Raw genomic sequence first — 454421 nt, 5'->3', positions numbered from 1 at the left:
GCAGGCCACCGGCATGTCTCATCCCCATGCCAGGAGAGATGGCATCTGCTGAGGTCACTGTGGCTGTGGACACCTCCTCCTCCTCCTCCTCTTCTCTTCCTCTCTTCCTCCTCCTCCTCCTCCTCTTCCTCCTCGTTCTCTTCCTCCTCTTCCTCCTCCTCCTCCTCCCCGGGGGAGAGAAGCAGGGGAAGATCCCACAGGAGGAGGAGGATGGAGCCGAAGGCTCTAGCCGTGCCGGCTGTTGCTCAGGGCTTGCAGGGAGCGGGGCAGAGGGGCCCTGGCAGCGGGTGCCGCCTTCCCCCGAGCACCGGGCACGCTGCTGCTTCGGGCTGCGCCAGACCCGGGCACCCAGCGAGGGGGGGCAGCCCCAGCCCTGCCCCATGGGCGCTGAGAAGCCCTGGGGTGCCCCTCGGGCAGGGGCGGGGGGCTGCCCCCAGCCGTGTGCCCGCTGCCTGCAGGGGTGGCAGCCCCTCGGGCGCAGGGGACCCCCTCGGCACAGCCCCCCAGCAGGGCTCTGCGGGATGGACGGGGCTGTCCCCTACCCCTGCGCAGGGGATGGTGGCTTTGGGTCCTCGCCATGGCCGCGCAGGCCTGGGCTTGTCCCTGCCCGAGCTGCTGGGGGCCCCGGTCCCGCCGGGGGGGACACGCGAGCCCATCCTTGTCCCCGCAGCCCTGAGACACAAAGGCCACCCCATCGCCTGTCCCCGTGGCTGGGGCGCGTGGCCCGGCTGCCGCGCCGTGGCTCGCCGTCAGGGCTGGGAGCAGCCGGGCTGGGGCAAAGCCCCTCTTCTGCTGGGGTTTCTGCCCGCTCGGGGCTGGGTCCTGCCCCCAGCCCAGTGGGGAGCGGAGCCGAGGCGTGCGCTGCATCCCCGTGACTCAGTTTCCCCGCCAGCAGCACGCTCCTGCCCTCCCCGCGCGGCGCGGGCGATGGTAACTGTAGCTGCTCCCATTAATCATTCACCAACTGCCGGCACGCGCGGTGCTGCGGCAGCGGGAGGACGGGGCCAGCAGCACAGGCTGGGGCGGAGGGCTGGGTTTGTGCACGTCCCCACGCAGTGTGGCCCCGCTCACCGCGTCTGCATGTGACAGACTCGGTTCTGCTGTGCCCCGGCCAAGGGGGAAACTGAGGCACGGAGGAACAACGTGCCCACGGTCACGCCAGGGTCCGCGGTGACGCTGCGCACTTGGCCAGCCCCAAAGCAGGACGGACCGCGGCTTGGGGGGGATGTGGGGGCTCAGACCTCTCCTACGCAGCCCGCGAGGCTCTTGCTGGGCTTCCCCAAGGACCAGTCCAGGCTGGGAGCGCTGGGAACGCGGAGCCGGGGGATGCTGCGGAGAGGCAGCGCCTGCGGGCCGCCCACCACCCCCGTCCTCGAAGGCCACCCATCCCGCCGCGGCCGCAGCGGGGCTGGGTGCCTCCTCGCCACCTTCCTGCCGGTCCCAGTGCCAGGGTCACCAAGAGCCCCGCTCTGTCCCCAGCTCTCCCCACATCGTCCCCAGTGCCGGGAGCAGCTGTGGGGTGAGCTGGCCGAGCAGGAGATCAGGAGAACCCCGGGGGTTCTGGGGCTGGCCGGTTCTGCCAGCCGCCCGCCCGGCCTGAAGCCCTGCTCTCTCCCCGCTCGCTCGTGAGACCCAACACCCCCCAGCTCAGGATACCGAACCTCCCCAGCACCAGCCCCCCCAGTGCCCCTTGGTGCAGCCCCCAACGCAGGGTCCCCCCACATTGCCCCCAGCGCTGGTCCCGGTGGGGCTGGGCACGGCTGCCGACACCAGTGCCCAAACCGGCTGGGCTGGGGCTCCCCTTGTGTCACGCTGGGAGTGGGGACTCGCCAAGCCAGGGCAGGGTGGTCAGGGCCAGGGGAGGCTGGTGGGGACGACGCAGAGGTGGGTGGAGGACAGCTCAGACCGTGCCAGTACGGGGAGGCTTGGAGGCTGGAAAGACCTTTCTGGGCATTTGCAAAGTGCCGCATCGCTCTGCCAGGAGGGCCAGAGCCCCTCCGGGGACGCAGGGACGGGGGGGTGAGGCGGGCAGCGAGGGAAGGCCTCCAGTAAAGGGGTTTTCCCAGCACTCCCCCAGCCCCAGTCTGGCAGCGGGACTGGGGCACTGGTGCAGTGGTGCCCGGGGAACCCAGCACGGCCCACTCCGAGAGAGCAAAAGGAGCCGAATCCTCAGCACAGCTCAGAAAGCGACCAGGGGAACATCACCTGAAGGACAACAAACACCATGAACCGGCGTCCCCCTCCGCCACGCCTGCTGGGCTAATACCGAGCGTCGGCGAGCGGGCGCAGCCTCACCGGGACGGACGCGCTGCGTGCTGCAGCGCGGGGCCGCGTGCTCCTCGTGCCGGCCCCGCTGCGGGCCCTGCGCCGCGGCACGCGACAGGCTGCCGATGCCAAGCACCCAGCAGGACCCGAAGATGCCCAGCCAGGGGAGACGGGGCCGAGCCGCCCTCGCACTGGGGACAGGGTGACCCTGCCCGCGGTGCCTGGGGCTGTCTGCGGCGGTGGGCGCACGACGCCGCAGATCCCCGCAGCAGCTCAGGACCTGCCGCCGCCTGGCACTGCGGTTGCCCCGTCGGTTTTGTCGGTGGCCCTGATGGCACGGCGGCGAGTCGAGGGAGGCGAGCAGCTCAGCGCGGGTACCGCGATGGGAAGCGACAGCGCGGCGCAGGCAGCCGCCAGCCTGTCCTCGGGGCCACCCACGAGACGGAGCCCGGCGTCAGGACGATTGCACCCGTGGGGTGACGGCTTGGCAAGAAACGCAGCCGGGGCGCGACTCGAGTTGAGGGTGAGCAGCTCCAGTGAGGGGATGGCTTCTGGGTCTCGCTGGGCTTCCCAGACGCAGCAGAACCATCCGCAGGGCCCAGCGTGCCGGCAGCAGGTGCGGGACAGGTGTCGGTGCCCAGCCGGGAGAGGTGGTGCAGGATCCGCGCCGTCCCACGCCGCCCGCGACGCTGCGGGGAGCGGAGGCAGCCGGGGCCGGGTGGGCAGGGGGTCTGCCAGCCCCCGGGCTCAGAGCGGTGCTGGGTCACTCCCCACGGGTGCTGCAGCCACCAAAGCAGCGTTTACCAGGGTGAGGGCACGGAGGGGAATGGTGCAGGGCACCCCAAATCGGGATGGAGAGCTGCGGTGCTCACCTATGGCCACCCTAAGGGAGATGGGGGTGGTGGGCACCCAGCCCCTCGCCGTGCACCCCGGGGAGAGCCCACCTGGGGACCTACAACACAGACGGCACCGGGAAGGTGTTGGGGACGCTGCACAATGCCCCGCTCCCTCCCACTCGCAGCAGGGATTAATATTTGCTCCCTCTCCTTTGCCCCGGGCTCATCGCTCCCCGGTCGCCATCCCCACCACGCGGGCAGCCATGGCGGGCGGCACGGTGCGGTTGTTGGGGAGCAGAGCGGCGGCCGCAGGGCCAGCGGAGCGGCTTCGGGGCGCCCAGAGCCAAGGGCTGGTGGCCAGAGCCCCCTCCCCTGCCTGCGGGAGAGCGGTGAGGTGGGAGCAGCACAGCCAGGCCCGGGGCACAGGGCAGGAGAGTGTCCGGCGTGGGCAGGGGGAACACCTCTCCCCCCCAACCCACTGCAGGCAGCACCTCCGCAAGCTGCTGCGAAATCCCCGGTTTCCAAGGCAACGCGGGGATCCCACAGCTGGGAGCGAGGCAGGGATGGGATGGGATGGGATGGGAGGGATGGGATGGGATGGGATGGGAGGGATGGGATGGGACGGGATGGGATGGGACGGGATGGGATGGGATGGGAGGGATGGGACGGGATGGGATGGGAGGGATGGGATGGGATGGGATGGGATGGGATGGGACGGGATGGGAGGGATGGGATGGGATGGGAGGGATGGGATGGGACGGGATGGGACGGGATGGGAGGGATGGGATGGGATGGGACGGGATGGGATGGGAGGGATGGGATGGGACGGGATGGGACGGGATGGGAGGGATGGGATGGGATGGGACGGGATGGGATGGGAGGGATGGGATGGGACGGGATGGGATGGGACGGGATGGGATGGGAGGGATGGGATGGGACGGGATGCTCGCTGCTGCCCTGCCTGCCCGCTCGCTCGCCCCTCGCAGCTCCGGTCCGGGGCGATGCTCTCATCTTCCCTGGGCACGGAGCAGCCGAGATGGCCGGTGCCAGCGCGATGGCCGAACTGGGTGCAGGGGCCTCTCCCCTCCCCCCACCTTCTCTCCTCCTCTTTCCCTCGCATCGCCTCCCTTCCCCCAGCTCCGAAACGAGGGAGAAGCCAGGCCTTGGTGCCTGCTTCAGGGGCTGGGGAGGGTGCCGGAGCCCACCCCGCAGCCCCCAACGGCTTTGGCGGCAGAAGAGGGTGAGCGTGAGGTCTGTAAAGGGGCCGAGCTGGCTTTCGGGGCCCTGCCTGTGCAGCGGGTCGTAAACCCCATGTTCCCGTCCCCCTCCTGGGGAAGGATGGCCGGTCCCCGCAGGCCGGCAGGCAATGAGGCTCGAGCTTGAGCACAGGGCATCCATCTGCTGACCCACAGCAATGTCGGAGGCATGAGGATGCGTGTTTGGGGGGTCCTCGCCCCCCTGGGTGCCCGCGAGGAGGGCTCTCAGCGCTGCCCGGCCGGCGGGACGCAGCCCCGGCGCACGGCGGGAGCTGTGCCGCAGCAGCCCGGGCGTCACGGGCAGCCCCGGTGCCGGGCAGGGCTGCCGGGCGTCGCTGCAGCCTGCCCAAGCAGTGCCACGCGCCAGCACCCTCGCTCGTCACCCCCCAAAGCCGCCAGCCCCCCAGCGACGCGTGAACCGACCTCGCTGGCGCGGGGCTGACGACTCCGACCGCGGCAGCGAGGTCAGGGTGGGAGCCCACCGCCTCGTACCCTTCCGCAGAGCCGTTTGGTGCCAACGGCACGAGAACGGGTGTTTCTCCTGCCAGCTCTGGGGAAGAGCCTGCTCTTTTCCCAGCCTGCTGGCTCCTTCCCGCCGGCAGCCGGCAGACGCCAGCACGGTCTCCGTCTGCAGCTGCCACCCAGGCCGAACCTCAGCGCAGGCACAGCCGCCGGTGCCGACACGCTCTCCAGGAGCAGGGAGAGGCAAGCCAGAACGGGGAGACCGGCATCTCTCGGGTGTCCCCTGCCACCGGCGGACACAGCGTCCTCCTCCTCCTCCCGCGTCACCTCTGTGGCGACGGGAAGCCACAGCACCGCTTCCCCTCCTCGCTCCCGCCGCGAGGCAGAGCCTGCCAGCAGGCTGGGGGTAACTGGGGGTTGTACGGGCTCACAGGCTGCTCGCTGCCCCGCACGCAGCTCCGAGCAGAGCACGCGTGCCTATGGGTAACACCTCCCGTGGTAACCAGCGACGGTGCTCCGGCTTCCCGCGGGCTGCCCGCAGCCTCAGCCGACCACGCCGCACCTCAGCCCAGCACGGTCTGCCTGAGCCCACGGCACCCACCGGGTTCACCCGCCACGGCTCTCTGGGGGTGCCAGGGGATTATCCCCCTTTGCTCAGCAACTTCCCTGCGAAGCGGCTGAAAGACGAAGGCTGGATACCCACCGTGAGCCGCCCGACGGCCAGGAACATGTCTGGCACGCCTGCCATGCTGAAGGCTTCTTTCGGAGGCAAACCCACAAGTTAAAAAGGCTCAGCCACTTGCCCTGGTATCTTTAAGCAGCAGACTGAGCCAACGCTGGATTAATTATATTATGCCATGATTGAGGCTGTTGCTAGGTTACAGCAACCGGTCCCTAAGCCCATCCTGCTGCGGGATTTCCCTGGAATCACTCATCTGCGAGCTCGGGGGCACCCCACAAGGACAGGCAAGCGCTACGGGCCCTCAAGCAGCAGGTCCCTGGGCCGCGGGGAAGCTGCGGCCAGCACCGTGCCCCCAGCCCAGCCGCCTGCCTGCCCGCTGCCCTCCCTGCAGCTCTGCCCGTCCCATCCCGCGCCAGCGCCTGCCGCAGCCCGGGCGTTTGTCCGCTCGCTGCGCAGGCCTCCTCCAAGGGCACCTGCAAGCTCCAGCATTCATCGCATGTCCTGCCAAAACCCAAGTTTCAATAATCTTTTCATATTCATGGCTGGAGGGAGGAAGCAAATTCCCACCCTGGGCCTTAGCAAGCCCGGGGAAAACTTGTGATGACCTTACGGGAGCAACAGCCACAGGGTGAAACCGAACCCCTCAAAGGGCAGGACTGCTGCTCTGCTTGCATTCGGCCCTTGCCGTAAATCCTGGGGACCGATGCGGAGCTGGTGCAGCGGTGAGCCAGCTGCTAGCTCCAAGTTCCCAGCAGGATACAGCTGTGAAAGCCGCCAGCCCCATTGCAGCGTGCCGCAGGAGAGGCACTGCACGGGAATCATGAAGTACCAGCCTTGGCGTGACCTCATCCCGACTGGCACGGCCACAGAAAGATGGACTCGAAGGGGAGCCGGTGCCAAGGACGGCTGCTAGCACAGCCGGGGGACAGCCCGGCCAGCAGCACGAGAGCAGAGCGGGATACGCGCCCCGCCGGCCCAGGGCTCGGGGCGGGAGCAGTGTTCAAACCACGGCGCTGGCAAAGGAACTAATAAGCAGAAATTGGCCAGGAGTAAATCACAGAATCACAGAATCACAGAATAGTAGGGGTTGGAAGGGACCTCTGTGGGTCATCTAGTCCAACCCCCTGCCCAAGCAGGGTCACCCAGAGCAGGCTGCACAGGACCTTGTCCAGGCGGGTCTTGAATATCTCCAGAGAAGGAGACTCCACAACCTCCCTGGGCAGCCTGTTCCAGTGCTCCGTCACCCTCAGAGGGAAGAAGTTCCTCCTCATGTTCAGACGGAACTTCCTGTGCCTCAGTTTGTGCCCATTGCCCCTTGTCCTGTCACTGGACACCACTGAAAAGAGCTTGGCCCCATCCTCCTGACACCCACCCTTCAGATATTTGTAGGCATTTATAAGGTCCCCTCGCAGCCTTCTCTTCTTCAGGCTGAACAAGCCCAGTTCCCTCAACCTCTCCTCGTAGGAGAGATGTTCCAGTCCCCTCACCATCCTTGTAGCCCTCCGCTGGACTCTCTCCAGTAGCTCTTCATCCTTCTTGAACTGGGGAGCCCAGAACTGGACACAGTACTCCAGATGAGGCCTCACCAGGGCAGTGTAGAGGGGAAGGAGAACCTCCCTTGTCCTGCTGGCCACACTCTTCTTGATGCACCCCAGGATCCCATTGGCTTTCTTGGCAGCCAGGGCACACTGCTATCAGCCGTGGTCCTTTTTGCACGGGCTGTGCCATGCACGGCTGGGGTATATGGCTCAGCAGCAGCACTAAGCAGCTTGATTCTCTTGCAGGGATGAGTTTTATGACAGCCATAAACACAGATTAACACCAGCAAGAGCTTTCGCAAGTGGGGACGGCCACCTGTGCTAAGGAGACTTGGGCCATTAGGAGAAAGACGCTGTGAACACGCTGCTTTTGCACAGGAGGAATCCACAGGGCGAGGACGTAGGAGCACAGAGCAGTCAGCTCCAGGCAGGTGAGCTGGAAGGTCTCACCAGAATCAGCTCCCGGCTGGGGAGCCACAGGGATGCCGGCACAGAAGGCACGCTGTGAAGCCTGCAGAGACCAGAACGCCAGTCTGCTCTCAGAGTATGACTTCACCCACATCTTGTCTCAGCAGCTCCATCAAGTCACTCGCCAGGAGCTGCCAAGAGCAACAGGAGCTGCGAACTGTCACGCTGGGTCGTCCCACCCCAGGAATGGGTACAGCAAAGAAAGGGCAAGTGCAGGGTCCTGCCCCTGGGGAGGAACAACCCCAGGCACCAGTACAGGCTGGGACGGACCTGCTGGAGAGCAGCTCTGCGGAGAGGGACCTGGGTGTCCTGGTGGACGACAGGGTGACCATGAGCCAGCAGCGTGCCCTGGGTACCAAGAAGGCCAATGGGATCCTGGGGTGCATGAGGAGGAGTGTGGCCAGCAGGTCAGGGAGGTTCTCCTTCCCCTCTGCTCTGCCCTGGGGAGGCCCCGTCTGCAGTGCTGTGTCCAGTTCTGGGCTCCCCAGTGCAAGAAAGATGAGGAGCTACTGGAGAGAGTCCAGCGGAGGGCTACGAGGATGAGGAGGGGACTGGAGCATCTCTCCTACGAGGAGAGGCTGAGGGAGCTGGGCTTGTTCAGCCTGAAGAAGAGAAGGCTGAGAGGGGACCTTCGAAATGCCTCGAAATATCTGCAGGGTGGGGGTCAGGGGGACGGGGCCAGACTCTTTCCAGTGGTGCCCAGCGACAGGACAAGGGGCAATGGGCACAAACTGAAGCAGAGGAAGCTCCAGCTGAACACGAGGAAGAACTTCTTCGCTCTGAGGGTGACGGAGCCCTGGCCCAGGCTGCCCAGGGAGGCTGTGGAGTCTCCTTCTCTGGAGATATTCCAGCCCCGCCTGGACACGGTGCTGTGCAGCCTGCTCTGGGTGACCCTGCTTGGGCAGGGGGTTGGGCTGGGTGACCCACAGAGGGCCCTGCCAACCCCAAACATTCTGTGTAATTCTGTGTGAAAGAACAGATCCAAAGTAACGGCTGGGCGCCCAGCTCCCATCCAGTCTCGGGTCAGCAGCACAGCCCTGGCTGTCCCAGCTGGGATGCCACGCATGCTGTCCACACAGCAGACATGCAGACTCCTGCGGATGCGGGACAAACACCTAGTCCCTCTCCTGCTGGAGGGCTGCCAGGCCAGCCCGGTGCTCGAGCCAACGGCGGCTGCTCGTCAGGCAGCTCCTGTGCCACATCCCGCAGAAGCCTGGTCCGCAGCTGAGCGAGCCTGGCAGGGAAGACACAGCAGGCAGGAACAGGAGACCTTGGAGTCGCCTCTCGTGACTTGCTACGAACGCCCTGGCTTCACACTGGCACAGTGGAAGCCAAGACGCAATCACATCGCGGCGGAGGGCCCTGGGATCTCACCCAGGCAGCGGTGCGGAGGCAGCGGAGCAGGCCGTACGGCTTTCAGGCGTGTGCCTCCCGCAGCAGCTCCCGAGGACAGGGCTCCCCGCGCTGCGCTTGGGAACCAGCAGCCAGGAATTTGCACTTCTCCCTCCTGCTGCTCTAAACCAACCGAGACCTTGTACGGCACGCAGCTCTGGCCAGTGCTACCTGCAAGAAATTGCAGCTCCTCAGCCTCAAGCTCTTGATTTTTTTTTCGGATGACTGATAAAACACAAAAGCAAATACACTGGTACCTCTAGAGATGCTCACAGGAACTATTTATATCGATGTGATTCTGCAGAAGCTTCCCCATAAAGACAGGCATGTATGCATATTTTTATATTTAGCTTACTGGAAAGGCTGGGCATGGCAGAGCCCAGCTCAGACAAGGTTCGTTTCTTCTCCCCCCTCGCTCACGCTGGATTACACCTCGTGCTGTAGCCCTAACCAGTTCAGCACTCCCTGAAAAACGGAGAAGTCTCCAAGTCTAAAATGAGCCTTTTTCCCGCTACTCCCTTCCACGGTCCCGCTTCACCCACTGCGTGGGATTTCTCCGACCTTGCTGCCAAAGCCCAAACCTGCCACACACCCTCTCGGGGCTGCAGCATGAGTAGAGCGCCCGCATCGGCTTTTCTCTTTTAAAGGATTATTTTGGAACACAATGACTCATCTTTGCCTGTTTTTGTCTCGGCTCCTTCGCGCTGACAATGAACACGAGCCGCAGGGAGTGTAAAGGCTCCTACGGCGGTCAAATCTGGCCAGGTGAAAGACAACCCAACGCCAGCATCAGTGTTTCCAGGGGACTCAGCGCCTTCACAGCCTCCTGCGAACCGAGAGCTGCCTTCACAAGGAAGCAGAGCTGAACAAAAACACCGTCTCCCTTATGCTGCAAGAACCAACAGCTCTCTCAGGACAGACCTCAGTTTTGGGGAAAGAACGCACGGCTTTTACATTCAACGATTTTTCATTTAGCCCCCTGTTCCACGAAGTGTAAGAATGCAGCAGCATGAGGCAGGGGCAGCGAGATACCCTGCCGCAAAGAGGTCCTGGAGGGATGTGCAGCTCCCAGGCCCAGGCAGACACGCTTGTGGTGGAGAAGAAGATGCGCGGAGGCAGCTGTTCAACAGAGCTTTATAGTCAGAATGGATTGTACCAGGTTTTTTCGATGCAAAATGGAACATGACCCAGAAAGCTTCACAGAACAGAAGCGCTTTCAGGAACGCAGCCAGCGGAGGCTCGAACACCTGCCTGCCTTTTCGCAAACCGGTCGCGTCCCAATCCACTTTTTCCTCCCCAGACGTGCAAAGTTTGAACCGTCCCATGCAACTTCCCTACAGCGTCACACGAAATGTAGCAATGCTCAGAGAAGCTGGCAAATGCAAATGGCAAACAGACCTGAACAATACACTGCTCATGCAGCAGAAGAACTCAGTTTGTTTTATAGGGAAACGCTTACAAGTGCATTTGGGGGGGCTGGGTGGAAGAAAAAGAAAAATGGAGCAGGTAAGTGTCTGCTGTTCAAGACAACTCTGGAGTGGACAACGGATCAAAAGCACATCTTGCTTTACAGGGATGCAGAAGGAAACCCCAGTTTGGATTTCATGGTTGACATTTTACAACAAAAAAGGGGAGAGGGCGAACAAAACCAAACCTCAAATCAACCTGCAAGCAACAGGGTAATGTAATGCACAGATCCTTGAGGGAGCTTCGCCATCTGAGCTGCGAAAGGGATACCAGAACCAAAATAGCCGGGGGTACGGAGAACTAACACGCTCCAGCAAACACAGAGCTGCTCACTGAGACACAGGCAACCGATGCTGCTGAGCAGGCACCACTCCACGGGTCTAACTTCAAAGCAAGAACGAAAAGGCTTCCCAAACTCCTGGGGCAGGAGACGGCTCTCCACTTGCGGCACGCTGGCTGCTGGGAGGCTCGGCCCAGTAAACGCAGCCGCAGCGTCGACAGAAGCTGGACCGGGAAGAACGCTGTCTGAGCTACAGTGGTCGTCCCTCTCAGTGCAGAGAGGCAGCCTGTGTTTTACAGTGTGACTGTAAAATGCCTGAGAAGCAAATGCCATGCCATGCTAGCACTTCCCTGCAGACAGTTCTGAAGCTCTGGATATCTTCATTTCCACGTGAGTCATGTCCCTGAGAGGTACCGAAGGAGGGGGTTCTAGTATATGCAAATTCAAGGGTGGGAAATGCAGAAAAGCACTGATTTTTCTCTCTCTTTTTCAAGTTAGCTTTGCACTTTGCATTGTTTTCCCAAACTGCATAGCAGCTTACGTGTAGTGTCTGAGACACTGGGGCCATGGAAATCAATGGGGCTTCATGAATTCCAACAGCAGCACCAGTGAGTGCTAATTAAGCTGCTGTGCAGAAAGGTCCCGTTCAAAGGACTCCAAAATCACACGCGCGCTCTCTCACTCCGGCCCTGCGGCTGCTGTTTTAGAGAGCTGTACCATAGCATGATCTGCTCGATTTAAAGCTCATCAACTGCTGGGTGGAGCAACGGCCAATGCAACCTTTGTCATTAAAAAAATAGGAAGGATAAAAAGTTAAAGACTCGAGACAGGCGAGCACGATGCGTTCATGCGGCATGTTTTGTTGCACTCCTCTTTACAAGACAGGAATTTCAGGTGTGCAGGAGTGGAATACAGCAGGGTCGGAGCAGGAGGCAGGTCCCCTCGGCCTCCCACACCCTGCCAGCTACCCGACAGGGCGTCTCTGGAAGGAGACAGCCTGGAAGCGGGCGTGGGAACCGTGCCCTGGACCTTCCCCTTACTCAAGTACATCTCAGCTGGATTTTCTTTGTGTAAGAAATGCACCAGAACAGCACACACAGATGTAAAGCTTCTGTTTTGCCAGCTCTGTTTTGAGAGAATATACGGCAAACAGCCAAAGCTTTACACATCTGCACCTGTCCTGGTGTGACTCGTAAGAAAAGATGGAGACAGCCTCGACAGAAGAGTCCGCCGCGCACACAGGTGGCCGGCCTACAGCTCCTCATAGTCCCCACCTCCTCGCGGCTTGCTCACGCTGGCTCCTCCTCCAAGAAAAGCCTCCAGTTCATCTATTTCGTTGTTTTTCTCCTTGCTCTTCTTCTTCTTTTTCTTTTTCTCCTCTTTGCTCTCCTCCTTCTCTTTGCTCTTCTTGTGTTTGCTCTTCTTTTTCACAGACTTCTCCTCTTCCTGCAAAATGAGAAAATTTTTGTTAGTAAATCCTCTGAGCATGCCAGTAACCCAGCATACATCGCCCTGAATCTTGGCTCTGATGGGAACCTTACTTAGGGTGAACCATCTCCTACCAAGGCTGGCTTGGAGTCAATTCCAGAAGACCCTTCTGCGAGTTTGGACAGAAGAGAAGAAAGACCATCTGGTTTATATATAGCAGTGGTCTGTCAGGCAGCTTGTGCCCAACAATGCCACAGTATTGGACAGGCAGAAATGTCAAAGACAAAGCCTCCTGCAGACTTCCCTCGCTGCCTCTGAGATTAGGCCTGCTGGGGACACCCCTCTGCCTGGAAAAAGTCACGGTGCTATCAACAGGTTCAGCCCAGCAGAGGTGCATTGCTCTATTTAATCCCGTATTTTACAAACTCACACCCTGCCTTTTCAAAATTCAACTGTTCTAAAAGCTTGCTTTTAAGCTGCAAAGTGGTTAATGGTCTGCGGAGCCTGGGAGGCCCAGATCTGGCTGTGGGATGGGAGGATGGAGGGAAGTCCACCGGGTGCACAGAGTATGCTGTAGCATGCCACCCCTCTCCTTGGCTGGTAGATAATATGGCAGGTCAGCTCTGAGCAATTAAATAGTACCTCTTTGCTTTTCTTTTTCTTCTTCTTTTTCTCCTTAGAAGGTTGTTTATCTGTTCAAACAAAAAAAACCAATGTTGTTTTTAATCAATTTAAACCATAAGAGATGCAATTCTGCCCTGCCCCGATTTCTGAGAACAAAAGGTGTGGACCCTGGAGCCATATGCAAAGTCAACCCTGACTCCTCAGGACAACCCATGACCCTGTAGAAACCAACACAGGCCCCAGCAGTCACAGCCTAAGTTAACCAGATAATATAAGTAAACTGGATGTATCTATGTTATCCTGCGTTATGAACACTGGCCTGGGTGTTCACTGTATCACAGCTACTAAGAAATAAACACAGAGACCGGCTCTACAAACCGGTCCAAAGGCCAAACTGGGGACTAGATTATTACTGCCAGAACTGAAGAAGAGCTCCTGAGAACAATTTCCCTCAGACCACTGGATATTCAAAGGCAGATGGAAACACCACCCGGCACGGTTTGTGCTTCTGAGTCGAGCTGCTGATGGAAGCACCGTTCAGGAGACGGTGTCAGCAGATGGGAGCACCCTAGCAGGCCAGCACTCGCTGCTGGAAATTACATCGCCACGAGGCCAAAGCACCAGTGCCACAGCCCCGCTCTACAGGGGTGGCTGCTTTCACGGTATCACGAGTCCCAGAGTCCATCACTGTCAAGTTTGTCCCAGGTTATTGTGGCTGATAACTTGGCTGCTAATCAGACTGCTGAACATCCACTGCCTTTGCCCAAAACCTCCCTGAACAGGAAAGTATCTAGCTGGCTGCTTCACAGGAGGGCTGACAACTGCACCGTGTTTCACGTGCAGTATTTAATTGCCAATCTTACCTACACGTTCTGCTCCTTGGTCGATCTGTAAATACAAGTCAGCCATGGAGAAGCCTAATTGCTGGTCAAGCTGCAACTAACTGACTACCAAGATATGGTTTTATATTTATCCCAGAGAGAGGAGACAGGAGGAACCCACACTGAATTATTAAAGATGCTAAACGGAAGTTAAGTTATTGACCTGGGCCTCTGCAGATCCACTTCTAGCTATTTCAAGCTGTGCTGTTCAGCAACTCCCAGCAACAAGCCGATGAAGCCATCACAGCCTGTGACACCTTGCTCACACTTTTGGAATAGCTATTCAAAGAGATCTCTCTCTGGTGTCGCTTACAGCTTTTTCTCCCCTTAAGTCTTTAACTTGTCATCTTTCGTGGTGACATTGGGGCAGATCTATAGGAAATTGCTTTGCAGTAATGCCAAGACAGCAGAAATTATTTGCACGAGTAAGATTTGTTCCCTCGGGGGATGGGGAAAAAAAGAAAAGCCTGAGGAATGCTTCAGTTGTGAGCAGAACCCCACCCTACCTTTCCCAAAAATAGAAGAGCAAATTGGCAGGGTATGTCAGAGCATTTTGCTCAGATTGATCCAAATTCTTGAGGGGGTGGACACTGCAATGCTGAGCACCCCTTCCCAGGCATGCAAGGCTAAGCAGCAAGCCTTACACAGAAGCACCTGGTGAAAGATGTGCTCCCACTTCCAGCTGGGATAGAAATAATACTCAGCTGATGCCACGGATGAGCCCCGTCCCCCCCCTCCCCATGGGGAAAAACTTCAATTTATTTATGCTGTGTTAAACCACATTAAAGACTCACACAGGGAACTGCATGAAGTTACAGGGTATTTTATTTAGTGCAAATTGGTTTGCTTACACCCTGGAACAATTTTGGAAAAAACAGATGCCTGACAAAGAAAAATCAGCCAGAGTGGAAATAATGTGTGACTTTTACCTTCCTCACTGCTCTCCTTGGGACCAGTTTCTTCCAAACCCAAACCGAAGAGATCCGAGTCATTTTTCAGTTTAAAGGAGTGGACTGTTGATTTCACAGGCTGGGGTGGCTTTGCCAACGAGGTATCGTCATCAGATATTTCGGAGAGATCTTCCCGGACTGGGAATTCATCCTAGAGACAACAAAAAGCAGACACCACAGACAAACCTTTCAACCAAAATCCGTAAGCATTTTGTATACAGAGGCGTCAGATGCCAGCAGTGGGGAGGAGCGAAGGCAGTGGTAGCTGAACTGAGCTGTTCTTGCCTGGAAATCAATGCTCTTGATCTTCTAAGCTCGATGTATTTCTTGCCTCGGTAAAATGCCTCAGCAGCACGGGTACCGGAAAGCGTGCTCTCACAACTTCACATTTGTGCTGCCAAAATCAAATTTCTGATGTAAAGGGATTAAACGAGACTTTCAACTGTGTTAGCTCAACAGCATTGGCCTCTGACTGCCCTGGAGAGGCACCTCTGTTTTGGGGAAAGTCAAATCTAACAGGCTGAAAACTCACCTCCAGACCCACCAGACAAAACCCCTTTCCTGTGTAGCTCTGTGGGGTCTCACGTACCAGATGCAGCACGCAGCAGGGCCAAGGAAGCCGGCTGTGTTTGCAGAATAACTCCCTTCACAGCGTTCAAAGGGAACGTGCTCCCAGGGCAAATCTGCCCCTTCACATTGGACTGAAAACCAGGGTGCTGCAGAGACTGGCTATCACCCCAAAATCCTCTGTCTCTGCATGATGGGAACGGAAATGAAGTTTAATGATCTTCTGGTACCTGCCAACTGATCCTCTGCAGAATTCGTTGACCACCCTTTCTTTATGTCCTCCATAACTGACCAAAGACGGCCTCGCTCTGCTGCTGACCCAGGCAATGCCCCCTCCTTGCTAACGGTGGTGGTTCTACTGCTTTGCCCGACTGGAGAACCTTGACCTCGGAAAGCATTCCCAAGTTGTGGGGCATCTCCCTGATGCTGTTGCAACGGCAAGCTCCCTCACAAATCCCATTTCTCGTCACTGCATGCTAAGAGAAGTAAACTTGCTGCAAATACTTTTGCTTTCACATTGAAGTGCCAGGAAAAGGAGGTACTGAAACTGCTAAACAGATGGAAAATTCCTTAATAAACAGCATGACACACACGCAAGGTCAAGGAAACCGGGACAACTGTCCTTTCAGCAGGATTCTGCAGTGATGCAAACACATAAAACACTCCTGAACACCAGCTAACCCAGACACCAGGAGTCCCCCTGAACAGCAACTGCCCATCCCAAATCAGTCAGCAGTTTCCAGGGATTGCTCTGCTTGGCTGCGAGTGCAGCTCACTGAAATCAGGGATATCCAGAGCCACAGCAGCAAGTTCTTACCAGGCCAGAGAAGATGCTTAGTGTCTTCTCCACCTTTAACAGACGACGGGTACAGAGGGGACTCCTGCTGCGCTGTGTGTTTGCGCAGAGAGCACCGAGCAGCTGCCCATGTGCTCAGTGTCAGAGACATTACAGCTAGCCTGGCTACACCGGAATGTCCTTCTCTGTCAGCTTTTTCTACTCCAGTAAGAAGCTTTGCCAAGCAAATTTTGTTACAGCCTTTTGATTGCTGGATTGACTGTAGGGAGCTCACTTGTTCTCTCCCTCTGCCACGCACACACTTGTACACGTTAAACTTTGGGTGAAAAACCATTAGCTTTGTATTTTCTACCTTCCACACTGCTGGACTGACGGTGCTTTGGCCTTACTGAGCTTAAACAGCACATTAAAACCCATAAGCACAAACCTTGTTGCCCTGTGGCTTCAACAGTCAGAGCATTAGTGGGTTTGTGCTCATATCAATCTCTCCAGGTTGCTTAGCACCCGCCTTGCCACGACTGCCGCTGAGACATGGGAGAGCAGATGAAAGCTCTGCTCAGGGAGATGCCTCAACACTTCAAGCTCAGCTTTGCAGCAGCGCACAGCGACTCATGCATGTTATTTACCATTTTCTTCTTCTGGCTGTCAGAATCCTCACTTTCGAAGTCTGGGTCATCCATAACAAATGAGAGCATCTGAGTAGCTATTGGTCCCTCTTGATCACTGTCAGACTCCTCAGGCTTTTCCTCTTTGACCACTTTCTGCTTGAGAGCGTGTCCTTTGCTGTGGGAAGTAGTCTTTGGGGCCTGGACCACTGCTGGGGTGGGCGCAGCAGCAGCTGGCAGGCTACTGTTGAGCTTGCTGCTGCTGTTTCTTTCAGACCCAGAACGTGGAGGTAAACTGTCAGGAGGCTTCGGGTCAGTTGCTTTGGTCAAAATTGCTTCACTCTGTGGTTTCAGAGAATTTCTGGAAGACCTGAGAAGAAAAAAACAAATTGTCAGAGCCTGTCCACACTCCCACTCTGTGAAGCAAAGCACAAGCACCAACTAATAGCTGAGCCTGCCTCAAGGGCTGCAACGCGCATCTCAGCAGGAGAGGCAGCCCAGGCTGGGGGGGTGTGTGCGGTCCAACACACACTGCTTGGAGGCTGGGGACAGCCCTTCTCCCCGAGGATGCTCACACGCCGGTGCCGGCGCCAGCGGACCACGCCTGGCCATCACCAACAAGATGCGGCATGTGGAGAACGTAACCCAGTTCATCGTTCTGCAGCACAGGGTGTGGTGAATGACTTCCACTCCCCTCACCACAAGACTCGACTCCTCTGTCCTCCTCACACCACTACAAACAGACGTTCAGGAGCTCATTGCAGCCTCTTGTCCAAACTGGAGAAAGAGGCTGGGCCCATTCCCAAGCAGACACGCACCGGTGACCACATGAGCTCGGTGCTCAAAGCCACGTTGCCTAGAAGCGGTGCAGAAAACACTGCACAAAGCAGCCACTCTTAAAGTAAATACAGCCCCAGCTCACAGCTGAGGGAACAGGCCAACAGAGACACCAAGATCTCCCAGAGGCCGCACAGAAGTCAGTGGGAGGACCGAGAAGAGGCCCCAGTTTGCCAGCACAGCCCTACACCTCAGGCTGTTCTTTGTACCTTTTTTTTTCCTGCTCTGAGCTGACGTCTTCATCAGGTATGAGTACAACCTTGGAGTCCTTCACCTCCTCCTCTTCCTCCTCCTCGCTGGAGAGGGTGATGTTCTTGCTGGGCACCCGTTCTGCTGTCAGCATGGGTCTGCTGGGGATTTTGTCATCCAGGTCCAGGTCATCTTGGAAACCTGCCACCATGGGGTTCCCCCCGGGTGCCTCTCCATCACTGCGAGACAGATAATGATCAGACACAGCACCCCCAGGATGTGCTAGGGCAGCCGTGCCTGCGCTTGGAAGCAGACTGCCGCTCGCCTGGCTTTTCCGGCCAACTTCAGGGTCGACATCGCTCAGCCCGGGGCAGCTGCGCTGCCAGGCTTGCCCCGCATGCTGCCCAGCCGCTGCCCCGTTCGGCTGGACCTGTGCCCTGCGGGTGCAGCAGTAGCACAAGCCCTGTACAGAAGGGGCCGCAGAGGGATGTGGCACACAGCGGCTGCTACCGCCCAAGCAGAAAATAAGTGGCTGGAAAAGGTGAGCCTCGGTGCTATGGAGTGGCCTGCTGCTTCAGCTCTGTCAGAACATCTCTGGTCCAACATGCAAGGATCAGCCAATTAAACCGTGGGAACTGCCTCCCTTAATCCCCACATCCTGTAATTAAACCTGATCACACACTGCCACTACTATGGGAATTCACTTGCCGCTATTAGTTTCCTGGAATTATTTCTGTTTCTCTGGTGCTCCCTGAAGCAGGCAGCTATCCAGACACCAGAACCATGCTTTAACATTCCCCAAATTAAATTAACCTAAGGACATACTTTTAGAGCTAGGAGTCTGTCAGACTCCCTGGATGTAACACAGTTTTGTGTTCAGAGGATTTCTGATAGAGAGAGTCGCGGCCGAAATTACCAGCTGAGGATTCTTGTCTGAATGCCCGCAGGACTCCACAATTTTAACGCTTGCTGAAGGATTTGCTCACGTCAGGAATACAGGTATTTCCCCAGTCTTGGCTGACAAGCCTTTGCATTACCTTTCCTCATTCTATTTGCTTTATCTGCAGCAGATATCCAGTCCCTTCTTGACAACCTACCATACACAGCGGTCACTGCCCTTTTAATGACTTGATATGGATCGTACCAACACAGCCTTCATTTTTAAGCAGTGACAATAAAAATTATTATAGCTTGGAACAGATTAGATTTTAGAGGCACAACAGGAATCACAAAACCCTAAAATCCTTAATCTGGAAGAAGGTGGCGTTCCCAGTCGCTAGCACACGGTCAGCACTGGAAGAGACAGTGTAAGATGGCGTGCTGATGGGACGGGAGATGCTGAGGCCCTAACGCAGTCCGGCTGATCGTCCTCCTCATTCTGGCTCTTCTTAAGGCTAGCTACTGGTTTACAAATTAGTTTTACAGAATTAGTACACCTGGCACCGGATAATGGCGTTGTTTGTGACATACGGGACACCACGCTTACCACAACCAGTGCAGCACAGTGCAGGCGGTCACAGTTAGTGCCTGTCTGGGTTAGAGAGCCAAGCTCGGTGCTAACGCCCAGTCCCTCCTGCTGCTTTTGGTGTGGATCCCGCTGCTTTCAGGACTCGCAGCACAGCTCCCAGCTAAGCAGAGGCAGGCTTCTGAAGAGCCCCTTCACCACTAACACTGCTGCTCTCATACCACGCCAGAAAGGAGGCAAACAGCCCATTCCACACAAAGGAGAAGAAAAGCGGTGCCCAAAACAGCCTCCAAGGCTGGAGGAATTACAAGTGAGTGATTTCTGAGGTCTGCGAAGCACTGGCAGGGTTTCCTCTTGAAATGCGCTGAAAAGAAAATGGAGCTGCATCTAGAAATGGCAGGATATTCTTCTGAAGTAGTGACACTGCATTTCTTTAACAGATCACTGCTCTATTAAGCACAGGGACTCTTCAGACATTGCTGCCACTGTCCTCCTGCTGCACACTATACAAGACTTGCAGCCTTTAAAGCACTCCCAGTCCGAACAGACCATCCACGTGTGTACACACGCCCACACAAAGTGGGTCATCTCCCTTTGCACTGCCTCCATCTATAACTTCCACACAAATTGTCGAGCGACGGCTGAAGAGCAAAGCAACGGAGTGAATATACGTCAGGAAAATCACTGCTGCAGTATAAACAAGGTCTGACAATGCAAAATTAGTATCAGCTTGTGGTCCTGAAGTTCCAGCTGGAAGGAATTCAGAGCACGCAAACCCAAGCACATTGCACCACTCTCTCCAACACCTGACGCGCTGCCAAGCCTGCGATAGCACTGAGCCAACGCGTTCGCAGGCGCAGGTACCCACCAAAACCGACTACGCTCGCCGAGGTCTGCGTCGGAGCTACTGATCAAAGAGCGCATCAGGGTTTCCTCCGTGGACACAGAACGGCTGCTGATGACAAAACAAATCCTGCTGCAACCTGAGCACGCAGTCTCCAACCTGGACCGACCGCGTTCCACCAGCCCTGCTGTGCGGCCAGCAGAATCCTCCTGCCACATCATTTTCTGGGGCGAGGAAAAGAGGAAAACCCCAAACTCTAATCAAGCAGATGAGCTGAGGGAATCACATATATGACTATATTCTAGAAGACAGGGGTCTTCTAGTGTGAACCAAACAGTGTCCTCGGCTTCCCTCCCTTGGTCTAGAGCAGCTGGGTACCACTGTATAAATAACAGATGGCATAAAAGCAAAGAACCTGTTCAAAGCCCTTCAGATGTAAGGACAAGGAAACCTAATCAATGTTTAAGATAAATGTGTAGTGGTGCTGAGAAGACAGAGCAGAAACTCACTTTCAGACACCTAGGGCCCACCACGGGCCTGGGCCAGCCTGACCCAGCAGGAGGGGAGAGGGGAGCCTGTCTGGAGCCAGATTAGCTCCTCCGGTGCAGTCACGTACGCACTGGCTCAGGGCATCAGGCTAAAGAGCAGCACATTAATTTCTGAAACAGCAAACTGGGAGACTGAACGCCTTCCTAATTAACCAGTAAGGAAACTGATTTGGGAAGTTCTCTTTATTGCAAGCTAGAGAAGTACAATGTGCCATCAAACATAACCCAGGACTCCATTAATCTCCGTAGATCTGTGCTGGGATTTAGCTGCAGCAACACCAAGAGACGTCAGTAAGTGCTGAAAGTCTCGGCAGCAGTCCGATCTTTCGGCAAGAGCAGCCTCGTTCCACAGGCACGAGCACGTTCCTCACTGCTAGCACGCTTCAGGGGAAAAAAAAGTGTGTTTTTCTAACATTACTGCTCCATGTCAGCTCTCGCTCCACTGTTCAGAGACATTATGGAGTAGGGAATGGGAGATGTTCACATGACATCACTGCAAAAAAATCAAGAATTCCCTACGTCACTAAAACGCAGAAGAAATACCAGACTTTGCAATCTCTTTCTAAAGCTCAGCAAGGAAAAGCAAAGAAGTTCTTACAAACGGAAGCAAACACACCCCTGAGTTCAGGAAGCAGTTCAGTTACACGGCATAACATCCTGCTCCCAACAAGGAGAACAAGACCTTCCCCCTCCCCTTGAGGAGTTGTCCTCTATGTCAGAGTGCAGCTGGAGCGCATGGAGGGCTGCCTGGGGATGGATGAGGAGCCTGCTGAGAGCTTATGGGTGAGGATTCAATAGAGGACAGGCAAAGCTGACACTACAGTGGGTGTCTGCTACAGGCTGTCCGACCAGGAGAAACAAGTGGGTCAGGCCCTCTGTAAAACGACAGGAGCAGCCTCATGTTCGCAGGCCCTGGTCCTCAGGGACTTCAACCACCCTCAGTCTGCTGCTGGGACAAGGCAGCAAGACATCAGCAATCCCCGAGGTTCCTGGAGTGCAGGAGTCCCTCCTCCCATGAGTGCTGAGGCAGCTGGCAGGTGTCATTACAAGGCCACTCTTGATAATATTTGCTCAGTCATGACGAACGGGAGAAGTGCCTGAAGACTTCCCTGAAGAGGAAAACAAATGCCACTCCCATCTTCGTGAAGCATGAGAAGGACCCAGAGAAGTACAGCCCAATCAGCCCCACTTCAATCCCTGAGAAAGTGATGCAGCAGCTAATCCTGCAAACTATTTCCAGCTCATGAATGACACGAAAATCATCAGCAGTCTGCATGGATTTACCAAGGGCAAGTCATGCTTGATCAACTTGATAAAAGCCTACGATGTAATAACTGGCCTGGTAGATGAGAGGAGAGCAGTGGATACCTGGACCTCAGTAAGGTCTTTGACACTGTCTTCCCGTAAGACCCCCATAGAGAAGCTGTTGATGTACAGGCTGGATGAGCAGACAGAGGTGGATGGAAAACCAGCTGACCGGCCAGGCCCAGAGGATGGTGAACAGTGGCATGAAGTCCAGCTGGAGACCAGTAACTAGTGGTGTAACCCAGGGGTCAATACAGGCCCCAGTCCTGTTCACCATCTTCAGTTATGAATTGGATGATGGGGCAGGGTGTACCCTCAGCAAGTCTGCAGATGACCCCAAACCGGGAGGAGTGACTGATGTGCCCGAGGGTCACGCTGCCACCCAGAAGGACCTGGTCAGGCTGGAGACACGGGCTGACAGGAACCTCCTGAAGTTCAACAAGGGGAAGTGCAAAGTCCTGCACCTGGGGAGGAACAACCCTATGCATCAACACATGCTGGGGGCCACCCAGCTTGGCAGAAGAGGGCCTGGGGGTCTTAGTGGATGCCAAGTTGAACCTAAGTCAGCGAGGTGCCCCTGCCGCAAAGAAAGCTAATGGTGTCCTGGGCTGCATTAGGCAAAGTATTGCCAGCAGGCTGAGGGGGGTGATCCTTCCCCTCTGCTCAGCACTGGTGAGGCCACACCTGGAATGCTGTGTCCAGTTCGGGGTGCTCCTCAGTTGGAGAGAGACATGAGTATACTGGAGAGAGTCCAATGAAGGGCAATGAAGATGATTAAGTGACTGAAGAATCTCTCACGTGATGAAAGGTTCTCTCACATGAGGGCTGGGACTGCTCAGCCCAGAGAAGAGAAGCCTTGGGGGGACCTTATCAATCAATTTAAATACCTGAAGGAGAGCGCAAAGATGTTGGAGCCAGGCTCTTTTCAGTGCTGCCCAATGACAGGACAAGAGGCAAGGGGCACAAACTGAAACACAGGTGGTTCCCTGTGAACATCATATGAACGCTTTATTCCACTGCGAGGGTGACCGAGCACTGGCACAGGTTGCCAGAGAGGTTATGGAGTCTCCATCCACGGAGATATTCAAAAGCCATCTAGACATGGTCCTGGGCGACCAGCTCGGGGTGGCCCTCGTTGAGCACAGTGGCTGGACCAGATGACCTCCAGAGGCGCCTTCCAACCTCAGCCATTCCGTGAGTCTGTGAATGTAACACTCTGCTTCCCACGTGAAACGCACCGTGCACTAAGGCGTTCTCACATGAGCTAACTGCAAGACTCTTTCTCATGGACAGCCAGGCGACTCCTCTTATTTGGGTATGAGAAATAACTCTACAAATTGTCAACACACAGCCCATTCTTCTGCCTCATCTTCAATGGCTCTTCAGTTTCAGAGCTTACACTTGGTCACAGCACACCCAGCAGAAATGCCGGCAAGCTGCATAAGGTTAACACTCACATATCTGCTTAAAAATGTTCAGGAGACTTGAAAGCATGTCTCTAGTAGGTTCTCAGACTTTGTTCCTCACTCAGATGCAAAGGGAAAACAGCTTCCAGTATTACATTTTTTAAAACCAATAAAATATCCATTAGGTTGGAGTGGTTTCACAGGAGAACTTCTGTTTTGTCAGAGATAAATTTCTGCAGCAGTAGATTTTGCTGTAACTACAACAACCTACTCACTGCAGTAGAAGCTGATTATTAGGGATGGTGCTTACAGAACTCCTATGTTGCTCCTGGGCATCATGGGGTTGTAACTGGCACCCTGAAGGAGATCAGTTATTGCAGGTGATGGTCAGAACCATATCTACATCTCCGAATTTCAGCACATCTGGCTTACTGTGGTAGACCCTTTTTGGCAAGAAACTGCAGGTAAAATTGCCAGATCACTGAGAAAACTGTGAACTACAGAAGAAACCAGAGCAATACGTGGATGCCAAGCTACACAGAAATAATGAGCATCTGAATTTGCAGGGATACGCTGCAAGGTCTTCTCCTAGGCAAACAGAGCTGTTCTAACTGCAGATGGTTCCCACTGCCATCAAAGGACAAAGCTGTGAACGAGCGTCCTCTCTGTGCTCTGTGAAAGGCCAAAGGCGTCTCTCTCTCTGCCCCCACCAGCCCATATGCACTGGAAGGCTACCAAGACTGGGGACAGCGTGCAGAAGTGCATCACATCAGCCAAGAACACGACAGCCTCACAACCAAGGAGCAGGGCTCTCGCACCACTGTTGGAGATGTTTGGCTTTTTTTTTTTTTAACACCTATTTGCTTCCAACGACTGCCGTTCTGGAGAAGAGAAGCCTTTGCTAAACATCCAACGTCCTACCCACAGCAAGAACTGCAGCTAAAGAGCTCTAAGGGTGCTCCAGGACCCAGGCCTTCAGCAAAAACCAGGAAGCTCAGGCTTGGCTCTCCTGACATTTCCTTGTTAAACGCAGAAAAATATCCCAGCTAAGCCACAGCTGTGAGCAAGACGCTTTGTAGGCGAGCATACTTCTAGCAACCACCACTTTTTTTTTCCTTTCTTTCCTTTTTTTTTTTTTTTAATAAAACATCCACGTGTTCTGCCATCGCAAGGGATGATGATTCAGGCTGACCTGCATTAGACAGGCACCGAGCCTCACACACAGCATTGATTTGAAGCTGTTGTGGTTGAATTAGAGAACACTGCATCATGACAAGGATATCAAAAGACACAGAATCCATCACATCCACAGACAAGCTGTATCAGCGTTTAATTACTCTCCTGGTTAATCCAGTGTTAATGACAAGAGGTAGCAAGCAAGGACTATTCTAAGCAGAGGGATGCTGAGCCTGTGAGTATGCTTGGGTCACCTCTTAAGTGACAGTCTGCTTTCAGACAGCTTGCTGCACATCCTCCTGTCTGAGCACCTCAGTACAGACAATCCCTTTCCCCTTTTTTAGGTTAAAAACATCAAAGCCAGGAAAACAAGAAACAGAAAAGGAAAAAAAAAAAAAAAAAGAAAATCCAGCCTACAGCATAAGCACAGCTCTGCCGTTTGGAGGACAGAATTCTACAATCACAGAATCACAGACTGGTTTGGGTTGGAAGGGACCTTTAGCGGCCACCCAGCCCAACCCCCCTGCAGTGAGCAGGGACATCTTCAGCCAGACCAGGCTGCTCAGAGCCCCATCCAACCTGGCCTGGGATGTTCCCAGGGATGGGGCATCTCCCACCTCTCTGGGCAGCCTGTGCCAGGGTTTCATCACCCTCAGCGTAAAACATTTCTTCCTCACATCCAGTCTGAAGCTCCCCTCCCTTAGTTTAAAGCCATCACCCCCTGTGCTATCACTACAGGCCCTGCTAAAAAGCCCGTCTCCACCTTTCCCACAAGCTCCCTTGAAGCCCTGGCAGCTGCTCTAGGGTCTCCCCGCAGCCTTCTCCTCCCCAGGCTGAGCAGCCCCAGCTCTCCCAGCCTTTCCTCCCAGCAGAGGGGTTCCAGCCCTCGGATCATTGCTGGGGCCTCCTCTGGCCCCGCTCCCACAGCTCCAGCTCTGTCCTGTGCTGAGGGCTCCAGAGCTGGACGCAGGGCTCCTGGGGGGGCTCAGCAGAGCGGGGCAGAGGGGCAGAACCCCCTCCCTCGCCCTGTGCCCACGCTGCTGGGGATGCAGCCCAGGGCACGGTCGGCCTGCTGGGCTGCCAGCGCACACTGCGGGGTCACGCCCAGCTTTTACCCCCCAGTTCCCCCAGTCCCTCCCCGCAGGGCTGCTCTCTGTCCCTTCACCCCCAGCCTGTCTTGTTACCGGGGTTGCCCCGACCCCGATGCAGGACCCTGCACTTGGCCTTGTTGAACCTCACGAGGTTCCCACAGCCCCAGCTCTGCAGCCCGTCCGGGTCCCTCTGGATGGCATCCCCTCCCTCAGGTGTCGGCCGCACCACTCAGCGCGGTGTCACCTGCAAACTTGCTGAGGCTGCACTCGATCTCGCTGTCTGTGTCACTGATGAAGACATTCAACAGTACTGGTCCCAGTATGGACCCCTGAGGGACACCACTCATCACTGATCTCCGTCTGGACACTGAGCCCTTGACCACTACTCTCTGGATGTGACCACCCAGCCAATTCCTCATCCACCGAACAGCCCACCCATCAAATCCATATCTCTCCAATTTAGAGAGAAAATTCTGGGAAGCAACGCCAGAAATGGACAACGAAAGTCACCCCTAAGACTTTTCTGGAATCTGCAGGCAAGCATGCAGTGACACCCCCAAGGGAGCACGACCCTCTCCATCCTTCCTTCCCAAATCCCATCGAGCCATGGAGTGTTCCCAGGTGTCCTCCAGCAAACACAAACCCCTTTATAATGCCTCAGGAATAGCAGCACCAGGCCACGAAGGAGCCTGGCCATGCTCTGGGTCTCTGCAGCAGGAAAGTCTTCATTAGGCAAAATCTAACATCCCTGCAAAGTGCACTGTGTTCCACAGGGAAAATATCTCCAATGTTTCAGCTCATTTGGCCAGAAGGGGAATCCCTTCCTGACCCAAAGCAATCCAGTGGCTTTAACACGGAGTATGAAAGCAAGACAGCAAAACCAGGAAGGTGACAACTAGTTTTCACTGGTGTTCCTCATTCCTAGGGAGCAGTGTGTATCATTAAATGGGAGACAGTGAATGCTACGACTGGCTATACCACAGCCAGAAAGGCTTAGGGGCAGCTACTTGCTCTGCAACCACCTTCTGCACAGCTGCAACAGGTCAGCCAGCCCTGACTCGCCGTTCAGACTGTATATCCAGGTATGTCCCTGTCTCACCCTCTCTCCATCCTCCTTTCCTTACCTTTCACTATCGAGGCGGTGTTTAGTTTGTGGTTTCCCTTTGTCCTTCCGCGGGGCTGGGTCTTCTAGAAAGCTGTGGTCCAGGCTGTCATCAGGAACAAAGTCCTCCACGCTCTGTACTTTTGCAGGGGCTTCAGGGTGGGGAGGAGGAGTGGCAGCAGCAGGATCTGCATTAGCAACAGGAGTTGTTAAAACACAGTGTTCACCACAAGCAAGACAGACATTTGCTTTTTACAGATCCATCCTGCCGAGAGCAGCAGCAGCCACGAAGCAGGACCTTGGCTACACAGCGAGGGGAGAGGAAGGTTACGAACAGGATACTCAGCCCAGGCCAGAATCTTGCGTGAAGGCATTCACAGACCACACACGGATGCTGTGGTTTAAAGTGCACCAGGCTGACCCAGGCTCTTCAACAGTCTAAAAAGCTCTCTCGCACGACAGCTGACTCTGCTCTACAGCGAACGCTACGACTGGCTACACCACAGCCAGATTTTACACCTGTGCTGTGTGCACCGCTTCTGTGTGATGTCCCTGTGTTACTCCCTTACCTTTTCCAGACTGTTCAGTTCACCCACTCATCTCCTCTTGCTTTTTCAACTGTAACAGTCAAACGCAGGATTTTTCATGCTGTGCTTTCAGATGCCCTGTGTAACCAAAAGCTCGAGCTACTGCAAATACAGACTCGCTTTAATATAGCTTATCTGTAGAGACACTGTTACCCATCTTCAAGGTATCAGGATGAAATCTCATTAAATTAGCATAACCAAGAAGTCTAAAGCGATTAACCTTTTCAGAATTTGCAATATTCAACCTTTTTCTTCTGCCCAGACTGCACTTCACATCTAGGCTCTTTTCTTTTGGGTGAACAAGATTTCTGTATTTTTTTCTAGATTTTGCTCTAGTAGTACAGCTTTCAGATCACTTTTGCATGCAAATAACACTATTACTAATGCCACAGAGTAGCGTTGGTGTCAGAAAAAACACAGCCAAAAGAATTACTACTGCAAGACTTCAAGGGAAAGCTTACATAGCAGCTCCCATAAAAAACAAGTATTACTTTGTGACAGTGATTTTTCGACTGCCTTCCAGTTACCTAGTCCCTAGGTACGTTCCAGTAGAGGTGCAGACCCTTGGCATGCTACATAAACCCAGTACCACCGACAGATCAGCTTTTCCTAGCTGCCTTTTGCAACCCTCCTAAAAAGCACCCTTGAGATACCAGAACTGCAGGCCACACACCTAAAACAGTTCTCAAACTAAGTGACAGGTTTAAAAAAAGAAGAAGAAAAAAAACCAAACCCCAAAGACTGTAATGCTAGTAGTAGACCACGTGTCTTTTTTCTACATATCAATATGATAAAAGTTTTTTTATTGACAAGGGGTTTCTAACATTTGCTCCTCTTCATTTGTTTGTTTCTGGGTAGGAAGAGTCACCAACAAACCAAAACGGGTGCACTGTGTCATACCTGGTAACAGATTCAGAATGCAGAACATTGTCTGCAGATCTAAAACTGAGAGATTTCAACATCTGAAACTGCAAACCGTGTTCCCAGCACCTCCTCCTTTCTTTCTGTGGGTGTCTCGAGAGTACTGTTGAGCTCTAGGGATTGACAGTTTGAGAGGGAAGGTATTTCCAAAGGGTGATTCAAACTATGTCATGCTAATGATTTTTAGGCAGTGCCAGCTCTGCAGCTCCAGTTAGCTTCGCAAACAAAGTGAATATGACAGGCAAATTAAGGTCCAGATCAGTAAAAGGGCATGCAACAAAACCCCTGATGCCTCTGCCCTGCAACTCTGTCCGGCAGGGGTTTGGACCGAACGCTGCGCTGCTCTGCTCCATTGTGTGCTGGTGCTCAGGAAGCAGTCAGGGCGGGCTGCCCTCCTCCCCAGACCATCTCCGAAGGAGCGTATTTCCCCAGAGGGGAATCCGCTGCAGAGCCTGGACTTACATGATCATTTCTGGCTGAATAACCTTTAAAACCAGCACTCCGCTGTTCTCCGTTAACACACAGGAGCCCCTTTGAGCTGCCAGACTTCTATGAGGACAGAGCTTCAAATAGCTTCTCTAATGATTTTTCTTGCTATTCAAGAGGCACATGTGGTCCTGCTAAGAAGCTGACAGTCATATTATTAGCGTCCCCTGGGCGCTCAGTGCCCTGCTCCTGAAGCCCACCAGAGCTACCACCCAGCTGGCTGGACACAGTCCCCATCCAAGCCCAGCACAGAGACAAACCACAATGACAACCAGAAGAAAAACACAGAGCGACAGCGCAGCTCTCCTTGGACACACGCTGCACACACACAGGGCCTGTGTTCTTCAGACACCTGTCTTGCTTCTTGCAAGGAAAAATGGAAGGAAAACAGAAAGGTGACGCCCTGCCCAGACACTGTACTCCAGCACCTACCTGGCTGGGGAGGAGAGGGGTCTGATGCAGGGGACGTCCCAAACAGGCGTGAAATAATGCTGCGCTTCGGCGGCGGGGCTGCAGCCGGAGGGGCTGGGGAGGCTGCGGCTGGTGGAGGTGCATGCGGCTGCTGGGCTTCGGGTGCAGGCACTGGTGAAAAAGACGGGGGTGGCTCAGGAGAGACGGTGGAGCTTGTGGAAAGCGGCTGCGGCGGCTGTGGGGTGCCAGGGCTGGAGCTGCCCGTTGATGTGGAGCTTGGAGGTACTATGGGTGACTGGGAGCCAGAGGACGGGCTTTGCCCGTTAGTTGTCAGTGGTGATGTGTGTCCTCGACTCCGGGCTTCCATCATTTCAAGGAAGCTGCAGGGAAGACAAATTGCAAATATAAAGAATGGAGAAAACATGTTCAACAGAGCACTGAGCACGACGCTGGGCTGCTTTGGCGATGTGCTGAGCTGGGAGGGTACGGGTCTGCTTTCCATGATGCTGCGACTCCTTGGGCCGCAATAAATCCTGTTCACCCACGTGAGCTAAACTCACCCGATTCGCATCGAGGTGTGGAGAATCCCAGCCTGCTTCGCACTGCAGGATGAAACCTGTATTTGCAATGCTGCTGGGAACTCCCTCGATAGACAGGCTATAACAATGTGCCAGGGCTTGAAACACAACCTTAAGTCAGTTCTTGGACATACGTCTCTAAGGGAGTAAGCGCTACAAGAGTGGCACGTTTTTAGATTCTGCAGAAGATATCAGAGTGTTCAAGAAAACTCAAAAGCTATAAAAACCTCTTCTTTCACCCAAAAATGGATTTGAGAGGAGGATCCTTGAATGTCAAAAGATAAGAGCTATGCAGAGGGCTCACTGCGGACTGACTGCAATCATCCTTCGCGCAGTGTGCAGAGACACAAGGCTGTCTCTCCCCTCGCACACCCCCCTGTGCGTGGGAGGCAGTGGAGCCCAGCAGCAGAAGCGCTGAAGCAAGTTGTGGTCCTGGCTGGATTCCTGACTAGAAGAGCATTAAAGCCTGTACTGCTACAGAGGGTGAAATGCTCTACCCTTTCCAAAAAGGAAACCAAGCCTGATCCTGCTGCAGCCCATTTGCTTAGCAGTCTTTTCACAAGCTGTATGCAAAGAAACACTCACAGAAAGACAGGCTCTGACTATGAAAGGGTCTCAAAATAAGTATCTGATACATGCAGCACATCTGAGAGATATAAAGAGGACAGCCAAAGTGAAGTATCATTCTAAAACCTAGCAAATGTCATGTCTCGCCTCTTTTTTCATTAAGCCTAATGAACCCACGCACACAGGCTCTGGCTTCAGCTGCTTCGGCAAGACAGGCTGACTCGGCTGTGCTGCAGGCAACGAGTATGTCAAAACAGAGACTCCTCTCCCACACAGAGGACAACCTCGTCCTTCAGGGACTCGAGCCAGACACCTTCACTGGAACGACTGCTAAGCAGAAAGCAAACTGCAAGGCCTAAAAGACTCTAAACCCCCTTGAGATATCACTTCCTATTTTAAGGAGCAACCTGATACACTTTCAAGGAACAAACTAACATACTTTGTGACCAGCAGTGGCTGGAGCCCTACAGAACAACATCCCCAGGAAGCTGTTCCTTGAACTGGAAAACCAGGAGACCTTCCTAACTAAGGAACTGGCTCAAGTGGACATAATGGGCAGCACTAAAAATCAGTATTAGCTGGGAGAGAAATCCTTGGTAGAGTTCCTCAAGGATTAGCCTTGAGATGCATTTCAGCACTTCAGCGAAGCGGCACAGAGACCAGTGAAAGGCTCGTGAGGTTGCAGGCTGGGAGGCAGCATCAATAGAGAAGAGGGCAGGGAGAAGATACAGAAAGAACGGGATGATCCTGCAGAACAGGAATGGGAAGAAATTCAACAGCATAAAGGAAACGGTCCTCTCCTCAAGGGCTAGGAAACAACTGTTCTTGCTCCAAGCTCACCACATCAGAATGGCTAGGAAGGACCTGCCCCGCTCATTCCAGAAGATGGGACTGAAGGCTGCAAACACAACGCTGCCTGGGAGGAGCAGAACAGGAGCCTGGCTGTCACACGGCCTGTCCCCCGAGACCGCTGTCAAGGCACCGAAATCAGTGCCACACTGTGGCAGCCTCACTGATGCTTCCACCAGGATCTGAGGCAAGGCATCTGTGCTTATCCCACCCAGCAGACTGGCTACAACAAAACCAGCTCCTGGCAGAGCTGAGATCAGAGCATGTGACAGAGCATCCATTCCAGCATCCTCCCTCTCTGGGGACGAGTAGCTGGGGTGAGCTGTGCAACAACACGTTCCACTGAAAACGCTGCACGCATTTGTCATGCACCAAAGGGAAAGCAGAAAGAAGATGAACTCTTGCACCGAGCTCCGTGGAGACTGCAGCAGGTCTGCCGGGAAGGCGCACGGTGCATCGCACACGCTGCAAGAACAGAACATTGCATTCTCAGTGCATCGCTCTCACTGCGCTGCAGGGCCGAGCAACTGCACATCGCTCCTTTCCTGAGGAGGGGGTCACCACACACGCCCTGCCACGCAGCACCCCTCATGGCAGCCCTCCCATCTGTAGCGAGGAGAAGATAAACCAGGGGTACCTGCAATTCAGCCCTTGTCCAGCAAAGCAAACGCTCTGAATCCACACAGCCACGTGAATTGCTGTGGCCCAAAAAGCCATCCACGAGACCGGCCTGCACAGGATGCGTGGCTCCACAGATCCTCGCCAGAAGCACTGAGTGCTAATTTGTGTCATCCCTCCCCTCTGGGCTTTGACTCAGGGCTCCCGGTGAGCCGAAGGCAGGATGGCTGAAAAGCTCTGCTTTGTGGTACTCATTCCTCCTCCTCCCAAGCCCTACCCAGGGTTAAAGACTCCTGCCTCCCAACTGTGAAGAGAGATTAAACCCAGCGGATCTACACGTGCCCCTGTTCATGTTTATAGCAACAGCGATGCTGGCTGGAAGGCCTGCGAGCTCGGCCACTGCGGCATCCAGCACGCAAGGTACTGACACCAGCGCTGCTCGCTCTCCTGGCTGAGCTCTCCCACTGCCTATGCAAGCACCTAAATCAGCAACGCGACACGAAAACGGAACCGAACAACCCGAGTCTCTGATCAGGACGCTGGGTCCCACCATCAGGGCAGCTGGGTGGGATCAGGTAGGACAAGATGATCGTACGCTGAAGCCTAAGGAACAAGGATCCTGCATGAAGCACGCACAGAGTACATACATAGTCATTTTAGGATACAGAATACGAAGCTCCAAGAGAACTTAAAGCTGGACCCAACAAAATGCAGGACACTCTTTACAATTCCAGGGTATTTGAAGATTTATTGTACTTTGTACTACCAAAGCTGCCCGTTTTGGAAACAACCTGCTTTGTTCCGGGCAAGCAGCCAGCTCCAGAGGGAGGGAGGGCTGTGACTGCCACCTGTTTCTCCTGCAGAAACACATGAATTCTAAGAGCTGGAGGGAAAAAATGCTACATAACTGAAGTTTAAAGAGTGTCATCCTCCCCTCCAGCTCAGCTAGTCTGGAGAGTAACACACACACACAGGCTTCTTCTCCACCTGCTCCTATGCCTCGCTCACCTACATTTACACCAAGGGCACAAGAACAAGTTATTTTTAGGAGAAAGATACAATGCTTATTTGGGGACAGCATGACACCAGCTCTTACCCCAGCGCAGCAGCAGGCAGAGCTGTGGCACGTGTGCCTCGTGTCACCTTCCTCACCAACAACCACACACGTGGGCCAAGCTCTGTGCTGCGTGCCATGACACCAGGGAAATAAGGATGGATATCGGTTTTACAGGAGCTGCATAAAACCAGCTCTGCTGAGCTTTCATACTCATATCTTCTTCCGTGAAAGAGGTGGGTGGAAAACCAGCATACATGAAAGCGTTGCCAGCAAGCTCTCAGTAATTTCCAGGGTGGAGGTGTCTCAGCATCCTCCACACTTTGAAAATACTACATAATGCATGAATGCTTTCTCTGGCTTTACACACACTCCTCAGCGGCACAAGTGTGGCTGTTTTGGGAACACACCAGGCCAAAACTGCCACGTGTCTGGTTTTTCTTATATTCTATACAATCTGGCCGCTGTGTTCCTCGTTCTATCATTTTCCCAGTCCTTCGCAAAAGGACTCACTTAAAATCTTACTGTGAAACAAACAGCTTCGTGTCCAGACTAGGTGTAGTAGACCAGGTCCTATCACCGCATAGGATGAACTCACACTGTGACCTGAGCACGCTTGTTCTGGCTGGGATTTACACACCATGCCAGTCCAGATGGGCTACCTGTCCTCACCCACGCGGGCTCCTTGCTTGCCTCTCAACCCCTCCACTTCAGACCAAGTAACAAGTCCACATCCTCAAAAGCCCTGAATAATTCACTGTCAGCTGGACCTGCTCGCAAGAGGAGACTTCCATGCAATTTTAAAGATGAACATGCTCTGCAGGAACAAAAATTCATCAGGACCTGAGGTTACTGCTGCTCTGCTCCCAGAGCAAACAAAAAAAAGCACAAAAGGACTTGTTAGCCCTACAGTTCCTAAGATTGTCAGCGCTCGTGCTCATTTACTACTGAAGACGGGAGCAGCCTGAAGCTTTTTGGCTCCTGGTTCTAACGTGCTGTGATCAATTTTTCAAATGTATTTCATGTGGCAAGAAATGTTTTGGGGTTATTTTATTAGTTGTGAAAATGAAGATTAACTGGCCATGTGACATCAATTTAACTGGGGTTACTGAGGGGTTAGATTTCCACATGTTTGTTTTGGGCTTATTAAGCGTACTGAGCCTGATTCCCCTCTAAGCCCAGGTCCCCGAGTGGGAAACCACTTGCCAAGCAGGGCTGAATCCCACCGCCCAGGCCTTGGAGAGTGCAGCCCCTCCCCAGGAGCTCCTAGGTTTGCCACTTGACACAAAACAGATGCAGCAGGAACCCCCCCCCCAACATACAGGACATGCTCCACGTTCTCCACTTCTCGAGCAAGACTGACGACGACAGGGTTAGCTGCAATTAATTCGTAATTCAGCCCCACACAAAAACCATGACCTAAAGTCCCATCTGCTACATGCTGGCTCCTGATCTGTCTGACGGCAACAGTGATTCACAGCAAGCGGAAACGATAAAGGTGGGGCAAGGGGAAGAGAAAGCAGAAGTGGTTTTACTTTCCTAACTGGTAATTCAGCCTTTAGCCAGCGTGATTCCGGGCCTGTACTTCGATATAGCTGAAGACATGGGAGAGCGGCTCGAGCAGCAGGTCCTCCTGCCAGCCAGTGCTGGTGTTACTCAGCACCACGGTCTCTGCAAAATTACAAGCTGTGATCAATGAGGAAAAAACAAACAAGCAAAAACCCAAAAACCCAATCAGTGGCTTTGTACTGAACAAAGCTGTCTAATGCAGGGACTGTGTCTTCCAAAAGAACAGCCTTCATCGGGAGAGTGCAAATGCCTGTCATGGTCCACCACCTTCCCCACCTGGCCAGCAGCACCTGGCTAGCCAGGATTTGTCCAGGATCGCCTGACAACGCAGACAACAGCCACACGGCACGGCCGGGAAGGGACCCAGAAGGACTGCCATCACGTGGCAAACCTGGGATGGGTCCTGCCGCTGCCAAAGCTGTAGCTTGGACCATACAGGATCTCAGACAATCTGAAGTTCGACTGCTTTGAATATATTTTCACAAAGTCTGACTAACAGTTTGCGTCAGAGCTCGTAAGCACAATGATTTGAAAACTCCTTTCCAATGAACAATTCCTGTGAAGGAGCTGGACTTCACCTGCTTACAAATCGAACAACCACACAGTGGTTTACAGCAGACAATTTCCTGGCGCTTCTCAAAACTGAATGTGAAAGAAGATGGGATTTCTCACAAAGAACAACTCAAGTATTCCTTTTGACTAACTTGCATTAATCCCTAGGTAAATCCACAATTTCCCAAAAACTACTTCTCCATGTGCACCATTCAGTGAGGGAACAGCCACGCTGAACATAAAAAAGTTTTCTTTGTGACAGAAGACAAGCTGGCTACTATTAAAGATGGAAAAATGGAACAAATTAAGTACAAATTCAGAACAGAGTAAAAAAAGTCGTTGCTGTTTGTTTTAAGAATTCAGGAACTCAGACAGGGCTGAAATGTATTTTTAGCAGCACTGAAGACGTAAAATCTGAGAAACCCCAGGGAAAGCGCCAGAGCAGGAGGTGTGGCAGGCAGAGAGGAGACTGAGCGCAGGGAAGGAGCTGGAAGCATCAAACGTGTCTCTTGGAGGCAGAGTCCAGCCCTGCGGCCATGGGCTGGCTGACGCCGGGCGGCTGCGGCAGCACCATGTGCCACCTTGTGTTCTCCTGCCATCCACGCCTGGAGCCATGACATTTTGTCCTCGGGTACCCAGCCGCAGCAGGAGGAAGAGCTCTCCTGCTCTGTCTGTTCTCTGATCCGAATTCAGCATCAGTCATTGTGACAGAGCAGCTACTAGATGTGCGCAGGGGTGAATGAAATAACCGAGATGTCCTGGCACTGTCACCTCGCCTTGCTCCATGGCCTGATTTTATGGCATGATTTTACTCCATGGCCTGCGGCCCCAAGCGCCTGCAGACACCTCCCCTTGCTGCACAGTTCCTGGTGACCGACAGCAGAACTCCAAGCACTGTCTCAATCAAAGCAATCAACACAAGGGCTTCACATCTGCCAAGGCTCAGCAACTCGCACTGCTCCAGTGCACGTGCTGTACACAACCAGCCAGTGTCAGAGCACAGTGCCCCAGGCGCTCATTTTGACACCCGCCAAAGCAGCGCATTGAACAGGACAAGCCCAAAATGATGGGCATCTGACAAGCATGGACGCAAGGACTTTCCCAAGCCCTAATAACGAGCGCTGCAGACCTGTCTCACAACTGCAGGCTCTGATCCCCAGCATGTACTGTCATTGTGTCCACAGATACGCTGCTCACCAGCCTAAACTGTTTACTAAGGATTGGAACCTTACTCAAACCTGAGTTCCCTCCCATATAAGTGTGGTTATTTCCTTAAGTCAGGACTTTGGCTAAAGGACTCAAGCCTGAAAAGCTCCTGCAGGGATAAAAAATGAATGTAGGAAGAGTATACTTTCCAGCTCTGGGGCTGAAGTAAGCCCTCTGCAGCCCATCTGTTTCAGAGAGGTGCCTCTGAAACAGACCCTCTTTCTGCCTGGGGTGCAAAGAAAAACCTCACAAATCCTAAAATGGCACTCTGTTTCGGTCAGTGTGATCAAAGTACTCAGACATGAGACAGCCCTGTGGTTTTGGGATCAGCGGCTCCAGCCAGGAAGCATCCAGGGATATTTTAAAGACCTTTCTATAAAGAAGTGTTATTTTCTGAAAGCAAAGAACAGTGGCCTCAGTACACAGACACAAACATGCAGCAGCTGAAGTGAAAGCAGAAGTTGGCCAGCTGCATAGCATTATTTGCTAAACCAGAATCCTAGAGAAAAGTCTTGCTTTTAATATTTTAGCAGCTCCTCTTTTGTCGGGTACCATGGTTAAGGTATTTCTCATGCCATGTCAAGCCAATTAGGCAGCCTAACAGTGCAATTAGCCACCCACAGTGCAAGCCCCTCGCTGCAGTGTGCTGTCCTGCGGCGCAGAAGGGCGGCTGCTCTGCCCGGCTGGGCAGTGGGCATCTGCAGGTGCACGCAGCCCGTCTCCTGTTCCTCCTGTGCTCACAACCTGGTTTGGAAAACAGCAGGGCACTGACATGCGGGCCAAATGTTTATCTGGCTTTGGAGTTTCTGCAGATGATGCAGGGGCTTCTATGGAGGCAACGCTGGCCACCACAGGCTGCACCAACAGCTCCTCTGAGCTTGCAAAAGGCAAGAACGTGCCTTTTGACCTGTTAGGGCGCAGTGCCCAGAGCAACGGGACCAGCCTGGCCCTAGGAATCGGGATGCTACCACATTGCAAATGACACTCCTTAGTAATCACGGTATTTCTGCAGGAGTGTGTATCCAGAAAAGGTGCTCTCTGGCAGCAGAAGCTCACCAGTATTATAAAATGGTGTATGCTGGTGTGGGTGCACTGGATGGGATGATGCAAACACCCACCGCTGGAACGAGGAGGCCTTGCCACCCCACCTCTGCCAGCGCCATACTGCTGCTGCTTCCTGTAAGCTCTGGTGTTAAGCAGATGCTTCTCGGAGCCAGCCCAACCCCGATGAACCCAGAAGCAGACATGGCAGAAAACAGTTTTCTGCTGGATTTGCGAGCTGAGCTGGCACACACGAGGGTCCAGCAAACGCTAAAGCTGGTGTAAGGGTGAGAGGTGACTAAGTAACAAGATCTTCTGGTGTTACGTTTGGAACAGCTCTGTCAACTCTTGATTCTTTTAAGTATCTTCCCATTACTGCTGCAGTATAAATAAAAATACTGCAAAACAATCTGACAGCACAGCCCACGCAGCCCAGTCCTTTGAGTACGGACATCAAGAGAATTGCTGGAGGCATGAGGAGACTAACCAGTCCCTAAGGAAAGGAATGAGGTGAACACTCTGGAAACAGTACTGCTTTGTGTGTACACGGGGTATTTCAATGCTCTCAAGGGAAAACACACCGACCAAGGTTACAGAACTTGAAACTTGGTCTGAAAAACGCTCATCAAAATGGCTGTGCATGAATATTTCATAATCATCGATTCCAACTTCCAAATAAAGCTGCCTGTATCAAATCTTTTTCAAATTCATTCTCGGGTGGCTTTTCTGGCTCACGCATCACTGCAATGAAGGATCTTGCAATGGGAACTCACAGAACACATTTGTCAGTAACACACAAATCTGAAGAGATTCCTGTCCAGTGTGCTACAGATATACTGGCTTTGCAGGGCTAAACCTGGCAAACGCTCATTTCCAGCAGCAAGCAAACAGACAGGGCACTGAACAAACGGGAGGCAGGAGGGACCAGCCACTATTTCCAACCAGAAGTGCGCTGAGGAGTCCAGAAGTATTCAAAGGGAACAAAAGATAACAATGTTGTTGCTATTACCTTCTGCCTCTCATAAGACACACAATATGCAGGAATGCATAGCTAGAAGCAGAGCAATCAGCTCGCGTGCTGAGCAGCAGAGAGATAGAAAATGCCCCTTGCAGCTTCAGAGGCTGCAACAAACTTATCCCCAATCCCTCAGCACGTGCTGCCTCCAGGTGTGCTGCTCAGCTCCACCTCCACTGCCCTCCCACAGGTCACGAACCAGACCCTTTCATACGCACCCCCAAGTGCATGCTTTATTTCAGGTGCTGCCACTTAAAGGTGACACTTCACAAGATCCAAAGAAACCCTACACGTTCCTCGTGGGACCCTTCAGTCTGGCCACATGCCACTGCTGGGGCTGCCCAACATTCCTGTGACACCTAGACTGCAACAAAACAGTTAGAAAAGATGGCTCAGTGACATACAGTTCGTAGTTTTGATCTTCTGTCTCTTGCTGCACTGACAGCTCCTCCAAAGTTGCATCAATATCCAGCTGATTCGTCTCCAGCTGCCGTAGCAACGTCTCCCTCTGAGGAAAGGAAAACAAGCCGGGTCTGAGCAGGAAGGGTCATTGCAACAGATCTCTGTGCGCTCACGAGTGCAGCGAGATCTTGTGTCACCACTCTACCCACGGCAATGAATTAAACAGCAGCTTCACTCCCTCTGCGGCGCTCAGATTAAACACAGAAGCACACACTGAAGCTGAAGCAGTAGCAAAAGTACGTTAATCCAGTCTGTGTGTAAGAAAGTAGTTTGTTCTGTGAGCTGTACTCAGCCATAAATCAATAATGTGCAATTTTCAGACACAGCTTTGCCAGCTGCATTTGGAGAACAGTATCAACTCCTGCGGAGAACGGCTGTGCCACCCTTTCATTCTGATCTTTTATTTTTCCCCCTGTGCTCAAGAAGTGCCCCTGTGAGTAGGACCCAGCTGATGCAAAACCTCACAGTAAGTTTCTTTTTACTGTCAGGGTAGATGAGTGAGCACAACCTGTCAACTCAGTGAAATTTCAGAAGTCACTGCCCCTCTGCCTCCAGCTGCTGCCCCACAGATGGGGGACAGACACTCCAGTCCACGTCAAACACGCAGTAAAGTGAGAGGGCTTCACTGATGTAACACAAGGCAGCTTAATTCAGTCTTTCCCCTTCCACATTTCCAACAGATTCCAAGCAAAAACCTCAGCTGAGGGAAGGTGCTGTCTTAAAAGGCTCAAAATCCATTGCAAATGGTGAGGAGACACTCCCCCGACAGCCTGCACGGCAGCGAGCAGAGATCAATAACCGCACCCGAGACTGCGCGGGCACGGCCAGCTCGGCGGCTCACCGGCAGCGGACGCGGCACCAGCCTCCTCACCCGGCAGAGCTCTGCCACGGCCCCGAGCGCAGGGCTGACACAGCGCCCAAGGCTGCAGGAACTCCACTCAGGATCCCCCGGCCAAGACCGGAGCTGTCTGCGAGCACCGCCCCGCTCCATGGCACAAATCCTGCCCTGGAGCCCTGCCCCTCCGCCCGGACGCAGCCGGGCACCAGCAATGGCCAGGCTCCCACCACCGGCACCCCGCGTGCCTGCTGCAGAGGCTCTGAGCAAGGGACACATGAGTCAGTCTACATGGTGAACTCTAGAGGCCAAAGTCACGATGCTCAGCGCCTGAAAGCGTCGATCCTCCCACTGCCTGCACACCGGGTGGCACAAGGAGCAGGGCCAGCTTGTGCCAAGACACGGCTGATGGCCCACAGGGCTGCACGGTGCCCACTAAAGCAGGGTCCACCGGTGCCATGCCAAGCTGCATGCCCCCCAGACAGGAGGGGACAGAAGAGAACCCCCAGGTTTCCTCCAAACTGCAAAGGTTTTTGCTTTTATAACTGCCTTGTCCTCAACGTACATTTAAGCTTTCTACTATGGCAAATATTTTTGAAGTTTGGTGTCAATAACTGTGGCGAACTATAAAATTCCATGTTTGACAACACATTTGCTTACTGCAGAAAGATTCCATCAGAGTAAAAAGCACAAAAGGAAATCTACTATATAATTTACAGAATAAAATCCCCATGGGAAGACAAACACTGGCATAAAGCAGTGGCGCTCAGTCTCCACCTTCACACCCCCTCACAGACACTGCAACTTTGGAGCTCTCAAAGCAAGAGTACAAATTACTACTCTGTCCACGGGAGTAGTCAGGGCACAGCTTGAGGCCTCCACAGAGCAGGCTGATTTATATCAAATTCCAGCATTGCTTAAACCAGGAAGCAAGGCTTAAGTAATGTTTATTTTGTATTATAAGACCAGGTGGTTCATGGCAGTTGATAACATTTAAACCTGCTAATTTACTGGAAGACACAGTCTTTCTTGAAATTAAAGGGCTTCTATGGTCATTTAAGCTAATTTCCTGCTTCCAAGGCATTTAGATTCCTCATTTTTACCTTTGTCATTGTGTTGAGAACTTGGACTGATCCATATTTCCTTTGCTAGGTAATTTTTATTCATCATATTCGTAAGCTCTTTGCAGATGGAAACCTGACTTCAATTAACATGTATACAAATAATTATGAAGTCATTAGTTAACTTGAATTCCCTTCATCATGGTATACAGACAAAAAAGTTTCAGCAAAACATGCTATACATATTTAAACTCGCTATACTAAACAGAAGTACTAATCAAGATTTTAGACTTTTAGATTTTAGAATTCAAGGTTTAAGAAATTCAAGATTTTAGAAGTAACAGATTTCATCCTTTTGTGTTATTCACACAGTGTATGCAAAAACGAGATAAATAAAGAGCAAGCTTTCTGCTGCTTTGTCCTCAGTTTCCTAAGATGAGTGAAATTAATGCTGAGCAAATTAGCTGAATAAAGACACAGAAGCGACCCTGCTTTCCAATGCCTACCTTAGGCACTTAGATAATGGCTTTTATTAAACAAGTGGTTTGCCTTTCCTCATACCATGGCAGTAAGATATATACCATAGTTGTATTTGTTTCAATTTCCACAGATTACAGTAAATTAAGAACTTAGATTTAATTAAGAGAGTTGCATTTAATTTTGTAAAAATTCATCACTAACAATGGACTTCCAAATACTTAAAAAATAAATTCTATTTTACCATGCTGGTATTAAAATATTAAAGAAACAGCTTATTTTTAGCAATGGCCCAAAAGAAGGGAATAAATCATGTGCTACAGACCAACGCTTTGGCTGAACGCCACTTTCAGGCGCTTCCTGGGAAATGGCAATCTCAGCTGTCTGCAGAATTTCGTCTCCTTCCAGCGCAGCATCCGAAGGCCTGGCTGACCTGATCACTTCTGCACATTCTGTGGGCCACCAGCCATCCCTACAGCTAAACTGCGTTCTCAGGTTTGACAGTCCTTCCCCTGGAAAGGAGCTGCTAAATAATTGAGGAGCCTGGGCTGCTGGAGGGACCGTGCTCTCTGCCGGGGGTATGAATTTCAGCCACCGCTTTCTTCATGAAAGATGCATGAATGAAAGCTGAACACAGAAATGTGCAACTTCAAACCAACGCACTGAACACCAACTCTGCTGAAGGACAGCATGGAATCCTGCACACAGCTGACCAACTCCTCTTCCCCCTGAGAGCTGCGGGAGGCTAGGCTGAGGAACACGGAGAAGCCTCAGAGGTCGACTGAGGCTGATTAACTCACACGTGCATTTAATACCTGGTAGCATTCCTCTTCTTTCACCCTGCTTTGCACCAGAGCACCGGGGAAACGACTCCCTTCAGGAGCCTGTTGCTGGCAAGTCTCTCGGAAGGTATAAGCAGAACCTCTAGGAATTCAGTCTAGCTGTGATTTTCCTACAGATTTTAACATCACGCTGCAGTGGTGGTTAATCAGGCCCAGTGGGGCCAGCCCTGGCTCCCCGTGCACTCAAAGGCAGGGCTGCCAGCGGGTCTCCAGGAGCAGCAGAACGCCCGGAGCCACTAGCAGCAGCTACCATGGAGCAGCACATAGCTCTTCTAATCAACCTGTGGCACAAATGCAAGTGGCACCGGAAAAACTAAGTGTGGTACATCTTGGCTGAAGTTTGACATCAAGTAAAGCCCCAAAGCCTGGGTGGAAGCAACCAAAAGCCTCCAAATTTGGAGTTTCACCTGCCATGGCATGGCACAGAATGGCAAGGCCAGGAATCTCCTGCACACCACAGCGAAACAAAACAAGCCATCGCCACATTGGATCCTATGCTGTGATTCTTTTCAGAACGCACAGAAAAGCATCTGCCTGCAATCCCTGCATGAGCACAGAAGGGCAGGAATTAGTTTTGGCCCTGATGTTTTAAAGGAAAGGCCAAGCAGATACGGTCTGATCACTCTCACCTTGAATGACAGGCACAGGACAACCTCCTCAGCTGCCACCTTCCGTGCTGAGGTACGAAGAACAGAGTGAACATATTTACAAACCTGATTTACATGTGTCCACCCAAATCTCCCCTTGCACAATTTGGGAACTAAACCGTAATGAGAAGCCTTTTCAGGTTTGTTTCTGCAGTGTTGAATTATTTAATTACATTACCTGAAGCCCACAGGGTTTGGGAGTCTCATTATGGGGCACCTGCCCCTGTTGGACTACTCCCCGTGCCACCCTGAGCCCACTCAGCAGGAGAACAAATGTGGGCTGGTCACTGCATTTCCCTCGCCTCTCCTAAGCAACTGTCACTGGAATCTCCAAACAACTAAAGGTTGTATCAGATTTATTTTTTCTGTTTCCCTGAAGACCAAGACTTGTCCAAGAGGTTCTCTGGCTTTGGGGCCAACTACTTTATCTAAGCATCCTAACTGCTTTCAGTCTCAGATTAATAGATCACGTTTACTTACACACAGCACATTTAAATGAAAGGTCCCATAAGACTCGCATCCTAAAGCTGCTTCCAAGCAAACCTGATACTACAAATGCTTCGGTAACTCCTGCTTATAACTATGGCTCGGAAAATCATTGCATGTACTGACTATTCACAGCATCATTATGAGCAGCTTTCAGAAACAAATCTGGCAGGAAGCCTGTTCTGATGTCTTTTATCAACACCTATTTGAGAAGGAAAGGAGATCTACAAATCTGACAAAAGTAATCTGGGAACTAATTATTCTGCATGGTTTCCACAAGACATCACTTTACCATAGGAGCCGAGATTACAAAACCAAACTTTTAACCAACCCCATGCTGGTAGATTTCAATCTTCTTCACTGAGCAGCAAGGTGGGTTTGTATTTCAGATTTCTACAACTTCCTTCTCAAAAATTTATTGTTTGACTTATTTTACTGGGTTTTTCTACATTCAGTTTTCTTCTCCTACTTTTTTCTGCTCTGCAGCCTGAGGATCTGGTAACATTTGCTAATATATCTGACCTTCTTCTGAACTGGTATTTCAGTGGGATTATTTGTATAAAAATATACACAGACATTTCAATTACTGGTGAAAGATAATCAAGATCAGATGCCTGATTTTTTCCATCCAACAGAAAACAATGATACATGATTACATGTACTCCCAAAAAGTGTATGATGTTGATCCCAAAAACCCCCGTATGAACACCCCGAAGCATCCTCTTCTGAAGGACCACAGCTGAGCATCCCACCCTTCCATGTCCATTCAGCCTTTGCCTTCCCAACCAGTCCACCCAAGAAGCCTCAATTACGACAGAAATATGAGACTTGGATCTATGTGCATAGAATCCAAGCAGATCAGTTACCATTAGGGCACAGATTTTCAGCAAACAGTTGTCTCTGAACTTTCAGTTCACGGCCAAATACCTTCTCATCTGAGTTTTAACTGAACAGAATTTAAGCTCAAAGTTTAAGAAATGTGCATATGCAACATTTTTGACTTGGTAACTACACTGCTGGATGCAATTTTCTTGCCAGTGTTATTCATCACCTCGGAGCCTTTCTCCAGAGGTAAGCATTTGCAAACACAGCAGAGAAGAGTCCTCTCGCAAGCAGAGACGTGGTTAAGTCAGAGGCACCAACGTACTAATGTAATTTTGTTAACAACTCTTATGAAAACAAACATTTACTCAGGATCCCTTAACAACAAAACAAACCTGAAATATCAAATTCACGCCCTGAAATATCAAATTCACGCCTTAGAGACACAGAAAATGATCTCTGTCCCACCCACCCAGCACACCAGGGAAATACCCTCTCTCTTACCTGCAGCTGCAAGAAGGGGATGTTGAAGAACTTGTGCAGGTACTTGAGGCCAAAGCTGTTCTTCATGGAAGACTCAGCGTAGCGAAAATACGAGGAGCCGGGAGGCCTGTCTCAACCAGATAGGGAGAGAGAAGAAAACTGTACAAAGGACACGGACTGGGTACACACAGAAGAGGCACTTGCCGAATTACACACCACAAACAGTCCTCGTCTGCAAGCCAGCCCCGCAACCGCCAAATGTGGGCTAGCAGGTCATTCTGCTAGGGACTCATAATTTTGTTTACAGACAAAATTCACACTTCTTTCCTCCTGAAGGGTGGCAGAACGCGGCTGCTGTTGTGTTGCAGTGTCTTGGGGCTGCCAGACTAAGAAATACTATGCCAGGACACGGGGCCACTGGTTTACTAAACTGGGGGTTTCACAGCTGCACAAGCTGTTCACTTCTCAGTGAAGGTTTTGTTTTAAAACCACTAACAGACCTACATTAAGTCACAAGCATTAGCAGCGGGCATCTGTTGGGGTCAATGTAGCTTGAGAGTTAGCATGACTAGGCCGCTTAAGCAAAACAGTTAGCATAACTGAACAGGCCGCTGGAAAGGACAGCTAAGAATAACAATTGAGAGAGTTCTGATAGTGCATATGATGTGGGCTAGCAAAAACAAGATGTGTTCAAGGACATGGAGGCGGTCTGTTGCTATTGGTGTTAGTGCATAGTTACCAATCATAAGGGAATATGGGGTGCGTGAACAGCGCGTGATTTACGTCTGTAGCCTATCCGAGTAGGCGTGATCGCGTGTGCAGATATGAAGAATGTATATAACCACGCAAGCAGACCAATAAATCGGAATCGGCTGTGCATTGTATCAATGTGTGACAGTCATTCCTGTCCCTGCATGGATGCTGAAACTTAGCAGGCATCAAACTCAGCTAAGTCAGATACAGAGATGAATTTGTAAAGAAATGATTACATTACAGAATCAAGCCTTGAAACTGTGTGTCTGACACAAGCACAAACAAGTAAGAGACTAGGAAAATGGAAAAATGCCTTAAAAACATAAAATCACACAAAAATGTACAATTTATTGAATCCTGAACAACAAATAATATTTTATACTTTATATCAGAGAGCCTCAGACCTCTCCATAACGGAAAATCTTGGCTGGTTGCAAGGAAGGCATTTGATTTGGCTGTGCCCAGTGAATGCTGTGTGGGGATGCTCCAAGGAAGAGCAAGGCAAACAGCTGCACTAGCTGGCTCTCTTGCAGCAGAATTCTTTGGAGAACAGTTGTGCTGCAGGGAGAGGATTCTTCCACAAGAGAAGGACTACCCAGAAAAAAGACGACTTCTTGGGAAAAGTGCTTCTGAGAGGCACATGCTGACAGGCACCCGCTGTTCCCAGGATCATAGCTAACAATCTGCCCAGAACAGGCTCCTAGATGAAAGAGCCCATCGTGTCGACTGAAGCTGCTGTATGAGACACACGGAGCTATGAAACCCCCAAAGCTAGGCACAAGGTCAGATGATGAACGTGACGTGCATCTGAAACACGGCAGCAATAGGGTGATCCCCAGCTGATGACAGGGAGCAGCCGAGGTCTGCTCCCCCGCCCGGTGACCGCGGTGCCACCTTACCTGTTCAGATTGTCGATGAGGTCCCGCACATCGCCAGGCAGGATGACCCGGTGCTCCCCCATGTCTCGGTAATTCCCAAGCACGCACACTGGAACGTGGGTCGGCACTTTAGGAAGCTCCCTCAGAATGTAGTTAAACGTCCTTCACCACAAGAGAGAGAGATACAGGCACATGAGTGGGAAACATCATTCTGTGAGCAGTTTCATCCACAAATCACAATAAAAAAAAAACAAAGGAAGAATTCTTTTTTCCAAAGTCCTTCCAAGACTGTGGCTTCTATGCCCCCCTCAGAGAAATACATTAACTGTAAATAAGTTGGTATCACTCTTTACTCAAAACCAACTTGACAAGTTCAGCGATCGACTTCCACCAGCAACCTCAAATCTCCTACAGCGATTTCCCTCAGTCCTACAGAACTGCGTGGGGTCAGCAGAAGAAAAGGATTCCGTCCCTTCAGCTGTCAATGGGCTCACTGACCCATACCAAACCTGTAAAATATAAGCTTAAACACAGAGCTCTAAAGGAACTCTTACCACCTCCTCTTTCCACCCTGGCTTCCGTATGTCTCTCACCCCTCACCCTCCTCAGCAGATGTGCAAAGTGAACAGCTCATTATTTCTGTACATTAACGCAGCCTAGGGCCTCCAAATAATCCTCACTAATACCAGCCTTCCTGGGAATTTCTCACTAGCATTCCCCTTTCCCTTGTGCTCTCGAGAGCAGGGGTATGTAACACGCCCGGCACACTTTGCACCCGCGATAGCACTAATTACGGAGCCCCAGACAGCGGCGTAGCAGACACTGCACTACACAAGCCCCCAGGGAGACTGCTTGTTTGAAACAAGCCCAGGAGAGGAGTGTATTCAAAGACATGTCAGAAGATACAGCTATTATTTTAAGGGATAGAAGCTTGTTTCAATTCAGCAGGCTGGTTATCATCTCCAGAGGCCATCTGGGAATCAAGAGGTCTAGAAGTCATTTGTGTTCCCCAAACAAGCGAGAATCACGTGGAGCATGCCGCTAAAGATGTTTTACCACTGTTTGGTGATGTCAAACATCATCACGACGCCATTGCAGTTTTTATAGACATCCAGGAACTCTGCATCCAGAGCCATTTCTGACTCTGCCTGAGGAAATAAAGGCAAAAGAAGGAGTAAATAACTTGATCCAGCTTCTGGCTTGTACAGAACATAACTGATACAGTGCTGAATAGGCAAACTTTCTACAGTGACAGGCATTATAAGAAGTATCTGTGGATTTGACATCAATTTAAGCAAGACACCTGGTAGTTCACAGCTTCCACTGCCCACAGGAGCAGGATGTGAAGCACTGACAGTCTCTGTAGAAAACATGTCTGACAGCAAATGCTACGACCCACCCCCTCCTCTCTTCCCCGTGCCCTCAAACATTGCATTGACAAGATAACTCCATATAAGTGACAGGATGGGGGACAGGGGACACAGCTCCCCTTCCACCTCTTTGCTGACCCAAATATTGACTGTACTTCTAATGCTTCTGGTGCACAAAGCCAGGATGTACTTTCTAACGAGTTCCTCCTGTGCAGGGCTGAAAGTATTTATTAGTGCCCAATTTGCTTTTCATCATTTGGACTCTGGCACGATGCAAAGTACAGTACTGGTCACAACTCAACCTCCAAGGCTCCTGCTGCAATTTGATGCCTACAGAACAACTCCGACTCTTTTCCCGGGAGTGGAAAATGCACCCATGTTTGTGAAGGAAGCAGCAGCTCTGATACCTGTTCTCACAGAGGCTTTTTTCTCATAGGAGAACATTTTTAAAGACAATTCTCCTCACCTGACCACACAGATCAAGCGGGACTGGCACCTTGCTGCAAGCGGGAACTCTTCACTGCCCTGACCCGCTCCCAGACCGAGGGCTCAGCTCTCTGCACGTCAGTGACGCTGCCTTTCCCACCAATTTGAACAAAGCGGTTATTGAGCGAGTACCAGAACACCGCCTGTGCACTGAGCCCCGAAGGGCACGGACACATGAGCAGGGGCAATAAAGCTCTTTAAGAGCTGCAGCAGAGATCATGGGATCCAGGGCCTTTAAACTGAACTTTTCCGGAGGATGGAATCATACATCTTTCGAAAGGGATGCCATGGAAGTCCACCGGCAGCCCAAATGCGGTTTGGGGAACGTGGTAGTCTGCTCTCCCACACAGCACTTTGCTCTACAGCAGAAGATCCAAAGGAGACACATTTGTGCAAGAGCCTGGAGCAGCCACTCTGTTTACTTTTACGTGCTAGGTAGCACTTCTATTGCCCTTTCCTCCTCCATATTTCAAAGGGTGTTAAAAGGTAATTGTTAGCCCAGTTTTAAGGAGCAGCCAGAGAGCATGGCATCAAGCAACATCCTCAGGTCTCCCCAGAAGCCCCTTACAAAAGGGCTTCCTGCCACTGCCCCTGTGCAGACAGGTACAAAGCTGCTGCGCAAACATCTGCGGCGCAGCCATTCCCAAAAGACAGAATGGAAAACAGCAGGAAAGTTGTGGTGAGGGCACAAACAAGGATAAAATGCACAGACAAAGGAGTGCAGAGCATCAGGGATCACACTGGCCTTCATCCGTCTGCCAGGCCAGCCTTAGAGTAGAAACAGAGAACTTACTCTCCATGGGCCAAAGGCGGACTAGAGGCCTCCTGCTAAGAGGCAGGCATCTGCATTCAAGGTGACTCACCTCCTGAGGGTCATTTTCCAGTTTCAAACCATCTCCTCGTTTTTTGCATTTTCCTTAAAAAGAAATGTAAAAAAAAGAAAAAAAAAACAAATGCATTACTCTGGGCAGAGAACTCCAGGACGGGTCTGGGCAGGACCACAGCATTTGGACTGTGACCTTCAAGGAGATCTAACCCTACTGTAAGCACAGGGAACGCGGAGGGGTGGGACAGGCATGCCTCGCTGAAGAATACCAGGTAGTCTAATTCAGAGATGAATAGGAAGAAAGTCTAGGGCAGTTTAAATCACGGTCTTCACAGTGTAAAGTCACAATGACTGAATAACACAGGGTCTGGCACACTCCCTGACCACAAAGGGAAGCTGCTTTGGCACACTTTTTGTTGCTTTACTGTTGAAGAAGCAAAAGATCATGCGGCTGTTACGACTGAGTGGCACAACTACACACGCAGCCTTCCTGAGAGATGATGCGACACGTGCCATGTCACCAACCTGAAGCAAGCAGTCCTGCAAACAAATGTCATCTCAGAGCCCATCGGGTGCTTTGGGCTGACTCGTGATCAAAAAAAAAGGTGCGGCGGCAGCCTGTGAGAATTTACCCGCCAAAAGACAGACAGAACTTATACAAGGGGAAATGCAAATAAAATCAAACACACTGTGGCGAGGTCGAGGAGAGCCAGCCTACATGTGCATGAAAGGCCAGAGCCAGAGGGTCAGGTCTGGTCACGGCAAGCAAAGGTGCAGAAAGAAAACGCTCCAGAGGCACCATGCAAAGCCACACTCCCTGGACACACACAAAACCAAGGCAGAGGGCAGGTAAAACTCTGATGAAGCTCACAAGAAGCTGCAAGAGGCACCAGGCTAAACACTTGGAGAAGACACTAAAAAACCACCACCGAGACTCGCCCCGCAGTCCCACAGCCACAATCCCATCCGGAGGAACCTCCAGCTATCTCTCCAACTCATCTGCTTCCTCTAAGGCATGTGCTAAAAATACAGCCCTTATACTTAAAGGGCAGACCCCCTGAGACTTCTCCCTTTTCTTAGAGCTTCAGTAAGCACTGGGTAAGTTCACAACCTGACATTTTAAAGTACCGCTGGCATTTGACTCAGCACCCCCAGAAAAGGAGTAGGTGTTTTCAAACTTCAGGCTCCCTGAAAATTTTTGGTGACATCAGTTACACTGTAATCATGTTTCCAAATCTCCAAGCCTGCAATCACAGCAGAGGGAGAAGACGACACCTTCTATCTGCACCTAGGATCAGCAGGGTGGCAATCAGCTAACAGGACCTTCTGGTGCAGACACACCGCACTAAGAACTGCCGGGAGTCTCAACATGTATGAGCAAGGACATCTTTTGCCTTGTGCTGAAGAAGTTTCGTGTGGAAATGCCAGGAGAAAATCTGTCCTGGCCCCCCAGGTATTGTTTAAACTCTATCTATATACAGCAGTCTCCAGAGTTTTATCAAATGATGAGCACTGCACAACAAATCACCCTGCAAGACCTGAAGTTAAGCTTTACAGATACCAAATATCTTCCAGATATTACTGGCAGCAATTAAGAACTCTCCTTCTGAATCATCTTTGTTCCATATTTCCCTAGTCTAAATAATGATGAGTTAACTAAATTATAATGGCAGAGACTTGGAACTCCTTCTCGTAACTTCTAGAAATTCCCTGTGTCACTGACAACAGAATGTGTTTGTAGCTCGGATGCACCCACAACAAAACCTCCTAAAACTCTGCAACACTGGGGACCAAAACAGCTTCCACCAACTACTCAACACGGAGCGCCTACTTGTAAAACTCACGGTTCTGTCAGATGCTTCACGTGAAACAAAGCATTTCATTCTTTTTTCATGCAGGTCAAGGATAAATAGTTACAAAATACAGAATTAATCACGAAAGTTTTAATGCTGCATGATTCAGCAGGAGATTGCAGTCCCCACAACTTGACAGTGTGTCTGGCTGGTGCTTCTGTGCATCACTGCAAAATGTTCGCTGCCCTCATGTCATCTTACTGTCGACATCTGAAGGCAGCAGAAATATTAACCCTGATCCTTCCCCATTCATGCATTGCTTCCCTGGAGGATCCAAGGACGGACTCTGATTTTTCCCAGCACAACTGAATGTGTGGGATGTCTAGGAGATGCATGCCTTCTCCCCACTTCACTTAAATTAATTTCAAGTCAGTGGCATTTGTGTGGCTTCTCTGAATGTCAAAACATCACCATTTCTGCAGTTACAGCTAAATTATGCTTGGCAGGACCTGAATTTCTAGGTATTACAAGAGAAGCCCAAGCAACCACAGATAGTCTTCAGAGCTCCTCTCGTCCCGAGCATTCAAGGTGTCTTTCTAACCTGGACATGTTTACAACCAGTGCTCCGAGCCTGCACATAAGACTCGCACGCCTCTCCCTGCTTAGGGCTTTACGTGTGTATCAGGAGGAATGAGTAATACTCTTGCACGATGCTCACCGCTGCTGTAAAGGAGGTCATCTGTAAAGGAGTAACAGAGCCGAAAAGCGCATGTGTGTACATATTCATGCACAGTGTCTATTTTTGGAATGAAAACTGCAGGATGAGCCAGATAAAGGCAAGATGTAAGTAGTGAAAAGATGCAATTTAGCCTGCAAAGGCAAGCACACAATGAAGATTGTGTTATTACAGAAACAAGATCTTGTGTTTCATGTTGCACTGATGTGTAACCTAGAAGCATCAACTAGAAAGCAAGCGTCTTCATGCTGCAATTGCTCAGCTTCTCTACCTAGAATGATAACTGCTCCTTATTTACAGGCATGATAGCAACACTGAAACCAAATCACCTTGCAGCAGTGCCCCAAAGTCTACAGAACAGTTCTCACTGAGCTCCAGCAGACTGGGCTCATGGCCAGCACCTCTGTGTACCGTCCGTTTTGCTGCAGGATAGCAAGGATTCAGCACAGCTTGCCAACAAATGCCGTCCACAGTGCGAGGGAGGTGCTTCTGCTCACCATTCAGAAATACATGCCTAGAATATTTGCATCCCTAGTGCTACCTAACTTATGACATCCGAAAATAACAGAAATATTAATTCTGATCTGTCCTCCTTCTTGCAGCACACCTCAGGGAGGGCGAGGGGTGAAGGGGCATGGAGAGGAAAGGAATCTCCAGTATGGGGGAAAGAGCTGATGCTATTTTGGGGGCCACAGAAGAAGGAATGATTTGATCCCTTCAGTTAGTGTATGGGATAAACTGCAAGAACGAAAACAGCAGAAGTGACGAGACAGGATGTCCGAACTGTTCTTAGATCACCTGCATTCAAGCAGCTTCTCTGCATTCAGGATCTGTTACAGCTTTATGACCTGCAGCAGTTACACAACTTGCTGCAAAGCCAGAAAGGAGAGTCAGGACTGTGACTTTTGCTGACAGGTATCTTTCCCATGTTCTATTAGTTCCAAGAGCGGCAAAGGAGATGGTATTTGCTACACACGCTGCACAAAATTCAATATCCTTAGCTGGAGGCAAGCTCTACTTGTTAAGATGTTAACAAATGGCATCATCACACAAATGAGCCCCGCACTCTGAGCAGGCCCAAGGAGAACACAGCGGGCTGCAGGGAAGTCCATGCTCCAGGGAGCCTGCACATTAAAAAAAAAAAAACAATCCCAACGAGTCAAGAAAAAGCTAACAGGAGCAGGGCAGTATAGTGGCTGCCATTTTCCCCTGCTTCAGCGCACTAACCAACCTCACAGGTTTCAAGCTTTCACAACAAATCTCCCCACACTCCCAAATTAACATCTGTACGCTAAACAAACGACACCAAGGCACCAGCCAGGCAGGGCCAACAGAGCTGCATTCCACAAGGAGTCCGGAGGGGAAAAGGAGAGCAGCACGCTGCTGAACTAAGGACGGGGAGGCACACTGCTGGCAAGCGCGAGGAGGAACACCGCTTAGTAAAACCACATTTAACTTCACCGCAAAAACATACACGAAGATTTTCAGGGTGCGACTTATTAAGTTTCCCCAAATCCTCCTGTGCACGTTCACACCGAGATGCAAAGAATGGCAGCGCTGCACGGCAGAGCAGAGGCCGAAGCTGCTTTACAAGACTAAAGTTGAAAGCTGCAGTTTATGGATAAGTCTTTTAGACAATCTAGCCACATCCCCACATCAAGATTTCAATACATTTTCAAACACCTTAATTTAAATAGAGGTCTCTTAATTTTCTCTAACAAGGAACAATTCTTTCAAAATGGGGAAACACTGGCAAAAAAATTTAGCCTGGAAAATAACATATGTTGAAATGCATGTTCAGAACATGTATTGGCAGTTTCAAGTCCAGCCTGATAAACGCAGCGTTCTGCCCAGCTCAAATATGCACATCAGCCAGGATCTCGTAGGCAATTAAAAAAAGGAGGATCAGGTCTTGCCAGCACTACGCTGCAGCAGCACTGGATACTTCACTACCAGAAGTCTACAGTCTAGATTAGTGTCGCTCTCACCAAAAGCATCGCGCAGAAGGATTTTTTGTCCTAAGCACATGGAAGGAAGAATGAAAATGCCATGAGATAAAATTCAGATGAAAGTTAGATATGAGCAAGCTCTTAACATTTAATTTGCACGTTTTCCTAAAGCTGTACTTATCAAGACTCTGCAATGCTATGGCAATAGGAAAAGGCTTGATTTTGTTATATCACTATGATCTGAATTTTTACACTGCATTGATTAAGTACATTTCATTACATAAAAATACACATCTGTGGTCCATAAGTAGGGATCTTAACAGTCTGAGTTCTATTTCAAAAGAATATGAAGTGGAGAGAAGAGAGTCCCTTGAGATTTCTAACACATGCTCCACTGACAGAAACGAAAGCAGCATCAGAAGAGCTGTTACCAACATCTGCACATAGCAAACCCGAGCTGTTTTGCCAAAAAAACGACAAGTCTCTAGTTGAGAAGATGACTTTGAGCAGAGAAGCTATTCACAGAAATAAATGCTGGAACCACATGATTCCCAAATTAACTGTCTATCTACTCATACCAAAGTTGCAAGGCAGCGAGAAAACAGATGTTTTGTGCAGATTCCAGCCCTGCACATGTTATCGCAGGATCTGAAAGCCAAACTGCAATCAGACTGACTTCAGCAGTGACTCTGACCTAAGTAAGGTTTTGTCTACACTGAGAAAACTGGGGTTCAAAAGAACAAAAAGACAAAGTGCCCAGGATTTTCATTTAAAGTTACTGGCTCAAGTTTAATCTAAAGGCTCCGTTATGCACCTGACCTACAGCTATCTTTAATTACCTTTTCTTTTTTACTATTTTAAATACAATTTAGCTAATAGGAAAAAACAAATTTCTCCCTTTCCCACTCCCTATTGTACTTACCTCCTTATTTTTCGGTGCTAAGGCACAGGGGGTACAGCAGAGGTAGTGCCACTGGGATGCAGTTCTGCCGAGGAATGCGTGCCAGCACAGGTTCTAGCTACGGCTGCAGGAAAGGTAGCAGCAGCCAACCCATAGAAGTTTAAGTTTTGTGGTCAAGAGCTTTGAGTGACAGAAACACACAAACAAGAAACACAACCCACAGAGCAAGAGCTGCTCGCTCGCAGAGCTGCTTTCCTGACCATACCCGCACTTTAAACCAGAAGCCTGGCTGGCACAAAACGCCTCGCAAAAGCCGAACAGCATCTGCATTTGGGGCTGTTCAGATCTACAGCTGAACCCCAACCCCTTCTAGCAACTGCTAGATTCCACTGCATCCAGGTTTGCACTGCACCCAGATTATGTCTTCATGTATGTTTTGGGCTTTTTTTAAAATTATTTTTTTAATAAAATAGAACTTTACACTGATAAACATTCGAAACTAATGAAAAATGTATTTATACATCACAACATTTTCCTTGGCTAAGCATTTAGAAAAGATTTTGGATTAAATATATTGCACTTTCTGTCCTAAGTGAATTTAACTAATTGGCTTCTCTTTCATCCTTACCTCCTGCATACATTACTCACTGCAGATAACATTTTATCATTTTAACAATAGCATTCCTTTACAAAAACAGCCCGGCAAGAACTTTTATAAACAGAACAAAGAACTCAGTAGCTGTCTAAGCATGTATAAAACTATAAAGGAGAAAAGATGAAGTTTATTATAAAGTTCAGAGAATCTGAATACGCTAAGCAGCAGGCTATTTCATCTGTCACGGAGCACATGAAACAACTGCTTCTGAATATTGGGTTTGATCTGAAATTCAGATTACAAATAATGGGCTCTAGCACAAGAGACTCCTCTCTCCTTTCCACATTTTTTCAGGAAGCAGCATCCATGCACTTGAAAAAGTAAGGACAGGCATTTTTCTAACGTAGAAGTAAGTAGGTATTTCTGAATTCCAAGTAAGTTTTTAATTAAAATTGAGAAAGAACAATGAATCTCCATTAGAAACGAAGATATAAATCTTACCTTTGTCAACTACATCCCAGACTTCAACTTTAACAATATCGTCAGTGGCTAAAAGCACAATAAGAACACAAAGTGTTAGAAGAGGGTTTCTGTAAAATGACCAACACTCAACGCTCACCACAGCGAGCCCAACCCAATGCCAACACTGTCAAAGTAGGAGATTAATGTCAAAAGAAAACTAATTCTTGAGTGAGCTAAAAGAAAACTCACATGTAACAAGAAGGCGCCCTGCGGGTGAAGGTCCAAGTTGTACACCAAAACTGTGCTGTCCGAAGAACTGCTTAAAGACTCTTACTCACATAAGTGATAGCTACATTTCCTTGATGTTTTATGTCAGCTTTGAGGCATGTTATAAATATTTTGTGTAGATTCTTTTCATAACATACAGAGGTCTCCATATTCTTTCAAAAAAAGATATAAATTTAATTTGGAGAATAAAGCCTGGTCTCTAAGCAAGGCATACAACTGAAAAAAAAGGAATATAAACATTTGAGAAAGATCAACCTTGCTAACAGCATCTTCATGTAAACATGGCAAACACTGCAGACAGTCCTGTGGCTACAGAAATCCATCCCCTCTGCAAATCTCAAGTCACATTTTGTGAAAAATAAGATATTACTAGCAATTTTGCCTCTTAACAAAGCTGCAGCTTCAGTAAATTATAAGCAGCCACATATATTTGACTTAGTAAAATCTGAAGCAAGACAACTAAAATCCTGATTACGGAGACAGCTCTGCCAGTACTGACAGCTAGCAGCTTAGCTTGCAGACGGCACGGGGCGGGGCAGCTTTGGTTAGATATTCCTGCTGAATTCAAATAAGCAGTCTGATCTGCATGAAGTCGTTCCAAGGAACAGTTGCTTTCTGGAAATGCTATAGGCTACAAAGCACAAGCTTGTACTTGGAGCAGCTCTGAGCATAAAGCAATGGAATAGGAGGATAATGGCTCAGAGTAGAAAATAATCTCATAGATGGCAGGAGAATTTAGCTAAGCATCATTGTCAAGCCAGGAAACATTTCCTCTACAGAATTCACTGTTGGCTTAACTTAAATGTTTCAAAACACTGTAAAGACAGATTATGAATAAAGGAAAACTTTGATCTTCTGCTTCTGGAGAAAGCTCCTTTTTTACAGTTCTGCATGAAGCAAAACCAGCCTCTGTTTGTCCTCACAGCAGCTCGCGCTCATCTTCCAGTTTGCCAGCAGGGCAGCGGGGCGCAGGATGAACAGGAGACTTGCCCAGGCTCAGCCGGGCCAGTGCCCCACGGGCTCCGGCAGGGCTGACAACACAGCAGGCGCAGAGCAGCCTGCAGTCCTACCACCTCTGCCCAAACCATTACGCTCCCCAAGTTCATTCTGCCCCTGAACACGTCCGCAGAACACCAAGGCAGGGACGGCTGGAGCCCAGCTGCTCCCCACCGCTCGCTCGCCTGGCACCCGGACCCACGGCCGGCATGGGCACCACAGCGTGCTCCCCTGTGAGCTGGGCTCCGCCTGGGGACCCTGCGGGTGCTGGGACACAGACCAGCTGCTGGTGGTCTGCCCCCCCCAAACCCACACCCTGCTGCCGGGACCGGCAGTGCTGGCAGCCCAGATGGACAAGGGGACAGACAGACCAACACGGGCAATCCTGGCGCCTGCGACAGCCCAGACTTTCTGCAGAAGGACAGGAGATGTTCTCCTTTCTCAGATGGCAAACTTTGCAGGGGCACAGGAGGAGTCCAGAAGGCCGCTTGTTCTTCCCAGCACCACTTTAGCACCAACATGGGGCTTCCGCAGAGCAGCTGGAACCCCATTTCAGATAAGCAAGCCCTTGGGGTGACGTGCACTGCTCTCCTAGGTGACTTGGTTACCTAGCACTGGGACTTTGCTCCCGAGCTCCAGAGATCTCCACCTCTTTACCCTACCACCAAACGCACCCTCAGCTAAGATTTGTTCTGCTGCTGAGTGATTTCCGCAGTCCTGACACCCCGTTCGGCAGCAGCACCCCCAGGCAGCCGAGGAGGTGAGGCGTTTGACCCAGACAGCCCTGCACTACACCCTTTATCTGAGGGGAAGCACAGAAGTTCACAAAGAAACTGACTGCCTGAGATCCCAGAAAACTGTTTTTCCACGTGGGTTTTTTTCCTGTTAGCACCAGTGCTCCTGCTAGCTCCCAGCCCATAAATTCTTCCTTTTCATCACCAGCTTCATTCCTGATTATCCTGAACACACAAGAGGATAATTACTTTCGTGCTGCTGTGTTGGCTTTGGTGTGACTCACACACAGCAGCATTTCACCTTAACGGCTTGGGCTTTGGAAGGCATGTCGCAGCAACAAAGAGTGCCAATTCATCCTTTTAACTCTGTAACTTGGATTAGCATAAACCATGGATCAAACCACTCAAAAGATCTGCACTCAGCTGCTATTTGGCTCAGCACTCTGTAGCCAGTAGCACACTAAGACATTGCTTTCCCAGAAGAGGGTGGAGGGGTGTGAGAAGACTCCAATTGCAAAAAAGTTCATTTAAAAATAAGAACCATTGCTTTATGGCTGGGTTCTTCACCAGGAATTCACAGGCCCTCAGACATATTTACTCTCATGCAATTGCATGGTTCACTTCATACGCTTCGGATCACAAATCCTACAGAGCAGAGCAGCTCTGCCATCCCTCACAACCCTCCGTAGAGCATTCGAAGTATTTGAACAAAAGCATTTGCCAATTTTTATTTCAGACTCTCTTTCTGAGACTGCGGAACAGAGAATAAAATTGGTGACTAGCATAATCTAAAAAAGTGTTCATTACTGTCAGCAAGGGTAACTCCTGACTTGGACACAAAAATTACCAATATCCATTAGAGAGACAATTGGCACAGAAAAGTAAGTTTGCTCATTCTGAGTAGGAAGAAATAACTCAAATTCCTCTACCTTTATTAATGCCTCCAGTATAAAATTTCTGAAGATATGACAAGGTGGTATGTTCCACATCTAAAATGTAAATCTTCTAATACCAGGCAATGTAAGAATCCTTCAATATTTGACAGCAATTTAATTAACATCTGTAAATATTTGCTGCCAAGTACCTCATAACGTTTATTCAAGGTAGCTTGAGAGCACGATCATAGGAAAAACAAACTTTATTTTTCCTCTACAGGTTAAGTCAGCCAACAGGGCAGTAATTAGATCTAAGCCAATTTCTCAGAGTCCCCACATCACCCATCTTGGATGGAAAGTTCTCATAGCAGGAAACTTATCTTACAATGTTTTCAAAAAAGGGGGTTATTTTTTAAAAAAAAATTTCTGAAGGTCAGTGGAGAACTTCCTATACTGCTGGAAATTGTTACTAAGAAAATAACACAGTGTTTTACAACGTAAAAGAAACAAATGAAAGTCACAATTTAATGTACAGCTTTCCAGATATTTAGACTAGCTCGGGAACACTTCACCCTGAGAAAAGTCCATCACCTTATGTACACGCTGCTGTCCACTCTAACCAGCAAGCTCTACAGAAACATAGAAATGTTAGAACTAAGCACTAGAAACAACAAATGCACCTGTGGTTACCAACACACAGCAAAAGCCAGCCTGATGTGTAGCTCTGCTGCCTCGGGATTGCATCCATGTTGAAAAAGCCAGAGCCTGAGCCTCAGCTCACTAAAAGAACATACAGTCCCTGAAAAACGCAGAAACACGCGAGATGACTGGATCTTTCCACAACGGAACAGTCTCCAAACACCTTTTTATAGGTATACAAGAACCTGTATACATGCATTTTGTATACTTGTACACGTATACAAAAAAAAAAATCGGCATGAATAAGCCTCTTGGAAATCAAACGCCAGACTCGCGGGCTGTATTTACAAACAGCACTTGCATTACCTACCCTGATCAGAGACGAAACTGAACTCTGGAGCTTTCACCTGATCTTGCAGAAAACCACACTTAATATTCAGTGCACTCTTTAGACTAGGATAGCTAAGAAAGAGGTCTCTCACTTCTTACTCTCATCTAAGTCTGTGTAGGCTGAAGCATTCAAGTCTGATTTTGGAGATAGTTTCCATCATCCAACCAACCCGTAAGCTCTGTGTTCACACACCACTAACCGATGCGCTGATATTCTGAGAAAGAGGAAGAGAAGTGTGGGGGAAGGATACAACACAACAAGTATCACCTATTAAACACTTTCCTTGAATTGTGGCTTCCAAAGACCTGTCCTTTAGCACTTATAACATATAGTTTCTGAGTAAAGTTACTAAAAATGTGACTGAGAAACTGGCAACAAATTATTAAAATAACAAGCATGATGAGACACCATTTCATCTCCCAAGCAGATACAGCAGAAAGAAAAAAAAGAAGCTACAGTGGAATTTCTACCCCCAAGGCACTGTCCCATGACTGTCACTCCCTCCACCCTCTGCCATCTTACTTTTGTAATTCCAGTGGATGCTGGTGACTTGGATCTCCTGAGTTGGAATATATTCCTCAATGAATTTCTTTCCCTGCAGTCGGTGCCAGAGTGTGGTTTTCCCAGTGTTCCTGTCCCCTCGGATGACAATTTTCACTGAGGAAAAGAACAAGCAGACAAATAACGTTGATTAAAAACAAATCAAAGAATGCTGTGAAAAGCGTGTTAACTTTTTGCAAGCATTATTCAGATGTAATTAGTTGTCCCATATTACACAGGCATGATGGAGGTTGTTAAAAAACATGAGCCTCAGTCATTAAAATCAGTGTTTATTCAGCTACTCACATTAGCTCAGCAGAAAGAACCAACATGAAGACTGAATCTTCAGAATTTGCACAACTTCAGCCAGCTAAGTCTCCGCTCCTTCCATCTTCCTGCCTTCTCCACCTCTACCCAGCCCTTACTCCCTCTGCCACATCCCATCCCTTTGCCAGCCTTTTATGCCAGGCTTCTCCTTCTATCACCTCCTCTATCACTCCCACCCCTCCTTAACTCCTTGACAAACTACTCCCTTCCTAGACCCCGCTGCCCTAAGTCACTGAAAGCTGAAGGAGCAGCTCTCCTCCGAGCCGATGTGGCAGGCTCCCGGGTTCAGAGGTGCCGCTCCCCTCCCACGGGGCTGCGGCGCTGAGCCCCGGCGCTCGCGAAACCATTCTTCTGGGATGGGAGCTGGGAGGCAGCTGCTGCTGACCACCACCCGAGAGCTCAGCTGTCACCGCTCCCAGCTATCCCCAGCCTTCCTGCACTGGAGGAGCATCCCCTTTTCCAGGGGAAGCAAAACAAGAGGGCGTATTGCTCTGCCGCTGCTCCAGCTCACAGCCCAGATGCTCTCAGGTGAGGAGGCAATCCCTGGCAGGGCCAAGGGCCAAGGTAGTTTACATTCACAGGGGTCGATCTTAAACTGCCCCCGACAAAATCACCAAACTACCTCTGTTAATGGCCACAGTTTGATGCAAATTAAATCAAAATTAGTCTATCTCACAGGCATTAGAAACAAGCTAAACAGAACCAAAACAAGCATGCTCCTCTGGGGACCTAAACTCACTTAAATAACAGTGAAATAAACCCAAGCGAACCGGAACCTCCGTGGGTCCTCCGCGTGTCAGAGGGACAGCCTCTGCCGCAGGAGCCAGCCCGTCGCTGGCTGTCGGTGCGGCGGCACTGACGGCGCTCGGCACAGCCATTCTCAGCCATCGCGGTCTTGGGTCAAGCCACAACGGCTCCGCTTCCACAGACCGGCCTGGCACCCGGCTGCTGGGCGCCCAGCTGAGCCACTGCCACGTGCCTGAGTGCTGGTACCCACCGCAGGGACTCACCCAAACCCTCCCAAGGAGAGGAAGCATCCAGAACATCACGAACCGTACAGAACTCGGCAAAGTACCTTCTGTAGCAGTTAACAACATGAACCTTCCAGAGTCAACCCTAGGGTTGCCTTGTTCTTTACAAAAACAGTACGTGTTGTTTTCTAAACTTTCTGTTAAATGATGGGACTTTTTTTGTTGTTGTTTAAATATCATCCTTGCTTAAAGTGGCAACCACAAGGCTATTGCGAAACATAAGCTGACTTGAACAGAATTTGTCCGCTTGTGTTTCGAACAGGAGCTATTATCCCCTAGAAAATGGGCCACTCGGAGACATCCAGTGGCAGGTTCAGGTGGCTGGCATCAGGTTGTGCATCATCATTTGGGCAGGGAAATGAGACTGAAGGCTGCCTTCTGTTGCAACTCAGGGGTTATTGCAGGCATTTCAGAGAAAGGTTTGAGGGGTAAACTTTAAGGTAAAACATACACAAAGTCTGCGGAGGAGTTTTGTCTGGTCAAGTTTTTGTGCTGCAGTTCCACTGTGCTTTTGTTCTTGTACACTGAGAGGTACTGCAGTTTATTCTTTTACATAGTTACACATTAAAATAGCAAAGGGATAATAAAGGCAAAAACGAACACAGTAATTATAGGCTTACTTCATTTGCAGGTCCCAGAGCATCCCTGCAGAGACAACAACCCACTTCCTGCCTTCCCTGCCGCCCCGCGTGTGATGCCGTTTCCTACTTACAGACGGTGAAACAACCAACGGAGCACTCCTTTGATTTTTCTGAATTAATGCAGCAAGTCCATGGCACAGGCAGAAGGAGGTTCCATTTGTCCCCTTTAAAACCCAAGCCTCTCTAAATGCTCTCACTGCCTACCCTAGAGAGCCATTTTAAAATTCATATTCCCCCATGAGGTGCGGTATGAGATACCAAAACAGTGAGTTTTAAGGGACAAAATTGACTCTTCCTTAAATAAGCTGCTCTCCAGGTACGCTTTCAGGATCCCTCCCAGACAACTTGATGGTGAGATCTCCACAGCAGGGGCAATCTTACCTCCCCAGGGACTTTTCTAGTGCCAACAGCGTTACTTGCGCAGCTACACATTGAGTTGGTCCAAGGAACTGAACTGGCTGAAAACTAACCCCAAATTACTCACTTGCAGTTTTCTTCTCCAGGCCAAGTGCCCAGCTGCCTGAGCAGCAGGAGCAGCGCACGGGAGGCACAGCTGGAGTGGCAAGGAGATCACCCCTGAGCAGCTCACGTTCAGACCAACGCAGGGTGCTTGTGGCACCACACGCTGGGTTTGAACAGCTCCAACCGCCCTTTCCAGCTTCAGTACTCTCCATGCTAGGATCTCTTTCTTCCTACATAGTGCAGGAGTTTTCACTGACTTTTCCTAAGAAAGAAGAAGTCTTTAGAAACACTTTAAATCACTTGTAGCAAAACAAAATCTGTATTTGGGCCTTTGGCTGGAGGAGGCGTACTCAGTGATGGCACCTGCAAGACAGGAAGAGCTGAGGGAGCTCCAGGGCACAGCCGGGCAGGTCCCTCACAGGCCGGCTGTGTCCGAGTGGGCAAAGACGACCAGTAATTCTGGGTGAGGTTAGTACTGCTACTGAGGGGACAGTAACCACTGCTGCCTTGTTTTGATTTGAAGTTAAACCAGTTCTTACTGCACACAGCCATAGGTCTGTAGCAAAGACTGGAGAATTCTCTGTGGGAAGGAGGGCAGGGATGGGGAATAGATCAAGATGTGAGGAAAAAGCTAAACACATCATTTTATGCATATTGTCACCGCTTCAGGAAAAACAGAGGGATTTCCTTTCTCCAGATGGGGAAATGGAGGCAGAGCAGCGAAGATACAGGCCCAGAGAGAAGGTCTCAGACCCACTCAGAACTAGAAATCCGCAATTCCCAGCTCTTCCCATATTCCCCCAGGACACTGCAGCAGCTCAGGATCTCAGACCCTGCAGCACAGACCCCCAAACCCCACTGCTAATAATCCCCATGCGGAGGGTCATAAACCTCGCCCTCATCAAGGTCTTTGGGACTGTGACTGCCAGGCTGCAACTCCGACGCTTGAAGCTGGTTCTGCTGCCAGAAGCAGCACCCCCGATCTGCAGACACCCCAAGCACGCTCCGCGGGGAGAACAGGCCAGAGCGCAGCCCAAGCGGGTTTGCCACATGCTGCACAACCACCCGCAGCAGCAAGGTGGGAAGCAGCAGGAAGACGGGAAGCCTTTCTTCTGGGAGTAGCGCTGAATGAAAATACTTAACAAAACTACCGTCAGAGCCTGGCAACTACTACTCTAAAACAACACAAAAGAAGTAACGCTACAACGCTTACCAAAAGGACACATGGTATTAAGTTTTGTCCTTTAAAGCACATTTTATGCAGAAAAGTAATAAGGGGAGGGACTGGGGGGCATTCTTGCAGCTACTGACTTTGGTGTTTCAGCACTGGTGACCGTTCGGGCCGGCCCGCAGCTCACCAGGGCAGCGGCCGGTGCTCCAGGCACACACAGCGGCGGGGCCTGCGCCTGCCCGGCGTGCGCACACTGCACGCAGCGCCACGCACGGAGCCCAGAGCAGAAGGCGTAGCGTGTTCTGGGCAACAGGATGGATCCGAGCCTTCAGCACTCGGGTGTCTTTTGCTCCTGTCACTGATCATCAGTGGGTAACTCCCAGGGAGTCCTCTTGCCAGCGTAACCCAGCCAGAACCGTTCATTTCACCCTTGTTTGCCCACCATTGCCTTACATAAACCTCCACGTTTGAGTAATCCCGTGCTGGTACTTCCTTCTGTAATTTGTCTCGTACTTGGTTTAAACAAGCACCGCTGCCAAAGGAATGAGATCCGCCTCGCTCTCTCCCCACTGAGCCTCCTCGCTCCAGCCCGCGCTGCCCTCCCTGCGCCGGCACAGCTCCCCGAATGGTGATGCAGCAGACCTGATCCGAGTTCGGCCTATCCCAAGCAGGAAAAAAAGAGCCAGTTCTCACAAAGATTGGTTCCCCATACTTGGCACCGTGATCGCCCATAAACATCTGGGCCATTACACATATGGTACAGACCCATATCATTTTCATCTCCGTACCTTCCACAGCGCTCAGGGAACTCTGGTGTTATTTGGGCCACGGTATGTAAAACATAAAAGCTGCGTGCAGCTGATGAAGAGAGCAAATAAGGAGTGTGTGTGCTGGGAAGGCAGTATGAAAACGCTTTTGTTTTGAAATAGGATGTCCCATGCAGAGGAAGTGACTGCTGTCAAGGGCTAATACCGGCCTTTGCTCTCATCATTTCATTAGAAATCTAAAACCTACCCACCTGGCAACACTCTTCCTTTTGAAAACTTCACTGAGTGGGAGAAAGACTGTCAAAACAAATCACCTTGGTTTAACTTAGAGGTACACACTATCCAGCGCTTGTAATCCTCAGCGCCATTAAAACACCACACCACCTCCAGCGTCACCTCACCTGGGGGCTGTCTGGTTACAAACCGCACCGGGCAGCTGCGCAGGCTGGCACAGCACGGCCTGTGCTGCGCCCCGCAGAGAGGCACCCAGAGCCGGGTGACACGGCCCATGTGCTGACCGTTTGCTGCCCGCTTTATCAGCGAGCCACTCACGGCGTTCTCAGCACCCTGCATGTAGGAAACAGGCTCCAGTTCACGATCAGTAACGGTCTATGAAAGCAAGGGGATGTTTCTGTAACACCAGTCAAACACAGCACCCTTTGGTTTAGGTTCAGGCACCTCCAGGGCAACGGAGGAGTTTTAAAGATCCACGTGTGTTAACAGCGGCTGCAAAACATGTGCTGCACTCCCCTGCTCAGCATCACACACCTGCTAAGAAAGGAGCAGAGGATCTGCAGCTCTGCCCTTCCGGAGCAACGGCCCTTGTAATGATACCCCTCCACAGCCCACCCTCAACCGAGACCCCCTCGCCGTGCTGGCACCCAGCCCCTCCGTCCAGCGCCACGGCCACGCCGGGCACTGCGCAGCCCTTCCGTAAGCCGGCCTGGATCTCCTACCAACATTATATAACAGCGATCCTGGGAAGAGTTACTATGGAGATGGGAAAGCTTCCCTTACGGCAGTGACAGGAAGCTGCAGCTTTATTCCAGATATGAAAGCAGTAACTAGAACACAAATCCTGATAAAACCAAACCAAACCAGCTTTCCCGTGGTTTTTGGTAACGACACAAAAAGCAGCAAAGCCACAGCTGGTAGCTCGGCTGTCGGCATTTTCAGCCTTGCTGTATTAACGGCAGGCAGGTACACGGCCACGCAGGTTTGTCGACAACGCAGTTAGTCATCACGTAACACAGAGCTGTCCCCGTCCACTGCTGTGCCAGCACTGTCCACAGCACAAAACGTTCACTCTCTGAAAAGCCGACTCCTTTCTCTTACATAATTCACAAGCTGGTGTTAGCTACCTGACCTCAGACAGGTACCAGCGGAGCGCGTGGATGGGCTCTGCTCGGCGGGCTGCGCGAAGCCTCTGCACAGATCAATAGCTTTCAGCCAGCAGATCTCCAGGTACGTGTTTAACGATGCAGTGCTCTATTCCAAGGCACATTCCATCCTCACCCCCCATCTTTCACTAGAAATTCACTTAACGATAACACTGTGCTTCTGTTCACATTCATGACTGCTTGCTAAGACAGTGATTTGCTAAATTAAGCACCACTGGCATATCTAACAGACTGTGCTATGGACAAAGGCACCAAATGCTCTCCCGAGTAATGCAGAGAGCTTCAAATAGGCCCGTTCAAAAGCACAGTCAACAGCGACGATACTAAACAAAGCAAAAAAAAGCCCCAACCCCCAAAGTGCTAACCTCTCCCTTCACCTCGTTTCAGATTAAGATCCAACACGAGCTCTATCCCTCCAACACGTGTGCCTTTACAGAAATCGTTCAGTGCCACGTTTACAAACCAGTCCCCTTTCCAACTGCCAGTCTCTTGGCCTTCTGCAGTCTGACTTCCCCGCCTGCCCGGATGCCCGCAGCCGAGCTGACCCTCGCAGCGTGCTCTGGTACCATCTCTGTTTTCAGCAGGGATGACATAACTACCGTCCCCGTCTCACAACTGCTGCTTTGGGATGTATTTCACATACTTGCAGTGCCCTCCAGAATCATTATATTAGAAACAACTTTTACTGAGCTTCAAGGGAAAAACGCAACTCTAAGCCTCAACACTGAAAGGAAAAAAATTCTGAAAATGTTCCCCGAGAAGAGAGCAAACGTATCAGTTTGCAGCAAAGACAGTCAGAACGAAATTACGTACCAAGGGCACATCAAGGCATACATCACTCACCTTTTATTAAAGCCTAGCAGGGCAGAGCTTTTCAAGAGACCTTTATCATGTAATTGCTAGAGCTTCATTATAAACACCATTATCCTCGGCTGCAGGGAAGGTCACCCACACACTCAGGGGAGTTACTCTCTCAATGCTTCAATTAACAAAAAATTGACTTACAAGGAACTCTCTCTTGCACAACAGTGAGCAGAAAGCAGGCAGCCGCGCAGGACGTCTGCTGCCCGGGGACACTGCCGCACTACAGATGCCCACGTCCCGCACAGAAAGAGAAAACTTTCCCATCCCTCACTCCTCCCACGCTCCCGCAAGCTCCAACGCTGAGCTGCAAACTCGGCTTTGGGCGAATACCAGCAGCAGCACCAGCACGCACAGCGACAGCACGTGCCTTTGGCAGCCCCGTCGGGGTCCCTGGGCACGCCGCGGGCACCAGGCGGGATGAACCGATGTGGCTGTGCCCCCCGTCTGGGGCTGGCTGTGTCCCCTGCCCGGGCTGTGCCCCCTGCCCAGGGCTGGCTGTGTCCCCTGCCCGGGCTGTGCCTCCCGCCTGGGGCTGGCTGTGCCCCCTGCCAGGGCTGTGCCCCCTGCCCGGGGCTGGCTGTGACCCCTGTCCGGGCTATATCCCCCTACCTGGGCTGTGCTCCCCTGCCTAGGGCTGGCTGTGCCCCCCTGCCCGGGGCTGTGCCCCCTTGCCCGGGGCTGTGCCCCCCTGCCCGGGCTGTGCCCCCCTGCCCGGGGCTGGCTGTGCCCCCCCTGCCCGGGGTGGGTTGTGCGCCCCCTGCCCGGGCTATGCCCCCTGACTGGGCTGTGCCCCCCGCCAGACCCCCTCCCCGGGCTCCGACTCACTGTTATACTGGACTCCCTTGGCAAACCTCCTCTGCAGAGCCTGGTTCATGGACTGCAGCCCCGCCGGGATGTGCTTCTCCCTGCCCGGCGCCTGGTCCGAGCCCACCAGCTTCTTCAGGGCCGAGAACATCTTCCCGGTCCCGCCGCCCGCGCCGGGAGAAGGGCTGCGCTGCGGGGCTCCGGGCGGGCCGGCCCCGGCTCACGGCTGGCGGGGCGATCAGCGCTGGGGCAGGGCTGGCCCGGCCATGAGGGGCCTCCCGGGCGCGGCAGAGCGGAGGCGCGCGGGCTCGGCCCGGCCCGGGGAGGGGAAGGGGCTCAGCCGGGGCCCCGCCGCGTGCCGGGCAGCGGGCGCTAACCGGGCATGGCCCGGGGCCGGGCCGGCGCGGAGGCGGGGGGAAGGGGGGCGGTGGGGCCGGTGCGGCGGCTCAGCCCCGCCGGGAGCCGCCGCTGGGGGCCGGGCGCGGGGAGCGGAGGCGGCCCGGGGCTCCCGCCGCCGCCGCCATCTTGCCTCTTCCGCCTCGCCGCCGGCGGACGGGGCGCGCGCGGCGCCGGCTACGGCGGCCGGCAGGGGCCAGGAGGGCGCGGAGCGCGGCCGGCGGCGGGGCCCGGGTGCGACCCCTGGCAGATCCTGGGATACCCTCGTGACCCTTCCGAGACCCCGCGGTCCCCTCGTGTGACCCCCGTCACCCCGTCATCCCCTCCTGGGACCCTCAGGGCCACCCCCCACTCCCCCAAGAGCCCCGCAATCCCCTCCCGTGAGCTCCGCAGCCCCCCCCACCCCGTGACTCCCGTAAACCCTGCAACCCACGCCTGGCACCGCCATAGCTGCCCCACGACCCCTGTAATCCCCTGCTGGGACCCCCACAGCCCATCTATGACCCCCATAACCCCTGTAATCCCCTCCTGGGACCCTTGTAGCCCCCCCAAACCCTGTAATCTCCTCCTGGGACCCCCATAGCCCATCTATGACCCCCATAGCACTTGTAATCCCCTCCTGGGCCCCCTGTAGCACCCCAAACCCTATAATCCCCTCTTGGGACCTCTCTAGATCCCCCAAACCCTGTAATCCTCTCCTGGGACCCCTGTAGCCCCCTAAAACCCTGTAATCCCCTCCTGGGACCCCTCTAGACCCCCCAAACCCTGTAATCCCCTCCTGGGACCCTTGTAGCACCCCAAACCCTATAATCCCCTCTTGGGACCTCTCTAGATCCCCCAAACCCTGTAATCCTCTCCTGGGACCCCTGTAGACCCCCCAAACCCTGTAATCCCCTCCTGGGAACCCTGTAGCCCACTATGATCCCCGTAACCCCTGTAATCCCCTCCTGTGACAACCCCATTTTCCCCACCACCCTCCTAACCCCGTAATTCCCTCCCTTCAGCGTCCTCTCCGACACCCCCTAATCCCTCACTGTAGCCCCCTGTGATCCCACCCCTCCTTGTGATTCCTACCCCAGCCCACGGCTGGGCCCCCCTTGCCCCTCCATGCCCTTCCTGGTGTGCCCGCGATGCGGCAGCAATTATTCACCGTTAGGGAGGAGCAGGCACCTGTCCCCCTTGCTGCCCCCCTCCCGGGTGCCCATCACCACCCCCTGGGACATGGGGGGTGAACCCCACCCAGCGGGACACCCTGAGCCCCTTGGTGCCCCGTTGGCCACCTTAGCATGGAGCAGGCAGGGGACATCTGGCTGAGGAGGGGGCAGAGACTCAGTGGGGAGCACCCAGCAGCCCCATAAAGTGGGGGGACACCGCGATGGGAAGGCCATGAGGACCCCACAGCACCCCCTGCCCCTCCTGGACCCCCCCCCCCTCCTCCCCACCAACTCAAGGATGGACACTGGACTTGTTGGTCACGTTAGAGACATTTACTGCTGAAGGCACCTCCTGTGCCGCTGCTGGCAGCTGCCGGCACCCTCCCACCAGGCCCCGGTGCTGGGTGCTGACAGCAGTTCCTCTGCCCACGTCAGTTTGACAGACGCAGAAACTCCTCGTCCTCTGCAAGTGGAGAGACACAAGGGGTGATGGACAGTCACACGGACCCCCTCCGTACCCCACGGACCGACGGTGATGGCTGACGCTTCCCACTTTGTCCCTGCCGTCAGTGATGGGGGGAAGCGGTCCAGACCCTCCACTCGTCCCCATGGTGTCCTGGGATGGCATTTCATGTCCCACCACCCGCCACGGTGGCATTAATACGCTTTATAGTGGTGATGGGGTAACAAAAGATGGGTTCTGCCCTTAGACACATTGCTCTCGTCCCATCTCCCATCTGCGGGGGCACAGCGAGCCCCCGCTCCCACCCCCGGGAGCACACCCGGGGCTGGCTGTGGTTGAAGGTCCCTGAGCTCGCCCCTCTGCACGGAGAGATCTCCCCTGCCGCGCTCCTGAAAACCTGCTTGTCCGTCCTTCTCGAGGGCTGGCTTTGTCTCCCAAGGAGGTTCAGCGTGGAAACCCCTGCACTGACTAGAGCTGGAGGGTCTGACAGGTGTTGCGTGGAGGGTACACCCCCGGCAGGGACCCCCGTTTGGTCCCTACACCCCCCCCAAATCTTTCAGCCACTCTTTCCTCACTGGCATCCTCTGCCCGGGGGCTGTCACCTGCACCGCTCCCCACTGCACCCCAGCCTGCTCGGGGCTGTTCCCCCTTTTGTCAAGGCGGACTTTGAAGTTCAGTCCTGGTCTCAGTACGTACCCTGCTGTGCGATACTGCCTGTAGATTAACGACCGTGTTCCTCAGTCTGTCAGTTCCCGACCCATCCCAGGCACAGCACAAAGCCATGCCAGACCCAGGATGGACCCATCCTGGACTCTTCCCAGACCCAGGACAGCCCTGTCCCAACGCCAGGCAGACCCAGCCCACCCAGACCCAGCCCGGAGTGGGACAGGAGATGGTGCAGGCTGCTACCCGGCACAGCGCGGTGTGGTGCGGTGCAGACAGGGTGCGGGCAGGGTGCGGGTACCTGCCAGCGTAGGAGCCCCGCAATACTCCTTGCACTCCTTCTCCGAGTAGAACTGGTTCCCATTGCCCTTGCAGCCTCCGTAGCTGAACGTGATGCACTTGCCCTGAGCCGCGTCGAAGGCCCAGCGCGTCACCGGCTTCTGGCAGGGGCCCTGGACGATGGGCAGCCTGCAGGCAGCTGCGGGGACAGGGGCTGCTCTGAGCGAGGGGGCTCAGGCCCCCCCATACCTCCCACGTGGATGCTGGACAAGTGGGGTTCAAGGCCACTCTCAGATCCCCTCTGATGCCTCAGCGAAGGCACCTCCTGTGCTCTCGACCCGCGGTCCCGCGCCCGGCTGGGACGTCTCCGGGTCGCTCTGCTCACCCTCCGTCCGGCACGCCTGCAGGCACTCCTTCTCCGAGTAGAAGTTGTTGCCGTTGCCCAGACAGCCACCGTAGAGGAAGGTTTCGCAGGCCATGGAGGAGGAGTTGTAGAAGAAGCGGGAGAGCATCCCGCTGCAGGGCCCGGGGTCCTGGCTCAGCCGGCACGAGTCTGCGGGCCAGCACCGCACCGGGGGTTACAGGCAAATGGGGATGCGGGGCAGGGGGATGCCCGACGCAGCCCCCCTCCCCTGGGACGTACCTTCCTTATTGCCGGTGTAAGGGGGCAGGGGTCCCGCGGCCGAGCCCTCCTCGGGCGGCAGGACTGCTCTCCGCGCCCTCTGCACGGGGGAGCAAGCACAGAGCTGCCGTCAGCCCCTGCCTGTGGGACCTGCTGCCCACCCCATCGCTCCCCACCACGGCGCTGAGCTCCCCCCGGACCCCCGCGATGGGCTATGTTGGGGGCAGCTCTGCTGGGTGCTGCAGCCCGTCCAGGCTCCAGCCCTCCTCGGTGCTCCCAGCACCTCTCCAGGAATTGATCGTGGGGCAACAGGCTGCGATCCCTCCACACCTCACCATCTTCCCAGCCCTGTGCTCAGCACGGGTGGGCGCCAGGATCGGGTATTTCAGGTCAAGGCAGCCGAAGTACCCCAGGCATGCCCTGTGCTGGACTGGGTTGTGTCTCTCCTCTCGCTGATGCGGGGTGGTGTGTCCTCCAGATGTGTTACCTGCTCTCAAGTCAACTGGGCTGTTTCTCCTATGAAAGTCCCATTCCCTCTTGAAAATCATTCTAAACTCAACCCCGCAAGATCGGGAGAAGCTGGGTGACTGCAGCCAAAGGATCAGCGGGGTGCTGAGCTGGGACTCCACACACTGGCTGGGGCACCTGCAGCCAGGCAAGGAGCAAGGAGACACCAGGCTCCACATAGAATCACAGGTTGGAAAAGACCTCTAAGATCATCGAGTCCAACCATCCACCCAACACCACCATGCCTACTAAACCATAACCTGAAGTGCCATGTGACAACCTTCACCCTGCGCAAAAATCAGAGCAGGAAAGCGCCGTTGCCTTCCAGTTGGAAACCAGCCCCGAGGTCCACCTGGTCCCTGGGCCCCTCACCCTGCAGCCTGCGCCTGCCTGTGCCCCCGTCCTCGCGAGCAAAGCCCTTCAATGGAGATGGAAGATCATCTCCCAGGGCAGTCAGTGGAGCTGCTGCCCAAATAACATGTCCTGCCCATGGAGCCGGGTCCCCGGACACCAGGTCTCCAGTAGGTTTGGCTTGGAGGGGATGTCCCCAGCCTTGATCCACCTCAGGAGGTCCTGGCTGGACCACTCACCTGGGAGGCAGCTACGGTCTCCTGGGGGATGCATTCACCTGGTCCAGATGACAGGAGAGAAGATCAGCAGCATGAGAGGGGTCGTGTCCTGACAAACTCATCTCACCGTGGTCCTGCACCATGCACACATAGGACCCCGGGGAAGGGGATGCCCTCCCCAGCATTCTTCCCCTCTTGCTGCTTTCCACCTCCCACTCACAGGAGCATCACCCCAGAGTCCCCACACCCACCAGCATCATGCCAGCTCCTTCTGGCCCCTGGGCTGGGCAAGGAGCTCCTCAGGTCCTGGGAGCACCCAGCCATGGGGAGCAGCCATGAGTGTCCCTGGGCGTCCTGCGCCCTCGTCCCAGCACAGCGTTGTGGGGTGATTGACTGACAGCCCAGCAAGGACCCAATGACTGGAAGCTGGTGGAAGCCTGACTGATACGTGGCCTTGCCTCCTCCCCATCCCCTCCTACCAAAAACTTTGCCTCTACTCTCTCCACCCTGATCATCCCCCCTTCTCCCCAGCCTCGCACACCAAGAAGCAGCAGCCCCAGTGGACTGGCACACCAGTGGCACAGGCAGTGGGAGAGATGCGTGTCTTGTGGTGGGTTACCTCTGTTGGCCAGAATGAAGATGGAGTCTGTGGGGATGCCCATCTCCAGAGCCAGCTGCTGGAAATCTTCAATGAGGTCCTCTCGCAGCTCCGGGCTCCTCCCTGGGCAATGGAACAGGCTGTGAGGTGGGCTGGTGTGGCCGCCCACCAACCTGCAGAGCTTGGGCAGCTGCAGGCAGGCCCAGGCCCAGCCGCCTGGTCCCAGCCAACCTCTCCTCCGTTATCGACAGCCTTGACCAAGGCCTTGGACAAAGTGGTTTTAGTACTCCTCAGTCATGAAAGACAGTATCTCCTGCCACTTCAGGGCCTGGGTTTCTTCCAGGCAGATATTGCCACCTTCATCCCAAACAACAGGCTGGCGTGGACGTTCGCTGTGTGATGTGGCTCTAAGCTGAGCCGTAAGACTCAGCCTCTGTGGTGCCAAAGACGAGCTGGTCCAAGGCACCACTTCCAAAGCCATGGCCAGGTCCCTCAAAGGCCAAAGGACCCTCGGGTGGTGTTTCTGAGCTGCGCTGGCCCACCCCAGAGCCTGCCTGCCCACCAGCGCCGTAGCCAGACGTACCGTACAGCTTCAGGGTGGTGCTTGGGCCAAAGCTGCTTTTCTTCTTCATCAGAATGACAGCGTATTCCTCATAGTTGGTGCGGAGCACATAGGACCGGATAGACACGTCCCATTCTGGGTGAGACAGAGATACAGGGGACATCATTCCTGCCCCCTAGGGAGAAACGGGGCAGTTAAGAGAGCCCCAGAGCTGGGGGCTGAAATCAGGCACCTAATTCAACAAAACAGCTGATTTTTGGGAAGCAGACTCTGATGAAACCCCAACTCCCTTTAGGTTCACCACCCTCTTCTTGGTCGAGGGGGTTGGAAACCAAGAGCTGCAGACAACTGAGATACCACCAACACTCCTGAAATGCGGCTGGTGGGATCCTGCCCCAGCTTGGGACCTGGGGGACGGGAGGGATCTACTGGAACATCCCATAGTCCCACGCCCATGCAGGGACAGCGCTGGAACAGCCTCTTTCCCCCAGCTTCACTCCACGCTTTGGCTGGAAATGACCCAAACTGTGGCGTGGCTTCCGAGCCCAGCTCTCCCGAACCCCTTCCCCAGCTGCCAGCTGTCCCCGGCGCTGGTTCCCACCGCCCAGCCACGCCGCGGCTCTCGGGGCTGAGCAGGTCGCCAGCGAGCCCAACTTACTGGGGTTGTAGTAGGTGTATTTGCCGGGGGTGCTGGTTTTCTCGTACTCTCCTGAGATGATCGTGCAGTCACCTTGCCTGGAGGGAGGAGGAAAACAATCAGCTGCTCCGAGTGACCATTCTTCCTGGTTGTCGCATGAAAAACTTGTCTGGGGCACCGAGGCCATGGCACGGGACCCCCAAAAACCCCCTGCCCAAGGCATTGGGTACTTCAGCCCAATCTAGTGACTCCTCAGGGCTCCGACAGCAGCCAGGGCAAGCAAGCCCCATGTCTTGTCCCAGCCCCTGGGAGACGCAGCACCCCCGGGAGGGGTGGCTTCGGGGGCGGCTCGAACCCCCCCCTCAGCATCCCGTACCGCAGCCTGGTGCTGGCAGTGCTGATCTGGTCGGTGCTGGGGCCGGGGCCCAGCACCAGCGTGCCCATGCTGAACTTCTCCTTGTAGTTCTTCATCCATTTGCAGGTCGTGCCGACGGCGATGTCATACCACTTCCCGTACATCTGCGGGGGGAAGAAAGGGACGTCTCTGCCATGAGCCCTCTCCACCGAGGTGGGGCACCTCCCGCTTTTCTGCAGAGCTGAAATATTCGTGGCCAAGACTGTGGGGCGAAGCATAGGGTGCCAAGGCCAGAGCTGTCGCATGATTTGGAAAGCGGATCAGCACCGAGCAGGATTTTCCTTGGGTCCTCTGACCTGGAGGCACCAGGCTGGCGTCGCCCCACATGTCCCAGGGGACCCCAGACCCAGGCACGCGTGCGGGGCCGTGCAGAGCCTGGCAGAGTCTGGGGCTGGGTGTGGACCTCCCAGGCAGCCTGCATCCCGTAAGAGCCCTGCGCTGGGGCTGCCCGCAGGCCCTGCCCACAGCTCTTAGGCTGGCACAGACATCTCATGGGATTCACCTGCCCTGGCTGCCCAGGCTCCAGCCACCCTGCCGAGGTGTGTGCCGGGGTGAGGCCATCCCGAAGGTTGGTGCCGGCAGGGTGGCACCCCTCACCAGCACCCTAGGAGTGCCACACTGCCAACGCCTGTCCCGCACAGGCTGGTGTGGGCATGGGTAATATCTCCCTCCTTTCGGAAGGAAAATGAAAAAAAGCTTTCCCCCACGCCTTCTGCCTCCCAAATTAAGAGACCGAAAGCCGCTGTTACCCGCTCAGCCTCGAAATTCTCCTGCACTTGGATATCCTCATCCTGGTCCCCGATGGGCGTCCCGCTAGCCACGGCGAAGAGGAGGAGGGAAAGCAGACCCCAAAACATCGTGGCCGGTGGCTTCGGTGTGCTGCGGAGCCCCAGCGCACCCGCGGGATCCTGGACTCTGCGCTGTCCCCACTGCGCAGCAGCGTGACCTTCAGACCGCAGCCAGCGGGGAGGGGGGGCTGCCGGGGGGGCGGGGGGCAGCTGGTGTGGCCCCAGGGCTCAGCGGTGGCGGGGATCTGCAGAGAGCTGGCGTGGGGCGCAGGAGGGGAGACGAGCATCCTCCCGCGACCCCAGGCTGAGTGCCTCACCCTCACCCGGTTCCTGCCCCACCGCTTGGCCCAGACACGGGGACACGACCTGCCCCTCTCCTTTACGCTACCTCGGGAGTCATCTTCTTGCGGAGGGCCCCGATGGTGCCCCCAGCCCCCGCAGACCAGCCCGACCCTGCAGAGAGCAGAGGACCTGGGGGGGTCCCGACGGTCACCCCAGGCTCCCTAATCCCATCCACTGTCTGTCGGGAGCAGAGCCCGCTCCCCTTCTGCACCCCCTTCCCTGGGGGTCCCTAGCCGGCAGCCAATGGCCGGGAGCCGGCTGGGTGTCACCTACCCCATGTCACCCACCCCACGGCCAAGGGCCGACCTTCCCACCGCTGTTTGCCTTCGCGGGATCATTAACTGAAACCAAACAGCCCGGGGAAGCGGCCAGCAGCGCAGGGGTCGGGACCCCTCGCGGGGCGGCCCCCGGCCCAGGTTGGCGGCGAAGGCCAGCGCCCGCAGCACGCTCGCCAGGCCCAGCCGGACTTTGGCCCCCGGCGGACCCTTTGCCCCGGCGTCGTGGGCGCTGCCCGCCCAGCGCGGTCCGGGCAGGGGCAGCCCCAGCGTCCCCTCACCCCGCGGCCTCGTGCCACGCCGGGGTGACCTGGGCGGCACGCGGGAAGGTCGGGTGCGGGGCGGAGACCCCTTCAGCGCGCCCGAGACCCCTTCAGCGCGCCCAGCCCAGCACCCCGCCTCGTGCTGCTCCCTGCGGAGGAGCCCACCCCCACCCCGGGCTGCGGACCCCGCGCCCGGCGCTGCGGGAACTCGGCACTGCCCCGGGCCCCGCCCCCCCGCCGGGCCCCGCCCCCCCCGCCGGGCCCCGCCCCCCCCGCCGGGCCCCGCCCCCCGCCGGGCCCCGCCGCCCCCGCCCGCCAGCGCTAGGGGGCAGCCGGCGGCAAGGAACGGGGCAGGCGCGGGGCTCCTGGGGGGGGGACCGCGCCGTGCCCCCGGGCCGGGCCTGCTCCCGCGGCAGCGCCCCGGGCAGCGACGGCGGCGGGACCGGCAGCGGGGGGCAGCGGGGACGGGCAGCAGTGGGCAGGGGGACCAGCAGCAGTGGGCAGCAAGGACTGAGAGCAGTGGGCAGCAGGAACAGGATCGGGCAGCAGTGGGCAGCAAGGACTGACAGCAGCAGGCATTGGAGACTGGCAGCACTCGGCATTGGGAACAGGCAGCAGTGGGCAGCGGGACCGGGCAGCAGTGAGCAGCAAGGACTGGCAGCAATGGGCATTGGAGACTGGCAGCACTGGGCAGCGGGACGCAGCCCTGGGAGCTCTGCACAGCAGGAATGGCTGCTGACTGCTGGCAGCGGGGCCGGAGCCCGGTGCTGTCCTGGGACAGCTGGCAAGGAACAGGCAGTGGTCAGTGAGGCAGGACCGGCTGCCCGTGCACTGCCCGGGCAGGAACAGGCCTTCCCATGGCACAGAAACGCCCCGTGGGGGCAAATGTGCCCAAACAGCGACAGACCCAGGTGTGAACAAGACAGGACACGCTCCTGCACATCCTTGCTGGGGACCAGTCTGCTTTACTGGGAGCGCTTGTGCCCGGTGATGGGACCTGGCAGGGGAGGGAGGAGGGTGTGTGACCTTGGTGTCGGTCGTCCTTCCATCGCTGCTGCTCGGCTCCTCTGCTCCGGGTGCTGGTGCTGGCGGTGAGCGGAGGGAGCAGTTCCCTTCTAAAGGATGGCAGCTGGGGAAGGGGCAGGCCTGGGCCACATCCAGCCCGGTCCTCTCCTCTGCTGTACCCGCACACAGCACGTGGCTGTGGCCATGGCCGCGTGGGCTCCGTCCTTGCCAGGAGAGCTGGGGAGCAGCTGTACTGGCTGCAAACGCAGCTCGTGCGTGTTGCCTGTGCTGAGAAAGGCCAGGGAAGAGGTGCAGCCTCCCCATCCCCTGCTTCTCTTCCGAAAACACACTCTCTGACCCCATTCCGGAGGCTGCGGTTGTGCCAGGATCACCGAACGGCTGCCTGCACAGGGATGGGGATGGAGAAACCCCCCAGGACGCGCAGGGCTGCGACGGAGCCTCTGCAGGGCTTGGCTCTCCGGGGAGGGGGCTGCCGGGGTCCCACACGTGGCAGCCCCGGGGAGCGGCGGCTGGGACAGGCAGCCCCGGGAGCTCCAGGAGGGACGTCCCTGAGGATGGATGGCCCCGGCAGGGACACGGGGCAGCAGCAGTGCCACGGGAGCTGTGGGACGCAAGCAGCGGCCGGTTTGCAGGAGGCTTAAAAAATGCTTTGGTGTCAGACCAGTTTGGACAGAAACCAAAGGCAGGGAGAAACCACCAGAAAATTCCTGCATAATTCTCACGTTGCCCCAGCCACGTGAGTGCAGCCATGGGGCTGGCACATGGGCAGGAGGCATGGCAGAACCTGGGGGACCACAAGGCCCTGCAAGCAGCACCCCAAGAACGGCACCCCAAGGGCCCATATCCTGGCCTGGTGCCTGGTGGCACATCAGGCAGATCCCTGCAGAGGTGAGGGCCACCAGGACTCAGTGTCCGAGAGCGGAAGAAGGAGATGAGATGCTATTTCCTCATATGGGCCTGACACAGAATGGTCGGGGTTGGCAGGGCCCTCTGGGGATCCCCCAGCCAACCCCCTGCCGAAGCAGGGTCACCCAGAGCAGGCTGCACAGCACCGCGTCCAGGCGGGGCTGGAATATCTCCAGAGAAGGAGAATCCACAGCCTCCCTGGGCAGCCTGGGCCAGGGCTCCGTCACCCTCAGAGGGAAGAAGTTCTTCCTCGGGTTCAGCTGGAGCTTCCTCTGCTTCAGTTTGTGCCCATTGCCCCTTGTCCTGTCGCTGGGCACCACTGGAAAGAGTCTGGCCCCGTCCTCCTGACCCCCACCCTGCAGATATTTCGAGGCATTTCTGAAGTCCCCTCTCAGCCTTCTCTTCTCCAGGCTGAACAAGCCCAGCTCCCTCAGCCTCTCCTCGTAGGAGAGATGCTCCAGTCCCCTCCTCATCCTCGCAGCCCTGCGCTGGACTCTCTCCAGTAGCTCCTCATCTTTCTTGAACTGGGGAGCCCAGCACTGGACACAGCACTGCAGATGGGGCCTCCCCAGGGCAGAGCAGAGGGGGAGGAGAACCTCCCTCGCCCTGCTGCCCACACTCCTCCTCATGCACCCCAGGATCCCATTGGCCTTCTTGGCACCCAGGGCACGCTGCTGGCTCATGGTCACGCTGTCGTCCCCCAGCACTCCCAGTCCCTCCCCGCAGAGCTGCTCTCCAGCAGGTCCGTCCCAGCCTGTACTGGTTCCTGGGGTTGTTCCTCCCCCGGTGCAGGACCCTGCCCTTGCCCTTGTTGAACCTCATGAGGTTGCTCTGTGCCCAACTCTCCAGCCTGTCCAGGTCTCGCTGGATGGCAGCACAGCCTGCTGGTGTATCCACCACTCCTCCCAGCTTTGTGTCATCATTGTGGCCTGTTTTACCCAGGCTTCTCACGCTGTATTTAACACCCTTCAGGTTATGTTTAGGAGTTTGGGAGTTGGGGTATTTTTAGTAGTATGCTCCATTTCTACATAGTTCTCTTTCCTGAGCTTGTTACGGGCTATACCTGGCGCTCTCAGTCCCACTGCACTGTTGAACCTAGCAGAGCTGCGATTTTCAGTACGGAGCGGCTGCCCCAGTACCTCTTCAACCCGCTCCCAAGCACTCAAGATCCAGCCCGGAAGAGCATCTTTGCTTGTGGGTTATAGATCTCACCGCTCCAAGAGGCTTCAGCTGCTGCACCCACAAATCCTATCTCTGCATCTCGTCTTGGCAAGGCTACTCTGTGTGGGGCAGGGGGGATCTCCCACCTCCACCATCTGACTTTGCACGTTCTCTAGTCTCACTTAGCATTTCCAGATGACTGACTGTTCTCATCACGTGAAATCTGAATGTTACATTTTTATTAGAAGAGCCTGGGATTTTCACCTGCAAAGATTTCCTCCCGCACTTTTTCCCACACTCTTTCATGCCACGCAATCCCCCTCCTAACCGTGCCCCTCCTCTGTCACTCCTGCACAGCTGGTGGCCAGGCCATCACCGCACCTTGGTGGTTACCCTCCTTCCCCCAGGTCTCTTTGCCCGAGGGCACGGTGCCATCGTGTGCTGCCAAGCTTTCCATCTCCCCTTGTGCTCCCAGCACTGGGGTGAAAGCATTCGCCGTTCTGTGCTGGCTCCCGGGCCAGCCATCGGGCAGCGTCAGGGCTCAGCACCCTTCCCTTCTGCTGCGTGTCCTTCTCCGAACGCCCTGAACATCCAGGGCCCGGGTTGTCCCCCCACTGTGGTTACGCTCCCATCCGAGTCTGCCCAGGCTGTGGCAGACTGTGACCCCCCAGACCTGGGGGAGGTCTCTGTTTGCATTCAGCCAGGGCTGGTTAAGTTATGGTTTTAAAATAGCTGCAGTTACGGCTTTAAGATCACATCTGCCAGGAAGGGAGCTGAGGCTGCAGCACACCGGCTGGGTTTCAGGGGGGGTGATGTGTCCAATAGCCCCTCTGCCCGGGGACAGCATGGGATGCACACGCTCTGCCGTGGGTTTCATTTCTGTGATCTACAAATTCCTCCTCCTCCTCTTCCTCCCTGCCCAGTGGGTGCTCCTTAGCTCAGGGGCTCTGCTCCTACCCCGAGGTTTTTGAGGTCCCTCATCCCAGCTGTGGCTGAGTGGAGTCTCTGGGCCTCACACTGAAGGTGAACACGCCACAAGACTTGTGGGGCTGGTCAGGAGACCTGCTGGAGGCTTGGGCCACGCTCAGCAGGCATCTCCTATGCTTCAGAGGCTGGCTGGTGTGCCAGCTACTCGCTCTGGGCTTGCCAGCCGCATGCCAGCCAGGAGGGTAGGCAGGGATGGCGGCACAGGGTGGGTGAGGTGAGGACTTGCAAGGGGGCACAAGTATCACGGACACCTCAGAGGACGCTGCCTTGCGTCCCGCGGGTCAGGAGTGCTCAGGAGCACATTGCGGGCTGAGGACGAGCTGCGGGATGAGAGCAGGCAGGACGACCAGCACGGCCAGCGCATCTCTGCTGATCTTCAGAAAGAAAAGTTGAGCGTTCGGCAAAGGGCAGAGGAAAGGGGGGCAAAGGCTGGCCCGGGGAGGGAAATGCAACCCAAATCTGGGGCAGAAATCACCCCAGGCTCACAGAAGGCCTGGGGGAGGGTGAGCAGAGATGTGCTGGGACTGGCTCCACCGGTGACCCAGGCTCTTTTATCCTGCTCCCAGAGCGTCCCTTGGCACCCACCACCTATCAGAGCTGGGTGGCAGCCATGGCCCTGCCGGGCAGACCCGCTGCGCTGCCGATCGGGGGCACATGGCCCGTGGTGGCCTGTGTCTCAAGGCTGGTGCTCAGCCACATCACTAACTGGGTCAGGAGGTTGAGGGGCTGGTAGAGCACGAGGGTTGCTGGGACAGAGCCCCGAGGTGGCACATGTACCCCTGGGACATCCCTGGGGGGGACGCAGGGCTGGACGGGACACGACGGGATGGGACAGGATGGGACAGGAGCTCCACCTTGGGTGGAATCATCCACCTGACTGTGGTGGCACTTGGAGGAGGGTCTCAGGGTGGAGATGACATGGCTGTGTGTCCATCTGGGACGTGTGTTGGCATCCTGGGGTCGGGATGGCAATGTGCCGCTGGGTGCCCGTGCTCTGAGCTGCCCGGTCACTGCGTCTCCAGCCAGAAGCACCAGCCCGGGCATCTCCATGCACGGGGACGTGGGGACGCCTGCCCACCCGCCCACACGTGTCTGTCTGCACAGGTCCTTCCCCTGCCCCGCTGCTGTCCCTGGGGCTGCCCCCTCCACCCCAAAACCCCAGGGGACCCTTCCCACGTGTGCCCGGGGGGCGATGCCACCACGTCCCCATCCTGGTGCAGCTCCCCGTCCCCGAGCCGCCCGCTGCTCCGGCTGCCCGGCCGTACAGATGGCTCCTCCGCCGCGCCGGGTCGCAGCCTCCACCCTCACGCGCGGCTGCTTTTTGTGTCCCCTCTCGCTGCGCGTCGGCCTCGCCCCGTCCCTGCCACCCCTCCGCCGCCCGAGCCCCCCGACGCAGCCCCCACCAGAGCGAGCCACACACACAAGTGAACTTTTCTGCGTTTTCCAGCAATTAAAAAGAATAAAGCAACAGTTGTCTCCAGGCAGGGCATGGATCCTGGTGACCCTGATTTTCTGTGTGGCTGGGCAGGGTGAATGGGGCTATTGAGACCCCGATGACTGGCATCTCCACTCCAGGATTGTCTCCCCTTCCAAGTCCCCCTCCCCGCGCTCTCCTCCTCCCCACCCTCCTCCCCGCTTTTAATTTCCTTCCTGGAGAGAGCTGCTCATCCCCTTCCCATTGGCCAAAGGCCTGAAAGGGAACGGAGGAGACAAGGGAAGGATTAAAGACGCTCTGCTTAGGAGCAGGCAGCCTGAATACAAGATGCACCGGCTGGGAAAGAATGGGGGCTTAGTGGGGCACCAGATCAGACCCGCCTCCGCCACATTCAGCCCGACCCGCATTCCTGCATCGCTAAGCAGGGACCTTTCTCCCCGGCCGGCCCGGCCGAGGGACGCCCCGGACCCCTGTCCCACCTGCCGCTGCAGGTAGACCTTCCCGGGATGGTCCCACCACGCTGCAGCCTGTCGGGGTGCAGCCACCCTGGGGGATGACAGCACTAGGGTGCTTGCGGGTCGCTTGGCTCAGCCCCGTGAGGATGAGGAGGCAGCTGGGACATCCCTCGGACCAGCCTGGGAGCGATGCGGAGCAATTCAGGTCTCGAGGACGTTCACAGCCATCACCCCAGCAGAGCTATGGGCCTCATCCTGCAGGGCTGGAGCTTGAGGCAGGCACCACTGCTCGGCGCTCAGAGGAAGGCTGGAGCCAGCAGCAGGGTTAGACCTGGGCTTGCACGCCTGGAGAAGGCCTGGGGCACTTCCAGCCGCAGCCTTAGCATCAGAGACGGTGGTGCCCCACCGCTCATCAGCCACGTACCCTCACAGAAGACCACCCCAAAGATCCACGGGTGTTCACTGCCCTGCTCAGCACCTCCTGCAGCCGTGCAGTTTGGGGTGCAGATGGGGCACGGTGGCTTGCATTCACCCCTCCCCCTGACCCTGTTTACCCCATACCACCAGCGTGTGCGTGGTGAAGGACTTGCCACCCTCTGGTCTTCCGGCTCCTCCGAGGGCAGGTCTGGGGCAGGGTGGATTTTGCTGCTGGGGCTGGCGCTTGGGAGGGGCTGGAGCAGAGCGAGATGGTCGAGCACAGGCTCAGGGTCACACTGGGGATGAGGGGACCCCAAGGGCAATGGGGGGCAACGGCCACCTATCGCTGACCAAAACCACGAGGGCACACGTGGGGAGTCACCCAGGAGCAGGACTGGGCTGTCGGCAGCATCGGGGTCTTTCCACGCCTCTTGATCCCTCCGCACCAGGTCGACCCTCCATGTCTTGTCTCACCTGAGGAGCAGGTAGAAGCGAGTCACCTGGTCAGGGCAGCGCGGGATCGGTGCCCGCTGTCTCTGCCCAGGGCCACCCCCCTTGCCAAGGCACAGCCAGCCCACCAAAGCTGGAGCTGCACAGCCCCCTCCACATCGTTAGGGTGTTGGGCTGGTCCTTAGTGTTTGCACACACGAGTTCCCCACGGAGGGGATGGGAACACCCCCCTTGTCTGTGAACTGGGAATCTGAGGCTGGGACTTCTGGTTGGAGCTGGTTTCCTTCACAGGACAGGGGGATATTGTTCTCGGAAACCTCTCCAGGTCCCCGCTGACCCCAGAGTGCTCTGTTTTCTGAGGGAACACGTCCCTGGTGGAGCCCAGCAGGGCCCCGAAGTGAGCAAGAGGTTTCCAGGCTGGGAAGGTGGTGGTCTGCAGTGGAGAGTGAGGACGGGGTGGGACAGCAAAGTCCTAAAGCCCCGAGGCATCAGCTGGCAAGGCAGCCCAGGGATCCCATGCTTCTAGGAGCACCCCGGGGAGCCCAGGTTCTCGCGCAGGGACACACCTCAGGGCACTCCGCACACAGCTTTGGGGCCCTGCACTCCAGGGACAGTGGTCTGACCTCCTGTGTCCCATGCAGTGGTTAATGTCATTTTAGGTTTCCTGAGGGTTGTCCCACCTCTCCCCATCTTCTGATCTAGATCTCTTGCTCGCCTGGTCCCTCATGCACCTCAAAGCTGTGCAGCACCTGCAATGGTCAGGATGGAGCCCTGGTGACCATGTGAACATGGCTGCAGGAGCCCCAGGCGGGAGATGGCCAAGCACGTGGATGTGGCCTGTCAGGGCAGCCTCGATCACTTTCCAGACTCATGATTGTGTTGATAGAGGGCAGGATTCAGGCACCAGAAGATATCCACCTTGTGCCAGCTGAGATGCCCCAGGGTGCCCAGGACATCTGTGCAAGTCTCGGAGATGGTGTGGCCTCCAGAACATGGAGCAGAGGCCAGGTAGGACGTGTGAGGACACCTGGAGCAGCAGAAGGAGCTTAGGTGTAAGTGCTGCCATCCCTCCCCTGATCCCACAGGCTGCGAAGGAGCCCAGACACCACCTCGGATGGACACCCCAGGGTCAGAGCTGAATCCCACCCTGCTGACCAACCTGCGCAGGCAGGGTCCCAGTTGAGCACCGCATGTGACCATCACAGTCTCCATGGCCCAGCTGGCATCACTCAGACAGCTTCAATCCTCACGTGCTAAAATCTGTGATTTTAAAACGTTTTCAATATTTGATATTAAAAGCCCCATTTCCTGGAGTCCTGTGACTCCAGCAGAAATTGGTACCAGAGAAGAGCACGAAATCCTTCCTGGAGGTGCGTCTCCATTTCCATCCCAGAAGGCAGAACAAGAAAATGCCCATCTATGCCTCCTCCAGAGACGTGTCACACCCCTTCAGGCATCCCACCACCCACCACCAGCCTCAACCCTTGACATGGAGCCCATCTACACATTCACCCCCACCGCTGCGTCCTCTCACTCAGGGAATGAGGTCTGAGGTCTTTGCACCAGAAAGCTACCCTGACTCTAGGGTAAAATAGGCAAAATGGGTAGGGAATAATTAATTTTGGCATACGGGGCTGGTGGGCACGTCGCAGTGGCCCTCAGCTGAGCCTGCCCCTGCAGGGCCCTCTCCCTTCTCACCCTTTGCCCAGACCAGGAGCCCTGTCCTTTGGGATTGTCTATGGGAGATCTTCGCCACCCGAAGAGCTGGGTGTCCCCATTGCCCCGTCACTGCCATGACACCCCCCAGCACCGCCAACGGGCAGGAGACACGGGGCGTCCCCCCCTCCCTGCACCCCCAGACTCTCCCATCCCGTGCGGTTCCCATCCAGCTGCCCACGCTGCCTGCGGAAACCAGGAGCTCATCCCGATGGAGGAGCCCAAGGGTCCCGGGCGGGGAAGAAAGCCGAGACACAGGCGAAAGGCAACCCCTGTCCCCGCGCGGTGGCCGGGGGCTTGCGCCCCTCTTCCGCCATGCCGGGGGGCCGGAGCCTGGCGTTTCCCAGCCCGGCGGGGATGGAGAGGGACCACGAGGTTTTCTCTTTAATGCAACGCTATGAATACTCGGGGTCTTTCTGCTCGCTGTTTAATGGATTTGAATGTGAAAAGGTGGTGGAATTGGGAAGAGGGGAAGGGAGGGGGGAGGCCGGGTCTCTTTGTTCGGGGATGCTGCTCCAGCCTCGGATTTATTTAGCATTTGGAGGGCTCTGGGGTCTTTCTCTCCTCCCCAGCCCCTGCAAAGGCTCGCTCCCTTTTCTGCCTCACGCTTATTAGCATAGCAGCTGCTCCGGGAGAGGGGCTGGGCAGGAGAAAAGGACCGAGGCGTCCGGGAAATGAATAGGAGGGGAAAAAAAATAGCTTAAAAGGCCAGGGGCTTTGAATGAGGGGGAGTCGTGAGTGGAAAAGGGGACGGGGGGCGGCTCGGAGTCGTCACCGTAGCTGTGAATGTGAGCAGGGTGAAATGCGAGGACCCGCCGGGGACGGGTGCCCCGGCTGGGCGCTGTGCCGGGGGACGAGGGCCCGATCCTGGCACTGCGGAGTGAGGCCAGCGCTGCCCCGTGCCCCCCTTGCTCACGGGGACGTGCAGGGCGGTGGGGGGGTGCTGAGCCTGCACCCCCTGCACCCCCTGCCCTGCTGCCTCGGGCCACCCTGCACCCCTCTTTCTGCATGGATTCAGGGTGTCCCAGCCCCCTGCAGCCAGGCTTGGGGTCCCCCAGCTGTGACCTCCGAACTGAAGCATCCACAGAGAGATCCCAGCAAGTGTCCCAGCAGCTGGCAGGTCCCAAAGATGCTGGGCTGCTGCAGCACCCAACTCCCCTCCGTGGGGCAGGCTGGGCATGGGATGGGGCCGCAGGAGAAGCCCCCCGGGGCACGCTGCGAGCATGCAACCAGTGCCCCCGGTTCCTCCACCCGCTCACTCCCCAGCAGAGCCCTCCAGCCACTGGATGATTGAGTGCTTTAGGCATCATTAAAGGAAATCAGGTGTCCAGGGAGCCGCCACACTGCTCCTGCCCCTGCTCTCAGAGGGACAACTGTGCTGAGACGTCCCAGCGAGAGCTCCCCGAGCGAGCAGGGTGCGCAGGCAGAGCTCTGGTCCTGGGCAGAAGACCTGGGAGAGGGCTGGGCACATTCGGAGTCCATCTGTGCAGCTGCATCGCGTGTAATAACATTGCTGTTGACCAGGCTTAGGGGAGAAGTGTTTTTTTCAGCAGGAGAAAACAAGAAACGAGGTTGCAACGCCCTCCCAGGGGTGAGCGGAGGCTGCAGAGATGCCATTTCCAGGCAGGGGCTCTCCTTGGTTGTGTGATGCATCGGGAGCCAGGAGCCTGCTCGCTGTGCCCTCGTGTTTCAGGCCTCCAACCATCAGTCCTGGGGTGCGGCTCAGGTCCTGTGCGAAGGCTCAGCCTCGCACCGCCCCACCAACGCGTCGCAGAGGCTTAGCAGAGATGAGGAGGATGGCTGCCAAGAAAGCCTGGGGCGCATGAGGAGGAGTGTGGGCAGCAGGTCGAGGGAGGTTCTCCTCCCCCTCTGCTCTGCTCTGGTGAGGCCCCATCTGCAGTGCTGTGTCCAGTGCTGGGCTCCCCAGTGCAAGAAAGATGAGGAGCTACTGGAGAGAGTCCAGCACAGGGCTACGAGGATGAGGAGGGGACTGGAGCATCTCTCCTACGAGGAGAGGCTGAGGGAGCTGGGCTTGTTCAGCCTGGAGAAGAGAAGGCTGAGAGGGGACTTCAGAAATGCCTCGAAATATCTGCAGGGTGGGGGTCAGGAGGATGGGGCCAGACTCTTTGCAGTGGTGCCCAGCGACAGGACAAGGGGCAATGGGCACAAACTGAAGCAGAGGAAGCTCCAACTGAACACGAGGAAGAACTTCTTCCCTCTGAGGGTGACGGAGCCCTGGCCCAGGCTGCCCAGGGAGGCTGTGGAGTCTCCTTCTCTGGAGATATTCCAGCCCCGCCTGGACGCGGTGCTGTGCAGCCTGCTCTGGGTGACCCTGCTTGGGCAGGGGGTTGGTCTGGGTGACCCCCAGAGGGCCCTGCCAACCCCGAACACTCTGTGATTCTGTGGATGTGTCAGTGGGAAGCCACCAGCCCATGCCCCCGGCTGGGTTTCCGTGCCCCCCCAGGCTGCCAGGGCTGCTGCCCAGACCACGCGGGGGAAGAGGGGAGGCATCTGCTGGGGACCCCCTTCCTAAAAAGCAGCAGGAGGACATATCCGGCCGGCCCAAGGTCTGCCACCTCGTGAGGGTGCTGCTGAGGGGGCTGCCCTCAGAAACTGCTCCCAGTCACAGCACGCTGGGGGGGTTCAGGCTGGACGAGGAGTTTCCAGTTAAACAGTTGTCCCCAGCCACCCCTTGGCCTGTCCTCCATCCAGCAGTCCAGCTTTGCCTCTGTCCCTTCTTCTACCCATCCCTCTCTCCAGCCCCAGCCATGCCTCTGTTCCTGCATCCTCCCCAGCCCACCCTGCCATCCCTCCATGTCCTCCACGATACCCCAACCCTCCCCAGCCCCCCCTCTACCCTTCATCCAAGCAGCCTTCCTCAAGACCCAAGCCCCGTCCGCAGTCCTTCTCCAAACTAGCCGTATCAGGACGTTGCCCTGCTCGGCCGGTTCTTTAGTGGCAGGAAGAGAAACCTGCTGACATGAAGAAGCCAAAAATTGCATTGCATCCCCAGTGCTGCGTCCCACCAGCGTGAGACCCAGAGGTGGGCACCTCTCCTTGGGAAGCCTGTGCTGGGCACCCCAAGAGATGGGTGTTCGGGGTGGCACTGGGACATGGCAGCTGAAGAGGTTCTGGGAAGAGACGATGGAGCTATGTCGTTCCCTGGGACCTCGCTGCCGCCTGCGGTCCCTGGGAGCACCCCTGGGGTGACACAGTCCCCTGAGCATGGCGGTCTGCAGAGTGGCAGCCACTTCGGGGGCATGGGGGCTTGGCACTGAACCCCCCACAACCACCTTGCAGCAGGGCATGAAGGTCATGTGCACCCCAAGAAGATCTCCAAAACGGCTCCCTGCTGCAGGAACAGGGTGGCCAGCTCCAGCACCAGCATGGGGAAGGGTCCTGGGGGCCGGGACCTTCACACCGAGTCCCAGCACCAAACACCACAGCAACTTTGGGTCAGCAGCAGAATGGGTTGAAACCATGAGCCGTGCCGACCTCCACGACACGCTCTGGACCTCTGGTGCCGCCGACCGCAGCCTGCCTGGCCACCCTGCCACCCCCTCGCACCCACCCACGCTGAGGGGCTCGCCCTGACGGCAGGGATGGAGCCCAGAGAGCATTGAGAAGGGGCAAAATACAAAGGCTGGAAAAGGGGCCAGCCTGGCCGGGCAGACCGAGCCGCCGGCTCCTCCCCGGCACCGAACAGTAGTCGATTGTGATTTTTTTTTTGAAAAAAAAGGTAACTCCTATTCGGATCCGCAGGCTGCGGCATTATCATAGTCATACAAATGCCCAACAAAGCATCTATTTAAAATGTACTGAATTTTGATTACAGCCCGTCCCCTCTCGCTCGCCCGCTCCCCGTCTTTCTTTCTCATTCATTACTTACTGCGTTAAGCTCCCTGAAATTCAAATAAAATCCCACCTCCTTCCCCCCCCCCCGCCCCCCATCCATATGCGTTGGTCGATTCAGCTCCGATGGCCGGGCTTGACGGATGAAGGGCAACAGAAGAGAAGACAAAGCTGTCAGAGCTGGCCGGGCTGTGTTGACTTCCCCTCGCCCCCACGGCCGGAGGGGAGCCCGATCCATCTGGTTTGGAGTCAGCAGCACAAACAAAAGCGAAAGACAATGGCAGGAAGCACTTGAAAGTTCAAATTCTTGCTTTGGTTTCTCTTGGAACAACAGCACCTACGTAATGCGGCTGGCGGGCAACAACGCGCGGCCAGGGACACGCAGAAATGCCAGAAGAATGTGCTTACGCCACCAAACCATCCAATATTTTTGTTTTATTGGAACAAAAATAGAAAAGTGGAAAAAAACAATCTGAGAAAAGCACAAGTCTTGGGAGTTCCTAGATTTCTTGGACGGGGTTTCTGCAGAGAGCAGAGCTGCAGAGCGGGGTGGCCGCGGGCCGTGCGGGGAGCCCGGCACCGGGGCTCAGCCCGGGGGGGGGGGTCGGGGTTTGGCTGCGCCCTCGGCGTGGGAGCCTGGGGACGCAGGGCTCTGTGCTGGGGGCTGCGATTTGAACTCACTGCCCAGTTCAAGTCCCCTGCCAAGGGGCTGCTGCCCACCTCACCCCGCTCCGTGCGCCGCGGGGAGAGAGGAGCTCTGTGCAGAAACGCTGCGTTTCCTCGGAAAAACCCGTCCCCGAGGCGGTGGCTGACCCAGCCCTGCTGGTCCAAGCCCTGGGACAAGGTGCCCAGCGAGAAGCCGCGGGTCTGAGCCCTGTGCCAACCCAAAGCCGGTGCCTGGATGCGTTTTTGCAGCATCCCAAGCCCGGGGGAGAGGATGGGTGAGCTGGACCCGCAGGCGCAACCCTGCTGCGCCCGGCCCAGGGAGCACCGTGACGGCGGGAGGTTTGGTGGGACTGACCGCTGGGTGGGTGTCACGCGGTGCCTGAGTGGGACAAACTGGTACCCCGGCAGGGGAGGGGAGTGGCGCTCACCCCGCACACACGTCCCATGGGTTTGGCCACAGTTGGCAGCCGCCGTGAGACCCTGGCGGATAAACCCGCAGGACATCGCCCGTTTGGCATCATCTTTTCTCTCCTGCTAAAAACCAGCCGCGTCACCCAGTGCCCGTCTTTTCCACGCTGGGCTGTGGCCTGGGCGGGCTGCGTGTCCCCAGGGCACCCGGCTGTGCCCATCCCAGGCACCGTCCCACGCGGGCGCTGGATGGCTCCGGGCTTGGCACGGCGGCGAGGAGGTTGGCCAACCTGGAAAGGTCGCGCCAAGCCTTTTCTCCAGGTTTCGTCCCCACAGCCATTTGCAGAGCACTGCTCCTGGGGACCCACACCCCAGAGCCAAACTGGGCACGGGCACAAATCTCCTGGGGATTCAGGCATTTCTAGAGCTGGCAAAATTATCAGCATGGAAAAAAGCCTCATCCAAAAACCCTGCACTGCTGTCAGTGAGGGATGCTTACCTCAGCCTGCCTCCAAAGCCCCGCCATGGGCACGGGGCTGCCTCTGCGCTTCCCACTTCCCGGAGCGACCGGATCCTGCCTGGAAAGCCTCCAGAGGTGCAGGGCTCAGCACGTTTTTGGGCACCATCCCGCTCCGAGCCACGCGAGAGGACAGAGGTGCCGCTGGGGATGGAGATCCTCAGCCCGTGCCAGCCCTCACCCCATGCCCGGCCGGGGGTGGCTGCAGCCACCATCAGTTTCTAGCTGGAGGCGACCCCACCATCACGGTCCAAGGGCTGGGCGAGGATCCGGCCACCTCAAACCCTTATTGGGGCCCAGAAAGGGGATAAAAAAAGCCGGGGAAGGTTTGCAGGGAGCCACGTGTGTGCTCGACTGGCCAGGCTGCAGCCCCATAGAGGTGCCCCACTGCCACGGACCCAGCCTGGGTGGTCCCAGGGCTCCCACCTCGCTCCCCCAGGGCAGGCGGCTTCTTCAGAGCCCCCTCAAACCCCACATGCCCGGTCCAGCACCAGGCTCCAGTCTGAGCCACCACTCCTCCACCAGCCTCCAAATGCTGCGATGGGGTAAACCAGGAGCCCCCCTCAACCCCGACCCCAGGAGCTTCCTCCAGCCTCGGGAAGGGGCTTGCAGGGTCTGCACCACCAGCAGCCCCCCAAAACCTACCCTGACCATCACCCTCCACAGATGCATTTAACCCCTGAAGAGCTGCAGGTCTGGACACTGAGGCAGGGACCAGAGGGTCTGGCCAGCCACCCCCCACCGTGGGAGCCACCTAGCATCACCCAAAACCACCCAGGAAAGAATAAACAAAAGCCTTTTTTTTTTTTATAAAAAGATCAATGAAAAATTTATTTATAAATTTCGCACTCTGGGGCTACACGTCTATATCATACACTCAGGAATATGCTGTACTGTACAGACTTTATCCAGTTAGAAATGATCATATAGTGACCCACATACAGCTTCAATATAAGCCTAAAAATTCTTAACATTAATTAACATAATTAAAAAAGGTATTTGCATCTAAAGAAAAATCTACAGAAAAACTCCTTTCTGGAGCAATCTGTGCATCAGCTTCAATGTCTGCTTATTTCACTGACATTATCAATATATTCTTCTTACAAAAATAATAATAATAATTAAAAAGATGACTGCCGGAAGGCGACCAGTCATGCACGAAAGAGCCTCCCCCACCTGCCTGTTTTTTTTTTTCCTTGTACTCCCCGTTTTGGCGTGAAGGGTCAGCAGCACGATGAGCCAACAAGGGGGGCGGGGGGACCCTCATTTCAATTTGAATCAATCTGCATCCCTTTTACTTCTCAGGATCAAGAGAGACGGGGGGATGTGGGGGTTGCATAGAAAATTGAAACTCTAGGGACTAGGAAGGGCAGCAGCTTTTCAGTAAAATACAAAGGGATGTAAAAATACATCAACTCACAATTTCAGAGCAAACCCCCTTCCCCGACGTACAGGTTCCCAAAATCTCAGCGTGTCTAAAGCTCCAGGAGGCTGGAAAGGAACAATACTTTTCTTAAACAACTCACCCAGCAATTCACACAGGAGATTCACAGTCTTCATAGGTATTTTATAAAAATATAAATATGGGTTACATCATGTTGTCTTTACAACACTGGACAGAGCTCCCTTTAGACTGGGTTCATAACCAAGATTTCTTTTTAAAAATCCATCTAGAACTTGGCTTTACAATACACTTTTTAATATCATGTCATAAATGTTATGACATTTCATTGTGGCAAATCCATTTAGTCAAAAAAAAAATATATAAATGTGCAACCATCTGGTAACGACGATAAAACCTCGCTAGCAAAGATCTAGTTCCCACCCCGTAGCTGTCGCACAGGAGCACCAGGGGAAGAGCTGGACACCCCCTTCCGTGCTCACAGAAAGACTCCGGCCCAGCAGTTCCTTGCGATCACAGCATGAACAGTAGACGCTTTCGACAGGGCTTTTTTTTTTTCCCCTTGTTCTTCTTTAAGTCTGGAGCTTTATAAAATCATCTCAAGTTGTTGAAGTGGAGAAAACCAAAAACAAACTGCAGGTGAAACAGTCAGAGACAAAGCAGAACATTCAGTGCAATGGGAAACAATCATGGCAGACTCAAGGGGTGTTTTTTTTTAGTTTTAAGACTGGGGAAAAAAAAAAATAAAAGCATATTTCCCAAACCATATTTTTGAAACACTCACCACCAGCTTCAAACAAAACCAGGCTCACAATCTCCACCCGCAAATATATACATACATGATAAATAGTTAAGACACAACCCAAATAAACCAGCAGGTAACTATTTTTTTTTTTTAATCGTAATGGTTTGGATGGAGGGAGCAAGAGAGGAAAGAGCGAGGAGACGGCAGTGATATGGATGGTCTTAGTGCAGACGAAGAGCAGAGGGCTGAAAGACCAGCGGGAGAAAGGAGACTTCTGAAATTTTCCGCGTTTTCCCAATGGATGTTCTTGTGCCATAGCAATAAAAAGCAGCATATGCGATTATACGTGCAGTCACTTCAAAATGCGACTTCGAGTGGCTTTCTCTTCTTCCTCCCTCTCTTTTATAAATATATATATTTTGGCATATATATAATATAAAAGGCGGGTGAATCTATACACGTCAAATGAATCGTTCTGCATTGAGAAGTGTTATCCAAGTTTCACCAAAAGAAAAAAAAAGTTCCCAAACTATTTTCAGTAGTTTTCTGGCATCTCTCTAGGCAGCAGAGAGCGCTCGCGCCCCTTCTCTGTGCAAAAGCAAATCCTCTGCCTCTAGAGTTTATTTCACTTTTTTTTTTTTAAAAAAAAGAAAAATGTCCAGGATCTGCTAATCCCCCTTTACACACAAAACCAGAAGGATTCAATGTCTTTTCCTGGGATCTCACGCGTGCTAAATGGACTCAAAGGAGCGGGTGAGGACGCAGATTTTTCTTCGGACACCCAAAAAAAGAAAACCAAGGCAGAAAACCCAACGCAAAATCAAACAAAAACAACAACAAAAAGAAGCAATCTGGGGTGAGAAAACTGTGTGTGTGTGTGTGTCATATTCCAACGGAGTCACCTCGAAAAATAAATCAGCGGTGGGAGAACACCGGGAGAAGCTTGCAGGAGGAGGAGGAAGGCTTTTCCCCGGTCTTCCTCACTGGGATGGGGCTGCAGGGAGCCCCAGCGCGTCCCGGGGGCAACGGCACCGATTGGGTACGGTGGGGGGGGTTGGGGAGCGTTGAAATGAATTCGTGTCTGAGCCAGAATACTTTCAGTCGGAGAGAGCGAGGGGGGCAGGGAGGGAGGATTAAATATTAGCGGGGAGGGGACAGGGGGGGCCTTTAAAGCATCTGACCAGATGTCAAACTGAAACCGTGAATACTGTGAGTGCAGCCGAGGTAGATGGAAAAAAAAAAACAAAACAAACAAAAAACCCAAACATATTACAGTAGGAAAACAACCCTCGGAAGGAAAAAAAAATAAACAAAAAAACAAAAAGCCAAACCAATAACACGTAAAAGCAGGCGACCGGTGGTGTGTGCTGCGTGGGGCCCCCGAACCCTCGCCAAATAAACCCCACGCTGGGTGGGAGCAGCTTTGGCGGCCGGGGGAGCAGAGCTGGGGGGGTCAGCGTGACCCCAGCCATCACCGGGTGCCGGCGGAGTATTTGGCCTTGGTGATCAGGTAGAGGACGATGTCCTGGTGGCCGCCGAAGGCCGCGATGTGCAGCGCGCTCCAGCCGTCCCGGTTGGCCAGGCGGATGTCGGCGCCGAACTTCACCAGGAGCTTGACCAGCTCCAGGTTGCCGTCGATGACGGACTGGTGCAGCGCCGTCTGCCCCTCGGGCCCGAAGGAGTTGACGTTGAACTCGCAGTTCGTCATGTTCTGCAACAGGGACTGCAGCTCCTTGGTGTTGCCGCGCCGCACCGCCTCCTGGAAGACGCGCTGGCTGGGCGGCGGCGCCGAGCACGCCGACACCTCGCTCTGGCTCATGCCGCCGCCTCACGCCCCGCCGCCCCGCATGGACGGCGACGCCTCCGCCCGCCGGGGCATGCGGCGGCTGCTGCTGCTGGGCCGGCTGCTGCCGGCGGTGCTGGTGCTGCTGGGCCTGCTGCTGCCGGCGGTGCTGGTGCCGCTGCTGCTGCTGCTGGGCCCGCTGGTGCTGGCGGCGCTGCTGCCGCTGCTCCTGGCGGCACTGCTGCCACTGCTGCTGCTGCTGCTGGCGGCACTGGCGGCGCTGCTGCCACTGCTGCTGCCACTGCTGCCGCTGGCGGCCCCGGGCCCCGCCGCCCTCCTGCCGCCACTGCCGCCGCGCCCGGGCCTCTCTGGAGCGCAGCCGGCCCCGCGCCTCGCCTTTTACCCACCCTTATATTTGCATAACAATGGCACGGCCGTGACGCGACGCAGGAGGGGCGGGGCGCCGCCGAGCGCGCGCCCATTGGAAAGGCCGCGGCGGGGAGGGGGCGGGGGCGCTGCGGGAAGCCACGCCCCCCTCGGGGGGTGAGGGCGGTGGGGGGCGCTCCCGGCTCGGCTCGGGGCTCCGTTCGGCTCCGTTCGGCTCGGCTCGGGCCGGCCGGGCCGGGCGCGGGGGCCGCGGGCAGGGGGCAGCACCGCCCAGGCGTGCGGGGCTGGGCCGGGCCCCCCCCCGCGGCTCCGCGCCCCGCAGACCCCCGCCCCAGCCCGGCCGGCAGCCGGCGGCCCCGCGGGGGTGGGGGGCACCGCGGGGGATTTCCCTGTGAAGCCCGCGGGTTCGTCTCCCCGTGGGCAAACCGGGCTGGGGGGCTTTGAGCCCCTCGGGAGCCACGCAGCGGGGCTTGCGCAAAGGCTCCGGGGGTCCACGGGTGGGGCTGGGTTTGGGGGGAGAAGCAGCCCCCCACCAGGTCCCGCCAGTCTTGGAGTGGCTTGGTTGGGTCACCCGGGGCTTTGCCCGGGGTGGGATCCGCTGCCCGGCCGATGACCAGACCCCCGGTGCGGGAGCGCTGGGCGGTGTGGACACGGGGGGCGGGTGGGAAAATGGCCCAAAAAGTACCGAAAATCGTGCCCCAACCCAAGCCCAAGCCGAGGGACCCTCCCTGCGCCCGTTTGGCCCACCGGAGAGCAAACGGCAGAGGCTGGGTGGGAAGCGGCGTCCCCGGGCCAGCGCTTGCCACCTCTGCCGGGCATTTGGTCGGCCAGAGCGGGAAGAAAGGAAGGAGCGTGTCGTAAACCGAGGTGACAGCGGCCGCACCGAGGGCAGCTGGTCGTCACCTGGCCGTGCTGGGGCGTCCGTTGGGGATGGAAGGGGAGAAATCAGCCAACTGCTGGATTCAGCCCCGATCGGTGATAGGCGCCAGCTTGGAGCCGTCCGTCACATGGCCGGGTGACGGTAGGCGCGAGCTCGGGGCACCACTGGCCCCATGGCATTTTCCCGTGGGTTTTCCCCGTAGCTGTCAGGGGAAGGCAGCAGCTGGAGCGGGCTGCGACCCTTCCGCCCTTGGTGGGTCCTGCTGCCTGGCTGGAGGGGGTTGAACCAGCCTGATCTGCGCTGTCAGCAGTTGGTGAGGCAGCTCCTGTTTCTCCTCCCGTAAGGGTCTGCTTCTCTAAGGCCATTTCTGCAGCTGGTTTTTCTCATCCCCATCTCCATTGCTGGCTCATTCCATCTCCGCACCCATCCCCATCTCCGTGCCCATCTCTGTGCCCATCTCCCCATCTCCATCCCATCCCTATCTCCATTCCTGTCCCATCCCCATCCCATCCCCATCTCTGTGCCCAGCTCACCATCTCCATCCCATCCCCATCTCCATTCCTCTCCCATCCCCATCTCTGTGCCCAGCTCACCATCTCCATCCCATCCCCATCACCACCCTCATCCCATGCCCATGCCCACCCCCATCTCCGTCCCCATCCAATCCCTGCCCATCCTATCCCCATCAGCATCCACATCCCCATCTCCTTCCCCATGCCCATTCCATCCCAGTCCCTTTCCCACCTCCATGTCCACCCCAGCCCCATCCAGCCCTGTCTGCTCTCCATGCCTCACCCCCTTTGGTTTCCCCAGGCCGGAGCTCTCCCAGTCACAGCTTTAACTCCTCGTATCGGAGCACGTCCTTCTTGCGGAAGAGCGGGGACTGGGATGTGATGGCGGGTGGGGGCTTGGGGCTGCAGGCACCCTCCTTCTGCTGTCCTGTGCTTGTGCAGCTTCTCCCAGGACCCCCCAGTGCCACTGAGGCATGGAGCCCCCGCGGTGCTGGCACATGGCACGGAGGTGGGCTCAGGGCTTGGGGCCTCAAGGTCCGCCTGGGGACAGTGAAGGGGAGCCAGCCCCTGCCCGCCCCGTCCCCCCGAGGAGCGCGCCCCGGGCTCTGCCCCCGTCACCGCAGCCATGGTGGCAGCGGGGACCCCCATGGCAATCCCTGCCCTCCTCTGCGCCGTGTCGCCGCGCGGGGCGAGCAGCGGGACGTGCTGCGGCTCGCGGGGAGCCACGGTCGTGCCCAGGGGCCCGGCACAGCCCGGCAGCGCACGCAGCCGCACCGCAGCGTTCGGTGCTGAGGCCACGGCAGCCTGTGACTGTTCCCTGGCACTAAACCCAGCAAACCCATCGCGGCGAAGCCGGTGAGGGAGAGCAGCGGGCCGTGCTGTGGTTCAGCATGGCGGCTGCCATGGCTCCGCTCCTGCCGACTCGCCCCGTCCTTTCCACTCCTAAATATCCCGGGACAGCTGATCTGGTGCGTGTTCGGGCCGTAGCCTGCGAGGTGTCGAGCCCTCTCGGTGAGCCGTGGGAGAGTGGGGATTGCTCACACCTCCCCGGTCTGGGGCTTGGCCAGCGTTACGTCCTCGCAAGCAAATCTGCGATTGCCAGTGACACTGGTGAGAAAAAGCAAGCGCCTGGGCAGGGACCCAGCCATGCAAATGTTCAGGGCTGGCAGGTGGGGGCAGGACTCGGCCCGGGACCGGCGCCAGGGAGGGAGGGAAAACAGCAGAAAAACAACCGAAAACAAAAAGGAAAATAAAAAGGTGGTTTTGAAACCCTGCGTTTCAGCTCCGGTTTGTGCCCCAGCTCTGTCACCGGAGAGGAGCCGGGTGCGGGGCACGGCTCGGGCTGGCTGGCGAGGGGCTGCGGAGGGGCTGGTGGCAGGCGCTGGAAGGCCCCTTTCCTCCCACCCGCGCTCGCTCGGCGGGCCCTGCGCAGCCAGTACTCCCACCCGTGATTTATCGGCTCTCTTCTCAGAAGAGGCGAAGCCGCGGCGAGCGCCGGCGCTTGCGGACGGCAGTGGGAGGCGGGGAGCGGGACCCGGCGCTGCGATGCCTTGAGCCAACGGTCACGCCGAGAGGCACGGACCAAATTTCCCCTCCTCAAGAGACGTGACAACCAAATTTTCCCCCGCTCATGGAAGCCTGCGGGCAGGAGGAGAAGGGACGGCTGCCGCCAGCGTCGCCGGAGGGGCTCGGAGCCATGCCGGTGCATCGGGCCGGGCACGCCGCAACCCTCTTCCCAAAAACACCAAGCAGTGCCCGTCCTCCGGGCCAGGCAGACGAGCCAGCCAGAGTCCAGCCACCCCCGGAGGCCTCCTTGAAGGGAGCCGGAGAGCCAGGGGGACGGATCCGGGGCAGGCGGCGAGGGGGCGTGCCCCCACTTAATTCATTAAAATGTGTCGGAGAGCGTGGGAAAGACGAGAGCTTTTCTTCCCAGCGCAGAGACCCAGCGAAAGGCGCGCGAGGGCTCGGCTCCCCGCGAGCCGGGAGGAAGCGCGAAGGCTTCCTCCGCCGGTGCTTTGCCTCCCGGCTTCTTGGCACAGCGGTTGCCGGAGCCACGGCGGGGAAACGCGGGGCTCGGCCAACGCCGCCTGCCCGGCCACGGGGATGCAGGCAGGGTGGGGGGCACAGGGGGGCTGCAGGTGCTGGGTGAGAATGGTCTCCTTGTGGGGATCCACCTTTGGGAGGGAGAGGAGGGGAGCCCTGCCCCGGGGGGCTGCGTTCAGCAAGGGAGCAGCGGGGAAGGGGCTGCAGGGGGGGTTCTCAGGGGAAAACCTTCCCCCATGCTGCGTGAGAGCTGCCCCGCTCACAGCGGGGGGCAAGCAGGGGCCCGGCCATGTGCCCGGCCTCACGCTCTCCCCATCCAGGCAGTGTGGGCACATCACGCACCCGAGCCCTCCGTAGCACCCAGCCAGAAGCTGAGCTTCGCCAGAGAAACCTCGTGCTCGCCCGGTGAGGACACGTGTGCAGTGCCCTGTGTCCTCTGCTCGGAGCAAGGCACCACGAGCAAAGCTCTTTTGGGCGGTTCGGGGGAGCTGTGGGGACAAGGGGAGACTGCAGGCACCCCCCATCCTCCCGGAACACCCACACCGTGGGGGCCATCACGGGAACGTGGGCTGGGGACCGCCACTGTGGATGCTGCTCCGCGCGTTCCCTCCCTCCCAGCCTGCGACGAACAGGATTTAAAACCTGAGCCAGACTCGTCGTAACCCTCCGCGTGGTCACTGTCCTCGGGGGGACGCAGGCGGGGACATCCCTGCCCGCGGGGCCGGGGCTGGAGTACCCCAGGGGCTGTGGTGATGTGCCGGGCCGCGTGGGTTGGGGCGTCACGCTGCTCCTTGGCCTTTAACTGTTCCAGCGCCCCGTCTTATCAGTCCTCATCCCGCTGGAAACGCTGCAGCTCCTCTGATGCAGCCCGCCACCTCCGTATCTGACAGCGGGAAGAAGCCGTTTGGGCGAAAGGCCACCGGTTGGGACACCCTGGGAGCTGGAGGGCTCCTGCCCGGTGCCACAGGCAGAGCGGCGCCGGTGTCCCGGTGCTGCCGGGCCACCCTGCGGCATCGCCTTGGCTGACGTCCCTGCCGCAGGCGAGCACACGTGTACCGAGCTGCCTCGGCTCGAGCCTGTGCTCTGCTGAGCTGGCACCATTACGGGTACCGGCCTGGAGCGCTGGCAAGCGCTTGTAGGGCTTCTGGTGCTGGAGAACTGGCGCACAGCGGGACCCAGTGTCCACTTTGCGGGTGATGGTGCAGCCAGCTGGAGACACAGACCCGGGTTTTGTGTGCCCTGGGCCGAGCTCCCATCTTTGGGCCATAATTACCTTGTCGTGGGCCATCAGGACGAGCTCCAGTATGGAATCCCGTGTCGGTGCAGGGCTTTGGCGTTAGGAAATGGCACCCACGACAACAGGTTTTCTGCCTCTCCCTGATGGGTGGATGTTTAAAAACTGTCCCCCGTTCCCAATGGCAGCGCCAGAAGCAAGCGCCTTCCTTCCGAGCCGCTGAGGTCCCACCAGGGAGCTCCAGTGCCGAGTCCCGTGTCGGTGCAGGGCTGCGCACCAGGACGTCACCATCTCCAGAGGCACGCGGTCCCCAGGGCCACTTGCTGGATTGTGCTGGGTGGTCGCTCTTTTGCGACGGCTGCGGGGAGGGGGGTTCGTCGCCCCACTGCTCCCAACCCACGGTTCCCCCAGAAGACGCGGTACAGCCCATTGGGACCGGCCTGGGGACCCGGGGAGCGCTCTGTGGGGACGTCGCTGGGGTCGAGGCGGGCTCGGGGGTGGCACAGCCGTCCCCCCCGTGGTGCGCCTGGCGAGCGGGTGGAGGCTCGTTTGCCTCAGAGTCATGCCCATGTGTTGGCAGGCTGATGGGAAGAGTCCGGTCCTGGGCTGTTTCCCAGGGAGCAAACATCGTCCTGATGCCAACGTCCCCCCTCACGTGGCACCGACACCCCTCTCCTCCCCTGCCCCCGGCGAGGGGCCAGCCGGGGTGACCCCGGCCCGTGGGAGCAGCGTTGCCGCGGTGTGGGGCAGCACAAGGGCCCGAGCTTGCAGCCAGCCTCGGGCTTGTCAGCCCTGGGTCCGTGCCCAGAAACACGCCGGTCAGTTTGAAAACGGCAGCCCGGCAACTGGGAGCTCGATCGGAGCATCCGGCTGGAAGAGCCGCTCCGCGTCGAGGACGGGCAGCGGTACAGCCCTCGCCCTCCTCCTCCTCCCCTGCCTTGCCTTTGGGACCTGCCAGCTCTAGTTCAAGGCACAAAGTCACGCCAGGGAGAACTGAGCTGATTTCTCCGAGCCGGTCAAATATGCGGCGAGGTTTCCGCTCCAGATTACAGGAGGAAGGAAGTTTGCTGGGAAGGGGATGGGGATAAGGTGGGGGAGAAGGGAGGGAAGCGCATTCCTGCCTGATGAGGAACAATGTTGATATATTCATTTGTAAACTAAAGCCGGCCTGAGCGCCAAACACCTTGTCCCCATCAAACTCCGAAGGATATGCGAGGAGTACACAAGGCGAGGAGAGGAACCGGCCTGGTATCCGACGCAGCGTGTGATCTCTCCGGGCTGGGAGACGGTGCTCAGCCGGTCTCCTTCAGGCTGCCGCGATAAAACAGAGATAAAGCTCTTCCCCAGCGCCGTTTATTACAGGGTCCCCCGCGATTGCGGCAACGCAGGGCAGGAGCCGAGCGCGGGGGAAGCGACCGGGGGGGTCGAAGGGCTCTTGGCGTCGGCAGCGCACCCTGAGCCTGCGTCCCTGCGAGAGCAGCGCGGGAGCTGCCCTTCCTACACACCCCAAACTGTTCCATAAAACCACACCGGGCTCATTACTGCCCTAACAAATGTTCAACATTAGTACGGCACAGGCAATGGGGGTTTTAAATTCTTTTTTTTTAAAGTAGCCAGATAGGGAACCAATATTGTAGGCTGATTAAAAAGCTGGTTTAATTCCCTTTGATCTGTATCCACCATTTAAAATGGACAATTTATTACTTTCTGGATGCTGCTCAAGGCTGGTCCGACATGGAGTTTGGTGCTGACTGTGTCTATGACCGGAGATGACCTTGCTGCACAGATCCCACCTCGGCATCACCTCCTGCGAGCAGCAGAAAGGGAGAGGTGCTGTGCTGGGTCCCAGCTGCTGCCCCCAGCCCCAGGAGCTGGATGAGACCCTCTGGGAGCCATTCCGTGCCATGCCCACACGACCTGCCGGTGTCTGCCCTGGGTGGGTCTCCTCCTAAAGCAAGTCCCACCGCGGCGAGCCTGCCCCAGCGCAGCCAACTGCCAGCAGCCCAGGCTGCAAGCCCAAGAGCTCGCTCCCACATCCACGGAGACGGCAGGGAGACCAGGTCCAAGAGGTGGCCAGGAGGTGACCCTGCTGTCCCCAGGATGGGAGGGAAGGGCCCCTTCCAGGCAGCTGTATGGCCAGGAGCTGTCCCCAGGGTGAGGGACAGGGTCAGCGCGCCCCGCTTGTCCCCCCCGCCAGCTCCCCTCCGCAGACCGACGTGAAACCACAGCTCCCACGAACCCGGTGAGCAAAGCCCGGGAACGCCGACGGGCTGGCTGGCAGCGTCGTTTGGGAGGCTCGGGGCTGCGGCTCCGACCTCCCCGCTCCCGGCTGGGGCTGGGGTGACTCAGACGTTTCTGTGACTCAGAAGCTTCCCCCCAAACGGGGTCTGGAGAGGTTCGTCTCATCGCGCGCCGAAGCACGGCTCACCGCGAGGGCCGGCAGCGGGAGGCTCTGCAGCATTCCTGCTTCGCTTCATCCCCAGGGTGTGCCCTCCCGGAGCGAGCCCCGAAGCGGCAGGACGCTGACACGCGGAGGAGTCTGCGTGGAGCCCAGGGGGCTTGGGGTCCTCAGCCTCCAGCGCTGGCAGTCCCACGCTCACCGGCTGTGGTGGCCCCACCAGTACCCTCCACCAGTGACTGATGTAGAGGGGCTGCTGGCAAAGCATGAGCCTCGTCCTCCCTCTGCTCAAGGGACACCCTTTAGGGTCCCCACGCGCTGCTCCAGGGGGGTTGGGGTCTGGCTGCCCGCACGGACATGGCAAGGCACGAGCCAGGAGCATTCCCGGAGGAGGAGGCTCGTGCGCTGGAGGAGCCGACGGCTGTTCTGCGGCGCATCCAGGGTGCTGGCACCAGAGGCGGGTGAAGGTGGGGACGTGCCGCTTCCAGGGATTGAACAGGTCATCTGGTCACACCGGGACAAAACCCGCAGAGCCACAGCACCAGCCCAAGGCTGAGAGCGGCAGGACGTCCTCGGGGGCCTGACACAGCACCCTGCAGCCACAGGGCAGCGGATGCCCCAGGCGGGTGCTGTGGGTCCGTCAGCAGGGATCCCGTGTGCCCCTCGCCACAGGTCCCCTGCCACCCAGCCTGGAGACCTGAGGGCTGAAGGGGGAAAACTGTCCTGGCAGCCTCGTGCAGCCTTCCTGGAGGGAGGGGTGGAGGGATGAGGGGACAGAGGGATGGAGAGCTTCAGAGCTGGTGGCACCAATCGATGAGAAGACTCACGCTACGGTCATAGAATCATAGAATCATAGATTGGAAAAGACCTTGCAGATCATCAAGTCCAACCGCCAACCCAACACCGTCATGCCTACTAAACCATGTCCTGAAGTGCCACATCGACACTTTTATTGAACCCCTCCAGGGATGGGGACTCAACCACGTCCCTCAGCAGTCTATTCCAATGCCTGACCACTCTTTCAGTAAAAACATTTTTCCTGATACCCAACCTAAACCTCCCCTGAGACAACTTGAGGCCATTTCCTCTCATCCTGTCACTGGTTACTTGGGAGAAGAGACCAGCACCCACCTCCCTTCACCCTCCTGTCAGGGAGCTGTAGAGAGCAAGAAGGTCCCCCCTCAGCCTCCTCTCCTCCAGACTGAACAGCCCCAGCTCCCTCAGCCGCTCCTCAGCAGACTTGTTCTCCAGACCCCCTCACCAGCCTCGTTGCTCTTCTCTGTCCACACTGCCAGGACTGCAGCTGGCACGCTGGAGGCATCTCCGCGCGAGCGTGCCCGTGTCCCAGCCAGGCCACTGTCCTGTCACAGCAGCAGAGGGGACGCGGGCCGGAGGGACCTCAGCGGCTCGGAAGGAAGGCGCTTGCTTCTGGCGCTGCCATTGGGAACGGGGGACAGTTTTTAAACATCCACCCATCAGGGAGAGGCAGAAAACCTGTTGTCGTGGGTGCCATTTCCTAACGCCAAAGCCCTGCACCGACACGGGATTCCATACTGGAGCTCGTCCTGATGGCCCACGACAAGGTAATTATGGCCCAAAGATGGGAGCTCGGCCCACGGCACACAAAACCCAATCTGTATCTCCAGCTGGCTGCACCATCACCCACAAAGTGGACACTGGGTCCCTCTGCGTGCCAGTTCTCCAGCACCAGGTGCCCTACGAGCAGCTGCCGGGCCAGGGAGGTTTAACGATGCCAGGTTAGCAGAACACGGCTTCTCCTCCGCTGTCACCGCCCGGCCCCAAACCGTTGCACCAGAACCACGACAAAAATGACCTGGGGGTAAAAGCAAAGAAGAAATTCCCATTTTAGCTAAAGAGGGAACAAAGAAAAATACCTTAACACCTAGAGAGAGCGCAGGGCTGGAAAACCAGGACATGACACACAGTTCCTTCAGGTTACATGCAAATAATACAGACAACTGAGGAGGAAAACAGGAAGAATCGATGGAAAAATGATGGCCACCAAGGGTGAGATCAGCAGGAGGCATTTTAATCCCATTAGGAGAAATAATCCCCACGGCTGGAGGTGCCAATGCACGTGCAGGAAGGTGTGCCAGGCCCCGGGAGCCTCCAGCCAAGTGGCAAAATCCCTTTTTCTCCTGCCCATCTCTTGAGGAAGCAGCCATCTCCAGGGCAAAGCGAGAGAGGCAGCAAAGGAGGTGATGAAGATGTCAGGGAGGGAAGTTTTTGCCCAAACAAACCATTTTTGGGTGGTGGGCTCCCTGGTGCCCTGCACCCACTGGCCTGGAAGGGCGAATGGCCACCAGCCCCTCGGGAAGCTGAGGAAGAGAGGAGAGGAAAGGAGAGGAGAGGAGAGGAGAGGAGAGGCAGTGGTGCAGCGATTCCCCAGGGAAATGCCCGCAGACCCAGTGTCCCCATGTAGCCAAAGCCTTGGCAGCAGGAGACATGGTCCCAAGTCCTCCGTGCGTAGGGGCTGCACTGTGCTGGGGCACCATCAGCGAGGCTTCGCTTTGCGACCCTCAAAACCAGGCTGGGATGAGAGAAAAAGTGGATTTAGGGCCAACCTGCAGCAGCCAGCGTCAAAATACCAACTGCTGCTGCAGCCTGTCTGTTGCTCTGCAAGGAGAGCAGGGCCCGGGGCAGGGTCTCGCTGGTGCGTGACCACTCTCCGGCAGTGGTGATGTCGACAGTGATGCTCAGCCAGGGAGGAGGCTTCCTCTCCAAGCTCTGCCAAGTCAAACGCAGGGAAGGAGGGAAAATAACCCCCCAACGGGCCCTGGGATGCAGAGATGCTGGTAGCTGCTTCTGGCTGGAGCCAGACTCACACCCCAGCACATTCTGATGGGAAGGGCCAGGCTCAGCACCCGTGCCCTGCCAAAATGGGTCCTCACCTTCAGGCACACGCAGGGCCCATCGTGTGTGCTGCCATGGTGACAGTCCCTGCCATCGTGCTGCTGCCAGTGGCCAACTCGACTTTGTTCATCTCTGGTGGAGGAGGTGCTGTTACTTCACGCTTCCACTTGAAACAAACGGGGCTCCATGGCAGCAGGCGAGGGGTGGTGAGTGGCCCTGGCTGGAGGGAGATGGGGACAGAGGGGTGGGCACAGGGTGGGCACAGGGGTCCTTTGCCATCTTCTGATGGAAATGTGTTGGAGCGGGGTCAGAGGAGGCCATGAAGATGATCCGAGGGCTGGAGCACCTCTCCTCCGAGGACAGGCTGAGGGAGCTGGGGCTGTTCAGCCTGGAGAAGAGAAGGCTCCGGGGTGACCTTAGAGCAGCTGCCAGTGCCTGAAGGGGCCGACAGGAAGGATGGAGAGGGGCTTTGCACAAGGGGGTGTAGTGATAGGACGAGGGGGAACGGCTGTAAACTAAAAGAGGGCAGATTTAGGTTAGATATTAGGGAGAAACTCTTCCCCATGAGGGTGGTGGAGCCCTGGCCCAGGTTGCCCAGAGAAGCTGTGGCTGCCCCCTCCCTGGCAGTGTCCAAGGCCAGGTTGGATGGAGCTCTGAGCAACCTGGTCTGGTGGGAGATGTCCCTGCTCATGGCAGGGGGTTGGAACCAGGTGAGCTTTAAGGTCCCTTCCAACCCAACCCATTCTATGATTCTATGATTCTACGAAATCAGGACAAAATGCCACACTGTGACCATGCAAAGTATCACCAGGGGGTTGTGCCCATGGCCAGGGCTTGGCAGAGACCGCTGGAGAGAGAAGAGGCACAGTGCAGGGACAGTCACCTTTTAGGGTCACTTGTACTAATGCCCAGGCAGGAGCCTATGGAAAGAGGGATGTTTAAAGTGGAAAAAGGGGTTTTTTTGCCAAAGGGGTGAGCTGGGGGGTCAGATGTCCCTGGGCGGGAAGGAGCCCCTGGCAGCGCACAGCCGGGAGCTCACGGGGAGGGAAAGCGAGCCTCGCGCTGCTGGGCAGGCATTTCACTGGCCTGTAAATGTCACACTTGAGCCCGGAGCGCCTCGGGTCCCCTCAGCTGTAACACCACGGGCTAGCGGGGAACGGGGATCAGAGGAGGCGTTCGTCACACACTCCTCAGAGGCAGGGTGCTGCGGCTGAAGCCCGTCCCTGGGCCGGGAGGCAGCGGACGGCAGCGCCCGGAGCTGCAGGGCCGACGTGGCCAGGCTCCCCTCCTCCGGATGGTGGCTGTTCCCTGCCTGTGACCCTGCCGATGGCGATGGTGGGACCACACACTTCAGAGCCACTGCTGTGTGCACCCCGCAGAACCTCAGGCATGGGGCAGCTTGGTGGGCCCCCTGGGGGGAGGCAGGCAGGGGAGTGCTGCTGACCCCCCAGCTTTGGCATCAATGGGACCCCCCCTCCGACCAGTGCAGCTCCGCCGGGGCATCCCCGGCTCCAGCACGGGGTGATGCGGGTGCCATCGGGCACCGCGCTGCACCCAGAGGTTTCCCTGTGGCCGCCCAGCAGTGCTCAGCACCCCCGGGCCCCCACGCCTGCGCCCACCCATCACCTCCGAGGAACGCTGCTGGCAGAGCAGGACCAGGGTGAGAGGGGACGCTGGGGACAGGTCGTGGCGTGACATGTGTCCCATGGGCTTGGGGAGCGCTCTGGGCACCCCAGGTGCTCCCTCCCCCCTGGGCTCCGGTTGGGGACGCAGCTCCTGGCTCCCCAACACAAGCGACCCGGCAGAGGGGCACTGGGGTGAGGGTGCTGGGGTCTGATGGGTGCCACCGGTTGGCACTGCCTGGGTGACATTTTGGGAGAGCTCTGCCACCCTCTCGCCATGCCCAGCGTGCAGGGAGGCAGAAATGAAGCAAAGGGTCCATTCCCCGGCCATTTCTGGTTTAATGATCTCATGGAGGCCACGTATTTTTGGGGCTGTCGTGATCCATCAGTGCAAACATGACAGACCCCTCCATGGCGGGCCCTGAAACGAGAGCCCCCTGCTTCCAGCCTCACACCGCAACCCCACGGCCCAAAACCTGCTGAGGTTCACCGGGGGGTGCGTCCCCACGGTCCCCGTCCCGCTGCCGAGCTCCCCGCACGCCCCTCAGCTCAGCTTGTAGACGCTCCGCTCGTCCCCGGCGGCGACAAGAACATCCTGAAACTGGGAGACGACGCGTCCAAAATGGGACCCTTCCCAAAACACCTTCCCGCAGCGGGTGCAGCAGTAGAAGTCGGTGAGCTCGGCTTTGTCCAGCACCCCGGGGGGGATGGCAGCGAGCTGCAGGACCGTGCCCCCCGCCAGTGCCACGGCCGCCCCGCGCTGCTCCGGCTCCTCGGCGTGCCGGGCGTAGCTGGGCTGGGCTGCGTCGCAGGCTGGCACGGCGGCATCGCAGCTCTGGCTGGGCTTCTCCTCACACCTCACCAGGCAGCCTGCGCGGAGAGGAGACAGCAGATAAACCATCAGCCACTGGTGTGATGAGCAGGGTCTGTGCTCAGCCACCTGAATGACGCTTGTGAGGGGCTCGTCATCCCTGCAGCGAGTCCAGGCTCTGCCCTGCATCCCAGAGAGGAGCATCCTGCTCACACAGCAGCGTGCCCTGGGTACCAGGAAGGCCAACGGGATCCTGGGGTGCATGAGGAGGAGTGTGGGCAGCAGGTCGAGGGAGGTTCTCCTCCCCCTCTACTCTGCCCTGGGGAGGCCCCATCTGCAGTGCTGTGTCCAGTGCTGGGCTCCCCAGTGCAATAAAGATGAGGAGCTACTGGAGAGAGTCCAGTGCAGGGCTACGAGGATGAGGAGGGGACTGGAACATCTCTCCTACGAGGAGAGGCTGAGGGAGCTGGGCTTGTTCAGCCTGGAGAAGAGAAGGCTGAGAGGGGACCTTCGAAATGCCCATAAATATCTGCAGGGTGGGGGTCAGGAGGACGGGGCCAGACTCTTTCCAGTGATGCCCAGTGACAGGACAAGGGGCAACGGGCACAAATTGAAGCAGAGGAAGCTCCAGCTGAACCCGAGGAAGAACTTCTTCCCTCTGAGGGTGACGGAGCCCTGGCCCAGGCTGCCCAGGGAGGCTGTGGAGTCTCCTTCTCTGGAGATATTCCAGCCCCGCCTGGATGTGGTGCTGTGCAGCCTGCTCTGGGTGACCCTGCTTGGGCAGGGGGTTGGGCTGGGGGATCCCCAGAGGGCCCTGCCAACCCCGAACATTCTGTGATTCTGTGATCCCGTGAATCTGGGAGAACGTGGCCACCGGCATCCACCAACTGCCTGCCCTGAGCTTGGCACCTGTGCAGCCTCCTGCTCCCCAGCAGCTGCCCGGCTCCTCCCGCAGCTCCTCCACCGTGTCCTGCTGCTGCCCGGGCAGCAGCGGGGTCTGCCGTGGTCCTGGGAGCTATTCCAGTCTGGGTGACTGCACCAGTGCTTCTGCCGTACTGGGCACAATGGTTTTGCCTCCTGTCACAGGTCAGGAAAGGCTGCTCTACGGGACGGGCTGTGCCCCACCCCTCCAGCTATACTACAGGGCAAGCAAACAGCCAAGGAAGCCCTTACTGCTTCTTTAATTAAAAAAACCCACCATTAATAGCTGTCTGCACTGGTCATGACACCCACAGCTCTCGCAGCCTGCCCGAGGACGCCGGGCGCTGGGGTGTGCGTGACAACCCCCTCCCGCCACACAGCCTGGGCACGGGGCACGGTGGGGTGCGACGTGGAGCCGTGTCCCACCAGCCGTCCCCGCATGGCCGAGCCATGGCCGCGCCGGGCGGGCGGATGGCTGCCATCGCCAACGGCGTGCCACAAACCCCACGGCCGGGGCATGGCAGGTCGGGGGGTCCGGGCGGCGGAAGCTGAGGGTTGAGCTGTGTCCCCTCTGTCAGGACACCTGGCTGCAGTTATTGCTGCGGGATGACGCATTTTTGGTGGGGGGACAGACGAACTTGTCCTGCCCAGGCATCAATTAAGGCTACAAAAAGCATCCTGCGCCGCTCCAGCCGCACCTCTGGGGCATCCAGCCTGCCCCTTCCGAGGACCAGCCGGAGCCTGGTCGGGAGCCCGCTGTGACGGAGCCGGACACCCGCATTCCCTGCATCCCAGTGCTGTCAGGACCTGGGACGTGCTGGTGATTATTGCGGGAGAAAGCAAAGCTGAGGACAGCCCTGGAATGGCCACCCCATCCCAGCAGAGCCGCCCCACAGCTGCCCAGCAGGGCCTGGACCCACCAGCACAGCAGCAGAAAGAGCCACAGCCTGGGAGAGGTGCGGGAGGCTCAGCTCACGCCAGCCCCTGGTGCAGTGGGGCTCCCCAGAGCCCCCCAGGACCTTCCACACCTCCCCAGAGGAGATGACCAGCCACGGGCACCCCCCATTCCCAGCAAACAGCCACGCTCAGGGTCAGGACTGCCATGGAGATGTTCTCGGGGCGGTTTGCAGTCCAGCCCTGGACCACCACGCAGCCCAGCAGCGGCGCAGGTCCGGGGGCCGCTGCCCCAACACGAGGGGAAGGAGCCCCAAGCCCAGTCCCAGCCACTGACCAGGAGCTGGGCTCGCCATCGCTGTGCCCTGGGCAAGCGCCCCGCAGCCTGGATGCGCCTCTCCTGCAGCCTCTGTGTCTGCGTGGGACACCTAAATCTGTTCCTGGAGAAAAAACAGCCACCTCAGTTTCCCATTTTCTCCAGTTTTTGGCATGTGGTGAAGCACCCGGGCTGCTCTCAGGAGATCCCTGCACTGGCCGGAGCGGGGCCACGGAGGAAGAGCCCCATTCCCGGGGGTTGCTCCGGGACAGAGCCCGTCAGCGGGTGGCAGATCTCCGTGGCGGGAGATCCCGTCCCTGCCTCCCTCTGCCCTGCACGCGGGCACGGGGCGCCTGCAGCTTGGGCGTGCAGGGACCGGGCGCTGAGAAGGCCGAGCTGCGGGCTGCACCTCCGAGCAGACGAAGCGCAGACTCCCCGCATAACCCTGGGCCGTCACTTGTTTTTCTTCAGTTTATAACACACGAACACAAATTTGCCTTTCTTTCCTTGTTCTCTGCGTCGTGCCCGCTCTCGAGCACCTGACCTCGGCATCTGCCTCCAGGACCCTGATGGGAGGGACCTGCACCTTGGCTTGGACCTTGAGATCCAACCGCAATCACAAGGACACCCAAGCTGCGCCAACGCCTTTCCTCACCGTGGAGCCCCCCCAAAATTCCCCAGCCCAACCGCACAGCACCCCAGCCCCGCCAGCGCCGGGACACTGCCACGCTCCATCAGCTGCCGTGCTGCAGGTGGGCAAAGCCAAGGGCAGACCCCCTGCTTCCCTGCCCGGGGGGGTGGCGAAACCCCCAGCTCCCCCAGACACCCCGCTCCCACCCCCATGGGCTCGTGAGAAAAAGGCAGGCGGGGAGGAAAAGTTCATCCCCTAAAAGCCAGGGGAGAGAAAGGCCGTGATGCTCACCCAGCGGTTTTGCCTTTCGCCCGCACCAGCCCCCTCCTAATTGTGGCTCTTCAAAGGGCTGAAAACGCTACATCACTTCAAAGTGACCATTTTTGAATGGGAGCTTGTAAAACCCCTTCTCCCCCTCCCACCAAATTCCTTCCAGGGCTTTTGAAGATGCCTGCGCTCCCCTCGCTGCGGTGGCGAAAGGGCCACCGGGCGCCAGGCTCAGGGTGCCAGCCGGGTGCGCCGGGAAAAGGTCAGATCCCCCCGAAAAAAAGGGTTTTCCTGGAGGAAAGGGGGGATTTTTTGAAGAAGTGGGGTTTTTTTCGTTCTCCCCCTTGAGACAGGCAGAGCCCTCCCTGGCAGAGCGGCTGCCGCAGCCCGGCTCGCCCGGATGCCGCGCACCACGGAGCCGGAGCCGGAGGCACGTGTGGGGTGCCGGGGGCCACGGGGAGCCCAGCGCAGCCTTCCAGCGTGCCGGGGGGTTTCAGATCTCCGGCCTCCGGAGCTCTGTGATGGGTCGCACCAAAGGCTGCGTTCCCACCGCAGCTCTGCGGAGGAGAAATGAAAGCGATCCCTTACCGAATCAATTCGAAACACCTCTTGGGAACTAATAATCCCATTATAAAACATCTTGAAAATAAAAGGCCCTTTTGCTCACCTCTCCCCCTCTTGCCCGGGTCACCCGGGGGATGACGGAGCCTGATGTGGGGCTGAGCCCCGCAGCACCCTGGGGCTGAGCACCCACCCGTGTCAGTGCCGTGCTGCTCCACGGCAGCGGGGATCGTCCCCGTCCCCCAGTGCCATCCCCAACCCGGCCGCCCTGCTCAGCGCAGAGCCATCTCCCCCCGCCCTCCCCAGGAGCTGCCGCCATACCCTGCCCACCGCATCGCCGGCTCCTGCCCACCCCTGCTCGCCGTGGGAGCTGATATCCCACGGGAACAGCACGCACCGCTGCTGCTCCCACCCATGGGCACGTCTCACCCCCCCGCGAGCGCTGCCGTGCGCGGGGCAAAGGGGATGCTGCAGGACCTCAGTTCTGCTCATTTCTGCATTGGGTTCCTCCCCGGGCTGAGCAAGGCCACCCTCCGTGGTGGGATCCCACCTCTGCAGCGCAGGAGACGTCCTTGTCACCCAGCAGCAGCCCTGCTTTGTGCCCAAGCCACCACCGCGCTCCCCGGAGCTCGGCTGGCCCCACGCTCAGCGAGGTGGGGTGCAGCAGGAGCCCCGCCAGACCAGGAGGGACCCCCCTCCGCCAGCCCCCGGCACCGAGACGGTGGGGCAGACCCACGGCAAAGCCCCATCTCACCCCCTGGGGCACTGCAGGGGTCCTGGTGCCCAAAAACCAGGGGGCTTTTGCGTGCCCCACCGTGAGGTCCTGTGTGTGGATGCTGGGACTGAGCCCCGCGGGAGGGACAGGGGGCACGGCACGGGCTGCCTACGGGGGCAGGGGGACATGCACCCTCCCCTGCCCACCCAGAGGCCCTCAGCGGTGCGGAGGTCATACTGAAAGGCCACCGTGATGGTGACACCGGTGACCTGTACTCCCAACAGCCTATTCTGTCGGCTGCAAGGCAGCAGCCCCGGGTCAGCGTTACTGGGACCCCCCACCGCGGGACGGGGGGCACGGGAGGGCCTGGGAAGCCAGGACAGAGCAGGATCAGGGCAATTCTCATTTGAACCCATGGCCATTCCCTTTCCCAGACCACACAGCCCTGACTTGGCTGGGAGCCACCCGTCCCCGCGCGCCTGAGCCCCGGGCACCCTCGGGGTTTCGGTGTCGGGGCGCTACGGGGTAACCCAAGCTCCCCGGGGGAGCCGGGTACCTCTGCACAAAATCCTGCCCCCCAGGCCCCATTTCTGGGCCCGGTCCCTCTGTGTCACCCCGGCTAAGACCAAGGCCTCGGGCGAGGAGCCGGGTGCGCGTCCCGGCTGGCTCCCGGCCGAGCGGCGCTGGGCTCCGGCAGCGCTTGTGCAAGCGGAGAGCCCTTCTCGCAGCCCGGCAGCCGCGCCCAGCTGTCATCGCGACCACGCACGCCCGAGACTCGTCCCTAATTAGGCAATTAAGGCTGAGGTGTTTTGGAGAAAGCGCACATCGTAAAGGCTTTGCACAAGGCTGAAAGCAGACCTGGGAGCATTCTTGGAGTACAAAGGTGCATGGGAAACCTTGCCGCGGTGAGAGATCGAACCCGATAAGCAGTTACGAGCCTGAGAAACGCACTCGATTGCAGGGCACCGAAGATGCCGCGTTATCTTTTCCTCCTCGATAAGGCAGATAAGCCAAGGACAAAGGACCCGGGGTTGTGCAACCCAGGCTGCAGCAGCCCGGCCGCGATCTTAAGACGTTCCCAGGGTGGAGGAGGGAGGACGAGCTCAAGGCAAGAGGCACCTTCAGTTGCCATCATCTGTGGGAGAAAACCCCGCCAGCTCCCGCAGCCAGTGCCGGGCGGGAGCACCGAACGGTCCCCAGCTCCTGGCCAGGGAGCGCTGGGCACCCCACCACTGTCAGCGAGCACACGCAGAGCTTGGCAAACCCGCGGCCACCAAAATGTCACCGGCTTCCCGCCCTGGCAGTGGCTTTTCATATGAGGAAACGAAATTCTCCTGGGAAGGGGCAGCTGGCAGAGCGCGACGCAGCCGAGCCCGGGGGATGCTTCTGGCCGGTCTCACCACCGCACCCCTGGTCCCAGCCCCGTGCCACAGCTGCCCGGTCCCCAGCCCTGCCCCGCTCGGGGACAGTCGTGAGCATGCTCCTGTTACCCCGCTGTGCCCCAGAGGGAAGAGAGCCTAAATGCTTGGGGTTGCCCAGTCTGAGGGTGCAGGGGGCTGGCGAGCCCCTGGGTCCATGGGTGCAGCCCCGCAGGGACCCGTCCCTTTCCCTGCAGAAAGGTGCGGAGCAGCCCGAGACATCCAGGGTGCCTTGGCCTCTCCCGCATGCCAGGTCCGGTGCCGAAGCAGTGAGGACGCACGGGCTGCTCCGTGGGTGCGAGAGCCCTCCCGGGACAGCACAGGGATCGCCCACCCTTCCCACATGGCAGCAAGGTGGGTGCGATGCTCACAGCAAAGCAAGACGCTGTAGATCGGGGAAGCACAGCAGGAACAAACCGTATCCAGCCTCTTCCCGCTGTGCTTTGGAGCCCCAGGCTACGGGGAGCGGGTCCCACCCGCCCGTGCCCTCAGCCATCCCGGTATGGCGGCCATAGAGGAGGGACCCAGCACCGTACTGGTGTCACCCTGACTCGGAGCTGCAGCACAGCCTTCCCCACGCTGAGGTCCTGCGGTGATTCCCCCCTACCTCTGCCAGCTTTCACCCAGGCTCTGCCGTGGAGCCGAGGGCCAGGAAGGGAAAGAAACCCCGAGTGACCACGGGGACGTCCCGGCTGCTCCTCCAGCCCCCGCGGGGCTGCCCGGGGCTTCTGCTGCACCTGCGGGATGTGATGGTGGAGGAGAGATGGGCACTGCAGATCTCAGTAGTCTCCAGCACCAGCTTTGGCGGGACAGGGAGGATGCTCACCCAGCTTGGGGCTACCCAGGGTGCTGCGTCGGGCTCCCCGAGCACCCCTGGCCGCCTCTCCCCAGCACAGCGCGGAGGCTCCGGCATGCCTGGTTAGCAGCCCAGAGCAAAGCAGGACCAGTTGTTCTCACGTTTTGCAAACTGTGTCAGACGGCAAGGGGTGATTTTATGATTCAAGCAGCCCTTTTCTGTTTGGCGAATCCTAACCAGATCGAATGTGCTCCATCCTCGCTTTTCCCAGGGACCAGATTTCATCTGGCAGAGCATCCCCCGAGCACCGGGGCCCCGTGCCAGCTGCTTTTACCACACTGAGTAAGCAAGAAGCTTCCTCCAGCCAGACGAGAGCCTGTGACACGTCCCATCCCCCTGGGTCATCTGGGAGCCCACCCGCTGCCAACGGCCTCCAGCGAGGACTTGCCTGTGCCGCGTGGTGACCCACGGCCCTGCTGCCTCTCTCCACCCCATCCCCCTCCGCTCCAGGCACCCGAGCTGCTCGGAGCATCGCACTGGGAAAAACGCACCATGGGGCAAAGCTGTCCGGGCTTGAAACTATTTCCAGTGCTTCCATCAAAGCCCTCATGCAGGGCTAACGCGGCTGTGTCAGGGAAAACGTTCCCTAAAACCTGGGAAAGTCCTAGGTCCACGTTGGAGTGAGCTATTACAGGGTGAATAATTTGCCTTTCATCACTTGGAAGCCCGGCCGTAAAAATCCGGGAGCCAACGGAGCAGCAGTGGCCCAAGTTTTGCAGCCGAAACATGAGCGGCCCCGGGCTGTCTGCAGCCGGGCCCCGGGACTGGGCAGCACCCGGGCAGCCACAGGCTTGTGTCGAGGGTTGGTCCTGCAGGACCCGTCCCTGTCCACACTGATGGGTGCCCCAGCACCCATGGCTGCTGCTGCACCCGCCTGCTGCTCCCCGGAGAGGCGAAGCCCCCCCGGACTCAGCTCCCTCCTTGCCTGGAAGCAGGAGCAGGGAAAGGGCATTTTCTTGCCGAGCAGCAGCGTCTGGCTGCGGTCCTGGGGGTTAATCCATACGCGGTGGCATGAATGAGGTGACATGGCCTGGGTGGGAGAGATCCATACGTGGTGCCACGAATGAGGTGACCTGGTGCGGGCAAGCAGCAGGGGGCTGTGGTGTTGAGCTCCCCACGCCAGGCATCGGGCCACGGCTGAGGGCAGAGCTGGTCCCTGCCACCATCCCCCTCCAGAAGGAAAATGTGAAGGAAATCGGGGAATGACTGCGATTATCCTGACGAAACCACTTCTCCGGCTGCCCACCCCATCCCACCAGCGCTGCTGTCCCCATCAAGCGATGGCAGGACATCGTCATCACACCCTTTCCCTGTTTCTCTTGCACAAAACTGGACTCAAAGTGGGAGATTTTGGGGACAACCGCATCGAGCTCATGCTGATGCTCGCAATCCCAGCAGCCCCCACCAGAATCTACCTAGAAATGGAAACCGCAGGGCGGCGAGAGCCCCAAGGCACAGGGGACCCCCCGGCAAGTCCCCAGGGGTCTTGGCTTTGGGTCGGGTTCCACCCACCCAGCTGTGCCCACCTGCCCAGGAATCACAGCTTCTGTTTCATCTCTCTCCTGCCGCAAAACACCAACCCCCCGAGGACGTGGTGGTGGCTTTGGTCCCTGACCGCTCCGTGTCAGAAGGTGTTCTCCATCAGAGGATGCTCCCTGCAAGGTCACGTCCGACGTGGCCAGCGCGGGGGTCCCAGCTGGCCCAGGGGTCCTTACCCACGAGACGCCCCCAGGGACACGGGCGACACAGCGAGAGGCTGCGTGGCACGACGGGGACATGGGGTGCTGCTGACATGGCGTAAAGGGTAGGGCAAGATGGTCCCTGAAGAGCCTGCGTGGTGCTGGGTGAGACCCCCCCAGCTTCATCGTCCCCAATCCCAAAGAGGGAAGGGGAAACCGCTCACGGGGCTGAACGCAAACCACAGTGTTTCTATTTCCCATACTCTGAAACTGGCTGAACTGGCCCGGCTGGTCGCTGGGTACACACAGAGCGAGTGCCCTCACGGGAAGAACCGCTGGCGAGGATGTCCCGGCCTCTCGGGAAGCGCAGCGCTCCCAGCCCCATGGGAAAGCCACCCCACCGCGTCCCTCACCCCCAGAGCCACGCGTGCGGTGCCCAGCAAAGCCACAGCCGGCTGGCAGCCGCCCGTCGCACTGCGCTCTCCTACCAAGCAGACGGGGAAACTGAGGCATGGCAAGCCACACACACGAGGGGCACAGTTCCACACTGGTGGGCCTGGAGTGGGTGTCCTCTCCACCAAAACGTGGCTCCCTGTGGGGAGCAGCGTGGGGAGGTCGGTGCAGCTCGGGGCAGGGCACGCGGGAGCCTTCCCCCCCGAGCCCGCCGGAGCCTCGCGGGGCCAGCGGCACTGACTCACCCCTGCAGCCTCACCTGGTGTAAGAGGCACTGCGCAGGTGAGCAAGGCAACATCAGCAGTGCCAGCCGGGAGGCATCTCGCAGCCCAAGCTGAGGTGTCCGCTCTGGGCGGCGATGGCCCGTCACCAAACCACCCCGGGCTGGGCATCCCACCCCGTCCCAGTGCCTTGCAGGGCGGCACTGGGCAGCCGAGGTGGAGGGCTGGGAGCTGCGCTCGGTGTGCAAAGGCTCAACCAGGCACAAGGTGGGCTTGGAAGAGCTCTGCGGGTCTGCACCCCACGGCAGGTTGGTGGCAGGGGACCCTGCTCCCCCGCTGAGAGATCCCCAGCCCAAGCAGGATGGTCCCCTTGGTCCCTCTGCCTGCAGCCGTCGGCGCCCACCCGCTCACCTGTGCCGTCGTCCCCCGGCACCTGCCGGCTGCTCTCCACCAGCTCCCGCATCCTCTCCCTCGGGACCTTCAGGTACTTGTCGCAGTTGCACACCTGGAAGCAGAGCGAGGGGAGGGTGGTGAGATGGCGGCCGCGCTCCCCGGGCATCTCCTGCCTGCCTGGAGCACCCAGCCCCGCGCTGGGCACCCCGGCAGCCCCCAGTTGCACGCATTGGGGCAGGGGGAAACTGGGGCAAGGCCTGGCCTACCGGGGAGAGGGAGAGGCAGAATGGCACTAGACACAAATTTTGGGGTTCACCAGCCACAAGAACCTCCTCCCCTGAGGCACTGCATCTCCACGGTGCTTGGCCACCTCTCCGTGCCGGGCTGCTGGTACCACTGCCCGCCCTCCGCAGACCTCACGCCCCAGCCCTGCACAACGCCGGGAAACACCAGCAACTGAGGTTGCCTTAATACATCAAGCACTCCCCCAAAGTTGGGGCCACGGCTGCAGGATTTGTTCTCTCTTGTCTCACAGAAGCTGTGCAGGACGGCTGCGGACCCAACACGCTGGGGGTTTGGCCGGCTCCGCTCAGCCCGGCTCTGCCGCAGCATCGCAAGCGCCAAGTCACATTTTCTACCCCACATTTGGTTTGCCAGATCGCACCCAGGGCAGTCTCCGAGTGCCTGCACGTGCCGGGCGCTGGGTCTTGAGGAGCCAAAGCCCTCAAGGAGCTCCCCAAACCCCACCGCCGAGGACCACCCGGGTGCTGTGGGCTGAGCCCAGGGTGCAGCCAGCAGCCGAACGCGCTCACCCAGCAGCGCCCAGCACTAAACCTCCCCGGGAGCATCGCAGCCGGCTCCTCGACAGCTCCGCTCTCCTCACCCCGTCCCTGCTGGGACGGGAGCCGGGCGCTGGGCTGTGCCGCAACACCTTTCGCCAGCTCTGTGGTTTCAGGGACTGTTTTCTGCTTGCGGAGCATTTCAAGCACGCTGCACCCAAGGCGAGCAGGGAGAGAGGCGCGTAGCTCCACCGACCAGAACAAGTTCCCTGCCTGGGGCTTTGCTCCGAAGCCTGTTGAAACCAGAAAGGTTTTTCCAGCTCCCGGCCGGGCACCGGCGCGGGCCCGCGGCGGCTCCGCCGGTTTGCGGCGTGCTAGCTGGAGCGGCGCTGGGTTCACGGCGAGGTGCACCGATGCCCCTTCCTCCCACACAGCTGCCTGAAGGAGGACGGGGGGAGGATGATTTGTTTGCAAACGAGCTCGCCACCGTGTCCCGGCAGCTCTGCCCCGCAGCGGGATGAGGTTATTTCCACCGGCAGCCTCCACAAAACCAGCACACGCTCCCCAGCCCGGGCAGGACTTGGCCAGGAAAGGATGCCCGGGCTTGGGTCGCCGAAGCTGCACTGCTCCAGCCCCGCAGAGCAGCAGCGCAGAGACCGACACGGTGCGATCCTGAATGCACCCAAATGACGTGGAAGCCGCTGCATCACTTTCAAAAACGGAATTGTGCAGCAGTCGGGGGATTTGCACAGCAAGCGTCAGACAGGCCACTCGTCCACACGCGGGTCAGACCCCGGGGCGCTGCTCCGGCTCACCAGCCCATCTCACAGCCCGTCTCCTCGCTCACTCACAGGATCCCAGAGTGTTCAGGGTTGGCAGGGCCCTCTGTGGGTCACCCAGCCCCCTGCCGAAGCAGGGTCACCCAGAGCAGGCTGCACAGCAGCCTGGGCCAGGCGGGGCTGGAATATCTCCAGAGAAGGAGACTCCACAGCCTCCCTGGGCAGCCTGGGCCAGGGCTCCGTCACCCTCAGAGGGAAGAAGTTCTTCCTCGGGTTCAGCTGGAGCTTCCTCTGCTTCAGTTTGTGCCCGTTGCCCCTTGTCCTGTCGCTGGGCACCACTGGAAAGAGTCTGGCCCCGTCCTCCTGACCCCCACCCTGCAGATATTTCGAGGCATTTCTAAGGTCCCCTCTCAGCCTTCTCTTCTCCAGGCTGAACAAGCCCAGCTCCCTCAGCCTCTCCTCGTAGGAGAGATGCTCCAGCCCCTCCTCATCCTTGTAGCCCTCCGCTGGACTCTCTCCAGTAGCTCCTCATCTTTCTTGACCTGGGGAGCCCAGCACTGGAGACAGCACTGCAGATGGGGCCTCACCAGGGCAGAGCAGAGGGGGAGGAGAACCTCCCTCGCCCTGCTGCCCACACTCTTCTTGATGCACCCCAGGATCCCATTGGCCTTCTTGGCACCCAGGGCACGCTGCTGGCTCATGGTCACCCTGCCGTCCCCCAGCACTCCCAGTCCCTCTCCACAGAGCTGCTCTCCAGCAGGTCAGCCCCAGCCTGTACTGGTGCCTGGGGTTGTTCCTCCCCAGGTGCAGGACCCTGCACTTGCCCTTGTGGAACCTCATCAGGTTCCTCCCTGCCAGGCACAGACACGCACCCTGCGTGGGCATGGGCTCACTCCCCCCAAACCCACCCTAACGCCCAGCTTTGGGGCAGCAGGGCCAGCATGCCGGGGTCCTGGCTCCCACACGGGGGCACAGAGTGACCTCGGGCACATTGCTCTTCTTCTCTATAATCCACCATCGTCGCAAACTAGTGGCAACCCACCTCCCTGGGCCGGGTGCTCCCCGGGGTCTCGGCACTGCCCACCCGCCCGAGGCTGTCGGCCGCTCGCCGTCAGGCTCTGTGCCCCAAACCACCCCCCCGCCTCCAGGCCCTCGCCACCCTTGGCTTCCCAAAACCACGGCCCGGGCTCGCGAGCCAGATAAGCCACTTAGCAGCAGTGCCAATTAGCTGTAATAAAAAATTGCAATTAATTTTTTTTTTTTTTTATGCCTTGCCAAAAATGAGCCAGAAGAGCTGAAGCGAGCGGGGCAGCCTGCCACCTCGATAAGGCCGGGACGAGTGGCTGCCGTGCCGGGGCCGGCAGTGGCCCTGGGCTCCTGCCTGGGGACACGGCTCCCCACGGCCTGCCGCGTCTCCGCATCACCGCCCGGGCGCGTGGAGCGGTTTTTCGCGTGGGTCTTGCTTTTGTTTTAAGGGTAGGGAAGTGGGAAGCCTCTCCGCTGGGGAAGGGATGGGTTTTCCTCCTTGGGAAGGTTTGGTTTCCCCAGATCCATCGTGGCAGAAATAGGTGCGGCAACCATGAAGGACATAAAGGCAAAAATCTTCGTGGCGGTGAGACAGCAGCAGACAGTGGCACGTGGGGACACTGGGGACACTGGCTGTGACCAGGGGCTACGATGCGACAGTGAAGGGTTCAGCTTGATCTGGGGGTCTCCCCAGCCCCCGTGCCTGGCTCGGGGTGGGGGTGGCAGCCCCTACCCCACACCGCAGCCCTGCCCTGGGGACGACGCGCCCAGCGGGCTGCGCCGCGGGGTCTCACTGTCCGGCTCACACCGTCCTGCCCGTCCACGCGGCCGGCGCAGGGGGGGTTCAGCGTGGGAGGAGGGGGCCGGGTGGCTGCAGCCCCCGCACACCCGTAGCACAGCCCGGTCCGCCGACACCCGCGCTCCGGCCGTGCGGCGGGTGCCCTGGTGCCCAGTGCCCGAGGCGGCAGGTGCCCGGTGCCCGAGGCGTCGGGTGGCGGGCGGCAGCGGGCACACCTCGGAGGAGGAGCGGCACTGCCGTTCTCACGCTGGGGCAGCCCTTGCCAGCACACGCTTAGTCACCGGTAAATCCCAGCCGCGATCTGCTCTGCCCTCTGTGAAATGGATCTTGGCTGCGCCCCCGCTGAAGCAATCCCGGCGCTCGGGAGCCATGGCGGGCGCGCTTTCCCACGGCAGCCGGCTTCCAGGGCCCCGTGTGAATCAGCCCCTTCCCGGGCCAGCGCTGGGTGCCCCTGTACCCGGCAAAGCCCAGCGAGCACACCCCTGCCCCGATCCCCCTGCCCGTTTGGCAGGAGTGCGGCGAGGCCGGCGCTGGGCTCTCCGGGCAGGGGCTCATGGCTGTGCCATCTCCCCTGCCTCCCTGGGCTCTGCTCGCCGTGTCCACGTTGAGGACAAGGAGCAGCTGTGACCCATCTCGGATGAAGCTGTGGTCCCCGCTGTGGTCCCTCACCATTGTCCCCTCTTCCTGCGCCCGTCTGGGCGTCCTGACTGAGGTGCTGGGCACTGTCCCCCTGCAGCCATGTGCTCCTGCCCTGGGACCTCGCAGCAGCACCCACCGCACCCCGAGGAACGCCCCACAGCCCAGCCCGCTCTGTGGCGTCATCACCCAGAGCTGTGACACGGGGATGAGAAGGGGTGATGTCACTGGTCTGGGACTGTGATGTCACGTCTCGCTGTGATGTCACAGCAGGAGAGCCGGGGTGGATCTCTGTGCTGCCGCGGTCCCCGAGCCTGGTGAGGTGCCTGTCCCCAGCCCCAGCAGCCTGAGCCACCCCGGCCGAGCGGGCAGCGGCCGCAGAGCAAGGCCCTCGTGCCTGCGCCGCTGCGGAGGACAAGGCGGGTGAAACGTCCTTTTGCAATACCGGCAGCCCGGCCGGTGGCTTGTTTTTGTTTAGGACAATCCCTGCCTCTCCCAGCCCTCCTGGGTGGGGATTTCACCAGCAGTGACGCACGAACCTCCCAGGACTCGAGGGACCGGATGCTTCAGCCTGGAGCTCTGGGGCCGTTTCAGCACCCCATCCCCTTTCTGGGCCTCCACCCAGGCAGCCAAGAAGCTCAAAGAAAACTCGAGACCAGCAGACAACAGGAGCCAAACCTTCTGGGACTCAAAAAGGGTCTTGGGAGCTGGTGTGATCTTGGCCGAAGATGGCAGGCCTGAGCTCAGCTGGAGGTCCACAGGCTGGAGCCCAACACACGTGGCAGATGTGCGGTTCAGGCAGCAGCGGAGTCAGTTTTGCTCCTTCTTTTGATGCCCCGAAAGCTGCATCTCCAAAGTGCTCCACGAGTCACCTTGGTGATGCTGAGCTCTGCTCAGAGGAGCCAACCCTGAGGTGGTCCCTGGGCTCGCAGGGCTCCTGCCGCCTGCCCTGCTGAGAAACGTCACGGGCCAACATCAACGCAGCATCTCCTTGGCAGGGGTTTTGCCGGTGAGACACAACCCTCTGCGTGGAGAGCTTCTGGCTTGGGAAATCCTCCATGTATCAAAACCAGCTGTAAAGGACAACAGTGCCCAGCGTGAACTCTTTGGGGCAATTCAGGGCAGATCATGTCAGGACAATTCCCTGGGCGTCTTCTGCTCGCCGTATCTGTTCAGCAGCCACCTGGAGTGGTATCTCTTTTCCTACTCACCGCCTACCCTCTTCCCTTTCTTTCTTTCCTTCTCTCCGAGATAGAGATCACCTGGTGAAAGGGACACTCCTCCGGATGGAGGTTGCAATTCTCATTTTGGTTGTGAAACCACAGTCCTTGAGCATCCAAGAGTTTCTTTCAGGCATTTATCGAGACGGGACACCTCCCCGGAACGGGGATGCAGGATGCTCGGGCTCAGCCAGCTATCTCCCCAGCACAGGCTGCCCACCTGCAGGCTCCAAGCCCAGGCGCTGCAGACAGCCGGGTCTGCCTCCTGCCCATCGCCCAAAGCAGAGAGCGCCCAGAAAGGAGGGAGACGGTGAAAGAAAACCAGGCAAAAGCCTGGCAAATTCCAAACACAAGTCAGAAGCTGATCACGCTCATCTGCCCATGTGTATATTTTCGCATGCTTTCCCCAAGTCTCCAGCTCCTCCTTGCTGCACTCACAGCTTCGACCTTCAGACGCTCTCCTCTTCCCCCAGCAACGCTGTGGGACGGATTCCTCTGTCCTGCAGCACCTTCAAGGTCCCTGAACACAGAGCAGAAACCCCGCCAGAGCTTCACACGCCCTGCGGGAGCAAAGGCCGGCTCTAGGTGCAGAGCGGCAGCGAGCAGGGCCCCTGGCACGGCCGCACCTCCCAGGAGATTTTCAGAAAGCGGCTGGCCGGGCCATTTCCCTGCTCCTTTATGCCAGAAGCTTTCTCATTGACCTTCTTATCACCAGTACCCAGGAAATGTGAACAGTGCTGCTCCTGCTGGGTTACAAAAGGTTCAACGTCTGTCCTCGGGTACCAGCAAACCCACCCAAGCAGCAGCCGAGCGCACGGCGTGGTAGCCTGGTCCTTCCAGGGAGCAGTGGCTCTTGGTGCACACAACTGTCTTGAACGGCCACCAAAACCTGGGCAGCCCTGCGAGAGCTGCGCCAAGAGATGGACCGTGATGGTCCACACGCGACCGCAGCCCGGGCATCCTCCACCAGACCTGCTGCGCGATGAGCATCAGTGTTTTCACGGCCGTGGGGGCTCAGCGGCACGCTGCTGGCAGAGATACGGGGCTGCCGGTGGGTTCCTGGCATGGCACGGGGGCATTTTGGTTCACGAAGAGGGAAGGGCTCTGTTTATTGAATCATTAACATCACTTCCCTCATCGCCAGCCAGGTACTCTGAGAGGTCTCTTAGGCAAGTGCTGACCTAGCCCAACCCTGCTAAGCTGGTAAGATGACATGGGATCCCATGCCAGCCTGGTACGGCGTTCCCACTGCTTTCTCTGCTCCCGCTTTGCTATTAGTCATCTGTTTCTGGAAGGTTTCTCATGCATAATAAAGTGTTTCAACACTTGCATAAGCCAGCTCTTCTCATCAGGAGTGACCCGCTGCGTTTCCCAACGCTTTCCCTAGGCAGTCCTTCCGACTGCCACGAAAAACGGAGTTAAAACATGAAGTTTTCTATCCCCCTCCGAGGCAAAAGGTGTGGGAAATCGAACAGATAAGAATGCCTTTAATTAGTATCATTTGCATAAGCTCTGGGAAAGGCTCACCTGACAGCCAGCAGAGCCTCGCTTGTCTGGGAGCTGGAACCCTGGGCTGAGACGGGCAGATGAGCGGAGCTGCTCTGCTGATGAGATCGGGGAGATAGCAACAACGGGAGGTCGAGGTGACGGAGGCCGGGAGGCTCCGCGGGCACCCCAGCTCCCGCTGGCTCCCTGTCGGGGCACCCCCACCTCCATTTCCACCTGCCCGTTTGCAGCTGCCCTGAGCAAGAAAAAAGGACGCGATTTGGGGGTTGGAGGAGTCCATGATCTCCCCTGGAGAAGGGCAGGGACGGAGGGAGAGGAGAAGCCCAAGCACATCCCCGGGTGACGCGTGGAGGCTGCCGGAGCGGGCGCAGCATCCGGCAGGGTCGGGACCGGGGTTTGTGATCTCTGCTTCTTGCTCCCCTCGAGCGCCGCGCAGACGGCTGCAGGTCCCCAACCACAAACCCCAGCCCGCCGCCGCCTCGCCGTCACGCTGCCGTGGGGAGCTGGCACTGTCAGCGACACCGAAAGCCCTTTTCGGTACCTGAAGGCCTTTGCAGCGATGAGAATCTCACCCGACACTGCACTTAAACCCACATGCAAAGCTGATTTTCCCAGGGGAAAAAAAAAAAAGATGCTCAACCCCCTCTGCTGCCACAGACCACCCCCCCGGCTCGGGTCCCTCCGTCTCCTCCAGCTGCCTTTCAGCCATCTCAAGTCTCACTTGCTCATTTTTCCTCCCAGCTGGGCTGCGAGGTGCTGAGACGGGGGCCGAGCTCCTTCAGAAAGCTGGAGCTGCCACAGCACCCTTGACCCAACCTTCACCGTAGCCGCAAGCCCTGTTTATACAGCACCCAGCGCAGCGGGGTGCTGCCCCGGGGCAGGCTCCCAGCGCTTACGACGAGTTTAATAGCAAAGCCAAACCAGTAATAACTGCCTTATAACGAGGTTACGCAGCACCCCCGAAGCCTTCGTTTGAGGGTGAGATCTGTGCCAGGAGCTGCTGGGGGCCGGTGGGCGAGCCCTCCCTTCCCACCCTCCTCCCTGCCCGACCGCCGGTGCCTCGGCTCCTCCAGCCCTACGCCCGCACGCTGCCTTCTGCCTGCGTAAAATGTGCTTTGTATCCACCTCTGGGGTGGGGGTCAGCCCCTCCGGGGTGTGCAAGCCCGCACCGCACAGCTCCAGGGCACACATCTCCCGCGCCAGCCTGCTCCGGAGCCAGCCCGAGGGAGCCTGAGCCACGGCAGGAGAAGGGTTAACCTGCCCAGCTCCCTGCAGCGCAGCTCGCTGCTGCTCCTCTCCGTCAGGCTGCTGAGCTTTATCCAGCCGGAGGCGAGAGCTCAGCTCCGGGCCAGAGGATGCTGGACGTTGGTGAACGCAAGGGCTGGAAAAACCAACCCGAGCCCTGAGATCGCCCCGGTGCCGGGAAAAGAGCGAGGGTCCACGTCCCACCAGCTCACACTCAAAAGGGTCTCACCCGAAAACTGAACTCAGGCAGAAATCTGGCTGCCAAGCATCCCCCAGACCCTCAGGAGCATCTCATTCTGGCGCCAGAAATGGAAAGGGGCCCAGGGATACATTTTCTGACCGTGAGAGTCAGAGCCCTAGAAACTGCGAAGGACCAAAGCTTTGCTTTCTATCGACGGGTCCAACACTCAGAGCGGTAACAGCCAGGCACGGCACTGCTCGTCGTTACCCAAACGCACGCCGGCCACGCTGGAAGCCGAGTTTCCTGCCTGACCCAGGTCCCATGAAACCCCAGCGCTGCACGTGAAGCCCCAGCTCCGTCGCGGCACCCTCCTCCTGGTTGAACACGCAGCTGTACTGGGGGCTCTGTCCTCTGCTCCCGGTGCCAGACAAGCTTTCGGAAATTATCTTTATGTATTAAGCCAACAGCCACCCTTATTCCTGCTCCTCCTGCCTTCCCCTGGCAGCTGTCCCTCCTCTGGTTGAGGTCCTGGGGCCATCTGTATAACGTAGAGCAGGGCTTGTCCCCGTGCCCCGTGCCGCGCCCTGGAAGCGGTGCCTGGCTGGAAGCTGTGCCCCCACCGCCCTCCGCGTTTCCCGGAGCAGTTCCCAGCCCTGCACGAGCGGCCGAGGCCACCCTGGGCCAGGTGGCTGCGTGGCCCTGCTCCTCCACGGCCATCTGGACCACCAGCATCCTCACCCGCATCCCTGCGGCCTCCCCCCCCCCGCCCTCCCAGGGGGTCCTTGGGGGGGACACGCGCTGGTGCCCCCGGCACGGCGCAGCGGCCCAGAGGGGTGCGGGCGCGGGGGCAGAGGCAGAGTTGGGTGGCGACAGCAGCAGCCGGGGAAGTTGGGCTCACGTTGCAGCTTCTATTTTTATCTGAGAACCCAAGTCTGCCCGCGGTGCAACGCGGAGGCCCCCGGGGACGCGTTGCCTTCCCCAGCTGGAGCCAGATACCATCTGCGCTACCTGCCCTTCCCCGTCGGCGTGCCAGACCTCCCGGGAGAGGGGAGCATCTTCTGCGGCACCGGGACATCCCGCCCACGCCTCTGCCTGGTCCATGGCGCGCTGTGGCAGGAGCGAAGGAGCTGGGGAGCTGAGCCACATCCTGGGGGGAAGGCTCTCTGCAGGCCAGATCCCCTCTCCTCCAGCGGCGCTGAGGCTGGGCACACTTCATCACAGCCAACCCTCCGGAGACGCAGCGCAGCCCTCTCGCACCGTGCCACCGCCTGGGTCAGCGGCCAGGTGCAGGTGGCCCTTCTCCAGGCTGGCCTTCAAGCCGTGCCACAGGGGTAGGGCTGGCACAGGAGGGCCAGGATTGACCCCGCTCCGCTCCGGAGCAGCGGCTGAAGCTCGGCGGGATGAGCTTGGGCTGGGTGGGAAGGACGTGGTGCCACCCTGGCTCAGCACCGGGGTAACCCCAGCAATCCCACCCTGCACGGTGCTCTGCAGGAGCCCTGCCTGTGGCCGCGGGGCTGCACCGGACCCCTTGCTTTTTATTTACTAAAGCAAAAAATTGTTATTTTCAGCCTGAGCAGCGGCTGAAGCTTGGCGGGATGAGCTTGGGCTGGGTGGGTGCCACCCCGGCTCAGCGCCCGGGGTAACCCCAGCAATCCCACCCCGCACGGTGCTCTGCGGGAGCCCTGCCTGTGGCCGCGGGGCTGCACCGGACCCCTTGCTTTTTATTTACTAAAGCAAAAAATGGATTCAGCGGACGCAGCCGCAGAAAAATGGAAACCTGGGCAGCCTGAGCCTGGGACGCTTGTGTTGCCTGCAGGTTGTGCAGGGCAGAGATCCCCTCCACGGCCCCGAGAGCTCCCCAGCGCAGGGACGCGATTCTGGAGCCGGGTTCCTCGTCCTGGGCAGCCACAGCGAGCATCGGGGCGAAGGCGGGAGGAGGCCAGACCTCCCCCCCCCCTCAACCCCGCCGGGGAGCGCCTGCTGCTTTAATTGGGGCGAGCAGAGAAGCTGCAGCAGAAAACGGGAATATATAAAAAAAAAAAAAAAAAAAAAAAAAAAAAAAAAAAAAAAGAAAAAGAAAAAAGCGTGAGAAAGGAAATGTGAGCAAGGCCCGGAGCGATCTGCCCAATCCAGCGGAAACAATGGCCCGGGAAGAAAAACCAGTTCCTCCGCGAAGGTGGAATGGGCTGGGAACGGGCTGCGAGAGGGGGGAGGGCTCGGCCCAGCGCTCCCAGCCCGCAGAACAAGATGGGCTTTATCGGGCTGCCCGGGGCCCCTGCCCGGGGGGGGGGCTGGGGGTGGGGGGGGTGCCCGCCCCCGCCCGCCCCGCGGGGAGAGCCCCAGGCCCGGGGCCATGGCTGGGCTCCCGGGCGGGGGTCAGCAACCGGCCTGAGGATGGGATTAGCCCCCAGGCAGGGCTCACCCCGATGCTGTGCTCACCCCCACGCTGGGCTCACCCCCAAACGGGGCTCACCCCAAACACGGCTCATCCCCCACGCTGGGCTCAGCCCCAAATGGGGCTCATTACCAAATGGGGCTCACTCCCACACTGGGCTCACCCGCAAACGGGGCTCACCCCCAGGCTGGGCTCACCCCCAAACGGGGCTCACCTCCAGGCTGGGCTCACCCCCAGGCTGGGCTCACCCCCAGTCTGGGCTCTTCCCCCATGTTGGGCTCACCCCCCAGGCAGGGCTCATCCCCAAAGAAGGCTCACCCCCAAATGGGGCTCACCCCCAAACAGGGCTCACCCCCAGGCTGGGCTCACCCCCAAACGGGGCTCAGCCCCATGTTGGACTCATCCCCAGGCAGGGCTCACCCCCAGTCTGGGCTCGTCCCCCATGTTGGGCTCATCCCCAAACAGGGCTCACCCCCAAAAGGGGCTCACCCCCATGTTCGGCTCACCCCCAAACGGGGCTCACCCCCATTCTGGGCTCAACGGACAACAGAGCGGGGCTGTGCCGCCAGCCAGGCTCCCCGGGGCCGCAGAGCAGCCACCAGCTTGGCCATGGCGGGTGCAGAAGGACCACGGCGTTGCGCAGAAGTAACAAACCCGTTGCAGCACCCACCCGTGGGCCAGCACGGGTCTGCCCAGCCACCCCACGGCAAATGTGGGCCCTCGGGCAAACGGCTGTGGACCTTCTCACCTCCCCAGATCCCACCCGCGGGATGTCCGTCTGTCCCTCCCAGGGACAGGCACACCCTCGGGCTGCGGGACGGACTGCTTGGAAGCCCAGGCAGCCAGACCAGCTCCAGGATGGCCCAGCAGCTGGTCCCTGCCCTGGGCACAGCCCCGGGCGCTGGACCCGGCCCCTCGGCTGCATGGCGGCGGCTGGGATGCACTGGGGGTGCGCTCCCCGCAGCCGGGAGGGCCGGACACTTTCATTTTGAAGCATCTTAAACTCTGCTAAGATCAAAACCACCGTCGCGCTCCTCGCCGGGAGCTGCGGGGACTTTCCCGCACCTGCGGATTTCAATTCCCTCCAGCCCCGCTCTGCCCCGGACCCGCTCCCCACCATCCTCCCCGGTGACAAGCCCCGGTATTCCCGGGATCCCACCTCCAGCCTTCCGCCGCGGAGCCCAGCTGGGGGGCCAGCCGGGGCTCCCCGCAACCCCGGCGGCGCCTGCCACGAGGTGGAAAGCAGCTGAAAGCGGATTTTGACATTTTGTAGAAGAGAAGGGGACCGAGCGATGCTGGGGACGGCGGGGCCATCGCCTCCTGCTGATGGCGGAGGTTTCCCTCCCGCCTCTCAGCTCCGCGTGGCATTTGACAGGTCGCACCCCACGCGTGTCCAGCACAAGGTTGTGCCCCCAGACCCCCGCGCCCACCGTGACGGCGATGCCGACCCCGCAGGCGGGTCCCGCGGCAGCGCCTGGCAGCCTCCCCGGCCAGGCTGGCTGCACCGCTGGCACTGGGGGAGGGCGCGGGGCCACCCCGGCTGTGGGCTGAGGACAGACGAAGTCCCCAGAACATGGCCCACTGATCTATCCCGGTGTCTTTGGGCAACCGGCGGCAGCAGCCTGAGCGCCCGGTGAGAGCCTCGTGCAGAGCCTGGCCCCGTTTCTCACCTCGGGGTGGTCCCCGTGAGCGTGGGACTGCTCCAAAATCCGTCACCGCCCGGGAACAGAGGAGGCAGAGCAGGAGCCGGGCATGAAGGCCAGATCCCGCGTGCCCTGGCAGGGCACAACGGGGCTGCAACTGCCTGGCCAAGGAGGGCTCTGAACCACGCTGCGGCTCGGGAGGTGCCGCGGGCCGCCAAGGAGCGTGCCACCTCGCCCTCGGACGTCCCCGAGGTGGGGGCTCCCGTGGGGCAGCCAGCGAGGAGGAGAAGCGCTTGGGGGGCCCCGGCAGCCCCCGCCTGCAGACCCCGCGGCACGGTGGGTTTGGTGGCACAGTGTCTCGCTGCAGGTGTGCCACGGCCTGACCCGGCGGATGCGGCTTCTCACTCGCACGCAGCCGCCATGCTGGCAGCAGCTGTGCTTGCTGGGGTGCTCCCACCCTCCCCGGGTGCTCGGCAGAGCCAGGACCCCTGTGGATGCTCTGTCTCCGGGCTCCGACCTCCGAGCCGCGGTGCCCTCGGGCTGGGTGCTGCCCCTTCCCTTGGGCCGTGGGCTCATCCACGCACCCCAGCACCCCGCCTGCCCGCCCGCGGGGTCCAGCACCCCACCCAGGGTGCAGCTACTCGGTGGCTCTGGCCAACGAAGCTGTGACCCCCACCTCAGGCAGAGCCTGCCATGACACAGGGCCGGGGGGCTGCTCCATGAGGGGGGCTTCAGGCGCGGAGCAGAGCGAGGGGCCCCTGCCTCCTCTTCCGTTTGCGTGGCCGCCATCCCTAGCCGGGACGGGGGGGACACCGCCCACCCCTCCCCGGTGGGAAGCCACTGGTGCGGGGATGGTCCCCGCGGCCTCTGCGGTGGCCGGGGTGTGGAGAAGGAGCAAATATTTGCCTTTGCAAACACGGTTGTTGCTGTTACTGCTAGGATGAAGTTGGAACAAGCTCTGCATTGCACACACATCTCCCGAGGTCACCTTATTTCCCGGGTGCCATTGCCACCATGCTGTCCCCCACGTCTCTCATGGCGACTTTTCATTTCCACTCACCGGGGAGACGCGCAGCAGCTCCTGGCTCCTGCCCGGAGCAGCCACCTCTAGCGCTGAGCACCCTGACCCTGTGCTGGCCAGCTCCCAAAGCCCCTCCAGGAGAAGACACCAGCCCCTTCAAACCCATGTTCAACCTCCAGGATGCTGGGGACCCTCCAGGTTTGGGGGACCCCATCAGCAAACAGTGGCCAGCATGAAGGGGCTGCAGCCCAAGAGGGCCAGATCCTTCCCTCACGGAAGCGGGGCTGAAACGTGCCCCGGGGTGGTGGGTGCTTGTGCAGTTTCATCCCATGCCCTGGGCATCTCCACCTCACGCAGGCCCCTAGCCTGGGGCTTGGCGCTCCTCCCCTGCCGTCAGCAAAGGGAAAAGGCAGAAGCTCGGCTGTCCCTCACCATGGCGTCAGGGCTGCTCTCTGAGAGCCCTGCAGATCCCCAAGCAGGGCTTCTTTCCTTGGTCCCAGCCCAGACAGAGCTCAGCAGCACTCAGGTGCCCACCTCTCCAGCAGCCGCCCAGATGTTCCAGACGCGGAGGACCACCACGTCCCCAGAGGCCCCAGGTCAGGAGCAGACCTGCCTGTGAGCCATCCGTCACTCAGCAGCCTCTGCTGATGGAGACACCCAGCCTCCCCAGGCTTTGCTCTCCTTCCAGCTCAAGTTCCAACTTGAACCCTCCCTGCTGTGAGCTGAGACTTGTCCCCATCCTCATGGAGAGCACAAAAAATCCCATACTCTCACCTGCATTAGCTCAAACACAGGCCAAGGCTGATGAGGAGAAAGTCGCTCTCGGTGTGGACCCTGCTCAAATGGAGCAGCAGTGGAGAGGACCACGGTGCTGGTGGTCACATGGCTCAGCCAGGATGTCACCATGGAACTGGCATGTCCCGCCAGCAAATCTGGCAACAGTCGGTCCCTCTGCACAATCCCCCCAGGCAGTCTGAGGTGGTCCCCGCTGCAGATCATCCCCATCACCATGCCTGGAGGAGCAGCGGGAGGTCCCCACAGCTCCTCCATGGCATCACCTACCAGCCTCTGAGCAAAGGCGTCAGCCTCTGCCCACACTGCCCGCATGTCCGGAGCAGGATGGTGGAAAATACGGGTGATGGGGAACAATTTTAACCCCCAGAACTGTGTTCCCAATCCATCTTGCCAGCATCCCTCCCTCTAGACAACCTTTGGCAGGGCTGGGACCAAGGCTGGTCACCTCTGGGACTGAAGCTGGACTTGTACGGCTGTAGGACACACTGTGAATGAAGATGAGTGGGCCACCTGCTGCCACAGGGCCCCACACTTACAGAGGAACCTTTGGTAGAACAAGGGTGGAAAAAGCAGGGATTTCAGTGAGGACCAGGCTGGTGCCAAGCGCCTTGGAAGGCTCCCCCGATCCGACGCAACGGTTGGCCTCGTGGTGCAGCTCACCCCATGGGTGTGCGTTTCCAGCACAGAGGAGCTCCCAGGGAGCATCTCCTTTGAGAACAACCACGTGCATCTCATCTCGAGGGAAACCACCAGCTCTTGCAGGACTTCTCCAAAAGGATCCCCCAAAAACAGCCTCAGAAAGAAGCCACGCAAGCAGCCAACTGGGACCTGCAAGGCAAAAGCCCCCGGGAGCAGCCTGGGGGAAGAGCCGCTGCTGCTGGAGCGGGGAGGAAGCCCAGGAGACCTCGCGCACCGATTCCCACGTTCCCAGCCCAACACCTCCCAGAGGTGCGAATGCGACCCCAGCGTGTCGGTGACATGTGAGGTCACCGCGGTGAGACAGGCGTGTTCCTGAGGAGGCCTCAACACCTCCACGACTTCCCACCGCAGCAGGGAGCCCGGGGGGGCTAGCTAGAGTGTCGTGTGCTTGTCACGCAAAAAAAAGGTAAAAAGGGGTAACAATATACACACATAAACGTGGCATTTCTTTAGGCTTTTGCTGGACCCAAGGGATTTGCTCTCTACCATTTCAGTGGCCAACTGGAGGAGGGAAAGCCGGGACAGACAGCGAGCGGAGCGGTCCAACCCCACCAAAGCTGGTTTTGCTCTTTTGTTGGTGAACAGAACACTGGCAGGCAAGCGGCAGCAAAACTTCAATTTCACCCCGCAGGAAAAAATACCTGCGAGTGGAAAACGCTGATGGGCACTTTGTGGAGGCGAAGTCGGGGAAGGAAGGTGTGTGCTCCATTCCTGGCATTCCTCCCCAGGTCCCTCGGGACGGTGGCCGCGCTGCCCAGGGCCCACGCGGGTGCCCAGGGCTGATGGGGAGGGCTGAGGATCCTGTCCTGCAGCCTCGCCGGCTCCACCAGCCGCAAAGGGCTGGGCATCTCCCCGTCCCAGTGACGGGACTGAGGTCTGAATCCCCACTGGGGTCCAAGAGATGAAACCTTTGATCTATGTGGGCAGCATCTTCACAAGCCCTTGGGGTCCCTCACAGGCGAACGCTGTGTCCCCGGGTGCCATCCCGCTGCACCCCAGCGGGATGCCACGTGCACGGCCATCACGTTGCATCCCTACGGCCGCACGCTGGAGCTGCTTCGGAGCAGGCTCATCCGAACATCCAAGCACAGCCGGTGGGATGTCCTCTCCTCTGGACACCCCACACTGTCCCCTCTCCTGCAACACCAACCCGAAAAGCAGAGGAAAAGCCCCTGCGCTCCCATCCCCGTGCCGTCCCGGCTCCCTCCCGGGCACAGGCGCGAGGGCACGGCGCCAGCAGCTAATGGGAAAGTTCAGGGTCGGGGCGAGCCGTGGGGAGAGGCAGATAAAGGGCTCATTGTGCGGCAGGGCTCCCTCGGCTCGGCTCATACAGGGCGAGCAGCTCAACAACAAAATGCAGCCCAGAAATATGACGAGACACCTTTTTCCCAGGCTGCTGTTAAACTCTAATTAAACATTTCAGCACACTCGAGCGAGGGAATGGCTGCTTCTCAGGCCCAGGCAATCTCAGCTGGAAAACACCTCCTCCGGTGCAAACAGGCTTGCGCAGGTTGACCCAGAAAGATGCCCCTTGGGCCCAGGGATCACAGGATCCCAGCATGGCAGGGGTTGGCAGGGACCTCTGTGGGTCACCCAGCCCAACCCCCTGCCCAAGCAGGGTCACCCAGAGCAGGCTGCACAGCACCGCGGCCAGGCGGGGCTGGAATATCTCCAGAGAAGGAGACTCCACAGCCTCCCTGGGCAGCCTGGGCCAGGGCTCCGTCACCCTCAGAGGGAAGAAGTTCTTCCTCGGGTTCAGCTGGAGCTTCCTCTGCTTCATTTTGTGCCCGTTGCCCCTTGTCCTGTCGCTGGGCACCACTGGAAAGAGTCTGGCCCCATCCTCCTGACCCCCACCCTGCAGATATTTGTGGGCATTTCTAAGGTCCCCTCTCAGCCTTCTCTTCTCCAGGCTGAACAAGCCCAGCTCCCTCAGCCTTTCCTCATAGAAGAGATGCTCCAGTCCCCTTATCATCTTCATAGCCACTGTCGGCAGCCACGGCGCTTCTGCCCAGCCCCATGGTGGGACCCCATTGCCCCGCACCCGCCAGGGCAGCAGCCGAGGGAGCGCGGCCTGGAGAAGCAAGCGGCAGCGTTCGCAAAGGAGAACCGGGCGATAGCTGCTCCGCGATGGCCCCAAATCCGGCCTTTTCGACCCAGAAATTGCCCACTGATGAGGAGGGGCCGTGACTCTGCCTTGCCCATGTGTCTGCGCAGTGCCTTGGCAGGGTCAGCGTCGGTCCAACCCATCGGCCTGGACATATTTAACGGGACGCCGTACAGCAGCCGTACAGCGCAGCCCAGAGCTCCGTCCTCACACCTGGGAGGTTTTTGGACCTCAGAGTCCTCATTTCGGTAATGCAAATTCTTCCCAAGCTTTGTCACTCTCACGGCCAGTCCCTGGGGCCACTGGTTCCCCTCCCCTGGCCTGGACCACAGTTCGGCTCCCCCGCTCCAGAGGCTGGACATTTAAAACTAACCCAGCGGACAAGGAAAATATTGGATTCTCATTCTTTGGGTGCTCTGCAGTGCTGACCCGCAGGCACTCACCATCATCACACCTCGTTGTGACATTTCAGTTGGTCTTAAATAGCTGCTTTCCCAACCTCCCCCATGCAACTCCTCGCAGCCTCCTCCACGCCTGGGCAGGAAAATCGGGCTCGAGCTCCCACACTTCCATTTGACCGAGAAACCTCCAAAGCTGAGCAGGCTGGAGGGGATGACCAGCCTTGGGACTCAAGGGTCCTTGCGGAAAGACCCAGCCTGAAGCCTCTCTCCTTCTGAAATCCCACCCTTTGCTTTCCTCTGGGTTTTTGGGGAGCAGAGGACAGCCTGGCCCCGATCCCCTGAGGGGGGTTTGCCGCTCGTCCAGCGTGCCAATGGGACCATGCTCCACCGGGGAGGACAGGGAGGTATTGCCACCGGCTTCGTGTCACCGCGACCCCAGATGCGGGGACCAGAGCACACACCCTTCAAGCCACGCTGTCGGAAAACCCGGCGAGGACGGAGCTGGTGTCCTGATATTTTAAAGAATGAAGGAGAAAGCAAAGAGCACAAAAGAGCCGAGCAACGAAGCCAAGTGCCGCTGGGAGCGAGGAGCGGTGTAAGTCAGCAGAAAGGGGCACGGCAGCTTGAGGACCCACGGATCACCTGGATGCCCACGACGGGTACGGTGATGGCGAGCCGGCAAAGCCCAGCGAGTGCCACAGCAGCCAGCCCTCCCCACGTTACTGAACCCCGACTTCGGCCATTAGCTGCTGTAATTCCTCAGCACCTTGCTCCTAGCAGGCACAGACCATGCCCCCAGAGCCCCCCGCCTCCGACCCAGCCACGGGAGGGGACATGGCGGGGCTGAGCCGCCGGCACCGATGCGGCTCAGGCACCTTTCGCAGCATCGCTCGTCCCACCCGAGCGCGACCCAGCAGCACACCGAGGACAGGTGGCTCCGTTTCGCTGGGGACTCGCACGCTGGTGGTTTCCCCAGTGCAACCTCAGCAAGGGACAGGTCACCCAGCAAAGGGTCAGCGCAAGCATCCGCCATTGCCGGGGCTGCTACGCAGCGGGAAGGTGCCGTGCACTGGAAGGCTCCCAGTAGAGTGACACTTATAATTTGGCTTCCCGTGGGGGTGGAATTTGGCAAAACTGGTCTCTCCTGCTCCAAGGACATTCCAGCTCCCCGCGCAGGCAGTCTGCGTTGAAACCCTCAACAAACACAGCAGCCGGGGGCTTAAAGCAGGGCCCCGCAGTAAGAAAAGCAGCAGCAGCAGCGTGCTCCTGGGCCAGCTCCCGCCCCATCCTGTCCCACCCCGGCGAGTCTCTGTGCCTCCAGCCGCGGCCGGCGCTGCGGTTCCTGCCACCGGGCAGGCGATCGCCCAGCGCAACCTCACCCGGGGCTCTGGGCTGCCCTCGCTGGGTGCTGTCGCCCCGGGGAAGCAGCAACGCCGACCTGCAGCTGGGACCCCCCCGGGGACGGGACACGGCTGCGGATGGCTGACAGCCCCGGTGGGGACCACGGCCACACTTGGGGCTGTTCCCGGGTGCCATGCACTCACAGGGCTTGTCCCCCTCCTAGGCCACTGCAGCAGGACAGGGTGGGAGGCTGGATTTAGGAAGGAACCTTGATTTTTCCAGGAAAAGCAAGGCACGGCAGCGGGGCCCTTAAATCCTCCCCGCGCGGCACCCGGGCCGTGTTGCGCTGCCCGGGCTTTGCGGGACATGACTGTCCCCAGACCCTGGTCCACCGAGGGTGCCCTGGGTGGCATTGGGAGCCCCGGTCCTGGCACGGACACGGCTGCAAGGCAGCAAGGGAGGTGACAGCCACGGGGACGCAGACCGAGGGCACTCATCATCTGGGCAGCGCACACGCCAAGGGGGCTCACCCCCACCTCCCTGCGCACCCAGCCCGGGGACTGTGTCCCCACCAGGGACACAGCCTCGCCGCGGGGCCCACGGCCGGGGAGATTCTGACACCGTGAGCCAGTGAAGGGGGCCAGATCCCGACTTCTTGGCTGCCTGTTTCCCAGGCTCTTCCACAGGCTGACCCCATTGCGAGGACGCGCGTGCCGATGGGACGGGATCGGGGAGCGAGAGGGAAGCGGGGACAAAGGCTTTGCACCGCACTCCTCCTCCTCCCCGTTCTCAGCAAGGCTGGGGGATTCCGGCTGCGAAGGGAAAAGGTTCCCAGGGCGAAGGTGTTAAATACCCTTCTCCCGTGCTGCTGTCACCTCGCGGTCCCCGGGGTGTGAGAATCAGACTCTATTATCCCCTCATTAGGAACTAACATACTGTACTAACCTTTTCACATGAAAGCTACGGTCTGTTCACCAACAAAAGCTGACGCTTGGTTCCCAGGAGTGGAAAAAAACCCAACCCCGCAAGCACTTAGCGGGGGCTCTGGGGCCAGCCTTCCCCGCCGGCTCCACGCAGACCCGATGCGCCGGCGAGGAAGGGGCTCCGCGAGCGGGGGCCAGCCGGGCACGCAGCCCCGCTGGGGCCAGGGTCCTGCTTCCAGGCCCTGAGATGGCTGGGGTCCCCTTTGCCTGTCCCCACCCTGGGAAGGGAGGGATGGGGCTGTGGGTAGGGGTGCGAGGGGGACTCCCTCCCCTGGGGTTTATGCTGCAGGGAGCTCGTCCCATGAGGACATGCTGCCCCAGCTGTCCCCTGGAGAGGGGTCCCAGGCTGGCAGACCCCCTTCAGTCACTGGAACCGCTGCAGCTCAGCCCAGGCTCCCCCTAAGCAGTCTGTGGGGCTCAGGCTGGTTCTTCCCGCACCGCTGGCCAAAGCCCCTCGGGATTTTCACGATCTGAAACTCCCACTCCTCTTCAGGCTACCCTGAAAGGCGGGAAGCGAGGCTGGGAAACCATCACTGGCTCATGGAAAAACCCATCTCCACAGCACCCGAGGCCCCAGGCCAGCAGAGCACCGAGCACGGCGGGTGACAGCCTCCCTGGGAAGCATGGTGGCAGCAGGGAAGGGACGCGTGTCACCACTGACCGCACCTCCTTGCCCCAGACACTGGCAGACATCACTCCAGAAGATGAACAGCTGAGGTCACATCCTCCTTGCTCAGGCTTTTAATTAAATGAGGCCTGCCTGGGGCAACAATTTGAGCTTCAGCTGCTTGATGCCGAGATAGCGCAGGGGCTAGAGGAGAGATCTGGAAATTAAAAGAGTTTTCCTGGTTTCTTCACTTCAGAAATATCTGCTCTGCCCCATTTTTGGCTGGAGACCTTTCACAGCTCGGGGAAGTGGGTTTGAGAGGTGCCCAGGGTGACAGTGGGTGCCGAACGCCCGCAGGCTCCCACGCCTGGGGACTGGTTGCTGCCTTCCCCACGGCTGCGGGACCCCGCCGTTCCAGATTCACTTGCTGCCTCGCAGCCTCGCCCAGCTCCGCGTTTCTAACGAGGAAAGCAGGAGGAAGGAGGCCATGTGTGCCCGTTTTTTTTCCTCCACTGCTTCCTCCCCTGCCTGCCTCCACCTGCAGCGGGCTGCGACGGCAGCTCCCCCCCGACTCCACAGCCCCCTGTCCCCGAGGGCCGGGGGACGCTTCCAGGTCCCCCACCCAGCCGCTGGCCTGGGGCAAGGACGGGGTGACCCCCTGCTCCCCCAGCTCCGCCAGCGGGTCCTGTCGCAGAGGCAGGCGGTTTTCGCATCGCACGCGCGTGTTTATTAGATCCCGGCCCGAGCCCACTGAGCTGTTTCGCACCGGCGGCCGGTGACAGCCTCCAGAGCTGCTCCGCTGCCACGGGCCGCTGCGACGGCGTCACCGGCGCTACGAGCTGCTTTGCAGAGTAATTGAATTAAACCCGGTGAAACGTTCTGGTGCTGCCTGGCTGCTCTGCTCCGCGGCGTGGCCGGGTGCGGTGGCCCGGGGTGGCCGCTGCTGTTCTCAGTTGCTGCAGTGGGATTTGGGTCATCAGGTTTGATCTAAACAGGTCGGAGGAGTGGAATTCAGGGGGAAGCAGCAGCACCATAAACGCAGGCTGTCTCCCAGGCGTTTTTGGGCCGGTGTGAAGAAGCTCTCGGCTCACTCTCAGTGTCCGGCAGATGGGCTGGGAAACCCGGCCGCAGGTTGAGTCCATCGCCCAGCTCCGGTGCCTTGGCGCTTGCGGCGGTGAGGGCGAAGCCTGCCCGCCGCACCGGCAGGGCACACACGTGTCTGCGTGATGGAGAGGAGCACGCGGGCCAGGGATCACCGCCCGTCCGTTGGTCAGCAGTACCTCTGAGCCACAAACCGACCCAGGGCCACGGGCGTGAAGTTTTGGGCCAGGTGAGCAGCGATCCTTACCCAGCAGCCGAGGCGGGGGCAGAGCCAGGACCCTCGCCCCCTCGGCCATCGTCCCCGAGCTTCCTGTCGCCGATCAAATCCCGCAGGTCCTGCAGAGGTTGATGCTCTCCAGGGAGGGGTAGGCAGAGCACTGTCCAACTCACTGCAGCTGTGCGAGCAGAGCGGCCAGGAGGGTTTGTCTGGTGCCTTCAGCCCAGCCCGGCTCCCCGGAGCCTCTCCCCAGCTCCGCACGTCCAGTGGGTCCGGCGCGGGAGATGCGCAGTGTCCTCCGAGCAAGCGCGCTCGTCCCCGGGGCGGGCAGCGGCCCTGGCCCTGCCGGAGAGCAGCCAGGAGACACAAACAGAGAGATGGGTTTAGAGCACGGCTCCGGCTTTTCCGCTTCCCCCACCTGAGGTCTGCCTCAGCCCCATCATTTCAAAGAGGTGCAGAACCAACCAAGCCACCCTGAGGGAATGAAAATTAACTTCAAATGCAACATTTTAAGCTGAAACAAGTGATTCCCCCCACCAGTTTCAGTTCAGTCCATGCAGTGATGAGCGCATCGCAGTCCGTGTCATGCAGACGCCAAGCCGGAGACCTCTCTGGCTCCATCAGCACCCTCACTCAATACTCTCTGCGGGTCCCCAAAGCCTTGCTGGTCCCACCTGCCGTGTCAGGGCGCTCCGTGCCCTTTGCTTCACCATCCTTTGCTTGTGGCCGTAGCCAGACAGAGTTCCCGGCCACCGCCAGCCTGCCAGGAGGGCCTGCAGACCGGCAGAGCTCTGGGACGCACAGGGCCAGGGCTGGGGGGCAAAGCCCTCTGAGCTCTGCCTGAGCAGCCCGGGGCGAGCAGACTCCGTATTCGCCCTGGGAGGGAGAGCTGGAGGGAGCAGCTGGGTGGGAGCTTCTGCTCAGCCCCATTTCATGGGTACCTGCAAAGCTGAGGCTCCTCAAAGGAACAGCCCAAGCCCTTGAACAAGCTCTTGCACACAAAAATGATACAGAGAAATGAAAAATGGGCTTTCATCAAGTACCTGGGCAGAGACCTTGGAGGGAAGCAGCCTGCCATTTGGTCTTGGAGGCTCACCCTCAAAGTCCAAGGCAAGTCGAAGCCCAAACCTCCAAGTCCTAGGCTTTCTGGGGAAGGTGTGGGTGCCCATCTACCAGAGCACTGGCCTCTGCTCTCACCGCTCTGCAGGAGCCATCGAGGACAAAACACATCAGCCCAGAAGGCTACAGGGACCTCTGAAGCAGAGCATCCTCGGCAGCCCAGGAGACACCCGCTTGGCTCATGGTGATCGACCGCCCTCCAGATTCCTGTTTCTCCAGCTTTAGTCTCGGGCAAAGGCGAGGCTAAAGAGCGATTATTACCCCCCCATGACAAAACACGACCTGCCTCAGTGCTGCCTGCGCCCTGCTGAATTACAGAGTCTGAGTGGAGACGGCAGAGGAGGCACTGGAAGACCACCCGACAGACGGCCACCCCCACGGAGAGCACCCAGGGGGTCCTGGCGCAGCCGAATCCACACTGGCACCCGAAAACCCGGGGCTGGGCTGCAGGGAGCGCGGGGTGCAACGGCAGCACGGCACAGGGCAGGTCACGCTGGGCTGCCACTGCATGCCGCACTGTGATGGTGTGACACGGGAACGCTCTTGCCTGGGGACAGGAGTCCCAGGGACCTGTAACACTGAGGTTTGCCCTTTCCCTGCCACTCTCAGACAAGTCACCGAGCCCTGCCCCTGGCCTCACCATGCCTGAACCAGAGATGGAGACTTTGCCCACGGCTGTGCCACTGCTGTATCCCCACTGTGTGATGGCACGTGGCGCTGGGTGACGGGGATGGCGCTGAGCAGCTGGCACAGTCGAGGACAAGCCCAGGAGCGGTGCGGCTGCCTGCCTGCAAGAACTTCCCCCTCTCACCCCTTCTCCTTCGGCAAACGCCCCCAGAGCCTCCCTTCCTCCACGCAACGCCGTGACGGATGCTCAGCAGGTCCCACCACCGCTTCAGCACCACAGCCGGGAGCCAGGAGGGGACCGCGGCACCGCGGCCCTGGGAAAGCCCGGCGCTGGTTGCCGCCGTCCCGCTGCGCGGCAGAGATGAGAAGAAAAACAACTCTCGGGGTGTCCCCTCACCTCCCGTCGTCGCCCCACGCCGCGGCCCTGCCGGCTCTTTCATCTCCCAGCGCCAGCAGCTCTTTCATCTCCCGCGCAGAGGTGCGAATCGCTCCGCTCTCGCGGCAGCCGCCCCGCCACCGGCCACTCGCGCTGGCATCGGCCGGACGCGGCCGGGACCAAACGGCTGGTAGCCCGGCCTGCCCTGCAAGGCTCCGCTCGCTGGGAGGTGGGTGGCAGGTGAGGAACGGTCACCTCTGTCACCTCTGCAGTTACTAGCAAAGTGCTCAGCACCCCCAAAATCTGGCTGCTCCCAGGTGCCTGCAGAGAAGTGAAGGCACTGGGATTTCTTCTGCCGCTCCCTGCAAATAAGACGGTGCTGGGCTTGTGCCTGGGCTCGGTCTCATTTGCTCAAACTCAGCTCAACTTTGTTAACTTGTGCTGACGCAAAAGCAGCCCGCCAGGACGGGGAGCCCTCTACCCCAGTGGGCAGACGTCCGTGCCACCCCGGCGTTCCTGGTCACAGAATCACAGAACCACAGAATGTTCGGGGTTGGAAGGGACCTCTGTGGGTCACCCAGCCCAACCCTCCTGCTGAAGCAGGGTCACCTACAGCAGGCTGCAGAGGACCTTGTCCAGGCGGGTAGGATGCCAAGGTGGTTCCCCAGCCTCAAAGCCTGAAGGAACCATCCTGGCTGCCCTGCCTGACCGCCAGCCCAGGCGGGAGCGAAGCTCATCATCACCCCAGCAAACAACCCTGCAGGGTACGGTTCAGCTAGGGCTTATCTTTGGATTCTGGTTCAGTGGTGACAAGGCTTCGCTATCGCAGCACGGGTCAGGGTGTCTGGGCGTTGGGGCACGGCGGTATCTCTGCTGAAGGGCTATGAGTCCATAAGGGCAGCATTAAATGAGATGCCTGACAGGTATGGACTGCAAAGAGAGTGCAGCTGGGGAATGTGAAAAGCTGGGAGAGCATGAGAACAAGAAAGAGAGAAAGAGAAAAATGGAAAGAAAATGAAGACGAGAAAGAAAAGAGAAAGTGAATAGACACAAAAGAAAGGAAAAGGAAAAGGAGAAGGAACAGGAAAGGAAAAGAAGTGAAAAAAAGAAAAAGAAAAAGAGAAAGAAAAAGAAAAAGAGAAAGAAAAAGAGAAAGAAAAAGAAAAAGAAAAAAAAGAAAAAGAAAAAGAAAAAGAAAAAGAAAAAGAAAAAGAAAAAGAAAAAGAAAAAAGAGAAAGAAGAAGAAAAAGAAAAAGGAATAGAGAAAGAAAAAGAACAAGACTAAGAAAGGGAAAGCCAGAGAGTCACTCCCCGCACCCCGACTCCAAGACCCCCCCAACAGGCCTGGGCCGGGTGCTGCGTGCGGCTCCCAGCTCTGCACCCCGCGCCGTCGCGAGCCCCAGCCCGACCCTTCAGAACAGACGAGGAGCTCCCCGGCGCTTCAGCCGCCCGCGCTGGGGCCGGCAGTGCTGCGGCAGCGGGGCTGAGCGCGACGCCGGCACGGGCACCGCACAGGCACACGGCGTCGGGACACGCCAGCATCGCCACATCACCTAACTGCACCCAAAAAGCCAGGAATTAACACCAAAGAGTTTTCACACCACCAAACGGCTCTCCCGCGAAGAGCCAAAGGGACGAGCCGTGGGAACGGCGACGCTCGCGGGACGAGGGGCTCTGAGCCAAGGGAGGGGGCTGGCAGCTCCGGCACCCTGAGCGTGGGGCTGGCGCGCGGGGCTGCTGCCATGAGCATCCCGGTCCGTGGGGAGCCACAGAGCTTCCCGCGGTGGGGTGGTGGGTGACGGGGTGAGGGGAGCCCTGGCAGGATGGGGTCTGTGGAGCCGTCCCCCAGTCCAGCCCAGCCCCTCCATAGGGACAGCGTCTGCGTCCCAGCAGAACGCATTCGCCTCGAGCGTCCCGGCTGACATCCCCGCACGGGGACACCGAGCAGAGCGGGGGTTGGCCCCACGCGCCTGCCCGGGGCCCAGCGAGGCGTCTCCGACAGACCCCGTTTTCAAGCCGGTGTTCTGGCTGGGGAGATGTTGAACACCGGTTAAAAGGAAGCGATTAGCACTTGTTAATCGAATTGTTTTGCACAACTGCAACAGAAAGGTCAATATCCACCCAAAATTCATCTAACTCTGTGAAACAGGCACAAAACTCAGCTCAGCAAGACCTGACAGCCGCTCTTCACGCACGCTGCCGCTCGCAGCCTGCCGTCCCCCGCCAGCCCCACCGTCCCGGCTGCTGGCCTCTCCTCACGGTTACCGCTCGGCCTCCCGCACCGCAGCCAGACTGCCCGCGGGCATTCCCCCGCCCCTGGGACACAGCGCCGGGGTCCGCGGCGCTGGGCGAGGGGCCCGTGGGCTTGGCATGGCATCCCACTGACGGGAAGGAGACATCTGACCCTCAGGTGTCCCAGGCAGATGTCCTGAGGACTCCAGCCAGAGAAATGCGGTCTTTTGGGACAAAGGGACAAGGCCCTCGGCCCTCTCCCTGCACCAGAATAACGGAGTAGAACCGGGCACCGGCAGCACCCTCCTCCGTGCCCCGTCACGGCAGCAGAGGGGACCCCACAGGGGACACTGAAGGGGACTGAACGCTCTGAGAGGTGGCAGGGGCACCGCTGGGACAGAGAGGGGTCAGGGCTGGAGCGGTCCAGGCATCCGGCGCTGTTTGTTTCGCTCCGGAAATCCGGATCGCACCGATTTAAACAAACCGGCGGGGAGGACGGCGGAGCGCCGGGCCTGTTGCTGAGCGCACAGGAAACAGCTGTGTTCGATGAGGCAGGGCTAAGCCGGCAACTCTGATAGCCCGGGAATAATAATCATAATCATAATCATAATCATAATCATATAAAAAATCCCCTCCTATTGCAGGACTATTTTTTATTTATTGCAGGTCTGCCGAGGTGAGCCGTGGTGGGAGAGGCTGGGGATAACATTTGCTTGACGGCTCATCTGAGCTCCCAGGCAGGCTCAGCCTGGCCCACGGCAGGCGATGCCATGCCCTGTGGTGTGTCAGCAATGCCATGCCCTGCGGCGTGTTGGTGACGCCGTGCCCTGCAGCGTGTCCGTGATGCCATGCCCTGCAGTGTGTTGGTGATGCCATGCCCTGCGGCGTGTCCGTGATGCCGTGCCCTGCGGCGTGTCAGCGATGCCGTGCCCTGTGTCATGTCCGTGATGCCGTGCCCTGTGGCATGCTGGCGATGCCATGCCCTGCAGCGTGTCCGTGATGCTGTGCCCTGCAGCGTGTCGCTGATGCCGTGCCCTGTGGCGTGTCGGTGATGCCATGCCCTGCAGCGTGTCCGTGATGCCGTGCCCTGTGGCATGCTGGCGATGCCATGCCCTGTGGCGTGTCGGTGATGCCGTGCCCTGCAGCATGTCGGTGACGCCATGCCCTGCAGCGTGTCCGTGATGCCATGCCCTGTGGCGTGTCGGTGATGCCATGCCCTGCAGCGTGTCAGCGATACGATGCCCGGCAGCATGTCGGTGATGCCATGCCCTGCGGCGTGTCCGTGATGCCATGCCCTGTGGCGTGTCAGTGATGCCGTGCCCTGCAGCATGTCAGCGATACCATGCCCGGCGGCATGTCGGTGATGCCATGCCCTGTGGCGTGTTGGTGATGCCATGCCCTGCGGCGTGTCCATGATGCCATGCCCTGTGGCGTTTCGGAGCAGGCAGGTGGGTGCTGTGCTGACGGGGTGCAGAGGTTGCCTTGGCAGCAGGCTGGGCACCCAAAGGGCAGAGGCTGGAAGAAGCATCCCCAGCCAGAGCACCATCCCCTTCCCGGTGCTGGGTGCCCACGGTGTGTGCCGCAGCCAGGCACATACTGGACAACACCGTGAGATGCAGGACTCGGCTGTCTCTGGCTGTTCCCACCCCAGCTCCCTCCACCCGTGGGTCTCTGAGCCCGCAGGGGAGGAGGAGGAGGAGGAGGTGGGCGGGCAGTGCGCGGGATGGGTGTCTGGAGGAGCCCGGGCAACACGGCTGGCTTTGTGCAGGGACCTCACCAAGGGTGGTGGGTCTGAAAGCAGCCCGTCTGCTCCCAGCAGGAGAGCAGCCCTGTCCGCATCCTCTTCCCCATCCTCATCCTCATCCTCATCCTGCTCCTCATCCTGCTCCTCATCCTCATCCTCATCCTCATCCTCATCCCCATCCCCATCCCCATCCTCATCCTCATCCTCATCCCCATCCTCATCCCCATGCTCATTCCCATCCCCATCCTTGCACGCTCCCAGGCTCACCAGGAACGCCCCAGGCTTGCCAAGTGCTGACTCAGCACCTGGGCAGAAGGGAGCGGTGGCACTGGCACGTGCCGTGGCAGGTCCTTGCCCTGGGGCACGCATGGGGCCGGGGAATCCCTTCGGGCAAGGCCCCGACAACGTGGCCAGGGGGCATCTCGCTCCTTCTACCCTCCAGGGAGGACCCCGACTGGCGCGTGCTGAAAATCCCACTTCTCAGAAGCCATTCCCAGTTTGTTCACAGCTCTTTGAAAAAATATTTGGCTGTTGCCCAGCCCTTAGAGAGCTACGCCGTCCCGTTTCCCCCCCCAGCTCCCAGACTCCCAAGTGACCTCCAGGAATATTTCTACGGCTGCCCACACAGATTTCCCAGGAAGGGCAGCGCGCGTCCTCGGCGGCAGAGCAGCCCCGTTCCCGCTGTCCTGCTTCGGCTGCCTCATTTCTCCGGGGTGATCCCAGCCCGCAGAGGAGGCTTCCGTTTTCCCTTCCAGCGTGGCAGGACGCAGTCAGAGGACCCGGTGTCAGCAAATACATTTGTCCCTCTGCCCTGCTGGGCTCCCTGCCGGACACGGAGCTGGTGGGTCCCACTTGGACGTGGCTGTTCCCTGTTTGGCTTCGGCCCGTTGGAGCTTTTGGGGGTGGGTCTGGAGTCCCCCCCAGCCCTGCGCTCCCCACGTGGACCCCGGAGGATGGGGTGCTGGAGTTTCAGCTCTTGGCAAGCCTTCAGCAGCAAAATCAGGCTTCAGGGGAGAAACAAGGGCTGGGAGCAAGTCCCATCTTGGCGCTCGGCTCATTTTCTGAGCCAAGAGATGGTAGAAGCAACACGCAGGGTGCCGAGCAGGACCAGCTCGCAGGGTTCAAGGTCACCTGCAGCTCCTCGCTGTCAGGTCACGGGGGGAAAAGCCGGAGGCGGGACGGAGGGATTTTCCCAGCAGGCTCCCTCCCTGGCACGCTGCCTGTCCCCGGATGCTCCGCCACGCTGCAGCGAGCCTCGCCGCCAGACGCAAAGCAGCTGAGCTTCGTTTGGCTGCCCCGGGCAGCTCCACTGCACAGCCCACGGCGCTTGGTCGGGGAAATTCCCCGCCTGTCCTCTTCCCGACAAGAGGCTGGAGCAGGAGCTGGACCGAGGGGTGGGTCAGATGCAGCCCTGGGCCCTTCTCCCACCTCTCCCAGGGTCTCCAGGTGGAGAATAAAACCGTGTCAGCAAGTAAGAGCCCGAGGATGCGGGAAACGCTCAGCCCATCAGCAGGTGCCCAGGCGGGGCGAGAGCGGACACCACAGATACCCTGGGATTCCCGGGATTCTCGGGGCCGGGTGGCCGCGCTCTCGTCCAACAGCCGTTTCCCAGCATGAATTTTTGGCACGATCCTTCCTCCCCCTCTCCCTCTGGGAAATGTCTCTGATAGCGCCGGGGCTGCGATAAGGAAGACTGCCCTCCCGTTCCCACCCGGAGCATCCGTCCGCCCTGGCTCTGCTGGCAGCGTCGGGACGGCTCGCAAGCGGGAAAGCGCAGCTCCCGGCCCAGCACTCGGCTCCCGGGGACTACTTGAGCATCTCGCCTTGCGAGCGCGCCGGCAGCCGCAGAGCATCGCCAGGACGGCTCGCCCTGCCCCGGCCTGGCCCGCCGGCTTCCCACGTACCGCCGTCGCGTCACCCCGAGAGCGCAGGAGAAAAAGGGGCCCTGACAATCAGCGCGTTCCCTCCCCATCAACAGCGGCGAGAGACACGCTGGGCTGACACGGAACTGTGCACAACAAAAGCCAGTGTCCGAACAAATCTTCTCAGGCGCTGGGTCCCCTGGGTGACCCGGGGTTAGCCCGGACTTCTGCTCCCGCCCGGCCCTCCGGAGCAGGAATGTCCCTCCGCGCTGCGCCATGGCTGGTTCCCACGCTTCCAACCTGCTTTGCTATTTATCAGCGCCCGGCCCCTAATCCCCTTTGTGAAGGTCTGATTCAAGCCCAGCACAATGTGGCGAAAAGGGAGGGGGCAGGCGGGAGATGAGGGAGGGGAAAACAGTCCCAAAGAATGAAAATCCAACCCTTTACCTTTTACTCCCCCTCCCCGACGCCGATTCCCTGGGGACTCTCTCGGCCGTCACCTCTCTGGGCAGGGCCAGGCTGCGGCAGGGAGCCGGGCGGCTCGGCCCGCTGGAAGGGGCTCGAGGTGGGATGTGACGGTGTTTAAGGAGCCAGCACACACACACATTAAAAAAGGCACTTATGGCCCCTGGCAGGTTCGTTGGGCTTTGACGCTCACTGCTCTTTCATGACCCTCCTCCTGCAGCGCCTTCATCCTAGTGAGGTCCCATCTGCAGTGCTGTGTCCACTGCTGGGCTCCACAGTTCAAGAAAGATGAGGAGCTACTGGAGAGAGTCCAGAGGAGTGCTACGAGGATGAGGAGGGGACTGGAGCATCTCTCCTACGAGGAGAGGCTGAGGGAGCTGGGCTTGTTCAGCCTGGAGAAGAGAAGGCTGCGAGGGGACTTTAGAAATGCCTCTAAATATCTGCAGGGTGGGGGTCAGGAGGATGGGGCCAGACTCTTTCCAGTGGTGCCCAGCGACAGGACAAGGGGCAACGGGCACAAACTGAAGCAGAGGAAGCTCCAGCTGAACCCGAGGAAGAACTTCTTCCCTCTGAGGGTGACGGAGCCCTGGCCCAGGCTGCCCAGGGAGGCTGTGGAGTCTCCTTCTCTGGAGATATTCCAGCCCCGCCTGGCCGCGGTGCTGTGCAGCCTGCTCTGGGTGACCCTGCTTCGGCAGGGGGTTGGGTGGGGGATCCCCAGAGGGCCCTGCCAACCCCGAACATTCTGGGATCCTGTGATTCTGTGACTCCAGGGATGAGCCCGCGCTCCCGCGCTGTCCTGGCAGGGATGGAGGTGTGAGGCGAAACGTCGCCGGAGGGTGTCCATGGGGGGACCGGGAGCACGCGTCCCCTTCCCTCCTGTGCCGGCCTCCCCCCCGCAGCCTCCTTCCACTGCCGCTGCCCTCTCACTTCATGAACCTCCTTTGGAGGAATAACCTGACAAAACCCCCCGACCCCGCAGCGGGCAGAGCCATGCATGGGTGCCCCGTGCTGGGCTCCATCCTCCCCGGGGCTGAGCCCCTTGGCCGGCTCCTGTTTGCCTTAGGGGCGGATTCGCAAGCCCTTTCCCCAGATAACTTTGGAACAAAACAGTTTCCAAAGGCTGCGCTACTCACAAACGAAGGGGTTCAAGCTTTTGTCCTAAATCCAATGCTGTTTTCTTTGCAAACGGCGGGGGAAAAACGTAAAAGAAGAAGAGACGACCTCGAATGCTAATCTTGTTAGGTTAAACTGCTCGCTAAACAGATGGAGGTGCAAGGCAATGGGATTTTTGTCTTTTCAAGGAAGGGGTTAGGTTTGTAGGGCAGAGAGGTCATTCCGGGCAAACTGGCAGCTTTGCTCTTTGTGTTGCAAGAGCAGGGAGAGAGCAAAGTGGCAAAGACGCTCCCGGCAGAGCTGGTACAGCGGGGTTTAACCCTCCGTGATTCTGGCGGTCTTGCAGGACGAACCCCCGAGCCTCGCTCCAAGCTTTGGGGTCACTCAGAGCCGGCGCAAGGCCAAGGCACCCCAAAAGGGACACGCTGAGAAAGAGCCCCTTGCTCCCTGACGCCACAGCACCTCGGCATCCCCAAGGAAGACCCTCCCAAGAGCCACCTTACGGCTCCTCCGGTGCCTGGCCCATCCGGCGAGGACGCTGGGGATGGCAGCCTCCGGCACAGCCACTGCAGCATCCGCTGGGACTCGCTCCCGGACTCTGCCAGGCTGTCCCGTGCTGTGAACGGGAGCAGTGCCCCCGAATCCCACGGGAGACAGAAACTGTTTCAGCCAGAGGGTCCAGACCCGCGGGGGAACGCGGCAGCAGCCACAGCACGGCCGCTCTCGCCGCTCCCGTGGGCACCGGGGCCGCCGGCCGGCGTTAGGGCTGTCGCTTCTGGTCGGGGTCAGGAGCTGAGAAAGCGTCACTGTGGCCCCTGGGACAGGGGCTCGGATTAACCCAAACCGCTTTCCCACTGACACCGTCCCCCAAGGCCAGGCAGGGAGCTGGCAGAGCCCCAGGCAGCTGCCCTGCTGTGGAGGGCACTGTGCCCCCCAGCCCTGCATCCCTTCCTAACGCCCGGCTTTTGCATCCCCCGCGCCGACACAGCCCGGGCCCTGGCCAAGCCCGGGGGGCTAGCCGGGGCCTGGCAGGGCACAGCACCCAGGCTGCAGCCGTCCTGCGCCCTGCGGCACCCCACGAGTGCCAGCAGCAAGGGGGTTCCCCCCCCGAGGAGGGCACGCCACCCAACTGGGGACACCAGGTTCCGGAGGGATCTGGTATGGTGCTGCCAGACGCCGGGGACCCCACAGAGAGCGGTGAATAGCTGCGGGCTTTAAACCCCTCCAGGATTTCCTCAGCTCTGCCGGGGCCGTTTTTGTTTTCCCTCAAGCTCCACCAAACCCGACTGAACCGCTCTCCTAGCCTCACGCTTTGCTGCAGCCCGACGCCATCCTTCTGCCCCTGAATCCAGGGAGTCAAGAGATGCCAGCCTGGGTGCTGCTGCCAGCCTGGGTGCTGCCACCAGCCTGGGTGCTGCTGCCAGTCCAGCTCCTTCACACCAGTCTGGGTGCTAACCCCAGTCTGGGTGCTTAAGGCCAGCCCAGGAGCTTAACGTCAGTGTGTGTGCTAACGCCAGCCTGGGTGCTAACGCCAGTCCGGGTGGTGACACAGCCTGGGTGCTTAAGGACACTGCAGGGTGCTCAGGCCACCCCGGGTGCTCCCACCCTGCCCACATCGCTGTGACCCACCCCAGCTCAGTCCCAGGACCCAGGGGATGGCACAGCTGGGACCCAGCCTGTGCCACTGTCATGGGTACAGATGACGCCGCTTCCCCAGGTACCTGGTGACACCTGCTCGGGGACAAACGCTGGCCAAGCGAATGCAGCTCGCTTGCCGCATCTCTGCAGAGCCAACCGCACCTTCCCGGACAGCCAGGCTCCCTGCGGGGAGCTCCAGCCTGCTGCCACTGCCGCAGAGAGGGAGCCCTGCGTGACCCCGCGCCGGGCAAAGCTGGCAGGGTGCGGGCGCCCGTCCCTGCCAGCCCGGGGACAAAGGCTCCGGTTTGGGCACCATGCCGTGCTGCCAGGCTTGCCTGCCTGCCCGTGCGTGCACGACCTCAGCCTGCCTTTACCCTGGCACATCGCTGGGCTGCTCCGCAGGGCACCTGGGGCGAAGCAGCAACAGAAATGAAAACACAAAAGTATGAAGAATCGGTCGAAAAAAACAACGACCCTGTCCGGATCTGACAAACCGGCAGCCAGAAACAAGGAACTGCCCCGTGGGTGAAACCCTCAGGGGTCCACCGCAAACAGGATCCGCTCCTGGCTGGCCGGAGGGGATGTGGGAAGGAAGGGGAGGAGGTCCTGAGCGTGGTCAAGGAGAGGCCATCTGGGAGAGGTGGGACAGCCACAACGGCTGAAGCCAGCCGGGATGCGAGGAGATCCCCTCCGGGCAGCGCGCCCAGCCCCGGCTCAGTGACCTCGGAGGCAGAGGGCAAAGCCAGACAAACCCGAGCACCCAAAAGTGCTCTAATTTCTAGGCCTGGACCCCAAGAGGACTGTCTGCACATGTGCCAAGACACAGGACAACCTTGTGCTGGAGCTGCTGAGGTTGGCATGAAACTCGTTGTTTGTCTTAAATTAAAGGCTAATGAGAGACCCTGCTTCGGCAGGGGGTTGGACTGGGTGACCCCCAGAGGTCCCTTCCAACCCCGAACATTCTGTGATTCTGTGATTCTGTGAGAGGGTGCTGGTGAGTGTTCCTGGTGGGACGTGCTCCCCTGAGTACTACCAGCCTGGTTGAGCATCATCCGGAGCCAGAGCCCAACAAAATCCCGTGGGAAGACTCAGGACAGCTGAATCCCTGCTCCAGGCGGCTGCTTCCAGCCGGCATCTGCAAGCGGGCGGCCAGCAGTGCCCGCAGCCCACCCCTGCAGAGCTGCCTTCTCTGCCCTCACCAGCCCAACACCATCCCGTGAGCCAGAGCTGGGGCTCGCTGGGGGACAAGGGTCCCCTCCACGCTCGTCCAGCCATCGCCCAGCCCCGACCACCACCCGGTTTGCTGGTAGCGAACCACAGGAGCGGAGCAGCCATGGAGCTATGGCGGAGCGGGAAACAACTTTGCAACAACATAAAACTGTGCCAAGAGCAGGTTTACGCACGGTCCCGGCTGGGATGAGCTGCCCCGCTGTCTCCCACCTCCCTATTCCCCAGCCCCCTGCAGATGAGGCACCCGATTCCTCCCTCCAGCTGCAGCCACGCGTCCTCCCCGACCCGCTGCAGCCAGGTCCCGCCGGAGCCGCAGGCGCCTGCCCGCGTGTGCCGGAGCAGGGGCTCGGCAGACGCTTTGCTCCGCGTTCCTCCCTGGGGGCCGCAGCCGCCGCGACCACATGAAGAGCGGGGTGGCTGCAGGCGTCCGCTCTCGCTGCCGCAGCGCGAGGATGTTCTCGGCGGGCGCTTTCACAGCCCCTGCCCCGGGTCGTGCAGGCGGCGGACGCGGCGGGGTCCAGGCTGGGAATTCGCCGTCGTGCGTCCGACCTCCCCCAGCATTCAAAACAAACAGGAGACGTGAAAACGCAGCGTCCAGAGAAACGCACGAAGAAGGAAACAAAAAGCCAAAGTGGACGGAGCGCTGAGAAGCTCGGCTGGGGGCCCGCCAGGCTGCGACAGTAAATAAACCGCAGTCCTGGTGTCCGGGTGCTTGTCGCCTCGCTGCGTGCCAGCGCTGAGGCTCGGGGCTGTGGGCAGTGCCGTGGGAAGACACGCCAGCGAGCGGGATCGCACCGAAGCCAGCCAGGAGGGGAAGCGAGCCCGCTGTGTGGCAGGAGCTCAGAGACCTCGTGCCACCCAAACGGGGGCTTTTGCTTCATCAGCCCAGGCATCCCGGTTGTGCCAGTCCCCATGCCGAGGGCTGGCACCCGGCACTGGCATCCCGAGTGAGCCACGGCGCTGCTGGCCCTGGCAGGGATGAGCCCGTGGTTGGGAACATGTGTGAATTCACGCTGCTGGCCCTGGCAGGGATGAGCCCGTGGTTGGGAACATGTGTGAATTCACGCCTTGGCTGCGGCACTGAAACCCCACCACGAGCAAAAGGCAAACGGTAAAACGTGCCCTCGGCTCTGCAGCGAGGTTTGCTACGGGAGCCAGGGAGCTGGGGCTGGTGGCCCAGGGCTGGGCATGGCCGCTCCTCCAGCGGTCTGCACCGACGCCACGGGCAGAAACAACGGATTTCCCCCTTCCCTCCCTGTGCTGCACCCATGGAAGCAGCCTGGCAGAGGGTGAGGGGAGCACGGGGACAGGAGCCGACGAGCCGGCTCAGCTCTCTGCCCTGTCTCCCCACTCCCCGCTGCACCGTGCGTGGCAGAGTCCCCGGGGACAGGACTCAAACCGCCCTGATTTCGGCGCTCAGCCGTGTGCCGCCCACGGGACCCCGTCCTTGTCGGTGGGCAGAAAGAGACGTCAGCCGAAGACAACTCTCCCCATCAGCGTTTAGGGACATCATGACCTGTCCCTCTCCAAGCCACCGCCGCGGGCGAATAGCCCAGACCGGAGCACCCACAGAATCACAGAATCCCAGAATGTTCGGGGTTGGCAGGGCCCTCTGGGGATCCCCCACCCAACCCCCTGCCCAAGCAGGGTCACCCAGAGCAGGCTGCACAGCACCGCGGCCAGGCGGGGCTGGAATATCTCCAGAGAAGGAGACTCCACAGCCTCCCTGGGCAGCCTGGGCCAGGGCTCCGGCACCCTCAGAGGGAAGAAGTTCTTCCTCGGGTTCAGCTGGAGCTTCCTCTGCTGCAGTTTGTGCCCGTTGCCCCTTGTCCTGTCGCTGGGCACCACTGCAAAGAGTCTGGCCCCGTCCTCCTGACCCCCACCCTGCAGATATTTAAAGGCATTTCTAAGGTCCCCTCTCAGCCTTCTCTTCTCCAGGCTGAACAAGCCCAGCTCCCTCAGCCTCTCCTCGTAGGACAGATGCTCCAGTCCCCTCCTCATCCTCGTAGCCCTGTGCTGGACTCTCCAGTAGCTCCTCATCTTTCTTGAACTGGGGAGCCCAGCACTGGACCCAGCACTGCAGATGGGGCCTCACCAGGGCAGAGCAGAGGGGGAGGAGAACCTCCCTCGACCTGCTGGCCACACTCCTCTGAATGCACCCCAGGATCCCACTGGCCTTCTTGGTACCCAGGGCACGCTGCTGGCTCATGGTCACCCTGCCGTCCCCCAGCACTCCCAGTCCCTCTCCACAGAGCTGCTCTCCACCAGGTCCACCCCAAGCCTGTACTGGTGCCTGGGGTTATTCCTCCCCAGGTGCAGGACCCTGCCCTTGCCCTTGCTGAACCTCATCAGGTTCCTCTCTGCCCAGCTCTCCAGCCTATCCAGGTCACGCTGAATGGCAGCACAGCCTGCCGGTGTGTCTACCACTCCTCCCAGTTTGGTGTCATCAGCAAACTTGCTGAGGGTACATTCTAACTCTTCATCCCGACATTCCGAAGCACCCAGGCGGGTGAGGTGAACCCCCCGGCGCCGCAGACCTGCCACGGGCTGGCTCCCCGACAGCAGGGCCCACGGCAGGAGCGTGACGCCAAGCAGAGCTGACAAAGCTGCCGGCATCCGCTGGCCACGGCTGCGGGTCCCAGCGGGCGCCTGGACCCACGGGTGTGCAGGAGCTTCTCTGGGGTTCCCGCAGCCCCCGCGCACGTAGCTCAGCCCAGCGCACATGCCTTCCCTGCTCTCCAGTGTCTCCAGACTTTCTGTTCACACCGAATTAATCTTGGGCGTGTTTTTCCAGCCACAGGCACACTGCAAACGCTTTGCAGCTGGGACGCACGATCAGGCAGGAAAGGGGAAATTTCTCCTCCGGGAGACGCGGCCGCAGCCTTCGCAGCTCCCTGCTGTCAAAGGGCGTTGAGAAAATGGTCCGGGAGCGGGGCTTGAGGTGGGCCCGCCACGGAGCGAGAGCCAGACTGGCGTGCAGAGGCACCACAGGCACAGGATTTGTGCCGAGCCCATTTCTGGCCCTGTTTCCAGATTCTCTCTCACTCCTTGCGAGCTATCGGAGGCCCTGGGGATGATGGCCTTGGGAGCAAACCAGGTGCGGTTTCTTCCACCCAGTAAAGGTCCATCCCTCCGCTACCTTTAACAAACAGAGCACTGACTTCTTCCCTAAACTAGAAAAGGAGAATGCTGTGTCTTTTAAAATTTATTATTTTTTGTTCTCTGAACATTTTCCCAGAGGAGAAAGCAGAAGTGAGGAACCTCCCGTGTCAGACAGCACCATAAATGTCTCCCGCTACTTTGCAAAGCCAGAAGGGCAAACACCATCCCCCAAGCCGCTGGGGACATCACGGGTGCGGGGCCGAAGCTGCTGTCCCGCGAAGCTGTGATGCCCAGCTCTGAGAGCCAGGGCAGGGCTCTCCGGAGGACACGAGTCCAGGAAAGGTGTTGGGTGAGAACCCCCTTGCTCAGCTCTCTTAAATGTAATTCATACGTGAGCATCCACGCGCTGTGCAACGGTACCCGGCGCCGCTCACACTCACCAAGCCCGGAGCAGCCCCGCTGACCCTCAGCCCAGCCCAGCACCTCCGATCCACGGGAGCTGTGGCCACGGCAGGAGACCCAAAGCTCTCCAGGCTTCAGGCACGTGTCCGGTGCCTCCCGGGCTGCCACGGCACACTCGCCGGTGCCCAGGCTCCCAGACCACCCTTTCCTGCGAAGTGCCAGGGCTCAGCGAGGACGATGCTCCCCAAGGGATGGGAGCTGAGGGGGTCCCAGCGCTGGCCTTGCCACCAGAACCCCCCCGCTGCCCCGCACAGCGAGAGGGGGCAGAGCCAGGGGTCCGCCAGGCTCCACCAAGGCCAGCCCACCGGTGCCTAATCGCCACCACAGAGTGACAAACCTCTCGGTGACTGTCCAACGCACGGCCACAGCCTCTTGCTCAGCCTGCACCTCCCCACGGAGCCCGACGCCTTGTAACCCCTCGCAGGCACGGGCTGCCGCTGGATCCCCCCAAGCCTTGCCTTCCCCGGGGTCAGCTAGGTGCGAGGTGTCAAAGATCTTGTGAAACATCAGGGGATCTTTAAAGAGGGCTGGAAAAGGCCTTCCGTGGATGGAGACAGGGCGACCATCTCACTGCAAACAGACTGAGGGTGAGGGGGACACCCGCCGAGCCCAAACCAGAGGAGAGCAGTTGTAAAATCAGGTGGTGAGAAGTTCTCATGTGCTGTGAGCAACCGTCCTCATCTGTCATGTAAGAGGAAGCTGGCTGGGTGGGAAAAATGTTCGACTGTCAGAAGAGGAGAGAAATATTGGAAAGAACCTCCTGAAATTAGTAATCACCCTGGTGACAACTATAAACATTTCAGCAGGGTCAACAAATAAAACACCCGAGCTAGCGGCTCGTTCTGCACTCCCCAAGCTGCAAGAGGTCTCGGTTAGCCTGAGCAGGAAGAAAATCTCTGTATGGCTCCCCGCAGCCCAAGGCTCCGTTTCCAGCCCTGGCACTGCTCACCTCCTCCACGGACAGGCTAATGGAGATAAAATGCTCCTGGTTGACAACCGCAGCCCGGGGCATTCCCTGCCCGAATGAATCAACTCGCACAGCTACCGCTGCTGCCAAGGAAAGGGCTCTGCTCCACGCTCTGTGACTTTCCGCAGACCATAACCTCCGAGATATTATTTCTTTCGGCTCCATCAGTTCCTCATTGACTTTCTCACTTTATCTTAGCGAGGGTATCACACGGACCTTTGTGCACCAGCGACTGCATGCAATGGTTTCTGTTGAGGAAGTCCGACAGAGACTGCCAGCACTCAGGCAAGGCTGTAATTTTCTGTACAGGGCCAGATCTTCCTCACAGAAGCAAAAAGACCATTTTGATAAATATATACATCTCCCACAGCCCGCCACTGAGACGCCTTTCCCCAGGGTGGAGAACCGGACCCTTCCCCACAAAGTCGATAGTACTTGGAGATCCTCGGATGAGGCAAGCTGGGGACATTTCGACCAGCCATTTTTACGGAATTCCCTAGCCTGGCTCCCTCTGAAGACGGTTTCAACCAGGCTGACAGAGCTTGCGCAGCCTCTTCACCAGCACGCAGCCGCAGCGAGAGCGCAGGGATGCGACGCACAAGTGGCTGAGCCAGCAGCCTGTGTGGGAGCAGCACGCTCTGATTTCACCCAGCCCGTAAACCATCCCCTGCTCCTGCGTGACAGACCCAACTTCTTACTCCTGACCGTGGAGCAGGGCATTTAAAGGACTTCCTGGCTGCGGCTGGGGAGTCAGCTCCGTTGTGCTTGCGTAAGGTGGCGACTCCCGCAGTCACAGAATCACAGAATGGTCGGGGTTGGCAGGGCCCTCTGGGGATCCCCCAGCCCAACCCCCTGCCCAAGCAGGGTCACCCAGAGCAGGCTGCACAGCACCACGTCCAGGCGGGTCTTGAACATCTCCAGAGAAGGAGACTCCACAGCCTCCCTGGGCAGCCTGGGCCAGGGCTCCGTCACCCTCAGAGGGAAGAAGTTCTTCCTCGGGTTCAGCTGGAGCTTCCTCTGCTTCAGTTTGTGCCCGTTGCCCCTTGTCCTGTCGCTGGGCACCACTGCAAAGAGTCTGGCCCCGTCCTCCTGACCCCCACCCTCCAGATATTTATAAGCATTTATTAGGTCCCCTCGCAGCCTTCTCTTCTCCAGGCTGAACAAGCCCAGCTCCCTCAGCCTCTCCTCGTAGGAGAGATGCTCCAGTCCCCTTCTCATCCTCGTAGCCCTGCGCTGGACTCTCTCCAGTAGCTCCTCATCTTTCTTGAACTGGGGAGCCCAGAATTGGACGCAGTACTGCAGGTGGGGCCTCACTAGGGCAGAGCAGAGGGGAAGGAGAATCTCCCTCGACCTGTTGGCCACGTTCCTCCTGATGCATCCCAGGATCCCGTTGGCCTTCGACCTGCTGCATTCCACTCCCTCCTAAGGGGACGGCACGCTGTCCCCTCCCGGGCAGAGCTCCGGACACTGGAGGTTTGTGGTCTTTCAGCGGCACTCCCCAACGCCCACATTCTGCCCTCGCTATCTGGATGAGACCCAAGAGCAACGCTGAGGACTTTCCAAGCTCCCTCCCCACCACAGCAGCGACAGGAGCGGGACGCAGGGCAGGCTGTGATCTGCATGTGCGGATCTGCTGCATAAATAGGATTGTTGAAGGCAGAAGAGGGAAAAAAACCCAGAAAGCCCTATCTTCTGGCATATAAAACATGGAGTAAAACTACATGGACTGAACTGAAAAAATTAGGGCAGAGAAAAGCCAAATGGGAGCCGTACTCAGACTGCATCCACAGAAAAGCCGTGAGAGAGCAGAACACCGTGTGCGGAGGCAGAGGTGCCCGTTTCGTGTCTTCTCACGTGGGCAGCAGCAAGCGCGACGCACCGGGCAGTGAGGATGGCGAAAAGGAAGGGCTGCAGCCCTCCATGGTCCTCCCCGAACCCCCCGAAGCCGTCCCTGCGGGGAGGGATACTGCCAAACCCCGCGACATGAGTGCGGCCCTCGCCGGCGTGGGGCTGCCGCGGGGTCGGTGTGCTCAGCACCGCGGCAGAGCGCCGGGGACGGGCGCTGGGACTGCCCCACGCGACCCCAAGTATTGCCACCGGCAACTATGGCAAAAGTGTTCCTTTTTGCTTTAAAGCAGTTTATCTTCATCCCGGTATCTGGGGTATTTTTCACGGTGACTTCTGGTTTGGTTTCTCGCCTCGCTTTAGAGCTGGTTGAAAACCAGGATGGATTTCTCGGGATTTTTGGGGCAGAGAGGGTAAAAACCATCATTCTTAGCCCTGAGACCTGGCTGAAAGGCTCAGAACTGAAATTAATGCCTATCTGGGGGTTTCCCTTCACAGAGTATCTCAGGAAAATCCGAGCAAAACCCATCCCGCCCCTGGGGTTAGGAGGGGCCAGGAAGGGGCTGGGGGGCTCCCGGCTCCCCAGGAGCACTCGCCCCCACCCCAGGCCCAGCTCAAGCTGCCCGGTTCCCCCTGAGACCCTGCTTAGATCCTGCTTAGCACCCACAGGGACACTGGCTGGCCCCATTCCCCAGCGCCCGCAGCCGCCGGCAGCCACGAGCCCCCGCTACGGCCCCACAGCCCATCGGGTTCCCCGAACCCCGTGGAGGCAAGCGGGCGAGCAGCCAGGGCTGGGGGCCGTCTCGCTGTGACCCAGCTGCCCGGCCCCCACGGGGGGACCTCCAGCAGCCCCCCCTGCACACCACCAAGCAAAATCCCACCCAGCCCACAGACACGCTCCAGTCACTGCTGGTTTGCACCCAGTGCCAGAACGTCTTCCCAGCTCAGGGATGGAGGGGGGTCTCAAAGCCCAAAGTTTTTCCCTGGCAATGGCGGGGGGTGGGGGGTGACAACCCCGCTCCCCTCCCCAGGCTCCCCGCCCGCGATAAGAGCAGAAAACATCCGAAAACAAACACACAGTTGGAGTTAATGGGGCGGCAGTTATTTTTGGCCTAGAGGGAGTTCACACACTCGGTGTTGTTTTAGTAAATAACTGTAAATGGAGCTTGCGGTGCGGGGAGCGGGCTGGGAACCGGCTCTCTCCGGGCAGCGGGGAAGAGCCGGGTCTTGTCGCCCTGGTGCTAACAGGAAGCCAACTGCCTCACCTGCCTTCGCACCTCTCTGTACTCCACTTTTATGGTCGCCACATCCTTCGGCAGCCACATCAGAGAGCAGCCGAGGGGGCAGGGCGCGGGCAGGCAGCCTCTCGCCGTGGGAAGGTGGCTCTGGGGCTTGTCCCCCGGCGAGGACAGCCCGCGCAGCCCCACGGCTTCTCCGACAGACGCACCAGGAGGAGAAGCCACGGCTCGAATTGCCACCGTGACGCGGACAACGCAAAAGCCACGCTGCCGTCGCTGGCCGTCAACCCAGGGCTGGGCGAGGGCATGCGGGATGGGCTGCGGACCCTGCTCCGGACCCAGCCGCCCTCAGGGCTCTGCGCTCCCGCCTCCCCATCACCTCCCCGGCAGCTCGCACGCTCAAGTCCGCGGCGGCGGTGGCATCCCCCCAGGTCAACAGTGCTCAGAAAAGGCAGTTTTCTGCGGAGACACATCCTGCAGGAGAGCCGGGATTGCCCAACGCCCCGGCCCGCAGACCAGAGCCTCTGCACGCGCTGAGATGCAAAAATACACATTGTCTTCACTTTTTTTTTTTTCGGGAAGAGTGATCACGCTCTCGGGTGTCCGGGGTAAGGACACCGGGTCACCTGCGGAGGATTTCAGTGGCACTGGCTGAACTGGCCTGACTCTACAAAACAGACGCAGGGCTTTTCACAGGCAGAAGCACAACCCACAAAGAAAACACGCATCAAATCAAGCAACACATCATCATGGTAAGAGAAGGATGGTTAGAAACAACCCCTTCACACGGACCATCCTCTCCGAGCAATAAAACTTCAAAATCAAAGACGGGGGCAGCGGCCACTGCCTGGGCAGAAGCAGGGGACAGGGACACAGCCCGAGCGGCAGCGCCGGGCTCACACCTGGATTCCTGCGCTGTGGGCAGCTTTCCTCCGGCTGCTGGCAACGTCTGCTTGGCGAACTGCCCCCGGACCCCGCGGTGGCGGGGTGAGAGGGAGCGGGGGCAACTGCGGGAGACAGCTCCAGCGTGGCCGCATCGCCGGGAGCCGCCGCGGCGGCCCCGTGCCCAGACCCCAGGAGCCGGGCTCCCGGTGCCCGAGACCGCGTGGCTCCTACCAACTGACCGCAGGCTAGAAAGGAACAAAGCACACCCTGAAGGACATTGGGAAGCCACCAGGTTTAGACTTAATAACTAAAATCAGACAACTAAATCACTGCCATTTCAGTAGGGAGAGGAGAAAAATAACTCATCTTTCAACTGCCCAAAACTCCAGGACCATTGGGAGTTGAAACTCTCAGAGCATCTCTTACACACAGCACCCAGATGCCAAAGCTCAGGACCTTTTCACCCACTGTCTGTTATATTTTGGACCCAGCTCGGTAGGCAAAGGGCTCGGAGGGCCCTCGCCAGCTCCAGCCGGGCCCACGCATGGTGTGGTCGTGGCTGCTCAGCTCCCAGCTAGCTCAGGGCTGCGTCCACTCCCGCCCAGCAACCCCTGAGCCAAAGCAGACATTAATTAATCGCTCGCAGTAATAAGCAAAGTGACTCTGTAGGAGCTGTTGTGTCAGATCGGTGCTTGCTGGACTCCCAGCCCGGGGCGGCTGCACGCTGGGATGCCGGGAAGCCCCCCGTCCACTCGCCCCATGTCCCACAACACAAGGGTGATTTGGTCAAGGTGCAAAGATCTCCTGAGCTTGGGACCATCAGCTAGCCCCGCTCTCTGCGTCACCAGAACGAGAGCCCAGCGAGGACAACATCTCGCTGCAACGAGCAGCCGAAGACGAACGCTGATAACGCAGGCGCCGGCTAGAAATCGGGCTGCGAAGGCAGCGCTGCGGGCGAAGCCGGCGCGGCAGAGAGGAGCACGGCACAGCCGGGGAACGCGGGGTGCTGGTGCCAGCTCCCCCTTGCCCGCTCCTGCCCAGGCTCCCTGGGACGGCAGCCGTGCTGGGGCCGAGGAGGGCTGGACATGGTTGCAGGAAGGGAAGGAGGAAGCCGCGACGGTGGAAGTGCTGCTCTGCCGAGCGGAGCAGGAGGCACCCGATACCATCTCAGGAAGCAACCCAGCACCAGCAGCTCCCACGCTAAAAACCCTCTCGCATCCATTTCAAGGGTTCAGGGGGGTTTTGCCACTGGGGAAATGCCTGTAAAGGGGGGCTGGAGGATGCTTTTCCTGTCTTTTTTTTTTTTCTGGGGAATCAGCCCTTGGAGCACGCCTGGGCTGGGGGCCGGGCTGTCCTCCTGAAGCTGGGGAGGGGGTCAGCCACCTGCGCGAAGCTCGTCCGCTTTTCGTCAACAGCGTAGATCTGGGCCGCTATGCCAGGAAAAGGTATTTCTAGTGCTCGGGCCAAGCCTCAGCGTCTGTACAGCCCTCCAGGAAGCCTGGCTTGGTGACACCGCAGCCGTCGGCTCCTGGAGATGTGAGACGAGAGCTGATGGTCTCAGACCAGTCCTAGGGGCTTCATCCGCCTCCCCGGGGAGGATCTGCTGCTCCCTGATTGCTGCCACGGGGAACAGAGGGTCACTTTCGTTGGATGATGTCGTCCAACTCTGGCTACATCTGCGATACAAATCCCCAAAACACTCTGTTTGCAGATCCATAAAAGGCTTCCCTGGGGGGAGATAAGAATTGAAGACAACTGGCCTTAATGATGGTGGAGAGATTTATGGGATCACCTTAAAAGGATTTATTGGAGGGCTTTTTTAATGAGCAAATAATTAGTAGATTTATCTGCTTTTAGCTGCCTTGCTGTTTTATGGCCTTAATGAAATCGCTTTCTAGGGTTTTTAATATAGTCCGATTCCACCCTGCTTCCCGGGGTCCAGCTGGCATCACCCGCCCTGGGCACCGCGAGCCGGGGAAAGCAGCTCTGTGGGAGCCAGCGGGCAGGGCTGGGAGAGCCACCCTTATTTTTAGGGACAGATCATACAGAAAAGGAGCAGAGAAGGAGGAATAAGCCAGGGAAAGCAGCTGGTGAAGGCAGGGCTCTGAGAAATTTGTGTACAACCACGGCAAAGCCCAGAGCCCTGGAAGGAGTAACACAGGGCAGCAACTCCCCGGGTCCCAGCGAAGGAATGGCCTCCAGTATCCTTGATTTTAAAGATCTGGGGAGGAAACCCAGCTGAAAATGAGGGTCTGCAGGGCATGCAGACTGCGGGCGCAGGCACACAGCTCCCGCGGGGAACACGGCCCTGCAGACGCTCTTCCGAGAGCCCCCCTGCCCCAGCCAGCTGCCAGCAGCAACCCCCTGCATCCCCTCCCAGGCCACGGCTCCCTGCGGTCCCTCGACCTCATGGCAGCGGGGACTTGGGCAGCTGCCAGGGGACGGACCCTGCCAACCCCCCCAGCAGCCCCCTCTGCAGAGCACCCCGGGTCCCCGTCGCACATCCAGGCTGCACTGATCCAGCATTTTTGTTCCCCGGTGAGAAGCCTGCACACTCATGATGTTATTTAACTTATTATATATATATTTAGCTTATTATATACATTAATGTATTATAACATTATTTAGGGCAGTGACCATGCCCCTATACTGGCACTGGTGAGGCCACACCTCGAGTGCTGTGTCCAGTTCTGGGCCCCTCACTCCAAGCAGGACATGGAGGGGCTGCAGCGTGTCCAGAGAAGGGCAGCGAGGCTGGGGAGGGTCTGGAGAACAAGTCTGATGGGGAGCGGCTGGGGGAGCTGGGGCTGTTCAGTCTGGAGAAGAGGAGGCTGAGGGGGGACCTCATCGCTCTCTACAGCTCCCTGACAGGAGGGTGTGGTGAGGAGGGGTTGGTCTCTTCTCCCAAGGAACCAGCGATAGGATGAGCGGTAATGGCCTCAAGTTGTGTCGGGGGACATTTAGGTTGAATATTGGGAAAAATGTCTTTACTGAAAGAGCGGTCAGGCCTTGGGCCAGGCTGCCCAGGGCAGTGGGGGAGTCCCCATCCCTGGAGGGGTTCAAAAACCGTGTGGATGTGGCACTTCAGGGCATGGTTTAGCAGGCGTGGGGGTGTTGGGTTGGTGGTTGGACTTGATGATCTGCGAGGTCTTTTCCAACCGTAATGATTCTGTGATTAAATGAACCCCACCTGGGTCAGACATGAGCTGCACAGGGCCAGACTTTGCACCCACCTCCACGAGCAAGGTGGGCTCCAGGTAAGCGAAAGCCCGTGGGGAATCGGGGTCCCGTGCCCTGGGGCTGGCAGGTCGTTAGTTCACAGCTCGTTACGCAGCGGTGGAGGGGAAGGAGCACGTATTGCCAAGCTCACAACGACCGAGAAGAAGCTGTGCCGGGGCCGCACGTCCGTCCCTCGCCCGGGAAGTGCCGACCGGGAGCATCCCCGGGAAGGTCGGGGAGAGGGAGACGCTCCCGGCTCTCTGCCCAGGAGCAGCCCCTGGGAGAAGCGGCGGCACAAAGCTATTAGCAGGGAAGAAACTGGTAATTAATAACACAGAAAGGGGGCTGCGGGGGAATACAACTGCTTGTGGGAAAGCAAAATCCAGAGCAGTTTGTGCCAGAAGGAGCCGGCCCCGGCCGGGGTCACGCCGTGCCCCAGTCCACCGGCCCCAAAGGGGACGTTCGTCCATGGTCAGAGACCTTCCCAGGAGCTGACGGCGTCAGCCCACGGCCCTGAACAGACCCACGGTGTGGCTTGCAGGGGGAATTAGGGTATTTTCCTGAGGTTTAGGGCTCCCAGAGGAACCGCTGCATCGAGGGGAGACCTGAGCAGCCAGCCACGCGCTGCTCCAGCTCTGCTGCCGGAGATGCTGCGAACCGTGCAGCCAGGCTCCGGATCGAAAACCGCCTCCACTTCTCATCTCCTCAGTCGTTCAGCGAAGGGAAAGCTGATTGCCAGGGCCAGGCTGTCCTTCAGTTTAACTGCACTTCGGCGTGAACAATACCAAGGTCTCCAGTAAAATTCCACCACCTCCTTACACTGCAGTGTACAACGTGAACTCATATATATGTTAACAACATTAACACACTGTCATGCTAGAGAGACTGATTGATACCAGGTAGGGAAGGGGATTTTCTTATCAGCCCGCGGCACCAAGAAACTGCTGCTTTCTCCCTGAAATGGTTCAGGCTCCAGCGGAGCCGGCTTCTCCCGGGACGGATCATCCCGTGTGTGGATCTTGCTGGTGAAAGGTGGCTGAAAAGAAAATAGTCCCAGAGGTCACGAGGTCTGTGAGAAGAGTCGGAGGCCGGAGCCGCACATGCTGTGTCATTAGTGGCTTTTGCTGCTAATTGGGTGCGGGCTGCCAATCTGGACTAATTTCAGCAGAAAAAGGAATCTTCTCCCTGCTTTTTTCCCTGACAAGTCAAAGGTTGGACACCTTTAAAGCCTGTACAACCACTTCAAGCTTTCGCCATCGTTGCACTCCAAAGCTGTGCTGTGGTGCAGCTCTGCAGCTCACTGCGACGCAGAGCAAATCCTCCGTCGCGCGGACAGGCCTGGCCCCTCCAGCCCCCCCTCCCACCGCTCCGTTTCCTCCCGCTGTGAAATTCCCTCTGGCCACAAATGCCCAGAGCAAAAGAGTTCTTCCAGATCCTGCCCCACCTCTGTGCTGCCAGACCCAGCCCCGGCCAAACCTCTGCTGCGACGCTCCATCCTTCTTCATCACAGACTGGGCAATGTTCATGGTTTTTATCAATGTCCCCGACTTCTCCTGGAAGGTGGGAGATGTGGCTTTAACAGCCAACCTGTCCTAGTTTACTAAGCAAAACTTTACTTGGTAAAATTCTTCCAGAGCAGCAGCACCTCCTTTTTTCCCATTATTGTCCACAGAAAGAGGGTAGAACGGTAAATCACACGTGTCTCAAGAAACAGGTAACGCACACAGGGCAATGGCAAGGAGCAGCACCCATCATTCTGCCCTACTCTTAGCGCAGATGACAAATGAGGACTCCCACATTCCAAACTCATTAAACTTCATCAAATAACGAGCAGCTACTGCAAACTCCTGACTCTTGCTCCAGAGCCCTGCAAGCGCTGCTCGTCTGAAGGCAAGGGGAGCCACAGCCCAGCGCCGGAGCCGGGGCGGGGGTCCTGCCGGCGGGTTTCGGCGCGTGGCTCCTACCCCGAGCACGTGGCACGGCCGCGGCCGCATTCACTCCCTGGCAGCAGCTCAGAAGCTGGCGGGGATGGGAGCAGCGGGACTCTGCAACGCCGGGCTCCCTGCGGAGCTGGGGACTATCCTCTGCACGCCGCTGTGGGACCCATCCTGCGGGATGCGGAGGGGCCAGCGCAGAGCCCTGCCTGGCAAGCGGGGAGAGCAAACCCCACCTCACGGGGAAGCCCGTCCCGGAGCCCAGGCACCCTCCTACGGACACGGGAGCCGCCGGGAAAACAGATGCTGATGAGTCTTTGCTGTACTGTGGGAATCAGCCTCGCTGGCTCCGTGTTTTTTATTTGCCGTACTGAAGATAAGAAACCCAGGGTGTTGTGGGAAACAGGAAGACGCTATCTGCCATCCCAAGCCACTTCTGCCACAGCATCAGCTTTTTCTGCTCTGGTCCCTGATGCTACACGATATGGGTCTGCAAGAGAGGGCTGCGCACTGCTGCTCTGTGCCTCAGCCTCCGCTCGGCCCTTCTGAAGCACCAGAGAGCCCCTGAGCACCTGAATTGCACCAAGAGATTTAGTTTCTCGCCAGGACAGACCCACGGGAACGTCCCCAGTGTCCTCCAGAAGCACGGCAGATGCCACGGTCTGCTGGCAGGAGCTCTCTGCCTCAGTCAGCCCCCAGCCTTGCGGGTACCAAGGACAAGTTTAGGTAACAGCTGTCCCGAAACAAGAGGTTTTGGAGCAGCCATCTCATCCGTAGGTAAGGAGCGTACTATGTGCCAAAGTATGAAGACCAGAAAAATTGAAAGCCCACACAAAAAGAGTAACGTCTCTTGAGCTGCAGGTGCACTTCCAAAAACCAGCTACGCAAAGGGACGGCTCTGAAATCCGCAGGCACCTCCACAGAACTGCAGCGTACGAGGCTTCGCCCACCCTGCCAGCCCTCCAGCTCCCGGCACAAGCCTGGAAATGCGGATGCTACTGCTGGATTTCCAATAAAAACACAACTATTGACTCCTTCACTGTCGTGGCTGCCCAGCACTTCATCTAACAGCTGCAGCGTGGGCTGGAAGTCGATTGTGTCAGACAGTTTCATAGAGAACACACTGGTGTGTTAGAGCTCCAGCCAAGACTCTCACAAACCAGGACCAGGAGTCAGACCCTGAATCTCTCCTCGGACTCTTGCAGCTCTGATTCTTGATGGTCCCCGAACTGCAATCAGCCCAGTCTGCTGTTACTGGTCACATTCATTATCTGCCTCGTGGAAGCGTCAGGAGCCCGGGCTGAGGCTGGGGACACTGCTGCACCGGGCTCTGTACAAACAGCAGACAGCAAGCAGCGTTCAGGCACCCGAGCACATCTCACATGGATGCTTCACGCCAGCTGCAGGCACCCCAGCTCAGGTGCTGCGACCACGGAGCTCAATCGCGACTCAAGGCCTGCCCAGAAAGCGGGATGAGCTGAGCTGGGGCATCCGTGCGCTGCCTGCTTGGGGATATTGGCTGCCGACCCCGCAGCCGTGAGGCTGCAACACTCCTGCCCAGCAGTGAAAGCGATCTTCTTCGCTAAAGCCTCACAGGACCAAAAACTCCAATTTTGGGCCCCTCGTTTTGGGTAGCTTCATGTGGAAGCTTTGCCCGAAGCCCCCCCGAAGCTGGCTCCTGGTCGTTACAGCCCGGTAATGCCGGTGCTGAGCCCGGCGGCAGTGGCGATGCCCGTGCCCGGGGCCAGCGCCTGCCTCGGGCTCCCAGCGCCGAGGATGCCCCACGGCACAGCCCGGCAACAGCCACAGCCCCGGCAGGGACCAGCTGGGCGGGCAGGGGCGAGGGCTCAGCCAGGCCCCCAGCCCCAGGAGCGAACCCGAGAGCAAAGCACTGCCGTGGGGCCCGTGGGAAAGCGGGATTTCAGCCCCACTTCTCCTTCGGCCGCCCAGCAAAGGGGCCCCGCAGGTCCCAGCTCCCAACTGGGGATTGAGCAGGAGGCAGCGCCTGGGCTTAGCAGTGCCCTGATCCCCTCCGAGCGACCCCTCCTCACGTCTCGGGTACAACCGAGCAAGAGCAGAGCCCCGCGCTGCCGGCAGCACCCCCAGCCTCCCGGCAGCCCCCCTTTCGGCCCCTGGCCATTGGCGAGATGCTGGGTGATGGAGACGTCTTGGCTTGGTTCTGCCTCTACTGACACCGACCGGGATGGAGCCGCTGGGGAAGGAGGGGGATGACAAGAGAGACCCCCGACCCGGGCGAGGAGAGAAGGGGATTAAAGGGAAGGATTAGCAGGGAGAAAACCGAAGGTTGTCCTCGCTGAGAAAGAAATCAGGCAGCGGCAGCGGAGCCGGCTCCTCGGCCGCCCCTCCTGCCCCGGTCTCGGCTCCCAGCGGCGCGGCACCTCCTTTGTGTCTCCCGTGACCCAGGGATTAGGAGTGTGGGAACGGGGCCCGCGCCGGTGCCCCGCGCGCTGCCGTGGCCGGCGGGCTCACAAAGGCGAGGGCAGGGCTGGGGCAAGGAAAGGCAGGGAGAAATGGCTCCCGCTGTGGCTCTTCGCTGGGAGGCTGGCAGGGCTGGGGAGGCTGCTCTGCCCTCCCGCTCGCCCCACGCCTGCGTCGCCATCGGAAGCAAACCACGGCGCTGCCAGGGCCAAAAGCAGAGCCGGCACGCAGGGCTGTCCCCCGGCACACCGCGGTGATGCCCATCAGCTCCCATCACCTCTGCCGGGCGGGCAAAGGCCCCTCGCACGCGGCGTGGGGCTGTCCCGTGCCGGCTGGGATGTTCTGCGTGTGGAAGTGGAGCACGGTGCTGTGAGAAAACCCGGTAAATTGAGAGGACCGAGTCCAGCCCCAGCGGGAGTCTTGGTAGCGACCGGACTGGTGCATCCATCGAGATGGAGGATAATGCTCCTCAGCCCAGGGGAGTCCCAGTGAGCCCACTTCATCCTCGCCCACCAGGCTCTCGAAATCTCAGAGACACAAAACGTCCTCCCCAGCCCTCCCTCTCCTTCTCCCCATCTCCCTGGGCCGAGGAGCCGTGGCAGGGGCCAGGTCCCACTGGTGCATCTCCAGCTACCACCCTTGTGGCTGTCCCACCGTCCGGCCGTGCCGAACGCCCTCCCCGTGGGGAGGAGAGCCCGTCGCTGCCTCTTGGGTCCCCTCCCCATGGGGCACCCCTGCCCCACCAGCAATCCCCAGTTCAGAGGCTCCTGTTGTGGCTCCCCTCCAGCACCCGGCTGTGCCGGCGTCACAGAATCACAGAATAGTAGGGGTTGGAAGGGACCTCTGTGGGTCATCTAGTCCAACCCCCTGCCCAAGCAGGGTCACCTACAGCAGGCTGCACAGGACCTTGTCCCGCCAGGGACACAGCCCAGCGCCGGGGACCGCAGCAGAGGGGACGAAAGGGTTTGGCCGGAGCATCAGCTCCCAGAAAGCGTCAGAAAGGCAAGTCTATGATTAATGACTAATTAGGAAATGTCTGTCGTGATTATTATCCTAATGATTCTGGTAAGGAATGCTCCTTACCTTAGGAAAAAAATGGACGTTGGCTTCAACAGTCCCCAAACGTACCAGCACGCTGTGGGAAACTCCAGACTTTTGCAAAAATAAATAGTCTCGGTTTTGCGCATGAGTTTTTATTTTTAAATAAGCCAAAGTCAACGGACTGATTTTCCCGGCGCGCTGTAACCCGTGGGCTTGCTTGGCCTGGAGGGGCAGGGGGGCAGGGGGTGGGCCAGGGGCTTCGCGCTGCCGGGGCCGGCCGCTGCCTCCGGCCAGGATCCCACACCGTGCTTTGGGCTCCTCCTTACAGCACTGCGACAGCCACCACCCATCGCAAAAACCAACCAAACGAAGCATAATGGCACCGAAGGGTACCAGTGCCATTTCATCAGGTGATCTTATTATTCCTTCTGGGACTTGACAGCAGTTTACGGCGAAACCGCAGGCGCAGGCGATGCCAGCACCAGATCCAGTGCCCCAGCTGGACAGTCAGGTGTTTAGTTCAGCGTTGCAATTAATTGGGATCATCGCTTGTCAGTTGCTGAGGTATACTCAAAACAGACACAGCGGTTAAGAAGTAAAATCTCAAATATATCAGAATTTCCCTAGAAAGACGTTCCCGAGCAATACAACGCCACTCTCCAACGAACAGGTATTAGTCAAGTCCAGTCACAAAGCCATCAGCCTACGTCCTCCTCCTCAGGCTTTCCAGTAACTGCCGCCGACTTCAGGAGCTCAGCTCCAAGGATTAGGAAATCTATGAGCTAAAACGGAAAGTGCTCCCTCACCGAGACGCGCTGTCACAGGGATGGCCACAGGGATCCTCCTCCGGGGACCAACGAAAAGGGGACTTCCACAGTTAAACCGACGAGGATTTTCACAAGCTGTGACATTAACCAAATACCACTGTCTTTTTTCAAGAAATCAGTGAGCACAGATGTAGCCACGCAACTAAAAATTCGAGAAATTGGTATTGCCGTGAGTCACGCACCTTAAGAAACCAAACAGCCAGGAAGAAGCTGTACCTTGCAACCGGCGGTTTCAAAGCCCGTAAAGCAAATGGGGTTTTGGGACCCCACCACGTCACCCGCAGTTGTGAGGTGCCTTTGCGGGTCGTGGCCACGGCACCCGTGCCTGCTCCAGCCCAGCGGCAGGGCAGCTCGCCAGTTCGGGACCCGGTGGTTCAGCACTTTCCGAGGCTGAGACCTGGCACTCAGCTTCTCCTCCTCTCCACGCAGGCCCCCGGGAGGGACGTCAAGCCCGTACTTGTGTCAGGCTCTCAGCAAGGGCTGCTCTGGCCATTAAGTGCATAGCTAGAAGCAATTAGAATAAAAACATTGAGCAGTGAGGACGGAATGTGAGCCTGTTTCCACCTTTTTACAAATCCCTGGTTTCTCTTTTATGCCGGCGACTCCACAGAAAGCACCTTCCCCAGAGAAAGATGTAGATGCGTGTCCGACACCTACACCAGGAGCCCTGGCAGCAGAGCTGCTGCGTCGCGGGCTTCCCGGCCCTCCCTTGGGTGCCACTGGCCCAAATACACCCAGCTGGGCATGTGGTCCTGGGTGCCACCACGTCATCCAAAATCTATGGGCATCGGCTCTCATGTGCCTTAGGAGAGTTCAGATGATGCTCGCTTGGAAACCACGAGCTCTCTGTTCACTTGATCTCATATCTGGTGACTAATTCCACCATTCAAAGAGCTGACGATGATGAAAACAAGTGGAACGATCAGAAAGGACATTAAAAATAGCCCTGGTGGCACTGTGTCAAGTGCTCATGTTTAGATTTTAATTTTATTTTTTTATTCCAAGCTCCTTTGATAAAATATTTTCCCATGCTGAATACACTTGGAACGTCCCCTCCATCACGGCATTCCTGACGGATGAGCCAGGCTTTCGTGGATCCTATGCCAGAGCTGTATTCCCTCTGCTCCGCGATTCTCACTCCCACATCCACACCTTTGGGACCTGGAAGCCATTAATCATCGCGCCCCAGCCAGGAAGGTACCTCTGAAGGCAGAGTCCCCATCTCGGACACAGCACGGGAAGGAAACCGAGACGTTGACAGCCAGCACGGGACGGGGACCACATCTCTGCCTGGCTCCTGCGCTGTGCAGCAGCAGGTAAGACTTTCAGCAGGGACATTCTCCAGCCACGAGACCCAGTGATCTTGGCAGAAAGCAGATGTTCTGCTGTCCTGCTGGCTCTCATGTGTGGACGCCAGCTCAGCGGAGACCAGGGGGGCCCATCTCCCCATCTCCACCAGGCTGGAGATGCCCACAGCCGGGCTCAGCGCTGCGGCGGAGGGGAACGGGGCGATTCGTCTCTCCCACAGCAGGCGGCTGCCTGGGCTAAAGCGAACCCTGTCCCAGCTGTCACCGGTGTGAAAGGTGTCGGAGGACAGCCCCCCCGCTGCCCCGGCCACCGAGAGCCCCCGCCACCAGGCGTGAACACTCCCCACCAAGCTCCCCACCCCTTCCAAGTCCTGCATTCCTTGGAAGCATCCAAAACAAAACGAAAGTCTGATTTCAGTATCTCTGAACCAAAATGTTTTACCTTTCTTTTAAAAAATTGCAAACCTATAGGACATTTTTGGGGTTTATTTAAAATTTTTTTTCTTTTTTTCTGTCCTCCTTTTCAGACACCTTACTGCAGGCGCAGGTTCCAAGAGTGAGCTGGCAAGGTCTCATTGTGACAAATTACTGAGCTGCAGAAATAGGAAATGCCCCTCCGTCCCCAGGCTCCCACCACTCCTTTATCGCCTGTACGGGCAACACCAGCATTTCCAGCCTCTCTCCATTTAGGGGGATGCATTAAAATCCCATTTGTTAAAAACTGTTCAAAGAAATCCAAGGGTGGAGGGAATCCTGAAAACCGTATTTACAAGGAAGAAGGTCTGTCAGGCTGTTTCGGTTCCTTGTGCAGAGGCCCAGGGACGCGACTGTGGTATCAGCGACAAACTGTGCCCGCGCGCGATGCCAGCCTGCCCGCCGTGCCTGTACACACACTCTGTGACTCTGCAGAGAGCGAAGCTGCTCAGCCCCAAGCAGGACACGCGGCCGCAGCGGCCGCGTGCACCAAAAGCAACTTCAGTTGTCCCTGAGACAGTAGGCAGGGAAAGCAGCGGCCAGTACTTTCTGGGAAGAAAGAGGTTTTATGGATCAGTTACTGAAAAACTAGAAATCTGCCTTCCCAAAGCAGTGGTCAAAGCCTATGCTCATAAACATCTTTAAAACCTTCCTGCGGCAGGTCCAGCCCGGTGTCCCCGCTCCAAGGCGGCCTGAGGATGCTCATCCAGAGGCCAATATCAGCCGCTTCCAATGTGACATTTATTCCCGAGCCACCTGCTGATGGCACCGGGCTGGCTGTTGGGACCGAGGTGGTCTCAGTCCATGCATGAGCCCGTCACATCTTGCGTGGCAGTGGGGAACGGTGAGTAACCCCTCACCCATCACTCCTACAGGCAGCGGAGAGAAATGTTTTGAGCTCCTGCTCCACCTTGGACATTTGCTTTAGGGCCCCAGGAGGGACCTCGCTCCCCGCGGGCTGCAGAGGGGCCCAAAAGCCCCCCTCTCATGGAGACGTGTCCACCCTGGATGGCTGAAGCTCAGCTGTGAGACCTGGCTCTCCTGGACACACCGCTGCTCTCCGCTCCATGCTACCCAGCGACAAGACCTACGTCCACCCACCATCGCTGGTCCCCACGTCTGGGCATGGGCTGCTTTCACCACAGGCAAGAAGAGTCCGACTTGACCGTCCTTCCGTCCGAGAGGCACCTCCGCGTGACGGAGCGATGGCCCTCGGGGCCCTGGAGAAAGACTCTCCCTTTAAGGAGAAGGGCAAAGCACTTTGTGCAGGGATCGGCGCTTCTTCTGTCATGGGACACGTTGCCCTGAACCCAAAAGAGGAAGGAAAAAGAGGGGGGGGAGCTTTTGCCTTTCTGGTGGGAACAGCGTTGAAGCTGACTTTTGTTTCCCTCGGGGAAAGGCACCAAAATAACAGAGGAAGGGGGGTGTAGCTGGGGGGGGGATGAAGCTAAAAAGGCTACGTAATCTGCCTGGGAAAAAACGCGCTCCCAGCAGCGCTCGTGGGCCCGTCCCTCCGCCCGCCGCGGCGGGCAGCGCGTTGGCACGCGGGAGGAGAGCGGAGCGCGGGTCCCGCCGGCCGAGCCCCGTGCCGGTGGCATGGAGGAACCCCGGAGAGGTTCTGCAGGGCGGCCGGCTCTGTCTCCCGGCGCAGGACTCTCCGAAGACCCCGTGCAGAGGGACGAGCGTGCAGTGGGGACAGCGGGGTCTGGAGGAGGCACCTGCTCAGAGCACCCCGCACACCGCGTTGAGACGGAGCCTGCGATCCCCCCTCCACCAGTCCGCCCTGCCTGCGCTGCACGCTCCTCGCCGCGGTGCCTGAGATGGGTGTCTCAGCTCCGGGCAGGCAGGTCCCTCACGTGGGAGGCAGATCCCCACTGCCATCCCAAGGGTCTTCGCCTTCCACCACGGAGCAGCCCCTGGGGCGGCTGGCGCAGACATGCCACATGGGCTTTATCCCAAAGCACAAAGCCACGCAGACCCGCGGACTGTCCCAGTCTCACAGTAATCATACTGGTAACACCATTTTTCCTTATTGTGGTGTTGCTTTCCTTAAGCAACGCTGGCTAGGAGCCTGCAGTGCGGCAAGGCCAACAGGTGCCTGGTATGAGGCCCCATCTGCAGTGCTGTGTCCAGTGCTGGGCTCCCCAGGTCAAGAAAGATGAGGAGCTACTGGAGAGAGTCCAGCGCAGGGCTACGAGGATGAGGAGGGGACTGGAGCATCTGTCCTACGAGGAGAGGCTGAGGGAGCTGGGCTTGTTCAGCCTGGAGAAGAGAAGGCTGAGAGGGGACCTTCGAAATGCCTCTAAATATCTGCAGGGTGGGTGTCAGGAGGACGGGGCCAGACTCTTTCCAGTGGTGCCCAGCAACAGGACAAGGGGCAATGGGCACAAACTGAAGCCGAGGAAGCTCCAGCTGAACCCGAGGAAGAACTTCTTCCCTCTGAGGGTGACGGAGCCCTGGTCCAGGCTGCCCAGGGAGGCTGTGGAGTCTCCTTCTCTGGAGATATTCCAGCCCCGCCTGGACGCGGTGCTGTGCAGCCTGCTCTGGGTGACCCTGCTTGGGCAGGGGGTTGGGTGGGGGATCCCCAGAGGGCCCTGCCAACCCTGAACATTCTGGGATTCTGTGATTCCCGTGGACAACAGAGATTTCCAGACTCTGCTTCTAGGTGTCCTGTCTTGAGCGCAGCAGCGAGTGGGTTCTCCTCAGCTCTCCCTGGCAAAGCCCGCAGAGCCGCGCTGGGACAGCGCAGCACCCCACTGCAGCTCCACCTGCACGGAGCAACACCCCACCCCAACACCGCGGCCTCGGAGGACGGCACCCTCGGAGGGTGAACAACGCGATCCCTTGCCCGTAACATCACCATAGTGAAGAAAAGCTGGCGGTGCAGCCTGCCAGGAGGCCGAGCCGCCACGTCTCCACACCAGAGCGGAGCAGCCTCCTTATCTCAGGGCGTGCAACCTCCTCTGCGCCCAAGTGAAAACGTCCCCGATCTGCTCCAAATTCACCCTGCTCCAAAATCCACAATGACTAATCCTGTATCAGCAAAACCGCTCCCAGGCCCCGACCATTTTCCCCCCGCTCTGACGCGGCGCTGGGCACCGTTAGAGACCGGCCGGTCCCAGGGCAGGAGGAGCAGCCCGGCAGACACGGGCCTGCCTGCGCTTGAGCACCGAGGACCAGAGGTCACCGACGGCCCAGGAGCTTCCCGGCCTGCCACAGCCCGGCAGATTTACCAGCTCCGGCCGCAGCACGGATGTGTGCCCTCCGCTCCTCCCCACGCTTCACCCATCTCCTGACGAAGCTGCTGCTCACCGGAGTCCAAGGGCTGCCCTCACACCATTGCTTTAGTGGGTAAAATACATAAACCCAGCAGCGACTCCTAAGCACTTCTTGTCTGAATGAACTCTATTTTGGTCATGTCCTCCATGGTGCAGGAGAAACCATTTTGTTTTCTTGCAATGTCCTTATCTTTCCGTTCTTCCCGGCGTGTCGCAGGTTGGTTATCACAAGCTCTCTGCTCACGCGCCAGCAGCACTGCCCACCTGCCCTTCTTGTCTTCCCACCTCACTTTTTGCTTGCCCAACTTGCATGCATCTTCTCACTGGCTTTACCAAGGCTGCATCTCTATTTTCTAAAGATCCTTGCTTGACTGAAGATCGCCCGCCTGAAGCTTGCCCTGTTGCTCTCTCCACTGCCTTCAGCGTGTTGTGTTGGATGGGCGAGGAGAAGCTGCTACAGGCACTCAAATTGTCTCTGTGCCAGGTGTAATGACATCCATTTTCTTGTTTAACTTCAATACTAGTATTTCAGTAGATCAGTCTATTAAATATCTTCCTAAGCATTCAGTGGAGTGAGTAACAATGACAGCAACGCAAGCAAGCACGAAACCTCGCGGCTCCAGGAGGTCCTGCTGTCTCTGTCCCTGCGCTGCAGGGAGCCTGCGAAGCCCCTCTTGATGACTTCAGGCTGAAAGGTATTCCCAAAGCCACCGGGCAGCTCGTGCCTGGCATCTGTCCTCCTCTTCAGGGCTGAAACGAGGCAGACACAAATAAACCAGTCCTAGCCCAACTCTGGAGCCCTCTTGTTTTTGATCTCCTGAGAGAAATGAGAGTCTTGGTGACTTCTGGCTGTTTTTCCAGTGGCTCCTCTTCCTCAAAACGTGAATGACTAAGGGGTGCATTCCTATCACATCGTCAGAGGGCACAGGAGACCCAGGACAGCAGGCTACCTGCGGATCTCTAGGACCCAAGGCACACGTCAGATGCCACCTGATGAGGACAGGCTGAAGGGTCTTGTCCTCCAGTGCCTTCGTGGGAGGTCTTGCTGTCTGTCCATCCACAAACCTGGCACTGCACATTTCAACCTGCTTAAGCACATTTACACGCTCGGTCCTGCGCGTTTCTGCCCCTTACCCAGCAGATCACTTGGATACACGGGAAAACGGGCACAGGACTGGCTTGGGGGGCTCGCTCTTGACCAGTCTCCAGTGCCTGGTTTGTATCACAGCGTTATCTTCTGGCACTCACAAATTGATTTTTAATGAACCAAGCCAGTTTCTTTCTGGGTCGTAAATTAGGATTCAGTATTTTGCCACAAGGCTTTGAACGAACGAACCATTGGATTTTTGCCTTCTGCCTTTGATGAAGTCCTTAAGTGGCTGTTTCAAGAACGCTTCCTTAAAAAGCAAATAAATTATCTGCCCAGTTGCTTTATTTTGCACGTGTATTTGCACAAGCTCGTTGACTTTTGTTCCACCTCCCTCACGTCCTGCAGCCTGGGCTGTGATTACAGGACTCTCTGCCCGTGCAGGTGTTGCAGCTATGCCCAGCACACACGGCGGCTGTGTTTCAGCACCTACACGGGGAAAAATATCCCTCTGATTTTAGGAGGTGCTGGAAGGCAGCAGGAAAGAGCGAGCCTGGCCTTGCAGATGGGAAGGAACACCAAGCTGAGCGCTGCGAATCCCTTGGAGCGATCTGTTCCAGACCCGTGCTCGGCTGGCGAAGCCCATCCGCAGGAGGCTCAGCCCTGCTCCCCGGGGAGCCGTGCCGGGGTGCAGCCCCGCTCTCCCACCTCCCTGCGCCCTTCTCCCCTTCCTCCCATCGGCCTTCCTGCTCCCTGGCACCTCAGCCTCTTGCAAAGCCTTGTCGCTAAGACGGGGAGGTGACAAGTGACACAGGAGAAGGCCAAGCCAGCGCCCGGGCACCGCCGTGCCACGTCTGCTTTTTCCTTCTCCTGCAGCCTGTCGGGTACCCACTGCCCACGCCGCACCTCCTGGCCCCGCTGCTGCAGCTGCCCACCCGCGGCCCCGCATGATCGCCCCGAGGCGAGGAGGGCTCCTCTGCTTCTGCTGTCATCAGTCAGGACGAAAACTTCACTGTCACGTGCAGAGAGAAGCAAAAGGACCGGTGCTGAACTGGGAACAGACAGGGAATGGCTGGCGCGCGCCCCTTGCCATGCAAGCCCAGCACCAGACTCCTAATTAAGATGCTGTTATCAATTCAGACCAACTCAGATGCAGATGGGGGATGTGGGGGTCGCACTCTGTACACAAAGCTGTCCTTGTGCAGCTCCACGCAGCCCTGTGGAGATGGAGAAAGCTGGAGCCAAGCCCGTTTCCCTCCCGGGGACGCGGATCTAGCCAGCTCACGGATGCAGATTCATCACCGGCACGAAGGGAGAGGGAAGCGACAGGGAATCGCCCTCCTGCGCCATGCCTGGAGAGCAGCACGGACCCCTTGGCCGCAGCGCTCGGTCCTGTGCCCTCGGCAGCCGCTGCGCTGGCACGTCCCCGGCGCTGGCACGCTGCGTTCACTGTCACCGCAGCCCCGAGGTCCCCCCCGCCGCACAGCGCTGCGCTCTGATAAAGAGTTAAGGCGCTCTCAGGGGCGGTTCTGTGAGAACATTTCTCAGAGGGCAGTGCACTTCTATTCGAAATAATTTTCCATTCCATTTATATCTATATAATAGGAGGCGGCTCTGGGGTCCGAGTTTTCCATAGCCCCAGACCTCATTTCCCTGCCTGGGCTTGACCCCTGCTCAGCTTCCCCAAGAATAACAGAGAGAAGCTCAATGGGAGAGAAAGAGCCACGGGGCTGAGCTCCCGCGGCTGCCTCACGATGCTGCGGGCACGCAGTTAGACTCATTGTGTTAACGGAAGGTATTATACATGCATATATGTATATATGTATTCTACACATATTCTACATAACAGAATATATACATTTTTATACATATACATATGTGAAAAGCCCTGGAAAGAAATGTACGTGGAAAGAGCTTTCCAAACAACTACGGCAGCAGAGGAACTCGGGACGCTTGCTGCAGTCTTTTCGTGGTTCTACAGCAATATATTGATCATGGAGATCTTGTGGTTTGGTGCTTTGACAACGCAGAAATTACTCCTTCTGCTAAAAACGTTTTGATTTAAAAAAATATTTTTCAGTAAAGTGTTTTTTACTAAAAACATTTGAAAGCATTCTGTTGGATCTTGTGTTGTTTGGGAGCGGGGGGGCATCCTTCTTCACCAAATTTACATTTTTACAGAACAAGGCCGTGACGGCCAGTGGCCGGGCGCGCAGTCTGCCCCACGCAGCAAACCCCGTTGCGGGGACGTGTTCTGGTGCTCCCCGCAGCCTCTCGCCCGGCCGCTGCCCTGCCTCCGACGCGGGCGTTCCAGCCCCACGCGCCGCTGCGGCCGTCGCCTTGGGACCAGCCTCCTGCACCCCGGCGCGCGGCAGCTCCTCTTCGCCCAGCCGCGGCCTTCCCCAGCGCGAGCGCGCCGCTTCCCCAGCCTTCAGCCTGATCAAGGCACCGAGGTTCTTCCTCTGGCCAGCCCGGCGGGATGGCGGTTCCCGTGCCGGTTCCCCAGGGACCTGCTCGCGGAAGGTGTCCGTGTGGCCACGTTTCGGTGCTTTCCCCTCCAGGACAGCAGCCTCCAGCAGCCCCAACCCCCTCAGCACAGGAGGAGGCAGAAAACCTCTGTGTTCACGTGTCAGAAAAATGACTTGCATATAAAAACGCCTGCTCAGTCAGACGAGCTGCCATTAAAATCCGGAGAAAGGCAGTGTCTCGTGAAAAGCCCAGCTATTTCTTGTTGCAGTCTGGTCAATCCATCACTCTCAGCTGGCAGAGGTTTAATCCTGAACGGCTGTATCTAGTGTGCACCTCTGAAAACACCGGAGCGGTTCCCAGACCCCCTGCAGCCCGCACCTTTTAGGCTGTCCCAGTTACCTGTTTCTTTCCTTTCCTTCCCACCCAGCTGCCTCCTGCCTCGTCTCAAAAGGCTCCAGGCACCAGAAGCAGCCGAGCTCAGGAGTACGGCACCAGGTCCCAGCGACCAGTGCGGGACGGAAAGGTCCTTCCCTCGCAAACTACCTGGGCAGGCACGTGTCCCGCGTGGGGTACTTCCCAACTCAGCTTTCTCAGCAGGAGCTACAGGAGTTCCCACTGCTGGGCAATTCTGACCGGTCGCACCCAGCTCTTTGGCCGCAGACCCTACAAATAACCACGTTCTCCCCTCCCCGGGTCCACCTGGATCCTCCTTCTCCCCTCTCCGTGGCAGGAAGGAGTCTCTCCAGCGCTGGGTCTTCATGAGACAGAGGCTCTTCATTTAAGTAATGAATTACTTGAGGTCACTTTTAGCCTCCACAACCGTCTGCTGCTCTGTTCAATACACGTCTCACGCAACATCTTGGCTGTCGATCTACTCAGATACCAAACCTGTCGGTCAAATACAGAAACCCACAGCACAGCTGATGCCCGAGTCTGTTCAGCAGGCGCTGAAACAAAGTCTGAGAGAAACAGAAACCGCAAGGAATGAGTATGAAAAACCAGTGGGCAGAAGCGGGGAAGGAGAAACAAAGCTAATCAATGCTCAGATGCGATGCTTTACACGCCGGTGTGATGGAGAGGACTGCTCTCCACCAGCCCAGCAGCTCCCGACAGCCCAGCTTTTGTTTAAAATAGAAATAAAATATTCAGAATCAAAATATAAGGAATAGAGAGTTTCACAAAACTGTCAGCCCTCCAGAGTTTCCATCATTAATACTCTTGCTGGACTGTGCCTAAAAGGGACAGACCTGAAAGATGCAAAAGACTTCTCTACGCTGCAGTCAGAAGTGTGACCACGGGAAGGGAGACGCACCTAAGCTGGCACTTAACGAGCTCCGAGCTCATTAAACCCAAGCTTAGCCTGCTGCAGGTACAGCCAGCATCCCCGCCAGCCTCGCTACAGAAACGGGAGCTAACAGCAAGATGGATGTGTGGATCCAAACCAGAGAGCGAGCGATTCCCAGCTGAGCTTTCTGAGAAGCACGGCGAGTGATAACGAATGCCGACAACACTTCCATATCAGGTCGCATCCAGTTTCTCACTCACAGCCTCAAAGGACCCCAACACAGAATCGCTCCATGTAAGCTGGACCAGAAAACTGCTGAACGTGTGAGTTCCTCACCAAGCTGAGAACAGCATTGAAACGACACCATCAGAGCTCTCTCAGCCCTTTAGCAAGCTGCCTCCATGACAGAATCACAGAATCACAGGATCCCAGCATGGCAGGGGTTGGCAGGGCCCTCTGGGGATCCCCCAGCCCAGCCCCCTGCCCAAGCAGGGTCACCCAGAGCAGGCTGCACAGCACTGCGTCCAGGTGGGTCTGGAATATCTCCAGAGAAGGAGACTCCACAGCCTCCCTGGGCAGCCTGGGCCAGGGCTCCGTCACCCTCAGAGGGAAGAAGTTCTTCCTCGGGTTCAGCTGGAGCTTCCTCTGCTTCAGTTTGTGCCCGTTGCCCCTTGTCCTGTCGCTGGGCACCACTGGAAAGAGTCTGGCCCCATCCTCCTGACCCCCACTCTGCAGATATTTCGAGGCATTTCGAAGGTCCCCTCTCAGCCTTCTCTTCTCCAGGCTGAACAAGCCCAGCTCCCTCAGCCTCTCCTCATAGGAAAGATGCTGCGGTCCCCTCCTCATCCTCGTAGCCCTGCGCTGGACTCTCTCCAGTAGCTCCTCATCTTTCTTGAACTGGTGGTACTCAGAGCGGGCTGGTCACCGCCGTGCCTCGAAGACGTAGTCCTACAGCTCTGGCCACTCCACTTCTCTTTCCTGTAAAGACGCCAACACGTGCTGCAAACACCGGGCACAGTAACACGCCGGCCCCAGGCAAACCACCCCACGCTTCCCAGACGAGACTTTCAGGATGGTTTAGGTGATGTCTGCAGCCGGCTGCTTCTTGAGCCTCCGGATTCAGACACCTCCGCAGCCGCTCGGCACCCACCCGGCTGCAGCTGCCCACGGGCTGTGCGTCGCGGCGTGCGGAAGCAATGGGAGGTCAGCAGTCGCGCTGCCGTGTCTGGAAGCCTCCGGTATTCCAGAGTTCCCAGTAACTCCACAAGATTCACAAAGTGGAGGCACAAAACAAGCGTGTTTATGAGCGCAGGGGGATTCTTCTAGGACGCAGGGACACACGAGCTTGTACAGCTCGTGATGCCTGTAACTGCTGACACCTTTGGCTCTGCTTTGGGCTGTGACTCCAGTCCCAGACAGGACATGTTTTTTCCACTTTCAAACGCCCGGTTGGAGGTCAGCCCGGCCAGCCAGGTGTGCCCCAAAGCATCCCCAGAGCCACGCCGGCTCCTCGGGGCAGGACGCCCGCGGCTCCACGAACAGCTCCGCAGCCACCGCAGGGCCTGAGCAAATCAGAGGCAGAATCATCTCATCACCCCGACCTGCGATGGCAGAAGCAAGGGAGCAGCACCCTGACCCCACACCAGCTGCAGCTTCTTGCTTTCCTAAATCAAACCAGCCCCAAGCCCCCCACGAACCCTGCAGCAGCGCTTTGCCGTCAGGAACGGCCGGCGATGCTGCCGGGGGTCGGGGAGGGAGCCACGCGCATCTCCTCCCTTCTTCATGCCGGGGTTGTCGAGTTGGCAGGGAAATCATAAACACTTCTCCAAACTTCCTAAATGTCAGGAAAATATTTACAGGGCCCACTTCTGCAAAGCCCGCACGCCAGCCCAAAGGGCACACACGCACACGGCGCCGGGCGCTGCCTGGCACGCTTTTCGCAATGATTTTTGTTAAACATTTGTGGTTTTCCTGCTGAAAAACCCAGTGAAAGATGAATGCCAAAAAGTGACTCCTCTGGGGCTGGAGCTGTCAGGGAGCCAGGGCACAGGGAAGAGCGGAGCCTGCGTGTCCACTCCTTCCCTCACTTCTTTCACAGCCAGAGAAACCAGACCCGGCCTGGCCAGGACTGCGGCACGTTTCGGGGGCAAATTGGTGCGAACGCTGACCATGCTCCGGAGACGCGGTGGAAGACTTCAGGCCCGCACTCCTGAACATCTCACCAGCAAATAAAGTCACATAAAAACATTTCCCATGTATGTAATTTTTCTCCTTTTTTGCTTTAAAATGCGATTGCTACGCTCTCGCGTTATCCGCAGGCTGGAGTCACGACGTTGTAACGCCTCGAGCTGCCGAAACCCGGCGCGAGGTGCGGAAACGGGCTGAGCGTGGGGCTCGGCTTCCGCTGAGCTTCCAGCTCGGGCTGCGGCCGCAGCCGGCAGGCTGGCACCGGGACCAGCGCCGCGCCGGGCCCGGCAGCCCCGCTGCCCGCTGGCACCTCGGCGGTGCGGCCGCGGGAGCCGAGCGCGAGCGCCTGCGACGGTGCCGCGGGGTGCGTGTGGGAGGGCAGCGCCTCGCCGCAGCACCGGCCTCCGCTACTTCCAGCTTCAGCTATTAGACCTTAATGAAGGCTTTCTAATGAGCTGTTTAAATAGTAATTAGAGGCCAGCGCTGAAGAGGGAGATAAGTCTTGCGGGTATCTCGCCCTGCGAGAAAGGACCTGATAAGAAAGAACGGCATGATTTTCTTCTGGGATCGATTCCAGCGAGCAATTATCCCCTTGATACCAGGCTGCTTAATCAGGAGCAGACTGAAACACTTGACAGGGGCCGGCGAGGAATGGGCCACTTTCCCAGCGTTTTACCAGGAAAGGCTGGAGGCTCTGCGCCGGTACCTGAGATAGGAGATGATCCAAATGAGCTGATAGCTCATTTCATTTACATAAAATAATAACAATTTTTTTCTAAAAGCTTCGCGTAGACGGCGGAATCATGAGCTTCGTTTCCTGATGGGTTCCCATCTCAGCTATTCGAAGGGTTTAGGTTTTGTTTAACTTCAGGTGCTGGGCTTCAGTGACTTGCCAACGCTGGCCGGGAACGCGACCGCAGGTCCTTCGCTGCTCGGAGCGCGACGGCTCCTGCTCTGCTGCGAGCGGTTCTCCGCCGGCAGTCACGCCGGAGAGACGAGCCAAGCCGGGACAACTGTGCGGGACGAGATGACTCACAGACTTGGCTAAAAACTTACCAGTTATCCTCTGATGTTGTCGAAGAGTTAAGTAAGCTTGAACATTTTAATGGGCTTATTTTCTCACCATTCTACCGCCTCAGGTGATCCTTTGTGTTGCAACACCAAATACCGTATCATGGGACTATTAGAAAAAAGAAAGGGACGTGCTCACATCGTCTGTTTTTTCTGTCACACTCTGCCAGTGCCAATATCTGGCAGGGACTCTGCCAAGCCGTGCGAATAGCAAAGAGTGCAAATAAATTTGGTGAACTGCAGAAATACAAGCCAGGAGGGATTTAGTTTTGAGGCTGGCGTATTCCTCACTATCTGCAGCGCAGCGGAGCTGGGAGATACGACTGTAGAGCAGGACGGAGGGAGCAGGAGCCCAGTGCTCACACGCTTGTACGGAGCACAGACAAGGACACGCCGAGGGCTGCAGCCACGGGAGCAGAAGCACAGGGCCCTTCGCTGACTGGCCAAGGCAAAGACAACCTGAAAACGTGTCTTCTGCACAGCCAGACCTCGATTACGGGAGACCACACACTCGAGGAGCCCCGAACGCAGGGACGGGAAGGGACCCGCTGCACTGCCAGGGCTGGGCTCGGCTCCCGCGGCTCCGTGCCCTCCAGTCCCTGCCGGAGCTGAGTGAGGGTGTCTTTACACCGGGACAAGGCGCGGAAACTGCTGGCTGCAGGATTCGAAGCCTCCTAAGCTCCAGCCCGGCTCCACTCCTGGCACTTTGCACCTCTCTTCCCGGGCTCGGCCGTGCCTTAGCTTCACCCCTCCCATGTGCAGGTCACCCCTTGCAGCCCGCGAGCGCAGGGCGAGCCCCTCGCAGCCGGCCCCTCTCCTCAGCCCACCGCTCCAGGCTCTTCCAGGTCTCCTCTTCTACAACAGCACCTGCGCTTCCCTGATCTGCCCATGGACTTCCCTGCAGCTCCCATCCGACTTCCATCTCTTGGGGATCAGAACTGGACACTATCACCACACAGGGGTTACCTGAACAGGGTAAAGTCAGAGCAAAGACCCTTCTAAGCCCAGGGACCTGCCTCAGACACTCACCGTGCGCTGATGCTCGGAGTGCAGTTTCATAGAATCATAGAATCATTCAGGTTGGAAAAGCCCTCTAAGATCACCAAGGCCAACCATCAACCCATCACCCCCATGCCTGCTAAACCATGCCCTGAAGTGCCATATCCACACGGTTTTCGAACCCCTCCAGGCATGGGGACTCCCCCACTGCCCTGGGCAGCCTGGTCCAACACCTGACCACTCTTTCAGGAAAGAAATTTTTCCCAATATTCAACCTAAACCTCTCCTGACGCAACTTGAGGCCATTTCGTCTCATCCTGTCACTGGTTCCTTGGGAGAAAAGACCCCCCCTCACTACCCCCTCCTCTCAGGGAGCTGTAGAGAGTGATGAGGTCCCCCCTCAGCCTCCTCTTCTCCTGAACAGCCCTGGCTCCCTCAGCCGCTCCTCAGCAGACTTGTTCTCCAGACCCCTCCCCAGCCTCACTGCCCTTCTCTGGACACACTGAGGTACGTGTACATGCATGGTCCAGCACAGCCAGCTTCACAGCTCCCTGGTGCCATTGCAGTGCAGTGAATGGGCTTCCTGGCTGGTCAGCGGAGCCTCAGGAGAGCACAGCATGGAGGGGGGTTGGAGCGGGACCTTCTCCTTTTGGCAGCAGCGACGTGCTAAAGTTAGTCAGGCCGTACCACGAAATTACCTCCTGTGAGCCAGAAAGGAGAGCAGGGCACGGAAGAGTGAATCGTCCTCAGGTCTCAAGAACAAACACACCCAGGACATCAGGGGACACAGGTGGCCCCGTCACAACTTCCCACAACCAAGAGCGGGACCTCCCATATTCGGTTTCTGCAACAACATACTGCAACAGGCTCCAAACTCAGCTGTGCTTCTCGCCCTCCCCTCTCCCCTCTGCCCTTCTCAGTGGCTCAGGGCCGGCTCGGCCATCGGCGCCTGGCACGCTGCTGGAGTCTGTCGGGTGCCAGGTGAAGGCTTGCCCCGCACCAGAGCAGAACTCCAAGCAGCACAGCCCTCCGTGCGCAGCTCCTTGGCTCTGTCACTGCTGCTCACTCCTTCTTTTCCTATCCTGAAGGGCACCCAGTTCTTTGTGTGTAATTTCCCCCAACTCCTTTGTTTTGATGATGATTCCCAATTATGGGTAATTACCAAATTTCATTAGTAATTTCTGCATTTTGTGACAAGGCCATTAAAGATATGAAACACCATCATTTCCAAGACTGATTTTGGAGAAACCCATCTAGTACAGTCCTCGCAGCCCAGCACCTTCCTCTTCCAATGGATTTACTATTTCTCCTTTACTGAAGACCAGACAACTTAGATACAACCTGTCTGCTTTGGCGAGAAGATCAGGTTTTTTATCTATTCTGGCATCACTTGCTTTCAGAAAATCCGTATCTCGTCTTATCCATTTTCCATGTTCTTAATTATTCTCTATTTTAATGTTTATTCTAAAGCTTTGCATACTCATAGATTCAGACTAATAGACTCCTATGTGCCAAGCACACATTCTCCCTGCCCCAATAAACAGACCTCTGTTTGCTGTTCTCCAGCCAAACCATGCAGTCCCTGCGGTTTGACAGATTTATTGCAAACCCTTCTTCCATGACTTCAGCTTTGTGTCAGTGCTTTCTCTTCTCTGGAGGAGAAGCCCCCTGGTCCTACCTGTCTGCATGCTCAGAGATCCTCGACTGCTGCTTCCACTGTGGCTGTGGCATTTCGCATCCCCGTGCGCTGCCATCTGCCATCCCCCCTCTCTCCCTTTGCCTAGCATCCCCATCGCTACCAAAAACCTGGGCAAAGTTTTCATTTCGTGTCTTCCAGGACTATCCGTAGCTTATCTTTCGTCTCTGTCCCATCCTCAGCATGTACCAGCCCCACTTCTTCTTTCCTGCTTCCCCTTTCACTTCTATGGCTGGAGAGGTTCCAAGGGTTGTGCAACCCATCTTTTGCTATTTCCTTTAATAACCTTGGCAAGGCTGGATTCTGCCTTACTTTCAGACTTGCTTGCTTTACAAAAATGGCAAAAATTGCTTCTTAGTACTGGTCTTTGTTGCCTGTGGACTCCCTGGTCTTCCTCAGCAGGATCTGCGCCCCACTCCGCAGCCCACTCCCGGTCTCTGGAGATGCCCAAGGCCCTGCCGCACGCCATGGGCAGGGCTTGCCGCGGCCGGACGGAGCTGCTGGTGACTCGCAGCCTTCTGGGCTGCCAGGCCACGGCCGTCCTGTCTGTGCTGGGCTGAGGGAGCGGGAGCCTTTGTAGCTGAGGTCAGCCCTACCTCGGAGCTGGCAGATGGGCAGAGATGTCCTGCCAGGGGAAACGATGATGCTCAAAATGTGCTCATTAGCTAAAGGCCTCCATCCCTCCTACCCACCGCAGCGCAGAGCCCGTAACCAGCTGTCAGAGGAGCGACCTGGGCAGGGGCTTGTGTCCGCCCCAGCCGTCCCACTGCAGCTCCAGGGGCTGGGACAGACTCTTAGATTCAAACAGAACTCCATAATGATCATTATTATTTTTAGATCTTTCCTTTCAGGCACTCTCTACAGCAGGCTGAGGCCCTGCGGAGTCGTGCAGCCGAGTGCCTTTAGTGCAAACCCACAAATATCCCCAAAATCGGCGGAACAAGGCAGGTGGAAGGAAGGAAACCCTAGGACCCTGCCCTGGGACACAGCTCTGCGCTACAACGCCTTGCTGGAGGGAGGAAGAGTGCCCTGGTCACCAGCCAAGGCTCGCCGTGCAGCGGCAGCACTGCCAGAGGCTGCTGCCCACACACCCAGCGCACGGGCACCCGCGGTCCCCCGAGCAGAGAGCAACCCCCAGCAGCAGGACTCCGAACCGGGAGCTCTGCACCAAGTGACTCCTCTGGAGCACCCTTCCTGGCAGAGCTCTCCCCTCCGGCGGAAGAGCACGGGCAGCCTGCTCCTCGGCTGAGTGCGCCGGCCACGGGCTGTTCGCGCACCGGGGCTCGGAGCTTCGCTACCTGAGAAGGTTTTTTTTCACCAGCGAGGAGCAAAGTGCTTCAAAAGCGGACGAGAAACACTGCGGCTCTTGGAACGTCTCCAGCCTTGGCTGGGAAGTGGAGACATGCCTTGGAGGGGATGGGAGTCCCCTTGGAAGATAATCAGAGATTTCGAGTCTCTCCTACTTCCTTCTATTTACAAAGCCAGCAAAGCCAGAAAGCTGATTCTCCACCCCCACCTCACACACGACAGCTTCTCCGCTCCCGGCAGGACTGGGGTCACCTCGACGTGAAGCTCCTGGGAGCCCCTCGGGAACCGCAGCCACCAGGCAAGGGGGTGTCGGGGCTGTGGGAGAGTTTCCAAGCCCCCACCGTGGCCAAGAGCAGGGCAGGGAGACGCAGAGCTGGAGGGACCTCACTTCCTAAGGGCTTGTCCCTGTCAGAGGACACGCGTCCCGTGGGCGCCCGAGACGCTGGGCAATGCTAGCCCTTGTAGCATGAGGAAAGCCCACTCCGAGCATCTCCTTCTCTCCAACCAGGGGCAGCTGTGGCGTGCTCAGCGCTGCGCTGGGTCTGCCAGCCCTTGGCTCCACAACTGCCTCGTTCATCCCCTCTCCGCCTGCCAGGCTCACACCGGCCTCTGGCCATGCCACAGCAACCGGCCTGTCCCCGCGGTTCCTCCGGGCATCGCAGTGCTTGCTGGGCACAACGGCGCTGGCCAGGCTGGCGGGAACCGGGCTGGAAAGGTTCATCCAAACCAACAAGTCCAGTGACCATGGATCCCTGGCTGCTTGCAGCGTGAGGAGCTCTGCAGCACGTCTGCTCCGCACTCCGGTGCTACGGCTGCGATCCTGCAACAGGCAGACTGCAGCGGAGCGGTATTTGTGGGGGTCAGGAGGATGGGGCCAGACTCTTTCCAGTGGTGCCCAGCGACAGGACAAGGGGCAACGGGCACAAACTGAAGCAGAGGAAGCTCCAGCTGAACATGAGGAAGAACTTCTTCCCTCTGAGGGTGACGGAGCCCTGGCCCAGGCTGCCCAGGGAGGCTGTGGAGTCTCCTTCTCTGGAGATATTCCAGCCCCGCCTGGCCGCGGTGCTGTGCAGCCTGCTCTGGGTGACCCTGCTTGGGCAGGGGGTTGGGCTGGGTGACCCACAGAGGTCCCTTTCAACCCCAGACATTCTGTGATTCTGTGATTCTCCAGCGAGAGGATTTAACAGCCATATTTAATAGCCATCTGCCCCCCTCCCCTCCCCGCGCACACTCAAGCACTCGAGGGAGATCCCTTCCTCTCCATACATTTCCCTCACTACCTTAACGCAGGAAGAAGCCCCAAACACTTCTCAGACAGACTCCAGCTCCTGCAACAGCGCACTGGGCAAACCATGTAAGTCTAATGCAGAAATTCTCCGCACCCAGCAGCAGCAAAGTCCAGCACCAGCAGGATGCGGGCGGCCGTGCACCCTCTGTGCTGCAGGGGACTTGGAGTCAGAGCAATGTCCTCCTCCTCTGCAAGATGTCAAGGGCTCCCAGGAAGGGCCCTTGGATGGAGAAATCCAACCAAAACGCCCCAAAGCAGAGCAAGAGGGACCTGGGGTGTTTGCACAGAGGCTGCTCCCTACTGACATTCCCTCCTGGTTTGACTTCACAGATTGACCTGGAACCTCACACTGCATCTTGTAGGCAGCGAAATCCCTCCATTCACAACGTCCCAGGGCCTCTGGGGCGTGTCCATGTTGGGTAGAAAAACAGAATCCGATTCCTCAGGAGAAGTCAGACACAAGTTCAGGGAATAACCGGAGGCTGATGACATATTATAGTCACGGTGATGTTTATACAAAGCAGTCCAGGTCCCACACTGACTAAACAACTTCAGTCTAACAGCTAAGGGCAGCCAAGAGACACGCACAGTATCCCTGGCACCTAACAGGGCACAGAGCCATCACTTCACTTCCCCGTGCCTCAGTTTCCCTAGCTCCACCAGCAGCTACAGGGAACCGGCTGCCTTTCAAGGGCATGGAGAGAGCTCATTAACCAGTGGCAAGCAAGCGGCGTGAGAGCCTCTGAGGGCTGGTGCCCGAGCCACGCCAGAGCTTACTGCACCCCAGGCTGGTTCACAGCACTCGGCCGAGATGGAAAGCTCAACCCCGGTTGCCAGCCCCTGGCAGAACAACTGCCCAGGCTGTTGCTGCTCACCCGCAGCTGCATCGGCTTGGGCCTCCCCCAGCTCCCACGAACACGGGCACAAACTGGGAGAGGAGTGGGAGAGGCTTGAAGTGCTGCAGCTTCACCTGGCACTGCCACGGGAGGCTTCCAGCTCTTGGCTGCTCCTGTCAAGAGCTGTTCTCCAGCCAAGAGACTCTTCCAGCACCAACGGCAGAGAGAGGCACCCACGGCAAGGCAGGAACCCGAGCGCATGGGCTGACAGAGGCTTTTGACACTCATCTTCCCATCGAAGGAAGCACCACATCGTCCCTTCACCCCAAAGTGCAGACACACGCTCTCGCGTCGCTCTCCTGAAGCGCAGGCTCCACCGTTGCCGCCCCGTTCCCAGGCAGACGAGCGGTGCTGAGCCCCACCGAGGTGCGGGTGCAGATTCAGACATGCAAATCCGAAGGCAAGTGTGTGCGTGTCGCAACAAGGAGGAGGCCGTTCGGCCCAGGGACTTGGCTCCTCCGGTGAACACAGCAGGGAACACGCTCACGAAAAACCTAAGTCTCCAAATATTTTATCTTGATCCATGAGCCTGGCAAGATCTCCTGTGAACATCCACCAGGCTGGGACTACACGGGCCCTGGAGGAAGAAGTGGGAGGGGGAGGAAGCCAGAGACAGACCCAAGCATGGCTCGGGCTTGGGTTTGGGCAGACCGCTGGGAAACCAGAGGGTACGGCTGTAACCCTGACATTTAAACTGGAGCAGGAACACAGGGAAAGGCCTGAATTTTCCTCTGGAACACAAAGGATGAGCACACAATTTCTGTCTGAAAGGGATGCTGCTCCCTCAGCCCCGGCGTCCTGCAGTGCCTCTCGCCTGGGAGACACCCGGGCAAGTCTGGGGTCAGACTGGTTCCTCCAAACACACCGGCCGTGACGCTAAACCGGAGGGAAACCCCCTGTCACACAGTGCTGCGGATCTGTTGGAGGAGCTGAGCCTTTCACTCTTTCGAAATCAACACAGAAGCCTTGATATTTAAGGACAACAAGCTTCTCTGCTAGTGCCTTTTGGTTGGTGTGTTTGAGCACAGGTTTCTTGGACAGCCCCTTCCTAGAGATGCTGCACGCACCACCAGCAAAGCCCAGATCTTACATCCCCTGAGGGTGAGCAAAGAGCTCAGCTTGGCGTGGGACTTCTGAGGGACAGAAAAACGAGCCCATCCCTTCTGGGAGGGAGAACTGGAAAGAGAGCGCTCGGCTCAGCAGCCAGCACATCACCCACGCAGGACAGGGATTTTCGAATAGTTTTCATGGCCCAAGTGCCAGCGTGTCTGTGTGATACCGCTGGCGGGCGTCCATGTCCACTGGGATGGCCCATGGCACCCGCAGTGCCCTGCAGCAGCTCAGGTGGGCGCAGCACCTTCCTCTCCAGGCCGCCAGCACGTTCACGCACAAACCTGAACTGGTTGTTCGTACGCCTGGCGGCTGGCTGAAACGGAAACGGCACGTAAGAAAAGGGCAAGCGGCTTGGACTCTCCTTCCAGGGAAAATCCAGGAAAGTCCAGGGATATAAAGAGCTGAGACAGCGCGAACATGAAATCAGCCCACTGCCCTTCTGCGCCGAGCCACGAAATTCAAACGAGGCCCCGGTGGGAATCTCTGGCAAACTCACCGCCAGGACGGAGGCTGCATTCGCGTGGCCGGCAGCAGCCACACTGCAGACCAGTGAAGTCACGATCGATCTCCACTCACAGCAACAGACAGGCTTCAGAACAGCCCGTAACATGTAAAACGCTGCCACTGGCATCCCAGTACCCTCCAGTCTGGTGTGTTTTGTGCTTACTGACCTTGCAGCGGGAAGCTCAGGCTAAGGAAACAGGCTCCTTTTTATTCCATGCCTCCATGATAAACTAAGGGTATTTCTGTCGAATTAGCCTGGGTGGCTGCTTTCCTTCTCTGCACAGAGCAGTGTGAAGTGCAGAGCAATCTTCAAACCCCAAGCCTCAGCTGGCTTCTTTATTTCTGTCACCGAACACGAGATGCATCATCTAAACCAGAGACATTAAGAGCCTCAAACCTTCTACCTTTATTCTTCTCTTTCTCCCTTTTTTTTAAGTGTACAGGGTAAGGAACAGCAGAAACAGGGGAATGGTTTAATTATTTGAGAAACCCTCCTGGCAGACACACTCAGCAGAGCGGACTCCAGCAACCTCCTGCTCCTTACCCTGCACTGGGCACGTCTGTAGCTGTCGCGTATCTGGAAGAAATCTTTGACCTCCTGTCATCCTTGGAGCTTGTACATTTATGTTTGCCCAAACCCAAGGAGAAGCCATGAGAAGCACTGTTTTTTGTTGGGAATTAGAAAAGAGGAAAAGCCTGAAGAGGTGAGGTGACTGCAGGGAAGTCCATGGTAGCACGACCGTGCCATCGTCTATCCAAACCAACCACTGACATCTCCACTTTGGCAGCTCAGCTGCTGCTGTTCAAGACAAGCTCTAAGGACGGGGTCTTGCTCTCACTGCCTAATTAGTTGTGGGAGAGTGAAGTCCTCTTTAATGACTCAGCTTGGAGCTGCACAAAACAATGACTCTTCCTACTCGACCCCAGAGAGGCAGGGATCTAGAGACACATTTCTTTCCTTCACTCCAGGAAACCCCAGGGCTGCTCAAACCAGCATCTGGTTCAAAGCAGAAAGGTGACAGCTCTGAAATTAGGACTTTAGCAGCCAAAATCCCCCAGTCTTCCCCCCGCCGGGAGAAACTGTACACCCAAGGTGAAACAGCCCGAACGCTGAGAGGACCCAGTGGCAGGCGTTGGACGTAGCAGGTCTCCCCGGCCCTGGCACGACGGACGCGGCTGTTGCTGCTCCAGTGCAGATCCATACTCTTGAGCCAAGGCAGATCAACACTTCAAATTTATACAGCTCGGGATTTTTGGTGGACTTGTGCACGCAAGGCTCAGGAAGTCCAAAACCACTTCACGTCCTTGCCCAATGCGACTGGCTGGAAATCCCCAGGAGAGCCCGCGTGCCTGCTGCAGCAGGGCTGGCAGCCGTGCCGTGCCGTGCCGTGCCGTGCCGTGCCGGCGCAGCGGGCTGGGACAGCGCTGCCGCGGGAGCCTCGCAGTGTGTGCTGTCCCTGGCAGGAAGCCGTTTGTCTGCGACGCAAGGAAACGAGGAGGTTGTGGAGACGGCAATCCCATGCAGCTCCTCGCCGCTTTTCCCAGCTACCGATCCAAGAGCGCCTGTGTTTACTTCCAGCCTTCCTCCCCGCTCGGCTGCCAAGCAGCCTCAACGACCGGACGCAAACCGCTCCGCCAGGAAACGCGCTGGATCGCATCAGATAAAACGGCCGTTGCCCAGGGACGCTTCGCTGGCGTTAACCCTGCTCCACCTGGGTCCCAGCGAGGTGCCCGCGGGCTGGCTGGCGCGCTGACCCCACGCATCGACAAGTTCCTGCCACCGCAGCCCGAGCCGTCATCCCTGGGGCTGCTCCGCAACGCGACGGTGCTGCAGCAGCCTGGATCGCACCCGAACGGCGCTGAGGAGCTCGCAGGCAGGGCAGACGGACGCGCCAAGCACGTGTGGCCGCGGCTCCGGGTTCAAACCCCACGCGTGGCTGGAGAGGCTCCTTCACAGCAGCGTGACGGTGGGAAACGCATGGGGTGATGCTGTGCGCGTGAGAGACGCGGCTCAGGAGGCTTTGCCCCGCGCGGCAGCCAGACTGCCTTCACCGGCATCTTGGATTGACCCATCGGTCTGGAAATGCTTTCATGGAGCAAACGAGATGGGTCTGCCCCACGGGTCGCGGTGGCTCACCGGACGGTGACCACGGATGGACAGGCCCTGGCTCAGCCTCTGCTCTGCCAAAGCAAGGACACGACCTGTGTCCCTGGGCTGTGCCGGTCACGGTGCCATGCCGGGAACGGCTGCAGATCTGCCAGGACTCTCCCCCAGAGGCACAACCCTCATCAGCACTGCAAGGCTCAGACGCTAACGCAGGGCTCAGAAGCCCAGGCCTGGCTCTGGCACAGCTCCTGCTCATGTCACTCAGCATCTCTGTCCCCCACGTCCAGGTTGGGAAGCCACCGCTCTCCCAGGCCGACGCGCTCTCTGTGCTGTGTCACGACATGTCACTGCTGTGTGCTGAGGGCACTGCCGTGGGTCCCCGTCCCTGCTGAGCAGGGGAGGTGAGGCAGGGAAGCCAGCAGCTATTAAAGACATGTGTCACAGCATCAGAAAAGCAGGCGCTTCCCCACAGAAGGTGTTCGTATTCCCCACACCTTCGCGGTCTCCTGGCCCTGCCGGCCAGCTGGGTACCGGACCGGGCTATCTGAGCACCCACCGCTGCCTGCTCCCTCCACTGTTCCACACGTTTGCAAAAAGTGAAGTGCAAGCGTGTGACTGGCGGGTCGGGTGGGCTTGGCAGGGCTCACAGGGGGCTACCAGGCGGGCCACAGAATCACAGAATGTTCGGGGTTTGCAGGGACCTCTGTGGGTCACCCAGCCCAACCCCCTGCCCAAGCAGGGTCACCCAGAGCAGGCTGCACAGCACCGCGGCCAGGCGGGGCTGGAATATCTCCAGAGAAGGAGACTCCACAGCCTCCCTGGGCAGCCTGTTTTGTCTCCTTGGCCTAAAGCAGGCTGAGCCAAGGCTCTGCCAAACCACTCAAATTCATCCCATCCTACTGAGCAGCAGAATTACTGATGGGGCAGAACTTTTGAACACCAAAACCCAGTTGTGTAGAGGTAGGAGACTCCCTTTTTTGGAAGAATACTTGGCAAAAAAAAAATCTAATTCATAGCTCTGATGTGCTTTAGCCCTACCGCTAGCCCTGTCCCTGCTAATCCCTTCGCAGCGCTGCCTGCACGCTCGCTGGGTCTGCAGGGAAGCGATCCTGCGTTTGACACACTTGGTATTGTGTCTAGCTCGCTCTCACGCTCGCTGGCCCGGGGCCAGGCAGCAGACGGACGTAACCTTGAGCCGGGCTGAACCCTGCCTTTCCCAGCGGTTGAAATGGGAGAGGGTCTGAAACAGGAAAAACAAGGAGGCAGCTTTTCCCTTTCTTTCGGTGGCATTTCCCCACCCTGCACACATGGGACGTTCCTGACGCGGTGCCAGGCTGGACGCGGGGCAGCCCAGGCGCAGGCAGAGCCCCAGCGGCTCCGGGGGCCAGAAGGAAACCTGCAGCTCTCTGCGAAGGGCGATGCGAGGCTCTGACCCCCCAGCCAGTGCCTCACAGACAGGCCCGGCACTCGACACGTCCCCACGAAGCTGTTCCCGAAGCCCACGCGGAGACGCATCGGGAGCAGCTCGACACCCGGGCTGCGCCGGGGGTCGATGTTTTGCGTTTCCCTCGGTGCCTAGCCCGACCTAAAAACACACTGCGCTGTTTCTGTAGCTCCAGGAGTCGTGATCGGAGCATCCAACCAAACGCTCTACAAACTCCTGGCAGATCCTGCTCGCTACCCACCACACACGCTCTGCACCACCCGCATGGTCTCCTGGGCCCCCCGGGCTCTCGGCTGGCACTTCCACCGATGTCACATTTACCCTAAGCAAATCTAGAGGAGAAACCCTTTCAGCTCTCCTGAAGGCTCTGCAAGAGCCTTCCAAAACCCACCTTGGCCAGGCGAAGCACAGACTGGGCAAGGTTTGTAGCCCCAGCCAGCACGAGTCATGGGTGCTGCCCTTCGTCAGCTCAGCTGGCAAAGTAAGCCAAAACCCTGCTCAGCGACCAGCACATGGCCTCCAAAGGGCCTTCTGGAGCACATCTGAACAGCAAAGACTTTTCTCACTAGCTTCTTGAAATAACCGTGGTTATGGTCTTGCCTACGAACATGCCTGATCCTTCAGGGTAGGTTTGACCTTCAGAAAGGGTATCTGAATGAGGATGTACTAAAAAGCAGCATCTTTCAGGTTTCACAGTGATTTTTTCCTTGCCAAGTGATCCAGCTGCTGGATCCTGAACTGAAACTATGCTCCCATCACAATCACAGACCTGGAGATCAATGCAACTTCACAAGTCATGGTCAGGGATGCCTTGGGGACAGAAGTTGGGCTCCAACGGGGAAGAAGTTCTTTGAGAATCAAAAAAGCAATCAATAAAGCAATGCCAGGGCAATATACGATTCACAAAACCTGCAGCAAGGTCTGCTAGGGTTTATGGTCTGTCACCACTGACAGCTCTGCAGTAGCAAGGCCTTCTTCTGCCAGGTCAGCTCCCTGACCATCTTCTTCAGGTAGGAGACACAACCTGCTCCTGAGCAGACACTGTGTCCACCTCCCACGCCCTGGACACGGAGCTGCAAGAAAATGCCACAGAATTCACCTGTTCCTCATAGGAACGGCTTCACAGACGTGTTCCTAACCGGCTTCAAGACAGCCGTGCCGGGCTCTGCCAGCCGAGGCCGTGGCAGCAGCAAACGCGGCTCGCTGCTCGCCCGGTGCCGCCGAGCGCAGGCAGGGTGGGCAGGCAGGCAGGGCTCCCTGGGCAGGCTCCGGCTCCGGGCCCCGGGCTGTCCCCGGGAAACCCGTCACTGCCCCGCTCCGCTGGGCTCCGCTCGCCCGCGGGCATGGGAGCACTCGGGAACGGGGACCCGGGGTCCCGGGAGTGGCAATCAGGGAAGGAAGCACCAGGCCTGGGATGCTTGCGGATGCGGCAGGAAGGGATTACACATATCCCACCATTCCCAACACGCGTCCCCCTCGAACAAAGCCGTTCCTGCCTCTCTGTGCAGCCGGGGCTGGGAACGGGCTCCCAGCTGCTCTGGGAACGCCACGGATCACTTTCCTTTCCCACTGTCAGCACCTGCTTAGAGGTTACTTCCTACGACCTTCGGGGTAACCCCGTACCACGGTTTTACTGCCCTGAGAAAGAGATGGGGATGATAAACCAGAATGAAGACGAGGAGCCCCCTCCCTCCCCCTCGCGATCCCTCCGGCCCCAGCGGACGCTCGGCCTCTCCGAGCGCCCGGAGCCCGCGCCGCGGAGCCGAGTCCCCTGAGGGCAGCCTGCGTGCACGCTCTCCCATCCAGCTAGAGACCAAGGCAGGAATAATACGAACATATATTTTTAGCAGCAGCAAATTATTTCTCTTACAGAAGGAATATTTCCATGCTGGGCTTTTTCCCTTCCCTTATCACAGACTGTATATTTAGAGCGTGAGAACTCTACCTCGCACAAACAAACGCTGCCAGGCCCCCGTGCGCAGCTTCTGGCCTTGCTGACGTGCCCCTTGTTTGGAGCAAACCCCCCATCTTTGCTCCACAAGTGGGAACCGTCAAAGGCAGAGCTGAGTTCGGGACGTTACGTGGAAAGGAAGGGAAAATGCACTCCAGAGAGTTACCAGCCAGCACGTTTGTTAAACCCTAGCTGCAAGCGGCCGAGCCGTAGGAAACCGGGAGCAGACCCCGCGCCCCGCCGCAGCGACGAGCTGCTCCTCCGGCGCGGCAACGCAGGCTTCACCGCTCCCCCCCGGCTGCAGGTGCAAGCAGGGATCCCGAGGGACGGCTGGAACGGCCGGCGACATCCCCGGGGCCATCTGGCTGCTAAACCACATCGGACTTGCCAGCAGGCAGGCGCACCCAGAGCGTGCCTTACAGCCCGCGCTGCGCAAAGCGCGTGCATGGAGGCCACGGCTGCTTCAGCCCCTGCCCACCACGTATGCCGGTGCCAGGTTAACGGAGTGAGGCATCAGACTAACGCAGCCTCTCGTTTTCATTTCGCTTTCCCATCCCTCTTGTACACAGGAGGCTGTGCGGCCCTACCTGCTCGTCTCCCTGCCCATCTCCCTGCCCGTCTCCCTGCCCATCTCCCTGCCCGTCTCCCTGCCTGCATCCCTGCCTGCATCCCTGCCCATCTCCCTCCCCACATCCCTGCCTGCATCCCTCCCCACATCCCTCCCCACATCCCTGCCCACCTCTCTCCCCACATCCCTGCCTGCCTCCCTGCCGGTCTCCCTCCCCACATCCCTGCCCATCTCCCTCCCCACATCCCTGCCCATATCCCTGCCCACATCCCTGCCCATATCCCTGCCCGCATCCCTGCCTGCATCCCTCCCCACATCCCTGCCCATATCCCTGCCCGCATCCCTGCCCACCTCTCTCCCCACATCCCTGCCTGTCTCCCTGCCCGTCTCCCTGCCCGCCTGGCCCCTGCTGGGAGCTGCTCTCTGGCAGGGAAGCCGCAGCCAGCCGGGCAGCCCTGGACCGCAGCTACGGAGGCTTCTCATTCCTCGAGAGGAGGCCGATTTCACAGGCCGACCGTGGCAAACCTCTCTGCGATTTTTGCAGTTTGTCATGGATGAGCCGTCAGGGCCCGCTGCTGCGGGAGGGAGCGAGACGGCACGATGCCTCCTGGCCGATGAGGCCCAAATGCTCCCTGCGGCCCCTCTAACGCAGATTTACTGCATTTCAAACAAAAATGCATCAAATGCCGTATTTCCACACCAAACATGGGGATTTCACGGTCTGGGTGACTTTCACGACGTCGAGATTGATACAGGCTCTCAATCATAGGTAACAGTTGCTGGATGAAGCCCCAGGGCGAGGGCTTGGCGTCTCAGACGCCCGCCTGCATTTGCTCCTCTCGGCTTCGCTCTGTTTATTTTCCCCACACCTCTGCGCAGGGCACCCGCCCTCCCACCGAGAGCGAACTGTCGAGTCCCTGGGCTTTCTGCAAATCGAGCACCGTGCCTTTTGACCTGCACCAAGATAACTGCAGCGGCAGCATGGGAACGGAAACGAATCTGCCTGGCTAGATACTCGCAGTTTGTGGTCGGAGGCAGCGTCTCGTAGGCAAAGCCTGCAGCGAGCTGCTCGCACGTTCAGGAGCTCCCGCCGCGGCACACGCGCAGCTATTTCAGAGGAGCGGCAGCGATGCGCACTGCGAATCCCGTCTCCCACGTGAAGCTTGGAAGATTTACGCATCCCCACCTGTAAACTGCGCTTCCTACTCTGTCCAGCGCGCACTGAATGTTCAAGACAAGAACGGCTTATCTTGGCACGTTAGCATTCCCGTTCTTACTCCACTTGATCTGAATTTCCACCAGTTAACAGGGATTTTCCCGGCCATGAGTTACACCATCACAATCAGAAACAGCTGCAAACGTGTCACCTCGCAGCGTGAGACCTGACCCCGCACGTCCTCGATGCCCGCTCTGGCTCCAGAGGATGCTCCCACCAGTCTGCAGACCCAGTGGCAGCAGGACGGGCAGGGCTGGGGTCTGCCCCATGCATCACCACAGTGCTCAAACCTGCTCTTCTACCAGCTATTTCATTTCTGTTAATGGTTTCTGGGTGTAGCTGCAAGAGCATTGGGGGAGTTTCCACACCTGGCAGATGGGCTGGGGCCATGGCAAGGCTCATGGCCTCTCCCCCTAATGACTTCGCAGAGGGGAAGAGCAAGGAGAAATAGCACAACCAGCCCACGACCTGCTCGAAGGAGCCCCAGACTTCGTTCAGTCACCTCTAAGGAGGACTAACGTGGGCTCAGTCCCCACGAGAACGCACCGACTCCTCTCCAGTTTTCCTCTCAGTAATTTGATCATTGCTCTCAGAGGCACTGGCAGAGGAGGTGGGCTGGAGCCCTTCCCCTGACCTGGCTCCATTGCATGTCCTGATTTCCACCACTCTGCCAGGTTAGGGCCAGCTCTACACCCACGGCCCAGCTCCCCTCACCATGTACTGCTGGCCTGAGGCACCTCTGATCCCTTGGCCTGGGAAGGCTCCACCGGAGAAAACCTCCTTGAAGAGCTGAGTCCCACCTCATCTTTCCACCCAGTGCCTCCCCAGGGCCAAAAAGCCATGGGGTGGAGGAGACCAACAGCTCACGGTGAAACCTCCCACCCCCGCAGTGAGGAGGAGGAAGGAAGCTCCCACCTCTGAGCTGGGACAAGCCTTCCTCGGTCGCCTCCTCCACCCTCCCCTTAGCAAAGCTGGGCACAGGAGATGCTCCGTGTGAAGCCAGCCATGTGTTGTGGGGCCTGAAAAGGCAGAGCCCGGATGCAGGAATCACAGAATCCCAGAATCCCAGCACGGCAGGGTTGGCAGGGACCTCTGTGGGTCACCCAGCCCAACCCCCTGCCCAAGCAGGGTCACCCAGAGCAGGCTGCACAGCACCGTGTCCAGGCGGGGCTGGAATATCTCCAGAGAAGGAGACTCCACAGCCTCCCTGGGCAGCCTGTTCCAGGGGTCCAGAGGTGCATCTTGCTTCAGCCGCCTCCAGCTTCTCCCCCAGAAAGAGCTCAAGCTGCTGTCCTGGCTCGTGCACAGGCTCGGGCATCTCTGAGAGAGGATGGCAGGGTCTGGGGGCTTGGGGGAGCCCTGCGCATAGCAAACCGCTGTTGCAGTGACCAGAGGGTTTCTCAGGAGGTCCACGAGTCCTCCCACGGAGGGAGAGGTCTCCATCAGCCCCTGGCACCCAGCGCAGGGAGCCGGTCCCTGGCGCAGCTCTCCGGGAGAGAACCGGCAGGCGGGAGGAACACAGAGGAGCGAAGGACAGCTCTCTGCCAAGACTCGTTTCTCCCATGCGCGGGGCCAAGATCGGCTGCGGTGATATCAGACCCACGGACTGTGTGGAGCTGGCTCGCTCTGCAGGACACAAACTCTCTGGCACGGAGCTGCGCGAGGCCGAGCCCGGGAGCTGAGCTGCACCATGTGAACCACTACGAGTGGAAACGAAACCCCACTGAAAGCGGAGCGCATTCGACACGGTGTTCAGAGCACAGCCGTCGAGAGCCAAGCTGGCAGCGGGGAGAACAAGCACTGGTGTCTCTCACCTGCTCACCAAACACATGGCAAAGGAGAGGCCCCAGCTCTCGGGGGAGCCCACAAAACGCAGGACGGGCAGAGCTGGGCACCATTGGCCACCGAAAGCCTGAGGTTCACGGGGAAAAGCAGGAGGCAGGCAAGCTGGAAAGCACTTGCACATGTTTCTCATGACTTGGATTTCTGAGAAAAGCGGTTTGGTCAGGACCAACAGACTAAAACTCCGAGCCTAGGTTCATCCTGGCAGAGGGGTCTGGAGGATTTGGGCTCCGCACAGGCAGCGAGGGGCCCAGGCTGGGCCAGCTGGCAGGACTGAGGGTGTGGGACCGGTGGCTGCCAGCGCAGCCCGGGGCCGGGCAGGCATGTCGGGAAGCAAGGAGCCCGGGCTGTCCCCGGCTGAACGCCTCCGTCCAGAAAATACTGCAGATGGGGGGCGGGGGGAGGCGGGAAGCAAAAGCCAAAAACTGGAAGGGAAAGCAGATGCATGTTTGGGGCAGCATTCGAATTCCAAACACAGACAGTGGGAGTGTGAAAATGAGATTTCCAGACAGATGCCTTCCCTTCTGTGTGACCAGATGACTGGCTACAGGAACAAACCATGTGATACTGGGAGATGCATGTCCGCGCACATCTCTCCTCGGGTATTTCCAAAATTGCTTTCTGCCCAGTCCCAGCACGAAGGGAGGGTCCTTCCCACCGGCACTGCCCTTCCCCTGTTATCTCCCTATCACGGTGTTGTCACCCCAAGCACACTCTAGGTCCTCATGTGCTCCACGAGCTCGCAGGAACGGAAAGTTTCCCCTTAGGGCTCAGGCCTCCGTGTTGCTGGGGTCACTACTGAGAGGCACGGAAGCGAGAGAGCTGAAACACCCAGCAGAATCACTCGGAAGTTAATCCTGAGGGCTGGGGTGAAGCTTTCCCACACTGAAAAGTGAAAGGAATGTTTTGCACCGTGCCCGTTGCTCGAGCAGCCCGACTTGCTTGTGCAGGCGGGCTTGGGGAGAGCTCGGTCGCGCCGAGAGGGGCAGGGGCAGGCTGGGCGCAGCGCTGAGCGAGCAGGATGCGGGAGAGCTACTGTGCGGCCGTCCCCAGGCTCAGCGACGCAGCTGCGGCCCGACAGCTGCAACAGAAACCATCTGCCCGCGGCGGGCTGGGCGAGCGGGAGGAGAGCAGGAAGGGTTTCCAGCATGAGAGGGTCGAGAGGGAGGCAGGATCCCCCGGGAGACGGAGGCAGCTGAGGCTGTGGAGGTCTCCCTGCAATCACCATTGCTGCGGGGCTTGGGTTACAGAATCACAGGATCCCAGCATGGCAGGGGTTGGGAGGGACCTCTGGGGTCACCCAGTCCAACCCCCTGCCCAAGCAGGGTCACCCAGAGCAGGCTGCACAGCACCGCGGCCAGGCGGGGCTGGAATATCTCCAGAGAAGGAGACTCCACAGCCTCCCTGGGCAGCCTGGGCCAGGGCTCCGTCACCCTCAGAGGGAAGAAGTTCTTCCTCATGTTCAGCTGGAGCTTCCTCTGCTTCAGTTTGTGCCCGTTGCCCCTTGTCCTGTCGCTGGGCACCACTGGAAAGAGTCTGGCCCCGTCCTCCTGACACCCACCCTGCAGATATTTTGAGGCATTTCTAAGGTCCCCTCTCAGCCTTCTCTTCTCCAGGCTGAACAAGCCCAGCTCCCTCAGCCTCTCCTCGTAGGAGAGATGTTCCAGTCCCCTCCTCATCCTTGTAGCCCTGCGCTGGACTCTCTCCAGTAGCTCCTCATCTTTCTTGCACTGGGGAGCCCAGCAGTGGACACAGCACTGCAGATGGGGCCTCACCAGGGCAGAGCAGAGGGGAAGGATTGGTGGAGAATGGGAGGTGGGAAGAGGGGTCAAGGCCTCTGTGAAGAGAGTTCAGAAAGTATCAAGACAGAGAAACGAAGGTGTTGAGAGATAAGAAACCGTCCCTGCAACAATGGTCCCAGGCAAGCCTTTGGTGGGACCTTCCGGCCCCCATCCCGCAGGGAGCCTCAGGGCAGTGCGCTCGCACAGCGGGGAGGGAAAAGCTTAATTCAACGTCAGATAAAGAGCCGTGTTCAGCAGCACCTCTGGGTTCAGAGGGATCTGGGGATTGTTCACAGACTGCACAGAGATGATCGATCCTTGCTCGGTATCTGTTGTTTCACCTGTCCTACCGCGGCAGCAGTCGGACGGACGAATTTCAGGGGCATATCCAGTAGTTTCACTCCGGGTTCTCCCTGCCGCACCACCAGCTCCTCACTGACATGCAAGCTAGGAAAATCCCATGCAGTCTTCAGCACATGAAGCTTCACGGGGAAGGCCACCGAGGGACTATTCCCTTTCTGAAAGGATGAGAAACTCATTACCACCACAGATGGCCCGGCTCTTCCAGGCCTCTTGCCTAAAACGCCAGTCCAGCAAAGGCCACCAGCTTGATAAGATTACAGCTACTCGGAGTTTACGAGGCAACATAAAACATTCATGGTGGGTGCATTAGTAACACAGTGGCCTCTATTTACGGCGGGGGCATGCCCGCTGCCGAGCAGGGGTGACCCCAAGGCTTAGCTGGAGCCCGTGTGCCGGTGCTTGGATCGCTTCCATCGGCTCCAACCGCTGGGCTCCGCGGGGCAGCCAAGGGCAGCTCGGATGTCGTCTCTCCGCTCCAGCACCCACCCACGGGCCGCGGCGATGCCCCGAGGGCCCCGGGCAGCCCAGCACCGGGGAGCACGAAGGGCTGGTCCCCACCCGGACGGTTGCCGTGTTTGTGCTTCGTGGCAGCTCGTGGGAGGGGAGACCTCCGAGCCGGCGTGGCTGGCCGCGGCTTCCCGAGCTCTCCTCCCCGCTGCGCCCAGCACCGCGCTTCTGGGCTCCATCAGCTCGCGTTGCAAGGGGCCTGCTTTGTGCGGCAGCAAATTCAAAGGGTCGGATGGGTACGGAGGGACATGCCAGGTGGCGAGGGCCAGCCTGCGGGCCAGCCTGCCCAGGGGGGAGCGGGCAGGAGGCTGCCCAGGCTGGCCAGCCCCCGAGCGCGGCAGGGCAGGGTGTCTGCAAGAAGGAACAACAGCAGGAACAGAAGAGACAAAAGATAAACAGGTCCATTGCAACAGCGAAGCCAGAAGTCGCTAATTAACCTCCAGTCGCTTCGGCAAGGACTCCAAGCGGAGCGTTCCCTGCTGCGGCGCAAGCAGGCACAGCTGTCCCAGAACATCTGGGGCCGGCCCCGCTCCGCAGCCCACAGCCCGGCACCGCAGCCGCGGCCCCCGTTTTCCTCTCGGCAAGCCCTGAGCTGTCCTGAGCACGAGAGCAGGAGCAAGCAACCCAAAAAGGAGCTGCACATCGCTCTTGGCTCAGCCTGAACCTTGTTAGGGTTCCCCAAGGGTGGGCTGGAGCAGAGACCCTCGCCCCGCACTCCCGCCGGCACCGTGCTGAGCGCTCGCAGAGGACGTGCGCTCCTGGCAGGAGCCGCCCGCATCTCACCAGCTTGGAGCTGCAACGCACCCCGAGCCAACCGCCCGCACGCAGCATGGCCGAACCCCGCAGGAGCTCGGCTCATAAACAAAACTCTTGCCCCTGCTGAGCGTGTTTCATCTGCCGCACGATAAGGAGATTTACGGAAGGGGGCTGAAGCGCAGCTCCCTCAGGCCAAGGAAATAAATGAGAGGGAAAAATTAAACGGATTGCTCAAACCCAAGGGCCAGGCAGGAGCAAGCTGGGCTGCTCGGAGCAGGAAATGACACTCAGCCCAGCATCTGCGTGCACGTCAGGACGGATTAGGAGCCTGTCAGGAGCTCGACACCAGCTTTACAAGACGCTGATGTGCGAGAGGGCTGCGGCGGGGCCCTGGACACCAGCAGCACCACTACAAGCACTGCAGCCCCAGAGCGTTTGCATACAACATTTCTCCTCTCTCCATCGAATGTCCTCAAAAACGACACCAGGCTGAGATGTCGAATTCGGCTGCAAACCAGGGCGGGTTTTCGAGCGCAGTGGCTGGTGAAGCACGGGGATGCGACACCCCTGCTCTGCCCACGGGGTGCCAGGCTGCGTCTGCCGCTGCTGCCAGACCCAGCTGTGTTTGAGGGGCGAGGGGTAACTCCCGTCCCGCATTAGCCATGGGGAGGTCTGGGCTCCAGCTTTAATGGAAATAGCCCTGGCTCTAACGCTTGCCTGGGGTGGTGGTGTAGACATGCAAGCACGTTAGGATTCTGCATCGTCCCAATATTCTCAGATTAGGAAGGGCTGCAAATAAAGACTTCCTCTGCAGATGCGTACCCCAGCCCTCACTTTCCGCTCTGCAGAGATACTGGGGTGTAGGAAGAGAAGACTTTTGGATCCAGAAGTGCCCCTGTGGGGTACCCTGTGCTGCTGTCGCGAGGCTCCCGAATCTCCAGTGCTCAACCGGGTGACTGGCAAATGCAGGAGAGCCGCAGCCTGCCGCAGGGAGCTCGGCCAGCCCGACGGCACGGAGCCGTCCCCTTGCACCACACTGTGAGCTGCTCTGCGCGTGAGCCGCGGGCAGCCCACACGTCGGGACGGCTGCAGGGACCACGCAGGGGAGAGCCGCGCTGCCCGCGTCCTGCCGGCACCCTGCAGCTCGGCCAGCCGCGTCTGCGGCCCCCGTGGCGGAGCACCCGGCGAGGGCGAAGGGCGACGCAGACCTGCCACGGGGACTCGGCGCAGCAAACCCCAGAACACACGGCAGAACGCTGACTAATCAAAAGGTTTTGCTTCTCATGTGTTCAGACTTTGAGCACAAATGTTGTTTTTTTCCCCCCTGAAAGCAAAGGCTTCTCCCTATAAAAATGTTTGGTCGTAAAACTCTGCAGCACATCAGTGCAAGAGATTACTTTTACCATTCCGCACTGGATTTTCTTTTCAATTTCGTAACATTTGTGGTGGGGGCTGAATACTGCCTGCAAAAATAGCACAGCTTGCTTAAGCCCTGATTTTCTTTGCAGTAGAAAGGAGCCTTAGAAAGTTCAACCCAGCTGCTTTCCACTGCTGTGGATTCACTTCACGGTATGTCACAGATGCTGCCCTTCCATTTTCTTTGTGGATTCCCTGGAAACTCCCAAATTCTTGTCTATAAACACATTTTGAGAGCAAGTAAATTCACGTTATGGTAACAGCCTAATGCTTTCTGCTTCTGGGCTTAACTCCTGCTGGCCGAGCTCTCCACCGCTCGCCCTGGAGCAGTGCAGCCCCAGTCCAGCAGCAGGAAAACCCTCCCTGTGCAACGACACGCGGGCGCTGAGCCTCAGCAAACCCTGCAGAGCTGGGGGGACTCGCAAGTCGTTTGTTTTATTGCTAAAATCCCTCTTAACAAACTCTTCTGAAATGAGTAAGAACGTATGAACTGATTCCCGGGCAGTCAGGCATCTGGACCTTCTCACCGAGGTGAAGGTCCCTCTCACCTGAGCATCTCAAAGCACTCAGTGGGTGACAGAGGCTCTCCCAAAAGCTGGTGGAGAGAGGCAGAGACCTGCAGCAGGTCACTCGCACCCCCAAGTGATGGTGGAACCAACCCTGGAGATATCCATGTCTCTTCCAGGAGCTCGGTCCAATGTCTGGGGACAAGAATGTCACCACAAGGATCCTAGAGCTGCCACTCTATGCCAAAGGGAGCCTCTGTGCTGACTTCAGAAGAACCTGAGATGGGCCCCAAGAGAGAAACATTTCATGTAAGCACTCACAGCCCTTTTCTACATTCAGATCAAACTAATACCAATCCTGTATCAACCCCAGGGACCCCCAGAGGTCCTTTCCAACCCCAACCTCACTTCTTGAAGGATTACAAATAATTTTCCCTTTTTTCTTGTTAAAGCTGCAATGCTTAATGTGGGCCCTTCATCTCATTTGCTATCGCACAATGCCAAAATACCCAGCATGACTTTGGGAATATAAACCTAAACAAAAATCCAAAGTGACAAGTTAGACAAGGACGCTAAAGTGATAGATAATGGGAAAAATTACCAAGCTCTGGAGAGGTAACATACATGGGAAACTGGACGTCCCAGCTGTGGAACCAGGCGTGGACACTTCGGGTGAGCACTGAGCTATTGGCACAAGCTGCAACAACGGGACCGGGACCGCACACCCTACCTATTCCCAGGAATGTAATACACACACAAGTGATCAAAAGCCCAACAGATTTTAAATGCTCTAAAAAGATTTCAAAGCTGTCTATGACAGCATAAACACTTCTCAAGAAATAGCCATCTTCCGTGCCAGCCTGCTCCCTCCCGTCCCCACAGCCCAGCCCAGCGTGGCCAGTTTGCCTCTCCCACTGCGGAGCTCACTCTCAGAAACCCAAGCTCAGCAACGGCGCTGCAGGCACGTGAATTCAGGGATGTACCGAGGCAGGTTTCCACCAGCCTCCCCGCCCCTTCCTCCTGGGGGATACCGCAACACTGCTGAAACATTATCCAGCATTTGATAATCTTGTAATTAAAAAAAACCACAAAGAAAATGAGAAAGCATCCCACTATCTGTCCTAAAGCAATAACTGGTTGTGCAATCTGCGGATGAAGCTCGGGCAGACGATTTGGGTATCTGACAACTAAGGAAGAAAAAAGTTGGGATGCGAACAGTCGCCCCGGCTGAGCACATTCTCACGCCTGAGCAGAGCCGGCACCGAGACTCCGCACGGCTCACAACTGCGATCCCGGCTCTTCTTCCTAAGCTCCACCTCACTTTCTTTTATTTAGAAAAATAACTAAGGAGTTACAGCAAGCAAAGACAGCAAACACACACTCCTTGTCTTCGAAAAATCACAACATCACGATAAAGTGAGATAAGGCGTGGTGAAGTTACTGCATGAGTGTTGATGAGAGCCCGTACGCGTTACACGGCAAGGAAAACAAACGACTCCCTCTCCGACGGAGGAAAACGTTTCTTCTCGGTTGGAGAAAGGAAAAGATCAAGCGGCTCAACTGCATCCCTGAAATTGTGCAATTTACTTTGCATATTTGGCAGCAAAAGTAGAAGAAGCAGTTTATAACCCAGGGTTTTCACGCAAATGACACGTTCTTGGTTCTCGAAGGAGTATTTTGTTTTGGTATGCTTTTTTAATTAACATTCTAACAGCACGGTAGAATTAAAGGAGTACCACCGACTTCAAACTCCCATAGCTGTCCGAGCATTTTCCATGACTGGTGTCGCAGCGAGCCCTGGACTAGCTCTCACTGCAGGCGACTTCCCGGGGCGGTGTGGGGCTCACCCGCCCGCCCGCAGCGCTTTCCGCGCAGGCGGTCCCCTTCCACGCGCCTCCGCCGGGCAGTTCCAGGGCCCGAGACCCGCGGAGCCCGCGCTGGGGCTGGGCGAGGGCTGCGGGCTGCAGCTGGCGCTTGGTTTGCTTTAACCGTTGCATTATAAAAATGTGAATTGCTGCACATTTCAGTGTTTTGAAATGTTGAACTTTACTGCATTAAAGTGGAAATTATGTATGAAACAACCTGTAAAGCTCCTTTTTCCGCCCGAAGAGTTGGTTCTGTGTTTAAAGATATGCAACAGCCGGTGTGAAACGCATCTAAAGAGACGGAAAAGGGCACTACCTGCCTGCAGCAACACTTCAAATCTCCCAAAGAAAGTCATTTTTTGGAAAGGAGCCGTACCAGGCCGTTCCCCAGGCAGCAGTCAGGCCAGCAAAGGGAACCAACTCTGCTGCCTCTGGAAAGGAAGGAAAAAAACCCCACGAGGGAAGTGAAACGGCGACAATTTCCAAGTCCTAGGGACAGAGCCCTGTGACTGGGCGCAGTCCCGTGTCGCACGGAAGGCGTGGGAAAACGCTGAAGCGTTGGGAACGCTCGCACCTCGAGCCTCGGAAAGAGCCGGAGCAGCGCAGCGTCGCGTCCCGCTGCCAGGAGGGTCTGCATCCCTCCCGCAGCCCCGGCCAGCGCCGCGCCCGCGCTGCAGGAACAGCCCTGGCTGCACACGGGCCTCAAACCCAAGCGCTTGGCTGGAATCATAAGCGAATTTAGACTTAGAGTTAAACCTTGAAGACATCCCGGTGAGTAAGGCATTTTCCAATTAGCTCATCCAGCGTATCCAATAGCCGCGCTGACTTCGTAAACTAAATGAAACCGCACACAAATTACGCTGACACTCAAAACAACACTGAACTGGGCTGCCCTCTGCAATGCTATCCAGGTTTATTCTGTTTACAACTCTGTTTACTGCCCTAATCTCCCCAAATTACCCAGTCTCCAACACGAAACACACACAGGCAGAAATTTGGCTACTGGTTCTGAGGACGGGATTTTTCTTTTATGAGCTCTGATGGGGATAATAAGAACAAAACAGACTTTTTTTTCCGAATTGGCTGGGCTGCTGGTGCAGCGTGTGCCCCACCAGAGACCGTTCAAAACGCCTCGCCAGGCGTTGTGTGTCTCACCGTCACGGCTCAGCACGCTCCGCAGCTGGCTGAGGCTCTCAGCTCCTGTGCCTTGGGAAGACACAGCGTCCTTACTCTTATAAATCCTCTTCCTCCTCGGCTGAAGCTCACTGCTGTCCCACCTGCATGGAGCCCACCACAGCGTGGCGCAGAGCCTGGGGCAAAGCAGGGCCCCATGGGCTCAGCAGCCACAGAATCACAGACTGGTCGGGGTTGGCAGGGCCCTCTGTGGGTCACCCAGCCCAACCCCTGCCGAAGCAGGGTCACCCAGAGCAGGCTGCACAGCACCGCGTCCAGGCGGGGCTGGAATATCTCCAGAGAAGGAGACTCCACAGCCTCCCTGGGCAGCCTGGGCCAGGGCTCCGTCACCCTCAGAGGGAAGAAGTTCTTCCTCGGGTTCAGCTGGAGCTTCCTCTGCTTCAGTTTGTGCCTGTTGCCCCTTGTCCTGTCGCTGGGCACCACTGGAAAGAGTCTGGCCCCATCCTCCTGACCCCCACCCTGCAGATATTTAGAGGCATTTCTAAGGTCCCCTCTCAGCCTTCTCTTCTCCAGGCTGAACAAGCCCAGCTCCCTCAGCCTCTCCTCGTAGGAGAGATGCTCCAGTCCCCTCCTCATCCTTGTAGCCCTCCGCTGGACTCTCTCCAGTAGCTCCTCATCTTTCTTGAACTGGGGAGCCCAGCACTGGACAGCCATGGCCCTTGCAGCCTCCTCGCACAGCTCTCACTCCTGGCAGCGCCCGGCTTCGTCCCCCTTCCACGTGGAGCCGACAGCTCTGTGACAAACGTGGGAGGCACGAGAGCTCGCACCAAGCTAGCGCTGCGCTGGTGTCAGGCCAGGCACGTGCCACAACAAACAGTCAGTCACCTCCACAGAAAAGACGGGAAACCTCCAGAAAATGCGACATCACAGCTACCCGCACAAACCAGCTGGGCTGCTCGGCCCCTGCACTCATCGCCAAAACACCCCAGAGGTGTGAGGCACCCTCCTGAGAAAGCCCGGTCCGTGCTGCGGTGCAGCGGGAGGGCAGCGGGTCCCACCACCCGTCAAGCAGCGACCGCCGGTTGCACTCCCAGAGGTGCCCACGCGCCCCTGGCCCGACGGAGCTGCCACTCGCCGGGGCCACACCACGCTGCTGGGCAGCAGCAGCTCCCTCTCCCTCGCCGTGACCGGTCCTCAGCGCTGTTTAACGCTACACAGGGTCACCAGTCCCACGGAGACGTTACCCTGCCCTGCAGTTATGGCAGCGAGAGCTGCACGGTGCTTCAGGAGCAGAAGCAGAGAAACATCCCCAAACCACGCTGTGCGTACGGCCCTGCTTCCTTCTGCCCCTGTGCCACCCCAGCCACGGGCGTGGGAGCGATGCTCTCCGTGCACCAGTCAAGGTGACACGCTGCAAACTGGGTGTCACTGCAGCAAGTCGGGGGGGCCACTGCGCTTACTCTTTGTCACAGTGCCCCAGCCTGCACCGACACCTGCGCTGGCAGCAGACTGAAGGGGAGGGGGACTGAAAAGATAGAAAGGGCATCCATAAATGCACGCAAAAAATAATGAGAAAATATAAACCCAGTCGCACTCTTCAGTTCCAGCTACCTGCCACACAGCTCGGCTACTTGGTGCTACGGTAGGGTCATATCCAGGTCCCCAGGCTGCTTCGACGTGAGCAAAGTGGCAAGGAAAAAGGGCGCAGCCAAGGAACTGCTGGCTCTGCCCCCATGGGTGCTCTGCTCCCTGAAGGCCCAGGTCCACATCAGGTCCCGTCCCCTTTCCGTGTCAGCTCCGTGTTCCGCCGCCCAGCCCAGCACACGCTGCTCCCCGGGTTGTGCTGACACAGCTGTTTGCTGACTGGTGCGGTAAACACGTTTGTGCTGCCTCTAACCCTGCAAAAAGACAAATTATTTGCGCTCCATGTCTCTTTTTTTAAATCTTTTTTTGCGTGGTTTAAGTAGCTCAGTGTAGTTTGCCTTCCTTCCATTGCTTCAGCTGTCTGGTGGCAGTGAGCACCTGCTCGTTAAACACCACTTTCCAGGGTAGGTTTCTGAAAGTGATTTTGTAAAATAAGATTCTTTAGAAGCTCCAAAAAAGACCACAGCATTTCCTCTTCGGAAGAGCACAGTAATAACCAAAAAGGCGACTCCTGCGAGAGAAGAGGAGCACAGACAACACAGATGTGAAACGCAACCACCCAGGGACTCAAACAGCAGCTGAAAGGGAATCACACGGCAAGGACCGGGCTCTCGATGGCCTCAGACTGTCCGTCCCTGTGACGGGGGCCAGTGAGACGTCGCAGGTATTTATAATCTGAAATCGGTGAGCGCCGATGCTTCCTGTGGCAGAGGAGTTTGCAGGCAGACAGCTCAGGGCTGGCCACCGGCAAGGGCTCGGCTTCTGGTAGCCCACAGAGGTCAACGTCCTTTGGCTTCCCTCTGCCTACAAGGGAAGAGCACGAGGAAAGATGCACGTACCCGCGTGGTCTGAAACACAACCACCCACAAAGAGGTCAGAGTCCCAAGGGGACCGAACGGACAGGGGCTGGCGAGCACAGACGCTGCCAGACAGCTCTCCACGGGGCTTTCAACACTTCCATCTTCGTGGGCTTTACCCTGCTGCTGCTGCCTAGAGTGGCCAGGGTCCAGGTGACGTGGAGAGGAACAAGCGTCCTTCCCAGACTGACCCCCTCCATCCCGTGAGGCCGGAGGCTCCCGCAGCTCAGGAGCTGGATGCTGTATTCTTCTCATCTCTTTGTGGCTGGCACGTAAGAGGCGGCTCCGCAGGCTGCGCGTTCCCTTATTCTGCCTTTCCCACCTCTGGATCTTGTTTTCCCTGGACACCCGAGCTCTGCACCGAGCCCTGCATCGTGCTCAACACATGGACATTCAAAATGAGGAAGGGGGATGAACAGTGGGTAACTCTGTTTCCAGTGATCTCATCACCATGGTTGAAAAGGGGAACTCGGATGAGCTTTGTGGTCTAATGCATAGAAATACCTACATTGCTTAGAAACAGAGTTTCGACATTCACGTGCAACGCCACACATGATCTACATGTACAGATGCCACGACTTGCTGCTCAGATCAGGTCTCTGCCTTCAGAAATCCTTTGCTAATCTGGCAGTCTGTCCACGCGTGCATTCCAGTTCCTGGCGCGTGTTTGCACTTGCTGCAGTAACTGCAGGCAGGAATCCGGCACACCTTGTTCGCACGCCTTCACCCCGGCCGCCGCCTGCCTGGCATGGCCGCGCAGTCCAGGGAGCCTTTGTGAGAGAATTGAACCACTTGACAGAACCAAACACTTGGGGAAAGGACAGGCAAGAAGCAGCTCTGCTTTGTATCACTTCACATTAAACATCTGGAGGACTGACATCTTCCAGCCTTGCCTCAGCAGACGCTGCGTAGCCTCTTCCCTAAGGACGCTGGAACACGGCACCTGCAGCCGGGAAACTCTCTGACCACATTGACCTGAACTGGCCTAATTTGTCATAATTCTTAAAGCTAACAGTATCAATTCTTACAGCTAGCTATTGCTGTAATTACTTCCACATATCTACCTCATTCCAACAGGCTGCTGCTCCTTCTCAGCCAGCAATCCTTCTCAGAGTCACTCACTGAAACTCCGGATCATTTAATTTCAAAACCAGTTATATGTAATTGAAAGAATTTCTACAACCATTCCCTTTATCAGGGAATGCACAGGAATGATCTGTAATTCGTCTCCACTGATGGTGCCCCTGAAGAGGCTTTGAAGGACCTTCAAAGAGGCAAAAAAGTTCCATCCAGACAACTTTGCCTCCTTTTTCCCACCCTCTCAGCTAGGGAAAGCACCCAACGCACACACAGGGTCCTCAGTGCTGACTGCAGGCTCATTTAGAGCCCGTTTCCAGCTTCACGTCAGATGCCAGGCTGGGGACGTTTCAGTCACCGCCAGTGACACGTTCCATGGTGACACAGCAAAGATGGTTTAAGAGCTATTGGCAAAACAGGACGAGCACAGTTTGTGCTTCAACCGGCTCAAGGGAAAGCAGCAGATTTGTTCCTCGCCCCACTACAGCCAGCAGCAAGACCGACGTGACCTCCGGCAGAGAGCAGGGTTTGTCACGGACGACGTCTATCCGAAGAACCCAGACCCAGGCAGCTCACGTTCCAAAGCACCACTGCTCACCCCGAGCTCGTCCACGTCCCCCAAACCTCGGTGCCTCTGGACTCTCCCCACAGCCCTGGTTCAGAGACCAGGGAATTCAAACCCAATGAAAGCCCCAATAGTCTGCATTTTCAACAGCACCCCGGAAAGCTCTACGATGCCGTGAGAGCTGACTCACACCCGCTGTCCCAAGGCTCGCCGCCTTGCAGATCTTGTCCTCATCTCAGAGGAAGGTGGCCTCTTGCAAAGGAGAGGCTCGGTCCGGGCCGGTGCCGCGGATGGGGACGGGCTGCGTCGCTGCCGCGATGGTGGCTCCAGCTGCTCGCCTGCAGAACGGCGGTTCACGCGGGGACGGGAGGGAGAAGCGGCGCCGGCAAGGAGCGAGAGCAGGGCCCTGGGCAGCGGGTTTCTGCGCAGCTACTCCTGCCGCAGCATCAGCACACCCTGCCTGCCAGAGCTCTGGGTAATCCTACGTTGGCCCAGCGCGGGTACGGCAGCGCTTCGAGCTTCCTCTGGGCGTGCAGGCGCTTCCACTCCTTGGAGGCAAATCTCTGCAGCTTGTTTAACTCCAGTGATCACATACACCTCGCACGGCGTTTTACATCACTCCCCATCTGAGTCCTCTTGCCCCGCGATTTGGCAAGTACGAGAAGACAACTTCTGGGAAACTGATTTTAAACTTTATGGCTAAAAACCAGGTAATCGCTGTCAGCTCTGAAATTAGAGCTTTTCTGCCCAGCAGGCCAGGTTTTTTTTCCACACTGGTTTTACACCAGCACAGCAGCGACCTGCGCCGTGGAGCCGTCCGTGCCCTCAGCTAGAAGGGCCTGAGTCCAGTGTTCACATATACAGGCAACTTGATTCTTCTACATAAAACAGAATACTGCTGTCACACGTCTTAGCTTCCACGCAGACTTTTGCTGGATGTTTCACAGTCTTCTTTCCTATTCTGATAAAAGAAAGTGACTTTCAAAAGTAAAGCCTTATCATTTCTGGTGATCTAAACAGATGCGACTTGACAAAGGGTCCATTGTAGGGCCATGTCAGTGCTTTATTTTTTAACGATGAAGGCTTTGGTTGTTTGTTATGGCGAGAAATAGTTTCCCCTCCAGATAGCCCCTTGAGAAATTCATGAGAGAAAATTCAGACTGAAAAGTATGGCTTGTGAGGAATTTGAAACAACACGACAGGGGAAGCAAATCATCGTGAGAATCCTGTTACAGAGAGCCCGGGCTCACGGTCACCTCCAGCCCCGAGTCCTTCGCCCCTGACTCCAGGTGAGCTGTCGCGCTGTCATCTGCACGACGACTGTCCCCAGGAACCAGAGACACCCTTCAGCCTTTCCCTCCCACTGCCTGGAGACCCGCAGAGCGAGGCTGAACCCCCCCCGAGGACGATGCTCTCGAAGACAAGCCAACGCGCGCACACGTGAAGCCCTGGGTCGAGGTAAGGAGGGAAGAACTGCCCACAGCGCCGACTGCCCTTGCACAAGGTAGGGGGCTTGGACTAGGTGACCCACAGAGGTCCTTTCCAACCTCCACCATTCTGTGATTCTGTGATTCTGTAACTCCAGCTAACCAGACACAGGCACAGATGCAAGCCGCGCGTGAACACTTTCGAGAAGTTTACATTTCAGCTGGGTTTCACAGCTGGACAGCGGTGGCTTCGCATGCAAAGCTGATTTCTCCAGAGCGCAGCTCTCGCGAGGGGTAACCAGCGTAGTGCCTCTGCAAAGCTCCAGTTTCCCATCCATTTTTGCGTTTGTTCCCCCTCCCCCCAGGCTTCTTTCCATGCACATGTTAAAATGCTCTGCTGTATTGTAATTGAAGTATAGCTCACGAAGTTTCAGTTCTCATTTCAGACTTCATTTTTTAAGATAGCAGAATAGCTTGGGTTTGTGTCAGAACAGTTTTAAGGCCTCCAGCATCAAAAATAACCTGTCGTAAATCTAAAACTACCAGCTTTTCAGAGAGGAGATGTGAGATGCCAAGAGATCTCACACACACAAACAATCAGGAGATTGGGCTTGAGGTTGAATTTGCATTTTTTCCATGGTTACCTAACACTGGACCCAGCAATCCGATCTGAACCACCTCGAGATTTCTTTCCAGCGCTCCCCCCGAAGTCCGGTCTCCTCGCCCCTCAGCGGAGCGCCCGGCTCCTCGCCTGCCGCAGGAGGTTATTACAGGGCAGGGTCTCCAGCGCACCGCGCTCGCAGCTCTGCCTTTCGCCCGGGGCTTTTCACGAGCGGACCCACGGCCGGGGCCGGCTGCCGCTCGGCACCGGGAGAGCCGATCCCAACACACAGCGAGGGAGAGGAGCGCGAGCACCATGCATCCACCACACTGCCGGCATGCAGGAAATTGGCCAATTATCCAGCGCCGACTTTGAGCAGAAACCGTACAAAGGGATCTTTATGGATGAGAAGATCGCAGGAAAGGAAAGAGAGGCGAAGACTGGGGGAAATGAACGGCGTGCTGAACTACAATCAAGTATCTATGACCGTGCTCTGAACGGTTGTTCTCAGTCCAGCTTTTAACCTGTGACTGAATGTCATGATTATTTAGGAGAACTTGTTAAAATAAGCAAAAAAAAAAAAAAATTGGTGCTTAAAACCGGCAATGCTTCTAAACCACAGCAAGAAATACTGTTCGCAGCTTCGCTTAGCGTGAGGACTTGCACCCTTCCCAGCTGCCTCTCTCTTGCACACCACGGCAGCCCCGGGAAGGGGCGAGGGCAGAAGCGGGGTGCTCCCCGCCGGGGCACGAGCTTGCCCTCCTCAGTCCCGCAGGACCACCGGCCAACTCCTCATGGGATGTTCAGGGTCCGTCAAACTTCAGCCCACAAATTTAAACTGGAGCAAGATGCGTCAAAATAGCAAGCAAGGGATGGAGAGAAGGAGGTCAAGTCACCGCAGCCACCAAAGATACCCCGGCCCTATGCAGACAGGCCCTAATTACGCTGCTGCTTGGCTAAAAAGAATTATCAGAAAATATCCATTGAAAAATTCCCTTTTCTGTCCGACATTGTAAACACAAGTTCAGCACGGCAGACTCCATGGGCTAAGATGGTTTCGATGACTTCCAGCCGCGTGTACACCCCGCAGACTGGCCTTCCAAACAGCCTATTATCACCGCGCAGGCAGCTCATTTATTTGCTGAGAATTCTCATTTAAAAAAACCTAATCAGTCAAGATTTATTTTCCTCTGATAAGGCACAGGAGGGCACTGCTTAGGTTCTGGCTTCTGCCGGTTGTCAGGTCTCTTGTCTAGCAGTTAACGTCCAGCCAAGGCAGGGCTCTAGCACATCGCTTCTCCGGCTGCCGTGTCCCGCTGGTCTGTCTCCAGAACCCGGGGCTTTGCCACCGACGTGCCACAGGCCACAAGATGGATTATTTCACAGAATCCCAGAATGTTCAGGGTTGGCAGGGACCTCTGTGGGTCACCCAGCCCAACCCCCTGCCCAAGCAGGGTCACCCAGAGCAGGCTGCACAGCACCGTGTCCAGGTGGGGCTGGAATATCTCCAGAGAAGGAGACTCCACAACCTCCCTGGGCAGCCTGGGCCAGAGCTCTGTCACCCTCAGAGGGAAGAAGTTCTTCCTCGGGTTCAGCTGGAACTTCCTCTGCTTCACTTTGTGCCCGTTGCCCCTTGTCCTGTCGCTGGGCACCACTGGAAAGAGTCTGGCCCCGTCCTCCTGACACCCACCCTGCAGATATTTAGAGGCATTTCGAAGGCCCCCTCTCAGCCTTCTCTTCTCCAGGCTGAACAAGCCCAGCTCCCTCAGCCTCTCCTCGTAGGAGAGATGCTCCAGTCCCCTCCTCATCCTCGTAGCCCTGCGCTGGACTCTCTCCAGTAGCTCCTCATCTTTCTTGAACTGGGGAGCCCAGCACTGGACACAGCACTGCAGATGGGGCCTCACCAGGGCAGAGCAGAGGGGCAGGAGACCCTCCCTCGCCCTGCTGCCCACACTCCTCCTCATGCACCCCAGGATCCCATTGGCCTTCTTCTTTCACACCCTTGGTTTCTCCAGGACTAAAAGCAGGGTCTTCCAGCCAAGCAGTCAAAAGCACGCAAAGGTGGGTGTCCTCGACTGTCAATGTCTGAGTCTTTAACTGCATGCAGCATCGCATCGGCCCCGAGCATTTGGAGCCGCCACAGGAGGTGAGATCTTGGGGCAGCAGATTGGGGCTCGTACATCCAGCCAAAAGCTGTTGATTCCCTGCACTGGCGCAGATGCCGCTCTCGGCGGGGGACGCGGTGCCAGGACCCCGACTCTCGGCTGGGAAGCAGCGGCAGCGAGGGGGGCAGAGCTCCCCCGCACAGGGCCCGGGCTTCACGAAGAGCCGAGATCATCGTTGGCAGAGACACCTTCCCCAGGGCTCCGAAATCACTGTCAGCAAACAGAAAGCAACTGGAAGGAAAAAAAGAGACTAAAAGAAAGCTTGTGTTTGAAATATGCTTTGTTTTCTTTTAAAAAGTCCAGGATCCCATCCAGTTCGAAAGAGGAGGCGAGCACTGAAACAAGCTCTTTGTTTTTTGCATTAGTTCAAGAAGAGCACATTTTTTACACACTCCTCTGAGGCCTGAACACCGCCTCTACCCCCACTCCCGCCCGCAGCGAGCAGTGAGCAGGTACTGCTCCCAGCGCAGCAAACCAGTAAAGGGACCCCCGGCCCAGTGGCCCCTTCAGTTGACCCGCACGGGGGGCGTGCGTCCCCCCCCCACCTCCCACAGCCTCCTGTGTCCAGCGCGGCGGCTGAGGTCCCTGCCACCCTTGCCTGGTGTCCCCCCCTCTGCCCCCTTGGGAACCGGGGCCCCAGGGCGAACCGGGGGCTTGGTGGGACAATTCTCCCACGTCACCACCTCCAGCGCCTGCCGGGACGCGCGAACGGAGTCCTGTGTGGCTTGGAGGCTGCGGGGCCTCGCGGCGTGGTGCTGGGGTCCCGGCCTGCCCGTGTCGCTCAGCGCAGAGAGCGGCAGCGCCGGGGCCAGGGCAGCCCATGGGACCACGGCTCCGCGTCGTCACCTCTGCCCTGGCCACCCCCAAGGCAGACCCAGCACCACCCAGCCCACCCAGGGCAGAGCTCGGGAGGCTCCACGAACAGCGATGGCTCTGCCAGCACCCCCAGTGCCCCCCGGCAGCTCTCCCCCGACGTCTGCAGCTCTCTGCAAACAGGCAGGAGCCCCCCAAATCTCACAGAGCCACCAAAGAGCAGCCGAGAGCTTCGCTCAGCCCTGCCAGGGTCTGAAGCCCCTCGAGCGAAGCATAGCCCCTTGCCAGCCTGGGCCTCCAGTGCTCCCCAAAACCACCCGAGGGGTTCATCCCCACCCGGAGACCACCCGGGGCTGGGTGCCCTCTGCCCTGAGCAAGAAGATGCTGTTTCGTAACGGTCTGCTCGCCGAATCTGCCGCCACGCAAAGAGCACGGCAGGCCGCATCTGGCACCAGCGGAGGGGTAATTACTGTAATTGCTGAAGGCGTAAACTCGCTCCCCATTTTCTCTTGGCTCCACCGACCACGCAGGTTGAAGCGTGGAAGGGTGAGTGCCAAGTGTTACGGTGTGAAGCCATTTTCCATTTAGAGCTCTTGTTTTTCATGGCTTGTAAGTTGCTGCTCCCCGCCTCTGGTCCTTTGGGCTGAGATTTGTCATGCTTGTTCTTAACCCAGCGGAGAATTTCTGAGGAAAGTTCAATAGTCTAAGTAGCAGCAATTACTCATCTGGCTTTCGTCATGGAAGATAACAGATATCCACAGAAAGTTGCCGTCTCTGCGAGGGAGGTGGCAGAAGGGAGGACTTCTGCCCCGAAGCCCGGCAGAAGCACAACCCAGACCGCCCCAAGGGTTTTCCAGGAGTGAATTCGGCAGCGGTTCCCACACCCAGACCCCGACAAACACCCACCCAGACGAAGCATTTCATGCAGTCCCATAGGGCTGGCCTGCAGACAGCCGAGCATGAAAAGGTGATGTTCATCAGCTCATCAAGACATTTGCCAAACGCATCCTGGGTGCAAGGGTCAATTCTAAGCCTGCTTATAAACCCAACCTGACCTGACCCTTCGGGCTTGGCGTGGAGAGTCCCAAGCGAGACGCTGGGCCCCGTACTTGCACGAGGAAATGGCATTTACAAATGGTGACAGCTCTGCTCGCTGTGTTAGAATCACAGAATAGAATCACAGAATGCTTTGGGTCGGACCTTCAGAGGCCACCCAGCCCAACCCCCCTGCAGTGAGCAGGGACATCTTCAGCCAGACCAGGCTGCTCAGAGCCCCGTCCAACCCGGCCTGGGATGTTCCCAGGGATGGGGCATCTCCCACCTCTCTGGGCAGCCTGTGCCAGGGTTTCACCACCCTCAGCGTAAAACATTTCTTCCTCACATCCAGTCTGAATCTGCCCCCCCTTAGTTTAAAGCCATTTTACCCCTGTGCACACCATGCCCTGTGCCCTGCTTTACAGAGTGCCATACAGTGAGGCAGAAAGGGGCTTTGTCAGCTTCCATGGAAAATACAGCTTTGAACCTCCTAATTCGGTTTAGTTTAAATGTTAACCATAATATTTATATTAATGCTATTTATTATAATTTATTTTTATTTAAATGCGTACACAGAAGTAAAATACAGTAAAGTTGTATTAGGCTGTTTTAAAAACAAAAACCACAGACCAGATAAGAAAGATAGCAGACATCTTTCATGTGGAGAGATGGCTGTGGGTCACTACATGCTAAAACAAGAAGGCAATTTGCTCCTACACCAAGGCACAATAAAAAGGCATTTAAACACTTGGATGAGGAGTTGTGAAGGCAGAGCAGGATTAATTCCATGGAAGGAATGATTCCTCGCTCTTCCACTTGAGCACAAAAAAACCCCATAAAAACCCACAACCCTGTCTTGTTTCTGTAGGAAAAACCCAGCCTTTGTCATGCTTTGAAACAGGACGTTGCTTTTTCATATCTATTCATTTATTTACCAAACACTGAATCTCCCCCTAGATTTTAAGGTTAATAACATGATTTTCCTTGGGTAAGTCCTTGCTCCGCTATCACATACCGAGATGTCATTAAATCCCGGGCTAACGACCCCAAGGGTCAGAGGATGAACCATGCGGGTACCTGAGCTGTTCCAGTGATTAATCACATTATTTCTCAGCGTGTCATTCCCCAGCAGCTGGCCAGGCCCGAGCTCTTCCCACCTTGAGAGCAAACGGCTGATCTCATATGAAGCAGAAACGGAGAAATGCCAATAGCTGCCAACAGCAATAGCGTAAACCTCGCAAAGACCCCACCTGCCCCGCCGGTGCCTCACAAGAGGAAACACAGCCAAGGTTCCCAGCAGCGGGAGAACCACGGCACTGCAAGGTTGGGTAAAGCACAGCCTGAGAAATGGGCCAATATCTGGGGTAAAATGGTCCTTCAGTGGTGCCCAGCGACAGGACAAGGGGCAATGGGCACAAACTGAAGCAGAGGAAGCTCCAGCTGAACCCGAGGAAGAACTTCTTCCCTCTGAGGGTGACGGAGCCCTGGCCCAGGCTGCCCAGGGAGGCTGTGGAGTCTCCTTCTCTGGAGATATTCCAGCCCCGCCTGGACGCGGTGCTGTGCAGCCTGCTCTGGGTGACCCTGCTTGGGCAGGGGTTGGGTGGGGGATCCCCAGAGGGCCCTGCCAACCCCGAACACTCTGGGATTCTGTGATTGTGATTAATACAAGCTCACTGTAAAAGGCAGGCTCCACGTTGTGTCCTCTTCTGCAAACCTCCTCCTGCCCTGATGCTTCCAACCTCAGCCAGCGCCCGGGCTCCAGCACGGCAGTGCCGGCGGGCGTCCCACGGCCCCTGCCACGCTTACGGAACCGTATCGGTGGGGGAACAGCCTGCGGCTGGGACGCAGCAGCCTGCGCCGATGGCTCACCCCGCCTGAGCAGGGAGCACAGCTCGCACACGCCGTCACAGCCAGGACGCCTTCATCGCGGGGAGGCAGAGCCACACTCCTCCTCAGCTGCCAGCAACGAGCGAGCAGACAAACCCAGGGGAGATTTCCACTCTGGAGGGAGTCTCCAGAATACCCACACCAATTGACAAATGCTTCTAAAACACCGTCATACTCCTATGACTCTGACACCCAAATGGCAATGACCTTCCTCCCAAGAATGAGGAATTACAGCATCACCCCAGCACTGGACAGAAGCTCTCTCCTTCGAACACGCCGGCGAGTGGCTGCATCCTACAAGCTGACGCTAGAAACAAGTTTCAGTCTCCTTGACCTGCATGTTTCACAGCAACACCCCAAGAAGAGAAACTGAGGAGTAAATGGAATTCGGAAATTGTGTTGGTAAATAAAAATATGATTATTAAACAACTAAACATGCACATCCACACGCTGCAGAGACAGAGGGGACACTCAGCCCTGTGGTCATCGACACAGCGTGCAGTCATCTCCCGGCGCTCGACTGGTGGCACGCACCACGCTCGCTTCACGGGACACCACAGTCCCCAGACCCAGGCACAGCCTAAGAAGGGGCTCCTGCGGTACGGACCACATTTCTGTGTCGCTGCTCGCAGAGAGAGCCGCTGCTTCGCCCAGGAGGATATCTGGAAGCACAGCTCAGAGAGTAACGCTCTGCCAAGCACACGCTTTCCTCCGGAGGTGCTCAGTGACACAGAGGGCTGGTAGCTCAGGGAGAGGAGGGGACATGTTTCAGGCTATGGTGAGAGTGGAGCTCCATTATCTGCCCTGAAACAGGCCACCCCAAGAGAGCAGAACAAGCTCACGGAGCTGCCCCGGTCCCCCTTTCCGCCTCACAGCCCTCCCCTGCCCCGTCCTGCCTGTACCCGGGGGTGGTGATGCCACGGCACGCCGTTCCACTCCCCAGCCCAAATTCCCCAACCTCCTTCCCACGGAGATCTCCCTCCCCGCTTGCCCCCCATCCCTCGGGAGCAGAGGCCGCTCCACCTGCATGCCGGCACATGGCGGACGCTGCTGAGCGGCATTCCCGAGCCGGCTGCAAGGAGATGGCTCCGGCTCCTGTGACATCGCTACATCCAACCCTGGTCCCGAGCGCAGGGGGGACCTGTGGCTTGGGACACAGACAGGACAGTAGCATTACTCCGCCTTGACTGAGCTACAGCTGTTACTCACAGTACCACTGGCTAACGCCAAGCACGGGAAAATGCTCTCTGCAGCGCCGGTGCCATCCCCAGCTCCCTGACAGCCCCCCCGGGGTACCCCAGCTCCTCCCGCAGCTGGGGGTCTGTGCGGTCAGTCCCTCTCGGACTACACTCTCCCTTTCCCAACCCCCCACCAACATGTCCATTTTCTGGACAACAGCAAGCTGTCTGTTGGCTGTGGCTCTTTTGCCACGAGCTGGTGCAGGGTTGCGAGCTGCCCCTGCCCGCAGCACTTCGACCAGGAGGTCCCGCAAGGCTTTCACCACCCCCTCGCAGCTCCCGCAGCACCTTTCCCCCAGTCTTGGCAAATGGTGTTTAGCCCCACACATGCACCGGAGCATTGCTGCAACGACCACACACGGGCCTGGAGTGACAGGACAAGGGGGGATGGCTTCAGGCTGAAAGCGGGGAGATTTAGATCAGACCTAAGGAAGAAACTCTTCCCTCTGAGGGTGGTGAGGCCCTGGCCCAGGCTGCCCAGAGGAGCTGTGGCTGCCCCCTCCCTGGCAGGGTTCAAGGCCAGGCTGGACGGGGCTCTGAGCACCCTGGGCTGGGGCAAGGGGTCCCTGCCCATGGCAGGGGGTGGAACGAGATGATCTGTAAGGTCCCTCCCAGTCCAAACCATTCAATGATTCTGTGATTCTCCACCCACACCACAGCCACTCGCTCCTCTGCGCCTTTCCTCTCACCCTCAAACCCAGCATCAGCTGCTTCTCTGGCCTCCCCCTTTCACACCCACCACTTCTCATTCAGTGTTCAGGGGCCAGTTTCACCTCTGGTCCATTCAGATGCTATCACGACATTCAACTGCCTCTTACCATCACAGAATCACAGAATCCCAGAATGTTCGGGGTTGGAAGAGACCTCTGGGTATCCCCCACCCAACCCCCTGCCCAAGTAGGGTCACCCAGAGCAGGCTGCACAGCACTGCGTCCAGGCAGGGCTGGAATATCTCCAGAGAAGGAGACTCCACAGCCTCCCTGGGCAGCCTGGGCCAGGGCTCCGTCACCCTCAGAGGGAAGACATTCTTCTTCGGGTTCAGCTGGAGCTTCCTCTGCTTCAGTTTGTGCCCGTTGGCCCTTGTCCTGTCACTGGGCACCACTGGAAAGAGTCTGGCCCCGTCCTCCTGACACCCACCCTGCAGATATTTAGAGGCATTTCGAAGGTCAATCAGAGAAGTATTTTTACGTTCTCACCACATCAGGAGGGTCAAGACCTCAGCAGCTTGCTGCCCAGACCTGTCTCCTCATGCTCTCCCTCCTGCCTCCATCTTTATACTTACAGAATAAGATTCTGTGGGGTAGGAATCTGCTTTTTGCCCTACGCTTGTACGGTACTCACCGTGTTACTACTACAATGCTACGAGCAGTGTTCCTCAAGAGCGCAACATTAACCCCATCACGCTTCACAGCCAGAAGACATTGCAGGCTGGTGCAAGTCGCTGGTTTGCCGGCTGCTCAGTGGCTTCCGAAGAACAACGTGGAAAGGAAGCAAAAGTGACTCAAAGATACGCGCAACTAGCATCGTGTGGGCAGACAGAGTCAATCCAGATAGACTCCAGCATAGACCGGAGCCTCACGCTGAAGGAAGGTCAGCAACAGTGACGGCCACATCGCCGAGCCAAAGCTTCCAATATTAAACCAATTTCAGTTAGCGGTCACAAACCAGAAACGCAGTCACCCTCCTGTTTGAGACACTGCTCATACAGCCTGAGGCTGCTCTTCACTGAAGAACTTCTCCTGTGACCTTCATGCCACAGGTCCTCCGCAGGAGAGGTACAGTGAGAGGGAGGGAGAGCAGGAATAGCCCAGTAGATACGGGGCCATTAGCAGTCTTTGGAGAGCTGGAGCTTCACTTCCAGCTTTGGCCACCGGACTGATGTGACTCAGTGACAGTTTCAGCTTCCACGGGCAAAGGAAATATTTCTGACTTTCCTGGTTGCAGACAAACCAAAGATTTAGTATTTAAAGAAAAAGCCAAAGTTGCTTTCCCTTCCCAACTTTTAAATCACATCATTTTTTGCTTTATTTCACTATTTTTCAGTGTTTTGTGTTAACCACACTAAACCTTTCAGACAGCCTTTCAGAAATAATTCTCGTGACCAGAGCAGAGCTAAGTGCACTGCGTGTTAGAGGAAACAAAAGGACTGGTTAAAGATTTGCAGCCACTCTAGATAAAAGATGAGGGATATTTGAATTAGAGTGGCCCTTCTACAGATCATATCCAAGCCACGCCAAACACATACAAATACTGACTGCAGGAAATTAAAGCTGGAGACTTAAAAATACGAATACATCAAGGAATTCTCACACTTCACTTTGTCCTCTGACCCACAAGGTTTCCCGTCCTGATCCACTTCGCTGACAAGAACAGAAAGTTGGTCGGTCTGCCAAGAATGGCCCTGTTCCCACCTCCACGTGCCCACACGGCCCGACAGCAAGGCGCTCCTCCCCACATCACTGCCCGTCTGGCTGCGCATTACTGGAATGATTTCTCCAGTCACAACGGGCCGACTCAGCGCTACTCAGCAGGGCTTGGCTCCCACGCAGGCTCGCCTCCTCTCGCTGGGGTTTGGGGTGAATGATGCCTCCACCATCCCCGCGGGATGTCCTCGGCTTCTCACAGCCCCCTGCCAAGCGGCTGCGGGGCACCGGCCTTGGCATCGCCCTGGAAGACGCTCGGCTGAGCCGCGCTGGAACGAGAGCAGTGCTTCCTCCGTGGGCGATCTGCGCAGAACACCCACCGATAAAAATCAGTGTGGAATTAGGAGAGCTCAGTAAACGAGAACAAACAAAATAGTTCTGGATTGTGTTGACCTGACGCCATTCATATTAGAAAAGCGGTGCTTCGCTTGGACTGCGACGGTGACCGAGGGAGGGGTATGGTGTTTCCACAGGTGTTTCCACACTGAAGAGGCAAAGGGTAAAGATGCGGAGGATGTCAAGCGAAAGTACCACAGAGCCAAGCGGCTTGGGGTAAAAACTGCCTGTTTCATAAGCTAGATGTCGACACCCACCCTTCTTATCTTTGCTGTGCACAAAGAAGAGGTGCTGGCTCAGCTGACGGTCACAGACTGGCTGCCACACAATAGAGCAGGCACTGCTCACTCTTCCAAGGGGGAGATAAACTGTCAAGTGAATTGGAGATTAACTATCCAGATGTAAATGAATTCATTGCTATGCAACTGATAGGGCTCAGGCCTGGTTTAGTGCAGGATGGAGTCAGGTTTGGAGAGCTCTCTCAATGGCCAAAGAATTTATAACCTGTATTCATGGCACTCTCTCTAAGGGCTGCCGAACAATGCCGGAGCTTGCAAGCATTGTTCCTTTTGAAGGGCTTCGCCACTCCACCCCCACTCCGCTGCCCCCAATTTACTCCCGTCCCCCCTGGATCCCGACAGACCCGCTTGCACCCTTCCCTCCTCCCCATCACACAGGAAGAATGCTGGGGGGAGGTGACCTCCGCAGCAGAATTTGCTATTCATGTTCCGTTCCCCCTCACAAATCCTTAACTTCTTGTCTCTTTTTAATCTTTTTTCTCTTGAGAAAGAAAAGATCAAAGGGCTTGGGGCTGATGCTTTCTGAACTAGGCACTTCTTGCCATGGGAAAACAGCGACAGCGAAGGGCTACACAAAGATGCTTGTGACTGGGGGTGGGGGAGAGACGATGAGACAGGACTTTCTTCCACGGAAAGGCTTTCTGCACGCCTTTACCAAGCAGCCCTGCAAATAAGATGCAGCTATCCAGCATCCATCCCATCCCCCGGGCCCGGCTGGGGTACCGTAGCGGCAGCAACGAGAGCACTTCTTGTTTCGGGGTCACACCGGGACGGTGTTCATGTCTGCCAACACCAAGGAGGGGAATCCAGAGTCCAGGTGTGGACTGGACTGCGTGACCCACAGCCACCAGCACCACCAGGTCCCTCCCGCGGCGACTGGAGCACAGGAGCAGCGCGGACTTTGTCTGTAGGCCACTCGTTTCTCCTGGGTTCCTTGGGAAGGCATTTTCAACGGATGCAGTCCAAGGCTGCTCCGAGCACAGAGCAAACACCGACTGAAGCGCGTGCAGAGCCGTCCCGCACGCCTCGGCCTCCCTGCGGGCACGCAGTGGAGCTTCACCTCCCCATCTGCATCGGCACCCCAGCCTCGAGCTGCCCGCCTGTGCAGGGCGAAACGCCTTTCCAAGTTTCATTTAGAACATTCCCCAGTTCCAACCAGACAAAGGATTACGCTCTGTACTTCCAAACGACCCACAACTGGTATGGAGGAGAGTTAAAAGTTTCTTTATTCACAGAGAAGAAAGGGAAGGGATGCGCAATGCTTCCACCTCCCAAGCTGGCTGTGATGAGAGTGCATCTCAAGGCAGGATTTTGAGGTCCCCGAGTATCTTTCCAGGGCAATGTGGATTCTTCCCTCACTCAGTAATCCCAGTTTGTCACTGGCTGGCTGCCTTCTGCCAAGGTAGATGAGTCGCAAGGCAGGAGCTGGAGACAAATCAGAGATTTGCACCAAAGCACTGATATCAAATATTTCAGGGAAAAAAGTGCTCTTGGCCCAAAGGTTTGTGTGAGTTTCCAGCTGGAGGTGGAACTTCAAAGCGGAGGCTCAAGTCTCTAACGAGGGAACAAGCCTGCTGAGAAACCTTTAATCATTGTCGCTTGGACAAGCAACACACAAATAATCTCGCTTGCAGAGGTCTCCTGCTCCTGGGAAGGAACTGGTTTGGTTTTGGAAAACTGTTACCTAGGCTTGAAGGACCCATCTGAATTAAGCTTTTTACTTTAAACCTGAAATCAAGCCTTGCTGGCACAGAAGGGGAATCTGGAAAGACTATCCAACTGTCCAGGTCCAGTCCCACCATCTCCTTTTCTAATACAAAGTTCCTGTTCCTGCCCACCTGCCTGGGGGCCATGACCCCTCCAGGACTCTTCAGAGGAAGGCTGGCTCACCAGGGCCTGGTTCTCCTCTGACATTTCTGCTCTGGTGGCTGCTTTGCATTTTGCTTCTGCAAGAGCTCTCCGGGACTTTACAGCCTCTCTCGCGTACCCCTGTCCTCCTCCAGCAGGTCTTGGCACCTTGGCGCTCTGCAGCAAACAAAATCCCCTTCTGATCGCACCGGTAAATGGCCTCTCCAGAGCCTTCAAGCTCCCCAGCACCGAGCAGCCCAGGCACAACCACCTCGCTGTTATTCCAGCTCCGGGACGCACAGGGCAGGATCTGAGGCTGGCTTCACTCATTTAATGTTAAATTATCTTAGGAACAGCCTTACCTGTATTGCATTGACAAAAGTGCATTTCCTGGCCAGTTTACGCTCAAAGCCACGGACCTGAGCTCAGGTCAGGAGTGTGTCTCTGCAGACTAACGACCACACGTCCCAAGTCCACCTTCTCATACAGCAACTTCTGACTCAACTCAGTAACGTCCGATTAAAATCTGCTAAATGTGTTGCAGTGTAAATCCCGTGAGGGCTTCACTAACCTACCCCCCAAACGACCCGCGGCACCCACGGTGCTGTAACAAATTACAGGTCTCCCAGGAACACTGAACGTTCACACGACTTTCTGCCTTCGAAGCTGGTTTCCTGACGCAGACCTGAAGAATGTGTTTCCTCTGCAGGCTCAAGAAACGCCTGCGACAGGCTGGTGCGCCAGGGAGAACAGCTGCCTCCCTTCCCGCTGCAACCACTGTCACCACCACCCCCAGACCCAAGCACAGGAGCGTTCTCATTATTAGACAGGGGAAGTGTTTGTGCTGAAAGAAAAATGTAAATTGCTCTGAGAGAGATGCCAAATTAGCACAAGTGAGCCACGACCAGAAATGCAAAAATTCTCCAGTGGAGATTTAAAGGCAGTCGACTGTCTCAGCAGATTAGCTCCAAGGCTGCCACGCTGACAAGCCTCCTCTCGCACTCGTGCTGCGATCGCTATAAAACAGTTGTCGTTCCAAAGCGTTTCTGATTAATTTTGCTCTACTGCTGGGGAAAAAAATGTGAAATGTCACCATCATAAAACTGCCAGATGTGTGTGTTAGGTTAAATCAAACAGACCCTTGAGGTGACAAACGTCCCCCTCGTCCCCCCAGCTTTGCCAGCGCACTGCAGAGCAGCTCCTCGGCACGTCCCAGCTTCTTTGCAGCCGGAGTCACCAAACTAACTTGGCTTTCAGGTGGAAGGGAACTGCCCGCCGGTGCCTCCTGCCATGTCAGTCCCCTCTGTCCCCGTCCGGCTGGCACTGGGCCACGTGCCCTTGCCCTGCGCTCCGGCCGACAGCACGCAGCCGCGCAGCCCACCGCCACGCAGCAGGAACGGGGCAACGAACCGCTCCTCTCTGACGGCCGTGCGACGAAGACCTGCACTCAGGCCTGCTAGGCAGAAGCTGTGCTTTGTACACAGGTCTGCACGGCATCGCAAGCATCCGTGTCAGCGCCGAGCCCTCCCGCTTTCCCTTCCTCTGTCAGGAAGGACTTACTGCTTTTTCCCAGTACGTCCATGCACGCTCAGAGAGAAACCCAGCAGCTCAGAAGTGCTTTTGATGAAATACTATAGACCCAAAGTACTTGATTAGCAATTTGTCTAAGAGATAAGTACTCAAAGCGCACAAGCACATTAAGAAACACGGCGTCTACAGGAAAGGCCGCAGCAACGCGCACCACGGGCAAACACAGCATGCCCAGAGAGAAAACGGCTTGGTGGCAGCGACTGCAACTCTGGCTGTTTGGGAACACTGTTCTACGGCTCCATAAGCTGAAAAACTACAGTGTTGCCATTATTAAAGTACTCCCTATAAGGAGAAAAGCAGGGCCAGTGCTCCAAGGAGACACGCATGCAGCCTTGTTCCCTTTCTAAAAATGAACCCCGATGAATACGCGACCTTTTCTGACTCTTTCCCTCCTAACAAACTGGCTTCACAGAAAGAATCTGAATGTACATTCGAGCATCTACAAGCAGAAACTGAACTGTGAAGATGTAAACTTCAGAATCTGCACCAGAAACCTACATTTATCCGCTGTTTCCATCCAGATGGGACAGAAAAAAATCAATCGATGAATTCAACCTTTCAAACTCCCAAAGTCTCCAACGAGCACCTCGAGTGAACTGTAATGGAAGATGTAGGCAAAGGTTTGTTGATGGAGCCTGAATGCTTCTCAGCAGCCCAGAGGAGAGGGGTACACGAATCCCACTAAACTGCGTGGGAGCTGGGTTCCTCATGTCCACAGCCACCAACAAAACATCATTGTCTGGAGCTCAGCGACAAGCAATCTTACACCCAACAGAATAAACAAGTGTCACAAAGCTGCGAGCTGTCTTCAGATAACTTCTGCGCAGAAATGAAACTCCTGTTAGCACCAGGTTTGTGCATTCCTCGTTCTCAGGGGGAAGCCCCAAGGGACAGGCAGCAGGTCAGCGCAACGCCGGGGTGACCCCGCATGGTGTGGGACACGCTCTCCTCCCAAACAGCATCCCGCGGGGAGCCCGGAGGAGGCACTGCCCGCGTGCCCCCCGTCTCCGCGCCACCCAAAAGCCACGTCTGCAAGGCCCCAGCTCAGCAGGACCTGCCTGGCCGCGCTCCGCGGGGATTGCGAGCGCGGGTGGGCAGGGGGATTCCTCGTGCTCTGTCAGGAGCCGAGAGCACGAGCAACAGAGACTGGGCAAGACACGGAGCTGCTCCCCGACACAGAGCGGGCACCCCCGGGCCAGCCAAGCCGACCGTGCCCACCCCACCGCAGCCCACGGGCAGGACGCCGCGGCACCAAGAGGGAAGTGCTGTTGTCATTTGCCCGGTGCCTGAGCCGCAGCACGCTGTGACGTGCGGCGAACACCTTTTCCTCCCGCTTTTGCTCCCCATTCCTCTCTCATCTTTCCCTTCTCCCTGCCTGCTGGGCGACGCCTTCACAGCAGCACCTATCACCACGGCATCCGAGCGCACCGCGGGAAGACAGCAAGCCCCCGAAGGCCTCATTTTCTTCCTAACTTTGCCGTTTTGCTTTTGCATTTCAATTATTTTCGTACCAAGGGGCTGTGAAGCCACGAAGACCGTTGCAGCAGGCAGCGAGCAAGGAAGAGAGCTGTTGCTACAAGCACATGCTTTTCTTTAACGGCAGCTTGGAAAAGTACTGAATCGCATTTCTTGTCCAAATGTGCTCTGCTCTGCAGTCTTCCATTAAGCAGTGAGTAAATAGTTTCCCATAAAAGCCCAAGGGCCTGCGAAAGAGCCCGACAGAATCTTATTCCCTCTTTAACTTCCAAAACCCATTAACTTCTCCCTCTTCACAGCTGCCCCAACTGGGAGGGATTTTTGGAAACAGACCTCTTCAGCAGAGGAGCGGGAGCTCCAAGGCTGGAGCCGGGAGCTGGGGAAGGCTCCGCGGCGCGGGGACCTGTGCCGCAGCGGGAGCGCCGGGCCGAGCCCGCGGGCAGGTCGGCACAGCCGGAACGCGGCGGGTCTCTGTTTCCTGGAAGAGCCCAGTGCTGGACGGCGCCTCGCTGCAGGACTCCCTCTCCTTGGCTGTGACTCCTCCATCCCAACAGCGAGTTCAGAAAATAACGTAATGAAAACAGTCTATTTTTTTGTTTCTTTCTTTTTTGTCTTTTTTTTTCCACTGCTCATTTTATTTTACTGAGCTACTGCATACGGAGCCGAATCTTTATTTTGGCTCACGGCCTCTTGCAATATCATTACCCGCGCGCAAAGGAAAAGCCCTCTGGAGATTTCCAATCCAAACAGGCCCTTATTTTATCTACAACTATTTGAGTACATGACCTCAGATAACCCCGGGGCCAACTGTGTGCCAAATTCAAACTGCAGCCATGGGAACTTTAAATACAGAGAAGATTTTCCAGCTTCCCTCCAAAGGGAAGACATTGAGTTTCTTGCTCTCTTTGGGTCCGACGGAGCCGGGAAGCCGTGCCGTGCCCGCGGGATCACAGCCTGGACCCACAGTGCCATCGCCATGCCACCAAGCCCACCTCCGCCGCAGGAAGCTGTTGGGTTTGGGCGGCAGCACGAGTGACCTCTGCCACGTACAAACAGTCCCTGTCCGCTTTGCTTCCCAGGGTACTGCTCCGGCTTCAGATGACTGCAAAGACAAACAGCTGCACTTGGGCCAACAGACTCGTATGCAAGGCTGTGTTTGGATTACTCGGGACAGGGGAGGTTTTTCATCTTCGTTAGCCTGCTGTTCACAGCCACATCCACAGTTTCTCACTGGGTCAGAGCCTCCTGCTCTCTACTGCTGTTTATGAATCTAAATAAATTGATTAATCCGGTATTTTGAATGAAACTCGGGAGACTTTGGCAGCTGGTGTTTCACAGGCATTCAGGGCGTGCGGGTACCTAACTCTGCAAGTCCTCAGAAAACACTGGCCCAGCGAAGCAAGGAACCAGAACCAGTGATAAGCATTTTTCACAGCAGTGATTACTTGCTTTTTCTCCCCTGATCAGGACTTCTTCATGCTACCACTAATGTGTTCATATGAAAGAGGAGAATAAATCCTAGAGCTGAAGGCCAGCAGAGAGGGAAAAATCTCAAGCTCTAGAAACAGCACAGGAATTTGGTCTTGACAGTCTCCATATCAGTTTCCGACACTGTCACACTGAACACATGCCCACATTATTCCACGTTGGGAACCAACCTTAGTGAGAAGGGCACAGCCCGGCGACCCCTCGAGAGCTGCTCTGTTTCTCCTCACTGGGATTTCCGTGTCGGAGCACCGGGCGCTCGCCCCTGCGGAGCCGGGCTGAGGACACAAGCTCGTCTCGCAGGCGGCTCTCCCAGCCGCACGCCGTTTGCACCCCAGGCACACAGGGCTTCCCGAGACCCAGCGCAGCAACGCAGAGTTTAAAACAAGCATTTAAGCGGAGGCAGCTTCGACACAGGGCTGGAAGGCAGGGCTTGGATGCTAGGCATTGCTTTTGCACCTCGAGCAGCACCATTGCGTGGGTTGGGGGCCCTGGGTGCCGCAGCTCCCAAGCAAGACTGGGTCCAGCATCCAGCTGCTGGGCAGGCTGGTCACACAAACCCGGGGCAGTTTTCACCTGTATGCAACCACGCATTCATATGCATTATCTAGAGACCTTTGCATTTCAAGGCTGTTGTTATTTTGATCTTTACAACCCCTGGAAAAAATGAGTTGGGTTAAGTCTCATCATTAGGAATTTACATAAGGTCACTTCAAGGCTTGGTGCATTTCCTCTGGTTCAGATCTCAGTGCTCTTGGTGCTTCCCCTCTTCATTTATAACCTCCTTGCTGCAGGGCATGCCAAGTAAATCATCCACCACCAGTTTCCTCTCTTCAGCAACATGCATCAAGTTTTTCATTCAGGCTAAATGAAGCTTCAACTGCTCGGTACAACAGTAGCCCAGTTAAAGGCACAGCATCACTTTGAGAGATGACAGTTTTCCCCCTCAATAAAAAAAATGAAACTATTTTAATACAGAAGAGAACGTATTAATTTTGATTCCTCCACCAGGAGAAAAGATTTAGTTGCATGTGGTAGCACAAGCGCAAGCAATGAACCAATTCTTAGGTATTCTCTGGGAAATTCATTTGCTAATCACTGAGAAGAGCCCTTTTTGCTACGAATAAATTGAGACCCGCACTCGGAAGCTGTGAACTGTGTTCAGCCACAACGGGAAACTGCGGCGAGGTGCAGATCAGCTACAGGCTCATCAACATGGTACAGTTTCTGTCTCCACAGGCGTAAGCGCCCACCTGACTGCGCACTTTGTTTATAAACCTGAAGATGAAATTTGAACCGAAACAGATACTGAACTGTCAGAAGGGTCCAAAATTAATGGATATTAACAGGGTAGGGCTGAGACAGGCTGAGCCTTCACCTCCTGAGCCGAGAGCAGAGAGCCCTGGAGGATCGGCCACCGTCCCCGGCGAGGAGCCCCTCCCCGGCACGCTGCATGGCCCCAGCCCAACGCTCTCCATTGACTGAGCAGACCCGGGCTGTGCAAGCGCCGGCCGGAGCTCCTCCAGCTGTGGGCTCACCAGAGCTTTGGCCAGCGCAAGCCCACGCCGACACCGCGGCGGCAGCGTCCTCCTGCTCCCCTCCCGCACGGCTGCACATCTGGGGCAGCTGCAGAGCGAGCCAGACTGGGGAACTGAGCTGGGTTAAAATTAACCATCTGGTTTTGACAGGTCTGTTTCAACTGGGATCAGTTCCCTGATCCAGCGACCCCGCAGCTAAACAAGCACTTGTGCTGGGAGCAGGCGGGCTTAGAGGGGCACCGGGGCAGGGGAGAGGTGAGCGGAGAGGCACGGCTTCAGCTGGCAGCAGCGCCTGCCTACACGGACTTAAAAGTCCCGTGAAACCATGGCGTAAGCGTCGGAGTCCCATTTCCAACAGACCCTCAGTGATCCTCAAGTGTTTTTCTGCCTCTCCGCTGGCAACGGCCCGTGGGAGCCCAGCTCATTTAGACATCATTCGCGTCCCTATTTGTATCCCAGAAATATCACTGTACCGTCACTGCACACCGGGGAAGAATGAATCTTATCGTGCCTCCAACACGGACCCTGGCTTAATTTTTCAAAGCCTTTTATATTTTTCCACAACTTTCATAAAGGATATTTTCAACATTAAAATGCAATGACACCTCAAACTAGTGGGGATACCTTCCACCTAACCTTTTTCCCTCTAGTTACTCCACGTCCTCTACTGACACAGCTATCTCTCTTCTGCTAAGCAAATGGCTATGTACGCTCGCATGAGTCTTTGCAACGGAAAAAATAACTCAGCTGATGCAGCTTAGGTAGGAGAATCTGACTGTGTGCATTCCTCCTGTGGCTGGCCCCAGGAAAAGGACACCCTGCCACTTTCAAACCTGGGAGGTCTTTGAGACGTTGGCAGAAAGCCCCTGGGAGGCCCATCATTAGCCATTTAAAACTGTCTATAGTAGGGGGCTGAACTGTGCGTCGGACAAAGCCCCTGCAGAGCTATCTGTCAGGAAAGGCTCTGACACTGGCAGGGGCTGTTAACAGTAACAATGATGACAATATAGTGGGGATTTTCAGGGGTGGGGACTTCAAAGAAACCCTAAAGAGGTATTTTTCATTAAGAAGCAAGAAAGCAGCCGAGTATTGTTTTTGGCACTAAAGCGGAATATGAATGATACTGCGCTAAGTCACAGATCAGCAGCAGCATAAATTGACACGGATTTAAATATGCGTGTGCTGCTTTTCAGTACCGCTCCCATTACAGCGGTTTTGCACTACCTGGCCAGGACAGCAGCCCCTGGACCATCCCTCACGCTGACTACCTTGGGATCCTCCAGTGCTCAGAAACTTCAGCAAGCAGCCAGCAAGCCCTTTACGACGGCCACCATGCGCCAGTGCTGAGATCTTACAGACAGACGGCCTAGTGCCACATCGGCACGTCAGTTTGGTCACCCGCAGCCTCCTCACGGCTGACACGCCAGCTTAAACTGGGAGCGAGCCCGTGTGTCTCTGGGCAGGAATGACACGGAAACCACGCCGGCAGGCAGGAAGAGTCAGGAGGGACTGCTGGTCCACAGGGACATTTTTGCACTGAAACACTAATCTGTGGTTCTGCCAGGAAGGAAAGGAAGATGATCATGAAAAAAGCGTAAGATGGATACCATGAAACACTCCTCCTATAGCAAGTCCTGCTCCTCACCATGAGAATTAATTACACTGCTGTTTACTGCAAGGACCGTGCTGATGAGCCTGTAAAGTGCACCGATCAAACCATAAGCGAGAGTATTCAGTCGGAAGGCAGGGCCTGCCCTCACTAGCCATCTCCCAGCTGAGACGACCGAAGGGCTCTGCAACCGCAGCAGCACCCAAAGCTCGCACTGTCCTCTCGGGCCACCCGGTTGCTTTGCCAGGCCGGGGCTCGGCTGGATTTAGGAACGCTGCGCTGCTCGCGAGCCCAGTCCCCCCACAGCCACCTGTAGTTCGCGTCCCTTTGAAGCGAGCCCAGGGCCAGCTTCTCCCCTGACAGCCAAACCCCAGAGCTATCATATCAAGTCAGCACGGAGAAAGTGCCCTCCGGGTTTGCGGAGCAGATTGACTTTCACACCTCACTGGCCACACAGAAGAAACCCAATCTAAACAGCGTAACTTTGCATAACCGATTATTTTCACTGGGGTAATCTGAGCCCTCCAGTAAATGCCACCAAATGCCGCCGAGCCAGGGAAGGCCCCGCTCAGGGGAGGAACGGCCCAGCAGCCGAAGGCAGCCAGAGCGAAGGCTCATCAGGGCTGGTCCCTGCTGCGGGATGGGTTTGCTCCCGGGAGCGCAGGCTCAGTCCTTCGGCTCAGGCCAGTGGCTGCGCAGAAGGGAGCACGAACAACTTATTAGTGCCCAACTCACTTATACAGTCAGAAATCGGAGTGTGCAAATAGAAGCCAAGGGAAGCATGCTAGCCAGAGCTGTGAGGCAGGCTGGTGTGCAAGAAGCTGTCTGGCTTTACTTGACATCTTTTTAACTTTCTTTTCCACAATGTCCCACACATTTTGAGAGGCTTCAGCTCTCAGGCTGACTCCCCAGTGACCTATTATCCTTGCACATCGATCACTCCGTCCTGTCACCAAACAGCCATTCACATGACCCTGTTTGTAGGGAATCCTGCTCCTCCTCTGACTCTTCTGTCACCAGCTTCCTTCTCTCCAGCCACCAGCTCATTTCCTCCTGCAGAACCCAGCTCATTGATCTTCCCTTCTTTAAAGTTCATGAAATTAGACTGCCAAATTAAAACCCTAACAGCTGCAGAGACCAGTGGTGTGCCCACACCTATGCAGGGCACCCACACTGGCGGCCATGCCCCAGGCAGGGGCCCTGCCCCAGGATCAGGCTGCCAGAGGTGGAGCGGTCCGTGCCATCGCTACTCCGAGATGTAACTTGCTCCTGCAGTCCCTTGTGACTACAAAGCACGGATCCAGCTGCAAATCGGAACTCCCATTTCAGCTGGATCAGTCTCAACATCTGGCTCCCTGCGTGCCCCCTGCCCAGGCATGAGCTGCAAACATGAGGGGCGGACAAGTAGGCAGGGGACAAGGGGTGCCGGGCCACCCTCCTGGTTGCAAGACACCCGACTATAACCACGGTCATTTTCAGGGGCAGTTAGGAAAATAAACCTGCTTGTGCTCACCTTAAACATACGATACTCTCCTACTTTACTAAAGTGCCTCAGCAGGAGCAGCTCCCCCAGAAACCACCACGAGAAAAGCTGAGCTGGGGGGTGGGAGTGGAGATTCTGGGGACGAGAGAAAAACAGGCTTTCACCTGCATCTTCCCCTAGCACTTCCCTGAATAAAAGGATGATCAGCTGAGACTGTGTATTTGAATTAAGACAGGTAAATCACCTAAATCCACTTGTCCAGAGAAAACATAATGACTCACAAGAGGCATGCCCTGCATGTTCTGTTTTTAACCTTTGCCGAAATTCCCACGCGGCTGTTCTCCCTCTAAGCTGTCGTTCGGTGTCCGGACACTGGGAGAAAAGAGTTTGTGCCATCTGGAGACTTTGTTCCAGATTAGGACACTCTCGAATAAGCTCACTGTAAAAACCTTCCCGCTACCGAGGGACTTCTATTGCCTTTTTGGGGGATGAGAGAGAAAAATTTATCCTGAGGCTCTTATAAATGACTGATTCAATGAGAGCATCCATGCCCCGCTCAGCAAAATCCTCCCGTGGGCTTACAGCACACAATATAGCTGTATTTCGTCAGGATAACTGCAAAATACCACCTTCTTCAAGTACAACGTACGAATTCAGAAACTCACTTCAAAGCTTTCCGTTCTTCTTTCCGGGTTTCACCAGGATACTGCTTTACCTGTACGATCCCGGGACGAAAGGGTCTACACGAACACCGGATGGTCTCTTCCCACTTCAAGGTGGTCAGTCAGACCCCGTGCACCTTTTGGGGACAAGGTCTTCTTGAAAAGCCCAAACCCTACATATGGTGCTCATCATCTTCGTCATTAGCTGCTCCGAGCTGAAAACGTCTTTGCAGGAGCAGGTGAAGAAAGAAATCGCATTATCTACCTGACAGGGGTCCACGGTTTTGGTGCAGGGTGTCACCTTGTACAACCGGTACTATGAACGACAGATATAGATAATTTTCTAAAGGTCTTCAGACAAATACTGTTGAGCAATTACAGATCTGGCAAATTCTACAATGAAGCCAAGTATGTGTAGCTCCGTGTATAACGTTGACTCAAACAAAAGCTTCAAAAATGCCTAGAGATCCCACACTCTTCTGATGGATCAAAGGTCTGCTGGTGGGACTGACAGCTGCCCAGGCAAACATGGCCAAGCTGCGATGACTGCAAAGCTGCGCACGCCCATGCAGCACATGGCAGGATTTAATTGCGTTTGGAACAACAGAACAAGTGTTTCGTGCAGGATTCTCCACAGGATTTGGGAAAACATTGCCGGGCTACTGCCTTTGCTACAAGATGGCCCACATCAAACTGTCTAGAAGAAAGGCTGCTTTCCCGCACTATCCAGTCACCTTGATCTGCGAAGGGAAATGAAAGGCCTGGAGGCCCTCTGCATGGGTTCAAGCCAATTCACTTCACCTGATCTACTAACGAAGCTGGTCAGCCCACTGTGAAAACAAGAACTTTGACATTATTTAACTTTTAATGTAGAAGGTCTCTCAAATAAGTAGGCCCACTGATTGTATCGCTGGTTTATGTGTAGGATTACCATCCTGAGAACCCACCAGCATAAATACACAGCCATTCAAACCCCGGGAGCCGGCATCCCGGCCTCACCAGGACACACAAACAAAGAGCACTGTAAGGGCACCAATGTCAAAAAGGAGGAGAAGCTCCACACTGTATAAAACATGGGAATTTTGACTTCTTGACACAGTCAATACACTGAACTCTGACCTCAGGAGGCACAGGGGATTGGAAACCAACAGAACTTAAATTGGCTACAAATCTCTTGTTTTCTCATGACATTTGAGAGAAAACATGGGGACGGTTTCTTTGGGACACATGGGAGTTATAGCTGTGTCACTGCCTTCTCCAGAGAGTTCTTCACTGTCCTTGCAGTCACTCCATCACCGTCACCCACTGACCTTTCCTTACTTTCTCCCAGTGCACCAGCATCTCTGCTGACCACGGCACTTCACGATCTGTCCAAACCCACGACAGGAAGAAAAAGCCTTGTACAGAACTGTATAAAAGGACATTTACTCTGCACTACATTGTGCCTACTTTTCTATGCGAGTCTAAATACAAGCGCTGTTTTCACTGCCAATCGTTATTTGCTTGTGCTGTTTCCACTGGCTGAACCCAGCATTTTTCCAGCTAGTGTTGCCCTCCAGGAAAAAACACAAATTCATACCTTCTTGCATTTAGCACAGGAGAACAAAACTGGTTCCCAGGAATCAGGATGACTTCCTCAAAAGAAAACATTTGCTGTCAGCTGAGGTTTGACCTCTAATAGCTAATCTGGCATCACCATTTTGAGCACCGTAATACATAACACCGTGAAAAATTAAAATTAACAGCTCCCCCCCCCCCCCCCCCCCCCCCCCGAAAGTTTAATATCCGCCTGCAGCTTTGCAAGTGAAAATAAGAGAAAGGAAATAAATACACAAACTGAAACCTCGGGTACAGTCTCTCACATATGTCCACAAAAAGAACCTAAAGATCTGTAAAGGAAATTTCACTCGAAATCAAGCTTTTGCAGACACTGAGAAAGAAAATCTGCAACATGAGACCGTCTGCCTTGAAGAAACACAGCTGATCTGCCGCGTTCCCATATCTGACTGCCACTGGTCTGTGTAAAACATAAACTTCACGCTAACCCTATGAAAACAGTCAACATGCTAGGGAGACAACAGTCTGCTCCGAGCTGGGGAAAGGGGAAAAAAAAGTCCCAGGCTGTCATTCTTCCCTCGCTGTGACCTTCATGCTCCACTGAATTTCTGAAGATACTGAAATCTTGGCAGGGAAGTGTACAGTCTGTGGGAACCAGGCAGCACCGTCCGGCCTTGCCGGGGAGAATTAGGCCCCGTCAAGCCCTTTTTCCGGGGGGCTCTGAGCTCTGCATGGACAGCAGTGTGGCGCTAAGCAAGTTACAGGCTGGGAATTTGGCAGGGTCGGTGCGGTACGCGGTCGTGCAGCGCGCGGTGGAGCCGGTACGGACAGCGAGCTGCCTGCCGTGCTGCCCTGCTCCCACGGGGATCACCACCCGGACAGGGCACGGTGCTCCGGGGTGTCCCCACCTCCCTGCACAAAACAGTGACCACTCGCTATGAGCTCTCCCTACGCTTCATAAAGCCTTAGAAATCAGCAAATAAAAATCTCAACGGGCGACTCGGAAGGAGCCCAGTTTGCCAGGACAAATATCACAAACCCTGACGCTATGGCGGCCGTGGTGTAGAGCCACTCCAGATAAAATGAGCGACGTCCCTCTGAATGCCGGGCGGCTGCACCGGGGCTGGGTGCGTTCACGACTGACTGCTCGCATTCAGCGAGCCCTGGACGAGCACCTTCTGAGGTCAGCTCGCTCCCTCACCAGCGGCTGCAGAGGCAGAATAACACCAGCGGCGGTCCCCAGCCAGAGCCTCAGTGCAGAAGTCGCAGATTACATCTAAATTGCCAAGCCCAGGATAAACAAAAAGATGCAGAGGGCCTTGCCCTTTGTGTTGAACAATCGCGCTGTGACGGAAGAAATCACAGCCCACGCAGTGGGGAGGCACCGGGCTGAGCTTTCGCTTTGGGTGAAGGGCTGGTGAGGAGCAAGCAGCTAACTCGCGCATCTGGGGAAACCACAGATGCTGTTAATCACAGGTTTTCCTGACCTGCAGGCGCTGACAAATTGCATCCTATGGATCAACCTTTTATTAAACCACAGAGGGTTTCAAAACAATATTCTCTTTCTCAGCATTCCCAAGTTGACAAAATCCAGCACACACGACCCTCCCTAAGGGCTACGAGGATGAGGAGGGGACTGGAGCATCTCTCCTACGAGAAGAGGCTGAGGGAGCTGGGCTTGTTCAGCCTGGAGAAGAGAAGGCTGAGAGAGGACCTTAGAAATGCCTCTAAATAGCTGCAGGGTGGGGGTCAGGAGGACGGGGCCAGACTCTTTCCAGTGGTGCCCAGCGACAGGACAAGGGGCAACGGGCACAAACTGAAGCAGAGGAAGCTCCAGCTGAACCCGAGGAAGAACTTCTTCCCTCTGAGGGTGACGGAGTCCTGGCCCAGGCTGCCCAGGGAGGCTGCGGAGTCTCCTTCTCTGGAGATATTCCAGCCCCGCCTGGCCGCGGTGCTGTGCAGCCTGCTCTGGGTGACCCTGCTTGGGCAGGGGGTTGGGCTGGGGGATCCCCAGAGGGCCCTGCCAACCCCGAACATTCTGGGATTCTGTAATTCTTCACTTAGATGGCGACACGGCCCTTTCCAAAGAGATTTCAGGGCTGAAAGGAAGTAAATGGGGACACGATGTTACGTTAGTGGCAAGCACCACAAAAGCTGAAACGTGGGCTCCCAGAACTGACATTTTCGAAATTCTTTGATGATCGCCTCAGCCCCGTTTCAGTCGCAGATGATTTTTGTCCTAAGCGACCCCTGAGACAAGTCCCTCACTGTCTGCCGGGGCAGAAACATTTTACGAAATACATAGCCTTTAAATTCTACTGGTGTTTCACTGCGCATGGGGAAGGACAACTGGTACATTTAAAAGAATAAAATGACTGTTGCTCAGGCCAGGAAAGGTGACCACAAACCAAACTTGCCCTGGTCCCACTTCCATGACACGCTAGAGCAGGGAGATAGCTGCTCGGCTCACAAGTCAGTGAGAAAGATGATGTCTGGCAGTTCTCAGCATCATCTGGACCGATGCAGCAACCCACATAAAAGGAACAAAAAAGCCTGCTGATCAGATCGGTGTGACAGAGGCTCATGAGAGACATGCACATTTTCAACCTTAACGACAGCTTGAGGGATCTATATTACTAATTATCGACGAATATTGCCAGAGTTCCCAGGCTGGCTTCAAAGGTTCTCGCAAAGTGCCCCAAGCACAGGGTTTTTCATCTAATCATAAGGCTTTCTCCTTTGTCCCTGCTACTTGGATTGCTCCACACTGGGCTCCCTCGGCGTAAATCAGCTTGCACATGATGAGCTTTGCAGCAATGAAATTCGTTACCTCAACCACAAAAAACCAGCAACATTTGCTGCAACTGTTAGAACGCTTTTGCACCTAATTTAAAAAAAAATGGTGGTTTCCTCTCTTCCTCCCCCCCCTCCTCCCCGCCTACTCCTAATCCCATGCTAACACCTTTCTGGAGGCTGGGGGGAGCGGCTTTGGAACTGAAAGAGCAGGGAAGGGGGGGGAGATACCACATCTCCAGACAATGAAATCAAGCAGCTATCTCTCACATCCTGCGAGCAGGCTGAGGTCATGAGTTAAACAGGCCATCAGAATAGGTGATGTAATTTGCTTATTTAGGATCAGAGCACTCAGTGAAGTGAAAGAGACAACCTATTTGAGTTTGCAGATAATCCGACGATCAATGCAGGGCTGTTCAGCTGCAGAAACTCCAGCTGGAGCCTGAGGGGGGTTTTTTCCAAGCACATTTATTTTTGCAGGGGATATAATTGCAACCATCTTTCCTTGCACGAAAGCCTTTAAACCTCACCTGGGATCAGCCTCCCATGGCGCTAGGTATTGTTCAAAGAGGGTCCCTGCTCCGGACAGTGTCAGGGCTAAAGGGTCCCCTCAAACAGAGGGTGGGAAAGTGAAGCGAGCCCGAAGGAGGCAAGGAGGTGGCACAGCCACACCACGGGTCCCAGGACCCCCAGCCCACTCCCTCCCTTTGCACAGTAGCAAAGCTTCAGACTCAAAACTGAGCGGAGCAGCAGCCACGCTGTCAGATAAAGCACAGCTCAGCTTTTCTGACAACGGACAGGCCCTCCTGGCTCCAAATCTGTCTGCAGAGCCTCCAACCAGCAAGGATTTAAACAGCAGAGTTTTAAACCTTTAACAACGAGGTTCTTCTGTAACAGTGGTAATTTATCGGCGATCCTGTAGAACACTGAACACGCTCTTCTCCCTTCAAACCGTTGTGACAAACACTTGTGATATAAAGATTTAAAGCTAACAACTTGCACTGTTTATCTCCTCAGTTTATCACCATTCAAGCTGCAATCCCACCCTCTCAGCGCCGCGCAGAGCAGCATTACTCACAACCGAGGGCTGCCAGCCCCTTTCCTGAATTTACCTTCTTCGACACAAGTGTTTTTTCACTGACAAGCAGTCGGCTAGGCCAGACACCACACCTTAGCCGAAGGAAGCCAAACGTCCTGGGTACCTCCGGCTCACGGAGCAAGCGAGCAGCAAAGGACGAGGCGTTGCGTGCGCTGTCAGGGCAGCAGACCTGCTGCAGATGGAGCTTCAACCAGACAGCGCAGAAGAGCAAGACGGAAAAAGCCAAGCCAGTCATCCAGGTAATATCTGCCAAATCGTTTTAATTTTCAAGAGTTTCTTTACGAGACTGGCACGGAGCCCAGGGCCTCCTGCTGCCCCGGCAGCCGCGGGCAGGCATGGCCCGTGCACGGACACCACGCCGGAGCGAGGCCGGCTGCGGCGGGCCAGGGGATAACCTCCTCCTTGAACCGACCCACCTGCGGGAGAAGCCAAATTTCAACCCCCCTGTAAAACGACCTAGCTGTCAGAGGTTCGCATCCGCAACCGGAGCCTTCCAGTAGGCCACTTGCTTCCGTAGGTTTTGTTTTTTTCTTTCTTAAATACAAGTTGTGTGTTAGAACTTTCCCCACGTTGCCGAGGGCAGAGGATCCCGGATCTTCCGCTCAAGCCAGTTCGGCAGCTGACCCGCAGGCTGCTCACACCAGCCCCTGACAACTCCACACGGACCCCGCTGACTACTGCCAGGGACCAATGTGCCGAGTTTATCATGTAAGGACACCCTCCAGCACGCTTTCCACACCACCCTTTTCTGAGGGAGCTACTTTTGGATATCTGAAAGGAAGAAAAGCTGTATACAAGATCTTCAGATGTGTGCAGAGGTGACAGACAAAAGACATTTTCATTTCAAACAGTGGGAATGGGCTTATTTCAGAGATTTTAAGGCTTGGAAATGCATGACTTCTTGAGAGAGGATGGATTCACCAGATCATCTTCTTTTCACTCAGCCCCCCCGTAAATGTTCCTCACCGAAGGCATCACCAGCCCTGGCTAAAGCCTCTCCACGACCATCACAGGCTCCTTAAGACGCCACACGCGATGGGAAGCTCATTCCTGGGAGGCCACAACTGGCGCAGGCAGCAGCAGTCGCCATTTCTGGAGCCTTCACCCAGAGCAGCCAAGCCGGAGCGCAGCACAGCTGACCGCAGAAATGCCGAGCAGCCCACGGGGGAAACTCTCCGAGCCCTTGCTGCTCGAACTCAGACAGAGGTAACCGGTATTTGCCATTTTCTTAACAGAAAAATGCAGTGTTTTGGCAGGGTTACAAAGCAAGCCCATTCTTTATATCTGCAAAAGAGTGACTGCCCATCCCTGCCGAGGGAGCCGACAGAGGAAACCTTGGGCAGCACATTGAATTGAAACCTATTTTTACCATGTGCTCTGCAGTACACGCATTAATTGCTACAGCAACAACATTTGCTGACATATTGACTCAAATCATTTACAGAATAGAAGCCCAAGAGACAAACCAAGCCGCTGCTCCACGGGACAGAGGCAGGCAGGCAGGATGCCGCATTGCTTCCTGCACACGCAGCAAACGCTTATCCGCGGGGGATGCTCGCAGCCGATAACCCATCTCCAGCGCTCCGGCAAGCTCGGCGGGGCTCTCCTTCACCATCGGGCCCGCAGTTCGGACACCGGCCGGCCGAGCTCCGAGTGGCCTGGGTGATGGATACTACCCAGCCTCCTCCTCCTCCTCCGAGCACGCAGGCAGCAGCGCTGGGGTGTTTCTGGAGGCCTGGGCTCGCACGAAGCAGCGCGGAGCTACAGGGACAGCCCAAACCCTCCGTCCCCCTCCGCAATCCACACTTCTGCAGGGAGGTGCCAGACCTCAAAGCAGCTGGCAAGCCCTGAGGGCTGTAACCCGGTTAAAGACCAGAGCAGGCAGCGTGGAAGGCACAGCTCAGCAGTTTAAGGGTGTAGGCTCCATCCTAATTAAGCCCAATTAGGTCTGCAGAGAATTAGGATGTTTTAGAAGGAACTCACAACCCAAGTGCTGAGGTCTCTGTTAGCCACAGTGGCCCCAGAGAAGCAGAAATTTGCCCTTTTTTTCGTGGGCAGCCAATACTCTGCAGTCACAGAGGCTGATCCTTCTCACCCTGCCGCCCCTGCTCCCCCCGCACACCGGCCTGCGGAGAGCGGCACCCCGGGCGAAGCGGCCGGACACGCACGGCTCTGGGAGCTTGGATTCTCCTCGAGAGCAGCAGCAACATACTTGTGAAGCTCACACAGTTTGTAGAGGACAGCTGAACAAAATCAGCCCCAAAATGCCAGAGCCTTAAATGTAGGTAAATATACGATTCAGACCGCAGCGCAACTTGACAAGCGCTAGCATCTTCCCATGCCTCGCGGTATCAGAGACGCAGCTGTTCCACCACCACAACTTACAGGGAAGGGATTTCTCCTGGAAGTAAGAGAACACTTAGTATATATTCCTAGCCAGACTGATTACCCCTATTTATATTGTAAACTAAGACAGCACGTACTAAAAAGCCATGGAGTTAAACAGTTCCAGACTCCAGATCATGGACAAGGGGTCAGTTTCGTATCGCATGCTGCAGCCTTCTGCATTTCTTACCGATATCACCGCTCTCTGCAGCATGGTTTTTTATGTGTGCTTATTCCTGTGGTATTTCAACGACCATCAGAAAGAACATCGCTATTTTATGGGATCCCAGGGAATCGGCGAATCCACAAGGTTTTTTTAAGGCTTTTTTAAAATAGCAAAGAAGGCTGCACGACACTACATAACAACTGCAATCTGTCCTCGGAACAGCAAAACCGCGAGACCGAACGCAGTATCTTGTATCGGAAGATATATTAAATTTATCCTGATTTATCCTGAAGGAAGATCAACGCATACGTCGGCCCAATCTGCATGGCGTTACCTCATTCTCCTCTCCCAGACAACCCGCAGAGCTGGACAACTCTCCCTTGCTCTCTAAGTTACAGACACAGCTTCAGCCACCGACACCAGACACAAGCAGAGGCCCAGCAAACGCTCTCTGGTGCGTCTGCTCCGAAGCCATCGCTGCTCCTGCACCGCTTGCGCAGTCCCACCAGGCCAGGAGACCCCGCGAGCTCGACCACAAGGCACGGAGCCAGACTTCACTGAAGCGTTCAGCTGGCGTGTCCATTCCTAAGAGAAAGCTCCTTTTCTAGCCAGATTTGCAGTTTCTTCTTTTTCTTTCTTTAAACACTGATAAGATGAGAGATGTTGGAAGTCGCAAGTTGGTTTATATTACAGTTTTTGAAGGGATAGGTTTCAGCGTGTTACTGTAACAAACACAACAGTGAAATTGGAAGAGATGGAGATTTGAGCTAACGCAATTAAAATTTCTTCTTAAAAACAATTCACAGATATCCAGTGCCAAACACAATCTGGAGTCATCAACTAGCATGGACATGAAATAACCTAACAGCTCCTGAAAAAAAATACGGTCCTAAAAAAAAACAATCCTCCCATTAAAGTAATTAAGTGTTATCAGAATCAAAGAGCCGTAATTAAACTTGGTTTATAATTAAAACAGCATGTGTCCTAGACAGAGAACGCAGCAACACAGAGAGCATAACTGTGACAGCCAATGCCAAAACACATGCCAAGTACCAAAAATCAGAAAAACAGCGGAGTTTCCACCAAGCTGCAGATGCAGTGCCTCCGCTCTCCTGACTTAGTCATCAACACTTCTGACGGATGTTAGCACACTCCGAATGCCTCACAGCCTTGCAAGATGCTGCCAAAGTTCAAGCAGAAATCTTGGGAACCAAGTACAAGACACTGAGCGCGAGACCAACAAGCTGAAGCAGGGCCTGCTGTGCACGGAACGGCGAGCGAGCATGAACGGTAACTCAAACAAGCCTTGTCCTACCTGGCAGCGGCTGAAGATATCTGCCAGGGAGACCTGGACGTTGAAGTGCTTCAGAACCTGCAGGGCCTGTTCTTTTGCCTTTTCTGAGCAGTTCACAGAGAAACACCTTCCTTCTCCGACCTGGGACTGCAGCTGCACAAGATAAGTCATAAACCGAAAAGACAACAAATGAGGCACTCCATGCATCACGATCTGTGGGTTTTCTCCTAATACACTTGGTTTGGTTTTAATTACAAATAACATTTGGAGTTAGTATGTGTTTACAGTCTAAATTTTGATCTAACCAGCACAATTGGTAATTTAACACTTCGCCACTGCTGCAATAGCTCTGAGACTGCTGAAGCACCGCAGCATTTCACACATCTATATGAAACATGATTGCCCAAGTCCCCTTGAACTTGTAATTCAGTGGTGTGGTGCTGACAGGGGTAGCAAGAGGAAACTGAGTTTAATCACAGCGTTCACATGAAAGCTGGCCAGAACACACAGTATGCAAAAGCACAACGATGGAGGTGGTGTCCGACGACAGTTTTGCCGCTTCAACCCTCCCAGTTTATACAGCTCATCACCCGGAGGTCACTGGTGGCCAGTGTGTTTAAAGGTGTTGCTGCGGACCCTCCCTCGCTGTTTGTTCCACACTTAGCAGAGATATGTATCTGGAAACAAGCACTGGGAAGCTCCAGACACATCTTTATGAGCATGAAGAGGACCCATAGTGAGGTGGGATCAGCCACCTGCAAGTAAAGGTGCCCAGGAGAGCCATCCCGTCCTCGCGTAGGGCACAGAAAGGCAAAGGAACAACGGGAACCAGAGATTTCCCAGGACAGTACTGTACACTGGGAAGCAGTTATTTTCCTTTTGCAATTCCTGCGCAGTACTTTGAAGTGAAAGCTTTGCCAAATAAGATTATGCTGGGTGCTGAATTACCTATTACATCAGCTGTAGGCTCCAGGAACCACAGTCTGGATAAGGAAGCTGTACCGCGGCACAGCTACACTTGCCTCACTCTGTCTCATCATGGGGGGAGTTTTCTTCAGTGCTCAGCTATTATGTAGGAAGTCAGCAATCTACATTCTACAAACACTCCAACTAGCTGTTCGAGCAGTTGGGAGTTTTTATACTGACAGTTTGTAACAACCAAGTCCTGCACTCTGGCTCATGTGTGTAATCGAGAATAGTTTCACTCTTCCAAATGAAGTTTTGGGCAATAACAAAGTGCAAAGGACCTGCCTCAGGCATTGATTCGTAACATTGCAACCACTGACTTGACAGGTGCCGTACATTCCCACCAACACCCCGTTTTGAAGCGTCTCATGAAGGGCTCTGAACATCTGGTGCTGAGGGTAGGGCTGGGATTTGCTTTGGGTTTTTTGTGTATCTGTAGGAACACAAAACCTCTACAGCTTCCATCGGGACCCATGCTTGGTGGCTTCCATCCCCTCCCTTCCAAGCCTGAAGAAATGTTTTAAGTGTTGAAACTATGTCAGTGTGGAGCCAGTCAGTAAACAAGAATCTCTGTGATAAAAAGCATGGGAATCGAGCTGCCTTTCACCTGCCAGTGAGGCCAACAGAAACACTTTGTTCTGGATTGCTTGGCTGGATTTCCACCCCCCGCCCCCAGTGGAGAGCAATCGCTCTCCCTAATGATGCAGTACTGAGGACAAAAGAAATCTCACCCCGAGCTCTGGTCATCCAGAACAGCAAACCTCTCAAGACCCTTAATGTAGTTTTTAGTGCAGAAAACATGAAAAAGCCAAGCCAGCTGTTGCTTTCACATCTGACTTTTCCTCTTCTCTACACTGTGCATCCCAGACCACGCAATGATACAATGCCAGAAAAATGCCAGAAGCTCTGAACACTTACAGTCTGGTACGGGAGTCCAGAGGTTAAAATGACTCTTCCTTCCTGTCGGGCAATCTGGAAAAAACAGTAAAAATCCTCATGAACATGAGCTGAAGTTACCACGGGATTCAAGCTCGCCTTTCAGTCAAAGCAGAGCGAACACGCGCGGGCGGTACCGAGTCTTTCTCCCCGGTGTTGACACACACACACGGCCCAGAGTATCTGGGTCTGGTTCGGCAACAGGCTCTCGACAGCAACAGCAGCTCCAGGTATCGCTCGCTGGCTCCACGGCCCCTCTCTGCCAGCACCCGCCTGGCCTCACGTGTGCTGGAACAAGCTGCTTGTGCATCTGCGCTGCAGATGGCCCAGGAAACTGATCTACCTTTAAATAATCCGACCAAAAACCTTCCTTTTCTTTTTTTCCCCCCGTTAACCCAGACTATTTCTATTTCCCCATTCTGGTTCACAAAGAAGCAAGCAGTTCTGCTTGCACAGCAATGCACAGGGGAGAAAGGAAAAGATAACCTAAGCAGGTAATTCCAGCAAAAAAATGTACCATTAAATGTGTCTGCAAACTTCACAGGCATTAACAGCTCACTCCGCTCCTTAAAGATAAGACGGTGTTATTCTCCCAGCAGCCCAAGAGCAGACATACAGAAATTGTGCACCCTTTCCAGGCTGCAGAGAATGTCTCCATTCGAGTTTATCACCTCCCGACTCGCAATCCTGCGCTTTTATCAGAGGCCTTGTCCTTCAGGGGAAAGGTCTGCGCTGAATTATCAGGGGACTCGCTCCCCGCACTTCTGACCTTCGCAACAGAGTAAGAGACACTTCCAAACGGTTCAGTGCCAAAAGGAGATACTAAATCTGGAACTGCAATTCTTCACGAGGATGAAAGTGTGACTGATCTTCCTATGATTAAATGTCACCCCTCCCTCCCTGCCATCCCTTCAGCCTCTCCCGCAGGAGGGAACCAGGTTCACGGCCGTAGCGACAGGAGGATTCCCACATGTGAACCAGCACTTCAGCTCTGCCAGTGCTGACGAGAGATCGGCACTTCGAGGTAGGCACGAGGTTATTCCTCTTCTCCAGCTTGGATTGGCCCTCTCATTAGTCACTGTTTCCAGATGTGCGTCACGGAGGTCTCTCATCCAGATCAGAGTTTCAGAAGCTCTCTCTGGATCTCTGTAACCCTGGCAGGAGGACATGTTTGGGATCAGAGTCCTGCTGCACCTCCCAGACAGTCTGACACCACCAAGCACAGCCAAGGAACGCCAAAAAAACCAAACCACCATTCCTAAACTCTGTCTTGGACAGCTATTCTCCTAAGACCCACTGGACCTCTGGCAACACGAAACAAGGGGCAGAAGGCTCTAAAGGCACAAACTCCCCTTGCAGTCTGCTAAGCAACCATTTTTCTCCTATCTTGACCTTTCAGGTAGCCGCTTTTCTCTCTTTTTTCTGCAGTCCCTCTTTGGCTGCCAGTTCTGTGCTGAGAAAGCAACTGGCAACGACCTCTAAAGCATCTTCCTACAGGCAAAATTACCGGATTTCTATCAAAATCAACCCTCCCTCTCAACAACGGAAAAAAAATCTCCAAGAATAGGAACCCTGAAGCGGCAGCAGAGACACCCTGTGCTGCATGCAACCCTACTACATGCAGTTTGGGTTACTGAACAGCCCTGCCAACAAACCACCCTCACGGCCCATCAGCGAGAGCAGCCCAGCAAGGCCACAGCAAAAGTTCACCCCCGTGATCTGCCAACAGGGGAAGAGAGATGAGAAATTCCTTCAGACCCACGTGCGCTTCAGGGTAAGGCTAAGGCTTTCACAGCTGGAACACTCCATTCTGACTTCCTGCATCCAGGGTTAATTAGTTCAAGCTTGATAAATCCCCTTATCTAAATGGCTCTGCAGAGACAGGCAAAGAACATCAAATAAAAAGGAGAAAAGCAATAACTCTTCCAGCATGTTTTTCCGCCTCTGGAACAACGACTGGGAGAAGCACGCCGAGCCAGAAAAGCCGTGTGATAGCACACATCTGACTGAAACCACGGAGGATACGGGCTGAAGAAAAGGGCACAATTCCTTCTTTTCCTCCAAAAGAAATAACGGAAGGCAGTTCTGGGACCACCCGGGACATGTGTGCTCGGAGATGCAAATCAAAGGAAAAGAACGGCCAGAGTAGTGTGTTGGGGTGGGTGTCAGGGACTTGTGCTCCATCTCCAGTGCTGCCGAGAGGGCACTGGCCTCAGTTTCACAATCTATTAAAAAGATAATATCAACTTCCTCTGGAAAAGGCTAAGGCCTTCTGGAGAGAAAGCACTCCCTAATAACCTGGTATTATTATTTAGCCCTTAACGTGTCTGTCTGTTCAGCCAACTCTCATATTGCAGAGAGGAACGAACTCAAATGAATTACTACAAGAGAGACCGGGAAGGGCAACGACTGCTGAGAGGGGGCAGAGAGACCTCCTGTGTTTCGACGCCAGCACCAGCAGCAGAATGATTCGTGACAACCTAGAGCATCCTGAATTAAGGCCAAAGAAACAGCAGCACAAGGCTGCAGATTTGTAGTTTAAAATTTGCCAAGCCCGTACATGACACACCATGGGCAACGCCACGCGTCCGGGGAGAGGCAAAGCGCAGCGCTCCCCCGGCAAGGCAGCACCCCGGGAAAAGCTGTGAGCCCCTCGCAGGGCAGAGGCGAAGCCGCCATCCTGAGCCCCACGGCAAGGGCCCAGCGCAGACAGAGGGAGCGGACAGAAAGCATCTGCTCCAGGATGTGTGCTGGAAATCACACGGAGAAGGATCTACTGGGGAAGTGGATCACAAACCTCAATCCATCCCGGAAGCCCCTACCTGTTATCTCAGAGCCTTTTAAAACAGACAGTAAATGAAGGGCTTAATAGCTAAGAACACACTTGGTCCAGCCCTGCAGTGCACTTGCTGTACTGCTGGTATTTTGACCCTCGACTTCTCTTCAGCATTCCCCAAAACCATAAATTGCACAGAATTATTGCATGATTTCATAATGTGGCCTTAAGTATGGGACCAAAACCACTGACCCAATTTTGTTTCTTCATGTAGACCCATTTGTATCCAGGTCTCCAATGCAAGACATTCTCCTCCTGCTGACCAAACACCAAAAGCCAAGTTTTGATCTTCAAGGCAGAACAGTTTTTCAGCTGTCCTCTGCAAATTTACTCTGCAGACTGACGGGGAGGTAAAAAGACTAGCAAACCTGAAGAACGTCATTTACACTAAAAATAAGGAAAAGCACATTCAAAGCTGAGACGAGATCAGACTCCCCCATTGCACGAAGCTCTGCTTTCTGAAGTATTAGAAGTCCCCTTTGTGTCCCACGGCTCCAAACCAGTCCAGGGCAATTTAGGTCCAGGTGCACATTGGTCTGACTGGCTCCGGAGATCCATCCAAGCTTGGCCCTCCTCTCCAACACGCTGATTCACCTGGAGTTGGGGGGAGTAGGTGTAACCTTGCCAGGGAACCTTCTGCACCATGGGCTGCAAGCAGCCAGTTGTACCAGCCTCCTGGATATTATCACACTTCAGAAGATACCAGGATTGCCTTAGTGTGCAAATCATTCTTAGAGATGAGGATGATTCTGAAGACCTAGAGCACAGTGCGTCAAAAAACAAAATAAACCAACCCACAACTCAACTGAAGGGGCTTTGAGACTCCACCAAGTCTCTTCTGAGAATTCAGCGACCTAAGCAACCACCAAAACTTTCTCATAAGCTTCTGCTCCACTCCTGAAGCACAACATTGCAAGTCCTACTATAATCACTTCAGGCTGGTGGGTGATCCTCTCAGGTTAGTAGGAGAAGCTCCCCACTGCTCTACTTGACTCTGCAAAATTGCAGAGAGAAGAGGAACATCCACTGAAACTTTCCCACCTCCTCCCAGTTATCCATCTGGAAGGCCCAAAAGATAGGTTTAAGACCCTCCACAAAGAGGAGTTTGCAGAAGACAAGGTGGAAGACCTGACTAGAAACACAACAGGCATAGGACGTGATTTAAGTAAAGAAAAAAGCATTAACTGGAAATAACATGTTGCTTATAGGAATAAGCACAAATGCAAAGGGCGGCTGCAAAACGCAAATGGCAGCTGCACACACAGAAGGATGCTGCCTAAGGGAGATCAAATCTCCGCATTATTTACCAGACCGAGTCCTTCTTTGCCTTTGGCTGGCGTCAGAAGCCCCTGCTGAGGATGGCTGGATGCACGCAGCCCTGCTCAGGAGAGGCCCCCCTGTTCTGTCACACCGCAGGGAGCCAGGCTTGGGCCAGCCTGGGCCACTGCCCACAGCCCCGCAGAGGGCCTTCTCCCGAGGCGCAGGACCGCAGCAGTGCTGCCAGGCACGGACGTGTTCCAGGGAAAGCAGAAGGCGAATCCCCCGGCTCTCAGTTCACAGGCTGCTCTCAGGCAGGTAAAGGAGCTCGTCCAGCACATCTGGTACAGATTTCATCCCCCAGCTGCACACCCGCTCTGCCCAACACTGGCGTGCATCGCGCTACAGCAGCTAGGGTCTAAGCACAACGCAGTAAAAATGTTACTGCCACCCCGCCGAATGAGCAGCCTCGGAAAACGACACGGCACCCGGACTTGGACGCAAAGCTGCTCTTCCCAGAGAGGCTCCTGCTCACGAACAGAGGCTAAAATGTTTTTGTACGGACGGACTGTGAGCTCTTTGCCTTCAGCATGAGGACAGACTTAACCAGAGAAATTCGCAGTATGAATTTCTACTATTTTTCCATTTTTAAAGATTTTCTGTGTCTGCGCTTATGACAGATCATTTCTAACCAGGCCCTTCTCCAGTCAAGTCCTAACTAAATGGCACCATTAAATACACAGAATGCAAACTGGTGTCATCTCACGGCAGCTAAGTATGGGCAAACGGGGGAATGCGCTGGCTTGTGGTGTTAGAGGTCCTGCTCTCATGGGCTGGCAGATCCGAGATTGCAGATCTGACATGATAAACTTACCAACTGCTGTCCAAGACAAAACATTTAGCCAATAAGAGCAGCACAACACACAGCAGTACACGGGACACAGAGCTCAAGTTTAGCCTGGGAAGGGGGTTTCTCAAACCAATTAATGCCACACGCATTAGTCTAAAAGAAAAAACAAAAAATATCCATAGCTGCCCAAGCACAACCTACAAAGCTCTCAGGCTTTTAAGGCTGATCTCAAATAACAGAGGGTGAAGAAGACGACCCATCTGCCTACCAATATTTGAAGTCACTTTAACAAGCAATAGGAATGAGAACAACAAGGAGCAAATGCCAGGTGATTCAGGAGTTCTTGGCACAAGGAGATGTGTAATCTGACTGACAAATCATTTTAGGGAAATGACTTTAACGAAGAACAAACACTAACTCTGTACACACTTACGTGCTCCTGGTGACGCTGGTTTGAGACTGTGTTGGGACAACACCTGAACTGTCCATCTTATATGAAGTGACCAGGGTCCAAACCTTCTCCTTGCCTTCACAATAGCCTTTACAAGTGTTCGGGTGTAGGGTCATCAACATTCAACTTTTATTAAATCAGGACTAGCCAGATACAAAGCCCGGTGGGAGGAGTCTATTTTTATCTTCGATTATCCAAGCACAGATCAAGGGCTCTGCAGTACAGTAACACTCCAAGGGCTTCTGATAGTGAAAGGATGTTTGTCCGGTCACCATAGAGAAAGCAATGTAAAACATCCTGTCCACAGCACGATAAGGTATCAGGACGAGAAGCGGAGACGGGGCTCTGGGGGGAGGCAGTGAGAACTTGTTTGTTTAAATGACTTGTGCAAGTTTGGCAGAGATGAGATATTAATTATTTCTGCAGAAGTTAGAGCCTGCCCAGGATTCAGGCCAAGCAGACATCTGAAGAGGAAACATCCTGTGCACCAGGCCGGGTGCTCAGCGCACATTTGATAGCAACACACTGTGTGGGCTGGATATCTCCATTTCTGGCGCAGTAGAAGTATGTCTGAAATGTAGAAGCATGAGTCCCTCCCCTGAAAGGCAGGGGGTCAAAGTTGTTATGGGAGTCCAGATCAATGTTCGTTGTCCCCATGTAGGTCAGCGACTCTTCCTTTCCCAAATATTCCACTGTAAGTTGTGGCTGATCACCTCTGAGTCATCTCACAAGGTGGCAGCCAGCTAGGACATTGTAAGGTTATTTATTATGGACATTCTTTTCATATTGAACAGCCATCTTCTGATTATGGCTCTGCTTGACTGACCCAGGCACAAGACAGGCAAATACCTTCCCTGCAAGCCCAAACTGGAATCCATTAGGAACCAAAGCGAATTTGGGTTCCCTTCTCTGATTTGTGTCTTGTTGCAAATCTACCACCACCTCCCCGCCAAAGACACTTGAGACTGCAGGTCACATCTTTACGCTCCGCCTGTGTTCTTCTAATGACTTGAAACATCCCAGGTGTCAATGACACGCACATACAGACACAAATAAGGCTGAGATCACAGCGCTCCCTGCTCACCTCCCAGCTCCTGGGAATGGAGAAGCAAACTCACACGGTGTAGGGACTAGCTGATACCAGCTGCCACGTGGCACAGCTTCTTGGCCTGGACCAGAGAACTGGGTCTGAGCAGGGCCACCGGAGGAGGAATGCACTGGGCAGCCCCTGCCCGCCCGCTGCCTGTTTGGCACCAGTGACTAACCAGCGCGGTTACTCAGGGGTGCAGACGGGAGCTATGACCGCACACACACAAATGACTAACCTCAGCAGCTTTCCTATGGTCATCCTCGTTCTCCAGCATCTGGACATCTACACCAAGGCAGCGAAGATAGCGCCCGAGGCCTTGCAGCATGTTATCGCAGACCACGCTGAACTCCTTCGCCGAGATGGGAGCAGGGGGACACGAGTTCTCCTTATCAGATCCTTTGCGTTGCTACAGAAAGGCAAGAGACCCGTAAGCAGCAGAACAGAAGGCTGATGTGCAGCACGTTTGCGTTTTGCCTCCCTGCATCCACCCGCTATGACTACCCCATCTGTTCTCTGCCACCTGTATTAGTTTCCCCCATGCTCTGCAACACCTCTAGCTCCTCCTTCACGTCCTTCTGCATCGCCCACCTACCACTTGGGCAGGAGGCAGCACGTGATGGGGCTCATACTGCACGAGCCGTTCACTCACTGGCCAGCCAAAGCGGGGATCTGCAGCCTTTCCCTGGAGAAATGCCAACCTGGCCTGCCATGCTCTGCACGGTCACTGATTTTCCTGAAGTCGCAGAAACACATCTTCAAGACTGCTCTTCCCCTATCGAATCAGACTGCAATTATCATACACGTGCCAAAGTTATGGTTTGGGAAGGGGATCTGACAGACAGAGGGAGAAACAGGTAGACAAAGCAACCACGTCAGCTTTGTTATCTTCGGAAGTTTAAAAATAGGCCCTGCCCGAATTCTGTTTATTTTATTTCAAATGTCTGCTGCTGGGGGAGTTCCTGCAGTTGGAGACTTTTGTCGTTGGGAGGCTCCCAGAAGTACAATAGCTAAATTCAGGGAGAAGGGAAGTTATTAAGGAACCTCCAACGGTCAGCTTTGCCTCCAGGAACCTGAATCAGCTGGGATGACTGAAGGACACAGCCATCACCCGTGCAGGGCTACACCGTCTTTGGGACCCAAGAGTTACTGCAGCGTTGCAGCTTCGCTGTGCAGGAGTTAACTCGGGCCTGGAAATGCTGTGGCACACCACGCACCTACACCTGGGCTGACCGTGTGAACCAGCTGAGCTCCGAGCGCTCAGGCTGCGTGATGCTGCACCTCCCAGCAGCCGGTACACGCACTCAGAGCTCTGCAGCACTGGGCAGACTGGACTGTCACCAGCTCCTGCAAGGACCTTGGTGGATGCAGCTGTGCCCTGAGACATCAGAGTGCTGTGATAACGGAGCGAGCTGAGCCCTCAGTGTTGAGGTAGTTGGAAGACGCTAACCCTGTGCTGCTGCTTCTGGTCAAACAGATGTGAAGGAGCAGCAGCTGGCTCTTAGCTAGTGTTTATTCAATGGCCAGCAATGTCATACGTAGCTTTTTTTCTCAGGTTTCATGCCAGCAGAGAGCAAAAAGCTTATGAAGGAGAATAGTGTCATTAGCCCCACTTCAGACAGCGGACGAGGAAACACTCGGCAAGAGAGCTTCAAGCCATGCAGGACGCAGAGACAGGAGAAGTCTGCTTTTTTGAGTCCCAGTCCAGGTTTTACCAACTACCTCTTGGTTAATGAATCTGACTGTAAAGAACACAAAGATGACCCGTGAGTTCACAAGGTAATTCAAGCCTGAAGTACTTACTCTTCCCATCTCTGCAGCAGCCAGTCAGCTCTGTTGTAAGATGCCATATTCCCATGAACACAGAGTGTGTAGGAAACTACCGAGCAGCTTTGTGTTTTACTGCCTGACTCAGACTAATGGATATTGCACATTTACACACACTTGATAAGGAGGATCCTGAAGAGGTGGCCATGATCAACAGCATCTCAGTCCCGCCATGGAAGGTAGTATTTACTTCAGCAGCTAAATATGTGCTTGGGACCACTCAGAAGGACACACAGCCAGAGTGAGTCTTCTCAGCTAACGAACACCACTGTTGTTCTGCTGATGTTCTCACAGGTGCATAAACAACAGGATGGCTGTATTTTAAAAGTAGAACTCGATCACTGAGAGAGAGGCACCAGCCACATTCCAATATGTTTAGGCAGAGTCACACAGCTCCAAGTTACGGCCAGCGGAGTTCTAAGGCTCTGCCACGCCACACACCGCCAAGCACGGAGTATGGGGTGGTGGGCAGGCAGACAGAGACAAGCCATCAGCAGAAAGACATCGACTGTTTGTTTTGAACTTTGCTGGCTTCTACTCAGACACAATAAAGGCGGCATTCCAAATGTGAAACCAAAGTGTAGAAGCTCAGTTAAAAGCAAAAGTAAGGAAGTTTGAAACCTCACTGATGCAACACCTAAGCCACGGAATTCAAACCCACCCCACTGAGGAAACATGGAAGAAGCATTGCTACCAGCAAGTTTAGCTAGACTCTGCCACACAGATCTGCACCAACATTTTGTGAAGACGAACCTAAAACTGCAGTGAAAGCTGAACCAAGGCACGCAAAGGAGAAAGCACATCTTACCAGTAAGGGGGAGGAGCAAGGGAGATGTTTCTGCAATAGTCCTGAGAACGGACTGCAAACAGGCATGCCATGCATAGCTAATAGCATGACTGAGAGACAAGGCAACATATGATTTGCAGGGGTCTTGAGCAACATGCAGCTCTTTGAAGGTGTTTACAAACCTGTCCAGAAGGTGACGGTACTTCTTGTTTATTCAGCTGCTTCTTTGCCCTGGGTTTTATGCCTGGTTTTCCCACCAGACTCTCAGTCAGGTCTGAACTGAGACCAAAGCTTGCTGGATCCTTACAGAGTTTCTCGTAGATCTCCAGCAAACAGTATGCATCCGAAGCTGAAAAAAAGGGAATATGAGCCTCAGCTGGTTTCATTCAACGGTAAAACAAAGGCTTTCCTGATGCAAGGAAGAGCCCTCACCTTTGTAAATGCCACTGAATGCAAACAACCTGTGAAGCTCCAGCTTACTCCTATCATACCCTGCACTCTCTCACTGATTCAGTGAGCAGCACACGCTCACCAGGAGTCAGGGCAGAGGAGCTCAAGGGAGCTCCTGTCTCTCAGAGGAGCTGCTGTCTCCGACTCCAACGTAATGCAGATGTAGCGCGCTGTTCAACCCACCATGTAAGACAGCTTCAGCCAACCGATTTTACATTCCATTGTTACTGAGCAGCGGCTTGCCCACGGTTTATTACCACATCTCAGCTATGGGAAGGTAACTTACCCATTAGATGTAGTATCTTAAAAACTAATAACCGAGTCGTTTGCAACCACCTGCCCACACGCACTGCCATGCGGCTTCTGCTCCTTGCAACGGGAACTAAGTCTGCAAGCCAGTTTTACAAGTCCTAGTGATTAACTTTTGTGGGAACTGCGTCAGCTTCAAGGATACTTGAATTTAACAAAGGGCTGGTTCACTCCAGCAGACTGTCCTTTGATGCCCCAGGAAAAGATTTAGACCCAGACTTCTGACTCTGGGGTAATCAGCAATAAACTCCCCTGGTCCCTCACAGTTCCAATTCTGTGCTGCAGTCTCTGACACCACATCTACCCATTTTTAACCCTGCTCTAATGAGCACTTCACTATGACAAACGAACAATGTGCTTGTTCCCCAGAAAGGCGGTGAAATGAGGCAGAAGGAAGAGGACTTTCTTCCTTTCAGTTACCGAGAGGAGTTTCCGCTGAGGTGATGTTTCATCAGACAAAATCTGCAAAGCACAGGAATTCTTTCATAATGGAAATAATGGATCACTGGACAGTTTAAACTTCAACCATTAAAGCCATGTCCGCAAAAGGACAAACACAGCATGTGCTGGCTTCTCTGAACAGGAGCTCATCTGCAAAGCCATTTTCTTCATTTGCTACTTTACAACTTTCCTGGCGACAGACAAACACAGCTTGTAACAGACAATCTGTAGCACCTTGCCACAGAGTCGGTGACCAGACCTGCATAGAGGATCTGTTCCTCCCGGAGAGGCCGTTTCTCCCAGTTAGATAGCTGCTCTGTTTTATCTAGAGGTTTCCCCAGCACATGTTGCACCAAGAGGCTGAGTCCTTTCTCCAGCTGCCTGAACCCTCTATCCTCATAGCTCTGCTCCGGGGACAGTACATCGACTTTCCGGCCACCCTTCTTCCAGTCAATGGAGCTCTTCTGCAGCTGATGGAAAGAAAAAGACATAAAACACATGGTTATAAAATAAATTCTGCAACACCTCCCATTCCAGTGGGTGGGGCCACAGAGGAACCCTATCATTTTATCTCTTGCCTGGCACATTGAATCCCACTGGCTCAGACAAGGGCCGCGCTGGCATTAGATATATACGGCATCTGGGTATTTGTTTAACAAACACACTTGCTGGAAAGAAATCCGTTTCATAGGGAAGGAAAAACAATGCTTCGTCATCCAGCATCGCAGCAGAGCACTGGGGCTGTGACTGTGACTTCTCTTGAGGTCTGCAGGGTGCTCAGCCGTGCTGGAGGCTGTCAGCAAAGGAACAGCAGTGGTAGTTCAGCACATTTCTCCTCCTGGTTCCAGTGAGAAAAGGCTCTCCTGTACCACAGTGGGCAACAACCTTTCTGCAGGTGCCATTTCTCAGATAAAACTGAGGCAATAGAATTATAGAATGGTTTGGGTCGGAAGGGACCTTCAGAAGCCATCCAGCCCAACCCCCTGCAGTGAGCAGGGACATCTTCAGCCAGACCAGGCTGCTCAGAGCCCCGTCCAACCCAGCCTGGAATGTTCCCAGGGATGGGGCATCTCCCACCTCTCTGGGCAGCCTGTGCCAGGGTTTCACCACCCTCAGCGTAAAACATTTCTTCCTCATATCCAGTCTGAATCTGCCCTCTCTTAGTTTAAAGCCATCACCCCCTGTCCTACCACTCCATGCCCTTGTCAAAAGTCCCTCTCCACCTTTCCCACAAGCCCCTTGAAGCCCTGGCAGGCCGCAGTCAGGTCTCCCCGCAGCCTTCTCCTCCCCAGGCTGAGCAGCCCCAGCTCTCCCAGCCTTTCCTCCCAGCAGAGGGGCTCCAGCCCTCGGATCATTGCTGGGGCCTCCTCTGGCCCCGCTCCCACAGCTCCAGCTCTGTCCTGTGCTGAGGGCTCCAGAGCTGGACGCAGGGCTCCTGGGGGGTCTCAGCAGAGCGGGGCAGAGGGGCAGAATCCCCTCCCTCACCCTGTGCCCACGCTGCTGGGGATGCAGCCCAGGGCATGGTCGGCCTGCTGGGCTGCCAGCGCACACTGCGGGGTCACGCCCAGCTTTTCACCCCCCTGTTCCCCCGGTCCCTCTCCGCAGGGCTGCTCTCAATCCTTTCTCCACCCAGCCTTTGTGCTTGGATTGCCCCGACCCAGGTGCAGGACCCTGCACTTGGCCTTGCTGAACCTCATGAGGTTCACATGGGCCCACCTCTCCAGCTTGTCCAGGGCCCTTTGGATGGCATCCCGTCCGTCCCTCAGGCGTGTCGACCGCACCACTCAGGGCGGTGTCAATAGCTGGTGGCAGGTACTTTGGAGCCTGCAGCACCTCCCAGGTTAAGCTACCAGTCCCAAAGCTCAGGGTTCACCCCAACCCACAGTCTTACGCATACTCTGTAAATTTTACGCATTGAAATGGTTGTCCTTAACATTGCTGCAGACTGCTAAAAACTACTGTGTGCTAACCCAGCAACAGCTGTACTTCAGCTGAACAGAAATTCCTGTGCTGGATCCACCAGCAGCCCTCCTGAAACATTACAGCTTCTCTACAAATCATTAACTCCATAATATCTGCTTCAATACCACATGATCTTGGAATATCAGAGTTTCTACATGAATTTACTCTTACTGAGTTCAAGTATGCCTTGTGCTCAGAAACATCGTCCTAGCTGAGTGAAGCTATGTCTCCATTTCAGTTGCTTTTTCAAAGCTTTTCTAAAGGCTATGAAAAAAAGTTATAGATACATTAAGCTGTAACGTTTCAGTTGATGAATCACATTCCCCTCGAAACCAGCAGTGAAAAGCGTCTACTCAGTCATTTAGCCATCTCCCAGCCAATACAGGGTACAAAAAGACAACGCTGTGAAGTCATGACAGTTATCTACGAGCACACGCAGGAGACACAATTGTCCATGTCTTCATGTGTTCATCCTTACTTGTTTATCTACTGTGAGTAGGTCCACCACTCCTTGCGCTTGCTTCTCCGTGTCTTTCAAAGCAGAACATGTGGCTGCAAAGCTTTTAAGGTCTCCAGACATCCCATAACCTGAGGAAAAAAAAGCCCAGATCACACAGACAGGAAAACTCAAATCATGGTTAATGCACTGCAGCTTTTTTCTAGCTCAGAGTCCAAATGCTGACAATGCATGTGTAAACATTGGTGCAAGGACTGTTTCGATAGAAGAAGGTAGATTCCCTTCTCTCCTGTTCCTCACAGATACTCTTGAAGATCAAGACTCAGAAAGAAGAGGTGGATGAAAAAAGTTGAGTTAAACATCAATTTCTTTAAAATCTGCTAGATCAGTGAAGGCAAACAGAAGGAGCTCCACGTGAAGCCTTTAGCCCCCAAGAATTTGCACTGGAGGATTATGAAATTTGCCCTTGAATTCCAGGTTTAACAACTCCTGCCAAAACCCTCCGAACAGAATCTAAACCCAGGTATATTAAACTGGAGAGCTCTGGTGTCCAGCACAGTGGCTTTGGACAGGGCCAGCAAATCCAGCAAGCTCTGGATGGCAGACTTCCCTAAACCACTCCAGGTCGGGTGCACGTCGAGGCTTGGTGTGGAACTAAGTCAACCCCAAGTCTGAGGTGGGAGGCCAAACTGGAACACTTGGGTCTGACCTGAAATGGGGAGGCATTTCTACCATCCCCAGCTACGCTGCTTACCTGGCATGGCACTATGTGAATACCCAGGGCTATAAAATCTGGTGCTGTGATAAGCGTATTGAGAGAATGACAGCCCCGAGAGGACCTAGGAATCAGACAAAATAAGTTGTGTGAAGACCCGAGGCAGGGGAGAACAGACGCATGTTACCTAGTTTAGTGATGGCTGCATCTGAGTAGAGCTTCTGGATGAAACGGGGAAGTCTCTCCTTCTCACCCTCCGTCTCAGCTTGCTCAAGGAGCCTTGGCAAGTCGAACAGGAACACCTCATCCTTCAGAGCGATTTGAAGGAGGGAGACACGGGGCTTCCCGACCATGCCAAACGAAGGCTTCCACTCCATGTCAATGCCAACAACGTGCCCAGGCTGCAACACAGACAAAAGCTGCCTTCACTTCGAGACTGTCTGCACTTGAAAGCAGCCTGGACAGTCCCTGTCCACAACAGAAGCACTTCCTTGCCATCTCTGTGCCACTCTGCGAAATACTACCGAGACAAGCAACTTTCACAGCACACCTGAGTTACTGCTGCAGGGACCTCTCCTTGCCCAGCAACTCCCAATGTGTTCCCAGTCAGACAAGCCGAAAGGAAGCAGCTGTCCTTGACCCAGGGAGAGTCATCTGATGGCAGCGGCCCACAGACAGCCCCGTGTACCAGCCTGCTAAGAAGCTGCTGCTCCTTGACCCTGTGAAGTAAATACCAGAGTACCACTCACCTGCAGCACCTTCTCCCAGCACTGCAGCGTCTCTTCCCAGGTCTGCAGGAGGTGAATATTGGCCCGTGGAATAGGAAGCTGGTAATAGTCCTTTTTCTTACTCTCTTCATCACTGTCTGCTTTCGCAGCCTCTTCTAGCCTGCACAGAACCAGAGGCAACAGCTTTAAGCTATGCAATGAGAGGAAATCGTGGATTGGAGGAACACTGGGAAGTCTTAGCACACCTATTTTACCCTGGCCCTCTATTTCCCCATGTCACTCAACTCTTTCTCTTACCCTCTCCTTCCTCACTTTCTCTGTGAGATTACAGGGATTACAGTCTCTTTCCTCTTGACTCATCCTCTCTTTTTATTCCTGTCACAGAAATGGCACTGTATCCGAGACCTCACCATGCGCATGCACGCCGCAGAGAACTCCCAAACCAAAGCAGTTGCTGTAGTCAGCGTCCCGAGCCCTGTCCTCGACGCTCAGCTCTCTTTCCCAGAACTGATGCCACTTGGATGACAAAGTTGGGCAGCTGTTTCCACATTCAGAGATAACGCGTTTTAGATTTACTGCTTTTTGCCCTTGAGGTTAACATGGAAGTCTGCTAGCTCCCACGGTGTAATACACAACAGAGAAGTCATCTCTGACCAGCACTGTGTCCAAAGAGGAGCTTCACACTTCCCCCAGCATAAACTGGCTCAGCAAGAGACTCTCACACTGCTCCACATTAAGATCACTGCCAGCTGGGCATGGTTGAGTCTCTCTCATCATTTCATAGTGCAACGGCTTAGGAAGGCTTTGCGGACCTCCCTGTTGCTATCCAACTTCTTCTCCTCCATCCCCCTCCCCGTGAAAGGTCCACTAAGGTTGCACAGCAATGAAATAAGAAAAGTTCAGAAATAAAGTTTCCAAACCTCCTGTATTTAGGGGAAGACAGCCAGGTGAACCCACAAACTGAGTGCCGCACCTGTGCTACTCCCTCCATTTGGGTTTCAGATGGCACCACACAGAGAAATTCAGTATCTGTGTATTAATACCCTGGGAATGTCGGAAGATGCCTGCAGAAATGAGCTAACTGATTTCCTACAACAGGATCTTACACAGCACATTTTCCTTTCGAAGTGCAGCAGAGTCTCTCGAAATGGCCTTGCAACTGGAAGGTCAGCATATTGCTGTGGTGTCCCAGCCAGATGATGCAATCAGGGGAAAGAAACTAATAAAAAATGTCCAGCTATTTTGGACATCTCACAAATTTCTGGATAGTCTCTTTCCCATAGAGACCTGAAACAGTTTATTATTTGAGAAAATATTTACTAACCTTATGTTTAGGGGACTGTGCGACTAATTTTGTAGCATAGCAGCTTTCACTGTACAAACACTCTTTTCCATGGGTTTGTGTGCATGGGGAAGTCAATATTTGTGTAAAATATTTAATGAAGGTGTGCAGTCTCAGGTCTCCAGGAATATTCTCACCGGCAGAGCTCAGGAGCCGCATGTGGTCTGACCAGTGGCAGAGATGATGTCATTTCTACGCTGGTACCACCTTGTTCTCCACAGTGTGAACTCCCTCTCTGGGAACCTGCTGCTTTGTTAGCTCAATAAATAAGGCAGACAGACTGTTTTATTAGGTTCTATGGCTTCACTGATTTTACAGCAGCTACTGCACCAGGTATCCTGACTCGATGAGTAAACTGGGGCACAAAGGGTTTTACTCCTCTGTCACAACTCCTGATGAACGGCAGAGCACATCCTAATCGGCATGCCTTCACTCCACCCCGACATGACACAGGATTCCCAGAGCAGAGAGATGCAGCGATGCTTTTTATCTTTCTAGATGCACCGAATCTGCGGCTAACTCACCCTCCTGTTAGCCGCCCCTTTGTGTTTTGAGGGATTCTACCTCAGGCAAAAACCTCCCGGCTCCCAGCTGGCGGCTGGTGCAGCCTGGGGAGGCAGGAGGAGGGCAGCTCCAGCAATGCATCAGAGCTAAGGAGAAGCAAGTCCTAGACAGACAAGAGTTTCCTGTGCTCCAAGAAAGCCATGTACTGTCTGGAGAAGTGGGCCTTTGCAGACAGTGTTTCGAGGGTGATGACGGCTGTGTCATATTTCCTCAGGTCACACGGAGCTTGAACATGAACCAGTGCCCATCTGCACTAGGAGGAAGATCAGAGCCACGAAGCTCAGTACATCAGCTGCCCAAGGTCATCTGTGAGACCCTCCCAGAATCATCAGCATTAAAAAATAATCACACACCACGCTCTCATTCACCTTCTACATAATTCAAGTTAGTCCCATCTATGCTGCAAAACCACGATTTTTAGTTATGAAAGCTACAGTTTTTACACAAATACCTCTTTCAGGAGATGAAAATTTGCTGTAATGTTGAAGACAGCAAACCTGACGATAAAGCTGTTAGAGCAGGTAACCTCAGCTAGTCTCAGGCTCGGTCTTCGTAAAATGGCCTCCTTATCCCCCAGTGAGGGGTCAGCATTAACCCAGCGACAGACCCTAACTGTTAGCTGGAGTTCGTCATTCTGGCATACGACACCAGCAGGGAAGTCCAGCACTAAGGGCACGAGGCAAAAGGAAGCACCCACCTTGTCTGCGTACCAGTGCAGGTTCTGCAGCCACGGGAGAGAGCCCCAGACCACGGCGGGCAGCAGATGAGCAGGGGCACGCAGCCTCGTGCAACAGCCACGCCACGAGGGACCCTGCCTCTGCTTCTCACACCAAGAGCACGGCGCTGAAAGCGTCCAGCTCGCTCCCCACTGCAGGGAGCAGTGATCATCGACTTTCCCCTGGCTTTATTACTCCCCAAACAGGCAATGTACGATGCCATCAACTCCTCCTGGACACACAGTCCGGTTCAAATCAGGTTCAGATTTCCATCGTGTACACTGAGAAGTTCAGCTCCATACAGGCAGTTACTGCCTCCTATTACAGGCTTCAAGGGGCACGTTTGCAGGATGCTAAAGACACGGGCTGTCAGCTTGCACAAAGTCGTAAGTAGTTACCTCTCAGGAGTGGTCACCATTTTCCCACAAACTTTCCTCTAATCTAATCTGGCTTCTGAACTAGAGACACCAGTCTCTGTGCTAAAAAAAACCCAATACATTTCACCAGTGAGGGTAAGAGAAAGACATCAGGCGAGTGGTGCCAAGTCCAGTCAAGCACAACACCCTAGGATAAGGTGACTGATCTGTACAACAGCGGAAGAGTCCTAAAGAACCCCCAAATTATCACTGCTTCCTTGCTTCGGTTTTTGACAAAAGCCTTGACTCTACCTGAAACACGTGGCTGCTCCTCGAATGACAGCAAGGCTTTGAGCTATGCTGCACTCCAACCACACAGCCCAGAACTCTCCTGCATTTGCACTGAGAATTCAGGGAGAAGTCCTCTTCTGCGCACAGAATCCAGTTAGATGAATTCCTGCACATGAATGAGCCGAGAAAATGCTGCCTGATTGCAGCAGGCCAGCCAGGAGACTGCGTAATTACTCCGAACCCAAGGACTGTGGTAGCCTGCAGCCTTGCAGGAGTTCGGCTCGGGAACACGTGTAGGCACAGAGGCTCTACCAGCCAGACCTCTTCCAGCCCCAGGCTCCACATCTCCTGTGGAGTCCTGGGTGAGACCCTAACAGGACCCTCACGCGGTACCATCTGCAGGCTCTGCCGCTCCCCAGGACTTGAGGTAGCCTGCATACGCGCAGGCCGTTCTGCAGGAAAAAAGAGGTTTAAAAAAGGGTGCCAAACACCGCTAATCTCTGAATAACTGGCTTAAACAGCTCCTGGACTGACCCACTGAAGCATGGCAGATACACCATCTCTCACGTGAGTATAAAGTGAATTACTTGGGCTCAGCAAATCACTTGCATTGAGTCATTCTTTCAAACGCAGCCTTTCTTCCTCCGTACAGCGCAGCTGAGCAACTGCATGGGAAGAAGCCCCCTTGCATGAATAGAATGATCCTGAGCCGCTTTCTCAAAGAGACACAGCGCAAAACACCCAGAACTAGAGCTACCAGTCGCTGGTACTCCTCCAGACCTAGCCTGCTGCAGGGATCAGACAGCTGCGGACAGTTTAGGTGGCTATATGTGCCTTGCTAAATTTTGAGCCTCTCTTCAACTTTGCACAGCTTCGTCTACACACAGCAACCAGACCCAGCCACGCTCTTGCCTCCATCCTTCCCCTCTGCTCCTCCTACACCAGCAGGTTCACAGAGATCCTCGACGGGGGCTGTTTGCACAGTCCTGTGCACTTGAAACCAAAGACTTGTAAGAACTCTTCTTAATATAAGGATTTTTCAATTCTTTTTTTGTACCTCTGCCGTTGTACTCTTATTTCAGGTCACGCAGCAGGATGAAGCTCCCATCGGGGGAGGAACTGCAGCTACTGCAGGCTAATCTGCTGCACACATCGTGAGGGTTCCAAAGCAGGAGAGGAACCGCGGCACTGTGTCACTGGGATTGCATTAGAGGAAGAAAAGGGGACTGAGACTGATTAGGGGGCTAAAGGCTTCTTAAGCTCACTTAGTCAACGTGTCCAGGAGAGTCCGGGTTTATCTCCATTCAATTAATGCGACTCTTTGGGGATCTGACCCCAAATGTCAACAATTCCCATTACTTCTGAAAGCTTTGGATGAGGCAAAAATTACAGACTGGGATGAAAAATGGCTTATGAGCTGTCAAAGGAGGAAGAAAATAAATGCAGTTACAAAAACTTAAGGAACTTTAAAATAATTTTCTTGGCCATAAGTCTGCTCAAAGGCACCAAACCCGATTACAGTACAGTGGGGGATGCAGAGTACATAGAAGAAAACTGACAGATGTGTAATCAACTCAGTAAAATATTCAGGTCTTACCCACATCATTTCACTTGCGTTGTCGATCTGGCAGAGGGAGTCTGAAGACCCCTACACAGCATGAAGCAATCTCACACAGCTCCTAAGTACTCAAGAGTGAGTTTAAAATGCACCTTTCACAGACATTTGCAGGCTTATGAAAAGCAAATTCAGCATGTACATGGCCAAGATGTGATCTGAGTAAATGGAGGAAGTTTTTGCAAAAGTATCTCCCCAAGGAAGCATTATGGCAGATTATTTTAAGCAAATATGTAGTTCTTGTACGATAAGCAATCTACACTGAAAAGGCACAAAATAGAGTACGTACCTCTCTTGGATCTGAAGCTTTTGAAGCTCGTCAGCCACTTCATAAGGTAGCATCTCCTTGGGCAAATTGCAGCGCTGCGCCCACCTTGCTGCCGTGTTCAAATCACAGTATCTGATTAGCAACTCTATCAGGTGCCCCTGAAGCCATCGATTCTCTCCAACCGTGCTCTGAAAGGGGAATCAAGCGTGAAGGAAGACTGTCAGGGGAATTTCCACCCTAGGTGTTTCTACCCCCTTGCAGGTGCAGCACAGAGATACCAGGGTAAAACAACACCATTTAGCCTGACCGATGACTAGCATGTTGTTTGCTCAGATACTCATTATATTAAGCAAAATCAGAACCAGTGACTGACCAGAGAGTAGAGGTCTTTGGGCTCGTTAGGCAGATAATCATGGCAGAGGTAAGAGTTTGGATTGGTTCAGTCCCATTTTGTGCCCTAAAGCAACGCGGTCACTTGACAAGAAGCGACAGGATGGCTCAGTCTCTCTCCAGGTAAGACAGCAGCACGGGGTCTTCTCCAGCCTCGGGAGTATTTGTGGATGACAGGTTGACCATGAGCCAGCAGCGTGCCCTGGCTACCAAGAAGGCCAATGGGATCCTGGGGTGCATAAGGAGGAGTGTGGGCAGCAGGTCGAGGGAGGTTCTCCTCCCCCTCTGCTCTGCCCTGGTGAGGCCCCGTCTGGAGTGCTGTGTCCAGTGCTGGGCTCCCCAGTTCAAGAAAGATGAGGAGCTACTGGAGAGAGTCCAGCGCAGGGCTACGAGGATGAGGAGGGGACTGGAGCATCTCTCCTACGAGGAAAGGCTGAGGGAGCTGGGCTTGTTCAGCCTGGAGAAGAGAAGGCTGAGAGGGGACCTTAGAAATGCCCATAAATATCTGCAGGGTGGGTGTCAGGAGGACGGGGCCAGACTCTGTCCAGCGGTGCCCAGCAACAGGACAAGGGGCAACGGGCACAAACTGAAGCAGAGGAAGCTCCAGCTGAAGATGAGGAAGAACTTCTTCCCTCTGAGGGTGACGGAGCCCTGGCCCAGGCTGCCCAGGGAGGCTGTGGAGTCTCCTTCTCTGGAGATATTCCAGCCCCGCCTGGACGCGGTGCTGTGCAGCCTGCTCTGGGTGACCCTGCTTGGGCAGGGGGTTGGACTGGGTGACCCCCAGATGTCCCTTCCAACCCTGGCCATGCTGTGATCCTGTGACTCTGTGTATTTGCACGGGTGATTAGGATTCCCAGTCACGCAGAGGTTGGAGGTAGGACACATCAGCAAATCTTCCCTGAGCGACAGATTTTGGTGCTGACAGCGAGGAAAAGGCTCATTCCTCAGCCGGCAGCCCATGTGCACGCCCCACCGTGCAAAGAGGGGCCCCGGCTCCCTCGTCCAGCAGCACGCGACAGCACGCTGGGCAGACAGACCCCCTGCGCAGCCAGCGCTGCGGATGGGCGCCAGGGTGGGAGTGGTGCCACCCTGCATCCGAAACAGGTCTTTCAAAACGTGCTCTGGAAGCCCTACGTTCTCCCCACTGATCGCAAGAGGAACCCGGAGCGCTCGCTCCAGCTCTGAAGCACTAAGGTTGGGTGCAAGAAATTCCTCCCTTTGTGTCTAGTCCGGCAGGGCAGGGCTGGGCAGACAAACAGGGCCCAAAACAGCCCCCACTGCGACAGCTGGACTCACCGACGCTCTTCTGCCTTGTTCACCCTCTCGGCAGATGCCTTGTAAGAGGAAATAGGAGCACGGTGACACGGACAGCCACGACAGCTACACTGGGGTGGGAATGGCCCTCTCCTCCTGCCCAGGCAACCCACCTGCGCTTGCAATATCCCCGAGCCACTGCGGCCAGACCAGCAACTCACTCCTCTTGCCAGCTCTGTTGACTGATTTACTCATGGATCTGCCTTAGAAGTTGATATTCTTAATTGCTAAACCAAGTTGAAACTCTACATGGTGGGTCAGGATCTGCAGCTGTACAGCTGCATCGCGGCTGGCACTACCACCAAGTATTTTCCAGTGTAGCGAGGTGCTCAGATCTGCACTTGGAGTCCACCCCTGCCCTCTGCAGATGCCACTGCCATCTCTCCTCCGCTGCCCACCACGCAGCGCTTGCAGGGTCAGAGTCTGCTCCGGGGGGCTGCAGGCACCTTGCTCTTCTTCCGCTGCGTGTACAAACACAGCCCGGCCGGGTGGAAGGCTGGGGCCACGGCGCCTCATTCCTCACATTCTTTCAGTAACTAAAAGGTGAGAAGTTGTCTTCAAAGCAGACACCCTGTGCAGAGACCAGGAAACAAACCTGTTGATGGCCCGCCCCAAGGTAAAAAGGAAGGAAAAAAGAAAGCAAAAAAAGAATGACCCACCCCACAGAGGGGCAGGAGGGGGTAGAGGCTTGGGAAAAAAGCCGCAGAGAAATTTGGCATCCCAGGTAGCGCACACGAGAAGCCAGCCTGCTCACAAAAACTGCTGCCTCAGCACCAAGCCTGCACCCCTCTGACTTTGCCAAACGCCAGGAGAGGAATATTTTCACTGCTGCTCCCAAGAGTTTGGTGGCACAGCAAGGAGCCAGTGTCAGCGGGACGGGGGTCCAGCAGCTACCCAGGGGCTCAGTTACGGGAGAGAAGCTGGAGGGGGAACCGAGGGAAGGGGCAGAGCAGGAAAGGATAAGCTGTCATGTGAACGCTTCTTGCCCTCTACATTTCCTCCTGGCCATGCCTGTCCTGATACCTTGTGCATCTCTCGCATCTCTGTCTCATGCAACTGAGCTCAGCCAAGCACCTAACATGTGAAGAAGGTTTGAATAACTCCTCCTGCCACGTTTGCCAAGCCAGTTCTCAGAGTCCTTCCCAAAAAGAACATATTTTCTTATTAACATCACAGAGCAATTCCCTCTTCTAGCTTCCCCTGTGTCCATCCTATTGTCTTTCGGCCTTTTTTCTAGAACACAAAGTCTTTGGGGTTGGATCTCTCTTCAGTTCATCCGGAGTCAATTCTTAATAAATCTCTTTATGTCAGCTTTATTTCTGGAAATAACGAGGAGCAGATTTTTCTTTTTTTTTTTTTTTTTATTTTAATGATAACAGATTTATTCTTTCAACCACAAAAACAACTCTGGAAAGAAGGTTAATCTCTCCAGAGATACTACATCTCGCATTCTTAAACGGAAAATAGCTTTGTTTGTTTTCTACTGAAAAAAACCCAACATTGCTATAAAGGGGAAAGGCTTCCACCGCAACAGCTTTGCAAGAAGCAAGAATGTGGAAACTTTGGCCCCAGAAGATGTGGGCACAGATGCAGAGACAAATGTTTCACTAGGGATGACATTTCATGCATTTTGTTTTCAGTAAATGAACACTTTTCAAGAGGAAACTGGCACAGCCGATCTGATCAACATCAGCAACTCCTCCGAGCAGGAAAAGATTAAATACACCAGGAGGCTTGTTTACCTCCCTCTCTGAATTCTAGACATATCATACATTCTTTAATCCATAGGCGCACACAAAACCTCCTGACACCAACAATCACCCATGATTAAAGCTTTCGAAAATGACTGCTGCAGATTACCTACCCGTAAATCCTGTTCCTGCCCAGCCGAATGCTTGACAAAGCTCACAACAACCAGTGCAGGGCAAGCTTAGGAATGTCCTGATTTTAACCCACAGCATCAGCAATTCCTCCACTGCTATCAATAATTTTGGATCCAAATATCCAATAGCTTCTTTGGAAGTCACCCTAGCCAACTCTAGATTACTTTTACACGTATGTGTTCTGTTGAACTTCTGTCTGACACAGTTCTCCGCTTTCCCTCTGTATCTTTTACGGCAGAGTGAAGTTATTCACACCAGTGACACTGGCTATTTGCAGAGTCAGACTTTAATTCAACTTTTGAATGTCTTGGCCAACTTCCCCTGTTCTCAAGTGCTTCCAGAATCAACAAAAAAAATCCTGTTAGTGTAGAGAAAATGTCAAGTAGAATATTTTAGACTCAGCAACTTTAAAAGGGGAAAAAGAAACCTGGACTTTGAAAGGACAAAACCACTGCAAGCAGTGGAGCACACCAAAGGCATCTCTAAAGTCACTGCGGTGCTGCAGGTACGGTGCAGACACCGTTGTTTAAAGACTCCCTGGAACACCCCGCCGTGTGAGCTGCATTGTTACTTTCTTCTATTTGTGCTCGAGAGCTCTGTTTTGAAGTTAGCATCATTTGTGGGGTACAGAGAGATGTTGCAGCAGTGTGTCACCATCAGTATGTCACGGAAGAGAAGTCCTTCATGCGTGAGATTGGAGTCGGGACCCTCAGCGCCAGCTCAGACCGGGGTCACAGCCTGGTCCGTGAGAGAAGGGGGATTCTGACTCTTGGATATCCCACACAGATTGCGCTTGGATAAAAGATGCCAGCTTTACCCACACTCACTTCTCACAGGGCTTCTTGTGTGAGCAGCAGGCCACTCACCCATGGCCAAGACACAAAGACAGAAGCATGAGAAAGCCGTGCTTTCTCACCACTTGAGCTGTTCTCACAGGCGCTGGCTACTCAGATGCACTAATTCATGAACTGAAGAAGAACAAAATAGCCTCCATTCATATCCCAGAAGAGTGACTTTCAGATAGGAATCAGTGCGTCATTGACAGAGCCACACTTCAGTGTTCTGGAGGCCATTACCACATCAATGGCGGGGAAGTGGTCTTTCTTCTCTCTTTCAACAAAGCTTTGGCAGCGGGGCTCCCTGGGGCATGTTCACACTACCTAGCTTCAGCCTGCGAATCAGGAGACTCAGCTTCCCAGTCTCCCCACGCAATCAGCTCTTCCGCAAGGCGATTCCGAGGAGTCTAACTTACGATATCACTTGAACCGATCAAGGCAAAGGCAACTCCTAAAGCCAGCTTGCGGCTGTATTGGGGCTCCTCACAAGGAGCTTATTGTTCCTGGGCAACCTGAAACAAGCTGCTAGCTCATGATGAGCAGCCAGGACAATATTGTGTCATGAGACGCATTGGGCTCCATTTTTCTCTCTGCAGCTCACACAATCTTGCCAAAGCAATTTCTCGTTCAGAAGTCCAGACACCACTACCAAACAGCAGCCAGGAGAAAAACCCCTTACAACTCCTCTGTTAAAATCCACCCGGCCAGCCGCACAGCCAGCCAGCAGGTCGAGGGAAGTGATAACTCCCCTCTGACCTGCACTGCTGAGACCGCACCTGGACACGGTGCCTAGTTTTGGTATCCCAGTGTAAACAAGATGCTGAGAAACAGAATAGAGTTCAGTAAAGAGCCACCAAGATGGTTAGTGCGTTGGAGCACTTGATGTAGAAGGAGAAGCTGAGGGAGTACGGCTTGTTCAGCCTAGGGAAGGCTAAGTGTGCCCTGGCTGCCAGGAAAGCCAATGGGATCCTGGGGTGCATGAGGAGGAGTGTGGGCAGCAGGTCGAGGGAGGTTCTCCTCCCCCTCTGCTCTGCCTTGGTGAGGCCCCATCTGCAGTGCTGTGTCCAGTGCTGGGCTCCCCAGTGCAAGAAAGATGAGGAGCTACTGGAGAGAGTCCAGCGCAGGGCTACGAGGATGAGGAGGGGACTGGAGCATCTCTCCTACGAGGAGAGGCTGAGGGAGCTGGGCTTGTTCAGCCTGGAGAAGAGAAGGCTGAGAGGGGACCTAATAAATGCTTACAAATATCTGCAGGGTGGGTGTCAGGAGGACGGGGCCAAGCTCTTTCCAGTGGTGCCCAGCGACAGGACAAGGGGCAACGGGCACAAACTGAAGCAGAGGAAGCTCCAGCTGAACCCGAGGAAGAACTTCTTCCCTCTTAGGGTGACGCAGCCCTGGCCCAGGCTGCCCAGGGAGGCTGTGGAGTCTCCTTCTCTGGAGATATTCCAGCCCTGCCTGGACGCGGTGCTGTGCAGCCTGCTCTGGGTGACCCTGCTTCGGCAGAAGGGTTGGACTAGATGACCCACAGAGGTCCCTTCCAACTCCTACCATTCTGTGATTCTGTGACAATCACTCTCTTCAATTTTATTTGGGGGATCATAAAGAAGATCCATCTTCAGAAATTCAGAATCAGATCAGATCTTTCAGAAATCTGGCCAGATCCTTCCAGAAGTTCCAGCCAGGCCTAAAGGAAAAAACAGGTGACAGTGAGAGTGGCTAAACATTGTGTCCAGAGGGGCTGTGGAACCAGGCAGCACCCTGCAACACCTTGTCTACATAAGGTGGCCCTGCTTTGAACAGCAGGGCAGAGAACAGACTTCCACAGGCTCCTTCAAACTGAAATCAGCCACTGATAATCACAGATGAGCACTGCTGTGCATTCCCCAGCACCGAGACTCGTCTCCACACAGACAGGCGGCTTCTTGCAGCGACTGCTGCTTTCAGGTTCCAAGCACCTTCCGGGCGAAGAACACCCAAGATCTCATCTACCCAGAATACAGGACGGTCCTGATCATGCTCAACAATACTACACAGAGATCCAAACACGCTTCCTGCATTGGGATTCCTTCCAGATTTCTGTCAGGCAGCCCCTGAGGGAAGTCATTCGTCTTTGCCAGATGAAGTCATCATGTCTCCAAAATCTGCTCGTACTGCCACAGATGAGAGGAGGTCTACAGCAGGGGTAAAGAACTAGCTCTGCTTTCAAAGTCAGATCTAAAGAGAGAGTATTTTCAAAAAATATTACACGAGAGGTTGAGACAATTTTTTAAACACAGCGTTGGACATCCTTCATACAACCTTCACCCAACTCACAGAGCCACAGAACAGATAAACTGTCTGCTGGCAACGGCTCTGCATCGCAGGGCACATGACACTTCCTACTGCAGAGATGAAAGCCTCTGCACACAACATTTCACTTCAGTGAATCTGACATGATCTTTACCAGATTCCACTTCAGTAGCTGACCAGAACATGGATATTAATATTTCTTGGCTGAAGAAGGCACAAGCCCAGACAGAAACTGAGGTTTAATGGAGAAGGTGTAACACCCTGCAACAGCATTGCTCCTAACTGCCCAAGTGAACCACGCAGTCCCCCAGACGCTCCCGGACACGGGGGGATTTGGCAAAGAGGCACCACCACCACGACACATCTGCAGGACGGCCAAGCTCAGCACTGACACTGCCTCACACCACCCACCAGCACTCCAACGCAGCCACTTCAGTGCTGTCCCGAAAAATCAGCTTCTACCGTCTGATTAGCCACCGCTGCCGTGCCCGCAGACCGGCATCAGCAAAGGGACCCCATCCGTCCCTCTGCTCCTGCCGGTGCAGATTTCAGACAAATCTCCCAGGAGGGAAGGCAGCCTGAGGCTGTGTGGGTACCAGTCAGCCAGTGCCACTGCTCTTTGGGGTCACAGATCGGTTCATGGTCTTGTTTGGCAGTGTAGGCTTAGCCTGACACTTTGGGGACTTTCCCAGTGGGAAGATGAGAACTTTTTATTTTAATCCACAATTAACTAATTTTCCTCAACTACATCCTGTAACAACTCCACGTATGCTGATACACAAAATCAGGGTGCATTCACCCGCAATAATAGTTCTCCATGTCATTCACAGAAAATAAAAATACAATCCTTAATAAATAGACTAAGGTAACTTCACCCTATTTGCTTTTTAAGATATAATTTTCTTCTCCTTCACTTCAGTGTGAAGTCTGTCCTGAGGCTCTGTGCTTCTCCCTGAAATCCCTTTCTCACCGTTGCTGCAGAGGTGTCTTCTGAATTCCAGCCCAGCCCTGGCCCCAGAGTTGCTGAATATTATTCATCCCAGGGATCAGCAAAGGACCAAGGGCTTGTTCTGAATACATAAGCCACACAGTTTTGATATGCTTCCAGATTTCTCACACCTCTTGGTCCCACGATGGCAGGCTGGAGATATTTTCTGGGAGCAGTCCAGCACTTGGCAAGACTGAAGATGAATGAGGATGGGGAAATTGGCCAAGCTCTTTCAGAGCACAAAGTAGTATGTTACTTATCACAGTAGATGCTTTGTCTAAGTCCAGTAACACAGTGCATTGAAGACAAACTGGCAACCCTTATCTTCCTGGTGTATTTTGAAGCAGCATTTATCTGTCCGCCTTTTGTCATTATGTCACACACACACACGAACAAAGTGTCACTGTGGCAAATGGCAAATTGCACTCTCCAGTTTCAGAACGTGAGGGCTCCCATCACATACAGCACGTCAGGTGACCTGCACGGCCGCTGAGGTTCGCTGAGCCTGGTCCTCATACGACCCAACATAACTCCTCTGGTCTCTCAAGCCTAAGAAAGTTTGTACAATTGCCAAGCACCTTCATAAACTTTCCACAAAAGTCACCATTACACAACTCTGTTTTAGTTTGTACCTTGGAGCGTGGAAGCCCGCACAAGGGAAATGCGACTTTCTGCTAAGCTGTGAGGCTGCCTGAAGTATGAACTATCAAACGTGAGTATTGCAAAATCCAACTTAGCAGAAGTGTACGACATCCACTTGCACTGCAAGATCTGTCTGCAGGAACTCCACTCCAGCTACAGAAGCACAGCAAGGGAGCGCAGCGCCAGCCGCACGCTGCCAGAGCTCGACAGCACTGCGGGGACAGGACCAGAGAACGCAAGCTCTGCTTCACTCCAGGCCCGCGGGCGCGGCAGACGTGTACAGAGGAAGAGCCTGCAGGAGTGAAATCACTGGCGCTGTGTCCCCAGCTGCTGCTCAATGAACTCGCAGCATTACACTTAGTCAGTTTGTCAGGATGTACATGAGCTGAAGCCACCACGACGCCCTCCCCTTTGTTTCGGACAGCCCTAATATTAACCCTAACGAGCTAAACCAGTATACCAGTTAACCCAACCAATCACCCAATTAAATGTTCCCATACCCAGTCACATACATAATGAGAATTCATAAGCTCCATCTTCCTTTCCAGAAAGGCGTGGAATTCCAGCACATTTACTCCCCGGTAGGGCGTGAGGATTTACTGCTCGGGTCCGGCCCGTGTCAGCTCCACACAGCCGATGCAGAATTTTCAGGAGGAAGGAGCTGCAGATGGGAGAAGAGCCTCAGAAACCTCCTTCTCCTTCTCCCCCCTATTCCATTCTCCCTGCTCAGGTCAAATTCCAAGTCATGAGGCCGAGCAACAAGGCAGAAGTCTCCTGTTACTTGGTCCTGGCTCCGGATTATTTTAACAGCTTTCTGTAAGGGTCCTCCTATACCAGGATGCATCGTTACTCTGCCCGCACTTACTCCTGGTGTATGGCAATTCCCCTTAGATCGGCACCTTCCTTGGGGAAATAGCTGCGTGAAAGACTGGTCATCAAAGAGCTCCAGGTTCTCACCTGTATCACTACCTTAATTAAAAGGCCTGTAAGCTCTGAAGTGGAATTAACTTCAAATCTCCTGTGCTCGTTGCCAAAGAACAGAAGCAGCAAGCTAATTTCTTTGCTTTCTTTTTAACCCAGCCCTGAGCTCCACTGATATCAGGCTTCTAAGGTCTCATCACTGCTGCTGCTTCACTTCTCAGCAGGTTTGCGAGAGCTCATGGCCTGCCTCTGAGAGGCCTCCTCCACGCTGGAACCGCTCCGCCATGCTCACTGCGGGCTGCTTCACTCGTCCTCCAGAGCCTCGCTGGGCCTTCTCTTCACACCCCGCGCTCTCCCCGGCTCTGCTCAGCTGATGGATCTGTTCCAGCTCAGGCTCGCTTCAGAACAGTCAGGAACTTGGTTTTAGGTTCTTTTCTCTCGAAGAACATGCTAATGTGGCAATTCCCAGTAGGGGACATTTTTCTATTTACTAAAGTCTTCAAAGAGAATAAGCAAAAATCCTGACGATGGAAATACTTGCTCAGGAGCACTAACTCTTCCCATCATTAGTCTACGAAAAATAGGTGCCCACAGGAAAAACATGGGTTACCTCTCATTTCTGTTTCGCCACGCACTAACCTCACCTGGCTCACAGCCCACACCATACCGAGTATCTTCGCAGCATCGTTACCAGAAGCAAAGCTTGGCAGTAGGTTTTTCTCCCCTTTAATCTCTTTCGGTACATTTAAACTCCTGGTGTTTTTTGCTCTGAAGGAGAAATGCTTGAGAGGGTTGACTGAATGAACTCTGAAATTCACACCCTGGCAAATTGGACTGATTTCCTAAATCCATAATTACAACATTCCTCAGAGATATGCATTCTTTCAGAGCGAACAAGGGAAGATTAGTTTCCTGTCTCTTCCCATTTACATGACTTCTCTGTCAAGAGGAACTTTTTTTGTTTCTAAACAATCCTCTGTTTATGCGGTTCTCTTCTTGGCAGGGGACTGGTGAATTAATCTCGCCTAAAAGTATAACACAGCCAAACTATCAATTGCAAATAGCCCGACCATCTTTGTGCAAGGCAGCTGATTTGCACAGGCCTTTAGAATCCAATATCCATCTGTGCAAGCACTCAGCCAGGTACCGATCGATTACAGGGGTTTTAAATAATCTGGGATGATTATTGAATGACCGGACAGTTTTACTGCTGACTGGATAAGAAGGTGAGAGTGGATCTGTGCATGGGTGTGAATACGCACAAGGCTTAAGACTTGACTAAAACTGCGCAAATGTAGCTCCCTGCATCCGCACGTCCCCGAGCACGCAGAAACTACCACAGGGCAAGAGCATCGTGTTGCCTCACACACAGAGCTGCAAACACATGCAAGCAGAATGTGTGTGGAGCCCTGTGGGCAACCTATTTGCTTCCCACTTTTAAAAAAGAAGGGAACACCTCCCCTCCTTCTGTGCTAGCAGGAAAGCTGTGTCTCCGGTCCTCCTCTTTGCCTTTCCCTGTTTCTGCTGGAGAGGCCAGTGTCAGTGCTCTTGACAGGGTTCCCTTTGTCTTAGAGCAAGAGTAACATGAGGATTTGCTTGTCTTAAGCGAGGCTGTCCCCATTTTCCCTTTGTGGTACACAATCCTATAGCTGATGCAATTTGGAGGCAGTAACAGGTATCCTGGCAACTACTATATCAGACGCCTGCTCTAGCTTTTCAGGAGCGTGGATGTCCCAAACATTCCTATAAAGTTTTGAATGATAGTCCTTCCTATATTGTTTCCTACTCCTAAGATGCTTCTCCCGTTTGGCTGAATTAAACACAGCACCAGGGCACATCAGTTTGGCCTAACCGCTTGCTGACGCTCTTAACTCTTTAATCTAATACTGACCTCTCAACCTACAGCCATAAGCCAATTAGCCTCTTTTTATACCATACCAAATCTCTTTCTGATGAAGTTGTACTTTCGAACAAATGCATGCTAGTGACAGAAATGTAATTATGCTGCTTAGGAGCAAGCCAGCCCTGTCTGGCTGCAGGGGGTTTAAGGTCAGAAAACATCTCTAACACACCAAAACCCTTTAAAGGAGATTTTTTTTTTCCCCAGTGTGTTCTCTCCAGTTTCCTTTCTTCACTCTCCAACACTTAATACGTCTGCACATAAAGGCTGTTTGGCCACAACTTTTAAAACTGAGGTCCTGAGCTTTCAAAGGAATTACTTGCCAATACCTCACTGAGGCAGAAGACAGATGCCCAGCTCCCATAAGCTTCTGCTGAATCCCCAGAGCTTGGCCTTGCAGCTCCACGCTTCAGTAAATGTGAGCTGATTTTCCAAAGCCATTGAGCAAACAGACCTTCCATCACTCCAGAGAAATTTTTGGCTGATGTTTTGAAATGTGTTTGACATTTTTGACAATTTGGTAGATAGCCTGGAAAACAATGGCAGTTTTTCTTAGCTTCTTTGTACCTACCGTAAAATTCCATCAGAACTCGTTCGTACGTTTGTATTTAAGCAGAACTGATTTAACTAGGAACGGCTGGATTTGTTATAAATATAACTACCATAATTATCATTAGGGACACCAGCCCCCCACGTCTTATAGAAAATAGCCCTCTCTAAGCCGTGCAGGAGGTACATGCATTTAACTGCATATATCATCCTTTGATAGACTTTCTTTAGATAGTAAGGCACGGAACACACTGCACGTTTGGCTTTTCCCATGTATTTTTCCCACAACAGCTGTGGGTTGGTTAAATGAGAAGTTCCCATTTCTTTTAGACCAACAGTGCTAACTTCATTAGTACAGATGCATATTTTACTGCTCTCTATCCCGTAAGCAGAATGTAACTGAAGAATTACATTATGCTTTTCCTGAGACAGTCACAGATGTGCCTGTTTTCTGCATCAGCCCTACCAGTAAGTCCTTTTGCTTTGCAACTCTGATGTTATTTCAGCTATCAATAAATATATGACACCATTTCAAAACTGAACTGAAAAATAGAAGGAATTCTATACTTTGCCTGCTACTTTTATTGTCCATTTTTTCCATGGTTTAATATTCCCTTAGGTACAATATACTTTCACATCATGTTGTGGCTGTATGCTCTCCCCAGAGAGCTCCAACAAGAATAGTAAATCTAAAGAAAAAGGCACGGGGCAAAAGCAGAGGGATTGCCAAAACACTCCCACCAGCACGGAGCTTCTGGTCCGTCCCTGAAGAGGGGCCAAAACGCAGGAAAGGGAATGAAAGGAGCAATGGGAGCAACCAGTGGACCCTGGGGGGAGCAAGACTGCCAGTTCTCAACTGATACAAAGCAATTCCCTCAATCTTGGCTTCACAAGACAGATACCAGGTCTTAAACCTGTCACCAGCCCAGGTCTAAACACCATCTATTTTGCAAAGGAGAAATGGAAAAGAAAAAAAAAAAATCTTGTCTGTCTTAAACAGCAGCTGTTAGGAAGCTGCTTAAAGATGTGGAAAGACAAATGCAATTCTCTCGCAGAGAGCTTAGCAGGCAAAAGGCAGGCAAAACAGAGACAACGAGCAGCTCCCGCATATTTATAGACGCCCCCGAGCGCGGAGCCACCTGGGCTGAGGGGGGAGAGCTCCTGCGCTCATACACCCCGTCGCAGCAACACCTACAGAACCATGAACATTTATTTCAGCTGATGATTCCTCCCTGAGACTTTTAAGGCCAGAAGGAACAAAACCAATCACCCACTGGTTCTCGTTTCCTGCTGAACAAGAGGCCATGAATACTAGCAAGGGACTCCACACCACGGCTGGTTGAACTAGTTTTGGTTTCTACCTTCCAGGAAAGCAGCCAGTTTAGATTCGACATCTGAGTGACGAAATCCATTCTATCCCTGAATAAACAGTTCATTCAAACACAGAGCGAAAGGTAATTTGACATGCAGACTTATACAGAAAGACAAGTCGTTTATTAATCACCTCCTGAATATCATTCCCATTTGCATTCAACAGAATGCTTAATTCCCGGCAGATATTAAGTTCCTTACACTGCAGGGATTTTCCTGTACTCAAAACAATCTTGAGCCAATTTGAAAGTTTGCCTAAACTCAGGACTCCTAGGGAAGGACAGTAGACGTGGATATTTACAAAGTGGCCTTTTTGACCTCTTGTCTTCATTAAAGATTCCCCAGAGCAGGACTACTGGCCAGGCGTTCTGGTCACAAAAACTTTAAAAAAATAATTGCATTCTTCCCTTTAAATTCCCCTTAAAAATCACCTCCTTGAGAGTAACAGCTATTACATTTTATTCCAGAGGTAGTTACATTTTAATTGAGGTCAAAACGGTCCTGCACAGAAAGAGTATATTAGGACCTTGGCATCAGTCTCTGAGGATGTATGCCATTTAGAAATTAATTGGTTAAATAAATAAGATTACATCAAGTCCTTGCTGTAGTGTAAGATAATTTACACCTATTAAGGACCAGGAATTGTCAAAGTTTTTCAAATGTATTACACACAAAGGTGGGTACTCTACTTTTACGCCTTTTGTTTGGGCAGATTTCTGAATATCATCAGAATATGATCTGTAAAGTAGCATAACAATCCTAGAATTTCAGTGGAACTAGAGTTCTACATTTGCTGTGAATTACTAGCTTCTCACCCCTGGTCACCCAGAGAACGAGCTGGCACAGTCTTTGATTTTCATGGTCAGAAATTTTAAAATAAGTAAGCTATCTCCCTGTCACAGCTGGAGGAGAGGCGATTAGCCGCAGCCTCTCCCAGCGCTGGACGTGGCGAACAGCTGGCTCCAGGGCTCACCGGCTTCGTTCTCATGCCAGACTAGAGCAGACTGACTGGCTGCAAAACGGGGGCCTGAAAAACCCAAGGGCCACTTTTCCCGGTGTTGCACCCCCGTACCCTCCCTCGAGTCGCACACAGCAAAACGAAGGGCAGAGTGGTTCCAACCATCAGCTGGCAAAAGGGCTTGGCTCACGAGCCACAGCTCACAAGGAGCGCCCAAAGAACAAGGAACACCTTTTCAAACACCAGCGCTTTTTCTGAGCATTAGTTTTGGAAGGGTTTAATATTTTTACATTTCAGAAACTAAGGGACAGTTTCCCTCATGCAAACACTAGCACAGAAAGTCTTCTGATTTAGCAACAAAGGCCCTTTGGCTGAAGGTCAATAAAAGTGGAAGCACCATTTCCATGACTTCACCGTCCCAGACACCTCGCAAACAGGTGATTGTAATGCTGGCAGTCCTAAACAAACTCATCGGTTTTAACCCTGCCCAACACTGATTCTAGTTATCACCCCAAATGAAGAGCACCGTCACCCAGTGCTGCTCCACGGGAGAAGGAATTTCACAGCAGTCAGTCCAAACAAGCACACATACACTTCTTGGGCCAAAGGACCCTGAGGTAATGTTTTAAACCATATCAACTGGTTAGCTCTGCCGCAGCCATACTATTTCCTGCAAAAATACTCCGGACGCTACAATCATCAAGTGTGTGTGTGCCTTCTGGGCTCTAACTGTTCAGAAATACCCATAATATTCTGTCGTTCCCCCTGCACAGCTACCCCAACCTGTCCTCATCAAGCTGAGGCTGTGCCCTGTGAACGGCATCGCGGCCTCGGCGCTTCCCAGCAGCTCTCTCCTCACACCGACGGGCACAGCTCCCTCGTGGCAAGGCCCAGACCCGGAGGGGTGCAGGTGACTCCACACAACATGGGTGCTTTGGCACTGGTCAACCAAGAGGAGTCCAGAAGGGCACAACTGCAAGGTCACCCCAAGACACCAGTGAGAACACTGCACACTACAAGCGGTGCAGCAAAATACCCTTCTATTCCCAAGCCCTCTGGTAAACCAGGAGAACTTCAGGTCGCCAAAGCACAGGTGTCTGCTGCTGTCCGAGATGTCCTCGGGCTCCAGCTGCCACCCGAGAAGAGAGTGCTCCCTGGCAGGACCCACATCATATCGCCAACCTCGTGCAAGTATCTCAGATACTACCTGACATCTAAAACATTGGCACGAGTGACATTTGCAGTAAGAGTTGCTTCCCTACCAGGCTCCTCACAGATATTCTTGCTCTCTGTGTGTTCACTTTCTGAAAGCTTGGCAGATGATTGAAAAATGCTTTCCATGCTTTTTAGTCTCAAAGGGAGTTTGTCCTGTAGAATTTCCAGGGACACCTCAGCATTCAATAAGCCCCTCCTGCTGCCGGCCAAGTGCCCTCCGCAGCCGCTGAGCAGCGTCCTGTATCGGCTGTCCTGTGGTTGCTCTACCCAACTCTACCATCTTTATGCAGCTGACCAAAGTAACGAAAAACACGAAGCATGCAGAAATGGAAGCAGAAGGGCACGCAGCAAAGCAGGCAATTGGCTCATGCCCTGCCTTTTTTTCCTGCCTATCTACCCTCAATATCCTACACACCTTCCCCTCTGCTTGTGAAGACAGGCACTCTCCAGTGTGTTTCCACGCAGCTCAGAATCAGTCAGGCAAGCTCACCAACAGCAATGCAGCTGGCACTGTGCAAGAGGAGTGCTCCTCCCCTCCCTCTGCCCTCCGGGTATCTCTGCTTGGAGAAGACACAACAGGAGCTCTCCCCCTGGGCCGACCGGGCGTGCCAGCAGGCAGTTGTGAGGAGGGCAGTTTCCCCAGGGTATGGAGACGTTTTGATCCCTTCGCTTTCCCTCCTGCTCCTCTGCCTGCCTACGGCTGCCACCCCTGCCTGCGCAGCCCCAGTCTGGACAGCCCAGCAGCGGCGCGGGCGCTGGCAGGCGGAGGGGGCAAAACCAGTTTGCTGCTGGGCTGGAAACAGGTTCTGTTGGCCCCACAGTTAACTACCCAGTTTCTGCCTTTTGTAGGAGCAGTCAGGATCACACCTTCGATTCATCCCACGGGGCAGGAACAGGAAAATTCTGTACTTGTACTGCTCAGGGCGAACAAAAAGAAATACCAGCCCAGAAACATCTGTCGCCCACCGTACCGAACATGGCATGGCCAGTGCCACCGAGCGAGGAGAGACACCGCTTTCACCAGGGCCCTTGATAGCTGCATGGTTCAAGTCTTTGTTACGGCTGCAGCACAGAGGTAAACAAAAATGGGCCTTAAACCCATGAAGACTTCCATCCTCTTTGGACCTTTTTGAAACAATGATCCAAAAATTCTGACTGAGAGTTTGCCGTTGTGGAGTGTTTGGGAAGTTTTGGTTCCCATTTCCCCAGGGGACCCAGAGGCCACGCTGCATCCCATCCTCTGCCTCCCACCCAGCGCAACGTGTCCAGAATCCCAGAATGTTTGGGGTTGGCAGGGCCCTCTGTGGGTCCCCCAGCCCAACCCCCTGCCCAAACAGGGTCACCCAGAGCAGGCTGCACAGCACCGCGTCCAGGCGGGGCTGGAATATCTCCAGAGAAGGAGACTCCACAGCCTCCCTGGGCAGCCTGGGCCAAGGCTCTGTCACCCTCAGAGTGAAAGTGTCCTTAACACTGCATCGCCAGGCAGAGCTGGGAGATACAAATTGTCTGTGAGCCTGAAATAAACACACGAACGGGACAGAGAACACAAATGCCAACTCCCTCCAGCTCCACAAAGAGCCTAATGGATTTTTTTGGTCAAAACGTGTCAGATCATAGGTGAAGCTCTGAGTGGAAAGTTGAACCTTTCTCTCATGTAAAGCCCAAATTTTCAAGAACACTGAAGTCCTGGACAACCTTAGTTTTTGCACTGAAAACCAAAACTTGCTCAGAGATTCCTCCTTTGTAACTTCTCTTTCGTCCAGCGCAGCCGTGCTGCCAGCAGCGGGAAGCAGAAGCCTACCTGCACAGGCGATGAGTTTGGTTTCCTCCAGATGCATAGGTACAGATTCTGCTGGCTCTGAAGTGATGTAGCACTGAGAGTCGCGACTGATAACAGGGAAGTTTAAGCCCTACTTGTGTTATAATTACATAGTTGTCAAAAATACATAAGTTGGCAGGATGCAGAATATACAAAGTCTGGAATACTTTGGGAAAGAAAAGATGACCTTCTGCCACAGTCCCTCATGCAGTCGAGCTCTGTGTCTGTCTCTAAGCAGTTGTCTTACCAGGCACCAAACAAGCACTCTTCAGAGAGCATCTATTCCCAAGCCTCCTGCCTCCACAAATGATTGACACCATCTGCAATCGTGCATGTTAACCAGGAGGTTTTTCCCACCGTCCACCACAGCATCAACAGAAACCCCTTCACTGCATACACCAAAGTAGATCCAGAGTTGTGATGAAGATGTCTGGTATGTTTCACGGCTAATTCCATCTCAGTGCTTGATCCAGCAAGGCACCAGCACTTGTGCTGGCCTTCAAGCTTGTGAGAATCAAAGAGAACCCTGCAAAGTTCTTTCACTGGAAAGATCCCTGAGATCAAGAGGCAAGACCCCTTCCTTTCCTCACAGTCTGGCCTCTGGCATGGGTACACAGAAGTTAAATATTCACCACTGAAAACACTCAGTAGATTTAACAGTTGCCACGAAGCGCTGCTGGGCATTTTATCAATGATCTCTGTCTTAAAAAACACATCCTAATGCCTTTTGAATTGTCCTTTTTCCTGCTGACCCATGAAAGAGAGAAGAAACATCTCATGTTTAAAATAAAGTCATTTTGCTGTTGTGTATAGACAGCGCCTAAGATCTCAAGCGCGGGAGATCATTAGTCATCAGGCTGGCCTCTTGCCGCTCAGAGGCCCACACTGACCACTCCAACGGATTTTCAAAGGCAGACTCTAGCCGATGGTGAGAAATGCTGCACGGCTGCCGAATGCAAACGGAGGAGTTAAAGGAGCAAAGTCTCACCACGAGGTTGCAATTCCACAGGGATATCGTGGACACATAAATAATCACTGACGGTTTGTCACCATGGAATTTCTTGATATTTCACTGTCATATAGAACCGTTCTATGATTCTATGATACATGTATTTATTGTAGTATCAGGCCAAGACATGGTTGCCTGAACTCTCCTGTTTATACACCAAGAAACAAAAAACCTGCTACCCTTCTTCGTGTGTTATTAAAATTACTTGTGTCCTACAGCACAAGACGCAGAAGTCACGGTATCTAACAGTCACCTAACAAACCTAGTGAAAATGATCAGAGTGGAGCATGCAGAAGAAACCTAACGTTTGACCTGACTTACACCCCTTGTTAGCCGCCTGAAGAGAACTCTCTTTTCCCCTCTCCTTGTAATTAATTAACATAAATATTTGTAGTGTTCACTTACACTGTGTATGAAAGTAAAATAATGCACTTGATAATCTTATCTAAATGCTTCAGCCAAACAAGAGCATTTTTAAAGACATAACAGGAATTAAAGTATAAATTTTCTTCCCTGCATGTACAATTTTGCCATATTCTTACAAAGTTATGAGGAAGTACAAAATTGTAATAGTAGGACTACAATATCCAGATCTGGATATTCTGAACATCTTAAAACAATCCCCAAGCAAATAGCTCTCAGAAAATGGGAGAGGAAAATCCATACTCACCTGAATGTGATCCGTCCAGTTCTCCTGAGTCATGGTTTTCTGAAAAGACAAAATTACTTCTGAGCCATCTCCGAAAAGGCAGAATGCTACATGCAGCAAGCCAACATTTAACACACCATCTCACACCCTGGCATCAGCTGTGACTGAGGAATGCATCCTGGAGCACACGGAAAACCTCTGCTTCTCCTATGTCACCAGCCAGGGCATGGCAGAAAAACACAGCTTAGATAAAGTCATTCAGACAACTATTACACTACAGCATGCAAGACAAAAAAAAATCCTCCTATGCAATTGAAGTACACAGGCAATGGCAGGCCCCTACCCAGCAGCAGCCTGAACTCTCGTTATTACCTGGAGCTGGGTCCTGGGCTCGTTTGCAGAAAACTAATCACCTTAACAACACTCTGCAAAGTGCAGAGTGTTTCTGAATGCCTCAAAGCTCACATGGTGCTCTTTCAATGACAGAGACATAGCTGAGCAAAGCTGAAACAGGCCGTGGTCTGGTGGCACACATGGATCCTTGCTGTTGCCTTTACCTCAGATTTGCAATATGTCCACAGACCCCGCATCTCAACAGCGAGCCCAGCGGAGAGCCATCCCCACAGGCTCCAGTAAAGGTAGTGATCCCAGGAACCATCCGCAAGGCTGAGCCCTCAGAAACTAAACCTACAAAGCTTTCTCAACAGCCAAGTCATGAAAAATCCTCAGGGATCATGAGGTCTGGGAAAGGAAACTGGTCAGTTTATATCCCCATTGCAGTGCAGTTCAGAGCCAACCTTGGGGAGAAACTCGGAATGGGACCTGTTCTCCACTCTGCCAAGAACACAGGCTGCATGAGACTGACCAGCCACTGAGGCTTGAGCCTCACCCCCACTTCTGGCAGAGGTAACACTGATTACTAGTGCCACTTTTACGGAAAGGTACAAGGGCAAACAGGGAGTAAGAGCCTCAAAGAAAACATCTTTGAGATACACAAGCATGTAATTAAAACACTAGTGAGATAAAGGAGCCATTTAACCAGACCTCATACACAGCTGAGAATGGTAAACAGAGAACACCAAAGAGCTCTCAGAAGAAGGGACTGTGTCCAGAAACAGCTGCCAAATGTACCTTAATGGAAGTAACTGGCCAGCTTGGATACTTCAAATCAAGCAAATACTCCAAAACAAAGGAAATGGAAGGCCAGAGAGAGCAGACCACCAGATCAAGAAACCATTCCACTGTGCTAAATAAATACACCTGGATAAATGCCTTCTACTCGCTCACTGCAGATGACCAAGCTCTCTAGAATGATGTCATCCAACATCATAGCTTTGAGATGCAGGACGTTGAAATGCTCGATCCTCCCCACATCTTCTCTCAGTGGATCTGGCAGGCAGCAAAGACAGATCAGAGCCTTCACTGGTGGATCAGGAGGTCTTGCAAGCAGGACTGCCTGTGCCAGAATGGTGTCATCAGGTCACCACCACTCAATCCCACCTTCGTGTTCAAAGTACCGAGGGGTGAGGGACCAGAAAAAACACATGCATCTGCCTTCTTCTGTCAGAACATCAAACGAATCCTCTTTTGAACAAAAGAACAGACACTTCTGGAGGAGGTGTCTCATTTCCTGAAAACTGGCTCTCTGAAGATTGGATCAATAGTATCATAGGAACATCTGAACAACCCGCTGGGCTCTGTTAAAACACTGTTAAAAAAGTCTCTTGTATCTACAAGGAGAAGGTCTTCTACGAACTACAGATGAAACACCACGTCTGGCAAATACATCTTAATAATTCAAATTCAAGAAATGGAAACACTTCGCTATGATATTCGGTCTCTGTGGTCCTTGTCCTTCACACTCCAATTGACATACCTGGATACAAGAAGTGCCAGATGTTTTTTCCAGAAGAGGCAGAAGAAAAACTTACTCTAAGCTGGTACAATCTGTCTCCGGACACAGGATAATGATGAACGCCAGACCACCAAGAGAAGCACTGAAAGTGCCCTGTTAACAAGCAGAGAAACGTGCTCCCCAGCACAGCATGCTCAAGAGCATCCAAAGGGCAGTGACTTGGCTCTGTACACTGAGAGGGAGGAGAAACCGTAGTCAAGTAATTCTGCAGACAGTCAACCTCCAAGCTGCCTCCTAGAAACCTGCTCCTTAGAAAGAATTAATGGCATCTTCTTATTTCTACAGCCCTCAGTGTCAGGACAAGTACCAGTGTATTTGGAGGCTGGACAGAAGCAAAGTTAGTTCAAAGAGTGGCTCAGGAGCTGAAAGTACTACTGTTTTGCTCAGCAGTAACAAGGCTGTTAGCACAAAAAAGCTTCTGTGGCAGGTTTGGGCCATACCTATCACAGTCAGGCCACAAGGACCAATGCAAAGTGCCTACAAAGAATCCAGCAATGCGGAATGCCTAAAACCTAGTGTTCTTTGGAAAAAAACAACACACAAACCCGCAGAGACCAAAACCACCAAAAAACTCTTTAGCCAGTATGCTCCTGCTTATTGAGATGGCTGAGAGAGACTGAACGTACGCAGAGCACACCCTGACCTGCCCACGTGTCTCAGAACACTGCCGGGGATGCTGAGGTGAACCATCACGAACCCCAGTCATTCGAGTATGAACGGACACACAAACTGTTCACTCACAGAAAACACAGCTCCAATGGCAGATCCAGTGCATTTCTATACAATAAAAATCACAACGAAATCTTGCTCATATACTGTTGATACATTTAAATCATGTCAATTCTGTTACTCAAAGGCAAAATTAATAAAAAGCCTTGTTCACATCCATGCCACACAACATATAAACGTACCTCAACAAACCTCTTGTAAAAGAGGTAATGCAGAGTTCTCAAGTGCCGCTGATTTATGACATTAGGGCAGAGAGCTGAAAGAAGGAAAAAGACACGTAACGTAAGTATACAACATAGCTGAACTTCCTTGAAGTTTTACTGTCTAGACATTACATTTTTCCTTCCCAATTTCAAACTCAGTATGTGGAAGGCAGGACACCATCACACTTGCAACAATGATGGACAGACACACACACAGAATCATAGAAAGTTTGGGGTCGGAAGGCACCCCTAGAGGTCATCTAGTCCAACCCCCCCGCAGTGAGCAGGGACACCGCTAACGAGATCAGGTTGCTCAGAGCCCTGTCCAACCTGGTCTTGAATGTTTCCAGGGATGGGGCCTCCACCACCTCTCTGGGCAAACTGTTCCAGTGTTTCACCACCCTCATTGTAAAGAATTTCTTCCTTATATCCAGCCTAAACCTACCCTGTTTTAGTTTAAAACCATTACCCCTCATCCTGTCACTGCTGTCTCCACTAAAAAGATTGTCCCCATCTTTCCTGTAGGCTCCCTTTAAGTACTGAAAGGCTGCAATCAGGTCTCCCCGCAGCCTTCTCTTCTCCAGGCTGAACAAGCCCAACTCTCTCAGCCTGTCCTCATAGCAAAGGTGCTCCAGCCCTCGGATCATTTTTGTAGCCCTCCTTTGGACCCGCTCCAACAGGTCCATGTCCTTCTTGTGCTGAGGGCTCCAGAGCTGAACGCAGGACTCCAGGTGAGGTCTCACCAGAGCAGAGTAGAGGGGCAGAATCACCTCTCTCGACCTGCTGGCCACGCTTCTCCTGATGCAGCCCAGGACATGGTTGGCCCTCTGGGCTGCCAGCGCACATTGCCGGCTCCATTGTCAGTTTATCTAAACAATAAACTATTATTTACACTTTCAACCATGATTAGCAATGCTAATCCTCAGCTACTGCTACCTCTGGTTCTGCCACCCTTGAACGATAAGATCCACTTGCTGGTTCAATATGCGTTAGTCAATGACTTCACACCTTTAATTAGGTAGCATCCTCATACAGGCAACACCTCCAGTCTCTAGAGGCTGCATTCTTTTTGATTTAATTGGAACCCGTGCTGTTAATTCATTGAAGCAGTTTCGAACATGTTACTCAGGATGCAAACTTGTGGCTGAAGTTGATCCGATAAAATACGTGTCCATGAAAGAGATTCCGTATCCATACAAAGAGGGAGGTGACTATTGTTTTGCTGAGCTAGCAAGCAACAGTTGTTGTTATTTCTATTACTGTCATCTTCATTAGATATGCCTCATTACAACTGCAAAAAACTAGATCTTCACATAGCACCTTGTTTTGAAATCCAGTGCAAAGAGAGATAAATGCAGAAGATAAAATACATTAACTAGGATTAGCATATGTATCTGTCAGTTCTTGCGAGATGCTGGTATGCAAGTACAGAGAAAGGTTTAACCAAAGCCTTCACTGGGGTTTCAGTGGCTAAAACCATCTCACTGGTAGTCAGAAGGAGCAGGACCAGCAATCAGAAACGGTAACAGAAAACAGTAAAGTGAAAGCTCTCCGCAGCCTCCCATGAATCAGCGTACACCGGGAGAAACTCGTGGGGCCTCAGAGCTCAGCACCCTCCGCACCCCACACGTGGCATGCCCGAGGACTGAAAACTGAGAGAACGAGGAAAGATCTCTGAATACCAGGCCCTGGAATCAGAGGGATGAACTGAGGTACCACTGGCTACTGCAGCTTCTCAGAGGCTCTTGAAGCATCACTTCATACCTTGAACATTCCCACCTCGAATAGAAATGTTTAAAGCCGTTATTTTTAAGTTAATCTTCCACAGTGTGGCAACATACCCTTGCCCTCAAAGGATCTGAGGAAATTACTGCAGTTCTCCCAGAGGATATTATCCCAATAAATACAGTGATCTTTCCTCCGGATATTATCCCAATACCTGGAGGAAAGATTATCAGCTCATGAAAAGCAACACTCTTTAAAGAAGGTAAGATCAACATTAGAATTAATAATATCACCAGCTAACGTCAAGATTTGCAAGCACTTCAGAAAGCAGCAAAGCCCAACTGCTCTAGGTCACCAAAAAGATCCATTGAACGTTTTTTTTCTTTGAGCTCCTAGAGGAAATATCCAAAGCACAGCACTTGGCAGAACTGAGGGCTTTTAAGTGCCCAGCTGTCTGCGTGGAAAGTAGGACAGAGGAACACAGATGGACTGGAACATTTCCGAAGGCACCAGTGAGATTTTCTGCTCTGATGTAGCAAAGGAACGGAGTTTGAATCCAGTTTTCCATATTTTATTACAAAAATCATAGAAGGACTAATCAAAAACATTAGGATGAAAGGTAACTTGGTAAGAGAGACAATGAAATGAAGAGTTCAAAGCTCTAAGGAAAGGAAGAACAGCAAAATAAAAACAACAAAATGGACCTCAATAAACTCAGAGAACTGGCAGGTAATATTTCATGTGAAAATAATTTATAAGGGGAAAAGGAGTTAAGAAGAACTGGCAATGGAAAAATTGCAAGGGAAGTAAGAGCTTAACTGCTAAATCAGTAGCTTTTATTGATCTCAAACACAAGCAGCAAGTTAAAAGAACATGGAAATTGGATCACACACATACAAAAGAACAGCACAAACACATAAATCAGAAAGCCCAAAGTAAAACATGAAATGCATCTAGCAAACGCCATAAAGGCAAGAGAAATTGTGACTATAGTCTTCTGCAGGAAAACAACAACCAAAAACCAACAAAAATCTAATGGCAAGGCTAGAGAAGAACTGGCATAGGTTGTACAGGAGATGGTAAACTTTCCACCTTGGAGGTCTTTAAGAATAGGTTCCACACTGCACGTACACCAGAAATAACAGAAGGAGCTCCTCTGGCGTTGGGACAGGAGGGTGGTACTGCAGACTCTCTGCCAGACCCTTTCCCTGCAGTTTCATGACCATCTACACCTCATATTTGCAGAAATCAAAGTGCTTCAGGGCAGAGCAACTTACTCCAGGTCAAACACCTAGTCGCGTGAACAGGAGTCTGAACTTAAGTCTCCTGAGCCAAAACAAATGTTCTGGTGGTCGGAGCAAAAACCAACAACCTAAGCTTTTCAGAACAGAGCCCATCCTTCTGTTCAGCGTTGGTACAATGGGATTTTGGGATCACGACTGGGTTGTGGAGCACTGGGATTTCGGGATCATGACTGGGTTGTGGAGCACTAGTGGAATACAAATGGAGTAACTATGAAAGCACCTATTCGGGCATGTGTTAACTCTTAACCTGGCAGTTGCACCACGACAGTGCTTCATCCGAACTACATTTCACATCTGGGACTGACTCAGAAGCAAAAAATCCAGTCTGCTCTCAGCCGTTAGCAGAGAGTTAATGGCTATTAGCCATACACAGGAAGTCAAGATGAAATCTATTTGTCACACAGGGTATGAAACCCACAATACATACTTATTTCACTCGTGAAACATTGGTAAGATGTGTCTACCGGGGACATGGTGCAATATATTTCTAGGTGTGGTGCGTGGCTACCACTAGGTGATCCGCGATGCCTCCTGAGCTGGGATGTGGACCCAGTTCTCTTCACACTGCCCTGAGAGCCTGACTTCCATTCACAATGAGACTCCTTCACCCTGGCCTGGCAGAACAGCAGGTCCCAGACAAAGCATACTTTGTTTGGGGACAAAGTACAGGAGTCTTTTCTTAATAAAATCAGGGTACCTGAAATGCTAGAGGCTTTTACCCTGGTATTGCTAAGGATTGCCGGGGAATCTGATGAGAAGCAAGCTGTGCTAGTCTCTCAGTGTATTATAAGATTGGTCCCCAAGTGCGAATCAGAGGAGGGTAGGGCTGGACCCAAGAAAACCTCTTTTTATTTACATGTTTTAGCCTCAAACATGCATTAGTGTCTCTCATAAAATGCTCTGGGCCACTACAGATCAGGTTCAGCGGTCCTCAGAAAGGAAGGTGAACAGCCGAAGCCTCAGAGCACCCCCAAGCCCCTGAGCTACCCTCTGGCTTTGCTGCCTGGCGCGCTAGCTGACTGCAGGAAGAACAGAGAGCGCAGCACAAGGGTTTCGATCTACGCCTCAAGGAAAAAAATCTCTGGTGTGCTCTTTAGACATGCGTCTGGATATGACGAATTCATGCTCAGAACACCAAGGGTGGTGTCAGCTTATCCAATGACAACCTCGGAGCTGCTGGCAAGCTTGGTCTAGAGCAGGTCATACCCTACTGCCTGTACCTCAGCAGACAAAAATGTAGCTGAGAAGGTAACGGCCCCAGAAAGGACCCTGGCATGTTCAACGCCCTGCTTGTCTAGCACCTTGGCTCAGCAGCCACTGCAGCCTTCGCGACGGATGGCTCCTGTCTTCTGCTGTGTAAGCCTAGAGATTCTGGTCAGTCGCGGTGCTACGCAGAGATGTGCTGGTATTGAACACGAGAGCTAAAAAACTCTGAGGGAAAACCACCGTGGAAGTGGGGCGAAACCACCGTCGTAAAGCAAATGTAAAGGAGAGGAATAACCTTCTGCTCTGTTTCAACAAGGAAAAGATAAAAACATTTGAAATTTCTTCCTTCCAAAGGCATTCCTGTAGAGTTATAGCAGTCATGACTGTCTCTCTAACACAGCATCTTCTGAAAGCGCCCAGAGCAGACTTCCCCAGTCCTTGCTGGAGCTCTCTCTGGTGACTGCCCTGCGATGTGCTGGCAGCTCAGCCCTCCAGACCCGACAAGGGGTTCTGGGCACACCAGGGGCTGCCCTCAGCACACACATACACAGAGCACACACACACACTCAACACACCCACACCCAGACACACACCCAGACACACACAGTGCTGAGCAGCCCTTCAGACCTGAGGATGGGTTCTGGGGACACTGGGGGCTGCCCTCAGCACACACACACCCCCACACACCCACGTGCAGACACACACAGTGCTGAGCAGCCCCTTCAGACCCCAGGAGGGGTTCTGGGGACACCAGGGGCTGCCCTCAGCACACAAACACACACACAGCACACACCCACGCTCAAAACACCCACACATAGACACACACACACGGTGCTGAGGAGTCCTTCAGACCCCAGGAGCAGTTCTGGGGACACTGGGGGCTGCCCTCAGCACACACCCCCCCACACACACACCCCCACACCCAGACACACGGTGCTGAGGAGTCCTTCAGACCCCAGGAGCGGTTTTGGGGACACTGGGGGCTGCCCTCAGCACACCCCCCCCACCACACCCCCCCACTCCACACCCCCCCAGACACACGCGGTGCTGAGCAGCCCTCGCCTGCCCTCTGCTGCCCTGGCACTCATGGAGGGCGAACGCTTTATCACGCAGATCAGTTCCGGGGCTCAGCGGGGAAAATTCACACCAAACTGAAACTGAAGGCTAAACCAAAAGGATAACGCGGTGGTCAAGTGAAGAAAAACATCTATCTTTTCAAGACTACGGTAAAAACACGTTCGTAGCATTCAAAACTCCAGGTGCTCAGCTAATTCATTGCACTGCTGCAGGGCAACGAGAGCTGTAAACTCTGCATTCAGTTACCATCTCTTTGCTATCAACACCGCTATCATCCGCTTTATTGGCACACAGGCACTGAGGCCCAGCGTTTGAGGACAGTTATACTTTTCAGAGTGGCATCATTCCTACCTCGTGCCCAATGAATTTTAAACGGAAAACATCACCCAACTCTCTGTGCTATACTAACTGCACAAAAACCCAACAGAAAAGAGACTCCACCATTTCAAACCTAGGCAGGGTCTGTTCCCTCATCTCTCAGAACTGTTTTGACTGAAACTTGCATTTGTAAATCTAAGTCCATCTCACAGGGGCTCTGCAGAGTGTTAAGTAATTAGCCTGCAAAAGCTACAGGCTCGTTAAACCAGACCATACTGGCCCATGTGTGAGAAAAGACTCTATAAAACTGAATTTCCTCAATCACACACCATTTCTGCCCAACTTCTTCCTTCCTCAATAACCCTAATTAAATGGAATCCACACACAGTTTATTGGGACTCAGCAGAAAATCTTCCATTTGCCATGCACTGTTTTGTGTGTATTTCTGTATCCCAGGAATACTGGAATACAGTTCAGAAAAAGAAGAGATGGACTCATCTAAGATGATGGCTTTTTTTTTCCCCTGAGGTTCCAGATATTTTTTATATTGGGCCACCTCCTTTCTGGCTCTGAAGTTTTAAGACTGGCAGTTCCAAGGAGTGTTTCAAATCTTAACAGCTGATCAACACCTAAGTTTTGCTTAGCAGACAGTGAAATTTCCTGTGGATAGGAGTGAGCTCATGTAGTGAAATACAAAAGTAGATTTGGAACTGCAAGGACTGAGTCACATACAAGCTTGCCTTCTCATACCAAGAAAGCTGTCCTCCTCCAGCCTTTCTCACCAAAAGCCACTTCCCTCTTCTGCCGCTGCTTTCAGCCTCTCTCAGAGAGTGGGAGTCGTGACTGAAGAGGAGATAGAAAGCAGCAGAAGACTGCGGCATCGCACAAGCCCACAATCAGGTTAGGCAACAAGAAGTGTGAGTTGTACCTCACCGCTAGCTTTTGGTAGAGCTGCTCAGAACAAGAGAAATACAGGGGCTTTTTAACCAGTGTTTTACCTAGCCTGCTTCCTTTTTGTTCGCTCTTTCCTCACAGTCAGATTTACTTACACTAAAGAATGGAGAAAGAACACCCAGAAATTCAGAGGAAGGGAGGGCAGAGAGGGTGGAAGAAAAGGAAAGCCGCATTATTCCAGCTGCCAGCATTTCCCAGCTCAGTTCAAGCAGGACCAGCACTAAGGCAGAACCTCCCCTGCAGGCATTCATCCCCTTCCAAAGCATTTCAGAGGAGACTGATGGCCACAGTTCAGCAAAATGTGAAGTCTTGTTCTGAATTACATGTGATATTACATAAAAAATAAATACCTACTGTCATATATGGGACTACAAGAGTCATCCAACACTGGTTTTAGCTGCCCCAAACCTGGCATCTTCCCTAAGTCAGTAGCCCACATCCCATCTCACATCAAGAGGTGGACAGCCCTCTAGCAAGTGTCTTATCCTGCACTGTAGACACCGCAGTCTGCACAGGATAAATCACTCTCTGGAAGCGTACGCAGGAATGGGATCTGGATCTACCTCAAGGCATCTCCTCACCAGTGAGTGTGTTGCGGAGGACCAGCAAGATTTGGCCACTATTATCAGCAGCTACAACATCTGGGACACCATCACCAGGCTGAGGCACCCTGCCATCCCACAGAGAGCACCTGAGATCAACAGCTACATGCTCCTCCCCTAGACGGATTTCATTTCTCAGGATTTTGCATGTGAACAGTTAAGCCATGTCACTTCTACAATTAATATCATATCCTTGGTGGATCTTTCATTAGGAAAGGGGAACAACTCAATTTTCTTTACAGATCATAAAAGACAATACAGCCTACTGCACGACCAGCCTTGTAAAGGAGGAAAAATTACTGAAGACTAGTAAACTCCTGGGAAGGTTTTAGATTTTAAATAAATCACCCCCCCATATGCCTCAGCTTTCACACCAGCATGTTAAGTTTAATTATATTTACTTATCCTCCAGTGAGGGTTTGTAAGGATTATCTTCTTAACTTTTGAACAACAGTCTGCAGATGTGAAGATTAATATGCAATATAGTGTTGCTGCCAGGTGTAATAAGCCCACAATTTGTGGTTAGAAAACTCTTTTCAGTCCAAGAAAAGAGAATTGCGTATCTAGGGCTGATGATGGAAAGCTTTGCAGGGTAAAACCTAACGGTGCACCTAAGGTGTCTGATGCAAGGTCCCAAAAGAACTAAAAAAGATCAACAGTCCCCGATAACAACCAAAGCAAAACAAAGCAGATTTTGTCAGATAACTGGTAGTGAAGCAGATCTATTCAGTGATGCAAAATGTGCTACTTCTCTCGCAAGGCTGCAAGAGCCTTAAAATTCCCTCCTACCAAACCTCGTTTATGCAAAGAATACAAAAGGCTGTGAGGCTCCTGCTTCCCAAGGGTTATCTCGTCCCAGCTGACGGACCCATAACTCATGAAAACAGATCCCCAGATGAATAATGACCTGCCTCTTATGTGAGTGGAATGGAGTCATAACTCAAAGCTGACCATCATGTTTACACAGAGCCATTCTGAGGTCAGGATTTATTTCATATCATGGAAGAAGCAGTCTATTAGTCACAAGCACTTCATTCTTCGACAGCACAAAGTGATAATTCCCATAACTTACCAGGTTTTGTTTTTCAATACCATTAATTAAACCCTGAAACTCCCCATGATAAATTAGAGAAGAGATTCCTTGCTGAACATGGAACAAGACAAATTGGCTTTATCTGTACTTTATTGGTGAGATAACTCCACAATATGTTGCAATATCACATACCTGGATCTACGTTAAATCGGCCTAGGAGCCTGAAGACCAGCTTGCTTAGCATTTTGCGGTTAAATTTTTCTGGTTTATACCTGGACAGGCCTTGATATTGTCTGCAAGCAAATCAACAAAATCATAAACAAACACCTGTGGAATTGCCTAAAGTATGTTTCCCAAATAGTAGAGATACTAGGGTCTGCTAGGTGCTGGTAAGAACAGTCCGCTACCTTTCCTGCCTTACAGCAAAAAGCCAGCACCACAACCACACAAATTTCCCAGTCAATGACTGAAGCAACTCCAGAGGCTTATTTTAAAGAAATAGAAAGCGAGCAATTCCCTCTCATCTTTTTTCAGAACTAAGACTGCAACTACTGCATCTACATTGTGAGTGCTGTTGGCTGTGTGACTGACAGGAGCTATTCAAACAAGAGGCAATTTATACATTAAAACACACACGACTATTTCATGAGCACATGAAGGTTAACCACTTGTATCTCTTGTTTTTCTGCCACTTCATCACAGTATTATCTTCCTGCAAAACCTGTACAACCGATACTGAAACTCACTCTTGTCTGCAGCAAAGCACGAGAGTCTGATTGCTACAACCTCCTGGAAGAAGCTTTGATATTGTTCTACTGCTCAGATCTACTGCACAGGTTTAATTTTGCACTCCTCTCTCCTGGCATCTGTCAACAGCAACAAGACCTCTGTCTTACGGGCTGAGGTGTTTGAGAAGACTCTGGCACAGACACCAGAATTTCCCCTTTCTCAGCTGAAAAGTAAATATATTGCACTCCATGACACTGTGAAACAACCTGAGATAGACAACCAGAGAACATACTGTCCTCTGACAGCAAGTTGGCCCCAGCTGCTTAGAAAGTCAACAAGCGTTTCTACCTTGTGACGTCTCTGATATTAAAACTAGGTTCACACCAGGTGTCCAGGATCTGCAACAGCTTGCTCTGGAGCTCGGGATATTCTCCCACATAATCTTCCACCAAGTTAGTTTTATCTTGGAGCAGTAGTGGCGTACACATCTAGGAGAAGAAATCACATTTAAAGCCCTGTGCCCTGCCTTTGACCACCCCATTGCGCAGACTGAGCACCGCAGCAGGCAGAGGGCATGGAAGAGGCCCATGACATGGCAGACTGAAACCTGGCAGAGGGCTGTCCCCTTCCCTGCAGCTCAGACATGGCGAGCAAGTCACAAACCCCCTGCTTAACCAGCCAGCGCTGCCTAAAAGAGTAATGGGGCATTTTCAACACAAATTTTAGCAACCCTTTGAAACAGGGTTTTAGGGAAAACAGGGTTTTGTAATGGGGTCTAAAAATACGCTCGGTCACTCCCCTAGATGTAAAGGTACATCAGCGATGCAGCAGCTACTTATTGGGAACAAAGCAAAACCTCAAGTGAAAGGCAGCACAGCGTGGAGGGCCGTGGTGCATCTCCTGCTGAACAAAAGGTGGATCTGATGACAGAGAAGCCTGCAGAGGGAATGACTCACCTTCTCCACATCTTGATCTGGCTGTAATTGTAGCTTAATACTCAGTATGGCTGCCTAGAAAATACAAAAAAAGTTGTGTATGTAGGAGAAGAACAACGCAGAGGAACAATGGGCATTATTCCAACGTGAAGTATGTATGTTATTATACAAATTCTTCACGTGTTAATTATTTCTGTTAAATTATAAAGTACAAATCATATAAACATTTGGCCCCATACATTCCCCTTAGAAATGTACGAGCAGACTGCTGGCAGAGTTGCACACACCAAGCAGCATCATAGCCTGGAGCAAAAATTAAAGATCAAGTTGTCTGGCAGAAAGAGAGAAAGTAAAGTGCTTGGACAGAATGGGCCAAGATGGATATTTTCTATCAATATAACCGTAAAAAACACCTGACCCACCACATCTTTCTCAGTTTACTTTATCCATCTCGCTGTGCCTTTTGAATTTTGTAAAATGTCTGCATTTTGTGAAAGCAACTCAAGATTTAAAAGACCTTGAAATCAAGAGGTCTTAGTTCTTATAGTTTCTGTGCAGCTCCACACCCCTAAAAGTGCTAAGGTCCACCACACAAAAAGACAGTAAGAAGTGTAATTTTCCCTTTTGTGGTACCTACAAATCTTTGATAAGCCAAGACCTGCCACACTCGCAAATTAACTCCACGTCAGCATCTTCTGCAGACGAGGAAACTGCTGTGGTGCACGGCAGTGTGGTGCACAGCAGCAACTCCGGCTGCCAGAAGGACTGGTTCAGCCACTGCCTCTCCTGTCCCAGCCTGGGGATTACAGAAACGCAGTAAGATGTAACTGTGCTTTGCTTGAGAGGCAAATAAACTAATTAGGATTTTAAGCAGTTAATAGTGTCTGATTTCTATAGTGTGTGAGAATACGTGGATCTCAAATACAGAATAAGTATATAACATCTTTCTTTAATATAGCGTATCGTTCCAGTCAATAGAGTAGTAAGGAGCCTTCTACTGCCCTTCAGTGTTAGCACTGACGTAACTGTGAACTCGGTAACCAGCGTGTTTTCGGTGAAGCGTCCCTCTAATTGCCTTGCAAAGTGAGGCTGTGTTTTCCAAAACCGTTGTACACAGTGCGTGAAAACACGGCATCTCTGACCCTACCACAGCACGCGTGTACCGCTAAGCAGCAACGGGACAGAGCACGTCACCAGCTGAGCTCCTGAACACCGATTTGTTCAGATGAGGGTGAAACCAGGACGTTAGGGTTAGAGGAAAAGCTCTTACCTTCAACAGGCTTCTCTGCTATCTGTGATTGATTTTGCTTTGAGGGAAAGATCATGAAAAGGATGGATTTGTTTGTCAAAATAGTTGCATTTTAGACCTGTGGTATTTGTTAGAATACGTAAACAAATGTAGCACAGTAAAAAAAGTGCATTCCCCGCAAGGAAACGCAAACCTCATCATTACACTTCACCTGCATGAAACCTTTGCAGAAAAATTTAACCAGAAAAACAGCCTAAGTGGTGGTCCAGGCACACCTTGAAACACATTTTCCGTGACCTCTCCTGGCAGTCAGATGACGCCTCAGCTTAACTCGCCTCTGGAAGCACACGCTCTGCAGCCCCGGCCGAGCAACGCAGACAAACCCAACGGCTCACCGGGCCTCGCGCGCAGCAGAAGCCGCGGATTACATCACCTTCGGGAAATTCATGCATGTACTGCATCCGCTGCACCAAAGATGGGGTGTACAACAGCAGGCAACCAACACACACCGTTTAAGTTCAATCTTACTGTCCAGAAAGAACAGAGATACCCAGTTATCAGTGGGAAAACATTTTTTTTCTGTTTGTTTTGGGTTTGGTTTTGGGGGATCTGGGGTTTTCTTTTTTTGTTTGTTTTACACACAAAAAGAACACTGCACCACTGACAGTCCAGGCTTCACCCCAAAAAGGGAAATCAACCGAGGAGCTTTCAGTGACAAAGCAGAAACGAAGACCAATGCAGCGACTGCATGCTACGAACCAGATACTGAATAGAAAGGCACGTTACATTTCTCAGCCCAGCTAAATCTTCAACCAAATCTCTCTCTCACTGCAAATGTTACAACTCTTCCAGCTGTTCAGAGGCTAATATGCTACTCTGCTTCACAAGCATCAAGTACCTTTTCTCTCAAATTATCACATTAACATCACAAAGTTCAAGCTGAGTAATTATTCTCCACTTGTACACAAGTTGAAGGTTGCTACTTCTGGTTTGGACCTGAAGCAGGGGTTTGGGTCTCCAAAGCTTTGGCAACTAGTGTTATTTTCCTCCCAGCTATCTCAGTTTGCCGAATTATAAAATGAAAAAAAGACTTGCAACAGTCAAAATCTTGTTTCACCATCTGATCTCAGTAGTACCTTTTATTAGACAAGTAATCCGTTAGTTTTCACATGCAAGCATACAATGGTTTCCCTAATGGCTTTTTAATGTTCACATGCATGTTCAGATTAACTTAATTGCAGAAGGGTTATCTAAAGGCATAGTTTTATCTCCACCTCTAGCGATGGTACAGGTGACTCAATCAGATGAACGCGCGCTGTGTCAGGTTAGGTTTGCCTCTTTCACTGGATGTTCATTCTACCCTGTACCACAGGCTGCAGAGCAACGAACACGCATCCAGCCGAAGCGTGGAGAGACAGCGCCGTGGGACCCCAGCTGCGGCAGACCCAGCTCGCACCACGGCTGCAGGTCCGAGGAACCTGCAGCAAATCCCACAAGCTGGTTTTTAACATCATTTTAACACCACCCAGCTCAAGTAGGTGACGGAGCAGTCAGACAAACTGTGCTGCTGGCAGAAACCTCTCGCAGCGGGGCAAGCCATCAGCAGCGGGGCAGCAGCCTCGTCCATGCACAGAGCCAGGCATGGAGGGAGCTGCGTGACCTGGGCCCTAGGACCAGCCAGCCAGGCTCGATGGCAGGGTGTAGTGCCATGGGCTGGCTGGCTGAATAGCGAGGGCAACTGAGATAAAATCAGCATGTTTACAACAGGAATAATAAGAGCAGAGATATGAGTAACTGTAATAAAGATGAAAGTGTTTGGCAGCTGTGCCTGTGGTCTCAACTTAGAGCTATTTTAAGATTTTTGTTTTGTTATCATCATGTTTTGAATTGTTTCACTCCACAAACGAGTTTTGTGTAAAAAGACCCTATTTTTAACAGTCTGTTTAGAGCTGATAAGATCTCCAGAAAAGCAAGACCTCATTCGCAGACTCATTCTGTAGTTAGAAAACAAACACTTCAATTAGGCAGACAGCATGCTGGAACTGAAACGGTGAGAATCCCCCTTCCTCCCAGGGAACGCGCGTCCCCATACGCAGCGCCGCACTCCCCGAGCGGTGCTGGAAGCCTGGCCAGGGCCGCGGGAAGCCGGCAATCCTGTTAATCCAGCTGCAGATCCCCGGACTCCGGTTGGATCAGCCAGGCAGAGAAGGCCTAAGCAGCACACGCCTCCCGCACGTCTCCAGCGGATCACTCGGAGCAAAGAGCCCAGCTGCAGCGCAGGAACACGGCAAAGCGCTGCTGAACGCTAACGCGCTGTGAGCTTACCAGGGTCTACTCACCCTCCCTCAAACCATAAAATGAACATGTTACGGTCCTGACTGGTGGTACAAGTAGCCTTTTCACAAAAATACATTTCATATATAGAGAGTTTCTAGTGTGTAACCTAATAACAGCAAAGAATTAGCATTATTAGCATTATTGCCACACATAAAATGGGGTTCTCAGCAGCAGCGCAGAGTCTAGTTCGAGGCCTGTAACTAGTGGGGTTCTGCAGGGGCCCATACTGGGCCCAGTCTTGTTTAACTTACTCATCTGTGACCTGGATGAAGGGACAGAGTGCACCCTCAGCAAGTTTGCTGGTGACACAGAACTGGAAGGAGTGGTGGATACACCAGCAGGCTGTGCTGCCATCCAGCAGGCTGGACAGGCTGGAGAGTTGGGGACAGAGGAACCTGATGAAGTTCCACAAGGGCAAGTGCAGGGTCCTGCGCTTGGGGAGGAACAACCCCAGGCACCAGTACAGGCTGGGGCGGACCTGCTGGAGAGCAGCTCTGTGGAGAGGGACTGGGAGTGCTGGGGGACAACAGGGTGACCATGAGCCAGCAGCGTGCCCTGGGTACCAAGAAGGCCAATGGGATCCTGGGGTGCATAAGGAGGAGTGTGGCCAGCAGGGCGAGGGAGGGTCTCCTCCCCCTCTGCTCTGCCCTGGGGAGGCCCCATCTGCAGTGCTGTGTCCAGTTCTGGGCTCCCCAGTTCAAGAAAGATGAGGAGCTACTGGAGAGAGTCCAGCGGAGGGCTACGAGGATGAGGAGGGGCTGGAGCATCTCTCCTACGAGGAGAGGCTGAGGGAGCTGGGCTTGTTCAGCCTGGAGAAGAGAAGGCTGCGAGGGGACCTTCGAAATGCCTCTAAATATCTGCAGGGTCGGGGTCAGGAGGACGGGGCCAGACTCTTTCCAGTGGTGCCCAGCGACAGGACAAGGGGCAACGGGCACAAACTGAAGCAGAGGAGGCTCCAGCTGAACCTGAGGAAGAACTTCTTCCCTCTGAGGGTGACGGAGCCCTGGCCCAGGCTGCCCAGGGAGGCTGTGGAGTCTCCTTCTCTGGAGATATTCCAGCCCCGCCTGGACGTGGTGCTGTGCAGCCTGCTCTGGGTGACCCTGCTTGGGCAGGGGGTTGGGCTGGGTGACCCACAGAGGTCCCTGCCAACCCCTGACATGCTGTGATCCTGTGGAAAGTGTATAACCTATTCTAAAACCCTCCTGCCCCAGATCATAACAGAAATATTGGAAAGGTTGGTCCCTCTCTTGCCTTGCATCTCCCCAGTGTATACGGGACAGGTACATGATGAAGCCACTGCTTTGTACAGGAGAAAAGGTGATGACCCACTGCCTGATTCAAATCCCATCAAAGTTCATGAGTCTTCTCATTGTCCTTGGGGAGCTTTGGGTCATTCCTTGATTTAACTATGGTGAAAATCACATTTTGTAGTAGTTTTGTTTCCCAAGGATAAACACCTAAAAACATAGCAAAGGAGTGTTGGATGAGGATGGGGAAGAATTCAAAGCTGGGCAACACTATATTAAATCATATCTAAAATGTGCATAGGTGCATTGACCATAGGATGGGGGAAGTTACCCAAACTTGATGCATTCAGGCCAAGCCACAAGCACCAGACCACTCTTCTAGTCATGCAATTGCAGAAACAAGACTATGGGAAAATGGGGAGTGTTTTGAAGTGAACGCACAAGCCCAGAGCACCCTGCACCAATACCTGCTCCTCTCTACTTGTTTTGAATGTAATCGGCTGTGTCTCATCTGAAAATGACTATTCTTTCCACATACAGTACGAAGTGCGCAGGAAGCCACACAAGATCTTATCTGCAAGGGCATGTGCACTTGGGTGGTGTCTACACTGACAATTCAGGCAATTTTCCCACGGTGGGGTTAGCATCACAGAAATAACCTTTTGCTAGTAGCACTGCTTGGAGTGATGATGCAGGACAGACACAAGTGGTTTCCGATGACTCCTGCATTACTTAGCTCTGCTGCAAGCAAGCTGGGACAGCACAAAGGTAAATATGCCTCTGCCTGACTTAGTGTAATATTTCTGGTGAAGGAATGGTGAAGGAATTTTGAAAATCCATAGAACAGACCAAAGAATAGAACAAGACTTTGCAGAGGAGGATTCACCGTTAACTCTAAGAAAATCACAGTGATCAAAGCCTGGATACATAATAATGGCAGAAATAATTGAGTAAAAGGCACACCACGCATTAATCATTGGGAACATCTGTTCTGTGTTTTGGAATCACTCATCTCAAACTTGTGGCTAATCAGCTTTGCTCAAATTCTCCGAGTGCATCACTGCATAGTGGGTGACATGAGGTTAGATGTTTAATTACTTCCTGCTTTAAGAGCCTACAGTATACACAGCTGTCTTCAGGAAGATCTTCAGCAACAAGAAAAATGTGAGATTTCCCAGGTCTGCTTTCAAGAGAGCACAAACATATTTCCTAAGGAGTGAGACCGTCCAAATGAAGGAGTGACAGGTTACTCATACCTAAGGAATTTGAGGTAGAGAGAGAGAAGTAAAAGTCGAGGTTGGAACATGTATGTGTCCAGGTGAAGGGAAGAGGGAACTGAAAGAAACACTTCTGTGATTTGTCTTCCTCAGGTCACTCAAAGCAATTTTAAACCTGGTTTAACTGGTCAGCGCCTCCTCACAAACGAGCAAGTCCCCAGTGCACACACGCTGCCTACCCTCCCCAGGTCCTCCAGAGCCAGCCTCTCGGTACGGCCGGACCTGCTGCACATTCGCACCCCTTCTCCAAGTGCCCGTGTGCTCAAGGAGAGCCCAGAAATGCTGGCCGAAGGAGCAGAATACCACCCTCTGAATTGTTATAGCCCAGCAACACCCAAGCTCCTTCCCAAGCACCCACCAGACGGACGCCCGCCGCAGAGGTGGCTCCAGACCTGGTGTTTGGGAGCAGGTGGCAGAGCGGGCCGTGGCCTGCAGGCTGGTGACCTCGGGGCTGGAGTGGCACAAATCTAGCAGGCAGCACGCCATTAAAGCTGTCCTTTAGCAGGAGACTGAGCTAATAGGAAAAAACGGTTGAGACTGACATCATCATCTTTATGTAAGAGACATCCCCTGTAACATCTTCCTTGCTTTTCTTACAGATTATTATTTTTAATTTAAAAGACCCAAATTCAAATGCATGCACTTTAAGATACAGTAAGAGTTACACAAGGCTTTGTGAGCAGGGTGGTGAATGGGGGAAAGAAGCAGCATCAGAGACATCTTCACTGTCCTGAGAACAGCTCAAGAAAGTCAGTGAAGAAATCCAAAACCTGAAGATCCATTAATGTGCTCCATCAGTCCTAACACTGATCTGCATTGACAGATTTGCAAAAACACACCATGTGCACTCCAGCACCACGCATGCAGCAGGGCTACAAACAGTGCCATCCCCGAATCGGTGTTCAAAACATCGCCACACTGAAAACTGAAGGTCCTGTTGGTGATTGAGCTACGCATTTCTACACCTTCGCGTATTTGTATTCCTTGAACTCTTTGGCCAGCCATCCTTTCTACTGAACTATCAAATTACTTCTGTAGCAGTACGTATTGCTGACAAGAACTTTGAATCCTGTGTCTGCAGAGCTTTTTCTTTGGGTACTCCAACTTATATTATGACACATCTTAACAACTGAATTTTAACTGATAAGCCACATTATTTTAGTTGAAAGAGCAAACATTAACTGAATTTAACATACAGAATGAACCTTCATTATTTTTAGAAATTAATGGATGAAACTTTAGTAGAAAAAATACACTCTGCTTTTGAAAACAGAGAAATCTGGATGGACAACAATCAAAAAAACTGTTAAAAATTAAATATTCCCTGTCCCACTAATAGCTTAGTCCAATACTCCTGTTTAAGAACCAAACTGATGAAGGGGAGAAAAATGCTGCAAGTCACCAATACAGAGATGTTGGAGTGGGAGCTCTCTCAGGCCCAAGAATATTTCTGGTTGTCAGAGGCTAAAAAGATTATTTATTGTTTCCTTCCTAAACCCAGCTCCGCTGCCACCTGTTCAGAATTTACTATAAAGCTGTTAAACAAGACGAGCACTTTGATGCTGACTGCGAAAACAAGTTTCACTGTATCTGACCCGAGCAGCACTCACTACTGATCCAGAAGCAAAGGAATTTGATTTTTTTTCTGTAAGTGCAGCTATCTTTTTACCTTTATAAGCTGTTTAAAAAAATGTAAATAAAATAACTCAGCGGACAATAGAGGGCATTCATCCCACAGAAAGACAGCCGCCACCCTTAGACATGAAATATCGCAGCACATTAAGTCATGAGACCCCGCTAATCAAAGCTGACAGGGCCCTGAATGTGATTTCTGCCGCGACGCAGCGATATCATGGGGCACTGAAGCATGCACAGCCTGCCAGACTGCCCCTGTTCCTCCGACAATGGCTTTTCTTCCCCAGAGGAGCCTGCGAGTGACAAGAGTCCCCTTTGTCTCGCGGCTCCCGCATTCGCAGCGCGAGAGAGGTTCATTCAGCCGGCCCCAGACACTCTTTGAAAGGCTGAAGTGTAACATAAGATGACCATGAAACACTAGCTTGCCTTCTGCCTACCCCTCATTCTTCTCCAGCACAGCCCGGCCTATTCAGGGCCTCTCGTCGACCCGCTCGCGCTGCATTACCCCCCGTCTGCTGAATCCCGGCATTGTCCCGGCCCCACCGGCGGCCATCGCCCTTCCCACAGAGCCGGCCGCCCCACCGGGCTCCGGCACGGCCCGGGGCTTCGGAGGATTCTGAGACGGTGACAAAGCTGCCATGTTTCACCTGAAAGCACCTGAGCGGGAAGGTTCGAGCCCGCTGCCTCTTCAGGCCCTGCGGGGCCGCGCAGAGCAGGCCCCAGGCCCCTGCCAGCCCCTGGCCGCCACGCACCTGCACGCTCCGCTCACACGACGACGGATAAAACCCCCAAACAGGCCAGACGCCTCAAAACCCCACTTCTACGTCCCCGATTTTCGTGTAGCTCTCACGGCATGGGCTGGGTTTTGGCACCGTGGTAGCACTAGTGCCATCCGCTGCCTCCTCACCGCAGCTCCTGCTTCACGCTGCTGAACCCCAGCAGCCAGCCCACCCGCGCCAGCCTCCACCAAGCCCACCGGCACCCGCACGCAGCCGGCCATCTTCCCACCGCCGCCCCTGCGCCCTGCCCCGGCCGCCGTCGCTCCCTGCCAAGCTCCCGGCCGCAGCGATTCGCAAGCCGCTTCGGTTTTCAACCAGCGCTCCTCAAACCAGTTTAGGCAGGGAGGGCCAGACGTGCCTCAGAAACAAGTAACCGCCATGGCCGTCCCCAGGGATCACTGGGATCTCGCTTTCTGAAGAGACCTTTCTCCACAAGCTCTGTGAGGGAAAGGAGCGTGCAGCTACGGGGCAAAGCTGGGCACCTCCATCGTTCGTACACCAGTGCAAGAAACACATGGAAACAGGGAAAGGGAATAATGTGCTCTGGAATAAAAGCCTGGTGTCTTGTAAATACAGCAAGAAAATAAATAATGACAGCAAGGACTTATGCGGATTTCTGTCCTTTCAGGTGAGAGGCAGCAGAGCCGCAAATCCTCCGTGTGGATCTGCCTCAGGGCCCCGTCTGCACGGCGGGGAAGAGCAGGACGGGCGGACACGCCACAGCCCTCCATCCAGGTTTTTTGGGGTTAGTTGCTGTGAACTTAGGTATGATCAGTCCCCAAGGGCAGTAAAAGATTTCCTGTTATTCTTGCAGATAATTCTATTCATCCTTCTGGCAACACAACAAAACTAGAAGAAAGTTACGGCTGAGGGTAAGCAACAGTTGAGGTTGTGTTCTTCACACTGGGAATGACTAGCAAATGAGCTTTTCTATGGAAGAAAGAACAGAAAAACAATTCCACACACACAAAAAAAGAGCTTTCCAAAACCAGATCTAGGAAGGACTGCATTTCTAATGACAACAACAAATTCCTTTGGAGCCATAAACTTAACAATCACACTTGAGTATTGTCAAATACTACATCTGTTAGGATTTTCAAACACTCACATTCAAAAACTTAATTGACTAAAAGAGTAAGCTTCAAGCAGCTACCTGTGAACTTCCAACCAAGTATGAAATACCCTTGTTTTAGTATTCAAACAAATCAATGAGAACGGAATTCCACGATCGCACTTGGGAATTCGGCTTTACTGAAGAACAGGATTATAAAAATGCTATTTGATTTTTTCCTTTTGCTAAACAAGATCAAGCTGTCCTACACCATCAAAGTGAACCATCCTCCTCTGAGAAAAAGAAACCTATGTTTTTTGCCTTTTTTAAAAAAAACCCCAAAACATTAACAGTATTGTACTTTGCTCACAAGAACACTCGCCAAGCTACCAAGACATCACGGTGATGCCAGAGATGCTGCAAGTACTCTAAACTACAGGGTAAAACCTACCAAATTCTGGGTTTGGTGAACTCCTGCCAGTGTCAGTCCCTCAAACTCAAATACAAGAGTAGTAACACATTTGAAACATGAGTCTCAATGGTAAAGAGGCTTCGAAACTCCTCAAATTGAGAACCCTTTGGCTAGGGTAATCACGTGGGGACAGAGCGATTTTCCAGCCCCTCCTCGCTGCAGGCAGATTGGAGATAGCACAGCAGGTCTACGACCAACTACTAAAATCCCTCCTTCCCTTGCCAAGGAAAACAAAAAAAGAATGCAATCATCCCCTTAAATTCCCCAAATTAAACCCTATTAACCTGCTACTTTCAAAGGTCAAAAAAGGGGTGGAGGAAGGATTCACTGGCGTTCTGTACTCAGCCATTAGAAAAAATGTGGGTGAACACAGCCTGCTCGTGTACACGGGAAGACCACGCTAAGCCGCGCCATTCAAAGTGTGCAGCTGCTGTGATGAAACGGAATTCACATTGAAATGCATCCAAAAAAGGACACAGACATTAACCAAGAACTACAGAGCTGGGTAGGTAAATTTATTTGAAAGACATGACCCACCTCTTTGTAATCGCCCTTGTGATAAAGATGACTGACGTGTCCAAGCAAATAGTTCCGGTCTGCTGTATGGAGCTGGTAAATGCTAATCAGAGGGTCAAGAAGATTAGCTGGGCACTGGGCTAGTATTCCGAGTACACGGGACTGCAGCTTCTTCAGCTTGATGCCAGACTAAAAAAAAGAAAAAAAAGAAAAAATCAAACCCAGATTTAGTAAAGATGGCTACAGTTCAATGGCGGTCGAAACTGCAGCTTGTTCGAACAGTGGAATAAGCCAATTCCTTGGGAAGGGATTCTCCAATTTCCCCATGGAGTCTCCAAGCAAAAATCAGAACAATATGATACACTTTTATTTCACAGCATCCAATTTAAAAACTTTAAAACGTTTTTGGGAGAATTCTAGAAAAGGCAAAAAAGAAACTGGAAAAATTCCCTCTTTTACTAACACAGCTATTTAGAAATTCTCCCCTCCAGTTCCCAGCAGAAACTCCTTGAATCCAGCGTCTCCCCTCAAGGGCCATCTCACCTATCTGGCACAAGAATTCATTTTTCACTCCCAGGCTTGCTCCTGGGTGCAAGAAGGGCAGCAAAAGCATTGGCAAAAGACACACAGATAGAAGTATTAATCCTTGTGTTCCTACACGCTCATTCTCTCTGGCACAGGTATTTCAGTGCCAGCAGCACCTCACTGCACTTCACAGGGACTGCAGCGGCAGAGCTCAACACCCAAAAAGAGCCACTTGGAAAAACAGGAAACAACACAAATATAAAAGATTCTTGCAGTTCAGAGGCAAAAGCATACAAAAAAGAGAAAATCTCCGTAGGTCAGAACATATGAAGGCACAAGGAATGGTAAACATTAGGAGGTATAATGTGACGAGCCAAGGTTACAAAGCTGATCATTCAGCTGCTGAAAAGTCACACTGTCACCACGTTCGGCATTCCCAGCGATAAAAGCTCCCCACCACATGGCAGGAGTTAAGCAATCGCACAGTAACTGGCTTCTATTTGCAGATCTGGAAGAATATGCAGAGTAGATTACTGCAATTGGTTTCATCCTGACAGCGGGGATGTGAGCTGCAGTGGGAAAGCCTCCAGCCCAGCAAAGGCTGCAAGACCAACGCTTGATCAAAGTGGTTTGATCTGGAAAGACGGAAATCCCAGCCTGGAAGGGGCAACAGAGCTTTCGCATCACAGCTTCTAATAACATTTCATTTTCAGGCCAGCACACAACAGATTGCAACATCTCAGTACGCATTTCACACCTCGTCACACTGTGTTTGTACAAGACTACAGAGAAGACGCTGGACTATGGAACAAAGTGAAACTGGGGACACTCGAGGGACATCAACATCAGCCGCTCTCTGCTTTCTCCCGGCTCTCCGGCTCTCTCTCTTCTAACCTGTTGAAGAGCAGGATGCTCTCGTATCCAAAGCTGCAGCTCGGTGGTGATGTAATACCCGAGGGAATGCCCTTTCCCCCTCCAGTCGCTGCTGCTCTCCAGCATGTCCAGCAGTCCTGCCAACGGGTCCTCCAGTCCCGCAACGCCCCGCCTGATTTCTTCCTTGAGCTGATGAGATACAAAACCACATTGTCATGTACAAAAAGATTAGTGAATCCTCCCTTCCCCCAGCTGAACACAAAGCTTTATTTTTTTTAATTTAATCTATTCAGAGAGGTAACTGTTGCTATTCAGCCACCATCCGCGCCTCCAGTGACTTTTCATGTCATTACAGATTCCTTCATGGCTCACTGCACCTCAAACCCAATGGGAAAAGCAGCAATTGTCCACACTAATTATCCCATAAAGACAGAGGAGTTGTTCTGTGGGGCAGACAAAGGGGCTTCGGATCTGGGGGAGGGCGAGAAAAGAAGTGAGCTGGAGAAAGGGGTGTTCTTAGGAAAATGCCAATACTGAAGGTAGGTAACTGGGCTGAAAAACCTACTCATCCTCTAACAGACCTGCAAGTAACAAAGCATACAAACCTCTCCTCCTCATTCTTGTACCACAAACTTTCATATTTGACCTTATACCCACTTCAGCCATGATGCCATAGTGCTCCTTACATTAACAGGAATATTTGGCAGTATCAAAACAGTTTCGATTTTACACACAAGATTAAAAAGAAAGAAAGAGTAGAGTTCAAACTCTGTCAGATTGCCATCCTGCAAATCCACGGTCCCTTCCTCTGAACGTACCTGAGCAAGGTGTTTTCTGTCGCCTACCTACTGCCACTGCCCGCCAGGCACTGCACCCTCTGCACGTCTAATGGCTGCACGAAGGGGCTCGAACATGGGAAAACGCCATGCCATAAATCTTAGGAATCCCAGGGTGCTGTGTTTAGAAATGTGCAGGAATTGGACACTCACTTTGTGAATGTTAATAGGCTACTTACTACCCATCTGGTAGAAGTGATAAATTAGCAGCACTGAGCAATATCTTTATAATGTTTACATTAGAAGGAGTTTCCAAGGAGCTCGGAGGGTTGGCAGGGTGAAGAAGTGGCATCCGTCCGTACCCACACAGGACCTTTCACTGCATGGTACACGTACTGGCGTGGAGCAAGGCAAAAGCAGAGACAGAAAACAAGAAATCACTAAGAGCAGCTGCTCTCTTTCTTTTCTGGCTAAAAAAGCAAAATCCAAGAGATGCTCATTCCCGCCTGCAGCCAGCACATGTAATTTACTGTATATGACGGCCCCAGCCGTAGCTTCCAATGGAAACAACATAAAGTTTGAAGAATGATATGTAAACAAAAGAAAATCTACAGAAAATCTGCCAATGAACTTGTTCTTTTTTGTTCATCGACAATATTTACTGGAAGACAGTTATTTTCCATCGTGTCCTTCAAGTCTGGAAAAACCACAAAAACTATCGTTTACGACAGAAACTGTTTCTTTCTCGCTAGATTATCAAACACAGTATGAAAAACCTGATGACTAATAAAGATGTGACTCTAGATAACAAATTTCTCCCTGTGGCAAGACTTCGCGATGTTAAACACAGGGCTCCAACTTCCCTGCGAGATTCAGCAGAAGGAGGAGGCAAGCTTTTATCCAACCACAAATATCCAACACAACAGCCAAAGGAAAACAAAGCAACTCGCCAACTAAATTGCACTGTTTATAAATGGTCTCTCTTCTTTTTTCTTCCCCCACCCCCCAAAGCCCCACTTCAGCACATTTGGACTGATCAAGAGCTTTCACCGCACCGCTCAGCTCCTCCTCGGGCTGGAGCCGGAGCACGGGCTTTGGCAGGACGGGCTCCAGCAGACACAGAATCACAGAATCACAGAATAGTAGGGGTCCTGCGAGAGCACAACCCCGCTCTCAGATGCGGGGCATCTCCGAAGAGTGGCACAGCTGCCAGGAGCACTAACTGCTGTTATCTAGACCGAGTCCTGACTTCATATCAGCTAGACTTTGACGAGCAGGGGAAAAGCCTCCTGCAAAACTTCCTAGCAATCTGAAGACTTCAGCTATGTTACGTACAGTCTGAGGGGGGAAAAAAACAAAGAAAAAAAAGGCATGAGACACCTAAATCAGAGAGGAAAGAGTGCTGTGCTGCCTGGCTGGTCTCTGCCAGAGAAGGATTCCTCTCAAACGTGTAATTGCCATTTCCATTTCAATTGATTCCCATGGCAGGGAATGCTCCTTGGGGGATTTCTACAGCCTGACAGACCATGGGAATAGGAAAATTCTGCTGATGCTCAAGCTACATACTCCTTCATTCAGTTCTGGTCCCTTCTTTCTCATTACACAGCTCAGGGCAGTCTGCTGATGCTTCCTGGTTGTTCCAAAACTGCCTTTTCCAGGTACGAAATGACCACTTCTTCTAACCGTGTTCCAGAATCGAGGTCACGCCATGGACAGTCAGTCTCCTACTCACGGTCACTGACTTGAGACCGATGGGCATCATATAATGGAGATCACCGATTCACGCTAGTTAATAGATGGTACTGACTTACAATCACACATAGTGAAAGACAAAGCAGCTCCCTGTCATTTAAATGTCACCGGAGTTGACTGAGTTGTGTTTCAGCCACCTTCCCTCGTTCCTTTGAACGGGCCCGTTGGATACAAGCAGCAGCACCGCACACCTCGAGCTGCACACAGAGCGCAGGGCAGCAGCTGTCCCCAAGCAAGCGTCTGCGTGGCTGTGGGTGCCCTGCGTGTCTGAGGGGTGGAGATGCCCCCAGCGTGGCTCAGCCATCTCAGGGACAGCGTGGCGAGCACGCGTCAGAAACCATTGGGGACATTGGCGCTGTGCTCCCCACCTCAGAGGCAGCTGCTGCCGTGCCACCGCCTGCTCCCACCGCAGCCCTCCTCATCTCTCTGCAGAGGCTTCGCTCCTGCTCAGAAATGCATCCTCCAGGTTCACAAACACGCTGCTGCCATGCCCGCAGCCCCCCGGCGCTGCCGTGGGGTGGGCCCGGGGGCACAGACCTGCCCTGCCACGGAGCTGCAGCCTGCACACTCTGCAAAGCCCGCGTCTCCCAGGGACACCCGTGCCAGGAACCAGCAGACTGGGCGAGCGGAGCTGCAGGCGTGACTCACGGGGATCCGCAAGCATTTCCACCCTCAGCAGCAAAGCTGCGGTGCTCTCTGCCCAAGGTCACGTCAATGAGAGGCTTTCTCTTTTCCAGAGTATTTTTCTTCACAGTCCAGATGCATCCCAGGGTACACAGCACAAAGATTTTGATGATTACTCTTCCCTACTGTTGTTTTGTGGGATTAACTGCCCTCAAGACCTAACAAATTATATTTTTTTTCCTCCAACTCTAAAAAACTTGATGGAAAGCTCAAGGCTTCGGAGTTGCTGAGCTCAGGTCTATGTTGGTGACTGACCATTGGAAACACGCCTCTCACGCCGTGTTCCCAGTTGTTTAATTATTCCGGCTGGGAACCACAGACTATCAGCAACGGAAAGTCTAAGTGTGGCAGACAAGAACAATAACTGAACACTCCAGACACCTAGGATGGAGCACGTACGCCACGGTACTCAGCCACGCCGGCCATTTCCCACAGGGGACGTTCCACGCGGCGATGTGGTGAGCTGCAGGTTTTTGGGTACTTTAGAAAAAAACATCTTGGCTCTGAACCTGCCTGAACAACGCAGATCTAAACATGGGAAACTCACCACTCAGCTGATGCATCCAGTGTTTTCGTTAGTTTTCAAGCTCCCAAATTTAGATGAAGTATATTTTATTCCCTATGAGAAATCTCCATGTAGAGCCCATAGAGTGCTGTATAAAAATACAGCACTAATTTTAGACAGGCAGTGTAAATTGCATTCAGCACTCTAAAAGGCAAAACCAAACCAAATCAGAAAAAATAGTAAAAATATTTTGAATATGAAGGCTTTGATACCATTCCACTTGGCAAAGAGCGCTTTTCTACTGACTTCAACCCTCATTTTTTCAGCTACTAGAAATATTCTTCCCCCTCCCCCACAGATACTCCATTTAATGGACAAAAAAAGTGTTTAAAAGAAAACAAAAGCAACTTTGATTTTTTTCTGTCTGTAACTCAGCCCTGTAAACTTCAGCTCTTTTATATGAGCCCCTGAGCTGCTTCACATCACACAGAGCTACCTTTTCTTTTCACTTCTCCCTGCAAATGCAGAGGGTCTTCCCTTGTGTGCTGGAACTGAAAGCAATCGTGAAGAATTGCAGGTCTGACCCAAGCGCTCTGCGTCGGGACATGCTCTGCATGCAGTTATGAACTGCAGCGTGGAGGGGAGGCTCAGCCTTACCTTCTTCATCTCTTTCTTTGTCCAGAGAAGCTGAAGGGTTTTCAGCAATTGGAGTGGGTCCTGGCCTGGAGGAGGGGAAAGAGGGAGAGAGGGAGAGAGAGAAAAGGGGAGAGAAAAACAAAACAAAACAGATTTATTGGCTCTGCACAGGCAGCCCAGACACACTGGTGCATTGTTTCCCCGTGGAGAAATCAGCTACTCCAGGCCACTGTGTTTGAAACCACCGACCTGCCAACTGCCAGTCAGGATTAGAGTGCTAAAATCCCTCACTCTGAAATCCTAACAAAATCGCAGGCATCATCCATGCGTGGCTTTAACTAAACACCCACACGGGCTCAAACACTGCAAAGCGGTATCGGTGCATTCACAACTACACCACGCTGCTGCTACGCACCAAACACCTCCCCACCATCAAACACCTCCCCACCGGTGCCCCCGCCACTCCCCCTTTTGAATATGAAATATAATGGTCCTAGAAAAGTGAGCACTTGCACAGGCTGGAAAGGATTATCAACACCCTACTTTTTAATGAACAGGCTCTCGAGTGTTAACCTCACGGCAACCTGCGGAGCGGCTGCAGGGACGGAAGAGCAGCCCCTCTTTGCTTGGCCAGCGCAGGGCGGCCTTTGGGCGCTGGAGAGCCGAGCCGGCCGCGCCGGGCCAGCGACGCCGGGCAAGGTGGTGGCTGAGGAAGAGGAAGGACAAAATGCTGCCATGATTAGTGGCAAGGCTGAAAAAAAGAGTGATTGATTATTTCAGAAGAAGGTTATTTGAAATTTTTCTCCTTTACCTTTCACCCAGTTGTTTGAGAACTTGCATCCAGTTGTTCTTTTTCATCTATTATCATTCATTATACCAGCACTATGCATCATACCGTTATTCATCGCAACAGTATTTCTGAACCAAATGTTTACGAATACTTCATTTTAAAAGCACTAACACTTTCGATATCTGGTTCTATTCAATTCGCAATCATTTACTTACGAAACCATGACTCAGAATATTCTGAATGAAAACCTTCTACTGCATCAACAGTATAAACGTGAAGAATGACTTTAAAAATCTGAATGAGTTCTCAGAAACACTCATACATTTAGTGCACCTCCTCTTATGTTTTCATAAAGCCAAAAGAAAAATGTTAAACTGAAAAGGAAACATCCCTTCAATCACTTTCTGTGTTCTACGGTTCCTAATACCTCATTTCCAATGCCAGATTTCTTGCTTAGTATCCCATCTCACTTCATATTTCAGGTCACAAAAAGCTACTTCAGCTGTGAAAAGCTCTACCTCATCCAGCTAAACTCTGCAGCACTGCATTTATAAAACATTTTAAGTACCAAGCTGATTACTGGTCAAGCCAAGAGAGTGACAGTACTCCCATTCCCCACTAACCTCTGGGAAACACCAGCCAAATGAAAAATGCCACATTTACAATTCATAAGATAATATTTTCTCTAATCTCTGGTTGCTCTGAAATCTTGAACTCTCCAAACACTGGCTGTTCTCAGCTACCGCCTCTCCTTTGGAAAAAGAAAAGTGGCTTTTTACAACAAAACAGAAGAAAATCCAGACCCCTACTCCCCACAAAATTAGCAACTAACAGTCAAATTCAGCCCAGCTCCTCTTGGCCTGAGTCCCAAAGAAATTTATGCACACATGGGAAAAAAAATTAGAATGCAACCCAGTGCGTAACCAAATACACTGTAAATCTGAACTGTAATTAATGCAGTGAACAAGCCGGAATGATACAGGAAATGAGAGCAGTTAGGAGAGCAGTGCTTCACTTCATATACAGCCAATAATTCAACTTGTTAAAACGCTTTCTAAACCTCCATCAACAAAAAAGCCCCCTTCTTCCATGACTTTTTCCTACCTTACCTCCCTGTAACTGCAACCCAATCTCACTGTTTTTTCAGTACATCCACGCATGAGAACCGTCCCTCCAGCCCATTTTCAGCAGCCCCGCACGTTGCCAGCTTGCCACCGTGCCCGGATGGGTAAGTACGAAACAGCCTTCCCCCTGCCCCAGCCCAGGAACCGAACCCACCATGGGTGTTTTGGGGGAAGCTCTTGGGCGCTGCCGAGCCCTGGTGCCGGGCAGCCAGGCCAGCGCCGGACCGCCGGGGCAGGAGAAGGGCGACCACCCATCTCTGGCACGAGCTGACCAGAAGGTTTTGCTCTCCGCTCAGTCTGCGCGTAAGCAAGAGGCAATTCGCACTCAGTTCTCCAGAACGGGGACTGAACTTGGGGAGCAAACACCAAAATCCTAACGGCGGTGTGCCGGTGTCAGAACAGCGCTGCTTCCTTCCTTGCCTGGTGAAGCCTCGGAAGCACCTAAGGATGAAATGTAGTCAGAGGGTAACCATAAAACAACCAACAAGCAGTCACTCCTCAGGCCAAAGACTAACGAGACGAAGCAACATTAGGCTCTTGCCTAGTCCCACCAGAGTGGGACCGCAGTTCATGTTGCATCTCGAGCTATTCCTAGTCCCCCTCCAGCGAGGACAGAAGACATCAACGGGAAGGTCCACAACATTTTGGCTCCTGAAAGAAATGTTCAATTCATCTTCTCTTTCTCCTGCAGGACCTCTTTGGGGGACAGCTCTCCTCATGGTTCTGGCACCCCTAAAGAGTGAAAAATGAGCATCTTTGGCACAGATAACGCAGCAGTAACAGTACTGTTACGTTCCCATTGGAACATTGGATAGGTTCCTGCTCATCCACATCCGAGAAGGAACCAGAGAAGCAGCAGGAAACTAATGCCAGGATATCCGAGGAAAAAAGACAAGGAGTTTCATAAGCCTTCCAGAACAAATCTGGAGAGTAGATGATTGCTCAACACAAAAGGGAGAGAGGAAAAACACAAAGGAAGGAAGAACAAAGGAAAGCAACTGAAAACCAAATGGTCATAATTGAACCACAAGCGCATCTGGGCTCAGCTCAGAAGACAAGAATAGGAAAATTCTGGGGTGACTCCAGACACTGCAGTAGGAGCAAGAAGCAGCCAGAATTAAGATACACGTGTTAGAACAGTGACAGAACAGAGCCTGCAAAAGCAAGGATAGGTCACGGAGGCCAGAAAAATGCCTTCACACGTCACACCCAGAACACCCAGAATCTCCACTTCTAAAGACAATTTAAATTCTGCAGAGACTCCTACACACTGCAGAGACACCCAGCTATTAGCAAGGGTCATTCAGTGAGCAAAACAAACAGAACAAGGATGAGGCTGTGTAAAACAGCGTAAAAAACCAGTGTGGCAGCCAGGAGAGCATCAGCTCGTGCTGCTCCCCGCCGTGAGCAGCCAAGGATGGCCAGGTCTCCTGCACTGGAGAGGCTGAGACATGCCCCAGGCAGCTGGTCCCATTCGGTCCCCAGATCAAGCTCAAAGAGAAAGTGCTCAGTCTGACACCGATCCTTCACAGCTCCAAAAAAGGGGCTTGCAGACCAGGAATATCTGGCGAAGCTTCACCAAGACAAGGTCACAGCACTTTGGTGGAGATCTCAGCAAGACACATCCGCACCCACTCCGTCAAGACACAAACCACCTTGATTTCTTCATCTGACAGTTTCTCCAAATAGTATGTTCCTGTTTTTAAAAATTTGACATTAATACAGTTCCTTTCTACATTTTTCATTCTGAAAATAAATTTCCTCTGTCCTGAATCTGGTACCAAAATTGGAGGAGATGGTAAATCAAATGTTTTCCAGTTCTCAATATCTGTGGTTACGTTTCAAAACCATCTAAACCACAAGGCTTGTAGTTTTGAGTTAGAAAAGTGCCTTTGAGGAAAACCATAAACTACTTTCTGTTCATTCTCTGCTTTTCCTTTGTGCATACATCACTCAAAACCCGCTGTGATCACAACAAAAGCAGTGCCCGCAGGCTGGTGAGGTAAAGCCGCAGTTTTGCTATTGCATCCTTGCAAAATTCTGCTGCGTTACTCTGCGGCTCTGCCGAAACACCCTGGCCAGAGAAACCCGCGCGCCGACCGAGGCTCCTTGGGTGTCTCCCACAGGGAAAGTCAGACTTCAGCTCCAGAGCAGGAATTTACCAACGAAAAAATCTCTCAACACGTTTTCTTTGTGTCAAAAGCTATTGAACGCCCCACGGCCCGAGACCTGGAATAATTAGTCACAGAAAGTCAATTAAAAAAAAAAGCACCCCCAAAAAAGGAGGCTGATGTGGCGGAAGCACAGGATCACGTCCACCAAACAGCCAACTACAGCTGAAATTCACAGACAGAAAAGGTCAAGAGCAAAATGCTTATGGTTCAGTCTTCTTCAGGCAGACAGCTTACACCTCTGCCTTGCAAATTAACAGGATTTTAATAAATGGAACAGATAATAAAACCAACCCACCCAGTAAACAATCACTGATTTTTCACTCTTATCTATTGATTTGTGTCCTTCCCCCAACAAATCCCTGAGATCTGTCCTCTGTGAAAACTCCTGTTACTCTGAAGAAGCCCTCGAGATACTTTTCTGCAAGGAAAATAAAGGTTCTGGATAGCTCAGTGCCACCCTAAGCGCAGCTGGCCTGCTCCCACTTCAAAACTAAGATATACAGATGTACAGGCAACGCGTACACCGGGGGCGTGGCGGGGAGCAGAGCTGTTCAGCCAGCTCCTCTGCACCCAGCGCTGAGTAATTCCAATCACATCTGAAACCCAGCGCACAGTATGCTGTGTGGACTGAGAATCGACCAAAGTCTCGTATCAAAACCTACTTTGTCTCCATTTTTTTCAGAGGAGTGTCAGCAGCTCACATCAAGCGCGTGCTGATCTTGCAGCAGAGAAGGTTCGTAGGGAACAGACACAACGCCACTTTGATGATGCAAAAAATGCACACCCACATTTTCTGGTGATAAATTTTGAATCTCCAAGAACAAGTTGATTTAATTAAAAAGATAAAAAATTCCACCATAGAAACTCACAGATTTTTACACCTTTCTGTTTTTTGCTGTGCTTACTATTAATGAGCACATGTAACATAAATAAATCGTCCAATCTTGTTTAAGTATTTTTGAGCTTGAGAAAATGATTCCATATGGAACTTCTCCTGACAATGTGAAATGACATTTTAACGATACAGAAACAATTTTAGAATATACAGGTACCAGGCACTATGTATTGTAAAATTCTGGGTTGTGATAAAAAAAAAGAGAAAGTAGATACAATAAAGAAACAAAAGGTAAAGCGCTATATTATTTTAAAGTAAGTAGGAAGACTTCAGAAAAAGCACGTGAGCGTGAACATGTGGGTATTAGCTGGCGGGGCATGCAAATGCCATTCTGCCTTTGCTTTGTAGGAGGCTTTTTCAGTAATTTGCTCTTCCTTGGATCTGTCCCAGGGTCTGGGGACAGACAGCTAACACGCTGCCCAACCACGGCGTGGGTAAAGATGTCATACTAGAATTGACGGTCCCCGATCAAAGCAGATACGGTACAGACCTCTGGGAACTGCGGGCAACTTCTTGCCCCTTTTTACTGTATCCTTTGGAGTAACTGTCCTGTTTCCGTCGCAGGTGTACCCAGCTAAAGCATCACCTCGCAGCAAGGTGAATGTAACTCTCTTCCTTGGTTTCGGAGGGCGGGAGGAGCAAAGGGTGCACCAGAAGCTGCAGAAGGCAGAGGTGGGACCCTTTTTTACAGCGGGTCAGAACTTGATAAATACAGTATCACGAGGAGTGGGTTTGTTGGCACTGCTGCTCCATCCCCTCGCACCAGCCCGTTCTCCATTTGTTGTTGAGAACGTCTGCTCTAAATGACATTGAACGGCATTCCCGTCATTTGCCTGTATCTTTGCAGACAGTGCCACAGATCCCATTTCCCACTTCACCCACAACGAAACGCAGCCTCTGCTTGCTCTGCATCCAGCCCGACACCGGCGGATGGCTGAGACAGCCGCCGCTTTCCGCAAACCCAGGGTCAGTTCTTCCCTCTTCTCATTCAATTCACTTTCTGAATATAAAACTCACAAAGGGTTCTGCTTAATAGACATGGCACTGTACCAAGTAAGTTATAACTCGGAGTGTAGAGAGAAGACGTAAATAAAAATGTAGTTTTCCCCATAAAGAATTAAAAACCAAGCAACTTAGCAAGCAACCAAGAAGGCAGAGCTCCAAACTACTGGGAAACCATGGTAAGCCCAGTACCAAAGCAAGGGCTTTAGCAACCCTCTGGTAACCGCCGTGTTTGCCCTGTATTCTCCCCACACCTCCGAGCCCCAAACCACACGTTGCTCCAGTGAGGTCTGGGTCAGCCCTACGCCTCGGCTGTGGGGCCGGTGGGGACCTCTCCTGTGGGAGTGGGTGTCTGTGGGTGCTGGGCTGCTGGGTCTGATGCCCACGGTACTGCTCCCCAAACTAGCACTCAACAAGCCTGCTCTTAGGGATGGGGGAGTGAGTGTGGACCTGTGCAGGCGGTGTGCCCTGCGCATCAATTATCTAACGAGTGTCCGCATCATCTCCCGATCAGATCTGCGAGCTCACCTGAACCAAGAGCATCTGTGGCTCTTGGATACCTTGTCATTACCAGTTAAGTTGCCTACAGTTGTCTTAGGGGAGACTTGATTTTTTTCACAGGATCCCAGCATGGCAAGGGTTGGCAGGGACCTCTGGGGATCCCCCACCCAACCCCCTGCCCAAGCAGGGTCACCCAGAGCAGGCTGCACAGCACCGCGTCCAGGCGGGGCTGGAATATCTCCAGAGAAGGAGACTCCACAGCCTCCCTGGGCAGCCTGGGCCAGGGCTCCGTCACCCTCAGAGGGAAGAAGTTCTTCCTCGGGTTCAGCTGGAGCTTCCTCTGCTTCAGTTTGTGCCCGTTGCCCCTTGTCCTGTCGCTGGGCACCACTGGAAAGAGTCTGGCCCCGTCCTCCTGACCCCCACCCTGCAGATATTTAGAGGCATTTCTAAGGTCCCCTCTCAGCCTTCTCTTCTCCAGGCTGAACAAGCCCAGCTCCCTCAGCCTCTCCTTGTAGCAGAGATGCTCCAGTCCCCTCCTCATCCTCGTAGCCCTGCGCTGGACTCTCTCCAGTAGCTCCTCATCTTTCTTGAACTGGGGAGCCCAGCACTGGACACAGCACTGCAGATGGGGCCTCACCAGGGCAGTGTAGAGGGGGAGGAGAACCTCCCTCGACCTGCTGCCCACAGTCGTCTTCTTTTCAGGAACATCACTCCCATTCCAATAACACCATGACCAGGATGAACTTCCAACGCATCCTTCCCCACCCCTGCGTGTTACTTTTAAGTGTAAACTCGCACCATCTCAGGGACGGGGAGCATTTTCACTCCCAAGAGTGTCAACTCCTATTTCGGATGCACCTGCACCAAGGAGGTCAAAGTCTCTTGAACACTTTCTCATGGCAGAGTCCGTGTCTTAGGAAAAACAGACATTCCCAGGAATGATAACAGTTCACTTCCAAGAACACTGTGACTAAGGAGCAAGCACTTGGTGACTCATCCCGGTCTCCACCGACTGCAGTGATGAGACTCCCACGAAGAACGAAGGCAACCCGGAGCTGCTCGCTCGCGGGGCAGTGGCTCCCGTACCAGCATCTGCAGACAGGCAGAGGAACGCTGCCCTGAGAGCCTGATCAATTTAAATGTTAAATACATCCCACCACTGAATCCTCCAGCACAAAATCCACAAGAGGATCAGATGTCACAAATCTATTTCATTTCAGAAGCAAAAAATTGCTCTGCGTTAGCTGTTTCTAGGGCTCCAAAATTCACTCACCATGCCCAGCTCCATTCCTTAACTGTGTCTCCCGCAAGAGACAAATATGCTTCTTAAATACATAACTATGTGGGTTTAGCTGAAGCAACCGAAGCAGCAAGACGGAGAGGGTCCTTCTTTATAAGGTATGTCTGGCTCCCTCCAGCCTTTGGCTCGGTTTCCCATTTTAGTTGCAGCTTTCTAATCAACAGAGCTTTGAACTCTACTGCGCAGAACGCTTCAGATCTCCGAGGGGAAGTAACCACACGCAGCCACCACAGTCTTAGAAACTCCACACACCGCACACCTCCCCTGTAATTTTAACATTAAAGATCTAGCCTTTTGGGAGGTCTGTCAGTCTAGGTCCACCAAAGGAAAAGCGCTCGTTACTTGTTCCTCCAGTTCTTCATTCACACATTCGGAGTCGCCTTCTGCACTGACACCACCAGTGGAGCATCTGCATCTGACAGGAGAAAACAAACAAGAGGACAAAATCCCCCAAACTCGGGAAGTTCCTCACTTGTAACCATCTGATTATGAGCAGTAGCTCATTTTCAGTAGCCAGAATCCTCATTTAACATGAACGGTTCCTTATTTCTCCATTTGTCAACCAGCCATGACCATTTCTGACGCATTTCTTCCAGCCCTGTGATGCCCTTACGTGACAGCCAGCTACTCCCACTTGCCTGAGGAGAGGAGATCTGGAGGCCACGGCTGGCTTTCCCAGCCATCTCTCTACAGCAGATGAATTACCCCATGGCTGGAATTGCTGCCGAAATAGAGGCGTCTGCATCACCTACACGCTGTCATGATGTGGTCCAGACAATAATTCAAATTGCAGAACCAATTTATGTTTTGGTTCATAGGTCAGACAAAAAAGCCAAGTCAACCCAAAATTTGCTCTGCCCCAGTTCCCTCCCTGTATCAAAAGCAGGGGGCAAAGCTTCATTTCAATTCAAACAAGACAGTTGTTTCACTCCGCAGGAAATATTTTGCTTCACTTTCGGGGGAAGGTCGGTATCTAGAGCTTATCTTCTGGTGGTTCTTCGCCAGATTTCAGACAGACTTGATTTAATAAAACAGCTAATTGAATTAGGTGCCTCGCATGTAGGATCGCAAGGTACAGGCCAGCAATCTCTGAACTGTAGTCTCTGGTTTGGATCTGCTGTATTACTGTGACAGCATGCGATATTACATCACAGGGTTAGCTCTGCTAATTTTATTTTCTCTAATATCCCTGCAAAAGCTTATCACAAGCATCCGGCTAAGCATTCAATGCTGACTTCATGTTTCTCATTTGATTCTTCTAGAGAAAAGCTGGAATTCCTCAGATGCCATTGGCTGAGCTCACCCCTGCCTGGGATCACTGTGTTAAGCCATACCTCGGTCTACACGGCCAACGACATCGTTACTGAAAAGGAAAACTTCAGAGATCAGACACAAATCCAGCTGGAGAATGAGCTGCACAGGCAGAGCGCTGAGAAACTGCCGTGCTGCAGCGGAGAAAGTGAGAGGAAGAACAGCGGGTAGAGTAAGAGCGCCTTGAAAGCATTTCAAGTTATCTAGAAAAAGAATCTGTTCTTTTCCAATGGCAGCTAAAGTCATTCTTGAGCTAAGGGCAAAAGAGATCCCTTCCATTCTGAGAAATGCGACTTATGAAAACATAAGAGGAAACCTCACAATTTCGCTAACGCATGCTCTCCTTCTCAGTGAGTCAGAAGTTCACATTCTTCTGATGCAGCCTCCCAACTGAAAACAATCCCCACACTTCAAGCAGAAGAATAATAAAGCACACATATGCTTCTTATAAAACAATCCTTACAAATAACCACGGCTTTTGTTTTCATAATGGCTAAAATTCATCATTTCCCCCCCAAAAAACACAGATCAAACAAAATGTACTCTCGCTAACAGAAAAGGCTCGCTTGGCTGAGCAGAACAGCCAATAACCTTTTCCTCTGATTTTCTCAGTGCTTTTTGCCAGCGAAGAGCAAGGCGAGCGGCACCCGGACGCGCCGGGCAGGCACAGCGCACCCCAGCCCTGGCACCGCACGCAGGGACCGGCCTCTGCCCCCGCGCTGCTCTCCCACTCCCTGTGCCCGGACACCGCAACCAACATCCCAACGCGGAACGCGAGCAGGAGATGCCCCGCAGATCTGGTGCCAGCTAAAGAAATAAAAACGAAACCTCACCAAGAAGCCACCCAGCTTCGGGAGCATCCTCACACAGGGCCCACGTCGACCCACTGGCAGGGAGCAGAAACATCCCTCGCCCTCGCACAGCGGCAAAGGAGAGCATCTCACCCCGTCGGCCTCGCCACGCATGTGGGTCACCGCCTCAAGCAAACAGAAGTCATTTTTGGATATTTTTGGGTACTTTCAGTACACCCTGGCTTGACAAGGGGTACTGCACATATTTTTACATAAGTGGCAACTCTAAAAATAATACTAAGAAGTTGCGTTCTAGGCAGGTAATGAAATCCAAATTAATAAAAAGTCTAAAAATACAACGATCGTTAACCTTCTGCAAGTAACTGGCAACACTTGCCATGGTTTCCTCACCCGTTAGACGGCTATACCCTCAGTCTCAGGGGTACTACACACCAGGGGGACCACACACTCCCGGCCACAGGAGGACTCGGCGCTGGGAGTCGATGGGGCGCACCGGGGGGAGGACAGCAGCGCACTCCCTCCTTCCCGCCCAATTTTTCACACCCTCTCCCTACACCTTCACCACCAGGCACAGCCAGAGCGGCAACTGAAGACACTGAGCTCGGTGGATCCCTGTCCTGCCAAAACCATGGCTCGTGTTCTTACCTATCGAACTAAAAAATGCAATTTTGTCATAAAATATTTCTTTTCCTCCAAAAAGTAAGCCAAGCTATTTTTACTTATTTTACCCAACAGCTGCATGCATTTTTTCAATGGTAAAGAGAAATGGGTTTTGTGCCCATAAAACACCCCGGTGTTGAGGAGGGGAGGGTAAGGAGCGAGTCACCGGGCTCCCAGCACGCTGACCACACTGGCTGCGCTGGACCCAGCCACTCCTCCCGCCCCACAGCCTCCGCAAGCCGGGACCAGCAGGGATCGGCCATAACCAGGCGGCATGTCCATGTCCCTACGCTACGTTAATGGCACTTTCACTGCAATGGGAATTCAGGGGTCTAAAAACAACATTTAAAACAGCACTCCAGAAAGCTAACTATTTCTTCTTTCAAGCTTATTAATCCTGCAAAGGTGAAGAAAACTAATATTGTCCAGGATCAAAGGGGGAACTTAGTACTGAGACTGCTGGGAACAGAGCAGTAGCCGGCCCAGTGGGCTGAACTGCAGGCTGGGAAAGAAGAATCAGATGCAGAGTACTAGCATAAAGCTAAAAAGATATATATTTTTTTTCCCCCTCCAGACATCTCTGGAAATCCCCATGTTCTAAACCTAAGAACCTTTAACTGTCCCTTCTAAGTAGTTTTCCACGAAAAAACCCAACTGTTAACACTAAAAGCCATAGCACATGTTCTGAAGCCATCCAGATTTCTTTTTAGAGCAGCAACAATAGCTTGGTTCTTGTTTAAACACCATTTTATGCCAGTTCCTCACTGCTGTGTACCCCAGAAGCACCAGCAGATGCTGACTGGGGGCCAGCACCTCTCCCCTGGCGAGGCCAACGCGTGCGGCCACGCTGCCGAGCTCCGCCGGGACGGACCAGGCAAGCAGCGCTCTGCGGACCCAGCAGCGCCGCGGCTTCGTCCCTGCCAGCGCGGCAGAAGGCCCCCGGGGCATCCCGCGTCCCCTCGCGCCCAGGGATTCCTGCGTCCGTTACCTACACAGCTCCGGAGCTGGTACGGCGGAGTCAGGTGTGTCATACCAGACGCACCGTGCGTTTCCATCTGTGGCTGGATAACCCAACCGCCCAGAGAGATCGCTAGGCTGGACCTGAGCAACACAGCTTGAGCCTGAAGAACGCGTCAGCTTGTCTGCCAGCATTTCAGAAGCATATTAAAATTACCCTTTCAGTAAAGTAGAAATTCATTTTTTCTGTTATTTTCTCACTAGCTGTGACTGTTCAGATCACTGCAGACAGGTAATCAGGTTCAAGTAAACTTTGTTCTATAAATATTCAAATCAGAAATAATTTTTAAGAATAGAAGCTGAAATAGAAACTTATACATGTTAAGAATTCCTGATGTTGGCAAAGTATTTAGACTGTGTTTAAGCCCACGGTAAAATGCACAGCTATAAAGCTTTGGTCCACTTTCAGTCGCCCAACACGAAGGCTCCGACCTTCTGCTGAACAAGTCCGTGCACTTTGTCCCATCCCGATCCCCTGACACCAACACGTTCCAGCCAAGGCTTCACACTCCACTACCTCCTTGCAGGAGCAGCTCCAGGGATGAAATTCTCACCCAATAAAGCTGACACAAAGATTTCCATACACATCAACTAAGGAAGCGTTTTTCTTGGCTGGGGTCCACACCTTAACTTCTTAATCCATTTTTTAATTTATGCTTAATTTTTGCTTAAATTAAGGAGAGCTTCACCTAAATTAGGGTTCATGTGAGCTTTCTATGAAGTTGTGCTACAAAACGCTTCACCAGAGCATCCAAGACACTCCAAACCTTGTGGCCCATCGGAGTGATGATGGGAACGTTTCCCTGTCGCGTGTTGTGAGCAGTTCAGCTTATCCAGCAAAGTACATAAAGGTGCTACCGAGCTTTCTCGTGGGAGCGCAGGGCTGCAGCTCCCTGGGAGGGGGAAAAGGTGTGGGAAAGTCTTGTACCACACTGCTGGAAAACCCTGCCAAGCTCTGCCTAAGCGGAGAAGATCATGGCAGAGGTACGTGCGGGGAAAGCAGGAGCGCACACCAGGAACAGCCATCTCCTTCCGACATGCCTTCTGTGCAGTCTGGGACATTGCTCTTCAGAAAAACTGCTTCTGCAGATCATCATACACTGATCCAGTTTTCTACAGGTAGAAAACCAGGGGGGAAAACAGGACTGCAGCACCTCCGAGTTTTCTGGCGTTTTCTCTTTCCGGAGTCGGGCTATCGTAACAGCTCTAATCCTTCCCTTAGCACACAGACGGACTGGCAAAATCTAGAGCTGGCAGCTGAGGAAAAATGCCAATTAACAGTGGGTAGAGACAAGATTTAGCATCTTGCAATTGCAACTGAAACTAACTTTTCCAGCAAGCAAAAAGCCCACAGCTTTTATTGTCCAACGCTCGACAAAGGTGGAATCGAAGGAGTGTGGAATCCACGACTACTGGAACAAGGCTAAGAAATTTAAGAACGCATTACATTTTGCCACTTGCTGCTTTTAGTATTTGCTTTGAAATTCACAGCTTTCCAGTATCTGTGTAAGAATTCCTCTTCGTATGCTCTACCCAACACATGTTAAAACTTGTATGAATCTTTCCCACTAGTTAAAACACAAAACCAAAAAAACAACGCTTAAATCTGCAGCAGATATTAACGCCATCTCCCCCAGAGCATGGGTATTTTCAGCCTTAACAGATCTCCTGAGAAGAAAGAACACTCAAATGAATGCCTCCTCAGATGTTATCTCTGTCCATTTTCTGTAAACCCGATGTGTAGGAATCACCTACAAATGCTTCTTTTCTCTGTTCGCTTCCACACCTTCAGTCTGCGCACCGGGGGAGGATAACAGGACGGCGCGTCGGCCAGCCCACCGGCAGGATTCCACCCTGCATTCCCGGGTGCTGATGACAGTGCCCTGCACCCCGCGGGAAGCCACCACCCGCCTTCCGGAAGGCTCTTGGCCGTTGCTCCAAGGCGAAGGCAACAGTGGGTAACCAACGACCACCCCCTCGCAGGTCCCGGTCACAGCTGGCTTCTTTTCTGTCCCTCAGGCTGTGTTTTCAGGAGGTGGTATCTCCACCACTACTAACAGCTCCGGGCGCTCCTCCTTTCCTCCTCCCTCCTCGTCCTCTGCCCGCGTGGGCAGCCAGGCTGCGAGCGACAGCCGCGCGGCAAGGGCAGGCGTGGGCACCCAGGGGCCAGGCTCTGGTCGGGCAGCACATCGAACCACACTGATTTGCTATAAATGCTAACCTAAGAAAATATCACAGCTCGCTTCTAATCAAAAATATCGCTTGTAAAGCAGCTTTTCCGCTTCCCTTCAGGTTACATATAATGTAATTAAAAGACTCAACTAAATCAAGTGGAGCATGATGAGGAGCTACTGGAGAGAGTCCAGAGGAGGGCTATGAGGATAAGGAGGGGACTGGAGCATCTCTCCTACGAGGAGAGGCTGAGGGAGCTGGGCTTGTTCAGCCTGGAGAAGAGAAGGCTGCGAGGGGACCTTAGAAATGCCCATAAATATCTGCAGGGTGGGGGTCAGGAGGACGGGGCCAGACTCTTTCCAGTGGTGCCCAGCGACAGGACAAGGGGCAATGGGCACAAACTGAAGCAGAGGAAGCTCCAGCTGAACCCGAGGAAGAACTTCTTCCCTCTGAGGGTGCCGGAGCCCTGGCCCAGGCTGCCCAGGGAGGCTGTGGAGTCTCCTTCTCTGGAGATATTCCAGCCCCGCCTGGACGCGGTGCTGTGCAGCCTGCTCTGGGTGACCCTGCTTGGGCAGGGGGTTGGGCTGGGTGACCCACAGAGGGCCCTGCCAACTCCTACCATTCTGTGACTCTGTGAAGTGGAGCAGACCCATTTGTCCAGGCTGAATCGAGCTCTCTGCAGGCAGAGGGCTTGCTTATGTTGAAGAAAATAACAATAAGATGTCTGTACTATAAAATTCCTTCTTTTTCTATAGCTAATTACAGCTCAGAGTGTTACGTTAAAACTCTGTCTCCAGTACTGACACTCAGTATTACCCAAGAAAGCAAGAATCTTCAAATGATGTGTTCTTCACGCACATCTCTGCTCCTGTCGCTGCTTTTGAAACTCCCACCCTGAGGTGCCAGGAGCAGTACCAGTGCCTCCCAAATGCGCCCCAGATGCTGAATCTGCTCCCTCCACGCACAAAGCTCCCCCAGTGACCGCCAGGCAGCCAAACACTGCTCCGCACACCGGCTGGCTCACCCCGCTCTTCTCCAGCACACGTCGCAGACCTCACACGCAGGCTCAGGCAAAAGCCTGCCCGGCAGCTCACGGTGTGCTGCCACTGACTGATCTTTTCAGTTTTTTCGGTACTAGATACAAGGCCAAATAAAAGATAACGCTGCTACTTAAGATAAAAGCAGCGATGTCTATTCACTTGCAAAATTTACAGGTGCACCCTCTTAGATAAAATAAAAAAAAAGAAAAGTTTGAGAGGTCCTGCACAAGACTTGCAAAGTTGTAGCTCTTGGGAGGTTAAGTTGAGAAGAAAGGCTACCTGTCAGCTCACCAGCACCGTGTTCGAGGAGATTTGATGGTTTCCATGGCAACGGGGAGGGTAACGTGGCTGCCCGGTCCCAGTTCTGACTGACGCACATCGCAAACAATCGTTCTCTTCCTGTTCATACGACACAAGAAAAACAGGATGCGGAGAGGTGTCGATCTGAACGAACAAGATAAGCCAGCTCACTGACATTGCTAAAAGTGTAAGACTTAGCTAACAAGATGTTATAGATTTTCTGTGGGAACAAAAAAAAATCCAACTGCTGCACTGCTGAATGTGATTAAGTTCTGCATGGAAAGCTCCTTTCCCCGAACCCACAGGAAGCCGTCGAGGAGCGGTTATATGAGCCATGAATACCAATGGAAAGGCTTTTTAGTGTGAGGTGCTGAGTTACACCGCTGAATCAAAATTGAGAAAAACAGCTTAGTGTGCAATATCCTGCCACCTCCCAAGACCGCGTTCAGCTCAGGCCCCACTGATGGGGTGGGCTACAGAGAACCAGGGCGCTGCAATGGTCCCACTGCGAGACAGGGAAGCCAGGCTGGGTTATAAAGCAGTTTGTCGCAGCGAGCACCATTTCACAGGCGTTTCGCAGCTCCACGGGCTTTCACTCAACCCGAGTAATCATCGCAGGTACTCTGAAGAGTTCTAAATGTCCATCAGTGCCTGAGAGGGAACCTCATCCCTCCTCATCGCAACTTCGTCAGCGAGGGAACCTGCAACACGGCCAAACCACACAGCAGAGCAGGGTGCTGCAATCACTGCCGCCCACTCCCTAACCCGAGCTGGTGCAGCCCAGCAGCATGCTGCAGCTCCAAGCAGAAAGCCAGTTCTTGTCCAAAGAGCACAACAACGTCGTGGCGGGGGTGGTTCTGGAGCTGGGGACAGGTGCTGGCCTTCACAGCCATGCTCTTGTCACCCATACGCATGGGCAACGCACCCAGCCAGAAACACCCAGCTGTGGGGCACGAGAATGACAACGCGACCAGGGACGGGTTGAAAGCTCCGCAGGTGACGCAGTGGCAACTTGTGTTTGCTTTAATACATCCCCCCTTTTCATCTGGGAAAAGAGAACTCCCCACAAGCAGGGAGAAAGGATAAGCTGTACTTAGAGACAGGTATATCAGGAAAAACTAAACCAAGTACGGCCCAGAAAGTTCATTGCCAGTGGCTGCCCTGCCGTGGTAGCAGGAGGAATGGGGTGTTTGGAGGTGGAACAGCTGAGAGGCTGGAAGTGGGTCATCCCTCTCTGTTTTAGGAGACATTGGAGTACACAAACTGCTCCGAGCAGAATGGTTTACATGGAATCAAACAAAATATGAAGGGGAAGGACAGTGTGCTTCAGCCTGACTTTCCTGAGGGGTCATTCCTGTTTAGGAACTACCGTGGACTGGAGTTCAAGTCTCCTCAGTCTTCAGCCTCAGAGGAAAATCAATACCGCTAAATATTTTGGTGTGGGATGTCCAAGAATTAGCTGAGAACTGTCAAATAGGAAAGTTCAACAGTCTTTCAGGTACTTGTTTGTTCATAGCTTCACCTATTTAAAATGAACATATAATTTAAAATACAGCACTCATTATGGTCTTTTGCGTGTCATCATATCCCATGGAAGAACCAGAGCATCCGCCACAGTGCTCCGACCACCCAAAAGTCCCATCGTGTCCCATCGTGTCGTTGTACACTGCCAGAGACGAGGCCTGATACTAACCATACTTTGGTTGATGGTACGTCGGCCACCACAGACCCACCTGAGCACATGGTTAGAATGATAATGATGTAATAGAGAATGTAAAACTCTTAAAATTGAAAATGAGTACAATCAGATATTGAAGTGAAGGATAATAAATATGTGGATGCAGTAACTGTTTAAACAAGTGAGCAGCGGAGGTAGAAGGAGGTAGACTGAGACAGCTCTCCAAGGAGAGCACCACGCCATTGCCAGGCATTAAAAGATCCAAGTGCCTGTGCACTGTCACAACAGCTCCATCCCGCACAGGGATCATGCAGCGTGAGAGATGTCACTCAGTGGAATAACCACCTGCAACAATTCTTTGTGCTATCATAGAATCACAGAATGGTTTGGGTTGGAAGGGACCTTGAAGATCATCGGGTTCCAACCCCCCTACCATGAGCAGGGACATCTCCCACCAGACCAGGTTGCTCAGAGCTCCATCCAACCTGGCCTTGAGCACTGCCAGGGAGGGGGCAGCCACAGCTTCTGTGGGCAACCTGGGCCAGGGCCTCACCACCCTCATGGGGAACAATTTCTTCCTGATATCTAATCTAAATCTGCCATCTTTTAGTTTACAGCCATTCCCCCTTGTCCTATCACTCCACACCCTTGTGCAAAGCCCCCTTCCATCCTTCCTATTGGCCCCTTCAGGCACTGGCAGTTGCTCTAAGGTCGCCCGGGAGCCTTCTCTTCTCCAGGCTGAACAGCCCCAGCTCCCTCAGCCTCCCACCCAGGAGCTGCAACAGACTTCGTGAGCCGTAATAGCTTGCAGCTGGTGCAGAAGCAGCTGGCTTTGGACCTCAGGGAGCACCAAAGCAAAAACATTAGGAAGTCCGTACTGGGTTCCCTGGCACTGCAAAAAACATCACCAAGTTCGACACAAAGCTACCTGAACAACCTAACACTCTCTCCATGTGCTTGTGAGCTGCAGTTACCTGAAATCCTTTCCAAGTGGTTGCCCTCCTCCACCACCATCTTCTTTCTTTCAAAGACAATTGAAAAAAAGCTCTTTGAAATCTCCCTGTCAGACTTGTACACAGCCAAGGACATGTTGATCTCCCAGGTGCAATCCTTTTACAGTCCCTGCTGTGACCACTTCAACACCTTCTTGCAAGTCGGTGATGCCACCAAGACATTCCCTGCAGCAGCCGTGCTGAACGAAGCACTGTCCTACAGGGCTGCCCTTCCAAGGTGACAGCCCTCCACGTTTGTGTTTTTCCTTCCCCACACGGAGCAGGTGTTGGATTCCTTGGCAAGCACCCCCCAAGCAATGCAGTTTGAGGCACAAAGACGCTGCTCTTCTTCCGCACACGGGCTCTGGGCAGCGAAGCGGTTTGCCCGCAGTCTCCCTCAGAACCCCCACGGCAGCGAGCACAGGAGCCCGACTCCAGCCTCCCTCATTTGCACATCGGAATGGTTCCGTCAGATTTACCGATTGCCTGTGACGGACTCTAGCCCAGCACCAGCAACTCCGGCAGCCCTGCGTGCAGCCCCAGCGAAGGCACAGGACCAGGGAACTCCCAACACCCCACAAGCCGTGCCGGGAGCCTCCGCGCCTGCCGGGATGCCAGCTCCACCAGTCCCGTCTCCTCAGCGCTACCAAAAACCCACCCCACGGTCAGGAGTTCTTTTACAAATCAGTTCTCTGCGAGCAGGCCTGATTCCCAGCGTCCTGCAGGAAACAGCAGAGGAGTTCCGCTACCTGCGGCATCCAGACCAGAAGACACAGGGTAGAACGGATCTGTACAACAAAGTGCATTTCTACTTACTTCTGTGTAAATTCTGTTTTCCCATTTGGTGCACATATTTAAGTCAGTATCAGTGGAACAAAATGGAAACCCAGGCACTGTCTCTGGCTTGGCTGCTTTACAGATCAGCTCCCAGCCTTTCATTCTAGGAAGCGAGCGACCGCGAAGCCTCATGACAGCCAGAAGCCCCCCTCTCTCAGTCTGACTCGCTGTTTGCCTTGGAAGTGGCCAGGTTAACACCGTCCCATTCAGCCTGCACGGGAACGCGGGGCAGATCGAGAGAGGGAAAGACAGACAGAGACAAAGACGGACAGAGAGACGCTGCAAAAGGCTGCGAGACAAAGCTCGGCGGCGGGATGAAAGAGCATGGAACGAAGGCAGGACCCAGCCAAGCCAAACAAAGTTTTCCTTGAGTGATTACATCTGCTGGAGAGTCCCCAGCTTGCACTCTCCTTGCTGAGAAATTCTTTTAATTGTGTCTAGAACATTTTAAAAATCCCAAGAAAAGCTCTGCTGTAATCATGGAAGCACTGAACTGCGTGAACTTTTGTTATGCTGAGTTACTGATAGCTTGCTACATACTTCTTGAAGGAAAAGCTGAAAATTGCTTTAGAGAAGATTTTTCTGAGGTAGAGCCCTAGGAAGGGAAAACTGATAATAAATCTTAATTTCTTTTTCCCCAAGAAAAAACAAACAATTCAGAAAAAGTCTTCTCCCTCCCAAAGTCTGTGTAGCTAAGCCCAAAGAGCATCCAGCAGAAAAGGAAAAGAGAGAGCTCCTCAAACCAGGCAAAATTAAATAAGGATAAATGAGTGATCTGTAGAGCCAAAGCCCACAACCCTGTGAAACGGCCTCCCTCCCTGGAAGTCACCCGGGACGGCAGCTCTTCCGCAGCCCCGACAGCCGCTCACGGCTCAGCTGCGCAGCGGGCAGTGGGGCACGAGCCTACATCCAGCCCCTACGCCAAGACGGCACCGCGTGCCAGGCTGCCGCAGGCATCAACCTGTACATATGAAAATCAATACTGGTCAGCCAGAAAGACACATTAATATTCAGCAATTTTCAAGTTGGCTAAAAGAACCATGATCCTGACTCGATGGGATATGCTCCCGGGGTTATCCGAATGCCGCTGGCCGCTGGCTTCACATCACGGGCCCAACTCTCTCGGCTGCAGCAAACCTCCTGGCAAACCCCCCTCAGCTTCCAGCCCGTCTTCCCAGCATTCGTTTGTGCCCTACCACTCACTAGGACAACCAGAAACGCCAGCCAGCTGACAGACTCCAGGCACCTAATTTTCTCCTCCACAACCCAAACCTCTGCCTGCATATATCAGCCAACTAGATCTTTGTATTTACCAGATTGGAGGGTCAGCCATTGGAAGGTGCTGCAAAGGTGAGGCTCAATGCTAAAAGACAAAAAAAAATCATAACCACAAGGTGCGTGGAGCTGGCCCTCGCCTCGCCACACTCGTGTGTGGTACCCAGGATGGTGAAACACAACTGCGAGGGACACCTGACACCTCTGCACCCATGAAACACCCGCCCAAAGCTGTGCTTTGGCACACACACGTCTCTGCAGTACTTTGAATTAATACCCGGCTGTATTTCACCACTTTGCTGGTGCACAAGCAAAGGGACTCGCCCTCGTTACACCTCCGTTGCACATCGCACGCGAGGGCAGTTACACCAGCCGGCCCGGACCCTCCCCGCGCCGCAGCTCGCCCTGCTGCGATGCAGAGAGCCCTTCCCGGCCCCGGCGGGCTCTGGCCCTCCGCAGACCGTTCACAGGCCAGTCCCAGCCAAGCCCCTGGCGATGAACCAACCTGGCCAAAACACGGAGCAGTTCTTGCTGGGCCAGTGAATTGAACCAGCTCAGAGATGGGTCCCAGGGAGCAGCACTGCAGCGAAGCGGATGACTCGGGTACCCAGGATAGGAACGAGGACGTGAGGGGGAAGGGCAGGGAGCAAGACCTTCCCCTTGCAGCTGCACTTGAGCCAAAACACTCATCTTTCCTTATAAAGGATAGAGATACACATTATTAATTATATTACAGGTAGTGATGCGCATTCTTCAACGAACTGCAGGGTAGCTGGCTGCAACACTGTGCTTGATGTGCTCTACGGTGCAAAAGAAAAGGTTCCAGCTTAGGGCAGAACTTGCCCCTCAGCCACCAGACAGGATCTCCTGGCCTGCTGCAGCACCACACAGCCAGGTGACGATGCTGCCGCACCTCGAGCGGGAGTTACGGGCGCCGCTGCAAGGACGCGAATGCACAGATGGGTGTCAGCATCACCCAGATCGATATTTTAAATAGCACGCCTTCCAGTACCTTTAAAACAGTATCTGTCCTTAGGACAGGCAGCTGGGACAGGCAGAACCTCCTCCTCTGCTCAGCTCTTCAGGAAGCACAACCACCTCTCCAAGGCCAGGACCGTGCCATTTAGAAACACCAGCTCAGCATCCCCTGAACGACGCTTCGACAAAGAGGCGGAAGGAAACCTCAGTGGACAGAAACCCCAGCAGCTGCTAAGGCAGCTGGAGACCCTCAGCCCCCCACCACGCCAAGCAGAAGACTACAAGATGGGGAGCCTGACCTGACCCGGTGAGCAAAGGGAGCGATGGCTCTCTAGCCCCTACCACAGGGTACGGGGAATAAACAGTCTGATGGACAAGGAGCACAGTCTGAAAACATCTACGGCAATAACCTCAAGCTTGAAAACCATGGAGGGTTCCCTAAAAACCTGTGGTTTGTCGGGGAGGAGGTTGGGGTTTTGTTTTATGCTGATTTGCCTCTTGTTTTTCTCTTAGTGGATAACATTCATTTCCAGTAACCGTCGGCCAAAGTGGAAAAGGATTATTTAACAATAAAGCGCAAGAATCCATTATGAGCAATGGCAACCCATGTGCTTTTATGAAACAATAACACACCAACATAAAATAAATCAGTGCCTTTTAATTTAACAATGTAAATTACCCTCCCACCTGCTGTGAATCTCCGTAAGGAGAAAAAGCTGGCTGCATATTTACCAAGCTGTCTATCCCCGTCTCATTCCGAGCTGGCCTAAGGCCCTGGGGTTAGACTGTAGGACTCTGTCATCTCTTGCACTCGTATGACCTAAGAAAGGGAATGTGGCCTTTTTCCCACAAGCCCAGAGTGAGAACATCATAAAAGCTGAACTTTAGCCCCCTTTTTGGGCAGGCAGCACAATAGCAAGGAGGATGCTGTTACTCCCTGGAGGCTCCGCTGCTGAAAAACATCACCAAGCTCAAGTAAAAGGTCAGTAGTTAGGATTGCATCTCTTGTTTTCTTCAGTTTTCCTCCTCCGTCAAAGGCAGTCAAACATTCTTTGCACACCCCCCCTCCCTCCTTCTGAGAAATGCAGGAAGGAAGTGCTTGCAAAATAGTTTAATTTAAAAGAACGCACATACACAGAGCAAGCACTGCTTTAGTCTCGGGGCAGGACGTTGCCACTGCCTCCCAGTTCCCACCGAAACACAAATGAATCCCTGCAGCGGCCGAGTCGTTCCACTCTCCCCGCACACAACCAGAGGCCACGTTTTCCCTCCCAAACCCTTTTGCCACGGGGCAGGGACCTCAGGCGCGAGGATCTGTGGCTACGTGCCGCAGGCGACCCGCTCCGCTCCTGCCAAGCACGCGGCACCCAGCGGGTGCTCGCCGAGCCGGAGGGGAGGACGTCTGCCCCGGGAGCACGAGCTGCAGGGCCAGGGACAGGAGGAGGCAGCAAGCCCTGCCACCTCTCCAGGTGCCGCGTGGCAACCGTCACCGAGAGGCAGTAACGCCGTCCTGGGCTGTAGGGCGCAGTTTTGCCTCCAGCCTTCCTCATTAACTCATGCTTCTTCGATTTCACAGTGTGTTTTTCCTCCAGGGTTACCTGGACCTGGCTAGAGCTTGCGAAGGTTGTCTGGGACTGCTGGATTTAACTTGACCCTTGTCTCCACTGGATTTATGTGAAAGAACCAGAGTGGGAGGAAACAGCTCTTACACCCCATCCCTTTTTGCAAAGGGGAATGTAGAGGCCAGCAGGCAATTCACGGAAAACAACTCCGTTACCGATCAGCTCGCGTCCTATGACCACAATTCCAACCCAGACATGACTCTTCTCAGTCACACAGCGGTTTTGCATCCCTGGGCAAACAGCACTCACTATCACAAGCCTTTTCGGAGCCTGGCAGTCCCAAGGTCTTGTCCTCCCTTGAGCCACGAACCGTGACAGCCGCTAGCACATGTCAGAGGGGCTCGCAAGTCCCTGCCTGCTTTCACTTCTTTGAGAATCACCAGCCCTCCTAGCCACAGCCTCTCGAAATAAACACCTCGGCCGCTGGCAGCTTCTCCCAGCGCAGCAGCCCTCTTGCTCGGCGGTTTCGGCGAATCTGATCATGTTACTGCCGCCCCGCGTTCCTTGCATTGCTCGGCTCGCACGCGGTGGATTGATTTCAAGTTGGCACTCTTGTACTTAAAAGGGTCACTGTCAACAAATCACAGTCCTGTCTCTTTTGTTTAACCCGTTGCTGTCACAGCGCATAATCAGATTAATGAAATAAATACGAGATCAGTGCATGGAGGAACTGCGCAGAAGTGCACCCCTTACCGCTGCCCCTTACCGTGATGTCTTCTGCCACCAGACAGGATGGTCAGGACCAGCAAAGACACAATACATTATTTTCCAGAAGGAAATTAAGAAATTTTGCATGGTGTTAACGTGAGCACTTTCCCATGTACAGTCAAGCAGCTTCACAAGGGGGAAGATTCATACTTTCACAAAACAGGGAAACGAGAGTGCCAAATGCCACAAGCTGTCTGGGGACTTCGGGTCTACGGCAGGACCTGAAACTAGGTTGCTGAGTTTTGCTTTTCTTCTTTTACAGTTGACAGCGTCAATGGACAGCAGCTACTTTCAGCCCTGATCAGCAGAGAAACCTGACTTTCTGTAGTTCTAGGCCGTTGCCCTGATGGGCAAGTTTTCTGGTGGTATTGTTTTCATAACCATGCAGCGATTACTGCTGTTTATTATCCTGCCCACCCCCGTAACTTTTACCTTCTTTTCTTTTTCAGATGGTGTTACTCACGCACATTTCTGGTAGACTAAAAAATAACTGTTAGCATTTCAGAAATGCCTTCAGATTTTAAATGAGAACTCCATAACACTGCCTTCTGTAAAGACTTCAAATCAGAAATAATTTCTATCCCACAGAGTATTGTAAAGGCATTTCAGGAGCTTACTCCCCACCCCACGCCTGCTGCAAGCCCAGACAAAGGACAATAAAAACGTGAAACAGAGGAGAAGGAATGGAATAACCACAGAAAGGCACGGCTGCTGGGCAGGCGAGGTTGCTTGTGCAGGTAGCCAGCACGGAGCTGGGGATTTTTTTGCTTATCAAGACTGTTAAAGAGTTAAACACTGTTTTTTACATGATAAAAAAAGTCTAAAAAGCATCAACTGCACTGAAAGACGTTTTATGAATAAAACCACCACACTGGCCCGTACGCATATGGGGTCAGAGTGGCCAGATTTCAGCAGTACACAATTCGCTTCCGGAAAGTCTTCACCAATTATTTCCACCACTCTAGCCTAAAAACCTTATCATTAAAACAACATACTCTTTATTTAATTCCAGAGCTTACACTCACATTCAATTTTCATCCCAACTTCACCAAAACGTAGCCTTAAGTAAATACTGTTCTGACTCTGAGCATACTGGGCACGCTGCAGAAATTCCAGACACTGGATTTGTTCAGAAAGAAGCCAGAGGAAAGGTTGAAGGAATCCTGCAATGTCAGTTCATTCAGGAAAAATGCAACCCCACAAAATATTATTTTCTTACACTATGAGCAATTGCTGCAATTTCAGGGTAAGTTGTAAATTTACCCTTAAGCTGGACTCGGACTTGAATTTTACCCTAAATCCTCCAATGACCCAAACAGAGAAGTCTTGGAGGTGTTTTAATTCCACACTAATTTAGAAGCTGATGTGCTTAGCTGACTTGGAGGTGTGGGCTCAGACACAGAGCACAACCCAACATGGGCAGCATCAATCCGAAGCGAGGAGGGCACGTGTAATTGCTGGGGTGGTTGACAGTCTTTCCACCTTCTTCTCCCACTCCCGAGTACAAACCAGTCCTCTCGCTGTTGGACGGAACCTACCAGGAGGGAGCTTTGGAGTATCTCAGGGCAAAGAACAATAGGGTGGCTGCCAAAACAGCTACTGGAAAATGCAGAGTGAGAACATGGTAATGCAGACAGGGCTCTATCTGTGTGGATGCTCACATCCAGAAAGGCTAACCTAGGCGCTCAGCCTGACAGGCGAAGTGTTCAGGCTTGATGTAAGGAAAACGAAGCCTCAAATATTGAAAAGTTGTTTCTCCATCAAGTTAGACTCTTGATATTCTGTCATAGCCAGTTGTACAATAGGCTTATACAGTGATCTTCAGAGGTGTTTCAGTGATTGCTCATCATCTTTTAACAGCCGATCTTTGCAGGCTTTTGCTATTAGAACCAACATTAAATTCCCAGCTCAAAGTTGGTGAGAATACCAAAGCCATAGTGAAAAAAAAAAAACCACCTAATAGCCGTTTCAAGGAATGGTTAAAAAAAGGTTTCAGAGCAGACAGGTCTGAAAATATCATCTAAACATTGTAATGCAGCTTTTAAACAAAACCAGTAATACAAGAAAGACATCAGAGCTGAGTTCTGAGCCTTTTCTTGGAGAGAGGCACCGAACCATATCCAGCAAGGGTGATTCACTTACAGGGGAGGCCTCCACCTTACTTATTTCCTCCTCCTTTAAGGCATCCCAGATAGCGTTTGCCTCATCCCTGCCCTACCCTGACCTGTCAGAAACAACAGCCGCTTCCTTCCCCTGTGGCCAGACACACGGCCTGGGGGGCTCGGGACCAGAGAGCAGCCCCCATCACTTCCTCAGTTTAAGGCTCCACAACCTGTCCGTGCAGGAGCTTCTTTACTGAACATCAGCCCTCTTCCATCTTTTTCCCCAGTTTTCCTTTGTTAAGCTGCTGCTTCTAAAGAGGAATATTGATCCCTGAAGTACTTGATTACAAGGGGAAGGGAAGAAAATCCTCAGCAACCTGCTGCAAACACAGCCTACCAGCGAAATGGGCTTGTGGGTGAAGCCCAGCAGCTTGCGCTCACGCTGCCTCCAAAGCGTTGATGCAAGATGTGTGTTCTCCCCGCTGCGCTGCCGTGGCTGTTTGGCTGGGCTGGGTGATGGATGCTGGAGAAGGCTGCGTCTGGAAACGTGCTCCGAAGTCGACAGGAAGCCGAGGGGGCCGTTGCCAGCACTTCCTTCCTGCACACACGGGGAGGACAGACTGGGAAAAACCTTGGCTGTCTCCTACCCTGAGAACAGTGCTACCTTTCCAGCTGGATTACAGTAAAAATACTTTAATCTTTCACAAGATTATAATATCCTTCCTCTCTAAGTATAGCTACAGCGGTAGCTAAGCTTAGATAATGAAACGACAATGTAGAACTTAATAGGTGGCTACAAAGGGCTGGTGCTGGAAGCTGCACAAATGGAGGTCCAAATTCGAAGATCCCTATCTTCAGCCAAGATGTAAATCATCAGTGGATCTGACCTGTCTAAACCAGTACCTCGACTCCAAAAGTAACCAGTCCTAAGCACTTCAACAGAAGGTGTAAAATCCACACAAGTAGCACAGTGGAAATGTGTCCATCTGGACAGCTTCATTCCTGGGCCTGTTTTAGAGCGTGGCTCTGACCTCGAAGCACAACGCTTGTAACTCCTACAAAAAATAAACACTGCAATGAGAAATGTATGACTATTCTGACCACGTGATCCACACGTTTCTCACGAGCACCCAGGATGGTTTGTGTTATGGAGACTTTCCTTGAACATCTTCTTCCAAAGACCCAGCCTCTGGGTCCTTCTGAGGATGATTCATGAATCTGCACGACATCCTGGTGCGTAATCATCATCTGTTCACAGCAATAAAAACACATGCAGAGTATTAAAGAGCAGATATTCCATGCTACCACAGGAATTTTCTGAAAATTTTCCATTCTTGAACTCCCACATTCAAACCCAGAGACAACAGCAAGACCTTCAGTGCAGGCAGGTGTTCAGAACCCCAGACCCATCAACCTGCTCTGCCCACAGCCACGTGAATGGTGACAGCAAGAGGGTGGTGGCTACAAGGACCACTCTCCCTGCTATCGCAGCACGGGGATGTCCTAGCAATTGCCTCAGGCAGATATTGTCTGGACGAGTTTGCCCAAGCAAGTCTGAAAAAGGGAGGAAGAAACTGTTGGGACTCTTGACAATGAAAGAAAAAGCCCCAACCTTGCGAGCAGACAGCTCTCATAACAGCCTCTGCTTCTGAAAAAGGAATCAGAGACCTCACCCATTAACAAAGAGTGGGGAACACCAGAAACTGTGAACCAACAGCCCTCGCATCAGAACCAAGACTGCCCCTTCACACATCCAGAAAAGCGCAGAGGAGGCAGAGCAGGAGCCTGGGAGCCTGTCGGGCACCGCTGCCGGCCCCCAGGCCCCTCGCCTCTGCGGACACTGCCAGAGGCGCTGGACGGTACTGATCCCAACACCAAAGATGGGGATGGAAGAGGAGAGAACATTTATGGCAGGACTGAGCCACAATAAGTAACAAATTCTTGTCCATCCTATCTCTCCAGCAAGAACCCTAACACTGAAACTTCATGAGACGTACACGAAAATGGCACGTGTGCGCATCTTCCTGGGCCTTGCTTCACAGGGTAAAGCAATTACAAAAGCAACTAATGAGAAAACTAAACTACAGATAAAATCTGAATGAGTTGTGTAACACACAGCAATACAAATCACGTGTTCTTCTGAATGAGTGAGAAGATATAAACACAGTTGTTATAAGCAATTTCAACCTGGAATATAGTTGTAAGAATGCCGATATCTAGACGTGCACCAGGAAACCTCAGAGATCCAGTAACCATCACAGCACACAATTTCGCATGGAATTCACAGGTTTTTCTCTATTTGTGATGCAGCATTCTCCTCCAACAGCACTAAGGAAAAGAAATGGAATGCAAATCTTGCTGAACGATGAGGACAGGCAAACACTTGGACAAGCAGAAAACTCACCAGCGGGCTGATGGCTGGAGTCACTGTCCCGATCCATCCTCCCGAAGGCGGCACCGAATCAGGAGGCTGAGCTTAGAGGCCTACAGCTCAGAGTTGGTCGCCCAAGCTCGTGCTTCTGAAAAGAAAAAATGTGGTGTTACTGCCAAACTGCAGGAACTTTGCCCTGTGTGACAAAGCAAGTATCTTGTGTGCGGTCTGTTGCCTTTGTGTCTATGGAAGATAGTGGAGAGACTGCGTGCATATACAACCTTGCGTAGATGTCACAGCACATCGCCTGAAGATCAGAGAACTAAAGGGTGAAGCGGTGAATTAAGCCAACCAAGAAACACTGAAAAGTGGCATCTGAAATCTCATGCAAATAACAACACCATGTAGCAAAAACAACATCTGGATTCCTGGAACAGGTCAACATGAGCATTCAGATTTCCATCGCACAAACAGGAGTCTCTAACACTGTTTACTTGATTAACCAAACAAAAAGCAGACTTATCTAACCTCCAAACTGGACAAATAGTCCACGTGAAAGTATGTTTTTGCTGTAGCTAAACAGCTCCTCCTCTTTGTTTGCTTGCCCTTCCACTCCTCACATCTCGACCGTGGTAGAGTTGGGAACAGAATCCATGTCTCCCAAATCCCAGCCCAGTGCCTTAACCACCACATCCTTCCTGCTGAATCACATCGCAGAATTGTTTATCAGGAAGGAAATTCCCCCAAGAGAGTACTCACCCTGAGTGTGCTGCTGGAACACAAATGCTTAGAAAAATACAAATGGACTGGCAGTAACAACAAGTGATTTCAGTCACTGCGCACCAGGCTGAAGGCAGACACCAGTATATCGGGTTTTGTTGTTCGCAGCAGGGCAAGCAAGGCCCCATCGAGCAGGACATCGCACAGAAGCAGACGCGCACCCGGATGTCCTCAGGGTAACAGCCTCCTGCTCCTTGACAGATGATACGTAACTCTGAGGCCACCCATCCCACGTTTAGTGCCGAGTGTAGTCACTCGGGGGGGGTCCGAGAGGTTGATATTCTTACCAGGCACCATGAAGGTCACCTGCGGTAGCATCTCACGCCAACCTGCGAAGTGCAAGCAGCTGTAATGCGTGATCTAGCAGGTCAAAACTAACCTCAGCACGTCGTACTAGCAAAGGACTTTTGCTCTCTTTAAGGACTTCAGCTAAAAAAAAAAAAAACAGCAGGGCGAGGGGGAAGATACCAAAAGTGGAACAAATATGTTTTCGCCTAAACACAGTTGACCCCATTAGTCGCCCAGAAAACAAAAAGGGTTGCAATTCGTTCGTGATCTGTTTGAGGACACAACCCACTGAAACAGCAAGGTCACAGTCCAGGGCTGTGAAGAATTTGGCTCTGCTCGGCAGTTGGGCAAAGGAGCAGAATTTCCCCATCGCAAGCAGTGGCTCTCCAGGTTGCGTCCCGCGAGGTCCCGTCACAGCGACCGACACAAACACGCTTGGGCAGGTTCCCAGAACTCTGAAGGTTTCTTTTAGGCTCCCTTTCAAATGTCGCTGTATAGAACCTCCAGCAGGACTGATGCTCGAGGGGCAGGGAACCAAAGCCCCAATCTCGACATCCTGGGGCCCCGTTATAGACCTAGAGCAGCTCTTGAAGTGCCCATCACAAGGGCTCGCCGCCTCCCGAGCAGACCCCACGCAGGCGTGCTCGGCCCGGTGCGCGGGGCTGCCCTGGGCCCATGGGACAGCTACGGGCCAGGTCCTCCCCACAGACACGGCCGAGCCCCACAGGCAGGCAGTCTTCTCCCCAGAGAAGCCTGCTCTGAGGGCAGCCATCCCACTGCACACCCACATAAGCACCTGAAAGCTTCTGTTCCCCACAACCACCTCCTCTGTTTGCTCATTAAGCTTCAAGACTGACCCCCACTGACCCCCAGTCACGCCAGAAGCACCTCTGAAAGCAAAGGCAGGGAGTATCAGTGCTCCTCTGGAGACACAACGCCCTTCCAAGGGCACTTTCGGGGGATCCACCTACCCCATGAGGACAACCTGCACCTCACCTGACCATCCAGGCTCCCTGTCTGATCAGTGCAGGGACCGAGGCATCTCTAGGAGCTCACCCAAACAGGGATGACTTGAAGAAGACACCGACAGAGCAACCCGCTTCTCTGGTGGCTGTCTAGGGAGGCTCGGTGGCCACATCAGATGAAGGCATCCATTTCCAACCAGCTGAACCCCACCCTCTGTCCTGACTTTTCCCCAGAGCTGAACACCCTGGGCTTTGCTGTCCCACAGCACATCGAGAAACACATCAGAAAGTGTCAGGCAAGGCTCCAACATCAAACAAAATCAAATGCCGCTGCTCTGAAGTTTGGTATTTTGTATCTCTCACCTACTCATTCTTTCTGTGTTGCTTTAACTGTCTACAGTTTTCGTATTTATCTTAATATATCTACACAGATACGAGAGTCAGATGGAGCCAGACTCTGCTCAGTGGTGCCCAGTGACAGGACAAGAGGATTAGGGGAAAAAAAAACCATGGGATTTTTTTGGTTTTTTCACTGTATGAGGGATCACACACCGGAACCGGCTGTCCAGAGAGGCTGCAGGGTCTCCGTGCTGACCGGACAGAGTCCGGAGCAGCCCGCTGCAACTGACCCTGCTCTGAGCACGGGGTTGGAGTGGGCGATCTCCAGAAGTCCCCTCCAACCTCAACTATCCTGCCACTCTGCAGCACCCTTGAAGACTGTGTAAGAGAGGACTCCTCGCATTTAGGATGTACACAGTTGAAGACAGCCAAACGTTCTCACCCAGGGTAACGCCTGACATTTCCAGAGAAACTATTGTGCCATCCCCAGCCTGTTCCCCGTTCTCCGCCCCACCAGGAATCACTGCTTGCTGCAGAACACCTCCCTCAGTTTTGTTCTGCACCGCTTTGTAGTTTTTCGCAGCACTAGCATCAGACACATTCAATAATTTACTACAGCGAAAGTTTCTTGCCAGAAGACACTTTGAGGCACTACTTCCATTCTTTTGAATGGTAAAAAATGTCACAATTTCTCCTCAAGGCTTCTTTCAACCTTGTCATTATCTAAAAACCCTCAAGCCTTGCTTTTTTACATCATAGGAGAGTAATTTAGGACTTAATATTAAATGTAATTCACTTGTTCTTCACTAGAAAGGCTATTCTCTCATCCCTTGCCTGCTTTTTTTGTAGTCAGGATCAAGCCTCTGTTTTTTCCCTATTAAGTCAGCCCCCACTTAGGTCGAAACCAAGTGTGTCCAGAGGGAGAACGTAACTCCCCATCGCTAATCCTGCAGGATGTTGCGATCAGTTTACAGCGGTGAATAATGGCACGCTAGAAGGTAACTGCTGTTACAAACGTCTTCTGCTTGGTTCAAAGCATTCTCCGTGCAGAAATCCAGCACAGAACAGCTCAGGAAAAAGGCTTCTGCAGAGAGCTGCCAAACTGCTCCTCCAGGGACTTCGGATTTTCCTCCAGAGCAGGTGGGGGCCCTGCTGAGCTCTTGATTTGGGGACTAGTGCCTTGCAGGAGCGTTTTGCTTCGTGTTTAAGCAAAATGAGCTAATGGCTGCACCCAGTCATCCCGAATAACGCCCACGGTCTGAAGCAGAACGGACCAATGTCTAGCAAACGCCCAAGCCCTGCCCTGCCCGCAGCTCCGAACCACCCCAAGGTGAGGCACCATGCAGGGGGGTGGGGAGCCTTCTTCACCCAACAGTGTGAGCAGGGTTCACCTCCTGCTTCCCCAGCAGCAGCTGAGGCCACAGCCACCACCAGACAGGGAACTGGAGGCCACCAGTTCCCTTCAGAGTGACGCTAGTTCAAGCAGGGCCATCAAGCAGGGCCATCGCGGGGCTGGGGCGAACCACAGACTCCTGAAGGCTCAGCTTCAGGTCCACACCAAGACACACAGCATCCCCCTCTCCTGACAGCCTGTTCACCCTTGGCAGGGTTCACTCCTGTGCCCTGCCACACTGGTGCTCTCCTTAAAGCCCAGCAACTGGGTGAAGAGACTGCGTAAAACAACCTTATCTCTCCGCAGAAAATGTCACCGAAACAAAAAAGCAGGTCTCTATTCCGCCTGGTTATGGAAAAAGATTTGAAAATGTGAAGTGAGAGTAACTTCAAACTTTAGAAACAAGAAGACAAACACTAAGAAGCAATGTTTATTTGTAGTCTTCTCCATACTGTGATTTTGAAGCCTATCTCACATTTCTGCAACCTGCCTTTTATTGCTTTCTTGTTACAGAACATACAGGAACTCACCACAAATGATATCCAGCATTGCGGATCCCTCCGCAGAAGAAAAAAGCGTTAGGAGCATGGCTGAAGGAGCTGTAGTCACAGAAGCCCTAACAAAAAGCATCATCTGGAGACCATGGGTGCCTCTTCATCGACTTTTACAGCCTTTGGGTCCTGTACTTAAACTCAACCCCGCAGCCCAGGCTCAGAGCTGGCTTTTAGGCTCCCACCAGCCAGAAACCCAACTCCTCATTCTTCGTGACGCACCAGCTAAGCTACCCCACCCAAAATCTCTGCTCCACGCTCGAATTAGGGCATCTCCGACTCCAGTCTGTCTCGTACTACCCATGTACCTGTTTACAAGGGTTCTCAGTAGCCTATGCTACTGCAAAGCGGGAAAAAGTGAAAAAGGGGTCTGTGGCCTCTTCATACCGCGGGCTGAAACACAAATAGCAGTTCCACCTATTTTCACAGTCTTCCTTTATCACATACATCTTCTAACCATCCAGAAATAGAAACTTCACTTCTCTGTGATAAGGATATAGAAAAAAAGCACTGACAGCAGGAAAACAAAAAAATAAAATGAAAAACAAAAAAGGCCGCAGGAGCCGCTGGCCGGCGCCTGCCAGCCAGGCTGCGGCTGTGCAAAGCGCCCGGGCAAGCGCAGCTCCGCAGCAGCAGCCCGGGCTCGCCAGCCAGGGCTGCCCAGCTCCGGCAGAACGGTGGCACACAGCTGCGTGTGACTGGGGACAGGCCAGGGCCCCGCAGCTAAAACCCCCCTTCTGTATCCACTCCTTTTGTTTGGGTTCCTTCTAAGAAGGAGATCCCTCATTCTCCGTTTCAGTTGAATGGAATTTTTATTATATGATCATTGATTGTTCATCATTTATGGGAGTCATTTAACCACTTCATACCATTACTAGCATAATAAGATTCATTGGAACTGCTGAAGGGTCAAAGCAGAAAAAATACAGCAGAACCCAGCAGAGCCACACCGTTCTAGCGTACACTGTCTGCCTCCTTAGTTCTGACACTAAAACTAGAAAGCGGCTGACAAAATATCAACAGATGTCTACCAAAGCCTGCTGGACTATCAAGGCCAGCCCGCTAAGCTTGGTGAAACCCACCAGCTTGACCAGAATGTATTTTTAATGGAAGTTCCTGTCCAACAGTCTAACATCAATAAGCAAGCTGTTGTGACACGAAGGGTGTAAATAAAACCTGAACCCGTGGAGAAAGCCCTGAACACCAGAGAATGTGTCTTCCTGCACGCGTGCTGAGCGTCCAGCACATCATTGGCATCAAGAGGATACCAAGAATACAACCATCCTCGTCTGCAGGTACCAACCATGTGGAGCAACATTGGAAACCAAGAAGTTCACACCCAGCTTCCACAACCTACAGCTGACTGTGCAAATCACAGGCCACCAGCTACTCTCTGTGTGTTTTACTCCTGACAGTAGAGTTGACCCATCACAAAAGCAGCACCTTCAAACAGCTGGGTCACCGCTTCCCTTCCAGCCACCATAAACCGTTTACCAGCAGCGTCCGACTGAAGCCGACGCAGCGACACACCACTGCAGTCAATCTGCAGGGGTATGGCGAGGAGGGTCCTTCCAGGGGGTGGGCAGAGACAAGCTAATAGAACTTCTTGCAGAGAGATGAGTCCTCTTTTCCAAAGGAGGAAAGAAAAAAAAACAAAAGAGAAGAAAAAACTTTCACAGCTTGGACTTCAGTTTCGGAAAGCCCAGGAAGACCTTTAAATGTCATGCTTCGGTAATTTCTGCCCCGAAGCTCTGCTGTTGGAGGGACACCGTGACCCCAAGGTATGTGTGAGTCAGAGGGAAGAAGCCCAGGCACGCAGCCCACGCAGGCCATTCGCCTATTGCGGCATTTGGGAAGAATAACGTTTGCCCTTTCTTCTGGGAGATCTGAAGAGTCACAGATAGGTAGGACGAAATAAATAAATAAATACTTCACAGGATTCCTAAGTATCCCTGCAACCTTCGGCGTTACTCGGGAGACAGCCTGCTATCTGCCCTCCTGGAAGCTAATTGCAACTGAGCATCCAAGCAGAGGCTTGGTGCACCAAGGGAAAAAAAGTCAGCCAGTGGCCGCCTCTGCCACAACGCTGCTGGCTCGGAGCATCTTCCAAAAGGCCCCCGGATCGACATCTCATCACCTGCAAATCTCCACTCCCACCAAGAGGGTCCTGCAGGCTGCCAGCACACAGACCCAGCCTTCCTACACATGCAGGCTATGGCTGCTGGTCGCTGCCTTTTCCTATTTCCCCCCCACCTTCTCCAAGTACGCATGATGTCCTCCTATTCCGCCAGCAGTGTGACCGGGTACCGCTCCGCAGACCAAGCTCTCCCTGCTGATTTTGCCCTTCTTACACACCAAGTGCCTTCTCTCTCTCAGGAAACTCACCCTGGCAACAACCAGCACAACCGAAGCCGCTGCTGAAACTCAGGGCAAGGCTGTGAGGGTGTTCCATGGTGTCCGAGGTGGTTCCCTCGCGCGCTCCAGCCCCGTGGAAGGATGCTGGCTCCAGAACGCAAGGTGATGTGTGATGTGCTTCACGCCCGCTCGTCCCTTTGGAGGGCCACAGAGGAGAGCTTGTCTGTCGGTCTCTGGCACCCTCTGCTGACAAAGCACCCCCCACCCATCCCAACCCATCCCCGCGAGCCCTTCCACCTGGGCACGCATGGAAGTTTCAGGCTGGAAGGGCCATGCCCTGCTAACGTGAACATTTCATAACCTAAAATTTCTTCCCTCTTATTTGTTTGGCCAGGTATTTCCGTGCAATTATACTAATCATAGATGTCCCTTCTTCCCCTTGGTCTCCTCCAGTAACCGAGCACTCTGCGTAAAGCAAGGTGCCCCACATTTCTGTGTCTGGTGTCACCTAAACCGCTTTGTCTTTCCCATCCTCTCCACCTACCAATGCCTCCCAGCACCCGGCATGCAGCATCTACCCTCGCCCTTCCTCCCAAAAAGGTGTGTGCCAGGCAGGTGACCTAAACCAGAATTGAAGTGTAAAAAAAGTTCTCCACAAACAGAAAAACAGGTCAGGGGGAACACACTTTACAAATGTGATTTCAGTTTGGTGGCCACTACTGAAAACCACTATAATATAAAAAATCTTTAAAAACATTAAAAAAAACAGGGAGCTAAGTAATCAAGACGGTTGTAACAGTAACATGTAAATCCTTCTTACTAGGAGATACAGAGTAGTTACTTTAAATGCTGACAACTCCGTAAATCTTGAGCTCTCTCTCAAATTCAAGAAAAAGCCCACTTTGCCTTCCTTCTTCCAGTCCTCGCATAGCCTTGCGTTAACGCTCGAAGCACACCACCACTGGGGACCTGGCATGTGACTTCACTGCTTCCCAAAACCGAGCCAGGGCTGTTTCATTCTGACTCCTTCAGGCACTGTGCTTCCCAGCATTCTGGTTTCACGTGCAGGCCCCACCATTAAGCAACGAACCCCGCATCGTTAACATCTGTTCGGCGCTCGGCGTCAGGGAGCATTCGAATGCTTCCTCCTGGATTGCTGAGGAAGCTTTATCAGCTTGCATCAACGCACTCGTTTTCTCTTTTTCCAAGGCATTACCCAGCCCGTCCCAGAGGCTGGGAGGGACAGGCGTCAGGCAGCGCAGCCGGGGCCGCAGAAGACCCAGCTCTCGCCAGCGGTTCACAGAATCACAGAATGTTTGGGGTTGGAAGGGACCTCTGTGGGTCATCTAGTCCAACCCTCCTGCTGAAGCAGGGTCACCCAGAGCAGGCTGCACAGCACCGTGTCCAGGCGGGGCTGGAATATCTCCAGAGAAGGAGACTCCACAGCCTCCCTGGGCAGCCTGGGCCAGGGCTCCGTCACCCTCAGAGGGAAGAAGTTCTTCCTCGGGTTCAGCTGGAGCTTCCTCTGCTTCAGTTTGTGCCCGTTGCCCCTTGTCCTGTCGCTGGGCTCCCCTGAACAGAGTCTGGCCCCACCCTGCTCTGCCAGGAGGCAGCAGAGCTGGCCGAGCCCGCATGCCCGCTGCCGCCGCTCGCCCTTCCGGCACCGCGCTGTGAGCCGCGGGTGAAAGCGCTGGTGCCAAACCGCTGGGCCCTGAGCTAGAGAGACTGGGGCACACGGACACATTCCTCCCGCAGCGCTAATCAGCAGCAGGGACAGTCGTCGCCTGAGTTAGCGCAGCTGTTTGGCCAGCAGACATGAGTCAGAGCACTGACACACGCAGCTCAGCAGCGCGTGTAGGAACACCATCTGAACTCTCACCTCCTGCCAAACGCTTCACGCGGGGGGCTGCTCCTAAGGGATCGCTAGGAGAGACTCTTCAGCCCCATCTACACTACAGAGTTGTGGAAGTGCAATTACGTTGGTAAAAGTGCAGTAAAAGCAATCACTTCCCAGCTGCCAGACGCTCAAGCAAACTCCTAGACAAAGCAGACACAATTTTAAGAATCATGGCATTTACAGAAGGAGGCAGGAAAGTTTGTCTCTGACAAAAATCGTTTTTTCTTCTTCTTTTTCTTTTTTTACTAAAAAGTGTTAAAGCTTTCCTTCTCCTGATGGCTTTGCTTGAACCGCTCTAGCTGCAGACGTAACAGTAGAGAAAAAGCGTTCACAGGATGGATGAGTGATTTCAGCAATCCAGTAAATTTTCTTCATCTTGATCTGCTTCCCTTGCTAATCTCCCTTTCTGTTCACACAAAGCAGCTGAAACTCTGCCGTGTTCATTTCTCCTTGATTACTTTCACTCCAGACCATGTCTAAACACTACTGGAATCAAAGCAGAATAAGCCCAGGATTTCCTCTCAAATCACATTTCCTCTGTTATCCCTGTTGTTAGCAAATCCCTCGGATCCCAACTGTCTGCAGCTCCTCACCCTCCGCCCTCGGCCGGGTTACCGCCAGGCTGCCACCCCCGGAGCCGAGCCCGCAGCTCTGCAGCTCCCACAGGCTCCAGGCAACGCTCAAGTTTACGGGCAAGCTCCTTTTCTGTCTCCCAAAGGCACTGCTCTTACGCCTTGTAGACGTTTTCAGAATCCAGAAGTCCCACAGGCTACTGGCATTTTAATTTCCAGGTTATCTTATCTAGCTTGACCTCCATCTTCTTCACAGTTTTTTCCCACCTGAGATCTGATACACCTTGTCAACAACAAGCAGCTACTTGGTTTAGTAAGCTCTGTCTCTTACTTCTGTTTGGTTTTTACCTGCATCATTACCTACAGGTCCTCCTTTCTCCTTCAGGGAACATCCTCTCTGTTCAACGCTGCGACAGCAGGCAGCAAGGCGGGAGGAAGGCTGAATGCCATGGGGGATGGAGAGGCAGGAGCTGCAGCCATCAGAGACCAAACACCAACATCCGGTAATGACTGAAAAGCTGGAGGAGACATGGGCTTTGCTGGGGCTGCAGATCCTGACTACTACTTGAAATATAAATGAAGGGATGACCAGTTACTGGCTTGAGACTTTGACCAGTAGATCTCTTAATAATACAGGATCAAATCTTACAACGCACCGGTGGCCTTGTTCACCCACTCTGAGAAGACCTCTGTTCTGAACAACTTCACCTGCTGGTACCTAAGTGACAGACACTCCCACACCCAGCCTTCAGGGTAAGGCTTTCCACTGTTTCTTTCTGACCAAGTTTCATTTTCATGGTCATCACCAAATGACATCAAGACCAATTAAGGCAGTTCAAAGTCAATTAAGTCTTTGTCAAGCTTTTAGAGCATGAAGCCAGTAACTCCACCATGTTCTCTTTGTAGGCTGCCTCATGCTTGTACCCACAGCACAAGAAACAACGTCCTCGTATCCTCCTGCAGTGCAGGGATAACCTCAGACCCCACAGAGCTGAGTCACATTATTCACCACACAGTGTGCGCTGAATTTTGATCTCTTCCCAAGCCATATCAGTGTTACCCACACCATGCCTGATAATAAAATGCTTTCAAAACTCCTCCGGGAAGAGGTCTTCCTCCCCCTTTACCTTATCTTCCACTGAAAGCAGGCTTTGAAGGCAGCAATTAAGCCATCAGTGGCGTTAACAAGGTCATCTTTGGTGGCATAAACAGTGTTCACATGGGACATGGGTTTGTAACCAAGTTTGTGGGAGATTACATTGTCCAAAACAAGGAGAGTTCTGAAGCTGGTGTTCTGTTCTGCACCAAGAAACCACTCCCGAAACCCCTGGGCGGTGAGCCAGGTTTGCCCGTATCACTGGATGATGGGTCTTCAGTAACCTCCTCATTGTCTTTTGGTTCTTCTTCTGATGAACAAGCAAGGGCTTTACCCTCCAGCCCCCTCCTGCATCACCATCCAACAAACGGGTCAGACTGTCTCAGGGGAACAGAGTACCCAAGTTCAAAGGCTCAGATTAATTTTCAGAAGCGTTTTGAGCTGCACCATGCGCAGTCACTGTGAAACTATCTGCTCGAATCAGGAGATCTCACTAATTACAGAAGTCTCTACCATTATCTTCAGAAGAAGTTGAGAAAAATGCTGTATTAGCCAGCTTTTGGACTGCTACGCATCCATAAACAACATTATCAACCTGAAAGGTATGTGTTTTTCTCAGGATGATTTATTAGTTGCAGTTATAGTTGCAATAATCATGGTCTAATTTTTCAGAAAGTACTCCGGTTTATGCATAGTTTTAACCACCTTTTGAAAGACCTTTAAGTAATGATGAATCGACCCATAAAATAATACAAATGTTAGAACCAACATACTGTTCTCCTTTAGGCATGGGCAGGAATATCTGATTTATGTCTGCCAAATGATTTGGCATCTGAACAACTGGCAACAAATTCAAAGTGAACCAGCAAAGCTGTGGGCAACCGCTGGAAAGACTGGGATTCCTTCCCTTTTCATTTCAACATGAAATGCCATGCCTGCTCCGGGATGTTACGATCCAGTTCACTTGTTCACAGGGCACCAAGGTAGCTACATCAAGATAGTGTGCATCTGCACTGCTTTGCCACAGTGCCACAAAGTACCTCTCCTATTAAGTATTATGCATGCACAAGTCCACACTCGATCAAAGGAACCACTGAGGAGAGATCTCACCCCAGAGAGCTCTCCCGCAAAGCTCTCCACTCCATGAGTCTGCAGATGCCTACCAGAAATTGCAGGGTGTGAAAAGCAAACTAAAAGGGAACCGTGACTTCTGCTTTGGTACCACTAATTCAGCCAGCACCACCGCCACGCTGCTGGCAGGCACCGTGGAGGTGACGCTGTGGGATACCTGCTGATGGTGGTCAGGAAAAAGATGTGGATGCTGCCTGCTCTTACCAAAATCAGCAGAACTGATGCACGTCTCCACTGCAGAGAGATCAGCTCTTCAAGTTCCTTCTTAAACCCCAAGAGGCTGCGTGCTGTACAGGAGCAGCGCTGTGCATCGCCCAAAGGACGCACGGTGACAGAAGCGCTGTGTCAGCAGACAGTCGCAGCAGAAGGGTGCTCTGCTGCATCGGCTCGCGTCTCCAGTGTTCACACCGCACCGCTTTCCATGGCCACACATCTTGTTGGAAGTGTTTAAAATTGTCTTAAAAGTTGGTATGAATGGTCCTAAATATGTTCCCTTCCTCCACTTCTGTGCCTTAATGGCCCTCCACAGTGGAAAGATAAGCAGTGATATTATTTAACTATTTATTCTTGGCTTTCTTTTTCCTGCATGCTGTCTTATGAAGGGTGCTCAGCAGTGAGCATGCCTTAGCTCAGAGATAAAGTACCCTCACTCCCTTTCTCAGTGGAAGGCAGCTCAGCCTCCCTGCAGATACTAACTTCTGGACTTTGACAGGCCAGGTTTTACAGAAAATAAATCAGGGCAGATAGGCTTCACCCTGCTGCTGCCATCGCAGCCACAGGTCTGCAGCTCCAACACTTGAATCCAAAACAAGACAACAACCCAGGCACCGACACGGCTTGCCCCAGCTTTGAGTGCTGCTGTCGCAGTGCTACAGGAAGCTAGAAAGGCACACGAGTCCTTACCGCTCATGGCTGTTAACCTGAGCAGCAGCGCAAGGCCTCTCGGTCTGGTTTCCATGCAATGGGTGCAGCTCAGAGCGAGACAGCAAGCCGTAAGCACAGCTTTCCCTGCAGGGTGTTGCAGCAGGGGAGATCACAGAAGACAGGCAAGGGTCTGGCCTAGACAAGGCAGGTGCCAGCTGAAGAGACGGCCAGCACTGCTGCTGGTAGCTGCCCCGCGTGTGCCTCGTCTGGCTTGAGGCCCCTTTGGCCTCGGCGAGGAACCGACTGCATCCCTTGCAGAAATGCAGTCCTGTTTCTTAAAGCTGTGTGGAACTGTGGGCTGTTGCAGACACTCTGCAGAGACTTCTGTCAGGCTAATGATGGAACTCGGACACAGGAAAGTGGTTATTTAAACTCATTATCAGAAAGGAAATTTCTCACAGCCTGATGGTGGTTAAGGAAAACAAACTCTGCTATAGACCAGAGCAGTGCTACAAGGGGCAGAGCGACTGCCCAAGGCACAGCATTTTGAAATGCATCCCTGTGAATCTTAAAGAAAAAAAAGACCTCCCCGGGAAGTGGGATTTTTCTGCCCCAACGAGGAGGACATGCTGCAAGCCAAGGAAGCCACCAACTTTGTTCTCAACCAGAGCTGGACGGACACAACGCGCTTTAGGAAGAGCTCCAGCGTTCCCCCCGCCATGCAGGTAAGCCTGCTTGCACATGTGCTCTCCAAACCACTGTGCCCCGCAGCTTCTCCGAAGCCTTCTGGGACACAAAAAGGAAATCAGAGGCACAATGCTGAAAATGGAAAATTGCAACCTCCAAAAATTATTAATCACTCCAAATGTTGAAACAATACCCTTTGTCAAAGCGGTGGGCGGTGAAGTTGGCACAGCTCCTACGGAAGAGAAACTTTCATCCTCACTGGTATGAAAGCATGAAGCGGCATCCTGTGCTGATGAGGCACTCGACCTGAATTCTTTCAAGGTACTATCGCCGACTCCTTAAGCCCAAGAATTTGTGGAAAACAGGAAGGCAGAAACAGCCTGGGCCAACAACGACCCAAACCAGAGACACGAAGTGGGTGCAGCAGGAGGAGGAAAGCTGTCCATCAACGGTAATTGAAGGCTGCTTGCTATTTACTGGGAGGAAAAACATCTTTCAGAACACTGTGCATCCCTCTAGGAAGCTGTAACGGAAATTCAGTAAGTGAGGCACTAACACGGGACTCCACCAGTTTCCGTGGACCTGCAAGCAGCAGGCGTCAGTTGTCAACGCGTCGCTGTCCTCCTGCGACCGCCCTGCGTCCCGCAGCACCAAGCCCCGCGCTGGTGCGTAAAGGAGAATGAGGAGAAGGGGCCCCGAGAGGCACAGTGTCTGTGTCCAGATAAGATCTTTGCAGCACCGGGCTCCAGCTATGTTTGCACATCCTAATTAAGCTTAAGAAAGGCAGTAACTGCTCATTTGCTTGAGGGGTGGGGAGAACTCGTAGCCCAACCATTTTAAGAAAGGAACACTGAGAAAATAAACACCCGTATCTGAGAGCAGGGCATTTCTGACCCACACTTCAATCAGCGTTGGCGGCTTTATCGCCGTTTCCCTGCTGCCTGGGATGCTGCCTGCATTGTCTTCCCCTGCCCGGATGAGGAAGGCCGCTGAGGCACGGCACAGCCTACCCGCTTTGTCACACTCAGCAACACGAGAGGAAGCTTGCGAAGGCGAGATCAATAACTGGAAGAGAGAGCGGCGGTTTGTCCCCAGCGCCGGACACTTAGCCTGACGCACCACCCTCCCGTGAATTTAACATGCTTGACACATCCCACCTCTGGCTGTGACTGAACGTCTAACGGCACAGTCTGCGATGGACGAGGAGTCCTTGTTCTCTGGCCACAAAACACTGCAAGGAATGAAAAGCCTCCAAAAAAAAGATACGAGGAGGCTTGAAACTTCAAAACAATGCTAGACACTAAGAAACCAGCGGCGTCTAAGTGCTGGCTTAAGAGTGCGGTACAGCAACAGAATAATTTTAGGTAGCTTCCGTAAAAAAAGTTGTATTTGCTACAACATTCTTATTACACAGAATGTGTTGTGTGTAATTATTTGTCAGTATTTGTTTACAAAAGCAGATGCCAGTTTAAAAACCAGCAAAGCATTGCAAGTGCAGCAGGGTGTTAAATGTGAATTATTTCATGGCTAAGACAGAACACTTTACAAAGTATTCAGTATTGATTTTGTTTCTGTAGACTTCTCGGTTTGGAGAAGATATACAGGCTAGAATCGATGCTATTTCCAGTATTTCAATATACTACTTGAATTCACACTCTACTAATTACTTGTGAATTTCAAATTGGATTTTATGGTCTCAAATTCAGAAGCTCGGCGAAGCCAGTGGAACACTGTACTTACAGCCACCGCAACACACATTTTGAATGCCACTGTCTCACACTCACTTACCTATGCATAATTAATAGTCTCTTTACACAGATTCTCATTCTGGTGCAGTTCAGAGTCTGTGGGAGGGAATTTAACCTGGCAATGCTTGTCACAGGCTAAAAAGAAGAAAAAAGGAGCAAGGGAAAAGCTATAAAGGTATGAGGACTGAGGATATCAGAATACATACATTACAAAATATGCTTTTCCAAGTATAACTTACATTGCCTCACTCTTTCTGAATGCTCAGAACTAGTTCACAGGCAGCTAAATCCTAATTTTGTTTCTCAGATACCAGAAACTCCATTTAATATGCTCAAAGTAACCGTCTCCAAGACTTGGAACAGAGCTCTGGAGACCTCCGGCGCTCCGCAGTGCTAGCACGGGGGACGTGCCTGCTGTACTAAAAGGCAGATGCCTTCAGAGCACTGTATGTTTAGTCATCTCTTTATCAAACCCTCAACTAATTAAACAATCCCCTTGTCAAAGAGCACAGTCATTGTTTGCGTGACCGATGCCCTGTAAACATAATGGGATAATCTGCCTTTCTCCTTTTTTTCTCCCTCAATTCTTCTGAACAGCTGGGGGATGCGCTGGCGGCTCGCCGGGAAGCCTCCGCTCGCCTGTCCCCGTCCCCTACTCGCAGCGCGCCGCTGCGGCACGCAGCATCCCAAGCCAAGCCGCAGACAATACCGCCTCAGACACAGCACCGATCAATCCATACCGCGCCACCGAAGGAAGAGTCCCCAGGCCTCTGGAGGGCTGAGGGAACAATTAGGAGGGAAAAAGAAGCGATGTCTGGAGGGAATCGACAATTAAAACTGTATCCATCTACAAATGACAAACGCTGCTGAACCGAAAGCATTTCCAGTACCCTCCTTTGCCTTTGGTACCAGGGGACAAAGAGCTTGCAGATGATAAAGCTTTGATCAGACGGCATCAGGCTTGCGCTTACATCTGCCCACTTGCAGCAGCAAAGCTGTTAATCAACCCTTAAAGCCTCAGAAAGTCACCCTTCCAGGGACGATCTCCAGCCCCGGGCACCCAAGGGAACAGCTCAGGGTGACTTGGTGCGTGGACATGGCCCAGTCAACAGGAATTAGAGAGGGCAACCATCGTCTCCTGCGAAGCGAGGACAGGGTTTCTGCGGGCTGCAGAACCCAGAGCTTCGCCTGTGTGCCCCCTCGCTGTATTCCCGAGGCGGGGGGGCTGCACAGCTCTGTGACCCTCAGACGTAATCATGACAAAAGCCATTACCTGTCACAGCCTCCTTCGTGACTGTTGCTGTTCTCCCACTTACGCCACCAGCAGCAATCTAGACTTCTTTTCTATAGGAAATTCAGACTACCCAGTATTGAAATTTTGAATTCAAATGCAGTAGCCCGAAACCAAAAGGAACCACTCCGAAAACACGCAGGTTCTGCAGAACGGCCCTCTCTCCCGTCCCAGGCGTGGCCCCCGAGCCCTGCCGCAACGGCCCCGCACGGCCGCACTGCCTGCTGCCGGCGATAGCCACGGCTTCACCTGGTATCAGGGATTCAGACCTATCGGCTGGTTTGACTATGGAGGAAACGCGGTATTTCTGTGTGAAAGGGAAGGAGGAGCAGGAAGGGGGTAATGGGAAGGGAAAGCTGAATTAATACCCAAATGTGAAAACCCTTCAGTGCCCATCAAAAGAAAGCACAAGGCCCTCTGCTAACTCGTCATCGGTTGTATTGTCGGAAGCACTGTATCACCAAAAATCTTCGCTAACCGCCCAGGCAGTACCCGACAGTACCGTTCCCCGCGGAGAACGGCAGAGGACGAAGGGCTTAGCAGAAGCAGGACAACTCTTGTCTCCCGAGCAACTCCACCCCATCACAGCCCGGCTTTGAGGAGCAACCCCCTGCCCTGCTCCTCCACAGAACACTCCCATCCCCACTTCACGACGGGACTCAGCGACTGCCTGCAGCCCTGCTCCCGGCCGCAACGGAGAGCACAACAGCCTTGCTCGGTCACAGCTCCACGGAGGCCGGCAGAGCCGGAGCGCGAGGCGCCGAAGCAGCGCGCACACCGTCCCGAGGAAGGCACGGAGCTGTGCGGGTGCCCATCTGCCCGACTGCCCCCGGCCCTGCCTCGAACCAGCTGCCAGCTGACTCAAGGCTCCTCCGAAGGAGGCACAGCGGCCACGTGTCCTGTGCTCCGGACAGAACGAAACCCAGGAGCCTGCACGTACGATACAAAGGCTGTTGCTTTTTGCACCTCATGTAGACCACAGCCGGGAAAAAAAAAAGCAAAACTGCTCTATTTTTTATCTACTCTGAACATGAGGAAAGGCTGAGGGAGCTGGGCTTGTTCAGCCTGGAGAAGAGAAGGCTGCGAGGGGACCTTAGAAATGCCTCGAAATATCTGCAGGGTGGGGGTCAGGAGGACGGGGCCAGACTCTTTGCAGTGGTGCCCAGCAACAGGACAAGGGGCAATGGGCACAAACTGAAGCAGAGGAAGCTCCAGCTGAACCCGAGGAAGAACTTCTTCCCTCTGAGGGTGATGGAGCCCTGGCCCAGGCTGCCCAGGGAGGCTGTGGAGTCTCCTTCTCTGGAGATATTCCAGCCCCGCCTGGACGCGGTGCTGTGCAGCCTGCTCTGGGTGACCCTGCTTGGGCAGGGGGTTGGGTGGGGGACCCCCAGAGGGCCCTGCCAACCCCGAACATTCTGTGATTCTGTGAAGTTCCTCATTTCAATCCAAGTTAAACTCAGCAAGTGTAATGGAGACATCCCAAATGGAACAGATCAACGCCAAAATGATGTTATCCTTGCAAAAATGCAAAAATTACCGTATCTGTAACACAACTAGCAAGATCAGCCTGCAGGCTCTTTTTCTTGCTCTCTCCCTTTTTTGTTTTTTCCCTTCCCTGGTGTTCCCTCCCCACCTCATCACTGCAGCCAAGTTTTAAACAATATACATGAAAATAGCAGCTTTCGGTCTGTTCCTGGAGTAGCCAAGTTAATGAGGCCACATAGCATCCCAGGGCACTCCGGAGAGAAGGGTTCAGAATGCTTGTTAGTGCAGCTTGCGCTGCTCTAAAAAATGTCAAACATTTCAAACTGGCCAGCATTTTACTTGCTTTCTCCTCTGCTCTCCAAGCAAAAGAGCATTCAGATTTCCAAACACATCTTGTGGAAAGAATGAAGCACTTCTGGAAAGAAGTGAAAGACTGGTTTGCCTTTCTAAATTTAAAGATTTATAAATCAATGCAACTCTTCTTCAAAAAAATGAGAACACTTCTCCAAGTTATACCACAGCAATCAAACAGTTGTTGTAGAAACAAGGTACCTGTTTTTCCTGACCTACATTTTTAGGCTGGCAGGAAATCAAAGTTCAAGTCAAATTACAGCAGATTTTGAACAGACTTGCATGCGCCCTCCAATCTCAGCTATTAAATCCGTCCGGGCCCAGCAAGTTCATTTTCTGCCCAAAATTAGGTACCACTTTTTAAAATTACACATGCTTGGTATTACATAAATGCAAGCAGGCAGTCTTTTTGTGGTAATACTAAAAGGGGGAATTGATTTTCCATAGAATTTGGTTCAACTAGAGACGTTTTCCTCTCCTTGAACTACTACATACATTATCTACCAAGTTTACAATAAAAGCCACGTGGTTAGGCAGACACAACCACAAAAAGAAAATAAGTCTAGCTTTGTCCTCAAGGCCTTAATCTGAAAAGGCTCCCCAGGTAACAGCAGCCTGCGTGGGTCTGTGTTGATATCAACAAACGCCAACCAACAAGGAGGCACTTTCTTGGCCAAGCACCAGACACGTACCTACAGACGAGCCCACCACAGTCACAGCATCAAAGGAGAACGCTTTCATCTGCTTCACTCCTTACCCCGTCACAAGGCCACTGGCTTCCTCCTCGGCTCGCTTTTTCTGCGTGGGATTGTGTTTTACCTGTCTGAGAGTGCAGCCCGTTCCTGGCTTTGGAATTCTGGAGGGGCTCTCACCCACGTCCAGTGCTGGAAAAGGCTGACGTGGGCTGCAGGACAGGAGGGCAGCTCTGCAGAGCAGCCGGCCAGCGCAGCCCTGCCAGCCCCGTGCTGGACCCCGGAGCTGTGCCCACCCACAGAAGGGCTGCCAGGGACCCAGGGTGGTCTGTGGGTGCCAGCAGTGCTACACCCAGGCCCAGAGCACGGAGGGGCAGAGCAGGTGCTCTGGCAGGGGGTCACTTTTATTACTTTACCCACAGGAAAGGAGACTCTGCTGACGGAGCCCAGATCGCTCCTCTCCTCTGGGATTTGCACCTCTGGAACAGAGCACTCCGCTGATCCAAGAAGAAACGGACACTGAGAGCCACAGTGGTGGGACAGGGCAGAGAAGAGCTGACATTCATGAAGACTCAACTAGAGATCACAGCACCAGAGGCAGCTTTGGGAACAAAGCCAATCTTTCTATTGCAGCGGGAGACTTTTTCCCCCAAGACCACTAAAGCTACTACGTGGAAAGCAGTGCACCTCCCCGTCTTGACCTCTGCAAGCTTTATGAGCTGCTTCAGTCATGAACCATTACACTCCGCTTTTGCAACGATCTGGTTTAACATCAGCTTGCAAAAACTGGGTGTGAAGGAAGCACATTTTAAGTTTCCTTTATTTTCATGCCCATTTTCAGATCTCTGTCGTTTCACAATGTCCATATTTCATTAAAATTAAAATCTCTGCATTGCAAAACATGTCCAAGACAAAAAGTTTCAATTCAGCCTTTCTGAAATTTTTTCAAACATGTTTTTCACAATCGTGGCAGAAATTCTTTAAAAATGCATCTTCTTCAGGCCCAGTTAAACATGCTCCAATACGCTGTGTAGGCAGACCCCCGCGAACGCCCTGGTGAGCAGACTTCCCACCGATCCACATCCACGAACTCGCCTCCCAGCGCAGATGCAGTTCTCTCACGGTATCTGTGCTGCCCAGACCCAGCCACCCCACGGTACCCTGCGGAATTCCAGTCACGGGCTGACGTAAAGTACGAGGAGCCAGACACCCATTAGCGGGAAGCTAAACAGCACTGTGTTTTGGGAACTGCTGCTTTTCCTTACGTTTTTTGATTTATACCTCATAACTGCAAAACTAATGAGATTCTAATGAAAAGTGGGACATTATTCATTTGTTTTCCCCCCAGGAGGTTCGGTTTATTTTCAACAAGCATGCTACTGATTAAAACAAGAGGTGATGGTTTAAGAAGCTGAAATATAAACCTGTTCCCAAATGTGCATGGTCTGTAACGGTACACTGGTTTCTGGAGTTTACAGATTCACTGCCTTTATCCACGCTGGTTTGCTGAAATGTGTATATATATATTTTTTACTGGTCACCACTACACAAACAATAAACACCTAATCTGTATATCAACTAATTGCACTGATATCTGTATTTAAAAAAAGCCAACCCTCTGGTTATTTTGCTGCTTCTTTGCCCCAAACAAATCACTCAAAAACCCTGCATGGATGTAAAACATAAAACTGTTCGCAAGATTGAATGGCACTTAAAACTGAGAAACTAAATATAAGGTAGGGTGCATAAATCACTAAGAATACGTATCTATATAGTTCTCCTTACTGAAAAAGCTGGAAGTCCAGCCTCATACATTAGACACTTCTAAAAGTGTACCCACTAAATAGCAGCATTAGACTCAGTGACCACTTTGAGAAGAATTTTAGTAATAATCCACAGGTCTGTAGCACGATGGGTAAGCTTCACGCCTGTAAAGCTTCCCAGGATATTCATTGCTTAGCCATGTACTTCACATTTTCTAATCTCCCCTGTACCTCACACAATTTGTATGCGACCAAGAGTGTTTTTCATTGCTGCCTTTCATCTTCAGTGGAGTTCCGAGAGTGCAGTGCTCCTAAACCGTAACGTGTTACATGGAGAAAGACTCTGAACTGCAGCTCAATCCCTCGGTACAACAGGGTCACTGAGAAACGAAACACTAGACCAGAGCTTTTAAATAGGCATTTAAATTACAAAATTAGTTCTATAAACATAAAGCATTTGAACTGTCCGTTTGTTATGGATAACTCAGTAGGACCGCCAATTACTAAAGTCATGGACTCCAACTTGGCAGCACTTGCTTCCCAACATTACATCAAACCCTGACTCCACCACGCAGGAATTTAACTCCTCAAGATACCAAACAGAAACGCACCAACTACGACTTACGGAGTGACAATTTTAATGCTTTCTTCATTAAAGCACACTCAGTTACTGCCTCACAGCTACATAGCACAATCCAAACATCAAAGTTTGATTGCAAAGGGCAGCTTCCCTGGTGTTCAGGTTTGTCCAGTGCCTTCCCTCCAACTTCTTCCATCTTTTCCCATACGGTAACAGTTGGGTACTAACAGCATCCTTGTGTCCCTCAAGCATTTTGCCCCAGGAAACAGGAACACCTGGAGGTTTTAGAGGAACAGACAATTTAATCCACTACATCTAAAATACCATTTGTTTTTGGGGGGCAATAAACCACTCGGTAAGTGACCCTGCCGCGTTCGGCTGAAGATGAATGTCCCACACAGAAAGCACAAGAAAGATAAGTTGTTCCACCCAACTGAACAAACATTTCCTCGCAGTCACACCCTCTTCACATAAAAGCAGGAATCTTTCTAAACTCATACTGAACAATTCTACTGGAAGGTCACAAACAATAACAATGGATAATTAAAACAATAATCAGGCTTAGTAAGACAAAAATTAAAAGTAAATTGCTCATCAGTTTTTTTTCAAACTGCCCAAGCCTCAGTAAGAACATGTTCTGGACAGCAGAGAATTTGAACTTAAAAAATTACAACAAGCTGCTACTCATCAAAAAAAAAAAAGCATTCTCCCCCCTTTTGGTACTCTGGGATTCGCTACAGAGCAACGGGATTTTGTGGGACAAAGGAAGACAGAGTGTAACAGACTCGCTGAAGAGGTAATACGCTGAAGTATTTGGGAATTAGACTTGTTCTTATGCTGCTAAGCAATTATCCATCCCCAAATCCAACAAATTAAAAACATGAACACAAATGAGGAAATCACAGTTTTTGCAACAGCTAATACAGTTTTTGCAACAGTTTTTAACAGGCTTGAACACACCACCCTATTTCATTTGCCTTTTTAAAGGTACATTATTCCTAAAAAAATACTTCGCGTTCTCAGCTGTTGCATTTACAAAGTCTTTTACACCTAGTTGTAAAACTACTACAGCACACCGTGAGTCTGGCACACCTGCAGCAAGCTGGCACAAGGAGAGGGTGGAAATTCAGAACCAACCAAACCAATCACACTGCCAAACATTCTGAAACCGTGCAGCTCTCTTCAAAGTTTACATCTGTGGGGCTTGGTTTTTTCGGTCTTATAAAAATATTTAATTTAAAACAATGCAGAAACATGACATAAAACGCAGTGTAATAAATACCAGTGTGATCCATGGCACAGTAATTACAGGGCTATGTTAACTGCAGTTCCAGGGGCAGCATCAGAAGCGGGACAGAAGCATTCAAAACAACTTTCAACCCACGAGCGGGACAACCCGCACCGACACTCGGCACCTTCCTATCTCCGAAACCAGTACCGGATTCTCCTGAGGGAGCTCAGCTCTCATAGGAACTGGGGGCCTAACACACCCTGATTTAAAGCCTGCCCTTTGGTTCAACTGGCCTTTCGACACTGAGAGCTGCTCCAGACCTGGGCTCACCCCCAGCTAACGGCTCGTCCCACCGGCAGTGCACCACCAGCATGGAGCTTTCTGTGCTCCCACCTCCAGGAATGGCTCCTACAGGAACGGGAGTGGTGTTGGGACCACCATTAGGAGAAAAACAAAAATATAAAGTAGAATAATTGATCTGGAAAATACAGTCAGTATGTTCATTTAGAGTTTTCTGTGAGGATTGAAATCAGAGGAAGAACAACTACAACTTCGCAGAACACCTCTGTCTCCAGCATCAGCCCCTTCAGAGCAGAGGGTGATGGACCAAAACACACAACAGTGCTGAGCCCAGAAGCCAAGAGGTGAGAATGCAAGTGTATCAGGCAGCGTTCTCTGTTTTTTCAAACGGGAAACTGAAACACAGGGGGAGACAAGATGTTTCCACTACCCTGAGATACAAAACTTGAGATCTCAGAACTTGGGCTTTATTTTTTGTTTTCACACAATCGGCTTGACCACACAAGTGATATTGTTACAGCTATGCTGCTCTAGGACTGCCATCAAGTACCTTTTGTTAAACTATCCCAACCAGGACAGTGGGAAGAATTATGAAAGGTTTTAGGCAGAGAAGCGCATCGTAGGTATTACAGCAGAAGAAGGGATTTTGTGTCATTTAAACGTCCTCTATCCACTGATCATGTTCCACAGGTTCTAAACTACTTACCTGGCTCTTTTCTCCCCAAAGCAGATTTCCTCATCACGGCTCTCCTTCACCATTCCCGCTCCCCCAACACTACCCTCACTCTATGCCACAAGTCCCATTGCCTTTTCCTTTCAGAGCTAATTTAATTGTAACTCTGACCGATTGCTCTGCGTGTGCTTCGCTTCCAGACAGCTGCCTCTGCAGGAGACCTCTAAGGAGGAAATAAGAGTCGAAGTCAGGTTTCTGTAGGAAAGCAGCATTTCCTTTTCTCCCGCAATACGCTGCTCGGTTCCCTCCACACCCTCTGGTATGGTAACAAGCAAGGCAGAGCTTTGACAGACAAGAGCTTTCCTAACTGCACACTCCAGAGCACATCCATCTTCAACACTCTGAAAAGCAACAGTTCTTTGGAAAAAAAAGTTGGTATGCGGTCATGTAATTAAAGGCTGTCATAATTCACACCCACATTGCGGTAGGTTGGTGTTGTGCAGGCATCCTGAACTCTGGCATTTCCTCATTTTAGGCTACTTGCATTTGAAATCTAAATAATGTTTTTACCGTACCACGCCATAAATTAATTGTGCAGAAAAAGTAACGTCTTCAAAAATTAATTCTTCATAATGAGAACCCAGCTAGATCCCCTGCTAGAATTCAGCCGCGATCCCTGGCTCCTCATTCACGCCCCAGTCCCGAGACAGGCCCACGGCTGTGAACAAGCTCAAGCACATAAGCACTCTCACTGTGCTTAAAATGAAGCACACGATAAAGCACCACACGCGTTAACAAACCAAAGCTACAGAGGAAACGCACGGGGCTGAGATCAAAGAGAAGAAACTGTAAAGCAAATGGATTCAGCAAGGACTTCGGCTGACAGGCCAGGCATTCACACCAGTAGAGGTCCGAACAGAGACGTTTTCTTTCTCGTTCTCACACCAGACAAATGAAGAATAATATCGACGCCATTAGCAATAACTGGGAGATAAGGGCATTGTTTTCCCTGCCGACGATGCATGCCTCCGTGCGTGGGTGCGGGACGGGTTAGTCGCTATGGAGCCGGATCAAAAGCGGTTGTTAAGGGAACAAGCAGGAAAGGTGGAACAATGGCTGAGATAAGAAGCATCTCAACAAACAGGCCCAGACCTCGGCGTTCATGGCCGCGAGCAGGCCAGCGTTCGGCCCCCACCCCGGCGAGGCAGCCGCTTTGCCAAGGCGCAGCGGCGGGAGATCAAAGGCAATGCCGGAACCCGGGCGGACCCCGGAGACCCCCCTGGGTGCCCAGGCTGGCCAGCCAGGCCCGGACCTCCCGCCGAGGGACCGGCTGCGAGCGAGGATGGCAGCTCTCCGGCCAGAACCCAGGGTCAGCGGAGCCGAGCAGCCTGCCCAAACCAGAAAGAGAAGGTGGTGGTGAAAACCAGCCCTCCACGTACAGACCCTGCACAGCCTTTGCTCTGCGCGCTTCTTGCACTGAGCTCCGGAGCAGCAGGCACTGCCCTCTGCTCCACAAAAGCCAAAACTCCAAGGTATGGAAGGAGCTCATTAAAGCCTTCTTACAAAGCAAGGTCTCTTGAAAGCAGGCAACTTCTCCGTCACAAGATCCTGTCTAGCGACCTTCACCCAAAAGCTCCTTCTTTCTAGGAATTAATGACAAATTGTTCGCCTGCCCTCTCTAACACACAACCGCTCGATTCCCACACGGCTCCGTACAGAGGGTGCACTCAGCAGCGTATCATCTGCTCCTGCAATTCATAAGCTACAAATTGAAGAAACACACCAGGAGCTAAAATGAGTTTCCGAGAACAAAAACAGCTGGTAACGAAACAAAAGCCAAATATTCTCCTGGCTGCTGGCTGCATTTTTTTTTTTTAATTTAGCTTAAAACAAAATGAAAAAAATCTGCTTGGAGCCCAAACAGTCTCTCACTGAAAATGTGGTGTCTAGCCTAAAAAACAGAGGCTTGTGGACACAATGCCAAGCAGCACAGGATTCCCATGGACCTGGTGTTTCTCAAGCCCTTAATGTGGTTCAACTTCAGCAAGTGGTTTTAGGATTCCCAGTTTAAAATCTACAACGCACATCTGCAATTCATTCTAGTCTTATTTTATTTCTTACTTCTCCAACTAGCTCCAAATCATTTTACGAGTTCCTGCAATCCGGTACTAATCAGTTACTCATGCTGCAGGAGTCCCCGCTTCCCAAGCAGGGCTCCCTTTGCACAAGAAGCCAAGCTGTGCATTTCATCAGCCTCATTTCACCAGAAACAACAGTAACTACCTGATAAAATAAGAATGCTTGGCAGTGTTTAACGCGTGATTACAAGATACAGAAAACTGCTATCCTGCTACACAGCACTAACCATTTTCTGTGCCTCTCCTCTTCCGTCAGGCTCACCGCATGAAGTCGAAGGCGAGTCCTCTACTAACGGACTCATGTAATTGCCCATTTCTGAGCAGGGCATTTGACCAAGTGGCTTCAGGAAAAACTTAGGAGAAGTTTTCATCCAGCTGTTAGGAAGGAGTCCCCACTTGAGAAACACCACGGGGTTAAAACCTTTAATAAAAGCATGCCAAAAATTCAATGGCCAGTGTTTGCCCCCTGCACATCAGCTGTGTCAGACGAAACGCTGAGAAGACGTGGCAGGCAGGGCATTACTCTCTGAAGCGATTTTGACTCTGTAAGAAGCGCTAAGGCATGATACAGATCATCTCTTTACTTCACTGCTCCTCTTGTTTAAAATGCAGGTTATCCCAACGGGAGACCCAGCTGCCCTCGCGCTGCGCACGACATGGAGATGTCGAGATGCCCTGTGCCAAGCAGCACAACCATGTATTGTCCCGCAGCAAGGAAACCCTGCTCTGGGGGCAGCTAACCAGACACAGGAGGCCAAAGCAGACACATCCTCTTCCTCACTCCAGGGTAGATCAAAACCACAGGTGTAGGGTAATTCCTGCCCTTGGTTTCCACAGCCAGGTTCACTGTACGTAATACTGAAATCCAGTCAGCGGAGAACAATAAAGTTTTCAGGGGTCCGGTTAGCCTGTCATCACTCACCCCGTAACAAGTCTCTAGCTCCCTGCCATTTCCTTCAGCTCTGCTGGTGAGCTCCAGAACTGAACAGAATAAGGAAATCAGAATGATTTTGCTCATAAATGTTCTCCTGCTGCTGGCAGATGCGAATGAAATTCTGCTGGCATCACTCCATACCTTGGCACCATCAGTCAGAGGACCCAAGGGTGAACAGGGAACGGACAGGGAGGCTTTTTTGCAGTTTTTATCTTTCTGCTTGAAAATCTTAACTGCTTCTCTTCCCAGAGTGCTCTCCAGCAGAAGCCTGTACAAAGATGAAGAGCAACAGACTCAAGTTTCAACCAGGCAAAATCTGATTATATAGCAGTGGAAATAAAATTCACAGGAGTAGCCAGCACTGGAAGAGGTGCCCAGGGAGACTGTGGTACCTCCATCCTTGCAGATCCAGGGGGGACCCAGGCCCTGAGGAATCTGGCATAACTGAAGTTGGTCCGGCCTTGAGAAGACAAGGCAAGGGGAATGTCCTGACATCCCTTCCTGTCCAAATCACGTCACTATTTTATGCAGCTCATCTCCATTTTGTCCAACTCCAATAACGAAACAGCCAACAGACCTGCAGGCATGTCAGCTGAGCCACAGCTAAGGAAAGGTGGCAAAACACAAGGCAGGCAAGACAAAGAGGATAACTGTGGGTTTAAAGACAGAGATGTTCGTAAAGGTTGCACTGAAATCCCTCATGGCAGACTGAATCTATACTGGCCAACTCAAAAGTAATTATAAACCTCCAAACAGTAGGTTACTCACTCACCCTGGCTCAGTGTGACCCTGCACCAACACGCCTGTCGCAAGTGGACTCAGAGAAATCCCTCTCTTCATAGCGATAGGCAAGTAGTTATCAGACCACATCTCTGCGTGGCCTCTTCTCAGTTGTGTTTTTCCATTAGGTGTTAAAGCTATTCCAGGTAAACTGGCTACCCAAAATGCAACTCAATCTTTTTGACTGGCAGAAAATAAACATTCAGCACATTACAAAAATACACCTCTTCTTGTGATACCAGCATGCAGCTATCTGTACCCGGGTTCAAAGGATGCTATTTCTTCTTTTTACAGATCTCTCCTCATAAAATACCAATTACAGACACAGGATGTCCAAAGATACCACGACTGCACTATCTATCTCCCGTATTCAGTGGGACAGCATTGGCACAAGCAGAATCCCTGAATGTTCGGGGTTGGAAGGGACCTCTGTGGGTCACCCAGCCCAACCCCCTGCCCAAGCAGGGTCACCCAGAGCAGGCTGCACAGCACCGCGGCCAGGCGGGGCTGGAATATCTCCAGAGAAGGAGACTCCACAGCCTCCCTGGGCAGCCTGGGCCAGGGCTCCGTCACCCTCAGAGGGAAGAAGTTCTTCCTCAGGTTCAGCTGGAGCCTCCTCTGCTTCAGTTTGTGCCCATTGCCCCTTGTCCTGTCGCTGGGCACCACTGGAAAGAGTCTGGCCCCATCCTCCTGACCCCCACCCTGCAGATATTTAGAGGCATTTCCAAGGTCCCCTCTCAGCCTTCTCTTCTCCAGGCTGAACAAGCCCAGCTCCCTCAGCCTCTCCTCGTAGGAGAGATGCTCCAGTCCCCTCACCATCCTCGTAGCCCTCCGCTGGACTCTCTCCAGTAGCTCCTCATCTTTCTCAAACTGGGGAGCCCAGCACTGGACACAGCACTCCAGACGGGGCCTCACCAGGGCAGAGCAGAGGGGGAGGAGAACCTCCCTCGCCCTGCTGCCCACACTCCTCTGAATGCACCCCAGGATCCCACTGGCCTTCTTGACAACCAGGGCACGCTGCTGGCTCATGGTCAGCTTGTCTTCCACCAGGACACCCAGGTCCCTCTCCACAGAGCTGCTCTCCAGCAGGTCCGCCCCAGCCTGTACTGGTGCCTGGGGTTGTTCCTCCCCAGGTGCAGGACCCTGCACTTGCCCTTGTGGAACTTCATCAGGTTCCTCTGCGTCCAACTCTCCAGCCTGTCCGGGTCTTGCTGGATGGCAGCACAGCCTGCCGGTGTATCCAACACTCCTCCCAGCTTTGTGTCACCAGCAAACTTGCTGAGGGTGCACTCTAAGCACTTGGAGACTTACAGCGGCAGCAGACCAAACTTTGGTTCAGCTTGCCATTAGGCTCACCTTGCTGAGGGACTGCCTGCCCCTCTGCCCCTCAGCGCGCTGCTACAGCTAACACAGACCTGACTTCCATCATACAGCACCCTGGCAGTAGAGCCACACATCGTCCACGCCTGCGCATCCATGTGCGTGCCTGCCCCACAGACACAGCCTTTGCCTGAAATCACCCCAAAGCCTCCAACTTCTCTGCCGTGATGCAACAGATCCACCTGACGGGACCGGAGAGCGGGCTAAGAAAACTGATTTCCTTAACAAGGGGACTATAAATGAAAGCTGCAATGACCTTTGCTTGCTTGCTGAGCCTCAGGAACTCCACGATTATCATTCGGTGTTGAAAGGTTATTTTGCAACTATGACTATAGTTACCCATTAAGCACTCCTGTTGGTAAGCCCGGTAGGTTTTAGGTTCACCCAGGGTGTTTTAAATGTCCCTCAAAGGTGGAGCACCAGAAGCTGTATTTATTCTTCACCAGGAAGCCTCCTCCAGGAGCCCTCTTCCAGGAAATCCTCTCTCTCTCTGTTCAGATGCCCATTACTGCACCCAAGTCAAACGGTCAACTCTGACATCTCTGCTGAGGAGCTTTCCCCCAGTTATCCGAATGTCAGGTCCCCCTGAGACCTGAAGGCACTGCGGGCACACCGTCACCATTCCAAAGGCTCAGACAAAAGGATAAACAAAGCCTTCACTAGTGTGGCATTAAAGGGCTCTGTAAAAACCCCAGGGTATAAAATGATGACAATAGCAGTCACTGCAGCATTGAATTTAAATACTTCAGTGACTGAATTTTTCCCAAGAAGAAGAAAGGAGAGATCACTTCTAAGACAGGATGTGTGTTAGTAAAACAAGTAAGTGTAAATCATCAGGAAGAAAGAGCATTATTCTTTCACATTCACATCATCTTCAAAAGACAAATGGGTTACAATTAATTTCAACTTTTTGCAAATACTTTTCCCAGTGTCAAATCATAAGCAAACAGTCAGAAAAAGACAGTTTGCCATCTAATGCACTGTATTTTTTTATCATGTCTTTAAAGTTATTAACAGATTGTAATCTGCTATAATTGGGTTTGAACAAATTTTTCCTGGGTCTTCTACATTGATTTTCATTTTTTAAGAATTTTTTAAGAATCTTATAATGACTTTTCTGATGGCTTTTCACACTGCTAAAGTCACCACCCTAAAGTGACATCCCTGCATACCAGAACATCCCCCTTGCCAAATGCATCGATAAGGGTGAAATGACCCCCGGCCCACTATGAAGAAGAGTATGAGCAAGAAGTGGGGACGCCCACAACTGTGCGGTCCTGTCACGTGAGTGGGAGCACACGTACTGCCCTACTCTGACAGACAAAAGGGTTACAGCCCCCGTCAGGAGCCAGTGAGGTCACGCCCGAGATCATAAGAAAGATGCAGTCACTGCTAGGAATGATCACAGACTTCACTGTCTTCAACAGCAAGCAGACGCCTTCAAAACTTTCAACATAAACAGCTCAAATTTTCAGGGCAGAAGCAGTTTTAATCAGTGTTAAATATTCACACGTCCCAGCACATTCTCATCACCATATCGGAAACTGTAGATACTCAAATTAGCCACGTTCTGTACGTCTTCTAACAGAGCAAACCCAGCAGCTGAGCAGGAGCTGGTCCGACAGCAGGCAGCCCGAGCACCGGCTACAGAACGCCCTTCCAAGCGGGAGAGCCCCCCGCCACGAGCCTGGGAAGGATCCAGACGGTCACAGCTCGAGTGGCTGGCTCGGTGGGTGAAGAGGTGTTCACCTCGCTGAAGGACTCTGGACCATCACTCCCTAGTCCAGGAGGAGGAGCACCCAGAGCCCTCAGCACCCACCAGGCACACAGCAGTCACGGGCAAGTCCGTTTGAAACACGATGTCCTGCTATGATACCACAAAATCCTGCTGGGCAGGGCACTAAGTTTGAGGAGATGGAAACAAGCATTAACCATTAACATGTCACTCCACAGCAAATCTCACTGGGTAGGAGAAGCAGGTCCCTCTCCGGGCACCCCATCCCATAACAGAGAGGATACTGCAGGATAGTGCTGCAACCTTGCTACTCCTCCAGGTCGGCAGATCCTTCGTCTCAGCGCAGACCCCTCTTTTACCCACTGTCTTCAGCAAGGGCTAGTGGATATCAGATGTCTGCTGCACATCAGCTCTCATCCACCTCTGTCTGCAAGAGAAAGCAAAGGGCCTTGAGCCCTCTGCATTAACGCTCCTACTGCAGCACTGACCCGAATTCAAGCAAGCAGGCAGAACAGGGGAAAGGCTGACCCAGAGTAGGTGGAACATGAGATTCATGCTGGATACACCACAAAGGCATCAATGTGTAGCGATGCTGATACAACACACATTTCAGAATCACTGCGTTACGGAGCTGCTGGTGCATCACTCATCACCACTGCACAGAAACCCACAACACTCAGAGCAACAACGAACAGATTTCTTACTGGATAGAGAACGCTGCTGTCAAAAGCTGCTTTGGGGGCAAAACATCCCAAGACTAACAATTCTGTTTTCACCCTTGAGTTTCTATTCAACAGAAGCTATTATAATTAAGAAACCTTTGGAAAAAAGTCACCCAGAAGCTCCTGTTTCTCTGCATAGCTCACATCATTTGGGCAACTATTATTTCTGTCTTTGTTGACTTCCTAGTGACACATCTGGCTTTGGTGAGGAAATCCATCTGCCCAAACGGTGGATGAAGATTCCCTTTCTTGGGGCTGAAGTACTGGTTGCCTCTGCCAGGCTTCAAGAGAGACCAAACCAGTGATTCCCATGTGGTCCTATGGGACCAAACAGGCGAGCGGGCAGGAGCTCACACTGGTCACCCATGAAGTGGGACTGCTGAGGGAACACAAGCAGCACATTGATGTGGGTCTTACTGTCTGTCCTAGGAATGGCAGCTCTGCAGCTAGAGGACAAACGTCTCCTCGTTATCGGCCCAGCCTAACAATTAGCTGATAATGCTCAGCTTCCAGGATTTGGAAAGATGGGCACTGGAGAAACATTCCTCCAGCTTCCTGTTTGAATAACGCAATCCTCACTGTCTGGATCTCGCTGTCAGAACATCAGGCTGCACCCGGGCCAGCTTTATTATTTCTTTCATGCTTACTGTTTACATTTTGCCTTTCACCCTCCACATGTTTTCTGTCTAGAGCTCTTGAAGGTAAGTCATGAGCTTTAGTTATTGCACAACGCAGCATCTCCAGGGACCTTTTCTATTCTCCTCCAGATGGCTGGGTGGACAATACCCTTCTTTCCACATCCTTTACACTCTCAAATTCTGATGAATCCAAGTTTGACCAAATTTAAAACGGAATACAGACATAACTGTTTGCTCTAGCTTCTTCATTTTTTTCGTGCTGGAAAAGGTTGGAAAATTCTTGGCAATACACTTGTACTGAGTATACAAAATGTCACTTAATTTGCCTGGCAACACTGCTATGGTGGTACGTTCTCAGTCACTCGCACTTGGGATGACAGTAACGAATAGTATGAAAACATTTAGCTCTATTAGGGAAGCAGAGAACAACCGAGCTGGAAGGGCCCTTAAGAGCTCATCTAGTCTTCCTCTTATGCCTTAAGGCAGTATCAACTGTAGCTCCTCCATTTTCAACAGATACTTGTCCAAATTCAGTCTTAAAACCTTTCCAACACTGATACTCAGCAATTCACCAAGGGACTCCATTCCAGTCTTTCATTCTTTCTGTTCAAAGTGGACAGCAACAAAAGCTTACTTTCTTCTAGCTTTTGCACAGCTAACAGGCATTATTACACCCTCCCTCATCCAGATTGAAACATTCCCCTTCCACCTCTTGTCTCAAATCTCATTTTCTGGACCTCCAAATTGCTCAGCTTCTACCCTCTGATTAGCAGCCCACAGCTTTCCCGCAGCGCAACATCCCCACCCGGGCACAGTGCTCCCCGCCGAGGCCCAACCAGGGCTCGGTGGCCCAGCAGCCTTAGTGCACGTGTTTCAAAGACATCCGCATGCAGGTGTCCCCTCCAGCAGCAGGGCATCCAGGGCTACAGTAGATCCCCGAGTAGATGAAAGTCAGTGAGGTCTACACAACAGCTGGCTCGTCGCTCGTGTCCCAGCCTGAAAACAGGGTAATTCTTGCTTGAATGCAGAGCCTTGTTCTTAGCATAACTGAACCACTCCTCTTTTTAGGCCATTTCTGCGAACTCTTAAAAGATTATTTACATTAGCATACTGGCACATTCATAATAATTCCTCCCAAACTTAGTTTATCACCTTCCTCCCTACAACTGATTTCTAGTTCTAGCATACTTGTACATCACTGAAGTTTCACATGATCACTTACATTTTCTAACCCAGAAACAATTACATCTGCATTTAATAAATGAAGTGACAGACAAAGTATAGTATCCTATGTACTGTAATAACAACAAAGTACACGGTCAATTATTACGTTCTACTTGAAGAGACACACACTTTCTAACAATTTATCTTAATTTTGATTATCTGTGGCATTACAGTATTTTTTTTAGCACAGATGTATTTTTAGAGTGCTAGAGAAGAAAGTACAGGAGTTGAGACAGTTTTCAAAAGCAATTCAGGAGATGTAGTTGGCAGTTTGGAGTAGTTTTATCATCCTGCATGCTTCACTAGGAATGGTGTGTTAAATTAATTTCTAGCATACTTCAGAGCAAATGTTCGTGTAATTATCCTGCCTGCTCAAAGCTTCTCATGGTTCATGACATTTTACCATGGTATTTTACAATATGATAGCATTTAGCAAGCTGCATATGACTAAATTCAGTTATGCCAGTGAAGGTGCAAAACAGCTACGCACAGCTGGGATCACAGAGGTATCTGGACAAAATTCACCAAAAAAAGTCAATATGAAAAGTAATTACAAGGTTTTTCAAAAGTCAGTTTGCGTTGAAGAGCTATTTGGTGTAATACTTATCTAATTTCTGCAACAACATAGAGGCAGAGTACTTTGCTAAATAAATCATGACTAAGACTCTACTCAAGGTCATGTTCTTAAATGGGTAGGAATGGAAAGCAAGGAATTTGAAATAAAATTAAAGAAAAAAAAAACAGGAAAAACAGAAACTGCAAGCCAGCAGCAAATACGCTTCCAAGGGATCAACATAAGTAAAAGAATCACTGTTCTATTAGTCCTCCCTCCTTTCTTGCCAACTGGAATTAACAATACAAATAATCATTCACGAAGGTAAAAATGCATCTGCCCTGTAAGGATGGATGGTCTACCAGCAATCTGCAGACCACAAGACAAAGCTTACCAGCGGGGACATTTTCAAGAAGCACAAAGCATCCAGCCAGCCTGGATCCCATTGAATGGAACCAGGTTGTAAGTGAAATTTTGGGGAGCCGTGCCCTGTACCGGCACAGGTCCCAATAAACCGTGAGATCACACCTCAGGAAGCCCGGCTGTGGATAAGCAGGCACAGAGCTACTCTGCCTCCATGTTAATAACACTGTCTGTCAGAGGAAGAGGCTTCTACTGGTGTCTACCCCTGTTATAACAAAGGGGAAATAAATCCAGGCAGGTTACTGAAAAACAAGGATAAAGCTTTATCAACAGGCTAAGGATGGAATTGTGTGGTGACTGATCCTTTTATTAATCTTTTGGGTAAGAAGGGCCACATACAACAAACGTCAAACATTAGATTTATCCCTTTGTTAACCAGGCAGTATGCATTTGCCCATTTTTTCTCACATAGAGCAAAATCGGTGGTTCTCTGACAAAATGTCTGAATAGTCTTAGCAGGCTGCTTTTGATGACTGCCTAGCAAGACAGCATGGATTGTCACAGTTCCCTGCTGCACCAGGCCAGCATTACACCTACTCCTACATAATTTCAAATCAAAAAATCCTAAAAGCTGAAAGAAACCTTTAGTAGATATATTTCCAATTCCAAATTCAAATGTTTCTGCCTTGATCAGTCTGGAAACCAGCACAAGATCAGCTACCGTCTTTCATCTTTATAAATGAAAAGTCACAGGAATACAACAGTTGTTCTTTTGGCCAAGAATAACAGATTACTGGTGTGTTTGTAACAATAATTGGGCAGAGGGGAAGAACAACCCTTGGAAAATAGGCCTGTCGTATCAGCAAAACGTTCACGCAACTGTCATTCACTTGGGGTTTTCAGACCTGTTTGTTTATAAAGGATAATTCAACCCCACTGATGCTGATACGAACACCCGCAGGTAAATAAATGCATCTCTGCCCAGTGTTTGATCTCCAATTCAAGAAAAAGAAAGGTTACCAATTCATGCTGTCCTGCTAGGTAGTCAATAGGATGCAGCCTCGCACTCTTCCTCCTCAGCAAATCACACAGGGTCCTCAGCTCAGAGATACGCAGACGAAGTGAAGAAATTAAAACATTAAGTGAAGGCATTAAGGTAATCCAAATACAGAAAGGATTGTTACGGTAATTAAGAGGAGGAAAAAGTCAATTATCAACTGAAGTTACAGTGCCAACCTAAAAAAAAACCCTGAATTAAACTAGATGGCCAGCCTTCTTTTCATAAATTAAAGACAGATTCTGTATTTAAAAGTTAAAGATGTTTTTTAAAAAGAAGATTACAGAAGAATTTCCAGGGAATTATCTTGATCCAGTCTGAGCTTCCAGATAGCTTCCCTCCTCCCCAAGTACATAACATGGGTGTGCACGCGCCCATACGTCTTCTTCCCAAGTTTACATTCAACCTGACCTGAACGGAGCAAGAAGAATTTCAAGGGAGCAGAACGTTGGGAACAGTGGCTATTGCCACACGCATGGGAAAGGGCCGAAGGACGATTTGTCACTCGCCTAATGCAGGATAAGATCTCACCCCTGGCATGCTTCTCATACCAGGGCTGCCAAGGGACAGTGCCCACCATCAGTAACCCATACCCCGTGCACGAGAAGGAGGAGTTTTTAGGCCAAAGACGCTCCAAAGGAAAGGAGGCTGCAAAAAGAAAAGGCGTTAAGTTGGTCTTCAGCGAAGGCTTTGTGCTGCCTACGTACGCTGACTTCAACAAGACTGTACGAACGCTGACGTGAATAAGTTTAGACCACAGCTTAAGTTAAAGGAAAAAAAAAAAATCTACTTCCAGCTGCACAGCATGCTCACTGAACACTGCAGTGCTGTGGAGCAGCTGTTCTTCAAGTGGCCGCCTTCTAAAGAGAACATGATGTTCTCTTCCGCATGAGCTCCGAGAAACCAGGATTTTTGCCCCTGCTAAAACCACATGCATGTAGACCCCTTCCAGGCTACAACTTTTACGTATCCTGAAATGACTTCGCAGAGTGTTCTTTGAAAGCCCTTTGGTTAACATGAACGTCTCCGCTAAGAATGGACTTTTCTGGTTCTCGCTCATAGACTGTTACTGAAAACTGAACCAACTCATTCTTCCAGCCTCTAGGAACACTGCATCTGACTTTTTTTTTTTTACTTCAAGGACTTTGCCCAGGATCATTATTAAAAACAACTTCCAGACTTGGGAAGAATCTCACATATAATGCTTTTCCTAAAATACCAATGTTAGATTATCACTGTGCCCAGTGAGTAAAAACTGATATCGCCCCAAAAATATTTAGAAAACCATGCTGAGGAGTATTACAGAAACTTTACAATGCTATTGAAATCTGAGCAACACAACTTCATCTAAAGTTAACTCTAAATCATTCTGTTTATTCTTACCAACTCTCACAGTTTTCATGTGTATCTTGGAATATTTACCCAAGCTCCAGCTCAGAATCATACTGCTGTGCGCATCTCAAATTTCATTTGCTTGACAGAACAAGTATATCATAAATGAAACGCATCCTACATGTCTAGGACTGGAAATTGTTCTGGTTGTGCAGTTAATAGTATTATCCTGCAGTCAAGTAACGGGTTTTAAATATGTACTGATGGTATTCACCAAGTTTCAACATGACTTTTTCCAGTAGGAATTAACAGTAGCTGATACGACTGTTTTAAGAAAGAGAGGGTATGAGACAGGTAAAACCCCTTTTTCTGTTTCGCATGTGATCCACAGTGGTGGTGATGTGACAGCTATTGGAGCCAAATCGCAGTCACAAAAGAACACTCATTTTCAGGAGCATGTTGGCTGGAGAGCTTCCATCCTACCAGTTCCCTAGCAGGCATGGTGGTGGTGGGTTGACGGTTGGACTTCACGATCTTCGAGGTCATTTCCAACCTTAATGATTCTATCATTCCCTCCCTGCACTTATGGTCAAGCAGAAGCAAAGGCAGGAACCCTCCTGACCTTCCCTTCACAGCAGAAATTTTAATTCCTACCGCATGTAGACTAGTGGCCTGCAATGAGAGAAAGGTTCCCTCTTCCTGAAGGCTGCGTGCCATGGGTGTTTGGACTCCCACAGACAATAACAGTGCTTGCAAGCAATGGAGAGGTAACGTTGTTCTTGTACAGCTGCACCTCCTGCAAACAAGGTAGCACTAAGCAAAAGTACCGGTTTAGTTTACTTAAAACTGCTGTGGTTACAGACTCAGCTGCCACTCAAGCAAATGACGCAAGTCAAGTCTTTATTGTAATCAGTAGCATAGTTAATCTGACAGTAATCGGAATCACAGTCATCAGGTTATTAGTTCATTGTTTTTAAGCAATATTTTAATTATTGTGCCACTGAAACCTGTGGTTGGCTCATTTCATTAACTTGGGGAAGGAACCTCACGCCCCGCTTCCCACCAGCAGACCAGGAACAGTGGCATCGGCCTTCCTTCGCCTGACGCATGGAGGAACCCTGCTGGAGCCAGATCTGCCAGCACCTCCGGGCCAGAACAATGGCACTCGCTGGCGGCCGGGAGCTTCTGGGAGTCTGGCACAGACACATTAGCGGCTGTTGCATCACTCTTTTCAAATCAAGAACTTCAGAGTCCCTTACAGGACACAGGCTTTGTATTTCCTTCAAATAAATATGTATTTACACTAAGCAAACACACATTAGCTCTGCTATGAGTACAAACCCAGTGAGAACCAGCGGTAGGCACCTTTCCTGCACACCAGCCCACGCAGGGCGATTCCCCAGAGAGGAGGAGGTAACCTTGCTCACTCGCGGTCACACACACCCGTGCCTTTCCTCCCTTGCAGAGTGCAACTGCTAAACAAGAGATCTCGGGTGACGAGCATGCCCCATCACACACGCTTTGCCAGGGAAGATATGGACTGGGTCATCTTGATTCCCTATGGGTCTTTCAAGATCTTTTACAGGAGCAAAATTTTAGCTCCCTAGAGTGGCAAATTTCATTTCAGTTTGTACCTGCCTGTCGTGGTCTAGTCTGGCTGGAGGCCAGGTGCCCACCAAAGCCACTCTATCACTCCCCCTGCGCTGCTGGACAAGGGAGGAAAAAAAAGAACAAAAGGCTCATGGGTCAAGATAGGGACAGGGAGAGATCGCTCACCACTCACCGTCACGGGCAAAACAAAGTCAACTCGGGGAAACTAGTTTAAGTTATTACCAATCACACTGGAAAAGGATAATGAGAAATAAAACCAAATCTTAAAACACCTTCCCCTCACCCCTCCCTTCTTCCTGGGCTCAAGTTTTCTCCTGATTTTCTCTACGTCCTCCCCGAGCGGCGCAAGGCAATGGGGAATAGGGGCTGCGGTCAGTTCATCACACATTGTCTCTGCCGCTCCTTTCTCCTCAGGCTCTTCTGCTCCAGCGTGGGGTCCCTCCCACGGGAGACAGTCCTCCATGAACTTACCCAATGCATGTCCTTCTCACAGTCTGCAGCTCTCCACAAACTGCCCCAGCGTGGGTCCCTTCCATGGGGAGCTGTCCTTCAGGAACTGCCCCAGCGTGGGTCCCCCACGGGGTCACAAGCCCTGCCAGCAAACCTGCTCCAGCGTGGGCTCTTCTCTCCACAGGTCCACAGGCCCTGCCAGGAGCCTGCTCCAGTGTGGGCTCCCACGGGGTCACAGCCTCCTTTGGGCATCCCCCTGCTCTGGTGTGGGGTCCTCCCCAGGCTGCAGGTGGGGTCTGCTCCCCTGTGGGCCTCCTCGGGCTGCAGGGACAGCCTGCCCCGCCACCATGGGCTGCTCCAGGGCTGCAGGGACAGCCTGCCCCACCACCATGGGCTGCTCCAGGGCTGCAGGGACAGCCTGCCCCGCCACCATGGGCTGCTCCAGGGCTGCAGGGACAGCCTGCCCCGCCACCACGGGCTGCTCTAGGGCTGCAGGGGAACCTCTGCTCTGGCGTCTGGAGGGAACCTCTGCTCTGGCGTCTGGAGCACCTCCTGCCCTCCTTCTGCACTGAGCTTGGGGTCTGAAGAGCTGCTTCTCTCAAATCTTCTCACGCCTCTCTCGGTGGCTGTTTTTTTTCCCCTTTCTTCACTATGTTATCCCAGCGGTGCTACCGCCATCGCTGCTGGGCTCAGCCTTGGCCAGCGGCTGGTCCATCTTGGAGCCGCTGGCACTGGCTCGATCAGGCATGGGGGAAGCTTCCAGCAGCTTCTCACAGAATTCACCCCTGCAGCCCCCCAGCTACCAAAACCTTGCCACGCAAACCAGTGCACTGCCACACAGCTTACGCAGATAATCTCAGCCAACCATTATCACTTCTGAGGAAATATTACCTTATAAAGCAGAAGTAAAATACACCACTAAAAATAAAATAAAATGAATGGGAAAAATTATTTCACTGTTTAACCTTGTCAGCAAAGGGAGGAAATATTATGTGGGCAGCTAAATATGGCACCGTGTCTCAAGGCTCAGACAACACCATTCCTCTTACTGAGAGCAGTATTATTCTAAACACACACGCTAAAAACTAAGGCGGGATATTTTGTCTTAGTAAACATTTGCTAGTTGTTCCTGTCTACACCTGTGGACAGAAAACACTCTAATGAAGACATACAAATAAATCAGTTATGCATTCACCTCCTCCATTTTTCCCCAGTAATCTACTTTTAGATGTCAGTGCAACACAGAGGTGAGTTTCAAAACAAATACTTTTTTTTTAATCCTGAAACACTTTACTACTGAGTTTGTGACATGACACTTATTTTCACAAAGGAAAATACTCCTGGTATTAACAAGAGATTTACATTCGAAATTGGATTCTGAGAAAAACAGAAAGAATATCAACAGCTTAATTCCTTACGGTTTGCAACTGGCATCAATAAAACTAGGATTTTTTTTTAACTGATGAGTCACTGATAGATTCATGAAAAATGAACCTTGCCACACCAACAGAAAGGACTAACTCTGATTTTTCATAAAACTGCAAAATTGAGATAAAACATACACCACCACCATACAAAATCTTGCAGTTAACACTTCTTTAGATTCCTTTGGAAAGATGCTGTTGTTTGGCTCCATCTTTCTTACACAACTCTGAACAACTGGTAAAGATGTTAAAAAACTGTGCAGATTATCCTTATTCCAATGCTTTGGCAGAAGTCCACAGAAACAGAGAAACCCTGTGTAACCTCAGGCTTATGAATGAAAAATAAAGGAAGTCTGAGAAAAAATGTAGACTAAATGTACTACAGAAAAATATTCTTAAATAAATGGATAACCAAGAACCCTCCAGCGTGTCCAGGCATCCCAGGGTTGTCACAGAACACAGGATGGCAACACAGACACAGGCTTTGTGGAAATGCGTGCTCTGGCCTGCACATGCACAAGTGTTCAAGAAGCAGACTTCAGCTCTCTGTTGGGGTTATAACGCATCATGATAACGCATCTTCTGCATCTTGGCATCTCACCAGGAAAAGTAACGGCACAACGTACTTGAACCAACATCTTCAGGATCAGGGAACCCCTGGCCACAGGACTAGGAGACAAGGACAAGGTGGAGGGAGTATTCCAGCACAGTCAAGGCAGGTGGAGATGCGATCTGAAAGGTGAAAGCTTCGAGAGTAAAAGAATTTACATGCAATACCAGGGACTACACCAACAGGCAGCCATGGCAGCAATGAAACTAAGCAAGAGCAAAAGGTAGGCTGAGTATCTGGGAATAAAACAAATCTTGAAGAGTAAGAATCAATATAAGGAATTATTCCTCAGGGAAATAGTGGAAGCGCTTTTGCGTGGGTATTTTATGAAAGACTGGGCAAACCACCAACAAATGTACTGCAGGAAAGAATCAGACAATGGCAAGGAAATGGATTAAACGTGTTAGCAAGACAATTTCCAGATCCGATTTCTGTAAAGAGGAGACCATGACCTCACCACTGGATCTGTGGTGTTACCATCAGTACTGCCCCATACAAGCCCCAAGTCCCTCACTATCGTGGGCACAGTCTTAAGACAGACCACACCAAAGGCTGAAAGGGATCTGGGAGTGTCTCTCCATTGTTACTTTATTTTTGTATTAACGATGGGTCAATTTATGTCCACAGATTTTGTAAGGCAGAATTCACCAGGGATACTAAGGAGCAGAAAACCGAGACACAGAATAAAGCTTTTGGGGAAAACAAGAGGTCTGAACTTGATTAAAAGAAAAAAAAGCAAGCCACAGGAACAGAACATTTGAAGACACATATGGGGAGCAGCGACTCTTTTGCAAGGACAGATGGCAGCAGTGGAAACACTGAAAATGGCTGGTTGGCCAAACTACTTTTCTATGTTTGCCTCATCCTTTCCAGTTCACTCCAGTTCACTGAAGCGCAGCAGAAGCGCCAGCAGCTTTTCCGTGTGGAGGGTTCCCACAACCCTAACGAGCACAGAAATGATTTTGGCACCTATCAGAATCTGACCAGGTCTCCACGTACCTACCATTTGCACTTCCAGATCAGAGCAGCCATTTCAGATGAAGCTGTGGGAAAAACCGAAAGCCAGAGCTTCCCTTTCACCGGTTAACTAATAGGGTTGGCCACAACATCCAAATAAACAGGAGCGTAGCGAACGGATAAACTGTTTAATCAAGCGCCTAGCCCGCTGTAAACACACACTACCCGATTAAAATATCCTTCCTCTCTTGTAAAAATGAGCTGTCCCCCCCATGGGGGACCTTTACATGTTGAATTTATTGGCACCTCAGCGAAGCACCACAGAAAATGGCAGAGCCAGTTAAGTTGGCCGTCAGGCCAGAGGACTGATGCATAGCTATCATGTTAAAAACAGGACTCCAAGATACAAAGCTCATCTCATTACTCCAAGTTGCTGTAAGCATTCTAGGATAGCTTTACACTGGCACTGCATATGACAAGGCCCTCTACTTCAGACCAAGGTTTCGCATCAGCCTGCAACAGTATTTTAGTGAATGTTTACTCCTTGGTTAGTAAGACCATCTTCTTGCCTACACATAAGGCTTAAGACTCTCTTTGATCTGTGTTTTGTCCTTATTTTATTGTCATCTCTTGGATTTTTTTTAATGGTCCTGAAAGCTACCTATCCTTTCTGTTAGCTCCTGGCTGGGTTACAGCATAGATGGACCCTGAAGATGCTTCATGGGCCAGAAGCGCATTTGCTGCCTTCCAAACCCTGGAGCACAATCAGACTGAAGGATCGCCAGGCCGATGTCCTGCCTCCAAAGGTGGGCAACAGCAGATGCTGAGGGAATATTAAAATGGAGTGGGTGTGAAGTGATACTTCTCTGACACTCTTCCAGCTTCTACAGATCTGCTGCACAGGGGATCCGAAACGGAGATGGAGACAGTGCTTGTAAAAGGCTTTGATAGATTTTTTTTTTTCCACTGATTTGTTCAATTGCTTCTTGAATCCATGAGAGCTTTAGCGTTCGTACCACGCTGCATCAAAGCTTTCCATAACTCAGATATGTTGCATGAAAAAGTATCTCCTTATGTTTGATCTAAACATTTCCACTGTTATTTTGAAGCTCCGCAACTGTGGTATTAGAAGAGATTGTTCACAATCTCTCCCTACCCTGTTCTTTATTTCACTAATAATCAACTATATAAAGTGTGCAGCAGATGGGATGCTCGGTACCAAAACCCAACACCATCCCACTGAATTGTCACAACAGCTGAAAAGCAGCTAAGGAAAAAAAAACCCACCAAAAACAAACAAGTTAAATGTTGAGAATGGACAAACTTCTAAATTGGATCCATTTTTCAGAGGAACAAAGTTTTGATCAATATATCTTTCAAGAATGCTGAAAGATTAGATTTTATGAGTATAAGACTTTGGGAAAGTTTCCTTTATTTTCTTTTGGCTGTTACATCAACTGAAAAACTACAGCAATTTATTTTGTTCTTATGCTTCCAGAAATAACACAGGACACAAACATGCCAAATTAATCCACTCTTGTGATCAAGCAGAATTTGAACATGGATTGTTCTCGAAAGCACTGGTAAGCGCATGCATTTCCACATGGCTCACTACATTTATTGGTACCTCCAAAGCACCTGGACAGACAAATGCTGAATGCTGGTGGAGGCCATAAGAGATTTCAGACCTTGCTCTCCTTTACACTAATTTCAGCAGTAGTTAGTAAGACAATTGGATAAATTCTATTACCAATAATATAGTAGAGTCATCAGGCATTTATTGTAACACGTACCAGTAAACTTCTCTAGGTCATCTGCTCAAAGGCAGAAAATAGAATAAGGCTTCAGTTGAATAAATCTCCTGAGCCCCTGTACACCTTTTTATCGTTATTTTTAACCTATTGCCCAAAGCGATGGAAAAGGAGTCTTCAGCCTTCAGTACAGACAAAGATAATGGTGTGCATTCCTCTAAATTTAATGCTGCTGTTTCTAAAGGAGGTAATAAATACCAAACGAATAGGAGAGCTGCAAGTATGCCAATTTAAATCCTTTCCAATTACAAGAACAATGAGAGCATGTGATTATGAGAGATGGCCTTAATCCCTATGTGCTACAGAAACACTGAAGTTCTGCTGCAGTGTTGGATGGAGCTCTGAGCAACCTGGTCTAGTGGAAGATGTCCCTGCTCATGGCAGGGGGGTTGGAACCAGATGATCTTCAAGGTCCCTTCCAACCCAAACCCTTCTATGATTCTATGAAAGGACTTTGGGGAATGATATCCTTTTAACCTCCCACAGCTCTCTGGTGAAGGGCTGCCCAGGGAATGCGGCAGTGGGGCAGCCCATGCAATAAGCAGGTTTGCTTCTGATGCACCCCGATGCACCCTGCAGCCACCAGCGGCAAAGCTGTGCTGGCACCCGCACACTGCACCCAGCCACACCGAGCAGCGAGCATAAACTGCTCCAGGCCTGTTGGAATATGAAATTACTGACAGGCCTTATTCCAAGAATGTACTTCACCTTCAGCAACACGGAGTGAAGAAAGGAGGATTCTAGTCTCCATTTTAGCAGACTGGGAAAAGGGAGCGGTATTAAACAGACACAGTAGCTTTCAAGCACTGCCTGTGCAACTGTCACTGAGCGAAAAAGGAAAGTCAAACAAACATTTAATACAATTTCCATGCCCCGCTGTTTCCAGTACGTTCCTTAAGGTCCCAGCAAAGCACCTCGTATCAATCTGCAATATTTACTTTAAGCTGAAGTTAAGAAATACTTGAAATTAAGCACAATCTTAGGGGCACTATTAGGTCAGGCTCAAATTGAGATGATACGCCGCATCAAAAAGTAACAGTTCACCAAAACATCGTGTTTTCCTCTCCTGTTTCTCTGTTCAATAGAAGGGGATATTTGAAAAAGGCACCTTATTTCTATCCTGCATTTACTCCATATCACAATTGTTAAATAAAGTAATGCCATTATTTAGGAGACTTGCTGTTGCTACACTTCTATAGCCGGATGCATCTCCAGGAGGCAGAATGCACTGGCGAAGACTTCGGAAGACATGCAACAACTTTATCAGTCAGAGACCAAGGAAAGCGGAACTCTATACCACTCATTGCTTTATTCTTCATATTTCTTTGCATTTTTAAATATTTATGAATTCTCCATAATCCAAGACTGCATTTTATGAATGCTTATGAATGACACAAACATTTCCCAGTAACGTGCAGAATCAGGATGGGCTAATAGGAAATAGCAAATACCCATCTTCCACAAGAATGAAACGTAGCTTCCTTCTACAGATGGTTCAATGGCACTTGGACACCTGCCAGCTGCTTTTCAGCAATGAGAGGACCAGTAAGCATAAAGTAAGCTTTATTAGCACCAGTGTACACCAAGCAGGGGTCCAAAACTCTCAGGAAGGCACCTTTCAGATCTCAGCTTCACTAACAGAGAGAACTTCAGCCATCATTGTCACAGGACGGGGACATTCAGCTCTTTAAAGTCACACTGACACATTCACTGGTAACCAGGGAAGGCTATCTCCTTCCACTCAAAACCACACTGGGCTCATTTAAACAGATCCAGTGTATGTATTTACTGAAGAGTTTCAGCAAAATTTTGGCTAAAAGATCATGCAGGCTTAGTCAGCTGAAACAGACTGTAATTGCCTGTAATTGCCACATTTTCAGACTCCTGTTGGACTCCACAGTCTCCCACCCCGTGCTCAGGGCAGCAAAGCCATCAGGGATCCTGTCTAGCTCCTGCTGAACAGGGTTACACAACTGTATCCCTATGAGTTTTGGTGTGAGCACAGATGGCAGACAGCAGAAGAAAAAAGAACATATTACGCTTCACACACCATTCTGCCTGGGGGGCTTCTGGCAAATATCGTTATACATACGGCAGACAGAGCTTGGCTTGACCATAGTTAAACCTCAACAGCTCATTGACAAGTGCTGTAAAGACGATATAGGAAACAGAAACAAACACAAAAACAAACAACAAAAGGGTAAAGCGCTTTCAGGATTTTTGCTCTTAAAGGCAATTTCATCTTGATTACTCAAGAGCTACATTTGAATAGATTTATTTGGTTTTAGCCAGACTCCTATTTTGGCAGGGTATGTTACCTTGTTTTCTCCTCTAGTTCTCTCATATTTCTACAAGATCCTAGCTGCAGGCTGTGTCACCTTGTTTAAGACATCTGCGTCTCCTACGGCTAGTCCTGTTGTCAAGAGACACACGCTTCTAGGAGATTATTCATTTTAGGATAATCTGACTCTGCCGAGAAACTTGTCTCCGCTGACCATACAAACCCTGGGGTTAGCAGCTCTGCAGGGTACAGAGGCACAGCAGCTGGCTGCCTGCAGTCCCTCCCAGAGACACAGAGGCTGGGAGTTTTCTCACCTCACTTCAGACAAAAATCGTGTGTCTGGTCTCACTCCAGACAATGCGAAGAGAAGCAGGTTTCAGAGCACCACCAGACTCACCGGAGTAACCTGTAAGCACTTCGGTTCTCCTGGCCTGGAACAACCAGGAGAGGGGTCTCATTTAAAATAAGACCCAAAAGAGAGCTAAAAACACAAACAAACAAACCACACACACACACACTGCCCCCCAAGAAAAAAAAAAAACACCTCACAAAAACCAAACAGCAGAAGGCAAATAACAAAAAATGTGAATGTAGTCTGGGCACACAACTAGTTGATTCCAAACTATTCTGGGTTCTAGAAAAGTCATAAATCATTACTAACTGGGCTCACAGAACCCCAATAGTAAGACTGTAATGCACTTCAAATTTGAAATGGTTTGTAATTTTACAAAACTTTACCTAGGCCGGTATTTCCTTGATGGAAATTGCAGACTGAATTACTGAGAAAATTCCTTCATAAGCATTTCCTCCATTTCTGAAACATGTATGTTTTCCACACCCAGATGCATTTTTGCCATTCTCATTAAAATCTCCATGCCAAGTTGACAGCCACAAAAAACCCCTCAATTTGCAAATGCTCAGTGAAGACCTAGAAGGTCACAGTTAAAGAGTCCTAAACATCACATGCCGCAAGGCCAAGGAGCTTCCCTTCCAGTGACAATTCTGGAAAACTGCAAATAAGGCTACAAACAAGCACTGGAGCAGGGAAGAAAAAGAGGAGTAACAATGCCACAAGCTGCCAAGGGAACTGAGTTAGCAGGGACTGCTTAGCACTCAGAGCTACTACTTGAGTCAAAACCCCCAAACTTGAAAACCAAGAAATGATTATTAAATTTGCAAACTACCCCAAAGTAGGAGTTGCTGTCAGTGTATGGGAAGACAGGAATAAAAAGCAAACTGCTCTTGACAAATCAAAGAAGTCTGGAGGGAAACTAAAAGGAAGGTAGTTCAATAAGGATTCTAAATTAGTATCAGAAATCCCTGTTAGACACACTAATGGACAAAGAGGTCATGGGAGACACTTTCACGTGGATACTGTGATTCTAGAAGAATTCTGCCTTTCAAAAATAATCCTAAAAGCGTAAACAAAGTCTGCATACAAAGACCAGATACCTTTCAAAAGAAGGTAAAATGCAAACAGCAGTAGACCATGTTATATGAGAGAAGAAACTATCACTCTAATCATCATTTCCAGTCTTAAAATCCCTACATCTGGTAAAGACCAAAACTCTTCAAGTTCATCAGAAGCAATAATTTCCTCCAAGGTGCTTTCCAAGAGTAGTTTTCAACTTCTGCTGTTTTCTGGGAGGTATATCTAAGAGATGTGGGTTACATGTTAAACACTTTTGTGTTAAATATTGTAGACAAGATATAAGGATTTCCGTGACAGTATTTCCAAAAGAAGATTTCTACCTTTGGGCAAAGAGAAGCCTGAGAATTTACAGGAGATGGGGATAAAAAAAAAAATAAAAAAATCACAAACCCACAAGAAAAACTTGGGAATCTCTTTTCCAGCCACTGCTATTGCTGTCGCAAGATACTACTGAACAGGAGATTTCCTTCATCCAAGTTCTGCAGCACATGCCGAAATGCACGATTAGACACTGACCATGGAACGGCGGTTCAAGGTCGCTCCTGTCCACAGCAGCTATCACAGAACATAGCTGCACTCTTACCATTTTCATGAAGACTGAACACAGGGCCAGGCAGTGAACCTAAATCCTTGCTCCTGCTGCCACCCAGCTCTCTTTGGTTACTGGCCAACAGGTTCTCGGTTTCCAGCTGAAGGTCAGCCTCAGCCAAGGGATGGCAAATCACACGCTACCCAACTTCTTCTGTCACACAAAACAGCACCTGCACCAGCAAACCCTCTGCAGAACCTGGCACAACAGCATTGCCTCTTTGGCCCATGTTCTCATCCCAGTACTAATAAACTGTGCTTTTAGTAATATTTCCTTCGGAGACTCTTCCAAGTCTCCCAGATTCTCTTACTCCTAAGTGTATCTGTTTCTATCGAGTGCTCTGTGCAGCTTCCCTACAATGAAGTGCCAAAAACACTAAGCTCCCAAACCAACTGGAATTCTCACTTTGATGACCGTCATCTGGTTTCACCTCTTTGAAGTCAACCTAAGCAAAGTCACACGTGCTCTTGACACACTGTCACAGGGTGACCATGCATCACCAAAAACCCTGATATACTTCTGGAGCATCCCCATACCTCAGCGTCCCAAAGCCTCGCCGCCATCCTGCTTTCTGTACTGCTCACAGCTACATTAAGGGGATGTTGGCCAATTTTAGCCAGGAACGATCAACATGCTCCTAGAGCATCACAAGTTTCTTCCCACACTCTGCAGGATTCTAGATGCGATTTCTTCTTGTACAGAAGGCTACACAGATTATACAGAAGGCTGTATAAAAGGCTACAGACTGTCTCAACACTGGGCTCTTCAAACTTCACCCCACTGTTCCTATTTCATTCACTTCTACTGGTGATGGAAAAGCTGGGAACTAGAAAGCAGACAAAATTAGAGCAACTACAACAATTCTTATTCCTGTATAAGCATCTTTTCACACAGAAGACAAGGAGATAACATTCTCCACATCAGGACTCCCATTAACTTTTTCCTACAGTGATAAATGGCTCAACTCCACAGATGGAATCAAAAGGGGAGACAGAGTTTTACCTGCTCAGTGGGGAGACACGGGCTGATTCAGAAGACAGACATGACTACTCTTTTCTGCCACCTACCCCTTCAACAACAAGCTATCTCGAGTCTGCAAGTGACTAAAGCAATACAGCACATCTCCTCAAACCTGGCTTCTTCAGTGTGAAGTGTGAAATAAAAAAACCTCAAAAAGCATACCATCTGTGCAAGACAGCATATAGAAAGCCGAGTTTACACAGATGGGACATATCACACCCTCCCTTATGTCTCTATCAACACACCAGCTTTGCAAATCTGCCCCAAATAAAAACAAAATTGACAACACGTTCTGGCTGAGGCCAGCAGGGCTGCAGTACGCCTAGCATGTACTTGGCAGGGTTTGGATAGTTCTCTCCACTTCTAACAAACAACTCACTTATAAATGGAAAACTTGCTAATGTTCAAGTATGCTGCTGCGTTCAAATGTCAGGAGGATTGTATTCAACGAAGTCTCCTGGAGGGATCAACTAATTGGCCATCAAATTCATAGAGATGAAGCTGTAGCTTGCTTAAAAACTAGCAGGACATGATGCAGCCTTCTTACAACCCACAGTAGGGACAAAACTGATCTGGAACATTTTCTAGTTCCATTAACTCTTTACAAACACATAAAAATAACACTTTAAAGATGTTTATTTAACAAGTTACATTAGGTGAAGAGTATAGTTGAACAATATAGCTGAACACATATGGAAAGCCTTAAGCAGCAGCTCCATTTTCTGTCCAAGAAGTCTGTAGACAAACACAATAACTTAAGTTACACGCATGAAAACTCAATGTACTGCACAAAAGAAAAAAAAACACAACAAAAAGACAGACAAAAAAGTGATTTTTCATAAAAAACAAGCTTCATTTATTTTGTAGAATGAGCATGTGAGAGAGGAGAGAGTAGCTGGGACAAGTACAGAAATAGCAAAATACAATTAAAGAGACTAAGGCACCAAAGACGAGCCTTACCAAGTGAGATCGCATCTTCACCTAGCCAGTATCACGTCTTGGACAGTGGTCAGTGGACAATGCCTACGGAAGAGAACCGGGCACCTACATTCCCCAACACATTCCCCGACCTTGCAACAACTTGTAGCTTAAGATTTCCCCATGCCAGGTCTTCTGTACTGGTATGAAGCAGATTTTGTAGATCTTTCTTCCAAGAATACACCCAACCGCTTTCATGCAAACTCTCAGCCCCAGAGTCTTCTTGCAACAGCTGCCACATTGTACTCATTATGCAAAGAAGTATGTCTTTTTGTTTATTTTGAACTTCCTACTTCCATTTGATGTACCTACTTTTCGTTAGGGAATGATTGCTTATCTTCTGTCCCGCTCAGGCAGCTTTTCTTCAGGCCCAGACATTCTTCATTTGTTCCATATTCTGTTATTGGGGGAGGCAGTACCTCGTTTAGCCATAGCTGTAAACAGAGATAATTCCATTTTCTCACATTACTCTACATTTACTGACACCAAGTTTAACCTGCTAGTTTATTTTCCAATCACACAGTACCATAAGGTAGGTACTTTTGCAGCGTTCGAGTTGACTATGCCAAAGTACTTCTAAATCGCTCAGACTCTGTTATTTCTCCATCCATTGCCTTCCTCAGATCATCTGTGAGTGTCTTAAACAGCACAGGTCTTCTACGACTCCTGTGTCACTCTAATGGCAACCATCCTCCACTATAACAATGATTACTGCTACACGTTTTTTTCACCTTTTAACCAGTCACTGGTTTACTCAAGGCCATCCTCTCCTATCCCCAGAAAGATCACTTGCCTTAAGAAGCTGTGGCAAAGGACCACGTCAGAAGCTCTTTGAAAAGCTGAGGATACCATGCACACTGGGAACACCTAAATCCAGATGTCTGCCGAGCCTTTTGAGTCCTTGAAGATTCATCAAGTGCAACTTCCTTTTACGGAAGACATGTTGACTCCTCCATGTTCATCTAAAATCATGTGCCAAATAACTCTAATCTATAATATTCTTTTTGATGACACTGCACAATACAAAGCCAGATTTCTGTCTGCTGTTCCCCAAGCTCCCTGGAGCTCTTTTTGCAAATTGGCGTCATATCAGCCCCATCTATTCTCCAATAGAGCTGAGGAGGTTTAATTGAACGGTTGTACACAAGCGTTTGTAATTCAACAGTTTCTCCCTTGAATCCCTTCTGAGCTCTAACATCCTGGTCCCTGCAGTCAGTTATTACTCACTGCATTCTTAAATTCTTCCATTAATGGCTGGGTTTAAGATGGGTTCTTGTAAAGAAACCACGAGGAGCACAGATGCCTCAGATACTCATTTCTTTCTCTGCTCCACCTTCTGCAGTAGGTTATTTCACACTCTAGTGTTGAAGGGTTTTGCAAACTTTCAGACAAGCTTCTGATTCCCAACAAATCTGGAAGAGAACTGTTACTTTTTATACTTTCTGAAAGCTGTTCCTCTAAGTTTTTGGCATTTCAAAGTGTTTGTTCTTTTCTATCTTCCTCACTTGGTCATGACTTCAGCTCTTGGAAGGATGCCTCTGACTCTGCAGCCTTTCTTCCCTGCTGCTTCACATCATAACTTTTCTGTCTCTCACCCAGCTTTTGATAGGGCCAAGGCATTTGTTCTGCAGTTTAGTACCTTTAAATATTCTTCATACTACCTACAAACACTTCACCCTTTTCACTGCTGCTTTCAGTTTCTTTTTAACATGCTTCCACATTCGGATGTACTTTCCCTTTTGAAATCAAGTATCACTTCACTGAAGTTTTTGGCTTGGATTACTTCTGCAAGGATCTGTAAGTACACTTGTGTTCACACTTATGGAGGGCCACTGGCAGTAAAATTTTGCACCAAATTCTGCACAATTCCCAGGACAAACTCAAAAGTATCTTCCTCTCTCTGGATTCCCCGACCAGGTGTTTCCCAAAGGTGTCGTTCTTGACGCCTAAGAGGTCTGGGGTGCCGGTTTCCTCCCATCATATTTCCTACTTTGCAGCCACATACTCTGTATTATTATATACTTTTCCTGTCTACAAGTTCTGAGAATTTCTAATCTTAAGGACTGATACAGTTATTTTCCCGATTCGACATTTAGCTTTAAGGCACCGCACTAATCCCCCATAGCTTTGAACCACTCTGTCACTTTTATGCAACCTGTGACTCGGTATGAGGGTGTTCCAGTTGGTGTTTCCCTTCCATCAACTTTCCTCAAGTCCTACTCAACAATCTCACATAAAAACAAAACTCCCTAGGTCACGTGCCTTGTTTCTGAAGATTTCAGAGTCTGTGTAGAAACACATACACATTTGGTTCAATTTTCTACTTTTTTCATGTTACATCAATGCTAATCTAAGGGGAAAAAATGTCATACGATGAAAATTTTCAGTGCCAAAGCAAACATGCTGGGTATAAGTTTTAACGATAAAACAAAGCAACCATGTTCAAGAAGAACTAGGAAGTGCTGCTTGAATGATTATCTAATAGATTCTTGCATCAAGCATTTTAGGTTCTTCCGGACTTCTAAAGTTTTTCTGCTACTATTTGCCAAAAAAAAAAAAAAAAAAAAGGCTACAGATCTGTATGGCAGGGAAAAAAGAACCAGCAAGTATATTTTCTATTAGCCACTACAGACGAGTGACAAAATCTATACCAATTAAGCCAGCAACCCCTGGGGAAGGAGGGAAATCTTCTAGTGTCTTGATTTTGGGTTAACTTGTATAAATTTGAGAAACTTGTATGACCATGACATTGTACTTTGAAATTTTTCTATATTTGTTATAATTTCAATGTGTCCCCGAACCTACACACTAAAATACACATGAGAACAGACCTGATCATTAGAGCTTCTTAAGTCTCTTACAAGCAAAAAAAACCAAAGAAGGGTAACTTATCATGCAGAGCTACATGAAGTCTAGAGGTGAAGAAAGCAGTGAAACCACTAGAGAAAGGCTGCATCTCCTGGACTGAATGCCTTATTTAGATATTAAGAAAGACCACCAAATGTAGTTACAAACTGCTGGTGCATTATTGTTTCCTATCACCCAAAACCTGACACGTGATAACCTGCCACTCCGGAAAAGTGGATAGTTCAGCTTATTTCTCAGTTTATCATGTTGATTTTTCCCTGTTCATTCTACAGAAAATGTGAAAGCTATTAATTTATCTTAAACAAAGGTAATTAGTGTTTAGCTGTTACTCATCTGGCAAGACTCCCCCAGGAGCCCTGCGTCCAGCTCTGGAGCCCTCAGCACAGGACAGAGCTGGAGCTGTGGGAGCGGGGCCAGAGGAGGCCCCAGCAATGACCCGAGGGCTGGAGCCCCTCTGCTGGGAGGAAAGGCTGGGAGAGCTGGGGCTGCTCAGCCTGGGGAGGAGAAGGCTGCGGGGAGACCTGACTGCGGCCTGCCAGGGCTGAAAGGGGGCTTGTGGGAAAGGTGGGGAAAATGTTTTTAGCAGGGCTTGTTGTGATAGGAAAAGCAGCAATGGCTTTGAACTAAAAAAAGGGGAGATTCAGACTGGATGCAAGGAAGAAATATTTTATGCTGAGGGTGGTGAAACCCTGGCACAGAGAGGTGGGAGATGCCCCATCCCTGGAAATGTTCCAGGCCAGGTTGGACGGGGCTCTGAGCACCCTGGTCTGGCTGAAGATGTCCCTGCTCACTGCAGGGGGGTTGGACTGGATGGCCTCTGAAGGTACCTTCCAACCCCAACTATTCTATGATTTTATGATCATCTAAGTACAGAATAACAGTTTTCATTACTTCTGTTATATTGTCCTTAGTGAATACATAAACACAGAGAAAGATGAATCCACAGGATAGAAACAGTTCTGCTCATCCCAAGAAATTAAAAATAATTGCTTTCTTTGGAAGCACAGTATCAAATGCCTCACTGAATGAAACATTTTCTTTAGAACCTTCAAGAAGAACAAGTGACAGGAGCTTGCAAGCAGTTTATTTTCATTGCTCACTGAAAAATAACTATGACAGTTATTTAACTCTCACCCAGCTCTTGCTGTTGATGTTGATTATGTTTGACACCTCAAACCAGCACATCAGTAAGAAAATAAGCTAATACTGAAAACTTCTCATTAAGTATGATTTTGTTTTACAAACATCTGTTATGCTAATACTCCTACCTTTTATCAAAATATAAAATGAGCAAGGTAAAAAAAATTGCTGAAAAACTGAATGCTGGACATAATGCTACAGACAACACTTTCAGGTCAAAAGCTAAATCCTCAGAGAAGGAAAGACAAAGTCACAGGAGAAAGAACAAGAAGCATCAGCCCTAATATTACACACATTGGTTAAACATGTCAGATGACTACACAGCGAGTTATGAAATGGGATTTAAGCGTCAATAAGTATTTAAGTGCTATTGTTCATTCAGCTGAGCCCTCCATTACCCCACCTCTGCTCCTAAAGCTGCTAAAGTTATATAGACAAAGACCCCCTTATCAAACCTAGCAGTTGAAAGAGCACAGAAAATAAAGTGAAAGTGATTAATGTTTCCCAGTATTACACTACATGTCATACCATATTTTAAATCATCTTGAGGAACAACTACTGCCTACTGCTCTAAAGCACGCCAACGAAGCCACAGGACCTGCCACTTAGTTATTCAGCATTGACTCATCCCTAGAAGAAAAACTATGGGCCTCGCAGTTACACTTTTTACAGGGTTTGAGAGTGTAACACCCAGCAATGAGAACAAGGAAAGGCAGGATCCCAGGCAAGCCAGATCCACTACTTTATGCGGCCTTTTCTACTCAGCGTAGTAACAGTAATCCTAGGACAGACCTTCTGTCACATCTGTGTGATGTAGCTGCAGGTACAGTACGTGAACCACATCACACACTCAGCACAGCTTTCTCCTGTTAAGCGTTTCAGTTGTGTGTTTAAAGTGTTTGCTTTTTCATTCACCATTTATCATAAAGCCTACCAGTAGAACAGCAAATACCAAATAAGGCAAATTAACATAAAAATAAAGGAACATACAAGACACCGTGAGAACAGGTTTAAGGGGGAGGGGAAATGTTTACATCATCTTCCAGAGTAAGTTGAAGGAATTCTTGGTGCTCAGGACAATATGGCCCAAGGGAAATCGTACTGGGAGAGAAATAAATTCTTTCACCTCTGGGTTGAAATCCAAGTCGGGCTGGTAGCAGCCAAGAACCATTAGCTTAACATCTGCTAGCTGTTTGGTAACCCATGTGAAGTGAGTTATACTCCTTAGTGTCCACATCAGAGTCCCACTAATTGGCACCACGTTGGCAATCTAAACAGAGAGGTTAAAGTCTGAACATACAGCAAGCATGACCGACTAGATTAGTCAACTTCAGTTTTGAGCACATATGTGATAAATTATACACTTGGTACATGTAACTCCATCTAATTGCCCCACCATCCTGTTCTGCCCTCAGAAAAAAAATCCGAAATCCAAGCAAGCCAACAAACTGTCAGCATTCGCTTGTCAAGCATACAGTTTTTGAATTAGTACGACACATGATTAAGCTTATTACTATTCAAAGTGCTTAAGCAACTGCTTAAATTTTAAGCAAAAAACTGTACAGAGTTCAGTATGAGCTAATATGTTTGGATAATAGATACCAATATCCAAAAAATAATACCCTTTTTCTTAACTTCAGTTTTTAATTCAAAAATGCAATGCTCACTCAAAATGCAGGAATGATACAGTCTTATAAATCCCAAATAACAACAAGGCTCTTTTCCCTTCTTCTGCAGCTTCCCAACAAAGAAAGAATGCAAAGGAACAAAGCTGACCTAAGGACAAGACCCATTAGTTTTTGGAAAATCATCCTTTTTATTGCCCCATGGTAAAACTTTTTCATTGCTCTAAGAGACAAAAAAAAAAAAAGCGCTATCATCTCCTAATAAATAGCAATAAAAACCCCCCTGATTCTTCATATCTTCTGAATATGGCAGCATAAAAACCAGTCTAAGCTATGACAGAAGGAAACTCATGCTACAGTTTAGAAACTGTTCCTGATGTTTACACATCACTTCAGTTTAAAGAAAAGCTTACGATGGGAACATGATGAAAGCTGTTGAGCATGAAGGGAGATAAAAACAAAGCCAAAAGCAGCATCTTTGCCAGAACCCTACCAGAAAAGAGAATCACAGAGTAAGATAGTTTGGGAGGGACCTCTGGAGGCTTCCAATCCAATCGGCTGCTCAAAGGATGGCCAACTTCAAAGTCGGATGAGGTTGCCCAAGGATATTTTAGATGAAAGCACAACATAGTACAATGCCTTGCAAAATCCACATATAAAGAAATTGTTCTTGCTAGTCAAGTACCCCTTTCATTTAAAACTGCTCTGGAAAGATTCAAGTTCTAAGCTATTTTGAGAAGTAATAATGGCTAGCTGCCACCAAGAACAGTGATAAACTGAAAAGGAAACAAACCTAATCTAAATATCCCTTAATACCAAGGCCTGGAGAACTGAACTTGGTAGAATGCAGACTTGAGTACAGGAGACTGTCTGAGAGAGCTTAGAAAGTAAAATCCTCCCAAGATCCATGTTTTATCTTCTGTTGGAAAGGTATGCTCAGCTCTCACATGAAAAACGCAGGCAGTGCCAAAACAGTTCAGGCCAGTCTGCAGGAAAACAAACACACCCCCACCCCCCGTAAGGCTGCATTGCACAGCCATGTCCAAAGGGATGGATTTTTTTTTCCTTCTTGTGCAAGAAACACTTACAGAGTTAACATCCAGAGAATTTGATAGCATCTAAGTTGCCTTAAACATGAACAGACTGCTGCTTTTAGCACAGGCTGCTGACCAGCACCTGGCTTACCAGTCCTCTGACAAAGCCAGACCAGTTTAACTTCCACAAAAGCACGCTACCAGTTCCTAGCGGCTGCACACGTGCTGCCAAGGATTTCATGTTCCTTTTTCAAGAGCTTGGTGGATCAAGGGATCTGCCTGACATAGCAAGACCACTCCTTCCTCAGAGCTGCAACATCACTGCCAGGCCTGCTGTCTGCTTCAGGCAGCAAGAACACGACCTTCTTTTCCCCATCGCCAACTACTAAAGCCTCTAAGGTGGATCTTTTCTCACTCTTCTATAACTTTGGGAAGTAGAATAGGATCGTGCCACATTTTTTAAATGCCAGACAAATTCCTACTGCCAGAAGACACTTTACTGTTAGCTTCTTTTAAAATCACACCACTGCAAATAATTTTATTGACACCTGAGCTGGGATCTGCTGTGCTGATATTGGGCAGAGAATTAAGGGGGGCTGATGGCTGCCAGGAGTCTAACACAAGCTGGAAGAAACCAGGCTAGCACCAAAACAAAGACACTGCAACTGTTCTGCAGTTCAGCCCACCAAGCTGCCCATTCAGCGTGCACTGAAGTAAATCTTCAGAGCTAACTCACGATGCTACAGGAGTCGGTTGCGTGATAAGGTCCAAGTAAAGGTTATAATCAAACAATGCAGTAAACTGCTTTATCCAGCAGCTCTAACACGCACTTCTGAACCCTCATGTAGGTAGCAAGTAAGCATTGATACTAAAATAAATGTTTTCTCACAAAACCAAGTATAGAAATAATACCAAATTCATGAGTTTCCTGAGAGTAATTGCTCTCCATTTGGAAAACAGGAGGGCTCCAAGAAAGAAATCCTTCTCTGCAGGGGAGGCAGGCAGGAAGGAAGGAAATGTGAATTGCATACACTTCTGGATAAGTCCCCCTTAAAAAAAAAGGAAGGAAATTAGAGTTAACTAAAAAGAGCATGTTTAGCATCACTGCACAAGCTGGGGGAAAAAAACCTTCGGAAATCCTGGCTAAAGATAACGCTGCCTCCTCCTGTCACCGTGGGGCCTTCCACAGCCGCGGTGATGGGGAGAGGTGAAAGGCACATTTTTCACTCTCTGATTTGCAGCACCACTTTGAAGTTACCTACAAAGCAGAGTCACTGTTTGATGATCACCTCTCGCTATGTCATCCTATGCTTTTTTATAATAGAGCTGTTAAAAACCATGTGTTTTCACTTCTTTTTTTTTATAAAAAAGGATAACTCGTAACTGAGCTGAGACAAAGGCTCTGTTGATACAACAACATGTGGATTAAATCTGAAAGGAGAAAGCAAGCTGTTCTATTAAACTGACAATCCGGCACAGAGGGCTTATATCTAAATTGGTGTAATAAATCAATATGAAAGATTTCTTTTTGGCTGAAACAACCATTTATTTAGGCATGGAACAAGAGCATTTTAAAATTGCTCTGGACACTGTACACAAAAGGGTTTCTTCAGTTTTGTTCTTTTCCGTTTTCTTTTGTGTTTCAAGCATATCCCCAAAGTTTTGCATTTGCTTTACTTAAAAATACTTACTTTTTGGCACTTAAACCTATGACAAGTCAGCCAGCCAGCACCACTGGGCTCTTAGCTAAACTGCTCCTACTGAAAAAAGTGGGGAAGGAAAAAAAAAAGAAAGAAAAGTTGCTTGCTCCATTTACATTGTTACATTAGGCAGAAGACTGGCCTAAATTTATGCTTTCCCCTATTATGGTTCTCTCCTGTGTTTTTAGGAACACCTTCTACTCCCTCCCGCAAATTCTATTAGTAGTGTTTTTTTCACTCTTATTAAGCAGGAAACTCGCCGCCTATTGCTGCCTACTTATATAGGTATGTAGCTCTGGGGGATGCATATATTCGGGCAATCTACAGGAAGGCTTCAGGGAGACCTTACTGCAGCTGAGTACTTAAAGGGGGCTTATAAGAAGGATGGGGACAAACTTTTTAGCAGGGCCCGTTGCGATAGGACAAGGGGTGATGGTTTTAAACAAAGAGGGGAGGTTCAGATTGGATACGAGGAAGAAATGTTTTACGCTGAGGGTGGTGAAACCCTGGCACAGGCTGCCCAGAGAGGTGGGAGATGCCGCATCCCTGGAAATGCTTAAGGCCAGGTTGGACGGGGCTCTGAGCAGCCTGGTCTGGCTGAAGATGTTCCTGCTCACTGCAGGGGGGTTGGACGAGATGGTCTTTAAAAATCCCTTCCGACCCAAACCATTCTATGATTCTACAATATCAGACAACAATATGTCCCACAATGTCTTCCAAGACCCACACAATAACCTGGCATACCAGAACATCAATCTGGTGCTAGTCTAAGGGCAGGGAGGTGCTCAGGAAGCTACAATCACAACACCATCCTCAAAATACTCCCCAGAAATATGCATTTGGTCTCCAGATCCAAAACGACAAGCCGCTGCTGATGCACAGTGCAAAATAAGGAGGACTTGGCAGAACATTTTTAGTGTGACACTGTAACCACAGATGGGACCAAGAACTGCAATCGTCTTTTTAAATAAAAATCAGGTGGTACCTGGAACTGACTCCAGAGCCAAAGCAAAACATGACACTACCATCTACTAATTACATTTAATACAACATGCCATGAAGTTGGCATTGGCTAATCCATGCAAACATGTCACCACACAACTCCAGCTAGTCTTCAAAGAATGACAAAGACCAAAACTTAAGTCATCACAAAAATACACTTTCAGCTCCACGGAAATGTGTGAGAAAATATTTGTAGGAGATGCTACTCAACACTGGAAGAAAGTATTTCACACAAGCATGCTGGAGCCCCTTTTCAGCACATTCTGTAGCTGTCACTGGCTGCTAGACTACTATTATTTTTTAGAACACCCAAACTATATGTGTGGTAAAACATGTGAGAGGGCATCTACATATGGGACGGAGCATAACACTGAGGGGGTGAAGATTCTGCCTAAAGCCTCTGTCATTCAAAATGTCATTTCTAATATAATTTACAGAAATCATAAGAGCTGAGCTCTTCAAAACCATTAAAAATACAATCCCCAGCCCCACATATGAAAATGCTTTAGACTCGGTAGCTGTTTTTTTCTGCTACGGAATCCCTTATTTATTCCATTTCACCTTAAATTCCTTTTCCCAGTCAGGCAAATAAAAGTTTCCTCAGAAACTACAGCTGGTCCAGTCACTCGGATGCCATCCCTGGCAGCTTGACCATCCCGCCTGCCTAGTCTGCCGCCCTACTCCCAACTCCCCGAAACTGTCCAGGGGCCCACACAGCAGCTCAACGGTCAGGCCTGGGCTGCTCACTCTCCCTGGCCCACTGCCTTTGCCCCAGAGCAGCTGCTGTTGCAGGTGGAGGGAGACGGGAAGCATACAAGTTTATTCTGCCTGCATTTAGCCCAACGGCTATTTTGCAAGGCTGCCTAGCCAAGACCTTACTGTAAGAGTGGCTCACCTTGTTCCAATCAACTGCCTTACAGTCCGCAGGAGTCTCTCCACAGTGCTTCCTTCCATACATTTGCAGCCACCCACACGGTACCAGGTCTCAGCTCAGCTTCTGCTGCCTCCTCACGTACCCTCTGGTCGGGACAGACAAGAAGGGCTCCCAAAAAGGAGCATCTCAGCTTCATTTCCTTACTCCAGGTAACCACTCTGACAAAAAGCTAACAAGGAGCCATGCTAGCAGGACAGAAAGGGACGATGCAAGAGGACATGAAAACTAGGAGAGGAACAAGATGGCCTGACAAGTACTTTTTCTTATTGTTCTGCTTTCATTCTGGAGAAGCGGAGTCTCATGGCTGTTAAGAGTTCATGGAAGCACCACACAGTTATTCAGGACAGCAAGCTGTCTTCTGGCTGTGGCACAGAACCTGCTTTGATAAGCTCTCAGGTTGTCAACGTCTGCCATCTTTAACCCACAGACGACAAAGCTGTCAGCTCTGAGTAAAGCTAAACCCACAGCAAGAAAGACGTGCCAGTCCCAGCTGGAAGGAATACTTCCCAGTAAGGAGACGGTCAGTCAGCCATTCAACTGGTTCCTGTTCCAAGCTGTTACTGCCCTATTCTGTGACTTTATTCAAGTCACGTCCCCACGCGATGCCTCTTCTCTCGTCTTTGAGAGGCACACAGGCACCACCCATGAGTGGCTATGTAGGACCCAGCTACTAGCAGGAATGCTAACACAGAAGTGGGAACCTAGAGGCTAAGTAAAGCAATACATTAAAGCTGAGGTTTATGCTATGTAGGCATGGTTCCAGCATAGGAAATCTGCACTTCAGTCTTGCCAAGCTTATTCAGTGCGGGTATGATTCAGCGCTAATTGCGCAGAAAAATGGTTCAAGTCACACCGGTTCGGTATGCTTTTTTAAAAGCAAAACAAGGTATGTTTTGGACAAAGTTAAGATTATGTTTATGTTTACAGACAGTCTGACTCCTGCATATAAAGAATGCTTCTCCTTGGACAAAAAAACTAAAAACATTAAGAAAAGTCAAAAGTAATGCAAATAATCTGGCTCTATAATCTTGCCAGAACAGAAGCAGCACCAAAGCAGTTAAGCAGTAATCATGGTCTTACATTTTACTTCCCTGACTCCTGCATTGTTCAATATTTTAATTATATTTTTTAAAACTCTAGAACACTTCAGTTTTCAAAGCACATTTATATACATTGATTAATTCTCCCAAGGTATCATTATCCTCTTTATTACAGAAGGAACGTGAAAGAAGACACAACAAGCTATTTGTCAAAGGCACAGAAAGAACTTATGTAAGGGCTGGAATTAAAACCCAAGAGCTTCTGAAGCAACTTATTGTTTCTAAAGGATTTATTTGTTTTAAGATGATAGCAACGATACAAAAAAGAAGTTCCAAAATGGATACAAATGTGGGATCAAGGCAGTTTATGGGGTAAAGGCTATGAGAAAAGCAAGTTACTTAAATTCATTAATCCACATTTGGAAAACTACAGTGAATTATGTAACAGATAGTTGCTATGTTCCATATACAGCACAAGCATTAAATCAGCCCGTAACTTTGTCAATCCTGACATCATAAGATAGCGAGGTACACAGGGTAACCCACCTCGGGCTTCACACTTTCTGCTCTGGGGCGGCAAATTGCATTGCATCAGGACTGTTTCTCTGCAGAGTACGCGGTGAATGCTGCCAGCAGTCTCACCGTGCCTTATTCAAGAGTGCCCTCTAACGAAGCTGCAGCCACATTTCAGAACACAGGCAAGGGAGACGAGAAAAACCCCAAACGAGACTTCCCAGAAATTTCTCATTAAACACCAAGCTTCACCTCCCTTTGAACAAAAGGGGGAAACAGATCACGTACACTAACTGGTGACTGCTCCTGCATAGGCATTTAATATTTCCTTGAATTATGCAAGCCCTCGTTGGTAAATGTCTCAGTAGGCAGCCATACTGCACAAAAAGATGGGAAAAATCCCAGTTCTGCCACTCGGAGAGAAGAAGGGATACTGAACCAGAGGCATCCCAGGGCAGTTAACCCAGTACAAATGTTTACTATGAACTGAGTTCCACACACTCTACTTTATCTGCAAGGAATTGCTGGGCAACTTTCCAACATAGGATGCAGTTAAATCAATCTTTACAAAAATAAGGAAATATCATCAATGAAGTTCACAAATAAAAATGAAATCCTCAGAGATCTATTCCCTAGTACACCACCGTTCCATTAGATATTAATTATTTGAAAGGATGTCTTCATTTAAGAGTGGCCAGACAAACTACAGTGAAGAAACAGTATTTTCTACAAGTCTGTACGACTTGTACTTGGTTTGCTGTCAAGTTCCCTTTCACCTACCTACTTAAACTAACAAAACATCTGCAAAAAGAAGACGCTTGTGTTACTTTCAGAAACAAAGTCTACACAGAAAAGCTTATACTGATCACCAGAACAGAAATTAATAACCTCACTGTCAAATTGTCAGAACAGGACTTTTCCACTTAAAGACCAACCTGCAACCCCGCAGCGAGGGCACAGCTGCTCAGCGTGGGATCAGAACAGCCATACCAGCCCGTGCAGTCGCTGCCCTCTCCCTCCCGCCCCGTCCAGCACCAAGGCACCCACCCAGTTGTCCCTCAAACACCCAAGCCATGAGCATAAGCTGGAAGAATCCACAAAGTAATCGAAGTTGAAAATGATCCTTCTCTAAGCTCAGAGACGAGGAATGGGCAAGAAATCCTTCAGCGGCGCTGCCCGTACCCTGCCAAGCGTGGAGTTTGCCCCCATATGGTCAAATGCCTTTGAACAGACCCAGTCCGGAGCCATAGCAAACTCACCCGAAGGAGGACGGGGAAGGCGTTATCTGCCCAGTGATGCCTGGGGAATTCTGCTGCCACCACCGAGCTGCAAGGAAGCAAACAGGCCTGTTAGCATGCGGAGCTTTTTGTACGCTCACCAACACAACACCTCAGCTCCACGGATCCCAACTCCAGCACCTCGTTAAGTGCTATCTAGGAAAGGAAGACACTGGCAGGCATCAAATGTTTTCTTGAACCAAAGTGCCTGCCAATGCTTTTACTTCTTGCTAAACATCTTTACTGTAATGTTAAGATCATGTGGCTAAGAGTCACAAAAGACTAACAAGACCACCATACCGATGTTCTAAACCATTCGGAGAACCATTGTCCTAATCAGGAAACCTTAACTCCCATCCATCCCAACGAGCCAGTGGCAACCACCGCTTACAAAACAAAAAACAAACAATAATGCTTTCAACTGCCTATCTAATAAAAACCTGCTTTGCACAATCTGAAACAGCAGCTATTTATCCTGTAAAGTAAACCTGCACTGTCCTTCTCAAAAAGCCAAACACATTTCCCTTTAGTTTGTAACAGTGGGAGAATGTAGTCCACAAGGAATATTTTCCAAAAATTTACAGGCAACTGTATAATCTAAGCAAACCCATGTGGAGCAGCTCTATACAGCAAGTATTTCCCAAGCAGTGCAAAGTTCCTCCTGTGCTCTCTTGCACATTTTCAAACATCCCTCACGGCACTGCTACGTTCCAGCCAACTTTCTTCCTGACCCAACAGCTTACTCCTTGCGGAGGTTCAGGCAGAGTTTGACATTAAAAAGATTAGCAGTGGACAGACAGTGTCCTGTAGGTTTTGAAAAAGAAACTTTTCTTTCATGGACATGTAACCCAAACAAGGCTCAATGAATTTGTTTGGAAATCAAAAATGATCATAAAGTGCCTTTTGAACCATATAGCAGAAAGTTTCAGCACAGAATAAAAAAATGGAAAAATGCAAGAGTGAAAAGCCCTCTGACATTTGTAATGGAACCGCACAGTTATGTGCATAGGCATAAGTTAACCCCTTCTATTGTAAAGTATTCGGCTTTTTGCACGCACAATAAGCAACAGCCAAGAATAAATCACATTGTATAGGTATAGCTAGCCATGAAATAGGAAAAAACAGCATGATTTTAATTAGAAAAGAACAGTCTAAAATGACAGCAGCCACACATTTATACTTAACATGAAGTGTGACCATATCCTTGGCAGAGCTGGAGATGTAATAAAGAGGAATTTATTTAAATGCATGAATACATGTAGACCTAGAGGATCTTCTGCTCTAGCTTGGTAACGTTTAACAAAACCCACTGTAATGCTAAGCTCAGCGACACGCACGGGAGTCACATCTCCTACACTCTCCTATACGGATCCAAGCCTGCAGCTATGCTTCCATGAACAGTCAGTAACGGTTAACACTGAAGCACTGAGCAGAATATCCAGCTTCTACACTATGACACAAAAAAGAGGCTTTGACACCATTATTTACGTCAGTAGCCACCACCACTAGCAGCGGAGGTCAGGCCTGCAGGAGCCGCAGCTCCCAGCTCTGTATTGGGATGCCAGCATCAACCATGCCTTACCCACTGGTTTCAGAACCGGTTCTAGCGCTGCTGCTGTTCAAATATTTATACAATATAAATTAGAACTTTCTTTCCCTTGCTTAATTCTTCCATTTTTACATCTACTTTTTCTTCATTAGCAATTTCCTTCTCCTTCAAGATCCACAGTGTTGCAACTTCAAGTACAGGGAACACACAACTTTGTGCCAGTGGGATGTACTGGTCAGAGAAGAAACAGGGCTCATGTTTTACCGGTCATCAGACAGAAGTTGAAGGATTTTCAGCTGCTTCTGGTCTGATCAGATTCCCAAACATTTAATCTTTCTTTAGCTTCATTGGCCCACCTATTTCTTGCAGAAGACATTGCAAAGAGGATTATTCTATAAGAATTAGTAACACACAATTTTTTTTTTCTTCTATAGAAATGTCTTTCACAATAACAATTGCCTCAACCCTTAAACAGGTCTATTTCTGCTTAGACCCAACACCAAGGACTATGCCCAAGCGAGTGGCAAAGCTGAGCCAAATGAAGTTGTTAATTACATAAACAGGGCTTTCTTGCTCGATATTTATCTGCAGACCATAAAGCATTATTTTCCCCAACTTGTCCAGCAGGCAGCTGGCACAGCTGGGAAAGGACAGCCTACTCCTGATTTCAAACAGCCGGACAAGACTCTCAGCCTCCAGTTCCGAGCTCATGCCATTTGGTCACATTGCAACACCAAACCTCCATGCGGATTCACAAAAGAAACAAGACTTTGTTCCTCTGGGAAAACAGCTTTCCAGACATCTCTTCTGATAGAAATCTAACTGGAGTTTCTCTTCAGCCCTCTCTCATCCCACGCATACACACTCCCCTCTTTCATGTCTCCCGCAAGAATTTTTTTGACTTTAATCACTGATATCTACCATAGTTCTTCCTACACTATATTAGTTTACTACACATTTATTCAATTAAAGATCAAAATGTGAAACAGCAAGATGTTCAGCACTTAGTGTATCTCCTGTGTCTGTTACTGTAATTCAGTTCCTCTCACACACTTCTCAGTTGCTCTGTGGCCATCCCTTCCTCCAACACACGTGATTACACACGGGAGCTGCCCGAGGAGCCTCTCACAGCACCAAGCATCCTCAGAGAACAAAAAAATAAATAAATATTTTTAAGGCACTGGTATATTACACAAACTCAGTAATTAGCTTTTGAATCAAATTATTAAAACTCGGTTCAGGAGAAGAACACTCTTAATTCCAATAAAATGCCTCTGTCAAACTGTTTCTTTAGTCAGCCCAGAGGTGGCCTGTGCCCCCTCGCCCCCTTCTCTCCTCTCAGGCTACAGCACGTCACACATCAGCAACTCATTTAACGTAAGTTTGGGTAAAATTATTTACTCATAGGAGCAACTGCTTTGGTTGTCAAAGAGTATAAATGCGCAGACCTGCTCCTCTTACCAACTCTGAACAGAACACATCCACCTCTGCGTTAAGACCCAAGCTATAACATCACAGAGCCTCCTTACAGAGCTGAACAGAGAACTCACACCGCCGAGTCCGTTTACAGAGACAGCTTGCTTCTGCCTCTCTCCTCTCTCCAAGCTGCCTTTGAAGAACAACAGAAATTGCACTTGTTTCAGCTTTGCCAGTTCCTGTTTGCTATGACTTACATTAAGGACCAACATTGCTCTGTGTCACTGGAAGAGGAACAATCTGAAGCGTTGAAGTTGAGTCCTTCTGAACTTCTGCGCGTGCCCTGTGCACTGCACATCTGTCTGATGCGGTTTCATACGAGCAGCATGCTCAGCTCCCCCAACAAAGAGAGCTGCAAACAGTTTGCTGCAACTGCTAAACTGTTAAGCACCAACAGAACTTTGTGCAGGTGAGCGTTATGGTTTCTGATAGACAGCATTACTGCCGTAAGAACTCCAAACAGAGGGTTTTTTGTTGGATCATTTACATTCCAGCACATGCATTTTGCTGTTTGTACACCACATGCTAGAATTTGATTATTCCTGCTCTATTGCTTGTGCATACAGTGAGAAAAAACCTGGAACCAGAGGTCACAGCTATTAGTGCTGCTTGTGCCAAGAAGCTGACACACAGCCACAGGCAGACGCCTGTTCCCATATAAAACCAGGGAGGCAGCAAGTCCTCAGAGCACACCAAAACACACAGCGCTACGGAAGAGGCAGAGTTTTACTATTCTCAGAAGCACAGGGAGATTTATTTATTTATTTCAATTAAAAAGTCATCATTTCAGAGTGCATCAACAGATCCTGCAGTGGAGCCCATCATCCAACACCCTTTTATAAAGCCCACTACCTGGAAAGCACTCTCATCCTATTGAAACAATTCATTCAGATAAACAGACCCCCAAATCCCCTTATGAGAACCTGGTGAGATAAAAACCAGCGACAGCAGAAAGTCCCAGCATGAAAACCATGTTCTTGCTGAGGGTGGAAAAACTCTTATGATGCCTTAACAATCAGACTTTGCTAGAAATCCCTTCCTGACCTCAAATCTGCACCAGACTGCAAACATGTGGGGAAGATACAGTAAAGGAGGGAGGGGATTCTCTGAACTAGTATATGACACCTGCTTGCCCAGCTCGGGGCCTGCTCTCTGTGGCCAAACTCTGATGATTCAAAGAAGAGTGGAGGAAGAAACACACTACTTTAACGTACCTTTCCTCTGCAAGAACGGCATGGGGAATTCCCCTTTGAAACAGAGGTTCATCCAAAAGCGCAAGATTGCTTAAACCTGTCTTAATTTAGAACTACAGCCCTTTAAGCAACATTAAAAAAAAAAGCATGCTATTTCTGCAGCCAAGCAGCCTAAGAAGTACACAGGAGTCCCAGGAGGTGACTCACTGATAGTCTCACCGATTTCCCCCCAACCACACGGGCATCCCTGCACCAGTAAGTTGCCCAACATTTCAGGTTTAAGCCCATCTTCAAAACTGTTATCATTTCAGCTTAAAAGCTCCAAATGATGACAATCCTTTAACCTCTCCTGTAAACTATTCCTACAATTAATCTTCACCACTGCTAGGAAATTGTGTCATATTTAAAAGAATTTGTGTAGCCTCGAGTTTCAGTTACCGGATCTCATTACGCCTTTGTTGGAAAGACTGAAAACACTCAGCTATCAGATAACGTTCCCATAGGCATGGATTTCCACAGAGTGGCTGAGTCACATCTCAGCCCTCTTCTCTTGGATGTGCCTGAATAAACTAAGTTCATTTAGTCCATTACATGGCTTGTTTTCCAGAACCAGAGCATTTTTGTGGCCTCCTCTGAACTCTCCAGTATTTTCATATCTTACTTCAGAGCTACTGTAACTGGAGATTACGTTCTAGTAGCCTGTTCTAACAACACCATGTGCACACACACCATCACTCCAACTCAATCCTCTGTAGAAAAATAAAAAAACCCAATCAAATCAACTCTTCCCACAATCCTGCAAGCCATTCTCTGCCACCTCTGTGTTTGTGGTAGGAAGCTACCCTGCTTTCTAGACTTCCCATAGTCTTTTTCATTATTTACAGATCCTTATCCCATGGAACCATCTAACCGGGAAGGTCAGACCAGGCTGCAGCAGTAACATCGTCTGACTGATCATCCCGCCTGGCTGTCACCCATAAACTTTAACAACAAAGGTTATAAACATTCTTCTGGATAATTTAAGTATTAGTATTTGAACAAAGAACTGGGAAGCGGAGGAGCTGACTGGAAAAGCCCACTCATTTATGTCTTCCAATTAACGACCGAGATGCAGGACTTGTTCCTAAGGTCATTCTCAAGTTTTGCCTTGCTGCCTTACACCACCACCTTTAATTAAATTGTCAGGCCACACTCTAGTCAAATTCCTCAGGGAATGTCAATTATGTGATGCTAACGATAGCATCAGTTGACTTAACCAGATCTCAAAACGCTCTCCCAGGAAGCAACGCTCAGGGGGGTGGGATTCATCTCCTTTTCGAGCATACGCTGTTCAGCCTTTAATCTCTACGCTCATTGTCTGTGAGGCACCTAATTCTTTACGAAGTTTTACATGGTCGTTTTATCTTATTCCTGCTGCTGCCCCCAGGTTAACGCACTCGCTCTTTCTGTGTTCCTCGGACGCGTTTCATCTTCCCACACGTGGGGATGATGCTCGTGGTATTTCCAGTCCCCCTGAATTTTCCCTCCATTTTCCAAAACGCTTAGAACGGGTGTCGGGGAGCTCAGCCCGTTTGTTTAAACCCGAGCTGTCTGAAGACCCAGCCTTCAGCCGCTGTGACAGGACTGCGGCGCATTCCCGCGGCTTCCATCCACAGCTCCCAATTAATTCACCTCAGTTAACCGTAAACCACGTAATTACGCATGGTGGCTACGCAAAGACCGTAAGGTACGTAACCTCCGTGCGCCATTCGCGCCCTTCTCCTCCTCCTCCCGCGCCGCCCCAGCGCTCCTTCGCCCGCCGGCCGCGCCGCTCCCGCTCCCCCTCAGCGCCTCCGGGACCGGTCGGGAGCGCGCCCAGCCCTGCCACCACCGGGCTCGGGGCCGCGCCTCACCCCGGGGCCGCGCCTCACGCCGGGGCCCAGGGGCGGAGCCGCCCGAGCCACCGCCTCTGCGCGCGCCGGAGCGCGGGGGCTACCGTAAATGCAGGTGCAGGCGCGCACCCCGCCGCTGCCGTATTGGCGCTCCGCCGGGGCGCGCCGCCCAGGGAGGCCGAGACACTTCGTGGCTTTATTTGGGCTGGGAACGGTGTACACCCGGAGCGGCCCGGCCGCCGCCCCCCGCCGCTCCCCTCGGGCTGCCGAGGCTCAAAGTCCGCTGCGCCGCGCCGGGATGCTCCGCGCAGGGCCGGGCCGCGCTTCCTCCCCACCGTGGGGCTGCGCGGGGAAGCGGGCCCGGCGGCGGCGCGACTTGGGGCCTCCGTGGAGCCGCGGCCCGGCCCGGAGCTGCCGCGGTGCGGCCGCCGGTTCTGGCCACTCACCTAGCACCAACCCGGAAGCGGCGACGGGAACTCCGGAGTCCGTCGCTCAAAATCTCCCCCGTCGCACCCGCTCCACCGCTCCGTGCGGCAAACCCGACCGCTCCCGGAACCCCCCGCGCCCAGCCCACAGCCCCCATCGGCTCTCTTTTCCGCGGGCACCAGCGCACAAGGCCTGCGGGGGGCGCTGTCGCCCGCAGCAAGGCGGCGCGCTGAGGGGCGGGGCCCGGCCCGGCGGCGCCTCAGCGAGTGGGGGGGGCGGAGCAGGAGGGCGTTACCGTATTTACCAGAGCGCGGCGCGCGCAGATGCCTACCGTACTTACTGTAGTTGCCGCGCGTCTAGCCGTGAGATAACTACGTGGGGTAATTAATAAAAAACCCACAAAACCCAGCATTACGGGCGGCGCCGCGGGCTTTCTTCTGGTGGCTTCTCAGCTGCCCGTCACTGCCAGCGGCTGAGCGAGCCCGCAGTCCCCGGGTGCCCGCCCGGGGTCCGGTCGAGGAGGGGCGGGGAACAGGCGGGGGGGGGGCAGGGCAGGGCCGCCTCCTCCCGCTCCCCGCCCCGGGGCCGCGCCCGGCGGGCAGGTGAGGCCGGGCGGGCAGGTGAGGCCCGGCGGGCAGCTGGCGGCCGTCCATGGCGTACCGGGAGCTGGTGCGGCGCTGGCACCTGGGCGTGCTGGCGGCCGACGGCGGGGACTGGGCTGCCGCCCTGGACAGCTTCAGCGGCATCCCGGAGCCGCCGGCCCGCGTCTGCTTCAACGCCGGCTGCGTGCACCTGCTGGCGGGCAGGCCCCGGGAGGCCCGGCGGGTGAGCGGGGGCCGAGGCGGGCGGGGGGGGTCCCCGCGTCCATTTGAGGGCGGTAACGGTGAAACTCGAACTGGTTGAAACCCAGCGTCTCTTACCGAGCCCGCCCTGACGGCGCGAGGGCCAGCAGCGGTGGCTGCCGGCCGGGGGGCCCCACAGACACCCTGGGTGCCTGGAGACCCCTGGGTGCCCGGAGAGCCCTGGGTGCCCAAAGGGCTTTGGGTGTCCATAAAGCCCTGGGTGCCCAAAAGGCTTTGGGTGCCCCTTAAGGCCCGGGGTGCCCAGAGGGCTTTGGGTGCTCATAAGTCCCTGCGTGCCCAGAGGGTTTTGGGTGTCCCTTAAAGCCCTGGGTGCCTGGAGAACCGTGGGTGCCTGGAGGGCTTTGGGTACCCAAAGGGCTTTGGGGGCCCCTTAAAGCCCCGAGTGCCTGGAGAACCCTGGGTGCCTGGGGAGGACCCTGGGTGCCTGGAGGGCTTTGGGTGCCCGGCCAGCCCCGAGTGCCCATGCTCAGGGCTGCCCAAGAGCGACGGCCCCGCCAGAGAACCGCTGCTCCTGGGGAAGGGAGAGCAGCTGCCTGCGCTGGTGCCCATGGGGGCGCGCCCTGAGGAGGAAGCTTTTTGTTGCAGCGCCTAGCACGTCTGTCTGTCCGTCCGTCTGTCGGCGGCCCGCTGAGGAGACGTGTATAAAGCATTTCTTAAATAGCTTAAAGAGCAGCTCGGGCGGTGCTGGAGGGGCCAGGGCAGAGCCCCACAGCCCCGGGCAGGGCGGCTGCTGTGCGGGTAACAGTGAGCGTGGCACCGTGGTCCCCAGGAGAGTCTCATTAGCCCCGATGAATGGGCACTGGCTGGAAAAAAGCTCGGCTATGCTTCCATGTAGGTCAGCGGTTGGTTGGGGTTTTTTGTTCTCTGCTATAGCACAGTAGAGCAGACTGTTAAAGCAAGGCGTGCTGTCGAGTCCTGGGAGAAGCCAGCCACCACCCCCCTGGGAGGCACAGTCGCTCCCTGACCTCCTTCCTGCAATGTATTTTTGCCCCTGCAATGCGATCCCTGCCTAGGCAGTGTCGGGAAGGTCTGAGGTTTCAGGCTGGATTCGTTATCTACCAACCAGCTCTTTGCAATGAGAAGTAAAGGAGTACACCTCCAAGCTTTCTCAGAGGACATTAGGACGGTTTGCCCAGCGCAGTGTTGCTTTGAACCATCATCCAAGAGCCGCTACCAGCGTTGCTAATGCTTGCCTGGATTTAGCTGGGAAACTGGACCTGGAGTATTGACTTGTAGGTGCAGCATGAAGCCCATCAGCTGTCTCCCTTCACATACTCATCACCGCAGGCTGCTTCAAACAGCCTTCCCCAGCCTGGTCGGTCCCACTGCCAGGGCAAACTCTGCTCCAGGCAACACAGCTTTCCCATTACAAGAAGCTGGAGGGCAAATGTAGCTCAATCATGTCCAGTCCATTTTACCAAGGAAGCATAAAAACCTGAAGCTCAGCTCGCACAGAGCCAAGACCTGAACGGTGACTTGGAGCTGTCTGCTGCCCCTCAGCCCGGATTGCAGCCTTGTGCTTGTCCGTCCAGAGGAGCTGGTCACCAGCCCGGGACGGCTTCTGGCTGGGTGCGTGTACCCAGGCATCGACGGGAGAGATCCTAACTGACCCTTGGGCTGTGTCTGTGGTTTTCTCCTTAGGCATTCGATAAAACCATTGCGAAGGACAACTCCCTTGCCGTTGCCTTCTTCCAGAGAGGCTTTGTCCATCTGCAGCTGGAAATGTGAGTGAGGCGCACATCCATTGCAGTCTTCGGTTTTCTCCTTTTAGTCATACTTTGTTCCTAAGTCTAAATGATTTTATCATTCTAAAATTCACTTCTTCCAGCAATCTTAAACAGTTCCTAAGTCCAGTTTGGCCTTGTAAACCTTGTCGCAGGTCAGCAAGTCTTATCTCTGATCAGGCTGAGAAGATACGAGCTGCACCACTCTGTGGCCCCAGAGTGGCTAATACTCGACATTACTGTCCCGTACACAGAGAGGAAGAAGCTGCTCCTGTATGCGGGGCTGCCAGGAGGTTATGTTGCCATTCAGATTTTCTTTGGCAATGAAAAAAATATAATTGCGCTGCTTGGTGTATCTTCACGTGGCACACGAGTCCTGCCTGCCTAGAAATGCAGTCTGCCCGCAGGGGCTGACTCCCACTCTCTGCTGACAGCAGATTTTGTGGGCCTGGTCTCAGTCTCACTGATTTAATGTTGGGATTGCTCCACTAGTGTCATGGGATTGATTACTCATCGTTTCCACCGTTAAATCACAGCGACATCCCGCTCAGAGAGGTGGATGGAGGATTTTACAGATCCCTTCTTACCTTTGAAGTTCAGTTATTCTCTTTCCTGTTGTTTTCCCAACCTTAATTTCTGCAGAATGACTGTGTTTCTGGGGCGGAGTTAAAGCGAGCAGTTCTGCACTGGGAGCCGGCCCGTCAAGCAGCTGCACGCGCTGTGCCTCTGCCAGCAGCACTGCAGCTGGGGATGGGATGGCGGAGCCCCAGTCAGCACGCTGGAGCTGCTCCGCTCTGCTCCCAGCGTTCCACTCCCAGCGCTGTGCTGCAGCCGCAGGAGCGCAGGAGCCTGCCCCAAGCACCCCCGCTGCGCAGCAGGTTGGGGCAGCCTGGCTGGCAGAGCTGTCCCCCGCCCGAGGAGGTGACGGCGACCAGCACCCCCAGCTCTGTCCCTCAGCAGATCCTGCTCCCACCCGGCCACGTCCACCCGGGCAGCTGCTCGTGGCCTGCTCACTGGCTCTTGGCCGGGCGATGGCTGTAGAGCTCTCTCTGGTCACAGAATGACAGAATCACAGAATAGTAGGGGTTGGAAGGGACCTCTGTGGGTCATCTAGTCCAACCCTCCTGCTGAAGCAGGGTCACCTACAGCAGGCTGCACAGGACCTTGTCCAGGCCAGTCTTGAATATCTCCAGAGAAGGAGACTCCACAGCCTCCCTGGGCAGCCTGGGCCAGGGCTCCGTCACCCTCAGAGGGAAGAAGTTCTTCCTCATGTTCAGACAGAACTTCCTGTGCCTCAGTTTGTGCCCATTGCCCCTTGTCCTGTCACTGGGCACCACTGAAAAGAGCTTGGCCCCATCCTCCTGACACCCACCCTTCAGATATTTGTAAGCATTTATTAGGTCCCCTCACAGCCATTTCACCACCTGCAGCCTCAGTGGGAACCTGTTTTGGTTCCATTTGCATAGCTGGTGTAAATTCAGACTCATTCTCTCCTTATCCTTAGAGTTTCTGTAAATTTCTGCTCGCGTTGCTCTGGCCACACTTGCTGCTCACCATCAGTCCTTGCTTCTCCCCCGAGGCGTCTGCTGGGACAGCGCTGCCGGCAGCGAGCTGGGCAAGGAGCTCACAGCACTTGTTAATCTTTGTTCTTCTCATTTTCTGCTCCTTGGAATTGCAACTATTCCAGTTACCAAAACCTACTGTTCATCTCAGTCAGTAAAACAGGCAGATAAGCCTGGAGGAGAGACACACCGTGGTCCTTTTGTCCTGGCTACCAGCAGGGAGAGGAGAGGGGCTCTCTGCAGTCACAAGACGACACGTGTCTCTGGTGCAGCTCTCCTCATCCAGGCTACAGAGAAGAATAGGGTTTTTTTTTTGCCAGCTTGATTTTTGAACTTCTTAATTAGAGCCTTCAGCTTTTTTAGTCTCGGTTTCTGATGCCACCTCTGCATTGTAGGTACGAAGAAGCTCTCTCAGACTATCGTATGGCCTTCAGTCATCTGAGAAAAAATCCCTTCATCGATTACAAGCAGCTGGGGCTGAGGCACATACTCTATGCATGGGAGGTAAGAGTCAGCCTGCCTCAGCAGGCCTTCCCCTCTCTTGGGGGTATTCATCAGGTTTTCAGCAGTAAGCTTTGGTAACCCAAGGGATTTTCAAGACGGTACATTAGAACAATGAAAAATTTCTGCTTGCACTTTTTTTTTTTAGAGGAATTTAATCATGAAAGTCATAAAACAATGTCATCTCTGAAGAGTTTAGCAAATTATGCAGTTTTAAAAGCACAGTTGTTCAGAGCAGATGCACAGGAAATTGTATATTGGATTTTTTAGCTTATCTATGCATGTAATATTTACACTTACATGCGGGTGAATATGCATGTGAGTTTTGTGAACTCCACAGCTCTGAAAGCTGAAATATGTTATAGTCATATGGGAACAAAATTGGTCCCTAATGAAGACTCTAAGATAAACTTCTGTGCATGAAAGCCAGTCTTTTCAGCTGTGGCAACTGGTTTTAAAATTACCTCTGTGCCTAAGCTTCACACTGGGCTGCACGCTGTGTTCTCCTTCTGCGACACGGCGCTCCGCAGCTCTGACACTGTCGCGTGGAGTCAGCCTGCCACATCCTGGTCAAGAGAGACTGAAGGCTGAACTGATTGTAAATATTTGTAACATTTGGAATGTAAAAGACTCCTCAAAACTGTACTTTACTGCGAGGGTTCATTTTGTCTTCTGTTCTGAGTCCTCACACAGAGACTGAAAAGCAGGTACAGGAAAGAGTATTTAATTCTTTGCTTCCACAAGAGTGAGGAGTCATTGTGCAGCTCCAGTCAAGCGTGCCCAGAAACCCGTCATTCAGTCTGGGTCGATTTTCACGCACCTTATACCTGGCAGGAAGAGGCTGTCCTTGGCATCTGTGGTATTACCCAAACCGCATGGTTTTTAACAGTTTCAGTGCCACAGCACTGCCTTCTCTGAGCTCACACACACCTAGAAACAGTAGGTTCCTTCTGAAAACTGCAGGGCTGCAGGAGTGCCCCGGCCCTTGCTGCTGTGAACACCCAGGCCCTCGCTCCACACGCTCTAGGCATTACCAGGACACGTGCTCTGGCTGTGCTGGCACTCCAGAGTCGGGATCTGCATCCTGATTCAACTGCATCTCGCTTTCACATCTACCTGCAGCTCCTTTCTCAAAATACAGTCCTCCTGCAGGACTGTGCTGTCAGCCTTCCCCATGCACGGCCTCTCACGTGCTGCATCTGATCTTCTCAGGGGGAGGACATGTGCTGAATGGTTTGAAAATCCAGAAATACTCACCTCTTGCAAGGCTGTAGCACTTCTGAGCTGCGTGAGAGCTGCTGCCTTGCCTCTCTGAGAGGGAGCATCTCTGCAGTTCCTGTAGATGCTCAGGACTGCCGTTCCCCACCACCCCCAAACAGCAATCATCTACTGTCATGATTAAGGAGTAAAGGAGGAGCATCCTGTTAGCTGCACCTCTGTGCCAAGCACCGCGTGCATCCAGATACCACACAGCAGTGTACGAGCTGAAAACCCCATCATGTAACACAGCAGGATAGCTGGCAGGGACTCTGTTAGGCCACACTTCTGCCTGGTAGGCCAGCAGCTCTGCCATGTACTGCTGGCCCGTGATGACATCTCCCACTCCTAATTCCGCCTGTAGATCGAGGCTTCCCAGCACCCAGCCTCTAATACTCCCACGCTTTGCCACTTCACCGCTGAGCATACTTACACGCTGCTAAAGGGTAACAAGCTACAGCTGACAATTTGCGCATTCACAGCCCACTACAATGTGAAATAGTTTTCAGTTAAGTGAAAGGGAGTCAGAATCATTCTGCACAGCAAGAAATATTACCTAGTTGCATGCAGAAAGAAACCTAAGCCAATCCTTCCTGGCCTTTCACGTGCAGGAAGGGTAAGATTAAAATTTGTGTGGTACCAGAGTCTTCATCTGGCGTTCCCTGTGCCTCTCCCTGCCTTGAGCAGAGCTAGCAGCTCCCACACATGTGGGAGCTAGGTACAGCGTTTATCTCTTTCCACTCTGATCATGAAGTTTTTCCAGCTGTGCTGCTCCCAGTGCCTTTCCTGGGAGCAGCAGACTGGTGCTGCTGGTGCACCTGTGGTGTTTCAGTGCCTGCTCCCTGTTTCTTGGCTGAGTTCAGTAAGCTGCGTTGGGTGTCTGCTGGGTCTCAGCCCTCGGCGTTCTGCTCCCTCCGTGCCCGCTCCAGGTGCTGTACAGCACTGCAGCAGCGCAGTGCCGGCTCCAGCAGTGGCAGGAGGCCAGAGCCACCCTAGAGAAGGCCGTTGTGTGGAGACCTGAAGGGAGAACAGCAATCCTGGACCTGGCCCTTGAGCGGGTGCAGGTAAGACCACCCCTGTGGGTTCCTGGGTATGTGCATTGGGCTTAAGTTAAAAAATATGAGATGAGAATGTGCTAATTGCTGTGTGTTTGGGTTTTCCTGTCTACCACCTGCTTGGTGACCTGGTGACAGATTCTAAGCCATTTGCATGCGATGCCTTACCAAACCAGTGCTTCAGCTAAGCAAGTAACTCCATCACCCCCGGGTGCTCCAAAGCCCAGAAACCCCGCGGTGGAGAGTTAGGGGATAACCTCTGGGGTTGGGGAGGTTGGTTCCTCGCCCCGCTGGCCGGGAGCTGAGTTCTGTTCGTGCTTGCACTGTAAAGCAAGTTCCCTTATGCAGTGCTGAAGTGCAGAACCCCTACAACTGCAGATTTGGAGGGTCTCCCTTTTCATGATGCTGACTGACGTTTTTGAGTCTCTTTGGCCTCAGTGACAATTGGTGGAAGCTCAGATATTAATGACAATCTCATTTTGAGCTTAAGAAGAGTGTGAAAGTGTTTCCAGGGTTGGTTCTAAGTAAGAGTTTGCTGTCAGACTCTTTTATGATCAGGAACAACTTGCAGATCTCTGATTCACTCTTCCTGGCGGGTTCATTATTTTGCTACCTCCATACTTCCTTGTCTTACTTGTATCCTTTCTAAGAGATGATAACTTTTTTTTAACCTGATCATCTCTTCTGGCATCACATTTGTGCTTTACATTAGTGTATTATTTATATTTGCTATTAGCATGCTACTCAGTAGTTGAACAGAGGAGAAAAAAACATTTGAAGTCAAATAGAAAAACTGCTTAGAAGATTTGTTTAATAAACCTTACTCCACTGCCCTCCCTTCCCACCCATCCCACACCAACAGAGTTCGTCTTTGACTCAGCACTGGGTAGTGGCTGCTGAGCTCTTAATTTGCATGTGCTTGTTGAACCCAAGTGACCTTTTTCAAGTTCACAGCCGTAATTTTTGTCCCAATGTCTTCCAGGAGCTGATCTTGCACACACAGGGAAGCTCTGTTTCCTTTTCACTGCTGTGATGTTTCATTTCATATTAACTGATGTCTTTTCCCTTATCTGCTTTCCCTGCCCTAGGACCGTCTGTTTTTAGAGCCCATGCATGTTCCTTTTGGGGAATTTTTCAGACCACGAAAGAAGGAAGTTGAACAGCTGGATTCAAAAGATTTCCTGGGTAAACCTAAGGTAACAGGCCTGTAATCGTTAAGATTATCAGCAAGCAGATTAAAATCCACCTTCTGGCATCTCCAGCGAGCATTGCTGTTGGCCACTCCACTGATCGCTGTGCTGGTGGAGACCCAAGAGCAGGACTGTCAGGGCTTGCAGCCAGTAAAGGCATCTGGGACGCAGAAGCTGAAATTTGTTAGAATTGCCACCGCTTCTATCAAAAATGCACTTTGGTGCTAAAAAACCTTCCCAGTTGTGGTCACTTTAAACTCTGAGGAAGCTGAGTGGGTACTTAGGGAACCCCATGGTTGTGCTTTTGCTGAGAACGACATTTTCAAGAGGAGCACATTCCTCCAGCGTGCTCCTACCCACTGCTGCATTCCCTGTGGGACAGGCAGGCGCCTGGGAGACACGTGCTTTGTCACGTCCCATAACGCAGGTTGGCAGAGAATTTCTCTGATCCCTGCTGTGACCAGTGCAGTCAGCAAAAGTGCCACAGGCCAGAGAGCTCCCACGTGACTAAAGGGAAGGGAAAGCTATTCATTTGCATACTTTTAAAGAAACTTTGGAAAGATTAAAAACACAGCGACAGTTGAAGCTATTTTGGGAATCCAGCTCTGCTGTTTCCGCTATGTGCATGGCTCTACTTTATGTCTGACCTTAGGGTGTCAGAAGGAAACAGATCTGAGTAGATAACCTTGCATGAAGTTTGAGAGTCTCTTCGTCCAGCCTGAATTCAGTCATTACTTTGTCCTCCGCAGGTGATCTCGTCCATCATTCCCAACGATGAGTACATTGGCTTCGAGCCGCTCAGGCCTCAGGTGAGCAGGACATGGCTCTGAAAGGAGGAACAGAGCCGTCACGGAGCTCTGGGTAGAGCCTCAGACCCTAGCACCAGCAGGTTAAGAACATACTACTGAAAAAAACAGCACAGTATCAGACCAGATCCACGGGGCCTTCCAAAGCCAGGCAGAAATAAGGGCAGGGGAAGAGCCTTTGTTACTCTGCTCTTGATGGGATAGAGAGGGAGGGGGGAGATAAAAGGTACCTCCTGGTAAGGTGTGGGGCAGCAGACTTCTCTCTGGATAGTGTAGTGTGACAGATGTGGTCAAAAGCAATGACACACCACAGTGTGGTATTCAGAGGGACAGTAAATAAGGTGGCACTGCTGCTGTATAAAGTACTGTTATAAATAGATGCCGTTGTTCCTCCCACAGAAACAGGGCTTTTATGAACCCAGTGCTGATGTTCTGAGGTAAGTGTTCAATTCCACCCTGGTCTATCTCTTCCCTCACTACTTCTGTTCAGAAAGGTCATGTTTTGTTCTCTGATGTCTTTGTCTGAAGACTCTGTGGGATCCACACCCACTTCTCCCCCAGTGTGGAGTGAGTGGCAGACATGCAAAGCCTTGTGTGGCTGCAGAAGACACTGCAGTTCGGTGGCTTCTCTCAGGCAAGAATCCCAGGGCAGTTTGCAGGAGTGGATTCAATAGTCTTGGGAGACAAGCATGGATCATGCTGTGGCTGGGGAATGGAAGCAGAGAGAGGCTGTGGGACCTGCCCAGGTCTGTGGCAGAGGTTGCTCAGCTGTCCCATCCTAGTTCCCAGGACAAGACCTCCATATACTCACTCCCAGCCCTGCTGTGTGGAGCCAAAATCAGCCCTGGTTCAAAAAATGTGAAAGTCATTTGTTTTGGTGATACTGTACCAACAGCGCTTCAAGGCTGAGTTTAATAATTGTTTTGATATGGAGGATGTTTATTAGTATAATGAAAATGGGACAGTTGCGTTTGGGAAATCAGTGTTTCCCAAGCTCCTTTTGTTCCCATTTGGACCAAAGAGTAGCAACGGAAATCATAATTTCCCAACACTTGAAGCTTTTGGCACGTGCCAGTTTGGATCAGTGCAGTGTTCTGGACCAAAGCCATCCAGCACCAGAACTCCAGGGTTAGCAAAGGTGCTCTCATTCTTTCTTTCCAGAGACAGTGAGTCAGGCTACTACCGCGTTTTGTCCCATTACTACCCTGAGGACTCGGAGCAGTTGGTGGTGAAAGCCAGCAGTCTGGTCTTTGTGCTGACGAGAGGAGCAGACGGCTGGGCTACAGCCATACATGATGGGCAGGTAAGGAGAACGGGTGGGCTTTCCAGCCCGTGCCCACCAGCAGAGACCACAGCCCTGCTTGTGAACAGGAGCTGGCTGCAACCCTCGGAGCACGTCGCTTGGGGACCCACTTGTAGCACCGCAGAGCAGCGGATGAGTTCAGGAGCTCGTTTCCACAGACGAGTCACCAGCCATAGATTTCTCTGACACCTGGCCCCCACCAGCTTCTCCCATTCACCTCTGTAGCTTGACAAGGTCATCTTTCTAGGCACCTGTGCTCTCCACCATGCAGGATCCTATGGTGGAATAGTGCAGGGTAACAGACCTCACCAAGGACAGCCATTTCAAGCGGTGTTTGTCACTGAGAGCCGTAAGGAGTTGAGGAGACAGGGCAGTCCTTATCTGGAGTGTAGTGTCTCAGTTAAGTTCACTTTGGGAAGGTCTTGGGAGGGTTTCAGCGATGGAGGCAGGTTTTACAAAGGGCTCTAGAGGAGACCTAGGGAATTGAAGCCCAGCAAGCGTGACATCTTTCTGCAGACCAGGGAACTGTAGTGTAAACAGATTGAATAGAAAGAGATGACAACATGGAAAACCTTTTGTTGACAGAAGCCATTTCTCACATCTGCATAAGTTCTTTGAAAGAGCCAGTGCATACCTGGATTAGGTTGAGCCAGTGAATGTGTTATCTGCCTATATTTCCCAAAAAAGTCAAAAGATGCTTCACAAGGTCACTAAAAAACCAGTGAGGTGTTTGAGGAAGAGAGGCAGTGCTCTGAGGACTGATAACAGGTTAAAATACAGAAATAAAGGGTGGGCATAGATGAACAAGCTTTTCTTTCTTTTTTTTTTTTTAAAGCAAGGATGTCCTCACAGAGAATCTGCTGTGACCTAAGAATTTAGCATATTCCTAAGTGACAGAGTAATAGAGATAGTGATATAGTGCTTGTTAAGGTGGCCGTGTTCCGTGACAGACAAACCCTTCAGCACGGCCCGAAGCACCTGGAGCTAACAGCGAACAGCTACAGAAGTATCTGAATGCGCTGGTTGACTGCTCCGTGAAGTGTCAGATGAAATTTAACATCAAAAAAAGTAAAGTAATAGACACTGGGGGGGGCGGAGCATAATTACTCATAATGATCAACTGAAATTAATAGCTCTATAGCAGTGATTGGCAGAAGACACAGAAATGCTGCTGGACTGGTATCCCTCGACATCCCTGCGGCTCTCTGCCTCAGCATCCGTTTTAGGAGCAGGGTGTTGGGCGTGGGTGCTGGGTCTGTTACGTCGCAGCCAATCCGTTAGCACCACTGCTGTCAGCAGAAAAAGATGCAAAAGGACCTTTGGATTTTGTTCATCACTTTTCTGAGCGCAACCCATGTGAGCTACTACCCCCGACGCTGGGCCCGCCATGGGCACGTTCGGGTCGCAGCAGGGCGAGCAGGCAGTGGGGGTCTGCACGGGCAGCAGCAGCGCAGAGCGGGGCGAACAGAAGATGGGGCTGGGCGGGCTGGGGCTGCGTCTGCCCCCGCAGCAGCTCCTGTCTCACTCTGCTCTGCCTTGTGTCCCGCAGAAGCTGCGCATTCCGAGCTCTCTCCTGGAGCCTGCCTCAAGCACGGACAAACAGGTGAGCTGACAGCTGTGCAGCCAGGGGTGAGGCAGGAACCTGGAAGTACATTTGGTTCATTTATTTGTAAGATGATCACAGGATAGAACAAATGTGTAAGAGAAACATAGGAGTGTTTCAGCTCAGACACCTGGAGTGAAGACCAAGTGCTCTTGAACTGGAACAACAAACAGTTAAGAGCAGGAAAAATGTTTTGTTTTGGGTTTTTTTTCCTGTACATCAGATCTCTACAGCAAAATCTGTGGTCTTGGGCACATATCCAAGCCACAGCGGCTTGCGTCACAGGCTGGTCTGGGTGGTGGTGTCTCTTATTTGCTGTGGGCTGGTGGAGCACACGAAGATGAACAGCCACCACAGCTGACGTGCTGTGACTTGTTGAGCCGCTGGAACACAGTGAGGAGATGGAGGGCTTGAGGCGTGTGTTTGTCCAGCCTGCTCCTGCGATGTCTGCAGCCACGAGATGTAGCACAGGAGGAGGTGAGGAGTGCTCACCTGTGCTAGTTCACCAGCAGAGCCAGAGCAGGTTAATCTCCTGCAGTGGGATGGTAACTTCTTAAATGGGCACCGCTTTTTGCCTTGAGGCCATGCGCCTGAGCCCTAAACCCTCACCTTTGGCTTAGGGAAACCTCATCTCCCATCTCCACCACAGGCATATCCACATGTGATCCAAATCATTTTCCATCTGAACTCAGTGTGGAAAGGTGGAACTCAGACCCCTGTTTCCTGTGAGAGATTTTTGAAGCACGCGGTGGTTCTGCTGTTGCTATGACTTTTTTTTTTATATTTTCCCCTCCGAATGAACCACTGGCCATAGCACACACTTGGGCATTTGCTCCATGGATGTCTCACTGTGAAGCAGCCCAAATTCCAAGGTGAGCTGGCAGATGGTGGGGAGAGCCCTCAGCGCAGTGTGAGCAACCTCCCTCTGCTCCAGCACCAACCCAGCAAGGGCCAGGAGGCAGAGGAAACCTCCCCCCAAACCTCGCATCACCCCTGCTATCCACGAGAGCTGCAGAGGCCATTGAGAGCTGGAGCACTCCGCCTCATCCAGCCAGTTAATGAACTGGGCTCACTGGGACTCCCTGGGGCTACACCCAGAGATTTATAACTGGCTGCAGGCTCTGTCCTGCACACCAGCCTTGCCCAGGCTCCGGTGTCTTCTGCTCACTCCTTTCTGATGTTGTTCTGTTGCAGAAGATCAGCAATGGGATTCCCCTCCCTCCTGCCCAGGTGCCTCCCAGCCGACTCCTTGTGAAGCAGAAGCCAGGTAGTCCCCCGGGCCAGGGACCTCTGTGGGTGTTACGGGAGGCTGTGCCCAAGCCCCTGCTTCAGGGGTGCGTGGGGAGGCTGGTTGCCCGCTGCAGCCCTGGCTGCCTGCGTGCTAGCGCGTTGCAGAAGGGTTGCCGGGTGCTGCTGCTGAGTGCAGGCGCTGTTCCTCTGCTCTTGTTTTGTGCTGCAGAATCTCCCGGAGGAGAAGATGCCTCTGCGGATGATGCTGGTGCCCAAATGGGCTTCAAGGTAAGGTGTTCCACAAGCCAAAGCTGGCACAGTCTCAAAAGACCAAGGCTGTGAAAAGTGCAAGATTCCTGGCCAGCTCCTCCAAGATTCCTGAGCTGCCCCAAAATCGCTGGGCAAAACCTCTTCCTCTGCCCATTTTCCCGTTCCAAAGAGAGACTCCCATGTGGGCTTTCCTCCACCACTCCCAAGTTTGTGACCATACAATTTTGTGAGGCAGCCCAAGCTGAGGCTCACCAGGGCAGGGCCCTTTTGCACCCCTCCAAGGAGCCAAGAACCCCAGACACAACAACGTTCTCAGGCTTTACAGCCCATTTTGCCAAGGAGCTGCCTTTGAACGACCTGCTGCCCCTTTCCCCCTCCTCCTGTGTGGCCTTTTCTGTCCCTGTCAGTCTGGTACCACAATTCATTCCTATTTGCGTCCTTCTGGGGTGATGTCCTCTGATGCACCTCCATGTCGTTACCAGCCACTGTGTGTGGTGGAGCTGGCATCGCTCCTGTGTCCGCCTGGGGTCAGCACCTCTCTGGCAGTGCCAGCCACAGGTCAGCTCTGCTCCCTTTGGCTTTGTCACCCCTCTTTTGGGGCTTTCGGAGTAATCTTTTTTCAGCTGTACTTCAGACAGAAGGCAGCAGAACATGGGGACCTCTGGCTGGAGGAACTGGGGTCCTGCTCGTACAGGTTTGGGGTTGGGAGGTACCTGTGCGATTGGACCCAGAAACAGGCTGCTTGGGTCATGGGAAGAACATGGGATCCCAGGCTTTGAATTTGTAGTTTCCCCTCTGAAATTCAGATCTGCTTTTTGATGCTGCGCTACCGTTCTGTGGTTCTGCTGAGCCGAGGGGTTGTGCCTGTGTCACCTCTCTTGATATGAGAGTCCTGAATAACCTGACTGTCCACAGTGCCACATCTCTCAGCAGATCCCACCGACCCACGGAGAAGCTTCATCCAGCGCGGAGAGACCTGTTGTGCTGAGAGCGTGTTGCGAGTGCACCGTGGTGGTGAGGGCAGGCGAGGTGCCCTCTCTGCCGGACCTGCGGGCTCTGCTGCGGCAGCGGTTTGGGCAGCAGGCAGAGCGAGGGAAGCTGAGGTACGCTGCGCGCAGCCGGGCCCTCCGGCTCTCGGTGCATGTGTGTGTGATGGGACGGCAGCAGCCATTCCCCTGAGGGTGCAGACCTGCCTCTGGTCTCCTGGGAACGTTTAACTGGAGTCAAAGCACTCTGGTAGAGATTCAGCAGAGGTGTGAGCACGCAGCCTTCCTTGCAGGGCTAACCTGACTATGGCTTTTGGTTTGGAGAACAGTGTGTGGCCATGGGCTTTGGAGGCCCAAGGGGTCTCTCCCAGGAAACTGTACCATGGGAGTCGAGAAATGGGGGAACAGAAGGAAAAGCTCTGTGCAGGTGCAGCTGCTGTATATTGGATTTCCTCCTGCTCAGCTCAGCCTTTGAGATACACTAGGATCAGTGCAGAGCAGTTTGGGAGTTGGCTGTGGGGTGAGTTCTCCCTGCCTGTGACATCCCTGGGGACACACAGTCAGCTTAGTCGGGAGAGTTTAGGATCTTCCTCTCAAGTAAGCGTGCAAGGAGGTGACAGGGTCACTCTCTAGCAGTGCCATTTCTGCCCACGGAGCATGCAAGGTGACAAGCTCATGTCATTGTGCAAGGTGGCAAGCTCAGAGCTGGCTTACAAAGGGACTTTGAAGGTGTTGGAGGGCTAGGCTTGCCTCAGAGCTTGGCTTTAAGTGAGATGATTTGAGCCGTGTTAATGAACCCCTGCAGCTACAGGCATTTGGATGGCAAGGAACTGGCTGCGGTTTCGGAAGAGGAGGGTCTAGGGAAGATGTGGCAGCAGCTGACAGATGGCAAGCTGACGCTCTGCTGCCAGGTACGTGGGCTGTGGCAAGCTTCTCTGCTGGGCTGGGCTCAGATCTCTGCTTTGCCTTGCAACCTCCGTGCTGACTTTCTCCTGCAGGACTCGGACTCCCACGCAGGCAGACCCGTCCTCTACCGGATGCTGGCTCAGCACTCTTACCTTGCGCAGGGACCGGGGGACCTGGAGTTCAGCAGGGGAGACGTGCTGGATATTCTCTCTGAAGGTAGCTCTCCGGTCCTGTCTGCAGGCTGTGCTGGGGCAGGCTTTCGGAGTCTGCTGCAGGGAGGGACTGGGCAGCAGATGGCTTCCCCAGTGCTGTCTCAGGCTCGTACTCCCAGGAGGTGCAGGCTGGCACTGGGTTTTGGCCAGACTTAAAATTCCAGCCATGAAAACTCCTGCTGACCCTACTCATGTGGGCCAGGGCTCATCCTGCTCCTTTGTGTTTTCCCAGTGAACGAGGACTGGCTCGAAGGACGCTGCAATGGCAAGACTGGCATCTTCCCCAAATGCTTCGCCAGCCAGACCGGTTGTGGTGCTGCCTGCCTATAGCGAACGGGAGCCTTTGCCTGCCTGACTGCGCTGTCTCCCAGGGGTGGGAGACGCCAGTCCCAGCTCCTGCGGGCCACAGCCAGCACAGCCAGGAGCTCTGCTGAACCTGGACAGATGTCCCCCACTCCCAGAGCCCATTCCAGCCGTCCCACAGCAGCCTCTGTGAAAAGCAGACTTTTCTACAGCCTGTTGCAAGATCTAGCATTTATACCTCTGTGCTTACGCTGCCAAAGATGCGCCTGTGCAGGGCGGAGAGAAGGGGGAGGGATCTGGTGTTTGGCTACGGGAAATGTCCATGTGGCAACTCAGACCTCAGGGGCCCAGACTGCTGGGTGGGAGGCGGTTCCTCTGCATGGAGGTCTTCACCGCCTCTCCCGTGTTGCTCAAGTTCAGGCTGGAAAGGCTGAGCCTCACTCTGATGAAGCTAAGGACAGTCATCTGTGAGCAGGAGGCCAGATCCCCAGGCCCTTGGGCCACATGTCCTTATCTCCACCGGACAAAGAGATGCTGCTCTTTCGGAAGGGTTTTGTAACTGGTTTGTAGTGGGGTATATGGGATAACACCTTGGGTTAGGACCACCACATGTCATCTTCTACAGCAAATGGATCTGCCAGAGCCTAAGGGGCTCTAAGCATTGCTTGGCCCAGATGTCTTTCATTCTTTTCTGAAGCCCTTAAGTCCTGCCTGGATGTTACTGCTTCAGGCTGTGTGGGCAGGGGTCTCACAGCACAGAGGAGAAGCGGTCGTGGCATCAGCCCTGCTCAGACCAGCCTTGGGCTTTGGCAGAGCCTGGAGGGGCTGGGGAGAGGGCTGGCTGGGCAGCGCGGCGCTGGGCTGGTGGCTGGAGTGGGAAGGACCGAAATGACTGTCTGGTTCCTGCAGCTGAGCTGTGCTGGGCTCTGCTGGTCTAAATAAAACGCTCGAGTGCTTGGAGCTGGAACCTGCCATGGATTTGGTGTCTGACAAAGCTGGGCTATGTAACTTGAATATAAAATAAACCCTGAGCCAGAGTTGGCAGCTCTTAAATCAACTTGCACTTGTATTTTTCTGCTGAGATATGCCAGTAAGTATTTTTAAAGACAGCTGACAGTGTCTTTGGGAATATATTCTGTCACATACTACAGATATCTTGCATATCTTGCACAGGGGCAAGATACAGATAAGGTTGCCCCTCTCCTCGGAGTTTAGGCAGCCACCACTGCTCTCCATCACCAAGTGCCTCCCACGGCTGTCGGGACAGCAGCCCAGCAGCACTGGAAGTGCCAAGGAAACTGCTAGGCTGATCAGTGACTTTCGTATTTGAAAAACAAAAAGGATTTTATTTCCAGTTTGAGTTTATCTGGCTTCATCCAGCCACCAAGTCAGCTTTTGTCAGCCAGATTAAAGGAGTCTTTTCCTCTTGGAAGTACTTGGAGAGCTGAATGTACATGTGTGATCTTCGAGATCTTTACAGAGATGACCCAGTGAGCACTCCTGAGCAATGGAGATGGGTCTAATGCCCGCATTCTTCTCCCCCTTCCACCTTCTTTTGCATCACTTCCCTGCCTGGGGTAGTGGGCAGGATGCCTCTAGCCAGGAGGCTGGAAGCTACTTGGTTTTCCAGAAACATTGCAGGAAAATGGCCACCAGTCCTGCCACTATGGCCAGCACAATGAAGGAGACAGCACCTGCCCACAGGCTGGGCTGGTGCCCCTTGACGTGTTCCAGAGCCTCCGCAGGGATCATGTTGGTGAGGTTCAGCATGAAGCCCAGCGTCCAGCCGATGTCCATGTTTGCTGCCTGAGGTGGGAGAGCAGAGATCATCCAAAAGTGCCTTTCCCAGGAACTGGTGGCTTTGATTCAAGGGACTGACGGGCACCTCTGCCCTGAGCTGCCCCCGCAGTGTTGTCACACTTGGACCTGGCTGTGGTGAACCTGGTCTTGCCACTACCAGTTACACAGAGAGCTTTCCTCTCCCTGCTTCCCAAGGGCTAAAGAGCAGCTGAACATGGATGACTGCTCTGCTCCAGATGTGCCTCTGTGGCCTGCACGTGATTTTGGATCTGGGCTTTCCTCCTCCCCCATGATCCTTTAGATTTTGTCATATTCTGGTTCAAATGGGTTGTGGGGCCACCATCACCTCTCTGATACTCAAGTCAATTTTACCCAACATCAGAGACCAAAGTGGCCAAATCCTGCTCTGCACTTCTGACCTGCTTAAAGTTAGCTGAAGTTCACACCAGAGTAAGTGAGATAAACAAGCTGGCGTTGGACGTTTGGGGGCAGGTAAGAGCAAAACTGTTCTGAGAGCCCTGGGGAGCAGCCATGAGATGGGGACACATTTCTGGCTTGAGGGATTCCAGGGATGCTGCTCCTGACCGTGTCTGCGGGCAAGGGCAAGGACATGGCGTGGTCCCTGCCCACTCCTGCTGCCCCGCGGGGCATTTACCTGCTGGCTGAAGCGGATGCTGCTCCACGTGTGCTCATTGAACTTGTAGCCATCCAGCAGCAGCGTCAAGATGTACATCGCCACGGAGCAGTACGTGTGTAGGTACTCCTTCTGCTGCGGGAAGTTCTCCACCAGCTGTGGGGCCATCGGGGAACACGGTGCAGCAGGGAATGAAACAGATGCTCAGAAACCCTCCCTAGCCCAGGGAACAGCAGGGCGAGTGCTTCCTGGGCAGACATCTGGGACAGGACAAACACAGGGCTCCTTGCTGCCCTTCACGGGGCTGTTACCTCTGTCCAGTTCTTCTTGCAGAAGGTCTGGATCGTGGAGTTGACGTCGCTTAGAGACTGCTGACTGGTCAGGTTCAGGAAGTAGAAGGTGTAGTAGAACCCAGCGAAGGCCTGGGGGATAAAGAGAGATGGTAAGAACTACATCTCCTTCCTCACCCAAGCAAAAGACCCAGGGGTCCCTCTTGCCCGGGGTCAAAGTTCCACATAGTTCCCAGGGTTCTGCATCCAGCACCCACTTGATGGTCTACCAGAAAGTCTTGGAACTGGTGCACAAGCCCTGGGGCTGCTGCTTGCACTCTGAGCTAGCTCAGAGTTGCTCCTGGGGACAAGATCTTCCCATTTCCCTCAGGGAGGGCTGGGACATTGCTGGAGGCAGAAGCCACCTCCCAGTGTAGAAGAGGTTTGCGGATGGGACCAGCTCTGTGGTCCTCTCCCCCACCCCTTCGCACAACCAGCGGCAGAGGAGACTCCCACCCTCTGTCCTCCCCCACCACAGTCGCGGGGACGGAGGCTCCTTACGAAGAACTGTCCCCGCACGGGCGGCTGATAAACCCCGTTGAACCCGCACGTCCTGTTGGCCCCACAGCTGAAGTTGAAGAGTCTCTGGATGGCCATGCTGCACACCACCGGATCCCCTGTCCCCGTCACCGTGAGGACCTGTGCAGGGCTGGGCGTGCTCGGTGCACGGACACAGGGACTGTCGTAGAGCTCTGCCGTGGTGACGTTCTCCTGGTATCCCTCGGGGTAGCAGGGGTGCGATATCTGCTGGGGGGACGGGCTGCCCTGGAGAGAGCGGGAGCCGTTAGCAGGGTTTGGCCAGGGATGCCAGTGAGACCCTACCCCTTCTCACTCTTGGCATTCCCTCTGTCCCCACTGCATCTTGCAGGCCTTAGCCCAGAAAGGACCAAAGATGCATCCTGCCTGCACGCTACCCGGTCATCTCCATCTCCCATGGTGCTGGGCTGTGCACTCTGCCCGAGGTGAGATGGGAGGACACTGGTTAGCAGGGGAGCAGTGGGCTGGAGAGGGTGCTGGGAATCCTCTCTCTGGGCAGAAACTGAGGAAGGGCGAGTGAATGGGGACAGGGAAGAACCTAAGGACACAGCTGGGCTTGGGAAATGGTGAAACACGCCATTACATGTCAACGTCCAGGGAGAAGGGAGTCCTGCAGCGAACCACCACCACCTTCCATCCAAATAAGAGAACTTTTTGGTTAAAGAGAAAAAATCTAAGCCTCTTGCCAGTTTTTGGATGTGTGAAAATTCCCAGTTCCCTAACGCTTTTTCCACAGGCACACCCAAAATTTCTGAAAGACATTTTTCATGGCAGTGGGAAAAGGTTCAGCAGATCCTGGTGACCAGTGGCTGTGGTACCTGGTGGAGATCTGCCAGCAGCATCTTCAAGGCCTGCATCTGCCCGTAGCAGAGGTAGCTGTGGGTGTAGAGCGAGTAGTTGGTGCCGTACAGCCTCAAGAAAACAGAGGTGTTCTTGTCCTCAATGGTGACTCCAGGCTGGAAGGTTATTTGTGTCGAGGCACCTCCAAGGTCCAGAGCTCCGATAACCTCGGTGTCCTGTGGGTGTTCCCATTTCTCTGCAAAGGAAAACTGGCCCAATAAGACAGCAAGTGTTAGTCTAAACTGGAGGGAGTCACAGACCCTGTCCCTTCCCTCAAGGTTCTGTGGGCTCAGAAGCCCCTGAGAGACTGCCACGTCCCATCTCCCTGCTTAACCCCTTCCTGCCTATGTCCTCCTTGACCCACATAGACCTCCATGTAGCACTGAGGTCTGGCTCCTTAGTACATCAGCTGGGATCCAGAGACTTTGAGGAGGGAAAGAGTAACACTTTCATCTGGGGTCTGGTATTGCTGCATCCCTGTGATACCGGAATCGACCCCTATGTAAGTGGAGAGAGCACAGGGCCAGGCTGAGCTGGACACAAAGACCCTTGATGCTGTTAATGACATCAGTGGACTTGAGTCTGCAGTTCACAACAACAGGCTACTTTTATTTGCTTGACTAGTGCCCTAAAATGACATTTGTCCCTCCTCTGGGAATAAAGAAACCTGGCTGCAACTCACACAGGGACATGTACACGGCTCACCCCTCCTGCCCGCTCCCCCAGCCCGCACCTCGACCAGGGTCTCCAGCAGGTAGTTGACGGTGATCCAGCCGAAGGAGCCCTCCTCGTTCCCCGTCAGGATCTGAGCTCCGCGGAAGTCCACAGGGTACTCGCCAATGGTCCTGGCGACCTCGGCAAAGACCTGCTCGGCCTTGGTGCTGTTCTGCTCCCTGCCCGGGGAAGGAGATCATTGCCACATGGTGCAGGAGGCGACGGCTGGGCAGCTTTCGGAGCAGGGCTAACAGCAAGAGGCTGCCGTCCCCGCCAAGGCGCGGGGCTGCTCAGCGCCAGGGCACATCCCCATCCGTCGCTGCCCTGCCTGCGGGCTGGCTCCTGCAAGCTGCCAGATCCCTCCATCGCTGCTGCTGCCGGGCGGGGGGTTCCCTGTGGGCACGGCGAGCGGCTCTCCTGGACACCCCGGCCGAGTGCCAACAGGGATGCTGTGCCCATCACCATGGCCTGCCCGGGGGCAGCCCCCCGTGCCCCCAGCCCCCATGCCCCCAGGCCACCGCAGCAGCCACGCTGCAGAGACGCGGGGTGGGGAAGGGGTCGGAGGTGGTCGGCCCCGGGCAGTGCCCGTACCTCAGCAGCCGCATGCCCGCTGTGGCCCCCAGGTAGGTGGGGGTCTGCCGCTGCTGCTCTGCCGGGACGATCTTCATGGCCTTGTCCAGGCAGGGCTTCAGGCTGGCTCCAGCCCCAGCCGGGTCGTCTGCGTAGCTGGAGATGCCGGGTCCTGCAAGAGGGCACGGCGGGAGGGAGCCAGCTCAGTGCCACCTGGGAGGGACAGGGCAGCAGGGACACGTCCAACCCCAAAGCTCCCAGGGATTTTTCCTCGCGTACCCAGGCTAGTTGTGCCCTTGCCAAGGGCAATGCTCAGAGCTGGACTGCCTGGAGCCAGCACGCACGCCACGGCCACAGCCACAGCCACGGCCATGGCCATGGCCACGGCCACGGCACACTGCGGGAGCAGGCAGCGAGCTCCAGCTCTGGGAGGGCTGTGGTGTGCGTCTTGTGATGCTGAGCACATGCTTCATCGCAGGGAGGCCAAACAGCCCGCTGGCGGCCAGCTGGCCCCGCGGGACTCGGTCAGCAAACAGAGCCGTTCCCTGTTTCGCTGGGGAAGGGGCCGGCTCTCCTTGGTCCGGCCGGGAGGGCGTGCGGAGCGATAACGCACCCGCAGAGGTGCCCTCTGCGCAGCGTGTCTGAGCTCCCGGTTTTAGAGGCTGGCACTGGATCTGAGCACCCAGCACGGTCCTGCGGTGCGCAGGGACAGGCTCTGGGGTGGAAATATCACTATTTACCTTCCCCCAAGATTTGCTTACCGTTATTGCTGCTAGCCCACACACCCTCTCCCTTACACTTTGCCCTCTGTCAGACCTTTGCAGTTAACCAGTAACTGCCACACCACCGCAGAGCCCAGTCTTGAGGCCGAGACGAGCTCTGAGCCCTCTCTCCCCCTGCCCAGGCACCTCTTGCCCTGGCCCCGTGGCCTTTGCCAGTTCCAGCCCAGCTCCGTGTACCATTGGGTTGACCCTGCCTCCCCTCACCAGCCTGGTCCTTTCCTCCAGAGAGCAGTCCTTGTGCCAAAGCCCAACAGCACGTTTGCAACAGGAATAAGTGCCTCTTTGCATATTTGTGAGTATCAAATAATTAAATGCCTTTTGGGGCATTTACTGTGGACCACGCCTGGCATGAACCAGCCAGCTCGCCTCGGCGCTGCGGGGCAGCCACCCCGACAAGCACTGGGGCCGGCCAGCACTGGCGTCCCCGAGCTGGGCAGGGGCAGGGGAGAGGGACGGCCACGTCCTGGCACGCTCACCGGTCACAGCGCAGGCCTCCACCTGGGAGACAATGCCGGTGCCGTTCTCCTTGTCCGTGGGCCACCGGTAGATGTAGAGAGCCGTGTGCGTGGAGCCGGCATCGAACACCAGACCGTACTGGGAGGCAGAGGGGACACGGGAGGTCAGGGGGAGCAGAGCAGCTTCACCCGCCGCAGAGCGAGGGGATCAGCAGGAGAGCCAGCAGAGCTCCGGTGGGCTGGGGAACCTCCAGCAGCCAAACGAAGAGCGTCACCAGAGCCGGGAAAGCTCTGTGGCATTGCAGCCACCAGCCGTGTCGGGGACAAGGCTCCATCTGTCTTCGGGCTGGCAGCGCTCTGCGATGAAAAGGCTGTGTGTGCTGTAGGGCCGCGGTCGAACTCTGCCAGCCCCATCTGGCACGCCAGCCTGTGCGGGAGTTTGTCCCCATCTCAGTGACAAACAGCCTGAAACCTGGGGAAAATGCTACACCAAGGGGCAGCCGCGCCCCTCCCAAGGACCCTACCTTGGTGCTGGGAGACAGAAACACGTCCTTCACGTTCACGATGCTCAGAATGAGGGCAATGATGCTGAGGACACAGGTGGCTGCCAGGAGACCTGCAACGGCCTTGGCTTTGTAGCCCATTCCTCCTCCAACCTGCAAGAAGAGCCCCAGCTCACACCTCTGCCTTTGCAAGGACTGTTTTGATAGCCAGGTCTCATGGATGGATGTGGGACCTGTCACGATGGGACTTTCCCCATCCCTAACAAGGGCTTGAAGCCATTCTCCGGTGCATGGCTGCTCTTATGGGAGGCTCTGGGCAGTCTCAGGGCTGCGACACCTCTCCTTCTGAGCACTTCCTCCCTGGGGGATTTTCAGCATGGCTTTTTCAGCCCTGCCTTCTCAACTGCAGCCCCTCAGGCCCCTCTCTGCACACAGCCTGGACCCCATCCCTCTGCCCTGCTCAAACTAGCGGCTGGGTGGCAGGTCAGCGTCTCCCCTCCCAGCAGCATCCCTGGGAGAAGCAGGGCAGCAGCGAGCAGGACCACGCCCTGGCAGGTTCCCAGTGTGGCCATCCCCTCCGGGGTGCAGAGCCACATCTCTCTGGCACCCACACGCTGCCATCATACCCTTCGCCCTCGCAAAACTCATCCCACAAGACTTGGGACCATCAGGTCACATCTGTTGCCCAACAGGCCCAGGCTGTTCCTGAGAGGGTCCTCGCTGCTCCAGGCAGGGAACAGCATCTCCAGCCACATGTCTCCTGCCTGGTCCAGCTCTCCTCAGCTCTTGGTGATGCCACAGCAGGGAAGTGGACACGCAGGGACAGTGTCCTTGCCTGCAGGTGACCCCCAAATCTCTCCTGCAGCCCCAAGGGCAGGCAGAAGGGCAGTGCAGAAAGCTCCTGCTGATCTGGGCACACACAGCCCCATAGCCAAGCTGGCATGCTGGCAGCAATAGCGTTGCACGGACAGGTGAAGCCAACAGGGTGCAGAGGAGCCCTTGGGGACCGGAGCAGTTCCTGCACCTCCTGCTCATCCAGCTGGAGCTCAGCTCCCAGCAGAATCAGCCCTGAGGCACCAGTAAGAAACTGCTGTGGAGAAGCAAAGCCAAGGGGTCTGGTTCCCCGCAACGGCCTCAGCATATGGTGACCGACATGTCCACGTGCTTGGCACCCCGCAGCTGGTCCAGGTGTGCTTTTCTAAATGCTCTCCCTCCTCCTCCTGCACCACCCTGCTCCGTGCCACCGGCCGCGCAGGCAGCACGGCTGTGGGGAGCCAGGCTGACCTCCGTCCACGGCGTTAGGCTGCCAGCCAGACTCCAGCTCAGTGGTGGATGCCCCAAGGGCCCTGGACACAGCCTAGAGACACGGTTTAACCAAAGCAGGGCTTTGGGGTGGCACCTGGGTGCCATCACATGGCTACACATTTCTCCTGCAAGTGCATAAAAACCCAGAGAAATTCCCTTGCCCTTTCACCAGGCCAGGTCAGCGGCTTGAATAGGAGAGGAAAGACCTTTGGCAAGGTTGAAGGAGATGCCGATTCCTGTTTTGGAGTCACAGTCTCTGGTGACAAAGATGGGTGACCAATCTCCTGCGTGGCATGAGATCTACAACGATGGATAGTGGCTGTTCTCTTCTAGCCGACGTCATGGGACACGGGACTACAGGAAACCCTTATCAGACCTTACCCCACAGCCAGCAGCCCTGCCCTGTACGGTGGCTATGGCCAGGAGAGGTCATATGGAAGCAGCTGATGAATCCCTATACTGCCACGTCTCCAGTCCTATCAGCCCTGCTAGAGTTTGCCCAGGTATAACTGTGGCATTGGGCTGATTCCCCTGCTCCAGGTAAGAGAGCAATGGCAAAAAGTCCCCAGCCCAGCCCACATCCTGGAAATGCTGTTCCAGGCGATGGGCGATGGGATGATACGACGTGGTGACAAATTGCACCGTTCTGCATGCGGGAGTGGGTGGGAAATGAGCTCCACCTGCTCTGGTAAAGACTAATTTCCATTTTGACTGGGCAGGAGGCAATAATCAAAGGCAGCAGAGAGCCAGCGAGGCCCGGGGAGGAGAGCAGGGCAGGGGGAGGGAGCTCAGCTGGCAGAAAAGAAGCCAAGAGGCACATGAGAAACCGATCGATCTGCCCAGCCGTTGAGCAGCACCTCAGGGTGGGCTGGCACTGATACCTGCTGCTGCATGCGGCAGGCTCGGTGCACGAGCAGCAGGGACGGGAAGGTGGTGGTGATGCCTCCAGAGCTAAAGAAGAGGCACGCTGCTGCACGGCACTGCAAGGAGCAATGCCTGGCCGTTTCGATGTGCGGAAAGTTCACAGCTGTGCACAGCACTTGGGCCGTTGCTGCACGTGTTTATGTACAACTGGGCACACCAACGGGCTCTACAAACGTCCCTCACCACGCAGCGTCCCTTGTGGGGAGGGACAGAGGGGGCCTCAACATGCAGGGGGAAAGGCTCAGAGGCACTGCTGGATCTAAACTGCCTGTTGCTCAGGAAAACGGGGTGCTGATTTCCCCACTGTGCATTTTTATGAACCCCCAACATCAGAAGGACGTGGATGTGTTGGAGTGGGGCCAGAGGAGGCCACGAAGATGATCCGAGGGCTGGAGCACCTCTCCTCCGAGGACAGGCTGAGGGAGCTGGGGCTGTTCAGCCTGGAGAAGAGAAGGCTCTGGGGTGACCTTAGAGCAGCTGCCAGTGCCTGAAGGGGCTGACAGGAAGGATGGAGAGGGGCTTTGCACAGGGGTGTGGAGTGATAGGACGAGGGGGAATGGCTCTAAGCTAAAAGAGAACAGATTTAGGTTAGATCTAAGGAAGAGATTCTTCACCATGAGGGTGGTGAGGCACTGGCCCAGGCTGCACAGAGAAGCTGTGGCTGCCCCCTCCCTGGCAGGGTTCAAGGCCAGGTTGGACGGGACTCTGAGCACCCTGGGCTGGTGGAAGATGTCCCTGCTCATGGCAGGGGGTTGGAACCAGATGATCTTTAAGGTCCCTTCCAACCCAAACCATTCTATGATTCTATGAAAATGGCTATTAAGACTATAAGAAAGAGGGTGACCGTGCGTGCTGGGAGCACCTTTGCCAGGCAGAGCGGTCCCCTGCCTCCCACCTCTCCCACCAGCGCTGGGGCTCCGCAGTGCCCTCCATGCCCCGTCCCCATCTCCTCCATGCCCCTCTGCCCCCCGCACCATGGTCACAGCCACCCCAGCCCTCTCCCTCCCACCCCTCCAGCCCACACAGCATGTTTAGCCCCCACACCTGGTTCTGCTGCTACCTGGGGTGCCCCCAGCCCGGACCCCACCGCCACCCCCTGACCCTTCTCCACCAATGGTCCCCAGCCCTGCCTGTGGCTCACCTGGGGGCTCCTGGCCGCTGCTCCCAGCCTCGCTGTGCTTGCCCTGGTGTCAGCGTGTACCTGGAGTGCAGAGCCCCGCTCCTGGGACAAAGGCTGCCTCGAGTCCCCTGTACGGCCCTCCCCTTGGCCCCGGACCAGCAACCTGCCCAGGAGAGCCCTCGTCCAGGAGGCAGCGTGGAGAGCTGGCGTGGAGAGACCATTAACCACTTTGCTGCTGGCAGAGCGGGTCTGCCTGGGAGACCTCCACTCTAGTGGGTCCTCGCGCTGCCCGGCGGGGTCTTCGCATGGGGGCAGCTCCCCCAAAGCTCACGACAAGCCCAGTGAGCCCCTGTGCCCCTCGGGGAGCCTGCAAGCGGGCTGGGCCCGGGATGAAGGCAGTGGCTGGGGTCTGGGAGCCCCACAGGTATCCCTGCCCCAGACCTGCTGCGTAAACACACTGCAGGGGAAAGCGTGGGCCAAGCCTGCTGCTACCCGGCTCTGCCGTGCCCCGCGCTGCCCGGCTGCAGGCACAGCCAGGCTGGGAGAGCGGCCCAGGACAGAAACAGGATGAATCTGGCAGGTGGAGACCTGTCCCCACGGCCAGGGACTTCTCCCCACGGCCAGGGAGCCACCTGTCCCCATGGCCAGGGTCCTGTCTGTCCTCATGGCCAGGGATCTGTCCTCACAGCCATGGACCCATCCCCATGGCCAGGGACCTGTCCCCATGGCCAGAGAACCAACTGTGCCCATGGCCAGGGATCTGTCCTCACAGCCAGGGAAGCCACCTGTCCCCACAGCCATGGACCCATCCCCATGGCCAGGGACCTGTCCCCATGGCCAGAGAACCAACTGTGCCCATGGCCAGGGACCCATCCCCACAGCCAGGGACCTGTCTCCACAGCCAGGGAGCCACCTGTCCCCCTGGTCAGGAACCCATCCCCATGGCCAGGGACCCACATGTCCCCACAGCCAGGGACCCGTCCCCGCAGCCAGGGTCCTGTCTGTCCCCATGGCCAGGAACCCATCCCCATGGCCAGGGAGCCACCTGTCCCCACAGCAAGCGACCCATTCCCACAGCCAGGGTCTTGTCTGTCCCTATGGCCAGTGATCTGTCCCCACAGCCAGGGAGCCACCTGTCCCCCTGGCCAAGAACCCATCCCCATGGCCAGGGAGCCACCTGTCCCCACAGCCAGGGACCCATCCCCATGACCAGGGTCCTGTCTGTCCCCATGGCCAGAGAGCCACCTGTGCCCATGGCCATGGACCCATCCCCATGGCCAGGCTCCCAACGCCCCGGGGCGGTGCAGGTAGAGATGCAGGCAGAGGTGCAGGCAGAGGTGCAGGCAGAGGTGCAGGCAGAGGTGCAGGCAGGCCGGGGTTCTGCCCCGGTGCAGGCAGCGGCTGCCACCGCCGAGCATGGCCGCTCCTCCCGCCATGCCATGCCGCAGGCAGCGTCGAGCTCCCGCCCCGGGCTGGACGCAGCAACCCGGACATCCGAGGCCGGCACAGGGCTCACTTTCGCTTTGCATCGCTCGGCGGGGCTGGGTGCGGGCAGGGTGCAGGCAGGACAGGCAGCGCTGCCCTGAGGCTGTGCCCCAGGAAGGAGGGCTGCTCCGGGCACAGGTACGGGGCCAAGGGCTGGGCAGGAGGGACCCGTCGCCCCTGTCCTTTCCCGGGACGGGAGCTGCCGGTGGGTGAGCGTCCAGATTCAGTCCCAGGGGGCTGTTCTGCTGCCGGCCAAGGGACAGCTTCACGATCTCCACACCCGGCCGCTCTGTGTCCCAGGGGGTCATTTAGGGGATGTGCGGTTCCCGAGCTGCCGGGAGTGGGGCACCCCGGGAGAAGCTGGAGAGATGGGGCAGGGGCAGGCGGGTTGGGGCTGCCCTTGCCAAGACCACCCCTCTCCACAGCCCAGCGCCGGGATGCAGTCGCGCCTGCTCAGGGCGCTGGGCTGGAGCTTGGCGGCCGTGCTGGGAGTGCTGGGGGTGGCCGTCTTCCTGCTGGTCGTGACCGCGGTGAAGGATGCTGCCCTTCCGACGAGGAGCAAAGTAGGTGCCCAGTGGGACCTGGGGGAGCCCGGGAATGACTGCCAGCCCCTTTCCACCTCTCATCCTTCTGTCAGCCCTGCCTTCCTCTCTCCTTGTGAGTCTTCCTATAGGCAGCCCAGGTTTTCTGGGCTTAATCTAATCAAGGTAGATCAACCACCCCCTCTAAACCACAGTCCTGGCTCCTTGCTAGGGATGGGAGAGGGCAGAGCAGCCCTCCTCCTGGGGCTGGGCCATCTCCCACCCCAGACACTTTCTCTTCTCTGTTTTCAGATGTCCTGGTGGGTTCACATCTCTCTCTCCTGTTACTTTCTGATGGTTTTTGCAGACTGTTAAAAAATAGTCAGGATTGGTGAAATTTTCCACTCCCGAAGGTCTGGGAGCAGCTTTGGCAGCCTGAGCCCTCTGAGACGTGCCTGGATGCCTCCCTGCTCTGCCAGCCGCCCTGCTGACCTGCACCTCTTCCCTTTCTAAGCTATAACTTGGGGGTGGGGGGTTAGAGGTGGAGAGGGGCTGCTAAAGCGAGGTTGGACGTGCAAACCTGTGCTGCTTGCGTGCCCGCGCAGGAAGCTAGCGCAGATGTTCTCGGAAACCTCCGTGGCGTGTGGTGCAGCCCCGAGCGTGCTGTGACCCCATGTCCCCTCTGCCTCCCCAGTATGGTCTGGTGTTCGATGCCGGCTCCACGCACACGGCTCTCTACATCTACCGGTGGCCCACGGACAAGGAGAACGGCACCGGCATCGTCTCCCAGGTGGAAGCCTGCGCTGTGACCGGTGAGCGTGCTGGGACGTGGCCGTCCCTCTCCCCCAGCCTCGCGGATCGCTGTCCCAGACTCTCACAGCATCGTCGGTGATCGGAGTCTTTCAGCCTGTGCTGGGCCAAAGAGAGATGGCCTGGTGGAAGCACCAAAGGAAACTGATAGTGGGGAGAGTTTGCACCTTAGGGAGCCCTCCAGTAATCGGGGGATCCAGAGCTGGGCAAGGAATTTGGCCCCCAGTTTGCACAGAGCCAGTCCAGTCTTGCAGCCGGTGGTTGTGCATCGTCTTGCAGCCTGGGATGCTGGACATGTAGAATTCGCTTCTTCTCCTGTGCAACCACTTCCTTGGCTCTTCTCTTCATCTCTTCACAGCTCCTTTCATAATGTGTGGCGTCTTGTTCCCATGGGGCCTCCTAAAAACCTCTGCAGAAGTCCCTAAACATTGCTGGGTTTCTGCTGGTTATTGGTATGTGATTCCTAACTGATCTTTGGGTCAGCAGTTTTCATTTTGGTACCTGTACAGCACCAACCACAGCAGAGTTTAGAGATCTGATTAGGACATCTGGGTATCGCCAAGGAGATCCAGAAAGCTCCCTGGGCCTGGGGAATGAGCGGACATGTCCCTGCTGCCCTGTCCCTCCCAGGTGGCACTGAGCTGGCTCCACCCCGCCGTGCCCTCTTGCAGGACCCGGCATCTCCAGCTACGCAGACGACCCGGCTGGGGCTGGAGCCAGCCTGAAGCCCTGCCTGGACAAGGCCATGAAGATCGTCCCGGCAGAGCAGCAGCGGCAGACCCCCACCTACCTGGGGGCCACAGCGGGCATGCGGCTGCTGAGGTACGGGCACTGCCCGGGGCCGACCACCTCCGACCCCTTCCCCACCCCGCGTCTCTGCAGCGTGGCTGCTGCGGTGGCCTGGGGTCACGGGGGCTGGGGGCACGGGGGGCTGCCCCCGGGCAGGCCATGGTGATGGGCACAGCATCCCTGTTGGCACTCGGCCGGGGTGTCCAGGAGAGCCGCTCGCCGTGCCCACAGGGAACCCCCCGCCCGGCAGCAGCAGCGATGGAGGGATCTGGCAGCTTGCAGGAGCCAGCCCGCAGGCAGGGCAGTGACGGATGGGGATGTGTCCTGGCGCTGAGCAGCCCCGCGCCTTGGCGGGGACGGCAGCCTCTTGCTGTTAGCCCTGCTCCGAAAGCTGCCCAGCCGTCGCCTCCTGCACCATGTGGCAATGATCTCCTTCCCCGGGCAGGGAGCAGAACAGCACCAAGGCCGAGCAGGTCTTTGCCGAGGTCGCCAGGACCATTGGCGAGTACCCTGTGGACTTCCGCGGAGCTCAGATCCTGACGGGGAACGAGGAGGGCTCCTTCGGCTGGATCACCGTCAACTACCTGCTGGAGACCCTGGTCGAGGTGCGGGCTGGGGGAGCAGGCAGTGGGGGTCTCCCGTCCCTGTGCTGTGGTCTGGGCTGGGAAGCCGATACCTGTGTGGTCACCCTGTGCTGGGTCCCCATGGGTAAATCCCAGTGCCGGGCAGTGCTCCTTCACAGGCCAGTGGACCCACCCGCCAGCGGAGGACACGGTCGGAGCTCTGGACCTCGGCGGGGCGTCAACCCAGATCGCATTCCTTCCTGGGACCACCATAGATGACAGCAGCACGAGAGCCGTCCTCAGGCTTTACGGCACCAGCTACTCCATTTACACCCACAGCTACCTCTGCTACGGGCAAAAGCAAGCCCTGAAGATGCTGATGGCATCCTTACACCAGGTAACCATCTCCAACCTTGTGGTCCTCCGCTGCAGCCTGAGCCCCGGTCTCACTGAGCTGGGCTGGCAACACCCGCTGGCTGTGGTGGCTGCCGGGCTCGGTGCCTTTGTGCAAATCCCAGCGAGGACGGTGGGTACAATGGGGCAGCATGGCAGGAGCCACCCCAGGGGTGTCCCAACAGCAGGGCAGGACTGGGCTGAGATGGAGATGGACACCCCAAAGCAGGATGCCTGACCGCTGGCGCTGCTGGGATGGCGGGTGCCAGGGGCACCTGTCCCAGGGCTGCCTTGCCCACCATCCCATCCCTGATGGAGAGGCTGTGCCAGCCCAGCTGCAGTCGCAGGGGACTGGAAGGACCCAGCCCTGGAAGAGGTGACCTGCTGGGTGCTGGGTGGTCAGGGAAGACCCATCACGATTTTTTAGCACCAGTCTGGTAACAAATAAGTTGGTTTTATGGAAAGAAATCTGCACAGCCTGGTCTTCCGCAGCAGGTGCTGGGCATGGTAGAGTGAAGGGAGGTGTCGTTGCTGCACAGAGGGACCCTCACGTCCACGGCTTGGCTGTGGAGTGAGGGCTCAACGCCAGCTTGTGCTGGTTGGGAGGAGCAAAGCCCCACATCCAGAGCACATTGCAGAGAGAAATCAGTGTCCATTTTGGTTTTTGATTAAGTGACTTCTCAGCCTTGGCTCTCCCCTGGCTCTGGTGACCCTTCAAAGGAAGAGTGGGGACAAAATGGGTCCACGCTCAGCACGGGGTGCAACCCCCCGAGGCCTTGGGCATGTGGCTGTCACGTAGCTGATAGCTGACGACAGCGTGGCCGTGCTGTGCTTGTCCCCATGATTTTGTGCCTGCACTTCATGGATAAGACCCCATGGGTGGTGGGGCCAGCACACTAGTGTCCTGCATCTGGGTGTGGGAAAATGCGCTGTGTCTGTGCGCTGTTTCTCTCCTTTCCATCCTCACCCTCAGTGCCAGGGTGATGCTAACGGCTCCCGCTCTCTCCAGGGCAGCCCGTCCCCCCAGCAGATATCGCACCCCTGCTACCCCGAGGGATACCAGGAGAACGTCACCACGGCAGAGCTCTACGACAGTCCCTGTGTCCGTGCACCGAGCACGCCCAGCCCTGCACAGGTCCTCACGGTGACGGGGACAGGGGATCCGGTGGTGTGCAGCATGGCCATCCAGAGACTCTTCAACTTCAGCTGTGGGGCCAACAGGACGTGCGGGTTCAACGGGGTTTATCAGCCGCCCGTGCGGGGACAGTTCTTCGTAAGGAGCCTCCGTCCCTGCGGCTGTGGGGGGGGTGGGGGGGTTTCGGGGCACCAGAGGCTGACCAAGACCCCAGGAAAATGCTGCAGGAGACAAGTCTGAATAGTGCCAGGGACAACGGATGTGCTGGAAGCTAGGATGTGCCTGATGCGTGGAGACATGCAGGGTGTTCATCAGCGTGCCAGGCAGACTCTGACCTCTGTTGTCACAGAACCAATCTCTTTTGGTGCTGGCAGCAGTGGCAGGGGTCCCTCCCAGCGGGTCAGCAGGCATCACCCCACGGTGCTGATCGGAGAGGTGGCCTTAGGGACCCCTGCAGAGCACCCCTGGGTGCTTCACTAACCTTCTGCCTTTGGTCTTAAACACCCACAGGCGTTTTCGGGGCTTTACCACAGCCTTCACTTTCTGAACCTGACTGGAGGGCAGCCCCTGAGCTCCGTCAATGCCACCATCTGGCAGTTCTGCGCCAGCAGCTGGGACAAGGTGAGATCCTGCCTAGGAGACGCCAGCCCCTGCCCACGTTTTGCCTGGGCGCCGGGCAGCCTGGGGGCTCACCCACAGCCCATCTACTGCTGCGCAGACGGCAGCTGGAGGGTGCTGGGAGGAACATGAAGATCTCTGGTCAGAGAGAGACACAGGAGAGCAGCCTGCAGCCTCCCGGGTCCTCCTTGCTCCCCAAGCCCGGGTGCTCTCAGGTCTCGGCTCCCGGCTGTGCCGTGGGTGCGTGGAGCACTGCGCGGTGCCGGCAGCTCCCCCGCGCTCTTCCACCTCTGCAGGTACAGAAGGAGTTCCCCACCACGAACAGGACCCACCTCCGTGACGCCTGCGCAGCCAGCTCCTACGCCCTCACCCTTCTCCTGCAAGGCTACAAATTCAACCACACGACGTGGCTTAACATCCGCTTCGTCCGGCAGGTAGGGAAGTGCCCGGCAGCCCCCAGCTTCTACACCTTGTGCTGTCAAATGGCTTGTGCCCACCCTGCCCCAGCCCCTGCCCTGCCTGGGTGGGGACCAGGGGATAGCGGGGCAGTAGGGTCTGCTGCCTGTGCCCAGGACAGTGAGAAGGACCAATTAAGCAGCTCTTGATTTATGCTCACAGGCACCGGCTGGGACATCTGGCTGGGGCCATTGATGCTCTCCCACAGTTTGTCTCAGTAACGGGGTATCTGCAGCCCAAGGTGTGCACAGATATGGTGGCTGCGGAGCAGGACCTGGGGGTGCAACAGCAAAGGTCTTCTCTAGCTCTCTGGCTTGCGTGGTACTTTGCAGCCTTTCACACCCTTCTTCCTTCTCCGTCTGCACAGGTCGCTAACGTAGACGTGGGCTGGACTCTGGGCTACATGCTCAATCTCACCAGCATGATTCCCTCGGAGACTCCCCAGAGAGTTGTAGGGCTCCAGAGAAGCAAGTGGATAGCAGCCACGGTTTTACTGGCCGTCATGCTCATCCTCATCTTCTGCCTGCTCGCAGTCATATGCTGCCAGAAGAACTCCGGTTATGAGAGTCTCTAACAGCGCTGGCTCCAGAGGCTGCTGAAGCCACTTACTCCTGCTGCTGCACTTGTGCAAGGAACTGCGGACTGGGGAATCACCCCAAAATGTCCGGGAGCTGTGGACTTGTAATGTGGGGTACCTGTGTCCCAGCCTGGGGAGCTGGAACCAGCACAGGCTTTAAAAAATCCTCCCTGTAGCTGTGCGCTGTCTAGTGTTTCTTGCCCTTCACTGCTGGTTGGAGATGCTGTAGGAGGGAGAGCATGGCCATGTGGGCAGGGGCTCAGCACGGGGGGCGTGGGGGCTGCAGTGACGTGGGGTGGCTGGAGATGGTGGGTCAGGGAAGAGAGCAGGGGTATCTGGCAGCAACAGGATCATCCCGGGGCTGGGTACAACCTCCAGCAGATACCCTGCGTGGGGTGGCTGTGGCCTGCCCCATCCCAGGACAAGAGCCTGCATGGCCCATGGCCACCGGGAGGGTGGGCAAACCCTGGAAGAGGCTCCCTGGAGAGGGGGACGATACCCCAAGCCTGTCAGTGTTTAAGAGGCAATTGGACAATGCCCTTAATAACATGCTTTAATTTTTGGTCAGCCCTGAAGTGGTCAGGCAGTTGGACTAGATGATCATTGTAGGTCCCTTCTGATGGAAAATATTCTATTCTATTCTATTCTATTCTATTCTATTCTATTCTATTCTATTCTATTCTATTCTATTCTATTCTATTCTATTCTATTCTATTCCATTGAGGCATCCAGAGGGGCAGTGGCATTGGGGCTATGGGGGGAGGCTGGCCCGGTGGATGGGACTCAGGCTCTGCTCGGGACTGGGAAGCCCTGGGAGGTGGGGGATAGCAGCAGCCCCCCACTCTCTGCACCAGGTTCCTCTCCAGTCCAGCTACACCCCGTGTCTGTGCCTGGTAGGCATCTCACCCTCGCTTTCCAGTGCACAAGGCGATTTGGGAACCCTGCCGGGACATGTCAGGGGCAGCTCCCAGAGCCCCTCTTACATTTCTGGGGAGTCCCACTGGTGGACAGTGGATGGGTGAGGTGAGGATAGCCCAGCTCTCAGAAGGAAAAGGCCTGTCCTCATGCCCTGCTGGCTCCTCTCCGAGGCCTGGCAGACGCTGCGAGGTCTCCAGGGGCATCTCCAATAGCCCTAAGCAATGTGGACTCTCCCCTGAGTCTCTGTTGTCACCTGAGTCTCCATCGTCATCACCAGCCCTTTCATGGGAAACAAACAATAAACCTGTAACTGTTCAGGAGCAAAGTAACAGGCATTTCCCCATTCGCTGACTTTTACAGTGTTTATTTGGATGACGAGAGCTGCGAGACGCCTGCCTTTCTGCAGAGACACCAAAGGTCAGCTCCGTGCTGCCGGGAGGCAAATAAACAGATGAATCATCCACGGGGCAGGTAACAAATGAGCAGAACCAAAGGCAGAGGCAAAGGCGCAGTCATGGGCAGGACCCAGCTCAGCCACATGCGCAGGATCAGGGCAGGACTCACAGTCTGCTGGAGTCTCAGCCTGACACCCACGGTGTCCAGGCCTTCTGCTGGTGGGACTGGCTGGTCTCCAGGAAGACACTTGGGAGAATCAGTCCCTTTATCCCAGAAGAAAAGGAAGGTGAGATGAGATGAGATGAGATGAGATGAGATGAGATGAGATGAGATGAGATGAGATGAGATGAGATGAGATGAGATGAGATGAGACGAGACGAGACGAGATGAGACGAGATGAGATGAGACGAGATGAAATGAAATGAGATGGATGCTCTGGGGAGGCATGGACCACACTTTTGACTTTGTATGCTCCATTTACCTTCTGTCTCCAAGACCATCAGATAAGGCCAAACGCTCACCCTCAGGAGAGCCAGCTGGGGTGCCGCAGAGCCTTGCATGCCCTCACGCTGGCAGACCCAGCTGGGACCTGCCTGGCTGTTGGCAACCATGGTCAGACCCGGCATCGCACGAACCACTCTGTCACCAAGTGCCTGCAGCCATGCATGAACAGTGTGGCACTCAGGGAGCTCTTCCACAGCTAGGCTGGCTCTCCACAGCCCTACACACCAGCTTGGTGGGATGGAGTCCAGATCAGTAACAGGCATAGCGGTGTGAGGAGGTAGGTAGGCATGGCTGGGGTTTCTGTGGTGCTTAGGCTGATCCTAGCAGGTCTCCACGGGAGCGGAGCTCCTCTGGAAGCCTCACATGGTGCCTGTCTGCATGTTGGGGAAGCCCCATTGGAGGCCAGCCCTCAGGTCTTCAGTGCTGTAGAGGTTCACGTGCTCAGCATTGTTGAACCAGGCTCAGGCTGCCAGTTCTGCTGGCGGAAGCACAGGGCACAGCAGTGCAGACAGCCCTCGAGCCCCAAAGTGCTCCTGCCAGGCTCTGAAAAGCAGCCAGGCTCCTACAGCCACAAGAGCAGGAGTAGGGCAGCAAGCCCCAAGGTAAGGGTGAGGATGATGAAGGTGACAGCCACAGCCCACAGGGAAGGAACGTGCCCCTTCACCCGCGCCGGAACCTCCGCCGGGATCATGTTGGTGAGGTTCAGCATGTAGCCCAGCGTCCAGCCGACGTCAGAGCTCCCCGCCTGCCCGAGGAGAGATGGGACGATGAGTTAGCTCTGCAGAAAAGCCCCACTGACGATGCAGAGCCACCCACTCCTGCACAGCCCAAACGGGGTGCAGTAGCTGGCCTCACACCCAGTGCCACGCTGGGATGTGGGGCAGGCAGGGCTTTCTGGACCGTGGCTCTCACGGCATCCCAATGTGGGAAGCTGGCTCTTTGCCCCGGCGCTGCCTCTGCTCCTGCCCACAGGCTGGGTTTGCTGCCTACCTTCATCTGGAAGAAGATGTTGTTCCAGCTGGTCTCGCTGAACTTGTAGGCGTCGAGGAGGAGTGTGAGGATATAGTTGGCGTTGGCACAGTATTTAGGCAGTCGGTCAGGGTTCTCTTCAGGGTAGCTAGAAGACAGCTGCAGGGGGAAAATGTTTGGGGAGGAAGGGAAGTTATTTGCAGGCAATTTCCATGCAGGGATAATGCCCTGACGACTGCTGCACAAGGGGCAATGGCTCTGTAGCCACCAGAAGCCAGAAACAGACTCCTAGGCCAGGCAGGTATTTTAGCCCTGTCCTCAGAGCAACTCCTTTGAGGAGGATTCACTCTCCACGTGGAAACAGGGACATATTCGAACTCCTTCTGCCCCTGATTCTCCCATCTCAGCCTGCTCGTGCAAGGAGCCCCTGCTCTCTGCCCCATGGTGGTCCTAGCACTTCTCCTGGCCTTATCCATCCCCATTTGACTCCTCCTTAGAGTGGTGCCAGCAGCTGGCTCTCTTATCCCCATCCTTCAGTGCTACAGATCCTCCTCCATCCCCAGCTCCTGTGCTGGAGGGGAGATCTTGCTGCCCTCACCTGCCTTGGCTGCCCCTTTCCCAATGCTGCACGAGCCAGGAGCTCAGGGGTGGCTCCGCTGTGTAGGACACGGCTCAGCAACCAGAGACCCTTGCCCTGGGGGAGTCTCCGCACCTCTTCCCCCACCCCAGGACCCCTTTGCTTGTGAGGCTTCCCCACAGCCTCTCATTGTGGGGAACGTACGTCTTCCCAGCCTCTTGTGCAGAAATGCTCGATGGTCTCCCTGACAGTGGCCAGCGACTGCCCCTCGGTCAGGTTGAGAAACTTGAAGTTATAGTAAAAGGCGGAGAAGGCCTGAAAGGCAAGAGGTAGAAATGCCGTTGAGTCACAGTGGGGAAACCCCCCTGGCAGCTGCCCCCACCTCCCTCGACGCAGGAGGCTGGGTTTGTCCCTCACCGGGTCTGTCCACCCTTGTATGTCCCAGCAGAGATGATGGGCTGGAGCGTAGGTACGGCAGCACATCGAGCGCAGGCAGAGCCGTGCCTGAAGGCTGCTGGCTAAGCTGGGTTTTTTTGCTGAAAACTTGGGTTTTGACTAAGCACCTGTTTTATTAACATGGTCCCATTTGGAGAGCTGGCTGGAAACCCAGACAGCAACAATCCCTGGTGTGCCCTGGGGCAGTGGCAGTTTGTGAGCTTCTTGCCCCCATTCTGCTGCGGGGAGGTGACAGTGCCGTGGGCATGCAGGGACACCACAGCACCCGGGGACATCCTCTGCCTGGGAAGCAGGAGGGTGGGATTTGCCTTACCATGAACTTCCCGCTGACTGGGGGCTGGTAGATGCCGTCGAAGGTGCAGTCCTGGCTTTGGCCACACGCCGAGAAATTGAACAGCTTCTTGATGGCAGCCAGGCACGCGGTGGCATTGCCCCTGCCCTCCAGGGTCACGTTCCTGTCATCGAGGGTCAGGCGTGGGTCGCTCTGGTTGGTGCAGGCGCTGGTGCGGAAGGAAGACAGCGAGATGTTTTCGCTGTAGTCTTTTGGGTAGCAAGGGTGATCGACTCGCGTGCTGGAGGATGACTCCTGGGAATAGCAAAATCGCAGGCTGCAGCCCCCTCCAAACCCCCTTGGCGAGCATGCCGGCAGCAGGGTTCACCCAGTGCTCCCCCCAAAGCCACAGAAGCATCTCCCACCTCCTCCCAGGGAAAGACCCTCCTGTTCCTTAATCCTGGTCTTGTCGACCATCTGCAGTCCCAGCCCAAGCTCAACCCTAATTCTCACTCTGCTTTCTCTCATTCCCTCTCCCGCGGAGGCAGCCCAATTTCAGGGACCCAGCACGTCTCTCCCCTGGCCACAGGATCATGATTTGGGGCATGCAAAGCCCTCTCCACCCCAGCTCTAGCTCTGTCTCTAGCTCCAGCCCCAGCCAGGGACACCACCTGGGACCTTCCTGGCTGTGCAGCACAAGCAAACCCTTCTGGCTCATCAAGGCTGCTTCTTCTCCTGGCACAGTGCAGCTCCATGAAGACTCTCTTCCCCTCTGACCATCCAAAAAATGCCCTGAGAAAGATCTGTGGTTCACTTTTCTCAAGTCCGTGCAGTCACAGAGTAGTTGAGGCTTGGGGGGAGCAACAGGGTCCCTGTGCCAACTCCCTCCTTAAAGCATGACCACCTAGAATGGGTTGCTCAGAGCCTTGTCTTGTCAAGTTCTGAATAACTCCAGGGATGGCAACTCCACCACATTTCTAGGCCCTATCCTGATATTTGACCATTCTTATCTGGAAAAACTTTTGCCCTGCATCTGGTTGGAAACTTGCATGTTCCAGCTTGTGCCTGTTGCCTCGTCCTGCCATTTTGCGCCTCTGAGAAGAGCCTGGTCCTGCCTTTTCTACACCCTGTTCAAGGCAGCTGTGAACAGCCAGACTATCTTTCCCAAGCCACCCCTTCTGACACTTCCCGTGCTCCTCTCCACACCTGCCTACCCATGCTCCAAGGAGTCTGTACCTGCTCTTATTCCCTGCTGACACCTCTCTGTTCTTATTTTATGGATTAACAAGTCTGTGGCCGGTATCGTGAGACCAGAGTCCAATTACCCCCAGTTCCCCTCTCACCACAATCAATTGCTTTGCCAGTCGCTTCAGCATCTCGTTCTGCCCGTAGCAGAGGTAGCTGTGCGTGTAGATGCTGTAGTTATATCCGTACAGCATGAACTTGGAGGCTTCATTCCAGTTTATCACTGAACCTTCGGGCATAAAGCTGATCTGAGTGGATGCTCCTCCAAGATCCAGTGCCCCAAAAATGCTGGCCGCCTCTGGATGAACCCACGTGTGTGCTCTGGGGGAGTACTGACAACATGGGACAAGAGAGGAAGGAGTAGTACACAGCTGGGCTTACCTGGCCTGAGAAAAATTCTCATCCCACTCCGACTTGATGATCTTAGAGGTCTTTTCCAGCCTATGATGCCATGAAGTCAATAGGGTTTTGTTCCTAAATTCAATGGGTATTCAATCCAATTATTTGCCTGCGTGAGGCCCTGCTGCCTTCCCTGCCCAACCAACATGGCCATTTGACAGAGCCAGAAAAAACAGATTGAACTGTCTGATGGTCAGACAGTTGGTCAGATATGCCAACACGGTGTGGGCTCACATGGCTCCGAGTCACCGGTCCCCAGATGAAAGTGCTGGTGTGCACCAGCCTTGGAGGGGCTGCCCTTCCTGAAGAGCAAGCTGCAGAGGCACTGGTGTGAGGGGAAGGGCAGAAATCCTCCAAGAGCCTGTGCAGGAGCTCTGAGCGGTGGCTGTGCTGGCATAGAGGGTGGCAGGAAAGAGGTTTGGTCTGGGGTCTCTGAGCACCACACAGCGATGGACCTTCCCAGGGCAGCGAGACAAAGCCCAGCAGGAGCAAATGGTCCCCACTGGGCTAGATGGTGACCTCGCTGTCCCCAAGACACACTGTGTCCACATGGTGCGGAGATGTGCCCTTAGCTCTCAACAGAGACACCCCCACTCCTTATTTCTCCATCCTCTTTCACTGTGGCAAGCCAGAGGACAACTGGCTGCTTTTCCTAGGCCATTCCCAAAAGCTGTTAAGGCAGACCTTTCCTTCTGTGATAAGCAAGCTTAAGAAAAATCAGAAAAACTGTATTAGCAAAGAAGGAGTGGGTGTTTCACTGTTCCCCCACCTTAGTGAAGGAGTCCAGCAGGTAGTTGATGGTGATCCAGCCGTAAGCCCCCTCCTCCTCTCCTGTAAGGATTCGAGCCCCTTTGAAAGCCATGGGGTATTCTTGCATAGTTTTAGCGACTTCGGCCAGGACTTGATCTGCTGCTGAGCTGTTCTGTTGCCTAAGAAGGACTCAAAGGTCAGGACACAAACCCAGCTACACCAATACTACAGAGGAAAGACAAGGAAACAGTCTGTTTTTTTCCCAGCTCCACATGCTCCATTTTTTTGCAACAAGCAGTTTGTGCGAAATGATGTTTCCTGCCACATAACTTGTCAAAGCTGCTCCTACAGCATAAATCCCAGCTGTCTGGACTTGGCACCACCAATCTAGGAGCAACAGCAATCTCTTCCCTCCAGTGCAGCTTGATCCGAGTCACACAGCGGTTTGCCAGGCCACCCTTCCCCACCTAAGTATCTTCATAGTGCTGGAGGCCAGAGGGAATCGTGCCGTAAATCCCAGGTCTGAAGGTCACCCACTGACTGCACCAAAGCCAGGGCTGGCTGTGGAGCTCGAGTGGGTCTTTCAGGATGGTGCCATCCTGGTTTCAGACCTCTGCATGGGGGAGGATGTCTCGGGGCCGCTGGCATGTGCTCGCTCTCTGAAGCGAGTAACCTTCAGGCTATGACCCAGCTCCTTCCCAGGGAAGGGGTCTGATTGCCAGGGCACAGAAATAACGTTAGATATCTGCAGCCGTAAAATCAAGAACTGTGAAATGAAGGTTGACATTTTAAGAGAGTTCATAGCAGCTGGTGAAAGGTGAGGGCAGGTCCTGCAGCACCTCATTGCCTCCTACCTCTGCCCGGCTCCCACGCCAGCACCCATCCATCTGGACAGACGACGCATCTCCTGGGGGCATCACAACTCCCTTGTGTTTAAGGGATAGTGAAGAGCAAACAAAGAGCCCTGAGGTGCATTTCTTGCTTGGAACTGGGCATGCAGCACCCTTCTAGGACGTGCAGTCCCAGGATGCCAACAGGCACCTCTGAGCAGCCTCTCTGCCCTGGGGCCAGTCACTCAGGACAGCTCAGCCACCCATGCGTCCCTGCCGGGCTGCCTTCTCCCCACTCCCCAGCCGCTTGCTCATGGCAGCGTGTGAGCTGGGAGCTCCTGGCAGCCTGGCCCGTGCAGGACACTGTGTCCTGGCAGTGGCTGCTTGCAGCTCAGTCATTGCTCTGTCACCCCCGCACCCCACAGCGATACCTCAGTAGCCTCATGCCGGCCGTTGCTCCAAGATAAGCTGGGACATCCCTCTGTTTTGCAGCAGGAACAACCTTCAGGGCTTTATCCAGGCACTTCCTTAGGGAATCACCAGCTTTCGGGGGATCGTTGGCATAGCTCGATATGCCTTGACCTGGAAGAGAGTCAGGCTGGGACAGGCTGATGGGAATGGCTAGGGACAGGGATGTGGGAGCAAGAGGGCACAGGGCAGTGAGATCTGTCACCTCTTAGCAACAAAGGGTACTTTTCCAGGGTCCCCTGGTCCCCCCAAGACCTGACTGACCCACACTTACGTTCCTCTCCTATGGCTTCCCCACATCTCCCATGCTTTCAGAAATGTCCCCAGCTCTATGCATGAGACCTTTCCCAGTCAAGCCAGCAGCTCAGGCAGCTGGAGGCAGCCCAAGATGGAGGAATGAAAATCCAGAGCAACACCAAGGTGCTTCAGTTCCACCAAGCACGTGGGCACTACATGGTGCTGAGGGCCTTCCAACCACGGAGTGGAGCCAGTGAGGAGTCAGGGACCACTCTGCCTGCACACAGGGCTTCCCACCATGCCACCAGTGATGGACAGAGCCAAAGAGGGAAGCCAGTTCGTCCCACCCACCACACAAACACACAGGGCAGCACCAAGCCCGGGGCAGGGGGATACTGACCCTGGACGTTGCAGGACAAGGTCTGGCTGACCACACCGGTGTCGTTCTCCTTGTCTGAATCCCACTCGTACACAAACAGAGAGGTGTGGGATGAGCCTGCATCAAACACCATCCCATACTGGAAGGAAAAACCAAGCCACCATCATGCTGGCAGGAGGAGCAGCAGCCCACCCCTGGCCCCACCATGGCCCTGCCAGGGTGGTCGGGACAGAGGATGCCCCAAAAACCACCTCTCTGGGTCACAGCTTCATTCGCTCTCCTGAGATCTGTGCAGCAACGCCAGCTCACACAAATATTTTCTTGATTGTTTCCTCATGCTTTTTTATTTTCTTTCTTGGTCACACATCTTTTTTCTCTACACTGGCCCCATCTTGGGGGCAGCAACTCCCCCATCTCCAGTGCTCTCTGCTACCCCACGGTAGGTCCCCCAGCCTGGGCACGGAGTGGCAGGGCCACACCAGACCCAGTCCAGGAGCACCCAACCATGTGCCTCTCCTCCATAAAGCCCTCCATCTCACCCAGAAACCCTGCCCACCCTCTTCCAGCAGCCAGGGTGGGATGCCAAGCTGCAGGGGAGGGACGGGGAGGAGCTGCGATGCTTGTGCTGTGCTGTGAGCGGGTCAGGACAGGCTGGTGGGAGCTGGCAGGATCAAAGGCCACGTGGAGGTGTCTCGCCCCACGGTGCTGTGCACTGGGAGGGCAGAGGGAGCGGGGCAGGGCTTTGCCCTACCCATCCGCCCCAAGGTAACCTCCTTGAAACATATCAAACGCTTAGCGTGGTGGCTAGTTTCAGAGGAGGCTTCCCCTCCCTGACTTCGAGGTGACGAGGCTGTATTTCTTCTGCCTGAGATGGGAAGGAAACGCTCACCCAGCTACTACAAGGCAGGTCCTACCGAGCCCTCCTTCACCTCCTAACCCCAAAGACAAGCTGTTGTCTCTGAGCACCTGCCCAAGGTGACTGATCTCTGCAGTGGTGCTCGGGGACCCTCTTGTGGGCTCACCTTAACCATGGGTGGCAGGGTGACATCTTCAATCTTCACCAGGCTGAGAACAAGGGCAATGATGGAGAGCGTGACCAGCGCCCCGATGATGGCAGTGATGAAGTGCTTCTTGTTAGCAAACATTGTGGTGAAGGCTTCTGCAAACCCAAACCCAGGAGAACGGTGGTTGGACGCAGCCAGCTGGGATCAACGCTGCTCAGTGAGAGCTGCAAGGAGATCAGCTCCAAAAGCTGTCCCCAGGCTGACACTATCTCAAGCTGTGTAACTCAGAAATCCTGGTGGATAATCAGATCTTTCCCCAGGAAAAATAATCTTAGGATAAAATAGGGAGGGGCTGGAGGAAAGAGGAGCTGGCTGCCCAGCAGCCCGCCACGGCCGTGATAGGATCGCAACAGTCCTCCAGGTCCTGCACCCACCCCAGCTCGGCTCACCACTGCCAGGAAGGATCAGGTCCAGGAGGAGCAAAAGAAACACCGCACCGAACAGAGGAGAGAGCGGGAAACTGCAAAAAACCTCACCGTGAGCTCCTGTAGAAGGGGAAGGTGATTTTATTTTATGAAACATTAGCAAGGTGAGCTCACCTGCTGGCACGCCCCGAGCCGCACGCCCAGCAGCACCCGGACGTGTGTGCCCAGGTGGGATCTCTCCGAGCTGGCTGGCGAGTCCTTGCTGTGGCTCTGGGCTCCTCCGCCGCCGGCAGCAAGCCCAGCTTGGACTTTGGACTTGCCTTCTGTATCCTTTGGAAGTGGATAGCACTTGAAAATCTTTTCCCCGTTATTTTGTCTCAGAACTCATCAGCCTTAGGCAAAACTCTTGAATATCTGTTGCCTTGTTCGACTTACAGGTGTATTCCTGGCTTGGTTTGGCACCACCCCAACACCTTATCTTCAGCCAGTTAGTTCCTCCTCCTCATTTGAATGAAATCACACACAGGAGCCCTGCTGCAATTAGCACACACCTCTCCTTTTAACCCTTGTCTCCCTGATTCTTTGTGCTTTTACACACACTCACATTTATTTCTGTTCTCTCTTTGCTTTCACCAGTCTTAATATTTCCATCATGAGCCTCTACAAGGTCATAGGAGATGAGAGTGGTATTTCCAGTATCCAATACCCTGAAATCTTTCCAGTATCCAATACCCTGAAATCACACGCAGAGTGGTAGGTGCCTTGACGATAAGTTTTATTACAATGACATCACAGGAGGAGGACGGTCCTGCCAGGGGGGTCTCAGCAACGCTTGCTGAGCTTTGCCAGAGGAGACACGAGAAGCCAAGGCAGCCAAGATGTCTTCATGGCCCAGGTAGGACTGCGGTCACCCCTTCCTGGTGTGTGACCCAGCTTTGAGCTGCTCCTGGTCCCATTTATTTGGGGACCTAATAAATGCTTATAAATATCTGCAGGGTGGGTGTCAGGAGGACGGGGCCAGACTCTTTCCAGTGGTGCCCAGCGACAGGACAAGGGGCAATGGGCACAAACTGAAGCAGAGGAAGCTCCAGCTGAACATGAGGAAGAACTTCTTCCCTCTGAGGGTGACGGAGCCCTGGCCCAGGCTGCCCAGGGAGGCTGGGGAGTCTCCTTCTCTGGAGATATTCCAGCCCCGCCTGGATGCGGTGCTGTGCAGCCTGCTCTGGGTGACCCTGCTTGGGCAGGGGGTTGGGCTGGGGGATTCCCAGAGGATCCCTGCCAACCCCGAACATTCTGTGATTCTGTGATTCTGGTCTGTGGTCCCTACAGACACGGGGACCTGAGGAGAGCTGAGGGCATGGGGAGGGCTCAGGTCCTCACAGCCCCCAGCGCTGCCAGCAGCCTCCATCGCTCCGGGCACGCGCTCAAGGCTCGGCGCAGGCACGGCGTCACACATGGCCGCAGAGCCCCGGGACAGGGAGGGCTGGTGGACACAGGGGCTGGTTCTCTACGGGTGATGCATCAAAACTGCTTCCTGCTGATTCAGCTCCCCGATAAGAGGCTGCCAGGGCTATCATGAGGGCTATCTCGATGGAATGACTCAGTTCCCAGCTGCCTCATCTCAGATGAGTCAAACACAGTGATGCCAGACGGGAACTGTGTGCTGGGGAGCCCTCATTGCATGGGACCTTCCCAGAGCACCTTTTGCTGGTGGTTTCAGAGCTCCCGCTGCGTGCACTGAACGGACCACCCTGCGAAACCAGGCCTGCAGCAGTCCCCGGGGTCTCTCTGTCTCAGGTCACATCTACCTGCAGCTTGGGTGCCTGCACCGTGCCCTGCTGCCGGCCAGCCAGGGCTCGCATCTCCACGCCTTTCCCTCTTCCCATGGGAATCTCCTTTGGCCTGGCTCGCATGCCGGTGGGGCAGATGCCTGGAGCCCAGAGAGTGCCACCACTCCTGTATTCCCACCTCCACACAACACACAACCTTTGGACTCACATGGCTTCACTGGAAGGGGGTGAATGAGTGTCCACCACATTCCCAGGTCTGGAAACCACCCGCTGACTGCATGGCGGCTGGGCCATGCTGTCCTAAGCAAGGGGCACTTGTCCTCACCCAGGATCAAGTAGCATCGACCGTCCCCGGTCCCTCCTGGATGTGTGGCACTGCGTGGTGGCTGTGTGCACCTGGAGCTGACCAAACCCTGCAGCTCTTACCTCCAAACCCAGGCTGAGCATCTCTTTGGTTTAGCTTTTCTGATCCTTCTGTAGTAAATAAATAGTTCCAGAGGTTATGTGACAATACCATAATTGCTTCTCACACCAGAAGGACAGGGAATGATTTCCCAGCTGGGAGGGAGCCATGATTTCCCATGGCTTTCGGTGTCTCCGTCTGCTCATCCCAGGCAGCGGGACTGTCCAAGCTGCTGTTTTGGTCTCCATTCCCAGGAGTCTGGGTCTCTTTGCCAGGCTCAGCCCTTCAGCAAACCTGCGGCCACCAGCCTGGGGCAAGCCCAGTGCTGCTGCTGGGGTGGCCCTGGTCCAGCTGAGCAGAAGGGCAGTGAGGGACAGACCTGTCTGGGACTAAGCTGGCACAGCAGCGACTGGCCACGGCACACGGCAAGGCCTCTTGGGCTGCCAAAAGAAGGGATGGATGGGAGTGCCCCAGTCTGCATCCAGCCTGGAGCTCGTCCCAGTAGGGAACTGGGGTTTAGCTGAGGCCACACACCGAATGCAAGCTTTGCAATGCATC

The 454421-nt window shown here is 53.7% G+C and overlaps 9 protein-coding genes across 13 annotated transcripts; 2 read left to right on the top strand and 7 right to left on the bottom strand.

Annotated features, from left to right (window-relative positions):
- Positions 1–10014: 10014 nt before the first annotated feature.
- RABL6 (RAB, member RAS oncogene family like 6) lies at positions 10015–67033 on the bottom strand. 2 transcript variants are annotated; one of them, XM_075439363.1, is made up of 16 exons: positions 66730–67033; positions 59224–59358; positions 54818–54865; positions 52860–52889; positions 48380–48432; positions 46717–46808; positions 45682–45822; positions 44051–44156; positions 38319–38422; positions 28887–29245; positions 26483–26648; positions 17544–17762; positions 16519–16867; positions 14509–14680; positions 12717–12766; positions 10015–12092 (listed from the first exon to the last, which is right to left on the bottom strand). In XM_075439363.1, the coding sequence occupies exons 1-16, from the start codon at positions 66857–66859 to the stop codon at positions 11898–11900; spliced, it is 2349 nt and encodes a 782-aa protein (XP_075295478.1). In that variant the 5' UTR covers positions 66860–67033; the 3' UTR covers positions 10015–11897. The 2 variants fall into 2 exon arrangements, with proteins under 2 accessions (XP_075295478.1, XP_075295479.1); XM_075439364.1 differs by lacking the exon at positions 52860–52889 and having other exon boundaries at positions 66730–67031.
- Positions 67034–68569: 1536 nt separating this feature from the next.
- AMBP (alpha-1-microglobulin/bikunin precursor) lies at positions 68570–74502 on the bottom strand. The gene is made up of 10 exons (XM_075439584.1): positions 74323–74502; positions 73535–73677; positions 73180–73256; positions 72543–72656; positions 71981–72082; positions 71383–71420; positions 70307–70385; positions 70049–70216; positions 69686–69862; positions 68570–68721 (listed from the first exon to the last, which is right to left on the bottom strand). Exons 1-10 carry the CDS (start codon positions 74428–74430, stop codon positions 68690–68692), a joined length of 1038 nt encoding a protein of 345 aa, XP_075295699.1. The 5' UTR covers positions 74431–74502; the 3' UTR covers positions 68570–68689.
- Positions 74503–91518: 17016 nt separating this feature from the next.
- Positions 91519–93495, bottom strand: NRARP (NOTCH regulated ankyrin repeat protein). The gene has a single exon (XM_075439677.1). The coding sequence runs from the start codon at positions 93201–93203 to the stop codon at positions 92856–92858; it is 348 nt and encodes a 115-aa protein (XP_075295792.1). The 5' UTR covers positions 93204–93495; the 3' UTR covers positions 91519–92855.
- An 11941-nt stretch (positions 93496–105436) lies between these two features.
- On the bottom strand, positions 105437–340459 carry EXD3 (exonuclease 3'-5' domain containing 3). Of its 2 annotated transcripts, none has more exons than XM_075439348.1 (22): positions 340272–340459; positions 339546–339660; positions 326929–327048; positions 311873–311937; positions 307520–307687; positions 306122–306289; positions 295559–295612; positions 294951–295090; positions 294066–294166; positions 285634–285707; positions 282829–282867; positions 264099–264265; positions 258947–259085; positions 258385–258598; positions 257504–257613; positions 255323–255533; positions 254046–254212; positions 251488–251658; positions 244751–244804; positions 242888–243019; positions 115272–115365; positions 105437–105987 (listed from the first exon to the last, which is right to left on the bottom strand). In XM_075439348.1, the coding sequence occupies exons 2-22, from the start codon at positions 339580–339582 to the stop codon at positions 105662–105664; spliced, it is 2751 nt and encodes a 916-aa protein (XP_075295463.1). In that variant the 5' UTR covers positions 339583–339660; positions 340272–340459; the 3' UTR covers positions 105437–105661. The 2 variants fall into 2 exon arrangements, with proteins under 2 accessions (XP_075295463.1, XP_075295464.1); XM_075439349.1 differs by lacking the exon at positions 340272–340459 and adding an exon at positions 339794–339811.
- A 47789-nt stretch (positions 340460–388248) lies between these two features.
- Positions 388249–408864, bottom strand: LOC142363606 (uncharacterized). Its single transcript, XM_075439321.1, has 7 exons — positions 408790–408864; positions 408325–408567; positions 407915–408231; positions 401679–401745; positions 388876–388997; positions 388546–388608; positions 388249–388320 (listed from the first exon to the last, which is right to left on the bottom strand). Exons 1-6 carry the CDS (start codon positions 408862–408864, stop codon positions 388563–388565), a joined length of 870 nt encoding a protein of 289 aa, XP_075295436.1. The 3' UTR covers positions 388249–388320; positions 388546–388562.
- On the top strand, positions 408800–425016 carry NOXA1 (NADPH oxidase activator 1). 3 transcript variants are annotated; one of them, XM_075439724.1, is made up of 15 exons: positions 408800–409036; positions 410716–410798; positions 412756–412864; positions 415048–415182; positions 416262–416369; positions 417113–417172; positions 417569–417606; positions 418331–418472; positions 420022–420075; positions 421270–421342; positions 421535–421593; positions 422509–422678; positions 423367–423472; positions 423560–423683; positions 423912–425016. In XM_075439724.1, exons 1-15 carry the CDS (start codon positions 408863–408865, stop codon positions 424007–424009), a joined length of 1533 nt encoding a protein of 510 aa, XP_075295839.1. In that variant the 5' UTR covers positions 408800–408862; the 3' UTR covers positions 424010–425016. The 3 variants fall into 3 exon arrangements, with proteins under 3 accessions (XP_075295839.1, XP_075295838.1, XP_075295837.1); XM_075439723.1 differs by having other exon boundaries at positions 422506–422678; XM_075439722.1 differs by having other exon boundaries at positions 422491–422678.
- Positions 425017–425296: 280 nt separating this feature from the next.
- ENTPD8 (ectonucleoside triphosphate diphosphohydrolase 8) lies at positions 425297–434599 on the bottom strand. The gene is made up of 10 exons (XM_075439646.1): positions 434517–434599; positions 431168–431299; positions 430665–430782; positions 429428–429578; positions 428856–429015; positions 428101–428331; positions 427247–427510; positions 426728–426838; positions 426438–426572; positions 425297–425788 (listed from the first exon to the last, which is right to left on the bottom strand). The coding sequence occupies exons 2-10, from the start codon at positions 431285–431287 to the stop codon at positions 425597–425599; spliced, it is 1482 nt and encodes a 493-aa protein (XP_075295761.1). The 5' UTR covers positions 431288–431299; positions 434517–434599; the 3' UTR covers positions 425297–425596.
- Positions 434600–436031: 1432 nt separating this feature from the next.
- On the top strand, positions 436032–442003 carry LOC104338629 (ectonucleoside triphosphate diphosphohydrolase 8). The gene is made up of 10 exons (XM_075439346.1): positions 436032–436118; positions 436406–436543; positions 437196–437313; positions 437983–438133; positions 438546–438705; positions 438830–439060; positions 440066–440329; positions 440702–440812; positions 441106–441243; positions 441633–442003. The coding sequence occupies exons 2-10, from the start codon at positions 436418–436420 to the stop codon at positions 441837–441839; spliced, it is 1506 nt and encodes a 501-aa protein (XP_075295461.1). The 5' UTR covers positions 436032–436118; positions 436406–436417; the 3' UTR covers positions 441840–442003.
- Positions 442004–444222: 2219 nt separating this feature from the next.
- On the bottom strand, positions 444223–451386 carry LOC104338630 (ectonucleoside triphosphate diphosphohydrolase 8-like). Its single transcript, XM_009944691.2, has 9 exons — positions 451264–451386; positions 450263–450380; positions 449589–449739; positions 448347–448506; positions 447277–447510; positions 445976–446248; positions 445411–445521; positions 444651–444788; positions 444223–444405 (listed from the first exon to the last, which is right to left on the bottom strand). The coding sequence occupies exons 1-9, from the start codon at positions 451384–451386 to the stop codon at positions 444223–444225; spliced, it is 1491 nt and encodes a 496-aa protein (XP_009942993.2).
- Between the last annotated feature and the right edge of the window lie 3035 nt (positions 451387–454421).

Source organism: Opisthocomus hoazin, chromosome 19 (assembly GCF_030867145.1).
Source record: "Opisthocomus hoazin isolate bOpiHoa1 chromosome 19, bOpiHoa1.hap1, whole genome shotgun sequence".
Classification (NCBI taxonomy): Eukaryota; Metazoa; Chordata; class Aves; order Opisthocomiformes; family Opisthocomidae; genus Opisthocomus; species Opisthocomus hoazin.
Note: the sequence above shows the minus strand (reverse complement) of the source record. Positions and strands in the feature narration are given on the sequence as shown.

Bases quoted from the DNA above. Each gene is read 5' to 3' on its own strand.
- AMBP (XM_075439584.1), bottom strand. From the start codon at position 74,430: ATGTTTTGGGGTCTGCTTTCCCTCCTCCTCTTCGCCGTGGCTAGCGGG. The intron at 70,386-71,382 runs GTGAGTGGTCCA...TCCCCCGTGCAG, and splicing joins AGACCGTAGCTGCCTCCCAG to AGGGCGCGGAGAGCAGTCCT. The intron at 70,217-70,306 runs GTACGTCCCAGG...GCTGGCCCGCAG, and splicing joins TTACACCGGCAATAAGGAAG to ACTCGTGCCGGCTGAGCCAG.
- NRARP (XM_075439677.1), bottom strand. From the start codon at position 93,203: ATGAGCCAGAGCGAGGTGTCGGCGTGCTCGGCGCCGCCGCCCAGCCAG.
- EXD3 (XM_075439348.1), bottom strand. From the start codon at position 339,582: ATGGATCGGGACAGTGACTCCAGCCATCAGCCCGCTG. The intron at 257,614-258,384 runs GTAACATGCGTC...TTTTTTCCTCAG, and splicing joins TGCAGCCATCACTAAACTAG to GTTATGGGATGTCTGGAGAC. The intron at 115,366-242,887 runs GTAGGACAAGGC...CTCTGCTTCCAG, and splicing joins ATATCTTCAGCCGCTGCCAG to GTGTGCAACTGCGACAAGTA.
- ENTPD8 (XM_075439646.1), bottom strand. From the start codon at position 431,287: ATGGGCTACAAAGCCAAGGCCGTTGCAGGTCTCCTGGCAGCCACCTGT. The intron at 427,511-428,100 runs GTACCACAGCCA...CGCTCTCTCCAG, and splicing joins TGCTGGCAGATCTCCACCAG to GGCAGCCCGTCCCCCCAGCA. The intron at 425,789-426,437 runs GTAAATGCCCCG...CTCCCACCTCAG, and splicing joins GCATCCGCTTCAGCCAGCAG to GCAGCAAACATGGACATCGG.
- NOXA1 (XM_075439722.1), top strand. From the start codon at position 408,863: ATGGCGTACCGGGAGCTGGTGCGGCGCTGGCACCTGGGCGTGCTGGCG. The intron at 416,370-417,112 runs GTAACAGGCCTG...TGTCCTCCGCAG, and splicing joins ATTTCCTGGGTAAACCTAAG to GTGATCTCGTCCATCATTCC. The intron at 417,607-418,330 runs GTAAGTGTTCAA...CTTTCTTTCCAG, and splicing joins CCCAGTGCTGATGTTCTGAG to AGACAGTGAGTCAGGCTACT.
- RABL6 (XM_075439363.1), bottom strand. From the start codon at position 66,859: ATGTTCTCGGCCCTGAAGAAGCTGGTGGGCTCGGACCAGGCGCCGGGC. The intron at 29,246-38,318 runs GTATGTCACTGA...TCTTCCCTGCAG, and splicing joins GAAGATCAAAACTACGAACT to CTTCCTTGAAATGATGGAAG. The intron at 12,093-12,716 runs GTACTATTTAAT...CTCATTTTGCAG, and splicing joins AGAAAAAGAAAAGCAAAGAG to GAAGAGGAGAAGTCTGTGAA.
- LOC142363606 (XM_075439321.1), bottom strand. From the start codon at position 408,864: ATGGACGGCCGCCAGCTGCCCGCCGGGCCTCACCTGCCCGCCCGGCCT. The intron at 408,232-408,324 runs GTTTGCCGCACG...GGTTGGTGCTAG, and splicing joins GGGGTTCCGGGAGCGGTCGG to GTGAGTGGCCAGAACCGGCG. The intron at 388,998-401,678 runs GTGAGTTTGCTA...CTCTGTTTACAG, and splicing joins CCTTCCCCGTCCTCCTTCGG to CTATGGCTAAACGAGGTACT.
- LOC104338630 (XM_009944691.2), bottom strand. From the start codon at position 451,386: ATGTTTGCTAACAAGAAGCACTTCATCACTGCCATCATCGGGGCGCTG. The intron at 449,740-450,262 runs GTCAGTATCCCC...ACTCTCTTCCAG, and splicing joins CTTGTCCTGCAACGTCCAGG to GTCAAGGCATATCGAGCTAT. The intron at 446,249-447,276 runs GTGAGAGGGGAA...TGCTATTCCCAG, and splicing joins TGGCAAAGCAATTGATTGTG to GAGTCATCCTCCAGCACGCG.
- LOC104338629 (XM_075439346.1), top strand. From the start codon at position 436,418: ATGCAGTCGCGCCTGCTCAGGGCGCTGGGCTGGAGCTTGGCGGCCGTG. The intron at 440,813-441,105 runs GTGAGATCCTGC...CCACCTCTGCAG, and splicing joins GCGCCAGCAGCTGGGACAAG to GTACAGAAGGAGTTCCCCAC. The intron at 441,244-441,632 runs GTAGGGAAGTGC...CCGTCTGCACAG, and splicing joins ACATCCGCTTCGTCCGGCAG to GTCGCTAACGTAGACGTGGG.